We start from the raw sequence: 576,716 nt of genomic DNA on the forward strand, positions 1-576,716 counted from the left end.
GTCTGCTGACACAATTATTAAAAAGGTGTACCTTTTGGTCAGAAACATAATTATATGGCTCCAGAACAAGGTTTTCACAGCTAGTATCATAGTTTTCTCTGAAAATATTCTATGACCCAATTTTGTTAACAATTTAATAGGCCTCTAGATATAACCAAGTTAGCCAATATTTTGTCTTTAAAAATCAGTCATTATTTGTGGAAGTACACATAAGTGGTCCAAAATTATTATAACTATCAGTTGAACCAAGAGATATCCTGTCAGAAGCTTATCTTCACAACACAGACAACTGTTAAATTTGACCCCTAATTTGAGTTGTAATATTCATACCCTCTAGCAATAGCTAAGTATATCAAAACCACAACCGTTACATTTAATATTATATGTGTATTGGTAACTTTGTTAATAGCTCAATTTTTCTTAGATACCATATGTATAATATGCATTAATCACTTAGGTGTAAAATATATATCACAGAGAACATAAAGGTAAAAGACTGAATTTCTCACTGGATTCATAAATCAGTTTTAGGTGTTTTATTAGAATTTAACCTCCATCTTTATCAAGCTTGTCACCTTCTTTTGATGTGTAAAGAGGTCCCTCATGGGTGGAGTCAGTGAAGGAGTGATAAAATCATATTCCTTCAATTCCAGAGTACAGGCCACATTCTAAAATGTAGCATATGTGACTGGACAACACTGAGAATGTAATCAGTGGGACCGAACTCTTCCCGTGTCTACAGGTGACTTATCTGGTCACTTCTATTGTACTGTCAGCCTAAGACTTTAGCATGGACAGGAAGCCTCAATGTAACTTTTAGGAATCTAGAAAACCAGAATTAGGGCATGGGCCAAGAAGTATTGGACTGGATATCCAACAATATACAAGCAGTACAGTTTAATATTTATTGAACTAGCTTTATGCGCACCATATAGAACTGCCTATAGAACTTAGTTGAGAATTTTCCTTTCGATATTTCTTGTTTAAACTAAGCCTCACCCCTACAGCAGAAGACAGAATTTATAGTCTCTTTTGCTAAATACTGCCATAACTTAGAAGTTAGCATTTTAGAGAGGCAAATATAGAAAGGTAGGTAAACGTTTATTTTTATAGTCAGTTTTGTGACAGACTATCAAATTCTCATCTTCAATTTTTAACAAAATTTGGGAATATGAATATGCCTTAGTCCATGCTGAAGTTGAAGATGGACAGTCAAATTCCTCTGTTAACTTAATCCCAACCATATCAATCACATTAAATGTAAGTGACAACACCACAATTAAAAGGCAGAGATTGTCAGCTTAGATAAAGGTAAGTTCCAACTTTATGCTGCTTAAAAGAAATGCACTTTGAATATTAATATCTAAGTAGGTAAAAAGTAAAAGGATGAAAGTGATAGCCCATTCTAAACTGATCAAAATAAATCTGCTGTAACTATGGTAGCAAGCAAAGTAGTTTAGAGAAGAATGAAATCAAAAAAGAAGGTCTTTTCGTAGAGGTCAACTTGTAAAGACAAAAATCCTCTGCTTTACGTACATACCATCTTCAAGATACAAAGCAAAATCTGGTAGAACTGCAAGAAGAGATAGACACTTCCAAGGCTATATTTGAAGATTAAAACTACTCTCTCAATAGTTGATAGACAGAAAATACATAAGTGTATGGAAGACTTCAATAACGCCATCAACCAACTCAAGCCAAATGACAACTTTAAAATAATCTCAGCATCAGAATACAGTCATCTCAAGTGTACATACAACACTTACTGTGATAGACCATACCCAGGACCATATAACAGAAGTCTAAAATTTAAAAGGATTCAATTTATACAAAGTATGTTCTCTGACCACAATAGAATTACGAATGATTAACAAAGATTTCTGGAAAATCCTTAAGTAGTTGGAAATTAAATAAGTTGGAAATTAAATTAAATAATTATTTAATTAAATAATCAAATAATACGTGTCAATGCAAAAAATCAGAAAGGAAGTTAGAAATATTTTTGACCCCAATATAAATCAAAGCACAAAATATAAGAAGTGTATGGCCAGTAAATACACTTTACCATACAATTTACCAAATTTCAGACAGAAATTTGGACCATAAAATTGTATTAGAAAAAAGAAAACTCAAATTAATGATCTCATGCTCTATTTTAAGCAGCTACAAAAAGAGGAAATTAGACCCAAATGAGAAGAAAGGAACTGATAATCAGAGCAGATATAAGAAGTAAAATACAGAAAAATCCATGTACCCCCAAACTAGGTCTTAGAGGAGAAAATAATCTGGTTAAGAGTCTAGTCAGACTGGCCACAAAAAAAAGGGAGATAAAACTCTAACTGTATTAAAATTAAAAGAATACATATCTGTCATATTCTATGAACATTAAGAGGATTTCAAGAGTATTATGAACAATTTTGTGCCAATATATTCAATAACGCCAATGAAATTCTATAATTTATATGAAAAATCCTAAGAAATTAGAATAGGCAAAACAATTCTGAAAGAACAAAAATTGGAGAACACTGACTACAAAAATTAAAAAATCACAGTAATGTAAAAGACAATGTGTTACTGGCCTCAACACAAACAAGTAGATCAATGAAACAGAATAGGAAATCTAGAAGTGGACCCACACATATGCACAACTGATTTTTGACAAAAGTTCAAAGGCAATTCAGTGATGAAAGGATAGTGCTTTCCACAAATATTGCTAGAAAAGTATGTCCTTGTGCAGAAAATGTGAACTTTGTTTCCTATCTTGTACAATATACAGAAATTAAATCAAAACGGATCATATACTTAAATGTAAAACCTAGAACTATAAAAACTTTCAAAGTTAAACATAAAAGATCTATGAAACTGGGCTTGCAAAGATTTCTTCAATATACTTTAAAATATTCAAGAAATTGGTAGTGTGAGCTTTATCAAAATTTCAAGTATTTTTATCTTCACAATATACAATTAAATAAAATGTAAAGGTAAACCACAGTCTGAGAGAATTTTTGCAAGTTACTTATCTGATAAAGAAATTGATTCCAGAATATATAAAGAATGCTCAAAACTCAGTAATAAAAAAACCTAATAGAAAGGTAGACAAAACATGTGAGACATTTCACCAAAAAAATATATGGATGGCAAAGAAACACAAGATACTCAACATAATTAGTCATCAGGAAAATTAAATCCAAATTCTATACCACAGCACACTTTCTAGATTTCCTAAGATTTTTTAAAATTGAAATATAGTTGATTTACAATGTTATGTTAGTTTCAGATGTACAGCAAAGTGATTCAGTTACACACATATAAAAAAATATATGTATTCTTTTTTCACATTTTCTTCCATCATAGGTTCCTACAGGATATTGAGTATAGTTCCCTGTGCTATACATTAGGTCCTTGTTGGTTATCTATTTGATATATAGTACTGTGTATATTTTAGTCCCAAACTCCTGATTTATCCCTCCCTCCCCTTCTCCCTTTTAGTAACAGTAAGTTTATTGTCTGTGACTCTATTTCTGTTTTGTAAATAAGTTCATTTGTATCATTTTTATAGATTCCACAAATAAACACTATCATATACTGTTTGTCTTTGTCTGGCTTGATTCACTTAGTATAACGATCCCTATGTCCATCTGTGTTGGCATTACTTCAAATGGCATTATTTCATTCTTTTTTATGGCTGAGTAATATTCCATTGTGTCTTGGCTACTGTAAATTATGCTGCTATGAACACTGGGGTGCGTGTATCTTTTCAAATTATGGTTTTCTCCAGGTATACAGTCAGGCGTAAAATTACAGGATCATATAGTAGCTCTAATTTTTAGTTTTTTTAAGGAACCTCCATACTGTACTCAATAGTGCTGCACCAACTGACATTCCCACCAACAGTGTAGGGGCGTTCCTTTTTCTCCACATTCTCTCCAGCATTTAGTATTTGTAGACTTTTTGATAATGGTCATTCTGAATGGTGTGAGGTGATACTTCATTTAAGTTTTGATTTGCATTTCTCTAATAGTGATGTTGAGCATCTTTTCATGTGCCTATTGGCTATCTGTAGGTCTTCAAAGAAACGTCTCTTTAGAGCTTCTGCCCATTTTTTGATTGGGCTGTTTTTTTGATATTGAGCTGTATGAGCCGTTCGTATATTTTGGAGATTAATCCCTCATCAGTTGCAACATTTGCAAATATTTTCTCCCATTCTGTAGGTTGTATTTGTTTTGTTTATGGTTTCTTTTGCTGTGCAAAAGCTTTTAAGTTTAATTTAATCATTTTATTTGAGTTATATTTTTGCTTGGTATAAAATTCTATACTGGCATGTTTTCAGTAAATTACTGTCATTACCTTGTGCTTTTCCTTAGTTTCTGACAAGCAGTCTGCTGTCACTCATCTTTGCTCCTCTGTATATACAGTAATGTACATTTTTCTACCTGCTTTAAAGAATGTATCTTTATCACTTTCTTTGCCTTGGAGAGGTTCTCTATTATTTGGTATTGATTCAGTTTTGGGGTCTGTGGATTTATAGATAAATCCTCTTATTTAGTAGATTTTTAACCATTAATTATTCTACTATTTTCTGTCTCCTCCTGTGCTCTGAGAAAATTCACACATTTTAGAAAATTGTTGCAATTTCCAAGTAAGAAATTATAGTACCTTGTAATAAGGTAGAAGCTGATGTGATGAAAAGTGATTTAACATTAAGAGTTTGGATTTCACGGCAAGAGTTTGTCCTGGAGTTAAATATTTAGGGTCATCAGTTTAGCCTGTATGTAGTATAGAAAATGGGAATGATAAGATCACCTAGAAGAGTCTAGGTAAAGGTCAAGACAAGCATGGGGAAAGCCTTTTGAGTAAGGCAAAAGTTTGAGTTCAAGAAGAGGTAAAACTGGAAAGAGAACAGAGGTTTCTGAAAAAAAGTATGGTGCCTTGGAAAATAAGTAGTATAATTTCAAAACGGAGGCAGCAGTCAGCTGTGTTACATGCTGGTGAAAAAATCAGGAAATTCATGGACTATGCCAAGATCAATGTATTTAACAAGATAAAGGTCACAGACATTAGCAGAGTGATTTTAACAGAGGTAGAAACATAGCCTTACAGGATAAGAAAATAAACATATGAAGTACAAACAACTTGTTCAAGTTTTGTTACTAAGGGGAACAGAAAGTTAACACTTAAGGGGAATGTAGTCAATTAATATGTGTAAGTAAATATATAAATTTGTTGATATGCTGTTTTATTTAATTATAATACCATAAACTGCATCTTGCTTTTACTCAGTATATGTTGTTCTACTTTGATAAAAGTAGATTTAATGAATTCTTTTAACTGAATAGTATTTTATGACTGTACGGCATACCTATTGTATTTTGCATAATCATTTAACAGTTTTCCACTTATTCATTACATACACTTGTAATGAACATCTTTCTACAACTTTTTGACAAGTTTTATGTACAGAAATGAAGTAGCTGAATCATGTGTTACATGTTTTTGACTAGATATTGCCAGCTTCCTCTAAAGCATCCATGATAATTTTCACCTCCACCAGTAATAGGACAGTAAATTTTCTCCCTTTATCCTTACTAACTGTTGTTATTGTCAGACTTGGAACTTTGCCAATACACTGTATTTTTACTGTTACATTTTTTTGAATTTCAGTTTCTAGATATGAAACAATCCTCAAGCACATATGAACTGGCCATTTTTATTTTCTTCGTGAATTCCTGTTCAGATCCTTTACCCACCTCTTAGACACGTTCTTACATTTCTTATACCTCCTCTTGGGCTGGAATGGGAAGCGCCCCAGCAGGAAGCCCCAGTCCCCCATGTGCTGAGCTTGGCAAAACCTGCCGCTTGGAGGAGCACCGTCCTGCCTCTGTGTTCAGGACTGCTCCCACTTTTTTTTTTTTTTTTTGCGGTACTCAAGCCTCCCACTGTTGTGGCCTCTCCCGCTGCGGACCACAGGCTCCGGACGTGCAGGCTCAGCGGCCATGGCTCACGGGCCTAGCCGCTCCGCGGCATGTGGGATCCTCCCCGACCGGGGCACGAACCCGTGTCCCCTGCATCGGCAGGCAGACTCCCAACCACTGCGCCACCAGGGAAGCCCTGCTTCCACTTTTGTTAGATGCCCCGTCTCACGCCCTGGCTCACAGGGAGGAAGGGAACACAAAAGGATCAAGCAGCCTGACCGGTTCCTCTGCAGTACCTGAATGCCTCTCCCTGCCAGGCGCTCCGACGCCTGGACCCCTGCCGGGGTCCACCACCTCTAGGCAGTGGAGTGTCCCCATCACTGTGAGCCTCTCCCCAGCAGATGCTCAATATTCCCATGTGCAGCCATTTCACTGTTCAGTATCATCTTCCCTACTTTCTTAAGAGTTTCCCACAATTCCTGCTCCTCTGAGAAATCCTTTTATTCTTTTTGATCACACTGTATTTACGTGTTTTCTATCATTACATAGTTTATATTGTTTGAGGGAGGAGAAAGGACTGATGCTTACAACCACTGTCCCAGCTGACAATTTCAGAGCGTCCTGGGAGGAACGAAGAGCCTCAACAGTTTAACATTTTACCTTCAAAACTCTTAAGGCATCACACACACTATTCAGCCACTAAGAAATGAGCCTGACCCAGGATAAGACAACAAAGCTTTCCATGTACATCCCTTTATATCACTGAACTTTCAGGTTAGTAAAGCCCAAGCCACACACTAGAAAACGGATTACTGGCATTAATTCATTACATTTAACAAGTAATGATATTTATGTTAATAGATTACTGAATTTTTTTTTACAATAAATAAGGCTGTAAAATTTAAAAGGGAAAAAGTACTTTCAATTAAAGCAGGAAAACCTTTAATGGCCACACATCTGCAAAATGTATTTCGCATTACCTCTCCTTCTCAGCTGAGTTACAGTAATTTAAAATATTAAAGGTCTGTTGAAATATTTTTATATTTTAAAATATAAAATGTTGGAGACCAGTAAAAATAAGAGACATGTAACGAAGGAGGATTTCTCAGGATGCAGGATGGGATTCACAGAACTAAGACGCTCCTCCCAGGAAGAGCTGTTCACCTTGCACTCTCCCACCCACTCACTAATGGATCCCAGTTGTATTTTTTTTTTATGGGAAGATAAAATGGGTGGCGGGAGTCTTAGATGTTCTGACAATATTTAGTTTATAAAATCATCAGGCTGAGTCATTACTTATCTTTCATGGAGGAAATAAGGCCATGTTGAAACCTTCTAAGGCTCAGCCAACCAAAAGTTCTGTTTTTCTTTGTTTTTTTTGCGGTACGCGGGCCTCTCACTGCTGTGGCCTCTCCCGTTGTGGAGCACAGGCTCCGGACGCGCAGGCTCAGCGGCCATGGCTCAGGGGCCCAGCCGCTCCGCGGCATGTGGGATCTTTCCGGACCGGGGCACGAACCCGCGTCCCCTGCATCGGCAGGCGGACGCTCAACCACTGTGCCCCCAGGTAAGCCCTTTTTTTTTTAAAAAAAAAAAAAAAAACTAAGAGGGTGAGGTTGGTTCCCAGCAGTGTCACAGATCCCAGGAAGAGACGCAGGGGGGGCGGTCGCAGACCTGGCTGAACACTCCAAACACCGAGGCAGAAAGAGGCTTTAATAACCCATCAGGCCACACCCCAAGTCAATTAAGCCCATGTCTCTGGGGCTGGGATCTGGTGTCAGATACTGAAAGCCCCTCAGGTGATTCCTCTGAACCCTCAGCCAGAGTTGAGAAACTATCACGGAGCTTCTGAGACAGTGACTTAAACCTTCGTAGTTTCGTCCATCCAGAGAGTAGTCCTTTCCATTGGATTTTACCCTGTTTTGCAAGGTTCTGACTCCTTATGCCCTCCCACTGGTATTTACCACCATTGAATCTTCTTCCAGAGAAAGTTACCAAATTCAGAGTACCCTGAAACAGGTATTTAAGAATTTCCATCTACATTCACTTGAAAACAAAGGGACATTTAGAGTGACTGCTTCCTCCACACTTCTTACATTTAGAATCACAAGAAACTCAAAATAGATTTTTAAAATACAGCTTTTTTTTTCTCTGTAACACATTCCTTTGTAATTATAGCCATTAAACAAGCATTTTTATTTTAATTGAATGTTTCATTATCTCTAAAGTGATTCAACCTGCAGTGCCCACCACACAATCATGTCTGAAGAAAAGAGCTCTCTCCCAGGAACTTTGCAAGGCAGCAAAATATATATATATCTACACACACACATATATATATACACACACAATCCACTGGACAGTTCTTCCAAAAAGGTAGTTGCTACTGTAAATAACTTTCACTTCCAAGAATGATGTGGAATGTTTTTATCTTAAATCGCACTTTTCTAAACAGAAACCATCCTACCTTCTCCTGAAGTCCGAAGTGACCTGAATGTATAAGTGTGCTCAGGAGACTGGAGAAAAGAGATGCATTCCCTTGCTCTCTATTTCTAGCTGCGGTTAAACATACAGAACTTTCTGGTTATCCCATTAGCAATGATGAGTTCGCCCTGGGTCATTCCTTGGCCAGCTCAGCAAGAGCCTTGTAACCAATAGCACATATTTCAAAAATGAATAGCTAGAGACAGCGTGGTTATTTGCCACGTTCGACAGCAGAGAAGAGAGACTCTCTCCCCCTCCCCGCTCCGAAGCTATGGGGTGGGAAGGTGGTGGCATGTAGGGGCCTTGACTCTCAGAGAAACCTAGGAACAAGGGGCCGTAAGCAGCCTCAGGGGAGCTGGACCAGGAACACGGTCTCAGAGTTGAGGTGGCTCGAGTCCAGGGGCGTCTGCAGAGAGCATATGTGGAGCTTCCCATGGGTTACCCAACACGCCTGCATGAGTTTCCCACCGCTGCTGCAACAACTGCTGCAAACAGAGTGCCTTAGCACAACAAAAGCACGTTCTTACCTTCAGACGTGTAAAACCAAGGTGCTGGGCAGGGCTGCTTTCCTCCCGGAGGCTCTAGGGAAGAATCCCATGTCTCTTTCAGCGACTCGAGGGGCCCGTGTTCCTGAGCTCACGACCCCTTCTTCACATCACCCGCCATCTTGCTTCCAGCAGCACACCTCCAACTATGGCTGGGAGCTGCACGCCTCCCTCTTATAAGGTCAGGGTCACATTGACTCCACCTGGATAATCTAATCTCCCACCTGAAGACCCTTAACTAATCCTGCCATGCAAGGGAGTGTACAGGTGCCAGGAATTAAGGTGTGCACGTCTCTGAGGGGGGAATTGACAGCCCACCGGGATTCCCATCATGAGGATACACTTCACGTGTGATTTTTCTCCTGAAAACAATTTAGGGATCATACAAGAAAGATGTGGCACAAAGACCTTTGGGTAACTCTTAACACCAGCTAAGATGAGAGGAGTGGAAGAGCCTATTTGAATTGTAAGTTTTCTCACAAAACGTAAACGAGAGAGAACAGTAATTAAGCAGAAGGGAACCGTGAAGCTTGGTTTCTATTGCTGCGGCTTAGTAAGAGCTACTGTTAAAACGTCAAGCTTCCCATGTGCCAGCCGCGCAGCTGGTACTTGGCATGTGCGACCCCATTTAGTCCTGCACGGATATTTCTCATTCACCAATGAATAAACGGAACCAAACAGAATTGAAGTAATTTGGCCAAAGTCACACAGCTAGTAGGTGGCAAGACGAGGATTCTCGTCCTTGGCTCTGGGCACCAAAGCCCGTGGGTATTCCTGCTGCACGAGATGCCTTGACTGCTGAGAGTGCAGGAGGCACGGTGGACAGTGGCAGCAGCCCTGCAGCAGGACTCAGAAAGCTGCTTCCTGCTCCAGTCCAGCCGCCGTGCAGGCTGTGGGGAAACGCAGTCACTTGGGAAAGGAAAGATCTCGTTCCACCTGTCTCTTCCTTCTTTATTTCTCTGAGTCTCAAATGAGAACCTTATTTGCTTCTTCCAGAAGCCCTGAGGATAACAACCTTCCAGGTCAACGTCTCACGCTCAGGTGCATCTCCTAAGAGAGGGTTTCCCTGAGGCACTGCGTAATCTTGCCTCCGACCCCTGATGACTTTGACCTTTCAGTTACCTTCACATCTCTTTCTCCAGGAAACCGACTTCTGCTTCCTCATGCCAATCTGACAGTTCTTCCTGTTGTTTGTTGGCTTTTCTTGTTTATTTTAACATACTTCGTTGAAGTGTAATTTATATAAAGTGTACCCATTGAGATGCACATTTCAATGAGCCTTGATAAACGTACACACCCATGTCACCACCTCCCAAATCAAGATACAGGATGTTTCCGACACTTCAAAACTTCTTTCCTGCACCTTCTCACTCCGTCCTCTCTTCAGCTCTAGTCCTAGGCAGCCGTTCATCTGGTTTCTGTCACAGCAGATTATACTGGTCTTTCCTGGAGCTTAATGTGAATAGAATCATACAGTAATACTCTCTATGCCTGGCTTCCTTCACTCAGTGTGGTGTTTGTTGAGATCCCTGCTGTTGCACCATCAGTAACTAACTCATTGTATCCCTAGGTGTTATTCACCCAGAGCTGTATCTCTAAGAACTTAGAGCACAGTGATGTGAAGGGTGTATTGGACTTCACAGCACTGACTCTGAAGAGAAAAAAAACTTGCTATAAAATTACAATATTTTACCCACAGAATCTAGCAAAATAATTGCCATGTTTACAATAAAGCATTTTATAATCCCTTTAATGATTTCATTAAAAATGCACAGTCAGTGACAGGTAATAAGTTAACAGAATTCCATACACTAGTATGACTCCTGTCATGCAAAGGCTACTTTCAACCATTGCTTAGCACAAGTTTCCTTTGCATTTGGTATTATTAAAATAAAAATGGTTTCTCGTGTGATATTTGCAGTGCCATTACAGCATACTCTAAATATAATTTAGGGATTATAAAACATGTAACATTTATCCAAAAGATCAGTTACAGAAATGCATATTCAGAGATTTAATCGTTTGCTTATACTGGAAATTACAATTTAATGGGTTGAGATGTGCCAGATGCTCCCTGTGAATACCCAGCGTATTTCACACCATTCTAAACTCTCTGCTGTATGCAGTCGTCAATCCTGAACACTTCGCTTGCAAGTATTTTTTGCCAGGGAGGTTATAGATAGACACTGCCAAGTCCGTGGCTTTACGAAGGTGAAAGAGCTTATCCTCAAGTGGCAACTGCAATTAGATGCATGGGTGTCTGCAACTTGCTGACGTGGGATGCCGCCTGTGGGCTTCGGACGCCCTATTGAGAATCATCTACTTTAGTACAATCACGGTTAAGGCTATTGGGAGTAGCTTCCCTACAATCCCCGAGCTTCCATATTTTTTCACTTCTCACACTTGCCAATGATTTTGTTAGCCTCTCATTTCATGTATTAAACGTATTACTGGTAGTAGAAAACAGCAAAGTCATACCATCTTAACATCTAAAGGGGGAAAAAAAAAGATAATCTGCAAAGGTTTAGTGTTCCTTTAACTCATCAGAGAGCTGAAGGTCATAATGCAACCAAGAAAACTGAATACCAAGGAGCGACAGGTCTCTAGAGAAGAGGCTGAAAAACAGTTTCCTACCTGTGGCCGAGCAGGAGAGGAAGAGATGGCTGCCATGGAGGCGGGTAAGAAGAAATCAGCCAAAATTTTAAGGCTGAGTGTCATTAGTGCATTAGTTTAGAAAATAACCGGGAGTCCTACGTGAAAGAAGGATTCCTCATGGTCCGGCATCATTTGTTGACTTAAGAGACTGGGGATAGGACAGAGGACCGGAGGCAGCCCGATGCAATCAGCTGCCCCTGAGGAGAGGCATGAAGCCCGTCCCCAAGCCCATGTCTTATATGACTGGCCGAACCCCGATATAGGCTTCCTAACCCACAGAACTTACGGTTGTGATTTAAAGGTTCAGGGAGACCCAGTGGAACTTCCCCTGTCTGTCAAAAGTCAACTAAATTCAATACCACGTTTCTCAGGGAATTTCAAATTTAAAGTCATGTTCAAAGACACGAAAAAAACAGTGATGAGATCTATGATGCCTCTACTTAGTTTTCCTATTAGCCTTTGCATAAGGCAAATGTATCTTAAAGAATGGCAGTGCAATGTCATTACGTAACCAGGGAGCACTCCAATTGCACCTGTGTCTCATCTTTGCAGGTGCAAATTAACACCAACTCTGGCACCTGCAATAAAACTATTTATTTGAAAAACGCTTCATTATCTATACCAAGCAACAGAGATGCTAGATGTGGTTTTCCTTCCTTTGGTAGCAATATAAGTGTAATTTCTCAGTCTTACCTCAGAGTTGTGTCATCCCCATCACTGTCGAAGTCTAGTCTGAAAGTACCTTGATCACTTGATATCAGTTTGGACATGATACTATATTGCTGTATTGGTCACATGATGATTATTAGACTTATTGATCAGGAAGTAATGACTATTTTATACTATTTAGTAAGAAATGGTCTTATCACAGAGTGAAAAATCGAAAGGCGGCCAAGGGCCAATCTACTTATGGAAGGTCCTATGGATCTAGTTATCTGGAGTATGTTAAAATTGTCTCTCTAAAGATAAAAACAAACAATTTAAAAAGTGTTTTGCAATTTTCAACTTTTAATTCTACGAAAGAGACACAATTCTTTGTGTCTGTGCCCCAAATAACACAGTGGAATGGGAGACCTCTGATTATAGTAGTAATGAATTAGAAATAAATGTTTATTCAAAACAAAAAAAGAAATAAATATTCAAAACTGAATAAAGAAATAAATCTTTATTCAAAACAAAATAATAAATTTGAATGCAGTAACTAAAATAGTTCCTAAAAAGGTCCAGGAGATTGGTTCAAGAGGGCCAAGTAGAAGGACATGCTCTCACTCCCTCTTTCGAGAACACTGGAATCACAACTAACTGCTGAACAATCGAGAGGAAGATACTGGAACTCATCAAAAAAGATACCCCACATGCAAAGACAAAGGAGAAGCTGCAATGAGATGGTAGGAGGGGTGCTATCACAATAAAATCAAATCCCATAACTGCTGGGTGGGTGACTCAAAAACTGGAGAACACTTATACCACAGAAGTCCACCCACTGGAGTGAAGGTTCTGAGACACAGGTCACGTTTCCCAACCTGGGGGTCCGGCAACGGGAGGAGGAATTCCTAGAGAATCAGACTTTGAAGGCTAGCAGTATTTGATTGCAGGACTTTGGCAGGACTGGGGGAAACAGAGACTCCACTCTTGGAGGGCACACACAAAGTAGTGTGCACATGGGGACCCAGGGGAAGGAGGAGTGACCCCATAGGAGACTGAACCAGACCTACCTGCTAGTGTTGGAGGGTCTCCTGCAGAGGCAGGGGGCGGCTGTGGCTCACCAAGGGACAAGGACACTGGCAGCAGAAGTTCTGGGAAGTACTCCTTGGCGTGAGCCCTCCAGGAGTCTGCCATTAGCCCCACCAAAGGTAGGCTCCAGTGTTGGGTCACCTCAGGCCAAACAACCAACAGGGAGGGAACCCAGCCCCACCCATCAGCAGACAAGCAGATTAAAGTTTTACTGAGCTCTGCCCACCAGGGCAACAGCCAGCTCTATCCACCACCAGTCCCTCCCATCAGGAAACATCCACAAGCCTCTTAGAAAGCCTCATCCACCAGAGGGCAGACAGCAGAAGCAGGAAGAACTACAATCCTGCAGCCTGTGGAACAAAAACCACATTCACAGAAAGACAGACAAGATGAAAAGGCAGAGGGCTATGTACCAGATGAAGGAACAACATAAAACCTCAGAAAAACAACTAAATGAAGTGGAGATAGGCAACCTTCCGGAAAATGAATTCAGAATAATGATAGTGAAGATGATCCACGTCCTCAGAAAAAGAATGGAGGCAAAGATCATGAAGATGCAAGAAATGTTTAATAAAATCTAGAAGAATTAAAGAACAAACAAACAGAGATGAACAATACAATAACTGAAATGAAAAATACACTAGAAGGAATCAATAGCAGAATAACTGAGGCAGAAGAATGGATAAGGGACCTTGAAGACAGAATGGTGGAATTCACTGCCATGGAGCAGAATAAAGAAAAAAGAATGGAAAGAAATGAAGGCAGCCTAAGAGACCTCTGGGACAACATTAAATTCAACAACATTCGCATTATAGGGGTCCCAGAAGGAGAAGAGAGAGAGAAAGGACCTGAGAAAATATTTGAAGAGATTATAGTCGAAAACTTCCCTAACATGGGAAAGGAAATAGCCACCCAAGTCCAGGAAGTGCAGAGAGTCCATACAGGATAAACCCAAGGAGAAACACGCTGAGACATGTAGTAATCAAATTGGCAAAAATTAAAGACAAAGAAAAATTATTCAAAGCAGCAAGGGAAAAACAACAAATAACATACAAGGGAACTCCCATAAGGTTAACAGCTGATTTCTTAGCAAAAACTCTACAAGCCAGAAGAGGGTGGCATGGTATAGTTAAAGTGATGAAAGGGAAGAACCTAAAACCAAGAGTACTCTACCTGGCAAGGATCTCATTCAGATTTGATGGAGAAATCACAAGCTTTACAGACAAGCAAAAGCTAAGAGAATTCACCACCATCGAACCAGCTCTACAACAAATGCTAAAGGAACTTCTCTAAGTGGGAAATACAAGATAAGAAAAGGACCTACAAAAACAAACCCATAACAATTAAGAAAATGGTAATAGGAACATACATATCAATAATTACCTTAAACATGAATGGATTAAATGCTCCAACCAAAAGACACAGGCTTGCTGAATGGATACAAAAGCAAGACCCATATATATACTGTCTACAAGAGACCCACTTCAGATATAGGGGCACATACACACTGAAAGTGAGGGGGTGGAAAAAGATATTCCATGCAAATGGAAATCAAAAGAAAGCTGGAGTAGCAATTCTCATATCACACAAAATAGACTTTAAAAGAAAGAACGTTACAAGAGACAAGGAAGGACACTATGTAATGATCAAGGGATCAATCCAAGAAGCAGATATAACAATTATTAATACATATGAACCCAACATAGGAGCACCTCAATACATAAGGCTCTGTGAACAGCTATAAAAGAGGAAATCGACAGTAACACAAAAATAGTGCAGGATTTTAACACCTCACTTACACCAATGGATAGATCACCCAAACAGAAAATTAATAAGGAAAGACAAGCTTTAAATGACACAATAGAGCAGATAGATTTAATTGATATTTATAGGACATTCCATCCAAAAACTACAGATTACACTTTCTTCTCAAATGCACACAAACATTCTCTAGGATACATCACATCTTGGGTCAAAAATCAAGCCTCAGTAAATTTAAGAAAATGGAAATCATATCAAGCATCTTTTCTGACCACAATGCTCTGAGATTAGAAATCAATTACAGGGAAGAAAAAGTAAGAAACACAAACACATGGAGGCTAAAAAATACATTACTAAATAACCAAGAGATCACTGAAGGAATCAAAGAGGAAATCAGAAAATACCTAGAGACAAATGACAATGAAAACACAACAATCCAAAACCTATGGGATGCAGCAAAAGCAGTTCTAAGAGGGAAGTTTATAGCTATACAAGCTTACCTCAAGAAATAAGAAAAATCTCAAATAAATAATCTAACGTTACACCTAAAGGAACTAGAGAAAGAAGAACAAACAAAACCCTAAGTTAGCCGAAGAAAATAAATCATAAATATCAGAGCAGAAATAAATGAAATAGAAACAAAGAACACAAAGCAAAGATCAATAAAACTAAAAGCTGGTTCTTTGAAACAATAAACAAAATTGATAAACCATTAGCCAGACTCGTCAAGAAAAAAAGGGAGAGGACTCAAATCAATAAATTTAGAAATGAAAAAGGAGAAGTTACAACAGACATGGCAGAAATACAAAGCATCCTAAGAGACTACTACAAGCAACTCTATGCCAATAAAATGGACAACCTGGAAGAAACGGACAAATGCTTAGAAAGGTATAACCTTCCAGACTGAACCAGGAAGAAATAGAAAATATAAACAGACGAATCACAAGCACTGAAATTGAAAATGTGATTAAAAATCTTCCAACAAACAAAAGTCCAAGACCAGATGGCTTCACAGGTGAATTCTATCAAACATTTAGAGAAGGCCTAACACCCATCCTCCTCAAACTCTTCCAAAAAATTGCAGAGGAAGGAAAACTCCCAAACTCATTCTATGAGGTCACCATCACCCTGATAGCAAAAACAGACAAAGATACTACAAAAAAAGAAAATTATAGACCAATATCACTGATGAACATAGATGCAAAAATCCTCAACAAAATACTAGCAAACAGGATCCAACAACACGTTAAAAGGATCATACACCATGATCAAGTGGGATTTATTCCAGAGATGCAAGGATTCTTCAATATACACAAAACAATCAATGTCATACACCATATTAACAAATGGAAGAATAAAAACCATATGATCATCTCAGTAGATGCAGAAAACGCTTTTGACAAAATTCAACACCCATTAATGATAAAAACTCTCCAGAAAGTGGGCATAGAGGGAACCTACTTCAACATAATAAAGGCCATATACAACAAGCCCACAGCAAACATCATTCTCAATGGTGAAAAACTGAAAGCATTTCCTCTAAGATCAGTAACGAGACAAGGATGTCCACTCTCACCACTGATATTCAACACAGTTTTGGAATTCCTAGCCATGGCAATCAGAGAAGAAAAAGAAATAAAAGGAATACAAATTGCAAAAGAAGAAGTAAAACTGTCACTGTTTGTAGATGACATGATACTCTACATAGAGATCCTAAAGATGCCACCAGAAAACTACTAGAGCTACTCAATGAATTTGGTAAAGTTGCAGGATACAAAATTAATGCACAGAAATCTCTTGCATTCCTATACACTAATGATGAAAAATCTGAAAGAGAAATTAAGGAAAGACTTCCATTTACCATTGCAACAAAAATAATAAAATGCCCAGGAATAAACCTACTGAGGGAGACAAAAGACCTGTATGCAGAAAATTAGAAGACACTGATGAAGGTAATTAAAGCTGATACCAACAGATGGAGAGATATACCATGTTCTTGGATTGGAAGAATCAATACTGTGAAAATGACTCTACTACCCAAAGCAATCTACAGATTCAATGCAATCCCTATCAAATTACCAATGGCATTTTTTTTTACAGAACTAGAAAAAATAATCTTAAAATTTGTATGGAGACACAAAAGACCCCGAATAGCCAAAGCAGTCTTGAGGGAAAAACACGGAGCTGAAGGAATCAGACTCTCTGACTTCAGACTATACTACAAAGCTACAGTAATCAAGAGAATATGGTATTGGCACAAAAACAGAAATATAGATCAATGGAACAGGATAGAAAGCCCAGAGATAAACCCATGCACTTATGGCCATCTAATGTATGATAAAAGAGGTGGGGATATACAATGGAGAAAAGACAGTCTCTTCAATAAGTGGTGCTGGGAAAACCGGACAGCTAAATGTAAAAGAATGAAATTAGAACACTCCCTAACACCATATACAAAAAGAAACACAAAATTGATTAGAGACCTAAATGTAAGACCAGGCACTATAAAACTCTTAGAGGAAAACATAGGCAGAACACCCTATGACATAAATGACAGCAAGATAGTTTTTGATCCACCTCCTAGAGTAATGGAAATAAAAACAAAAATAAACAAATGGGACCTAATGAAACTTAAAAGCTTTTGCACAGCAAGGAAACCATAAAGAAGACGAAAAGACACCCTCAAAATGGGAGAAAATATTTGCAAATGAATCATCAGAGAAAGGATTAATCTCCAAAATATATAAACAGCTCATGCAGCTCAATATTAAAAAAACAAACAACCCAATCCAAAAATGGGCAGAAGACCTAAATAGACATTTCTCCAAAGAAGACATACAGATGGCCAGAAAAGCTGCTCAACATCACTAATTATTAGAGAAATGCAAATCAAAACTACAATGAGGTGTCACCTCACACCAGTTAGAATGGGCATCATCAGAAAATCTACAAACAACAAATGCTGGAGAAAGTGTGGAGAAAAGGGAATCCTCTTGCACTGTTGGTGGGAATGTAAATTGATCCAGCCACTATGGAGAACAGTATGGAGGTTCCTTAAAAAACCAAAAATAGAATTACCATATGACTCAGCAATCCCACTACTGGGCATATACCCAGAGAAAACCATAATTCAAAATGACACATGCACCCCAATATTCATTGCAGCACTATTTACAATAGCCAGGTCATGGAAGCAACCTAAATGCCCATCGACAGATGAATGGATAAAGAAGATGTGGTACATATTGTACAATGGAATATTACTCAACCATAAAAAGGAACGAAATTGGGTCATTTGTAGAGACGTGGATGGATCTAGAGTCTGTCATACAAAGTGAAGTAAGTCAGAAAGAGAAAAACTAATATCGTATATTAATGCATATATGTGGAATCTAGAAAAATGGTAGAGAAGAACTGGTTTGCAGCGCAGAAGTTGAGACACAGATGTAGAGAACAAACGTATGGTCACCAAGGGGGGAAAGCAGCGGGTGGTGGTGGTGGTGGTGTGATGAATTGGGCAATTGGGATCGACATGTATACACTGATGTGTATAAAACTGATGACTAATAAGAAAAATAAATAAATAAATAATAAACATTTAAAAAATTAAATAAAAATAAATAAATAAAATTGGTTCCTAAAAGAATCAACTAGGTAATAGTGTAATAAGAAATTACAAGGCTAAGATGTGGAATACACTGGATGTCAGTGAGAAGGGCCCAGCATTTGGGATCATTCTGCCCGGTATTAAAACAAGACCAACAGCTGAGGGAATGAGCAGGAAACCTTCATCCTCGTGGAACTAGCAGGACGGGAGCTGGAATACAGAGCATGCTAACTCTGCAGCACTGTAAACCACCTTTATTTAAATTTGAGGATTTAATGTGCTGTATCCTAAGGGTAAATAGAAATGGAAGCAAACAAGCCCTTACATACACTATAGCACTCCTGTGCGTTATATCAGTGATCAAAAAAAACCCCCTCATACCCTGATACTGGGCTGGGTTAATCAGGTATTTCTAATGTCCTCAGGTACCTGAAAGAGGTTAACAAATTCTCTCTGGAAGAATATGACCTCATCCAATACTCTGACAATTATTTTTAAAAAATAATATTTCAACTAAAATGTTTAGCACACAATCAATGATGTCTAGGGACATAAGAAAACATGCCATCTAAATGGAGACCAATACACACAAAATATTAAGCAAAAACTGGTTCTCAGTAACTCCTGATAGTATAATCAATAGATATAGTTTATAAATAACTATGCTTACTATGGAGATAAAAGGAAAGCATTAGCATTTCAGCAAAGACACTGCTAATATATAGGTCTTAGATCCCAAAGAAAACATGTTTCCACCAGGAATCACAACAATGGTCGCTCTGAATCACAAGTTGAGGCTGACACATTGTCACTTATGGCTCATCAATCAGCAACAAATGATCACAGTTAACTGATCCTGTTTTTCAAGGGAGAAATGGAATTGCTACTCTAAAATTGGCTCAAGAAAAATGTCTGGAATTCAGGTAGTTCTCTGGTAGTTCTGTTTAGTGATGTGCCTGGCCAGTACTACAAGTTAATGAAAGACCACAACACCACCAAATAAGTAAGATCACTAATGACTCAGAATTTTTCATAATGATTTGGTTCATTCTATGAAATTAAGAACCATGATTGGATAAGGCTCTAGCTGAGGGCAAAGAGAAGAAATTGGTATCAGAAAAAAGAAATTATAAATATCAACTACAGCCTTGTAACAATTAGCAGAAACTTTGGCAGAGTCTCATCCCCATATACTAATATTGTATATAAGATGAGTTGGTGATGGTGGTCATTAAGTTATATGATATCTAAAGGGGATGATGATTGGTCTAGCAGATGAAAATACATCACAGAAAAACACAGAGACTTTTAAGAAGGTTTGCTCTCTTATTGTAGGGTTCATAATGGATACAGCTTCCTAGCACCATTTTTGTTTGGCAAAATATGATGCTACCACCAATGAGTGCAGAAGTTTAAATAAGAGTAGAAGATGTACATAAAGAAGATGTACATAATTGTCCAAGGGGGTGGATGTACTAGATACAGTTTGTTGATTTTCAGAAATATTCTCACTCTTCTAAGTGCTCACTGAATTTCTTGGATTCTTTTCACAACAGGGTTCAGTTGTATTCTTCCACGGAGAGGCACTGTGTACGATTTGGAAGGCAGAACCAAAGAGAGGTCATCCTGATTTGGTGGTGACCACTGGGGACAAGCACGTGGGCACCAGCTTGGCAGATGTGTGGTTTTGCTCATGACTCGGGGTCTCACCTTTTGACAAGTACTAACCACAGCGCTACAGGCAAATCGGATCATTCATGACTGAGACCAGCAGCCACGGAGTCAGGAACACCTTCCTGAACCCACTTTAGAAGGTTAGGATCTTTGCGATCAAGTTTAGTTATTTGCTATCATGAGACTAGAATTTTCATATCCGTATCAAGTGTGGCTGACACTGGAAGTAGGAAATGACCTTTTAAAGGTATCAGAATTTAAATATCAAAAACAATTTACACATATATATGTGTGTGTGTGTACATTTTTTTCTCTTAGATCCTCCTTTCTGAACAATTGCAAATATGGATAGCAGCATGTAGATTAAAGGAAGAGCAGTGTGTAGCAGAGTTGTTACCTGTGGAAAAGAAGCAGAAACGGTAAGAAGGAAGGACACCAGAGGAGGAGTCTTCTACATGTTGATATGGGTCCACTCTGTCACTGCTTTAAAAGGACCTGAGGACAGTGGTAAAGACGAAATGACTCTACCACCTGGACTTCAGATGTACTCCTGGTCAGCTCTGTATGACAACAGGTCATTTCTAGTTAAGAATTTTACTTATGTGCTTTTCTGATCATTATGGGTTAAATTAGCAATGCAACATATGCAAGAATACTTAGGAACATGGAAAAACGATTTGCTGTTAAGTATAACAGGCAAGACACAAAATGTAATAATACCATTACAGTGTACGTTGTGTTTATGATTCTAATTTACATGTAAAAATACATACTTGATGGCTATTCATGATATGTTAACAATGGTTAATTCTGGTGCGGGAATCATGAAATCATGGTCGTTTTTCTCCCTGAAAAGTTTTCCAACATTTTCAATTAATATGTATTATCAAAAAATAATTACTTAAGGAAAGGAATTTTTATCTCAGTGCGGACTGTGCAGTTCTAGTTAGTGAATGCTGGTTTGAATAAGCTATTTTCTGTTTGTGCTACACATTATAATATGCCAAAATTAGTAATTTCAACAAATCACAAAATTCAGAGTTATACCTCAACAGTTTCAATTACACAGTACAACGCAGGATGAGAATTTGAACCATAGTAAATACTATAAATGCAGAGGGATACACAATTCACGCCTGACTTATACCAACATTTGCAGTGACATTATGAAGGGACAGTAAGGTGCAGGTTTGTGATCTGATCTTCAAATAATAGGAGAGTTCAGAGATCTCCTTATTTTAATTTTTTTTTTAATTTTTGTTTATTTATTTATTTTTGGCTGTGTTGGGTCTTTCTGTGCGTGGGCTTTCTCTAGTTGCGGTGAGTGGGGGCCACTCTTCATCGCGGTGCACGGGCCTCTCACTATCGCGGCCTCTCTTGTTGTGGAGCACAAGCTCCAGACGCGCAGGCTCAGTAGTTGTGGCTCACGGGCCTAGTTGCTCCGCGGCATGTGGGATCTTCCCAGACCAGGGCTCGAACCCATGTCCCCTGCATTGGCAGGCAGATTCTCAGCCGCTGCACCACCAGGGAAGCCCCTCTCCTTATTTTAAATGGTCCTCATTTTTAGGTTCACTCCAAGAAAGAAAGCAGTTTGGGAAACTGGATGTGACACAATGAACTCTCAAAACAAAGGGGATTTTTCACCTTACCATGTAAACCACACACAAAGGTGCATGAAGAATTAATCTAACAAGTGTAGGAGTTTAAAATAGGGGCAAAAACTCACTGAGTTTCAGGAGTGAATTCCACCAAACATTTAAAGAATTAATGCCAATCCTTCCTAATTTCCAAAAAACCGAAGAGGAGAGAGCATTCCTACATTTATTTTACGAGGCCACCATAACCCTGATACCAAAGCTAGGTGAGGACACTAAAGAATAGAAAACTAAAGGTCAATATCCCTGATAACACAGATGCAAGAATTCTCAACAAAATACTAACAAACGGAATTCAACAGAACAATAAAAGAATCATACACCATAATCAAGTGGAATTTGTACATGAGATAATGTACTATATTATCACTATATAAGATAATATATTTACTCACTATAAGATAATATATTTACTAGCAGGGAACCAAGAGTGAAAAACAAAATACTGAAAACATTTAACATAAAAATCTGTGCTAGACCTAAGTACAGAATTAGAGTTGAGAAGGGAATGTTTAAAAAAAGTGTCAATCCCAAACTGGACACTTCTAAGAGTTTATGGGAGTTCAAAAACTAATTAACTCTATTCTATATACTTTTATGAAATATTTATTGAACAGAATGTTGGGTTTATTATGCTATTTATTTTAAAAATATTTATATTCAAAATATCACTGAAAATAAATTCCTCCTATAAATTGACATCTATCTACATTTATTAAACTGAAATTGCATGAACATTTTATTGATTATATGAGCTTTAAAAACAGCATACATAAAATTATTATTCTGTATTATATTTCTATATTTTAAAATTTATATTATCTGATCTAATATTCAATATTCTGTAACTAGCATTTTCTGAAAAGTTTGTTTCTAAATCGTCTTATTATTCTTTTCTTATAAAGTTGCCAACAATAGTCTTCAAAGTTGCATTTTATGATTAACAAATTTTAAATATCTTACGCCTTTGTTTATTCTTTGTTGTAGACCATAATTTTTTAAATTTAGGAAACACTTTCTCTACAGCTTACCTGGTAAATTCAGAGGGAATTTTTAATTATATGTATTTGGTTTTGAAATGTGTACATATTATCCTAAATATTTTCATAAGTATAATCTGTTTTGCCTTCATTAGATTACATTTTTTTACAAATAGTATTTAAATGAAAGAAACTTGCTAAATTGGATAACTCTTTATATGCTTTGTCAAATTTAGATGCTACAAAATGTTTAGGACTCAATGTAATTCCTTTATGCTATGAAATATAATTTTATTCAGTTACAAGTAGGAGCTCCTTTGAAAAAAAATATCCCCAATTATAACATTTAAAAATTGATTCTGGTACACAATTTAAAACCCACCATTTAATATTTTTACTTGTGTCCTTGACAGTAAAGTGATACATTTTAATGTTTTTTTCTATTCCAAATCTTTTTTTTCAATAATTGTATTTCAATGCAATCTTAAAAACTGAAAAATTTTGGAGGTATCATTATTAACTAATTAATTTAAAGCGCTTACAAAAGTTATAAGCAAAAAAGACAAAATCAGAGAAGTCATTAAAATAAAAATCAAAACACTTGTAAGACACTTAGATGGATTTATAAATTCTTATGTTTTAAAATTCCAACTGATAATAGGCAGGACAGAATAAAATATATGCTGAAGTATCTTTTTGTCTTCAGTAGCATCTTCCTTACTAAAATTAGTTACAGTAAACTATATAGAGAATATATTTATACATTTTGAAAACTGGCTGCTGATTCAATGACTAAACAGTATAGTTTATTTGGAAGTATTTGAGAATTATGTCTGCAACAGAATCAATTCCAAGTACATTTCATTTATAGGTTTTTTTCCTGTGCACCTTTGCAGAAAATCAATTAACCGTGTATATGTGAGTATCCTTGTACTTTGCAGCAGAGAGCTCTTGCATGTATTTTGTAGGATTTCCACCTATGTATTTAATTTTTGTGGTGTAGTTGTGAATGGTACTATTAAAATTCAACTTTCAAGTTTTCATTTCTAAAATATAGAAATAGTATTGCTTTTTGTATATTTAACTTGTGTTCTGGAGACCTTGTTAAACTCATTTATTTGTTGAGGTAGCTTCTTAACAGATTGTGTGCAGTTCTATATGTTGATAATTATGTCTGAGAACAGGGTTTTTAAATCTCTTCTTTTCCAGTCTTTTAATTTGACTTGTTTGCTTAACGAAGGTTTTTAATAATAAGATTTTAATAATTAAGTGAGAATCCTTTTTGCTATAATGCTATATGTATCATAGAAAATTGTCTTTGTGTTATCACCTCAAAATAAACAGTTTTATCATCATTATTTAACTTTTAACTGAACTTAAGTAGCATTCATAAAGTACCAGATCTTCCACCTTTAATTTCAGCCTGTAAATTAGCTGTTCCTCCCAACCCCATCCCCATTCTGAGCTTCCTCTGGTCATGCCCCTCCCCACGGGACAAGGTGTCTACAGGGACAATTGGAAATAACCACACCAAATACCACTCCTCAGATACCGGAGGAGTATACACACAGAATCTTTACAGAATATATACAGAATCTTTTAAAGCTGTTCTTGTGATTACGTTGCATAGTTAGTGAAAAGTAATGAGAACATAATCACAAAACCAATTTCAAGAGATTCACATTATTGTTATTATATTTCTCTCAAGAAAGTTTATCATATTCAGTGTTTATAGTATTTTTTCTTTTGATGTATGTATATGTCTATCTTTTCTCAGTGGTTGACTGCAAACTCGTTGAGAGGAGAATTGTGAATCACTCATCTAGGTATCATCTAAACCATACTGCAGGTTAAATGTTTATTGAATATATGTTTTTCCCATAAAAGCTAGGAAATGTGAAATTGAGATTTTTCAAAAGCCAAAGAGCTACAATATATGTTATATGAAGTTGAGAGTTTCCTTTCATTTATCTTAAGACATATTCTTTAGTGATGCCAGATACTGGAAAGGCAAGCTACAGCCTCTCCACACCTGATTGTAGTTTTATTCATAACCAATATGAATTTAATAAGCATTCAGTAATTCCTTGTTTTAGAAATCCAGAACTTGTTAGCATGTTTTCTTGTGGTGAACTATTTCGTATTCTTTAAGCCTCCAAATTAAGTGCATTTTAAGATGTAGACAGTGACACGGAAATACACCGAAGACTATAATTGGTAGTAAAATAACACAGTTGTATCTGTTTGCATGTAAATTACTGCTATTATGAGTTACGGTGCTTCCTGAAATTGTAAAATAATAGTTGGGTTATAATTTTAGTAGACAGTAACTATTGCTGCCCCTGAGTATTCATTACAGATACCAACTATTTATTCGAAGGGTATGGCTTCTTACTTAAAAGTGTGCCAACCTGACAAGCACATCCGACAGCATGTAAGTATTTATTAGAAAACTAGGCACCAGATCTATATGCTTCACTCTGTTAGGACAAATCTATAGCATTTCAGTTTGTTTAAAATTCATTTTAAAAGTGGCACAGACATTAAAAGTGTCTTTGGATCACCATACATAGCATAATGAGAATTATTAAATCAACCATCCCTGACCTTCTCCCTGAAAATAATATTGTATTTTTTGTATACCAATATTTTGAAAATGGTGAATTTTGTTTTATAGCAGTATCAATAGTACATCTTGGTTCCAAATATAATTAGGGTTATAAAAAGTGCTAATTGGCATATACTCACGCCAAGAAATCATCATTTGGGCTTGGTTATATTTGTTTTGAAGTTCTCATGCCTTGATGACCTCCAGGGCATTAAAACATCATTTCTGGTGCCTATTTAAAGAAATAATGATTTCAGTAATTTTTGTCATATTAATATGCAAATTAATTAATCAAAAACATTGTAACGAAATCACTTAAGGTACTGTTAGTTTATTATTTCTTTGTGGAATTTCCATTTACATTTTGCCTTAAACTATAGAAAAATTATTATGACAAATAATGGTTTTAAATTTTATATCTTATTTGGTTTATATATAATATGCAGTGGAAGTACAGACTCTGTAATGGTCTTGCTTTCAGAAATGGATAAAGTTAACTATTTTAAGATTAAAGGATGGATAATTTAGAAGAGAAAAATAAGTGGTATAAAAAAACAGATTTGCTAAAAACTCTCCAGAAAAAGAATATTCTTCAAAAGTATGATTTTATTAAGGCTATCCTTCTAATCAAATAAGATGGAGACACATACTACGCCAAATAATGAAGCTGCTTAAGATTAAGTAGAAAGTTGCTCAGAAAAATCTCAAGGTGACACTCAGCTCTTATTTCTTTTCCAAGGACTGCCTGAGCAGGACCTGCAGCCCGTGCTGACTGCAATACAGGCCTCATGACCATGATTGATTGAAGGAGGAGGGTGCTCTTTATCCAAATGGGGCCAGTGGATGACTTTTTCAATGGAATTTTTAAATGGGGTCAGTTTATGACAAATATTAGATTATGGGGTGTTGACTTGAGGCAATGGGAGTCCTGTAGGAGCAGCTGTGATTATTCATGAATAACCAAAGCAGAGGAACTGCAGAGAAAGAGGGGAAGACTCCTGAAGATTCCTGAAATAAGAGGGTTGAGGTCCCAGATTGTGATAGTCCCAGGTGTGGTTCATTTAGACTTAAATTTTATGATACCTTTAAATATTCCTAAGAAGTATACTTTTTTTTTCCCCCAGTTTAAACTTGTTCAAGTGGCTTCTTTTCCTTGAAACTAAGGATTATTGATTAAGACTTTTCTTCACTCAGTTTAATCATCCTCCTACCATAGATTCAGCAAATATTTCATTTTGGCATATATCTTACAAATGCATTGTAATTGAGATAGTGTTGTAGTTGATAAGAAAATTAATACGTTACATAATATTAGAAACGCATCTATTCTAGGGCTTCCCTGGTGGCGCAGTGGTTGAGAGTCCGCCTGCCGATGTAGGGGACACGGGTTCGTGCCCCGGTCCGGGAAGATCCCACATGCCGCGGAGCGCCTGGGCCCGTGAGCCATGGCCGCTGAGCCTGCGCGTCCGGAGCCTGTGCTCCGCAACGGGAGAGGCCACAACAGTGAGAGGCCCGCGTACCGCAAAAAAAAAGAAAAAAGAAATGCATCTATTCTAGTAACTTAATTTTACAGATGAATATAAAAACAAAAAACTGTTTAAAACATTGTACCAAATCATACAGATGGGTGGCAAAAATAACTGGAATTAAACATGAAATGGTAGTGAGTATCAGGAAATCTGGGCTTAACTCCAAGCTTTACAGAAAGTTATTTAGAAAAATTTATTAACAGAATACTGATTTAGAAAATATAAACCCTTGTGAATATTCTTCAATTGTATTATTCTATGACTTAACGGGCAAGTGCTCTCAATCATGTAATTTTTTTTCGGTTGATACCTATGTAGTCTTATTGGTGGTGAACCAGTAAACGTACAAGAACTGGTTCTCTCTAAAAAAATGTGTGCATATACAAACATATTTTTAGTGTAAATTGTATTAATATAAAGCTTTTTAATACATGATTCAAATAATATAATATGCAGTATTCTTTACTGCCGTTTTCGTATAGCCAGCTGATGCTCACAGAATGCTCTTATTGATTTTGCTGAATTTTTGCATCACCAGCCCACCACCTATAGTTGCAATTGATGAAAAACTGTCATTCCAAAATGAAAGTTATTTGATACTCTCATTTAAATTAATGAGTGAGAAAAAAGAAACGACGAAGACGTTGAAAATACGAACTCAACAATGAAATGAATAGCTTCTTTTCTGATTTGGAAAACAAGTTTTCAGAAAATGAAGGAATATTTCCTCAAATTTTTAAACTGTTCTCCATGCAATGGCTACAGACGCAATACACTTTTACACCTAAATTGCCTTATTAATATTTTCTACATCACTTTCTGAAGTTTAGACAATTGCTGTTTTGTTTGGTTGAAACAATAACTCAAGGCCTGATCTGTAAAGCCTTCTGACTGCTGTGATATAAATATTTCCATTATCTGATTTCAAGCTGTGCAGCGTTACTGAAGGCAACGTTTAGAAGAGAAGCACGGTAGCATATGACACAGTATTCCCACACTAGACATAAATAACCTCATAACGTATACTAGCAAACTGATTATGAAATAGTGAGTTTTGAGTATTTATTACTTCTATTTTTAAGATAATAATTTTATATAATTTAACTTTCAAGTAATGTCAGTATTTAACAACTTTTTCACACAAATTCCTGAAGATTTAACAATGGGCTCCCATGAGCCATTAGGAACTCGCTCCAACACACCTCCAGGACTCATGTATGATAAATAATAACTGTAAGGTCAGACACAGATGTTCTAAGAAAGTTACATCTAATTTGATACGGATAGGATTGCCTATCAGAATATTTAACTGGTGTGTGTTTGGTACCAGCCTACATTCATGTAACAGCCCTGCTGTATAACCAGCCAGCTACCAGCTCTGGATAAGACTGTTCAAAGGAGGAGGAGATTATGCTGTATAATGAAGAGGACCTACAGCTTAGGAGCAACTTGAACATAAGTAAAAACTCAGAGGCAGGAATAAGAAGGTATCTTGAGCTGATATGAGTGGGAAGTATGCACTGGGGACTATGCCACAGAGGTCTGAGAACGTGGGTTCAGGCACTGCTTGGAAGGCAGTGCAGTCAGTGAAGATTTTAATCAGCTCATTTGAAGTACTCAGAGCTGAAGAAGCAAATGGGAATCAACAGTTCCTATGTCCTCAAAGAACTCAGAGCTTCAGTGAGCCAGGGGAACTCTCTGCCGCAGATCAAATCCAACACATCCTGGCTGAGGGCAGAAATGTCCATGAACGATGTACTATGGGAGGACGGGATGTCAGGTAATTAAATTTTCAGGGGGATTATGGAAGATATTGCCTGATGAACAGCTATCTAAATTGGGTGACAGATAAGTTTGATAAAAGAAGAGGGTTCAGTGTCATTAAAAGCAAAGTGCAAAAGAAGAAAATGTGTGAAGGGAGAGAGTTTCAAAGCAATTCAATGGGGCAGAAACGGAGAAGGGTTACAAGGTTAGTGGCTGGATATTTAGGTGGAAATGGGAGTCAAACTGTGAAAGGCTGAGGAGTTTGGATTTTATCCTGTGGGAAAGAGGATTTGAGCTTTTAAAAACTGAAACAGTTTCGCTTCTTAAAATAGTAAATTTGATGGCTAGGTGTGGGAAGATCCTAATGTCGACGAGGCTATTGTAATAATGTAAATGAGATGCCGAGGTGCAGGACGCAGGCAGTAACAGGTGAGGAGACGCCACTGGGGAGAGATGCTCTCAGGAACTGAACCTGAACTGATGGCTAACTTTTGCAGGGAATGAGAAAGAGTGACACTGAGCCTAGAATGGCTAGTTTTAAAGAGTAGGTAGATGGTCATGCCATTTAGAAAATACAGGAGGGCAGAGGGGGTTTGTGAGAGAGCAGTAATATTTTGTGCTTTCATTGGTGGAGCTCTAGGTGCTGGCTGGACAGAAGATGGACCTGTTCAGAGAGGTGCAGATCGGGTCCAGATGTGTGTAAATAGCTGAGGTGCTGGCACAGATGCGAGGGCCATTTCAGTTAAAGCCAAGAAGAAGATGTCGGATACAATGAACTGTGCCTTTCAACTTATCAACCAGATCCTAGATGACCACTGATGAGAGTCCCAAGAGCAGAGTGTGAAACTGGGGATTAATAATTTAAAATATGAGTGGGAGCTGAGGAAGTGGAAACACAGCCTCTTTCAAGCAGCTTGGTGGGGAAATAATGGAAGAAGACAGAGACAGCTTGAGGAAAAGAGCGCTGCGTGGCTGGGTGAGGCCAATGTTTCTATGTCTTCGGGACTTGGTGGATCCACCTGTGACAATATTTTTGTACAGGAACTGTCACCTCAAGTTGTGCTTTATGTGACAATTATGACAGCCCTTTGTAAGATGAACATGACAACTGTACATTAAAACAAATATATTCAGAGATGATAAAATGTTAACCTATGATTTCTTTTTAGCACCTTACTTCACTGATGGTGAAGTGTGGAGTGTTATTCTTTTCATTACGTAAGTCTATGCCAGTCCTGTAGGAGAGATCTATCAGTTACGTGGGGGCAACTAAGAAGGACTCCTCTGTAAGAAATCCCAGGTGAGGGAGAGAAAAGACATGAACTACTAACACCAAGGTTAAATGGTTCTAATCTAAACAATGACCCTTTCATCTGTGCAGCAGCATGGAAATCACAGAAAAACAAAGAGACACGGCTTCATCACCAAACCTCTCAGACTTAGCAGTTTGAGAAAAAGGCAGGCTCAGGATCCACCAGAACACATAAAATACATGTTGGAGGAACTAAAAATTTGCTAAATGATAGATTATAGTTTTAACTTTCTCTCTCTATATACACAGACATATATGTGTGTATATGTGTATATATGTGTATATATATATGTCTCTGTGTGTGTATATACACATACAAACACAATTTGAATGTTGGAAACATAACAAGAGTAAAGCATTCAGGCCAAATCCTTTGCATTTTTGACTATTACAAGAATGTATATTTGGCTTTAAGACTTCTGGTAGAGAACTAAACATACATAAACCTCCTGAATAATGCCATGCAAATTGCCTCACAGCTACCTTTAGAGACTTTTTTATTGCCGTTGTGTGTTCCTTTGTTGACCAGAGTCTTTTAAACTTCTAGTACTGTGGTGAGAACTGATTCAATTAACATTCAAAAGACGCTAAGGTTTTGTGAGGAAAGTACACTTCAAATATTTGCAGTTCTCCAAATTTTAAGTGTGGAAATAGTTATTTTATTTTACTTATTTTATTTCTAAATAATACCTCTATTGAGATCCATGTGTTTCCTCTGTACATCTTTATACAAAACCATGTCGGGGAATTCCCAGGTGGTCCAGTGGTTAGAACTCTGTGCTCTCACTGCTTCCTGAGGGCCCAGGTTTGATCCCTGGTCGGGAACTAAAATCCCACAAGCCAGGCAGTACGGCCAAAAGAAAAAAAAAAAGACAAAAAAAACCCCCGTGTCTCTTTGATGTCCATGTTTACCTGAAAATTAAATTTTCAACCAATTCATAAGAAGTATTTATGGTGACTAGAGAGCCCTGGAGGTTTGATAATATGATTTTCGCATGCCTATGAAAACAGTGTGATCATATGGATATATAAGTAAGCAATTCTGGCCTTTAGTTTGGCCTATGATTTTTAAGATGCCAAATCATCAATTACATAATATCAAGAATGGTTATTACACTCTCACCAGCTCTATAACTTACAAACATACAATTTGTGCTTTGACAAAATTATAGCTTGTTAGTTGTCAAATAATTATTGAAACCACTTGGACAGGGGTGGGTGCTTCCCTGGTGGCGCAGTGGTTAAGAATCCGCCTGCCAGTGCAGGGGACACGGGTTCGAGCCCTGGTCCGGGAAGATCCCACATGCCGCGGAGCAACTAAGCCCGTGCACCACAACTACTGAGCCTGCGCTCTAGAGCCCGCGAACCACAACTACTGAGCCCGCGAGCCACAACTACTGAAGCCTGAGTGCCTAGAGCCCGTGCTCCGCAACAAGAGAAGCCACTGTAATGAGAAGCCCGTGCACTACAATGAAGACCCAACGCAGCCAAAATAAATAGATAAATTAATTAATTTAGAAAAAAGAACAAACACTAGGGCTCTAATTGACACCCACAATTTTGTATTTCATCCACTATGGGGTCCCCTTATGAATTTTTCAGAACTGTGATCAGCTAACATTAGTTCTTTAAAATGATGGTAGTAAAAGGAAAACAAACTGTTTCGATCATGTAGATAGCTATTTTTTTGTAGTCATTTATTGAAAACTAAATATTTTATCAAGTATTCCACCAACAGTAGGTTGTCAGACTCAAATCAAATACATGCACGTTTTATGCCAAAGTTTAAAACCTATGTAGCTTTGGCTGAAGCAAATGCTAAATGAGATAACAGGAAGATCAGAGTAAAGGGGGAATATGCTGTTCTAAAGTGAAGCTTGCCTTTATTGGGCTGATCATAGTTTAAGTTGCAATGTTCGACTGGAATAGAAAACCTAGTCTTACTTTAGTCTCTGTTCTCTAAAATATTCAGATGAAGATAAGCTGGAGGGGTCTCAGGAAAGGACTTTACAGAGATCTCAGTATATATTTGTGTAGTGTTGATGCCGGAAACTAAGACACCCACAAGGGAAAAGAATAGGACCAACCCTCCAGGGAGAGGGACGGCAATTGCCAGACAGGAAATCAGAACCTTAGCTAAACCTCCTGGATTTCAAGAGCAGGTTTCATTTTCACCAGAAGGACTGCAACTCACTTATACTATATATATGAGACTTAGGGCAGAGAGCCAATTTCAGATGAAATTTACTTTTGTAAATTTGGTTCCTGGTGTGTTGCCAGGCTAAACTAATTAGGCGAAGCTGAGCCCATAGAAAGCTGGAAGGACATACAATTGGGAGGAGGTGAAGAAGTCAAGGACAAACACAAAGCTAACTACCTAAACTGTGTGATAGAGTTTGGGCGCAGAAAACTGTAAGAAATTAATGAGCTTTTTACAGAGAGCGTTGAGGGATAAACAGGTATCAGACCATTTGTGACATCATGATTATAATTATTCTCAATTATTTACTACCTCGTTCCCTGAAGAGGATTATTTATCAATTGCGTGGCCTGGATCAGCAGTGCCTTCCAGCAGGGGGTGGGAAGAATGCATTTACTTAAGCACGGACCTGGCCATGTGCTTTCTCTTGGTGAGTGATGTGACAGGATGTCAATTCCAAACAAAAGCATTGAGAGCCACTGTAGGTTTTATCCAACTCTGTTGTTTTGTTTTTTGCTTTTAATCTGCCACAAGGCAGCATGTCACAATATGGAGTAATTCCTTTTCATCCTGAAATGAAGAAAAAAGTGGAGTATAAGCAGATCTGTCAACTTCAGCCAACGTTAGAGGAATAAATATGTGCTGGTGTCAGTCACTGATACTTTGGGGTGGTTTATTAACACAGCAAGGCTGAGTAGTTCAGAAATTGTCCAAGAAGTGAAGCACTGCTACGTAGAAAAAACAACGTATGTGCTATTGGCTCTGGGGCTGTGCTATGGGCATGAAGTAAACTATAATTGAAGGATGGAAAATGGCAACTCATTTTGTGTATTGATGAAATTTTATGTATTAATGAAATTGGTAACAGTGTTTTCTACAATAACATTTAAGCCATTTAAGGTACGTAATTAACTTGTGACTCTTGGCAAAAGGGATAAGACACAGAACTTTATGAAGCGTTCTTTTGTTGTTGGCTGGATTTAAGAAAACAAAGATGAAAACAGAAGAGAACTCACTAGTTAGCAAGGAGTAAAAGAGGAATAAGACAATGTAGACAACTAAGGACTTGCAGGGTTGAAAATCTCAACTGTTTCTAATAGGCTACCAATAAGTGATAAAACTTGGAAGTACTCTAACCAGTTAAGACTAATTAACCCAGAGCAAAGACCAAATTAAGACACAGATTCACCTTCCCATGGGAAAGTAGAGAGTTCCTATGAAAATTTTCATAAGCCAAAATAGTATAAAGCGAAGAAGCAATTACGTTAGAACACATGTTTGCTAATGGATGCACAGAATAAACTATGACAAAGCACAGATGCTCATGGACAGTTCAAGGCTCTGGCAGCTTGATGCTGAGATGCTAAGTGTGGTTCCCTGGGAAGAAGCGCGCCGGGCCGTGCTGGCTGCTCTGGGTGTGCACTGTCTCTGGAACAGCTCACTGCAAAACACAGATGAAAAGCTATCTTCCCTTTTCCCCTTTTTTTGTAAAAGCTAAAATCCTCTTCAGATTTTTCTGTTAGTGAAAACAGGTACCAATATAAAAAAACAAGTCTTTCGTAAAAGCAAAGTGGCCTACGGCAAACTTTCCAGAAGCAGGGGATACCTATAATTGTCATCTTGCTCTCGTTTAAAAAGTCTGAATAGATTATGGTAGCTACAGATAAATCATTTCAGTTGAACAAAATATGTCTCAGAAAACATACCAAGGGTGGCTTCAGAGTGAAGTCTGATAAACTCAACGTGACTTTAAATAAAGACAAGGCAGAAGAAGAGCGTCAGGGGCTGCCTCAGAAAACACCGTGAACCTACACAGGAAAATGATTGGAAAAAGAATGGATATTTGTATACGTATAACTGAATCACTTTGCTCAATACCCGAAACTAACACAATATTGTAAATCAACGATACTCCAATATAAAATAAAAATTAAATTAAAAAAAGGCACTGTGAGTATGCCGGTTTGCACATGGAAATGACTGGAATCAAACAGATGAAAAGTAAAGTTATAAAGAGGGATGCACTGTCAAAAGAACCGCCAACGTGAATTAAACGAGACTGTGACCATTTGAGGTGTGTAACAGCTTTGTAGAGATGTGTAGCTTCCGAAAGTGGTAAGCGAGCTGTTCAAGCACAGACGAAGGTGTGCTCTTCAATGCCCTCTTCAGAGATAACCAAGTTTAATTGTATAATAAGGAAAAATTGTCCAGGAAGTAGAGCTGAGAGCCACTGAGAAGAACAGATTGGAGAGCTTCCAGGAAGCAAGATTAGGTCATAATCAAGAAATATTTTATGTTCCTTGAAAAACCTGGCCAACAGAATTCCAGAATTACTATGGGCCACTGATCACCATATGCCACTCATTTGTCCCATTTCTGAGTAACACTGTTAATTGTGGGTATCTGACCCTTATTCCTCTATTATCATTGAGTAGATAGAAATCAGAATGCAGAGCGAGTGTGTGTGTGTGTGTGTGTGTGTGTGTGTGTGTGCGTGTGCGCGTGTGCGTGTGCATGCGTGTGTTCACGTACCACCCAAATTTAACAAGCCAGGTTTGGACCTGCAATAGTGATTATCAACACGTTTTGAAATTTGAATCTGATTGTCATGACTGCATTGGATTTTGTCATATCTTCCTTGGGGAGGGGTTGGCAATATTTAGCACCTGGAAAAAAGAGACGCGAATGTTTGTGACTAAGACGATAGACACTGATCTTTGCACTATTGTTTTCTTTGTTTTCCTCTTCCTTTTAAGTGGATAATGCATCACTGTGTTGTTCTACAACCACCATGCCTTCTGGGGGAAGGAATATACTTCTCTACCCGTGAACATGAACTTGGCCACTTGGCTTACTTGGCTCATAAATGTGTGAGCAGAACGACCAATAGACCAGTTCTTCAAGGAGCTTTAGCTTTAAGAGTCATGGTGTACTGGCTTCAGGATCTCTTGCTTTTTTTTTCCTCTTCCAGCAGAAGACCATACCCCATATGGGGGGCAGCTTCTCCAGTCTAGATCATGAAATGAAAGAGAAATGTGGAACTACCACTGACTCTCAAAACTCGTATGGAATGACAGCAAGAAATAAACCTTTGGAGATATTCTGGTCATTTGTTACTGCAGCAAAAATGACAAATAAGACAGTATAATAAGATACATTGTTAGCTTTTGAGAACACTGTTGATTAAATGAGGTATAAAAGAATTTTCCAGGGGCTTCCCTGGTGGCACAGTGGTTGAGAGTCTGCCTGCCGATGCAGGGGACATGAGTTTGTGCCCCGGTCCGGGAGGATCCCACATGCCGCGGAGCGGCTGGGCCCGTGAGCCATGGCCGCTGAGCCTGCGCGTCCGGAGCCTGTGCTCCGCAACGGGAGAGGCCACAACAGTGAGAGACCCGTGTACCGCTAAAAAAAAAAAAAAAAAAGAATTTTCCTTGAAGTACTAAGGGAATTCACACATTAGTTTTTTATTTTGAATTTATAGGCTTCCAGATAGCCCCAGAAATTAAAAAAAAGAAAGTATTAGAGATGGTGAGTTTGAACGAATAGAATATTCCACACAAATAAAGCCTCAAGTTACCCTAGATTTGTGATACAAAAACTGCACATGAAAAATAAGCCTGCTAATGCTCTATAGGTAAAACTACTGGCCAAGGCTTTCATCTTATAATTAATGAATGCATTTTTGAAATAATTGTTTGGAAGCCCAGATAATAAACTAACAATGCTGAATAGAGAAGAAATGGAGGGATATGGTAGGTATAAGCAAAAGCAGCTAGGTACTAAAGCACTCTTCCTGGAAAATGTTCTGTAATTGCCCAAAGTACTTGCTTAAGAACACAAAAAAAGCATATTTAATTACAGAATACTTACGACTTCCATTTAAGACTACTTTTAATTAGAAAATCACTCGTTCTTTAAAAATTTTACAGATATGCTATGTATAAGTTAACTTTTTATATTTATCTAGTCATTTAAAAATCTTTGATATGTTTTGAAATAATAAGACCCTGTAGTTGTTCTGTACTTTATAATTATGAAGCACATAGACAAATATCACTAAATGTGACACCTGTTGCACCCTGGAGTAGAAGGATGAATGTACGTTGTTATTTCAGCTTTCCAGAATGAGAAACGAAGGCTCATTAAGATGACAGTACTTGCCTAAGCTCCCATGACGAACAAGAGTTGGAAATGAAGACACTTACCCATATCCAGACTTTAAGACCAGCGTTTTTTCCTTAATATTAGTATTCTTTTCTCATACTAAAGTTAAGTTTCTTCTTGGAAGAAAGTTGTTTTTTTTCCCTTACTATACGTCATTATTTTCATTACTTCCTTCCTACCTCTCCCTCTTTCTTTTCCTCCCTCCTTTCATCAAGGGATTAGCTTCCACCATGGCCTAGGCACCAGGATGGTTGCTAAAGAAACATAGATGGATAAAAGCTTTCTTTGTCTTCAGGAATCATAAAGTCATAAGGATGGACTTAAAGTAACTACTGGAGTGTCAGACTCTATGCAACAAGCATGCATACGTAACTATGGCCGCGCACAAAACGCATAACCCAGTTACAGTTGGTATTTGAGGAAGGCTTTCAGAAGGCAATGTCAGCTAAACCATAATTTAATAGGATCATAAAAGAAATGGGGCAAGAGTAAATGCAGTGCAAGTCAAAAGGGCAGCAGGTGAAAAGACAAGAAATCCAAAAGATGTGCACGTACTGTGTTTTGCAAGCAGGTGTATGACCTAAATTACATTGGGAAAATAGGCATGGTGAGAGGTTAGAATGTAAATGGAGATGGGATCAGATTATGACATTTAGATTTTGTTTTGACGGCAATGGGGCACATTTACATGATTACATGACTGAAAGATTAATGACATGTGCCGTTTTTGGAAGGAGTGTAACTCTTATATAGTTTCTATCTCAGAAATATAGCCTCCTTAACCTGCAGTGACCCCCTGTCTTCCAACACAACTAGTTCATAACCCAGTTGTGTGTGGGTGTGTATCCTCAATACAAGATTTTGTTAATTCATAATAGACATATTTCACACTACAGATTGTTCACCAGTAGGAAGTTAAAAATATCTAAAGTAAATGCCGAGTCAATCTTAAGATACTTTTAATGACTTCCATTATCCTTCCATAATGAGGCTGAATGTCATCATTCCATCTTATATTTTATCCATAGTTTATGCTCCTATTTTCCTAGTTGTTTTTCTACCCATCATCATTTTTTTCAAAATAGATAACCCCAGCTGAGCCAAACCCCCATGGTTACTTGAGAATAGTATCCCTCTAGAAACCAAAAAAATATCCTAAATTTTTAAGTGTTATCTCCTGTGCCTAACACTTTTATTCTGCCTCTATCTTAGGATGTGATGAGCAGTGTTTCTTCAACTTGAGCCAACTAGTATTTCCTGGGGAAAACAGACAGCCATCCATTCACACACATTAAATATTAGTATTTCTCACTCTAATACAAACACACACACCCATGTGTACCACATGTAAACCTGGACATGGGTATTTGCCACAAAGTGGCAGTTTAAAGAGAGGGGAAACAATACGCCATTTTACTATTCTACTTGGTATCCTAGGGAGGAAAGTAGAGTGATAACATGCTATGCTCTGCACCTGGTAAAAGCATTCTGAAAGCTATAGTGGAGTTTTGGTTAAAGATATTCAGCAAATATGTGGGTATATGCAAATTAGTGATCCTAATAATAAATGGTGAAATGTATACTTCCAAGTAGCTTAGATTCCAAAAGAAACAGTCATATGAAGAGTGTAGTATAGGATAGAAGCAAAAACCTCTGTTTTAAGAAGATCATGACGGGGGGCAGGGGGCTAAAGTCCTAGGACCAGAATGAACCATATTTTTAAAGATATTTCCTCTACATGAACTACGTAGAGGCATCTCTATAATTCTGATAAATATAAATAAGTGCTATATTTGTTAGAGTTTTAGTAGCAGCATATTCATGCATCACATGAATAAAGACCCTGAAATGCTTTATTTAATCAATAGGAAGAACCTGATAAAAGTCTACTAATTGCAGTATCTCCTCACACCGGTGGTAGAGCTCTGTTTTAACTGTAATTCACTGTCATAATAGAACCTTCATGAAAACCTAGCAACTTTTCAGGGAAGCAGTTTGAAAGACTAAAGATCTCCTAAAACTCATGCTTTCTTTTTCTTCTTATTATAAATTTATTTATTTATTTATTTTGGGCTGTGTTGGGTCTTCGTTGCTGCGCGCAGGCTTTCTCTAGTTGCAGCGAGCAGGGGCTGCTCTTTGTTGAGGCGCGCGGGCTTCTCACTACGGTGGCCTCTCTTGTTGCAGAGCACGGGCTCTAGGCGCGCGGGCTCAGTAGTTGTGGCTCGCGGGCTTAGTTGCTCCGAGGCATGTGGGATCTTCCCGGACCAGGGCTCGAACCCATGTCCCCTGCATTGGCAGGCGGATTCTTAACCACTGCGCCCCCAGGGAAGTCCCAACCCATGGTTTCTTAGGAGAAGAGAACATTACTCTAAGAAAACCATTTCCAAATTATTTGATATGCACCTGAAGTCTAGCAGCTGCCACCCAGCTCTCTGTGCCTGACAGCTTTTTGCAGTCAGCCTTGCATGCAGAAATAAATAGTAGCAAGATATATCTCCTTATAAAATTTGATAGTTTCTTTTCCATAATATTTACTTTTCAAGCCAATGTAACTGACTGAAAAATTTACTTGCAATTCAGTCACATATTTCTGAGGAATGGAAAATATACTGACTGGCATGACATGCAATAAATCACAAACTATAACAAAATAGATGAAACTAAACAAAATGCTGTGAAGATGAACTACAGATCTCCCTGAAATATATAATCACATTTGTCCACAAAGTTTTTTATTCTATCCATGAGCTGGGAAGGTATATGTAAAAATAAAACCTAATGGTGACCTTTACATAAATAAAATGCATTCCTCTTTAATATTTCCTGCATTCAAAAGAACCTACAAATCATAAAAGACGCTTGGTAGTTTTTACTTATTCATTTTTTATGTATTTTGCAACACTGCAGTCCTTCTCACAGCTTAAAAATTCCTGTGTTTTATACCACTTATGTGCCTGGTCACTCAAATTGACAGGCATATCCCGAAGCAGATTTTTTTCAGTGAGCGGAATAAGGATGGAAATAAAAATCTATCTACCAGAAGAATTGATTCCTAATGGAAAGAAAAAATCCTCTCTGTCCTTAGTGCTGTCCATTGACTGATAAATCATAGATCAAAATCCTACCTATAAAATATTGAAGGAAAACCTCTTCAGACCCAGACTAGTGCTTTAATGACTTGTGCATGCTAAAGACAATTTGAATCGAAGATAAATTCAGAAAGATATCCCAGGATCCAATTTTCTCCAAGCCAAAGGCCATCTGCTCAGTAGGTCTATAATCCTGATTGAGTTGTGTGTGTATGTGTGTGTGTGTGTGTGCGTGCATGTGCATTCACGTGTAGAGGAAGAAAAAGAGAAAGAGACGTGCTCATGCCGTGTTGCATATCAATTTCTTTAGGAAAATAAGTATCGGTGTTATACGGAATACATCTGTGTATTTTTCAATAGATAAAACATTAAGGGAGTAAATTAATAGATTTCAGAATGTAAACCAAATATAAAAGTCAGTAGTTTTTAACAGGTCCTCTGTTTTATAATACTAAGCTAAATCAGCATACAAAAACTATTTTAACATAATGCCCATTAATCTATAAAGAGCTGAAAAATACTGGCAAGTGAGCTCTTTCATATGTATTAGGTTTCCAAAAGCCATCCTTCTGATTTGGGTATGTCTATTTTTTTTTTTCCCCATTCATTTTCCATTTTTTCTTCATTTATTCACTGACAAATTAACCAAATGGATAAATAACACCTAATAGATAGCCTGGATAATTTGAAAATACAGATCAAACTCTACACATAATACACATCAAACTCAACTTGTTACAAATTGATTGCATTATCTATTCTCTGAACCACCTATGCATATAATAGCCTAATCCACGTTTAAACTTCCTCTTCTTTTTTCTAAAAGAAAAATCCACTATCGTTCTCAGATTTACTCTTACTTCCTCTAAGCTACTTGTTGAAATCAACAGATGTGCCTAGGGAAGAAATGGTCACAAATACCATGTCATACCTGTGAGTTAACCCCCTCTGGACCTTGATATCACAATTCTTCACTTCCTGGTTAGCTCTTGAGTCTCTTCAAAAAAAATGTTTTATAATATTTTTCAACTCTTCTAAATGACATCAGCAGAAAGATGGGACCAAATCGCCTCATCTGCCATTCTGGGAGGAATAGCCAAATCCGGCCCTGGTTCACATACCTGGTGGTACTTCAAGGCTCCAGGAGCCCTGCGGGGAGTTCACGTCCAGCTCCTACAGTTCCTGCTGTGTCTCCAGTCTTTTCTGGAGCCAGGGTGCATTCTTCCAGTTACCAGCCCCAAAGCACATACAAGCCCCATCACTAACTGATGTGGCATCAGTTCACACTTAATGGCTTTGATTTCTCTCTTTCTTTCTATTCCAGGAGAGAATTTCCCATTCCTTTTGAAGCCTGACCATGTACATGTGTCACTGTGTACTGAGAGGGGGACTGCACGTGTCAGCTCAGGCTGTCATCAAGACTGAGCTTTGAAATTTGATTTCCACAGTATAAAGTCTGCCTTTTACCACTTCTACTATAGAAATGTATTCTGACATTAGACTTAAATTCTTCTGAAGTCCTTCCATAGATCATTTATTTCTCTTAATTTAAAGAAATTACTTTTTCTTCATGTTCTGTTAAATTTTAATTGGATCCTGCTGAATTTTCAACTCCACTTGGTTTTCTCAGGAGGATCTTGGGGCTCTTACAGTAGAGGCCATGTCGTCTAGCATAACATTAAAAATGACAAATACCTTGAAACTGTCTCCTGGACTCTGAGACAGATAATTTCTAGGAATAGATTTTGTTTCTGAGGAGTCATATAATACTTCTTTATCTGGTTCTGTCTTGTATTTACCAATAACACTATTATTTTATTTTTTCTTTAAATTTTTACCTTGACCAGCTAAGATTCCTCTCAAAGATTTATTATCTCATAGCCTTGTCTACACAGTACACTTGGGGGGTGGCCCAAATCCTTCCTCAGTTCGGTAAATTCTGAGTTGTATAAAGTACACAGCTTCTATCAAGGTCTCACCTACTTAGAGAACTATGTGTGCTACTGTTACTCCAACTTAAGAGATGTAGTCTTTCCTTCATGGCCTACTTTTCACATATTTTAAATATATAAATAGTTAAATATTAATTCCTGTATGAACTGCAATTATGGTAGCCACCTCCACTGCAACCTTCCCTCTTTTACTTGGAATCAGTTCTGCACTTCCCAGAATGCTATTAAGTCCTCACAATCCTTGCCATTTCCTTCTCTACCTCCACATTCTCATTTCCCATCCACTAGATTTTTAATTTACGGGCTGTCCAATATCTGAGGGAATGCAGAAAAGTGGAGAGTTTGGGGCAGTGCTCTAGTTATAACAAAGACCAGGGCTTTGGTTTCTGACTGATACCAACCATGGGTCTCTACACGGAGGATTGGAAACTACTAAAGTAGGAACAAAGAGCCTTTAACCTCTTTTCAGGAAGTGTCTTTTGTAAGAAATAAAGCCTACATGAGCCATTGACTAAACAGTGTGTGTGTACTGAAGGAGGGCAGAATTTGCCACCCCAAAATATACCTCCTTGGCATAAGGATTATTATAGGCTGATTACTTTTAAGAAGCAGCAGACCTAGGAAAAGCTCTGAAAACTGAGTAGAAGTTACCCTTTTGTAAGAGACATGTACAGGTATATGGGGAATCTCCATTCGAAAGGGTGTCTCCCTCTTGGTTACCACGAAGAGGATGACCAAATCTCCAGAAACTCTTATCAATGGAGAAGACAATGCCCTAAATCTGCGTAATAACCTTACTCTTATTCACTGTGCTCTTCCTGACCGCCGCCCACAGCTGGCTTCCCCATGTCCCAACACCTTCTTTGGTTGAAGTGGACACAGTATTTAAGGTGGTGGCTTGGGTCATTTTGGGGAGTTACTCACTTTCCTGGGTCTCTCCCATGAACACAGGAGGTATACATGTTATTAAACTTCTGTTTGTTTTTCTCCTGTTAATCTTTTATTACAATGGGGAGGGGTGGTGTCTCAGCCGAGCCCTAGGAGTAGAGGGAAAATTATTTTTCATAACGTGTAGTATAAATTAAGTTCATCTGTATTATAATGTGCAGCACTCTCTAAAAAATCTGACATTATATAGGTTTCCAGTGAAACTTTTTAATAGTTCATGAGTTTTTATCTTTTTTGATCATCTTTCAAATTATCTAAATGACAATGCTGCAACAAGGACATCTGAACTTAATCCATTTTAAACCAGACCCTCCCAGTAAAAACACTAAGACTTGTGGAGTGCTCACTATTTGCTAATCACCAAAGTAAATGCTTTAGAAGCATTTTCTCATTACCTTTGCAAAAGAGTCTTTTTTGGGTAGGTGGTCTTCCTAACCTCTTTTTCCCTGTAGGTAAGCTGAGAAATAGAGGAGTTAGAAAATTAGTAGTAAGTTAGGAAAAAGGAGTGGTAAATTCAGCCTTTTGGCTTCAGAAACTAAACTCTTAACCATGGTGCTAAAGTCCTTCCAAGAGGGTAGTATGAAGTTCTATGAATTTCTAGTGAAAATAATTAACAAATGTAGCAGTTGAATTATAGAAGGTGTTCTTAGATGTCAAGACTATTACGAAATATTTGCTCAGCTGCAAATAACTGATATTTACTCACAAATACACATGGATGCTATATTTTAATAGTAAATATATATTTCTCCTTTCTGGTTAACATTTACTCTAACTGCTGTTTTGAAAATATTGTTTTTTCTAATGTTATCTTTTCAATAACAAAGGGTTAAAATGGCAAGTGATTTAAGCGTTTGTGGTTTGTGCCCATTGTGAAACATGTCTGGAAAATTCTTTGACGCTCCTCTCATTGAAAGGTGAGGTCTATGTCAGCCCGCCTTGGATATGGACCCTGACTGTTTGGCCAACAGAATACAGTGGAAATTACACTTTACGGTGTACAGGATCAACCCTTAATAAACTGGCAGATTCCAGTGAAGTCATTCGTGAGCCGTTCATTCTTGAATCCTCGGCACCATTCCTAAGGGCGCTCAAGCGGGTCGCGCAGATGCCTGTGTGGAGGGTGGAGGGACTCCAGGGACGCTGCCCCCCTGCCTCCCTTAGCTGCCACCTGTCAGTCATCATCACCCTATCCGTCATGTGAACCAGCTCTCTTAAGAGTGGAGTTTCCAGTTCAGAGTTGAGCCAACCTAGCCGGTGCCACTTGGGGAAGAGGTAGCTGTCCCCACCAAGCTCTGCCCAAATTGCAGATTTTGTACAGAATAAATGATGGTTGTAGGGGGAAGTAACAAATTTGGGGGCAATCTATAATAAGGCAATAGCTACCTGACCTGAAGGCTCTGAGACGCATCTATTTTCAATGTACTCACAAATAGACAATCTCTGCTCCCGAGATGTGGAACTTGCATTTAGATCTCTTCTTATCTGGAACAGTTTTAAGTTATGAGGAAATAATGATAACGTTTAAGTGGCACTATGGAATACTTTACTATGTACTTTCAGGTACCAGACGAAAGAGTAAAGGCTAAAGGGCACTCAGTTTTCGGATCATCCCTGCAAATCACTCACATCTCACGCTGGAACCCAGACTCTCAGGGTCAGCTTTCTGACGTCATAGGAGCTGAAGCTGGGTCCATCTCCAGAGCCGTATAAAACCAACGCAGATGTTTCCTCATCGGAGGCTCTTTTGTTGATGAGGCATTTTCTCACATATATTGTCAGCATTTTCCTTTCTGGGGGGCTCTTCTCATTAGCATTTAAACATGACCCAGTCAATCACAGTCAACAGGAGCCTTCCATCAACTTTCTCTCCCATCGCCTCAAGCCTTATTTCTATCTCTGTCCCATAGCGCCTTCCCTTTTTGTCATAACAAACATCCTGTTCACTCCTCTTCCCCTTGTAATCTGACTTCCACTTCCAGCCCTGCAACTGCTTCGACCTAGGTTACAGAGTAAATAGAAATACTTCTTTCTGAAGCAACTGGACCTTTTGATTCTTAGTTTACATGAATTTTCTATGGTATGCAGTTCTTCTTCTCAAGATCCTCCCCACACGCTCCAGAACTGGTCACATCTGAATTAGTCTGCTTGGGCTATCGTAGGAGAGCATCACGGGCTTGGTGGCGTAAACAACAGACATTTCTTTTCTCTCAGTTCTGGAAGGGAAGGTGGAGACTGAGGTGCCAGGAGCTCGGTTTTTCTCTGGCTCGCACATGGCTGCCTTCCCGCCCAGTCCTAGCATGGCCCTTCCCTGGGGCCGACACAGAGAGCGCTGGGTGCCTTGTCTCCTTGTAAGGACATCAGTCCCACTGGATTAGGGTTCCATCCTTAGGACTTCATTTAACCTTAATGACCTCCCCGAAGGCCCCGGCTCTCTTGCTGCGGGTAAGGGCTTCAACACAGGAATTCGGTGAGAACACAGTTTGGTCCATAACAAACTTCTCAGCTTACCTGAGGTCAAATTACTTAACCTCTTCTAACCATTCTGACCCTCCAGTGTATTTACTGTTAGTGCACTCTCTCAATACCCTTTCCTCCTTATGACATAAATTACTACTTATATCTCACACAGCCTTGAGTCTCCAGCCCAGCTCTCTCCCCGGAGTGTCTGATTCACTCAGCTGTATATTAGACAATCTAACTCTATGCCCCACAAATATCTTACATCAAATAATCCGAAGTGTTTCGCATCTCATACACATGAACCAAGTTATCAGCAAGTTATCCAAGCCAGGACTCTGGGTTTTGTCTTTTTATCCTCAACACACTCATACACTTCACAAAATTCAACAATTCCCTTTGTTTTACTTTCAGAGTCTGTTTCAAATGTCTCTGGATCATGAACTCTCTTGTCTCTGTGCTTTTTCCAATATACTTATTTCACCAAGAACATTCTGGCCACGTGACCTGGGTAATCCCACTCCATTCTTCGCGTCTCACCTACGGTGCAACCGTCTCTGGAAACAAGGCCCTGAATCTCTAGACTGAACCTAGTGATGGTAACTGGTTTCATCACTTATTCTTCCTAGTATAGTCTGTGGCAGCCACTCTTCAAAAAGAGGATGCACCCCTACCCAAACTTTGGTTTAGACAGTAAGACTGATAATCATACGTACATAAAAGACTGTGAATAATGCTATCATTTACATAACGAGACTTCCTGGAGAGTGCAGGGCAACCTCCCTAAAAAAGTCCTAAGATGGAAAAAGCAAGGAAAGGGGTTTAACTGTGGTTAGCAGGCAGGGCTGGGATGAAGGCTGTCGCACACAGGCACACAGAGTAAGGTCTGAGCGCTCTGAATCTCTCGCTGGAGTGAAGGAGTCACCGTCCGGGTTTCTCATCAGCTGGACAAGATGTGAGGCAGAGGATGGAGAGGAGTGATGCTGAAAAGCTGTCAGTGGTGAGACATCAAAAAAGAAAAACCTCAGGCTCCTTACTATGTGGTGTTAGGAGCTCAGCTGAGCAGGGAAAGCAGGAACCAGGCAGCCAGGCATCAGAGTTGCCCATTAGAGCAACAAGCCAACAATGAAGGAGTCAAGCCTTTAGTCACTGCAGTGGGAGGCAGGAGGCTAACATGGAACCCGGCCCCCTGTCCTATTTTCCTCATGGGAAGGCTTACTCTTGGAGGGTCAGGCAGGTGTGCACATGTCGGGGTCATCTCACTGCTGAGGGAGCCCTGACCCAGAGGCTCCGCAGTTGAACAAGCCTGGGGTGGAGGACAGCATCAGGGGGAAGGGCTAGCGGTGGAGAGGTGGAGGGTACAGGGTCAGGGTGGGGAAAAGTGTCTGTAAGGACTTCTCCTCCTTCCCACGAGGAGCTGTCAGCACGCCTAAAGAAGAAGACCGCTGCCCCAGGCCTCACACAAATGACCGGGAATGAAGGCATCAGGGCTAGGAATGTAGATACCTGAGGAGGGCCCGGGTCCTTGACGGCAATTCCCTTCAGAGACTGCATTGCAAAGACTGGGCCGGGCGTCTGGTGTGGGAGGAGCACCGTGACCCTGAGGCCTGTCAGATAAAGCCTCTGGCCAGTGGTCAGCAGGAAAAATTACGTAAAGAGGTTGAGCCGGGAGCCAGCCTCCTAACATGGTCCTGAACATATGGAATTATGGTCACATGCAAGGCCAAGGGGGAGAAGACACACCTGATCAGATTATCCTTTCACTGAGCATATTTTAACGTGCATGAGTTATCTTATTTTTGAAATATTCTGGCATTATTCATTTTAGCTGAGTCTCTCTTCCTGATATTATAGATCAACATGCTACTTCCATTGCAAAATTTAACCACTTTTTAATAATCTATACTTATAAATATGTTTTGAAAGCAGATGGAAATTTTTTAACACACTGGCAAAAACCATATTTTTAGCACAACAATCATTAATGAGGAAGAGTCATCAAGAGCTGTCCTTTAAGAAAGGAGTTCAGAGGAGTTTTTAGAACACAGGCTTTCAAATTGTACAGACTTGAGAAAATTCTATAAGCGTCAATTTTACCATCCATAAATACAGTTCCTAAAATTGTTATGAAGATGAAATAAGGCAAAACGTACAAATAACATACTCTGGCATATATATGGCCCAATAAATGATTAACTGATGGGTCAGTTAGAATGTGTACCATCCATTCATGGCTCTTAAGTGATTTAACACTCTGTGTACAGATACAGACTTGAGAAGATGAGCGACGGGTAAAAGGGGATGTGAGATCTCCTCGAGGTTCAGTTTTTCTGTTAAAAAAATGAAGACTTTCCTTTCTCTTGACTGATTTTTGGGCTTATTTTCATGCCTTCTAGTTGTCTAAAAAGCTCAAAATTACTACAAAAAGCCTGGTGAATTTTGGGGGTGTCTAAGAAGAAGTCTTTCTATGCATTGCTCTGTCAAGAAGGGGCTCAAATTTAGAATATATTGTATTTTTGGTAAAGTATAGTTCTCCCAAATCATTCGTATTCTTGACATTATTTCTGCACCTATCGTCTAATCTGTCCTGCTCACATTGTTTCCCCATGAGATGTGGACATGAGTCTTGAAGACATATAAACATGGTCCTAAATGCAATGTGGATTATCTTCTACAACTTTTACACTTATGCTAATATGGACTGATTAAAATGGTGAGCGTGGCATTTAAACTGAATTATATTTATGTCAGGTACTTTATCAATTCTTACTTGTTATCAGGAACTAATGATTTAAAAATTAATAAGATATATCCTCTGCCCTTGAAAAACTGATAATTAGCTTAGAGTATAGGTACATATTTAACCTACCATAATCAATGCAATAAGGACTAGAACAAATACAACAGTAGTATGTCTTGAAAACAAAGTAAAAGGGGTTATTAAAGTGCCTTCAAGTATTAGGGAACACTCTACTTATGAGGTCACAACTGACTTGTCTTGAAGAACAGATAAACATGTCCAGGAAGAGAAAATTAGAGAATGCCAGGCAGAGCAGAAGCAAGAGTATGAGAAAAGTCATGGAGTTCTCAAAACTGCAAAATGAAGCTGAAATTAGGCCAGCTATATGCATCCCTTCAATAAAAGGTCCTTCCAAGTTTCAAAAATATCTTCCAGGTTTGAAACTTCAAGAACACCCATTTGACAGAAGTATAGATAGGAATTATTATACATTGAATGAAAACTGGCTTTAATCATAAAGCCCACAGCACCTAATAAAGTAATAATTATGATGATGAGGTCACTTACCATGGGCTGAGATCATACAGTCTGTTAGTGGCATATCTGTCTGGGAACGAAAGTATCCCTTAATCTAAGAGCATGGTCTGTCAACTGCATGTTGGAGCTTCTTCTTAGCTGTTCACAAGAAAAAATAATGAAAATAAAAATTATTTATTCATAAAAATCACACTGGTTTCTTTTCCATTTGAAAAAATATGGATAGGAAATTTTAATAAATTAAAAAAAATTTTTTTCTGATAACATATTTGTATCCAGCCAGGCATTGAGTATAAGTGTATTCCTTGAAAAACTCTCCTACAGTAAGGTTTACACATATTTTTGTGTTACATTAATATACATTCTGTTAGGAGAAACCATCCATGAAATCACAAAGGATTGTATATTTTCTATATAAGTGTGCTGTATGGCTGTTCTCTGAAGAAATGAACTCTCACATGTCTAAAATATAGCATGTACCATGAGCGCTAAATCAGAAATTTCAGTGAAACGCTAAACTGTGTTTAAGTCTTCCTTTTTTCTTACACGTTTCATTCCAACTACTCCTGAATGTACTATTTCAACTTAAGTTGATTCTGTCACAAACAAACTCATATTGTTTACATTTTATGGCAGTTGGCATCTTGGTTCTCTTGGACTGAATAGTCAGAACTTTATAAATGTGCTGTGATTGTACCATGGGTTGGACCGGCCATGCTGGGCAGTGATGGGGCACCAGCTAGATGCTATGCCAACTTGAAGCCACGCTGAAGCTGACAACTGATTTAGCACAGTGAGCTGTTTCAACTGAGATCGACTGTTTGTGTTCTCTAACTTCAAGAGACAGTTATTTTGAAAGATGTATTTCTTTTGTTGGGCTAAAAAGAATACTTTGTCTTAATTATACTTGACATTTCAAAGCTTATACCAAGAGCTTTCTCTGGGGACAGAAACAAACCACTTGTCTCCTCTAGAATAGGAGAGTGAAATGAATAAACACAACCCTTGTTCTTCTCATTCGAGAGTGCAATTTCTCTGGTATTTGTTTGTTTTTTGTTTCATTTATTTTTTTCTTTTGAAGAGCACTGGATGGGCTGTAGCTTAATATTCTCTAGGACACTCAAAGTATTGATGGGAGAAATATTTTGGAAAATTAAGAAATAAATTGCTAGTGTACAAAGCAATATACTGTGTGCCCTTGGTTGTTCTGTGTGTTCATTCAGAGCAGTTAATTTTCTCTGAAGGGGTAAAATAAAATGGGTACTAATATACCAAGAATCTGACATTTTTATGCTTGTATTTCTTGAAATCACTGCAAATTAACAGACTACAATTTTCTTCAATTTTAATTTAAGTTGTCATTTCCTTTGCAAGTATACAATTTTTGTGGTTTCTCTACATCTTGAAATGTTTCATGATCTATGTTTTATCTCTTATGATATGATCTGTATAAATCTTTATTATATAAAATTATTCAAATCACTTTTTCCATGAAGGTGCATAGGAGATACTGTAGTCTAGCAAAACTGAAGTAATTTAATTAAAATGAAAGTAATTTTATAAAATATATGATGCATTTTCTGAGAGAATAAAATTAATTTAGTCTTATTTGTACTTCTAGAAAGTAGGAAGTTGAAGTAATCAATGGCATTAAATAGCAAAATATATGAATAATAGATATCTGCAATTTTTTTCCAAATTATATGGCATAAATACAGTATCCATTAAACACAAGACTAAATTTTAGTATATAAGTGTGAAATTATGTAAAATTCTTTGAAATATATGGATAGAAGCAGATTTTTCCTCTAGATATAATTGTAAGATATCAGAAATATTCAAAGAATTGCTTTATTTTACCAATAAGAATACACAGATATCAACTACTTTTGTATGAGTCAGTAGAATATATATGAGAAGTTTTAAGGAGGAAAGTTCAAGTAGGCACTTAGAACCAGAAAGAGGTGTCTAAGCATACTATTCACATGAATTGAAATATTTGCTTCAAATAACACTGAGAGAAACTGAAGAACATATTATGAGGTTGTTATTTTGTATATGTACTTTATTTTACAATGTATTTTATATGTCCTCTCTATAATCTCAAACATCTCAAAATTTTCTCAACAGCATCACATATCCTTTTGTAGAAACTGTTTCTATTTTTCTGGATTTAATTCACAGATTATGTTAGTATTATTAATACGTGATCCCAAAGGCAAGGACATTATTTCAAGGGGAAATTCAGAAACATGGTGAGATAATAAATCCTAACTGGTTAACCTAGTTATTTAATTACTAATATTAATTTAATCAATTGTGGCAAATTACAATGTCTTCGTACTTCAGATTTTGCTTGTGCTGGACAAGCAAAGAGACAACAGTCCTTGCCCTTGATGAATAATCACATATTTTATGATGATATCTACATTTTAGATAAGAGGCTTCTTAATAGTTTTATAATAAATGACAAATGTAATCTCCATTATATTGTTGTAAATATTTATATTTAAAATAAAATTATACATTTCTCTTTGAAATGAACCATTTCAATACCAAAGCAATTTGACAACTCACATTTATCTATGAAGAAAAAAATACATAAATAAACCCATCTTTAATAGTCAAGTTGTTGACCATGTCACCTTTCCCTCTTAAGTCATATTTTCATTTCACATTTCTCATAGACTATTATCCTTATATATTATAACTTTTAAACTGGAAAGTCTTCTATTAATCATCATGTAATAATTTTTATCTATAAAATCACATATGTGTATTGAACTCTATGTTTAATTCTTTAGGCCATAAGCCTGTATGTTTTAAAAGATTTTTTCAGGATTGGGTTAAGACTTCAATTATTTTAGCACATACCTGGTCAAAACAATAAAAATGTATTGCAAATTTTAAAAAAAGGCATAAAATGAAAGTTATACTGAAAATGTCTCTTACTATACAAACAGCTCATGCAGCTCAAAAGCAAAAAAAAAACACAATCAAAAAATGGGCAGAAGACCTAAATAGACATTTCTCCAAAGAAGATATACAGATGGCCAACAAACACATGAAAAGATGCTCAACATCATTAATTATTAGAGAAATGCAAATCAAAACTACAATGAGGTATTACCTCACATCGGCTAGAACGGGCATCATCAGAAAATCTACAAACAACAAATGCTGGAGGGTGTGTGGAGAAAAGGGAACCCTCCTGCACTGTTGGTGGGAATGTAAATTGATACAGCTACTATGGAGAACACTATGGAGGTTCCTTAAAAAAACAAAAATAGAACTATCATATGACCCAGCAATCCCACTACTGGGCATATACCCAGAGAAAACCATAATTCAAAAAGACACATGCACCCCAATGTTCATTGTAGCACTATATACAATAGCCAGGACATGGAAGTAACCTAAATGCCCATCAACAGATGAATGGATAAAGAAGATGTGATACATATATACAATGGAATATTACTCAGCTGTAAAAAGGAACAAAATTGGGTCATTTGTAGAGACATGGATGGACCTAGAGACTGTCATACAGAGTAAAGTAAGTCAGAAAGAGAAAAACAAATATCGTATATTAACTCATATATGTGGAATCTAGAAAAATGATATAGACGATCTTATTTGCAAAGCAGAAACAGACACACAGATGTAGAGAACAAACGTATGGACACCAAGCGAGGAAGGAGGGGGCGGAATGAACTGGGAGACTGGGATTGACATATATACACTATTGAATACTATGTATAAAATAGATAACTAATGAGAACCTACTGTATAGCTCAGGGAACTCTACTCAACACTCTGTGGTGACCTAAATGGGAAGGAAATCCAAAAAAGAGGGGATATATGTATACGTATAGCTGATTCATTTTGCTGTACAGTAGAAACTAACACAACATTGTAAAGCAACTATACTCCAATAAAAATAAATTTTAAGAAAGTTCTTAATATTATATCTAACTACATTTAATGTTTTATTAAATAGTTCATATATTTATGAATGAGTATTACTTGGTGCAAGAATTAGAGTGAGTTCAGCATCAATTTTATCCTATAGTATATTTTTAGAAATGAAACCAATGAGGAAACAGTGTATCTGAAAGTAAGTCAATGGAAATGGAAGGTGTTTTGTACAGCAACGTTATCTGACTTTTAAAGTGTTTCTAAGTTATGAGATAAAATTCACAAGTGTTGTCTATCAAAAAGAATTATCTTGGCGATATATTATGTATCTATATGATCAAATCTTTCTACAAATTTGTTAAAAGCAACAAATTAGAATTCAAATAATTTGTAAAATCATTCACCTGTTAGTCATGTAATCATTCTCTTTCTAAACCAAATTTCTACTCAATTTGGGTATTGAAAAGCATATGCAAATTGGTTTTACCCAGACCTTCTCAATGACTTAATTTTATTTGCTATTCTTTTACTCAAAGATATTTAAAAATGGAGATTCAATCAGATGAGATGGGATAGAATATTTGCAAGTTATACATCTGACAAACAGATTGTATCCAGAATATTTAAAGAGCTCTCAGAATGAAACAGCAAGAAAACAACCAATCAAATGAGGAACTGTGCAAAAGACTTGAACAGACATCTGTGTCATCTATGAAGATGAAGAAGAACATGAAAGAGATGCTCATTATCATTAGCCATTAGGGATATAAGACTTAGAGTCATGATGAGATTTTACACTCATCTTTCAGAACAGCTGTAATAACATCGACAATACTAAGTGTTAGTGAGGATAAGGGACAACTGAATCTTTCATACATTGTTGTTGGGAATGTAAATGGTACAGCAACTCTGCAAAATAGTTTGACAGTTTTGTAAAAACTGTATACTTCCAATACGAATCAACAATTAGACTTCTAAAGAAGTGAACACATGTGTTTACACAGAAAGCTATACACAAACGTTCATAGAAGTTTTAACTTTAGAAGCCAAAAAATGAAAACAACTTAGACGTCCTTCAGTGAGTGAAAGGATAAATAATCTGTGGGTCATTTACACCACGAAGGATACACAACATTAAAAAGGAACACACTATTGATACACTCAACTTATATGTATCTCAATAGCATTATATTGAGTGAAAAATGCTCATCTCAAAAGGTTACATATTTATGATTCCATTTATGTAACATTCTCAGAATGACAAAAATTACAGTGCTTAAGAACAGATCAGTGGGGGTCAGGGTTTAGAGTTGGGGGTGGGTGAGCCTGTAAAGGGGTATCATGAAGTTTCTTTGGGGAGAGAGAATAATACTGTATCCTGATTGCGATGGTGGTTACACATAACTATGCATGTGATAAAATTTTATAGAAGTAGACACCAAAAATGAGTAGTGCATGCAAAAATTGATAAATCTAAATAAGGTCTATAACTGAGTTAATAGTATTGTACCAATGTCAGTTTCCTCTTGTTTGGTAATGTACTATGGTTATTCAAAATGTTATCATTGGGTGAAAGTCATACGGGTATCCTCCTCATGATGTTTGCTGATTCCTATGAGTCTAAGCATATTTCAAAATAAAAAGTTAAGAATATATTTAAAATATTAAGCATAACTCTTTCATATTCTATGAATAACTCTAGTATCTAAAGTCTTTGCTGATATGATTTTGCTGACAGTTGTTCTTGTTTTCTCTTGCTCATGGTTTAGTTGCCTTGTTGAGAATTTTGACTGCACGCATATCAAATAAAATTCAAAGAATTTTTTGAGGCCTCTTTTGAAGATGATTCTCTACCTTACCTGAAGTTTTTATAATACTTAGGTAGTGCTGTTTAGAATGAAAATCTTTGTTAGGGCAAGCTTATGATTGCAAATTTTTAGAGATGACTTTTTTTTCCCACCTTGCTCCAAAACTGGAGACAGTCTATTTTCCTTATTTTCACTTGGGTTTATTTCCACTTCATTCTCCCTGAAAATAATGCTATTTTAGTGCCAGATATCTGGCGAAGACATACTATTAAATTAGTGACCATGAATAATTTCTAGGTTTTATCTCCTCTCCTTTACGAGGCTGTGAATATTAAAGCTCCAATGTTCAGTCTTTGTTCTGAGGGTAGCATTGGTGTCAACGTTTTACTAAATCTCTGGAGTCATGCTTCTGCTAAATTGACTATAGCTTTCTTGATACTTCAAATACAATTTTAACAGATACTTATTTAACTATGTAAAATATTTTTAGCTGTGTCCTTTATAGCATCTTTCAGGATACCTTATTTGCCATTTCACTAGATATGGAGTTTGCTACTAGATTTTTAAAATAGTTTCGAGTTATCAATTTTTTTTCATATTTTGTTTGTAAGAAAATGACATTGGCATGAAGCAACAGGAGTAATTTAACTCTGTAGGTAATAAAAGAAAAAGCAAAAAATAAAATGCAATTTTATTAACCTGAAAAATAAATCAGTTTATCCAATATAATTGGATGACAGATATTTAATGGTTATATTTTCTTACCTTTCATATTCAGCAACTCAGATCTTTTCTATAGCATTCAATGAGTCACTCTTATGAACAAAGCCTAATAGATGTGGTTTAAAAAAATCTATAAATAAATATGTGGGGGGGAAAAGCTGGGAAACACCTTTACTTTGCATGTATCTAATACAGGAAAATTTGGTTGAGTTCAAATAATAGGTATTGTATGTAAATATGTGTTGGAAGTCAGGAATGTACATTTGAATTCCACCCTTTTGGGAGTGTTCAAGTTCTCTTAATGTTAAGTAATAAGAGATATCAGATTCAGTTGGTGTGAAATGAATAAAATGTAAAGTGGCATCTCCGGCTTTGAAAAGTTCTTGCTTGAAGACAATCTGAAGGTATTTGTCAATATGATAGATTCAAGCTATTATTTTATAAATACAAATAAAAACAGAGGCCAATTTAAGATCCTCTTCTTTGGCAAAAATCCTTAGCGCATTGAGTCATGATAGCAAGTATTTCAGATTTTTATCTTTCTAAGATAATTTGCATCTCTCTGAATCTTAGTAGGCATTTAATTAACATTATTATTGCCTATAAAAATCATACACACAATAAATTCCAATTCTCTGTACATGTACATGTACGTTCACACACTCATATGTTCTCAAATGGAAATTTTACAGTTCAGATACCATCAGTAGTCTCATGAATTAAAATGTAATTATTCTAAGCTTGATTTCTCAACTTCCATGTTATGTAACCAGAGCATAAATTGTCTCTGAGTGTAACATATAAGCCCACATTACACCTTCGAGGAAAAAACAGTTTCTCTTGAGAAACAAGTGATTCACAAAGGATCATCCATGAGGAATTTAAAAAATCATACAGTTTATCTCACACAGTTACAGGTTAGTATTTTATCCTTCAGTGCATATATGAAGTTCATCTAGATTAAAATATGAAGGAAGCAACCTTTGACTTCAATATCACCAGCCTGCTCATTGTAGGTCTTTTAGTTTACTTGTCATCTCACACTTTCTATTAACCTCAGATGTCCAGTGGTTTATTTTCCCATTTTTTAAAACTTTCCACGTAATCATTAGTGAATGATGTATTTAAATATCACACTAGCATTTTTCTTGGAACCACCAGTGATTTTTGAATATTAATCAGCCTTCAGCTAGTCATTCATATGTCTACATAGATATCAATATAAAATTAAGGGAAAAATGGAAGTCACTTTGGCCAGTTAGTCATGACTGATTTAGGTTTTAAGAGTCAGCCCAGAAGGAAATTCTAACCTAATCAGGGACATAATTAATACTAAAGAAATGAGAAAATAACTTGCATTTGCCAGTAGTGTAAACATTCTGATTTTAAGATACTATTTTTGTTTAAGTTTCAATGACAATCTTGAAGTTAGTTTTATAATTCATTCTTTAAAAATAGAGAACACACAAATTTTTCTCAAGAATGAATGTTAAAAAAATTTGAATTGTCATTATTCACATTTGATCATATGTTCAGAAAACATACACATGTATGTGTATACATGTATGTGTATATACAGAGAGATATACATATATATATAACTGACATCATATATATGTGTGTATATATATATATATATCAAATAAAAAGGAGAATAATGAATTTCCAGTGGTTATACACAATGTAGAAAAACACCATAACTGAAAGAAATCACAGAAGTACAAGAATTCTATTTTCATGACAGACATTGTTTTCCTTTAGTTTTCTGTTAGTATATTTCAAAGCTTATATAGTAAATATTGAAAATAGAATTATTTCTAATGCATAAATCAACTTATTTTTATAAAATAAAAGAATTACCAATGATAAAATTTGAAAAATTTAAGGATGTATGAATAAAGAACAACAATGCATGCCCATGCCATGTAGATATAAGCAATTTATATTTTAAAACTTTGCATGCTAATCTTTATTTCATAAATTTACATATTTGAAGTTATAATATATATGCAATAACTTATCATGTAATCATCTACTATGAGCATGTCCATATATCATTAAGATGTTTCTTAGACACACAGAAGTGCAATAACTTCATTATTGCTCCTATATTTCCTCTATTCCACCATGTCATTTTTTGGTCCACACTCAAATTCTGCATTTAAATCTATCTCCACCAAGCTTTCTGTGTATTAACTGAATGTTTAATTTTATTGTTTAAATTTCCTTTAAAGCGTTTATTGACATTAGTATCTATATTAAGTTTTCCATTTCTAGAAGAAAGAATGTGCTTAGGGTAGATTTTGTGGCAGTTGTATGCTTGGCAGGATGATCTCTGGGTAAACAGCAATTGCTGTTGAAAAACATCCTAAATAATTACTAGCAGAAGTATGAAAAAAAATTTTGGTATGCTCTCTGGGATGTTTTGATATACATGTGAAAGCGCACTTTTAGTATAAAATCTGCACTCCTTATTATCTACACATTTTCTTGAAATGTAACACAATTATTCTCAGAATCTTTAAAAGAGAGTTCTTGAAATGATGACATGCAATTGTCTTTAATATAATCATTGAGGTCTTTGAAAGCCACAGTACCAAAGTGCTGGTATCATAGCAATTGCCACTGTCATTCAGTAAAGCATACTGTGTTTTTGCAGCAACATAGAAAGGAGAGGTGAGACTTTGTGTCTCTGTCTATTACAGTCATTGTTCTTTTTTCAGTCCTCAATACTAGAACCCTGCTATTCTTCAACATCTGAATATGAATAAATATCATTTGCTATTTTCTTGTTTTTTTAACTATGTTAAAACTCAACAAATATTACCACTGAAAATTATGTTAATCCATACATGTATTATGGAAGCCATAAACCCATTTCAATACAGTGAGATGGATGAATTCTATAACAATGAGAAAGCAGACACAGTACGGCAACAACTGAGAATATTAACATTTTTTGTCTGCCAGTTCCCACTGAGTTGACTTAGGTTGAAGTTGAAGCCAGAGTTATGCGAATGGCTGGATTGAAATATTTTACTTTTCAAAGTAAATAGAGTTTTACAGTCTCTGCCTGTATTACAAATCTTAAGACTATAAGAAGATGTCTGCAAGAGCAATCTGGGAAGGCAGTTCCTTTAGATTAGAAGCAAATTGTATTGCTGAACTTGAGGAATTTTGTATTTTCACAAACCACAGATGGATAGGACATTCATAAACAGAAGTTTTTTGTGACCCTATCGCTCCTTAATTCTTTCTTTCTCTAGTGTTATTTTTGTAGTGTTATTTTATAGTTTTATAACTCAAAACTATTTCAAAGTCAATATGTGCATGTGTGTGTGTTTGTGGGTTTATGTGTGTATCTCCCCCTACTTTATTTCCTACTAATATTTTGTGCTTCTTTAATGTCCTTACCCAGGTACCCACATTTTAATGGTACAGTGAAAAGAGCTTGGACCATGGAGTTAAAGAATATAGGTCACTTATTTAAGCACTCTGAGCCTGAATACCTAGGAAAAATGGACTCAATAAGAGTATGAACTGGTTTGAAAGTGCCCAAAGCTAAGTGTTTAGAAGATAGAGAGGATTACATAAATATCAATTACTATATTTTATAATATAATTTTTATAATTTTGATGGAAAACCAAACAGTGTCTTCCTGTTAACTATTACCTAAGGTGGCAGTCCATGAAGAGTGTGTGTCATGTTGGCAAACTTTACAAATAATTTTTTTTTTGCTTTGTTTTCAAGAATTTTAGTACTTTAGACATATTTCCCAGTACCTCACATGAGATCAGAAACAATGTAGTAAATATTATCTTATTTCTCACAGTGTTTATTATGGAATAGTTAAGTTATTATTTAGTAACATGCATATACATTTTCCAGGTAACCTCAAAATAAGAAGTAAATATCAGTTCTATTAAATTACATAAGTATATATTTCATAATTTATTTCAATTGAAATCCTTAAATGTCTAATCTTCTTGAATGTAATGTATGTACAGAATATATATTATTAAATAAGAGTAATCAAACAAAGGTAATCTGTTTTCTGTTAAGATTTTAAAAAGTATTTTAGAAGATAAGGTTTGTATGGGATATATAATGTTTTTAAAGAAAAAACCAATTGAAATTATAAATTGAGGATTTTGAGTTTGCAAGATATAATGATGTATAATGCAGAAACATACGGTCTGAGAATAAACAATAATAAAAAAACTTTAAAGATTATTATGTTTAATTTTCAACTCTGTTTTGGATTATATAGCTTCCTCTTATTTATGCCAATGTAACGCATGAGCTAACTGAATTTGACATCAAAATAAAAAGCTTCTGCAAAGCAAAAGAAACAACAAAATGAAAGGCAACCTATGGAATGGGAGAAAATATTTGCAAATCATACATCTGATAAGGGGTTAGTATACAAAATATATAAAGAGCTCATACAACTCAATAGCAGAACAAACAATTCAATTTAAAAATGGACAGAGGGGGCTTCCCTGGTGGCGCAGTGGTTGAGAGTCCGCCTGCCGATGCAGGGGACATGGGCTCGTGCCCCGGTCCGGGAAGATACCATATGCCGTGGAGCGGCTAGGCCCGTGAGCCACGGCCACTGAGCCTGCGCGTCCGGAGTCTGTGCTCCACAACAGGAGAGGCCACAACAGCGAGAGGCCCGCGTACAGCAAAAAAAAAAAAAAAAAAAAAAAAATGGACAGAGGATCTGAATAGACATTTTTCCAAAGAAAACATACAAATGACCAAGAGGTACATGAAAAGATGCTCAACCTAACTAATCATCAGAGAAGTGTAAATCAGTATCACAGTGAGATACCACCTCACGCCTCTTAGAATGGCTAACATCAAATATATGAGATAACAAGTGTTACTGAAGATGTAGAGGAAAAGGAATCCTTTGTGCGCTGTTAGTGGGAATGTCAATTGGTGCAAACACTATGGTAAACAGTATGAAGATTTCTCAAAAAATTAAAAACTAGAACTACCATGCGATCCAGCAATTCCACTTCTGTGTATATTACCAAAGGGAATGAAACTAGGATCTGCACCCCATGTTCACTGCAGCATTATTCACAATAGCCGAGTTACGGAAACAACCAGAGAGTCTGCTGACGGATGAACAGATAAAAAAGATGCAGCATGTATACGCAGTGGAATGAAATTCAGCCATGAGAAATCCTGCCATCTGCAGCAATATGGATGGAACTTGAGGGCATTATGCTAAGTGGAATAAGTTAGACAGAGGAAGACAAATAACATATAGTACACTTGTATTTAGAATATGAAAAAGCAGAACTCATAGAATCAGAGTAGAACAGGGGTTACCAGGGGCTGGGGAGGGGGCTGGGAGAGAATGGGGAGATGTTGGTCAAATAGCACGAACTTCCAGTTATAAGATGAATAAGTTCTGAGGCTTTAATGTACAGCATGGTGATTGTAGTTAATAGTAAGGTTTTCTCAGGTCTCTCCTGAGCATGTGTCTTGCCTGGGTCTGAGGATGGCTTTCTTGATTCTCCCTTCCACATGCACTGCTTTTAAATGTCTTGATTTTCAAGAGTCTCACCCTAGCTTCCCCGGGCCTTTGATGGTCTACTGTTTGCCTCACCTGTACTCTCTCGCTCCAGGTGTCTGCCGGTGCAGTCTCCCTACAGCCTTCCCAAGAGGCGTCCACTGCTTTCCCTGCCTGAGATCTAAGTTAGGTGAAACAAACACTGGTCCTTCAGGCAGCCCCCACTCAGGTTAGAATGTTTCAAGCAAGTCTTCTCTGCTTCCTCCACTTCAAGCGAGAGAACTGGGGACCGGCTGCCACCTCCTACAGACAAATACCAGGTTGAGCTGGTGAGGGGATGAGGCGAGCACAAGTGAAAATGGCCCCAAATCTCATACCTTTATGATGTGCCTTTTTCTTGATGGGCTGTTCACTTGGTTGGTGTAAGTCTTCTATCCACAGTTCTTGTAAGGTTAATTTAGCCCCGTTTTTATTTGTTTGATGTCTCCCTGGGGGGAACAAGAGCTTGGAGCTTCCTATTCTGTCATTTTCTGGAACAAAAGCAAACCTATTTTAAATTATTTATTTAGATGATTTATCCTAATCTGTTATAAAGCAACAATCCCTCAGATTGAGATAAAATTAACTATGTAATGATTATAAAATACATAATTAAATAAGAAATCATGCAAATTTTTATTTTTGTTAAACTAAGGAAACCTAAGGAAACATTTAATTCTCTATGTCTCCCTTTTGTTATCTGTACGATGAGGCTAATGCCCCCTCACAGGGTGGCCTGAGTATTAAAATATTTCGCACATGGACAGTGTATGGAAGAATGTCTAGCACGTCATTAGTTCTCAGGTAAAATTTAACTAGTTTTATTTTTATTATAATTTTTTCATAATTAGCATCATAATACATAAAGCAAATCTTAAACATAACAGAAGAGATCAATAGAAATAATTTTGTTAGAATGAACACATAATTTGTAATACAAATTGATATTCTGAGGATGAAAGTATCATTATTTATAATTATACTGGAGAAAACAGCAATAAATCAGGACTCTTCTGGGTAGATCTGTACATAATTATGGTGAATAATTTAACATTTCTCTGACAGAAAAAATTACTATAACAAAAACGCCATTCATGCAATTAATAAACATGGAATAATATGTGTTTGAACTTTTTAATCTTATAAATATATGTAATAAATGATGGTCTTTAATGTAAAATAATGGTCTTTAATGCAAAATTATGAAAATAAATGAGCTAAACTATGTCTCAAGTTGTTAATCAAACATATTAAACAAGACAGGAAGGCAAAAGAAAGTTATCAAAATGAAAACAGAAATAAAACAAATAAATAAAATAGACAGCACTGGAAATAAATAAAAAAAATAATTCTTAAATACAAAGACATTGGAAATTTTTAATTAATTAAAACTCATAAAAATGAATAAAATTAATCTCTAAGAGGCTAAAGATTTTGTAAAAATAGTACATTGCATTCTTACATTTAGAGCAGATGATTTTACCTGAGGTTTCTTTTATGTTATATTAACTAAGCCAGAACATGATAAAGGATAAAATTTCATCAGAAACTAATGCTGAAATTCACAAAGATTGCACACTTACACACATATTTTTACTTCTACCCAGATACATATACACTAGAGAAATCTTACAAATATGAATGCATTTGGCATCACTTAATCCAATTTAACACACACACATATATACACATATACATACACCCCCCCCACACACACACACACACGTACATCTTTCAATCCAGTGATTCTGTTCCTGGGTTTATATTTCACAGAAATTCTTGCACAGACATAGAAGGACATAATGTAGATGTGAGCTGTTTGTCAATTCAAACTCATGACCACTGGTGCTGGTGCAAAATATAGTCCATACCAGTCAATAAATATTCCATTAAATGCTCTAATCAATCAAATGGCAAAGCCATGGCCAAAAAATTCACAAAGGGACAAAGAAAAAATTACTAATGACCAAATAAAATATTGGAAATGCACAAGTAGAATTTTAAAAAGGAAATCAAAGTATCATAAGAATAATATATAATTTTGTTTGTTAAGTTGTAACAAGTTTGTCATGTTACGTGCGGACATGTCAAAACATTCAAGTTATAGCTACAATTCTCTCTTTATATGCATATGTATAACTATGTGCATATATGTGTAGTTATATATTGATAGAGCAGGTAAACAGAGATATATAGATAAATATGAATGAAATGTAATAAAATTTCAACAGTAGTAATGCCCATAAAACATATGGTTGGGTCTTACTATTTATTCTTAAATTTAAATGGTTCACTATAATTTTAAAATTATGCAATTAAAATATATGGTTCTTATAAGAAAATGACAATATTCTAAATTGTTTATATAAGAATTTATTCTGGCCCTTATAGCAACATTGGTCTGTTAATTGGTCTGTGAAAGTATATTAATAACATATTTCTGAAAGAAATCAGTGGATAAAACTACCACTATTATGAATTAATGCTAAAAGATTTTGTTTTAAAACAATAAAAAGGACTGCTGCACTTGACAAAGAAGAAAAGGTAACAGTTAAAGACATTTCTAAGTTCAATTTCTAAAATTCTCCATATACTTTCTTATATAATTTCTAAACATACCTCCTATCATATTTGCATACCTTTGAGATTTCATCTATACTAATATCAATTTGCACTTTATATCCTAATAATAATTTTATTCAAGATACTTTGTCATTTCCACTTTAAAGACAATAAAGATTTATTTCCTGCCAGTGAGTATGAGTGTCTAACAGTATCATTTATCTCATTGTACGACAGTCTTTTTTTTTTTTCCTAAATTTTCAGATACAAAAGCAATTGATAAGCCAACAGTTCTTCAGAGAGCATCAAGTAAGTACTGAAAAGATGCATGATACTCTGGGGAATATAATCAAGTATAATACACATCTGCTGCCTTAAATTCCTTTAAATGTATTTGGGAAGAGCAGAGAAATAGAGATAACTGAAGATCTCACAATGACTTATAAAGAAGGGGCAAAGCTTTGTGTTCTAGAAATCTCAGAGAATTCTTCATGGTGGGGGGCCTGAACTTGACCTAAAACACTGAGAAAATATTTGGAAAGATGAGGCTCTAGGCAATCTAGAGAATGTATGGGAAAAAATCCCAAATCTGGGTTATCTAGTATGGGAGTTGAATGCAAGACAATCAAGGACTTACATGTTATTTTTCATTTAATTATAAGCTTCTAAAACAGGGCATTGGTCACTTTCTTTTAAATATCCAGGGATAAATATGTGTGTGGTACTCAGTTTGATTTGTATGAAAAAAATGAGAAAGAAAAGAAACAAAGAAATGGTTGGAAGGTCAAAGGGCAGGGAAAGAAAGGAAGGACAAAGGGGAGAAGAAATAGAGACATAAGGAAAAAGTATTCTAGTGTCACATGCAGAATATGAGAAAGATCAGACTGGAGATGCTTTTCTAGTGACCTTTTTGTTATTACAATAATAAATTTGACTTTTTTCTGATTATGCGTACATGATTAAGATGTAAAATTATTCTTAAAATTTAAAATATGGGTAAAAAATTAAATTCATACTAATGACACTACCTAAACCATCAATACACAAAGTGTGGTTCAAGAATGCCTGGGGGTTCCCAAGATCCTTTCTGGGGTCAGTTAGGTTGAAACTGTTTTCATAATAATATTAAACCTATATTTGCCTTGTTCACGCTCATTCTGTCATGAGTACTCTGTTGCAGAGGCTGCATTACATGGATGTCATTACTCTGTGTGTCACTGTTTTTGTTTAAAAAGTTATCAGTTTAAATTTATAATACAATAAATATGAGCAGTTATGTTCAACATAAATAAAATCTTTCCGGGATCCTCAATACTTTTTAAGAGCATACAATGCAAAGTTTGATAACCAATGACTAAAAATTTCTTACATTCTGACACAATCCATTCTAGTCTTTTTTTTCTTCTGTGTATAGATGTCATTTAAAAATAGCTGACATTTAAAAAATATGTGTCATTTGAAATATATATACCATATATTATGTGTCGATATATGTTTGAATATACATATATGTATTTGCAACCTGCCTTTTCCAACCAAATTTATAATATATATATATACATCTTAGAACTATATATATATGTACTTATCTATAAAATTTTCATTAATTATTTAATAGACGTATAGATGTAGCATCTATTAATAACCAGTCACCTTATTTTGATATAGAGGAGTTTGTTGTTGTTGCTATAAGAAAGTTAAACATCTACTTGTAGTGTTTTTACTCATGTAAAAATATGTGTATATATACAAATTTTGTATAAGTTTGTACAAATTTAGACTATTTGTACTGAATGTACAAATGGATTTTTAAAGATGAACATGCCTCTTAGATTCATTGCTTGGAAAGTAATTACTGGGCCTAAAACATGCTCCGTATCATCAAACATTATTAGAGACTATTATACTCATTCATATTCCTAACAGCCTCCTTCTACAAATAGAATAAAAGTCATTAAATGTGGGAAATGGGTTCTCCTTATTGTTTGAATTTACCCCTGAAGTGCTAAGAATACTGTAATATATTCATATTTTGTGTCTCCTATTTATGAACTTTGTCCATTTTGATGATTATATTCCACAATAAGGGCTCTCTGTGTGTTACAGATAAAACTCCATCATATATTATATTTGCTACAATTCTCATTTCTTAATTTTTTATAATATGGTTAAGTGTACGTTTAACCATATTTTTTACGTAGTCAGATTCTGTTATTTTGATATTGTCACAATAATGCTCTGTAACGAACAGCCATAAGTCTTAACGTCATGCATGTCTCATCAATGTCACATGAGCATTTTTTCTCTCAGTTTTACAATTGTGGGTAGTTGGGGTTCAAATGAGGACTGGATGAAGCAGATTTGGGATCCAACTAAAAAGGGAAAAGGTCTTCTTCATAGGGTCACGTCCTCCTAGAACTGTGACTGGACATATTCTCTGCGTGACTCGAGGGAGGCACAGCGGAGAACAACCACAACCACACAAGCATTATTTCCTGCCTTCATGCCTTGCCTTTTCCATATTGTCCTATAAATGGAATCATACAGTGCATAACCTTTCGGTTCGGGCATTTTTCACTTATCAAAGCATATTTAAGATTCAGTCGTGTTGTTGTAGGAATCAATAGCTCTTTTTATTTCTGAGCGTTATTCCATTTCCTTGATGTTTGTCCATTCATTCACCTATTGAAGGGCACCTTTGTTGTATGTAATACTTCTAATTAGTATCAGTTTAAGAAATATCAGTAATATCTTTCCATGTAGGCTGGTATTCTTCTATGATATTTTTAATGGTTGCAAGGCCATTGAAGTCCATTCTCTAGATATACAGCAATTTGTTTACATAATTCCTTATTGATTGTTGACAATTCCCTAGATTAAAAATAATAATAATGATAATAATGATGGTAATAAAGAACTTTGAAACAAAATTTAGCTCTCTCCATAATTGTGTTCTTATTCTAACTTTCTTGGAGTCAAAAGAGACTCAAAATTTTAGGGCATTTGGACTCAAAATTTATGAGATTGATAATTTTCACTATACTGATCATCTCATGATTTTGTTTTTTGAGGAAGACGCATTAGGCTAAGGGAATGACAGAAGGATGTAAAAAGGAGAGAGGAAAGAAAAGATTACATTTCTTAAATTTACATGAGAACAAACTGTGTGACTGGAATTAATGCCAAAATAATACATTAGGCCAATTTTACCAAGTGTTCAATTCATAGGGATAAAGTTATTCACATTGTTATGATTAGTTCCATGTAGAAAAACTGAGTTTTTTTCACACATATTCTCATAAGACCACTTGTAATCAATCTACTCCTTCCCAAAATCTGCAGGTAGGATCTTTCATAATACAATTATTAGGTGGAAATTAATCAGCATAAACAGACAAAACAATGTAGATAATCTGTCAATTCAGTGAAAACATTCATCAAATTTATAATTTTAATAAAAATAAGAAAAGTGTCTGATTTCCCGAATTACATTTTTTTCAAAGGAGTTATTGCTGTCTTATAGACACTGTCTTAATATTCATATATTGTTTCCTCCCCAGTCAGCCAAGTAAAGTAAATAGCTGGATTCATACATTATCACCAATATTTTTTTTCCTTTGGAAAGTATGAAACCAATAGAACATTTTATGGTCACTTTCAACTTTCATTTAAAGCTCCAAATCCATGGTGAAGAAAAGTTAATCTATGATTTTTTGTTTTACTATCTTGCACTCAAGTCATAAAAATTTTTCATTTTAAAGAGGTACATAAAGTTAAATACTCTACTGAGCTTTATTTCTTAGCTCTTAAATGTATATGTATTATTTTCCTTTGAACTAAGAGGTGGCATATTGTCAAGAGTAAATAAATCTTGAAATTTATAAACTTCAGAATTTTGGTTCTTCAAATTTTCAGGGAAACTTGACCTTGGATAAAGGCAGTCACTGAGCCCTATCATAAAAGTTATATTCTTTATGTAGGCTTCCAGAATCTTCCTACAAACAGATCATCCATGCAAGAAATAAGGACAGCTATTTATGAGGAAAACATTTGTTAATTTTCTATGGTAATTTTATCAACTTTCTTTCTTGGATCAATTTAACTGTAAGAAGATAAGTGGATTATATTTTTCATTCCATTTATATTTTACATATTTATGATCCTATGTCACTATTAAAATACAAAGGACACCACTCCATGTATTAAGCTACCTCAACTATGGAAGGTCATGTTAAACTTGTAAGTAAGATTAAAAATCAATCTCTACGATATTGAAGAAAAATAAATTATCATCTCAAAACTTTGATAATTTAAACTTCAGAATGTATTAAACTTACAAATGTATCAAGCTTGATAACTTGTTAACTCAAAAATATAGTATCTTAAAATACCTTTTTTGGATCTTATGTTATTTGTATGAGTGGGTTTTATTATCAACAAGTTCCACTGGATAAAATGATTATAAATATATATATATATATTTATATATATACACGTGTGTGTGTGTGTGTGTGTGTGTGTGTGTGTGTGTGTGTGTGTGTATGACACTGTTTTTAACAATGTTAGTGTAAATAATGCTTTAGGGAAATTACATTCACTCCATTGATAAACACTTAATGGCATATGACGACTGCCATCTCCTTTTATGTATAAAGGAATGGGCCATAGATGGATACACTGCTGTGTTATTAAAAATGCATTAGACTGCAAAACCCATGTCATGTTGTAGGCAGAACTAAGAAATTTTCTAATATCATTAAACAGAACTGTACTAAAGCCAATATCAAGAATTTCAACACACTTAATAGTGTAAAAACATATAAATCATTACTTATTTTTGTGAATATTAACAAAATGCTGAAAAAATAGTATAAATAGTTAAAGTTTGGAATTGATTCTACATTAGACATAGTAATATATTTGTCCACATAACCAAGAATTACTTAAGGCTTTACACATATATTTATACAAAATATATATAACACAAAAATGTATATAAACACAAAATGCTTATACATTTTTTGTGTTTAGGCTTTTATATTAATGATATCATTTTGCATGTATCCTTTTGCAACTTGCTTAATTTCCTAAATGTTATTTTTAAATTTACAATATGAAACATTATTCTTTAATTTGCATACACTTTTAACTCAAAGTATTCAATTTCATGGAGAATCCAGACCCCTGAACATGTCTCCTTGTACACATGAACGAATGCTTCTCCCATTGATTCTTCTAACATGCCACGTAGCAATGCCCTTCTTCAATTTAGATGTCATCTTGGGTAGAACCCACAATTTTGTTATGAATTTCAGTTCTGTCTTTTAGAGACTTACTATTCACTTTCAAGTGTGATAGAAGAAATTTTCTCATATTGAGGTATACAGAAATCATTCTGGCTTGAACTTTATGTTAATGAGAGTGGCCTGTCTCCTGGCCTGTTTATCCCACACTGTCCGACAGCTTTAACCATTAAAGAAAAGAATGCATTTAGAAATCAAAATGGAGTAACTGTGATTCAGGGATTCAAAATGGAGCCCGGCGGCCATTGTGGATGTGGTTTCAGACGCATTCCCGCATCCCTGGGAACTTGAATTTTCTGAACTGTATCAAACTAAAGGATACCCTCAGCCATTTTCAAAACAATATCTACTAGCAGGTGCCAGCTGCAACCTTATGGTCACAAGGTCTCCCCTTGTAACTATGCAACCATTTCAGACCCCAACCAGTTCTTGCTTAACAAACACCCTTACTTCTTGCCAGTCCCAAACCTGATTTTTGACACATGATTTATGTAACTTTGCTGCTTTTGCCTATATAAGCCTTCCCTATTTTGCAGCCCTGCAGAACGCAATTACAGTGTTTCTTGAATCTGTGTCCCCTAGTCCCCAGTTTGGCTCAAATGAAACTCTTCTATTTCTATTATAGATTGTTTATTGATGATTTGCATCTACTAGTATTAAAATTTCAGCCACTCTAAATTAAAACTTTGATCCCACGTCAAATCCAATCAGTCTCCACTCACCTGCCCCAGACGCCTGTGATGGGAGGGAGATTTAATATATTCAGCGTCCCTTTCTTGTCTTCCTCCTTCTCCTCTGTCTCGTGACTCCTTCAAATCAAGGCACGCGAAGATGGCATGAGAGGTAAAGACTTACCCAGAGGATCTGCACTTCTTCCTTGACCGGAAGTGCCTCTATCATGGCGGTTTTATGGGAAGGTTGCAGGACCTTTCCTCTGCCATAAGCATTGCGCTCTGTGACGTCATGTGCAAGCAAGAGCTCTTCCTGTGTCGGCGGAGGGGGAGTGTGTGTGAAACAGCTCCTGCCTCAGCACCTTCCTGTGGGGAAGCCATGAGTAAGCCCAGTGAATTTTCCCACAGGGAACACTGCTGCTAGCCATGACAAATGCCTCAAGGGCAGCCTCCACACTGTATTGTCCCATTCAATATCCTGTTCTTAAAAGATAATTGGCTTAATAACAAAATTCACTGCTGATCCTATTTCTATCCTCCTTAAAATACTGCAAAGGCTTTTGTATGCTCTGACATCTATTACCCTGTCCCGATTTCTGGCATGTTACTCTTCTATAGTACTTTGTAATCATCTTGGTTTTATGCCCCCTTAAATGACTCACTATTAATATAGAGGTGGTGTTTATATAGCCTTTTCTTATTAGATCTGCCGGCAAATGTATCACTTTCTTTACTCACAATTGCTTCTTGAATTCAATCTTTTTTTTTCTGGATTCAGTTTCCCTGTTTCTAAAATATATTTTAACTAATAGTTCTTTGATGAGGCTCTGTTAATAGCAAATTCTTTAAGTCTTTTCTTTTTCCTTTTTTTAATCCTTTCACTTGAATTTTAGTTTATATGGGTTTATAGAATTCTATGTTAATGATGTTTTGCCTTATTAAGGATGCCTTATTAAGGAAGGAGTCTGCTGTCAGTGCAATTATACTACTCATAACATTGTTTTCTGTGTTATTTTATAATGCTGTTATGTTTTACCTAGGTGTTTATGCTTTTTTCTTTTTGCTAAGGATACACTGAGCTAATTTGAATCTGAGAAATTATTTATTTCAACATACCAGACAAAAATCAGCCACTACATGAGATATTTTTGTCCAACTCTTGTCTATATGTCTGGAAATCCAGTAAGACATACAGTAGTTCCCTCTTATCCACGGGGGATACTTTCCAAGACTCCCAGTGGATGCTGGAAGCCATGGATATACCAAACCATGAATGCCTGAAGCTGTGGATATATATGTATGTATGTATTATACATATGTGTGTGTGTGTGTGTGTGTGTATATATGTAATGTTTTTCCTATACATGCATACCTATGATAAAGTTCATAAATTAGGCACAGTAATAGATTAACAATAATAATAAAACAGAGCAATTATAACAATATACTGAAATAAAAGTTTTATGAATGTGGTCTCTCTTTCTCAAAATATCTTATTGTACAAATTTAATGCCTTTTCCATCTTAACTAAGCACTTATCACACAACACTGTGGTGCAACAAACAACAGCAAAACTAGCACAAATTTCTTTATCCTTCTTCACAATTTCATGGCTAAAAGATACATCCTTACTGTAGATCTCAGCAACCTCAACATACAATTTCTTTTCTTTCCTCATTAAGTCGAGAACTTTCACCTTTCTACTTAAAGGAAGCACTTTATGGCTTCTCTTTGGCATATCCAAATCGCCAGCATCACTCCTCTTGTGCTTTGAGGCCACTGTTAAGTAAAACAAGGGTCACTTGAACACGAGCACTGTGATACTGACAGGCAATCTGATAACCCAGTGGCTACTAAGTGACTAATGGACATACACTGGGCAAAGGGATAATTCACATCCCCAGCAGGACTGAGTGAAATGCACAAAATTTCATTATGCCATGCAAAAAGTGTACAGCTTACAAATTGCTTATTTTCATAATTTTCCATTTAACATTTTCAGGCTGCAATTGACCACAGATATCTGAAACTGCAGAAAGCGAAACTGTAGACAAGGGATACTATGGACAAGGGGAGACTACTGTATTGAACTATCTTCTTTTCTTACACATCTCAATCATTATGCAACATTCATAGCTATTTCCTCTCTCTTTCTACAAATTCCAAATTCACTAATTGGCTCATTAAATGTGTCTCATCCACTACTTAGCTAATTTATTTTTCTTTTTGCTTCGGTGGCTATTTTATTCTATTTGTGCAACTTAGTCCATTTTTCAAAGCTGCCTGTTCTTTTTGCCTAGTGTCTTGACCTTAAATTTCATAAGAATGTAAACCATACTATGATCATAATTGTGCTGCTTATAATGCCTGATGATTCTTGGTCTAATTGTGCTGCTTATAACGCTTGATGATTCTTGCTTATGGAAGTTCATTCCTGCATATGATTTGTAATTGTTTTATGTGTAGCCTGAAATCTGCATAATGCACACTAATTATTATTATTTATAATTTTATTATTTTTTAACTTTTTTAGTTTTTTATACAGCAGGTTCTTATTAGTTATCCACTTTATACATATTAGTGTATATATGTCAATCTATTTCTTTAACATCTTTATTGGAGTATAATTGCTTTACAATGGTGTGTTAGTTTCTGCTGTATAACAAAGTGAATCAGCTATATGTATACATATATCCCCATATCCCCTCTCTCTTGCGTCTCCCTCCCTCCCACCCTCCCTATCCCACCCCTCTAGGTGGTCACAAAGCACCGAGCTGATCTCCCTGTGTTATGCAGCTGCTTCCCGTTAGCTATGTATTTTACGTTTGGTAGTGTATATATGTCCATGCCACTCTCTCACTTTGTCCCAGCTTACCCTTTCCCTCCGCATATCCTCAAGTCCATTCTCTACGTCTGCCTCTTTATTCCTGTCCTGGCCCTAGGTTCTTCAGAACCTTTTTTTTTTTTTTTAGATTCCATATATGTGTGTTAGCATATGGTGTTTGTTTTTCTCTTTCTGACTTACTTCACTCTGTATGACAGACTCTAGGTCCATCCACCTCACTACAAATAATTCAATTTCATTTCCTTTTATGGCTGACTAATATTCCTTGTATATATGTGCCACATCTTCTTTATCCATTCATCTGTCAATGGACACTTAGGTTGCTTCCATGTCCTGGCTATTGTAAATAGAGCTGCTATGAACATTGTGGTACATGACTCTTTTTGAATTCTGGTTTTCTCAGGGTCTATGCCCAGTAGTGGGATTTCTGGGTCATACGGTAGTTCTATTTTTAGTGTTTTAAGGAACCTCCATACTGTTCTCTATAATGGCTGTATCAATTTACATTCCCACCAACAGTGCAAGAGGGTTCCCTTTTCTCCACACCCTCTCCAGCATTTATTGTTTCTAGATTTTTTGATGATGGCCATTCTGACTGGTGTGAGGTGATACCTCACTGTAGTCTTGATTTGCATTTCTCTAATGATTAGTAATGTTGAGCACCCTTTCATGTGTTTGTTGGCAATCTGTATATCTTCTCTGGAGAAATGTCTATTTAGGTTTTCTGCCCATTTTTGGATTGGGTTGTTCTTTTTGACATTGAGCTAATGCACAGTAATTGTTATCATTTTTCCCCATGAGAATCCCTCCTCTCCTGCTTGGTGAGAGTATCCCACCCGAGCCATTTGCCTTTGTTTCTTTGTAGCTGCAGAAGCGCCATCAACCTGTTTTAAGTTGGGTAACTTTTGCACCTTGAGATTTCTCAGCACACAAATATGGTATAAATTTCTAATTTCCATATGAAGCGCAAGTTTAAGCTTTCATATATTTATGAGAAACTTTTTGGTTGGTCAGATTTGAGGCAGAGAAAGACATTTATTCTTCCTGTGCCAAAAGCTGATTTTTTTCCCCTGGCCCAGTGAGATTTACTCCTTTAGGATTCTGGCTCTGGAGGCATCTCTCAGTTCACACCCTCTCATGTGGAGACCAAGGTCCTCACCACTCCTCCTGTGTGGGCACCAACCCCAAAGACCCCTCGTGACCAATCACATCTACACGGCAGTGACAACATCTGCTTATGGCCTCAGTTTGTTTATTAAGAGTTTCTTCTTTATTTCTAGTATTTGATGATTTTCCTTTCTTGTAAGCTCAGCTATGCATTTAAAACAATGTTTACTACATATCTTGCTTCTTTTCTAGGAATTTGTAGTAAGAGGAATTTCAATTTATATTAGTATATTTTTTTTTACGAGATCTGGAGCTTTACTTTAACTGATTTCAATAACAATAGTTTTTATAATAGATAGGAAGACTGCCTTTAAAGCCAATCCTTGGATACAATTTCTCCACAAAAGAGGAGCGGAGCAATTCTCACAGATAAAACTATAACAATAGCTGTATATTATGCAAATTTTAAGCTACACATTATAAAATTACAAATCACATGCTGGAATGAACTCCCATGAGCAAGAATCAGCAGTCATAATAAACAGCAAGATTAGACCAGGCAGCACTCATGGTATGTTTCACGTTGATAATTTTTTTCTTAACCACACTATATCTTAATTTCCTCACATGTAACATGAAGAAATGATTGTTCCTACCTGTTAGGGATTTCTAATGTATTGCGTGTGTTAATGTACTTATTAGTCAGTCAAGGTTATGCTGGAATAACATACCAACCGAAATCCCAGTGACTTGGCAGGAAAACATATTTCTTGTTCACATCAAGTCTGACATGTATCACTGGAAATCTCTTCTACCTGTTAACTTAAGAAACAAGACTATCTTCCCTATGTAATGCTTCTTTGTCATCACAAGCATAAGTTCACATGGCTTCGAAGGTGCTCTTAGCTGAGGACGAGAAGGGTGGACAAAGTACACTGGCTTGTAACTGCCTCAGCCCAGAAGCAACACACTTCAGGTCCGGGCAGTCTATTGACCAAAACAGCCACTTGGGCTCAATGGAAGTGGTGTAAAGGCTGGAAAACATGGAGAAACACCTGAAATATTTGATGAACACTAACTGTCTTTATCACAAATATATAAAGGTTTCATAGTAGGATCTTGCCCATATTAAACACTCAGTATATATTAGCTTTTATTATTATTACAAATAGCACTGTGATCAATATGTTTACATGTAAATCTCTGTCACAGGTTATTTCATAAAGATTCCTGGAAAAACGTATATTATGTTAAAGGGTATAGGTATTTGTGGGCTTTTTATAAAGGTTGTCAGATTCATTTTAAAAATGAGGTTGTTAAAAATTTTCACAAGCATTTGTATGTCGATTTCATCAGCTAAATGACTATAATAAAGATGTTTCTGCAACTTGCCGGTGGATTTTCAAATCAACTCGCTAATCTTCCTTTATTTCATTAGCTTAACAAATTACATTTTCTCTTAATTTGCATTTATTTAATTACGTTTGTGAGGTTGAATATTCTTCTGTATTTATACGGGTCATTAGATACTGATCTAGAGAAAATTAGCTGCTTGTAACCTACGCCCATGTATCTAGTCACGGTTTCAGTTTTTCTCTCACCAATTTGTAATGGCTTTTTTTTTTTTAAACACCTTTATTGGAGTATAATTGCTTTACAGTGGTGTGTTAGTTTTTGCTGTATAACAAAGTGAATCAGCTATACGTGTTCATATATCCCCATATCCCCTCTCTCTTACGTCTCCCTCCCACCCTCCTTATCCCACCCCTCTAGGTGGTCACAAAGCACCAAGCTGATGTCCCTGTGCTATGCGGCTGCTTCCCACTAGCTATCTATTTTATGTTTGGTAGTGTATATATGTCCATGCCACTCTCTCACTTCATCCCAGCTTACCCTTCCCCCTAAGTCCATTCTCTACTTCTGCATCTTTATTCCTGTAATGCACCTAGGTTGTGCAGAACCTTTTTTTTTTTTTTTTTTTTTTTTTAGATTCCATATATATGTGTTAGCATGCGGTATTTGTTTTTCTCTTTCTGAGTTACTTCACTCTGTATGACAGTCCCTAGGTCCATCCATCTCACTACAAATAACTCAATTTCGTTTGCATTTATGACTGAGCAATATTCCATTGTATATATGTGCCACATCTTTATCCATTCACCTGTCAATGGACACTTAGGTTGCTTCCATGTCCAGGCTATTGTAAATAGAGCTGCAATGAACATTGTGGTGCATGACTCTTTTTGAATTATGGTTTTCTCAGGGTATATGTCCAGTAGGGGAATTGCTGGGTTGTATGGTAGTTCTATTTTTAATTATTTAAGGAACCTCCATACTGTTCTCCATAGTGGCTGTATCAGTTTACATTCCCACAAACAGTGCAAGAGGGTTCCCTTTTCTCCACACACCCTCCAGCATTTATTGTTTGTAGATTTTTTGATGATGGCTATTCTGACTGGTGTGAGGTGATACCTCATTATAGTTTTGATTTGCATTTCTTTAATGATTAGGGATGTTGAACATCCTTTCATGTGTTTGTTGGCAATCTGTATATCTTCTCTGGGGAAATGCCTATTTATGTCTTCTGCCCATTTTTGGATTGGGTTGTTTGTTTTTTTGATATTGAGCTGCATGTGCTTCTTGTATATTTTGGAGATTAATCCTTTGTCAGTTGCTTCATTTGCAAATATTTTCTTCCATTCTGAGGGTTGTCTTTTCATCTTGTTTATGGTTTCCTTTGCTGTGGAAAAGCTTTTAAGTTTCATTAGGTCCCATTTGTTTATTTCTGTTTTTATTTCCATCTCTATGGGAGGTGGGTCAAAAAGGATTTTGCTGTGATTTATGTCATAGAGTGTTCTGCTTATGTTTTCCTCAAAGAGTTTTACAGTGTCTGGCCTTACATTTAGGTCTTTAATCCATTTTGAATTTACTTTTTTTGTACAGTGTTAGGGAGTGTTCTAATTTCATTCTTTTACATGCAGCTGTCCAGTTTTCCCAGCACCACTTATTAGAGATGCTGTCTTTTCTCCATTGTATATTCTTGCCTCCTGTATCAAAGATAAAGTGACCATTTGTGCGTGGGTTTATCTCTGGGCTTTCTGTCGTGTTCCATTGATCTATATTTCTGTTTTTGTGCCAGTATCATAGTGTCTTGATTACTGTAGCTTTGTAATATAGTCTGAAGTCCAGGAGCCTGATTCCTCTGGCTCCGTTTTTCTTTCTCGAGATTGATTTGGCTCTTCAGGGTCTTTTGTGTTTCCATACGAATTGTGAATTTTTTTGTTCTAGTTCTGTGAAAAATGCCAGTGGTAGTTTGATAGGGATTGCATTGAATCTTTGGTTTCTTTGGGTAGTATAGTCATTTTCACAATGTTGATTCTTCCAATCCAAGAACATGGTATATCTCTCCATCTGTTTGTATCATATTTAATTACTTTCATCAGTGTCTTCTATTTTTCTGCATACAGCTCTTTTGTCTCCTTGGGTAGGCTTATTCCTAGGTATTTTATTCTTTTTTTGCAATGGTAAATGGGTGTGTTTCCTTAATTTCTCTTTCAGATTTTTCATCATTAGTGTATAGGAATGCAAGAGATTTCTGTGCATTAATTATGCATCCTGCTACTTTATCAAATTCATTGATTAGCTCTAGCAGTTTTCTGGTAGCATCTTTAGGATTCTCTATGTATAGTAACACATCATCTGCAAACAGTGACAGCTTTAATTCTTCTCTTCTGATTTGGATTCCTTTTATTTCTTTTTCTTCTCTGATTGCTGTGGCTAAAACTTCCAAAACTATGTTGAATACTAGTGGTGAGAGTAGACAACTTTGTCTTGTCCCTGATCTTAGAGGAAATGGTTTCAGTTTTTCACCACTGAGAATGATGTTGGCTGTGGGTTTGTCATATATGGCCTTTATTAGGTTGAGGTAAGTTCCCTCTATGCCTTCTTTCTGTAGGGTTTTTTTAATCATTAATGGGTGTTGAATTTTGTCAAAAGCTTTCTCTGCATCTATTGAGATGATCATATGGTTTTTCTCCTTCAATATGTTAACATGGTGTATCACATTGCTTTTGCATATATTGAAGAATCCTTGCATTCCTGGGATAAACCCCACTTGATCATGGTGTGTGATACTTTTCATGTGCTCTTGGATTCTGTTTGCTAGTATTTTGTTGAGGATTTTTGCATCTATGTTCATCAGTGATATAGGCCTGTAGTTTTCTTTTTTTGTGATATCTTTCTCTGGTTTTGGTATCAGGGTGATGGTGGCCTCGAAGAATGAATTTGGGAGAGTTCCTCCCTCTGCTATATTTTGGAAGAATTTGAGAAGGATAGGTGTTAGCTCTCTTGTAAATGTTTGATAGAATTCGCCTGTGAAGCCATCTGGTCCTGGGCTTTTGTTTGTTGGAAGATTTTTAATCACACTTTCAATTTCAATGCTTGTGGTTGGTTTGTTTATATTTTCTATTTCTTCCTGGTTCTGTAATGGAAGGTTGTGCTTTTGTTAGAATTTGTCCATTTCTTCCAGGTTGTCCATTTTATTGGCATAGAGTTGCTTGTAGTAATCTCTCATGGTCCTTTTATTTCTGCAGTGTCAGTTGTTACTTCTCCTTATTCATTTCTAATTCTATTGATTTGAGTCTTCTCCCTTTTTTTCTTGATGAGTCTGGCTAATAGTTTATCAATTTTATTTATCTTCTCAAAGAACCAGCTTTTAGTTTTATCGATCTTTGTTATCATTTCCTTCATTTCTTTTTCATTTATTTCTGATCTGATCTTTATGATTTCTTTCCTTCTGCTAACTTGGCGGGTTTTTTGTTCTACTTTCTGTAATTGCTTTAGGTGTAAGGTTACGTTGTTTATTTGAGATGTTTCTTGAGGTAGGATTGTACTGCTATAAACTTCCCTCTTATAATTGTTTTTGCTGTGTCCCATAGATTTTGGGTCATCCTATTTTCATTGTCATTTGCTTCTGGGTATTTTTTGATTTCCTCTTTGATTTCTTCAGTGATCTCTTGGTTATTTAGTAGGGTTTGGTTAGCCTCCATCTGTTTCAGTATTTTACAGAATTTTTTTCCTGTAATTGATACCTAGTCTCATAGCATTGTGGTCAGAAAAGATACTTGATACAATTTCAATTTTCTAAAATTTACCACAGCTTGATTTGTGACCCAAGATATGATCTATCCTGGGGAATGTTCCATGAGCACGTTAGAAGAAAGGGTATACTGTTGTTTTTGGATGGAATGTCTTATAAATATCAAGTCCATCATGTCTAATGTGTCATTTAAAGCTGTGTTTCCTTATCTATTTTCATTTTGGATGATCTGTCCATGGGTGAAAGTGGGGTGTTAAAGTCCCCTACTATGATTGTGTTACTGTCAATTTTCCCTTTTATGGCTGTTAGCATTTGCCTTATGTATTGATGTGCTCCTATGTTGGGTGCATAAAGATTTACATTTGTTATATCTTCTTCTTGAGTTGATCCCTTGATCATTATGTGGTGTCCCTTTGGCTCTTGTAATAGTCTTTATTTCAAAGTCTGTCTTGTCTGATATGAGAATTGCTACTCCAGCCTTCTTTTAATTTCCATTTGCATGGAATATCATTTTCCATCCCCTCACTTTCAGTATGCATGTGTCCCAAGGTCTGTAATGGGTCTCTTGTAGACAGCATATATATGGGTCTTATTTTTGCATCCATCAGCCAGTCTATGTCTTTTGGTTGGAACATTTAATCCATTTACATTTAAGGTAGTTATCAATATGTATGTTCCTATTACCAGTTTCTTAATTGTTTTGGGTTTTTTATTGTAGGACTTTTCCTTCTCTTGTGTTTCTTGCCTAGAGAAGTTCCTTTAGCATTTGTTGTGAAGCTGGTTTGGTGGTGCTGAACTCTCTCAGCTTTTGCTTGTCTGTAAAGGTTTTAATTTCTCTGTCAAACCTGAATGAGATCCTTGCTGGGTAGAGTAATCTTAGTTGTAGGTTTTACCCTTTCATCACTTTAAATATGTCCCGCCACTCCCTTTTGGCTTGCGGAGTTACTGCTGGACTATCAGCTGTTAACCTTATGGGGATTCCCTTGTATGTTATTTCTTGCTTTTCCTTTGCTGCTTTTAATATATTTTCTTTGTATTTAATTTTTAATAGTTTTATTAATATCTGTCCTGGTGTGTTTCTCCTTGGATTTATCCTGTATGGGACTCTCTGTGCTTCCTGGAATTGATCTCCTTTCCCATATTAGGGAAGTTTTCAACTATAATCTCTTCAAATATTTTTTCAGTCCCTTTCTTTTTCTCTTCTTCTTCTGGGACCCCTATACTTTGAATGTTGGTGCATTTAATGTTGTCCCAGAAGTCTCTGAGACTGTCCTCAATTCTCTTCATTCTCTTTTCTTTATTCTGCTCTGCAGTAGTTTTTTCCACTATTTTATCTCCCAGGTCCTTATCTGTTCTTCTGCCTCAGTTTTTCTGCTATTGATTCCTTCTAGAAAACTTTTAATTTCATTTATTGTGTAGTTCATGGATGTTTCTTGTATTTTCTCCATTCTATTTCCACGATTTTGTATCATCTTTACTGTCATTACTCTGTATACTTTTTCAGGTAGACTGCCTATTTCCTCTTCATTTGTTTCGTCTGGTGGGTTTTTCCTTGCTCCTTCATCTGCTGTGTATTTCTCTGTCTTCTCATTTTGCTTAACTTACTGCATTTGGGGTCTCCTTTTTGCAGGCTGCAGGTTTGTAGTTTCCGTTGTTTTGGGGGTCTTCCCCCAGTGGGTAAGGTTGGTTTAGTGGGTTGTGTAGGCTTCCTGGTGGAGGGGACTAGTGCCTGTGTTCTGGTGGTTGGGGCTGGATCTTATCTTTCTGGTTTGGGCATGACTGCATTCATTGGTGTGTTTTGGGGTGTCTGTGAACTTTTTATTATTTTAGGCAGCCTCTCTGCTAATGGGTGGGGATGTGTTCCTGTCTTGCTAGTGGTTTGGCCTGGGTTGTCCAGCACTGTAGTTTGCTGGTCGTTGAGTATAGCTGTGTCTTAGTGTTGAGATGAATATCTGTGGGAGAGATTTGCCATTTGATATTACATGCGGCTGGGAGATCAATGGTGGACCAATGTCCTGAACTCAGCTCTCCCACCTCAGGCCTGACTCCCAGAAAGAGCACCAAGACCCTGTCAGCCACACAGCTCAGAATAAAAGGGAGAAAAAAAAAAGAATGAAAATAGTAAAATAAAATAAAGTTATTAAGATAAAAATAATTTTATATTATTAAAAATGAAAAAGTAACTTTAAAAAAATCAGAAAGAAAGAAAGAGAACAACCAAACCAAAAAACAAATCCACCAATGATAAAAAGTACTAAAAACTATACTTAAAGAAAAAAAAATACAGACAGAACTCTAGGACAAATGTTAAAAACAAAGCTATACATTAAAAAGCACACAAAGAAGCATACACACTCACAAAAAGAGAAAAAGGAAAATAAAAAATATATGTATATAAAAAGAAGAGAGCAGCCAAATCAATAAACAAATCTACCAGTGATAATAAACTCTAAATACTAAACTAAGATAAACATAAAACCAGAAACTAATTAGATGCAGAAAGCAAACCCCAAGTCTACAGTTGCTCCCAAAGTTCCCCTCCTCAATTTGGGATGATTCATTGTCTATTCAGGTATTACACAGATGCAGGTACATCAAGTTGATTGTGGAGATTTAATCCACTGCTCCTGAGGCTGCTGGGAGAGATTTCCCTTTCTCTTCTTAGTTCACACAGCTCCCAGGGTTCAACTTTGGATTCGGCCCCACCTCTGCGTGTAGGTCACCGGAGGGCATCTGTTCTTCGCTCAGACAGGACGGGGTTAAAGGAGCAGCTGATTCGGGGGCTCTGGATCACTCAGGCTGGGGGGAGGGAGGGGTACGGATGCGGGGCCAACCTGCATTGGCAGAGGCCGGCGTGACGTTGCACCAGCCTGAGGCGCGCCGTGTGTTCTCCCAGGGAAGTTGTCCCTGGATCCCGGGACCCTGGCAATGGCAGGCTGCACAGGCTCCCGGGAGGGGAGGTGTGGATAGTGACCTGTGCTCGCACACAGGCTTCTAGGTGGCGGCAGCAGCCTTAGCATTTCATGCCTGTCTCTGAGGTCCGCACAGATAGCCATGGCTCGCACCCGTCTCTGGAGATCCTTTAAGCAGTGCTCTGAATCCCTTCTCCTCGTGTGTCCCAAAACAATGGTCTCTTGCCTCTTTGGCAGCTCCAGACTTTTCCCCAGACTCCCTCCCGGCCAGCCATGGTGCACTAGCCCCCTGCAGGCTGTGTTCATGCCGCCAACCCCAGTCCTCTTCCTGTGCTCTGACTGAAGCCCGAGCCTCAGCTCCCAGCCCTGCCCGCCCCGGAGGGTAAGCAGACAAGCCTCTTGGGCTGGTGAGTGCCGGTTGGCACCGATCCTCCATGTGGGATTCTCTCCGCTTTGCCCTCCGCACCCCTGTTGCTGTGCTGTCCTCCGTGGCTCTGAAGTTTCCCGCTCTGCCACCCGCAGTCTCTGCCCGCGAAGGGGCTCCTAGTGTGTGGAAACCTTTCCTCCTTCACGGCTCCCTCCCACTGGTGCAGGTCCTGTCCTTATTCTTTTGTCTGTTTTTTCTTTTTTCTTTTGCCCTACCCAGGTATGTGGGGAGTTTCTTGCCTTTTGGGAAGTCTGAGGTCTTCTGCCAGTGTTCAGTAGATGTTCTGTAGGAGTTGTTCCACATGTTGATGTACTTCTGATGTATTTGTGGGGAGGAAGGTGATCTCCATGTCTTACTCCTCTGCCATCTTGAAGGTCACCCCTCCCAATTTGTAATGATTTTTTTTTTTTTTTGCGGTATGCGGGCCTCTCACCGCTGTGGCCTCTCCCGTTGCAGAGCACAGGCTCAGACGTGCAGGCTCAGCGGCCATGTATCACGGGCCCAGCCACTCCGCGGCGTGTGGGATCTTCCCGGACTGGGGCATGAACCCGTGTCCCCTGCATCAGCAGGCGGACTCTCAACCACTGCGCCACCAGGGAAGCCGTGTAATGTTTTTTTTATTATCAAAAGTTAATCCTTTCTGCAGATAGGCGTTGAAAATGTTTGTCTTCATGTTACATAGCTCTTTAAACTTTAGTATCTTTGGATATGAAAATGTTCCTATAAATATTTTAAAGAAATATGTCTTTTTATTGTATCAATCCTTTATCATTATATAATGACCCTCGCTTACTCTGGTAAATTTCTTTGCTGGGAAGTCTATGTAATATTTATTAAATTGTGGCTTTTTTAATATTAACATAGCCATGCCTGTTGTTCTTTTATTAAAATTTTTATGATGTATATTTTTCCATCCTTCTACTGTAAACCTGTCTATATCATTATAGTTAAAGTGAGTTTCTTGTACACAGAGTATAGTGGAAGCATGTTTACTAATCCACTCTGCCAGCCACTGATTTAGAAATTATGTAATTATTGATTTGTTAGAGCTTAAGTCTGATATTTTAATTTTTCTCTTGTTCTTCTCTTTCATTTATTTCTTTTTCTTGCCTTTCTGTGTTACTCGAACATTTTAAAATCTTATTTTCATTTATCTGTACTGTGTTTGATTGTAATTCTTTGCATAGCTTTTTAATTGTTTGCTCTAAGCATTGTATTATATCCACATAACTTATCCCTGTGTACTGGTGTCCTCATTTCACTGGTTTGAATGAAACAGAGACATTTTTCCTCCTCTTAAATTTCTTTACTTTCTTTCATTTACAGTATAATTGCTTTAAAACTTTCCTCTGTATACATTTAAAAACATATCAGACATTTTCACAATTTTCACTTCAATTGTCAAACAGAATTTAAATGCTCAGGTGGAGAATAAAAGCCAAACGTATATTCCCATATTTTTGCTTACTGTGTTCTGTCTTTCTTTTTGAAGCATCAAAGTTTGTTTTTCAAATTATTTCTTTTTTGTTTAGAGAATTTCCTTTAGCCATTCTTTAGAATAGGTATGCCTGTGACAAACTGTCTTCGTTTTTCTTGATCTGAGAATGTCTTCAGTGACCTGTCACACCTAATTAATATTTTGACTCACTTTAAGTTTCTGAATTTACATTAATTTTTCTTTCAGCACTTGAAAAATATTGTACTACTTCTTTCTGACTTCCATGGTTTCTGATAAGAAGTTTACTGTCATTCAAATTGGATTTTTCCCAATAAGTTGCCTGCTGTTTTTCTCTGGATATCTTACAAAGCTTTTTTGTGTATTTGACCATTTCAATTCATTAATAAAACAACATTTAATGTTTACCTTCCCATCAGAAGTTAGGTACTATAATAAAAACTGTTTTTTTTTGTTTTGTTTTGTTTTTCTTTGCTACTGGGTAAAATTTATTGTGAAACCTTCGGGAGTTAGGATGGGATGGGGCAAGTGAGAGCAGGGAAGGAATCTATTTGCAAACAGCTTAAAATGTATTTAGATAAAATAAATAACTCAAAAGTCATCCAAGATTTATTTCAAGTGTTGATGCTCATTTATTTTAGGGAACTCAAACTGGGAGCTAATCTTCACTGTTAGTAGTATGTATTTCAGTAGATTTTTTCCTCTCTACTTCTCAACACCTAATTCTTACAACTCTTATTAAATATTTAATGCAGAGACTATAGTCACAAACATCCAAATATCTTTTACCCATTATTACAATTTATAAACTTAACAGAGTGTCCATGGACCTGAATCAGGAAACTGTGCCAACTTGGTTTATTGGATATCACACGGGCTATTTAATTGAACACACCTAGATTCTAATTTCAGCTCTGACACTGACTGAACTAAACAAGCTAATGACAATCGTTCATTTTCTGCTTCCTCATCTTGAAAATAAATGACCATTCTTTAAAAACTTGGTAAAATAGGGTGCTGTAAGGCATAATAAAGTCAACTGTATAGTATCTAGCAGAATTACTAGTTGCTGGGTACTGAATTCCCTTTTTTCCATGATGGAATATATAAAGTTTGCCAGCCCTCTAGCTCAGGTACCCTACTTATGGATGTATGTGGTCCTGTTTATGCATATCTTTCTCAGCCTGAAACACACACACACTTTGAAACTTTAACTTTTATGGATCTCTTTTTTTTGCCTTTAAGAATATTCTAACAATTTTGAATTTTACAAAATGGCCTTCTCAATTTAGAATGTGTAAGTTTTTTTGTTTTGTTTTGTTTTTTTGCGGTACGCAGGCTTCTCACTGCTGTGGCCTCTCCCGTCGCAGAGCACAGGCTCCGGACGCGCAGGCTCAGTGGCTGTGGCTCACGGGCCCAGCCGCTCTGCGGCATGTGGGATCCTCCCAGACCGGGGCACTAACCCGCATCCCCTGCATCGGCAGGTGGACCCCCAACCACTGCGCCACCAGGGAAGCCCTAGAATGTGTAAGTCTTTCACATTCAGATATATCATGGTGCCAATAAAATTTGTATTTTACCCATAATAACTACTTAACATTTTCTAAATATGTAATATAATTTTACCAATTCTGTACCCATTTATCTGTGTTATACTACCACAGTACACTTATTATGTTTATTCAACTACCTTGATTTTAGAAGATAGATTCTTCTCTTATTTATCTGTGTTCTGAAGACAGTTGTAAAAAGAAGTAACCATCCAGTGCTCAATCAATGTCAGGAAAGCCATGAGTTACAGAACCATATCTGAGTATAAGAACTTCACCCTCATCAAGGAACATTCCCTCTCTTTAAAGTAGGGGGATCTGGCAACAGGTGCCTAACTGGGTTTCAGAGCTGCCACCAGTTCACTGCCCTCATGGAATGCAGAGCTGCCTTGTGAGGATCTCAGCTGAACACCCAGGGGAATGACAGCACAAGGAACAGAAATAAACAGACTCAGCTTAGGTCCTTAGAGCAACCAGTAGAGCCACAGCTATAGCACACTTATTTCCTACTTCCTTGAACTGTACCTTTCTTTTTTCCTATCAGTAACCCTTTAAAATGTAATAGTTATTTACTACTTCAAGCAATCCTTCATGCTCAGTGTCATACTTAGTATTTCCTATATTTTCCTGTCCTATCATCCAAAGACTATTCTTCAAATGTAGTTAAATGTCACATCATCTACAAATCTCTGACTTCATAACCCACCCATGCATTGAAAGAGATCTAACATGTTGATAATCACTTTTGCTTGTCTGGTAAAATATATAATAACCATATGAGAAATAAAAATATCCAGTTTGTTGAATTTATAACCTTTGAACTAGTGTCAGTAAAATATCTACTCTTGAATAGGAGGTTAAAGGAATTCTTTTGAGCTAAACCTGCTACATTCTTCTTGTAACATAACTACATTCTCTTAAATTACCTTTTGGCTATGTGCTGAATAAGGTTCTTTCTCTCATCATGCAATTAGCTTCACTTTCGATTCAGCTTTGACATTGGTAAAAGAGTCATGATTTGGGATTTCAAATTCTCAGTCTTTTTCCATGCTGCATATATTGAGAGGATTTTTATGTCATCAGTTCTCTTAGCTCCCTTTATGTTGATGATATTTAAACACTGAAGAAATAGTTAAGAAAGCACTAGTTTTAGAATCTCTGCTGTATAAAATTACTATCTACTGCAGTGTCCATTGCCTTCCATAAAGAAAAAACTTCCTTTAATAAGAACAATAAGTAACTTGCAAGCTGGTAAGGCCATTTTTCAACTAAGTAAATCAGGACAATGGAAATAAATTCTTACATGGTTGGTGAAGTATATTGTTTAGAGTAAGACAGATGCTTTTTCAACTTATTAAAAAAAGAGAGAGAGGCAACCTTTTTTTGTTCCTATTGATGGGTTTGTCCAACCATAAAAGATAAATTTCCTTGTACTTACCATTTCATTCTGCTGATTATTACGAACACAGTGAAGTGGTAAATGCAAATTCTACTTTGAATATTTTTGAGAGCAAATTAAAAACAAAGTTTGAGAGTTTTTTAGGTCATTAAAATAAAAGGCAAAATACAGCTTGTAAAAAAACGTCATTAACCAAAACATAAAAAAAATCATATACAGGTTAAGACCTTCAAGATGGCAGAGGAGTAAGACGTGGAGATCACCTTCCTCCCCATGAACACATCAAAAATACATCTCCATGTGGAACAACCCCTACAGAACACCTACTGAACACTGGCAGAAGACCTCAGACCTCCCAAAAGGCAAGAAACTCACCAGGTACCTGGGTAGGGCAAAAGAAAAAAGAAAAAAACAGACTAAAGAATAGGGACAGGACCTGCCCCTCTGGGAGGGAGCTGTGGAGGAGGAAAGGTTTCCACACACTAGGAAACCCCTTCACTGGTGGAGACAGGGGGTGAGCGAGGGGCAGGCTTCGGAGCCACAGAGGAAAGCACAGCCACAGGGGTGCAGAGGGCAAAGCACAGAGATTTCTGCACAGAGGATCGGTGCTGACCAGCACTCACCAGCCCGAGAGGCTTGTCTGCTCACCTGCCAGGGCAGGTGGGGGCTGGGAGCTGAGGCTCGGCCTTCGGAGGTCAGAACCCAGGGAGAGGACTGGGGTTGGCTGCGTGAACACAGCCTGAAGGGGGCTAGTGTGCCACAGCTAGCCTGGAGGAAGTCCAGGACAAAGTCTGGACCTGCCTAAGAGGCAAGAGACAATTGTTTCAGGGTGCGCAAGGAGAGGGGATTCAGAGCACCACCTAAATGAGCTTCAGAGACGGGCGTGAGACGCGGCTATCAGCGCAGACACCAGAGATGGCCATGAAACACTAAGGCTGCTGCTACGGCCACTAAGAAGCCTGTGTGCAAGCCCAGGTCACTGTCCACACCTCCCCTGCCAGGAGCCTGTGCAGCCTGCCACTTCCAGGGTCCCGTGATCCAGGGACACCTTCCCCAGGAGAATACACGGTGTGCCTCAGGCTGTTGCAGTGTCCTACCGGCCTCTGCCGCCACAGGCTCAACCCTGCATTCCGTACCCCTCCCTCCCCGCCGACCTGAGTGAGCCAGAGCCCACTATCAGCCGCGACTTTAACCCCCTCCACTCTGGGCGGGGAACAGAGGCCCTCAATTGACTGACATGCAGATGTGGGGTCAACTCCAAAGCTGAACCCCAGGAGCTGTGCAAACAAAGAAGAGAAAGAGAAATCTCTCCCAGCAGTCTCAGGAGCAGCGGATTAAATCTCCACAATCAACTTGATGTACCTGCATCTGTGGAATACCTCAGTAGACAATGAATCATCCCAAAATTGAGGCAGTGGACTTTTGGAGCAACTGTAGACTTGGGGTTTGATTTCTGCATCTAATTTGTTTCTGGTTTTATGTTTATCTTACTTTAGTATTTAGAGTTTACCCTCATTGGTAGATTACTGATTTGGTTGCTCTCCTTTTTTTTTTTTTTAATATATTGATATATGTATTTTTTCCTTTTACTCTTTTTCTGAGTGTGTATCTGTATGATTTTTTGTGTAATTTTGTCTCTATAGCTTTGCCTTTACATTTGTCCTAGGGTTGTGTGTGCCTGTATTTTTTTTTTTTTTAGTACAGGTTTTAGTGCTTTTATCATTGGTGGATTTGTTTTTTGGTTTGTTTGCTCTCTTGTTTCTTTATTTATTACTTATTAATTTTTAATAATAATTTTTTATTTTAATAACTTTATTTTATTTTCTTTCTTTTTTCTTTCTTTTTTTCTCCCTTTTATTCTGAGCCGTGTGGATGACAGGATCTTGGTGCTCTGGTCGGGTGTCAGACCAGTGCCTCTGAGGTGGGAGAGCCAAGTTCAGGACATTGGTCCACCAGAGACCTCCCAGCTCCACATAACATCAAAAGGCAAAAATCTCCCAGAGAACTCCATGTCAATGCCAAGACCCAGCTCTACTCAATGACCAGCAAGCTACGGGGCTGGACACAATATGCCAAACCACTAGCAAGACAGGAACACAACATGACCCAGTAGCAGAAAGGCCGCCTAAAATCATAATAAGGTCACAGACACCACTGGTCGGGGACCTGCTCAACAGAAAGACAATATCCAGTCTCATCCATCAGAACACAGGCACTAGTCCCCTCCACCAGGAAGCCTACACAACCCACTGAACCCACCTTAGTCATTGGGAGCAGACCCCAAAAACAACAGGAACTACGAAGCTGCAGCCTACGAAAAGGAGACCCCAAACGCAGTAAGTTAAGCAAAATGAGAAGACAGAAAAACATACAGCAGATGAAGGAGCAAGGTAAAAAACCACCAGACCAAACAAATGAAGAGGAAATAGGCAGTCTACTTGAAAAAGAATTCAGAGTAATGATAGTAAAGATGATCCAAAATCATGGCAATAGAATGGGGAAAATATAAGAAACGTTTAACAAGGACCTAGAAGAAAAGAGCAAACAAACAATCATGAACAACACAATAAATGAAATTAAAAATTCTCTAGAAGGAATCAATAGCAGAATAACTGAGGCAGAAGAAGGGATAAGTGACCTTGAAGATAAAATAGTGGAAAAAGCTACTGCACAGCAGAATAAAGACAAAAGAATGAAGAGAATTGAGGACAGTCTCAGAGACCTCTGGGACAACATTAAACACAACAACATTCGAATTACAGGGGTTCCAAAAGAAGAATAGAAAAAGAAAGGGACTGAGAAAATATTTGAAGAGATTATAGTTGAAAACTTCCTAATATGGGAAAGGAAATAGTCAAGTCCAGGAAGCACAGAGAGTCCCATACAGGATAAATCCAAGGAGAAACATGCCAAGACACATATTAATCAAACTAACAAAAATTAAATACAAAGAAGAAATATTAAAAGCAGCAAGGGAAAGACAACAAATAACATACAAGGGAATCCCCATAAGGTTAACAGCTGATCTTTCAGCAGAAACTCTGCAAGCCAGAAGGGAGTGGCAGGACATATTTAAAGTTATGAAAGGGGAAAACTTACAACCAAGATTACTCTACCCAGCAAGGATCTCATTCAGATTCAATGGTGAAATTAAATCTTTTTCAGACAAGCAAAAGCTAAGAGAATTCAGCACCACGAAACCAGCTCTACAATAAATGCTAAAGGATTTCTTTAGGTAGGAAACACAACAGAAGGAAAATAACTACAATAACAAACCCAAAACAATTAAGAAACTGGTAATAGGAACATACAAACCGATAAGTACCTTAATTGTAAATGGATTAAATGCTCTAACCAAAAGACATAGACTGGTGAATGGATACAAGAACAAGACCCGTATATATGCTGTGTACAAGAGACACACTTTAGACCTAGGGACACATACATACTGAAAGTGAGGGGATGCAAGAAGATATTCCATGCAAATGGAAATCGACAGAAAGCTGGAGTAGTAATTCTCATATCAGACAAGATAGACTTAAAGACTCTTACATGAGACAAAGAGGGACACTACATAATGATCAAGGGATCAATCCAAGAAAAAGATACAACTATTGTAAATGTTTATGCTCCCAAAATAGGAGCAGCTCAACACATAAAGAAAATGCTAACATCCATAAAAGGGGGAAATCAACAGGAACAGAATAATAGTAGGGGACTCTAACACCTCACTTTCACCAATGTACAGATCATCCAAAATGAAAATAAATAAGGAAACACAAGCTTTAAATGATACATTAAACAAGATGGACTTAATTCACATTTATAGGGCATGCCATCCAAAAACAACACAATACGCTTTCTTCTCAAGTGCTCATGGAACATTCTCCAGGATAGATCATATCTTGGGTCAAAAATCAAGCCTTGGTAAATTTCAGAAAATTGAAATCATATCAAGTATCTTTTCTGACCACAATGCAATGAGACTAGATATCAATTACAGGAAAAAATCTGTAAAAAATACAAACACATGGAGGCTGAACATACACTACTAAATAACCAGGAGATCACTGAAGAAATCAAAGAGGAAATCAAAAACTACCTAGAAACAAATGATAATGAAAACAGGAAGACACAAAACCTATGGGATGCAGGAAGTGCAGTTCTAAGAGGGAAGATTATAGCAATACAATCCTACCTCAAGAAACAGGAAACATCTCAAATCAACAACCTAAATTTACACATAAAGTAACTAGAGAATGAAGAAGAAAAAAAAACCCCCAAAGTTAGCAGAAGGAAAGAAATCATAAAGATTAGAAGAGAAATAAATGAAAAAGAAATGAAGGGAACCATAGCAAAGATCAATAAAACTAAAAGCTGGTTCTTTGAGAAGATAAACAAAATTGATAAACCATTAGCCAGACTCATCAGAAAAAAAAGGAAGAAGACTCAAATCAATAGAATTAGAAATGAAAAAGGAGAAGTAACAACTGACACTGCAGAAATACAAAGGATCGTGAGAGATTACTACAAGCAACTATCTGCCAATAAAATGGGCAACCTGGAAGAAACGGACAAATTCTTAGAAACGCACAACCTTCCATGACTGAATGAGGAAGGAATAGAAAATATAAACAGACCAATCAAAAGCACTGAATTTGAAAGTGTGATTAAAAATTTTCCAACAAACAAAAACCAAGCACCAGATAGCTTCACAGGTGAATTCTATCAAACATTTAGAGAAGAGCTAACGCCTATCCTTCTCAAACTCCTCCAAAATATAGCAGAGGGAGGAAAACTCCCAAACTCACTCTACAATGCCACCATCTCCCTGATACCAAAACCAGACAAAGATGTCACTATGAAAGAAAACTACAGGCCAATATCACTAATGAACATAGATACAAAAATGTTCAACAAAATACTCGTGAACAGAATCCAACAGCACATGAAAAGTATCAGACACCATGATCAAGTGGGGTTTATCCCAGGAATGCAAGGATTCTTCAATACACACAAATCAAGCAATGTGATAAACCATATTAAAAAATTGAAGGAAAAAAACCACATGATCATCTCAACAGATGATGAAAAAGCTTTCATCAAAATTCAACACCCATTTATGATAAAAACCCTCCAGAAAGTAGACATAGATGGAACTTACCTCAACATAATAAAGGACATATATGACGAACCCACAGCCAACATTGTTCTCAATGGTGAAAAACTGAAACCATTTCCTCTAAGATCAGGAACAAGACAAAGTTGTCCACTCTCACCACTATTATTCAACATAGTTTTGGAAGTGTTAGCCACAGCAATCAGAGAAGAAAAAGAAATAAAAGGAACCGAAATCAGAAAAGAAGTAAAGCTGTCACTGTTTGCAGAAGACATGATACTATATAGAGAATCCTAAAGATTCAAGCAGAAAACTAATAGACCTAATCAATGAATTTGGTAAAGTAGCAGGATGCAAAGTTAATGCACAGAAATCTCTTGCATTCCTATACACTAATGATGAAAAATCTGAAAGAGAAATCAAGGGAACACTCCCTTTTACCACTGCAACAAAAAGAATAAAATACCTAGGAATAAGCCTACTTAAGGAGACAAAAGTCCTGTATGCAGAAAGCTAGAAGACACTGATGAAAGTAATTAAATATGATACAAACAGATGGAGAGATATACCATGTTCTTGGATTGGAAGAATCAACATTGTGAAAATGACTATACTACTCAAAGCAACCAAAGATTCAATGTAATCCCTATCAAATGACCAATGACATTTTTCACAGAACTAGAACAAAAAATTTCACAATTTGTATGGAAACACAAAAGAGCCCGAATAGCCAGAGCAATCCTGAGAAAGAAAAATGGAGCTGGAGGAATCAGGCTCCCAGACTTCAGACTATACTACAAAGCTACAGTAATCAAGACAGTATGGTACTGGCACAAAAATAGAAATATACGTCAATGGACAGGATAGAAAGCCCTGAGATAAACCCATGCACATATGGTCACCTTATCTTTCATAAAGGAGGCAAAAATATACAATGGAGAACGACAGCCTCTTCAATAAGTGGTGCTGGGAAAATTGGACAGCTAGATGTAAATGAATGAAATTAGAACACTCCCTAACACCATACAGAAAAATAAACTCAAAATGGATTAAAGGCCTAAATGTAAGGGCAGACACTATACAACTCTTAGGGGAAAACATAGGCAGAACACTGTATGACATAAATCAGAGCAAGTTGCTTTTTGACCCCCCTCCTAGAGAAATGGAAATAAAAACAAAAGTAAACAAATGGGACCTAATGAAACAAAAACTTTTCCACAGCAAAGGAAACCATAAAGGAGATGAAAAGACAACCCGCAGAATGGAGAAAATATTTGCAAATGAAGAAACCGATAAAGGATTAATCTCCAAAATTTACCAGCAGTTTATGCAGCTCAATATCAAAAAACAAACAACCCAATCCAAAAATGGGCAGAAGAGCTACATAGACATTTCTCCAAAGAAGATATACAGATTGCCAACAAACATATGAAAAGATGTTCAACATTACTAATCATTAGAAAAAGGCAAATCAAAAGTACAATGAGGTAACACCTCACAACAGTCAGAATGGCCATCATCAAAAAATCTACAAAAAATAAATGCTGGAGAGGGTGTGGAGAAAAGGGAACCATCTTGCACTGTTGGTGGGAATGTAAATTGATACAGCCACTATGGAGAACAGTATGGAGGTTCCTTAAAAAACTAAAAATAGAACTACCATATGACCCAGCAATCCCACTACTGGACATATACCCTGAGAAAACCATAATTCAAAAAGAGTCATGTACCACAATGTTCATTGCAGCACTATTTACAACAGCCAGGACATGAAAGCAACCTAAATGTCCATCGACAGATTAACATATAAAGAGTATCTGGCACATATATACAATGGAATACTACTCAGCCATAAAAAGAATTGAAATTGTGTTATTTGTAGTGAGATGGATGGACCTAGAGACAGTCATAAAGGGTGAAGTAAGTCAGAAAGAGAAAAAGAAATACTGCATGCTAACACATATATATGGAATCTAAAAAAAAAAAAAAAAAGTTTCTGAAGAACCTAGTGGCAGGACAGGAATAAAGATGTAGATGTAGAGAATGGACTTGAGGACACAGGGAGGGGGAAGCATAAGCTGGGATGAAGTGAGAGAGCGGCATGGAGCTATATACACTATCAAATGTAAAACAGATAGCTAGTGGGAAGCAGCCACATAGTACAGGGAGATCAGCTCGGTGCTTTGTGACCACCTAGCAGGGGTGGGATAAGGAGTGTGGGAGGGAGATGCAAGAGGGAAGATATATGGGGATATATGAATATGTATAGTTGATTCACTTTGTTATAAAGCAGAAACTAACACACCATTGTAAAGGAATTGTACTCCAATAAAGCTGTTAAAAATATATATATCATATGCAAAGAGGCACTGGAAATGGAAGGTTGAGAGACTATATTACACAAAAGTAAATGAAATAACTGTAGCTTTTCAGTCTAATAATGAGTAGCCAGAAGACAGCTACTGAAATGTTGGGGTGTTAAGAACAGACTGAAAGTATGGCTTCCACCAACAGGCATTTTTTTTTTTTTGCGGTACGCGGGCCTCTCACTGTTGTGGCCTCTCCCGTTGCAGAGCACAGGCTCCAGACACGTAGGCTCAGCGGCCATGGCTCACGGGCCTAGCCGATCCGTGGCATGTGGGATCTTCCCAGACCGGGGCACGAACCCGTGTCCCCTGCATCGGCAGGTGGACTCTCAACCACCGCGCACCAGGGAAACCCCACCAACAGGCATTTTTATCTAATGCCTTTGAATTGTTGTATTCTAACAATCAAATATTTTGAAGATTATTCTTCAAGTGTAAAATATAAACATCTAAGAAAAGAAGTCAGCAGAAAATTCAAATATCAATTGAAATTTCTTTTTTTCTGGTAAAATCTTTAGATTATAAAAATGGCATGTTTTATGATTGGAATTCCCCTCTCACAAATTTTCAGATAACATGTTATAGAGTTGACCCTTGAACAACACAGGTTTGAAATACACAAGTCCACTTGTACATTTTGTTGTTTTTTTTAAACAGTAAATGCCACAGTACTACATGATCTTTAGATGTGCAACCAAAGATACAGAGGAATCAGATAGCCAGGGCTGACTATAAAGTTAAACTTGGATTTCAACTGTGCTGAGGGTCAGCAGCCCTAATACCTTTGTTGTTCAAGGGTCAACTGTATTTCAGATAGAAACCATCAGGTATAATCAGAGAGGAAACAATGTATCAATATTTCCTTCTAACCCCCAATTAAGATTTGTAACAACAAAATTTAATTTATTTATAGTAATGAATGTGGGTATGGGGAGAGAGTCCACAGATAACTTGATTTAGGAAACCAGTCTTAACCATTCAAAATAATTTGTGTAACTACTACGTACAAATTGCACACTAGATTAATAGGATTTTTGCCTTGCATTTAGAGGGTAGTCTTTAGCTGCTGAAATGCAAATAATGTCTTCTTTACAAAGTGGAAGGATATAACGTCATTAATTTACACTGAGATGCACATGTCCCAGAGTCAGTACACCCCTCTTAGGAAAACCAAGTTCATACTTAGAAAGTTGGTGAGCATGTCTCTCCAAAGTAGACTTGTATTTTATAAGCACTAAGGGAGAACCTAGAGAATTAATACTCTTGTGTATCACTTTCTAGGGATCTGAATATTCTTAGAAGCCCAGAAATATTGTCTCACTCGTAGACAATTCTGAATATTTAACATTTGTGGATGAAATGTAGTTTTTGAATGTCTATCACCAACAATTAAAGATATTTTCCAAGTAATGAAGTAGTACAGGCATACCTAAAAGATACTGTGGGTTCAGTTTCAGACCACCACAGGAAAGTGAATATCATAATAAAGCAAGTATACAAATTTTTTGGTTTCCCAGGGCTTATAAAAGTTATGGTTACACTATACTGTAGTCTCTTCAATAGTATTATATCTAAAAAAATCAATGCACATACCTTAATTTAAAAATAATGCTGTTGGGAAATGGCACCAATAGATTTGCTCGATACAGGTTTGCCACAAACTTTCAACTTGCAAAAAACACAGTATCTGTGAAGCACAATGAAGAGAAGCACAATAAAATGAAGTATGCTTGTAATTGCAGTATATAAGTAAAATTCAATGCTCTATTTTCCAGGAGTTACTACCAACAATGATTAAATATAGTATTCACAGTGATATTTTACTTAAAAGTGAGATATGGTTATCATTTCAGCAACATTCCAGACCAAATAAGAAAGCTCCGTGGTCCGGAATGACCCTTTGTCCACTGGAGTCTCTAGGAAGGATTACTAGGGAATGAGATCCTGGTCAAAATAAACTAACTTAGAGTTAAAAGGAGTGAAGCTCTAAAATAGAGGGTAGTGATGGAATCTAGCCAAGGGGAAGGAAGTCAGCCAAGGAAGGTCTGAGAATTAGAGTTGCTGCCCCTGCTCCTCTTCTCCCCACTCTATTCCTCTTATCACATTTCAAAATCTTATTTTATTTTCCATCTCTCTTCTCCCTCCACCCATCCTAAATCTTCTAGGAGTAACAGCGGGAGCCAAACAGAACCTGGTAAAATGCAAATAATTAATAAATATAAAAACGATGTTTAACTTCATTAGCAAACTTGAATAAGTTAATTGCAAGAAAACATCTTTAGAGAATTTTTTAAAAGAAAATAAGATTATAACACAGTTCAAAAGATTGCACTTATGTCTCATTCTGATTTTCAAGGTGGAATAAAACTTCCTAGTAAGTATGAAAATATAGGTGACTCAGATTTCAAATTTATTAACGAAAAAAATTTTTATCACACTGAAAACATACCTGTATTTTACTCTTTTAAAAGTCACCATAGTAAAAAAACAGAAAACAAAACAAGATTAAAAAAACCCAAAAAGATACAGGGGAAACTTTGAGAAGCGTTGGATATGTCTATTCTCTTGATCCTGGTGATGGTATCACTGGTTATTGCATATGTCCAAACTTATCAAAATGTACACATTAAATATTTGTATTTCTTTGTATATTGGAGGAAAAACTATGCTATAAACTGGTATCTATTACATAATCCCATTTCAAAAACAAAAAACACTGAACATTTATATGTATATGTGTAAAAATACTACATAAATATACACCATAAGGTTATTTTGGAGTACTGACATTACGGGTGCATTTTGTCTTTTTTGCTACATGAACTTCTTGATTATTCTACAATGAACATAAATGGTTCACTCAATATATACATAAATCTTAAGAGAATTACATAATTTTTATATGTCAGCAAATAAGAAGTATAGAGAAGTGATACTGAAGCAGGTCTTAAAGTAGAAGAGCATGCCATTTTGATAAAGAAAATTAACATAAGGAAATTATGTCTCTGAGATCATTCTATAGCATTGATATGAATTCTTGAGGTAGGTTTAGAGATCTCTTTATGAAAATTTAATGGCTTTATTACATTATGCCAACTAGCTTTCTGCAAAGTTCTTCCCCTTTTACTGTCCAAATTAACTCCATGCCATCAAAAATATTATTTAAATTTCCTGTGACTCAGTTTTCTTAGGTTTCAAATGTGAGTAAAATATCAAAACCTCTTCATAGATTTGCAGTGAAGTTAGAATGTAATAATAGTTATAAATTATATAGATTCCTTATGGTGTGTAGCTACTTCTTTCTCAAAATGCACTCCTTTCCTGGCAACAAAGTTGCCTGTCTGGAGAAACTAAAACATCTGGTAATATCTATTCTGTGCATTACAATCTTGAAGAATGCTAGGGTCTTTCAATAACTTTATCAACATTCTTCCTCAGTAGTGAGACAATTTCTTTACTAGTTATTACTTTAACACAAGTGAATTAAGTCTAGCTCTGAAACCACTTTATGAACAATTAAAGCACTTGGTTTCATTTGCTTGGTAATTATTACAGGCACACACCAGGCAGAAAACATAAACATACTTTGCTCGTTTGGTGTTCAGACATCCGTATCATAAAGGAGGGGCAAATGAAGGCACTGAGTCTCAGTTTAAACCTTCTAATTGAAGCAAGGGGGAAAAAAAGGTTCAACATAAACTCAGATCTGAAAACTAGAAGCAATGTCTTAGTGTTCAGAACAAGTAGGGATTCCCTGCATAACCAAAGACTAAGGAATGTGCGTTGATTCTTAAAGAGGAAGTCTCTATTTTATTAAGTTTTAATATGAGCACATAAAAATAAGTCTTTAAGGTATGAAGCGATTAGAACTATCAAGTACACCTCAATCCACAGATACTGTAGCTGTAGAGCTGTAGAGGACCAAAGTGTTCTTGCAGTATTATCCCTTTAGCATTTCTCAAATCGGTCTTCTGCTACTGCCTTATTCTAAGGTATCACAATCTCTCATCTAAGCACATATAATAGATTTCTATCTGGGCTCTCTTATTCCATTTTTTTATCCCAACCTCAATGTATTTTCTACACTGCAGTCGGTATCCTAAAATATGCCATCTGTTATCTTGTTGCTGTCCTCTTTAAATCTCTCTAGTAAATTACCGTAGCTTAAAAGATGAAGGTCTACAAAGACCTGCACTATTGGTTGTTTGCTTACCACTCCAGCCTAACCCCTGGCTGCTCTCTGGGATTTCTACAACCCAGCCCTCCCAGCCCCTCTGGGCTGTTATTCACCCTCTAAATGCCCCAGATTTGCTCCTCCCTAGAGCCTTGAAACATCCCATTCCCTCCTCTAAAGATAATCCTGCTCCCTGATTAGTGCCACTAACTCTTTAGATATTGATTGAAAAGAGTATTTTGTAAGGCAAGACTTCTCTGAGCACTCCTGACCCCCACAGTCATGTTGAAACCTCTAGTATCCACTAGTACTCCAGAGAGCCCACCGAGTGCTAAAAGATTTAAGTGTAGGTGGGTTGATAGTTGCTTGGTGTTCTGAACATAAAACAACGAGCTACTGCTTACCTTTCAACTTCAAAGAACTGGACACAGCCTATTCCAAAAAAAAAAAAAAAAAAAAAACAGATGGGGAGCATGGTAATGTGCACAGGCTGGAGACATCTTAGCCAACTTGTGTCAAAGGATGCTTTCATTGCACAAATATAAAATTTTGGCCAAAGTTGTTTTTTCTGCTAATTAGAATATTTTATGTGTACATATATTTGAAATGCAAAATACAAAAAAATGTTGATTAATATAGACACATTTCAAATACCTGAATTCCATAATTTCTATTCTGATTTAATGGATACAAAACTGAGAAAATGGACAAGTGGATTTGAATAAAAAAGATAGCCGCAACTAAGATATTAGCTGAGGGTAATTTCTGCTGCTTAATCATATCATATTAAAATGAGTTTTTGATATACTTCCTCATTTTAATTTTATACCCCCTTTTGTGTATATTTTTTTAAACATATTTCTGTCATCAACTGTTTCCTCTTTTGGGCAAAAAGTTTATTTCACTTAATTTTCCTTCTTGCTCCTATGTTTTCTCACTTAAATAGTTCTGTGAGTTGCATTTGCTGGGATTATACTTCTTTGTTTTATTTTATTTTTCTTAATCCCAGGGCTAATAAAATTAAGGGTGTGTTGAAACTGAAGTACAAGGGCTACACAGAAAATAATTTTGTTTCCACTTTCTATACCAAGTTAAATCAGCATTCCCAGAAAATCATATCAGATATTAATATGTCACCTATGTTTTACTATTTGTGAAATTGAGAAGGCTATCTAAAAATCCAGTAACATGACTGAAAGATCATGATTCAATTTCATAGTTGACTGAAAAATGTAGTGATTCCTCTATAAAATCTGCTAAAAGAAACATCTGATAATGATTGGTTTGACAAAATATTTGATTATTAAAATTGGCATTAGTTTCACCCTTTATTTTTCTTAATCTTGTGCAAAATATACAAATCATATGTGCTTATATCACAAAATTCCTGTATATTTTAGAAATACTTTCCTGGCTAAATGAAGCTACTGCACTGAAGCTTGACAGGACAATATCAAAACCAATTCATAAGAGCATCTTTCAGAGATGCAATATCCCTGTTTGTGTTTTTATTATAAAACCTTTTTTCTGTCTATACTCTACACAAATATTTTCACAAAAAAATTGTAAGGGAAGTTGATGCCTTGGAACACAACATTTAAAAATAGGACATACTGATAATAACTGAAATTAGAATTCTGCTGTCTTCTTATTTATTAGTATCCTCAATTGGGGAAAAAAAACACTTCAGAGATTTGCAATTTAATCTATTTTAGTGAAGGATGCACTTCCCATAGTATTACAGGGGTTAAATAAATGAGGCAAGTGCCAGGAGGAAGTTAGAAAGACATTTTTACGATTTGCAAATAGAATAACCTACAGGAATGCTTTGTCAAACTGCTGAACAATCAAGAATTTTACCATCTTGTTGTATTATCTACTGATTAAAAAGAATTTCTCCACAAAGCCAATCATTTGTATCTGTAGCCTTGGGCAAGGTCTTTCTATACCTTTCAAGCTGTACTTTAAACTTCCTGCCAAAGTTGGGTAGAACACATCAAGTCTTGTCTATGTCTTCCTGTTTATGAAATAACCTACTACTGGGTTTTCCTTGAATATTTATTGGAATGTTTTGTGGTTTCAAGAGACAAATGATTGATTGGCTTAGCAGGAAAGGAGACACTGATCAATTAAAACATCCTTTGTTCCTCATTTAAATTCACTGTAGCAACTTCAACAAAGCCCAGTTATGATAACATTTGTAAAAATCATTTATTGCTAATCAGTAAAAATTCCTGACTTTGGTTCATTGCTTATTAACAGTTAATATTGAAGATACAAATCAAACAGGACACTGCACAATTAAGGCATTGTTTTTAAAAACTCCTTAGAAAGGAAAATAATCACAATTTAGATGGGGCTTAAGGAGTTTTTGAGGATTTATTAAGGTTCCAACAGAGTCCTAAAATAACCAAAGAAGAAAAGTACATTTTGGATTTAAGGGTATTATCCTGAATAAACAGACCATTTTCCCCATCTGCTAAATTATATAGTTAGACACACTGATGTGCAAGTACATCTGTGCAAGACCTTTCTCTCCTCCCTTCCACTCCCTCCTCTCTTTCACAAAACTCTCTCTCTCTCATCATTTATTCAGCAAACACAAATTAAGCACTTCCTATATTCTAGGCAACACACAGGCACAAAATAGTGAAAAACAACTTGAGCTCTGAAGGATTTATAGAACAAAGAGAAGAGAGACATGGAAACAATCTTTGTAAATAAAGTAATGAGTGCTACAGTGGACACGTATCCAGGTGGTGTAGTGGTAGAAGGAGGGATTTGTTATCTGTTAATAGAAAAAAGTCACAAGATGGTGAGTTTTAAAAGAAATAATGTTAGACAGGAGAACCAAGAAGAACTACAGTCCTGCAGCCTGTGGAACGAAAACCACATTCACAGAAAGACAAATAAAATGAAAAGGCAGACAGCTATGTACCAGATGAAGGAGCAAGATAAAACCCAGAAAAACAATTAAATGAAGTGGAGATAGGCAACCTTCCAGAAAAAGAACCCAGAATAATGATAGTGAAGATGATCCAGGACCTCGGAAAGAAAATGGAGGCAAAGATCAAAGGATGCAAGAAATGTTTAACAAACACTTAGAAGAATTAAAGAACAAACACCTAGAAGAATGGAAGAACAAATAAACAGAGATGAACAATACAATAACTAAAATGAAAAATACACTAGAAGGATTCAATAGCAGAATATCTGAGGAAGAAGAATGTATAACTGACCTGGAGGACAGAATGGTGGAATTCACTGCTATGGAACAATATTAAGAGACCTCTGGGACAATATTAAATGCAACTACATTCGCATTATAGGGGTCCCAGAAGGAGAAGAGAGAAAGGACCCAAGAAAATATTTGAAGAGATTATAATCAAAAACTTCCCTAACATGGGAAAGGAAATAGCCACCCAAATTCAGGAAGTGCCGAGTCCCAGGCAGGATAAACCCAAGGAGAAACACACTGAGAAACACAGTAATCAAACAAAAATTAAAGACAGAGAAAAATTATTAAAAGCAATAAGGGAAAAATGACAAATAACATCCAAGGGAACTCCCATAAGGTTAACAGCTGATTTCTCAGCAGAATCTCTACAAGCCAGAAGGGAGTGGCACAATATATTTAAAGTGATGAAAGGGAAGAACCTAAAACCAAGACTACTTTACCTAGCAAGGATCTCATTCAGATTTGACAGAGAAATCAAAAGCTTTACAGACAAGCAAAAGCTAAGTGAATTCAACACCACCAAACCAGCTCTACAATAAATGCTAAAGGAACTTCTCTAAGTGGGAAACACAAGAGAAGGAAAGGACCTACAAAAGCAAATTCAAAACACTTAAGAAAATGGTAATAGGAACACACATATGGATAATTACTTTAAAGGTAAATGGATTAAATGCTCCATCCAAAAGACACAGACTGGCTGAATGGATACAAAAACAAGACCCATATATATGTTGTCTACAAGAGACCAACGTCAGCCCCAGGGAAACACACAGACTGAAAGTAAGGGGATGCAAAAAGATATTCCATTCAAATAGAAATAAAAAGGATGCTGGAGTACCAATACTCATATCAGATGAAATAGACTTTAAAATAAAGAATGTTACAAGAGACAAGGAAGGACACTACATAATGATTAAGGGACCAATCCAAGAAGAAGATATAACAGTTATAAATATATATGCACCCAACATAGGAGCACCTAAAAACATAAGACAAATGCTAACAGCTATAAAAGAGGAAATCAACAGTAACACAATAATAGTGGGGGACTTTAACACCTCACTTACACCAATGGACAGATCATCCAGACAGAAAATTAATAAGGAAACACAAGCTTTAAATGACACAACAGACCAGATAGATTTAATTGATATTTATAGGACATTCTGTCCAAAAACAGCAGATTACACTTTCTTCTCAAGTACACAGGGAACATTCTCCAGAATAGATCATATCTTGGATCACAACTCAAGCCTCAGTAAATTTAAGAAAATTGAAATCATATCAAGCATCTTTTCTGACCACAATATATAAGATTACAAATAAATTACAGGGAAAAACACATAAAAAACACAAACACATGGAGGCTAAACAATACGTTACTAAATAACCAAGAGATCACTTGGTTGAAGAAATCAAAGAGGAAATCAAAAAATACCTAGAGACAAATGACAATGAAAACATGATGATCCAAAACCTATGGGATACAGCAAAACCAGTTCTAAGAAGGAAGTTTATAGCAATACAATACTACCTCAAGAAACAAGAAAAATCTCAAACAATCTAACCTTACACCTAAAGAAACTAGAGAAAGAAGAACAAACAAAACCCAAAGTTAGTAGAAGGAAAGAAAACACAAAGAGCAGAGCAGAAATAAATGAAATAGAAACAAAGAAAACAAAAGCAAAGATCAATAAAGCTAAAACTCAGTTTTCTGAGAAGATAAACAAAATTGATAAACCTTTAGCCAGACTCATCAAGAAAGGAGGGAGAGGACTCAAATCAACAAAATTAGAAATGAAAATGGAGAAGTTACAATGGACACAGAAGAAATACAAAGCACCATAAGAGACTACTACAAGCAACTCTTTGCCAATAAAATGGACAACCTTGAAGAAATGGACAAAGTTTTAGAAAAGTATAACCTTCCAAGACTGAACCAGGAAGAAACAGAAAATATGAACAGACCAATCACAAGTAATGAAATTGAAATTGTGATTAAAAATCTTCCAACAAATAAAAGTCCAGGACCATAAGTCTTCACAGGTGAACTCTATCAAACATTTAGAGAAGAGCTAACATCCAACCTCTCAAACTCTTCCAAAAAATTGCAGAGGAACGAACACTCCCCAACTCATTCTACAAGGCCACCGTCACCCTGATACCAAAACCAAAGATACTACAATAAAAGAAAATTACACACCAATATCACTGATGAATATAGATGCAAAAATCCTCAACAAAATACTAGCAAACAATAGCCAACAACACATTAAAAGGATCATAAAAAAAATGAAATAAATGTTAATATATGTCTTTAAGTAAGGAGAAATGTAAAATCATTCTAAATTAAACATTTTGGGGGAAAGGGCATTTGTGGACGTCAGGTCAGAAAAGTTTTCAATGGAGATAGACTAGTGGTCAATATTGCGAGTAGAGATCTAGATAATTTGAAAACATTTGTTAAATTAACTTACTTGTGTGAATTCTAAAGTAGTCTATACGGCCTAAAGGGAAAAACAATTCAGGTTTTGAAAAAGTCAGTTCTACTATTTTCAATAATCAACTTTACCTTTATTATTTTCTAGTTTCTTATTTTGGTTCGATACTTCTTTAAAATAGCCTCTTAGCTGCAAAGAATGTCACTCTTTCTTAAATTAAAATCCCTCCATATGTATTTCTTTTGTCTCATGCATTTTTACAATTGACTTGTAACAATTTTGCCTGTTTTAGAATAACTTGTGATTGTAATATTTATTCTTACATATATTTTAGCCCAGGAATTCTATGATACTTTTCTTATTTTGAATTTTTATGTACCCAGTCAGAAATAAAGCAAGACATTTTCATGGGTATATTTTGTCTGTGTGTGTGCATGTCCATGTGCACGTGTATCTTTTACTCTCTCAATGTCTCCTCCTTTTCTCTCTCTTTCTATGTATAGATGTGTATACATTTATATCAAAGAGAAGGAAAAATTCCTTTGCTACATTTCATTTTTCTTAATGGAACTCTTGTGCATATATTTTTACTATATTACCACAAATATATCTTTAACTCTGTACCACATGTCCAAAGTATAAACACCTTTTTATAACTCACTTGTTAAAATGAAAATAAAAAAAATGATTCAATGAAATATACACAGCAACAGATATTTTGAGGGACACTACAAATTTTTAAAGAATAAAAACAAATGGCAAATGGTTGTCACTTAACATGATAGAACTTATTAAGTTAATGTTAGTATTATCTAAGTTAATTATAGTTGGACTATAGAGAAATATGAGTTTTTCATGCTGATTATTACAGGCTATTTTCTAATGCCTTAGATCTTGTAGCAATCATCTGTTGTTCTGGTCAGTGAAGTATCACCTTTTCCCTTTGGGAAATTAAACCCTCCGCTCTTTCTAATTTGGCACTTGAGGTGGGGCTGCCCTTGCCCCTACCCTACCATGCAGTGCTAGAGGCACACTGATGCCTTGGCCAGGCTGTATATTTCCCTTTCTACTAACTCCACCTAATTTACTACAGATATGGGCATGTAACTAAAACAAGGCTCTTCAAGGGACATGCCAAGGCTTTAGTGGAAAGTTCTGGGAGATGAAATCTGTCCTCCTGCTGAAGATGCTGAGTTAGTAGGAATCGAGCCTGAAGCTGCTGGTGGTGGTTCTGCTGAAACAAAGAGTGGGACCTGCTTCCGGGTAAAGCTACTAACGCAGGAGAAAGCAAATGCCAGAGATGTTTACAGAGGACCAAACTGTGCACATCTGGATATATCAGTGCCCGAAGTCAGCTTTTCAACAAATATTTCTGTAGTGAAGTCCTTATTTTAACATTTCTTAGCTGACTATACTGTATCAGGTAATATGCAAGATAATTGGAACAAAGTAATAAATAAGATGCACAGATCTCTTTGATATGTTTTCTAATAGTGAGCAACATACACAAGCAAGTAAGTTCATTAGAGTTTGGGAATGCTACATGACAAGTATGAAGAGAGACACTGCAAGGAAAGAGATAGTCAAAACAAAGTAAAGAGAGTAAAGAAAACTATATCATCCTTAAACTTTACTGGATTTTCAATGGGCAATCATAAAGCAAATACATTTAGAGGATGCATCCTCTGTGAAAGGAGGTGTTTAAAAAATAGACTGAACCATGAACAGCAGAGTTCACGCAGAAAGAATCCACAAGTGTTTAATTTTTTTCACATTACTATAAGTCTAGAACAATTTTTTGTGTTATAACCTTTTGATTTATTTCCTTGACTAGAAAGAAACTGGACATTCAGAATGCCTAAACACTTCCTAGATCAAAAAACTTTATCACACTCATAATAATCATTGTAAAATAGAGAGCTCCAAAGTCTGCTTATATAAAAGCTATATTCAGAAACAAGATTTGTGGAAAACAGTACATTTATTTTTTAATACATCTTTATTGGAGTATAATTGCTTCACAATGTTGTGTTAGTTTCTGTTGTACAACAAAGTGAATCAGCTATACATATACATATATCCCCATATCCTCTCCCTCTTGAGCCTCCCTCCAATCCTCCCTAACCCACCCCTCTAGGTGGACACAAAGCAGTGAGCTCATCTCCCTGTGCTATGTGGCTGTTTCCCACTAGCTAACTATTTTACATTTGGTAGTGTATATATGTCCATGCCACTCTCTCACTTCAACCCATCTTACCCTTCCCCCTCCCCATGTTCTCAGGTCCATTCTCTACGTCTGCATCTTTATTCCTGTCCTGCCCCTAGGTTCTTCATGACCTTTTTTTTTTTTTTTTAGATTCCATATATATGTGTTAGCATACGGTATTTGTTTTTCTCTTTCTGACTTACTTCACTCTGTATGACTGTCTCTAGGTCCATGCACCTCACTACAAATAAGTCAGTTTCGTTTCTTTTTATGGCTGAGTAATATTCCATTGTATATATGTGCCACATCTTCTTTATCCATTCATCTGTCGATGAACACTTAGGTTGCTTCCATGTCCTGGCTACTGTAAATAGTGCTGCAATGAACACTGTGGTACATGACTCTTTTTGAATTATGGTTTTCTCAGGGTATATGCCCAGTAGTGGGATTGCTGGGTCATATGGTAGTTTTATTTTTAGTTTTTTAAGGAACCTCCATACTGTTCTCCATAGTGGTTGTATAAATTTACATTCCCACCATTAGTTTTTCTAGTGACTTTCAGAAGTAGAATTTGTAGATTTGGATATAAAATGAAATTTTTCTTACCAACAACAATTGAAAATGTCAACATTGATTCCTACAATAGACGACTTGAAACATGTTTGAAGAATAGCTGTAAATAGTTACACTAATGCTATTTTGTGGACTGAGAAAAACATAGGTTCAGAAAACAAAATTGTTGCAAAGGTGTCTACAATATTTTGTTGAAAAAACTGTAATTAATAGAAGATGTTACAGCTAAATTAATGAACTAGTAAATATATACTGATCTTCCTCCACTTACAATAGGGTTACGTCCAATAAATCCATTGTGAACTGAAAAGTTGTAAACTGAAAATGCATTTAATATACCTAACCTACTGAACATCATAGCTTAGCCTAGTCGGCCGTAAACATGCTCAGAATCCTTAAATTAGCTTACAATTGGGCAAAATCATCTAACACAAAGCCTATTTTATAATAAAATGTTGAATTCTCATGTAATTTATTGAATACTATACTGAAAGTGAAAAACAGAATGGTTGTATGAGTATAGAACTGTTGTAATTATATTGGTTGTTTACCCTCATGACCAAGTTAGAAATTCCAGAAAGGTTTAAAATTATCATACATACATTCTACTAACTTTGGGGGATCTAAAAATCAGGATTTCTAAAATAGGTATTTGTTACAACAATTTGACTGTAAAATATGATAAACAAAGAACCCAAATACACAACTAATAGTAGTCTAAGTCTCATATGGGACAATTAGGTCCATTTTTATCATTAAGTATTCATTGTATGTAAGTAAAATATGAAATTCAGAAGTATGTTATATTACTATATATAAAAAAATTTAGTATAAAGGTGAATAAGAATATATGAGATAATTTACAAGGATTAGCAAGTGACTCTACAAATTTCATGCTAGTTTACAACCAAATAGATAACTTGCTGAGAATCATGTATTATAATCTTTAGTATTTTAGGGGAATCAAGAAAAAGGACTGCACTCTTTTTCTGGAGTTGGAAGACCTTCTTCATATGAGATTGTTTTTCTTATTTCTGTAAGGTTTTAAAATCTGTATATATGAAACATTTTCATGTAGTACTTTGTTCTATTTTAATTTGTTCAATCTGGGCTACTGTTCTGAAAAAATCAGTAAGGTAAGCTATACATGAAGATTGACCCCTTTTTATGGATCATTAATTGCCTCTGATTGCAACTACTGGTTGGATCCAAAGGTTCTTTCAACTGTTTTGTGGTCAAATGAAGTGTGAGATATACTTGTAGGGTTAGGAGGTGGCATTTAGCATATCACTCTATGGTCACAATTTCTAAAGCACGTCTTAGTAAATCTAACATCACTGGTTTTCAACCAACTAATTGACTTATTCTACTAATGTTTCGATTTTACAATATGCATTAAGATTAATACTACTTAATTTTGTTCTAATTTATTTATGTGTATAATTGCAGGTTATGAAGTCATCATCTGCCCACTAAATTATCTTTTCCTGCTGACAACCTCCAAAAAAAAAAAAACCTTTGATTACATATGCTGAAAAACTTCAATAAATAAAAGAGAAAAAGTGTGTTTTTTCTTATTTGTAAACTTCTAATGAAGAAGAATCTTTGATTAAGTTGACAAGCTGGTGACAAGACAAATAGACTATATTTTAATATATAAATGTTTAAAAATAAGTTGATTGGTTTTTTGACATTGTTGATAAAGAGTGATCTTGGAAACAAGTATAGTTATTATTCTTCCCATTATTAATAATAATGACATGATGGTAATATCTCTTTCAGTAATAAAAAGTATGTTGATATATCAGTTAACCAGATAATATAAATTATATCTTATGAGAAAGATAAAACAATGATGAGCACATAAAAATGTTTAGATATGTGAATTATACATGCATGACTAGAATTGTTCCACAGCTTTAACAATCAAAACTTAAAGGAGAAATCCTTCTAGTAATACAAATTACTACATGCATAATATAAAAGAAGAATATATCTCATAGAAAAAGGAAAAATAATTTATTCTCAATTTTACTACATGCATAATATAAAAGAAGAATATATCTCATAGAAAAAGGAAAAATAATTTATTCTCAACTTTCCTCCACCAAAAGATATTTTTGATGAAATAAACAATATTCTTATAATATTAAAGAAAATAAAATATGTGTTCATAGGACCATTGCTAGAGGATAATTTCCAGATCGTTTTTAGATTATATTCTAGAAAATGGTCAAAAAACTAGCATAGTAATTGGAATTAAAATTTTATTTCCTTTATAATAAATGATCTATATTGGAACACTATTACTAAAAATTAATTTCATACAATAAATATTCATTGTGACCCAATTAAATGAGATGAAAATAATAAATAAATGTATACTTTTTCAACTATATTTTAGACATGTAAATCCAGCCTCCCTAACCCAAAAGTTCGTGGAATATTTCCCAGTTGGTACTTCTGAAAAGTCTGAAGCAGTTGAGGTTTTATAAAACACAAGTTTGATTACGTTTGAACTCAAAACAACTATATTTTTCTTTGTATTATGTAAGACTGAAAAAAAGTCTTCAAATCTGGCCTGAGAACTTAACTAGACCATGTGAAATTGTTTCTCTTTGCAAAAAGAAATGTGACTATTAGACTAGAACCATTGTTTGTAAGATCTGCTACATTCTGGCGTCCCATTATAGAACATAGCCAAGATCTATCTTTTTTGAGGTCAAAAAAGAAATACCTGCAAATCCCTGCTTAAAGTCCCTTTGTTTGAAAAGAATGCAATTTCTCACATTTGTATATGTTTTCTTCACTTACAAATTAGGAACAAACCAAAAATGACATTTTTCCTTTGTTTCTAAAGAATGTGAGAGAAATTTGTGACTAAATTTCATAATCAGCCCACAGTTTCTATTTTGCAGAAAGTAATTAAAGTGATTATAAATACCATGTGGTACTCCCAGTGGGGTACTGGTTTTGGGACACAACCCACCAGACATCCGGTATTCAACAACAAAAATCCAGGGTTAAGTATCATTACAGTGGTCAGCTGCCCCTTCCTTCATTCAGAGAACTGGACACAGCGTGAGTAATAGCTAGACAGTATTTGACAAAGCATTTAATACGTAAAGTAACTCAGGTGGTCTCTGACTCAGCATGTCAAGAGTTTCCTAGTCAATGCAGTAAAAATAACTGGAATATAGCCTCTTAACAGAGGAAAAATAATCCTTAATTTTGAGAGACCATAGAATTAGTACAAAACTCTCTGTGTAAGTATCGTCATCTTTTTTGCTCAAAGTAGTTTTGAATTGCCTTTCCAGTAATATCATTAATATGCATAAAGTTATCTTTTTTGGTACTTCAACAGAAGACCAAGAAAACTACAAATATTCATCAATCAGAGAATGTTGAACAAGCCACGATGCAATCATTTAATGGATACCAGGCAAATCTGAAAAGGAAGGATGTGCATTTTTATATACAATGTATGAAGTTATCTTCAAGATACTTAGAATTAAAAAGACATATAAAGTGTGTAAAATATGCTACCACTTCCCATATATTTAAGAAATTCATATACAGACATTAATTTATATGCATATAGAATTTATATATTTATGTATATTACATTTATATATATGTCTATATTGAATTGATATATAATTTGAAAGGTGAACCAAACTATTTTTAAAAAATGGTTACACATGAGGGAGGGAATTCAAGCGCACAGTTTGGAAGTTACCAGGAAAGAAACTGAGCTTTATGTTTATTTTCTTCAGTACATTTGATTTGAAACATGTAAATATTTTATATAAAAAAGCAAATTTTAGTTTAAAATGTAATCCTTAAAAAAATTAAAAAAAGAAACCAATTAATATTAGTATAATGAGTGCTTACATAACACATGGTAAGAAAGTTTTTTTTAAAGAGAAGTTAAAATACTGTAATTTGAATATAACTCCCTTGTACAATATATCTTAAAGGGGGAATTGACAAAAATATCTGAAACTATTTGATAATTCTTGGTGATAGGGTAGCTATCATTATTCTGAGACTGTCTTGAGATTATTGTGAATTAATGTAAATGGCTGTTGATGTCACAGCCAGTTTGGATTTTCTGTGTACAAAGGAGTTACAGAAATAAGATTAATGAGGGCAACTAAAAACCTATATCCCTGAATGTACCAGAATAAGCATATATTGTATATAATCTTTCATAAAACAAACATATTTCCTGTCTCTGTCTCCTGAAAAGACCACTCCATAGCAATGAGCATCACTAATGCCTAGACCATATTCTCTAATGCCATTGCCTCCTTCTGTACCCCGCCTCCCAAAAGAAAAGGGAATATGGGCTCTATAGAGAAATTAATTGGCTGATAACTTGTCTAGGGTAGGACAGGTCTAAAATGAACATGGAATATCTAGCCAAACTGGAATTCAAGCAAGCTATCAAAAATTATGGTGTTCCTGTTGAAAGTACAGAGGAGACAGCAAGAGGAATCAACCATTGACAACAGATGGAAAAATTTGAGCTTCAAAAAGAATAATAACCAAAATGAATTGAATCACATTCAATATTTTAAATCCATGAGTTCCTAATTGTCCCTTTTGTTATTACTAAAGAAACAACTCAACATTTTGAGAATCAGCAAATAAAGGGAAACATCAGGCAACTATACTGCATTTCCTATACAAACTATACCTCAGAGAATCTAATTGTTTACTGGGGACATTTCCTTTTGAAGAAATATTCCACCAAAAATTATGAAGGTATGACAGAAGTTCACCACTTTTATGAAATAATGAGTCTAGAGAATGATCATTAATACCTGCAAACATCACAAGAGATAACCACTTGTTGGAACTATGGAATACCATCCAGGAAATATTCCTTCCCCCAAAATCAAACTTGAATCCAGCAATGTTTCTATATCTGACAATAAATTTACAGGAAATGCAGAGGACAAAATAACATGTTCAACAACAAACAAGGATGCAATTGGCAAAATACAGGTTACAAAAAAATTTACAGGAGAGTCGACTTGCTTTCTTCAACAAAATACATTCTAAGGGGAAAATAAAAATAAACAGCAGAATCTACAGATTAAAAGATACTTAAGAGAAGGGTAACTGTATAATTGGTCATCCAAATAAGAGACATTGAGAGAAGAATGTGACTGCGATTATAAATTATGCATGGACAACGGGAGTAAGCAGGGACGGCACCCAGGCATCTAAGGCATATGACACTCGTTTTAAAAAAAACAACAACCAAGTGAATCTCTGGAGCTCATTTGTCTGGATTTTAAAATTTTTAAAAAGAGAGACAACAGGGCAAATATAATCACTGGCTGGATATTTAAAGAATTACTGTTAATCATTTAAGGTATGATAACATTGTTATGGTTATAATTTTTTTAAATTTCTCTTTAAGATAGCAGATATAGAAATATTTACATAATAAAACATACAGTATCTTGTTTGCTTCAAAATAATCAAGGTGGAGAAGTGGATGAGAGTACCAGAGTCACATAATTGGATAATTGGCCATGAATTAATTAATTTAACTGATAGAGTTTATTATACTATAATTTCTACTTTGTATATGTTAGAGTATTTTAAGGAGTTATTTATTGAAGCATTCTCATTACCGACTGATGAGTATTGATTGTCATTTTGTTTGGACCCGAGCCTAAACCCATTAAGTCAATCTCTACCCAGTGGGAGTTTGGGCATTATTATTTTTAGAAAGCTTGTCTGTTGACTCAAATGCACGGCCTGGGTTGTGAGCCTACACCATCCAAAATTAGCCCTACTTTAACAGAAATGTCATTATTACTGGAATAGTATTTATTGACCTCCTCGGGGAAAGGTAATTTTAAAAATCCTTAAATTTTGAAACAAAAATTGTTTGTCACAATTCCTTTTGTCATACAGCATAAAGATAACAAACATGTTAATATGTGAGTACAAATTATGAGAAATGATGCATCATACTTTCTTTTCGTTGCACAAGATATCTGAGATTCTGGCTTCTTGAAACAGTCTGTATTTGCAATTACTATGCATTTTTGATGTGTAATACAAAATATTATGCCATTGGTTAATATTGTGAATAGTTATTTTATGCTTTTTATTTCTTTTTGTAATTTATCTGTTTCCTTTTTCTACATTCAAGGAGAGAGTTATATGTACTGTAAATTTTTGCAACCTCTCCTTTATATATCCTGTACCCTTTTCTCTATTGCCATCATAAATTTTGTTTGAGAATCTAGATTTTGCTACTCTCAATTCTCAGGTTTTCATATATGACCATTCACTCTGCCCCAGGGGATAAAGCATATGACCCAGGCCTAAATTAATCATATTTAACCAAAAGAGCCCTAATTGATATGTTAACATGCTGCTAGTGTTAAGTAGGAGGGCAAAAAAAAAAAAAAAACTTGAAGAGATATTGTGGTTTTGTTCAGAGATACAAAAGTTAGATTTCAATTCACAGCATTCACATTGGCCGAGAAAAAGTATTAACAAACTTTTCTGAGGTATGAGAAATTGCATCTATCAATCCTTTTGTTGGAGTTTATATTAGTGTATCCACTTTGGAGAGCAATTTGGCATCTAATAAAGATGAATATACAATTATGAATGTTCCTGCATTTTACTTCTAAATATATAACTCAGAAGTGATTTTGCCCACGTGCACAAGAAGATACATACAAGTACACCATTGATTTTTGGGGTAATATCCTTAGCTAAATATCCTTCATGAGAAGAGTGGATATATCCTACTATATTCATACACTGGGCTATCATGTAGTATTAGTTAGATTGGTATTAATGCAACTCATAATCCCTCAGATGTTAGTCAGATTTTGGCATGCTGTGCTAATATAACAAACAGTGTACAAATCTCACTGGTTTACAACAAATGGTTATTTCTTACACAGACCACATGTCTGCAAATATAGATATGCCTGCGGGACTCTGCGCCATGCTGCAAGCCCAGTTCAGTCAACTGTAAGATGTTGGATGGATCTTACCTTACAGAGATATACCTTCTTTATATTTTAATCTGTTTAATTCCTGTCTTCCAATGCAAAATATTTTAAATATTTATTACGATAGCCTACCTACAGACAAGTGTACGTATCAATGAATTTTACAAAGGAAACAAATCTGTGTAACTAGAACTCAGATCAAGAAACTGAACATTTCTAACATACCCTAAGCCCCATTTTGCTCTCTTTTTCAATCATAATCCCTTGCCCCTTGCCACGCTGGGTAATTACCATACCGCCATCTTTATTTTAAAATTACGGATATGCTTTGCCTCATTTAGAGTTTTTTTTAAATAGAGTCATACTGTATGTATGTATGTATGGCTTCTTTTGCTCTGCCTTATTTTCAAACTCATCTGCGTTATAACTCATTGTCATTTCTATGTGGTATTTCTTTAGGCAAATACTCATTCTACACAGTTCATGGGGATTTGGATGCTTCCAATTTTAAGCTATTATGAATAATGCTACCATGGACTTTATAGTACATATTTTTGGGGGAACACATGGGTTTTGGGTGTACGTTTTACCCTAGTTATGCCTGTGTTCAGCTTTGGTAAATAGTACCAAATAGCTTTTCAGAGTGATTGTACCACTTTATTCACCAGCTGTATATGAGAGTTCCATTTGTTCCACATTTTGTCTTTACTGTATCTTTCTCTTTATCATTTTAGTGATTCTGTTGGGAATATAATATTATCCTGTATCTCATTTATATTTGCCTTATTACTAACGGAGTTGGGCACATTTTTGTACATTTATTTGCCATCTGAATAACCTCTTTTGTGAATTTTTTTTGCAATTCCCCCCCCCCCATTTTTTTTCTTTTGGGGCAATCTGTCATTTTAAGTGACATTAAGAGCCCTTTTTTATATTCTGCATTTAAGTTCTTCTTATAGTATACATATTATAAATGTTTCCTCCCATATTATAGATTGCCTTTTCATACACTTAATGATGTATTTTGATGAATACGTATTTCTAATCTTAATATACCCAATTCATCATTTTTTGACTTAAAATTAGTCTTTTCTGTAGCATCTTTGACAAACTCTTCTTATGCCAAACTTATGAATATGTTCGTCTATGTTTCCTTCTATAGCTTCATAGTTTTGTGTCTCATATTTAGGTCTGTGATCTATCTGAAATATATTTTGGGGTATGGTGTAGGATCAAAATGCATTTTCTCTTTATGAATGATATCCAGTTAAACTAGATACATTTACTGAAAAGTTTCTGTTTTCCCAGCAGCATTCTAGTACAGCCTTTTTCATGTATCAGGCGGCTCCACATGCTGAGTTTGTTTTCGGACTTCCTATTTTCTCTTGATGTCTGGTACTGTAGACCATCCAGTTTTGTTCATCTTCTTTATGAAAGCTATAACTGTTGCTGACCATTTGCTATTTCATGCAAATTTTATAAACTGATTGTCAATCGTCAGCTCCTCTCTAAAAGTGGATGAAATTTAAATTGGAATTTCATTGAAAATATAAATTCAATTGGAAAGGTCTGATATTTTTATAGCTTTAAAATTTATATAAACATAGTATAATCTTCTATTTAAAATAGAGGTCATTTAAAATTTCTCTCAAAATTGTTTTCTGGGTTTCAGGTTCCTGCATAGTCTTTATGAGATGTACCTAGGTATTTTATGTGTTAAACATATTGAAAATGATGTCTCCTTGACAAATTAATTTTATAGTTATAGTTGAGAAATAGAAATAAAATTGATTCAAATATTAATTCTTTTCCCAAAAACATTGTCAAATTAATTATTGACATTTAATAGTTTGGCTGAAGGTTTTTTAGATTTTCTAATTATACAATTCTGCCATCTGTAAATAATGGCAGTTTTAGTTTTTTCTTTCAAGTTTTCATAAATTAAAACAATTCTTTTTTTTTTTTTTTTTTTACCTTAGTGCACTATCTTGGATGTCCAGTATAGAGCTGAATGCAATAGTGATAATGGATGCCCTTGATTATTTTCTGATCTGAAGGAAGAACTATTTTAATATTCAATCATTAAGATGATGCTTACTATAGGTTTTTGTACCAATTATTTATAATATTAAGAAGGTTTTATTGTATTCTTGGTCTGTGAATAATCTTTATCATGAATGGGTGTTAGGTTTTTACGTTTTTTTCCATCTCTATTGAAATAATCATACATCTCACTTTTCCATGAATATGGTAGATGTGTTATACTGATAACTTTTCAAATATTAAATCAGTGTTGTGTTTCTGGAATAAACCCCAAAATTGATAAAATAAATAGTATTTTGTTTAAGGAATGTACATTCATATTCACAAGAGAGATTGGTTGGTAATTTTCATTTCTTATAATGCCCCTGTTATTGGGTTATATATCATGCTAAAGACAACCTTACAAAGTATTTGTGCTAGTACATTCTGTTTTTCTTTGAAGATTTTTGTTTGTTTGTTTTGTTTTGTTTTTTGGTTTTTGGTTTTTTTTTTTTGCGGTACGCGGGCCTCTCACTGTTGTGGCCTCTCCTGTTGCGGAGCACAGGCTCCGGACGCGCAGGCTCAGCGGCCATGGCTCACGGGCCCAGCCGCTCCGCGGCATGTGGGATCTTCCCGGAGCGGGGCACGAACTCGCGTCCCCTGCATCGGCAGGCGGACTCTCAACCACTGCGCCACCAGGGAAGCCCGAAGATTTTTTTAAGACTAGTACTTTTCATTTTCAAATTTTTGTGGGAAATTTATTAGTTATTAACAGCTTCAATTTCTTTAATACATAGCCAACCCTTCAGATTTCATATTTTGTGTGTGCATCAATATTGGTAAGCTGTATTTTTAAAATTTTCCCCATTGTATTCAAACTTAAAAATTTAATGACTTAAAGTGGCTCTTCATATCCCTATATTATATTTTCATGCCTATACAATATGCTGCAAACCATCATTTTAATTGTTTGCCTCATTTCACTCCATTTTTTTGTTATTGATATCGTATGTTTACATTCTTATGTCTTTTTGAGAGTTTATCAATCTTATTAATTCTTTCACTGAAGGAATATCAATCTTATTATCTTCTCAAAGAACCAACACTCTGTTGATTTGTTCTATTGTACCTTCTTTTCTATTTCATTAATTTCTGGTTTTCCTTTAGTATTTTCCCCTTCCTTCCTTCCTTCCTTCCTTGCTCCCTCCCTCCCTCCCTCCCTCCCTCCCTCCCTCCCTTCCTTCCTTGTTCCTTTTCTGTTGTTTTACTAGATTCTTGAGATGGGAGGTCTGCTTTTAGATTTTCAGCTTTCTTTCATTGCTAATATATGCATATAAGATCAAGAAATATCTTAGAAACACTGTATTACCCAATTTTAACAGAGCCTCCCTTCATTATTTTCTTTAAAACATTTGTAATATGCATTGTCATTTCTTCCTGACTCCTGGGTTATTTGGAAGTCTATGGTTTAATTTCTAGGCTACTGGAGATTTTCCAGATATCATTATTTGTTAGTTTTCACATTCATTACACTCTTTTCAAAGACCACTCCTTGTAAGATTTCAATTCTTATAAAATTTTTAAACTTACTTTATGGCCCATATACAGCCCCCCTCCAACAATTAGAATCATAAAACTCATCCCAGTTTTATTTATTTATGTATTTCTGTTTCCAATATGTTGGAAAAGGTCATTCATTTGAATTTTAAAATGGCAGACTGCCCTTTCATAAAAGAAGCAATAGCCTCACTTTGACACTTCAGATGGTTCCATCTTTCTTTGTTGTTTGTTTGCTCATCTCCCTACTGATGACTTCTTCCACAGAGGCTCCCAACAAAATGTTGATTAAATGATGCCTGTAAGCTGATTCTAGACCATCAAATTCATTTTTGTTATAATCTCATTATTCTATATCAAACACTTAGAATTTGTGAGGAGTACAAGTGTCTTTACAATTTGTTTTACTGGAATCACACAAATCAGCAGAGGATTGAGACTTCTTTATTCTCTTGATATTTAAGTATTTCTACATTAATAATATCAGTGGGTCTTATTTTAGCTATAATGTCTTCCCCTTAATAAATTATTCAACTCGCAAATGGTCCAAGGCAGAGCCTTGTCATATGAAATTCTGTACTCTAGTCGGCCGTGGCATGAAGATTCTCCACAATGCCACAATGCTTCCAATTTTCTTTCTACTTTTAATGCTGATACTCTGTATTTACTAAAATATACGGTCAGTGACTCTAGAATCATTAAAGAATGATATTCCCTTAATGATCATTTAAGTAAAAGGTTTTTTAATATAGTAACCAAATGTTTCTAAGTGACACCAAAATCAATTAGATTAACTTAATTGCTGGTCATTTATTTTCTGGCGTCAAGTCATGTTTTTACCCATTAGTCCCATATAGGAATGGAAAGCTACTGGGATCCGGCCTTCAGACTGATTTGTGTTTGCTTGGTGTTTCTGTATGTGCTGTTTTTAATTAATCGAATGCAATTGTCAGAGCGTTCTCCATTTCACCATCACTCCCCTGCCTCCCCCTTTTTTTAACAGAGTTCTATTCCCCATTAGCCCTTGCAGGCATGTGAAAGTGAAATCCCGCATAATTGTTTTCCCTACACAAAATGGTCAAGATTAAAAGAGAAGTATCAGACATCTTGTTTTTTCAATATCTCTATTTCAGCAGATACCCATTGTGAAGCCAGAGCTGTGTAACTATCTGATTAATTCGAATTGATGGGAACCGTCAAAGTGATTTTTAAATTAAGCTGAATTATCTACTTAGGTCTTAGTATGGTATTCATCACAAATTTGTGCATTCTCAGTTTTGCTATATCTTTGTATCTTAAACAGTACACGATAGTGAGAAGGGCTATATTTATAATAACAGTCAGAAATCCCATTTATTGTATGAACAGATAACTCGATGTTCTGAAAATATCGATAATTTGAGCAATTATGAAATCTTATGTTTATTTATTTTACCATATTCTAGAAAATTCAATTCAGTTCAGGTCAACCTAGATTTCCTGCTAAATAAATTATGATTTTAACTTTTCTTCAGTAACATAAAGATAATTTTATTCATTTAATTGGTTATTCATTCATTTCAAGATCCAAGCAAAACGTGCAGTGATGATAAACACAAAAGTTGAAAAGATAACTTGTATACAGTGCGGACTAAGAATGTCGCCTGCTATATCAATAAAGACGACGGATGTCACAGCCATCAGCGATTGCAACAACTCCTGATGGTGAGCCCTGAGGGAAGTCAGGAAGGAAACAAGGAATGCCCGCCATCTAGCAGCCACCAGACTGCAGTCACCCCTGAGGGTGCAGCTTGAGGAAACTGAGGATGAGAAAACACAGGATACTACTGGCCCCAGTTAGCTGAGGAGCAAAGCAAAGATTCCAGTGAGCCCAGACTCTTACATCTTCCCATACATAGAAAAGCGCTAAATTCCCTAACTTGAGATATCTGGTTTTCTTTAATTAACAAGAATCTTTTGGTGTTCCGATTACCTGCACTTTGTTGCAAAAAAACAAAGCCTGCCCTCCTCAGAGCAGTTTTCTTAGCGCTATCTGAGAGGCTGGCTCCTGGGCTTGAAGTCCTAAGAATGTCCACCGGATATAACGTAACTCTTAACTTTTAGGTTGTGCATTTTTTTCAGTGGACTAAAGTAGGTTAAATCATTAAGTTAAAATATGAATCAATATTTTTTTTAGGAATATAGAGGTCATTGAGTCTGACAGGTTTATTTACTTTGATATGGGGCAGATGTTATAGAGTAACTTTATAATAAGTTAAGAAGATAGATAACCATTATGTTGAAACACTTATAGAATCTGTTATTAAAAGCCATGTTTGCTCTTCAAATATACTTGCATGCTGATGATACAGTGTCTTCAATATCCCCACCTTATCATAAAAATGTTTACATCAATTAGGATAAAAGTAATATTTCTAAGAATATGAGAATATTAAGAATTTTATATTCTTAAATAAGTTATACAAGAGATATCAGCTATAAGCGTGCAAGTAAATTCTGGTAAAATTGATTTCTATCCTCTTATCCCTGGCCTTTCGATTATTGTAGCAAAAAATGTATTGTCTTTGAATTAATTGAATCTTTGCAAATACAAAAAAATGAAAATTATCTTAGAAAATTATTTAACATCTGATAGCGGCAAAGCATTATGATTTTCATGAAACGGTAGCAGAAAGGTAAATGTGCCAATACAAAGGACAGTGAGACTCACTGCTTAGAACCTTAAAGTGCAGTATCATAATTAACATTTTTATTGGAGTCGGAGAAGAGCAGAATTTATTTTGTAGAAAACTGTATCAGTAATGCGGAAGATAAAGTTGAGAAACTCTTCCAAAAAGCATATTCAAAGGACAAGGACAAAACAACATAAATGAAGAGAAATGTGAAAATACTAGACCAGAAATACAAAATAAGAATTCCAGATGCCCCTTTCCAGAAAAACAGAATTAACACAGCTGAAGAAAATTGCTTTGCTTTGCTTTGTTTTGCTTTGCTTAGTAGAGATTTGAGGAATTCCACATATTCCCAGAGGTCTTTGGCTCTGTCCTTAGACAGATTGTGTTAAAAGTGTTTAAGGGGCTTCCCTGGTGGTGCAGTGGTTGAGAGTCCGCCTGCCGATGCAGGGGACGCGAGTTCGTGCCCCGGTCTGGGAAGATCCCACATGCCGCGGGGCGGCTGCGCCCGTGAGCCGTGGCCGCTGAGCCTGCGCATCAAGAGCCTGTGCTCCGCAACGGGAGAGGCCACAACAGTGAGAGGCCCGCGTACCACAAAAAAAAAAAAAAAGGACTTGGCATCATGCCTGACACACAGTGAGGACCTAACAAATAGTGGTGAGTGTCACTAATTCCACAGAAACCCAGAGCTAGAAGGAACCTCTGAGATCACCTGACTCAGTTCTTTGTGTAGATGAGGAAGCCGAGACCCGGAGGTCAGAGGGAATACCGGAATCAGGGTTTCCTTCAGTCCATCCCAAAGACCTTCCAGCCCACACTATGTACTTAGTACTATCACTCTCCTCTGACAGAGCTCAGGGTCAGTTTGGCCCTCTGAATCCTTCTGCACCCCCCCTTTCCCCATTCTGATGCCGGCTGCAAAGCCCTGGGTGATTCCTCGTTGGGGTAGATTTCTATCCCTCGGAGGTGGCCTCCCCTTAGGGAGGATCATGGCAGACAGCAGCGCCAGCTTTCGCTCAGCATGCGGGCTGCCTCTCCGTGCAGCCCTGTACTCGGGGAGCCACAGCGAGAGCCAGCGCTCCTGGCTTCGGTGCTGCCCTCGGGGCTGAAAAAGGCTTGTTGTGTTTTTTCTCATGAAGATCAAATGGCCCTTTTATGATAACAGGAAGAGTACTGTCTCGTTTGCTTCAAGAGTTAACACAAGGACATGAGGAAGTCAAGAACGGTATTTTCACAATATGTAACCAGAGAGATGCCACCTTTGTGTATTTAACAGAATTGTTGAAAATACTGATACGCATAGTGTCTGTGTACTCATTTTTATATTAGTAGAGAATAAAACCTTCCATGTTTATAAAAAATGTATCATATGGCACTTTTTAAAATAAAAAATATATTAGTTTAGTCACTAAAAACACATTTATTAGGCTCTTACTATATACATTAGAAATGGAAAAATGAATAAGGCATAATTGGGGAAATAGATTACTTCCTAGTATGGGAAAATGTATCTTAGGGAAAAAAAAAACCTAGCTAAAATTACCATGTAATAGCAGGTATAATATATTCTTTGTCATAAACTTTTAACCACTGTCACAAATTATGAACAACACTCTTACTAATTCTCTTAACATTCATCTTTCCCATTAGTTTCTTCATCATTGCATGAACCACTTTTCAATAAGCAAAATATTGGGCTGGCTAAAAAGTTCGTTCAGGACTTTCCGTAAGAGGGTGCGGAAAAACCCGAACAAACTTTTTGGCCAACCCAATAGTTTCAGTAATACATGTTTTCCTCCATTAGAAATATTTGATACACAATGGTTTTTAAATCCATGCATTATGCTATTACTTGAAATTTTATCCAAAGCCATGAGTACTTGATCACATATCTTTCATATAGTTATGTTTATTCATTTTGTATACATATGTCTGTACATAGAGATATATATGTGTGTGTATGGGTATATATATTCTCCACAGTATAACCACCGAATGTATGCAATGTATTGATTTTTAAAATGAGATGTTAAAATGTTTGTGTACTATAATGTAGAATCCTTAGGAAGAAATATTGGTTGTTTTGACTTCTACATTTAAATACATTTCATCAAAAGACATTTATAAGCATTTGAAACTAGTATTAATTGGATACTTTTCTAACATTAATGGTTGACCATTAACAAAGCTTTGACTTCTACCCTATAGTAATAACACATTGAGGCAAGAAAGGTGGTGCTCATTAACCTGGTGGAGACAGAAGTTTCACTCCTCCCTCAACCTTCTCTGACACCACATGGGGGAGGGTGTGGGATGCAGAGGACAGGAGCATCTCATTACCCTTGTTACTTCAGGACCAAGGTGGGAATCTACGCCTTTGCCTGCGGAGGGAGGGGAAGAGTGTTTAGACTCTGTGTGTGTAGTGTGCGGCTGGAAGAGTTATTGTTACTGCATAAATATTTTTTGTCCTTCAAGACTGGTCCTTTGGCTAAAGAAGGTAGGTTTGTGTACTTGGTTATTTTTTTTTTTCTTTCTTCACCTATTGTGTTTACTGGTTGGCTGATTTCTCCACCAAACACAGAGTCTGTGATAAATGAGGTAAAGAGAAAAACCAAGGAACTCACCACCATGCCGTTCCTGTTCCCTGGGTCCCTAGGTAGTCAGTTCATCTTCTCTCCTTTCAGAGTCTGCTTGTGTTTTGTTTATATATAACATCCAGGTATTTCAGCTGTACTGGGGGAGGAATAGGGAAAAATATGTCTAACCTTTCTTTCCCACAAAAGGGCTTTTTGAACAACTCAAATATAAGGGGGACTCCCTGTATTCTAAATTTTGTTCATCTAATAACATTCACAAGAAAATCTCTCCTAGTCTGTTTGGGTTGCTACAACAAAAATACCATACACTAGGTGGCTTATAGACAACAGAAATTTATTTCTTACGGTTCTGGAGGCTGGAAGTTTGAGATCAGGGTGCCAGCATGGTCTGGTTCTGGTGCAAGCTCTCTTCCAGGCTGCAAATGGATGACTTCTCCTTGTAGCCTCACTTGGAAAAGATCAGAGAAGGGAAGTGGGTTCTCTCGTGACTCTTATAGGGGCACCAGCCACATCATGGGGGATCCACCCTCATGACCCTTATTATGTCCCAAAGTCCCCACCTCTTAATACCTTCACATGGTGGATAGGGTTTCAACGTATGGATTTTTGAGGGACACAAACATTCTGTCTTTAACACTCTCTAAACCATACTTTTCTCTTTTGTAAAATAGGGGTGTTAACTATACTGACCTGATGAGGTTGAGGCATGAAAAAGATAATTCCTACGAGATGCTAAATTTTCTGGCACATAGTAAGTCCTTAATCCATTCCAACTGCCAATTTTATCATCACATTTTTTTGTTTGCTTTATAATGTTTAGCATATCACATGCACTTATTTATAAGGGCCTCTCTTTTTCTATGAGCTGTTAATAACTTTTGCTATTTTTTCAATCAGATTCTTGGACTTTTTTGAACTTTTTAAAGGCTTTTATATTTTAAGGATGTGGCCAAAAATGTTCCCGTATGTAATTTGCCTTTGACGTCTTTGTGTGTTTGCTTCTTTGACATATAAACTCTTACTTAATTTTATGTAGTAAAATTTAGAACATTTCTTTTATGGCTTCTGGATTTCACATCGCTGTGATGCTCCAATTTTGTTATGTTATGTAGCCAACCAAAATAAATCCAGAAGGCCTTGGCCATGAAATCGTAACAGTGAATTCCTTTTTCTACTTCTTTTTGAGATGTCCTAAATTACTTCTGCTAATAATTTCCTTCTTTCCCACATCCATTCTTTCCTTTCTTCCTCCCTTTCATTTATTTCCTTTCTTCTTTTTTGTGATTTATAATTCTACTATAACAGTACACTTTCCTGTGTGGTTGCAGAATGTCTCATTTTATGATCAATGTATAAAGTCATTGTAGTCACAATCCAAAAATTTTGTGGAGTTCAGAAGGCAAGGAAAAGTCTAAACACAGTGTCACTTTGTCCCATATTTATTAGAAATCAGTAGACTTTCTTTTCCATGATAATAGTTAATCTTGGATTATAAGAAAATGTGCCAGCACTACTCTTGGATGGGGTCAACTTCCCTGATACAGTTTCAAAATAAACAACGTTGAAGGAATGCTCATATAAACTCAACAGTTAATCTAATCGTTTCCTCTGTTAGTAGAACATCTGCACATAGAGAGATCTTCCGTTTTCCACCACTTCAAAAGATAATTTAGGAACACTGTTTAGAAAGTTGCCACATCACGTATACCTTGATGTGACTTACGAGCCCAGAAAGTGACTGGTTTAAGCATTCTTCTGGACCTCCCCAAAAGGAATTAAGCTCTAGGCTAAAGTTATATGCTCAGTAAGTACTTGTCACATTTCTTTGAGGCCAGGGAACCCCTTCGCAGCTCTTCCTTAATTAGGTGGGCTGACACCCTGCTTGCTTGGAAGTCCTTCCATACAAACATCTCCCACGCAGAAGCTCTCAGGGTGGTTTTCAGATTGTTCTTCATTCAGTTAAAATGTGATTACCGTATAATACAAGAGGTTTAATTTTAAAATTGAAGAGGAAAATGCAAAAACACACCCAAAATTCAAATTTCCTGTCCTCTGGCATGAGCTCTGACACATGAGGTCACAGAAACTCTCTAAATACTGTCAAGTGAGCACACTGAAAAGTAAATCAGTAAGTCTGATCTGGTGATTTAGCTTTTGAATATGGGGAGTACATCAAATCTGTAAAATACTTATTTGGAAATATATTTTCTGACACAGAGAGAAATGTTTCATTACAAAATAACCTTCCTGTTTAAATGGCAGTAAGTACTTTTCTGGTACTTAGAGAATTTTTTCAGACAAAAATTATGATCTTTGAAAGCATATGCTACATGTGGACAACAGACGAATCTTTTATAAGCATAACTAAATTAAAAGAAATTGAAAAATTTAGAAGGCCTGAATCTTTGGGCTAATTTTATTTTGTGAGAGTATCATAAATAGTCCTTCCATGTTGATAAATATAGCAAACTTACGAGCATGAATACTCAGTCATTAGAAAAACATTCATAGTTGATTCAGCAAATTTTTCACAGGTTATTATCCGTGATCCGGATTTAAAAGGATAATAAAAGATGAAAAGATATAATATCAATGGTGTTTGAACTTATAGCCCTTATATAATACTTTTTTGAGTTGCAGTATTTTTAATATCAATTTGTACATTTGTCCTCAAATTTTTTTTGACAGCTGCCTCTCAAACATGTTACACGAACACAGTGGAAAATAAACTTGATTTACAACCTAAAATATTCCAGAATTTATTAGCTGTCTCATTTTAGAAATTATTAGAATCAATAGAAAATAGGATACTGTAGTACTTTTCAACATTCGCATTTACTTTTACCATCTAAAAGATCACGTAAAAAATATCATGAAAACTCAAAAGCTTCTTAGAAACTTTGCAGCACAGAAGCACTTGAAGCATAACAATCTTTCCCTTTGATTATTAAGTTGGCTTGTATCACACAGATTTACGGTATTATGTATCTTATGTTTAAAGCAACAGACTTCAGAGTACTCCTTCTCAATACTCTTTTATATCATGTATTTTTTACTAGAAAATACATTTAAGTGTTTGGGTATTTGCAAACCTCCTCATAATAAACATAGAAAATGCAGTTTATAAAAATGCTTTCAGCTTAAGTGTAAAAATCATGCCTCTTGTTCTGATTTTTTATAAGTAAAAAGATGAACACATTCTGCATTTTATATTTTTATGTATAACAAAGAAATTTTCAAGCAGAATGATCTGTCCAATTTTACGACTTTATAAATCTCCATGCCTGTGTTCACTTTACTTTTTTTTTTTCCAAATCCGAAATGTACCTTTAGAAAAGATTTTAATAAAATAAAGTTAGAGTATCTCACAAATGTATTTGTACCAAAACTTTTCTCTTATTAGATTATTTATAAAAACAGTTGAGTGAAAAGTTTCTGTTTCCGATTATACTATTTACAACTGCTAACATGATTTGTACTTATATATTTATGTTCATTTTCCTCTATCAATAATTATTGGTTAAAAAGTGATGTTTTAAGTATCAAGAGATTTTACTTTTTTATAAATTTATTTATTTATATATTTTTGCCCACGTCGGGTCTTTGTTGCTGCACGCGGGCTTTCTCTAGTTGTGGCGAGCGGAGGCTACTCTTCATTGTGGTGCAAGGGCTTCTCATTGTTGTGGCTTCTCTTGTTGTGGAGTATGGGCTCTAGGCATGGGGGCTCAGTAGCTGTGGCTCGCGGGCTCTAGAGCACAGGCTCAGTAGCTGTGGCGCACGGGCTTAGTTGCTCCACGGCATGTGGAATCTTCCTGGGCCAGGGTTCGACCCCGTGTCCCCTGCACTGGCAGGCGGATTCTTAACCACTGTGCCACCAGGGAAGTCCCTACCAATAGATTTTAAAGTTCAGCAAAATACATTTTCTCAACTTCTTAATATTTTTGAAGAGTAGTTTACACTACAAGTATGTTAAATAATTTGTATATTACAATATGATTAATCACATAATAATGTTATAAATATATAAACATGTAATTAATAATATATAATTTTAGATAATCACTATATTATAAAGATAAATCGCAAATATCATTTTTAAAGAAACATTATCTTTTGGGGCTGATACGACCTTAGCATATTGTGTCACAGAAGTCGTAACTCAAAAGGAAGGGAAGGAAACAACTATTTGCAGAATTTTAATAGGTGCTTCTGGCTTTTAGCAATCCCTAGTATTCACAGACATTATACTCTCTAACTTATAGAAACCATAAACCCAAAATACAAAATTAAATACACTTGGACAATAATATAAAAAATGGGAAATGCACAATGAGTCTGCAAGCTAACGAAGGCACTAATGCGAAGAAACAGGTGGCAGATCGGCAAGTGGTCCTAGGTGGTTTTAGCTTAGTGAATTTTTCATGCCCTGGGTCTCCCACTCCCACATCCCTGCATGATCCTAAAGTTGATTTTGCCAGTGCACTTATAGATACATACAGAGTATAAATAGGAGAAATAACTTCCATGTATTTTGCAAGAGCAGTGTCTTATCATTTAAGCACTTAAAAGAGTCCTTAAGAAAGCGCTCAGCCTGTAATTTATTGACGGCTAAGGAGATTGGCATGCTATCTGAGAAGGTCAGGTCATGCTAAAATGAATGAAAAAATAAAGTGAATGAAAAAATAATAAGTTGAGTGCTTGGCTTAATGTAAACTTATGATATAATTAAAAGATAGGTTTCATTTAATAGCTTTTGTTGGCATCACTTAAGATGTATTAATTTGTAAATATTCCTAATTGCCTAAGAGAAGGTGGTATCATATTGTGAGAAAAAAAATAATGATGATGAAACTAGGAAATAAAGGCCTGCTTCCTCCTAGCTATGATATTAGATATCCTTTAGAACTTTTTGAATTACCATTTTTTGGCCTTGATTCCCTTATCTATAAAATAAGTATTAGACTGAAAAAAAGTCACTTGGATATTTTTAGCAACTATTATGTGCAAAATTCTGTGCAAGCCACTTGCACCTCTAGAAATTAGTCTATGATTCTAAACATAGCATGAGTTCATGTGCAGTCTATGTTTATAGCTGGAAGGACCTTAGAGACGGTCTAATATGGAGATAAACACTTTGTTCATACACAGTATTAATGAGACCTATTGAGAACAGTAAATAGAGAACACATTAACTTACATTCCCATTTTGCATAATTATAACTAATTATAGTTATTAGACTAATGATCTTAGTCATCAAGAACAATGTAATTGTAATAAAGCTTAAGAAACATGACAAATTGACACCATTCTATTATGGTTCTTTCATAACTCCCTGGATATCCGTTTTTAATTTCTTTCATGGGCTATTCTTTTTCCACATATCCTTTAAACGTCAATAGGAGGTACTCTGACCTCAACTTCCCTGATGCAACATTCTCGGTCTTTTCACTTCTGATACTTCAGATTTCATTTAAATTAGCCCATGAACACCCAAAAATCTAATTACAAGACAGATAGTGACCATTTCTACATCCACGTCTCAGTCCCAAACCTTTGGATATCTCCTTTTGGACTTCTACGAGGAACTTCTAGAATATGTCCAAAAGAGTAAAACTCATCAATTTACCACCAAAGCTCTTTGCCACTTTCCCTGTCTCAGTTAATATGGACAGAGCTGCTCCAGTCTGTAAATCTGGATTCCAAGATTTTTCTCACATCCCATTCGAATCACCATGCATTTAATCATCAACATTTCTCAATCTTCATCTTAACTATAATTTACATTTTATCTTTCTCTCTCTTGCATGTATCAGATGTATTTTTTTGTCTGTGATTCTACATTAGCCTCATAATCTGATTCCTATTTCTGACCTGCCCCTCCACCCAGCTTTGAAGTTTTGGTGCCACCCCCAGGTGTGAACTTTGCAAGATGACATTCTTTTTTATTTTTAATTTAATTTTATTTATTTTTTTATACAGCAGGTTCTTATTAGTCATCCATTTTATACATATTAGTGTATACATGTCAATCCCAATCTCCCAATTCATCGCACCACCACCTCCACCCCACTCTCCCCCCTTGGTGTCCATACATTTGTTCTCTACATCTGTGTCTCTATTTCTGCCCTGCAAACTGGTTAATCTGTACCATTTATCTAGATTCCACATATATGCATTAATATACAATATTTGTTTCTCTCTTTCTGACTTACTTCATTCTGTATGACAGTCTCTAGATCCATCCACGTCTCTACAAATGACCCAATTTCATTCCTTTTTATGGCTGAATAATATTCCATTGTATATATGTACCATATCTTCTTTATCCATTCATCTGTTGATGTGCACTTAGGTTGCATCCATGACCTGGCTATTGTAAATAGAGCTGCAATGAACATTGGGGTGCACGTGTCCTTCTGAATTACGGTTATCACTGGGTATATGCCCAGTAGTGGGATTGCTGGGTCATATGGTAGTTCTATTTTTAGTTTTATAAGGAACCTCCATACTGTTCTCCCTAGTGGCTGCATCAATTTGCACTCCCACCAACAGTGCAAGAGGGTTCCCTTTTCTCCACACTCTCTCCAGCATTTGTTGTTTGTAGATTTTCTGCTGATGCCCATTCTAACTGGTGTGAGGTGATACCGCATTGTAGTTTTGATTTGCATTTCTGAAATAATTAGTGATGTTGAGCAACCTTTCATGTGTTTGTTGGCAATCTGTATATCTTCTTTGGAGATATGTCTATTTAGGTCTTCTGCCCATTTTTGGATTGGGTTGTTTGTTTTTTTGATATTGAGCTGCATGTGCTTCTTGTATATTTTGGAGATTAACCCTTTGTTGATTTGTTTGCAAATATTTTCTCTCATTCTGAGGGTTGTCTTTTCATCTTGTTTATAGTTTCCATTGCTGTGCAAAAGCTTTTAAGTATCATTAGGTCCCATTTGTTTATTTTTGTTTTTATTTCCATTACTCTAGGAGGTGGGTCAAAAAAGATCTTGCTGCAATTTATGTCAAAGAGTGTTCTGCCAATGTTTTCCTCTAAGAGTTTTACAGTGTCCAGTCTTACATTCAGGTATTTAATCCATTTTGAGTTTATTTTTGTGTACGGTGTTACGGAGTATTCTAATTTCATTCATTTACATGTAGCTGTCCAGTTTTCCCAGCACCACTTATTGAAGAGACTGTCTTTTCTCCATTGTTTATCCTTGCCTCCTTTGCCATAGATTAGATGACCATAGATGCATGGATTTATCTGTGGGATTTCTATCCTGTTCCATTGATCTGTATTTCTGTTTTTGGTCAGAACCATATTGTCTTGGTTACAGTAGCTTTGTAGGATAGTCTAAAGTCAGGGAGTCTGATTCCTCCAGCTTCGTGTTTTTCCCTCAAGATTGCTTTGGCTATTTGGGGTCTTTTGTGTCTCCATACAAATTTTAAGATTTTTTGTTCTAGTTCTGTAAAAAATGCCATTGGTAATTTGATAGGGATTGCATTGAATTGGTAGATTGCTTTGGGTAGTAGAGTCATTTTCACAATATTCATTCTTCCAAACCAAGAACATGGTGTATCTCTCCATCTGTTTGTGTCATCTTTGATTTCTTTCATCAGTGTCTTATAGTTTCCTGAGTACAGGTCTTTTTCCTCCTTAGGTAGGTTTATTCCTAGGTATTTTATTCTTTTTGTTGCAATGGTGAATGGGATTGTTTCCTTAATTTCTCTTTCTGATCTTTCATTGTTAGTGTATAGGAATGCAAGAGATTTCTGTGCATTAATTTTTTTTTTTTTTTCCTGTACGCGGGCCTCTCACTGTTGTGGCCTATCCCGTTGTGGAGCACAGGCTCCGGACGCAAAGGCTCAGAGGCCATGGCTCATGGGTCCAGCCACTCCGTAGCATGTGGGAATCTTCCCAGACCGGGGCGTGAACCCATGTCCTCTGCATCGGCAGGTGGACTCTCAACCACCGTGCCACCAGGGAAGCCCATGTGCATTAATTTTGTATCCTGCAACTTTACCAAATTCATTGTTTAGCTCTAGTAGTTTTCTGGTGGCATCTTTAGGATTTTCTATGTATAGTATCATGCCATCTGAAAGTGACAGTTTTACTTCTTCTTTTCCAATTTGTATTCCATTTATTTCTTTTTCTTCTCTGATTGCTGTGTCTAGGACTTCCAAAACTGTGCTGAATAATAGTGGCAAGAGTGGACATCCTTATCTTATTCCTGATTACAGGAAATGCTTTCAGTTTTTCACCATTGAGAATGAGGTTTGATGTGGGTTTGTTGTATATGGCCTTTATTATGTTGAGGTAGATTCCCTCTAGGCACACTTTCTGGAGAGTTTTTATTATAAATGGGTGTTGAATTTTGTCAACAGCTTTTTCTGCATCTATTGAGATGATCATATGGTTTTTATTCTTCTATTTGTTAATATAGTATCACATTGCTTGATTTGCATATATTGAAGCATCCTTGCATCCCTGGGATAAATCCCACTTGATCATGGTGTATGATCCTTTTATTGCATTGTTGGATTCTGTTTGCTGGTATTTTGTTGAGCATTTTTGCATCTATATTCATCAGTGATTTGGTCTGTAATTTTCTTTTTTTGTAGTATCTTTGTTTGGTTTTGGTATCAGGGTGATGGTAGCCTCGTAGAATGAGTTTGGGAGTGTTCCTTCGTCTGCAATTTTTTGGAAGAGTTTGACAAGGATGGGTGCTAACTCTTCTCTAAATGGTTGATAGAATTCACCTGTGAAGCCATGTAGTCCTGGACTTCTGTTTCTTGGAAGATGTTTATTCACCATTTCAATTTCATTACTTGTGATTGGTCTGTTCATATTTTCTATTTCTTACTGGTTCAGTTTTGGAAGGTTATACCATTCTAAGAATTTGTCCATTTCTTCCAGGTTGTTCATTTTATTGGCATAGAGTTGCTTATAGTAGTCTCTTATGATGCTTTGTATTTCTGCAGTATCCACTGTAACTTCTCCTTTTTCATTTCTGATTTTATTGATTTGGTCCTCTCCCTTTTTTTCTTGATTGGTCTGGCTAAAGGTTTATCAATTTTGTTTGTCTTCTTAAAGAAGCAGCTTTAGTTTTATTGATATTTGCTATTGTTTTCTTTGTTTCTATTTCATTCATTTCTGCTCTCATCCTTATGATTTCTTTCCTTCTGCTAACTTTGGATTTTGTTTGTTCTTTCTCTAGTTTCTTTAGGTGTAAGGTTAGATTGTTTACTTGAGATTTTTCTTGTTTCTTAAGGTAGGCTTGTATAGCTATACACTTCCCTATTAGAACTGCATTTGCTGCATCCCATAGGTTTTGGATCATCATGTTTTAGTTGTCATTTGTCCATAGGCATTTTTTGAAAGCCTCTTTGATTTCTTCAGTGATCTCTTGGTTGTTTACTAACGTATTGTTTAGCCTCCATGTGTTTGTGTTTTTCACGTTTTCTCCCCTTGTCATTTATTGCTAATCTTATACTGCTGTGGTCAGAAAAGATGCTTGACATGATTTCAATTTTCTTAAATTTACCAGGGCTTGATTTATGACCCAAGATGTGATCTTTCCTAGAGAATGTTCCATGTGCACTTGAGAAGAAAGTGTAACCTGCTGTTTTCGGATGGAATGTCCTATAAATATCAATTAAATCTATCTGGCCTATTGTGTCACTTAAAGCTTGTGTTTCCTAATTAATTTTTTGTCTGGATGATCTGTACATTGGTGTAAGTGAGGTGTTAAATTGACCCACCATTATTGTGTTACTGTTGATTTCCTCTTTTACAGCTGTTAGCAGTTGCCTTATGTATTGGGCTGTTCCTATGTTGGGTGCATATATATTTATAATTGTTATATCTTCTTCTTGGTCTGACCCATTGATCATTATGTAGCGTCCTTCTTTGTCTCTTGTAGCATTCTTTATTTTAAACTCTATTTTATCTAAGTATTGCTACTCCAGCTTTCTTTGGATTTCCATTTGCATGGAATATCTTTTTCCATCCCCTCACTCTCAGTCTGTATGTGTCCCTAGGTCTGAAGTGGGTCTCTTGAAGAGAGCATATATATGGCTCTTGTTTTTGTATTCATTCAGCGAGCCTGTGTCTTTTGGTTGGAGCACTTAATCCATTCACATTTAAGGTAACTATCGATATGTATGTTCCTATTACCATTTTCTTAATTGTTACGGGTTTGTTTTTGTAGGTCCTTTTCTTCTCTTGTGTTTCCCACTTAGAGAAGTTCCTTTAGCATTTGTTGAGCAGGTTTGTTGGTGCTGAATTCTTTTAGCTTTTGCTTGGCTGTAAAACTTTTGACTTCTCCGTGAAATCTGAATGAGATCTTTGCCGGGTAGAATAATCTTGGTTGTAGGCTCTTCCATTTCATCACTTTAAATATATCATGCCACTCCCTTCTTGCTTGTAGAGTTTCTGCTGAGAAAATCAGCTGTTAACCTTATGGGAGTTCCCTTGTACGTTATTTGTCATTTTTCTCTTGTTGCTTTTAATAATTTTCCTTTGTCTTTAAGTTTTTATTTATTTATTTATTTTTTTGCGGTATGCGGGACTCTCACTGTGCTCTGGACGTGCAGGCTCAGCGGCCATGGATCACGGACCCAGCCGCTCCACGGCATGTGGGATCCTCCCGGACCGGGGCACGAACCCATGTCCCCTGCATCGACAGGCAGACTCTCAACCACTGCGCCACCAGGGAAGCCCCTGTCTTTAATTTTTGTCAGTTTGATTACTATGTGTCCTGGTGTGTTTCTCCTTGGGTTTATTCTGCCTGAGACTTTCAGCACTTCCTGGGCTTGGGTGGCTATTTCCTTTCCCATTTTATAGTTTTTGACTATAATATCTTCAAATATCTTCTCGGGGCCTTTCTCTCTCTCTTCTCCTTCTGAGACTCCTATAATGCGAATGCTGGTGTGTTCAATGTTGTCCCAGAGGTCTCTTAGTCTGTCTTCACTTCTTTTCATTCTTTTTTTCTTTATTCTGTTCCACGGCAGTAAATTCCACCATTTTGTCTTCCAGGTCCCTTATCCGTTCTTCTGCCTCAGTTATTCTGCTATTGATTCCTTCTAGTGTAGTTTTCATTTCAGTTAGTGTATTGTTCATGTCTGTTTGTTTGTTCTTTAATTCTTCTAGGTGTTTGTTAAACATTTCCTGCATCTTCTCGATCTTTGCCTCCATTCTTTTTCTGAGGTCCTGGATCATCTTCACTATAATTATTCTGAATTCTCTTTCTGGAAGGTTGCCCATCTCCATTTCATTTAGTTGTTTTTCTGGGGTTTTATCTTGTTCCTTCATCTGATACATATCCCTCTGCCTTTTCATCTTGTCTATCTTTCTGTGAATGTGGTTTTCATTCCACAGGCCACAGGATTGTAGTTCTTCTTGCTTCTGCTGTCTGCCCTCTGGTGGATGAGGCCATCTAAGAGGCTTGTGAAAGCTTCCTGATGGGAGGGACTGGTGATGGGTAGAGCTGGGTGTTGCTCTGTGGGCAGAGCTCAGGAAAACTTTAATCCAGCTGTCTGCTAATGGGCGGGGCTGGGTGCCCTGTTGGTTGTTTCGCCTGAGGCGACCCAGCACTGAAGCCTACAGGCCCTTTGGTGGGGCTAATGGCGGACTCTGGGAGGGCTCACGCCAAGGAGTACTTCCCAGAACTTCTGCTGCCAGTGTCCTTGTCCCCATGGTGAGCCACAGTTGCCCCCTGCCTCCACAGGAGACCCTTGAACACCAGCAGGTAGGTCTGCCTCAGTCTCCTATGGGGTCACTGCTCTTTCCCCCTGGGTCCTGATGTGCACACTACTTTGTGTGTGCCCTTCAAGAATGGAGTCTCTGTTTCCTCCAGACCTGTCAAAGACCTGCAGTCAATCCCACTAGCCTTCCAAGTCTGATTCTCTAGGAATTCCTCCTCCCATTGCCAGACCCTCAGCTTTGGAAGCCTGACGTGGGGTTCAGAACCTTCACTCCAGTGGGTGGACTTCTGTGTTATAAGTGTTCTCCAGTTTGTGAGTCACCCACCCAGTGGTTATGGGATTTGATTTTATTGTGATTGGGCCCTTCCTACTGTCTCACTGCAGCTTCTCCTTTGTCTTTCGATGTGGGGTACTTTTTTCGTGAGCTCCAGTGTTTTCCTTTCAATGGTTGTTCAGCAGTTAGTTGTGATTCCAGTGCTCTCACAAGAGGGATTGAGCACACATCCTTCTACTCTGCCATCTTAACTGAATCCTCTATCAACATTTTTTAAATGGAACCAATCAACTTGGAAAATCTATGGAGATTTAAGTCCTTGTCCTTCCAGTGCTCGACGAACAAAGGCCCTTCTCATGAGGTTTGTGTCTTCACCATCTAATGAATAAATGCTCATTTGGGTTTTTTTTAATGCATAATTTTAGCTACTTTCCTCCAACTTTCAATACTTTGATTATGCTATCTTCTGTCCAAATCATAGACAGTTATCAAGGATGGGCTGATTTCCAGCTTTTCCATGGCCTCTTCAACTAGCAGAGCCAATAATATTAATGCTTTCAGAACATGAGTTGACTGCTATATATCTATGTTTATTTTGCTGTTCTTGTGTATTCTTTAGCTCTTCAACAAGATCACAAACTCATTGAGGACAGATATTTCTCATCTATTCACACCAGTTTACCACATTCATAGGTTTATCAGTCAGGTTAGATCTAAATTTAATCTGCAGTGCTCATTCTCTTTGGGATTTAAGCTCAATTACTTAAGTGCTCTGTGTCTAAATTTCCTCATCTGTAAAATGGAGATGGTTATAAATGTCTACCTCCAAAGGAATTTGTGAGGAAGAAATTAAGGAACTTATACAGTAAAATTATTAAAGTGCATATAGATAATATATTGTCAATAAATGTAATTGCTAATTATAAGATATAAGGAAGTACAATAAACTGATCTACTTGCTTATTGTAAAATTCAGAGATCATACTGTACAATACAAATTGTTAATTTTAGGAAGGAACATTTTAATATTCTTTTTATAACAAATTTCTGCATAAAGAATATATATTTAAAAGATTTCATATTCAGAATTCTAACACCACTATTGTTATGCACTATTAAGCCCGGAAATTAACCCATGGCTTTGTAATAAATAAAAGACATTCAGTAAATATGCCTACAGTTGAGGGAATATGTATTTTTTTCATAATAAAAAATTACCTATTACAATTAACACTAAATATTTATAAATGTAGAGGAGAATCTAATTTGAATATATAAGTAAGTGATAGGATATTTATACAGTAAATATGGAATATAAATTTATTTATTAAGTTATTTTGAAAGCCTTAGGAAAGTGACAAATGCTAGTGATAAAAGGAATGAAGCTTGATTAATAAACAGGAGTTATAAAGAAAAATAACATCATTCCTTTATTTATTATCTTCAATTAATTTCATAGAAGCTTAAAGATATGTCATTATCATCCTTCACAAAACACTGAAATAAACATATTCAACAGCATTCACATGCTAAACCAGGCATCTAATTGCATCTTAATTTTATAGTATTTGGAGAGTTTGATTAATATTTTCAATCAAAGTTGAACCAATTTATAGTTAAATTGCTTGTTCTCTGGATGATTCCTAGGGGTTACACATTTGCTTGATTTAAAGACAAATATTCTAAAATGAGGTGAAGGTATTCATTTCTACAATACAACTTAGCATTGTAGGATTTAGTATAAATAAATAATTTCCTGTCTAACATGTTTTATTTAAGTAACACAAAATAAATCATGGTGCATAAGTATGACAGTAGAATAGGCACAATTTTTTTTTTATATTTGTTTTGGTTTTTGCTTAATTGCTTAGCTTGCCTTAAGTTTTTGTCTAAATGTAAATGCTAAGTAAAAGAGGGTGCATTCGAACGTGAGCGATAGGACAGTGTGGTTTAGCTGCAGATGTGAGATTGAGTTGGATAGTGGTTAGTAATGAGACACATTTGGATCCCTCATTTTTCTTAATCTGTTCTCAATATGCCCAAGATTAAGCACCTCCTCATACATGGTAGAATTATATCTATGTACTAACTTTTCTAATTGTAAGACCAATGTTCTTTCCACAAATGTAATAAAGACAATTAATGTACTTAAACAGTCCCATAGTAGGATACATATTCCTAATATGAGTGAGTTATTTTATAAGAGAAATAAGATTATTTTGCATTGAGCCAAATTTCATGATACTACCAAAATTCTTACCAGAGTTTTTCTGTTACATGAGTATAAATATTAGCCCTGGATGTTGGTGAAGGTTGTACAACAGTGTGAATGCACTTAATGCCACTGATCTGTACACTTAAAAATGGTTAAAATGGTAAATTTTATGTTATATATATTTTCTTACAATTAAAATATTACTACTATACTTAGTGACTCTATTTCTGATGTTTCTCATTATATGTTACAAATTTTAAATATTCTGCATTAGGCTTGATATTATTTGACTTTAATTTATTACTTTGCATTATGATATATGATAGGCTCAATGGAAAAATGAGGAAATTTGTTAAATCTACTAATACATTTATTGCAGATAAAAGCAAAATATCAGAGGGGCTTAAAGTTAGACATACGTGCATCATTGGAATTAAATTAATACTATGGGATTTTGGACACCTTTTTTTTTTTAAATAAGTTTTGCATTTTGTTCAATTTGGTTGTAATCTTAGCTCTTTTAAATGCCAAATTAGAAAGAAATAGATGCTGGGATTTCTATAAGAGCATTGTTCAAGATCTACCACTGGCAGGCATCTTCCAATAGAGATTGTTATCCTATTCCTATAGAAAACATTTAGCTGGTTTTTTTTTAATTATTATTATACAAGAGTGTTTCCTTTTGAAAATTTTTTCATGAAAGTGATATTTCACCATGAATTAGGAAACCTCATTTGGGGGTAAGTCTATACCTGGTTAAGTAGCAATGGACCAACTTTGGAGCAGTCCCTGACATGTTCCTCATTGGCATCATGTTAGCTGACAGGATGAACATACTCAGATCATACAGGCCACCTTATTTTATTGTGCTTCCCTTTATTTCACTTCATCAGTATTGTGGTGGGGTTTTTTTTGTTGTTGTTTTTTGTTTTTTTAAATTGAAGGTTTGTGGCAACCTTGCCTCAACAAGTGTATCGCACTATTTTTCCAACAGTATTTACTCACTTCATCTCTATGTGTCACATTTTGTTAATTCTTGCAATATTTCAAACTTTTTCATTATATTTGCCATGGTGGTATGTGATCAGTGATTTCTGATGTTACTACTGTAATTGGGGGCATGAGGAACTGTGCCTAACGTAGATGGCAAACGTAATTGGTAAATGTTGTATGTGTTCAGACTGTTCCACCAACCGACCTTTTCCCCTTTCTCTCTCCTTTTCCTCAGACCTCCCTATTCCATGAGACACACCAATTTGAACTCAGGCCAATTAGCAAACATACATCGGCCTCTAAATGTTGAAGTAAGAGGAAGTGTTGCATGTCCCTCACTTTAAATCAAAAGCTAGAAATGGTTAAGCTTAGTGAGGGAGGCATGTCAAAAACCAAGGTAGGAGAAAGCTAAGCCTCTCATGCCAAACAGTTAGCCAAGTTGTGAGTGCAAAGGAAACGTTCTTGAAGAAAATCAAAACTGCTGCTCTAGTGAACACATGCATCATTAGAAAGCGAAACAGCCTTATCACTGATATGGGGAAAGTTTGAGTGGTCTGGATACATCAGACCAAACACAACATTCCCTTAAGCTGAAGCCTAATCCAGGGCAAGGCACTAAGTCTCCTCAGTTTTATGAAGGCTGAGAGAGGTGAGGAAGCTGCAGAAAAAAAGTGTGAAGCCAGCAGAGGTTGGTTCATCAGGTTGAAGGAAAGAAGCCAACTTTGTAAAATCGAAGTATTATACAAGGCGAAGCAGCAAGTGGTGATGTAGAAGCTTCTCCAAGTTACCCAGAAGATCTAACTCAGATAAATAATGAAGGCGGCCACACTAAACCCCAGATTTTCAATTTAAATAAAACAGCCTTCTATTGGAAGAAGATGACATCTCGGCCTTTCATAGCTAGAGAGTGGAAGTCAACACCAAGCTTCAAAGCTTCAAAGGACAGGCTGACTCTCTTGTTAGGGGCTAATGCAGCTGGTGACTAAAAGTTGAAGCCAATGCCCATTTGAAAATCCTAGGGCCCTTAAGAATTACGCTAAATCTACCCTGCCTGTGCTCTATAAATGGAACAACAAAGCATGGATAACAGCACATCTTTTTACAATATGGTTTACTGAATATTTTAGGCCCACTGTTTAGACCTACTGCTCAGACCAAAAGGCTCCTTTCAAAATATTACTGCTCACTGACAGTGCACCTGGACACCCAAGAGCTCTGATGGCGGTGCACAATGAGATGAATGTTGTTGTCATGCCTGCTAACACAACACCCATTCGGCAGCCCATGGATCGAGGAGTAATTTTGACTTTCAAGGCTTATTATTGAAGAAACGCATTTTCTAAGCCTATAGCTGCCAAAGGTAGTGATTATTCTGATGGATTTGGACAAATTCAATGGAAAACCTGGAAAGGGTTCACCATTCTAGACGCCATTAAGAACATTTGTGATTCACGGGAAGAGGTCAAAATGTTAACATACACAGGAGTTTGGAAAAAGTTGATTCCAAGCCGCATGGATTGAGGGGTTCAGTTCTTGAGGGGTTCAAGCCTTGAGTGGAGGAAGTAACTGCAGATGTGGTGGAAATAGCCAGAGAACTAGGATTAGAAACAGAGCCTGAAGATGTGACTGAATTGCTGCCATCTCATGGTAAAACTTGAACGGATGAGGAGTTGCTTCTTATGGATGAGCAAAGAAAGTGGTTTCCTGAGACGAAATTTACTCCTGAAGATGCTGTGGAGATTACTGAAATAACAACAAAGGATTTAGAATTTTCCGTAAACTTAGTTGAGAAAGCGTCAGAAGGTTTTGAGAGGACTGACTGCAATTTTGAAAGGAGTTCTACTGTGGGTGAAATGCTATCAAACAGCATTGCCTGCTACTGAGAAACCTTTTGTGAAAGGAAGAGTCAACAGATGTTGCAAATTCATCGTTGTGTTTTTTAAGGAAATTGCCACAAATGCCCCACCCTTCAGCAACCATTACCCTGATCAGTCAGCAGCCATCTACATCATGGCAAGACCCCCCACCAACAAAAAATTAAGACTCTCTGAAGGCTTAGATGATGTTTAGCATTTTTTAGCTATAAAGTATTTTAAAATTAAGGTATGTTTATTTAGACCTAATGCTATTGCACATTTAATTAGACTACATTATAGTGTAAACATAACTTTTATATGCACCGGCAAACCAAAAAATACCTGTGGCTCTCTTTATTGTGATATTTGCTTTATTGCAGTGGTCTGGAACCAAACCCATAATATCTCTGAGGTATGCCTGTATAAGCAATCACCCATACCACCCGCAAGCCCTGAAAGAAATTTAGATAACAAAGACTTTAATTTTTATTTTATTTTATTTATTTTCAGTTGCGTTGGGTCTTCATTGCTGCACGCGGGTTTTCTCTAGTTGCGGTGAGTGGGGGCTACTCTTCGTTGTGGTGCGTGGGCTTCTCATTGAGGTGGCTTCTCTTGTTGTGGAGCACAGGCTCTAGGCACACAGGCTTCAGTAGTTGTGGCACGCAGGCTCAGTAGCTGTGGCTCACAGGCTTCAGTAGTTGTGGCTTGTGGGCTCTAGAGCTCAGGCTCAGTAGTTGCAGTGCACAGGCTTAGCTGCTCCGCAGCATGTGGGATCTTCCCGGACCAGGGATTGAACTCGTGTCCCCTGCATTGGCAGGTGGATTCTTAACCACTGTGCCACCAGGGAAGTCCAAAGACTTTAATTTTGATAGGAAGGAAATTAGTGTTTTCTGTTGTTGCTTCATAATAAAATGGCATATTTTTTTCTTCTTCTTAGACTGTCTTTCTTGGCACGTCTTTTTCTTTCCATCTTCTTTTTTCATCTTAGAGGCAGCTCAATTTATTTCATGTTAAGTTCTTTATTTTATATAGTGTAAAGTTATTTGGGAACTCAATACCCCAATGATACAATATGAAACGGCAGAATGTTTGGTAGCACAATATTTGATGTACTGAGAAGCCAGAAGAATTGACAGGATGTACTGGGACTCAATTGTGAATAGGATTAATTTTTTATCTCCTTGGATTATATTCCAATATCATGCTAAAATATCAACCTTGAATTAAACAGAAAAGTCATCTATACTGATACGGGAACTGAGGTGGGGAAAGGAAAGGAATACATTCTCATATGTCACTCATTATCAAGAAAATGAACAACCAAGGCACAGACAGAGAGGAAATATTTGCAAAAGATACCTTTGATAAAATACTTTTATCCAAATATATATTGTACAAGGAACTCTTAAAATTCAACCATTAAGAAAACAATCCAATTAAAAAATGAGCAAAAGACCTTAACTGACACTTTACTGAAGATACACAGAGGGCAAATAAGCATATGAAAGGATGCTCCATATTACATGTCATTAAGGAATTGCAAATTAAAACAGTGAAATACTGCTGAACATCTATCAGAAAGGCCAAATTCCAGAATACTGACCACAGCGATTGCTGGTATTGAAATGGAGCAACAGGAATCCTTATTCACTGCTGCTTGGAATGCAAAATTGTATAGCCATGTTGGAAGACAGTTTGTCAAGTTTTTTACAAAACTACACATATCCACAGCATAATATCCATAAACATCTCTTTCATATTTACCAAAGAGGTTGAAAATATATCCACACAAAAACCTGCACACGGATGTTTATAGCAGCTTTATTCATAATTGCCAAATCTTAGAAGCAACCAAAATGTCCTCCAGTCTGTGACTGGATAAATAAACTGTAGTATATCCAGATAATAGAATATCATTCAGCACTAAAGAGAAATGAGCTATCAAGCCAGGTAAAGGCAAAGAGGAAACTCAAATGCATATTGCTAAGTGAAAGAAGCCAATCTGAAAAGGCTATATATAGTATAATTATTTCTATACGGCATTCTGGAAAACACAAAACTATGGAGACAATAAAAAGATCAGTGGTTGCCAGGGATAAGCGGGAGGAATGAATAGATGGTACAATGAAACTAATCGGTATACTACTATAAGGATGGGTACATGTCATTGTATGTTTTTCCAAACCCATAGAATGTTCAACACCAAGAGTGAAGTGTAATGTAAACTATGGGCTTGGGTGATTATGATGTGTCAATGTAGGTTCATCACCTGTAATACATGTGCCATGCTGGCGGGGGATGTTCATACTGGCAAAGATTATACACGTGCGGGGGCAGGAGGTACATGAGAAATCTGCATACTTTCTGCTCAATTTTGCTGTGAACTTAAAACTTCTCTAAAAAATAAAGTCTATTAAAAAATAACAGTATCGCAACTTCACAACTAGTTTATATGAAGCGTTTCACATTATTTAAGTTATTCTGATTGATTTTACATCTGTTGCTCTGGGAAAAATTATTTTAACGGGAAAATTTTTTGGATTAAGTACTTAATCATCAAAATTATATTTTGTAACAATGTGAAAGATCTGTGGACTTTAGGATCATCTAGAACAGTATTTGAGACTTTCTGTGCCATACGATTTTTAGCACCATGTCCAAATGTTTTAACCTTTGTGCCCATCAATTTACCAACATATAGTATGGAGAACAGAACAGCTCCTCACATTTCTGAGAAGGATACGAGACAAAAAGGCAGCCAACATAGAGGCTGGCTCAAAACAGGCGTTAAGAAGTATCAATTACCTGCTAGCTTTGTCTCCAAAATCTACTAATTAGGCAGTGAAACTTTTCTTATTTCAAACTTTATTTTGACATTTGGGTTTCTAAATCTTTTCTCCTAGTTGGAAAGCTAGCAGAACCCTAGAGTTATCAATAAAACAAAAACCTTTACCCAGCACAGTTGAAGGGTACAGTGTGTACTTCAGTAAAATTAATATTGTTATTTATGCAGTTAAACTTTTTAACCAATGATATTCCAGTAACTTACTGATTGCTCTGTCAGTTGCTTTTTAACTTTATTTTTTAACAGAACGTTCTGAAAGGGGTTTTAAATAAATATAAAATTATGTCTCTGAGGGTTTTTCAGAACACGTTGAGAGGCAAAACTAAATTATCCACATGTACGAGACTTTACAAATTCACTGAGAATTCCACAATGCTAGATGTTATTGAATTAAAGTTGGATTAGAAATGTAAAAAGAGAGAGGAAGTTGTGAAAATTATGTGTCAGTCTTACCTGGGAACTAACTGTTCAAGCAGTAAAAACAGGACGAATCTTAAGTTGCTCTTCAAGCTCTAAGGTAAATAAGAAAATCCTCCAAATCTGCTGAGTTACAAAGCAGAAAGTGCCAAGTGTCCCTGAGAAGTTAAATACAAATGAGTCAGCTAGGTGCCCACTAGAATGCATAGGCCACACCTCCTCACACAGAGTTTGTTACCTTGCAGGTGGCAAATTTCTTGTTTAGCTACTGTTACATCCAGATTGTGATTGGCCTTTTCCTGGAAAGTTCTTACATAGTTCATTTCACTTAATTCCTTTACTAGTATGTAATTAAAGACATTTGTATAACTGTTATATGAAAGTCTTTCACAGTGTCTTCCAAAACTGTTTGGTTTTATTTCCTGAAGACTATAGGTAACTAAATTTTGGATGTAGTCATGTATTTTAATTGCCTCACACTGTGTCTTCGGTGTCACTATGGTGCCAACGAAATACTCCATTATTTGAAAATTTTTCATCATTTAAAATCACTATTAATATTTCAAATAAGACTTCAGAAATATTTCTTTATAATGAGATAACATTAAAAGTATTGGAAATGCTACATAAAAATATTGTAACATATTTTCTACTTAATTTATATGGATTAAAATCTAGTGGATAATTTGGAGACTGAAAACAAGAAACCATAACACTTTTGTATTATTTTGTTAACTTTTCTGCTTCTTCACATTTAAATTTGATTGCCAATTTTAATTTTGAAAATATGAATTTCTGTTTTAGAAGAGCTGCATATGACCATGAAAACCATAAATCATTTACATTTAAAAACAGAACGTGTCTTCTTCCAAACATAACTCTGAATTTCAAATTTCTATTAAAACATTTTCTTTAGTAGACCACTGGGTAATTTTAAAACATCTCATCTTTAAATTTCAGTTCACTACCTGCCAACTTTATTCTTTCTAAACTCATAACTTTCACGAATGCTGAAAACTTTACTGCCCACTATGAGTATATTATTTCTAGCATATTCACTTATTGCCATTTTATTTCTGTCAGAAAAATTCATACTCTCTACATCAATTTCTACTTGTTCCTTACCTTCACATTATAACAAAATATGTAACCCATATTTGATACTGTTTTGATTATTACCATTTAATGTAAAAACAATAAAACTGACCACTTTCTAAGTTTCTTACAGTGAAGTAGAGAAAGACAATCTCAATTAGAGTGAAGTGGGAACTTGGAGGAAGGATGATAGGAGTCAGTAGGACTTGAGAGAGGGTTAGAATATTTGTGGGAACTTGACATACACAGAAGGAGGAAGCAGTACTCCAATTATGTAAAGGGGCGAATCCAAAGGAATAGAAGCATAAACTAATATGGCAGGTTCAGAGAACAGCAAACCGCCGTGTAGCTGGAATGGAGAGAAATACATTGGATACCAAACTGGACAATAGGCGTAAAATGATATCAAGGAGAGTCTGTATGATATGCGCAGGCATTTAGATTCATCCTGATCAATGGGAAACTATCTGGAATTGGAATACGACCTGGTCAGAATGTCAGCTTGCTCACTCCCTCTTGCGAGAGCACAGGAATCACAACTAACTGCTGAACAACCATTGAAAGAAAGGCACTGGAACTCACCAAAAAAGATAGCCTACATCCAAAGACAAAGGAGAAGCCACAATGAGACGGTAGGAGGGGCGCAATCACAATAAAATCAAATCCCATAACCGCTGGGTGGGAGACTCACAAACTGGAGAACACTTATACCACAGAAGTCCACACACTGAAGGGAAGGTTCTGAGCCCCACGTCAGGCTTCCCAACCTGGGGGGTCCAGCAACAGGAGGAGGAATTCCCAGAGAATCAGACTTTGAAGGCTAGCGGGATTTGATTGCAGGACTTCAACAGGTCTAGAGGAAAAAGAGATTACACTCTTGGAGGGCACACACAAAGTAGTGTGCGCATTGGGACCCAGGGGAAGGAGCAGTGACCCCATAGGAGACTGAGCCACACCAACCTGCTAGTGTTGGAGGGTCTCCTGCAGAGGCTGGCTGTGGCTGTGGCTCACCATGGGGATAAGGACACTGGCAGCAGAAGTTCTGGAAAGTACTCCTTGGTGTGAGCCCTCCAGGAGTCCGCCATTAGCCCCACAAATGGGCCTGCTGTAGGCTCCAGTGCTGGCTCGCCTCAGGCCAAACCAACAGGGAAGGAACACAGCCTCACCAATCAGCAGACAAGTGGATTAAAGTTTTACTGAGCTCTGTCCACAGAGCAACACCCAGCTCTACCCACCACCAGTCCCTCCCAACAGGAAGCTTGCACAAGCCTCTTAGATAGCCTCATCCACCAGAGGGCAGACAGCAGAAGCAAGAAGAACTACAATCCTACAGGCTGTGAAAAAAAACCGCATTCACAGAAAGATAGACAAGATGAAAAGGCAGAGGACTATGTATCAGATGAAGGAACAAGGTAAAACCCTAGAGAAACAACTAAATGAAGTGGAGAGAGGCAACCTGCCAGAAAAAAAATTCAGAATAATGATAGTGAAGATAATCCAGGACCTCGGAAAAAGAATGGAGGCAAAGATCAAGAAGATGCAAGAAATGTTTAACAAACACCTAGAAGAATTAAAGAACAAACACCTAGAAGAATTAAAGAAGAAACAAACAGACATGAACAATACAATAACTGAAATGAAAAATACACTAGAAGGAATCAATAGCAGAATAACTGAGGCAGAAGAACGGATAAGGGACCTGGAAGACAGAATGGTGGAATTTACTGCCGTGGAACAGAATAAAGAAAAAAAGAATGAAAAGAAATGAAGACAGACTAAGAGACCTCTGGGATAACATTAAACACACCAGCATTCGCATTATAGGAGTCCCAGAAGAAGAAGAGAGAGAGAAAGGCCCGAGAAAATATTTGAAGAGACTATAGTCAAAAACTTCTGTAAAATGGGAAAGGAAATAGCCACCCAAATCCAGGAAACACAGAGTCCCAGGCAGGATAAGCCCAAGGAGAAACACACCGAGACACATAGTAATCAAATTGACAAAAATTAAAGACAAAGAAAAATTATTAAAAGCAACAAGGAAAAAGGACAAATAACATACAAGGGAACTCCCATAAGGTTAACAACTGATTTCTCAGCAGAAACTCTACAAGCAAGAAGGGAGTGGCACGATACATTTAAGTGATGAAAGGGAGAACCTACAACCAAGATTACTCTACCCGGCAAGGATCTAATTCAGATTTGATGGAGAAATCAAAAGCTTTACAGACAAGCAAAAGCTAACAGAATTCAGCACCAACAAACCTGCTCCTCAACAAATGCTAAAGGAACTTCTCTAAGTGGGAAACAAAAGAGAAGAAAAGGACCTACAAAAACAAACCCAAAACAATTAAGAAAATGGTAATAGGAACATACATATCGATAGTTACCTTAAATGTGAATGGATTAAGTGCTCCAACCAAAAGACACAGGCTCGCTGAATGAATACAAAAACAAGAGCCATATATATGCTCTGTTCAAGAGACCCACTTCAGACCTAGAGGTACATACAGAATGAAAGTGAGGGGATGGAAGAAGATATTCCATGCAAATGGAAATCCAAAGAAAGCTGGAGTAGCAATACTCATATCAGATAAAATAGAGTTTAAAATAAAGAATGCTACAAGAGATAAGGAAGGACACTACATAATGATCAAGGGATCAATCCAAGAAGAAGATATAACAATTATAAATATATATGCACTTAACATAAGAGCACCTCAATACATAAGGCAACTGCTAACAGCTGTAAAAGAGGAAATCAACAGTAACACAAAAATAGTGGGGCACTTTAACACCTCACTTACACTAATGGACAGGTCATCCAGACAGAAAATTAATTAGGAAACACGAGCTTTAAATGACACAACAGACCAGATAGATTTAATTGATATTTATAGGACATTCTATCCAATAACAGCAGATTACACTTTCTTCTCAAGTGCACATGGAACATTCTGTAGGAAGACCACATCTTGGGTCACAAATCAAGCCCTGGTAAATTTAAGAAAATTGAAATCATATCAAGTGTCTTTTCCAACCAGAGCACTGAGATTAGCAATAAATGACAGGGGAAAAAAACGTGAAAAACACAAACACATGGAGGTGAATTCTATCAAACATTTAGAGAAGAGTTAACACCAATCCTTCTCAAACTGTTCCAAAAAATTGCAGAGGAAGGAACACTCCCAAACTCATTCTATGAGGCTACCATCACCCTGATACCAAAACCAGAAAAAGATACTACAAAAAAAGAAAATTACAGACGGATATCACTGGTCAATATAGATGCAAAAATCCTCAACAAAATACTAGGAAACAGAATCCAACATCACAATAAAAGGATCATACACCATGATCAAGTGGGATTTATCCCAGGGATGCAAGGATGCTTCAATATACGCAAATCAATGTGATACACCATATTATCAAATTGAAGAAGAAAAACCATATGATCATCTCAATAGATACAGAAAAATCTTTTGACAAAATTCAACACCCATTTATGATAAAAACTCTCCAGAAAGTGAGCATAGAAGGAACCTACCTCAACATAATAAAGGCCATATACGACAAACCCACAGCAAACATCATTCTCAATTGTGAAAAACTGAAAGTATTTCCTCTAAGGTCAGGAACTAGACAAGGATGTCCACTCTTGCCACAATTATTCAGCATAGTTTTGGAAGTCCTAGACACAGAAATCAGAGAAGAAAAAGAAATAAAAGGAATACAAATTGCAAAAGAAGAAGTAAAACTGTGACTATTTGCAGATGACATGATACTCTACACAGAGAATCCTAAAGATGCTACAAGAAAACTACTAGAGTAATCAATGAGTTTGGTAAAGGCAGGATACAAAATTAATGCACAGAAATCCCTTGCATTCCTATACACTAACAATGAAAGATCATAAAGAGAAATTAAGGAAACAATCCCATTCACCATTGCAAAAAAAAATAAAATACATAGGAATAAGCCTTCCTAAGGTGGTAAAAGACCTGTACTCAGGTAATGATAAGACACTGATAAAAGAAATCAAAGAGGATACAAACAGATGGAGACATATACCATGTTCTTGGATTGGAGGTATCAATATTGTGAAAATGACTCTACTACCCAAAGCAATCTACCGATTCAATGCAACCCCTATCAAATTACCAATGGTATTTTTTACAGAACTAGAATAAAATATCTTAAAATTTGTATGGAGACACAAAAGACCCCAAATAGCCAAAGCAATCTTGAGGGAAAAAGACCAAGCTGAAATAGTCAGATTTCCTGACTTCAGACTATCCTACAAAGCTACTGTAACCAAAACAATATGGTACTGACACAAAAATAGAAATATAGATCAATGGAATAGGATAGAAAACCCAGAGATAAACCTATGCACCTATGGTCACCTAGTCTATGATAAAGGAGGCAAGGATATACAATGGAGAAAAGACAGTCTCTTCAATAAGTGGTGCTGGGAAAACTGAACAGCTACATGTAAAAGAATGAAATTAACACCATATACAAAAATAAACTCAAAATGCATTAAAGACCTAAATGTAAGAACAGACACTATAAAAGTCATAGAGGAAAACTTAGGCAGAACACTCTTTGACATAAATCACAGCAAGATCTTTTTTGATCCACCACCTAGAGTAATGGAAATAAAAACAAAAATAAACAAATGGGACCTAATGATACTTAAAAGTTTTTGCACAGGAAAGGAAACTACAAACAAGACAAAAAGACAATCCTCAGAATGGGAGAAAATATTTGCAAATGAAGCAATGGACAAAGGATTAATCTCCAAAATATATAAACAGCTCATGCAGCTCAATATTAAAGAAACAAACAACCCAATCCAAAAATGGGCAGAAGACCTAAACAGACATTTCTCCTAAGGAAACATACAGATGGCCAAGAAGCACATGAAAAGCTGCTCAACATCACTAATTATTAGAGAAATGTAAATCAAAACTACAATGAGGTATCACCTCACACCTGTCAGAATGGGATTCATCAGAAAATCTATAAACAATAAATGCTGGAGAGGGTGTGGAGAAAAGGGAACCCTCTTGCACTGTTGGTGGGAATGTAAATTGATACAGCCACTATCGAGAACAGTGTGGAGGTTCCTTATACAACTAAAAATAGAATTACCATATGATCCAGGAATCCCATTCCTGGGCATATACCCAGTGATAACCATAATTCAAAAGGACACATGCACCCCAATGTTCATTGCAGCTCTATTTACAATAGCCAGGTCATGGAAGCAACCTAAATGCCCATCGACAGACGAATGGATAAAGAAGATGTGGTATATATACAGAATGGAATATTACTCAGCCATAAAAAGGAACGAAACTGGGTCATTTGTAGAGACGTGGATGGACCTAGAGACTGTCATACAGAGTGAAATAAATCAGAAAGAGAAAAACAAATATCATATGTTATCGCATATATGTGGAATCTAGGAAAATGGTATAGATGAAGTGGTTTTCAGGGCAGAAATAGAGACACAGATGTAGAGAAGAAACATACGGACACCAAGGGGGGAAAGGTCAGGGTGGGGTGGGGCGTGGTGGAGGTGGGATGAATTGGGAGATTGTGATGGACATGTATACAATAATATGCATAAAATAGATAAGAACCTGCTGTATAAAAAAGTAAATAAAATTCAAAAATAAATTAAACGTTGATAGAATTTAAACATTTGCTTAGAAAGTGTTAAGAAAGAATTAGATTCACATTTTAGGGTTAATCTATTCCCTGGGGATGGCAACTGATGGGAGTGAATAATGAAGAGCAATTTCAATGTACTATCATTTAAAAGGGAAGTTCAAGGCAACACTTTCCAATACAACTGGCTTCACAATACAATTCGAAATAATACACCAGATGGCTTTTAAAAAGTACGCTTTTATTCTTTCTGTTACCTGATGCAATATCTGAAACGATCTCCCATCATGATATAGTCACCTGAGTTCTGAGAATTCACATGTGATGAGTAGTTTCTCAGATGTCATCACTGACTCTGAATAAAATCCCTTAACACTTAGCAGATATTAGTAACAGAACATTTATGAGGCCAAAATAGCACTGAAGGTCCAATAAGCCTAGAATCCATGAATGCATGATATTACTACTCACACTCTTTACTGGTCAAGTGATTAGATAGAATGGACATAACTGCAGGTGTCTGAGGTCAGTGTCATTAACCCTTCCCCTAATAAGCCTCCCCTTGGAGAAGGAAATGGAACTGAGATTAATGATACATTAACAGTAAAAGTTTTTAGTTTTGTAGTTCCTTTGTAATTCTTTACTAGAAAGGACTCAACCATTCCTGCTGGTGATTGCTCTGTAATTATTTCTTTTATAGAATATAAGGAAATTGTATTTTAAAATAGGGTCCTGGCTCTTTATAGTTGGAGACTAAAACCATTGATGCGTTAGGATGAATAAAATGCAAGAAAGTGACAGTGATGTACTGGTTTTACATAGAGCTGTTAAAATTAGTATGAAGCTAGCAAACCCTAAATTGTGAGAAAGCTGAAATCAGACAATTGCCCCAGTGCACAATCCTTTGTATGCTCCCAAGCCCACTCTTTATTTATAGGAAGATTCACAATATGGGAGGAGGCACTCCTTTCTTGTTTCTATGACATCACAGTCTCCCCAGTTTCCCCATGTGTGACTTACCCTGCTTCTTTTCTATGCGCTCTGCAAGTTCTTCTCTTCCAATTGGCCGTGAAATGTAGGGTTTCTTGCAGCTTCCTTCTAGATCGTCATCTTCCATATGTTCTCTGTCTAGGCAATTTCAACCACAATCCGGTCACCACATATATGCCAGTGATCTTCAAGTTCAAATAGCTCTGTACTGAATTTGTGCCAAAAAATTGCCTCTTTGATGTTGCTATTGGATGTCTCTACAGGAAATCAAGCACAAAATGGATAAAACATGGATCGCATGAGCTTCCTCCAAAAACAGTCTCCTCTCTGATGACCCCTAGTTAGAAAATGGATTCAACATTCATCCTGCTCTAAAGGACAGAAAACTGGTGTCTTCATCAGCCTCTCCATCATTTCAGTGTCCCATACATCTCTCTCCTCCCAGCACAATTAGTAGTTCCTTTATCCTTTCTCCATCTAATATTTTCAGCTACTGAGTGGAAAGAACTTTTAAAACTCCTCCTCACATAGCAAAAATATAAAATAGAATGAAACAATCATGTACATGGAAAATTTTCCCCAAATATTAGTTAATAACTGCAGAAATGAAAATCATCATTGATCACATACTGATATGGTATCACCTGATGTAAAAGCATTGTTGCAAGTAAAACAAAAGATAACCAATAGATTTAATTGCACTCTACTAACAAACATGTTAGAGCCTAGAAACGTCTCAATTGTTCTAACAGAAATTGCATAGAAAAGTATGAATCTAATTAGACTTGAAAACAAACTGAAAATTGACACTATGTCAAAAAGCATCTTGTAGTGGATTCAGTGTAAAGTTATTTATCCAACTTAGGAAATAATCACTGGTGCATTACAAAGAATGGTAGTTACGTCTTCAATTTTTGTATTACTTTATTTTTCTTTTTACAAAATATATGAAACTAGTTCTAACCACCCCCCTTTTACTCCCTGAAGTATGTCAAGCCTCCGTTAAGCTCAAATAAGCCTAAATTCAGAGAGGGAATTTTGCATTTTATCCCATTTAAAAATGTCAAATCCATTTCCTCAACAGCATTATATTAGCATTACCAGCCCCACTCCTTTTGTTGTCAGTGATGTTTAGCTGTGTTTTAGTCTTTAATACAGAGTTTGCAAACTATTCAATATAAGAATTTGAAAGCAAATAAACTGATGCAAATTACAATGGAAGAGAAACTGAGTTTAAACAGATCTCTTAAATATTTTCTCTCCTTCCCATTACTATTCACTTCATTCATATTACATTTTGCATTTTTGAAGATGTATTTTTCCCCCATGACTATTCTGAATTACTGCTCATTCTTAATATTTTCCCTTTTTTGTTTGTTTACACCATGTTTTGGAAATAAATTATTGTTCATTTGTATTAACATTGAATAAATACATTTAATAACATGCATATTTTTGAAGGATATTTTATTAATATAGTATTGAATACAGGAAAAGATATTAGGAGAATATACTATGTCATGTAGACTATTTTTTCCCTAAGATGTCATGAACTTATACTTCCCTCAAATATTTTCTCCTACATTTTTTCCATTGTGACTTTTTATTAATAAAAAACAAAGATTATAAATAAAATCAAGTGGTTCAATTAGACATATTCCAAACATACCTTTGTGGTATTTATAATCATGTGAACACAAGGTTTTTACTTTAATGAAAAGTGGAAATAAATTTATTGATGATTCTGTTATGTTGGGTTACTTTGCACAACTTTAAAATAAAAACATGGTTTTAAAAATTGATGTGTGCTTTTGGTTGATCTACACAATTAAAATATAACAATATTGCTCCTTTACCTTTCCATACTAAATAGCTTTACATAGTTTAACTCATAATATAATATATGAAGATTGTTCTAAATTTTTTGATAAAATAATTTTAAAAATTGTATATTTATGTTCCTAAATTAAACCTTAGTTCTAGAAGCAATACCACTAGAAGCTTCTGCTTTATAGAGTTGTCTTTGTTCAGGTTATTTATGAATTCCCCATAGAAAAGAGCATCATTCCTTATTCTAATGAACTGCGTAACCTACTCTTACACTATCAAATCAAAACCCTTATATAATAATGCACTTACAATAACATACCAGTTTGTAGAATGGTCTCCCACTGTATTTCCAAACAATATTTCTTTTGAAGTATTTAGTTGTCATATGGCACATACAGTTTTAACCTTGCATCTAATTCCTAGATAATTGACATAAATATTTATATGGTTGAACTTTTATCCTAATGTGTGTTATACAATTGCTACCATTAATCATTTCCCAAAGGTTTCCTTTTCAGGCTCATACAGTGTTTCAAAGTCGTATTATTCTGCAAAGCAGTTTTTATGATGTGATAGTCAACTCTAGGCTTTAACCTAGGCTAGTGAGTAATGATAACTCATTAATATGCTTTATAAAAATCTCACCTTTACATTTTTAGGACATCTAATTATATTGTTGCCAATATTCATTTCATTAATTCTTATGTCTGGTAATGTTTATTTTGCTACCTTTATATATTTGTACTTCATATTATAACTTTACATATTGTATTATTACCTTGACATCTTTCTACTTATCTAATCATAGCTGCAGCTACTAAATTATTTTTAATTCAGGCAAGCATTTTTAAATAGTAATTATTATAAGCAAACAATTTGCTTTCCATTATTGCTGGATAATTACATTTTAAAAACCTATACTTTAATTTTCCACCTATTTTTTGCAGTAAGTTGCTCAAGTATGATCTTAATTTTATACAGTCAAAAAGTCACTAATAATTATTACATTTGTGGTTAATGTACCACTCACTATTCTGTAACAATTTTAAATCCTTTTCTCATAAAAATGTGAGTTCATAGATTAAGTAGTGACAGATTCTAATTTCCTTTCAAAATATTTCATAATGTATATTGCTTGTTTCTACTAGGAAACATTACTCCTTTGTGTAAGTGTTCTGAGGAATAAGTTTTTTGGACTCAGGGCAATATCGAGTGTATCAAAGCAGTTAGTATTGCAGTGTTCAATACCAACTGAACGCCTCAGAGGGGATGAGTGTCCATGAAGTACAATTCGATTCATCCATTACTTTTCCAAGTAACATGAAACTGAAATACATTTATTCCATGTAACAATAAGCTGATTCTTAAAACCATAAAAGAAAGCATAACTACATTAAAAATGGTAACAATATGTAATTATTGAACAGCAACAGTAAAATGGTATAATGTATAAATGAAGCATAACACTTCCTCAAAGGACTTCAAATCTACAAAGGAGTACTTATGATTTATTTTTAAAATTTAAATTTTGGAGGGTAATAATAAGTTATACTATTCATAATTTTCCTTCATATACTTTATTAATAGATGCTTTGCAAATTTAAAACCTACTTGAAAATCATATCCTTTCATCTATTCAATTGCCATTGGAGAACAGCCCTTGGTAATAGTAAGTTTTATTTATTGATTAAATGTGAGTAAATATACACACTCGTATATGTGTGTATGTGTAAAATACACGTTTTTTTTAATGGACAGATGTAAACCTTCTCTCACAGTGAAACTGGCTCTGCCTTGTGTTGTTTTGTTTTGTTCATTTTTTGGTTTTTAGTGTCTTGTGGAAGCCTATATATTCACTCAGAGTTGAAGATAATAAGAGAATCTTAACAGGTGATTAGATAATTCAAATGTTGGCATATGTGATTCCGTTTTGCAGATATAATTAAAGTCCCTAATCAGTTGACTTTGTTTTAACCAAGAGAGAGATTACCATGGGCAGGACTGACCTAATCAGGTGAACCTTTTAAAGAGACTCAAAGCAGCAGACACATTCAAAGCAAGAGGTACACTCCTCCCAGCCTCTGACAAACAAATACATGTGCTGTGAACTGTCTATGGAGGGCACCACGTGGCAAGAACCTACAGGTGGCCCCTAGGTGCTGAGAGCAGCCCCTTGCCAATATTCAGCAAGAAAATGGAACTTCCATTTCTACAAGTGCAGGGAGCTGAATTCTGACGACAACCAGTTGGATGAAAACTTTTGAGCCTCAGATGAGAGAGCAACCATGGCTGACACCTTGATTTCAGCCTAGTGAGACCCTCAGTAACGAACCGAGTTACCTCATAATCCCACAGAAATTGTGAGATAGTAAACTTTTGTTTCAAGCCACAAAATTTGTACTAATTTGTTATGAAGCAATAGGAAACTACCCATACTATAAAGAAAAGGAGTAGAGGGATTTAGAGATATATTAGATTTGTAAAATAAAAAGGTACTTTTAAGTAAAAAACAGAAAGAAAATTTGAAGCATAAAGTATCGGGCGTGAGGTTTCTTACCATTTGAAATGAAGTTCCCAAGCTAGAAGTACTATGCCTTAGTCACTGCCCATTAACCTCCTAAATCATAAAGTTTTTAAGTGAAAGATGAATTCTGAATATCTATTCTGTGCCATTTAGGCTAAAAAGTTCTTATACTTACTGACCTACCTCTGTTATTTATTATTTATATATTTAATCTATATGCATGACTAATACAGAATGAATGAGCTAAATTTGGACTATGTCCATAAGTTGATTTGAATTTTTCAATATATGGTTATAAGCACAATTAAGTCTTCTTATATAATTGCAACTAGATCTTGGTCAAAGTATGATGTATAAAATCTGTTGAAACTTTAAGCATTAACCAGCCCTAAGATCTCAAAATTTATAAGTAGTACTGAAATATATATATATCAAAATAAGTAGTACTGAAATTGAATATGTAAAACTAAACTTTTCAAGATATTACGGTACCTCCTCCCTCCCAGTGATGTGAATTAAGCTCATTGAGACTTGAGTTAAGCACTCATAGCTTCATCATTCATGAATCAGGCGAATACTAATCCTGTAAAAATAGGAAATAACCTGTAATGTTTAGTTTTCCGTGTCAACTTTCTAGACTACAGTACCCAATTACTCAATCAAACACTATTTTTCATGGTATTGCTCTGACATACTCTGTAGATGTGATTAAGGTCCATAATGAGTTGACATTAAGTAAAGGAGATTATCCTAGATAATCTGGGTGAACCTGATTCAATCATTTTAAAGGTTTTAAGAGTAGAATTGAGGTTTCCCTGAAAAAGAACTTGCCTATGGACTGCAGCTTCAGCTCTTGCCTGAGAGTTCCAGGCTGCTCTTCCTGAAGGCCTGCCCTGTAAATTTCAGAACTGCTTAGCCAGCCCACACCATTCTGTAATGCCATTCCTTACAGTAAGTCTTGTAATATATGTACTGTATTGGTTCTGTTTTGCTGGCGGGACCCTAATACGTAACGCCTCTGGTTTGCAAACTTATGACAACGGAAACTCTCATGGATATAAAATCCTTTTGGTGGATTTTTTACTCACTTAAATAATTATCAAAGGCATAATACTTAAATAACTAAGCAAACAAACTTCCTAATAGCAGGCAAACACATCTACCATGGAGCAACTGAAAATTAGCAGCCCCAACGAACCATGCTGGATTTTATGAAATAAAAATTAATATGATATCCATATATCTTCACAGTGAGTGTTCAAAATAAATAGTGGTTAATAAATGTTCCACATGTATACAGTTATTGCTGAATTGATTTTCAGTTTGAATTATGCACATACATGTATAATATTATGCAAAACAAAAAAAAAGCTAAGAAGAAAAGGGGCTTCTCAGAGAGCATGTACTCTCTTACGAGGGCAAGCTTTAAACGGCATTGAGGTCACATCACCAAGGATTCAATCATTTCTGACAATCCCTTCAACAGCAAGGATTATGGGCTGACATCTCATTACTGGAGTACTGAAACATGAATAATTTGTTCTACACTGATGAACAGGAGATAGTGAAAGCCATCCAGTTACAAGGTATGAGAATAAACTCTAAATATATTACAAGAGAATAATTATGGAAAAGAAATATTAATGAAAGCTTTGTAATTATGTATCTTATAATTATATATATACTTTTTTATTATAAAGGACTTGTAGTTATCAGGTGTTGTTCTTATTTAAACAATAAAAGTGTTTTTTTTTAAATTTATATTCCCCTAATTCTCAAATTTCCTGAGAATTTAAATGGCAGAAAAATAATAAAAGTGAGAGAAAGAACAGAATAAAAATTAATATTTACTTTAAAATGAAAGATTAGTTGTATAAGCCTTCTTGGGATGGAAAATATACACATTCTTCTGTTTTTTCTTGTATTACATGTGCTGAAGTTAAAAATGCAGAATAACTGTATATTCAATGAAAAGGGTAAATGTGAACACACATCAGAAGTACGTCAGAAGAAAGTGTAAATATTGTGTTTATTTTATAAAGGAAATACTGCTTTCTAAAAATATATGATACTTCATATTTAAAACATAAAAAGATACAAAATCAACTTTATGATGAATTTAGAATGTTTGCTAGAATGAACCAATATTCTAATTCAACAAGTTTACTAATATAGAAACTACAAATATCTCTGCCCACATTCTTAAAGTGCACAGAGCAAAGATGGAGCAAGACAGGTGTTAAGGACTGAATGTTCACATTCCTTCCAAATTCATATGTTACGGCTCTAAATCCCAATGTGATAGTATTGGGAAATGGGGTCTTCAGGAGAGTTTAGATGAGGTCATGTGAGTGGGGTCCTCCTGATGAGATTAGTGCCCTTACAAGCAGAGACTAGAGAGCTTGCTCCCCCTCTTTCTGCCATGTGGGGACACAGCAGGAAATGGCCATCTGCAGGCCAAGGCCTCATCACACAACCATATCTGCCTGCATCTTAATCTTAGACCTCTAAACCTCCAGAACTGTGAAAAATAAATGTCTGTTGCTTAAACCTTCCAGTGTACAGTATTCTGTTATAGCAGTCCAAACTGACTAAGACAATAGGTGTCATAAATGTTCAAGCAAGTGTAAGGCATTTGGTGTTGCAGAAAAAATAAGCCTGCATCATAAGACTGATATTGATATTTCACCCAAACTACAGCATTGCCATCAGTGATGAAAAATCTCATTTGTCCAAGAATTAAGGATAAACGTCCTCCATTTCATTAAATGAATTAAACTTTGAGTTATTAAAAATGTGTTTGATTATTAAAAGATAGCATTGGAAAATTACTGCCTATTGCTTTAAACTATCTTTTTTAACATCTTTATTGGAGTATAATTGCTTCACAATGCTGTGTTAGTTTCTGCTTTATAACAAAGTGTATCAGCTATACATATACATACATCTCCATATCTCCTCCCTCTTGCATCTCCCTCCTACCCTGCCTATCCCACCCCTATAGGTGTACATAAAGCACCAAACTGATCTCCCTGTGCTACGCGGCTGCTTCCCACTGACTATTTTACATTTGGTAGTGTATATACGTCCATGCCACTCTCTCACTTCGTCCCAGCTTAGCCTTCCTCATCCCCATGTCCTCAAGTCCATTCTCTACGTCTGCATCTTTATTCCTGTCCTGCCCCTAGGTTCTTCAGAAACATTTTTTTTTAAATTCCATATATATGTGCAGGCACACGCCATTTGTATGCTTACTTTCTGACTTACTTCACTCTGTATGACAGACTCTAGGTCCATCCACCTCACTACAAATAACTCTATTTCGTTTCCTTTTATGGCTGAGTAATATTCCATTGTACATATGTGCCACATCTTCTTTATCCATTCATCTGTCAATGGACACTTAGGTTGCTTCCATGTCCTGACTATTGGAAATAGAGCTGCAATGAACATTGTGGCACATGACTCTTTTTGAATGATGGCTTTCTCAGGGTATATGCCCTGTAGTGGGATTGCTGGGTCATATGGTAGTTCTATTTTTAGTTTTTTAAGGAACCCACATACTGTTCTCCAAAGTGGCTGTATCAATTTACATTCCCACCAACAGTGCAAGAGGGTTCCCTTTTCTCAACACCCTATCCAGCATTTATTGTTTGTAGATATTTTGATGATGGCCATTCTGAGTGGTGTGAGGTGATACCTCATTGTGGTTTTGATTTGCATTTCTCTAATGATTAGTGATGTTGAGCATCCTTTCATGTGTTTGTTGGCACTCTGTATATCTTCTTTGGAGAAATGTCTATTTAGGTCTTCTGCACATTTTTGGATTGGGTTGTTTGGTTTTTTGATATTGAGCTGCATGAGATGCTTGTATATTTTCGAGATTAATCTTTTGTCTGTTGCTTCCTTTGCAAATATTTTCTCCCATTCTGAGGGTTGTCTTTCCGTCTTGTTTATGGTCGCCTTTGCCGTGCAAAAGCTTTTAAGTTTCATTAGGTCCCATTTGTTTATTTTTATTTCTATTTCTCTAGGAGGTGGGTCAAAAAGGATCTTGTGATTTATGTCAGTGTTCTGCCTATGTTTTCCTCTAAGAGTTTTACAGTGTCTGGCCTTACATTTAGGACTTTAATCCATTTTGAGTTTCTTTTTTGGTATGGTGTTAGGGAGTGTTCTAATTTCATTCTTTTACTTGTAGCTCTCCAGTTTTCCCAGCACTACATATTGAAGAGGCTGTCTTTTCTCCACTGTATATTCTTACCACCTTTATCAAAGATAAGGTGATCATATGCGTGAGGGTTTATCTCTGGGCTTTCTATCCTGTTCCATTGATCTATCTTTCTCTTTTTATGCCAGTACCGTACTGTCTTGATTACTGTAGTTTTGTAGTATACTTTTAAGTCCAGGAGCCTGATTCCTTCAGCTCTGTTCTTCTTTCTCAAGACTGCTTTGGCTATTTGGGGTCTTTTGTGTTTCCATACAAATTGTGCAATTTTTTTGTTCTAGTTCTGTGAAAAATGCCACCAGTAGTTTGATAGGGATTGCATTGAATCTGTAGATTGCTTTGGGTAGTACAGCCACTCTCACAATGTTGATTTTTCCAATCCAAGAACATGGTATATCTCTCCATCTGTTTGTATCATTTTTAATTTCTTTCAACCATGTCTTATAGTTTTCTGCATACAAGTCTTTTGTCTCCTTAAGTAGGTTTATTCCTAGGTTTTTTATTCTCTTTGTTGCAATGGTAAATGGGAGTATTTCCTTAATTTCTCTTTCAGATTTTTCATCATTAATGTATAGGAATGCAAGAGATTTCTGGGCATTAATTTTGTATCCTACTTTACCAAATTCATTGATTAGTGGAGCCAGGAGGTCTATTCTGGAGCAATGTCCTGAACTTGGCTCTCCCACCTCAGAGGCTCAGGCCTGACACCTGGCCAGAGCACCAAGACCCTGTCAACCACATGGCTCAGAAGAAAAGGGAGAAAAGAAAGAAAGAAAAGAATTAATTAAATAAAGTTATTAAAAAATTAAAAAAATATATTACTAAAAATTTTAAAAAAAGGACAACAAGAGCAACCAAACCAAAAAAACAAATCTACTAATGAAAGCAAGTGCTAAAAGCTATACTAAAAAAAAAAAGAAAGAAAACAAAAAAGGACAGACAGAACCCTAGGACAAATGGTGAAAGCAAAGGTATACAGACAAAATCACACAAAGAAACATACACATTCACAAAAAGAGAAACAGGACAAATATATATATATATATATATGTGTATATACACACACACACACACACACACACACACATATATAAAGGAAGAGAGCAAACAAATGTACTGATGATAATAAGCTATAAATACTAACCTAATATAAACATAAAACCAGAAACAAATTAGAAGCAGAAAGCAAACCCCAAGTCTACAGTTGCTCCCAAAGTCCACCTCCTCAATTTGGGATGATTTGTTGTGGATACATGTATTCCACAGATGCAGGTACATCAAGTTGATGGTGGAGCTTTAATCCGCTGCTCCTGAGGCTGCTGGGAGAGATTTCCCTTTCTCTTCTTTGTTCTCACAGCTCCCGGGGCTCAGCTTTGGATTTGGCCTCGCCTCTGTGTGTAGGTCACCTGAGGGCGTCTCTTCTTCTCTCAGACAGGACGGTGTTAAAGTAGCGGCTGATTCGGGGGCTCTGGCTCACTCAGGCCAAGGGGGAGGGAGGGGCACGGAGTGCGGGGCGGGCCTGCGGCAGCAGCGGCCAGCGTGACGTTGCACCAGCCTGAGGCACCCCGTGCATTCTCCCGGGGAAGTTGTCCCTGGATCCCGGGACCCTGGCAGTGGCGGGTTGCACAGGCTCCCGGGAGGGGAGGTGTGGTGAGTGACCTGCGCTCACACACAGGCTACTTGGTGGCGGCAGCAGCAGCCTTAGTGTCTCATGCCCCTCTCTGGGGTCCGTGCTGGTACCCGCGGCTCGCGCCCGTCTCTGGGGCTCCTTTAAGCAGCACTCTTAATCCCCTCTCCTCGCGCAGCAGGAAACAAAGAGGTAAGAAAAAGTCTCTTGCCTCTTCAGCAGCTCCAGACCCCTCCCCGGACTCTCTACCGGCTAGCCGTGGCGCACTAACCCCCTGCAGGCTGTGCTCACGCCGCCAACCCCAGTCCTCTCCCTGCGCTCCGACCGAAGCCCGAGCCTCAGCTCACAGCCCCGCCCGCCCCGGCGGGGGAGCAGACAAGCCTCTCGGGCTGGTGAGTGCCGGTCGGCCCTGATCCTCTGTGGAGGAATCTCTCCGCTTTGCCCTCCGCACCCCTGTGGCTGCGCTCTCCCCTGCAACTTCGAAGGTCCCCCCTCCGCCACCCGCAGTCTCCGCCCGCGAAGGGGCTTCCTAGTGTGTGGACACCTTTCCTCCTTCACGGCTCCCTCCCACTGGTGCAGGTACCATCCCTATCCTTTTGTCTCTGTTTATTCTTTTTTCTTTTGCCCTACCCAGGTACGTGGGGAGTTTCTTGCCTTTTGGGAGGTCTGAGGTCTCCTGCCAGCGTTCAGTAGGTGTTCTGTAGGAGTTGTTGCACGTGTAGATGTATTTCTGTTGTATTTGTGGGGAGGAGGGTGATCTCCGTGTCTTACTCCTCCGCCATCTTGAAGGTCCCCCCCAATCTATCTTTTAACAAAGTATAAAATTAACACTGAACATAGAGCCATTCACAGTCCATGTAACCCCCCTGGGTTTATTTGTCCATTATTTGCAGATCTGTCATAGAGAGTGAAGGGCAAAACTAGGTTTAGTTGATTTCCTTACTGCAGATCTTAAAATAGCCCACATGTATTTTCTGACCAATGAAATAGAAGCACAGAAACACTTCATGTCTCTTTTAACTCCATCTATAATGTATATATAGTTAGGCAATATTCTCTTAAAATTAAAATAATAATAGCAAACTTATGTCAAGAAAATGGACATAATGTATACATGCATATATTTAAGATTACTATAATTTTAAAAAGTGGTAATGAATATTCCTAATTTTACTTTCTCCAAATATTGTTTTTTTTTTTTGCTCACTGTATATAACATCATAGAATATTTTATTTTCAAAATTTATCTGAAATAATTTCTTCAAATATCACAGAACTTCATATGGTCATAGAGTTGATCATTTTAAAGTATATTTACTTTTTGCAGAAACCAAAAGAAAGTTACTTTCTACACTACCAAAAATAAAACTGATTTATTGCTCTTATTTCTTCTCTTCTGTTGATATACTGTCACAAATAAGAGCATATTTACATTCAGAGAGACGTATGTAAGAATATGAAGTTTTGAATGCAGCTTGAAATGAATATATATTTTGATATTGATACAAAGGGAACAGCATTGTCTTCATTTTCAATAATTCAGGAGTTAGTATTTTAGAAACATCACACACATTTCCTATGCATACTCAAAATTAAGATCACATGATTAATATAAGAAAATCATAGTTAATATGATTTAAAATGCAAGAAGCACAATTGATTAAATTATACTGTAAGAAATCAACAGAACAAAAAACGATATTCTAATTTAAACAAAAGTATAAATGCTTCTGAAAGGAAAGGAACATTTTCTATGAAGAATTAAAATCATCAAATTAAAGCAGCCTGTAATGTAACCTGCCTCAGACCTTCGTTGAGTGGACTAACCACCTGAAGCCTCATTGGAAGCGCAGGGGTGGAGACATTTCTGTACACACAGCTAACCTGTCTCTCTTCTGGAGAACTTCTCCAAGTGCACGGTCAGAGCTGGTGACCTTCAAAAGCAGCATGACCAAAAGCGACCGGAGGGGTGACTTCGTCCACATTGTCTCTGTGGTCTCTCAGTGCAACGCAGTAATTTTAAAGCGCTGATACCTATCTTTAATGAATTGATAATTTTATACTTAAAAAAATCCTGATTACACTGTTTTTAATTGTGACAATTCTATATCATATTAACTGTTATCTAGCTTCTCTGGAAAAAGTCACTGTTAAGGGGCACTTAAGTTTTTTCTATCATATTAAATGAAATCAGAAAAAGAACAGATTTTTCTCACCTAGAGTACTTCTCTGAAATGCCATTTACTTGGGCCCATTTCTTGGGGTAATTTTGAGGCTACTGGTTCTAAAGTCACATTTTGAGAGACATTGCTTTAAGAGCTCTTTTTCTTTTTCTCCATTCCATCTTCCTCAACATAGGGTGACTAAGAAATTTAAATTTGTGCTTAAGACTATATCCAATTTCAGATCCATATCTATAGCATAATTGAAACTACAGATATTAAATCAACACTGACAAAACTTGTACTTTCCCCCTTCTTGCGTTCATATTATAAACATTCATTCTCCTTTTAACTGAGTTTTTTACACCTACTGTTACACTTCCTACTTTCTCCTTTGTAACTCACATTTTCCTAAAGCTTCTGTCTTGCAAAACACCAGTGAATGCCCATTCACCACATGTGATGGTTTCTCTTCATCCATATTCATTGACATCTCTGTATAATTTGACACTCTCTTGCAGTGTTCATTTTACAAATGAATTTTCCAAGGTAACTAGAGTGTTTTACGAGATGCTTAGTTAAAAAAAAAAAAAAATCTCTGGTGATCAAATTAGCATGGGTTGGCATGAACAAAATTAAACAGTTCTTTCTCCTGAGATTTCTCAGAATCTTTCATGTTAGTAATGTGCCTTGCCAACTTCAAGAGGAAAAGTACAGCATTTCCATTCTTTACATTAGTTTGATCATGTAACCTGTTGTTAAAACTCTTAGTAATGGTGTTTTACATCAAATGCTTTAGGAATACTGCTCAATGCTGTCACTATTGTTTACACATTTTTTAAAAAACCTGTTTCAGTGACTTTCTCCTCCTCTATTACCAAGCTTTTTCTACAAACAAATATCCTAGAACTATTCCTCTTCATGATTTTAGTAAAGTAAAATTACAAAGTTTCATTAAATTATCTTTACCAATTGTTTGAAGCCTATTGTTGCATTTTAATTGTTGAATCTACATAGTGATATACTTCAATATGCCTGTCACCAAAAAATTTTTCTTCTCCAAGATCCATTACCTCAATTAAATCTTTCAATTCTAAAAATAGTTAAGTCTAACACTATCAATGGAAGAGCAATTATTTTTTGTAAACATTGTTAGGTTGTCATTTCAAGTTTAAAAGTAGAGAATATGAGACAGTAAATATTCACCATATTAATTTTCAGCCAAACTTATCTCAGTCTTGTGTTTACAAAAAATGAAATGTTGAACAAAAAACCAAAAATTGTTTTGTCCCTTCTTCTATTTCCCTTCCTGAATTACATAATTAAGCTTGTTGTCCTTTTTTATGGAGGCTTTATAATCTTACTATTTATATGTGACCCATATAAAAATAGCCTTTGTAACTTTTTGTCTGACTTCATTTACTTCAGTTACATATGCTAGCCTGTATGATCTACTTAATTAATTAATTAATTATTTTTTGTGTGTGGTACGCGGGCCTCTCACTGTTGTGGCCTCTCCTGTTGTGGAGCACAGGCTCCAGACGCGCAGGCTCAGCGGCCATGGCTCACGGGCCCAGCTGCTCCACGGCATGTGGGATCTTCCCGGACCGGGGCACGAACCCGTGTCCCCTGCATCGGCAGGCGGACTCTCAACCGCTGCGCCACCAGGGAAGCCCTCTGATCCATTCTTTTAATGATAATTACTTGCAGTGTTTGCCGATTTTCTCTGTTAGAACCTCCCACCCACTTTTTATATTTTCACTCTCACACTGGACCTTAAAACATTGTGATATCATTTATCTCTTCCCAAATTTGTATAATGTATTTTATATTCCTTTAATCCCTGTGGTAAATTAGTATTCTATTGTTTAATATAGTAGACATATATTTGGATTATATATCTCCAACTTTGTTCTGTCCTGCATATGAGACTTCCTATGTGAGAGCACTTTCCTTCTGTGTAAAGTTCATTCTGCTCTTTCCATTTGTTTGTTTTCTTGTTTAAAAAAAATGCTGTTTATAGAATTCTACCTCGGCAAGTCTCCCACTTCTCCCTTACCCTCTGCCAGACAATAGGAGATATTACCCCTGTATCTTCTTCCTTTCAATGTTGATATTTCAAAATCAGCTACCAACCTAACTACTGCTGTTCTAAATATAATCTTTCTCCCCTGACTGATTTGAAGATTTTTCTCTCCTATCCATGGGCAGGGTTTTTTTAGTTTCACCATGTTGTGCCTACTGTGAATACTCTTTTATTTTTTTAAAATACTTAATTGTGATATAATTGACATGTAATAAATGAAACTTTGATATGTTTTAACAAGTGCCTCTACCTGTGAAACTATTAACACGATATGAGTAATGAACATTTACATCACCATCAAAGTTTCCCTAGCCCCTATCTCCCTGCCCCCTCACATGCCTGGAAAGTCACTGATTTGCTTCCTATAGTCAGTTTGCATTTTCTAGAATTTTATATAAATGGAATCATGGAGAATGTACTCTTTTTATCTAGCATTTTTGTCTCATCTTGTCTCATTCATTTTAATGGCTGAGTAATATTGATTATCCCTTCCTCTGTTGATGAGCATTTGCTTTTTTCCTAGTTTTTGGCTATCAGAAATAAACCTGCAGTGATTATGAGCATTCAAGTCTTGACATATGAGTTTATATCTTCCTGGCACTGTGTATGCACATTAAAGTTTGAAAAGCACTACTCTGAATCACACCAGTACTTAATTTTAGTCTAATCTGAGTTCTAGATCCATCCCTGCCTTTGCATTCAATGAACCACTTCTAGAACCTTATAATAACCATTTCTCTTCATTTAAGCTACTGTTTGTATATTTTTTGCTTATAAAGAAAAGTATTTGAGATATAGTAAATGCCCCCCCCAACCTTCTGTTGCTTAAACTAGCCTCTGTGGATTTTTATTACTTATAATCATAAGATACTTTAGTAACTCAGTTGCTCAAATAAAATTTCCTTTAACACTGCAGCACAAACCTTGAAGTCCAGAAGCAATTACTCTAAATATCAGTAATGATGATATATTGGGTTTGACTTAACAATCATCTGTGGATTAATTTTATTCTTTTGACACATATTTGGGTATTTCATGTTAATGTGGATAATCCAAAACAAGCTGAGTTTCATTTTCCCTAAGGATACCGATAAAATTAATTCACAGTTGGTCAAAATGGCGTTTTAGCAGACCAGGTAGCCATAATTATACATATTCTTGTCCTGGAAATCAATAGGTGGAAAGGTCACTTATATAACAGAAAAATAAACTACTAAATCTTGAAATAAAAGAGTAGCTAGCAATAGATGCTTCTGGAAGCTACATAAATAGATTAGGAGACATCATGATCTCATAAAGAAAATAAAGGTGTTTTGAGTGCATGGAATTACCTTTCCATAATTCAAGCAGGGAAAATCTAAGAAGATGTACAGTGGTATCTACAGAAATGGGAGCATACTACTTTTGCAGAGTAAATTTCTTAGAGCTCTTTAAGAAGTTATTTTTGTGACAGTTTTGTTTACAAAGGTAAACAAATTACATAATTCCATATAATATAAAATTTTATGATAGCAATTCCTTATGAATTTATTTATTAATTTGAAAATAATTTCATTCATTAATTTGATCTTTTAAAGTGCGGCAACAAACAGGCATTGACCACATCCTTTCCACTGTGGTCATGCTCATGGTTTAAAGTGAGATTTATACTTTGTTCTAGAAAATGCCACTATGGTGAAAGAAAAAAGTCAATTTGTAATGTATTGTTTTTCTTCTAGGATATATAGGAACTAGCAAGATAAGACATTAATAAAAGACATAGCCCACTTATTTATAACCTTAAACAATCTAAGGTTAAACATTAATATGTATTAATATATATAAAGAGAAGATATCAGATATGAGTAACACATGACTAGAAATATTTCTGTGCTACATCATTGGGATTTTGTGCCTGAACAACAGGTTAATATGCAGTGGTATCATCTAAAAACCTGCTATTGAAGTGCTGTTTCTCAAAACTCAACTGGTAAAATTTTTAAAAAGTGGAAAATTTTTTTAAAAATTGTTAAACTCTTAAAGGAATTAAAATGTTACACTAGAAAACACCCAGTCAATAAAAATAAGGTACTAAAGGAGGAATGGAGAAACAAAAAGGCACCATGTGTAGTAAACAAAAAGCAAAACAGCAGATGTTAAATCAACAATATCAATAATAATATTAAAATCGAATGGATTGAACAATCTAAATAAAAAGCAAAGTTTATCTATTGGAAAATTCACATCCAAATCTGTACTGTCTATAGCAGTGGTCCCCAAACTTTTTAGTACCAGGAACTGGTTACGTGGAAGATGATTTTTCCACAGACCAGGGCAGGGGGATGGTTTCGGGATGATTCAAGTACATTACATTTATTGTGCGCTTTATTTCTATTATTATTACATTGCAATATATAATAAAATCATTATACAACTCACCATAATGCAGAATCAGTGGGAGCCCTGAGCTTGTTTTCACTTGCCACTCACTGATAGGGTTTTGATATGAGTCTGCAAGCAATTGATTTATTATGGTCTCTGTGCAGTCAAACCTCTCTGCTAATGATAATCTGTATTTGCAGCTGCTCCCCAGCACTAGCATCACCGCCTCAGCTCCACCTCAGATCATCAGGCATTAGATTCTCATAAGGAGCGCGCAACCTAGATCCCTTGCATGTGCAGTTCACAGTAAGGTTCATACTCCTATGAGAATCCAATGCCGCCACTCCTCTGACAGGAGGTGGAGCTCAGGTGGCAATGAGAGTGATGGGGAGTGGCTGTAAATACAGATGAAGCTTTGCTCACTCGCCCACCTCTCACCTCCTGCTGTGCGGCCCGGTTCCTATCAGGCCACAGACTGGTACCAGTCCATGGCCCAGGGTTTGGGGACCCCTGGTGTATAGGAGAAACAAGTAAAAAGTAAAGAATGGAAGAAATATAACTAATGCACAGTGCAGTCATAAAAGAACTGCAGTGGCTATTTTATCACACAAAATAAACCATAAATGAAACAAAATGTTATTTGATAATGATAAATGGGTCAATTTACCATCAAAATTTAACAATTTTAAAAATACAGGCACATAAAAATAGAGTACCAAAATACATGAAGTAAAACTGAAAGTTTTAAAAAGGGAGATAGATAATTCAACAATAAGAGGCATAAACACAGTACATTTATCATACTATAGAACATTAATAAGAAAATAGAAGATTTGAATGACACTCTGAACAAGCTATACTTAGCAGACATCTATAGAATACCCCTCTGGTAGAATACACATTCTTTTCAGATGCACATGCCACAGTCTCCCGGAAATACCATACAATAAACCATTCTCAATAAATTATATGATTTTTAAATGTACAAGTTGATAAGTTGAGACTTTTATTATAAAATTCATATATAATTTCATGAAACTCCATATAGATAAAATAATCTCGGAAAAGAAAATGAAGTTGTTGGTCTCACATTTCCTGATTTCAAGACTTACTACAAAGCTACAGTAATCAAAACAATATGGTGTTGGCAAAAAGAGAGACATAGAGACCAGTCAAAGACAACAGACAGCCCAGATATAAGCCTCACATATATGGTCAAATGATGTTTGACAAGGGTGCCAAGACTATTCAATGGGGAAATAATAGTGTTTTCAATAAATGGTGTTGGGAATGTGCTATCTACATGCAAAAGAATAAAACTGAACTTTTACCTTACACCATACACAAAACTTAAATGAAAATAGATCAAAACTTAAACATAAGGGCTTAGATCTAAGAGGGAAAGCTCATATCATTGCATTTGTCCATGATTTCTTGGATATGTCACTGAAGGCATAGAAAACAAAACGAAAAATAGGTAAATTGAAATTCATTAAAATGGGAAACTTTTGTGCTAAGGACACAATCAAAAAAGTGAAAAGTAACCTACAGAATGAGAGAAAATATCTGCAAATCATATATCTAGTAAGAGGTTAACATCCAGAATATTTAAAGATTCAACAATTCAACAACAACAAAACTTACAACTTGGTTTAAAAAAACTAGGCCAAGGATAATCTCTTCAGTAAATAGTGCTGGAATAACTGGAAATCCACTTGCAAAAGAAAAATAATGAAGAATCTAGACAGAAGTATTACCTCTTCACAAAAATTAACTCAAAACAGATCACAGATCTAAAGGTAAAACGCAAAACTATAAATGTAAAACTATAAAACTACTAGAAGATAACATAGAAGAAGACCTAGATGATCTTGGGTATGGTATGCCTTTTTACAATGTCAAAGACACAATCCATGAAATAAATAACTGATAAGCTGGACTTCATTAAAATAAAAAAACTTCTGCTCTGTTAAAGACAATATCAAGAGAATTACAAGAAAAGCCACAGACTGGGAGAAAATACTTGCAAAATAAATATCTCACAAAGGACTGTTATTGAAAATATACAAGAACTCTTAAAACTCAACAATAAGTAAAAAACCTGATTTTAAAAAGGGTCAAAGACCTCAGACACCCTACCACAGAAGACACACAAATGGCAAATAAGCATATGAAAAGACACTCCACATCTTGTGTCATCAGGGTAATGCTAAAATTAAAACAACAATGAGATACCACTACACACATATTAAAATGGCCAAAATTCAGAACACTAACAACACCAACTGCTGGCACAGATGTAGAGTAATAGGAACTCTCATTCAATACTGATGAGAATGCACATGGTATAGTCACTTTGGAGGACTAATCAGAAGTTTCTTACAAAACTAAGCACACTTGCCATGTGATCCAGCAATTACACTCCTTGGTATTTACCCAAAGGAGTTGAGAACTTATATCCACACAAAAACCCACACAAAGATGTTTATAGCAGATTTATTCCTAATTGCCAAAACTTGGAAGCAACCAAGATGTCCTCCGGTCAGTGAATGGGTAAATAAACTTTGGTATATCCACACAATGGAATATTATTCAGCACAAAAAAGAAGCTATCAAGACATAAAAAGACATGGAGGAAACTTAAATTCATATTATTAAGTGGAAGAAGCAAAGCAGAAAAGGCTATATTCTAAATGATTCCAACTATATGACATTCTGGAAAAGGTAAAACTATGGAGACAGTAAAAAACATCAGTGGTTGCCAGGGATTGGGGTAAGTGGGGAGAGAGATGAATAGAGCACAGAGGATTTTTAGGGCAGTGAAAATACTGTGTATGATAATATAATGATGGATATATAGCATTATACATTTGTCCAAACCCAAAGAATGTACAACACCAAGAGTGAACACAACTCTGGACACTGTGTCAATGTGGGCTCAACAATTATAATAAATGTACCACTCTGGTGGCAGATGTTAATAATGGGGGCAGGAGAAAGCAATTCTGAGGAAAAAGACAAAGCAGGAGGCATAATCCTCCCAAATTTCAGACAATACTACAAAGCTACAGTAATCAAAACAGTGTGGTATTGGAAAAAAAATACATACAGATCAATGAAACAGAATAATGAGCCCAGACAAAGAACCCCACACCTATGGGCAATTAATCTTTGATAAGGGAGGCAAGAATATAAAATGGGAAAATAACAGTCTTTTCAGCAAGTGCTACTGGGAAAGTTGGACAGCTGCACATAAATCAATAAACTTAGAACCTCACACCATGCACACAAAAAGACTCAGAATGGCTTTAAAGACTTAAACCTAAGATATGACACCATAAAACTCCTAGAAGAGAGCATAAGCAAAACACTCTCTGACATAAATCTACCAATGTTTTCTTAGGTCAGCCTCCCAAAGCAATAGAAATAAAAACAAACAAACAAAAAAATGGGACCTAATCAAACTTACACGCTTTTGCACATCAAGGGAAACCATAACCAAAACAAAAAGACAATCAATGGAATGGGAGAAAATATTTGCAAATGATGCAAATGACAAGGGTTTAATTTGCAAAATATACAAACAGCTCATACAACTCAACAACAACAAAAATACCCAATCAAAAAAGTTGGGAGAAGACCTAAATATACATTTCTCCAAAGAAGACATACAGATGGCCAATAGGCACATTAAAAGATGCTCAACATTGCTAATTATTAGAGAAATGCAAATCAAAACTACAATGAGGTACCATCTCACACTGGTCAGAATGGCCATCATGAAAAACTGTACAAATAACAAATGCTGGAGAGGGTGTGGAGAAAGGGGAACCCTTCTACACTTTTGGTGGGAACGTAAATTAGTGTAGCCACTATGGAAAACAGTATGGAGCTTCCTCAAAAAACTAAAAATAGAGTTGCCTGTGATCCAGCAATCCCACTCCTGGGCATATATACACAGACAAAACTATAATTTGAAAAGATATATGCATCCCTATGTTCATAGCAGCACTATTTACAATAGGCAAGACATGGAAACAACCTAAATGTTCATGGTCAGATGAACAGATAAAGATGTGAGAGATATATATATATATACACACACACACATATATATATACACACACACACACTCACAATGGACTATTATTCAGCCATCAAAAAGAATGAAATAATGTCATTTGAAGCAACATGCATGGACATAGAAACTATCATACTAAGTGAAGTAAGTCAGAAAGAGAAAGACAAATTCATGATATCACTTTTATGTGGAATCTAAAATAACATACAAATCAACACATCTATGAAACAAAAACAGACTCACAGATATAGAGAACAGATTTGTGGTTGCCAAGGGAGAAGGGGGGTAAGGGAGGGATGGATTGGGGGTTTGGGATTAGCAGAGGCAAACTATTATATATACGATGGATAAAAAACAAGGTCCTACTGTATAGCACAGAGAACTATATTTGATATCTTGTACAAATCATAATGAAAAAGAATATGAAAGAGAATACATTTACATATGTGTGTGTGTGTATGTGTGTGTATAACTGAGTCACTTTGTTGAACAGAAGAAATTAACACAACATTGTAAATCAGCTATACTTCAATTAAAAAAATAAATAATGGGAGAAGGAGGTATATGGGAAATGTCTGTGCTTTCCACTCAATTTTTTGTAAACCTATAACTGCTCTAAAAAATGTCTTTACAAGAAAAACAAATGGGCCAAGGACTTAAATAGACATTTCTTCCAAAAAGATATACAAATAGCTCAAGAACAGATGCTCAACGTCACTAATCATTAGAGAAATACAAATCAAAACCACAGTAAGATTCTACTCTATACCCATTAGGATGAGAACTGTTAAGAAAAAAGTAATAAAAATTTATAAGTGTTAGTGATGCTGTAGAGAAACTGGAATGCTTGTGCACTGCTAGTGAGAATGTGAAATGGTGCAGCCTCTTTGTAAAACATATGGCAGTTCCTCAAAAAATTAAACATAATATTACCATATGATCCATAAATTTCACTTGTAGGAATTTCAATTCCCAAAGAATTGAAAGCAGGGACTTGAACACATATTTGTACAACCATGTTCATAGCAGCATTACTCACATTAGCCCAAGGGTAGAAACAACCCAAATGCCCAACAGTGGGTGAACAGATAAACAAAATGTAGTATATACATAAGATGGAATATTATTCAGCCTTAAAAAGAAACAAAATTTTGATACATGCTATATACAGCATGGATAAATCGTGAAAACAGTATGCTTAGGGAAATAAACCAAATCCAAAAGGATAAATATTGTATAATCCACTTATAGGAGGTACTCAGAAAAATCCAATTCATAGAGACAGTAAGTAGAGTAGTAATTATCAGGGTAATCCGGGGGTGGAGAGAATGAAGAGGTAATTTTTAAAAGATAACTCTTAAAAGAGACAAATAAAAAGCAGACATACTTTAACAGATAGCCATATGAAAATCTCTGTGATTTTATTTGTTTATGTCAGAGGCCATATTCCCTAAATCACCAAGTTGCCCTTTCATGAGGGCCTAGCTACAAGGTTTTTTAAAATATGTATAAGCCTCAGCAGAAACATTTCTCTTCTTTTGATTTACTGGGATACTGCCATGTATTAAACAAGGAATTCTACAACTGATCATGTTTAGCTGTTTTGCACTGATGGTCATGCATTACAGATTTAGGACATTTGTAGGATGTGTTACATGCATTTCTTTGCACTAAAATTCTCTTTGTTTTTATTTTACTGCTCGACTATGACTTTTTTGTTACGTGGTCTTTCAAAACACATTTTCTTTTTATTGAAAGCATACTTTGTAAATGTGTACTCATTTCTCTTCGGCCTAACCTCCACCCTCTTGCTCAATTCATTGCAAAAAAGAATGTGGAATAAACTGTCCAGTATTTTTCCATTTATCCTCATACTCTCTATAGTGCCTTGCACATAGGACATAGAGAACAAATAAATATCACATTGATTGTGAGGATTACAATAAAGGCGCTGATTGGTCAGAGAAACATGTTTAAACGGAGGTACTGAATTCTCTAGACACCAAAGTTTACCATACGAAATAATGTTATAAAAATGATGACAGTTGGCCTTTTGACTGTTAATTGTTAGGTCCTAAACACTTCCAAACACTAGAAGTGTCACACTGCTAAAGGAAAAATGCGTTTTTCTGTTATTTAGATAGTAAGGTTAATATTGTTTTAATAATTATCACTATAAGACATCTGCAATAATAATGATGCAAATATTTCAAACTTAAGCTGACTGAAATTTCAGACAAAATTAGAGAAAAAAACCTAATACCCCTTTTATGGCTTCCTCATTTAAAATTTTATACACATGTAAGAAGTATAAACTTTTCTCAGTTCTTTAGAACTTTGTATAAGGTTTCCTCAAAGCCATGAGAGTTAATGAAATTTTGGACAGACAGATTAAAGAAATGGCATGACCAACCAGAACTGCCCTTTTAATGATAAATTCCTTCAGCACTGAATTATACGTATGTTCCATAAATCTGATGATCTTAAGGAGACATTCATTTTAAATGTAATTATTTGATAAAATTAGAAATAAAATATTAATACGCATCTCAAAGATATTTCTATTTTATTACACATTTTTAAAATGTTCTCTGTTACCATATGCTTGAAGGTAAAAAATATTCAAAATCAAAAATGTTCTTTGGAACACAATATTTTAAAGCTCAGTAACTATAGTAAAACCTGGGTGGCTTCTAGCATTTCCCCAAAACTGTTTAATACTTTTCTAGCACAGGAAGTGCCTTTAGTATGGATTCTTCCAGAAAAACATTCTTATCTTTACTCATTTTGCAAAGTTCAATTCTAATAATATCTGACTAATTATATTTCACCCAATCTCACATATATCTCAATTAGTGAAATTGTGAAAAATGTGAAGAAATTTGTATCTTATAATTAGAATCCCTAGAATCTTTAATTTAAAAAGAATCTCACAATAATAATAACCACCATTATATGATAATAATATAATAGTGATTTAGGTGCTAACCATAAAACTTTCACAATGCAGTATACAATTGATATAAATTTATGTTATTTTTAAATCAAATCCTAAAATCTAATCCTAATCTTAAAACCTAATTTAAATCCTAATTTAAGCAGTGGAGAAAGGGCTTAAATTACACAGTGGGCTAATTTAGTAATTTTTAATTATTTAACTTATTTATAAGTTAAATCGACTTCTCAGACATTTTGAATTACTTTATATTATTAAAACATCTAAATTAAGATTATAAGACTAAAAAGCCTAACTAGAGTAAACACACAGTTGCAATACTGGAATCAAACAGAATAGCTTAGGTTCTTTCGGAAGAAAATAAACTACTCGGATGTTATCAAACTACACACCGATGTTACCTCCCTTCCAAAAGGAGAATTAAATATAATAGAAAACTTCAGTTTGTATAGTGGTCAATTGGAAGAAATTCCAAGGTGAGTCACAAAGAGCTCCTGCATTAAGTAGCATAGGATTTATTCAGTGGAAATGCTGCTATTACCTATGATGATATAAATTACACACGAGGCGGTTATGTGGTAGGGGGAAAAATTTCGGGGCTTTGAAGCAAAAGAGAACTGGCTTTAAGATCCAGCTCTGTACTTAGTCAATTGGGCAGTTTCTGAAACATCATTTAAACTCTGTGTCTTAGATTTCATTATGCATGGGGGAGAGGGAGCATCTATTTCTTCTTTGGAGGCCTTTCATAAAGATCAGAAGTAATTTCATACTCCCGGGAATCTTGCAGGTTAGCCAGGGGAAGTCAATACTGGACAGAACAAATTGAACCCTGGGGGGCCATAGGTTTGGGAGGAATCAAGAAAACTTTTGTGGAGAAATTTTATTTTTTAGAAGGGTGTTGATTGATAGCTTTTGTTAGAAAAGCAGTTGAACATTTCTTGTGTGAAGAATCGGAGAAAGGCAATGATCTGCTATAAGCAAGGTGGGTGGAGGGTTGGTATAATTAGGGAATAAGAAAAATGTGTGTAAACTGGAGCAAAGGACACAGTGGATCTGCCTCCTCCTCAAGAGCCCCTCCCTCTGCCTCTACACATCTTTCACCTGGAGCACCGCCCTAGCAGTTTAACTCTTCTTGTTTCCACCGTTTGCCTCCTTTCAATGTATTTTCAACACAGAAGTTAGAGTAATACTGTTAAATTTAAAATCGGAAGCCAGATAGGAAAAGACAAATACTGCATGATCTCATTTATAGGTGGAATCTAAAGAAGTCGGACTCATAAAAGCAGAAGTAGAAAGGTGGCTGTCCAGGGCTTGGGGTAGGGAAATGAGATGTGGATCCAGTGGTACAAAGTATCAGTTATGCAGGATGAATAAGTTCTGAAAATCTAACATACACCATGGTAACTATATTGTATACTCAAAATTTGCCAAGAGAGTTGACCTTAAGTGTTCTCACCACACGCAAACTATGTGAGGTGATGGAGACATTAATTAACTGGATTGTGTTGATCTTTTCACAGTGTATTATGTATATCAAAATACCATGTGTGCATCTTAAATGTATATAACTTTTGTCAATTATACCTCAATAAAGGTAGAAAAATTAGTCTAATTCAGATCAGGCCACTTTCCTGTTCAAAACCCCCCTAGCAGCTTCTCGTATCATTCAGAGTAAATACCAAATTCCTCACGATGAGCTAAAAGGCCTCACGAGATATGGAAGTCCTGACTTACTTGACTTTATTCCTATTCCCTACACTGCGTCCAGTTTCATCAGTTTTTCTTGAACTTGCTAAACATACTTCCTTCACAGGGTCTCTGTTCTTGACCTTAGAATGCCTAGAATTCTCTACTCCCAATAGACACATGGTTGATTCAGTCAATTCCTTTCATTGTAATTTAAGTAAGTGAGCTTCCCCCCCCCCCCCAACCGCCCGCCGACACTCTAAGTAAAGATTGTTACCAACCAGGTTCTTCTTGCCCGACAGGCAGCAGCAAAACACTGAGATGCCGAGACCTTCAGCAGAGAGGGCTCATTCACACAGCAGCCAAGCAAGGAGACGGAAGAACACATCTCAAATCCGCCTCCCTGAGGGCAAGGGGCTTGGGGTATTGACGGCATGAGGAATGAAGAAGCAGCGGTCCAAGGTGCAGGGAGCATGGGGAGGGTGGGGAAAAGTGATTGGAAAAAGGTGTGGTTATCATAGTTCTGCGCAGGCACAACTAAGCTACAGGCCTCTGCACGTTCAAAAGGTCACCCAGGGGACACTCGCACATGCGCATGGAGGGTCAGTGGTCCTATCCAGTTTTCACCGGCTCAGCTCCAACTAAACACAGCTGACTCTAAGTTTCTGGAAAACAACTCGGGCAAACATCTTACTGTTTAGGCCATGCGCCACTTGGAGGACATGCAAGTCTTAAAAATGACCTTATTTTGTGAAGGTAGGTGAAATGGATTTATCTCATTACCCATGTTTCAAGAGTCCCTTCTTTATCACTTACTTTCTCCAAATTTATTTTGTCTTTAGTATTTATTTCAGTCTAAAATACTCATAGTTCTCTATGATTTATTCTGTTTATTACCTTTCTCTCCTGTAGAATAGAAATGTCTGGCATACTGTAGCATTCAATATATAAATATTTTCAAGTGACCAAATGAACGAACCATCGGGAAGATTAGATAAGTTAAAGCCATAAAACAGCTAAATTTTCTCTGCAAAGACAAATGATCACAAGAATGAACTTGTACCTCTATGGAAATAAACTAATTTCTTCAGTTTATTAAAAGAAAATCTTTTATCATATGACTACAAGATGTCTGATACTGTGTCAGACTCTAGCCTCACTCCTTTCCTCGATTAGTTTATGAATACAGAGAAATGTATTTACTTAAGTGAACTTCCAATCTAGAGACATAAAACTTTAAAAACTAAATATATTTATTGCCGGAATCACATTTTGAAGAATTTTGTGCCGTTGGGATGACAAATGAGTGTTAAGATGACATGATTCAACTTTGGAAAATAAAGTATTCTCTCTCTCTCTCTCCTTCTCTTACAACAAGTATCACCCACTCTTCCATTTAAGAAAAAGTTAAGATGTTCACAACACTTAAAGATATGAAGAAACACACCTAATAATAACAAAATATATCTTGTTTAATGAACAATAACACAAGTTACTGGTCAACTAATTTAATCCAAAATATAAGTAAATATTTTAAGTTACTTGGAATGAATTTAAAAAAAGTATAATTATAAATGATTAACAGGATTATAAATGAATAGCATTCTAATTTACATAAAAGATGCAGACAAGCACTTATTATAATCATACTCTGATTCATACCTGCAAATTTGGGTTATACACAGTACATAGCAAATTGGATAAACACATTTATTCATGTTAAAAAAAAGAGTAGTGCCAAACACCAAGACAGCCTGCACAAAAGTACTCTGGAAATATCCTAAAGGAAAGAAATAATTTCTTTTCTACCTCTTTGAGTGTAGGTAATGGCGTGGGGAGGGGAGTCAGGGGTCTACATGGACAAGCACCATGATGGAGCTGGCTCAGTGATGGTGTGCTGACATACTAGAAACTTCCATTTTATTTTTTATTTCATAAACTAGGAAAACAGGATTTTTTCACAGTAATAAAACACAGATATATTATGAAACAAATCAAAATCTATACATTTTAAAAATAGACTGAGTGTTCATGTGAATTTTCCAAATGGAATAGAACTGAACTGGACACAAGAAATATTGTTTTATCTTTTGCTGTTAAAGGCAATCCATTGGAAATATTTGAGAGACATTTATCGAAGAGATTGAAATACCACTGTTTGAAAATTTCAATGTATTTTCACAATTAATTAGTAATTAAACAATTATTGGTCAACTAATTTATGTGACAAATATTGTGGCTAGGCATTGTGTAAGAAAAAGAGAAATTAACAAGATTTATATAAATCCTGATCATATGGAACTTACACCATGTCTTGGTGCTCTGGGAATTTCTATTAAGAAATAGAGATATTCTGATACACTCACAACATACCACAATATTTACTAACAATGTTGTTGAAAATTATTCAGATACATTAATTCATTAACAAACATTAACTTATCAAAGATACGAGAAAATGGTGATCTAAATGAAAGGTATTCACAGTTTTGAGATAAAAAAATCAAAATGCTTTTTAAAAATTGAAAACTTAAAAAAATCTAAAAGAAAAAAGTATAAATTAACACAATGTTTATAGAGGAAAATATAAAGAATATGAAACATAGACAAAAAAAGAATGGTTAAGAACAAGGTTCTTAATGGCATACATCATTAACTACATGCTGACCATGGGTTAACACTATTTTATTCATTATGTAAATATATCTGTAAGTTGAGGGTAGATATGAGAACGACACATTTTTACTTTTTGTTGTATCCCCTAACACATTTAAGAAAGGACATTCTGTTGCAGTATAGAAAAATTAACATAAGTAGAAGGCAAAATCATATATAAAGACTACATTGCTCCAATTTTAAACATTAAGCAATTAATATATTCCATATTATTATTTTAATTATGGTGGGACTATTATATTACAAAAACATAGGAAAAATTTTTCTATATAAAGAAAAATAATTATTAATTTCAAGAGTTTTTTTTTTTTTTTTTTACATTGAGACAATTAGCCAATGCTTATATGGTACAAGAAAGGGCACAGTTATATGAACTTGCTATAAACAAAGGAGTAAAACAATACTTAAATAAAATAATACTTATAATACTTAAATACTTAAGTACTTAAATACTTAAATTTAAATACTTAAAATAATACTTAAATAAAATAATACTTAAAACCCAGAAAACTGTTTTGACATTCTTCTAGTATTTAGGAAATTTGAATGAAAATAATACCCAACTTTAATATTTCATTTCTATTAAAAAATGACAGTAACTTTTAAAATTGTTTTCTTTATTCATTCTAACCAACATCTCCCCTAAAAAAGAATTAACAAAGGTATAAACAGCGAGTTATGCTATAAAAGTCACATAAAATCACATATAGAAAAAAAGAACAATGAGTGAGAATAAGATTTACATTATGCATAAAATTAAGTTTTATACTTCTGAAAAAAGGTCTCCCACTATGATTCATTTCTAGATGGAGTGATTACAAACTATGTTCTACTCCTTCCTTTCTTTTAAATTAATTAAACAAATAAATAAAAAATATAAACATAGTATATATGTGAAATCACATATATAAACATATGTGATAGTTATATTGGCATATGCTTATTTATATGTTAAGTCATTTTTTTAAAGACTCAGGAAAAGTATTATTCACAAACCTTTGTTGTACGAAAACTTTTCTCAATTATCACCATGTCTGCATTCAAGCAATGTAGGAGAGAGAAATACTTGAAGAAACTAACCATTAATCCAATGTTACTAGGGGTTCTTACAAATAACAGAATCCATCTGGCTACTTAATCTTAAAAAATCACTAAAAGACAGTAGGTGATTTCACAGAGTCAACAGCAGCAAACACTTAACAAGAATCATAGTAAAACTAACATTAGGGTGCTTCCCCTTTCTCATATGTAAGTAAAATTTGATATCCCTCAAAGCCTCTTTTATTCATGCTGTTCATAGCCAATTCAAGAAAAGTGGCCAATGAAATACACTACCTGCAGTTCTGACCAATGAGAGGACGTTCATGCATTACTGAGCTTCAAGGATGCCCTTGGGCTCAGCTGTAATACTGTAAAAATCAGTGTGTTGACATGTGGTACAAAACTTTCTGTAATACAGACTCATTTTAAACAATTATTTATAAATTTAATAGTTATATGTAACTCTTCACATGGGAATATTAAGATCCATAGGAAGTGTGTTTTCAGGAACTGCTTCAGTCTAATTCCAAGTGATAATGAAGTGCTTCTGGATATAACACCCAGTTTTCATATGGATGTCAGGTTGCAGCATAGATGGTGCCCAGAGATGAGAATTTCAGCCTCTAAGACGTAGGCAAATCAGTATCATTTCTTAATATAAGAACAGTTATTTGCCAAATAATTTGTTCTAAAACTTTATCTATTATCAGGCTGGCACTATCTGGAATTATGTTCATCTTCAGATGAAGAAAACCCAAATAACACTGGCTTATAGGTGACTGTGGATGCAGATTTCACTTTCAGAAATGGTGGGCTAGCTTGTTTCAGATCAGTCTTCATTATAAGAAAAACTTTAAAAGTGGGAATAAAAAATAAATTCAATTTGTTTGGAAGCATTGGAGAACTCCCGTGGACTTGCAGTGGCAGGATGCTAATGAGAATGAAAGCCAAGAGATAAGAGTTCAATGTACGGTACGATTTTTATTGACTTGGAAGCAATTGCTATGAGAACAGCACACTTAGGAGATTCAAAGTGCTGGAAGGAAAAAAAAAAACAACCAAACTTGGTTTAAGGGTCCACTACAGAAAGGAGACACGGTAAATACTCCAGGCTTTCCTTTGAAGATTCAAAGGTTCTGGCATAAGAATAACAGCAAGATATAAATAAATAAGGCTTTAAAATAAATGAAACTGAGCTTCAAATAAATTCAATATCTGACTGGATTAAGATAACTCTTCCTTGCAAACTGTTAACCAGAGGCAAAAGTTAATCCTTTCAGATAGAAAATGACATCACCAAAGCTCTGAATTATTTAGAATTTTTCATATATAAGGACTGTCATTAAAAAATAAAGTAATACAAAATGACTGTGGGAATACTATAAGTGGAAATTACGAGGAAAGAGCAAGGTAGAGGAAGATACATAGAAGTTCTAGATATTGGAATTTTTAGACATGAAATTTAAAATTTAATATTTCAAGAAATAATAATTTGATGAACTTTAGCAGTAAATTGGAAATCATATTAATATTATACATAAATATATATTATTCAGTTGAGTGCACACAGACACAGACACACACACAGTTACCAAAAGAGAAATATAAGAATATCTTCATAGCACTAACTGCAAAGTAGACAGAGCAAACACTCATCAACAGTATATCTAAATGAGTTATGGGGAATTCATATAATGGACTAGGTTATAAATGTTAAAAATGAGAAAAGTATTGTTATATTACACAAATGTATGCATATTTTTGAGCAAAGGAAACTAGATTCAAAACAATATCCACTGTACAATTTCATGTTTTAAAGTTCAAAATAGCCCAAACAAAAGGATGACATGCATTCATTTCTCCACAAATGCTGTGGTATGTATTGCATCAGAGAACCAGACATTGTTATCTTTAGTTTTCCCTTGTGCATAGACTCCATTCACATGATCATCTTCAGAGCAGAAAACGGCTGCTCCAGACACCATATCCAAAGCCTAGTCAATATGAAGGTAGAAAGTAAAGGAGAAAAGACGTAGAAACCTCTTCCCTTCTTCGTGGGCCCCTCCTAGAATTTGCACATAAACTCACCATTAATCTTTGGCTAAATTTTGTTGCAAGGGAGCTTAGTAATGTAGTTTTTCTTTTATGTGGTGATATGCTGACTAAACCAGTGACACTTCCATTTCTATAGAAGACTGAAGACAGAGACAATAAATGGATTTTTTTTGGCGGTACGCGGGCCTCTCACTGTTGTGGCCTCTCCCGTTGCGGAGCACAGGCTCCGGACGCGCAGGCTCAGCGGCCGCGGCTCACGGGCCCAGCCGCTCCGCGGCATGTGGGATCTTCCCGGACCAGGTCACGAACCCGTGTTCCCTAGCATCGGCAGGCGGCCTCTCAACCACTGCGCCACCAGGGAAGCCCAATAAATGGATATTTTAACACAGTAATCAATTCCTAACACAGTGCATCATTTTGGCCACCAAACATCTGCATATGCCCTTTCCTAGACATATAAAACACTCACCCCTTCTCCAAGGGAATCATTCTCAAATTCCCAGCTATTTACTTCATTCAACTTAAAGTTCAAGAAGTTTGGATGATTATGGGTCCTTTCTATCAAGTGTGTGCCTATTCCAGATTAACAAACAGACATATTGCTTACAAATGTAATTAAGGAAAACAAAGAAAATACACAAAAACATAATAAAAGATTCTAAAGGGAAAAGGACCTTGGAAACAAAATTAATTTGCAAAAACTATGATCTCTTTTTTGCAAATAGGAGAATTTCCTAGGGAAATTCAATTTTCCAAAATAACCACATTAAAAACAGAGAGCTTCAACTCATAAATTTTCCTCGGAGATATTAACAATGTTATTAAGAAAGTACCCCAGGAAAGAGTGAAAGGGCAAGGTGGTATCACAAAGGAATCTACCAAGTCTCAAGGGCCATATTGTCTCAAAGTATCATAAATTATTCCTTAATATAACTTTGATACCTAAACCTGAAAAAGACTGTACAAAAAAGGAAAAATTTATACTAATATCACTTACAAATACTGAAACAAAAATGACATATATACTGTAACATAAAGTACATATACATACATTGTACAAAAATAAATAGAATCTAGTACCACAGTAAGAAAATGATACATTAAGATCAAGCAAAATTTATTCTAGGAATTCAACGTTGTTTCAGTGTTAGCAAATCTATTTATATAACTGTATTAATGTGATATACTATATTAATACTTAAGAAAAAATCATATAAATATCTCCATAGATGCTGAAAAAGCTTTTGATGAACTTCAATACTCACTTCTAATTAAAAAAAAAAGCACAAGAGAATGAGAAATAATTCTTTCCTACGATGACTATATGCAGTGTATCTTAATCCTAAATACACTTACTTACTTTTGGGGAAAAAACATGGGCATTTCCACTAACATCAGAAATGAGGCAAGGTGTACATTATCTCCACTATTACTCCATTAAGTAGGAAAACTAATTAGAATATAAATTAGATGACAAGAAATAAAATGATCTCTATGCGTAGATGATCCATTTAGGCATCTGGAAAATCCCAGATACACAATGATAAAATTAACTCAAACAATAAAAGGATTCAATAAAGTAAGTAAAGAGGGGAAAATGTGGAAGTCAATTTCCCAAGTGAATTCCCAACCCAAATACTTCAATAGAGAGGAGGCTCAAATAAGAGGATAGTCACGCATGACTGAGCCACCGGGCCACCCGAGTTCAGTGGTAAGAACACAAAAGTGCAGGGCGCTGCATTCACTCTACCTTCTTGCAACTTATGAGGGAAAATCAGGACAAAATACATACATCTTTAGAAAATAGTCTGACATAGTCATGTCTACAAATGTTCTTCACACAGATAGAAAGTTTGTGAAAACTAAATCTGTTTATATGTTAAAATTAGCTGTAAATGCTCAAACAATAATGAAAAACTAAAAAATTCAATGGACAAACTTTAAATATTCAAGATTGCAATTTTTAATTCAGGGGTTTTATAAGCTTTCTCAGTAGTTAATAGGAAATCAACAGTTTCCATAAATAATAGTAGATATGAGAGAAAAAAATTTAAATACCAGAAAGGAAGAAAAGAAACTAAGAATAAATTTAACAGAAAATATGCAAAATTTTACTGTATGAGTAAAATTTTAAAACACTTCTGAATGACATTAAAGTAGACTTGAACCAGTAGGAAAACATTTCTTATTCTTAGATATGATAATTCAATATAATAGAGGACTCGGTTTCCCCTAAATTGATTCATAAATTAAATGTAATCCCAATATAAATGTTAACATACCTTTTAATGGCACTAGAAAATTTGATGTAAACCTTCATATGGATATCTAAACATTCAAGAATAGCCAAGAAAACACACTACACCACACACACACACACACACACACACACACAAATCTATGCAAGGTGGCTCCAAATATCAGATAATAAAACATACTGTGAAGCCTCTATAATTAAAAAGTGTGGTACTGACTCATGGATATATAGCTAGACCTTTGCAATAAAATAGAAAGTCCAGAATTTCCAAGTACACATGGAATTTTACATCACGATAACAGATTTAGGCAAGAAACAACAAAGGATGCTGAAATAGTAGGCAGACATTTGAAGAGTAACAATAGTTACTTTGTCTCAACATATCTCCTAACAATAACTATTAACTAGAAAATGGTAAAATAGTAAAGCACTGTGCAGAAATCTGATACACACCATCTGCACTAAGTGATCAAAGTTAACAGGAATAGTAACAGGACTAATCAGTAACATCCGAATCCAGTTATAAATCACTAAAGATGCAGCATCACTTCTGAGGTATTCCTGTCCAAAGCTCATAACCTGAATGCAATCATGTGGCAGTATTACACAAATTGAATGTGATCTACAAAACAGCTCGCCTGCCCTCCTAGGAAACATAGTCATGAAACACAAAGAATCACTCAGCAAATTTGCCAGATTAAAGAGACATATGAGGCATGATAAATAAATGTAATGCATGATGTTAGATTTGTTTTGCTATAAAGAATATTATTGGACTGGGCCTATACCCAGAAAAAACTATAATTCAAAAAGACACATACACCCCAATGTTCATAGCAGCACTATTTACAATATCCAGGACGTGGAAGCAACCTAAATGTCCATCAACAGAGGAATGGATAAAGAAGATGTGGTACATATATACAATGGAATATTACTCAGCCATAAAAAGGAACGAAACTGGGTCATTTGTAGAGATGTGGATGGACCTAGAGACTGTCATACAGAGTGAAGTAAGTCAGAAAGAGAAAAATAAATAACATATATTAACGCATATATGTGGAATCTAGAAAAATGGAATAGATGACCTTATTTGCGAAGCAGAAATAGACGCTCAGATATAGAGAACAAACATACCAAGGGGGAAAGGGAGAGGAGAGGAATTGGGAGATTGTGATTGACACATATACACTATTGATATTATGTATAAAATAGATAACTAATGAGAACATACTGTATACCACAGGGAGCTCTACTTAATGCACTGTGGTGACCTAAATGGGAAGGAAATCCAAAAAGAGGTAATATATGTATATGTATAGCTGATACATTTTGCTGTACAGTAGAAACTAACACAACATTGTAAAGCAACATTACTCCAATAAAAATTAATTTCAAAAAAAAGAATAGTATTGGGTTAATTGATGATGTTTGAATAAAGTCAGTAAATTACATAATAGTATAGGGAAGCCCTCCTTTGTTTTTTTAATGAGAACAAGGAAACCTATCCATAATTATTTATATGTGATACTTGTTGTAAAGAAGGATGTCAAAATAATTCAAAATCATCACATTAATTAAAAGTGTAACTCTAAAATTAATGGTGGGAAAATATTTTTATCTTATTTCAATAGTTGAGGAATTATGCTCATACATGCACACACAATGCACTTGTACACCTGCATTACTTTTTTTGTCAATCAAGCAACAAGAGTGCTTGTTACTGACACATCACATCATTGAGTGGTCATCAGCATAAGAAGATAAAAGTTCAGGTTTTTTCCTAGAACCTATTAATAGTTATTCCAGTTAACTTTCTGTCTCACACACACACACACACACACACTCACTCACGACGCCTTTTTTTTTTTTTTTTTGCGGTACGCGGGCCTCCCACTGTTGTGGCCTCTCCCATTGCGGAGCACAGGCTCCGGACGCGCAGGCTCAGCAGCCATGGCTCACGGGCCCAGCTGCTCTGCAGCACGTGGGACCCTCCCAGACCGGGGCACGAACCCGCGTCCCCTACATCGGCAGGCGGACTCTCAACCACTGCGCCACCAGGGAAGCCCCACGATGCCTTTTAATGTACATACATACCTATGATAAAATTTAATTTATAAATTAGGCACAGTAAGAGATTAAACACAATAACTAATAAAAATAGAAAAAAATTATAACAATTTAGGTAATAAAAGCTAATTGAATGTGGTCTCTCTCAAAATATCTTACTGTACAAATTTAATGCCTTTTCCATCTTAACTAAGCACTAATCACAGGCACTGTGGTATAAACTTTTGAAGTTTGAAGTGCGACAGTAAAACTAGCACAAATTTCTTTTTCCTTCTCAACAATTTCAATAACAGAAGGTTTGTTCTTACCTTAGATCTTAGCAACTTCAGCATATGATTTTTTTTTCTTTCCTTATTAAATCAAGAACTTTCACCTTTTCACGTAAAGGAAGCACTTCATGGCTTCTCTTTGGCATATCTGAATTGCCAGCATCACTTCTCTTGTGCCTTGGGGCCACTATTAAATAAGGTAAGGGTCACCTGAACGTGAGCACTGCGATACCTTAACAGGCGACCTGATACCTAAGATAGCTGCCTAGTGACTAACCGGAGGGTGGCTCCTACAGCTGGGCTACTCTGGACAGAAGAGGACTCAAGTCCAGGGCAGGATGGAGTTTATGTCGTGAGATTTCATCATGCTACTTAGAACGGTGCACAATTTAAAATTTATGAATTGTTTATTTCTGGAATTATCCGTTTAATGTTTTCCAACCACAGTAACTAAATCTGTGGAAAACGAAACTGCAGATGAGGGGAGACTACTGTGTATTTATATGTATATATAATACATTCATATATTTATTTCTTATTTCTACATATATATTTATAATAATAATAAATTTATAGTTTTCAATAAATTTAAATAGATAAATTTAGATGGATGAAACACTGATTCATTTTAGTTTACTAATATTATAAAATATTTAGTAGAGAGAAAATATTAGATAATTGTATTACCTAAGCTAAATCAAATTTGTCTAAACATCTTCCATTAAATGAATAGTGATATTATTAAAAATACTGTTAAGCAGACACAAAAAAACAGACGTATGCAATTTGTCTTTTACAGAAGAAAGTAATATACACTAGGATGATAGAACTTACCAATTAAAGTAATTATAATGATAGGTGTGATGTGAAAATATATTTGTATATCAATTTGTTATCTACATTTAAAAAATTTGGCATCACTTAAAATAGAGGGCTTTGAAATTTAAAATCAATATAAATTTTAATAATATATTTCATTAAACAAATATTTTCAATAGACTTTCTTAAATTTAGGATTTAGAAATTTAAAATAATTTTATTCTAGTATTATATGTATCAACACACTGAAAATAATTTCAACTGTAGCACATGTACAAGGGTTGTAATAGTGAGTCAATCAAGAAAATGAATCAATTTCTAACTACCATTTACTAAATAGGTTGTATTAAGCCAGTTATGTGACATTGTTTTTGTCGTTGTTCTTCGGTTTCTTTGGCTATAAAATGGAAACTATAATACAAAATAAAAGTGATTGTTCTAAGGATTAAATGTAACAATAAACTTGAAGCTCTATGCCCAGAGTCTTACACAGTGTAAGTCCTTAGTATTTGAGAGTTATTATTAACATAATGATTTTTAAAATGACATTCTCAAAACCAAGCAAATCTAAGCGTAAAATGGGCCAGAGCAGCAGTTATTTTAGCCTTGAAATGGGCCAATATAGTAATCTTGCTACATCACTTTCCTAGATATGTCATAAGGTCATCAGTTATTCCTAAAATGTTACCTAAGGATAGAACACCTTTATTTTTCATCATTCTGGTGGTGTCCCTTTTTGATGAAATGGAATTCCCAGCATTATATATTGAAATAGGAGTGTCTCAGATTTACATCTGTAATATCAAGATAAAACTACCTATACATACAGCATTTTCTTCCTGGATTATTAGGATTGGATAGAAGGGTTCAGAGCATTGACTGGTTTCAGTGACTTGATTATAATCAAAGAAGATCTAATCTGCATGGAAGATTACACACATATCATTTGAACTGCACCACATAAGGATTATAAAATGACCCCATGTTTTCAGTCTGTAGCCCAGTCTCCTACCTAGAATGGGATGAAAGAGTAAAAACTGACAAGAGAACTGGGCATTCTCATGCACTGTTGGTCATGAGACGAACAATATATCTTCTCTGTACTACAGAGTGGTACTTTCCAGAAAAAGACTAAAGGAATTCGAAGGGAAGAAGTTTGAGACGGTGTTGTTTTCTTCTAACTGGGAGGCTTGCTTTACTCTCAAGTATTTTCAAGGATCATATCAGGATCCGGATGGGAAAGAGAGGGAGAGACCAGGTTACCAGTTAATCTTTAATTTTCATGATACACTGTTTTTATCTCTCTTCTTTAGGTACAGAGATAGGAAAAAAATCACATTAGAAGTCTTTGCTGGGAATTAAGTGAATGCAATTGGCTAGAGTATCCCATGGTTTTAACTTCTTAGAAAATTGTGTTGGGTGACTCTTGCAAGAACCTATGAATCCTAGCCAGTCAGAAACAAAGATCATAGTCTCTGCAAATAAACTTAACTCTTCAAGATTAATACTATATATATATATATATATATAAAATTAAATACATATGATTAAAGTTTTAAGTAATTTTCTCATTAACAGATGACTGCATACTTAATTCAATGACAGTTGTGGATAACTGGAATGGCTAGCATGACCAAATTGACTATGCCCTCTTTGCTAGTTCTGTGAATGTAGCCTTGGCTTAAGTTCTAAGAGAGAATGGAACAAATTCCCCTGGCAAATATGTTCAAACTAATTGTTTTTCTTAACTACAATCTTGGTTACATTGTTTCAATACTGTTTGCCTCATTTTCTTGGAAAATAAAGGCAACAACTTCCACACAATGTTGATGTGAATACTGAATGAGAAAAATATTTGCGAAGGACATACGGGGTCTTCAGTATTTTCCCCATTTCCTGTCCTTTCCTCTCAAAACAGAGATGGCATAACTCTTGAGGCAGAAAGCATTTTTGACATGGCTATAAATATTTATATTTTTTCTTCATTACCATTTCATTACAAAATAATTATTGGGCAAATTTCACACAAACACTTGGGGATGCAATGATGAACAAAACCTACTAGGGCTCACGGTCATGGAGATTATATATGAAACACTCTGAAAACTTTTTCATGTATACTTTTATCTTTATAATTGATATGGTTGGATTTCTTCTCCTTCTAATACAACATCCCTATTCCCACAAAAGCTATACGTCATATAACTAAACTCAAGTGGGGTTTTACACGTTTTGATCTTTTAAGCCACTTTTGAATTAATATCATTCATCAGTAGTATCAAATACAGACCTGAAATATATGAAGATTACAGGCCTAAATGCTAAATTTTGATCTCTAATCGGAAAGATATGTTAAACATAAAATAGCGAAGTAAAATGTTTTGAATATATTCTGGAGATTAGAAAGATTAGGTAATGCTTCTGAGGTTAATTGTATATTTAACTCATTAAATGATCTTAAATTCTCTTTTTCATATAGAACCCTTGATAAATTGATTACCTAAAGATGTTTGATGCTGGTCAAAGTATTTCAAGGCAAATAAATAAGTAACTATAACAATAATTTATGTTGTTTCCTTTGTAACTCTATTCAAATGGTAAAATAGAGTGTCATTAAATTCGATGTGGTCTACCCATTTTACATTTATACATATAGATTGCGCTTGTCAGCTTTGGAATGCCTGGGATGGAACATGATTTGCAGGGTTAATAACTGCACCACTCAGCAAACAATAGGCCTCTTAAAATTGCACTTGTGTTCACAGAAAACAATTCTTAATTATATATTTGGCACGGAGAACAAATGAATTGTTCTTAGAAATGAAATGAATTATAAATTATTAAGTCTACATTTCAGGTAACAGTTTCCATAAGATGATATGAATGTCAAAGGATGCTAGAGCTCCTTGATAATAAAATGTAATTAATATATGAAGGAAAGGGAAAGAGGTAGGGATTGAAATGAAAGAAAGTGTGTGTGTGTGTGTGTGTGTGTGTGTGTGTGTGTGTGTGTGTGTATGTGTGTGTGTATGTATATGTAATCAAGAAAGAGAAAGAAAAAAATGTATTTTGGATCATGTATCTACCTAAATAATTCTACCTTAATGTTACATTTTAAAAAAGGAATAACATAACTATTTTATATGGAATTACATTTATTTGAAATTATATATATAAGACATATTTTATGAAATTTTATAAATCACACCTTAATTTTGGTTAACTCATAAAATGTAAGAAATTTATTATATCCTTGTTCAGCATTCAAATTACATTTTAAACTTCCTTACTTTATTTCAACAGCTTTCTCATGACCACAGAATAAATAGCATCAATTTAAAGCTGCCTTAATTTTAATGTTATCATTTGTTCATTATTATTATATAAGTTAAGAAAAGTAGGGCTGTGTCTGTTTTATGACCTGCTGGATCATCACCATTTACAACAGTGCCTGTAACAAATAAATACCTGTTGGGTGACTGAATGAAAGAAAGGTAATCAACATGACTTTTCTGTATCTTCATACCTACCTTATTGTCATGAAATCCAGCGGAGAGCTATGAAGAACAGTTTTGGGGGTTGGTAAAACTACTCATATCTGTGGCTGCAGGGGCTGTGAACTGCCTGCTAGCCCACACTAAATTTTTAGCAAAATACTAAAAAGTTTCAGTGAATTCTTCTTAGCAGTTGAGAATCCCCCAGCATTGCTGCATATTCCCTGGCACAGGTGCTCCCATGTCCTTATCCCATCATTTTGAGTTGCCTCGCTCTATCACCTTTTATGCTCTCTGGTTGTCCTGGGACTTCAACTTTCTGACGAGTTCAAAGAAGTTGTTTTTGTTTGGTTTTTCTTTTCATTTACCAGCTTTTTCTTCTTGTTAAATTGAAGCGACTCTCTTTACAGTTTTGTACATCTTAGGCATAAGCAGAACACTGAACAGTCTCTGTTACTTTAAGCTGACGTTTTTGCTAGTCAACTTTCTATTTATTACTTGAGATGTAGTTCAAGATTGGATTATGACTAAACTAGAGGAGAAAGAGCATTTAGGGAAGAAGAGAATGACTGTTGGTCATCAAATACTTCCTTTCGGGGAGAGGAGTGAAATCGTGCATGTAAGAGGAATTTTTCATTATTTTGTTATAAGCACATTATTTTTGTCCTTTTGAGTGCGAGGATGTATTTCAATACCAAGTACCCCAAAGGGTGGGCTGTGGCATTTGTGGCCAATTGGAACGCAGTCTCTATTTTCACTTGATTTGGTGTCCATTTGTGAACAGTGAAGGTGAAAAGGTACAAATGAAAATTTCAGGAGCTTCCTGCAGCTAAGATTCTGTGAGTGAATTATTTCAACTGAAAACATTTAGTGACATTTGCGAAGTACAAGTGAGTGGAAATATTTTCTTATTTTTGGAGACATGGGAGATTAGAAACTGGCCAGTTTCAGTGTTGCAGTGCTGAGTCACCAGGTTTCTTGGATATGGAAAAGCAGTTTCAGTGATAGTGGAGGTGGAAAAATATCTGTCATCTCTGCTATGAAGATGTCATTTGGAACTCAGCAATCTAGCTGTGGCCACCTGACTCCAGATCATTCAGAGAGGTGGTTTTAAAACTCCATAATTCATAATCATCTAATTCCTGGATTAAATCATTTTCTGCTGGAATATACAGAATGAGTTCTGATTTCTTTACAGCATCCTAAATGACAAAAGGCTCAGCAGGTTTTACAGAAAAGAATACAAAAATTAGTAAAACGTATGAACAAAGTCATTATTTTTAAAACACATTTGAGTGATCTTAACAAGATGGCAGAATAGGAAGGAAGCTCCAGGCACTCATTCCTGATTCCAGGGAATCGCCAATTTAACAATATGCAGACAATGTCATCATTGTGAGAACTGCAGAATGCACTGAAGAGGTTGCAGAGCCTCTTAGCAGGTGAGCATGAGGCAAGGAGTGGTACAATAAAGCAGGTGGGAAGATTCACAGTATGTTACTCACGCGGGTCCCCCATCCCCAGCACCACACACTGTGATCAGGAGAAAACTCGTAACTCACAGCTTCTTCCTTAGGAGAAAAAGGTGCTATGTAGCTAACGTTCAGGATTTTGTGGCAGAGCACCCCAGAGGCTGGTTTCCATCTCACCCGACTCGGAGTAAGGTAAGTACCACCACAAGTAACAACGTAGAAGAGACTGTAGCACTGCAGACAGACACCAGGAGGAAGAAATTATGGACCTCAGAGAAGAAACAGGCAAACCTTTTTTAACTGGGCAATTATAAATGGACCCAGAGATGATATATCCCCAGTAGGTTTCAGAGGTCCCCAGAATCTATCTCTATCTGGACTGATTGGTGAAAGTCTTTACCTGTACAAAGTCAGTCTATCGAGACAGGAAAGGGCGGCTTGTTTTTTAAGACTATTTTAAAAGCAGTTTGGGGTGTACGATAGAATATAGGGGAAGGCACAGAGATTTCCCATATATCCCTAACCCCACACACGTATATAGCTCCTCCCCACTATCACCAAGGTGTTACACATTCGTTACAATGACGAATCTACACTGACACATCATTATCACCTAGAGTCCATCGTTTACACTACGGTTTGCTCTTGGTGTCGTATATTCTATGGGTTTGGGAAAACGTATAATGACGTATATCCATCAACATGGTTTCATACAGAGTATCTGTACTGGCCTAAGAGTCCTCTTTGTTCTGCCTATTTAGCCTTCCTGATCCCCTTCCCCACCAAATGCCTGGAAACTTCTCATTGTTTTTACTATCGTACAGTACGTAGCTTTTTCTCATTGGCTTCTTTCACTTAGTAATACGCATTTAAGGTTCTTCCACATCCTTTCATGGCTTCAGAGTTTATTTCTTTTTAGTGATGATTAATATTCCATCATCTGGATTTACCAGAGTTTATTTATCCATTCACATACTGAAGGACATTCCAGGTTTTGGCAATTGCGAATAAAGCTGCTATAAATATCTGTGTGTAGGTTTTTGTGTGGATGTGACTTATCAATTTATCTGGGTACATATAGAAAAGTGTGATTACTAGATTGAATGGTAAGAGTATGTTTAGTTTTGTAAGAAACAGTCAAGCTGTCTTCGGAAGTGGCTGCACCATTTTGTGTTCCCACCACCAACAAACGAGAGCTCTCGTTGTGCCACGTCCTCACTGGCATTTGGTGTTGTCAGTGTTGACCATTCTAATGGGTGTGGACTGGTATCTTACTGTTGTTTCGATGGGCATCTCTCCAATGATATAAGACAAGGAGCGTCTTTTCATATGTTTCTTTACCATCTGTATATCTTCTTCAGTATGGTGTCTGTTAAAGACTGGCTCATTTTTAATTGGGTTGTTTGTTTTCTTCTTGTTGAGTTTTAAATGTTCTTTATATATTTTGGGTAGTGTTTCTTCTGCAATTTTTTTCTCCCAGTCTGTGGCTTATCCTCTCTAGCTCGTGACATTGTCTTTTGGAGAGTAGAAATTTTTAATTTTAATAAAGTCAAGCTCATCAATTTTTTTCATGGATCATGACTGTGGTGTTGTATCTGAAATGTCTTCGCCATACTCAAGGTCATTTAGGTTTCCTCCTACAATATTTTCTAGGAGTATTATAGCTTTGCATTTTACATTTAGGTCTATAAACCACTCTGTGTTAATTTTTATGAAGCATATGAAGTCTGACTCTAGATTCATTTTTTGGCACGTGGCTGTCCAGTTGTTCCAGCAACATTTGTTTCAAAGACTATTTTTGCTCCATTGTATTGCCTTTGTTCCTTTGTCAGGGATCAGTTGTCTACATTTACATGGGTCTGTTCCTGGGCTCTCTATTTGTATCTTTGATCTATTTGTCTACACCATCTTGATTACTGTATCTTTATAGTAAGTCTTGGAGTCAGTTAGTCTCAGCCGTCCAGCTTTGTTCTTCCCCTTCAATACTGTATTGGTTATGCAGGGATATATGAAAATTATAAATATATATGTATCTAATGTCAGAACTCCCAAATATATTAAGCAAACACTGACAGTTCTGAATGAAGAAATAAACAGCAACATAATAATAGTAGAATACTTCAATATCCCAATTTCAATAATGGATAGACCAGTAAGATAGAAAAATCAATAAAGACACAGAGGACTTGAACAACACTATAGACCAAGTGATCTAACAGACATATACAGGATACTCCACCAAACAAAAATAGAATACAAGTTCACCTCAAGCACACACAGAACATTCTCCAGGATAGACCACATGATAGGCTACAAAAAAATTGTTAACAAATTTGAGAAGATTGAACTCACACAAAGTATCTTTTCCAACCACAATGGAAATAAACTAGAAATCTAGCAGAAGTGAAGCTGAAAAATTCACAAATGTGTTGAAATTAAACAAGATACTCAAACAATCAATGATCAAAGAAGAAATGACAAGGTTATTTAGAAAATACACAAAAACCAATGAAAATATAATGCACCAAATTTATGTGATGCAGCAAAGGCAGTAATAAGATGGAAGCTTATAGGTGTAAACTTTACAACAGTATCAAAAAGAGTAAAATATTCTGGAATAAATATAAGCAAGAAGGTGAAAAGACATGTATACTGAAAACTATAAAACAATCCTAAGAGAAATTAAAGGCACAAATAAATGGTAAAACATTACATGTTCAAGAATTGGAAGACTTACCATTATTAAAATGTCTGCAACACCCAAAGCAATCTACAGATTCAATGCAAACCTATCAAAATCCCAATACATTTTTTGCAGAAATAGGAAAAAAATTCTAAAATTCATATGGAATTTCAAAAGAACCTGAATAGCCAAAATAATCTTTAAAAGGAAGAACAAAGTTAGAGGCCTCATACTTCTTGATTTCAAAACATATTACAAAGCTATGGTGATTAAAACAGTGTGACAGTTGTATAAAGAAAGACTTATAGAACAATGGAAAAGAACAGAGAGCCTAGAAATAAACACTACATATGTGGTCAAATGATCTTTGACAAAGGTACCAATACCAACCACACAATGGGAAAAGGAGAGTCTCTTTAACAAATGATGTTGGGAAAACTGGATATACCCATTCAAAAGCATGAGTTGGACCCTTACCTTTCACCACATACAAAAATTAACTCAAAATGGATTAAAGACTTAAAACATAAGGCCTAAAACTATAAAGCTCCTAGAAGAAAACACAGGGATAAAGCTTCATGACATATGAGTTGATAATGATTCTTGGCTATGACACCAAAAGAATAGGCAACAAAAGCAAAAATACACAAATAGGACTACCAAAAAACTCCAAAACTTCTGTGCATCAAAAACCACAACCAACAGAGTGAAAAGGCAATGGAGGGAGATATTTGCAAATCATATAACTGATAAAGAATTAATACCCCAAATATATAAAGAACTCATACAACTAAACAAAGAAAAAACAAAAAACCCAATTAAAAATGGGCAAAGGACTTGAATAGACATTTTTCCAAAAAGATATACAAAGAGTTAACAAGCAAACTAAATGAATCTCAACATCACTAATCATTTAAAAAAATACAAATCAAAACCACACAATCACTTCACACTATTGGGGCTAGGGTGGCCACTACTAAAAAATAAAAAACAAACACAAAATTGAAAACCAGACAATAGCAAGTATTAACAAGGATGCTGAAAAACTGGAATTCTTACACAGTACTGGCGGGGATGTAAAATGTTGCAGCTGCTATGGAAAACAGTATGGTGGTTCCTCAAAAAGTAAAAATAGAATTATTCTATCATCCAGCAACCTAACTTCTGGGTCATGTCCAAAAAAACTGAAAGCAGGACCTTGAAGAGATATTGGCATACTCATGCTCACTGAAGCATTATCCCACAAAGCAACACAAAATGTCCACAGACAGATGAATGGACATAATAAAATGTGGTATATACATACAATGAAATATTATTCAGCTGTAGTAAACAAGGAGAGTCTGTCATATGCTACAATGTGGATGTACCTTAAGGATGTTACGTTAAATAAAATATGCTAGTAACAAAAAGTCAATACCATATGATTCCACTCATGTGAGATATCTAAAGTAGTCAAATTCCTAGAAACAGAAAGTCGAATGGAGGTTGCACGGTACTTGGGGAAGGGGGAAATGAGAAGTTGTTGTTTAATGGGTATAGAGTTACAATTTTGCAAAAAAAGTTCTAGAGAATGGTTGTGCAAGAATGCAAATACACTTTATACTACTGAACCGAACACTTAAAAATGGTTAAGGTGGTAAATTTTATGTTACGTGGTCTTTTGTTTGTTTTTTAACTGCAATTAAAAAGCAACACATTTGCATGGAGGGATTACATGTGTATAAATGTATCTTTAGTGTATTTGATATCACACCTACATGAAGTTGACCCCAGCTCTGAGAAAAGCTGTTTTCTTGGTGAAGAATAGTTTCAGGAAAGAATAGAAGGACAGTGTTTAAATGTGAAAACTGAAGGGCATACTAAGACTTTTAAGATGTTATCTGCCTGGGATAGATTTGCTTCCTGAAAAGGGTTTTTTTTGGGTAAGAGGGCAAAGATAAAATTTGCAGAAAAACTAATACGTTTGTGATCCTTGTTGTATTGTGTAGGATTGGTGCTTGTCATAGTAAAACCTAGAGGAGTCTTCTCCCCTTATACCTAGCAATTTTCAGTGAACATGTGTGCTCATCACTGTTCCAAATTTTGTTTCAAGTCTTAACCAAAATTTTGTCTTACTCCTAAATAGTACACTTCTACTTTTAAGCATTGCTTTTAAATGGCTTGTAATTTTTTTAAAATTTCATTTCACAGTGAGTAAACAATTGATAGCTTTAATGCTGGTAGAAGAATCAATGTTTTCTCCCTATTTTTTAAACAAATAAATTAGGTTAGGAATCTGCTACTCATGGTTAAATGCCTTGTATGAAGTCTCTCAGCTAGTAAGCAATGGGGCTGGGATTTATATGCCTTTACTGCCCATGTTTTTTTCCACTGATATGCCCAAGGCAACCGTATTTGTTGTTAAAGAAGTGATCATATTTTCTGAGCCAAATTATCCTGGAACTAAGCACATTTTGATTGTATTATCACTATTTCTTTTTCTAAATAAAAGAAAATTAATTACAGTTTTTATTGCCATACATTCTGACCTTCATTACTTACGGATTTTTTTTCTACCTTTTTTCTTTCCCTAAATAGGCTGTCAGAACACTATGACCAGGAGTTATTCCAAGGCTAGTCTTGTGGAAGATAAACATTCTGCATTCTACCTGGAGTGTAAGCTGCAGAAACAGAATTTAACAGTAATTCAGGGTAATAATAAGTCACCTGGGGGAAAATTAGGGGATTCAGTAACGGAATATTGTAACTATGATTATTACCAGATAGGGTCAGGGCTGTCTCTGTAGTTAACACGGAAAATAAAAGCTGGACTTTACCATACACTGGAAAGTGCAAACTGACATATCCATATATCTCATTACCATTTGAATCCTTCTGTGATGACGAATGAGTGCCCGATTTTTTTCCATATTTGAGAATCAGTTCCCAGAACACTTCAAAAGCTATTCAAGCCACAGTGATAACAAAAATAAATCATGCTTTATTCAATTTGATTTGAGCTCCTAGCATTCACTTATGTTTCCATGCAATATATATGTTTTTATCAGCTTTATTGAGATATAACTGACATACAATCTAGTCCCCATACTTAAACTTACAACCTCGTAAGTTGTGTCATAAATATACACTAAAAATCACTGCCACAATCAAGATAGTGAGCAAGTCCAATGCTCTCAACGTTTCCCCATATCCCTTTTGTAATTCTATCTCCCAGACTACCACTGACCCACCTTCTGTCATTACAGATAAATTTAAATATTCTAGAGTTTTAAAAATATACATAAAATATTATGTATATATAAATATATATGATATAATATATATGTAATTATAATGTATATATATAGTATATACTCTTTTTTGTTTGACTTCTCTCAATCAGCATAATTATTTTGATAGAGGATACTAAAGTATGATCCATAAAACGAACAAAGTGATAAACTGGACTTCATCATAATTAAAAATTTCTGTTCTTCAAAAAAGCATCGTTAAGAGAAAGAAAAGACAAGCCACAGGCTGGGAGAAAGCATTAATAAATCATATACCTTATTAAAATACCTGCATCCAAAATATATAAAGAACTCTCAAAAGTCAATAAGAAAACGAACAATACAATTTTTAAAAGGAGCACATTATCTGAACAGAAACTTCAACAAGGAAAATAACATAGCAGCGAACTATGTTATGGAGGCTCATCATCACGAACCACTAGGGAAACATAAATCATGCCCCAGCCACAAATCACTGCACGCAACTCAGAACGGCTAACGTTCAAACCGCTGGACACCCCACGAGTCAGTGGGGATGTGGAAGAACTGGAACTATCATCTTCTCCTGTTGAGAATATAACATGGTATCCCCATTTTGAAGAACAATTTTGCAGTTTATTTGAAAAAGTTAAATATTTATCTCCCATAGGATCCAGCAATTTCACTCCTTGGTATTTACTCAGGAAAAAAAAAAGTATATGTCCATACAAAAACTTATACAAAATTGTACATATCAGCTTAATTTTTAACAGACAAAACGTGGAAGTGACTCAAAGGTCCCTCAACAGGTGAACAGATTAAAAGAATTATGGTATATCCATATAGTGGAATGCTACTTAGCAATATAAGTAATGGACTATTGATATACAACAGCATCAATAGGTGTCAGAAATAATTTTTTGTGGTAAAAAACACCAAGCTTATGTAAGTGCAAATGAGGTAGAAATATTTTATTAAAATTTTCATATTTGGGCCCTCAAAAATGTCAATCTTAATATGATTTCAACATGTATATACATAGTGAAAATCTCCATGTAGTGCACCATTATACTCTCTGAAACAATGTATTAAGGTTGTCAATCCAAAACAATTTAAGCTATTTAAGTTGATGTTTAAGTTGATTTAAGTTGATGTTTCATATTGACCCTTATATCTCTTATAATCTCCTATACTTGTTAGATAGACAATATCCAAAACAATTTATTTACTTCATCATTCACCAGTAGGGGATATAGTAGGTAGACAGTGTCATCTTGGTCATCCTTTTGACCTCTCCAAAAATGTCCACTTTGAAATCTCTACTTCATACTGAGGACAGCACATATGCAGTTAAGGTCATTTAAACCTAACAAGTGATGAAATTGTATAAATTCATAGTGATACTCAGCCTTGTGAATTGTATTGATATTTAGTTGCTGATAGTAAGAATGGTATTAGCTAAACATTCAACTCAGCTGACTTAAATTAAAAAGAGACTCTATTGGTATATATAATATAAACCCACAGGTAGAATTGACTTAAGATATGGTCAGATTCAAGTGTTCAAACAGTGTTCTCTGTTACACTCTCTCTGGATTTCAAACTCTTTACAGTCAATGGCAAAGAAGATGTCAGTAACTCTAGGTAATTTTCTTTCAGCTCTACAACCACAGCAGGGAAAAAAAAAAAAAATTATCCTTGACCAACAGGGACAAGAGATGTTTAATGGCTCTGATTGGCCTGACTTGACCCTTAATTAGGAATTTTGGTCAGAGTGATGTAGTATCTCATCAAATAGACCTGAGTTACTTGACATATCTGGAGCCACTAAATGGAAACGGTCTGCACTGAATCACTGGAAAATCAAGGAGCTGTTCAAAGAGAAAAAGGAATGGACAATGGGCAATCAAAAGCGACAGTTGTCCACCTGCAAATGGGTTGAATTCTACAGAGGGAAATCATTTTCTCCCTCTTGTAGTTCGGTCAGGAAGAGTAGTGTGAGCAATACGGTTACCAGCAATTTGATGGGTAAACGAAGGCAGATTGCTTCTACTGGAATATTGACTGTACTAAAAATTCATGATTTTCATATTAGTTCAGGTTTTACCTGAGAGTGTGATCTGTTCGGGATGCAACAAAAATCCAGTGGTCACGGTAGTGCAAGCTATTAGTAGATGGTTAAGGCAGGGCATTGCTACCTGTGGTGCTCCTGTAGTTCCCATGAAGGACTCAGTATGAACTAGACACCAAAGAAACAGAAAACCTCTGAGTGAGCACATAGCTGTGTCTATTGGGAGAGGTGGGTGAGAGGTGAAGATGGATCAGGAAAACAAGTATAGATATGGGAGCAAATTTTCCAGGGGATAATGATTTGTTTGTTTTACTTGGATGAAGAAAAATTTTTTTGCCCTACTCCTTATGTGTATGTTTAAATCTAAACCTTAAGTATATTTTATTAAAAATATCAAGTGAGTTGCCCTGGTCACTGATACCCACCTGAAAGAAGCTTTCATTTATTTAAATTAACTTCCCAAATATGCATGCAGTAAGTATATCCTCCCTCAACCCTCTGAGCATAATTTAGGAAGAAATAAATGGAGAGAAAGCCCTCACTTCTGATATTCTAGTACAGGAAGGAAAGACACAGTAAAGAGAAGGATTGCTTCTGATGAATAGAATGAAAGATAAGGTAATGAAGGTAGATAAGACTATTTTCATTTTATAGACAATTCTTAACCAGACTTTTGATTCCACAGTTTCTTAAGGATGGCCCTCCAGCTGACTGCGCGTAGAAAACTAAGGCCTTTTTTTATATGAAGAAACAGATTTTAATATTAAATTGTGATATGTAAGAACACCTTTTTTAGGCAGCCCAGGTTTACGAGGCAGCTATAAACCTCCTAAGATGCCTGCTGGTCATGGTTCCCTTCTGAGAAAAGTGGCTGCATGATTTTTATGCCCAAATCTGCATTCCTTAAACCGTGTCATCCATTCATTGTGACTGGGTTGATAAACGCGTGGTGGTTGTGTGTATAAAGCTACCCCAGCCACCTTTCTCAGCAAGGAGCAGTGATGCGTAGGTACTTTCAATCTTCTTGGATCGTTGATCAGGGCCAGAACACGAAGTCAATACTCAAAGATGAGCCAGAATTTCATTTCAACAAAATTCAAGGTTGCTTTCTCTTCGCATAACTACGGAACAAATGAGCAGAGCAGGGGGTCCATTAGATGAGAGGGCTAATGGGAGAGCCCCGCAGTTCCTCTGCATCTTGTTTTCTCACAGAGGTGCACCAGGGTTCAGAGCCTCAATGCAGGAGGAACAAGGCGAGGCCTCGGAGCTGTGGCCTTAACGACTTCAAGCTTCTGGTGGTCAACATTTAGGACTCTCAAGTCAAACTACATTATGAGCTTATTCTTTGCCGAGCCACAGACATGTCTCTGTGTTCTGTTCCCCTGGCCTAGTTCATGTTGAATCCTTCCTTGGAGCTGCAGGAGGACCACAGGAAACTGGGCCCTTCTGCAACCATCTCGTAGAATCGTGGACCACTGTGACCTCTGGATCTTTGCTGCATCCTGACTGGCGGTCAGGTTTCGCAGGATCTGAGGCTGTGGCAGCTGAAATGACTTTCTGTGCCTTCTACTTCCTTATGCGCTCCAGCCTGCTATTATGTCACCTGTATTTTAGCCTGTGTTCTTTACGAAGGAACATGCTTGCCTCTTTTTTTCAAAAATTTCATTAGAAAATAGGTTACTATGGAACTTATTTTTACTGAAAATCTTTTAGTAAACTTTTTAAGCAGAAATTTAGAATCTATCCATCTATAAAAACTGAACATCAAAGTTTCTTAGTGAAACTGAATTTAGAGACTCACTTCTCATATCACCACAGTGTTTTCTGTAACAGTACAATTTTCTCACCTGGTAGCATGTAGGAAGCCTTAATTTAGAAAAGTCCAGAATAAAATCAAATAAAATAGTAAAATACACATTTATTAGGTGCTTTCCACAGTTGTTTCTAGGCAAGCTAAACAGGATAAACTAATACTTTTAGTTGTCTGAAAGCACACTAAGCATTTCTACTCCCCTTTTACATTCTCAGACACAGATTTCACTTCCTTGGAAGAAATAAAATGCAAATTTTGGCCTTTGTCCTTGTAACTTCTGATTTCTATCACTACCCACTCACTTTCTTCAAAATGGTCACCTTTCAGATTAGTCATACTTTAAAATATGTAGGTATATTACCTTAAATCTTGCTGGTTGCAAATTATTGTTCTCTCAAGTTTAGAGTCTGTCTTCTTTAGAAAATTGCCCATTTTACGGCTGTTCAGTTTTTTGAAGCTCCTGGAGTTGGGGCAGCAGTAACAAAACAACAGGTAGAAGCTTTGGTAGAGGCTCTTGCCAGGGAACCTGTGCTGACTTCTCAAGTACAGTGACAGCTTACACCAGCCTCAGGGACAGGTGCAGAAGCCAAAAGATGGGCTTTGTATTCTGGAAAATTTTCCTTTGTGAATATCATGTCGCTCATAATTGTGTTTGCTAAAACATTAATTTGGCCTAATACAGATCTTCACAAAGCAAGCCTATGGGTCAGTCCTTTTGTAAACATGGAGTTTCCTGTATGAGTTACAGCCATTCATTTAATTATTCCCAATATGGCTGTGATTTTTTTCATATTTATTGTTTCATATGAAAGAGATCTTTTTAAGTTTTAAAAAAAGTTCACTTACCCCAAAACAGATTTCAAATTGAATTGAAATATACTACAGTTAAAAAAAAGACATACATAGGTGCATTTAAATATTTTAATAATATAAATAAAATTATTTAGTTTGAAGGCAAACATTAAAGAATGGCAAACGGGCCATTACCATATTTCCACTAAAGCATAAGAATGTGTCACCCAAGAAATTGACATCGCTGCTTAAAATTATTCTAAACAGCCCTTATCAAATATTTCAGGCATTATGGAAAATGCCTGTCCCTGGAGAGACGAGGCCCGTTCACAGGCTGCATATGCCTTACTGTCTGAATATGAGACTCTCCACATTGACACCTAATTGCCATCCTGTCAACATGTAAAAGGATGGATCATTTTATCTCCTGAGTGACGAAGCTTCGACTCCACAAAGCGCAGGCCATCAGTCCTTTGAGGCGATTGTGCTGTCTCAAACCCGACAGCTTGCCCTGACAGCTTTCACATGTTCCTGAAACCAAATTGTTTCTGCTTCTATTACAAGGCAGGGGTGTGGAAACTAGAGGAAGAAGACGGTAAACAGAAAAGAAAATTGTCCTCACGTTCTGAGTAATTATGAAAACTTGTTTCCAGGGAAAAGTGTAGGTATTGATTTTGCCTCTCCTAATGATGTACACAGAGAGACACAAAGCACCCATATGGGTCCAAGGTTTGCCAGGAAAAGGAATATCAGGAGAAGCAGATGGCGGTACCATTGCCATATGGCTACTCATATGGCCCATGTTACGGCACTTTGCCATAAGATAAAGCTAGAAGTATTTTCATGCTACTATTTTAAACAGCACAAATAATTAATACATGGTTTGTTGACATGAAAAATCATTAGAAAATATGACAGGAGTACTCTATTATATGTACTTCCACTAACTGACACTTTGACTTAAAAACAAACTTAAAAGGATCAAGGTTTTGATGAGGTTTCCTATGTTTTGGCTAAAAAATTATATGGATAACACTGCAGATTGTTTTAAACACCAAACCCAAAATCCTAGTCATTGAAGTTAAAATATTTTTAAAGGCTTATTTTATAACTAAGGCTTAGATCCAGAATTTCTAGTGTTTACAATAATACAGAAGCAAAATAACACTGGGAACATTACCAATTCTCATGTCAACTTGATGTAAAATGACAATTTTTGAATTTTTATTTAAAATTTGTTTCCAGTTTTATTGAGTTATAATTGACATATACCGTTGTATTAATTTAAGGTGTACAACATGATGATTTGGTATATGTACATACTGCAAAAGGATTACCACAATAAATCTAGTTAACATCTGCCGCTCCACATAATTACCCTTTTTTCTTATTAAAATGTCAATTTAAAGTAGAGAGTGGTAGAGTGGAAAGAGCATCCGGTTTAGAAACTGAAGAGAAAGGTCCACGACCTGGTAAGCCAGGTACAGGCCATGACAGTGTTCAGAAGTTAATCCCTCCAAGTTTCAGTTTCCTTCTCTGAAAAGTGTTTATATGTGATGTCGTTAGGGAAAAGCATGCAGTGAGGAACACAGTAATTCGGGGGGCCACACAGAACTCTATTCAAATTCACCTCCTCCCATTATTAGCTTTGCTGTCATCTTTTCTTGAAAGCAGCTATGACTTTAAACTCAATTTGCCTGTCTGAAAGAGGAGGCTAACGATACACAAATCACAGGGTGGTGAGAAGTAAATGAGGTAATTCCAGATAACTCTGGGTTATGAGACTGAAGAAATGAGCAAGGGGAATGTGCAGACAGCAGTTTTCTCTCAGGCACATGGGTTAGGAGTGATTGAAGAGAAGGGAGTGGGTCAACTACCCCACTGGCAGCATTTATTCTGCCTGAGAACACTTTCTTCCATTCTGGGATTTTCGCTGGCCTAGAGATAGATCCCTGGCTACAAGGTTACACTGGAACCACTTATTTCAGATGGACTAACAACTTCCCTGTTCTGGCTTCCCTGGGGAAAATGAGGTGGCCCGACTTTCACGAGATCCTCACAAGTCTTAACATCACATTAAAAAGAGAAGCTCATATCCCATTAGGCCTAAAGCTTGTGGCATGACCCCAAACAACACAAGAATTCATAGCACCAGGTTGTTCAAAGAAAGCCTTGGTGGCGGTCAGCAGAGAAGTCTCCCACTAATCCAGCGGTCCCCAACCATTCTGGCACCAGGGGCCAGTTTCGGAGAAGACAGTTCTTCCACAGACTGGGTAGGAATGGTTCAGGCCATGATGCCAGTGATGGGGAGCGATGGGGAGTGGTGGGGAGCGACGGGGAGCGACGGGGAGCCATGGAGAGCGACGGGGAGAGACAGGGAGAGACAGGGAGCCATGGAGAGCGATGGGGAGAGACAGGGAGAGACAGGGAGCAACGGGGAGCGACGGGGAGCAACGGGGAGAGACAGGGAGCGACGGGGAGCGACGGGGAGAGACGGGGAGCGACGGGGAGCGACGGGGAGAGACGGGGAGCCATGGGGAGCGACGGGGAGCGACGGGGAGAGATGGGGAACAATGGGGAGCGGTGGGGAGCGGCAGACGAAGCTTCACTCGCTCTCCCGCCGCTCACCTCCTGCTGTGCGGCCCAGTCCCTAACAGGCCACGGACCAGCCTCCTTTAGCTGCCTGAGGGTTGAGGACCCCTGCACTAACCCTCTCTCCTCCAGTGTGACTCCCCTAATCCAATCTTCTAATTATGATATCATTATTTTTTATTTTCTCTTTCCCTTTTAATGATTCTGAAAATTTAACTAAAACACTTTTCTTTGTGTATCTGGAAACTATTCAATGACAACATAAGATCATTGTATTGTTTGTAACATCCTTTTCTCATGTGGTTCTCATTTAACCTGTCAATCCTGTGAGGGTGGCAGTATGACCCCCTCCTCCCCCTAAACACATAAACCCAGACACATGATACACAGACAAGACATGTTTATGTTTTTACAAGATATGATCAACAACTAATTAGTAAGCAATAGAATGAGAAGAAATAACAAATTATCTAATAATATACATGTCTTTCCGTAATAGTTATAAAGGTTGATATTAGCTTGCTTACTTTTGTAGATATTTGCATTAAGTCATCAAGTATAGGAAAAATTTCCACATTATTCTTCCAAATTCTGTTCAAAGGCTATGGATACACAATTATACAAATCATATTGAAGTGTACCTTCCTCCCCTTTAATGCTGTTTCCAAGTATTTGGTAATAATAACAGATAGGAATAATAAACTGATAAAAATGTTCATTTATACAGCATTGTATTTGGAAATAAACTCCCCAGAGAGAAGACAGCTGTGAATGGTAAGGAAAGTCAAGAGTAATTCCTCATAGAAAAATGAAAGAAAGAATGAATGAATAAATGAATAACGGAGATGAAGCTTAGAAATAATTATCCAACCAACTCTTTTTAAAAGCGGGGTCTGTGATGTTTGACAAACTATGATGGGTGCTAAAAAGTACGCAGATATAGTATACTTTCTCTGGCCTCAGGAATGAATTTTAAAAAGAGAACAAGAAAAGAAACCGGCAGTGATTGCTGTGGTATGTTACAAACTGATGGCACTCTGCTGAGGTTAAAAGTGCCCTGAACTAGGAATCTGAAGACCAGAGTCAGCCGGACACCAGCTGGATGACCTGCAACTCAACAACTCCCAGGCTTTCACTTGTTAGTAAAATGAGACTAATAGCAGCGGCCTCGCCCCTGACACAGGATTTCATGTGCATATCAAATATTCTACATGAAAATATTTTGAAAATGTTAATGTAGTTTATTTAGATATATAGATTATTTTTAGCCACCTCCTTGATGATTCACAGGGAATATGAGAAACTGAAATGAATTAATCAGGGTTATCATTTTCAAAACAGGAGAAATAGAAATTCTTCTTTTAGACCCAAAAAGCGTTATAGGAAAGCCGCCCTAGGGTAAATACACTGAAGTAGCAGCTAGGAGGAGAGACTAGCAGAAGTGTGATCCCGAGGTGAGATCAGCAGGAAAGACGGGCACATTTTGTAGTTGAGAAATGTATACGCATTTTAAGTATAAAGAGGATGGAAATGCATGAAAACAAAATCATCTTTAGAAGGACACTAAATGGTAGTTGAGAGATTATATATTTTTACTGAGTTTTTCTATCAAAGTAACATGTTAAATTTGGGATTTAATTGAAAGTTACTCTGTTAATTAAAATAATGCTATTTGTTGAAACAGATAACCCCCAAACCTCAGTGATTAACATAATAAAAGTCTCTCTCTTGCTCAGGTAAGGTCCTATCCAGCATGTGTTGGAGGAGGTCACTGGGACATGTGAAGGAGGCATTTCTTCAAGCTTGTCCACTTGGAGACCCAAGCTGACACAGAGCTGCCATCTTCACGTATCAGTGGTTTCCACGTGACTCTGAGTGTTAGCACCAGTCAAGTTACCAGGAAAAAATAAGTAGACAACTGCACGGACATTTTTTATCTTACTATTTTATTTTACTTTATTATATTTTATTTTGTATGCATGTGTGGGAGAAGGTGTTTTAGCTAACAGTGGAATACGCCACCTACTCATAATTTATTTGCCAGATATTTGCCAGAATTTAGACATAAGGACATGTGAAGAAAAGAATGAAAAATAAGATGTAGTTGTGTGTCCAAAAAATAAGGACGTGAAAACTTCCAGCCATTTTCTGTCATACTCTGCCCTTCTGTTCACCAAGTGGCTGTTTATCTTTTGTTTGCGCTGACACATATCACACTCACCCCCTCTCCCAAACCCCATTTAGCCACTGGCTCAAATCTACATTGCTCTTTGAGCTAAGGGGATCTGTAAATTAAAAAGACAATTTATCTAAAAACACATATATCATAGGGAAGATGCATCATAACCACAACGACAACTCTAATTCACAAAAGAAACAAACGGGAGAGACACAGCTCTCAATGGCATAGATCAGGCAGGGTGCAGCCTGCAGGCCCACACGTGGGAAAATGGCAATGCCTTGACTAGACCATGGAACTGCTTTCAGTGACCTCCTTGCCCTGGCTCCACCAGCTGGAAGGATTTCACTTATTCATCAACTTCGGTGGCCACGACAAAGGAGAGGTCTCAGCTCTTTTTCAAAGCTGGATCAAAAAGCGTTTTGATGTCCAAAATATTTTAAAATTTTATTCTTATTATTTGGGACTCTAGAAGCTAATCTACTGTGGACTCAAATGTTTGCACCTTCTCTATTCACTTTCATTTCTGCTTGCAAATAAGGCAGTTATAACTTGAGGCCATTTCATTCTTTTAACACTTTGCTAAATGCAGTTAGTAGCGACCAACATACATTACTAAGTTCTGTTTTCCAATCACTTCTGCTAGAGCTGGAGGTTTAGTAGGCATGTAGTCTGCCTCATAAGTTATCACAGATGCCATTTTGAACATTTGTTTCCTCACTACATAATAAAAATCTCCCTTTTTCCAATCTTTTTATCAATATCCTAGGAGTTCACTGCCTGACCAACAATGAGACATGTTTAAGGAATTTTAATTTAGTATCCCGCTTCTATAATAACGTTTGTATTAACTAAATAATGCTAGCTGTTGTAACAAGAAAAGTTTATATCTTGCCCAAGTAAAATGTGACAAGAATGGAGAGGAAACGGGCTCCACATATTCTAGAATAGGCTGTTGTATTAGAAGGAGGAGAAGAAGAAGAGGAAGGAGAAGAAGGAGAAGAAGGAGATATAAACTTCAAAAATCTCAAACTTACCCTGGGATTTGAGATGAATCAAATCCTAGCAGATGGATAAAGAGAAAGAGAGAAGAGGATCATATAGGAAATATTTAGCTGGCCATGACTAGAGGTGTTATACATAACTCCTACAACTCTGATTAAAATAAATCACATGGGCTGATACAGCAATTTGGGCCAGGACAGGCCAGGATTATGTGCCACAGAAAATAAAAAATGGGCTTTCTGAACAACTTCCCAGTCTCTGCCAGGAACTGAGGTGTTACTTTTCCAACAAATTCTACTGACTTCAGTACATTCATTGATTCAACTATTTGATCATTTAACATTTTGAGTAGTTATTACTGTCTAGGCAACATGACTACTTGAACTTGAAGACTGAAGAATATCTATTTTAAGATAAATAAAACTATAAAAAATACTATTTGTTAACCGGGCGAACTTTTTATTTGTGGACAGGATAATGGGGACAGAAGGAGCAGAGTAAGACAAATTCTGGTGGGGAGCTCGGGGTAAATCTTGAAGGAAAGTTGGAAAGAACCAGGCAAAAGAAGGACAAATATTTCAGGCAAAGGGAGTATAATATGCAAAGACTCAAGACAGTATATATAATGTTTCTTTGAAAACATAAACTGTAGTCCAATAGGCTGGAATATAGGGTGCATGAGGAAATATACTGAGTGATGATGCTAGAGAGAAGCTGGGATCAAGTAATACAAGGGCTTTAATGGGGTGACATAATAATAATATATATATCCACATAATGTAAATAAATTTTTTATACATATACGTGTAAATGTTATTTATGTAAATGCATTTGTTTATTTATTTATTTAGTGTCTACCAAGAGGCCCCACTCAGCAAAGGTGGCCTGGGTTAAAATTTGAGTTGTGTGCTAAAACAAAGAACAACTAGGCTTATAAAGTCCCACAGGTATATATTAGGGATGTATATTGGAAGTCCTCAGTTCTATAGAAGATTTTGTGAAGTTTCAAGACCATTCCAGAGACTTATAGTCTTCTTGGCACTTACAACTGAATCCTGTACACATTGAATAATCCAATAATTTTCAACAAATCCAGGTTTTAGGTGATAGAGAAAGAGTAAGTTTTAAAACAATGACATTTGTCCACAATTACATGCCCATGATTTGCCCATGATTCCAATGGCTGAGGCATCACAGGCTCTGCCTGACTCTCAGGTGGTTATGTTAAAATACCTTACTCCAGTCTTCATTTTCCTCAACTACAGTTCACAGTTGATTGCAAAACTGAAAATGGAGAACTAAAGAAAAAAAGAGAGGTTGAAATCAATAGAAGTGCTCAGGGTAGATTAGGGCTGTCATAGGTCTATAATCCTTTCATTTAAAAAAATGAGAATCTCGCATGGGGCATATTGAAGGTTTTAGAGGTAAAAGTGAGAGATGGAGTCTAGATACTTCTACTGAATAGTCATGAAGCCTGGAAAATAAGTTCAATTTGACTATGCAGATATTACAGGAGGTATTTGATTTGATTTAGGAAAGAGTTTAATGCCAAGGCATTCCTTTTGTGAGAAAAAAGTCCCTATCTTTTGAATTCCATAAGAATCTTTAAGTTTTTCATTATTATACTAACATCTATATTACCTATAGTAGTACACCATGTTATTTTTAATAGAGCCATTGAAGCTGAAGTGCTTTGTAGGATGGCAAATATGTTGGCCTTGTTGTAATTATACAGGATGATGAGTTTCTTTATCAAACCAACTCTAAAACTGAAATGGAGGGAAAACACTTATCTCTAAATTTCTTACATGTTTTTGGAGAAGTATTTAATACAAAAAAAAAAGGGAAACTGTGTATATGCTTAAGTATGTTAGATAGATCTCTGTCTATCTGTCTATCTACGTAACTTTTTCCACATGCTAGCGTTTTGGTGGTGGTGGTGAGCTGGTTTGGTGGTTTGTTTCCTCAGCGACAGGTCTTGGGCTGATGTGCATTTTCAAATTTTTGATGTGTTGGCTGAACTGAACATTTAACCCAAAGCTTATAAGAAAACTTGTACTATTTTTTGTGTCTGCTGGATAAATGTCACCAAGTATGATATGAGTCCTAGTTCACCTTTGGAAATACAGTATAGTTGCTTTTGGAATTACAAACATCAAGGCATCAAGCAAGATACATGTATTTTGAGCAAGTCTCCATAATATGGAACTAACTTTGGGACTGGCTGCTCTTTGATAGGATTTATGGCACAAAAAATAAGAAAAGTTCAAAAAGACCAAGCTGGAAGACGAAAGAAAGAAGTTTGAAAGAATTTTCCATGAAGGAAGCACTGTAAAGACAAAAACATTAGTCTTTCCCAAGAACAGCCTCTACAGAGAGAGGATGTATGTAAATGACTGGCAGTGTCTTTCCAGGAGGCCTCTGGGGAACATACCAAATGCAAAGAGGCCAGAGAAGAAAATGGGGAAAGACGCTGGTATATTATCTACTCCTTCTTACAAAGTAAGTACAGGGAGGCCAGGTAAGATATGGAAGTAAGTTCATGCAGAATTTTAAAGATTTGAAACTTGTAAGTGGACTGGAATTTATTAAGTCCACTTTACCTTGACCAGATTCGGGACCGTGCCTGGAGTTACCAGGCAGCAGCATTGTCTTTCCCAATCTGTGTATAATAGTAGAAGAATTGTATCAGCTCTGAGTGATGCACAAAAAAGGAATTTAATGTGAACAATAACAGGTTCAGGCTATTTTATTCCTGAAGTCATTCAGGTTCTTTTCTCTGACCCTACAAAAAACAACAACAGAAATTCACCACATTTGCAGCTGATTCAACATTGTCTGAATTAGGCACTACATACTAAACCCTTGTTAAAATTCTCTCAACATGCTCTAGAACGTTCATAATTTCTTTTAAAAAAGAGAATGATGATCAATCTTGAGTCATATTATCGGGAAGTGATCTCTTAAAACATGATTTTTCAAGAGTTTAAAGGTGGCTATGTATAATTTATAATGTCATGTCTTTGTTCCCACAAACTCTCTTGACTATTTTAATTAATTTTATAGCAAATTTTATTCTTCTGGTTTTTAATAAAGTAATTTCAATCAGAAGATTCTGAGGGTAAAGGTTCTTTAAAGTTAAAATATTCTATAAATTAACATGTAAAATCCTATATTTTATCACATTATTAAAATACTAATAAAACATATTTCTATTACATTGTAGTTCAGATAACTGAACTAAAGTTTTTGTAACATCCCTTGATGCCTTCCTTTTCCATTGGGTATTTCTGTAGCATTTTAGAGATATAACCTCTTTAACCCTGAATATAGAAATTTACTTGTGAGAAAGAATAACAATCATACCAATAAATTATTGGTTTACCATTACTAGTTACATTACTTAATTTTAATAATGTTTATGCTTCTTCCAGTTGAGCTGCATTAAATTTCTTGAATGCTTTTAGATACAGGCAATATATAAATCATGCATCTTCAATGAGATGAATTATAGGTATAGAGTGTCTTGTGATCCCTTTTAAGTCTATTACTGTGTTTAGGGTACATAGTTTTCACAAAGAATCAGTCAGAGAAAAGAATAAAAGGTGCAAAACAAACGTTTATATTTCATCCATTTCCCCTTCTTAATAGATGAAAATTACTTGTTTTGAACTATTGGCCTTAGGTTTCCTTTAATAGTCTCAGAACCCAGAATGTCTGTAGAGGGTGGAGAGGTGAACAAGTAAGGTGGAGTGAAAAATAACGTGACATGTTCAGGCAATTGCTTCCTGAGACTAGAACAAAAAAGCAAGTAAGATGCTTATGTACTGCTCTGATTTATTTCACTAAATGGCTGTCACTACCCACTGTGGTCATGGGATGATTATTGCTGAAATCTATGGAAATAGATAAGAAGTTTGAAGGACAATCAAAACTTCTGTTCACCTTTTATTCTTATAAAGATTATCCCAACATAAATGGCAACAGCTGCTGTCTCTCATTTCCCCTCATTATTCTTAATCTTTCTCTTATATTCAATATGTTTTTTTTTTTAAATCCTCCCCTCTTTTGGTTATTGGCATTGATGGGGTGGTTGCTTATATCTACCTTTACAAAAGTCAGAACATACATATCGTTTTGTTACAATTCTATACTCCTGAATACAGCTCATTAGTGGTTTTATAATGCCTTTTAGCTTTTCAATTAATTGATGCTTAATGGTTTTCTGATACGTTATAAATAAATACAGGAAATACGGGAAGAATAAAATAACAAGTTCCTTGGAATCAAAGACTCCATTCCGATACTGCAAGTGTAACCAATAAAATCTTGTGAGATAAGAAAGATCTCCGAATTTTAGGGATTATCTGAGAAAAGAGAATTTTAAGTGAGGAACTAGAATAGAAAATTTCCATTTCACTGATGAGAATACCCAAGAAGGTTATGTTGCAACTACATATGAGAGGTGGCCCTTGATAATCCCTCTCCTTAAGATTTCTGTGCTTTTTAAGTACTTGAAAAAGAAGTCTAACTTTTCCTGATAAACTTAGAAGCTACTAATAATTGAAGTGTGTTTCATCATCCCCTGAATCAAGGAGTAGCACATTAGAGAAATGCACCATAATGTCACTACCTCAGAGTAGATAAAATTTGTAACCAAATACACCAGGGGAATCAGAGTTTTCACCCAGCAAATTAGAATGACTCACTTGTATGGGCCAGTATGAGACATCTTACTTCCAAAGTGATGAGAAAATCAGTGGCTGATGCCAGCCCAGAACCCCCTTATTCAGAAATACGATGAATCTCTGGTCCATTCTAATGCCCACTGCTGGCACGTGCCCAATTCCCTAAGTACATTCTTGTGGAGGCTACTTAGGTAGGTCCATGCTTCTCCGCAGGACATTAATGACAAGAACAGCAGGTAATACTGAAACGAAGTTCCTAAATTGACTATCATTAATTTATATATCCTGAGAAGACTATTTAATTGAAAGCTCACGTGTCTAGATTAAATTCTCTGCCATTAGGCAAAATCAAAGTTAAAAATAAAGTCAGTTCTAGAAATACAGTTTTGAAATTACATATCTGAATGTGTTTGACTCAAGAACATTTGGAATATTATAGTCATTACATAGAGAATACTATCCCAGTCAAGTTGGCTTAAGTAATGGAGTAAATTTTTATTTTTTACTTTTTTTCACAAGGAAGAATTAGTAGATGCCACATCATTTAGGAACTGGAAATTAAGTACAGACAGATCACGCTGGGACTTACTCTTGAGCGGTAAGAACCAAGTCAATAATATCTCCAGCAGAGCTATGGAGTCTCTCAATACAGCATTTCCTTCTGTGTTTGATTCATTTTCCTCTCTAAACAAATGAGCACTATCTGATCTCAACTCCAGTTGGTCATGTGTCATTATTATGGCTTCTCCAAAAGGCACTGTTACTTATAACCTTAAAAAAATCACATACGCTATTTGGCTTCTGATACGTAACTGATCAAATCTGTCAACGTGCTCATTCCAAATACTTTGCCCCAACGTGGGTCAGTCATCCACCATGACTCCACCTGCGGTGACCATGTAAATTAATCCATTAGGCGCACGTATGGCCCCCGTATCCACCCTTTCTGAGGGGCTGTGATTGAGTGTAGATTACCTTGGGAGGCATCACAGGATAGTCATAATTATTATCGCAAGATAAAGTACTTGAAAATACTTGCTTTATCATTCTAAAAACGATTTAAACACTTTTCAATAGTTAATCCATTCAACATGTACATTCATGATAAATTGATAAATTTTGCTTTCAGAATTGACTGCCTTCATGCTAAATTTGTCTTTTTTAAACAAATGAAAAATCATTTGCATGACTTTCACAGACAAAAGCTCATGATTAATGAATGCACAGGATTAATTTTAACAAAACTTAAAAACATAGTCATTAGCTTCCAGAGTTTAAGGATGAGTCTTTTCCCTAATTCATTAAAAACCACGCACAAATCTTTACTTCCATACATACTGGAAGACTTCAGAACTCCGTAATTGTACACCAGAATTTGGAAATTGGTATTCATATCACATGGGAGCAGTGCTGAAGCTTAAATCACATTCTTTCCTCAGGTGACATCTTATAACATTGAATGATGGTATAATTTTCCTATCAGGGTTTCTTCAGTCTTAGGACTCTGACTTTTTCCTCTTGGTTTAAATGACACAATTACAGCAAGGACAAATTTAGTGTTTTGCTCTTTTGGTAACATGCTCCCTAAATAAGAACATCTGTTTTACAGTCACTTCCTGTTTATAGGGTAAGCTATTGTAGTTACATTTCAAAATGTCAAACTCAATAAAAAATACTGATCTGTTTCAGTGTGCAAGTGAAATGGCTATGTGTACAAGGCGTCAATATAACCTAGTGGCAAGAATAGTCTGCTGGGGAAAGGGAGGACTGTTTTCTACTCCCAGCTCTCTCACGAATTACCGGTCTTGTCTACAAAAGGGATAAAAAGGTTCTTGCTTGCGTGCATTAGCCCAAGGAAAAACGGGCTAATGCACGCAGGCAAGAACCTGCTGTATGAATGGGAGGATCTGATTGCTCTGACAAGGTATCTACATGCTCCCTGAAAGTCATACATGGCTACATACATACGTTTAAACACAGCTGGATTTCCTCCTGTGTCTGAGAGTGTTCGTGACCCACATGACATTAGCTAGACATAAACAGGGATTGACTCAGTAGAATAGAGCAGATTCTAAATCTATATATCTATATATATCTTTAAGGGAGCAATATTTCAGTGGATCTCTTCACTGGAGGTGTAAGAGTCAGCTTGAAGGTGCCACGTTCAGGTAGGCTCAGAAGTGTGTAGGGGGCATAGAAAACAACAACAAAAAAGTCTGACACATACGTTTCCTCTGAGGATATAAAATGCCTCTTCACATTTACAGCAGTAGGAAGCTACAATTAAGAGGCTATGTATTTTTCCTTTTATTATTGTTCATAATCAATGATTCCAGAACTTCTTTAACAGTTATTGCAGGGCAATTGAATCATCTGTGTTTTAGCTATTAGATAGCATGATTCTAGAGGACCAAAACATGTCAGTTGGCTCAGTCTGAACAAACTGTACTGCCAGATGTGTAATCACAACCACAGTGTGGGTCTTACAGCCAGCAGCAGCCTGCGCGAGCCTTGCTTGACTAACAGCTGTGAGCCACAAATGCATACATATTTTGAGTGAAATTTGAGTTAAATGATTACTTAGAAGTATGGCTACAACCTCTTTATTTCTAAGGTTTTAAATAGGAGAGATTTAGGGAAGCAAAATAAAACAAAAACAGGAATAAAAACAAAACAAAAATAAACATGTAAGAAACCTAGAAATAATGGAAAGTTTTCCTCAAAAGAATTCAGGAAATGGAAATTGACAAATAATATTTTCCTGTCCATTAGCTTTTCCTCATTCCTATCTAGTCACTATTGAGGATAATCAAGAGATTTCAAGTTGATGTAAAAGTTGATATAAAGGACATTAAACCTAAATTCCAGGACGAATCTGATGGAGTCAGGAATCCTTATTTCTGATCCAGTCTCAAATTAGACAATAACCTCAAACTTTGCAGGTAGCACCCATCCCCTTTGTCCTTGACATTCTCCTGTATTTACCTCTTTAGTGGACCGTACCAGGTAGAGACATCTTTCCCCTCGTTCTTCACAGAGATCACTCCAGAAAATTTCCTTAAACTCGCCTTGATGACAGCCTCTTCCCATGTATTCCCCCGTTGTGATAAAGTGGACAGAGGAAAGTACTTTAAAATCATTAAAGTTAGTGCTTTTGTGTTTGTTTTGTGTTATTGTGCGTGAGGTAAAGTCTCCCATTATTTAGTGTAATGAGAAATTCCTGTGTCTTGGGTATTAAGGAAGATTGGTTTCCTTTGAGGGCAAGTACAGGATAAGGGAGGAATTCCTAGTTCAATTAAAGACCCTATGTGATTAAGGATTATTGCAGTGAAGTTTTGCTTAGATGTGGTGATACAGGTTTAGCAGTCATCCTTAGAGAGTTGGAGAGGGGAAATGGGGGAGAAAAGATTTACTCAAACCCTGTATTTCAAATTTTTAAAGGGGACCAAAAAAACTATTTATTTATAAGAGAAAATCTCCTGCAAGAAAGGAAACATGAACCTGGGTAAACTGTCAACTTCTGTGTCCTGCTGTTGCTTGGAGAAGCGATAGTAATGAACAAGGCCAGGGCTGCTGGTGGAGGCGAGAGCCCCCGTGAGGCAGGGGCGCACCCCGGCTCCATCACTGTTGTTCTTACGGGACATATTAGGCCCACCTGACAGCCCCTCCCTGCCACCCTGTTATTGCCCCTACCATCTCCCAATTTCCTCCCTACGGAAACAACGATCTCCAACTTGCCCAAAATAAAACAGAAGATAACCCATGCTGCAGACTTCCTTCACATTCAGGGAAGGATGGGCTATAGTAACACGCCAACATGCAGAAGATGCAGGCTGAACTACATAAGCTTTGCAGATTCTGGTGCACAAAATGGAGAGAGGGGGCCAGAACTGCTGCTGGTACCAGTATTTAGGGTAGGGCGGTGTATCTCAAATGTTATGTGCAATACAAACTGCCTGGACATCTTGGTAAAATGTAGACTAGGACTCAGGAGATCTGGGTGGAGCCTGAGATTCTGCTTTTCTAGAAGAAAAAAAACTCCCAGGTGACACCAATACTGCTGGTCGTTTTGAAATAGCACTTAAAACACTGACAAGCTTAAACTTGGTTTTGTCCCCTTAAACAGGCTGTTGATTAATCAAAGCCTTGCATTATTTTGCAGAAACAGCCCTGCTCATTGTAAGGTCGGATCTTAACAAACGGCACCGTGAAACAGAGGAAAGCCTCAAGTGAGCTTTATTAGGGAGCTGCTCCCGGGCGAGGTTCACTGGTCCGAGAGAAAGGGGGCCAGAGAAGTCGCACCCGGGCGAGGGTTGGGCAAGATTTTATAGGGGAAGACGGGAAAGGGGTGTGGTGAATCTGGGAGGGCGCAGGGTATTCCTTATTTGGTGGTCTTGTCGGGTATCCTGGGGGACCGTTAGTCCCACCCCTCGAAAGGCGAGAAGGCTGGGCTGGGTTCAAAGTCCCCAGGTCAGTTTCTGGAACTGGGTGGTCCGGAGAATTTGGTCTGATGCAACCTGTGAACCTGACTGTGTTCCCCTGCCTCGGGCCAGTTGGCCTTACACTCATGTGTAAGAGGGGAACCCACATCTCCTGGATGACCCACCAAACCAAGAATCTTCAGTCTACGGAACTTAAAGAATAGAAATGTTGTCACCTGAGCCCTTTAGGAAACAACAAGTCCTCCCATAAGGAAAATCTGGCTTCCAGCAGAAGCCAGATGAACTGATTCAAGACTAGCCCATCAGCTTCCAAGTGTGAAATTCCCCTAAACCCTTAAATTTAGCCCCAACCCTGAATCGAGGAGATAGATTTGAGAGCCTTGTCTTCTGTCTCCTTGGCTGTCGACCTCAGAATAAAGCTCTTTTCTCAGAAGTTGCTGCCATGTCCTTGGCTGCTACGCATGTCTGGCAGTGAGAGAGGTACCCTGATAAGATTACTCTTCATTACATGACTTAAAACCGTAATCGGTAGGTTTATTATACCTTAAATCCAATTATTTAAAGAATTAGAAAGACAAAGCAGAGCAGAACAACAAAAACCCTCTGCATTAGACAGTGGATTCTGGCTCTCTGAAAGTCAATGCCCCACTTTTATGCAAAAATACTTTTTTATACTCCATTTCCTATTAAGAAATCAAATTTATAGAAAAATGTGTATATACACAGTTTTAAAAAAAATCAATGTAATTATAAAGAAAAATAAAAGGAATTTATCATAAAATAAGCATTTTAATATGTAAGTCTGTAGGCGCAATTACCTATTAGACCTAATGAAATAGTCAAATGCTTTCACTTACAGGAAGAATTACTGTTGTTGTGGCAGCTACTATCTAGACTCATACAGTGTGTTTTATTACAAACAGAAGCAGCAGCATTGCTGTTGTTGATGATGTAATTTTTCTGAAATGAAACAATCTTTGGTAAAGTCTGAACAAAGTACAATCTTTCTTCCATTTGTCAGGTATTCGCATTCCTGGGAAAGTCAGAGTACATAAGAACCCTGTTAAAAAGAGTTTGCATTTATATGCAAAACAGAACTAGTTTCTTACCTCTAAAATTTATAAACAGTTTTTCACATACGTTAATGACTCCTGACTGGTGACTTAAAAATGCAGTCTAAGGATTAACAACATAGGTCTCACCTGAGAGCTGGTTAGAAATGATAATTTAACAAGATCTGCAGGTGATGCATTAAACATAGTAATGATTGAAAAGCACCGTCTTAAGATATTCAGGGCATTCACAAGCTCTGCTGAACAAAGATAAGTCTTTGTTATAATGGACATAGCTTTGTAGGAGATCTGGCCTCCCTGATTGTTCACAAAAGGGCAGCAAGCCAGTAACACCCACATCTCATCATCCTGACACCCAGAAACACCGGCTATGGTGCTGTGCTTCCGGGCTGAGAACGATATCAAGTCTGTATGTAGAAGGGTTTCTCACAGTCCTAACTTCTCTTAATGAGTTACCCAAGTCTTTTTCTTTCTTTTTTTTATTATTATTATTTTTTACACAGCAGGTCCTTCTTAGTCATCCATTTTATACACATCAGTGTCTACATGTCAATCCCAATCGCCCAATTCATCCCACCCCCCTCACCCCGCCACGGTTTTCCCCCCTTGGTGTCCATACGTTTGTTCTCTACATCTGTGTCTCAACTTCTGCCCTGCAAACCGGTTCATCTTTTTTCTTTCTTTTTATGAGCTGCTATTATGTGTCCCTTAATACCATTTGGAACAAAGTGTTGGTTATGAAATATGAATGTGACGAAACTCAAATCTCAAAGATATTTGGAGGAATGAAAATAAAGTTATTATTGACGTAAATTATAAAAATGTTATAAAATATAAAAATAAATAAAATACCAAAAAGTATATTTTGATTATGTTTCTCACTGAACAATTACAGATAATGAGGGGATGATTACATGATGTTTGAATTGCTATAAATTACTGATTAATTTTCCCAAGAGCTAGTTTACTAATTCAGTACCTATAAACCTTCCAATAAAAGATCAATGACACCTACATTTAATAGTTGAAATACCATGCCTGCAATTACCAGACAGGAATTAAAAATGAGGGCTGTAGGCCAGGTTTAAGGAGAAATATACTGTTTTAGTGTCAGGATAGAATTCTGAAATTTCAGTCTAAGAATGTATTGCTCTTCGGGTCCTTTAAATTTTCATGCTAGAATGTGGGCTGAGGGATCCCAGATCATTTAAAGTTTTAATTAAAGCCAAAGTCTAGATGTTTATTTTAAAACTTCTGATTGTTATATTACCAACTAATTAATTTTTAAAAAACTAAGTGAGACAATACGTATGCCAAACACAACCAACCGGGTGATTCTGAAATGTTTTTCATTAGTATTTCACTCTGCCATCATCAATTTGACAATTTGGGTAACTTAATATTCTATGCTACTTTCTATATATTTAAACTGAGAAATTCATGGTGAAAAGAACTATATTAATTTGAGGGTTACAAGTCTACATTATTAAGAATATATTAATATTTTAATAACGACATTAACGGTACGCTTTCACTACCTGTCACTGAGGTTGTTGCCCTGTACCCCGGCCTCTCCCTCGAATGGAAACTGACTGTGCTCCCTTCATTTGCAGAACCAAACCTCAAAAGGAGGAAACCAAAGAGAAAAACAAAATCCAGCTGTAATTTGGTTGAGTCGCCATCTTGACCTCTAGTAACCTGAGCCTCATTATATGCTCATTTTAATATATTAACCTGCAAATGACACCCAACGGCGGCCATGACAGGAAACACAGGACCACAGAAGGAAGAAAACGAGCTGCCACCCCAGTTCCAGGGAGAATCCTGCCTCTTCCCAGAAAACTAATACCTATGGCTCCCCCTCATTAACCCTACCTTAAAAGTCTTGCCTTGATCACCCCCTCACACCCACCAGGAGAAGGTGATTTGTGAACTAAGTTCCGCTTCTCCATTGTCTGGCCCTGGAATAGAGCTCCCGCTGGTTCAGTCTCAGCACAGGCTGCCCAAACCCAAATGGAAAAAGAACCTTCCCCCAGGCGGGTCCTGGAGACCCATCTGCTAACACTAAGAAGTGCATCATTATATAATCACATATATGACAATCATATAATAATTCCATAAATCATGCACTCGTAGTCAATAAAACATGAACCATAGGTCCTGGGAAATCCACTCCCTCAAAATTTCAGCATTTTGAGAAGGGAAAAAAGTTCACAGAAACTTTATGAGGTCTTTTCTCTGCTGGCTTTTATGAAAGTCCTGTAAAATCTTCATGTTTGCTGTTTTCTCCATTATATGAGGATGACTTGAAGTAAATTATCAACTTGACATATTCTGTAGTTCAGAAGTAAAATAATACATTGGATGGTTCTAGAAGAAAACCTTTCCTATTTGTAAAAGACCTTAGAGTTATTTCAAAATGAGAATTATCAAAAGGTATTTAGTTTTAAGTGACAATCTCTGACTATATCTATCTTCAGGGCAAAAGAGAGCATTATATCAATTTTTCATGAAATCTGTGTATGAAATATGGATTATGAAGCATTTCATGCCAAACATGTCATATTTAAGAAAGAAAAGATCCAATGGGAAGTGTCAATTGTCCGATATACTGAGAGGGAAAGTGTATCTTGATTAAGGTAAGGATGGGCTAAAGAGAAATTTTTCTATCCACTGGAATCGAGCAAGATATACACCAAATTTCAACTAGAACAGGTTATGATAGTATGACTATTAGATGTACTTATGTTTCAAAGAATTAAGGCAACATTTAAATTTATTTTCTACTTCTTTATAATTAGGGATAAACTTTAGGGTAGTCCCTTTCCATGTGGATGAATTACCCTTATAGGGGTAATTCTTGTGACCTGTATAATAAGCTTGGTTGTATAGCAGTAGAGCTGGAAAACTTGAAAGACAGACTGGTTGACTGTTTGTAAGACTATTTCTAGACCTCATCTCGTACGTCACACTGCAGCGGCTGATAGAGCAAACTAAAAGCTTGTATCTAGTCACCAGTGTCAGCAGCACCGACAGCAGGAAGTGACAGCTGCATCCAGAAACGCCTGCCTTTAACCCGCACTCATGATACATTTAAGATTGTTTCAGTCAGTCAGTTTTGAGAGCAAGTAGTTGATTTAATTAGTAAAGGTCAGACGTATCACTTTTAATATTTTTCTCTTTTGGAAATGGTTAAATCATGGAAATTACATCTCAAACTCACTCAAACAGATGATAAACAAACACATTTATGGGTCCTTTTAAATGTTTTTAGGCAGGATAAATGCATAACTCTATTAATATATTCCAATATGAATTCACAAATACTTTTTCTGTGATGTATGTTGTGGAACATTTGTGTGTGTGTGTGTGTGTGTGTGTGTGTGTATGTGCTGAGGGTTGGCAGATAGAAATAAAGAGAGAATGATTTCCCACAGAAAGCAATTTTTAATTGATGAATGTATTTCTGATCCTACTAATGCCTAGAACATTCAAGAAGGTTAATAGAATATACCTAGTATCTCATATTTCTCCTGTACATTTTTTTCTCATTCTATTTTCTCATGGCAAGATGATGACATTCCTTTTTCCTCCTTCTTACTCTAACTTTAAATTTCAATTTAGCAGACTCTAACTCTGAAAACTAAAATAAACGTCCTGTGTTTAAAAGGGCCCAGGGTGACTCTGTTTCAGTGGTAGCTGTTTCAGATACTTTGGACCACAGCTTTCATATCATGAACATCTTTTTCTCTTCAGCCAGTTTTTCTCAGATCAGGGAAAAAACAGGCATTACTTAGCAAAGAAAAACTTTTTAGTGTGGTCAGCAAATCCAGAGCCTCTAGGAAGTGGTGAATATCTACTACAGACAGCCAGTTAGCTTCTACCTAGAGGTTAAGCAAAATGTTCATGGCTGCATTCTGGATGGCTTCTCTTAGCCCTGTCCTGTTTCCAAGCCGCCTCCTGAATCAGAAGCTACTGTTCCAGGGGCTCTTCTTCTTCTGCAAACTCAAGAAAAGTAGAGATGTCCTCTTTTTCTGAGGTTACACAAATTATCCGTTTTCTTGATCTTCCAAGAGGCAACGTTCTTTACCACTGTAAGTCTGAAAATTTAAAAGCTATCGAGCAAGGGCAGATACTAGGCCAAGTTCCTAGGAGGAATTTGTTATGAAATATGGGGGTTTTTTTTCTTAGTAATTTTATTAGTTTTCTAGGGCTGCTGTTACAAATTACCACAAACTGAGCTACTTAAAATAACAGAAATGTATTCTCTTACAGTTCTGGAAGGTTGAATTCAGAAGCCAAGGTGTATGCAAGATCATTCTTCCTTTGAAGGCTCGAGACAAGAATTCTTCCTTGTCCGTTCCAGGTTCTGACAATTGCTGGCAATCCTTGGTGTTCCTTACTCCAATCTCCACCTTGGTGCTCATATGGTCTTCCACCTTGTGTGTCCCATGTCTCTTCACACCATCCTCCCTCTGTATGTCTCCGCGTCTGAATTTCCCTCTTCTTTTAAGGCCACCAGTATTGAACTAGGGCCTGCGCTGATGCAGTATGCCTCATCTTAATGCGACGACACCTGCAAAGACCCTGTTTCCATGTAAGATCACATTCTTGGGCTTCGAGTGGACACGAGTCTGGGACGACATTGTTTGCTATGGGACATGTCTGTGTCCCCCTCCAATGCATATTTTGAAGCCCTAGCCCCCAATGTGATGGTGCTAGGAGGTGGGCGCCTCTGGGAGGTAATTAATCAGATGAGGTCATGAAGGTGGAGCTCCTATGAAAGGGTTAGTGTCCTTATAAGTAGAGGATGAGAGAGACCAGAGCTCTTCCCTGCACACATGCACCAAGAAAAAGCCATGTAAGGACATAATGAGAAAGTAGCCATCTATCAACCAGGAAGGGGGCCCTCACCAGACACCAGATATGCTTGTATCATGTGCTTGGACTTTCCAGTCTCCAGAATTGTAAGAAATAAATGTCTGTTGTTTATTTACTCTATAGTATTTAAGCCATCTAGTCTATAGTATTAAGTATTATTTAGTCTATAGTATTAAGCCATCTAGTATTAAGTATTATTTAGTCTATAGTATTAAGCCATCTAGTATTAAGCCATCTAGTATTAAGTATTATTTAGTCTACAGTATTAAGTATTACTTAGTCTATAGTATTAAGCCGTCTAGTATTAAGTATTATTTAGTCTATAGTATTAAGTATTATCTAGTCTATAGTATTAAGCCATCTAGTTTATAGTATTTTCTTAATAGCACTTAATAGCAGGATGACTAAAACACCATTGAACTCTGTATAGTAATGGCCTTGTCATACTGGAGTAAGGGAAATTCACCTTTGATTAGGACATTTCAGCATGGTCATGGTCATAAAGTTTATTTAATTTCATCTGTATAGCAGAGTGAACTGGTTTTTACTGAACCTGTGCAGTCAGAGGAAACGGAATAGTAAAACACTCTGTGTAATATCTGTCTAGCCACTCGGTCAGTTTTGGGGACAAGATAACTCATTTTCTGTCAGAATTTCCAGAGAGTCACCATAGACTCTGCTGGTGGTAATATCTAAAAATATGGTTTGCTTATACATATAGTGAAGTTAGAATTAACACAATTTGACTTAGTATCACTTATCAATGTTGAGTTTTGATCCATGATAACAGGTCTACTCTGGTTAATCTAGAAGTAAGAAAAGATACCTTTCCATTTACTTATATGACCTATTTCTCATAAAACATACCATTTCTAGATATACCTAGATGCTGAGATTGTTTCCACATAACGCTATAGCAGCAGGCAGATCCACTCAGACTGATCGAACATCTGGGCAGGCCAGTGTAATAAATCAGTAGAACATCTAGGCCGTTCTCAGTACTCACCATAGCTCTATAGTAAGTATAACACACTTTCCTTTCCTTTCTTGATCATTTACATGTACATGTAGAATATCAAAGGCATTTGTAGAAATTGCTGGTGCTTATGATTTACAAATGGACCATGCCAGAGTGAGTGGGAAGGAAAGGTAGTTCCATCTATTATGTTTTCATTGTTTATGTGGAGCTAATCTGACAAAGAAGTCAACTGGACCTTATCAATGTGACAGAAGAGATTCATTATAAGGTAATATTTTTTAACAATGTCATTTCCGGTAAAGGTAAATTCTAATGATAGAAATGAAATTAAAAATTATTATATTTACAAAATATAGATGGTATAAACACATGGGATTATATCTAAGTAAATGCTGATAGCAAAGATAGAAAGGATCAGTTTGGTATTTACATCTTTTAGTTTCTTAAGTGAGCAGAGTTGGTTTAAGTTTTCAGAGACAGTAGCCATATTTACGGTGCAGGATACCAGCTTCAGTTAAGCCAAACGATAGACATAATGCAGTGAAGATATTTTTAAATCCCAACAACGACTATGATAGCAAATATCATATTTCTATAAAACTTCTATTACTACATTGCCCATTTCTATATTCTATCAATATGCTACTTGGAAAAATGTTTAATGTATGTTTATTTTTAGGTATTATCCACATTATTCAGTTAGATTAAATACTATTTATTTCATTCAAATTAGGAGAAAGACAGTGATACATAACTGTCTATTGGAAGACCCAGAAAAATAAATCATATGAAAACATATGATTGCTTTGGTCAGACATACAAATATCAACACATGGCTTTATGTTCTCAGAGAACTGAATAAGAACTCAAATTTGCAAGAAGAGAAATGGTGCATGTCCCTGTGCACATGGTCAGAGGCCCATAAATATGCACGGAATCAACATGGAAGTTCAGTGATATATCCTGTTAAAAAAACAAACACACTCATTTTTTTTCACTAGTCCACATAGGTGGCTCACCATCTGTAAAATGTCTTAAGAAGAACATGAATATGGAGTATGTGCAAGATGTGAGTACGCCCTACTTACAAAACAAATCGGCAGATTGCATTTAGCTTGTTCTGGAAAACCAAAATAAATATGTTCCCTTAAAATTTCATTTATTCAATGTTAATGAACCAAAACAAAACCGTATTAAAAACATGAAAGATGAAATTAAAGACAAATATCAAATTTGGGAACTTCGATGGTGAGTTTTCAAAGTGAATTTAATTGCATGTTTCATAATTTTTTTCTTCAAAATTGTATGTCACTCTTGGAAGAAATTCAAGTTAAAAGGACTTATTCTGTATATGTTTTATCCGGAAAATGTCACTAATGCCAGAAATGTTTGCATGTTTTTTGTTGTAAGACTTACTTGTTTTCACTAGTATAATTGGACCAGAAAATTAAATGCTTGGAAGCCAACCAGGGTTTAAATGAATTGTATAAACAGTGACTGTTTTGTTAAAAATGTAGATCTCAAAATATCATTTAAATCTTTATTGTATTCGTTATCTCCACTGCATTTTGCTATGCACTCAATCACCTTCACTTTTTAATGATTTATTAATGTCTATTCTTTAATATAATTCATCTAGAAATTAGTTATATCTGATATGAAATTTAAATCAACATTTTTATCTTTCACATGACTTGTCAGTTGTATCAAGTGCTGTTTATGGAACAGTATTCTTAACCATTGAAAAGAAAATTCAAATTTTCTTTCTAATAAGTGTATGTATTTAATTATTTTCTGGATTCCCAATTCAGTTCTAATTATTAATTTGTATAATCTTGCAATATATAGATAGATGCATATGTATGTATGTGTGCATATATATATTTACAAATATGTATTTTATACATAAATATATAAAATATATACTCTCCCTCTCTATATATGTATTTATATACATGTAAAGTTGGATTCAGAAACTGTGTTCTAAACAATGGAGTATTCCTACAAAGACAATGTTTGCAGAGCACTATTCTCTGTCTGGCACATAGTAAAATCATAGTAACTGTCAGCTATTATTATTTGAAATGAAAAATTTTTAATAGAATTTGAAGCTCCTGAAGGCCATTAGGCAGTGGATACAAAGAGGAAGACACCATCTTCTGAGAAACTTGTGGGCATTTGGGACTTGATAGTATTCTCTACAGCTTTTTAAATGTATAATTGATGTAGAATGAATTGCAGTATCTAAAATATATAATTTGAACACTATTGAAAACAATGATAAATATTTATTTATGATACTATCACCACAATTGAGATAACAAATATATCCATCACTACCAAAATTTCCCTCATGTCCTTCTGTTATCCCTCTCTCTCCCTCTACTTCCCCCACTCTCAAGGCACCATTAATATGCTTTCTATTACTGTTGACTAGTTTGCATTTTCTAGAAACGTAAGTGAATGGGATCATACAGTATGTCAGTACATACTTTTTTGGTGTGGCTACTTTTACTCAGTGTAATTATTTTGAGGTTCATCTAGGCTACTGAGTGTATCAATAGTTAATTCTTTTTTTTTATTGCTAACTAGCATCCTGTACTATGGATATACCACAAATTGTTTATTCACCTGATGGAAAAATATTCTTTTTCCTTTCCAGTTTTTAGTTTTTACCATAAAGCTTCTATGCACATTAATATACAGACTGTAGCATGATCATATGTTTTCATTTCTCTCATTTGTTCCTGTTTCTCAGGGATCACTGACATGCCCCGTCCAAATTCTGAAAACTGTTGGTTCACATACTTTGCACTCTTTTTTAACTGTTTAAGGCAGAATGACGAATTCGATTTCAGTTATTCCGTCTTGGCTGAAAATGAGTCCTTATCCTATATTATTTTGATGACAGAGTCTCCATCAGTTGCCAGTTATGGTTTTTCTTCATGCAAGAGGTTAAGTTCCGTGAAGGCAGAAATTTTTTTTTTCTGCTTTGCTAACTAGTATTTCAGTTTCATATACTTCTACCATTTAATTAAAACTCCTTAAATATTTCTTGAATTAATAATAAATGGAGTAACACAACCTCAAATAACAGGGGATAAAAACACATGGAACTTTATTTTTTAACCACAGTTCATGAGGTCAAAAAGCGATCTATAGATAACACTTTGATGCTCACTTTACCTCATCTAAAGGGAAAATAGACTGTGGAGAAAAAAGAAATAAGGGAGACCTTAATTATTGGGCATACCTTTTAATTTAATTTTTTTGATTGGCCTAAATTATTTATTAGGTAAGAATTTTAAATATCACTTGTGGACATATCTTTAATCAAAGAGAAATGTCTTGCTAAAACCCCTCAATATTACTTGTTAGATCTGTCTCATTGGGCAGATGTAGTTACCATGCATACACTTAAGAATATGATGGCTAGAAAAGTCCTTATTTTTTTAATCAGGAGAGTGGAAGTCAATTAATGGAAAAGAAATTTGGAATCAGTTGTTGTGAAGCCACCTATCAGTGTCTGTCACAGTATGTTTACCTTTTTTAATATATTATTTTTTAATAACTGTCTTGGCAATTCTTATACATTTATTTTTACATAAACTTTCAAAATCATCTACTTTAAAAATTTAACACTTTTATTGTAACTTTATTTAATTTGTATATTTATACTATGTCTTTATCCAATTGCACATAATTTCTTCACATTTGTTCAAAACTCGTTCCATGCCTTTCATCAAGATTTTATTTTATTTTCAAATTTTGGTTTCTAGGTACTTATTTTTTAAATAGAACATGCAATGATTTATTTTCAGCTTATATAAAGATATTTTATCATTCTATCTTAATTCAACTTAATTTTATTATATATATCCTTTGGGTTTTATTTTTAAATGTAATCAAGTCATCAGTAAAAAAAGAGATAGTTTAATTTTTCCTTTGTGAAGTTTCAATAAGTTTTTAAATAACTTTATTGTGCATTTAATTTTCCAGAACCTCAAAAAATTGTATAATAATATAATAGTAGGCAAGCATCAAATTCTTTATATAACTGATAAAATAAGTGTTTCACCATTTAAAATGTTATTTCACCTTGTTATTTAATAGATTTATCGTAGTTCAGTGCTTTTAAGTACTTATTAAGAATCCACTGAGTTCCACTCAATACCAGTTTATTGATCTACTCTATTTGAATTCCTCTGTCCCTTCTATCATGGTATATATCTTTTACGTACCAATGTGTACTAAGTATTAACAGTTCTGTCACGTGTTGGATACTGCTTTTGGATTTTTGAATTAATTCTGCAACATCAACAAAATAGCCTGTGCCACCCCTCAATTATAAACCTTTCAAAACACCCCAGGAAAAATCAATACTTCCTGCCTCTCAATTATTTATTGCTTTCTCTGGATTGCTTACTGCTCACACTACTCGTATTACCGGTTTTGTGATAACGCCATGACACCTCCTCAGTGTTTCATGTATGACTGGCCTCTCGCCATTGCTTATAGAGAAACTCTAAAGGGCAATGGTAGATATAATTGACTGTATAGGACTCTCCCTTACTTGTCACTTCTTTTCAATTTTTAGCACAATGGACAACAAGAGGTCTACTATATGTCATTTTATCCAAGCGCCTACCACACGTAGAAAGTAATTTCTTAGGAAGTACGCCAGACAGATGTAGAATTAACCTGTGCTTATAAAATATGCGTAAACTACTGGCAGAGCAATGTACTAAAAAAGAAAAATATTTTTTAAACAGTTTGATGGTGAACACACACAGCTCAACAAATATCTGGAAGAAGATAAAAAAGGATTTGTGATATAACAGATGGAAGAGCAGGTACAGACTAGCACAGAGAAAGGAGTGCTGAAATCTACGTCAAGGGCTTCCCTGGTGGCGCAGCAGTTGAGAGTCCGCCTGCCGATGCAGGGGACACGGGTTCGTGCCCCGGTCCGGGAAGATCCCACGTGCCGCGGAGCGGCTGGGCCCGTGAGCCATGGCCGCTAAGCCTGCGTGTCCGGAGCCTGTGCTCCGCAATGGGAGAGGCCACAGCAGTGAGAGGCCCACGTACCGCAAATAATAATAATAATAATAAATCTACATCAAGTGAGGTGATCAGGGCCGACTTTTCGGAGCGAGTAATATCTGACTATGCTTTGAGGCTGACGAGTATACCAGACAGGGGGTGATGCTCTTGCGGCCATGTGCACAGATGCGCACACAAATGTTGCCAAACGTATACCTATGTCTCCTGATTAACAGTTACCTACCATAGCAAAGAGAACTATTTATGAAATAGCCCCATCTTATCTTTCTAGAAGTTTTTATTACCTACAAACATAATATCTACATGCCTGAGAACAGGGCATGAGGCTAGAGAAGCAGCCATTGACTGGTTTATCATGCTAAATGTCTACAATGTTAATCAGAGTACAGTAGATGCAGTGAGGTGTGGGCAGGGTTTGCAGTTTTTGAAAGATAACATTGATGGTAATGAAAAGAATCTGGGGAGTGTGTAAAAGGGAAACCGGGAGGCTACTGTCAGAAATAAGGAGGCTCTGGACCAAAGCTCTGATACAAGCAGTGTTCCTGGGAATAACAGGTTTGCAATTTTTTTTTTGCGGTACGCGGGCCTCTCACTGCTGTGGCCTCTCCCGTTGCGGAGCACAGGCTCCGGACGCACAGGCTCAGCGGCCATGGCTCACGGGCCCAGCCGCTCCGCGGGATGTGGGATCCTCCCGGACCAGGGCACGAACCTGTGTCCCCTGCATCGGCAGGCGGACTCTCAACCACTGCGCCACCAGGGAAGCCCAGGTTTGCAATTTTTTTAATAAGTAAAACTTAAAATACATAATGATTCATCAGATGAAATGATGAATATTTTAGTTTGGTCTCCTAGAAATAAGAGCCTGAGATAAATGTATATGTAAGGGGAAAATGGGGGGAATATTATCTTGGGAAAAGGGAATTAAGAAGCGAAAGGGGAACAGGAGAGCCATGACAATGTTGTCTCGTTGAGTTGGCCTTTCCTGTCGGAAACTAGTTGCTTGTTCTTTCAGGACCATCAGAGAAGCAATATGTAATACATCTTAAAATTGTCCTTCATAGAGGGTGGAGAAAGGGGTGATCATTTCTTTATTAGGCCACATTCTCTACTGATCAATGTTAAATACCCTGTGTAATATCAACTCACCTCCATCTCTGGGCTGTGCATGCATGAGCACAGAGAGGGCTTCTATAACTTTTCACATCAACCGAGATGGGTTGGGGGTAGAATGTAAGATGTGCTGCAGTATGGAAACAGGGAAAGATGCTGTCAAAAAGTGATTGGAGCCCCCCCACATAATAGCTGAAGTAACAGTCAGATGAGAAAGACCAAAGGATCTGAAGGGGTACATAGGAGGTGTCAAATTTAGTAAAGGAGAAAAATATATTCAGAATGAATATGGATGAGAAAGCCGCAAAATGTGTTAAATTAATATGACAAACTGATGTGTTGAAAATGTTTGTTGTTGTCTAAATACCTAGAAATTGGTATTTAGAAAATTAGCGATTTTGATCCTAGGTGGTATGGCTACCATTCTGTCAGCTGAGTTGTGGATGGAAGACAGGAAATGTAAGGTACTTTTCCTACTTTCCAAAGTTGGTGAGCTCTTTTTCTCTTTCACTAAAGTTAGTTATTTAGGCTTCTAAACAGCCTTCCTAAGAAAAAGAAAAAAAAAAGAAAGTCTTTCAAATCCTAAAATGTGCCTATGGAGACCTGTTTTCAGATGCTATTGTGTATTCTCTTTACCAAAGAAAGTAATCTTCATAGCAGAACTCCAAGCTTAAAAGTTAGTTTGCTTTTAGGTTCATCTCTGAATGTTGCTATGCTTAAAGAAACTTACAAAACAAGAATAAAGCTTTTAAACTTCACACATAGCCACAGGGATGCCTTCCTCATGCACAGCCATGGGGATACCCAGGGCTTTAATGCTAGAAAAAAAGAGAGCAAATCCCTCTACCCATCATGTCATCTCGAGGACATTTACTAGACCCTATACACACACACACACACACACACACACACACACACACACACACACACACACACACACACACACACACACACACCTGGATAACAACCTATAAGCAGTATTGACTGAGTAATAATTTGGAAATACTTTTTTGTCTTGTTGGAAAGTGTAACTCAAATTTTAGCTATGCTATATTTCAGAGAACTTTGGGATTTACCTTATAGTTTTTCAAATTTTAGGTATTTATCCACTAAATCAATGTATTTTTAAAATAATCACAGAAAATTGAAACTTATAAAAAGTCCCTAATTGTATAGGTTATTTAAAACCCATAACCCTCAGCAGTTACTAAGTAAAGTCACTATTTACCTAGCTCTAAATTAAAATTAGAGTGTTTACAAGCTACTTTGTGTATTCATATCTAGGGAAATAAGTGAGTGAAGAACACTGTGCAGATAAAACCACTTCTTTTGACAAAAGGATGGGTCATTTGAAAAACTTAAATTCAGTGAAGGAACACTGCAGTTTGAGTGAGAATAGAAAGGTAACTCTGGAAAAACAAGCAGGATCCAAATTATGAAGGATCTTTAAGTCATGACAGCAATTCCAATGTCTCCTAAGTCAGGGGAGATCCTGAAAAGTTTTAATAGTGAGAACCGGTCTAGGGAATTCCCTGGTGGTCCCGTGGTTAGGATTCCGTGCTTCCACTGCAGGCGGCACGGGTTCCATCCCTGGTGGGGAAACTAAGGTCCCACAAGCCACATGGCGCGGCAAAAAAAACAGAAACAGAAAACAGTCTGATTGATTGTTAGCTAGCATGGCATGGGGAAACCAATCAGATATCAATGCACACTGAACTGGGGTCAGGACAGGCTCCTCCTGGAGAATCTTGTAAAGGAGTGAGATATGAAGAGCATCTAGAGAACTCTTCCAAAAAATATGTGAAAGGAACCCCTGAAATAAGCAAAGGCCATCAGGGATATAAGACAGAAGCATTCAAAATCACCTCCTTCTTATCTTGAATTTGTGCAACTGATTTTTAAAAATTAAGTTACTACCACCATTGCTGTTACATTGCATTCAGGTGCAGTAGCTCTTAGTTACACGTTGTGGCTTTTCAGGTCCTGAGAATATTGGCCAATCATTAGAGCCCATTATTCTCTTAAAAGCTAAATTGGGGTGTAATGCAATCCAGTTCTGAGAGTGACCACCTGCAGACCCCACAAGATAAAGGGCACAGTCTCCAACAAGAATGCCCTTATTTCAGACCCCAGTTGTACTTTGGGGGTACCCAGGCCATTGGCATTTCTGACCAATTGGCTATAAATCTGGGATTCCCATGACCATCTTAGTTTTAATAATTCACTAGAATTAGTCACACAATAACATTTTCATTATAAAGAAACAACATAAGGTGAGAACATCGGACAGCATCAACTACTGGCAAAAATATAAAACAGTTTGAACTTTCAACTGCTGATAAGAATGTACATTGAAACAACTACAGTAGAAACAGTATACCATTGCTACAGAGTTTAAGATTTACATTCCTACCAATGCAATATTTCCACTCCTAGAAATATACTCAGGAGTAGTGTTTTGACCGTGAGCATCGAACTAGAGTAAAAAAGTCCTCACCATTGTTCTTATTAGCCATAAACGGAATTTCTCAATAACTCAATCCATTTCTTGTCTTTTCCTTTCTATTCTACTCTATTCTAGTCCATCCTATTCTGCTCCATATTTATGCACAAATGAATATTATATAGCAATGGAAAAAATCTACAGTTATGCACGAGAACATAAATCAATTGAAACAACATGGTGCTGAGTGAAAGCCATCATGAAAAAATCCCATTTGATGATTTCACGTACATACAGTAAAATAACAGTAAATCTATTCTCCGCTGTATAAAGTACATATAGTTAGGAGGCGCCAGTCTCAAAAAGCAGGGTGTGATTACCATAAACAACATGATGGTGGTTGCCTGTGGCTTAAAGGGGTGTAGGTAATTGGGAAGGGTTGTTCTAAGGGCTCTGGCATATTGACAATGTGTTATTTCTTGACTATAATGATGGTTTCAAGGATGTTCGTTTTTCAATTTATTACACTGTTCATTTACAGTAAGTGGACTGCACCATATATATTATATTCTGCGCTTAGAAAACTGAAAGTCAAATAATCACATGCATAATGTTGGCCTTCCATATCCACGAATTCCGCATCAGCAGATTCAACTAACTGCAAGTCAAAAATATTTGGAAAAAAATTCCAGAAGTTCCAAAAAGCAAAAGTTGAATTTGCCATACACGGGCAATTATTAACGTACCACATACAATGTATTAGGTATTAGAAGTAATCTAGAGACGACTTAAAGTATATGGGAGGATGTGCTAAATTTATATGCAAATACCAAGCTATCATATTAATAAAAGGGACTTGAGCATCTTGGGGTTTTGGTATTTTCTGGGGCGGGGTTGGTCCTGGAACCAATCCTTCATGAATACTAGGAGAGGGCTGTACTTCGACACACAAGTTTATATAACATATTACCTATTTTTAGAGAGCAAATCGAACAGGTATAGGAGAATAATGGGGAATGTTTGTCGATGGCCCATGCTTTAGTAAAAGCACTACACATTGTAATTAGCATTTATTGTTACTAAATATATTACAAATTCCAATAATAAGGAGAGGAATACAATTTTTATTGGCAATTTTGCTTCATGGATATATGTAGTATCATCACCAGCAGCAACCTTTTCTAGGCATTGTTATATCTAAAATTTTGTTTAATTAAACAAAGAAACCACTTTGTTTAAGATGAAATAAACTGGCTTTTATGAAATTTGGAGTTTTACCAATGAATACTTATTCTATCTTCTTCTATTCTTATAGACACTTATTCTATCTAATCTTCTATCTTTCCATGAATTATTTAAGAAGTAAATTTACTTTGATTAGATGAAAGTTTTTTTTATCAGAGCAGTTATTCATCGTATTCATCCTGGTAAAATTTCCATTATCGACAGATTTTATTTGTTTTATTTATTTATTTTTTTACTTCAATAAAACTACAACAACAAATGCTACAGTAAAATGTCAGACATATTTGGTCTAATTTTTACCAATTAAAAAAGGAAACCAACTAGAATTGATTTAGATTCAAAATAATTTGGAAAGGGTTTTTTTTTCATGAAATGGTATTCCTGAAATAATTTTCTACTAGAAGGGGAATCACCTGTACCCTGAAATAATTTTCTACTAGAAGGGGAATCACCTGTACCCTGGTTTCACACTTCCCTGTAGAGAGGATTCCACCAGAGGAACACTCTTGGCCCAAGACCCTGCTGTTCTCTTGTTCCTGCCCAGGAGTGGGGCATGGCAAAGGTCACAGAAGCCCATAGGAAGGGCTCCAAATATCCAAATCTGAAATAACTGGAGCGTCAAAATAAACAATGATAGTATTATAGCTCAAAGAATAAAATAAATTCTTTTTATTTAACTCTATATGATACAAACAAATAGAAAGAAAGAAAGAAAAAAGACAAATCCAAAGAATTTCCACCACAACTCCTGACTATTCTGCACCAGAAGGTGGAGCTCAGTAGCCTTCCTGTGTGTGTGTTCCAGGATCCTATTGTATATTCCCTCACCCAGTCCTAGAATCAGCCATTTCTCCAAGGAGTCCTGGTTCCCTTCACTGGGGAATGGTATTTAGAAACCAAGATATAGGTAATGGGCATTTGTACGCAGCTGCTGAAGGGCCCTCCCAGCTAGGAACTCTCCGTCGGGGCACTAATGCATACACACACGTATCTATAACTGATTCTGCTGAACACGGATGCTGCTGATATCTCCAACTCTAATTCACTATGGAATGGTTCATTCCAGCCTCCCTCTCTTGTTTATTTGTAACTTCTTTTTCTGAACTTACAAAGAACCTGAGAAACCTGGCTTCCATTATCTTCACTGTATTTACTTATTTGGTCAACCCTAGGATATATAAAAAAGGAGTTTCAGAATTGCTAACTCATGGGTTTACCCTGTGAGAAACCCATTTATCATCTAGAGAACAGTATTTGGGCTCAATTCCTTTGGCTTTATAGCGTCCAATAAAATTTGAGTTTCCAAAGTTACTTAAGTCAGTTTCTGTTTTCTCACCTTCGGCTTTAAGTTGTGTCATGCATTTGTGATACAGTTATGTTTGTTTGTCATTGTCTGCATCCCTCCCTGGGATCACTTTAACCTTTGTTTTTCTTTCTTTTTAAAACTATTTTTATACAGCCAAATTTATTCTGTATGGATCTTGCATGTTAGATACATGATTCTATGCATATAATAGAGAATTGGAAAGGATAATAAAAGCCAAACAAAAAATTGAATGGAAAGAAAGCTCAAGATTTACCTAAACATATATTGAACTACAGCAAAGTCACATGCACACACATCTTACAAGCAAAAATCAATGAACTTAAGTAACCTTTGAGCACCCTTAATTAGACAAATAATCTTCTAGTCTATTGTAAACATTTTTAGTTAAGTTTTTTTGGAGGGTAGTGTTTTTTTTTGGGGGGTAGTGTTACCAGTATAATGATTCTAGACATATTATGTGTACGTTATAAGATAGAACAAATGATTAAATAGAAGATAGTGTAAGGAACCAGCATATTCTCTGTGGCAGTAGGAAAGTAAACATTTGAAATGACAGAAGAAGAGAAAGAATCCTGTGATGTTAAGTTGGAACTGGAGAAATTGGTATGAAGCCACATGATCTTTTACAAAATATGTTCCTTACTTTTGTCCACTGAAAGAGCCTGGAAGAAATGACACACCCGTAGCAGTAAGCACACATATTGCCTAGATCTTGGGGTTTAAATATCATCCCCAATAAAAGGAACCAGAGCTCCCTGAAGAAAGTATTGAATACAGATCCTGAGGCTGTAAAAATATTTTTTTAGAAATGAGGCTGCAGTACCTTCTAGGGACTGAAATTAAGATAGTACCGAAAAAGAAATGTATCAAAAGACACTAAAGCCAACCTGAAGGGTTTCCACCGGCCAAATTTGGGAAAACTGTAACACCAAAAAGAATAATGAAAATTATATTTTAATAATACTTTGACTAGAGCATTAATCCATAAGCATATCATATTAAAAGAAAAACTATGAGGGAAAATTGAAGGAAGTGGAGAAAGCTTGCACATACTGAAAAATGGCAGATAATATAGAAGGGATGAGAGAAAAAATAAAATCACCATTTTGTAACCAATACCATGTTAATTGATTCAGACAATTAATACCTGAATTAATCCAGGCAATTAATAACTTCAACAACTATTGACAAATGAGATATTCACAAAACCTCACACAGATTAAGTATAATTTCCAAAGGGAAATGCAATATAATGTACTTCCAGAAAAAGCTGGTGAACAGTAACTTAACTAAGGCAGACACTCCTAGTTCCACCAATCAAACAAACTGATATATACCCTTATGTCATGATGCAACAGAACGTATATAACATCACCTCTATAGTTGTCTTGCCAAATGTTTTCTCTGAATCTATTCACATGAAATAATCAAATTGAGATTTTTTGTGACTTTTTTAGACAAATGGTGTAGATTCTTCAAAAATAAAAGTTATAAAAAACAGAAATATTTTATGATGCCAAAGTTATAATGAAGTCAATACATATGTGAATTGATATTACACTTAAAAAAGACATGATGAGTGTGTTTGGGAAAGATGTTATAGACTCTATATTAGATGATATTATTGTTTCAATGTTTAATTCCTTGGAAGGGAAAATGTTATTGTGGTTTATGAAAGAATGCCCTCATTCTTAGAGGCTACATGATAATGTATTTGAGAATGAAATATAATGCTTTCTACAAGTGTCATGTAACTTATTTTCAAATATTACAGCAACATATATTAAGTGTTGAATGTACACGGAGGATATAGAGGTGCTTCTCCATTTTTCTGTATGTTTAAATTTTTCTTTTTTTGTTAGTGGGAAAATACTCCATTTGTCTAAAATGCAAAGAAAAAATTTGAGGGAAATAGTTGGAAAGACAATAGAACGTTGACAATTGTCAGAGTGGTCTGATGTGCGACTGGTGTTTATTACATTGTTCTCTTTTTTTAATATATATTTGAAATTTTCCATAATGAAAAGTATATTATATATTATAGCTTACATATAATTATATATAATATATACATAATAATCATATATAATTATAAAATAAGTAAAATATGGTGGCTGCATGCATATGCAGATTGAAGGAATAAAGTATAAATGTGAGAATTTCAAATCTGTGTCCTATAGAGCAGTTAAATCACAAACCAGAAGGGGAGAACTAAAATAAGCAATTTTCCTCAAAGCCTAAACCAAACTAATTCTAAGATACATTAAATAATTAAATGTGAATAATATTATCATTAAAAAGCCAGAATAAAAACATAGGTCAATAATGACTTGTTCTCAACTGGTGGAAACGTTTTAAGCAGAAGACCCAAAAATTAGGGAAAGGAAAACAAAGGAAAGGAAATAGACACTGATACAACTTCTGTATAGCAGAAGTATAAGTCTGTATATTCAGAAAAATAGGATAATGACTGATTTGCAAAGATGATAAATTAAAGTTCAATCATTTAAATCAAAATAGCCCCTGTAAATAAATCATGTAATAAATAATACTCTAATATAATAATGAACAAAAGCAGTCAGATTATTTACCATATAAGCAACTGGTTAACAGATAAATTGAAAAAACAAGTTTAACCTAGTCAGAAATAAAAGGTAGTCAAATTAAAGAAAAAAAAGGATTCCATATGCTTCTATCAAATTACAAAGCACTTTATTATTATACAAACAAATACTGTTGAGGGTGGAGTGAGATATTACTCTAACAAACTAAATATGCAAATTGAATATCCTTTTCTGAAGGCAATTTGGATATAACTAAGAAAGTATTTTGAAATGTTCATATATTTAAGCTCTAGAAATATATACTGAAAAAGCAATTAGCTATGAGGTTATAACTTATATTCAAATATATTACTTATACCTTAAAAATACAGAACATGTCTGCTGTTTCAAAATACGAAAAATGGTTATATAATTTTGGTATATCCATTATGTACGATAAGATGGAGGCCTGAAGTCACGTATTAAATGCATTTCATGATATGCAATTCATGATGGAATAAGAAGTGAGAAAAGGACGTTTATTTATATATAATACGACTCTGTAAATAAGTATAAAGGACAAAAATTAGAAGATAAAACACAGGAGTCTTTAGAGAAGCTATCTATTGCTAGCTGTTGTAAGTATGATTTTCATCGTTAATGTGTTTATTTTTCTTCTTCAATGAAAAATAAAGTTTGCCCATAGTCTTTCAAAGCAGTACTATTTTGGGCACAACTCATTCAGAAATCAGGGCATAGTCCATCTATTATCTTAATGAAATGAATGTGTGAGCACTCTTGGTAAACAGACCAATATATTGAAAATATAATGCTAAACTTCAAGTATGGAATGCTATACATTCTGAAACAGACATTAACCCTATGTAAGCACCACGTGGTAAGGATTTCCTTCCTTACCAGTTAAGATCACGCACTTTAGTTTGTCCCATTAGTAAGAGAAAAGATTCTTTACAACAACAAAAATTACACGAATGTTTAAAGAGGACTGAACCCAAACTGGGGAATCAAGTACATACAGATAAAAATTACTTAACTTTTGTGCACCCAGATCAAACTATAAGCTTAGAGCATATTTTATGTGTTATCAGATTTTCTTTCCAAAGAAAGAATGAAGATGTTTAACTAAATGTAGTCACGAGAAACACTTTTGTCCTGGCCTTTTCAGAATCCTCTTTTCATGCAGTATTTTTCTATTCGTGTTCTGTTCTTTTTCTGTGTCCCACCTCAGTAAAAGATGTGCTGATCGATCCAAACAACTTCTACGTTGGACGGGTCACTTTCTGTGCCAGGACTGATTGATACTAATTGCAGAGAAGCATCTGTCTTAGCCTGCTCTTTTTTTAAAGTTGAGACTTTTAAGGAACAGAGCACATCAGCTGAACGGCTTCAGTGCATTGTTTCCGTTTTTATTTATTGGCGCGCGGATCCCTAGGAAGGTAGGAACATGAAGATATGAAGTCGTTCTCTAACAGGCAAAGCGACTGCTTTGAAAAGGCCCTTCTCTCCCACTGAACTGCTGCACTGGGAGGAGTTTAATCAATTTTTCTGACATTTGAAGGAAAAGAAAAACTTCTGATCAGAGTTCTGCAGAAAGTGTCTCTTCAAATCTTGCAATGACCTTTAAACTACAATTACTTCCTTTGTTATTCTTTCAAATGTCTCCTAATAGCAACAGGCCTGGTTGAAACTGCTTTTGGCTCATTAGGTTTCTACTTTTTAACTGCAAATGTGGTATAAACACAGAAGATGAGAATGTGCATTGATTGCAGTTACCGAAAAATGTTTGTTTAGGCCTCCTGTGGCGTCTGGCTAGCACTGTCCGACATAACTTTCTCAAATTTCCAACTATAATAATTATAAAATGAAAATAACGAAATATGTTGACAATCTTTAAAGAGCTAAACTCTATGACCTTTGGAGAAACAAATTATCTAAGACCCCATGGAAATCTCTGCTAACTTCCCATCAAATAAAATTAAGAGTAACCTCTCTGGAGTTTCTGTCAGGTTTCCTCTCATGAAATAGACGATTCCCAAAGTGGAAAGAAAAAGTAGAATATTAATCCTTGCGTTTCTCAGAATATGTCTCCTGACTCCAGATGGTTGTGTACCTGTTGGAAAGGGCTGCCTTTGACTTCTATATCAAAATGAAATGTGTACATAAGGTAAAGAAGCCAGTCAAAAGACACCATATTATTCCATTTATATAAAATGTTTAGAATAGGCGAATTTAGAGGAACAGAAATTAGATTAGTGGTTGCTTCGGGCTGGATGGGATAGGGAAGTAGGTGGGTGATAGCTAAAGGGTATGGACTTCTTTATTTATTTATTTATTTATTTATTTTATATTTTTTTTTTAACATCTTTATTGGGGTATAATTACTTTACAATGGTGTGTTAGTTTCTGCTTTATAACAAAGTGAATCAGTTATACATATACATATGTTCCCATATCTCTTCCCTCTTGCGTCTCCCTCCCTCTGGACTTCTTTTCAAGATGAAAATGTTCTAAAATTGACGTAATGGTTCCACATACATGACGCTATACTAAAAACCATTGTGTTAGACACTGTAAATGTGCGAGTTGTATGGTATATGAATTATATCTTAATAAAGCTGTTGAAAGAAAGAAAGAGAGAGAGAGAGAAAGGGAGGAGGGAGGGGGAGAGAAAGAAAGAGAGAGAGAAGGAAGGAAGGAAGGAAGGAGGGAGGGAGGGAGAAAAGGAGGGAGAGAAGGAGGGAAGGAAGGAAGGGCAAGCTCAGACCTCCTGATACAGAAAGGAGCTTAGAGCCTCTAGTCCAGTCACTTAACAGATATGATCCAAGATCAGAGAGCTGAGACAGATATGGTTTCAAATATTTTTTCAAAATATTCAAAAATGAATTTCAAATATTCTATTTCAAAGATTCATTCAACAATGAATTTCAAAATATTCGTATGTGTTTCAAATAGGCTCACGGCTAGTTGCATAAATACAGTAAGAATTTCATGCTAGGAAGACAGACCCAGAGCTGTGAGGTGACTTGTCGAAATTCTCACACACAGTTAGTGACAGAGCAGGCACAAGAGCTCAAGCACCCCAAGCATCATTTTAGGGAGCTTCCAAATAAACAAGTAATACAGTGGCCTACTTTTGTGACTCTCTTATCTGACCCTCTTTTTCTCAGTGGAGGGTTTTCCACAAAAAAAATCTCACCTTTAGTGTGAAACAACAATGTATTAAATTAATCAAAAGTGTAGTTTATAGTCTAGATAATATTGGATAGAAAAAGACTTATCAGTGGACACCTCTGGAGAGAAGGGGTGGGAGGAAGGAGCACAGTCATTTTTCTTTTCATTTTTGTCCATTTGAATTTGCTAAAATAAGTGCATATTACTTTTGTCATTTAAACATATATTCACATAAAATATATTTGAAAATATAAAGAGTTCAATGGAACTGGGTTTTGAGGGGAGAATGATATTTCTCAATAATACTATTTCTATCTAAGTCATCTCACACGTCTGAAATATGCAGAAAGAAATTTTCAGATATCCAAGCCCTCCAGAATTATATCTTCCATGTATTACCCTTGAAAAATATTATGGAAATTATAATCTGAGTAATCTAAAAGTAAATTTTAGAGTTCAAAATTAAAAGTTTAAGAGTGGAAGAACTTTCATATAAGAAGTTGGTGCTAAGCATTGAAAACCACAAACTACTAATTGAAATAATTCCTATAATGCTAGTTCTTCTTGGATATTACATAAGTATCACAGGCTTTTCAAACAATTCCATATCCTAACACACACACACACACACACACACACACACACACACACACACACACACCCCAATAAAGTATGTTTCTCCACTAACCTAAGCCTCAGTTGCTCAGCCAAAGATACGTAGGAGTCATGATGTTTTTATGTCTTTCTTTTTCTCACCTTCATTTCTACCCCATGAGCAAATCATGATGGTTTCATTTCTTAAAATTGCCAGTGGCTTCCGATCTGGGTTTTATACTTTTCAATCTTACTTGCTCTACAATCGTTTATTCAAAACAGCTACAAACACCTTTTTGAAAATGCAAATAAATTATTTTCCACCTTGCTTAACGTCCATCAGTGTTCTGTCTTTTGGGGATGTATTCATGGAATGTATTCATGGCCTGCTTTCTGGAGTTAAGATTATTGAGCTATTTCTTAATGTCAGCGTCTTTGAGCTTGATTTCTCCAATGTTTCCCTTTTCTATTCTTTTTTTCCCCTTCCATTTAGAGCTAAGCTTAAATGCTACTCCTTTGGAGTAGTACAATGTCCCTTTTACCCTATTATTTTGTCATTGAATACATAATTATTGAGGCCCTAATCTGCTCTAGGCCCTGTTTTAAACAGTCTAGGTTCAGGCATATTATAATTCTGTTTGATTTTATCACAATTTCAAGTTATGGTTTTTATTTCTTGACTATTGACTGTCTCCTTTCCAAGATCTCTGTATCTTGTTCCATGCTGTTCCTTGCACACGGTATCTTGCCACATGATACATACTCAATGAATATTCTTTGAATGGATGTACCGTGTTTTGACTTACGAACATAGCTTTTCTACAAGTCATACTATACACAGTGTATAAAAGCCAATCTGGAACAACAGTGCCACCCAGAGGTATTCACCCAGAACCCACTTCAACCTACAAATTCCATTTATGCTTTACGATTTTACCTCCCTGGGTTTTAGTTTCTTTGTACAGTATTTCAGCTCTTTATATATATTCGAGGTCCTGTTCTTTACGCATTTATTTAGTTATATATTTGTTCAACAAATATTCCCTGAACTTTTTCTATTCGTCAGCCATTACATTAAGGGCTGGTGATATAGCTGTACATAAGAGATAGGGTTCCTATTCAAATGGAGTTCATAACCTACCATGTGAGTAATCAAAATAAATTGTATACAGACAGTCTTATATTATGAACAAGCCAGTGTTCTACTGCAACATGTAAAAGAGAAACCAAACCTGGTATGGGCAGTTAGAAGAGTCCTCTTGGTATACAGATAAAACGTTTAAGCTGTACCTTAATGAAAGTATTGCCTTTCTCAAAGAGATGAGAGGCTGCAGGGAAAGGCCAGGTTGCACCTCATTCTCTAGTTTACAAACTCGATCACCTTCCTGAACGCTTGGCTCTGTTCATTACTATGATTTCAGCGCTACTTTCAGCTTTATTTCTGAGAGATGCTCCCTCAGCCATCCTCCTAACCCTGTGACAATGCCAGCGGCCACTCTTGTCCTCTGTAAGGAACTGAAAAGTAAATGTGAGACAGGGGAAGCCTGAAAGATAAAATGTAGACAGCCAGGACTTTGGGGAGTGGAAGAGTTTGGATTTAAGTTGCAGCCGAGAAAGCTACAGGAGATGGTAGCAGTCTTTTGACAGACTTGCCGTAGGACTCAGAAAAGGACACGAGCACGGAAGGGTGTGCTGTGTTTGAGGGTGGTGTTGGTATAAATATCCCAAAGTTCAATTTACTGTAATAGCTAATAGTGTGGGATAGCTGAAAAGGAATATTGGATAGAAAAGACTGGAAAAATATTTATTATGAGAACAATAAAGATTTTGAAAATGTACATTATCAGAGAGGAAAGATAAAGTATACAATGTTTTGTTTAACTTTTAATAGTAAGTCTGTCAGTGTAGGAAACAGAGTACAAAAGTCAGGCTTTGCTATGTCATTTTCTACACTGACTGAGATGAATTGATACACTTTTGAATGTCTTAAGCTCTCAAGTAACTCTGGAGCCCTGAGGAGATGACAATATCCTGGGGGAAAATGCTAGTATTAACATTAAAGTTACCTGGCTGTGGATTTTTCCCTCATGTAAATAACTATCTTTAAATTTGTTTTATGTGAGGGTGCATGACTATGTATATATAATACACAGTTATGCGTATTCACATGAGCTGTGTTTATATACAGTCCGTGATAGGATGTTTAAAGATATACAAACAATAAAAAACTGACAAAATATAAGATATTTTAAGAAAATCTAGAGTAAACTTTTTTGAATGTAAAATGTATGATATGAATGTAATATGTATGACTCGTTGAATGTGATAACCAATAATTAATACTGAATCACTATGGTGTACACCTGAAACTAATACAATGTTGTAAATCAACCGTACCTCACAAAAAAGAAAATTTTCAATTGAAGTTATTTGGGTAACTCATTTTCTCTTTTCAGGAACTACTCAAGCACTATTCTGGGAATATCAATTATATCACTTAACCATTAATCTCTGGTTAAGGTAACTTGTCCTCATCCAAGAGTATTTGTATCTGAGATACTGAAAATGAATTTTGTAAGACATTGTCATCTATGATTGACTAATACGTAAGGTAGTATATCTCCAAATTGCATATAAATAGTAGTGAATTTATATATAAAGACTTAATGAATTTACTAGTCATAAAAATAAGTTTACAGCAGTTATACTAATTTATATCTAACATTAGGTTTATATCTAATTTGGATATATTCCTCAAATCTTTAGAGCATTAATTTAAAAAATTTCAAAAATATACGTTAGGTTTTAGTTTACCTGGTTCAACCAGTATAGACTATGTGCTAGGATAATTTTATGCAATTAATGTAACCATTATCTGGAAGAAGTTACTTAAAATGGCCTCATTAATATTTTCATCAGCAGACATGCTTTAAAATGAGTCTTATGCAGAATGCATTTAAGTCTGTAGCTAAATATGGCCAAAGCTACGCTCTTACACATGGTAAAAATGTGAAATAGTATGACTTCCTCGTGTAAAGTCTCATTTACAAAACATATAGAGAATAACATGTATTTCAAATAAAGGCCTACTCCATTAAGGCAGTTTTCCCTGTAAAGATCACTTGACTATATTTTCAAAGAGGGTAAATGCCCTTTTACAGACCTTATTTCCTTAAATCAGCACTAGATTTGAACCACAATTTGAACTCTTTTCTTAAGAGCCTATATATTAGTTGCCATATTATTACTTCACTATCTCCTACTGAGTGTTAGAACACATAGGCCAATGTTCTGGATCTCTCTGATACATACTAATTGCTCTATCCTCCCTCCACTGGAGATAGAGTTGCTTTCTAAGCACTTAAAAATGTGAGTTCTTAGGATGCAAAATGGTATTTTCCTTTATTTTAACATATTTCTTTATACATTTTATCCATTATTAAATTGATACACATGCATACAATGATAAAACTCTAGTTTAGAGGGGACCTTTTAAATGAAATATTCTAATTCACTCCCCATACCAGGAATAATTTCAATGGTGGATGAAGACTGTCTATAAAACTGCCATCCCATTGATGGAAGCTCTTTTGGAAAATTCTTTCTTAGCGCAGACAAAAAAAAAAACAACTCCTTGGTGTTTCATAGCTGTGTATTCCAGTTCTGCTTTCCAGCACAAATAAAAGATGTATTCTCTTTGGCAGAGCACAGTTTTCAGATATCTGAAGGGAACTATCACAGATGCCTACGTCTCCTACTAACCATATTAAATAACATGGGCTACTTCTGGTCCTCCTTACGTTACTTCATTTTCCAGCCCTTCAGTCTTCTGGGAACCCTTTTATGGCCCTACTTCAGACTGTCAACTTCCCTTTTCATAACATTTAGGAAGTACGAAGTTCAATGTGACTATTACCTTATTTGAGAATGACACTATACTTGGAATTAGCAATCATACAGCCTCCTTCAATTAGCCTCTTTCAATTAATTAAGTTAAAACTAACTTGTGATCGACTAAAATCTCCATATCAAAGTGTATTATATAAATTACAGTTAACTTATTGTTTCCAATGTATATTTAAGCAATTAGGATTTCACAAAGAAATCCAGAGTCTAAATTTTTGCGAGTGATTTATAAGCATCAATGCTCTGAAATATGCATAAGTTTGAATTATAATGAAACCATAAAATATCATTTTAAATCTGGCATTATAGTGACTCTAATTTTAGCCTAATAATGGAGACAAAAAGGAGAATGCATTTAAGTCTACATTTTTGAGTTTGAATTAGAGAAATTTGACATTATCTTATTTATGGTGCAAAGGGCAAAGAACAGACTTGTGGGAGAGTTGAGTTTAGTTCTGAACACAATGGGCATGAGGTGCAAGACAGATTTCCAGGTGAAGAGGTGGAGCAAACAATTAAAGAAAATGTCAGACAAAAAATGGAGAAAAGATAAGACAGAAACTCACAAGTAGACATAAGAGAATAATGAAATCTCAGATTTGGGAGAAATTTTGCCCATCCATGCATACAAATTTTAAGTTATCTGCACAAAGTGAATTGTTCATTTATTTTGTCCTACTTAAATGTGTATTATACTACTCTCCATTCTTCTGGGTCTGTTCAAAATTATCCAGTGTATAATGTATAGGCATGTCATTTAGAGACATAGATTGGTATGATCTTTCTGAGAAAGAGTGTAAACGGAGAAGAAAAGAAGTCTTAGAATATGACTTAAGGAAAAATGTTTACTTTATGTTTAATGAAAGGAAAAGGAGCCAAGGCAGCAGGTGGAGAGTGTGGGAGGAATTAGCTAGATTCTCAGCAAGCTTAATTAATTCTTCCCGGACGCTCTACTAAAATACATTTTCCAAACTCTCTGTAGTTATAGTTGGTCATGTTACTGGTTTCTGGGCAATGGAGTTTTATGGAAGTGAAAGAAGTCAGTAGATGACTTTCATATATGGTCCCCACACCTCCACTTTTCTCATTTCTGGGAAGATGCCATAGCAAAGAAGTGGAAGGGCCTTGGATCACTGAATGTCCTCCTTGAGGAGAGTTGCTCAGTAGAGCTGTCTAATCACGAGCACCCACAAGAGTGAGAAATGTACATTTATGTTGTGTTATTATTTTATTAGACCTATGCATGGGAGAAAGTTCTTTTCTGCTAAAACTATCATCAGAGTCGTTCAGTTTTTTTTTTTCTCCTGACTACGTGTTTTCTCGTCTTTGGATCACATTTTCCCATTTATTTGTATGTCTATTGGTTATTGATTGAGTCTTAGGTATTAGAAATATCACATCGTATAGAGTCTGGCTGGAGGCAGACTGCAAAGGGTTGAAGAGCTTTGAACTGTAAAACAATAATTGGACAGAGAACATGTAGAATATTCTTAAGAAACCTTTAAAACCTAATGGATTGAGGAGATATAGCATGTTACCTGAAGATAGTACGATTTTTGAAAAGTAATTAGTTATTTAGTTTAAACAAGGCTTGACTACAGGAAAAATCTAGAGGGAACAGACATTGAAAGTAGAGGAAAGTGGAGAATAATTATGCTTTGGGGAAAGCCAGAAAAATATCTGCAACAAGAATACAAGTAAGTAATTTACATTTTGGTAGCACAGCTTCAAAGGCAGAACTATGTTTTCCCCAAATGACACACTGATAATCATCACATTTTGAGTGTGGTTGATGTAAAATTATAAGTATACTGGGCTAGAGCCTATATGTATCGTATGTTTCCAATATTATCTATAATGACATTATAGAGCATTTTTAAAATTTGACTAAAACTGACCTACACTATCATAGTAATCATAGTACCTAAAAGTTGCCAGTCTGGCATGACTAGTTTAGTGAACATAATTATTGACTCATTGTTCTTTCTGAATTTATTTCCAGCCTCTCAAACTTAAACAAATATATTCCTTTTAAGAAATATTGTTACTGAGATCAAGATATCCATCCATTAATCTATTTATCTATCCGTGTGTGTGTGTGTTTGAATTTCCTGAAATCTGCACATTTAAAATCTGTCAAAAATCTGTCTGTGGTCAACATCCTACTTATCTGCTATTACTAGATTTAACATGGTATTTGAAAATAGGAAGACAGATAAGAGAGGCAAAATTTCCAGTTGGTATCAGGGATTTGTAAGATAGTATAATAATGTGTTATCTGTGGAAAACACTTGGGTTGATTAATTGAGGGGAATAGTGGGCATTACAGAAAAGAGGAGATACCAGATACAAATTCCACCTACTTAAATAGGTGCTGCTAGGCAATCTGATTGTTGTTATAAACATTATCATTATTCAAATTTCTCCCAGTGTTTTTCAAGTCTCCAGACAGATGATGATACATGTAAAATCATTATAATATCTTGTGTTGAAGAAAAGTATTTAAGGAGAAATAGCAGACTGCCACAAACATAGCTTTAATATATTCTACTCCCCTTTTCTTCCTTTTAAATTGGGTTTGTCTTTTTACCTATTTTCCTACCCTCCTGTGTAGGGAAAAATAAAGGAAAGAGAAATATGTTTTAAATTAGTGGTTTCTCAGCTCTGAATCAAGCAATTTTCCTAAGAGTAAACCTATTTTAATTTTTTCAAATGCACAGAAAAATTATAAAGCATTATAGCAGTTTGCTGCTAGCATACAGATGATTGAAAGTTATATCTTTTTCATATGTAATCCAGGAGACTGTTGTCCCAGATGTCCCAGAAACTTGACAAATCAGAGAAGATCCTAAACAGCATTTTATATCAATTATGTACAAAACCCTGCCAATTATCTTCTCATATAATCCACATCAATAACTGAGAAGCACAAAAGATATGAGCTCAAACCACCTGCTCTCACTACAGTAGGCTACTGAGAGCCTAGACAATAACTCACATAGTAACATACTCCGATACACTTATCTGGGATCATGCTGTTTAAGTGGGACTTGTGATTAAAAATATTACCGCTTTGGCCTCTCCACATATTAGAAAATATGTTTTCCCCTTTTAGAAAAAGCATTGTCATTTCTGTTTTATTACATTGGTAAATTAAGAGAACCACTGCCAGCTACCTATAAAGAACAAAAACTGCACTTCTACTTTATGTGTCACTGTAATTCTTTTTCCTGTTGATATTAACAATACCCAAGCTCTTAAAAGAGAAAAGGAAAAAAATAGCCTCCAGAAATTCATTGTTTTGACACCTGCACAATTTTTGAACCAAGCTAAATGCCAAAATAAAGCTATATCGAAATATAAAATGTTAACCAAAAGTGCCCATAAGACCCAAGAAAAGGAAGCATTTAAAGACTACAGTTGCATAAGACAGCTGATATTTAATAAAATGTGGCTTTTCTAAGTATTAGAGACACAGAACTGGCAGTTGGCAAAATAGATATGATTTTAAACAACATTCCAGTGAAAGCATAGAAGACAGACAATTCCCTCCCATTTCCATCAGAGTCCCTGTCTTACATTACAGCTTATCAGGCCTGTCAAGATATCTATATTTTTAATGTTAACAACAAAAATAGGTAAATGACAACATTACACCGTCGATTTCCCTAAACAGCCCTGTGTTTCATTTACAGGTTCTCAAATCAGTTTGAGGATATATTAACATTTATAATTATAATTCCCATACACCTTAAAGAAACTAGATTCCACTTGTTCCTAGACTTCAATAATATAGTTTTGCAGTCATGGTTTGGAAATTATACTGCTTGACATAGTTTTCCAATCGGTGACACATTACACAGAGTGAACTGGATATTCTCCATTGTGTTTCCAATGACATCTACATTTTAACTGTAACCAGAAAATTATGCCCTTGATGATAGATGAAGGGGGCTGAAGAAATGCAGCAGCTTATATTCAGAGAAGATATGTATTGTATCATTTCACAATAAGACATTCACAAGTGTTTGAAGAGCAATACAAGGCTCTTACGTTTTGTGCACGAACATTATCTTATTTGGTTATCAGTATGCACATGTATTTATGATGCACAGTTCAGCATTCTTGTTTATACATGAGGAAGCTGGCAAAAAAAATAAGTAAGAGGATGTGCTTGGATTAGACATACACACTTGAAAAAGATAAGATGGTATAATTACAAAAATCTTTAAGTGATAAGGTATTATGAACCATGTAGAAATTCTGTCAAAAAATTCAATGTACTCAAACTGAGATTTCTGAAATTTGATATAAATGAAGATGTTATTTTCCTGATCACTATTTCTAAAGTGGTATATTTTTCTTTGATGGTCAGCAAAATTTCCTCCACCACTTGGAAAAGGCTCATTGTACAAAAATATCTTGAACATCAAGGGTGATAATGGTTATGTTATGTCACAGTTGACTTTGCAAAAGGGAGATTATCCTAAGTGGACAGACCGAATCAGTTCAGCCCTTAGAAGGACCTGGGTTCTTTCTGCTGAAAGAGATATTAGGCCCTGGGAGATCTGACACTCCAGAAATTCTCTACTGCTGGCTTGAGGCCTAAAGAGTAATTATGGGAATCAACCATGATCTCTAAAATAAAGGAGTCTGGGGTGGGCGAGAGGTTGTAGTCTGGCTCTTTATCTAGTCCTGTGGCTGCCACTCTGTTTATTCAAGATAGCCATCTCTGAAGTGGATGCCTTGGCAATCAAAGCTTAAGTCAGGCACTTCCAATACAAAAAACAAAAACAAAAACAAGCAACTGTCAGGGCTTATATTACAGAGGCCCCTGTAATCACAAGTATTCTTATAAGAGGGAGGTAGGAGGGCCAGAGTCAGAAGAGGTGAGTATGGAAGCAATGTGAGTATGGAAGCAGATGGAGAGGAAGAGACATGAAGACAGAAGCAGAGCTCAGAAAGAAAGACAGAGAAAGAGAGAGAGAGAGAGAGAGACATTGGTGATGCTACACTGCTGGCTCTGATAATAGAAGGGACTGTCAGGCAAGGAATGCAGGCAACCTCTAGAGGTGGAAAAGGCAATAGTACAGATTATTCCATAGAGCCTCCAGCAGGAACATGGTCCTGCCCAACCATTACAGAATTTCAACACCTGAACTATAAGATAATACATTTCTATTGTTTTAAGCCATCATGCTTGTGGTACTTTGTAATAGCACCATTAAAAAACTAATACACAATCTAAAATGAGAGCGGTCTTAGAAGTTGCCATGATATTTGTGATGGTGGCATGAGTGTTTAATAACTAAGAAATTCAATGATACATACAGAATCTAGTTAAATTGCTTTACTAGATTTTTGAAGAGCATTTTCCAGGATATTTTATATAATAATAATCCATGAATTTATATGGCAGTTACAACATATTATAAAAAAATACCTGATTACCTTTATGGCACGTATTTCCATACAACAGCATTTACTGAGCACCAACCAGGTACTTCACTACTGCAAAGTATTATTTTAAACAAGACACAAATCACCTTTTAAGCAGCTTACAAGCTACTGACTCTGTTATAGCAGGCAGATAGCTTGACATGAGCAGAAAGAGTGGGCACAGGCCAGACGGCAGGAAACCTCGCATCTCATAAACAGCGGAGGTCCATGGGCAGACAAAGAAAGGCAGGAACCTCCAGACTGACAGGAAACCACACATTTTGGGGTGATATATGTCCTGGAGGCAGACAAAGAAGGTGGGAAAAGGCGGGAATCTCCAGCGTCAGAATGTAACCTGTTGCTCATTATACCCTCATTACAATAAAATTAGCCTTGCAGACAAGAAGCTCCCATCATGCACCTACACCTTGACACTTCCGATCAAAGCCAAATACGGACAAAAATCCCTCCTCCCCTCAGGAAGGCAGTGCTGAGATGAAAATCAGGGAATACAGCTCCCAAACCCCTCCCTCCCCAATGAATAGTCCACCCCTTCATTTGTACACCCCACTTAACTGGCTTGACAAAGAAACTCCGGGCAGCTGATCACCTGAAACTGCCCCCTCTCATCTCGAGAGCCAACTGTTGCTTAATTAAATCCTCACTTCGCTTTCTTAACCTTCCTGTCTTGTCTCTGAATTCCTTCTCCGACAAGACAGTAACATTTCACTGGGAACAACTCTAAACCAAGACGTCACGGATACTGGGATGTTTATTCTTCTGATTTGTTTTTCTCTTTTTAAGAAGAAGGAGCCAGTTTGCTTTTTGCTTACGTACTCAAGTTTCTATCAGTAAATTATACCATTTAATTTTCAAGTAGAATATAAATTAAGGATTGGATTGATTGTTTCTAACCTCACTCAGAATCATGAACGATGTGCAAAAACAGCAATACTATTTAATTAATGCTTTTGAATACTCGGGTATTTCCAGTAAATGCAACTGAGACATATGAAAGAGAGTATCGTACCTTTTGGCTTTCTTCAATCAAATGGTTATGCACTCTATTGAAAAAGTGAATATATAAAAACTTTTATGACCCTGATCATTTAGTGTGGAGAAGAAGAAAAAAAAAAGAACACAAAATGGCAGGCATATTTATGTCCAATTCAACTGGAGTTGGCCAGAAAATAAAATATGTAAGTGCTTCAATCCTAATTCTACTGAAAAATAAAACGTGACTTTTATTATCTTTCAACTTCATGCACCTCACTGAGCTCTCAAAATACCTTTAGGACCTAAAAATCAAACCATTGTCTAATTAAAAGTTGTCCAAAGATACATATTTCTCTATAAACTTAATTTAGTTTACATTTTGGGACTTCCCTGGCAGTCCAGTGGTTAAGACTTTGCCTTCCAACGCAGGGGGTGCGGGTTCGATCCCTGGTCAGGGAGCTAAGATCCCACATGCCTCGGGGCCAAAGAAAAAACGCAGAAACATAAAACAGAAGCAATACTGTAACATATTCAATGAAGACTTTAAAACTGGTCCACGTCAAAAAAACAATTTAGTTTACATTTTCAGGTTTATGTGGGAGAGAGCTTATAAACATATACCCTGTATGTTAGAAATGGCATTATAAATTAATTTTAATATGATTGGAATTATGAGAATCACCAAAGTATTGAAATATTAATGATATATCTGTATATATTTATATACACATTTTCATGTAAGGTGCCATATGAAAAGGGTTTGTGTAATAAATACTTTTACAGATCAGAAGTTATCAGGGTCTATTTCAATGTGTTACTGCAGTTGAATAACCAGGTTGGAACTGTGTGACTTAGAATCTGGCTCTTAGCTTGAAACCTAAGTTTCCTATGATGAGGAGTCCCTCTAGTATTACATATGTGGCATAATTCTTAAACAATGGCACTGTGTGTATTCTATCTCATTATTATTTAAATAAGATCATAAATATTTTACTCAGAATTCAAGAATGGAAGCTTTGCATCTGGACACTCTAATGGTATGGCTTCCATCTAATTTGTTTTCCTATCAGACGTAGAGTTATCATATTATCATAAAATATGGTAATAGCAGAGCGTTATCCTAGAAAAAAATGCTGAGGCTAATAATGTAATGTATAAAACATACCATCTCCACACATTTCCAACCCTTTGTACTCAGTTTTATAATAAATCCATGCACGAAGAGAAAGGGCAAAAGAATTCAAGCACAGGGTGACTACAGCTGTATGCTGGAAACTTCTAATAGTAAAATGCTATTAATTTAAGACATATTAATACAAAACTAGGTAAGTTAAGGTTCTCCTAGGGATGTCAACTTATCCTTATTTAATATATATAACATGTGCTACTTTAAATTACCAGTTAGGTTTCTAAGTACATATTTAGTGTGCACGCTGTATAATGCTGATAATATAACGTTACCAGGAGAAGTGTAACTTTTCTGCTCTGACCTGTATGTTTAGATTTCTAACCTTGTTGTTACATTAGCATTGAATTGTTTTTCGTATATATTTCTTATGGTTTTGCAAGAGAAAGTGATGAAAAAATAATTTTAAAAAGCACCCTGAATTGTGGAAATATGCACACTAAATATATAATATTGCCAAATTATGAAAATCTATAATCAATAGCATTTCAATAGAGGACAATCATATTTTGTGAAAATAAAGTAATGTCACTTAGAATAAATATTTCATTATATTTATGTCTTTTAATTTTAATGTATTTACACAGAAATTAATATTTTGAGTCTATATCATTTTTCCCATTTATGTTTTAATTCCTTAACTTTTAATGTCTCTCAAAACGTCTATAAACTATTATTTATCATCTGTGAGATTTTCAAAATTAAGACTTGAAACTCTAGATTCTGTTAATGTACATTAACTGCTTTCCTCCAACAACTATTATTTGAAATAAATATGATGCAGTGACATTGATTAAAACATTTCATAGATAACTATTTCAATATACACACATTTTAAATATATAGTAGGAAAATGGGGGGTTAGACTTCACAAATATTCTGATTTCATTTAAAAATCAGGATAGGATAACTTTCAATACTAATTACATTTATGACTCATTTATTTCTTTTGAGGGTTGATAATGAAGACAAATTTGGATTTTTGATCCTTTGTGAGCAAAAAGCCTCAACTGTGCACTTCTGTGTAAAATGTTATTTTGTGAAAATTTGCAACTGTGAGAAGTCATTTTATTTATATATTTAAAAATTATAATACCTCAGTCATATTCTCCTAAAGAAAGCTATCTAGTCTCTAGTTGTGCTTAACCTCAAAACAATGAATGTAAAACCAGCAGACAGTGAACAAGAGAACTACGGCTCACTGCAATTTTATTTCACAAGCTGTGAGATTACATGTAACATTGTGTGTGTGTGTGTGTGTGTGTGTGTGTGTGTGAAAGGGGCAAACTATCACAATCCCAGACACTTGATCTGTGCTTACTGAACGAGACACATGTCATCATTAAGACGGCTGACATCTTTTCCTACGGCAGCGCCACGTGCCAGGTTGCAATGAATGAGAGAAGAGCCTGTTGAGGATTTGTGTTTGTCAGGCCTCCTTAAGGGTCCTGACCAGAAACAACAGACACCAGGTCTCTCTGAGAAGGTGTCTATGAGCATCTCTGGAAAATTCATTATGAAGTCTTTACGTCTCAAGAGATTCATAGAACAGGATTCTTGAGGACTGGCGTATCTCCCACCTGAGCTCTCAACTAAGGTCATATTCTAGTGAAAGTTTTTAGCTAAAACACTGGAATACGGTATATTGGCTATAACTAGAATGGCTGGTTCTTAATTCAGGAAACTACATAAAGTTAAAATTAGATGAGCTAATAAATAACAGAAGAAAGTAAAATGCACTATTTTCATTCTATATATAACATTAATTTGACTATTTGTAATTTTTATTTTATCAATCCTCTCTTTTAATCAATCAAGTGTGGGAGACTTACACATCAACAGGCCTGTTACAAACAATGTGACAAGGGTATAGAAGATTTATGAAAAGACAGCTATGAGAATTAGATTTTTTCAGCCCCAAAATACCTATATTCCCTATAGGTATTCCATATAGTATAAAGACAAATTTTATGGTTCACTTTATCGCACTTTGCATAAACTGTGTTTTTTACAAATTGAAGATTTGTGGCAAACCTGCACTGTCAGATGATGGTTAGCATTTTTTAGCAATAAAGTGTGTTTTAGTTACGGTATGTACATTTTTAGGCATGATGCTTTTGCACACTTAATAGGCTACAGTATAGTGTACACATAACTTTTATATGCACTAGGAAATAAAAAAATTCTCATGTGATTCAGTTTATTGTTATATTTGCTTTAATGTAGTGGTCTGAAACCAAATGCACAACATCTTCAAGGTAGGCCTATAACTAAAAGCTTTAGTGTGGCTAGAATTATTTCAGGACAGAGAGAGAAGTGAACAGCCCCTAATAAACTGCACTTTGGGTTCTGTGTGTGTGTGTGTGTGTGTGTGTGTGTGTGTGTGTGTATGTGAATCTGCAGTAAGGAAAGATGGATGCTCTGCCTGTAGGGAAGGAACAAATATGGTAGAAAAGAGCACTAGTGCAGAATGAAAGTTTATGTTTTGGGCTCCTGATTGAAAATAAAGTACTTGCCGAGGAAACTGATTCATTTCTGATAGAGTATTTTTTCATACTATAATTCCTATAACGAACATTATTTATGGACCAATGTTACTCTATTAGATGTATATTTTATTTAATAATATATGCTATGATTTTTAAAGATTGATGCTATATGAATTATAAAAGGTATAGTTACTTCTCCAAATAGTTTACAAATAGTTAACATATGTTTAAGTCAAATATTAAAAGGGAAACATTAAGCCCAGATAATTTCATTATCTAAATACTGCCTACTGAATTCCCTATTTGCATTCTGTGTCTTATTTCTTAGCCTTACTCTTTTCTCATTTCTCCTCCCATTAAAGACACAATCATATTGCATCATCCCCTAACTCGATGCCCATGCACCACTAAAACAAGAGCAGGTACACTACATGGAAAAGGCAGTGTAGCACAGCGCTAAGAGAAGAGGTATGGAGCTAGACTCCCCCTGTGAATGTATTTTCTACAGAGTTGGAATTACATTTTAACCAATAATAAGTGTGAGGATTAAGTGAGTTAATAGAAACAGCATACCTGGGGCAAATCCAGCAATACAAGAAATTTGAATGAATTTTACTGTAATTATTGCTACTGATGTTACATTTTCTACTTTATTATTTATCACTGCAGCGTATTACTATAGTTTTTGAATAATGGAAGAAGATTACTGAGGAGGCTGGTTGAATTCATTTAGAAATTAAAATTTTTTCTTGATTATATTTATTTCCTTAAGTATTTGATTATGAAATATGGTATTCCATAGAAGATGGGCTTGAATTGGAGGAATAGAGAAAAAAGACAATGAATTTGTTCTTACTATGAAAGTAGATGAGTTGGAATTGTTTTCAGGTTGCAGGAATTAAAGGGTGTAGAAAGGATTAGAGGACAAAAAATATGATGATAAGTAGAGTGAGCCAAAGAAAATGATGAGAACTATGAGTAATATTTCAGTGGATGGTATCATCTATTAATTATATTCACTGCCTGTTGTACAATATAAGAAGAATGTGAAATGGAATAACACCCTCTACATGAGGAACCTTGCTAAAATAGTTTTACTTAGGTATAACATTAATACATATGTAACTCGAAGTGTTACTACTTAATATTTTCCATTTGTACAGCATTATCTAGTCCAAATATCTCATACATTCTGTGTCTTTATTTTTCATCTAAAACAAGCACATTTTGTTTCAAGGAAATCTGCATTTTTAAGGCCAATATATAGCAATCTTTCTTTCAGCTTTGCCAAATTTTTAGCCTTATAATTGTCATAATTCAGGAGAAACGGAATTGCATCTAGGTAGAAGTTAGATTTTACAGGAAACCTATGTATTAAGTGAAATTCACTTATAGTAAAAAACGACAAAAAAATAATCACCTGAATCACCCATTAAGTTCACCCTACATAGTTCTGCATGTATAACCTGGTAAAGAAATGTATATAGAAATGTATACAGCATGATAAGCAGTGAGATCAGGAAAATGGATGCTACCTACTACATATATTAGTCTTTTACCTAGCCCGACAAAATTAATTTAAACAATTTTTTCAGAGTGCATAATTTGCGCTTTCACAATTTAAAGAGAATATGACACAATTTCAAAGAATAGTGTTTACACACTGGCTTCTCTTTAAGCTTACATGAGCAGTGTTTTTGATAAATACTAATTAAGAAAACCATTATTACAAAATAGCAACTTTAAGAACAAAATAAATTATATAGTTTTCTCTATTGTTCCAAAATAATTATGTATTTGTAATGATCTAACCCACAATTGAAATGGTAATGCATGATTTGACTCTTAAGTATAACTAAGGTATAAATGTAGGCTACCATACATATTTAAATATATTCAGTAGAGTGGAAATGATAATCAGTTCATTCATCTACTTATTTTTTAGACAGATATTTACTACTGCCTACTCTTTGCCAAACCTGGGGGTGGAATAGGAAATGAGAGAAAAATTCTCTGTGTTCAGAGAGCTTGCATTCTAGTAACTGAGTCAGCACTGAACAAGCAAAGATATGAATATTTTCAACTAGTAAAGATTAATGTAAATAACATAGCAAAACATAAATTGTACTCGATAGTGAGAATGACTATGGGAAAGGCAATATATTAGAGAAGGTAGTTAGGAAAGGAAGAATTGCTAAATCTACAAAGATTTTGGGATGGTTAGAAACAACTGTTTTGTGTCGACAAAGGGCTCCAATGAGCCACACAATTATTAAAACAGTCTTATTTCCTAAATAGGGTAAGTAAGCTGGAACAATAGAAAAATATGTGGGGACTGGATGATTGAAATTGAACTGTTGGGGGTAGTGAAATGATGGATGGCGTCAAGTTCTAGAATATGACTTTATAGGTTAAGGGTTCTGAGGGCCTAGAGGAAAAGATTTGGAAGTGCAGATCTGAAATAACTGAGAGGCAGGGGTGTTAGGTGGATTGTCTCCATGGTGTTCAACCTGTCACTAAGGGCGATGCAGGGAAAGAGGTTGAAAACTTCTGACTGGGCAGAATTGACCTTAAGATTCCTAGCAAAGAGATTTTGAATGAAGAGTGATAATTTGGAAGTAGCAGTAAAGAGCAATTAGGATAATATCTATCCCACCAGCAAATCTGTGCTATTTAGGGCATACTTAGGTGAAAAAAGTCAAACCAAACCTAACCAACAAAAACCATTTCCTGGAAGGGCAAAAAAATAAGTAATGAAAGCTATAGAAAACCAGATTCTGTTAAACGAAAAAAGCAAAGGGACTCTTCAAAGCAAAATGTGATGGTGATTTTCTGATATTAGACCACGGGTTCCAGACCATATGGTAGAAAATCTGGGAAGTTGGAGAGGGTGGCGTTGTGGATGGGTTAGGGGAGGTATAGAGCATATGGGAGAAGATCGTAGGTGACAACATATAACCTTAGGCCTCAGGTTTTTTTTTTCTTACTCCTCGTATTTCCTATCATAAAATCTACAGAACAACATTTATCCACACGTATATTTTTTTCCCCTCTGTGCATGTGAATGTATGTATGTGTGTCCCTAGTCTCATTTAAGGTAATCACTCGGTATGATGAATTCCATCACCTTCTACTTCCTGAGAGTTTATTATACCTGGTCTCTGATTTGTATTTAATCTTTATTTCAATCTTGGATCTTTCCAGTAAGATTCTATATATGTTTACAATTCTCCCATCTTAAAACAATCAAACAAAATCCTTCCTTGAAACTCTATATTTATAGTTCAGCTTTAGCTCAATTTATGACCTTCTTTGCCAGGAGAGGTATTCTTTTGGGTTCCTGGACCCAATTTCATTGTGTGGAGGGATGTTCCCATCCACCAACAAGCAATTCTCCGAGGCCAGCTGGGTGTCGCACAATTCCACTCAGTTCTGACCCTATCTACCCGGAGGTGATGTCCGATCCCACAGACTAAGGATACAAGACTGCTCTCCATTCACCCCACTTCAGACATCAATCACAAGTCCGGGTTGTTACCGAGACATCTGATTGACTGTCTATAAATCAGAGATTGCCATGACCCACTCCTTGGCTTCAATTAATTTGCTACAACAGCTCACAGAATTCAAAAAGCTGTTTACTCACTAGATCTTATTACCAAATATCTTAAAGGATAGGAATCAAGAGCCAGATGAAGAGATACGTAGGGTGAGGTCCTGAACAAAGGAGCTTCTATTCTTGTGGAGTTTGGGGTCCGGCACCGTTGTGCATGGGTGGAAACGTTCTTGTTCCTCAACCTGGAAGCTCTCAGAATCCTGTTCTTTTGAGGTTTTATGGAGGCCTTATTAGATAGGCATGATTGATTAAATCATTGGCCACTGGTGATTGAACTCAGTCTCCAGTCCCTCTCCCCCCTCTCCCCAGAGATCTGAGGGCGGGACTGAAAGTTCCAACCCTCTAGTCACCTGTGGTTGGCTCCACTGGCAACCTGCAGTCTACTTCGGTGAGTTCCAAAGGTCGGCTCATTAACATAACAAAAGACAACTTTGTTGCTCTCAACACTTAGGAAATTCAAGCGTTTTAGGAACTGTGTCAGAAATGAGGACAAAGACCAAACACGTATTTCTTATTATAAATCACAATATCACAGGTATGGAAACCTACATTCCAGTACTTTCTTTACATTAATTAACTGTCCAACAGATATGAAACTTTTCTAAGCATTTTAAAGTTATTTTTCCACAAAATCAGAATGCATATGTGTGTGCCTGTATTACACACACACACACACACACACACACACACACACACACACATACATATATTTAGAGAGAGGGAGAAAAAGATAGAGGAAGTGTCATCCATATTTTAGATATAGTTTAACATCACAAATAAACATGACCATATTTGATTAGCACATTTTAACATTCCTGGTACTCTTTGTTAACCATTTATAAAATGCACTTAAATGATAGAGGAACACTTTCTTCTCTTCATGGTATAATTTTGTCAAAAATAAAGTGCCCCCTTTAGAAATGGGTATGACATAGAATTCTGAAAATTTTAAATCACATTATTTTACAATTTTTGCACATTTTATATTATATGCATTTACTGGACATTTGATCAGGAAATTTATAGACTCTTTACAAGTAAGATTTTAACACACTATTTTGCTCTAATTTTTAGAAAATTTAAGGAGGTGTTGTTTTTATGGATGCTCAATCAGTGTTAATTTCTATTATGTATTCAATTGCTACATTGCGTGATCTGTGCTAAGTATTACTTTCACTAGAGTTAAAAACAGGTGCTTTTCCTGTGTGTATACACAAATAATAGTTGTTTTCATTTATTTTTTCTCATGACAATAAGATCTATATACATCCCCTGAAGTCAACATGAATAAGATCTATACATTTTTCATGTATATTTTTATATTCCATATTTTAGAACAATTTTAATATTAAAAAATTTGTGTAGATATAATGTATTAATTTTACATTGTTCTAAATAAATAAACAGAGAGTGTTGTCACCATACTTACACCTCTCTTTGGTCCTAATGTCTAGCTGTACTCTGAATTATATGATTTGCATACCTTAAGATAATTCTTAGAAGAAAAGTAGGAAAAATGCACTGTGAGGGCACTGGAGTGACAAGGTAAGAGTAACAGTAGAGGAGAGACTAAGTGCCTTATTACGCTAAATGCAGGTACTTTTACTAAAAGATTTTCTTGTGGATAAATACTTTTAAACCCACATTGTAGACTTATCATTAAATATATACTGAAAGACTTTTATGAAGGCCTTGATGTAGAATTTTAATGTCAGCTTCAAGTTGACATTATATGCTACCTATAAATATGCTGAAAATATTAACTGCATTCTTTTTTCCATTACGACTAACTCTTTTAACCTCTCTCGTTTTTAAAGAGCTCAAATTACTGGTAAAATTATAAGAGGCTGCAGGAAAGAAATTGAAGTTCAGCTCTCACTTAACATTAAGTAGAACAGTGGCTGAACCACAATAACCAACGTAATAGTTTTCAGGTGCTCTTGGGATATAAAAGACAGGGATGATCATTCAAAGGTGTATTTGATGTCACAAATTACTATTCAGCACTTCTGTTTTAAGACACAAAGCATCCTCTTTCAAAGTAGTTTATGAGTAGGTAGATATGAAGTAAATATTTCTAACTAATAATTGGTAACAGGCTAAAAAACTTTTTTTTTTTTTTTTTTTTACTTCTGAATGGCTGCTCTACAGAGTGGAGAAGACACTAAATGTAATGCAGGTGCGGTTGAGGCTCACTGGTAACTAAGGTCCTTTTTTTTCTGTAAAAGTTTCTATAGAACTTGAAAGAAAAGGAAAAAAGTAACCCTGAAAGCATGTTTGCCTGTAATACAGGACAAAAGGAAAACTGCGTCATTGGCTCCCTACTTGGCTATGTAGATGCAAAGATGTGAATGATAAAATTTAGCACTGAGTACTTTAAGAAAAATATAAAAAAATATATTGACCCATGAAATTATATTTCACATATGTAAATTATACTACGTATATGGATATACACACATATATGATTTTCTGTGTAAAAATGCCCTTGCAAAGTCAAAACTATAATTACTAATCTTTCTCCATACGTTGCTTCTCATTTGTTTTATGCCGAATTTTTCTGACATTTATTTACCTGTTCCTATTTCTTCTCTCCTCCATACACATCTTTTGGTACAACACATTGTGAAAATTCAATGACAAAATACATGTGTAAACTTATTTGCCTCTTATTTTCCTCTGATTGAAAATCCATCAGTGATTGCCATAGAAAATGCCTGAGGCCTTTAGGAACATAAATGAATTTCAAAGCTGTTCATAGAATGATCTAGATAAGAGCAAGGCGATAACACTTCAATTGATTTCCTTTTCCATAAAATGAGTATTCTATTAGACATTTCATATAAGATGGAATGAATATTATCCTCTAACAGTTGGACAAAAACTTAGATTGAAAATATCAACTAGGTGCATGCCAAAGTCAGAAATCCCGCCTCTTCTCCCCAGAATGTCTCCTATTCGCATGATTTTTAGAAGATGCCTTCTGACCTTCTGTGACCTGCTGATGCCAAATAGTGTGACAATCCCATATGTAAGGCTCACTGAAAGGAACTGGCCAATTACAAGAAACAATTTCCGTTAAATACCCAGACTAGGGTATCACTGATCTGTAGTATTTCATAAATGTAGATTAGCTTATTTGGGCACAGGACACAATATTTTATCCAGTTGATTTGAATAAAGACAGGGGTTAGCATCACAAGTTATCTAACAGGAATGTGACATTTGTCTATGCAAAGGGCAATCTTGAGGGTAATGTAGGGAGTCTGGTGAATAGTAGCATCAGGAATATACGTGAATTACTGAAATTTCCAATATTTGCTACTTATTATTTTAATAGCTATGCTGAGGTTATATACTAACATCATAAACTTTTGAAGATGTTTTACTTTTGTTACTCACCCGTGCTTGGTCCAGTTATCCACAAAATCACTACTGGAACTGAGCTTTATTTGCTTGTCATGAGGGCTCCACAACAATCCCAGTGGTAGGAAAACACCTTCGAATAGAAGAGAAAGCAAAGCAGAATGATACCCTTGTTGCTTCAAAGGGAGAGCAGAAAATAGGCAGCAGCTCGGTATCAGAGCAGATATTTCTGAGTTCAAGCACTGTCACCGGTCATTACTACTACTCTCCATTCCCCCCACAAAAGCAATCAGTCTGTCCTTAAGTGAGGACTTCCTGGAGTAAAGGCTGTCATAATGGTGATAACAATATTGATAATAATTACTTTGATTCATTTAGCATTAATTGTGCCAGTCAATGTCTAAACTTTGTACATATACTAACACATTTCTAGTGAAGTAGATGCAACTATTTCAACAGATAATCATGAAACATAAAGAAGGCTAGGAAAACATCCAGGGTCACAAGCTACAGGAGTTCAGAAATGGCCTGGGACATGTCACTTGTGATTAAACTTGGTTTAATCATATAACTTTGAAGTGGCTCTTTCAAAATATTGCTAAAATCCTTCAGATGCAAAAACTCTGTATCTTGATTGTGGTGGTGATTAAATCACTGTATGCATCTCCAAAGCCCCCTTAAACTGTAAACTGAAATATGGATTTTATAGTATGAAAGTAAATCTGAAGTTTAAAAAGGAATTAAAGTAAAAGTTAAATATTTAGAAAGGTATGAGGAAGTGGTTTGTATCTTGTAAACAAAACCTGGATCCTTGTTGTTTATTCAAATTTCGATACTCTACGTGTGTGTGTGAGAGAAAGAGAGAGACAGACAGATGGAAACAGACTGTGAAACAACAACACGATATGAAGGGAAATTATAAGAAACAGAACAGACTGATATGAATGGGGAGGGGTGATTAAGTGAGAAGGGACAGGAGACTACAGGAAATGGAATTGAACAAAGACAGAATAAAAACAGGAAAGGTTATATTATAATTATTTAGAAGAAAGACTAAATAGAATTTGTTAAATCAATAAATATCATTTATTTATTGAGTGGAAAATTCAGGATTTCTTCTGGCATACATAATTTTGGAGTCTATTCCCAGGATCACAGCTACAGAGGACACACTGGAAGAATGATGAACTCAACTCAGTTGGACATGGTGAAACCTTCCATGGTCTTCTTCATCTGGATTAAACTATTCTGTGCTTAGCTGTGTTTCTAATATGTCAGTCAGAAATAGAGTGATGTGTAGTTTTCTATTGCTAACGGATGACAGCAGTCGATGATAAATGTTACCTGGTTTTGTTACTGTGGAGATATTCTGGAGACTATCCAAAATGACCTTAGGTGTTCATTCCCGAAGCATCCCAACTGAAAACCAAATACCAGAGGAACTGCAATATCTCTCCATAGTGGGCCATTTGTATTCCTAGCTAAACTCTCCTAATCATAATTTTTCACTCCCTTTCTCCCTTCAGCCAGCTGTGTATGGCATATTATGTTTCAGCCTCTTGAAACACAAGCACCATTTTCTTCTTTCAGACAAAGTAGCATTTGGAAGCACTAACGTATTAACATTCTAGTCAAGCCAACATCTGCACCATTTCTGGAGCTCTTTCATTTTCCTTTTGCTCTCTCAGCACCCACTGGATGAAGGCGAGTTTGCATCTATAAAGGTTGTCATTTTATTATTTAATGAATAATGCAAACAGAAATCTGATGAATATTGGAAATGTATCCCTCACTGAAATTAATATAAAATGAATTATTGAAATTACAGAAACAAGGTGACTCTAACCTTAATTGTGATATCATAAAGTTACATTTAAATTAAAATATACAAGGTACCATCATATATACTGACTACAGTAACAAACCTATAAAATAGTCTCACTTGAATGTGTTATTTGCAGTTTGTTTTATTGTGTACGCCTCTCTGTGCTCCTTTTCTCTCTTTTGTTAAAGGTAACAAGGAAATATCACTTTTGGTATTTTGAACCAACATGTCAATATATGCAAATAAAATTTAGTTATTGTGGAATAAATTGCTTTTTTTGGTTGGCTTCGTAGGAAACTTCTAATTATACAAAGTTTTCCTTATTAGGTAATCAAAGGTATGTATGTGTATCTTTTATTTGCTAGGTAAAGTAAAGAGAATCGTCACTTAGACATTTCCATAAAACCTCTTTCTTTTTCTAGGAGTTCTCCCTTCACATGCCTCCTTAGAGTTTTCAGAAAACCTAGGGAGAATATCTTGGGGTAGACTCCACTCACAGCTGAAAAAGAAATTTGGGATTAGAAGATTCTGAGAAAATGAAATACCAAATTTTCTTTAAGACTGAAGCTGAATAATAGAAGTATAGAGATCACAGAATTGAAGAATCCAGCATAGCTAGAATGAAGCAGGGCAGATCTAAAGTGAGCTATTTTAGTAGGGCCTGGTGTTCTGAGAATCACAACCAAAACATGAGCCCGTTGGGTCAGCCAAGGCAGGGCATCTGGGTGGAGCGCCAGAGGAAACATTTCAAATGGAAAGGCACTGGGGCAATGCATTAAAATGTTTTAACAGAAGAGGAGGCAGAGTAGGAAGAGTACCTTATAGTCCCTGCCTAACTTTGCCACCTTGTAGGTGTTTAGGGGTATTTATCTGTTTTAGTTGCAGAGGTTATTGGCATTAATATTAATCATAGAGGTGCTCGTAATTCAAATAAAATTATAATCCTCTACTTCCCTCATTCTCTGCTAGAAACCTGACATCTCCTCAAAACAGAACACCCTCGAATGGAGATGATTTTGCCTAAAGATTTTTCAATTGTTCTTAGTCTTAGGTTGTGTGTGTTTGTTTTAACACAATTCACTAATTTAGAAAACTTTATTTTCAAATTCCTCTCATGGGAACTCTGAATCCTCATTGACACATAAAATGTCAGTGCGGATATCTGGATGGTTAACGCTGAGTATATTGATAGAGTTGTAAGTCTTAGGATATGAAAAGATGAGAACAAATCCCACGGATAAAATCGCAGCAGAAAACTCTCCTGGTGCCTCTGTTGTAACTGGAGAACAAGTAGGAAATACTGTAATACTGGAGCCTATAAATTTTATATGACATTCTCCTTCTTTGAGCCAGGATATGAACTGAGCATGGCACAGAGAATGCTGAATGACTTGTGACCCATGAAATATCCTAAGTTTCTTCCAGTCATGAGGTCTGTCTCTTGAACCCAAGAAGCCATGGCTACGGTTTTTTAAAAAATGGCCGTGGATAAAGCTGTCGATGTGCGATAGCCACAATACAGACCCCAGTGAAACCAAGAACAATTTACTCAGCATCAGGGGGAAACGTCCTTCAGTTAGAGTGAATCAGTTGATCCAACTAAAAAAAGATCGCACAATTTCAAGCTGGCAGGCACCAGTTCTGTTATGTGAATAAATAAACAGTGTTTGCAAACAGAGTGAGACTCTGTTTTTCCTTAATTCTGAAAGTCACATACTAGTCTATGAGCAGCAATGAGGCTCCAGAGGAAATCAGGTGTGAGGAGATCCCTCATTTACTTGTACATTGCTGTTTTAGATGTAATAGTTTAGAAATTATTTTTCTGCCAGAATTACACAGGTAATTCTCTTATATTGAGGATAAGTCTGAACTTCTTGTCATCTTGTATTTTCAGAGCATGCTTGTATGACATAATATTTAGATAATGAATCTTTCCCATAATCTTTCTACAATAAAGACTTCATGTTACTCTTTCCCTAAGTACAGACAGTTAGGTTTGGGGGAGCGGGTGTGGGGAGGAGGGTTAGGTTTGATAAGGATCCTTGAGAGCCTTTATAATGATTTTTAGATACACTGAAATAAATATCAAATATGTTTTATAGAGAAAAATCTCCCAACTATTTTGGTGATTAGCTACCCTGGGCTTTTGGATTAAAAATTAAAACACGTTTAGGCTGTTTGTTAGAATCTTTTCCTGCAGATAATTTTTTGCCCTTTGAAAAAGAGAAAATCCATGCCGCATAAGGTTTAAATAATGGGTAAACATTAAAACATATTCTGAATCCAATAAACCTTTTTGTCTGGTGATATGGCCCAGCTGCATAATATGATTTATTAAAACTGTGTCCCTAAATAAGATAAATTATTACTCCAGTGAAAGTTAGATTCCACTGTCCTCGGCTTGTATTTTTCAGACGCAATCTATGGAGTAGCAGCCTTCCCGTCCCCGCTGCCCTTCTCAGATGCCATCTGCTCCCACAGAGCCGAATGAGAAGCTGAATCGAAACTGAATTTTCTCCAGTGTGCAGGCGTGAACTCACGTGTGTACGTGTGGTGGGGATGGCACTATGAAGTGTGTCATCTCTGATCACAGAATGAAGCTATATCAGTTGGAGTTACTTCCGTCCTGTTAGGACAATACCATAGGCTCCAATCTTCTCTGCTAGGTCTCTTTAGAATTGGAAAAGCAAGGAGTGACTCATATAGCTGAATCTAGATTCAACAGAACTACTAACTTTATCTACTAAAACATAGAGCTACTAATGTTCTTTTATCTCAAAGCCACCTCTCTCTTAATGAGAAACACAAACGTATGGGGCAAAGTATTCTGTCCTGGAGGTAGGCAGGCTTGGCTCCAAGCTTATCTTTTCCAATGTGTTCATGTACTCATCAGCTACTAGCTTTTCCTTTTTAGTCCCGGGCGTAAAAAAGTACACAATTCACTTGAATCACGAAGATGGACTAGGGAGAACTGCAGTGAGCACACGTGACTAAGCGCAGCTCAGAAGCATCTTACAATACAGTGGCAACTTACGTAGGTTAAATCTGAATAATTGGCTGCTGAATCCATCTGTCAATCACTTTCCTAGATTTAACTGAAAACACTTTGTAACTCTATTTATTCTCAAGGAGATAATGTTAAATTCATTTAAATTTGTTCCAGATAAAATGCATACAAAAGGCATTCTAATTTTCCTTTGAAAAGTGTACTAGTACTTTTTTTCTTTTTAATTACCTGTCTGGAAGCCATTGAGTATCTCTTCCAGATCCCTGCTTCTAGCTATGGTCCCAGAGATTCAGAGTAATTTTGCTGGTGAAAAACATGTTTTCCTTTAACCAGCCCAAATACTAGAGCTATATTATTAGTCTACCCATGATGACATATGACCAGAAATTTTTATTTTACATATATTTCAACTCAGTTCCTCATTGGATGTGTCATCTGAATAGGGGAATGCATGGGTGTGCTGAATGTTTCTTAGATATTTCCTCCTTTATATTTCCACATGTTTTACTGCAAAAACCTTTGATTCCCTGATTGCAAGTGTTTATTTTCCTTTTTTAAAATAATTAATGACCAGTTTATTCTTTTCTAATTATCCTTGGGGAGGAGAATGAGCTGTCTCCAATAAAATCCCAGCCTTGATTGTTCTCCTTGTTGTCTCAAGGCATTTCAAAGCTCCTTGAGAGGACTTCCCTGCTCTCCCTAGAGACTTCGAATATGCAAGTAATAAACCTTTCCAAACCCTCTTGGTATGTACACGTGGAGTCATCTGTCTGCACATCTAAACCAAATTTTGGGTGAGCTCGGAAGGTGGTTATAACATTTACTTTCTTGTGTGCAGTTTTGTGAATATGTGGAGTCATGTGTCCACCATCACAATTTCATACAGAACGGTTTCATCAGCACAAATACACCCTCAGGCTACACCTGTATATATAAATGCACCCCACCCCTTTAGCAGCCACTGATCTAATTTCTTTGCAGATGATAACATAAATGGAATCATGCAATATGTAACCTTTGGGTACTGGATTCTTTCCCTTAGAAAACTGCACTTAAGTTTCACTAATGTTTTTGCAAGAATCAACAGTTTATTCCTTTCATTCACTAAGTACTAACATTCCTTTTTACTGGTATATCATAGTTGCTTATTAATATTCCAGTCGAAGGACATATGCACATTATTTTATAATTATGAATAGAATAAAACATTCACATTAAGATTCTGTGTAACTATAAAGTTTTCTTATCTCTTGCATTGATACCTAGCAGTAGGATAGCAGATAGATTGCTTGGCCATATATTAGGAGCATTAATGAATAGATAAGAAATTTGTCAACTGATTTCCAAAACTGCTCTTATTCTTATCAGTGCTATAGGAGAGTTCCAATTGCTTTTCATTTTTGGTCACTTTTTAAAATTTGTTTCTTTATTGTTTTAAAAGTTCTTTATAAAATCTGAATTCAAGTCATATGTCATAAATGTGATTGGATAATATTTTCTTTATATTTAAACTGATTTTCTTGTAGGCAACATATATTTGGATGTACTATTTTATTCAATCTGGCAGTCTCCTTTAACTGGGGTGTAAAATTATTCCCATTGAAGGTGATACGCTAGATTATAATTTACCAACTCTTACCAAGAAGACTAGCTGTCTTCTCTCTGATGCCATTTTATCTCCTGTATTGATGTATTAGTTATACCTTCTTTTAAAAATAGTGGTTTATCTAAATAAGTTTTACAATATATATCTTGTATATATATAAATATTCATATTTATATAAATATTTGTATCTGGGACAAATATTTGTATCAGGAAGTTGATCACACCTTTTTTTCCTGCTAGACCTTCAGTGTCGGGGGTTGAGCTAATCTATACAGATTTGGGCTGGGGCCGAGATATATGATTGCTGTCTTTATACATATTTGCCCTTCAGACTTAAATTCTTATAGAGACACCTTGAAATTCAGATGAGAGTTGATTTCCCAGAGCCTGTCCGCTCAATTTTGACTTTGAGATTTTTGTGCTGTGCATCAAAGAGGATATCTTTGTGTCCTCTTTCTCCTCCTCTGTCCCTTCCCAACGAATTGTCCACTGTCTTATTATTCAATCTTACTGGCTTGTTGATGAAGGGTTGTGCGGGGTATGTCTCTTTGTTTTGAAAAGTCACCTTAGTCTCAGACAGGTATAATGTTCCTAGGTCGTGGGGGTCTGGCCTCCTGGGATTTCCTGACCCCTCCCCCCTCCATGTGGCTGTGAGCTCAGAGAAATATTTTTCTTCCCTGTGCTCTCCCTGCAGCTGCCTTATGTTTTTACCACTGTAATAAAAACAACAATGTCTGTTGCCCTCTCCTTCACAGATCAAGGCTTTTCCCCCACAGTAGAAAAAGGAGGGAAGGACCTAGGTAGAGGTTCATGTTTTTCTCACAAGCTGCTGCTCTCCTTTCCAGCAGCATCCCCAGCGGGCACTTCTTAGTACTTTTTCCATTATTTTCTGGGAGTGCCCAGTGGGATTCACAAAGACCTGCAAGGTTCCCCCAGTCCTGCAGTTCCCATGGTTTTCACACTGTCCTTCCACTCAGCACTCAGTACTCACTTGTCAATTTCTCAGGAAGAACTCTTTTTATCCATATCTAGTTGCATCGACTTCCGATGAGTGTCTGCTCCCCTGTCCTCTCTACCTGAAGGCACCACGTGCCGTGTATTGCTTTAGAATTTAAACTTTTGGGTTTCTCTATATCTGAATACATACATGATCTAGAAGTTTGGTAAGCTTTTTTGTTGTTGTTGGAGTAGGACTGATGCTTCTTTGAGCTCTCTCCAACCTGGGAGCTGGAATATCTCTAACTTTCAATACACAATTGTTTACCTGCCATATTTCTCTGGCTATTTCTCCTACATTTCCTTTGCATATTCAGTCTTCTTGGCTAATAACATTAATGTGAGCATTTCTAAGATATTGTCCTAAGCCCTAAGCTCATCCCACACTACATGTTATCACTGAGTAACTTTATTTGCTTCTATGTCATCAGGTAGCCCCTACATGCCAAAGCCCAGATTAGATCTTTCTCTCTAGATAGATGCACATTTCACTGCTTCCTTGAAAGTTTTCCCTGGATATCTAGTGGCATCCAAGACCCAACACACACGAGTTTAACTTCTATCCACCCTCACACTCCTGCATCTACTCTTGTTCACACCCAACAGCATTGCCACCATGCAGCTGCTCGTCAGTGCCAACAATTTGGGAGCCGTCCCACATTTAGTCTCTCCCATAACCCTCACACCTAATTTGGTGCTGTGTTCTTTGTATTTTATAACCTAAATAACTTTGTAATTCTTCATTCCCAAAGGCTTCGTTCTGTGGCCTACAGTGACTTGGTTTGTGTCCCCAGGAGCAGCCATTATCCTCACTGAGCCCAGATTGATCTTTCTAAATTGATCTTTCCAACCCAGGGGTTGGCAAACCACAGCCCATGAGTCAAATCCAACACTGCTGTTTTGTAAATTACATGCCCTCACATATTTTGTTCACAGCTCCATTTGAGCTACAGTATTAGAATTGAGTAGTTTCTAACGGCAACAGTATTGCAAAGCAAAGACAAATTTTTTTACCATCTGGTCCTTTTTTAAAAATTGACCAACCTCTGTTCTAAACTTGAAACACACATTCCCTTGCTTAAAACTATTCAATGGAACCCAATTTCTCTCAGCAAAAGACAAAATGCTTCAGTGTGGTGCACATCTTCATGATCTGACCTATGTTTCCTTTTCCATTATCACTCATTATTGCTTCCTCCCGGTTCCAGGGTAACATACTAAAACACTTGCAGGTTCCTGTGATGTCACCTTCTCACACTCTTCCAGGCCTTTGTTCATGTGCTTTGTCTCTTCCTGCAAAGTTCGTTCTGAGATAACCCTGTTTAAATTCCCCAACAGCGTTTCTGTCCTTTGGCATTTATCTGCTCATTTTCTCAGATCTCTTGTTTAGAGTAACACTCAGGATGTATTCTGTTGCAACCATTACGATATTTTATTATGTTCTTTTGTTTGCTTTAAATTTGCATTTCCTCCACTTACCTCTAAGCTGCTTATGGCTAGCTCCTTGCTACTTGATCAATACTGCTGAGAGGAACCACATTTTGCACAGAAGATGCATCAAAAACCTGGAATATAGGAAAACCAATCATTCAGTGATTTTCTTGGTTTTGTTTTGTAGCCTTCAATGGAATGAATCCTGATTCCTGTTTTGGGATAAAAGCCAAAATCAAATTTGAAAATAGTGTTTTTTCCTCTCATATGGAACTCTTATCCTAAATAAATCTAATTTTGTTTATGAAGAATATTACATAATTTATTTACCAAAAAAGAAAACAGATATAAAATACTCTTTGCATTCAATAATAATTCATTCCTATAGCATTTGGATATTATTTAGTTTTTGATTTTGTTATTTATAAATGTGCTAGAATACAGTAGTCCGTTCTGTGAATTTTAGCTGGAAAACATGTAAATTAATTTTTCTGCAAATATTTGCACATTTGTAATTTTAAGATAATTATTTGTATGAAACATTTCCTTCAAAATAATTATTATTTCCTCCTTAATATAATTTCCACTGAATAATTTTCATAAAATAGAGATCAAATCTGAAAATTTTATACATCTGTTGGAGATTCTTCTTGTTAGGAATGGTAGTCATGTAATATATAAATACATTTTTATCTGTCATGCTGTGTAATCAGTATATAGTATTTCTCCATTCTCAATAATAATAATGATTATAATAATAAATTCCAAAAGATAATGAGACTAGTAATCTATATCTTCCATATAGCTAATAATATCTAGAAGTAATATTTCTGAACAGTTATTTAATTTTTTCTTTTTATTTAGGAATGTGATGAAGAAGCACTTATTTTATATGTATCCAGTAGAAGGAATCACAAAGGTTCCTTGATAAAATATTAAAGTATATTGTAATATCTGTGACTTCCTTTGGTTTTTAAGTTATACAATATATAAGACATTCGTTTATAGGTGTCAACACGATACCTGTTATATACTTAAAGTAAGAAGCAGTGGCACACAAGAGACCTAAGATAAGTTACAGAAAGAACAACTGAGCTTAAGAAATTAATACAGTAACATGGCAGGAGGAAAAGCACTCCCTTATCTGAGTCCATCTACAATATCTTAGTACCAGGATTCTCAACTGGTTGTTAAGTGATAACATATCCTACCAGGGAAACATAAGATCATACTAGAGCAATCTCACTAGCAGAGCCCTCCTGAGAAAAGGACACTCTTCTAGCTGATTCTTAAACTTTTTCCCATTAACCTGCCTTAGGTCTTACATTATTTTTGTGTTCCATACATTTTTTTTTATATAACACCAATATACCTTATTTCAAAACACCCATTTTTTGTCTTAACAGTTAAGGTTTTAGATGGTACACACACACACACACGACTTGTTATCTGTCTATGTTAAAACTTAATGAGATAAAAATATATAGTATTAAAATGTACATATATGTATATATAAAAACTTAATGAGAGAGAAAGTTTAGTGTAGCAAAAACTACTAGCCAGTAGATCATGAGAATTATTTCACATGTGCATCCAGGAGCAAGACTGATAATCTCCAAAAGCAAACCATTATAATCTTTGTTCTGTACTTCAAGCCTGTTTTCAAGAATTAAATTTACAAGTTACATAGAGCAGTCAAAAGTGAAATGGATTATTAAAACAATCAAGAAGTAGAATAGCCCCAGATTTTATCTGTGAAATACTTAGATGATTAAGCAAAAAAAAAAAAAAAAAAAAAAAACTACATATTTTGTTTTATTGCCAAAATTATCCTGGTGATTTTTAAATTTGCCCTTGTTATTCTATGTCTCCATTTCCTCTGCATAGAGCAGGGCTGGCTATGCACTGCCCATTCTGCAACACCGTGAATGGCAGCCCTGGTCACCCATTCCAAAGAGAGAAGTATTGTTCTGTAATTAATTAACAATTTGGAATAACTCTAATTTTATTTTATATCATTATACCATGGTATGCATAAACATACTAGGAGATAAAATACATATTATTAAATACAGCTATACTTCTATTATCTCAAAAATTATTATTTGTTCTTTATTTTCCAATTTGATGAAGAAATCACTTAGAAAAAATGATTGGTCTCTTCAGCTAACACTAAATGTTTGATAGGACTCTTTCATCTTTCACTGCAAATGAGAAGAATATTTCCCAAGGCAAAACGTATAGGATCAGATATTATATTCCCTCTAAGAAACACTTATATTTCTTTATTAATAAGCACTAACTTTTTTTCTTCAATTTATACATATGGAAACTGATGTTTTCCCACCAACATGAAGTTCTTGGCTCAAGGCTATAATTCTTTTTTTTCTTAATTTTTATTTTCAGTACATTAAATTTACTCATGAAAACATTAGTCTGTCATATTTTAAAGTTTCAAGGCTACAGTTCTTATGAACAAGGTGATATTGTGTTGAAACCAAGTTTATCTACCACTAGTTCAGGATTCTTTACATGAAAAATTTATATGAAGAATTTATATGTTCTTTCTATGATATGGTTCACCGTTGCAGTGATATATAAATGACACCGATGGTTCTAATTTTGCCAACTAATAATAATGTGCTACATTTCAAAAGGCTTTTTCAGTATGTATTTTGATTTGACACATCAAGTAAAAGGTGGAGCAAGGTAATTTTGCCAGTATTATTTATTTGCTTGTTTGTGTTTAATTATAATAATAAAATACAATGAAAGAGATGAGACTTATATAAAAGTTAGTGAATTCAAGAACAATTTCTAGAATTCCACTTTGTTTTTATACAATTATTTTATTTTTATTTTGAAAATATATAGAAGTAAAACTGCCTATAACTTCATTAATAAGAAATTTAAAAGTTAATGTATTATAAAGGTGATTTTTCTATAATACTTATTTTTACTATGTCATATTATTCATATCATAAATACATTATTAGTTACTCGACGATCTTAGTTTTAGGAACTGTGTAATATTCTATTATATGAAAGTTTACTTTTTTTTTTTTAACCATTTCCCTCTGATGAACCTAAATGTAGCTTCTACTTTTCATATTATGGTGATACAGAAACCACATAACACAGAAATGTTTTTCAACTTATAATAGTTTCCATATAATAAATCTTGTGAAGTGGTACTGTCTCAATAGTTATGAATATTTTAAAGTATAAAAGGCTACTACAAAGAAAATTTCACAGTTCTCATTCCTTAGCCTTCTCTAAAAGTTCCACTTAGCAATCTAGTCAAGTTTGCATTGAGGTTGAAAGTATACAGAGCCTACAAATGTGTGTGTGTGTGTGGACATGTGTGGACATGGACTGGCTTGCGTATGTGCTAGAATATGGAACTCTTTGAAAAGTTTGAGATACCTGCGAGACACAGACACAGACACACACACACACACACACACACACTGTGTGATTATAACATTTTTAATCTCAAATATCTCCAAAATGGGATCGTTTTTGGAAAATAAATATAAACATATTTAATGAGAAAGAGTATTGATATGCCAGCAACTTTACATTGTCTTTTTTTAAACAATCATTCCAGCAACATACAGGTCAGCAAAAAGAATGGACATGTATAATATACTATGCCTTTACAGAATATAATATTAGGTTTACAAAAAAGGAAAGAATCAATATGCCTACATAGCCACATTCTAGTGATCTACATGGGAATTAACGGCTTCCTCCTCAGACGTATAAGATCAACAACAACAAAATACCCGTTGAAAGATACGTAAAATAACATAATGAAGAGAAAAGATGATTGTCAGGTAAAACTGGGCTACAACCCAAGTTAATATACCAATATGTAAAATATGAAACATCAATCATATGCAGTCCCAATCTACTTTTTATCTATATTTTCTTTACTTTGTTTTTAATCTTAGTATTGTCAACATACATCTATCCGCTCGGGCCAGAACTTGATAACACGCTTAGACACCTTCTTTCCTTTTAGCTCCTGCTCCAGTCGGCATGGAGTTGGAAATTACCTTCAAACGCCTCTCACTTTCTTGGCCTACTCTATTTCGACACCTGTTTAGTTGTTATCTCATATCCTTGACATAGCCTCCTCACAAACGCTGAAAAAATATTATCCACATTAACATAAGATCATCTTTTCCTGGTCTGAATCATGCCAGTGTTGACCCTTTCTCCTGGGTCTTGTTGAAAATTGCTATAAAGCCACAAAATGTCATTCATGATGGGGTCTGCTGGACTACTAAGTCTCTACTTAACCTCTCATCCCTTTGTATTTTACGGTCGAGCAACACGAAATGGTTTATTGTTGCAGGAAAACAGCTTAATGATTCTTAGAGCCAGGAGTGCTGCGGGAGCCCTTCTTCCACTCCCCACAGGACTTGACCGGTTAACTCTTGCCAAGTGTCTATTTTATAGAAGTTTGCCTGATATGTCAGAAAAAACACATTTTTAAAAAAAAATTTCACGCATGATTTTCGCTGTTGCATTACTAAACTGCATATTAATTTCTGTATTTACCTATCTTTTCCCCGTAATATACACTGCTATTTTAGAGAGTAGGAACTCTGTATAGTTTACAGTTAAATCCCCAGCATCTATCCCCGTGGGTGTCATGGAACCCACACTGAATAAATATATATTGGTTGAAAGATAAAATATATTCTTCTTGTTATTTCATCAAAACCTCCAAAATAGGTATCCTAGCATTTAAATTTTTAGAAACTATTCCAAAATCCCAGTCTGCTCAACTTAAGCAACATAATATATAATAAAATTAAGGAAATGACACGAGGTTTTATCAGTAACTTAATCTGTGTAACAATTAAGATTTGTATGTAGGTAATATTGATAGAAATAACTTTAGGTATTACAAGCATTAACCGATTAAATTTAGGAATTTAGGTGCTTACAAGATTGTTGAGAAGGCTGTAGACGTAGGGGCTAGTTTTGGCTTGGTAAACGCCTTCCCATGCATCACCATACAGCCTGCCCATCAGGAGAGCTGCTGCCTCTGCTGCAGTGTGGTCCCCACTTAGCTCCCGTGGACACGTTCCAAGACCCCTAGTGGATGCCCGAAACCATCGACAGTACCAAACCCTATGTACACTGTTTTTCCTACACATAAATACCTATGATGAAGCTTCATTTATAAATCAGGCATAGGAAGAGATTAACAACAACTACTACTAATAAAATAGAACAATTACAATATATTATAGTAAAAGTTATGTGAGTGTGGTCTCTCTCTCTCTCTCTCTCAAAATATCTTATTGTACAAACCATGCCTTTTTCATCTTCACCCAGCACTTCCCACACACTGGCCATAACTTTTGTATTTTGAAGAGCGACACCAAAAATAACACGAATTTCCTTTCTCCTTCACAATTTCACAAATAGAAGATTTGCTCTTACTGTAGATCTTAGCAACCTCAGCACACAACTTTTTTCTTTCCTTATTAAGTGGAGAACTTTTAACTTTTCACTTAAAAGAAGCATTTTATGGCTCCTCTGTGGCATATCCGAATTGCCAGCATCACTACTCTTGCACTTTGGGGACATTATTAGAATAAGGGCCACTGGAACACAAGCACTGCTATACTTCCACAGTCATCTTACAACTGAGACGGCTATTAAGTGACTAATGAGTGGGATATGCTGAGCAAAGGGATGACAGTTCCCAGGCAGGACTAAGCAGGATGGCACAAGATTTCATCACGCTACTCAGAATGGTGCACAGTTTAAAACGTACAAGTGGTTTCTTCTTGGAATTTTCCATTTAATATTTTCAGACTGCAGTTGACCACAGGTAACTGAAACTTCAGATGAGAAGGAACTACTGTGTTCAGAAAGCCATTGTGTCAATGCTGGACACAAGACTACTTTTTATCCACACTCGGGATAAAAAATAACTTCGTAAAATTCTGGCTTCAGGAACACAATAACTTGGCTTCAATTTGGGAACCAGGAAGTGTGCTCCAGACCACTTGTCTCCAGAGCCACGCGGCAGCTGCCACGTGGGAACAGTGATTCACCCACTATATCAGGACTCCTAGCTTAAAGATGGTCTAGGAAATGCTGTCTATATCTTCCCTGCAGTTCCAGATGATAATGAGACTGGATCAACTGGCTGATCCAACATTTCTACCATGATCCGTCTGTGCAATAAGAACAGTAAAAACCATACAGTAAAGATAGTGTTGGAAATCATATTAATCTTCATTATTAAAAGTCACATAAATCATTAGTTTTTATCTGTGTCAGAAGATGTGGAATTATTTATAAATTTCATAGTTAAAATCAAATAATATTTATTGAACACCTTTACTGGTGTAAGACACTATGCCATATGTAAATAAAATATCTACACATCACAAACTTCGAGTCAAAAAATAAACTGAATAAAGCCAAGTAAATTTAAACTTTACCCAATCTGTTTTATAATGCATACAACCTTCACAATTTACATGCATAATTCACATTCACTAATATCACTATTCCCATTGTGAGTACTTTGCATTTCTGAGATTAATTACTTGCTACAGCAATATTTTTGATTCTTTGGGATATATATGTATATATATATATAAAATTTTTCCTCATATCATTTGTAAATATACATAAACACACACATATAGGTATACACTTATTTATAATATAAATCCTATAATTGAGTTCAGTGGGGTTTGCCATGGCATCTGTTTTTGTGCCAAGCACATTTACTTAACAGGAAATGCAATATAAAGACAACTAGTTTTTAATAATTATATTAAAATTAATTATGATTTTTATAGCTTAAACTGTACGCTTTCCTGAAATTCTTCTCTCCCAAATTCAAACTCTTCCCCTAATATTTAAATTATCCCCTAATATGTAAATTATCACTTATTTTAACTCTTACACAGAACTTGAATACAGAGTCTTAGGCAATTCTTGCCCCAGAAAAGCGTGATTAATGACTTTTTCACCTCTACCTAAGAAACGTCTTTACAGGCCTATGCAATCGTTCAGCACAGATGGAAGAAATCTTTGACATGGACCGCTTACTATAAGCACAGTTGACCTAATCAAAATTAACATCCTCTTTAGAAAAATTTATTATCCATTCACAAAATTCAGTGGCATAACATAAATGTCATGCCATCCTAGGTCTTGAATCAGTAATTGATTTGTTTATGATCTAAACTAATTCTCAAGATTCTGTCTCTTTCCCAACAATAAGTAGAAGCATGAACAGGGAAGGCTATTATTTACCAGCCACAGCTCAATGCACCATGTAATCAAATCCTTCGTCAGAGTATCCTGCCACATAATCAGATCATGTGAGTTGTCAGAAGCAATTTTATAACTATATATTCGTTTAAAGCCTTGGTAAGTTTGCTATAGTGTAGAATAAGTACATTTTTCTACTTCTTTTTTTCCCTCTGTTGATGTTGTATTCTGAATTCTTATGTATGGAGTAATTACATTTCTTAAAATATAGTTCAACTTTGGAAAAATAATAAATGCCCTATTCACCTATCACAAATATTATCCTTCCAAGCCCAAAACACTAAATTATTATGGTTTGATTTGAGTATAATTTTCTCCCAGGATAACTTCTTTACAAGGTGTTTTAAATGTATTTTTCTGAAATATCAATAAATATTTTTGCTGAGCCATGTTACAGTCAAATAAGAATTCAGTACACAGTCCAAAGCTTACCAAAATTTGTTTGAATATATACATGCAGACAGCCACACCTACATGTACAGTCACACTCCTTTACAAAGAGCACGTTTCTGTGTAATTTGTGACTTTGGCTTAGTTTCATTTGTCGCTGACAGACTGTTGAACACCCTCTGGGTTCTGTCTGCTCTTGGTAACAATGAGCAGCTTTCTTTATAAGGTTCATGGTGTCGATTAACATAAGCTGAAAATCGATCCGCACCTCTTCGCAGAGGCCGGGAGACTCACCACTAATAATAAAAAAGTATTACATGGTTACTCTTACCGGACAACAATTACATAATTTCTGAGGAGCAACAGTGGAGAGATAGGCTCTTACTCTCTTAAAGTTAGTTATATGCTCCAGAATATTTACTAGGAGACATTCCTTATATTTCACCTTAACTTAAAAAATATTGAATATCCACTCTTGTACTCAGCACAATTAGGAAGAACAGAAGATACAGAAGATTCAGTCTATATCCTTAGGGAGTGCAGGATAATGAAATGTAGCCAAAGAAAACAGCATGCAAACAAGGAGAGAGAATAAAGTAGAGTTTGAGAGGGAACGGACACTGGTGGCTATGAAGTAATCACAAGGGTATTTTGTCTTAAAAGCTTTTGAAGAAGGAACTGGTATGGTTTGGAAGAGAAAGTTCAGTGGAACTTTTTAGGCAAAAGCTGTTGGACGTGGGATTAAGTGCAGTAGGATTAGTGGAAAGGGAAGAATGTTCCTGGTTGGGAGCATCTTTTCACTAGTTACATGTTGCCTTATGTACAATGATAATATAAGGTAATTATAACAACTAATTGTGCATAATAACTATGATAAAATATAATAAAAATTACAGGGAGGTCCCCTAGTACAATAATCTTCCCTGTTGCCTCAGCCTCCTAACTCTCCCCCGGGTGCAGGCAGTGACATATACGGCTGGTGAGTCTGGCAGAAGCACCGAGCATGGTTGATTAGGTCCCACTCTCTCCCTTTAGGAGGATCTTCTACCTGAAACAGCACGCTGCTCTCTGCAGTACGTATACGTGGGCAGGCTCTACAGTGGAGGGCTGTAGTTATTCACTATCTTCGTACTGTCTGTGACCATGAGGGGTGTATAAGTTAAATTCAAGGTATACCATGATAAAGTAAGTGGACAAGTCTAGACTGTAGCCAGCCATAAAACAAGTATGAGTTTATACCTGCCTGATTCCTGTGTCATCTCTCAGTCCTGCCTATATCTGAGCACAGAACAGAGCATAACTATTCATTGGTTCCCTCTAATGCCATCTTTCAATGTTTATGCTTTAACTACCTTTAAACATAAATGCCACTTTTAATCTAACATTATAAAAAATAGTATAAAATAATCATGTACATCTATTTTTACATGCACACAACATATCTACAAAATAACACTTGTTTCTAAAAAAAAATTCTGGTCCAAAATTCTCTTTTTGAAATGATACATTTACCTGTACACTGCTGATGACAATACATCAACAGGGCTCCATGATTTAACGAGCTCTCATCTCATCACAAGAAATGGTGGCATTTTAATTGTGTTCAGTGGTTAGTCCAACACTATAAATGTACCTGATATTAAAAAAAAAAAATTTGTTTCCCTTCGAATAAAACTAGGACACTTCTAACTAGGAAAATGTATCCTATCCTGTAAAATAATTTTGTGCGCTTCTTTCTGTTAAAGATTCCAATTTACTACAAGCTGTTAATCAGTCATTAGCCCTTGTGTTTCGGTAAAAACGCAAAGGTTAAAAGCATATAAATTTGGAGACAGACACATTCCCTTCCATTTTAGGGAGAATTTTCCTAACCATTGATAGTGCCAGGGGGAGACAGAATCTTTATACTTTTATTGGACTAAAATGTGAACTTCACCTACAGAAGGAGTCAGGATAGATAATTCACTCTATCAGGTTTGAAAATTTAGATGCATTTAGTAGTACCACCCATAATTAGCATGAGTAAGAAGGAAGCATCATGAATCCAATAAAAAAATTACTTCTGCAAAGAAGTTGAGAGAAAAAAGACCATTTTGAAACCTCTGCTTATTGTTAACTAAATTATCCAGACCTACCTTCCAGCTGAAAGAAAGCAAAAAATCTGGACAAGTATAAAATCCATCTGCATGAAAGAGCTAGAAAATAGTTAGAAATTACTAAGTTAAAATAGAGTGATGAGCTGGGACACAAGCTTAATTTAGGAACAGACTTTTACTTAGGGTGGTTCGCTGGTTCTGGAGGAGATGGCTGAAGGGCCGAACAGAGTTCACAGATCTTAAAAGTGGGGCACCTGGAACAAGGGGCAGGGGAGGGAGGCACAAACTACTGGGTGTAAGATCAGCTCAAGGATGTATTGTACCACACAGGGAATATAGCCAATACTTTGTATTAACTGTAAATGGAAAGTAACCTTTAAAAATTGTATACATTTTTTTAATTTAAAAAATAAAATCTAGTCTATCTGAAAAAAACAACAAACCAATTTACAGTAGCATCAAAAACAATAAAATAGCTCAGTGGTTTGTGACCACCTAGAGGGGTGGGATAGGGAGGGTGGGAGGGAGGAAGACGCAAGAAGGAAGAGATATGGGAACATATGTATATGTATAACTGATTCACTTTGTTATAAAGCAGAAACTAACACAACCATTGTAAAGCAATTATACTCCAATAAAGATGTAAAAAAACAATAAAATAGGACTAAATAAAAGTAAAATAAAATAAATTCAGATATTCTTTGGCGTCTGTGGATGAAAACAATTTAGCCCAGAGGTTCCTGAAGAACTCTCTCCAAGATGGATGGATGGACTGATAGATAGATAGATAGACAGACAGAGGCATAGACACAGACAAAGACAGACATAGGAATAGATGAAAATGAAAAAAAAAAAAAAAACACTGAGATGAAAAAAGCAAGACATTATTCTCGATGTTAAGAGAATGAAAGATATAACAGGTGAGTTTATCGTCTCTCCCTGTCCTTTTTTTGAGGCTAATGAGTAGTCTTTTTTCCCCATATTTCAGTTTTATGGTGACCTTTTACTAGGAGGAAGGTTCTGAACCTGAAGTGGCCTTTCTTTCTTAGCAGTCTTTTTTGATGCAGGATGAGAAAGAAACAACGATGGAAGAGAAGCCATCACTAGTTATGAAATCATGAAGATGAGGTGGGACTTTGGGGAAAGGTAACAACACATAAAGATTTCTGAAGTTTTCATTTAATGAGGTCAAACAATGCTCCCCTCTCTCTCCAACCAAGCAATCCTGTTTAATTAAACTTTCAATAAAAAGCAAATTAGGGTGCCTATATTCAACTTCTTTGATTTCTACTACATACAGGTAATGGACCATAAAGGTCGGGCTTTCATCAGGTCTAACTGAAGAGAACAGAGACTAGAAAAGTAAAGAGTCTGTAAGACGGAGAATTGAATACTTCCAGCATTTAATGGCAACGTTCAGCTTCCTTGGGTAACCCAAGACTTCACTTCTCATTTTAGATGCCAGATTCAATGAAGGTGCTCTGTTCTTCGCACCATCTGATATTAACTGTGTGATGTGGCGTCCTAATAGCCGTATCAGACAGATGGGGGAAAAGCAGTACATGACTGTTCTGGCAGGTATTTGCCCATGTCACTTGTCTCATCTGAGAAAGAAAATATCAGTGAGGAGGGGAGAACAGCAGGTCCTTCCTCACACATAATTCCTCATGTATCTGAAACCAAGACAGGACAATGCCATGGTGCAAAACATGGTTTCCAGTTTAAGTTGGCTGAGAAATATTTCTTGTGTCACAATGATGTTCTCTGACTCAGTTTAATTTTGAAACATCTTGTTTGAAGAAAAACCATGTCAAGAGATGTAATGTGACAAAACACATTTAACAATGAATAAGCTTAAAATGTCCGTGAGATAAGAAGCCAAAAGAAACTTTCATCGAAAGTTTTAATATTCAAACGTTTAACAGCAAAATCAGATACTGTTGTGCATGCTAGTGAGTTATTTTCTTAAAGTTAAGACAAATGACTACAAATAAATAAGGAAATGATAGAATAATGCTTAGTGTTAAATATTACATTGTGTTAATGAAAAAATAGATTTCTTTCTTTAATAAACTGACGTACAAATGCTTATCTTTTACACCCCCCAAAAGTATGGGGACTATTGTCTGACACCTACTGAAATTAACGTTACAAACGTTAATGTACATGCACCATATTATAGAGCACATACACTCATACGGGGGGTGGGAGAGGAGTGACAGAGACAGCGAGGGAGCGAGAGACAGCGAGCGAAAGAGGGACTGTATACTCTGGATCGGGCACTTCCAGTCACGTCGTCTCACTTCTCAAGTCTGTGGAGCCCTGAGACACCACCCCCACGGCTCTTCTAAAGATGATGGAACAAGCTCAGAGTGGTGAAGAAGCCACTTGCTTCACTCATGTTCTATTTTGGTTTCACAAAACCCACCCTTTTCTAGTGGCCTGAGTTCTCCTAGCAGTGTCCTTCTCACATAAGCATTACTTACTTATGCAATTTCAACATGCGCTTTGTATAAAGAGAAACCAGAAATTCCCAGTCTTCCACGTCTTGCTCTGCTAAGTAAAAGAGTATCAATTTATCCCTATTTACCTCTCCAGCTGTCCAGCTACGTTTATAGCTACTGTACCTTCTCTAGGTGAGACAGAAAGTATTGGAGATAAATTGCTTGATATTAAATTAATATGCTATAGCACTGGTTGTCAAGTTTTACATAACATTTTGCTAAAAATATAAATACTTGGATTCCATACCTAGAGATTATGATTCAAATTTGTGGTAGGGTCAAGAAGTCTGAAATTATAACAAATTCCACACATGGTATTTTTTGTTTGTTTGCGGTACACGGGCCTCTCACTGTTGTGGCCTCTCCCATTGCGGAGCACAGGCTCCAGACATGCAGGCTCAGCGGCCATGGTTCACGGGCCCAGCCGCTCCACAGCATGTGGGATCTTCCCGGACCGGGACACGAACCCCCCCTGCATTGGCAGGCGGACTCTCAATCGATGCGCCACCAGGGAAGCCCTCCCCACATGATTTTGATGCAAATGACCCCAGTGCTGTCCTCTGGGACACACTAAGGAGAGATTTTGAGTTTAAATAATGCCATACATTTTAGCACCTTCTACTTCCCTCGTTTGGAATATTTTCTTTGCAGTAGAGAGGGAGCAAAAGAGAAAGAAAATATATTTATATACATACAAATATACTATTGTAGACAAAGTTTTTGTTTTTGTTTTTTTCTGCCATGAAGGATTAGAGCCAAGATGATTACAAAATTATAGGACAATTTAACTTAATTTGGGTACCTATACCTGCCGTGTCTGCAAGTATAATTTAATTAAAATGGAAAATGTGATATTTGGATAATATGTTTTTGAACCTTCTATCTAATTACCTACTATAAGTGCAGTGACCTCATGCTGCTACTAAACAATTGAAAATAATACAAAATATATTTCCCTAAATGTTCCTTACAAAGTCAGTGAAGTTAGCCAATTGTAAGTGTTTACTTTCATATTTAATTTAAACTAACATATATGTGTTAAAATTTAGAACTTTAGAAAAATTAACTTTCTGTAGCAAAAGTTTATCAAAGTATTATTTCAGAAAAGCATTCCTATCTTTCATAAAATTGTTTCAGGCAAACTGGTATTTCAAAATAACACTGACTCACATGAAAATAAATTATAAATATCAAAAATTGAAAATTTTCACTGGCTTAAAGTGTTTGTTCTCACAGAGATAATAACTGACACTATGAACTTGAATGCAATCTTCTTGGAGGTGGTCAATTTGTCAATTAAAAGTGGCAACACATATACTCTCAATTTAAAGTATTAGCTTTTACACAACAAATTCATGCAATGTCTTCTTCTGAGAACCCACTCTCAGGTTACAGGTGTTGGGGAATTCTGAATAAGAAATGAGTTACATATATGCCAACTTTATTTGAACCAGCTGGTGAAGATGTTTGAATGAGATGATTTTATGGCAAGAGGTGATGCCATGGAATTGACCTGGGAAGTGTTGACCTGATCTAGGTGTGGCGTTTCTGCTGACCAATCAGTCAGCTTCTCCTGTGCCCATTTCTCTGTCTGGAAAAGACAGACTCTTAACGATTTTACTAGGACTAATGTACAGAGTGTATACTGAAGTGTTTTTTATACTATATAATACCTTATAAAGCATCAATTATTATTGTTTATATCAACATGAGCTGAATTATGCATAATTCCCCTAAATAATATCACAAATCAAAAGACTATTTGCTTACAGAGTATTAAAATATTTAATGTCCTCATGAAGAAATAAATGCATTCTATATTTTTGTTATTCACCATGCCTGTAAAATAAATCTATTACAGTGGGAACCTATCAGTCTATAAAGCTTTCAGAAGGCAGAGGCGTCCTCTTTTGGGGAAGTGGTGGTGGTATGGTGGTTGTTGAGATGTAAAATTATCCAGCTTTATCCTTGACCGACGCAAGCTATTTTCTCTGTCTGTATTCTCTCTTTCTCTTTCCTTTTAACTTTGCTCCTAGCTTTTTTTCTCTCTGTATCCTGTTTCTACTCCCTTCACAGTTTCTTTAAAAACATATTCTTTTCTTGTACCTGCTTTCTTATGAGCTGTTTGACTAATCATAAATTCAAGCATAGGTTAGGTGCAAATTTTGTACTCAACTTATCACAGGAGAAACTGTGTTCTTTCCCAAATATCAATATCTGTGGATATATATATATATATATATATACACACACACACACACACCAGGCATTGAGCTTGATGACAGAAATACAAGGATATGAAAAGATAAGTATTTGTCATCAAAATAAAACCAACACAAAACTATATAGACTGGAAAGACCCGTGGCTTCCAGGGGTTGAGGGAGGAAGGCTGAATAGTAGAGAACAGAGGATTTTTAGAGCAGTGAACAATGGTGGGTTCATGTCATTACACATTCGTCCCAATTTACAGAATGTACACCACCAAGAGTGAACCCTAGGGAACCTATGGACTCTGGGTGGTAATAATGTGTCAATGTAGTTCCATTAGTTTGTAACAAATGCACCACTCTGGTAGAGGATGTTGATACGGCAGGAGGCTACCCATGTGTGGAGGCAGGGGAAATCTCTGTACCTGCCCTTCCATTTTCCTGAGAACTTAAAATTGCTAGAAAAAAATAAAGTCTTTTTTTAAAGGAAAACTAATAGACTACAGAGGAGAAAAACATTCCAAGAATTACAGTATAAACTATATATTATAGTAGAGGGGTGTGCTAACAGTTTGGGAATACAAGAGGAGGAGCCCCTCCATCTTCCTAGAGGAGGAGGGTACAAGTAGGCAGCAGAGAAAAGAAGAAGATATTTGAGTGAAAATCTGAGTAGTATTTTGTCAGGGAGACTCTCAGTGTAGAGTATCACAGGCAAGGACGTGAAAATACCAGATCCTGAAAGATCACCTGAGGTCAGGGGATAAGGGCACATCAGAGACTCTAGAGCTTGAACTTCAAAAGGGAGATAATTGAGAAATAAGGTTGGGAACATAAGCAAGGCTGAAAGCAATAAGGAATATGGATTTTGTTTTTAGAATAAATGAGGAGTCCCGGGAAAATGAGGAACGCAATATTTGATTTGTTAAAGATAGCTCACTGACATTTATTTGAGACATTAATAGATTGAAAGAGTGAAGCCAATTAGAAGCTGAGGCAGGGAGAATCATAAGTAGGTTACAATGGAGTCATTTACACAAAAGGGTTTGATTCTAAATTTACAACCTAAGGTAGGAATAACACCCAGTCAATACGTCCCAGAAAATTTAGTTAGACATATGACATACTCAAAACCAAAGTATCATCTCTCTGTAAATGCAAAATAAAGCTTTTGCTAGCTGGGATTTTACCTATGTTGTTCACTACCACATTTCTAGAGCCTGTAATGATGGCTGGCACTATCGCATACTTAGTAAATATCGGTTGAATAGTTGAATTAGTTAACAATAGCTAAGTTGTCTTCCTGTGCTAGTAGAGAGAGGGGCTTTATTCGTTTTATTTTGCTGTTGTTGTTGTTTTCCTTAGTGCCAGACGTAAGTCGCTAGCTTACGGTTCGGGTCCCTACCATATGAAAACTACATACATAAGGGGAGGCATTTGGGACCTAAGACTGAAAAAAACAGACTCCAAATCCTGTTTCATGCTCACCACTGAAACGGAGGCATGACTGCCATGTGTTTCACTCCTTCTCTTTGCCGTCCTCCCCGTCAATCCCTCCTTCTCTTGTCACATATGAAGTTTAATACGCTTAATGTTCATCGTATATGAATCCATTGTTTTTAAAGAGTTTTATGGAAAGGATCATGACTCCAATATGGATGTAACAATATGGATGTAACAATGGAGAAAATGTTGGGGGTTCACAAGCAATATTTTAGAGAACGAATAGACAAGAAAGCACAGTCACTGATTTGTACGAAGCATACGAGAGGTGATAGTCGTACATGTTTGTGACCTGGGACAGTTCTGAGTCAAAGGTCCTATTCCAAAAGATAGAAACACACAGAGAGGAGTACTTTCCTTGCTTCAAGGAATTGTTAGTTTTAGCCTGAACCTAATGATCTTAAGGTGAATATGTTATTTTTAAGTGTCGATGCAGAATTTTTTTAACTCGGGAGAGAGATCTGAATTAGAGACAAAAATCAGAAAAGTCCTTAGCGTATCCACGTATTCAAACTCATATATTTGGATATGATGTATTAAGAGAAGCGAACTCTAAAGACAGAGCCCGGGGGAGCATCAAAATGAAGGGGTAGCAAAAAAAGTTAGTAACAAATAGTGGTCAAAAGTCATGGGCACAGAGAGGAGGAATAAGAGAGGGTAGTTCCACAGGAGAACAAAGCTTTCAAAAAAAAAAGTTGGACAGGAGGAGTATGAAATGTGGAGAAGTGAAAAAAGACAGGATCTGAAAAAACACTCTGGCTCCATGAGATTCTTGGTAATCTTGGTGAGAAATTGTCAGCTAAAGTCCTAAACACAAAGGCATCCAGTATTTTTCCCCCTGTTCAGAACAAACTCCTATACCTTTACATGTATCTTTACAAGGACCCAGAACAGAGCTTCCCAGCCTGGTGTCAGGAACTGCTCTAACAAATACTCAGATATTGACCCTCCCCGCACGGTTCTCAAAGGTCAGGATGGACCCCGGGACAGCTGGGCCACGAGCTGTTATCCTAGTGTACCACCTTCTCCACAGGGGTCCTTGTGTGAAAGGAGTCGGGGGCAGAGAAGAGAAGCTGTGCGAGTGTTCACTCTTGCTGCTCTCCCCACCTGCATGCGTGAGTGGAGCCCTCACTTCTAGGTTCTATACAAAACATCACTTCCTTATGATGGCCGCCCTTAACATTCCTGTCTAAAATAGCACACCTCATACTCTCTAGCTATTTTGTTCCTTCATAGCTCTTACCACTACCTGATGTAGTCTAAGTCTGTTTGTTTGTTTATTGCATATCTCCCTTTCCTTGCAGAATGTGCCACGACAGTAATGCCTTTATCTTGTTCACTACTGTATCCTAGCACCTAAAACAATGTTTGGCATATAGTAAGTGGTAAATATTTGTAGACTAAATGAAAGAAATGAAGAGTGTGGAATTCGGACTATAGTCATGTATCAACAAAACCCACAACTGAATGTTTAGGGTTGAAAAAAGGGGGAACAAAGCAGAGAATTCTGATTTAGACTTGACCTATGGCATTAATAATTTTCAGCACATTAGTGTTAAATTATCCATGTTGTGTGTGTGTTGTATGTGTCTGTGTGTCTCACAGTCTTGTCTATCAAATAGATAACTTAGTTTACAATAAGAAGAAAAGATATGTATTTATGAAGAGTAATAAATTAACTGCTCGATCCTACAGTCTAGACAACTGGTTGCCAAGTGGAGCTGGTCATCAGGAAGACCTGGGGAGTTTTAAATGCACAGGCTCTGAACCACAGCCCCAGAGATGCTGACTGGATGCTTCTGGGGTTAGTATCCGGGGGTCTGCGTCCCTAAGTGTATCAGTAATCAGATAGGGTTTAGGTGGCTAGCAGAAGTCGGGCGAACTAGTCAGCAAACAAAAATATAAGAAGTGGCTTCTATTTCTTTAAGAAGATAAACCAGTACGAGCTACTGTCCTTTTACTCCAAAGTCAGTCTAAAGAAGTGACAAAGCACAAGGGAGACTAGAATTCCGAAAGCAAACCAAGAAATGAGAAACACCCAGTGACACTGGAAGTGGTATCGCCTTGGGGGCAGTGTGTGGAGTGGGCAGCACGTGCTTGAGGAAGTGGTGGAAAGACACACAAGAGAAATTTGTCTAAGTTCCGCTCTTGGTTTTTCCCACTGTGGCAGAAATATGTGGCCAGTTCAGGTCAGGTAATGGGGCTAATGTTCCACAGACAGGGGTGTAATACAACCCACGTCAGGGCCAGGAGTTGAGGGAAACAGGGAGGGGCTGAGGAGAGGCACTGGGACAGGCATCCCCCTACCCTTTCTGAGGCAGCTGCTCTCCCTGAGGTAAACCTTTGGGACCAGAGGAAGCAAACGGGATGGCTGTAAAAGGGAGAGATTAGCAATCGTCTCCGGGGCCTGGGAAATTGTTCTGTGGGGCTTCTTCTCATCTTTCTTCTTCAACACACCCTTATCTTTAAACTGAATATAAATGGTAACCCTGGCTTCAAATCTTCCCGGGTACTTTCTCACAAAAGAGAGCTGCCGTGTCTAGCAGAGCAAGAGCTTACGGGCTATAAGCAGACCACTGGCTGAAAAGTACAGCCCCTCAAAAGATAGAAAGCAGATTGGAACCAGGTACACCACTGAAAGCAGAATTAGTGAAACATGTACACCAAGAATTTTAAATAGGCAGAAAAAAAAATACCTAGAAAATAAGGAGATTTATTAGCAATATGACTAAAAAACAAGAAAATAAAAAAGACTTATGGAAATATTAACAAGAAAATTTATTTGTTGAAGTAAAGGACAAAATCGTTGAGAAAAACATTGGAATGAATTTTGCAGCAAAGAAATTAATAAACAGAAGGATGAGAGAGAGGAATACTTTGGAAGGCAGTTCGAGAAGATAAAGAAAAATATAATATAAAATAAATGCAACCAGAGGGTAGGAGTTTTGAAGGAAAAATATCACAAATGTAGATGGAAAGGTACTCGAAGAAACATGGTGATAAATATTCCAGAATTAAATAAAGACTAAATTTCCATTTAAAAGGCTCAAAAAATGCCAAAGAAGAGATAAGGACAATTACAGAAGCAGACAACTTTTAGTTAAATTTAAGAAAATTAACACATTTGTAAAGCTTCCAGAGAAAAGAACAGCCATCCAAAAAGCTACTTGATTCCAACATCATCAGACTGGTCAATAGCAGCACCAGATATGAGAAATCAAAAACCAAACCAAACATCCTAACGTATAGAATATGTTTTCAGAGTCAAGGAGAAAAACGCAGAAAATTGGTAAAGAACATGAACAGTCGCTTCAAATGGCCTTTCACACATAAAAAAATGCAAAGTAAAACTAGTACCCAAGGATAAAAATTGTTCTCCTAGTAGATTATAGAAATGCTTAAGGCTTCAGAGCATACTAAGGAGGCACAGCTGTGGGGAATGTGGTTCGCCCACGCACTGCTTGCAGGAATGCAACATGGACCGCCTAGAGAGGGAAATTTAGCGCATCCGATGAAGCTACACACACACACACCCTTGGACCCAGATATCCCACTTCTAGGCGTAAATCTAAGGATATACCTTGAAATTTTTGAAAAAAAATATTGTAGCAGAATCTGTAATAGCGATATACTGGAAAACACCCAGACACCCATGTATAGAAGACTTGGTTCACATCCACACAATGAGGTTCTGTGCAGCAGTAGAAATAATAAGAAGGATCTACATCAGCAGAATCGGCTAAGGGAGAGTGAAAAACAGCAATGTGCAGAATACTAAAAGCAATTAAACATATTGAAATGTATCCGTTTACTTTTGCAAAAAAATACAAGAGACAGAAAGCATTTACAAATCAGAAATCAGTATAAATGCTTATTAAGAAGGTGGGTAAAATTGGATAGAAGATAATTTTGACCTAACATGTTAATGATGTCCATGTTCAAAAGATACATTTTCTGAAATGTAAAATAAATTTAAAATCAGGGTAAAAACTTTATAATGAACCTTTAAAACAGCAAAAAAAGAAAACCTATATCAAATTCAAAACATAACCACACATATGAAGAACTACTTTAGTTAACTTTAAAACACAACACTATGACTGTTCACTCTCAATGGGATATTTATTATTAGGACAAAATAACTACAAAGGAATCTTGAAGTTTACTTAGTATATTTGTTGTGAGTAGTTGTATTGGTATAGAAATTAAACCACTTTCATTTCTGTAGTATAGATCAAATGAGTGAATGCATTGACATTGTTCGGAATCATGATTACGACCGTAGGGATTTGTTAGAGTAGAAATAAAGTATGAGTCCACACTGAGAGCTATTTTTATTTAGTAAATGATAAAGATCTACTTTAAATTAGTGATAAAAGAGATGAGTTATACAATAAATGGTAATGGGGCATGTAGCTTGCATGCTCTTTTCAGAAAGTGTTGGATCACTAATTTAATCTTTACACCAAAATGATTTCTATATGGATTAGCTAATGTTTTTACATAAGTACTAAGAAAACTATTTGGGTTTTTAATCATCAGGTTGAAAAGAGATTTCAAAAAAAAAAGAAAACCAAGAAGCAATAAAGAATGCACTAAAGATATGACTAAGTAAAATAAACTTTTTTTTTGAAAATCCGGTAGAGCAAAAGTATCATGAAAACTAATATATTTGTATGAAGAGAATTTGTAACATATATGAAGGATATCAGTCTAAGCTCTTTAGCTTGCCAGAAACTCATAAATTAATTTAAAAAATATGAAACATACGAGAGGAAAAATGGACAAATGAAGCCAATATGGTAGATTTAAAAGTACATAGTGAGTGAAATTTTAAAAAATTCTCATACTTATTCCTAATTAAAGACATGCAAATCAAATAACAGTGATACACCATTTTTCCTGTATTGAATTGGAAACAAATCAAAGTTAGATACTACCCCATCTTGACAAGTGAGTGGGGGAATTTGTCCTTTTCATGTACTGTTTGTGCCGGGCCGATACTGAGGTACAATGCGGCAGTGTGACCATATGTTCCAACTGTTACCAGCATCTGTTCTAATTGGTCAGTGTCTGTGTTCTAGTAACTGTAAAATATATTTAGTATCTACCTTGTGTGAACAGGAGTATAAATGGGCACAACCTTTTTACCAAGCACACTTGGTATTATAAACCCAGATTTAAAAAGGATGCATACACTTTGGTCCAACAATTCCACTGATAGGACTATATCACCTTCTGTTATATGCAAAAAAAATTAACACCTGGAAACCTATTACAGCATCTTTTTTGTGATGTGATAATTTTGGTAAACAATATGAACATCTCTTCTTGGAGGATCTCTTTCCTAATATGTCCCTCCATGTAGAGGGAGCTTCAAGCTAAGACTCTTGGATTCTACCAGTCTGCTCATGTGGCTTTAGGATGAAGAAGTTGGCAAGATTTGTCAACTTACTGATCTACCACTCTCCTTTAGGACCACCACTAAGAAAAACTAAACAAAACACTTTTAACTACTCTCTAACATGCTACCAGTTAGCCATAAAGGCTCTACCCCATGGGACTTGTATCTAATCAGTTGAATACTATTTTTATACCGAGTATTTAAAATACAAGAGTATTCCAAGTCTAAGCCAAATTCTCAAGTATCACTTTGATCAATATTAGTTATATTCTTATTTTTCATCTACTTATTCTTTTACTACCAATTTTTAAATAGGATAGAGAAGGAGGGGTTATATTTATTGTACTTCCAACAAATTCCACCCCATACAACAGGATACTGTAACCCAATTTCCTCACCTATAAAAGTGGATAATAATAGTAAATGCCTCATAGTGTGTGCCCAACCCAGTTTATGCCTATGTCATTAGTATAATTATTATACTTAGTGTCATTAATAATAACCCCTTTCCATCTCAGAAGTGCCTGCACTTGGAAGGTTGATTATATCGTTCCCTATTTAATACTACTGGCTATTTTAGCCTCCTCCACGGGATAAGGATGGCTTTGGCTCAGCCTTTTTTGTGCCCACTTTGGTCAGAGCCCAGGCACTACCAACACCTGGGTCCAATAACATAAAAATTCTCAGAACACAGAGTCCCTCATTTTCCCCAGAATCTGCACAGAAGGACCTTATAACTCAACATAGAAGAGAAGGAAAAATAATGCATGATGAAGTGAACTTTGTTAGTGAAAGAAAGGAGACAATCGGAATTGAGAAGTTAAACTCATACACTTCTTCTCCCTGACAGCTGATTATAACGTGCAGTAGCCATAAAACCCCTCTATGTATCCAAATAACTGTAATATTTTGAAAGTCTATGAGCAGTTTAGCCAGACACCTCCTTGAATTTACTTTCCCTCTTTCCCTGACACACTCTCTTTCCCTCCCCTGTTTTTGTTCACCTGGGATTGTATTCAGACATAAAATACGGATTTTTCTTTTGCTCTGTTTACTAGGGAACCCAGAGTAAGACAGTACCAGGAATGGTCCTGAAAGTGAACCACTCATAATGGGCGTTTGGATGGGATATCTCACCTATCTGGAAGCAACAAGACCCCTTCACCTTTTTTTAAGTGGTGCAGTTATGGCATGCCACAAAATAACCCGTTATTAAAGCTTCCAACTTTGTGAACTGGTTTGGGCATAGATAGAAGTCAAGGCATCAGAAGATCAAGCAGCTGTTGCACTTGCTGATTTAAGGGTTATGACACTTATGAAGGATTATGATGTGGGTGACTGTTTTCATGACTTTGCAGGTCTCGCAAAGACAAAAAGAAAATGCTATGCTCAGGGTGTGGGAATCTTTAACAACCAAAATTCCCTGAAACTCTCTGGCTGGCAGAAGGATCCCAATCCCACTGGGCCAAGCAGAATAGTCTTGTCTGAAGACTCTGTGACAATCACAAATGGAGCATTTGTCTAAGGTTTTACTCTTTCACCTCGACATCCACACTCACCCTCTCTCTTTGCCTTCAGGAAAATGGCAGGGTCAGTTCTCAGCACAGCCAGAGCCTGGAAGTATGAACTCAGCTCTGGAAAGAAATGGTTCAAAGACCAAAATACTTGAAGTAAGTGGGGAAATATTTGGGGCAGTGTTAAGTGGTAGAGACAAAAATATGACGGAATAAGGGAGAATGCCTTGGTAGTGGGGCTGTAACTTATAGCATGGGATTCCATGATCGGGCAGGGAACTCTGGAAATGAGCGGCTGATCATAATATTTTGCTGTTGTGGTTTCTTAAGACCAGGGAAAAAAGAAATAGTCTGCATTAAATGTGGTGAGGATGCTAGAGCTTTGGCGAACACAATCCACCAGGTCAAGGTAGGGATCTGGAGACTCAAAGAGGTAACAACCCCAGAATGGAGCGCTGAGTAGTCACCACCTGAATATGTTCCCCAGGAGGTGTTCACTGGACCGTCTCTTCTCTAAACCTCCATGGACTGCACTAAAGGAAGGGGCACTATTAGTAGATGATAACTCTGAGGTTGAAATGAAGTCAAATTCTAAGTTTTGAGAATGAAGAGCCTTTCATTGATGAATGCCGCCATAGTTTTAAAAGCATTAGTGCAAAAAAACTTCAGAGTGAGAAAAGGAATTAGGCCAGGTCTTTCCTTGCAATGTCAGACATACTTCCTGGAAAGAGATGTGTGAATGAATGCAGAAACTGATAATAAAAGAAAAACACAAGAACAGTCAAAGCTGAACCATTTAAGAATAATCACCAGGTCACACATATGGTATCATTTATATCAGTAGAGAAATATCCTTATGCAAAATTATTTTTATTTTCTGCACTAGAGGCCTGAGTAACATTTTTCACTAAAGTGCGAAATACCATTATTTCACTTTTTGCTTATTTGAGGATATAAAACAAAAATATTGAAAGGAAAATAAAAATCATTCCCCATCCCACCATATCTTATACCTGCTTTTATCATGAGAGTTTTCTGTCTTTTATTCAATTAATTATTGTCATTATATTGCATCTTCAACTATACAATCCTCTTTTTTTCTTGACAAGTATATGGTAAAAAAATTTTATTATTTAAAAATTTTATTATTTATTATTTAAAATTTTATTATTTAAAATTTTATTATTTTATTATTTAAATTTTATTATTAAAATTTTTATTATTAAAAATTTTATTATTTAAATTTACTTTAAATTTATTATTTAAAAATTTTATTATTTAAAATTTTATTATTTATTATTTAAAATTTTATTATTTAAAATTTTATTATTTAAATTTTATTATTTATATTTAAATAATATTTCATTAGTTAAAAATTTTATTATTTAAAATATTTTATTTAAAATTTTATTATTAAATATTATTATTTAAAATTTTATTATTTTAAAAAATTTTATTTATTTTATTATTTAAAAATTATTTTATTATTTAAAATTTTATTATTTAAAATTTTATTTTATTTAAAATTTATTATTTAAAATTTTATTTAAAATTTTATTATTTAAATTTTATTATTTAAAATTATTTAAAATTTTATTATTTAAAAAATTTTATTATTTAAAAAATTTTATTATTTAAAATTTAATTTTATTATTTAAAAATTTAAAATTATTTAAAATTATTTATTATTCAATAATTTTATTATTGAAAACAAGTTAAGCAATTACTTTCCCTGTGGTGGTTTTGATCTTTGTCAACTTAAATAATAAGCTTTTACTACATGCCCACAATTCCTTTCCCTGTAAAGTTCTGGGGTAGAATCAGCCACAAGAGAAATGGGTGTAAGACGGCACAGCAGAGGAAAGTGACGTCCACTAGATTCTGAAGGTTGGAGAAGGGCCCCTCATGTTGCTCATGTTGTCAATGATCTGCTGCCTTAGCTACTGGCGTGTGTGTGTGTGTTGTGTATGTGTGTGTGTTGTGCATGTGTGTGTGTTGTATGTGTGTGTTGTGTGTGTGGTGTTGTGTGTGTGTGTTTGTTGTGTGGGGTGTGTGTGTGGTGTGTGTGTGTGGTGTGTGCATGTGTGGTGTGTGTGTGGTGTGTGTGTGTGTCTGGTGTGTGTGTGGTGTGTGTGTTTGTGTGTGGGGTGTGTGTGTGTGTGTGTGTGTGTGTGTGTGTGTGTGGTGTGGGGCAGTGCTCTAGGCCCAAAGCTCCTTCTTCTCCCACTGAATGTTCTCCCTCAACCACTCTACATCCTGGATGAGCTACACTTTTCACCCCATGGTGAAGTAGTCAAGCAGGTGACTCCATAGATTAAGGTTGCATGTGATGACATGTCACCTCTGAGGCTAACCTCATGGGTTCAGGTTCTCCTTATGTTTCCCAGTGTGTTCTGGCTACCCCATGATTTCAGGTTCAGTTTTCTTACTAACAGCAGATCCTGATGACACTGGTAACTCTAGATGCACCCCCAGATGAAAGGCAACATCTTTCCATAGATTGTTCACCAACTCCCGTAGCTGGGCAAGGTGAAATTCCATAATAAATCTCTGTGACCACTTCACTCATGGGAGTCCTGCTCCCATGGTCAAACCCTAACTGACACAGTTACTGTATCAAGAAAAATAAACCTTAGTCTATAACACCAATTAACTCCATAGACCTAGCTTTTTGTAATAAAATGAGAGAGGGCAAAGCTATGAAAACTGTTAATTCTGGATAGATCATTATTGGTCAACAATGTAAATAAAATATGACTGCAGTGTTTGAAATTTCCCAACTCCTGGATTAACTGGACCCCTATCTGAGCCTCACTAAATATTATAGTTTTATTTTGCTTATGGACAATGTTTTAGTTTAAAGCAGAAGATCATTTTTAATTAATTTAATTTAAAGGATGTAATGATGAACCTTCTTAAAATATATTTCTACTATGGATTACTTTTTCAAGTTCTTTATCCTATAAAATTTTATATCTCTTAAAACAATGTTATACAGAGATGCTATTGACATATGGATAAACAAGAAAAATATTAAATATTTCTAGCAAACTTTACTGTATATAATACCTTACATGTGATAAATTAGATACTGCAAATCGATTAACAAGTAATAGATTATTTTAAAAGTCCTAGGTTTTATAAAAAGAATAACATTAATATGCCAAACCATATATTACAACTGACTTTAGAAGGATCAGGAAGTTGAAGAAAATAGAAATGAACCCTTTCAATTGACATATTTAGATTTTGCTTTTAATTAAAATTATTTTAGTATTTCCTATTGTAAATATTTTGCACCAGTATTTTGCCATTATTCACAGCACTGAGGGCAATTATTTTCTTCTTTATTTCCCACATACTTCTAATGGTCCCCTTCTGTTGCACAGCCATTTTGTTATATTCATCCTTGACATATCTGAGAATTTAACTAGTTATTATTTCTCAATTAGCTGTGTATGTCTATAGATTTTGGTCTCTATCATATTCCATTCTAAATCTTTTCAGTCAGAGTGATGGTTGATATCCAAATAATCTTAGCCACATTTCTGGCTAGCAAGCAAATATTTATCAAATTTATATTTCTCAAATGGAAGTTCATGGAGATAGATAGATAAGACACATAGATAGACAGATATTCATTAAGTTGGTTGGAGAATATTTTATATATTATATTATTTTTTTCCATTTTTACAATTTTTCAACTCTTATTCTAGAAGTTCATATAAGGTTACTATCCTCATAGTATGTTGGTTCCAATTCTCTTCCTATCCCTTAATTGCTATTGAATTCATATCCAAGTATCTAAGAATATTTCATTACATGTCAGTCTAAATACTATTTTAGACATTTTTTAAAACATCTTGATTATATGTGAAATGATTAAGGGAAAAGTATGAAAAGATGCTGACATTTACATTCCCACTGAAGAAATCTGAAAATATTAAATTCTGTTCCTTGGAGATATAAATCATTTCCTTATATGATTTTGGGAAGGTTTTCTAATTTCAAAATTAATGCTGACAATAAAATATTTGAAAATTTCCAGAATTATTTCCAATGAAACCTTCATTTTTGGAAGTGAATAATAATGATGATTATGATAATGATAAATTCTGTAAAATTAACTATTAAAAGTATTTATCTTTGCTAAGTATTTGGATAAGGAGATAGATTCAGTAACACTTTTCAAATATTCTGTAGAAAATCACTGGGCTTTTAAAATAGTGTTTTTGAGGAGGAGGAAGTAGGAAAACTAGAATTTTTTTAAAATAGAAGGTATTTAATAGGAGTATGCATTAGAATAATCTAATTTATTTTAGAGCATCACATCATCTTTGAAAATGTCTCATGGGTTAGAAAAATAAGTATTTTTCTTCCTTCTCTCTCAATATAAAATTGATTTTGTTATTAATGAATAAAACTTGTTTTATTAAATTTATAGCACACTCGGATTATATTCAATATCATGTTATAAATGTGAATACAGCAGGACAGTTTAATAGGATTGTTCTTGTCATTATATTATATGAAAGATACAAGGACATTCCCATTGAACTACTAGACATGCAGAACTTATGTATATTTTCCTAATAGTATTCTCTCAGAAATTTTGCCCATATGCCCTGCTAAAAATGACATTGTAAATATTAATTTTCCTTGTCTATTTCCTTTTATAAACTACAAGCAATTTTTTGGCAGAAGAGAAGATGCTTCTAAAGGGCTGCCAAAAGCTTTCCCTTGGCAGAATTTATTTTAAAAGTGACATTTGCATCAGTAAGAAAATTGTATTTGAGGAAACATATGTCAATTAACATCCAAAAAAAGTTAATATTAATCTATAATTACAAAATTTATGAGCAAAATTTCAAGCAGTATATAGTTTAGGGTTAACAGCACACACACTGGAGTCAGTTCAATTAATATTCACCAGGAAAGGCTTGCACTGAAGCAAATATATTGTTCCTGATATTAAGAAAAAGCTTTCATTTTTTTCATCATGGGATATGATGTTAGCTGTGGGTTTTTCATATGCAGCATTTCTTATTTTGAGGTAATTTTCTTCTATAACTAGTCTGTTAACAGCAATTATCATGAAAGTTCATTGAATTTTTTTTTAATGATTTTTGTGCACTTATTGGGATGATTGTGTGGATTTTTCTCTTTTTTCTTAATAGACTGGAAGTTTTATATCACTTTCACATTCATAGCAAGATTGAGTGAAATGTATAGAGATTTTCTATAAGCCCCCCTCCACACAAACACACACTCACAGACATAGACTCTTCCATTATCAACATTCCCCTCCAGAGAAATACATTTGTTAAATTGATATATCAGAATGATCAATATTGTTAAAATGACCATCCTACCAAAGGCAATCTAGAGATTCAGTGCAATACCTATCAAATTACCAATGGCATTTTTCACAGAACTAGAAAAAAAATTTTTACAACTTGCATAGAAACACAAAAGACCCCAAAGAGCCAAAGCAATCTTGAGAAAGAAAAACGGAGCTGGAGGAATCAGTCTCCCTGACTTCAGACTATACTACAAAGCTACAGTATCAAGACAGTATGGCACTGGCATAAAAACAGAAATACAGATCAATGGAACAGGATAGAAAGCCCAGAGATAAACCCACGCAAATATGGTCACCTTACCTTTGATGAAGGAGGCAAGAATATACAATGGAGAAAAGAGAGCTTCTTCAATAAGTGGTGATGGGAAAACTGGACAGCTACATGTAAAAGAGTGAAATTAGAACACTTCCTAACACCATACACAAAAATAAACTCAAAATGGATTAAAGACCTAAGTGTAAGGCCAGACACTATAAAACTTAGAGGAAAACATAGGCAGAACACTCTATAATATAAATCACAGCAAGATCCTTTTTGACCTACCTCCTACAGTAATGGAAATAAAAACAACATTAAACAAATGGGACCTAATGAAACTTAAAAGCTTTTGCACAGCAAAGGAAACCATAAACAAGACGAAAGGACAACCCTCAGAATGGGAGAAAATATTTGCAAACAAACCAACTGACAAAGGGGTAATCTCTGAAATATACAAGCAGCTCATGCAGCTCAATATTAAAAAAAAACCCAATCCAAAAATGGGTGGAACATGTAAATAGACATTTCTCCAAACAAGATATACAGATTGCCAACAAACACATGAAAGGATGCTTAACATCACTAATCATTAGAGAAATGCAAATCAAAACCACAATGAGGTATCACGTCACACTAGTCAGAATGGCCATCATCAAAAAATCTACAAACAATAAATGCTGGAGAGGGTGTGGAGAAAAGGGAACCTCTTGCACTGTTGGTGGGAATGTAAATTAATACAGCCACTATGGAGAACAGTATGGAGGTTCTTTAAAAAACTAAAAACAGAACTACTGTACGACCCAGCAATCCCACTACTGGGCATATACTCCGAGAAAACTATAATTCAAAAAGAGTCATGTACCACAATGTTCATTGGAGCTCTATTTACAATAGCCAGGATATGGAAGCAACCTAAGTGTCCATCAACAGATGAATGGATAAAGAAGATGTGGCACATATATACAATGGAATATTACTCAGCCATAAAGAGGAACGAAACTGACTTATTTGTAGTGAGGTGGATGGACCTAGAGACTGTCATACAGAGTGAAGTAAGTCAGAAAGAGAAAAACAAATACCGTATGCTAACACATATATATGGAATCTTAAAAAAAAAAAAAAAGAATGGTCAGAAGAACCTAGGGGCAAGACGGGAATAAATACGCAGACCTACTAGAGAACGGACTTGAGGATATGGGGAGGGGGAAGGGTAAGCTGGGACAAAGTGAGAGAGCGGTATGGACATATATACACTACGAAATGTAAAATAGATAGCTAATGGGAAGAAGCCGCATAGCACAGGGAGATCAGCTAGGTGCTTTGTGACCACCTAGAGGGGTGGGATCGAGAGAGTGGGAGGGAGGGAGACGCAAGAGGGATGAGATATGGGGACATGTATATGTATGTCTGATTCACTTTGTTATAAAGCAGGAACTGACACACCATTTTAAAGCAATTATACTCCAATAAAGATGTTAAAAAAAGAAAAAAAAAATGATTGAGACAATTCTATAGGAAGCTATATCAATACTAACTGTGTAAGCTACCAGATTCTAACATCAATATACCATAAACGAAAACCGGAAGAACTAAAAGGAGTTAACAGAAAAATCCACTACAGAGCGGGAGATTTAATCATTCCATTTTCAAGTTTACTTACTAGTAACAAACTCTCTGAAAACAACTTTAGATAGCTTTTGATATAATTAAACAAGAAAAGAAAAAATATGTCATTAAATCAGTGATATTATAGCTTGTGATAGCATAGACTTTTCAGTAGTAGATTTTAGGGGTAAGAATAAGCTTAAATAATAACACGCCATGGGGGTATAATAGTTATCATGACCTAATAACATCCCTAAAGAGAATATCTGTGCCAGATGCAGCCATGTGCCTTCAAGCACCCAGAGGTATTGTTATATAATAATTATACCTTCTGCTTTCCACACAGACAGTATAAACATTCTGTATTTAAGTACAGTCACTATACAAATTTCAAGCATATGGCTCTGACCACAGGAAAACACTGATTAATGTAAGAAAAAGTTAATAATTCAAAATACAATTATATTGCATTACTCATTAGAATATAAAAAATTCTCTTGCTCTACAGTTTAAAAAAACACTTCTTCCTTTAAAAAAATTAATAAAAATATAAGAATAGGTACATATTCATTACTATAATAAAAAGTAGTTTATGAAAATCAATCACTGTAATCATTAATCTTCATTTTCGCATTTTTTATGTAAAGAAGACCAGGGTGATCACGTCCTTAAATAATTCTGGAGTTTTATTTCAACCTTACTTTTTGAAAGGATAGCTATGAGCCAATAGAATTAAAAGGAAAGTGAATTTAATATTTCATGCTACAAATTTGTGGCTTATATCTCATTAACTAGTTAACATTTTATTTATTTTAAAACATATTTTTTTGATGTGGACCATTTTTAAAGTCCTTATTGAATTTGTTACAATATTGCTCCTCTTTTATGATTTGGTTTTTTGGCCGTGAGGCAGGTGGGATCTCAGCTCCCCAGCCAGGGATCGAACCCGTACCACCTGCATTGGAAGGTGAAGTCTTAACCACTGGACCGCCAGGGAAGTCCCTAACTGGTTAATACTTTAGAGATAGAAAAGAGTTTAAGGATGTTATAAAAGTATAACATAGAAAATAGATATTATTTATAATGAAATAAATCATTTAAGACTCATATGATTGTTATGAATAATTTTAAGATAAAATAATCACATAAATAAATTTTATATTATCATGATGGGCAGCCTTTCACAGATGATAATTATAAGGAATAAAATGTTTTTCTTTATTCCTCCCAATCATCTCAAAACTCTCTATGCTTTTTAGTATTTCATCTTAATGGGATTTAAATTGGCAAAATAGCAAGCACATTCAAACAACAGTCAGTGACAGAACTGATACAGAATATACTTCACTCCATTCTCTGTCTGATGTGCTTTCCATTGGAATTCCCTGCTTCCATTAGGAGAAATACAGCACACATGAAAGAAAAATATTGATACTGTAATAAAAGGAGTTACACAAGGAAAACTTTTAATGTCCCATCTTATATCATCAACCATTAAACCACTTCAATACCGGCAACACCCCTTACTGTTCCAGACTATATTACTGACTGGAAAATTGTTCTGTTAATCTAAACACTATTATAAGTTTTCAGCAATTTACAGCAAAACTAATGATATGCTTATCAATAAGTTGAAACCCAATGGAAACAAAGTTTTCAATTTAATTTCTAAGAAATCCAAAGCTACTAGCTTACTGTATTGAAAACAGCCATAAACCAGAAATAGAACAGATCATCATAGCCTGCCAGAATCTGAATAAATTAGATATAGAGAAAAATAGGAACAAGAGATTGATTTGAGGAGAGATTGGGAAAACACACACACATGCACACACACAAACATAAAACTTTCTAATAGCTAGAAGTTTTAACACATTTTCCAAAGTGGAAATAACAATTTTTTGACAAAGTAAACATATAACCATAATACATAAGACATTAAAAATAATGTAGAAAAAGAGATAAAAAAAGTTGCAAAGCATGCACTTGGGAAGTTCAAATACTAGAACATTAAAGTAAATAAGAAAGTCAACAAAAAGGTGTCAAAAGGTGGAGAATATCTCCCAATAACATTATATGTATCAGTCTACTAAGAACTAACTGATATGAAAACATAGAGACCAACTCACAGAATGAAATCCAGTAGCACTTGAATTCTGGGGTAAATTTTCATTGAATTATCAAAGTCTTTATATCCTCTGAACCAGGATATTTGATCAGGTGGGCTTTGGTTTTATTTTAACCTCAAAATTTAATCTGGAGTAAGTTTATATATAATTTAGTCTTCTTAAATACCTAGGTTAAAAATGTCTGACTCCCTTACGACTAGACCATGTGTAATGCATGAGTAAGACATGTACAGCTTCGCGAGGTCTCAATCTGTTTCTCTGTAGTCTTTCAAAGTTTGTAGTGAGCCCAGCTGTTAAAAAAAATAGGTAGATATTTTTGCACTATTATTTTTGCAATATGAAAGGGACATTTAAACAATGGTTTATTTCCTTTTATTTTCCAAAAGAGAGGTGAATCCACAGAAGCTCTTAACTAATTACTATTTACTTTCTCTCTCACTTTGGTTTTCTTAAATGGGAAAAAAAAAACAAAAACAAACAAAAAAACCCCTCCTCTCTGGATAGGAAAGTTTAGAATACCTAGGAAAGAAGAGACAAATTCTGTAGAGTTTCTGTATCAAATACAAAGAAACTATGTTACATGCCATATAATGCTTCCAGAATGCTGAGCAAACTGAACACCAAATGATGCTTCTCAGAATATTTCAAGGCTATTTTAATTAAAATTAGAAGATCTAGCAAGAAAATCATTACTATTCATCTTCCTTTCCATGTATAGATGACATAACTATTTAAAAAATAAGGGAAAATGAGGCAAAGCAAAAAGAGCTTGAAAACTTTTTATTATGGAGTCTTATTTAGGACTTCATTCCATCAGCATTAGCTGAGATTTCATTGTTGGAATGAGAAGTACATAAACAAGAAAAAATTAAATGCTTACCACTCACTTTTGAAAAAAAATTAAAAATGTTGACAATACATACATTTTTCAGTTATATCTGAAGATTTGTCCCTATTTGCAAATGTGGACTAAGTTTTATAATTTTTTTCGCATAAGTAGTCATCAATACCTTAAAAATCTATCATATGGGTCCATATTATACACATAAAAAAATGATACCCAGCTATGTTCATCCTTTTGCAAGTTACTATGCTGACATTCCTCCAAGACAGAATTTAAATAATTAAAATTCAATGTAGTAACTACGACAAATAACATGGAGATTTGCAGTTCATTCTTAAGTAAAGAGTTGAATTATATAACTGTATATCATTGGTAAAATGATACAATATACAAAAGACTGATTAAAATTTTCACTGAATATATTTCGTGTTCTGATAAGATCTGGTCAAATATGTTTTAAACACACATTTAAATTTTTTTGCACATTTATTATCAATATTTGCAAATTGAAATAGTAATATTTGGACTTATATCAAAAAATGCTACAAAATATTGAATTAATTGCTATCCAATATGTTTGAATGAGCATATTGAGTAATTTTATGTCTATCCAACCTCTTTACAAGTGATGTTTAGTAAATACTCCTAGAGAAATAACATGCTCCCTCCAAGGAAGTAAACAGTCCCTTAACGATATCAATGACATGCTGATCATGTTAAAACACTCTCTATAAAAACATTTTGATTCAAAATTTGCTCAACACATGACAAAAAGTCTTTTGATAATATGTTTACATTTAAAAAAAAGAACTAATTAAAAACATCTGGACAAAGAATAAGTTCCACAATTCCTCTAATCTAGTACAATATCTGTTTCAATTTTGTTTTAGTACCTTCCAATGTTTCAACCTCACTGTTGGATTTAAATCTTAATAAACACACGCAATAATGATGTCATTTTTCGTGTCATTATTATACCTTACTTATTTTCACATTTCAAAACTAAAAGAGTAATTTTATAATAGATAAACACTAAACATACTCAGTGACCATCTTCACTGTCCAAAAATAATGCTAAAGATGGGAAATTATTTTTCAAGATGTTCCTCCAAAATGTGTGGGTGTGCTTGTGTGCTATTTTAATCAGAAAAAAATGTTATTGTATTTTGTATTATTTCAGTAGCTTGCTTCTTTACTTTATTGATTAGTCCTGGAAAATTGTCTTGAAACCCAAAGAAAATATATGAGAACGACACTACATAAAACCAGTAAGAACTACATAAAATAGATAAGAAGTACATAACACAGAAATAAATAACATTTTTTAGGGAAAAAACCAGACATCTTAAAATTTTTGTTCAAGTTTGTGTATACTTCAAATATCTAATCCCTAATGACAGACTAATAATCATAATCTAAATATTGTATGAATGTCAAAGCACTGCAAAATAAACTTTGTATAATACAAAAATGCAATTGTCTTTTGTTTTACTTTCTAAAACACTTATAAATGACTATAGTCAACTCTCACTCATAAAAATAATGCAAATATGATAAAGAAATTATTAGAAAAAGAACAGCAGCATATTAAAATACCATTCACCAGGAGAAAGAGGTCTCTTATAGAATTACAAGGAAGACACATTTAATATGCATGCATATTCTGGTTAAACCAAATTCGTAGAACAGGAACTGATGGGCATATCTTTACCAGGAATACACACAAAGACACACCACACACCACACACACACACACCATCTTTACTTCTACCATGTGTTTAGGGTTAACCTAAACAGAAAGGGAATTTTTTTTGGAAAGTTATTTTGTAGTCTACATATCAACAGGAAGAAAAGTCCGTGCCTACAAGAGTAGAATGATAGAGGAGGTGACATTTGAACTGAACGTGGAGGAAACAATATTTTATGGTAAATTCCCACCTAATTTTTCCACTGGAAGAAAACTGTGGCATACGTCTAGAGTTAAACTAACCAAAAATGTTGTTTAAATAATTAGGACATTTGAGCAACTCGGTCATACTTAATTCATTTTAACATTTCATATTCCGTACAGAGATTTAAGTAATACAGTTTCATTTACCTGAAAGCAAACTGTTGCCAAAATGTCCTTTCAACCTCATGAAGTCTGAGCAGTCAGCTTGTAGGAGCAATTTGGAAATCATGACTCTGATGAACTAAGCTTCCAGGAAATTTCAAAATATGCTAAGAGTCAGCTGACTTGGTTACTTTCAGTATGAGATCATAGGGTTATTTTATTGCAATAAGGAGATCAGTAAGTAGTTCACAACTATGTTTGAATTGTATCAATCATTCCTCTTTATTATACTTTTATTTACATTGCTAAAATGTAAGTTTTAAAAATGTTTATTCCATCTTCATTTCTTTGTGTCTCACGCATATAGTAAATATTGATACTACATATTTTAACACATGCCAATATACTAAATTGCAAAAATATTTAAAACATTTTGGAGCAAGTCAATCTGTTTACTCTGAGTAGATGATAAAAATGATCAATATCTAAAATCACATTACTTCATAGCTTAGGGTTCCACAACAAATTATTCGTAGCTTAGGGTTCCACAACAAATTAAGTATGGTCAATAAGTTTATCATGAGACTTTAAAAAATATATTTCCACATTGTCTATCTTAAACACAAAAGAATCATGGGGTTTGGGACACCTAACCCCCCCCCCCCCCATTATTCTCTCTCTTCCAATCATGTGCAGATCCTATGACAACACTGCAAAAATACAAAGAAAACATTTGGGAATAATAACTTTAGTAGAACAAAATGACCCAGGTTGTATTCCATTGGACACCAATGTGTAGAGTGATAATAATTATTCCTGGAAAGAAGCGCTCTGCTCTGGGGCCAAATAATTAAATTTGTGTATTATTCACAATTGAAAATTAACAATTTATATTTGCCTATTAAATATTCTGAGGAATCTTGTTCTAAAAGTTTTGTTTAAAGTTTGTTTAATCTTCATTAGCAAAACTTCTTGCTTTATTGTACTACATATTCTGAGGAACCTTGTTCTAAAAGTTTTGTTTAAAGTTTGTTTAATCTTCGTTAGCAAAACTTCTTGCTTTATTGTACTACGTATTCTATCCACATTTTATCCAATCAGTAATGTTTTTTGAACAGCTTGAATAAGACTTGTTTATCCTGCCTCCTTGCTGAAATCACACCTTAACTTTTGTTATTGATTTTTGGTTTAATTCCACGGTGTTCAGGTAATAAATTCTTAATGATTTCACCTGTGAAATTTTACTGAAGCTTTTTTATGGTCCAATACATGATCAGTTTTGCTAAGTATCTCATGTATATTTGAAAATAATATAAATTGTGTGCTGAGAATGGGAAAGGGAAACTTATGTGAAATTTAGATATATCTAAATTTCATTTATACCTCAAGACTTTTCTAAACATCTCAGTTACATCTGTCAATCCCCTTTGCCATTTTTTGTTTTGTTTTGCTTCGGTTAGCTTCAGTTAAGTTTTTGTCACTTAGGTTATCAAGGTAGCCATGAAAAATGCAACAGGAAAATATTGTTAAGTAATTTCCATGCTAAACTTAAGTTCTTTAATTCCATGACTTCCCATTATTCGGTTCTCATTTTTTTGAGAACTTATTTGGTATAGACATACACACACATATGTGTTTATATATGCATGCATATGCTTTTTTCCTGCAAGGTTGTCTTAGTGCTGTTTTTTCAGGGCTTAACATGTTGTAAATGTCCTAACTGAATGGCAACTGATGGGTTTTTATTCTTTTTTTTTATAGTATTTTCTCTTCAGTATTCAGTAGAGAATAATTCATTTTCTGCTCAAATTTCATTTTGCAGTTAAATCTGAGGCCAGACTGACTTATCTACCTTGTAGATAACGCATTTTTTGAATTAATAAGTCTTTAGGAATATTTCTTTATCTCTTCAATTCAAAATTTTCCAAGTATACTTATCACTGTATAGATAAGCTAGATATATCATCTTATTTCCTTATCCATCACATTTAATTTTTCAGTTATGCAAATGGTAAGACACAGCAAAAGTATAATTGAGGAGATGAGGTGAGTTAAGGGAGAAAGAATCACCTTAAATCTTGCTTATATATTTACCTAAAAGTTTGATGATTTTAAGTAATCAATAATAGTTGGTTTTAATTAGATGTAAGAGAAAGTCCAGTTATGAATATCCATAAAATGACATTGTCATAACAATAAATATTTGACAAAGGTTTTTAGACTTTTAGAAAAAAATACTTCTATTCAGCATGTACCATTGAGCATGTGACTCTAAAGCATTATTCCCATTCAATATTTTTATTCATGAAGCAAATAGAAGAAGTCAATACTCATTGTGGCATTTGCGTCTTCTAAAATGCTTTGAAACTAGTGGATTTATAAAATCTCTGCTCAGCATTATTTGCGATTTGCCTCAGTACATGGAATGATATATTCTGTATCTCTATACATGGTAGATTAGAGACCAAGCCAGTAATTATAGAAATTTATCCTTTTAATTAGAAAACAGTTAAACTTAATGAATACCACAGTCAGGATCAGACTCTGCAGAGAAAAGAACACAGTTTCTACTCTAATGGATCTTACAGTTTGGTGAAAACTAAAAATAATTTCAAAGCAAATGAACTTATAATTTCAAATGTGAAAAGATACATGAATAACAGAATGATGTTAGAAAGATTAATGGTGTACCAGATCTGCTTTGTATACTGTGCCAAAGCTTTTCTGAAAAAGAAAGAAAGACAAGAATCAAGGTGTGTGAAGGAAGAGCATCTTAGGAAAAGGACTGACTTTTGCTATGGGCTGAGACAAGAAAAAACTTGTTATATTTTCATATACCAATGAGAAACAGAGTGCCTGTGCCTAGTCTTCAAGGTCCAGTCAGGGGACAATGTGGTAGTGTCAGGCCGGGAATCCATCTTTCAGGCATTTATGGACTATATGCCCGAGCCCTTGTCCACAGTCATAGAATCCGAAGTAAGGATGAAAATTCTGAGAGTTTACTTGTGAGTTGCACTCCCAGTGGGAGGCTGAAAAATAAACAGAAGCAAACAGAAAAGAAAAATGCAAAGAAATTACATGCAATAATTTACGTTGTTGGCCCATTTTTTATAAAATGCTGAGAAGAGACACAGCTGGACTCTCAGTAAATATGTTTTCTCAGAAAGTGAGGCTTCCTCCAGAGGATTTAAGAAGGAAACTAAACTTGGATAGTTTTGTGAAAAGAAAAAAGGTCTGGGGGAGAGTTAATCTGTGCAAATCCCTTCCATTTCTTGTTTTCCATTAGCCAAAGATCTCACTCACATCCCTCCACTTTCAGGTTTTGTCATCAGGCTCTGAAACCCCATAGTTTGCGGCTTCATCAAGCACACAAGTGAAGGGATGATATGAAAAATGAAGGGTAATGATTAACAGAAGAAAGCGGAACAGAGAGAGAGGGAAGCAATATTGAAGGACTCCTAGAAAGCACACAGGTTTGTATCTAATAATACACCATGATAAAAAATTTGGGATTTATGCTCAACCTAATGGTAATATATTGAATAATATATATTTTTTTAATTTTATTTCTTTTTATTTTTGGAAGCGGTGGGTCTTTGCTACTGCACGCAGGCTTTCTCTAGTTGCAGCGAGCGGAGGCTACTCCTCGTTGCGGTGCGCGGGCTTCTCATTGCGGTGGCTTCTCTTGTTGCAGAGCACGGGCTCTAGGCGCGCAGCCTTCAGTAGTTGTGGCATGAAGGCTTCAGTAGTTGTGGCTCGCGGGCTCTAGAGCGCAGGCTCAGTAGCTGTGGCGCACAGGCTTAGTTGCTCCGCGGCATGTGGGATCTTACCGGACCAGGGCTCGAATCCGTGTCCCCTGCATTGACAGGCGGATTCTTAACCACTGCGCCACCAGGGAAGCCCCTTGAATAATATTTAAAGCGTTGTGATATGATCAGATTTATATTTGCAATTGATAGTCTTGTAGAAATGCAGAGGGTCAGGTAAACATTTAGTAAGAAGAATGGTTAAAAAGCTTTTTAAATTGTCCACTTGAACAATAGTGAGGTGGGAAAAAGTGAATAGCTCTAAGAGGTACTTTGAAGGCAGAATCAGTGAAATACACTGATGGCTGTGGAAAATGCAGTATGAAGAAAAATCAAGATGGAGTCTCAGGTTTCTAGGACAAAAACTAGGAAACCTTGATAACTCTTGATGAAGTGAAGAGGAAAGGTTTGGGAGTTGGATTTGAATAGAGATTATTAGTATGACTTCTTCAAATTAATTTCCCTAGTTATTTTTTTTTTTACAAAAACATAATTGGCTTGAAATGGCCTGAAATCTCAAATCTGATTTCAAATTTCCAGATATATTACAAACCCTCTAAAAATATTGAATTATCAAAATGTTGGTGTTTCCTCTTTCTGCCATCCACTAGAAAGGGAATTTTAGTTGTAGAAACACATAAGTTGAATCTGCATGGTTTTAATAAATGGGACTTGAAAACTGAATGTATATTAAATTAATAAATTTGAGGCAGGCTGTGTGCTAAGCATTCTACCTGCATTATCTCTTTTAGTCTTCACAGCTATTTGAGATAGGCATTGCTATTATCCACATTTCATAGAAACTGATGTATAAGGTTATTAAGTAACTTTCCCAGGATACTTTTAATTATGTGGTAGTACCAGGGTATAAATTAAAGTATTCTGAGCCCAGAATTAGAATTCATTATCAGTATGTTGTATTGTTTCATATGTCATTCCATAGTTATACTGTGGCTTTGGAGCTTAACAGGATTGGATGGAAATTGTGTCCCATCACTCAACAGATGTAGTACCTCAAATGAGTGACTCAAATGAGTCCCACAGCCCTTCAATTTTCTAATCTGCAAAAAGAAATAATTATACCTACTTCAGACACTGCTTTGAGATTCAAATGAGGAAGAAGCTGATCAAAGTTAAATATTCACCGAATGAAACTCTTTTCCCTCTCTCTAGTGCCCAGGCTGAATATCTCAATGCAAATTTTTTTTAGGTATTTTTAAAACCTTTTGTTCGTGATGAAGCCAACAGGCAGGCCAGAGAGTTAAAGAAAATATGTATCTTATGAAAATGATTTTATACATATAATATTTTAAGTTCTGTGTTTTGAAAAGCAAAACAAAAAGAAGTTGGCATGTTTACAGTTCAGATAGGGAGTGGGTTTCAGCATAAAACACATTATGAAGCCCAGGTAATTTTATTCTGATTATCATAACTTAGAAGAATGTTTGATTTATTATACCTGTCTCCGTAAGTAAGATAAAATGCTTAAACCAAAAGTAATTTTAATTCTCAAGCCTAAGACTGGGTTTAAGGGGGAAGAAATGGTCAATTAGAGAAAAGCCTCTAGTGATGTAACAAGCTGAGGGAAAAAGGACCAGTTACAGAACTATCCTTATTCTGACAGAGAAGTGCTGATGGATTTGCAAAATTGGGACGGGGCGGGGGGAACTTCTGTAAAAGGTCTTAACTCTTGCCATGGGCTGTACTGAACATCCAACCTTGCCAAACTGAGATCAAACACTACACCTTTATGTCTTCTTGGAGGGATTTTAAAGGAATTTGTATCTATGACATACCATAGACTGACTTCCTCGGCACACATGGAAGCCAAATCCATCCTACAGAGAAGAACACCTAGTCTATAAAATCTATTATTCAGAAACCACGGGTGAAAGAGAAATATTAGTAGATAGTTGGCACCAGTGCCTTCTCTTTGCACTTCAAAATATATGAGATTCCACTTCCCTATGTTTAAATATCTGCTTAAAAGACTTATTTTAATTGATACCTGGTATTGGACTGATGAGAATATTTTACATGATGCAAGCTTGTCTAGAAAACTAGTCTAGGAGAAACTTTCAAAATACAAAGATCCAATTTTCTTTTCTTTTTTCTCAAGATTTATTGAGGCATAATGGACAAATAAGAATCATGTATATTTATAGTGTACAATAAGATGTTTTGAAAATTGTGAAACGATTACCACAATCAATTTAATTACTATATCTATCACTTCACATGGTATTTTTTATGTGTGTGGTGAGAAGATTTAAGATGTATACTCCTAGCAAATTTCAAGTATATAATACAGTATTATTAACCATAGTCAACATGCTGTACATTAGACCTCCAGAAATCATTCATCCTACATAACTGAAACTTCATATACTTTGACCAACATCTATCCATTCCCTCACCTCCCAGAGCCCCTGGCAACCACTATTCTACTCTCTGATTCTATGAGTTCAACTTTTCCACCTTCTACATATAAGTGAGATAATGCAGTAATTGTTTTTTTTCTTGGCCTAACTTATCTCACTTGGTATAATGTCCTCCAGGTTCATCCATATTGTCACAAATGGCAGGATTTCTTTCTTTTTTAAAGCTAAATAATATTCCATGTGTCTATATATATATATGTAAATATATATGTAAGTGCACATATATATATATATGCCACATTTTCTTTATCCATTCATCCAATAGACACTTAGTCTGATTCTATATCTTGGCTATTGTGAATAATGCTGCAATGAACGTGGGAGTGCTAATATCTTTTCAAGATTCTGTTTTCATTTCCTTTGAATATATACCCAGAATTGATTTTGTTGGATCATATGGCAGTTCTACTTTTCGTTTTTTGAGGAACCTCATGCTGTTTTCCACGATGTACTGATTTACATTGCCACCAACAGCACAGGAGGGTTTCCTTTTATCCACATCCTCACCAACACTTGTTATCTTTTGTCTCTTTCATAACAACCATTCTAACAGGTGTGAGGCAATATCACATTGCAGCTTTCTTCGAAATGCATTTCCCTAATGATTAATAATATTATCATGTTTTTCAGATGCCTGTTGACCATTTGTGTGTCTGCTTTTGTGAAATGTCTATTCAAGTTCTTTGCCCATTTTTTAATCTTGTTTTTGCTTTATTCCTATTGAACTGTTTGAGTTCCTTATAATTTTTGGATACCCTTATCAGATGGATGGTTTGCAAACATTTTCTCCCATTATGGAGGTTGTATCCTCTCTCTTTTGATTGTTTCCTTTGCTGTGCAGAAGCTTTTAGGCTAATGCAGTCCCATTTGTCAATATTTGCTTTTTGTGGCCTGTGCTGTTGGGGGAGTCAGATCCAAAAAAAACACTGCTCAGAATATGTCAAGAAGCTTTCCCTCTATATTTTCTTCTAGTAATTTTACAGTTTCTGATCTTATATTTAAATTTTTAATCATTTTGAGTTGATTTTTGTAGATGTGTGAGGTAAGGGTCCAATTTCATTTTCTGCATGTGTATATCCAGCTTGTCCAGTAAAGTTTATTGCAGAGACTGTCTTTTCTCCACAGTGTGTTGGCACCTTTGTCAAAGATCAATTGATAGCAAATGCATGTATTTACTTCTGGGGTTTATGTTCTGTTCCATTGGTCTATATGTCTGCTTTTATGCCAGCACCATGCTGATTTGATTACTATAGTTCTGTAGTATATTTTGAAATTAGGTAGTGCACTCTCCTCAGTGCCACTCTTTTTGTTCAAGATTGCTTTAGGTATTTGTGGTCCTTCATGGTTTCATATGAATTTTAGAATTTTTCCTATTTCTGTAAAAAATGCAATTGGATTTTTTATGGAGATTATCTTGAATCTGTAGATTGCTTTGGGTAGTATGGACATTTTAACATTAATTCTTTCAGTCCCTGAACACAAGATATCTTTCGATCTATCTGTGTCTTCTTCAATATTTTCACCAATGTTTTATAGTTTTCAGTGTATAGATCTTTCACCTCCTTGTTTAAATTTATTCCTAAGTGTTTTTTTTTCTTGATGCTACAGTAAATGAGATTGTTTCCTTACTTTCTTTTTTAGATAGTTCATTTAATGTACAGAAACACTACTGATTTTTGTATGTTGATTTCAGATTCTACAACTTTACTGAACTTATTAGTTCTAACAGATTTTTGATGGTGTTTTTAGGGTTTTCTATATATGATATCGTGTCATCTGCAAACAGACAGTTTTATTTCTTCCTTTCTGATTTGGATGCCTTTTTTTCTTGCATAATTGGTCTGGCTAGTACATCCAGCACTCTATAAAAGTGGTGAGAGTGGGCACCCATGCATTTTTCCTGATCTTTGAAGTAAAGCTTTTAGCTTTACACCGTAGAGCATGATGTTTGCTGTGGCTTGTCATACATGTCTTTTATTATGTTGAGGTACATTCTTTCTATATCTGTTGAGAATTTTTATTACAAAAGGATGTTGAATTTTGACAAATGCTTTTTCTACATCTATTGAAATGATCATATCATTTTTATTCTTCATTTTGTTAAAGTGGTGTATCATATTGATTGATTTGTGGAAACTGAACAATCCTTGCATCCCTAGAAGAAATGCCACTTGATCATGTTGTATGATCCTTTTAATGTGCTGTTGAATTAGGTTTTCTAATATTTTGTTGAGGATTTTTGCACCTATGTTCATCAGGGATATTGGCCATTAATTGTATTTTCTTCTAGTACCCATGTCTGGTTTTGTTTGAGGTTAATGCTGGCATCATAAAATGAGTTTGGAAGTGTTCCCTACTCTCCAGCTTTTAGGAAGAGTTTGAGAAGATCAGTGTTAATTCTTTAAATGAGTGGTATAATTCACCAGTGAAGCCATCTGGTCCCAGGCTTTTCTTTTGGGAAATTGTTGACTACTGCTTCAATGCCCTTCTTTATTACTGATCTCTTTAGACTTCTTATTTCTTCAAGATCCAGTGTTGGTAGGTTGTATATTTCTAGGAATGCATCTATTTCTTCTAGGATATTCAATTTGATGGCATATAAGTATACACAGTAGTCTCTCACAAAACTTTTTGTTTTTGTGACATCAGCTGTAATCTCTCCTTTTCTTTTCCAATTTTGTTTCAATCTTCTCACTTTTTCTTAGTCTAGCTAAGGATCTGTAGATTTTATTTATCTTTTCAAAAAACCAACTCCTAGTTTTGTTTATTTTTTCTATTATTTTCATAGCCTTAATTCCATTTAGTTCTGTTTTAATATTTATTATTTCCTTCCTTCTGTTAATTTTGAGATTAGTTTTTTCTTCTTTTTCTAGTTCCTAGAAGTGTAAAATTAGGTTTTTTATTTGAGATTCTTTCTTTTTTCTTAGTGTAGGTGTTTATCTCAATAAACTTTTTTCTTAGAATTGTTCTTGTTGCGTCTGTAAGTTTTGGTATGTTGTGTTTCTAGTTTCATTTCTCTCAAGATATATTTTGTTTTCCCTTTGATTTCTTCTTTGACACATTTGCTGTTCAAGAATGTGTTGTTTAATTTCCCATATTTGTGAATTTCCAAAGTTTTCTCCTGTTATTGATTTCTAGTTTCATGCCATTGTAGTTGGAAAAGATTTCTGATATAATTTCAGTTTTCTCAAATTTGTTAAGATTTGTTTTGTGGCCTAACATATGATCTACCCTGCAGAACGTTTGTGTGCCCTTGAAAGAAATAAGCATTTTGCTGCGTTGGATGGAATATTCTGTACATGTTAGGTCCCTTTGATTCTATAATGCTGTCAAATCCACTACTTCATTACTGATTTTCTGTCTGAATGATCTGTCAATTGTTGAGAGTCTCCTAGTATTATTGTTGTTTATTTCTCCCTTCAGGGCTGTTAATATCTGCTTTATATATTTAGGTGTCCCAATGTGTGCATTTATAATTGTTTTACCCTCTTGATGAACTAACCCTAAATAACCTAACACAAATAGAAAAGTGACCTGAAGTTTTTTGGTTGGACATTGTGTGACCATGTCAAGTTTCTTGAGATTCCTGTCCACTCAATGCTTGTCACAGAAAATCTGCAACTCTTTTGATTACTCAGCAAATAAATGTGGTGAACTGAGGATATACAGAAAACAAATGTTATTGAATAGTATGATAAATACTTTATAATACTTCATCTTTAACCTTGAAAATAACCATAAGAGCTGTGTATCATTATCATCACTCAACAGCTGAACAACCTGTGGCTAACATCAGTCACACCACGTGGCCAGGTTAATAGCTATGTTGCCTCAAAATTCCAAATCCCATACATTTTATGCTTTCTTGTTTACCACTACACAATATGTATAATTTTATACCTAGGATTGTATCAAATACGAACCTCATCTGAAATCAACTTAATGATTTTTAACAGCAACAAAAGATTAAATACAGTTAAACTGCTGGTTGGTTGAAGTTTGTTTTCTAGGTATAATATTTCAAATTTAAGTAATAACATTTCACTATAAGAGCACAAAACACACATAAATACAGAAAAAAAAAAGCCAATAAAAAGGAAAAAGGAATTCAATAGGGTAATTTCCTTAATATAACATGCACGTAAGACATTTAGCAATAAACTCCTCCTGAGTGTTCTAGCTTATGCAGATGTCAGTTATCTAATCACTGCTTTATTAGCTGGCATAGACTGGATGCCTTCTAACGACATCTGTACATTTTGTGCTTCACTGGCATTACAGGGCTCATCACTATGGTCTGGATAAGAAAACTCTTTGCTTTGTGTTTCAATGATAGAAGAAAATTGCATACTAAATGTTTAACAGAAGAACTCTGAGTTTAACATCAAAACTACAAGTGGTTAGTGAAGTGTGAGGTTGAAACTCTTATTCACTGTATTCATCTTCATGCCAGAAAAGGGGAAAAAGCCAAGATAACAAGCCTGCATGGATTTTCTCATGATATGAACCAATTAAAATTCAGGAGGAGAGAAAACAAAAGTCCACAGCAATTTATTAATTTGTTTACAGCTGTTAGAATATGTAATATGAAAGGATAGTTCGGGGAATAGCTGTAGACTGGGGGATATATTGATTTTGACGATATTGCTCAAAGAAATAGACAAGTGGTTTTGATGTATAAACTGCTACAGTGTAACTTGTTTAGTCTATTGATTCATGTGCTTTGATGGAGTTGTATATATATGCCTGCTGTTCTGGGACTCACTGAAAAATGAGATGCCATTTCAATGTGTGGAATAAAGAGTGTATTTAAATGTGAAAAGCTGCTGGCTCCTTCTGTTATTTTAAAGTAGTTTATTGTTCATTTGGCCACAGTTTTTTGCAGTAGCAACCACTATATCTGCTTTTTTAAAGGAGATAAACCAATGCATCAAAAATAATCATAATTTAAATATGCTCAATTAAAATAACTATATTTTCTAGACTTCATAAAAAGTAGGAATTTTTTGTAGATAATGATAAAATCTTAAGGTAAAGCAACAGTTTAGTGATCACAAAGGGAAAACGGCTGAGATATTATTGAGGGTAAATTCAATGTTAAAATCTTTACACTGCAATATAAAAAAAAGATGTAAGAAGCCATTTTACAATGGATTGAAAATTTCCTTTATTCTTAGCTTATATAGATGAAAAATTAATTACTTTTTACTCCACATCTCAAAAGAGATGAGACACTATCTAAAAATAGGCATGAGTATCTTTCTGGATAATTTTTAAAAATAAATTTTTATATATATATAGAGATTAAAAATACACTTCTTTAAATATTTTTTTTACTTGATGCTTCATAACTAAATCACAGAAAACAAGTTGTGTTAACTGAGGTTTGGAAGATGTAACAGTTTTGGTTATCACTAACTTAACCATTCTTTTCACTGCCACATCCTAAAAACTGCAACATTTGACCTATTCTTAACTATGTCATAAAGAATGTAGCTAGAGAGAGTCTGATTTATAATACCTAATATACATACTCAATTATTAATTATGATGTTCAAAGAAATAACATATGTCCACCTATAAGCTTATCTATATTTTATCAAAGATAAAACACTTCCTCCACTATAAGTTTTACTTATATTTAAAGATTTGAATAATCTGGTTTTGATTCAAAAACAGAATTATTAAAACGAGAATATCACTGTTGGGAGACAAATCCTCTATAGATTTATGGGGTTGTTTGCATGATTTGGGCTTCTGAACAAAGGATATGTTTGAATAGCATATATGTCTTGGAAGCTACAGTTAGTACATGCCCCAGGGAGAACTAGAGATACTCCCGGGGGGCATACCATGGTGTTAAAGCTCAAGTCCTATCTTTCCACTCTTCAGACACATCTGCTTACATTCCATAGTAATAAGCCTAAGATATCTTCCCTCTTTACTCCCAAAGAAGACTTACTTATACTTAAGGGTACTGTGTAATCTCTCTCTATGGAGGAAAGAATGGGAAGCTATGCCAGCAGCCCCATAAAAGCTCAGCACTTCCTAATTTGGGGGTTCTTCCACTGTGCACACAGGTAATGTCCAGCCATCATCAGAGCAAGATGTTGCTCTGGTTGCTGTTTCTGCTGTGAATAATAAAAGGCCTATTTCTTTGTTTTAAAATTTTTGTGTCTTTCTGTAACACACACAAATATATTTGTAGTGTTACCGCACTATATACATATATTTCATGCTGTAACAGGGTACTTGTTACCTTGCAAGTAGTAAGATCTTCAGTTTCTGACTTAACAATAAACCTCAAATTTACATTTGTAAAGTTAGCGAAACAACGTTGGAAAGCAAAGCATAGAGGTTTGGTTTACAACAATATTCAATGTTTGGGAGATTGAATGATGACTCTCCCCTCCCAGAAAAGTCTATTCTCTAATTTACAAAACCTGTAACTATGCTACATTACAGAGAAAAAGGACTTTGCAGCTGTGATTAAAGTAGACATGGTGAGATGAGGAGACTTTACCTGGCTTATCTCATGAATCCTTAAAGGCAAAGAATCATTCCCAGATAAAGTTAGGGAGAGAAAAGACAGAGGAAAATGCAGAATAGATGCAAAGCATGAGATATCTGTTGTTGGCTTGGAAGGTGAAGAAACGGAATCTTGAGTCAAGAAATGATGGCAGCCCCCAGAAGCTGGGAATGGGCTACGCTGAAAGTCAGAAAGAATATGGGGACCTCAGTCTTACAGCAGCAAGAAACTGAATTCTGCCCACCACTGAATGAGCAAGGAAACAAAGTCCCTTTCCCCAAAGCTTTCAGAAAGGAATGCAGCAGCCCAATCAACGCCTTGATTTTAGCTAAGTGAGAACTATTTCAGTCTTCTGATCTACAGAACTGTGATACAATGAAGTTGTGTTGACTTAAGCCACAAAGTTTGTGGTAATTTTTAATGTCAGCAGTAGAAACTAAATATACCGTATTACCCTCTATCAAGTTAACTTCGTTCACAACATGCATCTCCCCATTCTTCCAAGCACAGCTTTCTGATTTTCACTTGAAAAATCACAACTCCTCCATCCAACCTGTGTGGTTGGGGGTAAACTGACACCATCATTAGCTCTGATTGGCCATTCTATATATTTCATTCTTCTAGCAAATATGTTTCGTTCAGGAATAAACACATGGCCTAAGAAGGAAATACTGGACACCTCTGTTAGAGTTTCTGCTACATTGCATTTTTCTCTCTTTCATGGATTTGGTGGGGTGACATGGTAAATTCTTAGGCTGTAGCCAACTTATGTCCATAAGTGGAGAGTCTAAAGCAGTGGGAGACCACAAAGAGCCTGAGAAGATATTGATCCTACAGAGATTATTTTAATCCTCTTCCCTTAAGCCTAAAATGTCCTTTTTCCTGTTCCTGTGAATTTGAGTTTGTGTTCTCTCCCTTGAAATAAAAATAGTATAATGTATATACCACATGTTTTTCTACCTGCATTTTGCACTTAAAATTCTGAACTTGAAGATAAATATTGAATTTTAAAACTTTCACAGTATTTTAGGGGAATCAATTGAATGTGAGACTCACTTGTGAGATTTGTTAAAAGTCAAGACTGAAGAACCACCATATTCTTTGTGAATAAGAATCTTTGTGTGGGGCTTCCCTGGTGGCGCAGTGGTTGAGAGTCCGCCTGCTGATGCAGGGAACACGGGTTCGTGCCCCGGTCCGGGAGGATCCCACATGCCGTGGAGCGGCTGGGCCCGTGAGCCATGGCCGCTGAGCCTGCGCGTCCGGAGCCTGCACTCCGCAACGGGAGAGGCCACAACAGTGAGAGGCCCGCGTACCGCAAAAAAAAAAAAAGAATCCTTGTGTGTAGAAACTAAAAACCTGCATTTTTATAAAATTCTGAGGTTATTCATAAAATTTGGGAATCACTCCTCCAATAATAATTAAAATGGAATATAATTGCAAATTGAATTTACCAACTTATAAACTTATTTTTTTTCCTATTTTTCATGTATAAGAACATGTTAGAATGTATTTGTTAATATATAAAATTAGAAAAGTCTATTCATAAAGATGATATATCTGATATTAATTAACTAGCATAGTAGACCTGAATTCCTTTCCTCCTCAATCTTGAGTCACACTAGTCACACTTCTTTATATAAACTAGTATCTTAATTTTCTTCTAGAGGAAGCCATTCTCTTTCTCTGGACTCATTATGTTTAAGGACAACTGTCCCCAATCTTGGCTACAGAATGGGTCTTTGATGTCCTTAAGGGAATCTGTGTATTCCATCTTCTTAGCCTAGGTGGTTAGGCATGACAATCAAGCAGAGCCAGTGAGGCGTGAGCAGATATTGCTATAGCCAGTGGGAAAATAAAGTAAATGCTCTACTCTCTCGCATGCCGTGGTCCAAAATGAGAAGCTGCGGCTTCCACCACTCTTCTGGACCAATAGCGGAGTGCCTGGAGCTGTCCGTGTTGGCTGGGTAAGTAAAAGGCTCTCATCATCACCTGAGAATGAAGCCCATAGAGCAAAGGTACAGAAAAAGAAAGAACTGTGACCTTGCTGACATTATCTGAGTCATTAGATTTAGTCTTGACTGAAGCCGGCACCATCCTTGGATTTTTCATTACTTGAATCAATAAAGTCAGTTTTTGTCAAGGCCAGTTTGAGTTGGATTTTATATTACATATCACATCTTGCCGTAACTCTCAGTACTTCATAAATGCTATGTTATCTTCTATAAGATATTATCAAGATTTGTTCAGCATAAAGTATTTTATATATTTCCTAATAACCATGGTGTTCATAAGGTTGAAATAAAATTTTGAATAGAAACATTTCTTTTTATACTTGTGTAATTTATAGATCGCAGGGAGAGTAGTTCTTAAAATGTGACCTCCAGACCAGCATCCTCATCAACACCTGGGAACTTGTTAGAAGCAAGTTTGAAACCTACTGATTTAAGGGAATGGAAGAATTACTATTATCTAACTAACTCATCAGTAGTTTCAATTTGGTACCACACAATACAAAGTAAATTTAACATTGTGTAGCACTAAACATTGGTGGGCCTTTAGGGGAAATACAGATTTACTGTTTATAGTAACATAACTCAAAAAGAAAGAAATGGGCATTGATTTTTCAAGATAGGTTATTGATAAAATGAAGAGATGGTTACCTCAATACTTATACTATTTTTTTAATCATTGTAGGGTGAACTGTGGTAGCTTATTTTTCCTCTGCATGTAAAATTTCCCAACTTCTTTATTCTAGTTACAGAAAACACACAGCAATAGACATCTGGCTCAGGCTGATCTATATATCAAGCCTGTCTTCCTGACGGATGGACAAATGACCAAGTAGTAGCAGTTAAAAAAAAATCCAGAACTACTATATAAACATTGGGAAATTTTTTTCTTTCTGCTGATGTAAAACTGCACTTTGAACCATTTAGAGAGAGAATTTGTTGGCAAAATAAAGTCAAAACAACCAACAGATCAAACCTGAGTTATTTCTTTGATCCTGTGACATGTGCGTACTCAGTACTTAACATAAAATTCCTTTTTGCTGAAGCTGTTTGAGTTGAGTTTCCATCACTTGCCAGTAAAATAATCTTTAACAATATGCATAATAGGCTATTAAATATGCACATATTTCATAGTGTGGAACACAGACCAGTATATTAGCATTCACCATTTCCCTCAATGCATTTTATCAATGCTATACATTTCCCCATGATCAGCAACCTTATTAAACTTTGCCAATTTTTGACCTGATTACTAATATCACAATGATGTGGGTGTGCCCAAAGATCCAATCTTTTCTTGTTAGTCATCAAGAAATTATAGATTTTAAATAAATCTGAATTTCTTGAATTAATAGGCTTAAAACAAAGATAAATCAAATATTCATTTATTTAAACTCATTCTAATTCTGAAATAGTATTCTTACTAAATAAAGATATTGTCTTAAAATATGGGCTGTGTTTAATAGTAAGCCATCATAGCTTCCATTTTTACCAATTAAAAAAATTCCTCTATGGACTTCTCTGGTGGTGTAGTGGTTAAGAATCCGCCTGCCAATGCAGGGGACATGGGTTCCAGCCCTGGTCCGGGAAGATCCCACATACCGGGGAGCAACTAAGCCCGTGCACCACAAGCACTGAGCCTGCGTTCTAGAGCCCGTGAGCCACAACTACTGAGCCCACGTGCCACAACTACTGAAGCCCGCACGCCTAGAGCCCGTGCTCTGCAACAAGAGAAGCCACGGCAATGAGAAGCCCGCGCACCGCAACAAAGAGCAGCCCCCGCTCGCCGCAACTAGAGAAAGCCCGCGCACAGCAACGAAGACCCAACACAGCCAGAAATAAATAAATTAATTAAAAACAATTATATTTTAAAAATTCCTTTATGTAAAAGCCCTTTACCATTTGGATTACTTGAATCAATGGTTCCCAAACCTGGCTAATTTAAGAATCATTTGGAGAACCTAAAAATAAAAACTTTTAAAACTTAAAAAAAATGTAAATACCTCTATCCGTTACTAAAGCCCAGAAATTTTGATTTAACAGACTTGGCATGGTTATTTGGTTTTGAAAGTCTCACAAGCAATTTACTGTTTAGCTAGTGTTGCACAGCACTGATTTAAATTAACATCGCAAATTTAAACATCATCTAATTCTTAGGTATATTTTACAGATCCTTTAAAACATGTAATGCACCTAAATCAATTTGAATATGCTTACTTTCCAGAAATAAACATACAATACACATATATGCATCTGCTTAACACTTAACCTTTACTAAACCTCTGAACAGGCTTCCTCCTCTTATAAAACATTTTCTATATCCTCATATCAACTCAGATTTATTTATATCATTTTGTCAATGACCCCATTTTCTATACCTTATTTGATTAATCAAATCGTGTTTACAGCAGATCTTGGCCACAGAGTATTCTCTGAAATCTATTCCTCCTCAGACGACTTTTGTACTTAGGATAAAATTTAAAGCCTTGGATGTGGCTGACTCTGGCCCCTGCAGTTCAACCCAGTGTCATTCCAACGCACTTTCTTACTGACCTTTTTAGTGTGTATGTGTTTCATCCGTACAGATGTTCTTCAGTCTGTCTTACTTTTTTACTTAAATGAACAAATAGATGCATAACACAATGGAACTGTAAGTATAGACTCTAATAACCTCGCTTTTGCCAGTTTGTGTTACGCTCTACCAACAACTTATTCAAATATGAGTCTTATATTTCTCTTAGAGAGGTTTTCTTTCTCTTTCCATAGAAACTTTCGAATATGGAACCTCACATCCAAAGGTTAACAGATACCTATAATAACAATGATTGAGTGTCATAGGCCAGGCGCTTCTCTCAGTGCTCTATAATTATCTTTATCATGTATTATTTGTATAGTTAATTTGAAGAATGTTGTTCCAATTTTAGAGACGAAACTAAAGATTTATGGAGACGTATAATGATTTGGCCACTCTAGTCTGACTCTAGAGTACCTGCTGTGTTCCATTTCTTAACAGCTTATTGGGATGTAATTAACATATTACACAAAGCACCCATTTAAACTGCACAATTCAATGTGTATTAGTATATTCACAGGATTGTGTGGGAAACCCCATACCCAGCAGCAGTCATCTCATGCCCTAGAAGATTACGACGCTTTCGCTAGTCCACACTCGACCTCCTGCAATTCAGCAATATTACCATACGAGTACTTCTACGATTGCGATGGCACAGTCTGATTGCACTTGGCTTTGAATTGGGGAATAAAGTAAAAGAAATTTTCTGTTTGTTTTAAAAAATAGTATTTAAAGTAATAATTTAAGTTTGATGTTATATTAGGATTAAATACGTATTTTTAAAAGAGTACTTATATTCTTTTTAACTGTGGTGATACATAAATTTATATCTTCATATGAATTTTCTCTCTCATGTAACAAAATATTATTACTATAATACAACTTGGATGTACATAAGCAAAAAACACAGTCCTAATTTATCCCGTAAACTGTATCAAAACTGCTCCTACTTTTATGTTTCAAACCTCAATTTTAAGAACAGTTATCAACCTAGTCAGTAAGTAAACGATTTAGGCTGATCTCCTCCCCATTGCTGTCCCTGGGGAAGAACTTTATCACCAGTCTTCTCAATTCCATTCTTCCCCCGCCAAATTTTGTTCTCTGTGGAGAGTCAGAGGTTCATTAAAAAATGTAAATCACATTATATCATTATGCTCTTCAAACGCTTCAATACCTCCTCATCAATAAATGGTTTATCATTGTCTTGAAGGTCCAGGTGATGTAGCCACTCAAGCTGTGGGAAAATTCACATAGACTCTACAAGGTAAGTTTGATGTTTGTGTAACTGATATTCACAGACACACTAAAATTTTGCTATGCCCAGAGCTCTAATCTGGAAAAATATTCACAGGAGAATTTTTTGTGTAATTTTGCCATGTCTGATGCAATGCCGCCATGTTATTGTGGCCACAATTTACTCTTCTATGGATTGATGCCTGAGCCAAAACGACGAGCTGTAGACTAGGCATGAAAAAGGACCCACGCATGTGGATGTGGTCTGATACCTCTCATTGTGGATGCTTCATTAAACTGCTGATGAGACACTCCCAATGGGTGTTTCTCTCTTGAAAAGTTTGATATTGCTATACAAAGGAGAAAAAAGCAGAAGGGAGAAATCTGAAGGAATTTAAATGGATGAAAGATTAACAAGTAAACCGGGCTACTTCTGTTGTGTCTTGGAATGGGATGAGCCATTGATGGAGTTTTCCATGAATTCTTATATATGTTGCCATTTTGGAAATCTAAATATTAGAAGAAGCTACACGATTAAAGGGAAGTCTAAAGTACTTGAAACCTGTATCAGGAAAAGTTGTATTACTATTAGTGCAACTACAGTGATGTAAAAGATTGGGTAAAAGGGAAGTGACCATGAGGAAAAGAAAGGCAATGAACTTTATCTATGGTTTTTATTTTTAATTTCTGAATGCATCCAAGTGCTTCAAGATTATTAAAACTGAAACATTATACAGCAAGAAAAGAAAGACTTCGTTCTTGCCACCATGGAACAAGTTCCAATCCTCTACATAACAGAAGCTCCATTATTGCTGTTTATGCTTCCAGAGATTATTTTATATCAATACAAGTAAAAATAGGAGTATATATTTTTAGTTCATTATAATACAAAATGTAAAAAAAAAAACAACTAAGCTTAACTTTCTCTTTTTACTTAACTCTATATTTTTGGTTTATTTTATTACTATTATTACTAGTTTGAGGCTTAGCTTAGATATCATAATTTAATTAGACAATTTTCTCTGGTAGATATTGAATGTTCATAGTCTTTTACTATTAAAGCAATGCTGAAATGAATAAAACTAACATTTGAAAGCATTACTAATGTATCAAGCTTATATTCTCACTAAAACTGGAAAGTTAAAGATTTAAAACACATGAATTTGCTGCTGTTTGGTCATTCTGAAGTACAAAATGGTAATTTCAGATTGTTCACCTTATTATTAGTCCCTTTTTTTTAATGGACAAAGGAACTTCTCTGGTTTAGAGAAGATACTATGTTTATGAAGTTTTGATTAATAAACTAGTGTTGATAATACCCAGAATCCCCGTGTTCATAATACCCAGAACCCAGTTTGAGGAAACTAAAAAGGTGGTTCGATTTCTCATACAGAGCTGCACGCCGCCCCGTGCTTCAACCAGACACTTCATTAAGCTGAGTTTTGATGATCAAAAGATATTTACACAGAACGCTGCTACGTAAAATATTAAGCTAAAATATACACTTAGACTTACAACTATAAACAATTAATTCATAACTTATATAGCATAATGTTGCCAGGGAAGAGTGTCATTATTAAATATTATTTCTAGCTATTTAATCATTTAAAAATATACATACATTATATACAGATTTCTTTAAAAGGCTTAACTCAAATGAAGAATGATTCAGCTACTTCAGAATGGCTAACAGTCATACATTCCGATTTTATCAAAATAGTGCATTCTAAAGTTACACAAAGGCCACTGTATATTATGTAAAATTATATAATTTTCTACATAATCTGGGAAAATTATTATCCCTCAATCAAAAATGCCTTTTTCTCCTCTTTTGATTTATTTTGGTTTCTGCCAAACACAAAGCAGTGTTTGAATGTATTTCTATCAATTACTTGGGTTGTTCAAGCAATCACACTGCACAGTGCATCCCTTATGTATTGACTAGCATCTGTTCCCAATTTTGCATCACTGTTTGTTTTTCTGATTATATATAGCTGATTCATAGACAGTTATTTGGAAAAAAAAGTGTTTTTCCCTCTTCCTTCAGTTAAGAGAATTCTAGTTTAAAAAACTAACAAGCAAACACACACACAAACACACACACACGCACACACACACATACACACACACACACTGGATTAAAGTATTCTGTGACTCCTGAAAATCTGCATGTATTAATAATACTCAACCAGCTACAGTTTCCTTCAAATAATCTGATTTTAGATTTATAATCTTCTTACCCTGCTCATGTATCTAAGGCACAAAGACATTGTACATTTCCATACCATCAACTGTTATACTTGGCAGTGGCTTCTCTGTGGCTGGGTATACAAATCTAAAGTCAAAGGTACGAGAGCATCCCTACGTGAGATCAGACGTGAGTACCTGGTAACACATCTGAGACCACGCTCAGCTGGCCTCTAATTATTCCATGCCTGATGAAAGTATATGTCAATCATTATCCTCTTCCCAAGAGTGCTGCTGATTCGCTGACTCACTTAATACGACCATTTGTTCTATTCTGTGCTCGAGAAGGGCAATCTGGCAGCAGACCATTGATACTCAAGGGCAAAAAGCTAGTCCTAAGCACGGTATACGGATGACAGAGAAGAGGCTCACAGAGCTCATGTAAAACTAATATTGTTTAAATAAAGAGGACTTACTGAGAAAATTAACTTAGGTAATGTTGAAATGAAGTGTATCTGAACCAAAATGTCAGAGCATTATTTGAATATTCTATATTTACTCTTTATAGGAAAATTATTATTCATAGTTGTAATTAATATCTCAGAATCTTACAGATAAATTACCTAGTCATTAACTGTATTCTTATATGAAGTAAGCAGTAAGTTGTGATAGGATGAAAAGATCATCAACACAAAAGTTATTGCTGAATAACAGTGGCCACCATTTTCTGAGTACTCATTATTCTCCCAGAACTGGAATAAGTTCTTGCACATATTTGCTCACTAATCAGTACAACAAACCTAGAAGGTAACATTACTTTCATTTCTACTGATAAAAGAACTAACCAGAGAGAGGTTAAGTAACATCTAAAACATGATAACATTGTAACTCAGACCCAGGCAATTTGGCCGCAGTCATTTCTCTCAACTACTTCTTTATATATTGTGTCAATTATTATTTTAATTAATATCTACCATGTGTCTACTTCTGAGCTCTGTGTTATGAGGTTTCGAAAAACAAATCAATACAAAATCCAACTGTGAAAATAAGAACACACATGATAAATTTTAGTAGTATTTATTATACGATGGTATGCTGTTTGTAACATTTAATCAAAGAGAGAATAAGTGTCGTAAAAGAATCAATTAGGGTCCCTGGAGGAAGTAATGGCATTTCAGTCGCTCATGGATAAGATAAAACATGTGTATAAGCAAAGATGGAAAGCAGTTGAAATAGATGGACTCCACAAAATATGAAAAACGGCATGGCTAGCAAAAAACACGAGCTATATTCAGGGTAAACCAATCCTTTTTTCCCAACTCTGGTCATCTCTATTATCTCCACTGGCAAATTCTCCTTGTTTAGATTGTTTCTTACCCATTAAATCTCCCTAAATTCTGACTTACATGAACTCTTGAGATATGCCTCTGGATTCCGAGCTCCATCTAACCTCCTAGACTCATGAGTTGATGCTTTTAGTTTCATGTCTATATATATATAGGTCTAGAGAATATGGCACTCATGTCGTAATTTCTCTTAGAACATGGGGGTTAATATGACAAGTAAGTTGAGTCGAAATATCTGAGGTCAGAGATAAGATGAAACTACAGATTAATGAGACCGACTTTATTATGTTGCTGCTTGATGGCCTTAAGATTATTTCTTAAAGAAAAGTTTCAGAAATACTGTGAATAATGAAATTTCTTTAATAAGAAACTGCTCATTTCTTTATTATTTGAAACTGCAACAAAATTCTACAGCCCATCAAGACACCATTATATAACAAGATCTAGAAAACTGAGGGGTTATACTTAACTATTTACATTATAATAAAACAGTTTTGTAAGAAGGTAACTATACTTGAAGATCTGAATGAACTACACCAAAGCTATAGCTTGGACCCGTGTGGCATCTAAAAGTAATTTTTAAAAAAGTGGATTACAAAGCTTATGGAATCAATGGATAGCATCCCAAAGTGGACTACTTGAGTAAGTGTCTGTATTTAAAAAGTTACTATTATGTGGCTGCATTTCATAAATCTACCACCTAGAGTAGTTTTAGGAGTAGAATTACTAGTGGTAAAAAATTAGTAAACCTTTGCTGCCTGGCTGATATTGAAAGTAGCCAGAATAATAGCAATAAAAATTCAGCTTCTGAAGGGCGTAATCTATCTGAAAAGTAGGTGTCATGCAAGATTTTGAAGTGTGAGGGCGTGGTGGTAATTTTAGTTTCTTCTATGAAACTAAATTCTTATGCTATTTGAATCTTGCAAATAACTTTAAACATATATATATTTAAAATAAGTCCATATCTAATTCCATTTACAGCAAGCTGCAGAGCTATTTAATATAAAGAGTAATTTTCTCCTTTAGATCAATAGATTGCAAAGGCATATTCAATATGTTTTACTAGTATTTCTAAGTGGGCTAGTCATTTTTGAAGTGTAATTAAGGGTGCAGTGCCATTAGGAAATCCGAAGTTTTCTTTTTTTTATAAACCTTAAACAGATAATGAGTTATAGTCTTGTTATTCAATCAAATATTATGAAGAAAATTATAGAAGTTACTAAAATAATGATAAATGCTCTAAAAAGTAATAGGTCATTAGACAAGTAAGAATATGAATACTTGAATGGTCTAAAAAATTGAATTTCAACATCTTATCTTTACACAAAATAATTTGAAGTTCCTTTTAAAAAAGTCAATGCACATAAAGTACTTAAGGTAAGTCAGAATATATTCATATCTTTTTAAAAATTTTAAGTGAAATATCTTAGAGAAAAACTTCAAGAGAATGACTATTACTTAATCAAATTGTGTCATATTAGTCATTTTCTGATAAATGAATCTGGAGTAGGCAAAGCTATGAATTCTCAATTCAAGTTGTGTGGAACTAATTAGAAAGTAAAATAAAAGAAATAATGGTGGTGATACAATTAAAAACAAAATAAAGATTTATCCATTTTTATGCACAGTGTACTCTTCTTCCAGGTTCGTGTTTTAACTTGGTTTATATTATTTTCAAGTGTTGTTATTAATGTAAAAAAAGACCACTAACACAGATTGCCCAAAGATGATATATTCAACTGAAACTACCTAAGACCATCCCACTCCAATTGTAGCACTCTGCCTGGCTTTCTAGAGATGGCAAGTCTCATGCCCTATGTCATTCCTAATGAATATGAATTTGCATTTAACAACATCCCTGACAGTAAAGTTTGAGAAGTACTATTTTAAGGTGTATTATTCCAGGCAAAGTCTACCTGATATAGCAAGTGCCTACAATGTGCAAATTGCTATCTCCTTCTTTTTCATTATTAATAAAAAAAAAAATCTTAAAACGAGTGTTCCTATTCTGTCTTCAGTACTACATAATGCTTTCATTGAAGGAATTATTTTTACAATGAGTGAATGAATAGATTAACGTAGTAATATGAATTATTTATTGAATAAAAGTGGAGGTAAAGTTTTAAGAAAAAGCAGAAAGATTGAAGTTAAATGTGCAAAACAAACTCAGAGGAACGAAAGAGCTGGGAGTGTAGGGAGAAAGATGTTTTTAGAACTATAAGGGCTCATAAGAAGTGGTACCAGTTCTATTAGTTTACATATATCAACCCCTCAAGCTCTGTGATTTGATGAAACATTTATGGCAAAGAAAGCAGAGAATTAACTTTTCTTTTTGATTGTAGCTAGGGAGTTGGAATAAAAGAATCACCAACATGGCACATGACTGATGTGGGCTTTGGTAGGGCAGGGACAAGTTCCCAAAGCTGAGCTAATGGAAGTATTTTCTGCCACAGAGTGATAGCGAGTGGAGGGGACTAAGGCTGGAAAACCAAGCTGTGATAAACGCGGGCAATTCAATCTCGTATATCAACCTCAGACATGCGCGTGCAGTTGGATGGCACAATGGAAGCAGCCAGTCTGCAGGTTTTAGAACAGATACATGGCAAGAGCAGCAGCAACGGGAACTGGTATTTCAGATTGTTAGGTAGTCAAGGGGTACCATTAGATGAGATTCTGTAGCCATGGGCGGGTTTACAGACTTATAGATCACTCTTGTGGAATATTTCTTTTGTTAACACTTTCAATCTTAAAGACAATCTCAAGCCAAAGACTCTCTAAGCCACTGTGGATCAAAATTCATTTTAACCCCTGAGCATCACAGAAATGGGAAACTGAAGTACAGGTACTCTAAGCAGATTTGTGTTTAGAGTTGTTACACGTGGATGCTTACAATACTAATTATTTCTAGAAATTACTAGTTTTGAAATTACTATAATTCCATGGAATTGAAATGATTCTTGCTTCACACAAATGTCATTGCACTTGACATTCTAACATTTAGATTCTTAAGCTTCTTATTAAAATATTAAGACTATGTATGTGTGTGTGTGTGTGTGTGTGTGTAGAGAAAGATAGATAGATCTCAACCACCAAAAAAAATGTATTAAAAGAGATACTCAAAAACACTACAGATAAATAAAAATGGAATTCTAAAAAATATTCAAGTAACCCACAGGAAAGAAGGGAAAAGAAACCAGACACAAAATACAGAGAGAATTGACTGGGAAAAAAAGGTCAGATTTAAACTTTAACATATTAATAATTGGATGAGAAGTAAAAGGTCTACACATATCAATTAAAAGAAGGAGATTAGCAGAGTATATTAATAAAATAAACCAACTAGATGCTGTATACAAGAAGCCCACTTCAAATATAATAACATAGGTAGTATGAAAATAAAAGAACACACACACACACATACATACCATGGAAATATTGTCAAAAGAAAGCAAGAGTAGTTATATTAATATCTGATAAATTAGACTTCAGAGCAAAGAAAATTACTAGAGACAGAGATTCAACCAATCTAGAAGACACAGCAATTCTAAACGTTATGCATCTAGAATAACAAAATAGCTACAAATCATGTGAAGCAAAAATTGACAGAACTGCAAGAACACATAAAAACTGCAAAATTCAAATTGTTGGAGACTTCAACAGCCCTCTTTCAACAACTGAAAGAACAACTAGATAGAAAATCAGCAAAGATATCAATCCCCCATCAACCAACAGTACCTAATCAAGATTGATAGAACATTCCATCCAACAACACTGAATAGGCATTCTTTTCAAGTGACCACAAAAGTTATACCAAGATAGGCCATATCCTGGGCTGTAAAACAAACCTCAATAATGTTAAAAGAATTAAAATCCTACAGAGTGCATCCTCTGACCGCAATGAATCAAACTAGAAATTAATAACAGAAGGAAAACAGGAAACTTTTCAAATAATTGGAAACTAAATTACACACATCTAAATAATCCCTTGGTTAAAGAAAAGCATTGAGAGAAATTTTAAAAATAATTAAACTGAATGAAAATGAAAATTTCAATATATTAAAATATGTGGAACACAACTAAATCAGTATTCAATTGGAAATGCATGGCTCTAAATGCTTATATTAGCAAAGAGGGAAGGTCTCAAATAAATAATTTAAATTTCTATCAGAAGAAACTAGAGTAAGTAGAACAAAAATCAAAGTGAAGTAGAAGGAAAAAATAAAAATAAGAGCAGAGACTGCAATGAAACCTGAAAAGAAAAACTAAGAAGAAAATTAATAGAACAAGAGCTGGTTCTTTGAAAAGATTAATAAAATTTTCAAAATTCTAGCAAGACACCTAAGGGGGAAAAAAAGAGAAGACATACTATTAATATTAGGAATGAAACGAGATATGATTACAGACTCTGCAGACACCAGAAGGATAATAAGGTAATACTATAAACAGTGCTACACACACAAATTTCACACTTTGATTTAGTCAGAAAGTAAGAACTACTTCAACAAACATTAAATATGAAATAAATAATTTCAATAACCCCTTAACTACTAAAGACACTGAACTCATACTTTGACACCTCTGGAAAAATAAATTGTCAGGTCTTGATGCTTTCATTGGAGAATTCTATCAAATATTTAAAGAAGAATTAACATCAATTCTACAGATTCTCTTCGAGAAAAAATGAAGTGAACACCACTCAACTCATTCTCTGAAGCCTGCATCACAGTGACACAAAAGCCAGACAAAGGCAGTACCAAAAAGAAAATAATTTAAGAGAGAAAGAGATGGATGGAGGGAGGGAGGGAGGAAGGGAGGGAGGAAGGGAGAGAGGGAGGGAGGGAGGGAGGGAGAGAGGGAGGGAGGGAGGGAGGGAGGGCGAGAGGGAGGGAGGGAGGGAGGGAGAGAGGGAGGAGGAAAGGAAGGACGCAAATTATCGGCCAATATCCTTCATTAATATAGTGTAAATTTTTTCAAACAAAATATTAAGTCGAATTCAAAATATTTGAAAATAATTATATATCATGATCAAATGTATACAAGGCTGATTCAATATTTGAAAATTAGTTATCACAATACACGATAACAGCGTTAGAAGAAAAATATATGATCATATTAATTTATGCAGAAATGTATGTTCAACAAAATCCAATACCCATTCATAACTTTTCAGAAACTAGGAAGAGGGGAATTTCCCCAACTTATAAAGAAAATCTACAAAACCTCAGAATTCCCATTACGCTTGGTGAAAGACTGAATGCTTTCCTTATAAAATCAGAAACAAGGCATAATTTTCCACTCTCATCTCTGCTACTCAACATAATACTCAAAGTCTAGTCAGTGCAATAAGGGGAAAAAAGGAAACAAAAGACATGTATACTAGGAAGGAAGAAATAAACTGTTCCTGTTTTCAGATAACAGTATTTTCTGCTTAGAAAAACCCTAGGGATCTCTAAGAAACTCTCTTAGAATTAATAAGTGAGTTCAGCAAGTTCATAGAATATAAGATCAACATACACAACATAAGTATATTTCTATATACTAGCAATCAACATGTGGAAACTGAAATGAAAAATACAATTTCATCTGTAATTTCTTAAAAATAAAAACACTTAGATGTAAATTTCACAAACTGTATACAAAATTTATATACTGGATACAACAAAACACTACTGAGGAAGAGATATTTTACCTAAGCAGCTATATGGATAGCAAACAAATACATGAAAAGATGTTAAACGTCATTAGTTTAAGGAAAATGCTAATTGAGACTACTTTGAGTGTCACTACTTAACTGTCAGAACAGCTGAAAAATAAACAGTAACACCATGAAATGCTGGTGAGGATGCAGAGAAAATAGACCACTCATACACTGCTGATGAAAACACATTTTAAAACTTGCATTTATCTGATTACAGATAATTGTATTTTTCATGTTATTTGGAAGAATTTCTTGCATATTTTAGATATGAATTCCTTACTGATTTGAAATGTTGTGGTTACCTATTCACATTTTAAATATGTGAACACTTAAAATAGTCATATCTTTAATATAGTCCACTAAATGGATGAATATGTGCACGACCAGAGCGTGAAAGGAGAATGAATTCACCAGATAGTATGTGGTTGGCACGGTTTACAAAATACAGCATATTACTGTTTCCTAATGAAAACCATGTGCAAATTATAGTTACTTTTATAAAATAAACAGAATTAGTTCCTTCAGTATTGAAGAACAGAAATGTTATGCAAAGATTAAAGAAAATTAGTGCATTTTTAACTGTCAATTATAATAGATTTGCTTGTGGGCCATAGTCTAATCTTACATGGGCAACTGTTTTTCTAACACTGATAAACTTGTACAATTTAATATATTTTAAAGCAATATGTATTTGAAAAATTAAGGGCCATCAATAAGGCTTACAGCTGAAATTACTATTTCAGTTGGCCTAATTGTGAGATCTATCAACATTTCCATTGATTTTGGACTTGTAATTCTATTAGGGACAATATCCAGTTTTCTAATTATAAAAAAGAAAAGTAAAGGAATTTTATGAACAATTTGGAAGTTGTTTTATAACCTTTTATTTCCTTTACTTGTCATTAATTGACTCATTCTCTCATGCTCAAGTTCTGGAAATTTCTTTCAGATATTTTTGTTATTTATAAAGATCATGCCACGTGTATTAAGAAAATCCCAGTAGAAAAATACAGAATCCTATCTGAAAGTATTTTAGGCATTAGTTCATGCTACTTCTGAAAATTAGCTTTTTAACAGAGGTATCGATATCCCACTTCTTTCTCTTTGGAATAGTCTCTGTGTTATAAAGTATAGAAAGCACATTTTACTCAAACATAAACAATGTTCAGTAAATAACTTAAAGATATGTAATACATAATTTCAGGTTAATTATTTAAAATACATATTATCAAAGCATAATATAAGTTCTTGTTAAGGCCTTCATCAATCGATAAAGTATGACACTATATCCATCATGCAACACAACTGGGGATACAGAAAAAAAAACAAAACTCCTTTTCTACTTTTTGATTCCTTAAAGTATGAAGACTTTGAAACATAATCAATATTATGAATCAATGTTTGGGAGAAATGCGCTACTATATTGGTATGCATTTTAACTTTAATTGTTTTGATATATAGTTTGAGAAAAGGAAGCAGAAAAGAAAAGATAATGAGAAGGAAAATAATAAAAGTAGATACGAACTGAAACTCTGAGATAGTGTAAGCTGTGTCTATATAAAATGTATTTATTTTTCAAAATATCTGTTTAATAACTGTCATTAAAATGTATAAAAATGATTAAAATACATTATGAAAACTTGGGTCTCAGTTCTGCTACTGTCACGCACAAGCTTTATGCCATTCAGCAAATTTCTTCAAAGTTTAGTGCATCATTTGCTTCATTACTACCCTGAGAATTTAGAACCTATAAAGAGAATCATTAGGAACATGTTAATATTTAAGGTTATATAACTGATAGTAAAATTCTACTTAGGACAACTTAATGTTTATTAGGCCATTTAATTTGAAAGTAATTGGAGCTTATTGTGTGTCAAGTCATGCTGGGGGAGTTTCTTTCCCTTATTTCCTACTTCAGTAATCATGTATTCTTTATGCGTTTATTCAATCCTCTAGGCTAAGCTCTAGAAACACAATGGTGAACAAAACACTGGTAGTTATTTAGTTTAGTGCAGCATTCGCCAACCTTCAGCTTGTGAATCCTTAAAGGTTTCATGAAGATGTTGCAAGGGGTTCTTTTGTTAAAGGAAAAATGGCTTAGATTTCAAATTTCTATTTCTTTAGCAATATGATAATTTGCAAATCTTCTTTTACAGCCAAACCATTTAAGAACCTCGGAGCATATACTGAGGAATCCCATGTAAAGATTAGTTAGAAGCAGATGAGTTTGCTCCTGATTCAATTCATTGATATATCTGGGCCTTAGAGGCTACTGGTGTTTGCTTCTATGTGAGAAGATCATTGATTTCCATGCATTTTTTAAACAACCACTTACTGAATTTAGCGTGTGAAACACTTTTTTTTTGTTTAATTGTATCATGCAGTTTTAATTATTAAACTGTTGCAATTAGCTTTTATTGTTTATAATATATTATTTAATCAAGTCCAAATTTAATGTATAGATAATGTACAGATAAGTGACACTATGTTGAAGTACAGTTTAATGAGGAAAACCACTATTATAATTATTTCATAGATTGTTTGAAGATTCAGGGGTATATAAATCTCATTTGCCCAATCAATATATTTATGTAGCACATTCAATGTTCCAAACTTTGCAAATCAATATAAGGGAGAGAAAATATAGTGACTAACATATTCAATAAGATTATTTATTACAAGTAAGTTCTCCACATCATCAAATTCTACTTCTGAAAAAGACCTTGCAAATAGAAGTCATATATTCCTTCTTCTACTGCATTTTTTTACAACCAAAACAGAAATTATACAAACAACCTGACTGATAAATTTATAGAGTAGAAAATGAAAGGAAAAAAAACTATCCAAACATCAGATCACGCAAGTTTGCTCCGTATCTGATGCTGCAAATATAGGGTTACATCCTTGTTCCAACGTTAAAATAGTTCTAGTTCTCGGGGCAAATGTAATATGGTATATGGTTCAAATGCTTTGAACTTACACAAAATATAAAACATAACATATGTAAGTACATAAAATATAACATATGTAAGTATAACATATACAAGTTTTACCTATATAGATTATACATGGTAGAGATTTTTTTCCAAGAAGCTAAATATTGCCTCTAGTAAAAAATATATGGCTCCCCCCAACCACCTGGCATTCCAGTTTCCCCACCAGTTTATGTAATCATCCATCTTTTCTTCCCACTGGTTTTTAAATGTACCATAATTCATATAGTAGATTCCAGAATTGTGTGAAGGCTATTTCTAGAATTTTGACTTTGATCTATGCATTTCTACATTGTGCTTTAATACCTGATAGGGTTAACCCCTTCTGCCTTTCCACTATACTCGATTTTTTTAGAAAGCTCTTAGCTGATCATGCTGATTTATTTTTTCATGTGACCTTTAAAACCAGATTCATTGCTTCGTCTCCTTCCCACAAAATATTACTTTCATTCTTGGGGGGATTTCATTATACTATGGAAGAACACACAGAGAAATGGCATTCTTATCATTTTGAATATTACTATGTAGAACCTGCTATGCATTATATTTATTTATGCCACTTTGGGTCTTGGAGTAATATTTTAAATATTTCTTCACGTAAATCAAGCTCATTTTGTGTTATATCTAGAGGCTTTAACACAGTTTCGGCCATTGTAAATGGAACTTTTTTGATATATTTTCTCTGTGGCTTTTATATGAAAAGGCCACTGATTTCCGTAGGTAATTTAGGACTTTGAATGCTATTGAAAATGAAATTGCTTCCTTAATTTCCTTTTTTGGAAATTTGGTTTTTGTCAAGCATCAGTTGACTACATTAGTGTAGATCTATTTCTGGGCTCTCTAGTCAGTTCCAATGATCTACATACCGTTTCTTTTGCCAATGTCATGTTATCTTAATTAAAGTGGCCTCTACGGTAAGTTTTGAAATAGGATAATGTGAGTCCACCAATATTCCTCTACTTTTTCAGAACTGTGCTGGATATTCTAGATTTTTATACTTTTCATATAAAATTTAGAATCAGTTTATTGATATCCACAAGATAGCTTGCTGAGATTTTGATGTGTGTTATGTTGATTCTATGGATACAACTGGGAAGAATCAACATCTTAAGAATATCAAGTCTTCCAATTCATATACATGATTTACTTCTTCATTTATTTAGATCGTCACTAACACTTAGCATCACTGTTTTGTAGTTTTCTGCATATACTTTTATTCACATATTTTTACATCATTTCTACATATGCCAGTTTTATATCATTAATACCCTTGCTTGTGACCGTATTTATTTTGGTATTACTTTTATTATTTTGTAATAGTCAATGGTCGCTAGTCGCCTCCAAGATTTTGGCAAAATCGCTTGACTAATTTCTTGCTTGCTTGAATATCAGTATTTAGTACTTTCTAAAAGAAGGGCTTATGGGAACTAATTCTTACTTGATCCAACAGTTTTCAGCTACCTTTTCTTTTTTGGGGGAACGATAGTTTGTTTACTACAAAATGTCTTGGAGAAACATCTCATTGTGTCACTATTTTCTGCCAATGGGTATAGTAAGGGATAAGTAGGATATAAATTTTCCATTAGAAATTACTATAATTGTTTGCCTCTCTGCTTTAAGATTTGTTTATTTATATTACAAAATTTCAGTACCTTTACCAGCTGTATCTTTGTGTTGATTATTGTATGCCAAATCTCCTTTATCTCCTTGGAAAACGTATGCCCTTTTAATTCATATGTGTAAAAATTATTTTTAATATCTGGAATATTTTTTCTGTATTCAATATTCTCTCTTTTCTAAATCTATTGTTTTAATTCTGTCCTCAAGGACACCAATTAGGCAGAAGTTAGATTTTCTTCCCTGCCTTCCATTTCAATTATTTCACTCAGAATTTATTTAACCCTTTGTTAATTTTCATTTCCTTTCTCTCACTATTTTTGATCGTGCCTTTTATGTTTCTTAATTTATTATATTAACAGTGCTATGTCCTTTTGTACTGCTTTCATATTCACATAAATACTGTAATGCTTCTTTATTTTCTTTCATTTCTTTTCTGAGATCTACCAGTTTATTTTTCATTTCTCATGTTCTAATAATATTCCTCTAAATTCTTAGAGTTCCTCTTTCTGCTCTTATTCATAACAGTGATTACATAATTACTTTTGTTTGTTTTTTTTTTACCTTAAAAAATGTTGTATGAGTACATATGCCTGTGATTAGCTTCAGGAAGGCTGATGAAGTGAATGCACGGGATAGAGTCTTGCCATCTGTGTTCCAGTCCCAGCCCCTTTCTATGTTCTCTCCTCATCAAAATGTCTGGAAACTTTAGAACAACATTCTCTAAGTTCACTTACAGCAAACCTCTGAGTTAGAGTTTACCAACAAGAATCACTTGCTTGAAATTTATAAACCAAAATAGAGGCAGAAGCTGTTACTGCTTTGGCAGTGACGGAAAGCTCATGGCCTCCCATCCAAGTACTAATCAGGCCTGACCTCAAAGTTGTAGCCATGCCAGATAAGTGAGTTCTAGAGAGCTGCTGTACAGCACGGTGCCTATGGTTAAAATATGGTATTGCGCACTTCAGAATTTGTTAAGAGGGCAGATCTCACGTTAAGCATTATTACCACAAAAACAAACAAACAAACAAATCCCCAAAGAGACACAAGGAAACTTTGCGATATGCTGAATATGTCTATTACCTTGATTGTGGTGATGGTATCGTGTGTACATATGTTTCAAACTCGTCAAATTATAGACAATAGGTGCAGTTGTTTATATATCAATTATACCTTAATAAAGTTGCTAAAAAATAAAAAGAAAATTTGTGATGGTCAGATAGTCAATGAGATATTTTTCTAGAAGCATATGGCTCTTCTTTAGTGAATGAGTCATTTCATTGCATCAGGGAGCTGTGATCATTAGTGTTGTTTTCCTACGATTCCTGCATTTCTAGTGACAGTTTTCCTGGCATTCATCCTCCACTCAAACACTGTGGTAAGCCTCCAATCCTCTGTATTTATAACGTTCTGATTGAAATATCTAGGTTAGATCTATCCTCTGATCAAAACCTACCAAGAGAGTCAGCAATTTTTATCTTCCTTGAGACTAGGTCATAATTGCATCATAATTTCAATAAATGAGATAAACACACCCCCATCATTTAAACAAAATCCGATGATATAAGTTTTGGCAAGCGCTGTGGGAGTGGCAATAACTTATAACGGTAGATGTGGTAACTGTTTGGGTAGCAGCATCTAGTATCCAACAACTGTGGAATTTTGGTAGAAACTGCAGTGTATCGGTGCCATGAGAGGACTGATTCTGTGTTACTATTTTGGGTATCATCCCTGTGACTGTGTAATTACATTTTTATTTCTCTAACAATCTTGAGCTTCCATTGATCTTAACACCAGTTTCTAATAATTTGATTTTCCTACTTCAATTTTGCAGTTTGTTTATTGTTTTGTTTTGTTTTTTGCCTTCACACTCAACACCAAAACCTGAATGACAGAGCAACTGGTGCAGGTACTGATTATACACAAAGAGTAGGCTATCTGGGTACATGTGGGAGAAGCCATCTGGATGGGTGGGACTTAAAGCAGTGAAGATCCAGTTAAGGACAAGGGATGGCTTTATGTCAGTTCAAGGAGTGCAGTTATAAAACAATTCATCAAGTGATCCCCTTTCATCACCTGGAAAAATGTAGGAAAGGGCAGAAAATATAAAGTAGCAACCCATGTCCTCTCCCAGCACCCCCATCCTCCTATAAACTATTTTTTTTCCTTCACATAGCATCCATCTTCATTAGATGTGCCATATATTCACTCAATTTGCTTACTGCTTGTCTCATTTTATTAAACTGTTAGTTCCATAGGATAAAGATCTCTCTTTATTCACTGCTGTGTCACTGCTGTGATGGATTCTCACCAATCACTTTGTGCTGAATGGAGAAATGAGTTAAAGACCTCAGGAATAAACTATCACTGCCACAGTAGAAAATTCAGTATTTCTACTTTATTATTTCAAATACTATAGAGGAAGGCTGATCCTTTCAAATACTCTGCTTAAATAAAAAGGATGCAAACTTCACATTTCTATGTTCTCTGATTGGGCTAAATTCCATAATTCTATAATGATGCTAAAGTACAGTCTTATCTTTTTCAGCCACACAGCTAAGAAAATTGATTAAAAAAATCAAATTTCAAATCCTCTATTGCCAAATTTAAATAACACTTGAACTCATAACCTTTTAGATTTTCTATGTAACATTTGGGAATTGATTGAAAAAGAGAATGGGGGTCAAATTTGAAGGTTTGAATTCATGCATTCATTCAACAAATCTCTTTTGAGAGTTTATTACATTCTACATCCTGTTCTAGATGCTGAAAAAAAAACCAATATCACTTTGTCATGAACATTATCTTATAATGAAGAGTCTCCCTTGCTAGTAGGATCATTTCTTCCTCTCCCTTCTGAAGATCCATTAGCAACCTCTCCTGAAAGAAAAATCTTGCAAGAAGAAAGAAATATTATGCAAGTCTCCCCCTTTTCTCCAGACTGTACCAGATTAGATCATGCTCTGTGGATGAATTACCAAGTCAAACCTGGGAGCAGAAGACCTACATGTAAGGACTTAATGACTCTAAAGTTGTTCTAAATTTCATTATTTAGAATAAAATCAGGAGAAGAAAATCTGTGAATGGCTTCTGAAGGCTGTACAAAATTAAGGTTGGACGTAATTTTGGTTGGCTTGAATTTATGAATATGAGTGCGTTTGCCAAATACTCTGTACTCGGTGTGCTAGGTCAAGCAGCTGGGAGTGTGTATAGTCACTCTTCTTGATTAGATGATATATTTGGATTCAGTAGTGGGCCATGAAGACTAAATTTGAAATCCCAGAAATCCCTGATTAAAATGTAGTGAATAGACTTTAAGAACACAGAGAAATAAAATTTTTGAGTAGATTTATCAGGTGTAAGACACTCACTGCCCCCAAACAATGCCCTCTGAATGGACACAGAGGTCAATTCATTCACCAAGTCATTAAGAAATCTACTGAACAGAGTCCATAGTGGTCTTGTCTATGGCCACCATAATGAATTCCCCATAATGACCCTGGTCGCTGTAGATTCACTGTTCACTGTAGGGAGATACTTCAGTTAAATGGGCTTTTCTGATTTCAGTTGGGACCTCAGGATTCCCAGGACAGCAAAGTCTCAGAAAGTATTTCATAAAACATCGCAGGTATGTTCCATAATTCTTGTTCCTAGAATTCCTCAAATATAATTGCTGCTACTTTTACAGAGTAAATATGTACTAGGACACCAAAAAAATCTTGAAAATAACATTACAGAAAATATTCAAAACTGGCTCTGAGCTCTTCATGAATTCTGGGCAAACTGAACACCTCTGGGGTCCACTGCTGAGAGTGAAGCTTTCTTCGTCAAGTGATAAATATTTCTCTTAGGGAGTCTTTTAATCCTACCTAAAGTTATTTTTCTGGTTTTTAAACATATATTTGTAATAGCATTCGGCAGAATTCTCATATTTGCTCTAATCCTTATATGATCATTTGAGCATGAGGGACCAAATTGAAACATCTTTCTCCCAAAATACTCAACCAAAGGCAATACTATTTCACTTGGGGAATCACAGAGATTAGTGTCACCACAAAGACATAAAATAAGATTTCCTGGTTGTTCTCAAAAGAAGTCACATGGTTTTGGGAGAAAGATAGTGGTTTAACATGTTTCATTAATTGGAAACTTCAAATTCGGAGATTTTTACCTGACGTGTACTCCTCACTTGAGCAAATCAATAGAGCCCTACGCTTTGATAAGTACCACCTAAACTGTCAAATGTGGGGGTTTTCCCCTCTCACTCCGATAGTTAGAGAATACCAGAAGCTGAAGGCAGAGATAACAGCATATGTTCATTCTATCACACTGGGTTTTAGTCACCCTTTGGCTCTAAGACACAAATGAGAATAAAAGGGCCTTAAATGTCCAACACCGCATGGGACATTACAGCATAAATTCCTTACATCTCCCTACTGATAGTACTTAGAGAACACAGGATATCTGGTATAATATATACTGTTAAGAATTATTTGGGGCAAAAAGTAGGGGATTAATTCCATAAAATTAAATCCATAAAATGACAGATGTGTCTGTCATTTCAGTAAAATTTCTGTTGATCTAGTGTTCTAGGGTATGTAAAATAACTGTTTCCAAAATGAATGAAGAGACGTCGTTCTTTAAAGTAATCTTTAAGCCACAAAAAACACACTTGTGCTGATCTGAACAGTTTCCACTGAATGGAAATAAAGCTAAAAGGATTTCTAGATCTCCACACTGCTGTGCTGTCTCACAGCAAGGCAGACACAGCATGGAAGGTTGATTGCATTTGGAGAAGCAAGGTTTACTCTTGATTATTTGGGATATGGATTTCTTTCTTCTACCTACTGTTAGTCCAAGCATACTTGGACTTGCTTAATGTCTTATATCACATCATGAGAAACCTAGTAATGGCAATGATTTTATGCAAATAATTCAATGTATGAACATATATTTAATATGATAGGTTGAGGTCCATGGCATTCATTGGTGGGAAGACTTTAAATCCAGGATTGTCTGAAGCGGTCCTGGATTAGACCAATTTTTGTAGTAAACCTATTAATATTATCCTCATTTCTCTCCTAGACTCTTCAAAAGTGTTTTTATTTATATGATAAATACATTTTTACAAAACCCACCTCCTTCATTGGACTTATCATACTGCCCCTCACATTAGAACAACAGTCCTTACAATATGAAGTAACATATTGAAAATTTAGTAATGAAGCCTGTCAGCTGATAATATATGTAGACGTTAGCTGAGTAGCTCTAGGGATACACTAGCAATGCATGATGGAGTTTCCTCTCCTTCAGTTAGAACATAGAGTTTAAAAAAATAAAAACAAAAAGAAAAGAACAAAAATAGATGGAAAAAGCAGTCATATCTTTCACTATTACATGTGATGATTCAACTGAAAAAACAAAAACAAAAAAATCTGCTTTTCCTTCTCCCCCTTCCCTGGCCTACTGGGATTATCTGGCTTAGAATTTTTGCTTTCCTAGTGAGAAATACTTCACTGGTATACACATATTGGTTGCTTCAATAGGAAGATAAGGTTTTTACTGAACTAGCAGGCAACAGCAAGAGTTACCTTGATGAGTAAGGGGATTAATCTTAACTATCATTAATAGGGATACTGATAATTTAGGTCCAAAGGAAAACGTAGCTGTAATCTAGAGAATTTTTAAGGGCATCCTCTGATGATTCCACTGAGGAAAAGAGTCAAACCGCAAGGGCTCAGAACACTCAGGAATCACATTTTAGGTTATACTACTGGGTAATAAGCTATTGTATTATTTTGAAAATATTTCAGAGTCTTTTTTTAAATTCCTGAAGCAAAGTAGATGTCTATAATACACTTTTGTGAATCAAATAACTCTTCTCATAATAATAATGAGGGTAATGATGATGATAGAAAATATTTATGTATTTCTTAATATGTCTCGACACTGTTCTCAGTATATTTTATAGATAACTAAATTAGTCCTACATTCTAAGGTAGATATTATTGTTAACATATGTTTATTAGGACATGTAAATCTAAAAGAGAACTTTTATAACTTTCTTAAAAATGTCTGTTTCTGCTAGCTGATGGACTAAGCGCTACTATAGAAATGAAATAGAGCTAAATTTAAAGACCAGAGAGGATAAAAAGTGAAGTTAGAAGGGCTGAAATCCTACTGGTCATTCTTAACCCTTTTGCCAAAGCCAACCACATGGAAATCTTCAATAAAGATGATGCCCTGCATCTCACTCTTTTCTCCTTATATTCCAGTAGTGTTTCAATTTTACAGTGTAAAGCGAGGAATCAAGAAAACTATTGATTGCTAAGAAAATGTAAATATCACTATTATCTTTACATATTAAGTTGGGTGACAAATTCTGGTTGATTACCTTAAGATCTTCAGAATAATTTAATCAACTTCTGAATCTGAAAATGAATATTAAATAATTTGCTAAACTTTCAGAGGCACAAGAGAAAAAGTCAGCTTTTTGAAAATATAACACTAATCTCTGGTGATTTATGTGCATCTGTGAACACTGATTTCTAAACTGGTCAGGACTTCTCTGAGTGATGGCAGGGAATAGAAGGCAGGCTTCATATCAGCAAACACTTAACAACTTCCAGCAGATGTTGTAAGAGGCTTCACTGATTTGTCCTACAATCAGCAGGGCAATTGTTTCATTTTGATTCTCTATGAAATCTAATGTATCCATTTTAGTCTGACTGACAGACACATGAATTGTTACTCTCATGAATTTTCTGTACCATTCTAAATGCAACCTGATGGACAATGCTTTCATAAAAGACTAAGTAATTTTTATCTTTCTAAAAATTTTAAGCAGCAATGCCTAGTGAACATTTATGCACAATCCAAGGGGTTTATAGTCTCACCTGAATTTGGAGTCATGGGGAAAATATATATTGTACACATATAAATCAACTTAAGTCATTTCATTTTACAAAGCCTTGTCCATACAACAATAATATTTAGCAAGAGCCAAGTAAAAAAAAATATGTAGTGATTTCTTTGAAATTTTCTAATACCTCAAATATAAGAAATGGTAAATAACAAATGCATTGCCTAAAAAAGCCAATACTATGAACCTCAAAATTTGGAATTTATTTAAAATTATGTTTTTTCTCTCTTTTCTTTAGTATAAAGATTTTTTTTTCTGCTCAGACTTTGTCAGTACTTAATAATCCATGTTTCCTTAAAGTAAATATATCACAGAGAATAACAGATTTTGAAGATACTAAAAACAAACAAACAAAAACAAGCAGAAATTAACTTTTAACATACTTATTTCAATAAGTAGTACTTTGGAATAGTCACCAAGCTGTACAATATACTTAATCTAAAATCACCTTTATTAATATAGCCAGTTTTGACACATTTCTTTTAAATTTACATTTGGGACTTCCCTGGTGGCGCAGTGGTTAAAGAATCCGCCTGCTAATGCAGGGGACACGGGTTCCAGCCCTGACCCAGGAAGATCCCACATGCCACGGAGCAACTAAGCCAGTGGGACACAGCTACTAAGCCTGTGCTCTAGAGCCCGCGAGCCACAACTACTGAGCCCGCGTGCCACAACTACTGAAGCCCGCATGCTTAGAGCCCGTGCTCCGCAACAAGAGAAGCCACCGCAACGAGAATCCCGTGCACCGCAAAGAAGAGTAGCCCCCGCTCGCCGCAACTAGAGAAAGCCTGCACGCAGCAATGAAGACCCAACGCAGCCAAAAATAAATAAATTAATTTAAAAAAAATAATAAATTTAAACATTCCTGGAAGATCTTTAGTACCCTGTGATGACAAATCTTCTTCATCACTGGAAGACAGTAGGATTTATTTTTTAGACAGAAAGAGTAATCCAAATGAATTACATCAGTTTTCTCAAAAGCAAGATGTAATACAAAGCAATAGGATTAATTATCTTATGTGTGACAAGAAATGGTGATTTAAATGAGTTTCAAAATGAAGGTGACACATTTGGCAAAGAAATGTTGACTTACTCTTTTAAGAGTCTCATAATTTAAAGAGGCCGGCTACTTAAACATATATTTTGGTATACGTATAAATTAATCGTATTAATATAAACTCAAAGATGCTAAGCTACATGAGAATGATAATTAGTGGAATACTTACCCCCAAACTCCAGCTATGTCTCATTGAGAACATTTGTTTAAAATCCAGTTTGTAATTCATAATCCAGAAAACTGACATATATTTTATTTAGAATATCTAGAGAAAAGGACTGTTCACTTTGTTTATTTTGTGATGAGTAATACATCCAACAGGATCCTGGCAGATAACATAATATACTAAAATCTCGGTGATTGATTAAAAATAACTTACAGAATTTTTCAGGGATAAGGGAAACCAACAAGAGATGGTGAAGCATCTCAGAACTAGCAACAGTAGTAAGAGGAGGCTGTGCTAAAGGAGACAGGTGTGGGAGTGTATTCATTTGCAAGGGCTGCCATAACAAATTATAAGAGTGGGTGGCTGAAACAACAGACATTTATTTTCTAATGGTTCTGGAGCACAGAAGTCTGAGATCAGGGTGTCAGCAGGGTTAATTTGATTTGTGGCTTTTCTCCTGGGCTTATTGATGGTCCTTTGCCTGTGCATGTGTGTTTTCTAATCTCCTCTTCTTATAAAGACACTAATCATACTGGATTAGGGCCCACCCTAATGACTTCATTTAATCTTAATTACCTGTTTTAAAGACCTAACTCCAAATACAGTCACATTCTGAGGTACTGGGGTTTACGACCTTGACATGAATTTTGGGGAGACACAATTCAGCCCAAAGCAGGGACCCTTTGCTAGAAGCTATAGAAAGCTTAACCAGCAGGAGAAACCCCCCAGTAGGAGGCTTCTGTGGAGTATACAGCTATTATCAATTACAATTCTACCCTCCTCCACCCTCTTATTTCCTAACTGAAGTCAAACAGAAGAAGTGATAAGAGTCTGTTCAAAAGCTCCTCAGCTGGGAAGTGTAGAGAACAGATGTGAAAGGACAACTCCATTTAACACAGCAACCTCTTTTCCACACCGTTTATCTGAATGAAACCCTGTTATCCCAACTCAGGGAAGCCACAAATTTTGTATCACACACTGTATTATTAAGGATGATTTTAATTCAGTTATAGTCCCACCTGAAAATAAGGCAAGCTTCAAATAAATTATGTGGTGGGGGGAGACTATAAAAAGAAAATTTAATTCACATAAAACGTAGCTGCTAGCTAGAGTAATGCTTCTTAAACTGTTGTGAGACTTAAGATGTTAATCCTATAGCATTCATTTCATTTTCCTTCCTATAGCATTCATTTCATTTTCCTTCCTATAGCATTCATTTCATTTTCCTCCCGCTATATCTGCCGGCATGTTGGTGAGATGAAGTTCCTTCTGGTGCAATCATGAAAATTTTCATTTCCTCAAGTTTTGAATCATTGATGGTCTGTTCCAATGTTTTCTCTCTCTCTCATTTTTTTCTAATAAATAAGATAAATGTTAATTTGGGGGTAATTTTAGCTTTACAGAAAGGATTTAAAGATAGTACAGAGTGTTCCAACATATATTTTACTCATTTTCCCCTAATGCTAACATCTTACATGCCATGGCACATTTGTCAAAACTAAAAAATTAATGTTAGTGCATTAGTATTAACTAAACTTGAGGTTTTATATGAATCTCACTAGTTTTTCTATTAATGCCTTTTTTTCTGTTCCAGAATCCAATCACAGATGGTCACTTTGCATTTAGTTATCATGTGTCCTAAGTCCCTACTATTCTGTGACAGTTTTTCAGATTCTCCTTGTTTTTTGTTTGTTTGTTTTCCCATGACTTTGACAGTTCTGAAGAGTTGTACAAAGTCCCTCAATTGGGGTGTGGCTATTTTCTTTGTCCCACTGTTGCACTGGGTTATGGATTTTGAGGACAAACAGATGGAGGTGAAGTGCTCTTCTTCACACTGTGTCAGGTATCAAAAGGCTGATACCAAAATGCCCTACTGCTGATGCAGTTAACCTTGATCACTTCTTTAAGGTTGGTTAAGGTGGTGTTTGCCGAATTTCTCTATTGTAAGTTACATTTTCTCATTTCCATATTCTATTATTTGGAAGCAATCACTAATTCCAGCCCATTTTGGGGGAGGGATGAATAAGCTCCATCTCAGAAAGGGAAGAAACCCATATCAATATATCATCTGGGATTATTCTGTAAAGAAGCTTTCTAACTCTATCCGTCCCCATCTCCCCACTGGTAACCACTTGTTTGTTCTCTGATATCTGTGAGTCTGCTTCTTTTCTGTTATACTCACTAATCTGTTGTATTTTTAAGATTCCACATGTAAGTGTTATCACACAGTATTTGTGATAACAAATACTTTGTCTTTGTCTGACTTATAATGCTCTCCAAGTCCATTCATGTTGCTGCAATTGGCAAAATTTCATTCTTTTTTATGGCTGAGTAATATTCCATTGTATGTGTGTGTGTGTATATATATATATATATATATATATATATATATATATATACACACCACACCTTCTTTATCCATTCATCTGTTGACGGACACTTAGGTTGCTTCCATATCTTGGCAACTGTAAATAATGCTACTATGAACACTGGGATGCATGTATCTTTTCAAATTAGTGTTTTTGTTTTTTTGGATATATACCCAGGAGTGGACTTGCTGTCATATGGTAGTTCTAATTTAAGTTTTTTGAGAAACCTCCATACTGTTCTCCACAGTGGCTGTACCAATTTACATTCCCACCAACAGTGTATGAGGGTTCCCTTTTCTCCACACCCTCACCAACATTTTTTGTGTTCTTTTTGATGATAGCCATTCTGACAGGTGTGAGGTGATATTGTGGTTTTGATTTGCATTTCCCTGATGATTAGTGATGTTGAGCATCATTTCATGTGCCTGTTGGCCTCTGAATTTCCTCTTTGGAAAAATATTGTTAAAATGAGCATCCTACTCAAGGCAGTCTACAGATTCAATGCAATCCCTATCAAAATACCAACACCAATGGCATTTTTCACAGAACTAGAACAAATAATTTTAAAATTTGTATGGAAACACAAAAGACCCCAAATAGCCAAAACAATCTTGACAAAGAACAGAGCAGGAGGAATCATGTTCCCTGACGTCACACTATATTAGAAAGCTACAGTAATCAAAACAGTATGGTAATGGCACAAAAACAGACACATGGATCAGCAAAACAGAATAGAGAGCCTAGAAATAAACCTACACACCTATGGTCAATTAGTCTATGACAAAGGAGGCAAGAATATCCAACAGAGAAAAGACAGTCTCTTCAATAAGTGGTGCTGGGAATACTGGACAGCTACATAGTAAAGAATGAAATTAGAACATTCTCTAATACCATATACAAAAATAAACTCAAAATGGATTAAAACCTAAACATAAGACTGGATACTATAAAATTTCTTGAGGAAAACACAGGCAAAACACGCTTTGACATAAATCGTAGCAATATTTTTTTTTGATCTGCCTCCTAAAGCAAAGGAAATAAAAGCAAAAATAAACAAATAGGGCCTAAATAAACTTAAAAGCTTTTGCACAGAAAAGCAAGCCATCGACAAAACGAAGAGACAACCTACTGAATAGGGGAAAGTATTTGCAAATGATATGACCGATAAGGAGTTAATATCCAACATATATAAACAGCTCATTCAACTCAACATCAGAAAAACAAACAACTCAATTAAAAAATGGGCAGAAGAACTTAATACAGTTTTTGTTTTTATTACAATTTTTTAATCATTAGCCTTAGGGTTTCTAGTCAAAACACTGTTTTCTAAAATTATTTAAGTCAGCTTGTTTACTTAAAACTGTCTATATGTTAGTGACATTTATTTTTAGCATTGTATCAATAGCATAATAAATCATACTCATTTATTTTGCTTCTTTGTTGTTACCTTACCTACTAACATTGTTCCCCTCACTTGCCTGCAATCCTTTGAAATGTTTAACTTTGCATGATCTCTTTGTAGATGATAGACGTAGAGGAGTGATTTTTGGTTTCATAGAACACATGCCTTGTTTCATACTCAATGTTTTAATCATTAGGTTATACATGTATTAATTATACTTGCATCTAAAGGTTAAAAATTAGCAAAGCATACACGAAAAACATAACATTAAAACTTAAATGTGAAAACATTCTTGCGGTTAATTAAGAAAATATAAATAAAATAATCAATGAGCAAAATTTTCCTAAAACAAACATTTGTACCTGTATCCAGAGTCTCAACATAGAATCTTAGATAATGATTCTATTATCCCAGTAGATTACCTTAATTTTTCTATGAAATTATATGGTTTAATTAGATAATTACTAGGGTATCTTTTAGCTATCAATTTAAATCTAATCCTTAGATAAAATGCTTTAAAGAAAAAAAAGCATATGTATTTAATGTTCTACTATTTCAAAGTGACTAAATTTTACAATTTAAATTTTAAATAGTCTATCTGCCCCTCTCTATCTTTCCCTCTCTCTCTCTCTCTCTCTCCCTCTCTCTCTCTCTCTCTCTTTCTCTCTCTCTCTCTCTATATATATATATAGGAAAAAATGTATATATATACATATACATATACATATATATATATATATATATATATATATATATATACATTTTTTCCTCTTAATGTTGTTGGAGGAGGTCATCAGAAGGACTTGACCACCAGTTGACCCACAAGGTGGACCAGACAACTGGAAGCTTGTTACCCTCTCTCTGTCCTTGGACTGTACATTCTGCCTACTATTCCCATATTGGCAGCCATTTCGGGGATGCAGACTTGAGAGAGTAATGTGCTATTGAGATAATCTGGACTGAATAAGTGAATGAACCCCTATTAGTCCTCTGTATAAACATTATCAGAACTGCCACTTACCAATCTGAAATAGTCAGCCTCTTCCTTTGGTCTCTCCCTTCCCTCTGTCTGTAGAGCCAGTTTTGAATTTCACCTGAAGAATTCCCAAGATTGGGGATCAAAAAATATGTGCCTGGAATATAGATGACATTAAAATAATTTGGAATAATAAATTCTGGAACTAGAAAAAATGTTTTTGATACATCACACAATGTTCTTTCCAAGTGAAGTCTGTTAATTATTTTGTACTAATTAAACCTAATTAACTTTAATTATTGCAATCAGTAAGGATGTCAGCATCTTTATTACAAAGACTGTAATAAGCTCATTATATTATATATATATATATATATATATATATATAATTATATAATGATAAAGGGGTCAATCCAACAAGAGGATATAACATTTGTAGATATGAACGGATAAAGAAGTTGTGATATATACATTCATAGAATATATATATGAATATGATTCAGCCAAAAAGAAGGAAATCCACAAATATATGTCATATAACCAAGATGGGAAATATAGTAGTCATTGTTCTAAATAAATTAAAAACTCTCATCAATGATGTTTATTGATAACAATTTTCTGGTTTCATTCAGATTAAAATAAATCTTTGTGATATTTCTCCATTGTTATCTCCCTAGCACTCATCTTTATATCTTCATTTATTTGTATAATACAATAAAAATAACAGTTTTCAAAAAATTACACATAGAAATTTAAAAGTTACTATGTTGGCCCGTGAGCCATGGCCACTGAGCCTGCGCGTCCGGAGCCTGTGCTCCACAACGGGAGAGGCCACAACAGTGAGAGGCCCGCGTACCGCAAAAAAATAAAAAAATAATAGAAGTTACTATGTTGTTCATAAAACAAGGTAAATTATAAATTACATGTCTCATAGCAAAGTGAATTAATGGTGATTGTTAAAACTGACACAACGTTTTAAAAGTATGGACTGAAACGCAAGGATCCATGGATTTTAAGTCCATGCTATAGATTCCCTTTCATGCTAAATCAAGTGCCATCCTGTGACATTAAATATTTCACAACTGAAATGAACATTATAAACCAGGAAACTTTTTATAAACCGGGAGTTAATACAAAGAGTATATACCATGAAATCTGTCTACTCTTAAGAGGATCTACGATCCGGTATTTTCATCAATAAGTTGAACATACATATCTCTACGTTATTTGAATCCATTACATTTTTTATATATGTATTCAACACCAGAGATGATTTATGAACATAATGCAAAATTAAATTATTTTTATAGGAACTGTATGAAGTTCAGTGTTTCTATGCAATTTTAAACAGAATGTAAGTGTCATACATCACATTCTTTTTAAAAATTGCAAAGAAAATCTCTCTGTACATTTACCTAAGTATGCATGCTACCCAATCCTTATGTGTCTATACACTACAGTAAGGATTTCTCAGTAAGAATTTAAAATGTAATATTTTTATGTGACATAGGATATGAGTTCTACACAAGAGCCATGGAAATGAAATAAGTTCTGAGAGGAAATTCAAGTGTTCAGAACAAGAGCCACTTCATTCAGTTGTGGAAGTTTATTTTGTCAGAGTTTAGTTTTTCCAAGGTAGCACATATTAATAGAGTAATAGTTAGTACCTAAAATGATATTTTATTTAACTATATTTTACTGTATTTCATTCTTAGAGCAGACAATTCAGTATTATAGAACTTAATTATTTAATAACTGTACAATTTATTTGTCAATTTACAACACCTGAGTTTTCAATGTAGATTTACTAAATCTATACCATTTATTCGTAATTTCCATTTGCAGCTAAGCAAAGGTTAAAATATATGACTAATGCAACAGTTTTATGATAAATATGCAAAATATATACAAACTTCAATATTCACATGAAATAACATTTTGTTCACTTAATAAATTGTATAAAATAAACAATGGTTTATATCTAAAGTAATAGCATAATTTCCTGCTTAACCATATAATAAGAATATATTTGCAAACTTAAACATCATGTAAAAATAAAAATTCTAAAGATAATAATAATAGAAGAAAAGTCAGATAATTTGTGTATTTTCTAATTGTGTATATTTTATCTACCTGCCTTGAAGTGAAATGAAAAGATAACCAGTTTTACTAATTAAAAATTGTTTTACAGCAGGACGTTCTTGCATTTGAGTCAACGCACTTCAGTATGGGTTTTGGTGTAACTTAGTCATTACTGCGTAACGCAGCATCTCCATATTTAGTGGCTAAGGATTGATTTAGTTTATGATTCTGTGGATTGCCAATTTCAGCTAGGTTCAGCTTAGTGGTTTTTCTGGTTGAAGCTGGATTCTCTCATTCATCTGTTGTCAGATGCATGTAAGCTGTGTGTTAGCTTTACTGATCTGGATTCATTTCTCTTAAACGTCTGGAGCTTTGGCTGCATCATCTGAAATGACATGGTTCTGGTCTACATAATCTCTCATTCTACAGCAGGCTGGCCCAGGCATCCCACATGGAAGCCAGTAATCCAAAAATGCAGAGTGGAAGCAAACAAGGCTGTGAACTAGAACACCATCATTCCTGCTACAGTCTATTAGACAAAGAAAATCACAACAACACACCAAATTCAAGGGGAAGAGAACTAGATTTCACATCGCAATGGGAGTAACTGCAAAGTCACACTGTAAAGGCTATACGTAAGAAGGAAGTAAAACAGATGCCCCTTTTTGCAACTTACTATTGCTGGAAACAGAAGAATTTTCGATTAAAAAAAATAGTTCTGATAAACAGAACATATGCGAGAAAAAAAATTTGGGAAGAGTTAGTCTGTATTTATGAAATAACAATAATTTTAACTGGAAAACAATGGCTTTATACTTACATTTCTTTCCAGTTAAGCAACTATTGTGGCTATAACTTTAAATCTGTTCCAATCTATTCAACATTGAAACGGGTACACACACACACACACACACACACACACACACACACACAATTGCACTCCTCACTGGGAATGCTACTTTAAAATACCAGTAGGTGTGGCTGGTTGTTTAGTTAATATTTTATCAACTCAGCTTAAGGTTTAACGTTTTTACTCTAACTAAGCTTTCCTTTACTTCCCACCACATCTTTTCCTTTTTAGAATCTGCTTAATGCATATTATCTTTTAGTTTTCCTTTACTTTTCTCTCCAAAAGTGGAAATCTGTTACTGAAGTGAATTTTAGCTTGATATATAGTTTTCATCTATCGAAAACTCTTGAATAAATAACATCGCATTATGTAAAATAAACAATTAATAACAATACATTAAACTATATTTTAAATCCAAAATTTACTTACTGATTTTATGCTGCTATAACTTCCCTAAATACATTTATTTCTTATTGGTCTGACAGATACTTAATGGTATAAATAGGAGGAAAATTTTTCCTTGTTTGTATCAAACTGGAATTCTCAGAGATTTAGAGATTTGGAGTTACCTCTGTGTATAAGGGCTTCAAGTGTATTCGAAAACAAAGAATTGAAAAAAGGGCAACACCAAAGGCTAAGTATTTTAAATGTTTATATATAGCAAATAAACATCTTTAACACAAAAAAGTATATAATACAGCATATATGCATAACTGTAGCTATGGTATTAGGATGTGTAAAATTATGAATTCATGCTGCACACAGTGTGATCATTTACGTTTCAAGGGGAAAACTGCAAGATAAAGAGCTATTTTTCAATTGTTTTTATCCTTCTGAGTGGAAGTACAGGGTAATGGAGATGTTTAATCCAAAGTCTGAACTCTAAGTTCCTTATAAATGTTCCTCTTAGCCCCTCTGTGATAAATGCTATATCCATCCATTTGTGATTTTATCATTTATCTAGACAAAGATAAATGATAAAAATGGGCATTTATTTGAAGACTGTACATAGCTTCTACAAGTAACATGTTAGAGGAATATTTTCAGGGTCAGCTAATTCACTTTATTAAAGGAAAATTATTAGATGAGGAAAATAAAACCTTTAAGAAATTTCAACAGGAAGTTAGGGATAATGGTCAACAATAATGATTGATGACAAAAATGAAGAATTTTATATTGACTTGCCTGAAGAACTGAAGATTGTTTCCTCTAGTTGTTGACTGAAATTGCCTTAAAAAAATAATAATTGACCTTCTATAATTTTGATGTGGAAAAAGTCTCTATTAAGGGAGTCTCCGTTTTTTTTGTTGTTGTTTTGTTTTTGGTAAGTGGCCTGGTCTGGTATCACCTGTCACTAAGAGCTCTAAAAGCTCTAGGCTAGGAACCACATCGAAGGTAAAATTGTTCCAAGAGAGAAAAACACTTTAGCTTCAGGATTGATTGTGAAAATATAGTGATAATACATGTCTTCCTAGTTTCCAATGCTTTGCCCTAAATATTGTTATTTATAGGTTAAAATATCAGAATAAATAAATAGTATTTTAAAAATATATTAGGCACAAATCTTGCCAGGCTGGCAGACAGTAGATCTAGCTTTTAAATCTGCAACTAAAAAATGTAAGCAATTAGGCCTGTAGTTTCCTCATCTCTTCATAGAGATAGCTTCTAAAGACTGGATATTATATTCTTTTTTTTTTTTTTTGCAGTACGCGGGCCTCTCACTGTTGTGGCCTCTCCCATTGCGGAACACAGGCTCCGGACGCGCAGGCTCAGCAGCCATGGCTCACCGGCACAGCTGCTCGGCGGCATGCGGGATCTTCCCAGATCGGGGCATGAACCCATGTTCCCTGCATCGGCAGGCGGACTCCCAACCACTGGCCACCAGGGAAGCCCCCTAGATATTATATTCTTAATATGATGAAGGACTTGTCATCTGGTAAATTCTTTTTTACTGAGTGAGGAACAAGTGAGATTACCAACTTAAACTTTGAATAGAGAAAGGCATATGGGAAACACATGAAAAATAGAACATAAAATAATATAGTAAATTTTAGCTGATGGAGTGAGGAAGTAAATTTGATTCAGAAACATGGGTAGTTTGCAGGGGCGTTTTTGAGGCCTAATTTTAAACTTGAAATAATTCATTTAAAGAGAAATTGGTCAATTAATTTTTGTAATTATCTCCACATATGTTCACTTCCTTAAATGGCTTGTTGGTTCCTATGTGAAAAGGCATCATCTTTAATGCCTAAAAGGCCCTCTGTAAATTGTCCCTCAGCAACCAATTCTGACTTACTTTCACCACACCGTTATTTGTATGTAGAAATGGTTTCCCATTAAAAAAATGTAGCTAGGGGGGCTTCCCTGGTGGCGCAGTGGTTAAGAGTCCGCCTGCCGATGCAGGGGACGCAGGTTCGTGCCCCGGTCTGGGAAGAGCCCACATGCCGCAGAGCAGCTAGGCCCGTGAGCCATGGCGGCTGAGCCTGCGCGTCCAGAGCCTGTGCTCCGCAACGGGAGAGGCCACAACAGTGAGAGGCCTGCGTACAGCAAAAAAAAAAAAAACGTAGCTAGTTCCACTCTCAACAGAAAAGATCATGTAAATGCTCTTTGTCAACACAAGAACTTACAAGAGAAGTGCTTTATCAGTGGTTTCAACTGTCCAACAGAATATCAAAAAGATAGGTACTGAAGCATCACTATATAATAAAATTTTAATTTTTTAATTCTTTACCAAGGAAATTCTTATGTGAAACAGGCATGTTTACATTCTGCAGGTGAGTGATGGTGAAAAATTAAAACCTCGGTGTCCTGTCTTGATTTGTGCTAAGGTCCAGTAGTATTTCCCACCACTGTTTTTTGCATGATCAGTGCAAATCTCAACACAGTGAAACATCATAATTTTGATGTCACAGATGGACCAGAAGGATCTCAGGGACCCTTCAGGGGTCCACAGATCACACTTTAAGAAACTCTGCATTAGAAGAATTTTCATGTTTGCTCTGTTTCTATTGCTCTACTTCAAACCGCCAATCCACCTAGGAAATCTCATACACATTTTCAAATACAAACTTACAAAATCTCTTGCTATGAGAAATTTTCTCTAACACACCTGGTATCATCTTCATCGTACCATGTACTTTCCTTTGAGATTCTCCTAATAGTTGGACTTTCCCATTAACTTATTTCCTATTTGAATTTTTCATCATCTAAGAGATCATAGATCATAACATCCAATAACTGAAGCCCCAGAGACTTCATGTAGAAAACCACTGAACTGGATGGTCTGTAGGATAGAGGTAGTAGACAGAATAATAACTAAGTGGGAAGTGCACAATTCTCTGTCAAAAAACATTCAGATCCTTCCCCCAGGGGCGTGGAGACCCTGTGAAAGTCAATCAAAATATACCTTGGGGACACATTTTCATCCTAGTACTCCAGGGCTTCAGTCTACAATAACCATAAGGGCACAGACATTATGTGTGTTTTGATTTGGTTTTGCACTTTTTTGCATCTTTCCCTCAACTGTGCCCAAATCACATCTCTATAGGAAACTGAAAACAGAAATTTCAAAATAACATTAAGATGCTATATGGTTAAAGTCAAAGCCAAATTCTTACTTAACACTGTTATTCCACAGTAAGTTGCTTGCCTTTATTGGGTTTATTTGGGCTGTATGAGGCAGGAACTCAACTAGAATTAACTTAGGATCACCCAGGGTCTTTGTGGGACTGGCTGCATCACCCTCGAGAGGTTCACTGCTTCTGTCAGGAAGGCTTCCCAATACAGCCAGGCTGACTGGCCCCTTCAGGCTTAGGAACGCTGATGTCTCTCACCGTTACTGGCCAGCTCGAGGGTCCTGCCCCTTTCCTTGTTGATTTCCCTAAACTTTGCCCACATCATGATAAACGGCTCCTTTATTAAATCCTACTCAGATACTAGTTTCACTCTACTACCATCTCTTTTCCACTGTGAAAGAGACTCATACATCCATCCTGGACTCGTTTATGACCCAAAGTAAACAAACAAACCAACAGCTCCCAGGAGTGGTTTTTAATCACACTTTCCTTGCATATATATATATATATAGTAGGTGCTCATTAAGTATTTAATAGATTAAATTATAAATGCATATCATCAATAATAAAACTAACTACCATCTCTTCCAACTACAGGTAAGTAGATAATTTCCCTTGAATTTCAAAAGTTTGGATTAGGATATTCCGGATTTTAAGAAATAGGAATCTCATTAAGTTGACAAGTCATCCATTTCTTACTAGATCCATCATTCTCAACTCTGGCTGCATAACAGAAAAGTACTATGCCTGGAGTACTTTTATAATCAGTTCAGGACCCATCCCCCGAATTCTGGTTTAATTAGTCTGGATTGGATCCCAGGCACTGGCAATTTTTAAACGGTTCCCAGGTGGTTGGTTCTAAAGGGCATCTAGGATTGCAAATCACCATTCTTGGCAGTACCCACATTTCCCTTCCCGGGGTGATAAATCTTTGCTTCAGCCACAATGAGGTTGCAAATGTGAAGAAAAAAAAGTATGTGGACTACTGGGGAAAAGATACCTAGGGAAGTATTTCAAAAATATTTCCCCTCTTAAACATAAATTTGTTGAATACATAAATGAAATGAATGTGCTTTTTGTAAAATGTTACTCCAGCACCGAGCACTGTATGCTAAACATGTTGAATTCAAAGGTAAGTTTAAAGAATGAAAAAACCACAATTTTAGTTACATGGGAAATTGTTAGGGTATAAATATATAGAAAATTTGGTGTCTAAGAGGGTAGAATAGCGATTCCAGGATGTTGAGTAGATTAGTGATTGTGAATTACATTGACTTTCGGGCTATATGAGAAACAAATTACATTCGTGTGCAAGAAAGGTAAACTATGATGTTTACAAGGCTCTGTGCCTGCAGGACTATGGAAGCTCATAAATTATCAGAATGACTGATGATACCTGTATGTTCTCCCTGTGCTTTCCTTTCCTTCTGGAGTAAATAAACTCAATCCCAAGCCCCACAGACTATGTGATGATTATATTAATAAAAACCAAAGGATAAAGTTAGGGGTTGAGAGGGGAAATGAGAGAAAAACGGCAATCTGGGTAAGAACACGGAGACCATTGCATTCACATCTATATTCTGAAACCCATATTCCTCAACCAGGGGAGCTGAGGTTCACAAATATTACTAGGGGTTATTATTCCAAATTCCAGTTAAATTTCAGGCCACTGTCTCCTAGGAAGGTCAATAATTATAAACATGAGTTACATATACATAATAGAGAATGCGAATTTTTTGAAAAAGGGAGACTAAAGATAGAAATATGCTTAATTATGAGATATGAAAGCCAACTGGTGAAAGATGAAATGGATGTAGAATATACTGGTCTATTCATTTGATACCATAGATAGAAGGAAAAATCATTTTCTTCCCTATTCATATATCCTCTGACCTCCGTTTTCTGAATCTCTCATTTTACTCCCAGAGACAACCTGGCTAAGTTTCACATTTTTGAAAATAATTCTATCCTACATGGTAGAATGAGATGATATGAAAGCCCCCCACTTAGACACAAATAATGGTGGATAACATAACCAAAAATACGAATTCACCAAATATTTTGAGCCATTGTGATATTAAGAGATGAAAATCAGTTAAACATTAGCACATAACAGACTGTAACTTGTCGGGACAGATTATGTCATTTATAGAGACAGATTTGTTGCTAACACTTTACATGGCTTACTTTTGATTTTTTTTTCTCAAAACAAGAATTTGCTGAAAGCTATGCAGTGGAAATCTCTGAGAATCTTACAACCTGTAAGCCTGAGGGAGGAGGTAAATTCTTCCTCCGACTTTGTCAAACAGAACCGCCAAGGAATTGATAGAAAAAATGTTGAGCCTGTGCCTTCATGCCTTAGAAAGAAGTAAAGGAGACATCATGCTCACCTAGCTTCACCTGAAGAAAAAATAGAGTGTTAGCGTACAGCTTTCTTCCTAACAACAAGGATGGATGCTTTTCTTCAAAGGAAGAGTCAGTGATTTTAAGTTAAAGGGAACCAGGAAGTATTAGAAGGAAGAAAATATATGTTGTACATACAAATAATGAAGGGCATGTGGTTCTGCCCTTATACATCCCAGAGGAGCTAAATAATTTCTTAGAGCTCTTCTGCCATATGGGCCACTGGACTCAGAACGTAACAAATAACAGAAAATAGAAAACTACTGAGACATGTCCCACTTTTGTCAAAACTTCAGAGGGATTTAAAAAAAAAATTCGTTTGTAACCTGTTTGAATCTTTGCAGGCCTTCAAAAATATGTCACATCAAAAAGCAAATATGCCTACCAGTCAACCTTATTTAATATATTTTGGGGTCAGAGATAAAAGCATTGATATGATTTTATAGTATCTCCATATAAATAGCAGAGTCAAGCTCTGGAAATAAGGATATGAGGTTTGATCACTGATTCTTAAAAAGTTCACACTTTCATCACCCTTTTCATTCACTGCCTCTTCTGAATAATAATGGAACAGTGTATGTTAACTAAATAAACTCTTAAAATTCTCTTGCTTTATTAGAGACATTAAAATATAAGTGGCAATGAACAAATTGAATACTTTTATAAAAACTAACACTAATCTGTTAGCTTATTATTATTGATTAAATTATTTGATGTTAAAGTTTAACTTGAATTTTAAATTTAAACCAAAGTATTTGATTAGATTAATATATTTTAATATCTACATAATTGAAACAGAAGCGATGCTTTAAAAGTATCAGCTACTAACCACAGTGCCTAAGAACTCTACTAGCTTTATAAATAAGATTAGGGGAAAGAGAACACAACTACAAAAGCTTTCACTATGCATCTGTTACCAGGTTTCCTCAATTATGTATCAGGATAACAATTGTGACTAAATAATCAGTCTTCTAGCTCTATAAGCAAGGTTAGAAATAAATGAGACATAACTATATCAAAAGTACACTATGTCAGGACAGACATGAAGATGTAAAAGAGGACATCAAAATAACAAAATGTGGGAGAGGGGTGTAAGAAAATATACATTGTTTTTTATTTTGGAATGTGTTTGAGCCTACATGACTACCAGTCTAAAGTAATTAGATATAGTAATGGGTTAACATACTTGAAAAAGAGGGTAAGCACAAATCAAAAACATACAGTACATTCATGAAAACCAAAAAAAGAAAAAAGAAAACTCAAGCAAAATACAAAATAAAATCATAAAACCACAAAATAAAAAAAAAGAAAAAAGGGACAAAGAAGAAATACAAAATCAAATGGAAGACAAGGTTTAAAATGGCAATAAATACATATCTATCAATAATAACCTTAAATGTCAATGGACTAAATGCTCCAATCAAAAGACATAGAGTGGCAGATTGGATAATAAAACAAGAGCCTACAATATGCTGCCTACAAGAGACATACTTTAGGGTGAAGGACACACATAGATTGAGAGTGAGAAGATGGCAAAAGATATTTCATACTAATGGAAATGACCAGAAAGCGGGGTAGCAACACTCATATCAGACAAAATAAGCTTTCAAAGAAAGGCCAGAAAGAAAGATAAAGAAGGATACTATATAATGATAAAAGGATCAATACAAGAAGAGGATATTATACTCGTTAACAAGTATGCACCCAATATAGGAGCACCTAAATACATAAATACTAACAGACATAAAGGGAGAAATTGATGGGAATACAATAACAGCAGGAGACTTTAACACACCACTAATATCAATGGACAGATTTTCCAGACAGAAAATCAATAAGGCAACAGAGACCCTAAATGATACAATAGAGCAATTAGACTTGATTGATATTTTCAGGATATTACATTAAAAAGAAAAAAAAAGAAACAGAATATACATTCCTTTCAAGTGCACATAGAACATTTTCTAGGATAGACCACGTACTAGGCCACAAAACAAGCCTTAACAAATTTAAGAGGATAGAAATTATTTTAAGCATCTTTTCTGACCACAATGGCATGAATCTAGAAATCAACCACAGAAAGAGAAATGAGAAAAAAATGATTGCATGGAGACTAAACTACATGCTACTAAAAAACCGATGGATCAACAATGAAATCAATGAGGAAATTAAAAAATACCTTGAGACAAATGACAATGAAAACACAACCATACAAAATCTATGGGATGCAGCAAAAGCAGTCCTAGGAGGAAAGTTATTGCAGTACAGGTCTTCCTCAAAAAAACAAGAAAACTCTCATATAAACCAACTAATCTACCACCTTAAAGAATTAAAAGAGCAAACAAAACCTAAAGTCAGCAGAAGGAAGGAAATAATAAAGATCAGAGAGGAAATAAATAAAACAGAAATTAAAGAACAATAAAAAAATGTATAAAACCAAGAGCTGTTTTTCTGAAAGGGTAAACAACATCGACAAACCTCTGGCCAGGCTAACCAAGAAGAAAAGAGAAAGGATACAATAAACAAAATAAGAAATGAAAGAAGAGAAATAACAATGGATACAGCAGAAATACCAAACAACCATAAGAGAATAGTATGAAAAATTTTATGCAAACAAATAGGACAACCTAGAAGAAATGGACAAGTTTCTAGATACATATAGCCTACCAAAACTGAATCAAGAAGAAGTAGATGATTTGAACAGACCAGTCATTAGAAGTGAAACAGAATGTGTAATAAAAAAAAATCACTGCAAAAATAGTACAGGACCAGATGGCTTCACTGGGCATTTCTACCAAACATACAAAGAGGAACTTATACTGATCATTCTCATCTCTTGCAAAAGATTGAAGAGAAGGGAACACTCCCAAAGTCTTTCTATGAAGCCACCATCACCCTGATACCAAAACCAGACAAAGACAATACCAAAAGAGAAAATTACAGGCCAATAACTTTGATGAATATAGATGCAAAAATTCTCAACAAAATATTAGCAAACCAAATCCAATAACACATAGAAAAAGATCATACACCATGGTCAAGTTGGATTCATCCCAGGGTCAGAAAAATGGTTCAACATAGGCAAATCAATCAATTTGCTACACCACATGGACAAAAGAAAGGACAAAAATCACATGATCATCTCAATAGATGCAGAACAAGCATTTGATAAAATTCAACATTCATTCATGATAAAAACTCTTATCTTACAGAGGGAACATATCTCAACATAATAAATTAGGTGTTTGGGATTAGCAGATACAAACTACTATTTATAAAATAGATAATCAACAAGGTCCTACTGTACAGCACAGGGAACTGTATTCAATATCTTGTAATAATATATTAAAAAAGAAAAAAGTACACTATGTCACTATTTGTTCCTAGATTTTCTCTTCTGTAAAACGGCACAATAACTATATAATCCCCAAGAATTCATAACTCTTCTAGCTTAAGAAACATTAAGTCTAAATTAGAGCTAACTACAAACAAACAAAAATGTTTGTTTTACAAACAAAAAAATACATTACTATGTATCTGGAAATTTATGGCAAAATATATGAAAAATCAAGTGCATGCTTCTTGAGATGAATATCAATTTTTAAAATTACAAATCACAAAATTATAAATATGTACCTTAAATAGTTGCAAAATGTGGTCAATGTACACTGCTTAAAAATTAATCATGTGATGATATTTGAAGTGACTTCTATTAAAATGTTTAATCCATGGACATGTTACATAAAGACTCCAAACTTATTCAATGAAACTACTCCAACACATATTCCAAAATAATAAAATAATAAAAAATAACAACAATTGGAAAGCAATCTTATTCATTAATATCAGTTGACATTTTAAGATAAATTTTAGCATATGTAATCAAGCCATATATGAATGAATAATTCTGATCAATGGCATATACATAAATGCACTTAATACCATTCAACGTAATGGACTCTTTTTATTCAATCCGCTCTACAAATTAGTTAAATTAAAAAATTAACAAAAAATGAGAATATCTCAAAAATATTTGAGGAAATTCAGCACATATTCCTAAATTTTATAATTAAATAAATAAACCTCAACCTTTTCAACTATATATATGTATCAGGAACTTTCCGAATGCATTGCACAACATTAAAAGGACAAAGTCTTCTCACTTAAAAATTTTAAGAGAAAAAAGTCTACTATTACTGCTAATATTAGCAATCAACACTCAATGAAACAAGACAGGATTTTTTTTTACTTATAAATATTGGAAGGTAATCATCTAAGATGATATGCTAAATACTTAGAAAAGCCAAAAAAAAAATCAACTGAAATGTACCAAAAGTAATAAATTGATACTTAATTTACCACCTCTTCAGATAATCAGCTGATAAAAGTCAAGAATTTCTTGTATACGCAAGGCAGTAACTTAAAAACTGAATGAAAAGAGGGTCCATTCAGAAAGGTAACAAAAATGAATCACCATTTGAGAAGAAAATAGCAAGAGACCCATCATTCACATATCTAGCATTGATATAGATGAGGGAAAAACATGTCCTCATGTAATGCTGGAGGAAGCATTAGTTGTGGATATTTTGTGGAACGCAATTTATAAATATTTATAAAAGTCTAAAATGGACATACTTCATGACAAATTAATGTATCTTAATAAACTACTCTTTAAATGTTAAAGCAATGATAAATTGAATAGAAAATGATAAACCATCAATAGGAAAAATACACAAAGAATATGAAAAATTTTAAAGCAACATATGTTCAAATTCTCAGTAACTCTGAATAGAACGATAACCTCAATCACAATTAAATTTTTGCAAGAGAAGACAATTTATTTTTGCATATTTTTGCACTAATGAGTGGAAGCAAATATAGTGTCCACAATAGACAACTGGTTAAATAAAACACATAACATACTATATGATGCATATATTAAAAAGTATGAGGTTGATCTCTATTTCTGCTATGCAGCTATAGCCCAGATATAGTTATAGGTTAAAAAGAAACAAGCAGTAAAATATTTTCTACAGCGTATATTTTATTTAAATCATAATCGCTAAAGTGTGTACATTGTTTTTGTTTAGACATAGTCTAGGAATCAGTCATTATGTGGGGAGAGACATCCATGTTGAGAAGTGCTTTAATTTTTCATTTAAATACCCTTTAATTTTTTTAACTTTTAATAAAAAAAGGAGTACTTGGACAGAAATTGTATTAGTTTTCTATTTCTGCATAACAAATTACCACAAATTTAATTATGTTTGCAAAATCTTTCACAGAGCACAGAATAAACTAGTTACTGTTTGATTAAATAACCGCGAGGTATGTATGCACGAGAGACCAGGATTCTTGGGGCCCATCTTAAGATTTCTGCTTAGCACATTTTGATCTTATCTTCTCTCCTTCCTTCCTTCCTCTCCCTCCCCCTCTCTTCCTCTCTCCTTCAATTGTTCCTCCTCTTTCTCCCTCTTTTCTCTTTATCAATCTTTTTCTTAATTTGAAATTGTAATAATTACTGTCCATTATTCTTATTTTTTTTCAGTGTAGTCTACAAATTTTCTACCATGAACAAGTTTTTGGTCTTACAGTAAACATTTTTAAATAAAAATCAAAGATACAGATATATCTCTCCAAGTCAGATAATGTACTAAAAAGAAAAAAAAAAAAACGCAAGGAACAGAAATACTTTTCTTAATAAATGATGTATTAAACACATATATGAATATAATAAAGGTCTGTAAGAATAACCAAAAAAGGTTTGACGAGATGATCTGGGTGGAAACAGAGGAAAACTAGGCATAGCATGTTAAAACCTTTTGATAATAAAAAGGTGATGGCAAAAAAATTCAGTATTATGGCACATATACTAATATTATAAAGTAGGAAAACTACAATAACACGATATGTTTATAAATATTTTCAAGTTTTCCATATGATTTTTTTTTAGAAAACAGGATTAAGCATTTTGATTTATTTTAATTTAGGAGAATATCAAAGAATTCGGGGCTTCCCTAGTGGCGCAGTGGTTGGGAGTCGGCCTGCCGATGCAGGGGACACGGGTTCATGCCCCGGTCCGGGAAGATCCCGCATGCCGTGGAGCGGCTGGGCCCGTGAGCCATGGCGGCTGAGCCTGCGCGTCCGGAGCCTGTGCTCCGCAACGCGAGAGGCCACAACAGTGAGAGGCCCGCGTACCGCAAAAAAAAAAAAGAATTCGAAATGAAGGAAATTATTTCCATTGTCAATAACGTACACTTCACTTCACTTAGAACTAAGTTCTGCATTAAGTTTCAGCTGAAGTCACACCTAACCCCCACATGCTATTAATGGAGTTTATCCTTTCCTTTAGGAAATTATTTCCATTGTCAATAACCTACACTTCACTTCACTTAGAACTAAGTTCTGCATTAAGTTTCAGCTGAAGTCACACCTAACCCCCACATGCTATTAATGGAGTTTAACCTTTCCTTTAGGAAATTATTTGAAACTCTCAAAATGCTTCATCAAGCCTCTTATGTATATTGCTGTGTGCATAATTTATTTGCGTATGTGTCACTATCACTGGGCAGTGAGTTCCAAAGCTTGGGGTGTCGTACCTTTGAGTATAGTCACAGTTTATAGTCTCTGGCAATTAATAGATGCTCAATATATACCTCCTGGCTATACTGGTGTCCCTGCTCTCAAATGCAAAACATTCCTGCATTACTGAAGTCCCTAGGTAAAAATCCTGGACCCACATGCTTTAAGAAGTCTGATATGGCATCTTATTACAGTAATATAATATAGTGGCATTGAGCAATTTACAAATGAGAAAGTGGATGGATGGATGGCTTTTCTGGTAAGACCATGTTATTTACTCTTCTGTGACTTTAAGTCACCTTTTCTTTGTCTTTCTTTTTTTTTTTAAGATCATGGTATATTATCAGTAGTGTTTGTAATATCACTAATTGTCTTCTGGAAATCTTTCAAAACAATACAATGTAATGGTATATTTCAAAATAAGTAAAAGGACATTAAACAATGATTCAAGTCCCAAAATTTATCATTCCCCCAACAAGAAAGAGGAGTTAAGTGACCTGGCTGCATAGTTTATTCCACTCTCCCATTAGCTACATAAGGAGACAATAGGATACAACCTAGTGCTCAGTCTGACAAAGAAATATAGATTATCAACTGCTTCTAAAACCCATGAGCACATGGGCTTCAACTAGACTAAGAAGTGTTACCATTTGTCAAGAATTCTGGAGAAACCAGTATTTTATATTATAAACCTCAATGCTTTGGAAACCAATGGTGGACAGCAACTATTGATGTTTAGACAATATGTATAGCACTATATAAACTATTTTTTAACATTCTGGGTGGATATGAACTGCACCTCAGTACATAATTTTGGACTGTTTTATCCTTCATTACTATACTTAAAGTAAAAACTCTAGGTTGTTTATGTCATTCTCATTTTTTAGAAAAAACAGTTTCTGCTTGGGGGATGGGGACAGAATCTAACATTCTAAAATAGAGGATACGAAATTTTAATTCTGAATTTTATTTACTTCACTATTGTGATAGGGCAAAACTGGGCAAAAATTGGCATTAGAGCTCTGCAGAGAAATCCAAAAATTATATACTTTTAAGCAGTTTCTGTCCCAGCAGGTAGCCCCTACCATTACAAAATAAGGCCTTTAACTGATTGTATCACCATAGTTACATATACAAATTGACATCAATTTTACAAAACTTACTAAAACTAACATTAGCTAATAACTGTGTAAAACACTTTATAACTATTAACTTTTGTTTTTTTATTGTCAAAATTGTCAATAATAATAGTACCTATCTGAAGTGGTTGCTCCCTATTCAGTGAGTTAATATTTGTAAAAATTCTGAACATACTGCTCATAAATAGTAAATCCTAATGAACAATAGGTATTATTATGATTGACCCAGGAACCAATATTCTGTTTTAGTAAAATATATTGATAGTACATGCAAATGACAGATAATTTAAATGAATTCTGATAACATTAATACAAATTATTTATGAAATAACCCCCCAAAATCAAAATGTTGAACCTGGTTCCATATTTTGACAGATCCATCTGATTGAACATTAGGGAGTTAAGGATAATTAAGGATAATGACATAAAAAGCACCTATACCAACAAAAGTCAAATGTATACTCTTAATTCTTAACTGAGAGAAACAGTTTCAAAAAATACTTTTTTGTTGTTGTTGTTGCGGTATGCGGGCCTCTCACTGTTGTGGCCTCTCCCGTTGCGGAGCACAGGCTCCGGACGTGCAGACTCAGCGGCCATGGCTCACGGGGCCAGCCGCTCCGCGGCATGTGGGATCTGCACGGACCAGGGCACGAACCCGTGGTCCCCTGCATCGGCAGGCGGACTCTCAACCACTGCGCCCCCAGGGAAGCCTCAAAAGTAATACATTTTATGCATATACACACTCTCAAGCACACAGATGCACACACATCCATAGTTGGTAAATGACATTACCTCTTGGCTACTGAATTTAACTGATTTTATTAGTCATCTAAGTTTTCCAAAGATTCTATAATGCCTTTTATTGATTTATAAATAGAAAAACACTTTCTATAATTATAAAAATAAATGACCACATTTTAAAATAAAATAGGCTCTGGAAGGGGACATACCTACACACACACACAATGGTGTATTATTCAGTATTACACACACACACACACACACACACACACACAATGGAGTATAAAAAAGAATGAAAAGTTGCCATTTGTAGCATCTGCAGCAATGTGGCTAGACCTAGAGAATATTATGCTTAGTTATTGCTCCGTAACATCTTATGGAAGAACCTGAACAAACTTTTTGACCAACCCAGTAACTAAGTGAGAGAAAGACAAATACTGTATGATATCACTTATGTGTGACAGATTGATATTTCAAGTGTAAGGAAAGAAGAATCAAAGTTGATTCTAAATTTTATGTGAACAACTAGACAACAGATTTTGTACTTTTTTAATGGGGAAGGCCTGGGAAGGAATAGAATCAAGAGTTTTGAGAGAATGGAAAGTAGGAATTATAAGAGGGAGAGTAAGTAGAAAAGAATTACAGATTAGGACTATTTCATAAATGATCTATAACACCATACTGAGAAATTTTACTGAATCATGAAGGATTTGTAATTAATGGAGTGCTATACACAGAATAGTGTTTTAGAATTCTATCTAAGTAGTAACATAAACGTCATGGTGGCAGAAGAAAACAATACAAGAAGACAGAGTAAGAAGTAAGAGAGTATTAGGCTTTTTGCTATGATGAAGGCCGGCAACAGTGTGAAGAGTAGGAATTCATTCATTTAATTTTTCCAAATAACTGTTGTGCCCAATGTCTCATGCTCGGTGGGGTAAGTACCAGTTATCCTGAGATGAATACAGCATGTTTTTGTTTCTTCAATCTAACGTTTTGCCAACAGGGGGGTGATTTTTCATAAGTTAACTTTCCTTTGCAAAGCAAAATTTACCTATTATTCTATACAACTGACAATTTATATTAATCTATGTGCATACATATATATGCACATGTAACTCCTCTTCAGTAAAAAAAATCATTCAAGGGCTTCCCTGGTGGCGCAGTGGTTGAGATTCCGCCTGCCGATGCAGGGGACACGGGTTCGTGCCCCGGTCCAGGGAGCTCCCACATGCCGCGGAGCATATATAAACTAAGTTAAATGAACCTCAAGGCAGAATTGTGTCAAATGTTAAAGAAAGTGAGCTTTTGGCCAAAAATAATACGTAAAAGAATGGCTGATGTACTATATCTCTGTCAGTCGTGCTGTTTTCATGTAACCCTGATACCGCTCTATGAAATAAGCACAATTATTTATCCCCATTTTGCAGAAAAAGATCCTGGTAGTCTCAGTAGCTGAGATACAATAGTTAAAAAAATGAAAAAGAAAAATACTTTTCTTCTTTAAGAAGATTTCATTTTGTTAATAATTTCAAAGTTTCTTTTGAAACAGTATGCATTGAAGCATTTGGTTTTGTCCTATTCATAAGTCTTTTGCATGACACAGTTCCTTTTAAATGCTCAACCTAAATTACTTAGTTGTTAAATTGTATCTTAGAAACATAAAAACTGTCTCAGTGTCTGCATCATGTAGAAATATCAAAGCCATAACAGATAGACAATACCAAGGTATATTGCACCACATGCTCTAGACTTTAGAGAAGTTGTTAGTGTCAACACACTCCTTTTAAATGCAACCAGAAGGAAAGTGCTTCGGGGATAAATAATATCATTTTGTGGCCTTTTGTTGCAATAAAGTTCACTCATAAAGACAGTACAATCTCCACTAACTTCTCAACAATGAACAGTAACAGAAAATAATAAATCTAAATATTCTACAGTATGGAATGGTAGACTTCACATTTCTGATATTATTGCTTAACTTTGCATTTGGGGGCGGCAGGTCTAAGTGTTTGAGACTTCAGTCACATAAAAAGTATTATCGATATGCTCTGATTAGAGTCTCAGTGATTGCATGCAATGCAAATTATATTAAAAAGGAATAATAAAAATGACAAGAATATTTAGACTAATATTGGAAGAGACAGAAGGTCATATTGGAAGAGATAGAAGGTCATCAAAGACTAGTAATCATAAGTTCCAATGTTCTAGAAATAAAAAATAACAAATACACTGTCGAAAGAATATATCATGGAAAAGAATCACCAAACAATGTGATATTGGTTGATAATGGAAACAATGATTGTATGACTGTAAAGACATTTTACATTAGGAAGTGAGAACTTGAGCGATTTTTCAAGCTATTTTAAATATAGTATCCATTAAGCCAAGCTCTTTCTCATCTGCGGTTATTCTCATATTCTGAGATCATTTTGCTCTTTGCTTACTTGGGATCTATTATGTACTTACACAAAATTCCATATTTCTTTATAGCACTTGTTACAACTGTATTTAACATTATTTGTGCAAGTGTTTGCTTAATATTTGTCTTGCCTGTTAGGCTATACATGCTCAATGTTTACAGGGACCACCTTTCTAGTTTATAGCTGTGTCCTTGATACCTGGCACATAATAGGTAATATACATTTGTTGTACAGAGTGTTCTAAGCAGAGATATAAAACGTCACAGGTAGCCAAAAAATTTAAAAATCAGGCAGTCAAGTAGGTCACAAGTTAAGCTGTGAAAGAACACATGAAAAAAATGTTAAATATTCATATGTGCTCCCCTTTCTAGTTGTGCTTTAACATAAGTGAGTTGAGGTTAGAGAAACATGTGGTAAATTTTTTAGTAATCTAGAGAAGTGAAAAATATTTTCAGATTAGCCACTTCCTGGGATTTAATTTCCAACTACTATTCTAGTGAAGAGTAATGATTGCCATGAGGAAATTCTTCCATTTAAATCCATGCATATAGACATGTCAGACCCTTGAGAATCTGATTAAGGCTGTAGATCCTCTAAGGGAAGATAAAGCAAACATACCAAAACAAACAAACAAAAAGCAAAAACAAGTCCCCTACAGATGTATATCCATTTAATTTTGCTACTTGGGATAGTTCATAAACTCTCTGACTGTTACTGACAGGTTCCAACTTAAGTGCCTAATTTAAGACTGAAAGGAAATATTTTCATACTATTTTAAATTGTTGTAGTTGCAGTATACAAAGGCAAATAGTTTGATTGATATATTTCCTTATTTTTAAGGACTTTACCGGATCACACTGTTGGACTCTTTATTTGATGATAGTCTCTTTTGATTCATTTAACCTTCAACAGACCAAGTTTTATATATCTTTGAATGGCTTTTAGGTGTCAGTAATGATCTATGTAGATTGAATAAGAACTACATTCTACAAATAGTACACTGGTGATTTGGGTATTCTCAAGTTAAATTATCAGTATGTTTGAAGCTGAACTGAATTTTAAATGGGCCTTGTAGTTGTCGTTTAAAGACAGATCCTTAAACAAGGGCCCTGGGTGTAATAACTGTAATGCTCCCTTCAGAGCATGGCAGGCCTTTCTTCCATGGAGTGTAAAATGCCTCACATATGCTATCAAAGCTAGAAATGTGGACAAGTAAACAACTTTCCACTATGTGAGGATGCTACTCCACTGTGGAGAGACCATCTTTTTCATAATAAAATTCTCAGAGATGAGAGTAAAGAGAGTAGAGAGAGAAAAATAATTTCTGTATGAGAACTTTTCTCTTTATTCTCTGTTGTATCTTCCATCTAAGAATGATCAAATAGATCACTTTTTACTACAGAGCTATACTTAATTGGCTAAAAATTAGATATGCATATGAGATTGGGGAAGACCACTCTAAATTGAGGTAAAAGTTTTAATCTCTTCTATTTTTTTCAGAAGGGGAGAGCCATGGAGTGGTAGGCTTTTATAACATTATTTTTAAACAACTGTGTTAACTATAAACACACATTTTCAGTGCCTAATTTCCTTATGGTGGCATTAGGGTAGGAAAAGATGCTTTCACATCACTTCTATGAGGATTAAATGAGCCACTGATCACCATTCCTAGGCTCATAATGATATCTAAGTATTAAATTCAACTAATATCAATGCCATTATTCATAATTGTAATTTTATTATAATGCAAGTATTTATGTTACAGTGTGACTTATTGCTTGTACCTGACAGAAATTATTTAAATTTTTTGATAATTACGTAATTCCTTTGAAAACAGTTGCTTGACATATTTATGACTTAGTGCTAATTATTTGTAACATGTTTTTCTTTAATAGTTCTAGGGTATTTTAAAATTAATTTTATATGTTACGTTCTTCAAAATGTGTTAGAGATTTTGTAAATATAAACAGTAAGCTTTTTTAAAGTTTTTGAATAGCACTAAAATTATATTAAGCATGATGTTTTCACATATGGAGAATTCAAAATGCCATTAATGTACTTAGATTTTCAAAGGCAATTAGTAGCATCATTTTGGAATTCACAAACTTTTTTTTTAAAAGGCTCTGCTACTCCTTAAATGCTAGAAAATGAGGTATTTTCAATGAGAGAAATATAACATTCTTTTTTTTTTCTCTCATGACAACAGTACCCTACAAATCAGTACCAAATGATGCACAAAAATCCCTAGGCATCTTAGACAGGAAAAAACTATGTAGGTAAACAGATAAATCTTTAGAACATCTGTCTTTATAGGAGAAACTCCTGCTGTTGGTCTCTAACCTGTAGGGCATTAGTCTTCTCTAAATTGCCAATGGTGTCCCACAGCTCAATGATATATAGAAACCACCGGAAGAAACAGCCCATTCTTCCATAAGAATTTCAGACAGACATGAGTCTTTAAGAAAAATACATACATAAAAGAGATTATTTTCTACTGTGGCATATTTTACCCTGGGTCTTTACACAGTTATTTTCTCAACTGTGCAAATAATATTGATAAATAACTTTAAGTAAGCCATCGGGTAAAAATGTACACCAAAATGATTGCCTATTATTTAAACTAAACAAGAAGGAGGATTCCACATAAGCCAGCACTCTTCATAAGTAATGAATGAGTTATCACCAAATACTGTTTTTCCTTTTCAAATTAACATTAATTAGTAAAACTGTTCTATTATTCAAAAGTGGTAAATTTGATTCATTACCCAGTTAACAGAATTTGGGGTAGAAGCAATTAAAAACAACTTTCTTGTTTATGAAATATATTTGGGTGACAAATTTAATCATTTATTTTGTGTTATACTGTGAAGTGATTTAGTCGGAAGCATTTCTCATGTTTTCTTAAAAGCGTCAAGATCCTTCCATAGATGCTTCAATTTTTTAACTGTCAACTTCTGCTATATACACCAAATTACACAGGAGACAAGTAAAAAGTAGGATTGCGGGGCTTCCCTGGTGGCGCAGTGTTTGAGAGCCTGCCTGCCGATGCAGGGGACACGGGTTCGTGCCCCGGTCCGGGAAGATCCCATATGCCGCGGAGCGGCTGGGCCCGTGAGCCATGGCCGCTGAGCCTGCGCCTCCGGAGCCTGTGCTCTGCAACGGGAGAGGCCACAACAGTGAGAGGCCCGCGTACCGCAAAAAAAAAAAAAAAAAAAAAAAAAAAAAGTAGGATTGGGACATGAAGAACCTAGGGGCAAGATGGGAATAAAGACACAGACCTACTAGAGAATGGACTTGAGGATACGGGGAGGGGGAAGGGTAAGCTGGGACGAAGTGAGAGAGTGGCATGGACATACATACACTACCAAATGTAAAATAGCTAGCTAGTGGGAAGCGGCCGCATAGCACAGGGAGATCAGCTCGGTGCTTTGTGACCACCTAGAGGGGTGGGATAGGGAGGGTGGGAGGGAGACGCAAGAGGGAGGGGATATGGGGATGTATGTATACATATAGCTGATTCACTTTGTTATACAGCAGAAACTAACACACCATTGTAAAGCAATTATACTCCAGTTAAGATGTTTAAAAAAAAAAAAAAAGTAGGATTGGGGAGTGCTTTGAAGTGTGTGTGTGGGAGCCAGAGAGAGAGGACACAGAGAGGAGGAGCCAGCTCTAGAAACTGTCTCAAGTGGCAATAATCCCTGCGGGATATCACCACACATCAGCAGCAAGATGTTTCACTAAAAGTAGAAGAGCAGGATGTTGATTGAAAGTGTTGACTCTCCTTGGGTTCTCATTTCTTCCCTCAGGACACGGTGTGGTTTTTCTTTTGTGTTGCTTATGGATTTTACACCAAGAACGTCAGAAGTGTTTCACATTGTGAAGTGCGCTTCCTGAATAACCTCATGTACATGTTCATGACTCTTTCTGTAACTGAATTTTGGAGCCAGATAATCCATAAGTTACATTTATTTTTTACAAATGAGTTGCAGTTGGCAATACTCAATCAAACTGTAAACTTTCACGGTAGTCAATAGCTCTTATCACTGTTTTCAAGTTACCCACAGCTAGTAATATTTACCTTTCTCTTAGAGCAAGTAGTTATATTTAAAAGTAGTAGCTCTACAGTACAGTGGGTAGAGCTGTAGGCATTTTATGGAGTCAAGTTTTATGCAAATTTTTACACTGGTTGTACTGGGTTTTTTTATATGAGTGTGTGGATGAGTGAGACTGATTGAGAGAAAAACAGGGAGGGAAGGTGAAAGGAAAAGGGAGAGGGAAAGAGAAAAAGTGAGTGAGAGACCAAAATGCAAAGGAGGTGGTGACATCGGTATATATGTGCCAGTGTCTAGTGTCCAAAATCACATTCAACAAATTTATCAATGTCCTCCAGGTAAGCCAGAGAAGACCTGGAACGCACCTGTAGCTGAACAGTTGGGTTTATTGCTCCTTTTTGTGAGGGACACTACACATCATAGGAAGCCATTTGGTGTCTCGGTAAAAGTGTGTTGGGAAGAACTTGCTTTAGAAATTGGGCTTGTATTAGGTGATTTTACAAATAATTTGAGGACATGGGACTTTACTCTGAATTCGATGCTGTCAAGAAGCAGAGACAGTGTTTGACTTGGTATCTTAATAAATCTTGCCTAAAAGATGGGAAGTCTAGACAACTGTCATTTGGTAACTGGTTTCTTCTTGCTGATTTTTTAAACAAAAAAATAATTTTACATGAAAGGCCATTCTACTATTAATGGAGTGGAACTATTAGCATGTATGACTTTTACTGACCCCCAAGTACAGTATATGGAAAATAATCGCAGAAAAATATGTTAACTGGATACTCAGAACAGCTCAATTCCTTTACCTGATTTTGCAAAGTAATAACAGTATATAAAACACAGGACCTTTAACTGGAAAAGCTCATGACTGAGGCTGTAAGACTGCTTCTGTGATAAATATGTGCCGGGAAAGGACACAGACAGGATTACCAGGCAAAATGAATGGTATTTGTGTCCCAGCTGAGTTATAAGTATTACCAGATTCTTGTCAGTTATTTGAATTAGGTTGGATAAAGACGGGAAAATCCATAACATGATTAAACAGCCTTTATTCTCTCCTTTATTTTTTTTCTCTACCTTAGATTCCTGTATTTCCATGCTCTGGATTTTACCATCAGGTTTCGTCTGGGAATAAAATTGGTTTATGTCCAAGAACAGCAATCTGGTGTGTATTTTTGGGTGATATTCAAATATTTTGGGGTGGGGGATAAGGGAATTGCTTATACAAATATATAAAATACCCTTTAAGCTAAACAACCATTTTCACAAATGAGATTATACAACACTAATATCATTACTAAAATATTTTGCAAATAAAAATTAAAAAGTCTGTTATTAAGCTAGTTCAATCATTTATCTAACGCATATAGTATGTCTAGCTCATTTACTATAAAGTATTCCCTTAATCTATAATTTTCATCCTCATGATTTTTCAATTTGGTGAAATTCGTAATTTAATTCTTATTTTCCCCTTCTTCCATGCCATGGTGCCAAATCTAAATGTCATTAAATTTAAATACCCAACATGTAAGTGATACTATCTACCATGAACTAAAAAATTAAGTATGCAAGACAGTAGAGATAAAATAAGAATAGAATTTTTATCATAAAGAAAACTTCTAGTTTACAAGAAAAGCACACAATCAAGTAATTCTATATCAAATGTAATACGTGGTTTAATAGCATTCGATAGAAACATGCATAACTTATAAGCTATCCGTTTTGCTATACGAGCATACTGAGACATATTTATAAATAAGAGATGATATTTGAAATGGTTTTTGAAAAGGTCAAAGGACACTGCTGCTAGAGTGAGCAAGGTAAGTTCAGGACAGGAGAAGTGCAGCATACTGAGAAAAAATAGTAAAAAGAAGTAGAAGCAAAAAGTAGTAAAATAAGTATGTAAAAAAGAAAGACATATTTGAACATTCAAATCTATATATTTCACATACTTTCATAATTATATATGCATATAAAGAATGAGATATGAACATTTGAAGAATATTCATGAGAAAAATTGAATGTATGTGATATCATTATATTTGTATAAAAATAAGGTGATAATTGAAGCCACATATATGTGTATATGAGAATATACATGAATAGATAAGAAGAGAGAAAGAGCAGGACGCATACAAATCCATTTAATAATACTGGCTGGACATGGTAGAGAGAAAAGAGTAAGGTAGTCACTCTTAAAAGAGTGAGACTCCTTCAAGGATGTGTCTGTAGTAAAAGACATTGATAAAATGATTCCAAGTACTTAAAAATTATGATAATAGGATACTCATAAAACATTAAATAATATCTCTTCTCTGCTGAATCAATGCTTAGAAAATAGAGGTAAATAATAGATTGGCAGTTTTGTTTCTTTATATCTATTTATCTCTCTCTGTACATCCACTCAAGAAAACATGCCTTGAGGGCTTCCCTGGTGGCGTAGTGGTTGGGAGTCCGCCTGCTGATGCAGGGGACGCGGGTTCGTGCCCCGGTCTGGGAAGATCCCACATGCCGCGGAGCGGCTGGGCCTGTGAGCCATGGCCGCTGAGCCTGCGCGTCCAGAGCCTGTGCTCCGCAACGGGAGAGGCCACAACTGTGAGAGGCCCGCGTACAGAAAAAAAAAAAAAAAAAAGAAAACATGCCTTGAGTAATTTTTCTAATTGTTTAAACTTTTTAAATGGCTAAATTTTGTGCTTCTATATGGTGAAAAAAAACTTAAGTGAAATATTCTTTTTGGTTAATAAAAAATAAATTGGTCCTCAACTAGGCAAATTTTTTGCATTTTCTTTTTTTTTTTTAATTGCGGTACACGGGTCTCTGACTGTTGTGGCCTCTCCCGCAGCGAAGCACAGGCTCCGGACGCGCAGGCTCAGCGGCCATGGCTCACGGGCCCAGCCGCTCTGCGGCATGTGGGATCTTCCCAGACCGGGGCACGAACCCGTGTCCCCTGCATCGGCAGGCGGACTCTCAACTACTGCGCCACCACGGAAGCCCAATTTTTTGCATTTTCAACCAGCTCGATACATCCTCAACTCCCTGAATGCTTTCCTATTAAAATTACCATATGTGTCATCGCTGCTCTTCCTATAAAAATGGGCAAGTTTTTGATAATTGATATCTTATTTGCATTAACTTATGGGACTGATCATTGACAATAAACTTAAGACTTGATTACACTGAAATATTATCTCAAAAAGCAATGTGCATTTTGTCTCCCCTAAGTTGAATGAATTCCAGGGATCTGAAGTAGGTGGGAAGACTTTCTTTGTGATTGGATTAGAGGATTTCACCTACAACCTTTTATAACAAACCGCCTAGCATCTAACGTCTGTTATTTAAATACAAAAAATGTAAATGTAAATGACGGAAGTTTTGTGAATTGCTTTGGTTTATTTGTTTTACCTTTGCTTTACAGCATGTGGATGAATTGTGTTTTATTGGCATTTCCTTTGAGTATATTAGAGGAGATAATATAGATCACCAAACACACGGAACAATTCAAAATATTTTCACAAGATTGCTTTCTACATGGCATAAAATAAAGGGAAAATGGTTAATATTTGATCAACACGATCAAGAACAATTACAATTGCTCCAGGCCCCACTTATAATTCTGCTTGAATTCACATTCAGAGATGCCAATAGTCTATACACTTCCTGTATTTTGATTAGAAAAACATATCACAACTGGGCAGGCACATACATTTTGAAGGTAGTCCACATCCTTACAACAGGGCTCCTTCCTTCAGTTCCACGCAGGGTCCAAGGCTTCTTGTCCTTGTTCATTGCCCATCCTGTATAGCAACACCCAGAAACCTCATGCAGGATATGAGAGTCCAGTAGCCAAATATTCATCAGCTGTAATCTCACATATTATTTTTCTATAGTTATATTTTTGTGAGTATAAACCCAATAAAATGAACATACAGTATAATAGTACCTACGAATATAAGACTATGTTGATCACATTTCTTTTTTATTGGAGAATTTTTTTTAAAAAAAACCCTGTAATCCGTAACCAGAAACTGTAGGGTTTGAAGAAACAGAAAACTTCTGACACAGTAAAATAGTTTTTCAAAGTATTAGTTGAGATCACCTGTAAACCCAGTGTCCAAATAAGAAATTAGAGTATGTTTACATATTTTTCAACATTTCTTAACTCATGGAAGCTATGACTTACTCCATCACTTTTGAATTCAGAGGAAGTACCACACCACCAGCTATGGAACCTGGCTTCCCTGACAGCAGCCAAGAGACAGAATAACACAAAACGAGGCAGTTAATATCTCCCGGAACGAGCCTTGATAATTAAGAGACAGAGACGGAAACACAACTTGGACCAAGTTCTCTCCCACCCTCCCTCAAAGGACTATGCTGAGGCTGCTGGTTCCTCAAGGTCTTTCTGAAAGTCATCCCGCAGGACCAAGGAAACAGGCACTTTCTTAAAATCTGTGGCCAGCTCAGTAAGACACCACCTCACTTTGTATATGTTTTCTCTCTTTCCTACTTCAGTTTCCTTTTCCCCTCACTGTTACTGTCCTGAGATTACACTGCCCAATAAAACCTTAATACATATCTCTCAGGCTCTGTTTTCTAGAACCATGGGCTAAGGCAGAAAATCAGCCTTTTAATGGAAGTAGTAGACCACCCTTGGCTAAAAAGGCTCAGTGGTAATGTTAGACTAGTAGTGTTATAACAAAACATATGACTCATGGGATGGTAAATGAAATGCTGAGAAGATACATTTTCGTTTAAGTGAATTAAAGGACTATGGTGAACTATTTTTAAAATGATGCATTATTGCATAAGGGTGTGACAAATATTAAAGCAAAGGTAAATTGATTAAATACCAGATAACATTTTTATGCATGTGACCGTATTTAATTCAGGAAAAACCTGTTCATATGTTACCACGTAAATAAAAACTTATAAATCTAAATACCTACTTAAGCTCAAAGGCTGCTCAACTTCAAACATTAAAGACTGCCAAGGGTTGAGAATATACGCAGTCAGACTAAAAAGGAAACACCTTTAGAGAAGACTTTTTCGTAGATATTGTATATTTTAGAATATTTTCAGTGGATTTTTTCAGGAGAGAGAGAGAGAGAGAGAGAGCTCTGTCCAACTTGATATAAGAGTTCCTTCAGTATTTGAATCAACTTAAAACACTACTTCCTTAACAATTTACACAGACATTTTTCCACCAACTGGTAATTTATAAATGTACCATAATTGAGCTTATAAACTTGAAAGTAAGCACAAAACATTTCCATATGTATTGAGTACTACTTGCGGAATGCTCTGTAGAAGGTAAAAACTTCCACAAGAGTCTGGAAAAAAAGTGATACACAAATAGAGTGAAGTTTGGAAAGAGTTTTTTTGTAAATCGTAATTAAATAAGCAGAATGATCAATAACTGGACAATGTGTTATAAAGATTATGGAAAAAAGCTATTAATTTGATAGAAATTTATAGAACTAGAAAATGTTCTATTTCTAGAAAGAAAATAAAGTAGCAATTGAAGTTTAAAAGAAACCATTACTTTTAAAAAATACATTATATTTTGTATGGAGAAAAATACTAACAGAAGAACCTAAAATATAAAGGTAAAGGGTAATAGAAATGAAAATATATTTTTATATATTAATATATTTTAAAATAAATTATCCTGTTAATAAACTCATTTAATCAGTAAACACAGAAAGTTAAAATGCAGAACAAAATTCTTGACATTTTCTCTATAGTTTTCAATTAAAAAGAGAAAATAAGAAGGCTAGATTTTTTTTTGAGAAAACCGTAAATGTAATTGTCAGTCATATTGAAAATTATAAAGGGAAAGAAATAATTGAATGATGCCTCAGGCACTGAATGTGGTTTCTTCTTCTGTTCATGGTTGAAATGATTTGTATGATTTCATTTGCTATCAAGCTTGAAAAATTTTAATAGCTTTTGAGTGGCAAAACTTCAAAATATTGTGTATGACTAGTCATGTGATGCAATATATTTTAAAATACATTCTGCACTGAAGTTATACATAAATCTTTTTAAATTGTCCAGAAAGGGAGAAAAATAAAACATTGTTAACTGGTTTATATGATATTGTTTTTCTCATATTCAATATTCTTAAGGTTATGAAACATTAGGACTTTAAATGATATGAAACCATTATGCTTTCACAACTGTCCAATTGCCTAGTGTTATGATCACTGCAGAGTGTGTGTGTGTGTGTGTGTGTGTGTGTGTTTGTACATGTGTTTGGACAACTATAGATACAAGCTACCTATGCTACCAACATTCCATTCTACTTAGCTTGTCAAATTTAGTTCACACTAAAATAATAACTATGATAATTGACAGTGATATGGTACACTAACCCATCACATCGTGCAATTCTGGGTTGGCATCTCAAATTTACTCTTAGAAATGTTATGTGTTTTTTTTTTTCCAAAAAAATCAAGGGAGATACTATATAATATTTTAAATACTTACAGGACAAAACATATTCTGGACTTATGTAAATCATACCTTAAGTAAACTGAAGGGTATTTATACCTAAAGATAAAATTTGCTTATATAATGACAAGGGCAAGATTGTTGGGGTCTGGGTGCCAATGACCTTGTAAAATACAATATGGAAATGATTTGCCTGGTTTTTAAAGAAGCGATTTAGGCAAAATTCTTGTATACTCCAAGCATATTGTCTATTATGTGTTCAAAAGCCATAATTATTTCAAAAGTAGACATTTGAGGAAACCAAATAATTAGTCCAGTACAGCTGGTATAAACACTACTGGCACAGACACTGCTATCATTAAAATTTTGGCAAACAATCTTATAAGCAATACACTTGGGCAAATCAAAGAAATTAAACACCTAAGTAATTTTTTATAACCTAAGGAAGTCTGCATAGAAGCCTCCTGATTATGCTCCTAAATGTAAGAAGCCTTAACAACATAAAGAGCAATCCAACGTTCCTTATTTTGTTGTTTATTTGAAAATCACCTTACATTTTACTTACTCAGAATTGCAGTGTATTTTACTTCAGAATATTTCTTCTGAACTCAATTATTTTCATAGTTTTTGTTATTCTGTGTAATCTACATACTTATTTTCAAATTTCTTTTTCTTCTTTTAATATTGTCTTTTTGTGAAATGATCATTCATACAAAAGACGGTATGAACTACACACACCCTTTAAAGAAGAACCATAAAATGAATACCTGTGCACACACTGACAAACCTAAGAAAGAAAACACTAAATGGAGTCTGCGGTCCGCTGTGTGCCTTGATCATAATTCCCTGTCTCACCCCAGAGTGATTCTGAATTTTGTGATTCATTGCTTTGCTTTATAGCTTTATCCTAATTACATAATATTTTAAAAAATACATGTTGTTTCGTGTGTTTTTAATACCAATAGTATTATTCAATTTAATGAGGTTCAATAAAGGAAAACTTTCCTCTATGCCCAGTGGACTCTTCACCCATTTGGGAAAAGGGCATCACTCGAGAAAGGCCAGAGAAAGTCCTCAAAAGTGCAGGCCTGAAGCCAGTTTCCCTACTTGTATCAGTCTACGCATATTCCTGATTTTGTGTTTTGTACGAGTTTAGAATTACATATCATCTTGATAAGTAAAATATCTTGAATTTTATAGTGAAAACTTTATCCTATGTTATGATTTTTGCTGTCCAATTTGTATTGTCTGATGTGCCTAACACTATACAAGGATTTTCTAAAAATTGAACATTACCTAACATATATTCTTCCATTCATTCTGGGTCCTTATTCTTTAGATGTTTCTCATGCAAAAAGCATCTCAAGTGATACTTTTTACGTCATAACTAGACAATTCAGCCGACTTACTTTTATGATCACTGTTATTTGTAGACTTAAATCTAACAACATATTATGGGACTGTATCTGGCACCCCTATCCATTCTTTACTTTTGTATTTTATTTTTCTTCCTTACTTAACTTCTTTTGGATTAATTTTTACATTTTATTTCACTATAATTTTTTTCTCTTTTTGCTTGCATCTTACCTGCTCACAAACAAATTATGGATTTTTAGCATTAAAATGTTTGCCTTTAACATGCTTTCATCAGAGTCATCTGACATATCAAGCAGTTTCTGATTTATAAAAATTTATTTGGTTATATTACATATGGAGATTTCACTTCTGCATGGAATTCCTCCATCTCTCATCTACAAGTTAAACATATTAGGGATTTTAACACTGCGTCTGGTAACTATAATATATGCATCCTTGTGTCTGTTTCTAGTATCTTTTTCGTATCTTTTCCACTGGTTTTCTATTATTTGATCTTATCTCCAAACATGTCTAGTAATTTTGTTTTAAGGCTGGGCATTAAGTTTGAAAATAGTTAAGAGACTTTGGATAAAATTATCTTGATCTAGATATATATCTCCAGTCAGCCAATTTGAGAAGAAAAATGTCACTTCATCCAGTCTTTCATGGAGTTAATTTAATGCTTGGTTCAATCATTCTAAGTTCTATATTATTTTTATTTGCCTTTGCTGAGAGTGTGGAGCTATTCTGGGATCTCAAACAAAAACCTTTTTTGAGAAAACCTCCTTTTTGGCAGTTCCTGAACTCTCTACGTTTCTCCTTACTCCGTTGAGACTGCTTAATTTCCCAATCTCCTCACTTAGGACCGCTGTCTAGTTGGCTGGCCTCTTGTGAAGCACAGCTTAGAAATTGGTAAATGCCTCTAGAGTAAAAGTGGCACAAAAAACTGGGTTTGCCATTCTGGAGTACATTTTCCTGTAGGACTTTCTTATAAAGGCTTCATTTTAATAGCTATTTTAGGTTTACAACAAAATTGAGGAAGGTACAAAGATTACCCACATACCCTCTGCCCCACATATGCTCCCACTGTCAAAATCACTCATCAGAATGTTCTGTTTGTTTGTTTTACCAAGGATGAACCTACATCGACACATCATAATTACCCAAAGTCGACAGCTTATCTTAGGGTTCATTCTTGCCGTTGTATAGTCTATGGCTTTATACAAATGTATAATGACATATTTCCATTGTTATGATATCATACAGAGTAATTTCATTGCCCTAAAGAAACCTCTGTGCTCTGCCTATTCATCTTCCTCTCTCCTCCCACCCCAGGAAACCACTGATCTTTTTATTGTCTCCGTAATTTCACCTTTTCCAGAAGGTCATACAGTTGGAATCATACAGTTTGTAGCCCTCTCAGATTGACTTATTTCACTCAGTAATATGCAATTTAGGTTCCCCCATGTTTTTCATGGCTTTAGAGCTCATGTTTTTAGTGTTAAATAATATTACATTCTCTGAATGTACCACAGTTTATTTATTCATTTACCTACCAAAGGACGTCTTGGTTGCTTCCAATTTTTGGCAATTATGAAGAAGGCTGCTATAAACATCTATGTGTGGGTTCTGTGTGGACATAAGACTTAAACCCCTTCAGTAACTACCAATGAGCACAATTACTGGATCATGGGGGTAAAAGTATGTTTGGTTTTGTGAGACACTGCGGGTCTTCCAAAATGGCTATGTCACTTTGCATTTCCACCAGCAATAAATGAGAATTCCTGTTGCTCCACATCTTCACCAGCATTGCTGTTGTCCGTTGTGCAAGCTGGCCATTCTAATACATGTGCGGTGGTATTTTATTGTTGTTTTAATATGTAATCCCCTGATGACATAAGATGAGGAGCATCCTTTTGTATGCTTTTTTGCCATCTGTATGTCTTCTTTGAGGAGGTGCCTGTAAAGGTCTTTGGACAATTTTTTTAACAGTTTTTTTTTGTTTCCTTATTATTGAGTTTTAAGAGTTCTTTGTATACTCTGGATAACAGTCTTTTTTTTGTTGTTGTTGATGTTGTTGTTGTTTTTTTGCGGTACGCGGGCCTCTCACTGTTGTGGCCTCTCCCGTTGCGGAGCACAGGCTCCGGACGTGCAGGCTCAGCGGCCACGGCTCACGGGTCCAGCCGCTCCGTGGCATGTGGGATCTTCCCGGACCGGGGCGCGAACCTGTCCCCCCTGCATCGGCAGGTGGACTCTCAACCACTGAGCCACCAGGGAAGCCCTGGATAACGTTCTTTTATTAGATGTGTCTTTTGCAGATATTTTCTCCCAGTCTGTGAACTGCCTTCTGATTCTCTTGACATTGTCTTTTGCGAAGCAGACTTTTAAAAATTTTAATGAAATCCAGCTTATCAATTACTTATTTCTAGAATCACGTCTTTGGTATTGTATCTAAAAATGCATCACCATACCCAAGGCCTTCTCTAATGTTATCATGCAGAAGTCTTTAGTTTCATGTTTTACATTTAGGTCTATGATCCATTTTGAGTTCATTTCTGTGAAGGGTGTAAGGTCTGTGTCTTGATTCATTCTTTTGTATGTGGATGCACAGTTGTTCCATTTGTTAAAAGTCTATCTCTGCTCCACTGTATTGCCTTTGCTCCTTTGTCAGAGATCAGTTGTCTATATTGAGGGTCTCTTGTGTTCCACTGATCTATTTATCTTTTTTTCCCTTGTTGTTGCCATACCACACTGTCTTGATTACTGTAGCTTCACACTATGTCTTGAACTCAAGTAGTGTCTCCTATAGGTTTTTAGTCTCTCAATCCCTCATTGACTTTGTAACCATGAATCCTAACCTTTCAGTTCTTTGACACAGTGAATCAGCCAATTTTTGCTTGGATTCTTGATCTCATTCTTCTAGCAAATCATTAAATGCCTCAAGAGAAATCCCAATATAGGGTGACCCATCCATTCTGTTAGCATCATTCGTACTCAAACGTTGACGTTTCAATTTCTAAAACTATTTTTGTTTATTTGTGTGTTGTTTTTCATTTAACTGTTTTCATCTGGTATCTGTTTAAGTGTATGTCTTGAACTAAAAACTAAATTGATAGTTTTTCAATTAGCTAACTATCTACCTGACAAATTATACAAACTGGCCTGCTTTGTACCCCTGACTTTTATATGACAATTATTACACTGTCAAGTAATATATACAAGGTTCTGTGTAAAAGATGCTTATTTTACTGAAAAATCTGTCTGTATGATTTGTTTTCAGTCATTTAGGTTTTTTTTTTTTTTTTTTTTTTTTGTGGTACGTGGGCCTCTCACTGTTGTGGCCTTTCCCGTTGTGGAGCACAGGCTCCAGACGCGCTTGGCTCACGGGCCTAGCCGCTCCGCGGCATGTGGGATCTTCCCGGACCAGGGCACGAACCCGTGTCCCCTGCATCAGCAGGCGGACTCTCAACCACTGTGCCACCAGGGAAGCCCCATTTAGCTTTTAATACACCTTAATAACACACATAAAATTGTACCTTCTTACTCTTTATTTTGTAAAAATGTGTACATTTTTTCTTATTGATATACTGATATTGTTATTGATATATTGATGGATGATTAAAATAATTTGCCATTTTAAAAATATTACAGGGCTTCCCTGGTGGCACAGTGGTTGAGGGTCCGCCTGCTAATGCAGGGGAGGCGGGTTCGTGCCCCGGTCCGGGAGGATCCCACATGCCGCGGAGCGGCTGGGCCCGTGAGCCATGGCCGCTGGGCCTCCGCATCCGGAGCCTGTGCTCCGCGACAGGAGAGGCCACAGCAGTGAGAGGCCCGCGTACCGCAAAATAAATAAATAAGTAAAAATATTACAATACAATTATTTTTCATTGCAGTTACCAATTACTTATATTTAACATTGTTAGAAATAAAATTTGTAGAATAGTCTTTCCACCTTGCAGTATAATAAATTAATTCCACTGGACAAAAAATAACATTTTAACCTTAGTTTAGTTTCTGATTGGATTTAAGGTGCTTGTGTGTAAGTAAGGTGATTATTTTATTTGGTTTTTTGGTATCTTTTGAGATTGCAAAAATTGTTTAATTTATGGTTGCTGTTTATTTTACCAGCTTTAAATTATCGACTATTCCAGGGATAAAATGTATCCAACCGCTACTACTGTTACTTTTAAAAAATGTTTTAGTAAATTTACTAATAGTAAATAGTATTTAGCATTATCAACTTCACGTTCATATTATATTAATCTGTATTTGCTATGTATCATATTACAGTCAATGTATAGAACATGTGGATAATCTATAGTTTCCCTAAAAGTAAATTGTAGTAGGCCATAACCTAGTAGCAAGTTACCTTGAACGCAGCCATTGCCTGGTATAAAAAGTAGCAACTTTTCTGGCCATTCCTTCCCATTGATCACTTTGACCGTTGAACTCCAGATATGCTCATGAGCGATACTGGGATACGTATCCTATATTCAATGATAAAACAATAATAAAATAATGACTAACAACTTAGAAACAATTTAAGTGCCATAATGAACAATGACATTATGTAACCCATATCTATTCTGCCCTAGAATGTTTACAAAATCAGTTTGCTGACGGATAAGAAAAATCTTGTGGTGTACATGTGGGACTGTTACTTTGAATTCATTTATTCAGTAATTATTGAGCTCTTTACTAAATAGTGGGGAATTGGCGCTAAACAAAACAAAACACAACAAAACAATATTATCTATCCTTTTAGAGTTTATATCCCAGTGTGGAGATACAAGTAACAAGCACAATAAACAAGTAGGTTATATAATAGGTTATAAGTGTGATGTAGAAAAGTGTTACTGAGACAGGGGATAAGGTGGGGAGAGGACTACCATTGCGTATGTGATGCTCATGGCAGATCTCACCAGGAAGCCAGGATTGTTGCAAAATGCTGAAAGAAGTAAGGGAGCCAGCCATCGGGAGAGCTAGCATGGGGCATTTTGAGGAAATGCAGGAAAAGAAACCTATCTATCTAGCTTCCATTCAGGGGAAAGGAGAGGAGAAACTCAGGGCTGGGCAATAGAGAGGCAGACTTGCATCAGGCCTAGAAGAGAAGATTCACTGTTTTGCTACGAAGAGTTTGCACCTATGGCCACCCTGTATGACCCTGACCTCTGAGGACAAATAACCTGGGGTGGAGGTAGCTAAATGCCTCACTCGAGATGCTGACAAACAAACTGAAGAATTTTTAGGATGGGACTGTTTGTGCACTTTGTTAATAGGCCAGGTAGTGTGATCCCAGCGTCTTCACTACTCTTTTGGTATTTCATGAAGCAACTGATGACGCAGAATTTGTGGCGGCTCCTTCAGATTATATAGGTGGTGAAGGCCAAGCTGTAGTGCCTGACTCGGGGGCTGCTATGCATGACACAGCATGAGGGTAAACTGCAGCTGATCACACCCAGGCTTGGAGTACCTCTGCAGGTGTGGGAACGGATGGGCCAACACCTGTGTGGGAAAGTCAGCATGTGGATGATGCGCAAGGGATTAATGTCACTGTTCACAAGAGCACCAAGTGAGTGAAGCCTCTGAGCGCTGGTTCTAGTCATTTAAATCTCAGCAGGACAGGGGACAGGAAAAAAAAACAACAACAGACAAGTGCATGGAATTACCATATTACAGATGGATCCAGCCATATTGCTAGAATTACAAATTTTATATATGGAGCACATTGTGATGAATTATATTATTTAAATTCTAGCTTCAGATGCTAATTCTGAAAGTCAAGATCTCAAAATGTGGCATTACATCATGCATGTAATAACGGTCAAATTTTAGCAGGAAGCAGTGGACAGTCAAAGCATTCAGATCTCTGTGAAATAGAAAATGGCAAACACCGAAAGGAAGGAGTAGACATAGGATGGTGTGACAACTGTAATCACCCCTTCTTTTTTTCATTCTAGCTGTCACTATCAGGATGATGATCACTGGACAGACTGGAAGCATCAGACATTGGGAGAAATGTTTAACCCGGATGGTGTCACTTTTTAAAAATTTTATAAGTGGGAGATAAGATAATGTCTCATTAATCTAGCTTTAAAATCCCTGATTAAAGATGAAAAGATGGGACACACCAAGGCCATATTGCAGGGAAATGTGTGCTAGATGTCATGAACTACTGTAAGGTGCTTGCTTTTTAATAGGCTGTACACAGGGCACAGGAAAAATAAAACAAGTAATGTGATAAGCCTGGTGTCCTCATGTTAAACTTGCTGCAGGTGGAATGTTATCTCTTAACAACCTCAATTAGATACTGCCCTAGGGGACCAGAAGAAATCGGCAGGCCATCCTAACATGTGGACTAGCGATGGAGTTACAAATCATATTCCATTATCATCCTGAGGACCATCATCTCATCCTTGACTTGAATCTACTCCTATTAGTACAGTTTAAATTAAATGAGCTTTCTGATATTATTGCCATTTTTCTTACTAATTTCGAACATAATATTTACTTATTTTATAATAGTTTCTTCCTGATTTTCATGCTAAGTTATGTATTCTCTCTTCTGACTTTCCTAATATCGTTTGGTTTTCTTGGAAATAAGATGGATAATTTGACCTCATTTCCATTAAATTTGATATTGTTAGATTTAGCCCATCTTTCTTGAATCACTTGATGCAACATATTTTATTCGCTCCCCACCACAATACTGTTGCACATTTTATCATTAGGTCAACTCACTAATAAACATGTTTTATAGAACAAGGATGATGACCACCCTGTAGAATATAGTAAGGCTCTCTTTATCTAATATACATAATTACAAATTCTGTTTTCAGGCAAAATATAGTATGTCATTATAGAAAAGTATAATTTGTCATGAAGAATGAAGGGATTCATTTATTGGGTTTTTGAATTTTGGGGGGATTTTATTTTAATCAGCTTTTTAAATAATTTTCATAACAATTGAGAAGATTGCAATTTTTCCAACCTATTTCTTGAAAGAAAGGTAAAAGGGAACCCTCTTAAGTTATAATACCAGCACTGACCCCTACAAATCCTACAAATTAAGAATCACAACAGAGATTAATTTCAATACTAGTTATGACAAGTGATAGTTTCTCCAATTTTTTGAGATATAGTATATATCTCACAGTATATACATATATATAGAGAGACACACACACATATATATACACACACACATATTTCAAAGAATGAAGAGAAAGAGTCTTGAATACTCTGTGCTTATAGTAGACATAATTAACAGAAAAAAGTCAATATCCCTCTGGCATGCACTTTCATCAAGGACACTATTTACTAAATTCTCTTTTGAAAATTAACAGCTGTGTAAATACTTCTTCTAATCTCCAAAGTCATTCTGTCATTATTATTTTACAAGAACTTTTAATTAGATTAAAAAATCACATTTTGATTAAGTAGTACCAACACAAGTATCTCAGAATTATAAATATATAAATTAACGCCCCAAAATCAGAAATGTGTGTATTTTTATTAATAATATAAAAAAATCAGGTTTTTTTTTAGGGACAAAGTGCTTCCTCCAGCCTTGGTGGCCCCTACATTCCGGAGGTGGCTCGTTATTGAAGCATCAAGAGCACCGACGACGGAGAAGCGCTGACTGTGGCACAGCGACTGGGAGGTGCAGGGGGCTTGTCTTGACACCACGTTTAAGGAGCAGACGCACTGCTTTTATTTAAACTCTGTGCTGATGTGGGATCTTGGCATAATGATGTTGGCATGAAGCCCTCTCTAAGCCTCCCCTTGAGTTGGCCTATTTAGCAGCGAGCAAATGCTTCCGTGGCCACTTCCCGGAAGGGAAGGCTATTTCACCTCAGAGGATGCTGAGGATGCTAAGGAAGCCAGTAGGGAGAGGGTGGGGAATGCCTGAACTATACTCGGTCCCAGATTGCCACCAAAGCCGAGGAGGTTAAGAGCAGGCAGCAGAAGCTCCTGGGTGCAGGCCTGGAATTTCCCTGACTAGGTTCCTAGAGAGACTGGGCTGCAGCTGGGTGGAACGACTGGGTCCAAGGAGTAGATGAGGCGGGGCCGCCTCCACGTACACTCGAGATGTCTGGGATAAATCGTGCACTCCTGTGCCTGAGGGGAGAGAGGGATCATAGCACCTCTGATCATCACTGTTTACGAGCGTGTGGATGTAAGCGCAGACTGAGTGGACTCTGTGAGGCAAGAGGACTCATCACCTTTGCTGTCCTAAAGTGACGTGAACCTCAGTGAGCAGCCTTGCCTGTCAGAAAAGCAACCCTGCAGCAACACATCACACAGAAACCTTCCTCCCCCATGTAGCACCTCCTGATAATCAACTGTCTAATCAGTAGGTCATTACAGGCTGCTCCTCCGGAGAAGGGTTCTTTCCCTTCTCCCTCAGCCCCTCTGCCACCCAGCATGGGTTCACAGGCTAATTCCTACTGACCATCATTCTCATACATTGTTGGCAATTAAGTAAGTAGAGTTGATTTACCATATTATATTAGTTTCAGGTGTAACACTCATAAATTTTTAAATAACTCTTCCTCGGCCAGGCTTTCTCTATGCTGTCCGTAACCAAATATAAAATTTATTTCTCTTCTAAAACCCTGTACTATAGGCTTACATATGAACATAATTTGTCGTTTCATAGTAACTGGTTTATCTGGATTTTAAATACATCAAAGGCAAAATTGCATTATTTTCACAACTATATACCCAGCACCTACCTAATCATTTTCTTAATGGTAGAACTAAGGTATCAGTCTCTCTGTATCCATTGATAATGTTTAATAGACTAGAGAAAAGGTGAAGGAAATTTATTTCCTATTTTGTAACACAGTAACTGAAGACCACATATGAATTTCAGCTAAAATAGAAGCATTTTAGTTCTATAAAACACAAATGTAATACTGTTTTGAGTAGAAAATGTTGAAAACGTAATTCTGGAACTATATACAATAGAAACAGTGAATTCTATTTTGAAAATAATAAGATTTGGGAAGGAAGCGTTGTTGACGGAGGATTTACTCTGGGGCAGTCCACTCCCCACATGGCACATTTTCTTACACTCATACACCATGCAGGTCACCGTGCTAACAATCTTACCTCTAAAAACAAAGGTACTTAGAAGAGTCTGGGAATGGATATGGCCTAAATACATACAAGACAGAACACTCAGAGCCAATGTGTGCTGGGTCAAAGAGAGCAAACGGCGAAGTACGGGATAAGAAGCATATTAGCATTGCTCTCACGGTTTTATACAGCCTGTATGCATAGCATTAGTGTTCTTTCTTTAATGTTTAATAAATGATGTTGATTGCTCCAAATGTTCTAATCTTCTCTAAGAGAAAACAGCTGCATCCAGAGTGTTACTGAGCAATCTTCATGGAGTGGAAGTGACTGAGCCAGAACTGAGACTGGCCAAAGGTGGGGACAGCAGCTTTCTGGGCAGCAGTTCCTTCCCTTTGAGATTCCTCTTTCAGAACTAACTGCTGAAAGTTTGGAGTTCTGATTAAACGGGGTGAGAGGAGATATCGTATCCCTTTCACTGATGTTGGTCATTTTAATCAGCATCTTCATCAGGATCACCACGATTTTTTTATAAGTTACAGGTCTGGGCTCCATCTTAGACCTACTGAAGCAGACTCACAGACACTGCGGTCCAAAGAAAGGAACTTAACAGGATCACCAAATGATTATTGTGCCTACTCCCTTCTAGAATTGCTTTTCACTCATGAAAGTATGAAAGGATAAAAATAGAAAAAAAAAAATCCAAAACAAAGTTGTTTTTTTTAAAAAACTCAGATGTAATCAGTAGGTCCAAACTTAACTAATAAACTTGCCTCCTCAAGAAAATAGAAAATATCATAAAATAAGTTCTGAGAACACTTATGTTCCCCTCATGAGACACAATTAAGCAAAATGTGCTACAAGAAGAGGAAGAGCAAGCATTTAGCAGGACAGCAAACTTCACAATACTAAAAATTAGATTTATCTGTGGACCTCTGAAAACAAAGTAATCCCTGACCCCTTTCCCAGAAACACTAATTTAATTGGCCTTAGTCTGTGACACAACCTAGGATTCCAAGTTTTTCTTATTTCCAATTCCTAGTTGATTCTAATGAGTTGTTAAGATTTAGGAAATAGTACAAAAGGCAAACACCAAACAAAAGAACGTTGGTAAAACTGCAAGACAAAATGAAGCCATATGAAACTTCAGTGGTTTTGAACTTTTATCCACTAAGTAATTTAGCATCAAAATAGAACTGTTAGAGATATAAGGATAAGTTGGCAAGAACATGAATTTAGATGGAAACACGTTAGACTGGTATTCTTGATACTTGTAGATCAAATAAGAAAAAAGAAACAAAATATAGTCATTTTATAAGATAACTAAATAAGAATCAGAATATAGTAGTGTCCCATTAAATAGCCAATATTAACTGCAGAGATACATAGCTTTTGTGAGGCAGTAATAGAATATTATTTAATAACAAATAACATTACTAATGTTACAAAATAAGCAATAAATTAAGCCTAATTTAAAAAAAAAAGATACTCTGGCATCATTCTCTGACTAGAAGGTAAAGTTGAAAAATGAAATTAAAAATAAATTTTAAAATAAACAGAATACATTTTTTCTAAATATCCTCTATTTTGAAGCAAAAACAAATGTACATTGACCATATTCGGTATGTGCCATGATTTTCAACCCATTAAAGCTCTGATGCAAACTGAAGGTAGAACATCTGAGTGTCATTTGGCTAAAAAGGAGGGGAGTATGACCGAATGATTCTAATCCACTATTCACATTACTCGCCACTTCCTAAGAGCTTAAAGTCTTTAACTGAGAGAGATAAAACATGCTATCCTTTGAGAACCATAGGGTCATTTTACATCTTCTGTGTTCCCAACACTGTGTTAGGAATTAGGGTTAAATGGATGCTGTGCCTTGAAGAAATCCCTGTCTAGCAAACATTGGGAACTTTGAATACTTTAATGAACATCATGAAAAAGGAAACTGGTATTGCCTAAAGGCAAACATCCTTCCTGAAAATAAGATGAATAGGTAAAGCCAAAATAAACTAATAGTGCAATATATTACATATCTTCTAACACATGAATTGGTAATTTTTTTAACACCTTTATTGGAGTATAATTATTTTACAATGGTGTGTTAGTTTCTGCTGTATAACAAAGTGAATCAGCTATACATATACATATGTTCTCATATCTCCTCCCTCTTGTATCTCTCTCCCTCCCACCCTCCCTATCCCACCCATCTAGGTGGTCACAAAACACCGAGCTGATCTCCCTGTGCCATGTGGCTGCTTCCCACTAGCTATCTATTTTACATTTGGTAGTGTATATACGTCCATGCCACTCTCTCACTTTGTCCCAGCTTACCCTTTCCCCTCCCCGTATCCTCAAGTCCATTCTCTAGTAGGTCTGTGTCTTTATTCCCGTCTTACTCCTTAGCCCTTCTTCATGACCTTTTTTTTTTTCTTAGATTCCACATATATGTGTTAGCATACAGTATTTGTTTTTCTCTTTCTGACTTACTTCACTCTGTATGACAGACTCTAGGTCCATCCACCTCACTACAAATAACTCAATTTTGTTTCTTTTTATGGCAGAGTAATATTCCATTGTATATATGTGCCACATCTTCTTTATCCATTCATCTGTTGATGGACACCTAGGTTGCTTCCATGTCCTGGCTACTGTGAATAGAGCTGCAGTGAACACTGTGGTCCGTGCCTCTTTCTGAATGATGGGAATTTTAAAAGCACCATATTTGATTATGACAGTCCTCTCTTATTGAAATTCATGAATTTATAATTTTATCTTTTGAAGTAAAATTTATAAAGGTATTTTGTTCATTTGAAATTTAATAATACATTGCTGAGCTATTCGAACAACTGTTTTATGTGAACAGCTATAACATATTTAAAATAGTTATTTTAATACTTTATCTGATTCTGAAGAATTTCCTAACTCCTAGTAAAAGAATGTCATATTAACACAAGAAAAAAATAGAAACAGACCCTAGTTTGTATTCATGGAGTTGGCATGTTTAGAGAAAGTACCATTATCCAATAAATTACTTATTGGGTAACACTTCGGAAAATGTTAAAATGTTTTTGTGCTTCATATTGTCCATTGAAATAAATCACAAATGGAATTAGTTGTATTTGAATGTAATATGGTAGCTATGAATCCACCTGTACTTTTGAACAAATGTTCGATCTGCAGATATGTATTAATTAATCTACATGTCCCTATTGATTTGACATTCTACATTTATATTAAGTTCAAAAAATGCTTGGGATTTTTAGATACTATTAAGGGATAGATTATTATTTTATTTGAAATATATCCATGGGTGTGATTCTTATGTGGATAAAACCATCCTTACTAACAGACGAAAGAAAGCAAAAACTAAAACAGAAAAAGAAGAGAATGAAAACAAAAGAAAAAGAGAATAAAAAGAAAGAAAAAGAGACCGAGAGGCCAAGTCGTCCTGACATTCTTGTTTGTAGTTCCAGCGGTTTTTAAGGTATAGATATATTTCTGTCCTTGGGTATCATGAGATATCAGTGTCTGGTTAATAAATTCTCCTTCCCTGCCTAAAGTTGCGTTGGACTTTTTATTATAACCAAATATTTACTCTGTGATATAAATCACAAAGTGATATTCTAATTAAAGCATGTGAATAAGATGCTGGGACAAGTATTACTTTTACTAAGGCTCAATAAATGAAGAATATATTCTCTGTATGGGTTCATCAGTTTTAAAACTGCCACTTAAATGTCTTTTCTTAAATATTTGATTTTATATAATTAAAATCATGTTTATTCAATGACTTATTTCTTTAAAATTACATAAAATAGAAAAATCACGCTTATGGTATGAACCTTAATTGACACCATTCACAACAGATTAAGGCAAGACTATTTTTCTGTTAGCATCTCTCTTGTTTACTAAGAAAGGGAACAACACTTTAAGTGTCCTATTAAAGAAAAATCTACAATGTAGATTAATATATACAGTGATTTCCAAATAAACTCCATTTGCAGTATCTTTGATTACATTATAAATCATTATTAAGTCAATAATTATAACTTCAGTTCTCTCCTTTTTGAAATCTCTTTCAACAACTACCTGCTACATAAAGTTATCAGGATAACTGTCTAGTACTGCATATTAAAAAAATATGACTACATGTTAAAATAATTATATTAAAATCAGTAACCACTGTTGAATTATTTCAGCTTATTGGGGGAATTTTAGCTACATATTCTCATGTTTAAGTGTTTAACTCTAAGATTAAATAATGGAATTTTGTCCTTGCATTCAAGGATCAGTTGACAATTAAACACTATAAAGATTTAGGAAACATTCCCTAAAAAATAATGAGCCAAATTCGATGTGTTGTGAGCTTTTGACAAATAAAGGAAAGAAACAGAATTACTGCCCTATGTAAGCAAAGAAACAGCATGCATACTATAAATGATTTGAGAGTTTATAATATGAAGTATTAATAATTGATAACATTTTTTCATTAAATCAGTTGTAGCTGATAATTACTGAAACATAAGATTTGAGTCACTATTATTTAACAAAGTATTTTTAAAATTATCATTGTGTGTATGTTGTTTCATTTTATTTATCTGCTATATCAAGGAGCAAATTATTAAAAAATGGTAACTTAAAATGTCACATTTTCCGTGATAATATCTTTACAAAATTTTAAAATGATGATGACAATACCTGTTTGTGAATTTCAGATTCTTCATCATGGACAATAAAGGTTATATCATGATTCATGAAAAGCAGTTTACAATCTTGTTTCAAGTGTAGGAGTATCAATTTTGTCTGTTTTACATATTGAGACACTGCATATTATTTCATTGTAGGAACCTCCTCTTCCAACCAACCCCAACTCACTTATGAACATATTGAAAAAACTACTCTTCTAGGCTTAACGTAACGCAATTTGAGTAACAAAAGATCACATGGGTTTTGGAACGAGGCTGTCTCAAGTCTTGGCTCTACTAATTCATAACTTCTTAATAACTTGGTTCTTAAGATATAATAGTCACGTATAAATAGCCATGTAGATACTCTGCAACAACCAAATGGCCCCTCCATGTGTTTATCCATAATAGGTAGGTAGGTCTTTTGAATAATGACTTTATTAATGTTTGTTAAATCAAGCTTTTCCATATGACAAATCAGGGTGATGATTTTGAGGTCATTTGTGATCATTCTATACCTTTAAGTACAGTTAGTATCACCTATAACTTCATCTAGTCTATCTTTTAGAATATTATATATTTTATGACATGATATGGCAGGAGAATTCCTTGAAGACATTTAGAACAAACTGAGAACTGTCAAAATTAAGTCTATTATATTTGTTTGGTTTCACATCCACTAATTACACAACTAGTGGTTTTATTGGAATTTCAGGAAGCAGCACACATACAGATATTTGTCAATTACCAAGAGGTTTATTTCTCATTATTAATCCATGCTCCCCTAAAATATTCATGGAATGGTATATACATTTGGGGCCTCCTTTCTTTTACTCATTCCTTCTCTTTTGGGAAATGATGGTTCTTACCCTTTCCCTTATATATTTATACTCCCCAAGCATCTATTAAGCTTCAGACTGAATGTAAGCTTCTCTAAGTCTTTTCCAGACATACACACCCTTTCCTTATTACTAACTTATTTAGGAGTCCTTTTCCATTGCTTCATTATTGCCATCATTGATTTCTCACCTTGTAATTGTTATCTTGTTTCTCTATTTCTCATATTTTTAGTGCTTCGAGGACAGAGACTATTAACTATCTTTGTTTTCCTAATGAGAAGAAAGGTGATTAGCACACAATAAGTTCTTAATAAATATTTGTAAAATTTAAAAGTGAATAAATGAATATAAGAATCAGAGAATGTTAAAAAAAAATAGAAGGAATGCTTGTGTGATTAATTGTTAAGACTCTGGCCAGTGTGAACTATATTCTATGACTAATTTTTTAAGTTTGGTTTACAACTTGTAAACACATAGGAAGAAAAAAGATACAAAAAGATACAAGTAGACTGACAATAGTTCCAAAAATTGAAATAAAATAGAAAGCATGTTAAGATAGGAATGAAAAGACAGTGACAGGATTTTAAAAAATCAAATGTGGCAGGAGTATATACAGGTTGAAATGATGAGGTTTAGTACTTAACTCTGAATTAGTCTGCTTCCTTTCCTTTTCCAGTTATTGCCAGTAGATTTGGGAATAAGAAAGAGGCACCGGCACAAATGTTACACAAAAATGTTACTTTCAGTGCAGCAAGTTAGTATGTGTGCTATACACTTGTATGATATGTGTTGAGACACAATGAAGAGAAACTCATGAGAGTATGTGGAAAATATCAATTAAATTTAATTTTTAGAAGCAAGAGTTTTGAAAGTGATTAATAATTACTTTTAATAAAGAACAGTTCAACTTTTATCAGTTTCTTTTAAATATTAGTAAGGATTTAGTCCATAAATAACTTGTTCTCAAAAAGAAATTGCAGGCCATGATCACAAACTATATTTATATATATCATACATACACAAAAAACAACTTTAAGTAGATGATAATTTTCAACTATTTTGTGACAATCACTGTGGTATATATTAATTTCCATTAGTCAAAGCCAAACTGTAAAATTTGCAATTTTTACCATGACAACCTGTTAAATCTGTCATCCTTCTTCAGTATATACATGTATCCTCATGATTAATCATTTCTCTTTAATGACCAAATTAATTACATATACTATAAGAACAATTTACAATTTCTATGTGGCTCTAAGGTCATCTTTTGCTAAAGAGCAGAAAACTTTCTTCTAAGTTGTCATGAAAGTGAAAAAGGAATCATGTTGAATGGAAAAATCAGGGAGAATAATATCCTAAAGGTAGGGATCTTAAATGCCAAGTGCCCTTTCTCAGCCTCAGCCATTCATTCTGAAAATGGCCTATCAAAAAAGCTTAGAGGGAGCAGTTTAATTACTGTTCCTTTGACATATGTAATACATTTTCAGTAGCAGGTCCATGCATTTATTTAAGGCCAAATGTTTTACACCAAAACTGTCCTCTAAGGTATTTCTTTCTACCATCTTTCCCCACTTGGACTACCCAGCCAATTTTTTTAAATAACCCTGTCTTTTTTGGAGATATTTTAAAACAAGCCTTTAATCATGTTCCTTTTTAGGAATAATACAACCCAGGAATGGAATTAAGAGAATAACCTTACTCACTTTTAAATACTGACTTAATTTAAAATATTTAATTGTATCTACATTTTATGCCTTTATCTATACATCTACGCTTTTCTAATTATTTTCTACACTGTGTCTATGTCTGTATGGATACTTACTTCTGCCTGCTAGATTTCTGTATCTTTATTCATTACATAGATAAGGGTCTGGACATACATAAAGAAATCAATGACCAACTTCCTTCAGTGGATGGCCCAAGGGCAGAGTCCTTCTTCATTCACAGTGCATAGCACCATCCCTGAAACATCTCAGGGACTCATAAGTAGTAATTCAATAAATAGACAACACCTTCTAATTATGTATCGTAATAAGAATCAAAACACTAATTTTCCATTTTAAGTAGCTATCTTAGATTTAAAGAAATATTAGGTGAAAAAACTATACACAGGTGACTCTTGAACAACCCAGGTTTGAATTGCCCGAGTCCACTTAAGTGCAGATATTTTTCAATAGTAAATACTACAGAAATATATGATCAACGGTTAGTTGAATCCGGGGATATGGAACCCTGGGTCAGTTACAAGTGGATTTTCAACTGCACAGAGGTCAGTGCCCCTAACCCTCACATTGTTCAAGGGTTAACTGTATACACATACCCTGCATTTATTAGCCCTTATCCTGTTCTAAAGATCAAGTCATATAAGTTTTTGAAGAACTAAAAGTCTCTTTAAGAACTGTCAATGTATCATTAATAGACGTTTTGAAGTTTACTCAGACAAATAAGATAGCAAGTATATAGACGGACAGAGATAGATATCTATATACATACATCTATCTGTCTATCTATCCATCTTTTGACCAATTTGGGGGGGGATAGGGGGAAGGGCGGGGAACTACAGCAACAAAATCAAGAAATTTAAATAAACCTGGCAAAATTTCCCATCCTGCATGCAAATGCAACGCTCTGGTGGATCTAGCCTATGCAGCTATTTTTGCACACTTAATTTTTAATCTTAATATGTTCTTCTATCACATACTGCTATAAGCAAAATATTTTTAATGACCTCATTCCTGGTAAAATCTGTCACTAAAAAGTATTAATTAGCAATCTCCCTCATTTATAAGGACTGTATGAATACTAGTTTCAAAAAAGGACTCGATGGGAAGACAACAATAATCAAGACTGATTCAGAGAATATTATACTAAAACAAACAAACAAAAAAAACCTTTTATTAATCTACATAATCCCTCTTTGGTTTAATAGGATTTTAGCTAGCTCTCAATTTATGAGCCTCTCTGAATTTTGAAAGGCTTAAAGCTTTCTTCCAAGCAAGCAAAGTGGATTAAAATCAACCTTTGTGTTTTACAATTTGCATTTAACTGACCTATACTGTGAGTTTTGCTAAAGCCCATAAGTGTTTTCTTCCCTAGTAGCTGGCATCTCTCTAGAGTAAGATCATGAGATTCTATTTCCTTTGATATACTTCGACTTGCAAACACATTACATGAACAAAGTCCTTGCCAGATATTCTTTCTTCTCCCAACCCCCTAAAGCATGTCTCTGCTTTCAAACATTTCATACATAGCTCTTCATCTTTGTGGTGAATACTATCATTTAAGGAAAAAAGACACATTCTCTGAGAAAATCTGGAAATGGAAGAAATAGCTATTAATGAGATATCAATCAGATGTTAAAATAGGTCAATGCCATGATGAATTTTTCCTTTCTTTCTCAATATTTTATCTAAATTTCTAGTAGCCAATGTTGACAAAATGAAACACAGCCTTACTTTTGTATTGTCTGCACTGCTGACTCTTTGACATTCACAAGACTGCTGACTTATAGCTCTTTTTTAAAACAGAATCAAGATGTACATTTCTTTGATTTATGAAAGTAAAACAAAATATCGTGCATGCATTATACTGTGTAACTACTAAATTTTTTTATCACTTATGTAAAAATATAGGGTATATAAAATAAAGGAATAGGTAACATATTTTCACCTTTGTATTTTGGGGCTACAAATTGATAGGAACTAAGTTGCACAGTTAAATATGGATGATAAATAAAGAGGTCAAACTTCATTATGAAGGAGAAAAAGGAAGGAAGGATGGGAGGGAGGGAGGAAGGAAGGGAAGGAAGAGAAAAAAGAAAGCTGAATTTACAGTGTTAATCAATAATGAAGGGAGAGCTGTAAGACACACAGGCAGTGTTTGAACAAAGTGGACAAATGATTGTATACAGGTGTTTAGAAGTATGAACTTCAAAGATTTCAAAAGTATGTAAACTGCAGCGATGCTTTATGGATTGGCTGACTTTCAGAAGCCTGAAAGGTTCTTATCCTGAAAGCGTAAGGTTGTTATTGGCTGACTCTCGGAAGCCTGCCTACTGATGCCGAATTGTCATGGATCATTTAGAAGTACTTTCACACAGCTCTAGTGGTTAGATGTTATTAGCTTCTAAGAAAGATGAGTCCTTCCCTCCTCGGTCAGAAGTTTTATATCCTCAGTCCACCGCTTTTGTCCTTCTAAGCCAGAAATGCAGGAGCTATTACCAGGAAGTGTCTAGAACCTCGCCAGTGTTGCTGATGCTACCAGAAGATAAAGGTTTGTAAAAGTCTGATTATCAATTTGAGCGCTGATCAGCATGATTGCATACTGGTTTTTTTCTTTGAATGACTTACTGAACCATGTAGGGACAGTGGCTGCACAAAAGCATCAAGGCTCTGGATAACATATCAAAGGGACATGAAACATGCAAGTATAACAAACTATTGTAAGATTTTTCAGGCTTGATCAAGAAAACAAGTGTCAATGACTCCCTAAGTCTATATTTTCTTTTAATTACATACATTCCTTTCTTTAAATTAGATGAAGTTTAGCAGGGCTGCCTCTTCATTAGGACTGATATACACTTTCCATATTAATTGTGGTATTTATTTAGGCACATGAAGTCTAACAATAGTGCAGATTTCCTGCTGCTTGGCCAAAAGAAAATCAGAGGCTATTCTTTCATCTGTAATTACTTAAGCTAAGGAATTACATTGGTAGGCTATGCCACCAGGAAACACGCAATTTTATTTATCAGGTAAAGTGAGGAACACATTTTTTGATTACCACCTTGTATTGTTTACTCCAATGGGTAGGATAACCATCCTTAGGGGTCTGTTCTAAAAAGTATTAGTTATTTTACCAGAAAAGAATTTTGTCCCTCCCATCTCTTCAAGAAGACTGTCCTCTGAGAAAGTTGGAGAGTCATAGACTTGTAATTATCTAACTCTTTATCCCACAGAAAAATAAGCCTTGTTCCTAGATTGGTATTAAGAAAAAGAAAAAAAAAAGGAATGATTCCCACATAAAAAAAGAAATTAGGAAATGTGCAAGAGATGTAACCAATTTTAGTGGAGTTCTAAGTATACTGTCTCTGGCAGTTTTCTTGAAAAAAAAAACAATCCCTGCTATACTCCTAGAACATTTATTTACCTATCTCGTCCCAAGGATAATTCCCTTTATGTTCAAAAGAGCATCAGTACAGCTAAGGTGGTCTGCTATACCCTTCATACTATTTTCATTGTTTTCCTATGCTTGAACAGTTAGAACAGATACAACCTGAATTTGTTAATTCATTTGTATTTTGTAGGCATTAGCATATGCAAAATTACATAAATTGAATATACTAAAATTAGTTAGGGAAAGCATTTATAGATTGTCCGTGGTAAAACGTAGATCTAGGCAAGTTGGTAGTAGTAGTAAGGGGGCATCTTAGACGTAGCCTTAAAGGTTGGCAGAGGAAAAATATAGCTGATGGGATAAAGTGGAAATGTATGTAAAGGGGGTATTACAAACATGGTTCTAGGCATCTAAGAATCTCTTGTCCCAATGGCGTTTAGCAAATACTGGTTACCTCATGCATATTCCAAAGATTTGGTCTGTAGTTTGCGTCTGTAGACTATTTCTAGAAGTCTTCTGGAGACCCTCTGTTTAAGACAGAAGATGATGGGTATAATCTTGTACTTTGATACTGGGTGAAGTTGTCCTAATTGGTTAGTACACACTCAAAGATAAATTCCTTGTGCTTTAATTGCTTGAAAAGTAGTCAAGAATATCTGATAAGGAACATAAAGAACAGACTTGTGGTTGCCAAGGGGGCTGGGGGGTAGGGGAGGGATGGATCAGGAGTTTGGGATTAGTAGATGCAAAGGATTATATACAGAATGGATAAACAACAGGGTCCTACTGAATAGCAGAGGGAACTATATTCAATATCCTATGAGAAACCATACTGGAAAAGAATATGGAAAAGAATGTATATATACATGTATAACTGAATCGCTTTGCTGTATAGCAGAAATTAACACAGAATTGTAAATCAACTATACTTCAATAAAGTAAATTTTAAAAATAGAATATCTGATAAGGTTTTTGTGTGTGTGTGGTGATGTCCAAGGTCAATATTTCTCTGATGTCTTTTGCAGAATACTGAATCACCTGAAATAGGTCATGTAGGAGATGATTAAGTGGTTGAAGGAAAGGAAGCCTATGATAGGACTGATATAAGTTAGTGCTTTAAAATATTTAGTTATTCAGTTTGTAAAAGACTGGAAACAAGTATGGATGGATGTATTTTTATTTGCATGAGCCTATAAGTGACCAGTTCATGGCAGGTACTCTATGACTCCTTTATAAGAAATAATGAAAGGATATGCTACTCTGCTACTCTGCACTGTATTGGATTCATGGGTTCACAAAGAATCTCTTCAAATTACTTTCCAGAATTGCTTTACCTTCTAATGAGATAAATATAAACGTATTTATCTAGTTAGTCTCATTACAGCTTTATGTGTGTGTGTGTGCATGTGTGTGCGTGTGTACTAGAGTCTGTCATGTAAATATAATGCTTCCATAGTTTCTGGCACTGGATTTTTTTTCCTTTTTTAATTTCTTAATCATTCTAATAGATATTTGGAACATAAGAAGGACTAATAGGTGTTTTTTTTAAGTCATCAACAAGAACCAGAAATCCAGAATAGTATTCTACTAAAAAGTTTGTCACTCATTTTGGTTTCTTATCTGTTTCTCATTTCTTCTCTTTCTTTGAGTGATTTTTTTCCAGAGGCCAACTTTTTAACAGGCTTTCAGGCAAGATACAAACCATAGCTACCCTCAATGTCCTTTGGGGTGTTGCTTCCTATTGTGTTTGATTACATTTCTGATTTTTTTTTTTTTGATTGTTCGTTTGGTATAGTTATCACATGTCCCCTAGACTGTTTTTTTTTTTTTGCTGTACGCCGGCCTCTCACTGTTGTGCCCTCTCCCGTTGCGGAGCACAGGCTCCGGACGCGCAGGCTCAGTGGCCATGGCTCACGGGCCCAGCCGCTCCGTGGCATGTGGGATCCTCCTGGACCGGGGCACGAATCCGTGTCCCCTGCATCGGCAGGCGGACTCTCAACCACTGCGCCACCAGGGAAGCCCCCCTAGACTGTTTTTTTAATGATCTCATTTCAAATATTTCCAATGCATGTTAAACACTGCTTCATGGTCACTTCTCCCCTGTTCTTGATCCTGTCTTTCAATGGTGTTGGAAGAGTCACTCAAGGTCTCCTTTTTTAACAACTTACAGTGAATTTCATCCAAAACCCTGCTGATTTCTGCTGTATTGGCTGGACTAATACTGAGTGTTCCCTCGGTTTCTGGAATTAACTTCTGTAACTACCTAACGTGAAGTAAGTTGTGACATCTAATCCTTCTTTCCTGCCCTTAATATCAACTCTTATCTAAAACACTGAAGTCTTCTCGCTTTACATTGGAAAATATATCTATTTCTAAAGATACTTCTTTCTCGCAGTTTAGTTCCACCTGCATTCTTTTTCTGAGGATTTTCTTGAGAGTTTGTGCATATGGATAAAATGTAACTTCCTAGTTTCCAGAAGTGCTGTTTTTCCTAGTTTTAATATTTGTTTCATCAAATGAAACCTAGGAATTTTGGCAATGCTCATTTCCTAACATTCCTCCACACTCTTTATTAGAAAAAGAAAGTACTTTATTATAGTATTTATGTATATCTTTTCCTTTGTTGTTTTAACACCAAGCCTTGCTTTAAATTGTTAATTCATGTATTAATTACAAAGAACTTCTTACTATGGATCTCTGACTCATCTTCAGAAGGTTCCAGGACTACTTAAAGGTGTAGGGAAATTTCTGCATAGCAGGAGAGTGTGAGTGATGTGTTATATATTTCAATGAAAATAAAATTTACATAAAATTAAATGTATGGACCTTAAGCTTTTAGTGATTATTATACCATTTTCATTTTTAAGTTTAAAATATTCACAATCATAGACACTCATGTAAGAACCACCCAAAACAAGCTAAAAGATATTTCTATCATCCTAAAAAATTCCCTTGAGCTTCTTTTCAATCTCCCTCTCCATTTCAATGGCAACCACTTTATGATTTCTGTAAGCATTGATTAGATTTACCTTCTCAAAAAATTCATACAAGTGGAGTTATACGAAAGGTATTTTGGTGTCTTTTTTCTCAACATAGTATTTTTTTTTTATATTTGTCAATGTCATTGCACGGGCAAATGAATTATATCTGTACAATAGATGTGAATACCAGGAAAGAGTATATGAGTAGAGTACACTCTCCCTTTGAGTGTCATTTGTGTGGATATAACACAGTGTGCTCATCTGTTCTCCAGTTAGTGGACACTGGGCTGTTTTCAGTTCCTGACTATTTTCAATAAAACTACTGTGAACATTGTTTACATTTCTTGTTGTTGGGAAATTTTCATTTTAAACACATAGTTGTGTTACTGAGTCATGGGATAGATTTTATTTAGGTTTCTAAGAAATCACAAAAAGAGTTCTTCAAAGTAGTCATACCATTTTATTTTTTAATCAGTGATGTATGAGATTTCCCGTTGCTCTACAACCTCATCTATACCCAGTACATTGGGTACTTTCTGGCTTTTGTTCTATCCATTCTAACAGATGAGGAATGGTATCTCATGATTTTCATTTGCATCTTCCTGATGACTGATATTATGCAATGCATATATTTCTTCTGTAAAGCTTTTATGAAAATGTTCCATATTCCAGATTTTCTCAGTTATTTTCAATAGGGACACTCTTGATATTCTGTGACACGTAGTTCTTTGTGTTTAAGGTTTTCCTACATATTGTAGCATGTTTGACAGCATCCATGGTTCCTGCACACTAGATGCCAGTAGCACACTCTCCCCAAATGTGAAAACCAAAAATTCTCTAGACGTTACCAAATGTCCCTTGCTGGGAAACAAATCACCCTTGGTTAAAAACCAGAGCCATTATTTTCTTCATTTTTGCAAATTTTAATAATAGTTCAGTTTTTATACATTATATTATCTCTAGAATACTGAGCATACATATGGTTGTTATCAGCAGTAAAAAGAGTGATAGATATTTTTAAAGCACTAAGGGCAATATCATAGTAAAAACTCACATTATCAAAGCTATCAATAGCTATATATCTATATATCAAAATATATATCTATATTTTTGACTCACATAAACCCTGAAATTTGACATCTAAAAAACTTTGACATCAATGCTTACATTGGGGAGAAATTTAATATTAGTAGTAGTTATAAATGCTGTAATTTCTAGCATATTAAATATTGGATATATCTATTCTCTATATTTTTGCTAAACTTGGTCTTCCAAGTGGAGTAGAGACTATTATTAAATAAAAGAAAGGTAAAAAGAAGGGGTAGATCGCAGATTTATTCTCAGACAGATCACTTTGAAGAAAGAGTAAATGAGGAAGTTCAGGATCTGGAAAGTTATTCACATAAAAATTCCCATCGTCTTTTACATCCTAAGTATATGCATATCCCATTGTAAAGGTATTATACTATATCACTGCAATGATGGCTATGATGGTAATTTTATGCATCAATTTGGCTGGGCCTTGGTGCCAAGACGTGTACTCAAACATTATTCTGGATGTTTCTCTCAAGGTTTTTTGGATAAGATTAACATTTAAATCAGTGGATTTTGAGTAAAGCAGGTTGCCCTCCAAGATATGGGTGGGCCTTATTCAATCAGTTGAAGGCCTGAATAGAATGAAAGCCTGACCTCTCCCAAGAAAGAGGGGATTCCCCCGAGCAGATGGCCTTTGGACTTGAACTATATCATCGGTTCTCCTGGCTCTCCAATCTGTCAGCCCACCTTACACATTTTGAAATTGCCAGCCTCCATAATCATGTAAGCTAATTTATCTGACTAATACAATGACCATGATCTCTTATTTTTCCCTACAGATCTATTGTCCACAGAACTAGAATGTATAGTTTTAAATGTAAAGGTAAAATGTATTGATCCCCTTTTTAAATCGTATAACATCCTAATAATCCTCTATGCCCATCCTTGTTAGATCCTTTCTTAACTACAACAGCTCATGGTTATGTCATTTGATGTCTGAATTATCACTATTTTGCATGAAACACACCATATCATATGCTATAATTTATCTTCTATAATCAGCCTCCCCTCTACTAGATTATAAACTCAAAAATCAATAGAAAAATATTTGTTTACGTTAGTAAAGGAAACAATCTTTCAAACTGAAATGCAACTGTCCCCATTTTCAAAGAATTTACTAAAATATATTGTCCTGAAATTCCTCCCATTTTCTGTCTAAAAACCATAGATTTAAGTCTAGCATGGTCATGAAACTGTATATTTCATTTTAAAAAAAGAAAAGGGGATGTGGCAAAGACGGTAGAGCAGGAGAACCCTGAGCTCACCTTTCCCCGCGGGCAGACCAAAATTACAGCTACTTGAAGAGCACCTCTTTATGAGAATGAGCTGAAGACTGGCAGAAAAGATTTTCCACAACTAAAGGTATAAAAAAAGAGCCACCGTGAGATGGGTGGGAGGAGTGGAAACGCAGTGCGGGCGAGGCTCGCCCCAGGTACGTCTGGCCCACAAACAGGAGAATAATCACAGCTGCTGAGGTTCTCCCCAGGAAGCAAGGGGTCCGACCCCACATTAAGCTCCCAGACCAGGGGTCCTGCACCCAGAAGACAAACCCACAGAAAGTCTGGCTTTGAAGAGCAGTGGGGCTTGGGTACGAGAGAGCTGGAGGGCTGAACGAAACAGACTCCGCAATGAAAGCGTGCAAGCACAATCTCCCACGGCCTGGGTCCCAGCTCAGAGGCAGCCACTGGAAAGAAGCCTGGGTCAGACCCACCCGCGACCCTGGAGAGCCTCCTGGACAGGTGGGAGGCAACGGAGACCCTCCCGGGGACATAAATGTTAGCAGCAGCCATTCTGAGGGGCTCGTTCTACCATGAGAACACTGGTGCTGGGAGGCACCGTTTCGGAATCTTCTCTCTGCCTCTTACTGATAGGGGCTTACCCACCCACTAGTGTGCCAGCACCAGTCCTGGGACCCCCAGGTTGCACAACCAGTCATGCGGGGACACGGCCTTGCCCACTAGCAGGCTGGCACCAGCCCCTGGCCTTCTCAGCCAGGGTATATAATTGTGTTCTCCTGTAGGAATGATAACAGAAATCTGTGGTCATTTAGCTAACAGTCACATTGAGGCTTTTCTCTCTTTATTTGAGATGTTTCTACTTTTCATTCTTCCAATTCCCTAATCAAAGGCAAAAAAAAAATTATGATCTTAATCTGTACTTCTTTTTACACATACAGATTTTTGCAAACTATAACCGTCATTTTCAACTCAATGGCCATAGCTAAGCATTTAAGCTAAGTCTAGTTTATTAACTCTTAAATAAGAAATTTCAATTTTTACTTATCTAAGTTCTTTCAGGAAATGGATTTGATCTCATTCTGTATGGGCAGATAGTCACTTAATTAGTTGGGTGCCACAACTGACTATTTCAGCACCTAGAGCAGTCCTAGAAATAGTGTGAATGAGCTGGGGAGAAGCAGCTTGCAAGTACTCTGAGCTAATGCTATGATAGTCCCAGATATAAAAGCAGGTGGTTTTCTAATATAAATATGGATATACTAAATCCGTTTTATCTACATAAACAAACATAGTGGTCCAATAAGAAAAAAATAGTTAAAACAGAGTACCTTAATCAAAAGTTTGCTATATTTTTTTTCAAAGACAGATTACCTGATGATTTCGACCCAGTTGGACTGGCTTAGACTCACATAGATTGATGTGAAACTATGACAAAATGTTCATTTTACACGTTTAATTTAACTTGAAGTAGAATGTAAGTTGGATCTTAATTCAAACCAATATTTTAATCATTACAGAGTTCTCTAGAGTGCTGATTTGTCTCAGACAAATGGTCCGCTTTTAAAAGCTTCCCCATTGGTAAATATTCAGGTTAAGAAATATATTTTTCTTTTTTGGATTTTATGGCATACAAATGGTTCAACTGAGGTTTACTCCTAAAACCTGACAGCATTAGCATTAAAATATGCATACTTTAGAGGCAAACTTAGGGTTTGCTGAAAGCTTTAAATATTAAAGTCAAAAAAGGACACCTTATTTTAGGATATTATTCATGACCAGGAAAATCTGGTAAGCAACTACACCCTACAGACAAGTTTTACTCACGGTTTATAGAGGGTCCACAATGTAATGTTACACAATTTACAGTACTGGAAGAACTGACACTAGGGACGTGATATAGAAACATATATTATGAACTATAATTACATTCATTTGGTAAGATTATGAATTAAGGATGATTTAAAAACAAGCATACTTGTGAAGAGAGTAAGAATTCTAACACCATGGCTATAGTCTCAGTCTTATTAGGGTAATATAAGTCTAGACAGGACAGAAAAATAATGCAAAGGGATTTTTTTTAATAAACGACATATGTGCCAGACACATAATCTCATTTGAATGTCTTTCAGGCCTTGCCAAGCAAGGTGAGACAAAACAGAACAGAACAGAACAAAGGTTCTTGGTGATTTTAAGTAAGTTGCTTAAAATCACACAATTCACTTTCATACTATCCTGTATTTCTTCACAGTACTTAAAACAATTCCATTTAATCAATAATTAAGCCATAAATTGTCACCTAAAGTCCGTGTGCTCTGGGGGTATGCCAACTCCATGGCTACTTTGTATTCCTCAGAATCTAGTCCTGTGTCTTCTCTTGTTAAATATTTGTTGCATAAATAAACAGCCGTTTTAGGAGGGCGAACAGATAGATCAAAAGGAAATAAGAAAATGTGACTTAGAATTTTAGCAAGGGTCAATAGGATGGGGCATCTCATAATACTTTTTCAAATCCAGGCATCTTAAAGATTTCCTCTATTTTCTATTTTAATTTCCACATGTTAGCTTATTTTCCTCCTATATTAGATTTCTGAGGCTGCTGTACCAAATAATCATAAACTTGATGGTATAAAACAACCGAAATTTACTCCCTCACAGTTCTGGAGGGCGGAAGGCTGAGATCAATGTACCTCTGGGGGAAGACTGCTCCTTGCCCCTCTAGCTTCAGTGGCTGCCGGCATCCCCTGGCTTCTGCCTGCATCACTCTAATCTCTGCCTCCATCTTCACGCAACCTTCACTGCCCTGTGTTGTGTGTCAAAGCTCGTTTGCTTTTCTCCTATAAGGACACTTGTGATGGCTTTAGGGGCCACTTGGGTGATCCAAAACACTCCCCACATGTCAAGATCCATAACTGAATCACGTTGCAAAGACCTTTTTCCGCACAAGGTAACATTTAAAGGTTCCAACCATTAGGACCTGCAATCTTTGAGCAGACGTTATTCAGCCTACGATTCCTCCCTTACATAACACAGCACTAAATATTTTGAGAATTTTCCATTTGCACATCCTGGTTCAAATAATTAAGCTTACAGAAAAACGCACACTAAAGTTGTTAAATGAAAGTCTGTCCTTGGACCATGCGAACAATTAACTTCTGTGGACACATTAATTTGGGTTGACAAGAGTTAAGAAAGAGGGTTTGGGAAACTGTGGAGTTGTTGTCACTGACATCAAAAATGCCATGTGAAATTTCACATCATCCCTTATTCCACTTACTGGGAAATAGTTAAGATCTTGTGTGCACAGTAGTAATTATTCCTCATGACTTCCCTTAAACTCACACCTTACTCAAATGTCTCATCTCTATTTCTCACTGTAAAACCATTTTCACTTCTGGCTCTATATTTGTTAACCTTACCCTGAAGAGAGAACAGAGAGAGAAAATTGACTAAAGCAAATGATTGACCTATTTATTGCCTGAATAAATGAAAACAGAAAGAGAAATCAGAAACTCCCAAATTATGCCTTTCCTGAAAAACAGAATAAGTTATAATATTGCTTTGTGAAATTGATAATTAATTGAGAAATAAAGAACTTTTCTGGTTTACCATAAGAGATATATAATATTGATGGCAATAATCCCATTGAGGTTCTCATAAAATTAACAGATTTTTAAAATACTATTTTGATGCCCACTACTGGCAAATTGCTGCTGAGATTTTCAAGGCAGCATCATCACCTGGGCCTCTTGGAAAGTTTGCTATGAGTGAAGCCATCCTCCATGAAAGACGTCCAAATCCCTGAGACCAACACGCAGCGAAAAAGTCCAAGTTAACCTTTTAGAAAAGCCATGTTGAAAGAGAGATGCCTGGCTAGATATTAATTTGTCCAGCCATCCCAGCTCAAATGTCAGAGATATGAATAAAAAGCCTTTAGATGATTCCATTCCCACCCATTATCTTACTGTCACCTCAGGAGGGATCCCAGGTGAGAACCATCTGCCTGAGTCCAAACCCCAAAACTCTAAGAGATTATAATAAATTGTGACTTTCAGTTTCTAAACTTTGGGGGTGATTTGTTATATAGTAATAGATAACTAGAGCACACCTGCTTTCCACAGATGAGGATGTTGTGGCTCAGAAAATTTAAGTAAATTGTCTAAGGTCACATAAAAATGTGGGTAATAAATGTGGGAGTCAAACCTAGCTTTTTCATTAGAATATATTTTCATGCCCCACCATACACTCTATCTCGTTTGCGCGTCTCAGCTTTGTTGTTTCCTTTCTCTTTCGTTGTTAGCAAGCTACTGAGGTCTTATCGTGCCATGAACTAGTTTCTTCCTCTACACACTCTTCTCTTCTCCTGCTCCTTCATGATCATAATCATCTTCATCATAACTCTAACAGCCTACAGTTAGTAAGTCTGAACTAAATACTAGACACTTAGCATAGAACATGTGAAAAAAACTTTGTACCTAATATCTCATTAAATATTCTCACACACCATCCTACATATCATAGTCAAATTATCGTCACTAGATTCTGCATTTAATATAACCCACTTTGCTTAAAAATTTCCCTTTTTCTGCCCGGGGGGGACAGATGTCATGGTATTTTTTTATTCAAAAAGGCAAGGTGGAAAATAAACATGGATACAATACAATTTCAGGTAGTGATAAGTACCATGAAAAAATAATGAATAAATGTAGTGATGCCACAAAGAACATAATGCCCAGGGCATCTGTGGTCAGGAGACTACTTTGGGTATAGTGGAAAGATAGGGCTCTCTGAGAAGGTAACAATTATGCTGAGATTGGAAAGACGGAATTGAGCTCACCAAATTAAGATCAAGGAGAAGAGTGTTCCAAGCAATGGATATAACCAGTGCAAAGACCCTGAGCCTTAAAAAGCTTGAGTAAGTTCAACATACTAAAATAATGTCTATTTGCATGGAAAATATGATTAAGGAGAAAACAGTAATAAAAATATTGGAAAGGTGATAAGGGGCTGCTTTATGTTGGACATTGCAGTCATGGGGAATTTGGCTTTTATTCCTAGTATATCAAGAAGGCATGGGGCTCCCCTGGTGGTGCAGTGGTTAAGAATCTGCCTTCCAATGCAGGGGACATGGGTTCGGATCCTGGTCCAGGAAGATCCCACATGCCGTGGAGCAACTAAGCCCATGCGCCACAGCTACTGAGCCTGCGCTCTAGAGCCCGTGAGCCACAACTACTGAGCCTGCGCTCTAGATACCGCAAGCCACGACTGAGCCCACGTGCCACAACTACTGAAGCCCGCACACCTAGAGCCCGTGATCCGCAACAAGAGAAGCCACCGCAATGAGAAGCTCGCGCACCGCAACAGAGAGCAGCTCCCGCTCGCCGCAACTAGAGAAAGCCCGCGCAAAGCAACGAAGACCCAATGCAGCCAAAAATAAATAAATAAAATAAATAAATTTATAAAAAGGCACGAAGTTACTATAGAAAAGGGTTAGTGTGCTATCATTTTAACTGCTATTTAGAAAGGCAAATGCAGAAGCAGGGAGACCAGTCCGAAGCCGACTCTCTCAGAGTTGAGGTGAGAGCTGACAGTAGCTTGGAAATAGGGTGGTGGCAGTTGACGACAATTTATGTTAGAATCAATAGGATATTCTGATTGACTGGATCTGTGGAATGAGGAAAGGAAGAGATCAAGGAGAATCTCCAGGCCTTTGCTGCAAGGAGATGTAGAAGGCAGGTCCCCTTTTTAGTACTTAGATTCGGTGACTGGAGGAGGAAAAGTCTGTGAAGAGCTCTGTTTTATTGAGTTTAAGAGGTCTATTAAAATCCCATACATTCATTTAATTGTTTAGGCAGTAGAGATGTGGTCTTACCAGGAGATGGATGTTTGGGAAACATCAACAGGTAGAGCCACAGGGCTGAATGTAATCACTTTAGGTGAAAGACAGAAAAGGTGGCCCCAGGATGATTCCTGAGGAATGAATGTGAAGGGTGAGACTGTGGAGCATGGAGGAGCCAGAAGAGGGAGAGGGAAGAAAAGAGAAAGTATGGTAAGAAAATCTAGACCTATGTTTTCTCAGAATCAAGTAACTGATTATCTGAATTTTCCATGTTCTTTGAGTGTGTGCATGTATGCCTGCGTTTGTGGGTGTGTTTATATAGTTTTGATATTTAGACCATGTTGAAGGCCAGCAAGTGTTAGTCTGTTGTAGCCTCATGAAGGACTGAGTTCTAAATAACTCTACATTAAATTATTACTTTTTAAATTTTATTTATTTATTTTTATTTTTGGCTGTGTTGGGTCTTCATTGCTATGCGCGGGCTTCCTCTAGTTGTGGCAAGTGGAGGCTACTCTTCGTTGTGGTGCACGGGTTTCTCATTGCGGTGGCTTCTCTTGTTGTGGAGCACGGGCTCTAGGCACGCAGGCTTCAGAAGTTGTGGCTCATGGGCTCAGTAGTTGTGGCGCAAGGGCTTAATTGCTCCGTGGCATGTGGGATCTTCCCGGACCAGAGCTCAAACCCATGTCCCCTGCATTGGCAGGCAGATTCTTAACCACTGTGCCACCAGGGAAGCCCCTCTATTAAACTATTTTTCTACTAGATAGATTGAGAATTTCTGGAATTATCAGGGATACTCTAGTCTCTGCAGAGGCCCTGAATGGAACGCTCTTAAGCCATCACTTTTCTTACACCCACTCAACAGTTAAGTCCAGGCTTATGCCTCATTTGCTCCATAAATACTGCACATTCTGCCGGAGCAGTCTACTTGGCACTCCCACACTTAGACTCTACAGGAAGGCCTGGGGCAGACAGGCAGCTGACTGGAGCAGCAATCTGTACAGAATATTCAAACACCACTGCAGCTCTGAAATATGGTTGCAGATCAATTCAGGTTTCCACAAGAAATTCCTCAAAACATACATTGTTCCTTTCCATCAAAGTAGATAAATCTCTCAAATGAAAAAAAATTTTAAAAGAAAGAAAGAAAGAAAAAGAACCCCTACTTCCAAGTATAGACCTATAGCTTTTGATTTTTTTTTCTTTTCTTTCTTGATTATGAAGTAGAAGGTGCTAGTGGCTGATGAACAACCCCTTTTCTGTCAACTCATCTATCAGTCTGGAGTTGGTTAAAATACAGAAGCCAACAGTGTGTGACATAATTACGTGGGAATGAGAGATTTATTTAATTAATTTCAAATGATTTTTCGGTATGCTTCATACTCATATTTTGTTTGAAAAATAGAATATAATATTGGGTTGGCCAAAAGGTTCATTCAGTTTTTTCGTAAGATGGCTCTAGTAGCACTTAGTTGTCTTTAACTTCATTCGAAACAATTTTGTTAGATTGTACGTGACAGCTGTCATACCAAGCATGCACTTAAAAAAAGACTCATCAAAATTGGTGAATTTTTGTTGCCATTTTAATATTGAAGATGGAAGAAAAAAGCAACATTTTCAGCATATTATGCTTTATTATTTCAAGAAAGGTAAAAATGCAACTGAAATGCAAAAAAATATTTGGGCAGTGTATGGAGAAGGTGCTGTGACTGACTGAACGTGTCAAAAGTGGTCCGCGAAGTTTCATGCTGGAGTTTGCTCGCTGGATGATGCTCCACAGCCCGGGGGCCAGTTGAAGTTGATAGCGATGAAATTGAGACATTAATTGAGAACAATCAACGTTATACCATGCGGGAGATAGCCGACATACTCAAAATATCCAAGTCAAGCGTTGAAAATCATTTGCACCAGCTTGGTTATGTTAACTGCTTTGATGTTTGGGCTCCACACAAGTTAAGCGAAAACAACCTTCTTGACCATACTTCCACAAGCAATCCTCTACTTAAACTTAATGAAAACGTCCCATTTTTAAAACAAATTGTGACGGGAGATGAAAAGTGGATACTGTACAATGATGTGGAATGGAAGAGATTGTGGGGGAGGCGAAATGAACCACCACCAACCACACCACAGGCTGGTCTTCATCCAAAGAAGGTGATGCTGTGTATATGGTGGGATTGGATCCTCTATTATGAGCTCCTTCTGGAAAACCAAATGATTAATTCCAACAGGTACTGCTCCCAACTGGACCAACTGAAAGCAGCACTCGACGAAAAACGTCCAGAAATAGTCAACAGAAAATGCATAATCTTGTATCAGGATAACGCAAAACTGCATATTTCTTTGATGACCAGGCAAGAACGGTTAGTCTGGCTGAGAAGTTCTGATTCATCTGCCGTATCCACCAGACAGTGCACCTTCGGATTTCCATTTATTTTGGTCTTTACAAAATTCGCTTAATGGAAAAAAATTTCAATTCCCTGGAAGACTGTAAAAGGCACCTGGAATAGTTTTCTGCTCAAAAAGATTTAAAAAGTTTGGGAAGATGGAATTGTGAAGTTGCCTGAAAAATGGCAGAAGGTACTGGAACAAATGGGTGAATACATTTTTCAACAAAGTTCTTGGTGAAAATGAAAAAATGTGTCTTTTATTTTTACTTAAAAACCAAAGGCAGGGCTTCCCTGGTGGCGCAGTGGTTGAGAGTCCGCCTGCCGATGCGGGGGACGCGGGTTCGCGCCCCGGTCCGGGAAGATCCCACATGCCGCGGAGCGGCTGGGCCCGTGAGCCATGGCCGCTGAGCCTGCACGTCCGGAGCCTGTGCTCCGCAACGGGAGAGGCCACAACGGTGAGAGGCCCGCGTACCACAAACAAACAAACAAACGAACAAAAAACCAAAGGCAGTTTTTGGCCAACCCAATAAATGCCAGTAACAAATATCACTGAAACATGAAATACTAATTTTACAATGATAGGTTATCAATTATCTCTCTTCAATAAGTAAAGAATATCAGTTTGAAGGAGTATGATATTCTAGTTAGTGTGATTAGCTGACTAGAGCGACAACCTACATGGGATGACAAACTACCTGGACTGGCCAGACCTCACTGAAATAATTCAGAAGGACAGCCGAATGTTTAGATCTGGCCCTGCCTGCTTATCAATCACTTGCTGATACCACTAAGACACCCACATATTTCCAATGCAATCGTGATAAAACTACCCCCCACCCCCTCCTTAATTTTATAAATTCCTTTTAAAAATGAGTTTTTGGGAAAAAAAAAAGAGTTTTTGTCTTAACTCTCATTCAGTCTACCAGTGGTTCTGGATTCCTCATTCTGCTGCCCCACCTGCAGGTGGGCATATTCTCTATATTTATTAGTGCTACCATCTACTGGCATCATTATAACCAGGAGAGCAATGCCTTCAATCCACATGAAGTGCTTGGGAAAGAAGTAGGGCATTAACCTACTTTAGCCTCGATGTTGACTTCATTGCTTACAAATACTTTCTGCTTATATAATCAATGTATCCCTTAGCATGTCCTCATGTACTACAAGTGTATGTTCTGTTTCTGTAAATAGAATACAAACCCACTGGAAATAAAAACCATCTCATACCTTTTAAAATCCCTAATGTATACTAACACAGTGCCCTGCACATGGTAGATTAAAAAAAAAAAAAAACTGATGGTGAAAAATAATTACAATTAGGTATTTACATGCCTTGTCTTCTTCATTAGCTTAGGTAAGAATTGCACTGAATTAATTCTTATGCGTCTTCAACCCCCTTCCCAGGTCTCGTAGTTAGTAAATAATACATGTTTACTGAAATCAATTATACACCACATCTTAAGCACAAATACATAAATTTCTATGAAGTATAGCTACAGATGTGTATAAGTCTTATAAACTTACAAATTTGGTTATTATATTCCTATTTTCAATTGTATTAGTTTTACCACTCTTGTTTCTTTTTAAATTACTTGAGAAAGGGTGAAAATCTTTAACTTCATTTGTAAGCCTTCATAAGACCTAAAGTACTACTAGTCTGAAGCGATAACTACTCAATATGTGTAACTGATCAGTCGGTTAACTGCCTGTCTCTATCAAATTTGGTCAAAGTGCATATGTTTCGCAAGAGTATGGTGCCTACCAACCAAGAAATTTGAGTTGTTTCCCAGAAGAATAACTCCTAAGACTATGGATTTTTGATATATTTTTATGATGTTGAACATCTGTTTCATAACTTTAAGTTTCTGTGTTTACATGAATCCGTAGAAGAAAATAGGAGATTTTTAAACTTAAAAGAAATATTTCTCAGAAATAAATTAACAAACAAAAATAATCACAGTTTGATTCAGATACAGTCATTATTACATATAAACGTATTTATAAAATTAATTAAATCTAATTATGCAATGTACTGTATATGTGCCATCCCAACATATGAGCTAAAAACACTAAGTAACAGTTCTTTTCCTTAAATATATAAAAGGAATAAAGTATTTTTTAAAGTTCGTTAATACTTCATAACATAGTTCATAAAAATCAAACTATTTTTAGGATGATGACCATATATTTTAATTCTCACTATAAATTCTGAAAGGCAGAAGTAAGCACTAATATATTTGAATCAAATCAATTCAGACAGACAAATACCATTTAAGCAGATAGTTTTTCCAAATACTCTTTTATTCAGTCAATATAAATTACACTTATTGGAAAGTTCAGGACTAATTAATCTTTTTATAAGTTCTTGAAAGCAAGCTGAATCTATTGAGATTACTATATTTTAAACTCAAGAATATGTTTGTTTGTGGCCTAAAAATGTATTCCATTTTTACTTTACCTAACTATATGCTTCCTAGTTTAATAAGTACACTTTTTCAACACTTCTAAAACATTACTTCACTGGGAACATTTATTTTAAATATATAATCAGATTTTTGGACTTTCTCTAGTTTATTTGACATTTAAAAAAGTATTCTTCCTATGTTAATTGTTCTAAGATGAATTTATTCAGATATATTAATTTTTAAAACCACTTCTAAACTTATAAATGTACTATGTTTTCTAAGTATTTTAATATATACTCAATCAAAACCATACCTTTATGTTTCTCCCTAAAAATCTCCATCTTTCTTTCTATGCTTTACTGAATACCCTACAGCTTCCCAAAAGGGAAAATAAATAAATGTCCAAATAATGACTAGTTTTCCAAGGCACATCTTGTCTTGATTTGCAATACTTTTAAAGAGGGCAAGAACAATCAGTTTCCACTGTGTTTATCAAAACATTGGAATTCTGAAGTACATTTTAAAATTTTAAATGTATAAATGATTGCATAGGCTTCCTGTTCAAATTGGTAAAATTCCTTTTACTACTTGAATGGTCTGTTTTGACACAGTCTCGAATGACTTAATTTAAAGGCAGGTTTATGATCAATAACGGTTAAGATTACGATGAGTGAAGGTTTACTGACTTCTTGCTTGTCACCCAGGGCTCTTGTAAGTGGTTTTTATCACACCTGTCTAGTACGAGTGTGTTTAACTCTTCTCTGCCAATGTCTAATTTTGCAAAAGAGATGGACACAAAATTGGGTGTGTATGAAATTTTGGTTAATTTTATTTTGTGTTCAGTAAGATGTGATTTATTCCCTTTACAAGGTTATTTAGACAAAGGGCAGTAAATTGAGGAAATCTCTCAGTTTATACACACCAAAATCCATATTTAAACAAATACAGCAATATTTTATGTTCCTCATAAAACCAACCTGGGATGTCCTGAATTCTTAAACCCTTAAATTATAGGGAAACTGAAATTATAGTTTATAGTCCAGGAAAGCAGGAAAGTAAAACAAATAGAATCGATATTATCCCTAGATTTCCTCAAACCGCTCTCCTTGAAAATGCTTGGAACACAGCTCGCATCTTGAGAAAATGGACGCTATGGGTTACAGAGCCTCTTTTCAGCCAACTGAGCTGACGAATGGATACATGACATCATTTTCTATGGAAATAATAATCAAATTACTGAAGATAATTAAATGGGCATGCATGCTCATTTATTTATCTAGTGTATATATTAATATTTCCATATGTAATGAAACTATGAGTGTGACATAAGAAGGATTATTTTTTGTTTTCTTAAAGTAGGTTCATTCTCCTCCTGTTGTTAATATTCAGGATTCTATTTTCTTAATAATCCCTCTCTCAAAAAATGGCAAAAGAAGTCTGTACTGATATCAGCCAAATAATTAACATCGTGTGTAAAATTAAATTCTACATAAGTAAAATTAATTTTCTGTTTCTTTGTAATTTTTTTAGTGTGGCTACTAGAAAATTTTAAATGACATATATTAGCTCATATGTGTAGTTCATATTATGCTTCTAATGGACACACTGCTCTGAAGCATTGTTTACAATACAGTAAGTGGCATTAGTAATGATAACAATGATGAATGGAAAATCATAGAGGAGCAATACAAAAATTACAGACATCCAGTAAAAATACCTGTCAGCCTTTTAAGTTTCTTATAAATGATAAGATCTCCTGAGGTTCCTATTTCATTTTCCCTGGAACCCAAGAGAGCTGCACTCATTACATCTGTCATGTGCAGTGACAAGTATAGTTAACAGCTGCAAAAGAATCTTCTTTTATATCTCTATTTCCATGTTCTCAGAATGAAGAATATTTTGCCTTTCATCTGGAAATTTGCCATTATTGAGCCTCAGGCCAAAAGCTTAATTTTATCTAACTTTTTAAAAGTTATCATGGATGGCAAAGGTACACTTGTTTCCTTTACCAAATATTCTGAGTAAAATTATTTTATTAAAATTGAAAATTAAAATATAAGACATTCAATATGGATAATAAAGTTTGCACAGTAATAAGCATAATATTGATATCAGAGATGTGATTTACAATCAACTTGGAAATATCTCAATTACTTAAAATACAGAGAAAAAACATGCTGTGAATTTGCATTAGAAATCTTAAAAAGCTAATCAGGCACTCATATTTACTTAAGGTGAGGGAGAAAGATCACCCTTTGACATAATTCATTGTTTTTGTACTTCTGTCCATGACTTAGTAGATTCTGTGAGAAGCCAGGCCTAGAAACTGGCTTCAGGGTGAGCACTTGTGGAAGTAATTCTGCCCCCCTTACCTCTCTGAAGCATGTCTAAGTGAAGTCTAGAAATCCTACTTCTTTTCTTGCATAATGAGAAGCTCCTAATAAAAAGTATTGGCTTAAGAAACCCAAAGTATCTTTTTTCTTACCTTAATATGATAGCTACAAAAGGTTGTTTAGAGTTCTACAAGTTATTCAATTCTTATTGGGATTACAGAATTTACCAGAGAGAATGGACAAAGGTTCAGAAATATCAGTAGTATTTATCTTATAGTGTTTGGGGTAGCACATATAGGCAAAGAGGCAGATATTCATCAGAGGGCTTAAGAATTACCATGGGTTATGAGGTTAGCTACATGCACATCCTATCCAGGCATTCATATAACCTACCTTTTGAATGTTCATTATGTGCTTTCCCTGGGAAACATGAAGGCAAGAATCTAATAGTCATACTTTCTATTTCTAGAAGCATGGCAGCTAACATACATTGAAAGACATTCCCAAATAAAATGATTAAATGATGGATAAAATGAAGCCAAAAAAACCCCTTTGTAAACACATATCTTTGCCAACAAAATCTAAATAAACCGTAAGGACTAAAGCAAAGAGAAAATAATACAGCCCTGGGAGGTATGAGAGCACCAAGGCTGATATTCACCCTGAGGGTTTCTGTTCTTTCAATAAGAATGAACTCTACGTTCACACTTTTTTTTCCCCCTATTTTATCATAATGACTGTAGAATATATTTAAAAATCAAAATGTCATTCTTAAAATAGCATTTTTCAGTAGGAGCCTCAATATCAAACAGTGTCCACCACTATAATAAGCAGCCAGATGTAGAGTTTCTCTAATTCTTTTGCACTTACACAAACTTAAACATACCTTGCAGCCTTAATATAGCAAGTTTTCAATTCTGGTTCCATGAGGATAACATCTCAGCCTTCAGACATATAATTTGAAATCAGCTGAGTCTCAGATGATACGGGGTCCTCCGTGTCCATCAATCCTAGACAGATGATAATACAAATATATGTAAAAATGACATATGGACTCTTGCATTCATAGGTGTGAGCAGGATTACGGATGTAAGGGGGGTTATGACATGCAGAATCTGGTAAAAACAAGAAGCTGTTCCCACCTCTAGTGCTAAGGTGGTAAATATGGAAATAATGTAGTTGTACACACAGAAAAGGGGCCACTGGGTGGAACCTTAATCTTGGTGTGATGCTACCACCAGATCCAAGGTCGTGGAGAAGGGAGGGCGCAGGAAAGATAGCCCTGACCTCTTCCACCTCCAGGCTTCCAATTTCTTGCTATAAACTCCATTAACTGGACCACCCTGTAGACAGCCAATAAACTTTCTCAAGCTTTACGGCTCTTTTTATTAGCAGAAGGTGAGTGAACTATGAAAATGCATGATGTGTTTTGATTCTTTAATAACGCAAATGGAAATATTATGAACACTATTTATGTTATTAGGTTCAAAACAGACAAGATAATGTAAGACTAGAGACCACGTCTTCTCCTATTTAGTCAATTACAGACTCATCTGCTGGCCCGCAGTCATCAAAAACACTGAGGATCAAGGACAGAAACAAACCGGCAGCGTTCTTCTTTGTAAACACTGTGCTTCACTGAAAGAAGTAACGACTCTTCTTTTATGTAAAATCCAAATCATAAAACTCGAAGGCCAAGATAACAAATGCCCTATGCCAAACAGAACAATGCATTTTTTTAGTGTCTACGATTATTTATTAGATAAGGAGTTTGTGGTGTTCCATCAGTAAAAATTTATGCTGGAATGTACTAAAAATTTACAAGGCACAGTAGGTATAATGAGGTTATAAAAATGAGTAAAATGTGGTCCCTTTTCCCAAGGATTTTATTCGAGACGGAATAATACACATTCAATAATGTAAGACACAATGTAAATGCTGAAAGAGACATACAGTCTCCCTCAGTACCTGCAGGGATTGGCTCCTGCACCCCTGTGGATACCAAAATCCTTGCGTGCTCAGGTTCCCTATACAAAACGGCACAGTCTTTGCATACAACCTATGCGCGTCATTCCCTATACTTCAAATCATCTGTAGGTTACTTCTAATACCTAACACCAGGTACATTCTATATAAAATATTGTAAATGTGATATAAACGCTATGCAAACATTTGCCAGTGCACGTAAATTCAAGTTTTGCTTTATGAAACTCTCTGGAAATTTTTTGATCTGCCCTTGGTGGAACCTGTGAGCGCAGAACTCAAGGACGTGGAGGGCCGACTGTAACCACACTGTTGGTAGAAGTACACAGGAGGTAACTGCGTTTTGAATGGAAATATCCAGAGAGGCCTCTTCTTTGGTGCTCGTGGGAACTTCAAGCCCTCCCCTTGACCTCCATCTCCTGACACCCCAGAATCCCAAGGGAGTCTTTTTCCCTGCGCCCCTAAGTCGTTTTCAAACCAGCTTGGAAAGCCTGCCTTGCTCTCCCCCAAATGCCTCATTGTGTGAGTAACAGCACTTTTTATATCCTCTCGGTGCGTGTGTGACATCACCAGTCTGGACGTTTGAACCTAATTTTGGAATAGAACCAGTTTATTTCATCAGGGTGGCCTGATCACATAGGATAAATAAGAAATTTCAAATGTACTAGGCAACGGCAGATTCTTTTCTAAAGTGTTTGCGACAATCTGTAATCCAGTCAGCACATGACAAGAATGGTCATTTCCTTATATATTTTCCAGTGCTTGATACTTTGAAGCTTAATTTATGTGGCTAAACAATTGTATCTCGAGTTTTTATTTTTTATTTCCATGATTATTAATGAGGTTGAAACAAACTTTTTGTAGGTTTCTTCACCAAAGGATAGCACCAGTAGTTTTTATTCTCTGAAATATCTGTTAATGTGTTTACTTTTTTCTTCTTCGAAACTGCTATTGACTTGTAGTTTTTAATATGTAACAAATATCATCTCACAGTACTTTTGGCACCTTTATGGTGTCATTTTCTCCTACTTAGCATTGTGTACTTTTAATCAATTTATAGTATCCTTTGATGAACAGAATTTCTAATGTTTGATGTGGTAATATATATTAATCACTTATTTGCATCCAGTTTATAAACTTGTTTAATATCTCCTATTATCTCTTCAAAAACTTTAACACTCAATATCTACATTTAAGTGTCTAATACACCATACACTGACGTGTGCATGATGTGATGAGGTAAGAATTGATTAACTTTAGCTTTCTTTCCTCATAGATGACAAATTTTCCTAAAAACATTCATTTCCTAGTCCATCCTTTCCCCATTCACATGCAATGCCGTCTCTCCCATATAACAAGTGTCTCATGTATATGTGGAGTTATTTCTAGAGTTTAAATGGTATTCATTAGTTGATCTGTATATTTACTTTGTTTATAAATATGCTTAATTACTATACATTTTAAAAATAACTTTATATCTGCTCTATATCTGTAGAATTTCCACTACATCATTCTTGGTCTTAAAAGTGGGTTTTGCTGTTGTTGTTGTTGTTATTGAACCTTTGTTTTTCCTATAAAACATTAAAAGATATTTCTCCAGGTCTTAAAAAGATAAATCTTTAGCAATTAATTTAATTGCTAAAGTCAAGTTTAATAGAATTTAAATATTTAGAACATAGATTACATATACATTTTTTGAAAATCTATCTAAGTCTTGAGATATAAGTATGCATGCTATTATGTCATATTTTTCATAAAGACTGGTTTATATATTATATTACATCTTTTTATACTATACAAAGAGTATCTTAAAAATACAGTTGACTTGCATATAACAATCCTAAATACAGCTATATTGCTAAACTATTTCATTTCAAGCATGTTTGACAGATTGATTTCTGTATACAGAAAATCATGTCATCAGCTCTCAAACAATAAAATGTATTTTGGAATATTTTTTAAATATTCAGGGAATTCCCTGGCAGTCCAGTGTTTAGGACTTCATGCTCTCACTGCCAGGGGTCCGCATTTGATCCCTGGTCTAGGAACTAAGATCCCACAGGCTACGGGACACAGCCAAAAAAAAAAAAATTCATCAGCCTTACATAATTGTGTATTATATGTAATATTTGTGTTGTGTATTACCATATGTACTTGTTGAACATTATTATTGTTTTTAAGTGTCAATGTTCATTTGGATTTATCTACATATTTACTACGTTATTTGCTCTCCATTCTATTTCACTTCTCAAACTTTCCATCTAGGACAAGTTTCCCTTCCGCATTATATCCTTTAGAATTTCCTTCATTCATAAAACCTCTCTGCTTTGTCTAAAAATTATTTTATCTCACATTATTTATTGCATTTTTCAATGCTCATTGAAATCTGGTATAAAAGACGTTTTCATGACATACATTAAAGGTTCTCTTTTACCGTACCTGGCTTTTATTGTTTCTACTTTAAATTGTTAGTCTAATTGCCAGTCTTTGCAGGTAAAGTGTCCTTTTTTCTACTCGTTTTTAACATCTTATTTCTATCTTTTAAGTTTTCTAGGTTTATTATGATATACTTAGCTTTAAATTTACTTGTATGATTCTTTTGTGATGTGTTCTACTTCCTTAGTCTGAGGATTGGTGCCTACTACTAATTTAAAATATTTTCAGGTCTATCTCTTCAAATAATGGCTTTGCCTTATTCCCTATATTATTTTTTGTGGAACTGTGAATAAAGAAATGCCTTTTGCATTTTATTTTTACAGGGTATGCAAGAAATCAGCAAACTGCGGCCTGCTTTTGTGTGGCTCACTAGACAAGAAAGTTTTTTCAAAGGGGGAAGAAAGGAAGAGGGTGAGGGGAGAAGGAGTGGGGCAGGAGGGAGGGGAGAGAAAGAAGGGAAAAAAGAGGAAAGGAGGGAAGGAGGGAGGAAGGAAAGAGAAGTAAGAGGTAGAGGAGAAAAGGAGGAAAAGAGACAATATCTGGCCCACAGATCCTGAAATATGTAACATTTGACTACAGAAAATGTTTGCCAACTTGTAATCTGTACTGATACAGGCATACCTTCAGAGGTATTGTGGTTCGGTTCCAGACCACCTCAATAAAGCAAATACCTAGTAGAGTGAGTCACACAAAGTTTTTGGTTTTCCAGTACATATAAGTTACGTTTACACTATACTGTAGTCTATTACGTGTGCAATAGCATGTGTAAAAAACAATGAACTTACCTTAATTTAAAAATACTTTATTGCTAAAAATTGCTAACAATCATGTGCAGCTTCCGTTAGACATAACCCTGTTGCTGGTGGAGGGCCTTGCCTCGATGTTGATGGCTGTTGATTGAACAGGGCGGTGGTTGCTGAAGGGTGGGCTGGCTTCCACAATTTCCTAAAATAAGATAACAATGAGTTTGCCCCATTGATTGACTCTTCCTATCACGAACGATTTCTTCATAGCATGCAATGCTGTTTGAAAGCGTTTTACCCACAATAGAACTTCTGTCAAAATTGGAGTCAATGCTCTTAATCATGCTGCTGCTTTATCAGCTAGGTCTATGGAATATTCTAAATCCTTTGTTGTCATTTCAACAATCTTCACAGCACCTCCACCAAGAGTAGATTCCATCTCAAGACACCCTCTTCTTTGCTCATTCATAAGAAGTAACTCTTCATCTGAAAGTTTTATCATAAGATTGCAGCAATTCGGTCACATCTTCAGGCCCCACTTCTAACTCTTTTGCTATTTCGACCACATCTGCAGTTACTTCCTCTTCTGAAGTCTTGGACCACTAAAAGTCATCTGTGAGGGTTGAAATCAACTTCTTCCAACCTCCTGTTAATGTTAATATCTTGATCTCTACCCATGAATCACAAATGTTCTTAATGGCATCTATAATGCTGAATCATTTCCAGAAGGTTTTTAATTGACTTTACCCAGATCCCTCAGAGGAATCACTATCTATGACAGCTGTAGCCTTATGAAATGTAGTCCTTAAATAATAAGACTTGAAATTTGAAATTACTCTTTTTTTTTTAACATCTTTATTGGAGTACAATTGCTTTACAATGGTGTGTTAGTTTCTGCTTTATAACAAGGTGAATCAGTTATACATATACATATGTTCCCATATCTCTTCCCTCTTGGGTCTCCCTCCCTCCCACCCTCCCTATCCCACCCCTCTAGGTGGTCACAAACCACCGAGCTGATCTCCCTGTGCTAGGGGGCTGCTTCCCACTAGCTATCTATTTTACGTTTGTTAGTGTATATATGTCCATGCCACTCTCTCACTTTGTCACAGCTTACCCTTCCCCCTCCCCATATCCTCAAGTCCATTCTCTAGTAGGTCTGTGTCTTTATTCCCATCTTACCCCTAGGTTCTTCACGACCTTTTTTTTTTATTTCTTAGATTCCATATATATGTGTTAGCATACAGTATTTGTTTTTCTCTTTCTGACTTACTTCACTCTGTATGACAGACTCTGGGTCCATCCACCTCACTAAAAATAACTCAATTTTGTTTCTTTTTACGGTTGAGTAATATTTCATTGTATATATGTGCCACATATTCTTTATCCATTCATCTGTTGATGGACACTTAGGTTGCTTCCATGTCCTGGCTATTGTAAATAGAGCTGCAATGAACATTTTGGTACATGACTCTTTTTGAATTATGGTTTTCTCAGGGTATATGCCCAGTAGTGGGATTGCTGGGTCGTATGGTAGTTCTATTTTTAGTTTTTTAAGGAACCTCCCTCAGAATGGGAGAAAATATTTGCAAATGAAGCAACTGACAAAGGATTAATCTCCAAAATTTACAAGCAGCACATGCAGCTCAATAACAAAAAAACAAACCCAATGCCAAAATGGGCAGAAGACCTAAATAGACATTTCTCCAAAGAAGACATACAGATTGCCAAGAAACACATGAAAGAATGCTCAACATCATTAATCATTAGAGAAATGCAAATCAAAACTACAATGAAATTACTCCTTGATTCATGAGCTGCATAATGGATGTTGTGTTAACAGGCATGACAACAACATTCATCTCATTGTGCATCGCCATCAGTACTCTTGGGTGACAAGGCACATTGTCAATGAGCAGTAATACTGTGAAGCAGAATCTTTTTTTTCTGAGAAGTAGGTCTCAACAATGGACTTAAAATATTCAGCAAACCGTGCTGTAAACAGATGTGGTGTCACCCAGGTTTTGTGGTTCCTTTTCTGCAGCACAGGCTGAGTAGATTTAGAATAACTCTTAAGGGCCCTAGGATTTTCAGAATGGTAAATGAGTACTGGCTTCAACTGAAAGTCACCAGTTGCATTAGCCCCTAACGAGTCAGCCTGTCCATCGAAGCTTTGAAACCAGACATTGACTTCTCCTCTCTAGCTACAAAAGTTCTAGATGGCATCTTCTTCCAATAATAGAATGTTTCACCTATATTGAAAATCTGTTGTTTAGTCATTTTCATTAATCATCTTAGCTAGATCTTCTGGATAACTTGCTGCAGCTTCTGCACCACTTGCTGCTTCACCTTGCACTTCGATGTTATGAAGTTGGCTTCTTTCTTTCTATCTCATGAACCAAGCTCTTAGGGCCCTGCTCTCTGTTAGGCTTCGGTTTAAGGGAATGTTGTTATTGACTTCATCTTCTATCCATATCACTAAAACGTTTTGTGTGTCAGCAATAATGCTGTTTTGCTGTCTTATTATGCATGTGTTCAGTGGAGTAGCACTTTTAATGTCCTTGACTTTCCCTTTACATTCACAGTTTGGCTGTTTGGCACAAAAAGCCTAGCTTTTGGCCTCTTCCGGCTTTTGACAAGCCTTCCTCACTAGGCTTAATCGCTTCAAGCTTTGAGTTTAAAGTGAAAGATATCCTTTCACTTGAACACACAGAGTTAGACACCATTGTAGGGTTATTAATTGGCCTAATTTCAATATTTTTGTGTCTCATGGAATAGGGAAGCCCAAGAATAAGAAAAGAGATGGAAAATGGCTCATTGGTGGAAAAATCAGACGACACATTTATTGACAAACTTTGCCGTTGAATGTGGACGTAGTTCGTGGCACCTCAAAAGAAGTTCCCTGATCACAGATCACCGTGCTATTTAATATAATAATAACGAAGACATTTGAAATATTCCAAGAACTACCGAAGCGTGATAGAGATAGGAAGTGAGCAACTGTTGTTAGAGAAAATGGCAACAACAGAGTTCCCTGATGCAGGGTTGCCACAAACTCTCAATTTGTGAAACATGCAACATCTTTGAAGCACAATAAAGCAAAGTGTAATATAATGCAGTATTCCTATAATTTGTTGGGATTCGTATTCTAGTCCATAAATTTTATTTTTCACACTATCTAATCAGCAGTATGAAGTGTCAATGTATTTTCAATGTCAATGGAAAAATTTTCATTTCTAGAACATATATTTCAGGGTTTTTTTTCCAAATATAACTATCTTTATTTATAGTTTTATAATTTCCTACTTTTTAATATTTAAAAAATATTTGATGCAGATATTATTTCCTGAGTTTGCTTTTTCATAGTCATGGTGCTTTCTTTCCACAATTTTAATCTTTGAGGAAAGAGTAGAATTGCATTTCTCCACAGGAACATTCCCAACTGGGGAAAAATATGGCATTAAACCCTTTATTGAGGTTTAATGGGCCATACTAGTCATATGAATTTGCACCAAAAATTTCATGAGGACTAACTTATGGTTACAAATTCTCAGAGTAAATATATTCTCCTCCATCCAGTGCCAAATTCAAGATAGAAATCTCACTTATTGTTCCAAGTATTTTTTATTTACTCTTTTAATTTATTTTAGCTCTTTGTGGTACCAGCTTTGTGTGGTACCAGCTCTACATGGGCATATCCTAGGCTTTATATTCTATCTTCCAAATTATTTGCAGCAATCAATCTTTTAAAGGCAAAAACTAAAATCTTCACAATAAGAAATATCTGATGGATGAAAGAAAAATATCTGCTAGATAAATCTGTCATCTGTAGTGAGTTAAAAGTACACTTCTCCAGGTACGGATATATTTGGATGTTTCTTAGATCCTTACTAGGTAGATATAATGATCCCCTTGCTTCCATATTTTAAAATCATGCCATTTCCTAATGCTTTAAATTGTCATATGTATATTCCATTTGTAAAAGTTACTGCTTTAATTCCACATTCCTCTCTTGCTTGTCACTCTCATTTGGCCTTTTATGCCAAAGTTACTCAAAATAATAGTGTGCTAATTCCATTGCTGAGAGCCTCGGGAATGATCTCTGAATAACCTTACTCATTTTACATGACCTTTCATCAGAACTTGGCATTGTTGACTACTTTTTTCCTGGCAACTAAGACACTCTCTTTTCTCTATTTTTTTTCTTTCTTAATTTCTCTTTTTCTTGGGTTTAGTACCTGTTATCAACTACTTGATAGGTTTCTTATCAACTACTTAATCTAGTAAGTATTGGTGTGTTCCAATGATCTATCTTCTGCTTTTTGGTATATGTTCTTTTTCACTCAAGAGATGCTTTCCACTCACATGGTTCCACATTTGATTTTATTGCTCAAGCCTTTTATAGCTGTCTTATCACCTAAGCACCAGGCACTCATATCCAACTGCTGACGAGATTTTTCACAGAGATCCTTCCCTCCATTTATGCATAATATACTTTTAAAAATGTGCTCTTACTCTATCCAGATTTTTTTTTTTTTTTTTTTTTTTGCGGTACGCGGGCCTCTCACTGTTGTGGCCTCTCCCGTTGTGGCGCACAGGCTCCGGACGCACAGGCTCAGCGGCCATGGCTCACGGGCCCAGCCGCTCCGCGGCACGTGGGATCTTCCCGGACCGGGGCACGAACCCGCGTCCCCTGCATCGGCAGGCGGACTCTCAACCACTGCGCCACCAGAGAAGCCCACTCTATCTAGATTTTAAACTCTGGATATCTGAGAAAATGTCATATGCTACTTTGGCCATCCCTTGGCTTCAAATACAATGCATTGAAAATGTAAATGCTCAATAAGTTTTTTAAAAGCAGGAAATGCAGTATTAGAATTGGTTTTATTTGAATAAATGAAGACATGATCTTAAGTGGTATCAGTTAAATGCATACTGCAAAAGGAATAACCTTTTTAACAAATATTTCCACATTTTACTTTGATTTATACTAGTAGAAAATAAAATAATTCTACATAATTCTAGATAATTTAATATTTAATTTAAATATCTTCAGTATTTTGATTTTGCTTCCCTATAAATACTGCTTTTCTCTTAGGGTCACAAAACAGAGTTAGGACATCCAAATGGTTGCTTCTTTATTTTTTGCCCCTTGAGGAAAAACTTCAATATGTTTTTATTTATTTTTATAATTATCTAGGCTTCCTTCCCATCAACACATATAATGTATAACTTTAAGTACTTCTCTTTTAGGTTTCTTGGCATTTCCTCTTTTTCTATATCATCTCTAAGAAACTACCTGCCCAATCTTATTTACATAGGCATGTTTAGGTTGTAACTACACAACATCAAAAATATTGCTGGGGTTATAAACCATTCTGTAAAAGCGTGAGAGGTTGTGCTTAACTATCATACTGAGAACCCCTTCAGGTTTTTTTTTTTCTTTTGAATAAGAAGAAATATGTTACAGGCCTAAAATAATTTCAAATAAAGGTAACTAAGATTCTAAGATTGACTTTATTATGAGACTATATGATGAAACGGAAATATTAAATTTTTTCTTCTGTAGAAATTCGCATTGCATCACAGGATCCCAAGAGCACTTCTGAGGAGGGAATATTGAGTTTGCGAACTAGGCGATATAGTACTTTCACTGACTTGTTTTTTATGGTTGTTGTTAAGTGGGAGTCAATGTGAGGGGAAAAGCACTACTGAGTAATATATTCTGTATTAAGCCTTTAGAAAGTACACTTTTACATCAGATGCTTATATCTAGAGAATGAATAAAGTCAAGATTAAAAATGCCTTTCATGTTGATACATGAAGTACAGATTAAAGGAAAGTTGTCTGAATTTTCATATTAATAGTTGGGGGAAAAAGAAAACTTTAAAATTGCTACTTTTAAAAAGATCTTACATTCCACCTTTAAAGCATTCAGCCTTTACATTCCGCATAATGGATGATGTGTTTTTGCCCAAGGGCATATGAATGTCACTCCCTCAGAAACCCATCAATGCCAGGTCTAAAATGGCCAGAGAAGTTGCTGCAGGCAGGGCAAGCTGAGGTATCTATCCATCTCACCGGGCCTTTCCAGTTCTGTGGGTTAAGGGACTTCCACCTGCATGTTGTGCAATGCCCGTAACCCAAAGTGGCTGCTTGCAGCTGTCCAGCAGCACCTCAGATAATGATGAAATATTTTCAAGTCAGTGCAGAATCATAAAACTCCCATATAACCATATCTGTAAACACAATATTATATGGTAATACAGATGGAGCAAAATTATTTATTTCCATTGCTAAACTGTAATGAGTAGACCAGTGTACTGGCAATTGCAGAACTCAGTGTTCTCCCAATTTAAGAATAGCTTATATACTGATGCTTACATCTATGTGCTTTTTCAAAATATGCAAAAATCAAACACTATTTCAGACTGAAGTCTTTTCTGAGAATGCCTCCTTTGATTTCAAAAAGGCAATATGCAGAATGTACAAGGATGAGACAGTTATAGTTAGGCCCTAGAATCTTTACAAAAAGAAAATTAACTGTTTCATGTCATGATGCAAGCGAGAAAATTCTCTTCAAATTCAAATAAACAACCTAACCTTACACCTAGAGCAATTAGAGAAAGAAGAACAAAAAACCCCAAAGTTAGCAGAAGGAAAGAAATCATAAAGATCAGATCACAAATAAATGAAAAAGAAATGAAGGAAATGATGGCAAAGATCAATAAAACTAAAAGCTGATTCTTTGAGAAGATAAACAAAATTGATAAATCATTAGCCAGACTCATCAAGAAAAATAGGGAGAAGACTCAAATCAACAGAATTAGAAATGAAAAAGGAGACTGACACTGAGACTGACACTACTGACACTGCAGAAATACAAGGCATCATGAGAGATTACTACAAGCAGCTATATGCCAATAAAATGGACAACCCAAAAGAAATGGACAAATTCTTAGAAATGCACAACCTTCTGAGACTGAATCAGGAAGACATAGAAAATATAAAGACCAATCACAAGCACTGAAATTGAAACTGTGATTAAAAATCTTCCAACAAACAAAAGCCCAGGACCAGATGGCTTCACAGGCGAATTCTATCAAACATTTAGAGAAGAGCTAATACCGATCCTTCTCAAACTCTTCCAAAATATAGCAGAGGGAGGAACTCTCCCAAACTCATTCTTCGAGGCCACCATCACCCTGATAACATAAGCAGACAAAGATGTCACAAAGAAAGCAAACTACAGGCCAATATCACTGATGAACATAGACGCAAAAATCCTCAACAAAATACTAGCAAACAGAATTCAACAGCACATTAAAAGGATCATACACCATGATCAAGTGGGGTTTATCCCAGGAATGCAAGGACTCTTCAATACACGCAAGTCAATCAATGCGATAAACCATATTAACAAACTGAATGAGAAAAACCATATGATGATCTCAATAGATGCAGAAAAAGCTTTTGACAAAATTCAACACCAATTTATGATAAAAATCCTCCAGAAAGTAGGCATAGAGGGAAATTACCTCAACATAATAAAGGCCATATATGACAAACCCACAGCCAACATCATTTCAATGGTGAAAAACTGAAACCATTTCCACTAAGACTGGGAACAAGACAAGGTTGCCCACTCTCACCTCTGTTATGCTACGTAGTTTTGGAAGTTTCAGCCACAGCAGTCAGAGAAGAAAAAGAAATCAAAGGAATCAAATTGGAAAAGAAGAAGTAAAACTGACACTGCTTGCAGTGACATGATACTATACATAAAGAATCCTAAAGATGCTACCAGAAAACTACTAGAGCTAATCAATGAATTTGGTAAAGTAGCAGGATACAAAATTAATGCATAGAAACCTCTTGCATTCCAATACATTAATGATGAAAAATCGGAAAGAGAAATTAAGGAAACACTCCCATTTACCATTGCAAAAAAAAGAATAAAATACCTAGGGATAAATGTACCTAAGGCAACAAAAGACCTGTATGCAGAAAACTATAAGACACTGATGAAAGAAATTAAAGATGATACAAACAGATGGAGAGATATACCATGTTCTTAGATGGGAAGAATCAATATTGTGAAAATGACTATAGCACCCAAAGCAATCTACAGATTCAATGCAATCCCTATCAAACTACCAATGGCATTTTTCACAGAACTAGAACAAAAAATTTCACAATTTGTATGCAAACACAAAAGACCCCAAATAGCAAAAGCAATCTTGAGGAAGAAAAAAGGAGTTGGAGGAATCAGGCTCCCTGACTTCAGACTATACTACAGAACTACAGTAATCAAGACAGTACAGTACTGGCATAAAAACAGAAAGACAGATCAATGGAACAGGATAGAAAGCCCAGAGATAAACCCACACACATATGGTCACCTTTTCTTTGGTAAAGGAGGCAAAAATATACAATGGAGAAAAGACAGCCCCTTCAATAAGTGGTGCTGGGAAAACTGGACAGCTACATGTAAAAGAATGAAATTAGAACGCCTCCTAACACCATACACAAAAATACACGCTAAATGGATTAAAGACCTAAATGTAAGGCCAGACACTATAAAACTCTTAGAGGAAAACATAGGCAGAACACTCTATGACATAAATCACAGCAAGATCCTTTGACCCACCTCCTAAAGAAAGTGAAATAAAAACCAAAAATAAACAAATGGGACCTAATGAAACTTAAAAGTTTTTGCACAGCAAAGGAAACCATAAACAAGACGAAAAGAAAACCCTCGGAATGGGAGAAAATATTTGCAAACGAAGAAACTGACGAAGGATTAATCTCTAAAATATACAAGCAGCTCATGCAGCTCAATATCAAAAAAACAAACAACCCAATCCAAAAATGGGCAGAAGACTTAAACTGACATTTCTCCAAAGAAAATATACAGATTGCTAACAAGCACATGAAAGGATGTTCAACATCACCGATCATTAGAGAAATGCAAATCAAAACTACAATGAGGTATCGCCTCACACCAGTCAGAATGGCCATCATCAAAAAATCTATAAACAACAAATGCTGGAGAGGGTGTGGAGAAAAGGGAACCCTCTTACACTGTTGGTGGGAATGTAAATTGATACACCCACTATGGAGAACAGTAAAGAGGTCCCTTAAAAAACTAAAAATAGAACTACCATATGACCCAGCAATCCCATTACTGGGCATATACCCAAAAAAAACCATAATTCAAAAAGAGACATGTACCACAGTGTTCACTGCAGCTCTATTTACCATAGCCAGGACATGGAAGTAACCTAAGTGTCCACTGACTGATGAATGGAAAAAGAAGATGTGGCACATATATACAATGGAATATTACTCAGCCATAAAAAGAAATGAAATTGAGTTATTTGTAGTGAGTTAAATGGACCTAGAGTCTGTTATACAGAGTGAAGTAAGTCAGAAAGAGAAAAACAAATACCATATGCTAACACATATATATGGAATATAAAAAAAACAAAAACGGTTCTGAAGAACCTAGAGGCAGGACAGGAAGAAAGGCACAGACGTAGATAATGGATCTTAGGACACGGGGAGGGGGAAGGTAAGCTGGGACAAAGCGACACAGTGGCATGGACATACATACACTACCAAATGTAAAATAGATAGCTAGTGGGAAGCAGCCACGTAGCACAGGGAGATCAGCTTGGTGCTTTGTTAACACCTAGGAGGGGTGGGATAGGGAGGGTGGGAGGGAGACGCAAGAGGGAGATGACATGGGGATATATGTACACATATAGCTAATTCACTTTGTTATACAGCAGAAACTAACATACCATTGTAAATCAATTACACTCTAATAAAGATGTTAAAAAAAAATCAAAATGGCACCAATAAACATTTGATCCCATTTTCTCAAATGATTGTGAATATTAAAGCTAGTTTCAACACCTATTCACCACTATTTTTTAAATTCTTTGATAGAAAACATATTAAAATAATTTTTGGAGCTATCTGCTAAATTGTGTCTTCAAAATATTTTCCATTTTCTACTCATTATGCAAGAGCAGAAAGTATCTTTTGATTCTACACTAAAACTTGTGATTTATGAAAGGTCTTACATGAATTAGCTTCCATATGTTGCAAGTGTTGAGAAATATAGCCTGAATTTTAAAGTCACCTACAGAACTTTCAGGATGGGAAAGTACATCTAGTCCTCTCCCTTTTTCCTGGGCCACGTGCTCACCATTCCAGACAAATGAGAATCCACCCATGTGTAAAAGATCTCCAGGGAAGATTTCTTAACACACCCTGTAACGTTTTCACTCTTGCTTTTAGTAGACTCTCCTTATTGCTAACTTCACTGCTTCTAGTTAAACCTGCTTCTTTTGTACTCCTCTCTATGGAGATGAAGAACAGTTGGTCAATATCTTCTGTGTAAAGGCATTTACAATTCTAGAATTCAGTAATTAAAATACTTCTTTGCCTTTGATTAACATTTTCTACAATTTATTTGAGACTTTAATATGTTTTTAAGGATTGCTACATGCTTCCAGAGTTCTGGAATAATTCTTTTTTGTAAAGCTCACATTTTTCTATATGAGATATTACCTCAGCAGCTAAGAGTAATAAAGGGATTGCTGTACCCAACTCTAAAATATCATCCTCTTGTTTGTTTAAACATTGCTGTCAGAGGTATGAGCCATCCAAGTAGATGCTCATATTTAAATTTCTTTTTCACATCTGAAAACAAAGGGATGTGAAATAAATTACCGAAAAGGATTACTTCATACCTACACTGGCGTCATTTGCAAAGTAGCTTTGTTTGGGGGTCTTATCTAATTAAGCCATGAGCCTGGAATATCTTGGCATAAGATTATTTCTTTCAATAACAATTATCAGTTATTAATAGAGCCTCAGAATCTACAAGCTTGGTACAGCCACCATTTGTACAAGTATTGATATTACTGGCACTAGTTTCTGAAGTAACTGCAATTTTACCTTGGATTTGTTTGGCTAAGTGCTCACAAGTCTAAAAATAAAGGAAAAAAACATGAAAATGGAAATATTTATCCTAGGTACACTATACTATAGCATCTATTGAAAGGATGAACTGATTTTTTTTATCCCTCAAACATAGTTGAGGGCTGTGCTTGGCAAACATTTTCTGTAAAGAACCAAATAATAAATATTTTAGGCTTTGTATACCATATGGTCTCTCTTGCAGCTACTCAACTCTGCCTTTGTAGCAATAAAGAAGCCACAGACAAAATATAAACAAATGCATGTGACTATGTTAAAATAAAGTTTTATTACAAACACATAAGAAATGCTGAATTTTGCCTGAAGACAATAATTTACCAACTCTTATTCTAAGACAAGGAGTGGCAAGACCTGCCTGGTTTCCTCTTCCCACACTCTCCAAAATCTCTCTTCTGTTGGGACCCTGAGGGACTAATCTCCCCCAGGAAGAGAATTAAATTTCAAATCTACAAGATTCCACACCTCCTCCATGTGCTGTGCTAGTATCTTGGATACTGACACTGGGCATTTTCAGTGTGAAGCCAGGCTGATGTATATCATGACCTCATATTTCATTATCGGATCCCCTGGCTAAGTTTCCTGCTTGGATACTTCTGATTTTTCATAGTTTAGAGCAAAATCTAAGCTTTCCCACCACAAGTCTTCCAAGAGATTAGACCACTCATCCCAAATTCTACCTGCAGTGATTGGATATCTAAATGTTCCTCATAAAATTTCATTTCTCAGTTGCTCTGGCCAAAAATACCAGACTGATTTTTCGTTCTTCTTCACTACAACCAATTAATCAGAAAACTATGTTAACTGTACAGGAAAATACATGTGTTCTTCAGCACCACCATGCTACCTCATAGTTTAAACATCATTATCTCTTCTCTGGATTATTAAATCTACTATATAACTACAATCTGTTTTTAATAAAGCAATTAGATAAGTAAAGCATAAATTTGATCACATCAAAATCCTCCCATGAGTTCCCATTTCACTGAAAGTAAAAACCAAGGCCCTTACAATGAAAAACATGATGCCAGTATAGATGATCTGTGCTACATCCTCAAAGTGAGGCCTCTAACCCTCTACCATTCTCACCTGCTCTCTGCGGTCCAGCCACACTGGCCTCCTTGCTATTTCTTGAGTACACTAGGCACACTTCCACACCACATCATTTCCTAGACTTCATTTTTCTGGAGGAAAAATTAAGCAGTGGCCTTACCTCCTTCTCTTTTTTAGTATAATTCTACATTCTAAAAGTCCTGGGCCCTGAAACAAGATGGCGGAGTGGAAGGACGTGCTCTCACTCCCTCTTGCAAGAACACCAGAATCACAGCTAGCTCCTGGACAACTGTCGACAGGAAGACACTGGAACTCACCAAAAAAGATACCCCACATACGAAGACAAAGGAGAAGCCACAATGAGACGGTAGGAGGGGCACAATCACAATAAAATCAAATCCCATAACCACTGGGTGGGTGTCTCACAAACTAGAGAACAATTATACCACAGAAGTCCACCCACTGGAGTGAAGGTTCTGAGCCCCATGTCAGGCTTCCGAAGCTGGGGGTTCAGCAACGGGGGGAGGAATTCCTAGAGAATCAGACTTTGAAGGCTAGTGGGATTTGATTGCAGGACTTTGACAGGACTGGGGGAAACAGAGACTCCACTCTTGGAGGGCACACACAAAGTAGTGTGCACATCAGGACCCAGGGGAAGGAGCAGTAACCCCAGGGGAAACTGAGCCAGATCTACCTGCTAGTCTTGGAGGGTATCCTGCAAAGGCAGGGGGTGGCTGTGGCTCACCGTGGGGACAAGGACACTGGCAGCAGAAGTTCTGGGAAGTACTCCTTGGTGTGAGCCCTCCCAGAGTCCGCTATTAGCCCCACCAAAGAGCCCAGGTAGGCTCCCGTGCTGGGTAGCCTCAGGCCAAACAACCAACAGGGAGGGAACCCAGCCCCACCCATCAACAGTCAAGTGGATTAAAGTTTTGCTGAGCTCTGTCCACCAGAGCAACAGTCAGCTCTACCCACCACCAGTCCCTCCCAGCAAGCCTCTTAGATAGCCTCATCCACCAGAGGGCAGACAGCAGAAGCAAGAACTACAGTCCTGCAGCCTGTGGAACAAAACCCACATTCACAGAAAGACAGACAAGATGAACATGCAGAGGGCTATGTACCAGACGAAGGAACAAGATAAAACCTCAGAAAAACAACTAAATGAAGTGGAGATAGGCAACCTTCCAGAAAAAGAATTCAGAATAATGATAGTGAAGATGATCCAGGACCTCGGAAAAACAATGGAGGCAAAGATCGAGAAGATGCAAGAAATGTTTAACAAAGACCTAGAACAGTTAAAGAACAAACAAACAAAGATGACAATACAATAACTGAAATGAAACTACACTAGAAGGAATCAATAGCAGAATAACTGAGGGAGAAGAAAGGATAAGTGACCTGGAAGACAGAATGGTGGAATTCACTGCTGCGGAACAGAATAAAGAAAAAAGAATGAAAAGAAATGAAGACAGCCTAAGAGACCTCTGGGTCAACATTAAACACAGTAACATTCGCATTATAGGGATCCCAGAAGGAGAAGAGAGATAGAAAGGACCAGAGAAAATATTTGCAGAGATTAGAGTCGAAAACGTCCGTAACATGGGAAAGGAAATAGCCACCCAAGTTCAGGAAGTGCAGAGAGTCCCATACAGGGAAAACCCAAGGAGAAACACGCCAAGACAAAGTAAACAAATTGGCAAAAATTAAAGACAAAGAAAAATTACTGAAAGCAGCAAGGGAAAAACGCAAATAACATACAAGGGAACCCCCATAACAGATGATTTCTCAGTAGAAACTCTACAAGCCAGAAGGGAGTGGCAAGATATACTTAAAGTGATGAAAGGGAAGAAACTACAACCAAGATTACCCTACCTGGTGAAGATCTTATTCAGATTTGATGGAGAAATCAAAAGCTTTACAGACAAGCAAAAGCTAAGAGAATTCATCACCACCAAACCAGCGCTACAACAAATGCTAAAGGAACTTCTCTAAGTGGGAAACACAAGATAAGAAAAGGAACTACAAAAACAAACCAAAAACAATTAAGAAAATGGTCATAGGAACATACATATCGAAAATTACCTTAAACGTATATGGATTAAATGCTTCAACCAACAGACAGAGGCTTGCTAAATGGATACAAAAACAAGACCCATATATACGCTGTCTACAAGAGACCCACTTCAGACCTAGGAACACATACAGACTGAAAGTGAGGCGAGGGAAAAAGATATTCCATGCAAATGGAAATAAACAAAAACTAGAGTAGCAATACTCGTATCAGATAAAATAGACTTTAAAATAAAGAATGTTACAAGAAACAAGGAAGGACACTACATAATGATCAAGGGATCAATCCAAGAAGAAGATATAACAATTATAAATATATATGCACCCAACATAGGAGCTCCTCAATACATAAGGCAACTGCTAACAGCTATAAAAGGGGAAATCGACAGTAACACAGTAATAGTGGGGAACTTCAACACCTTACTTACACCAATGGACATATTATCCAAAATGAAAATAAATAAGGAAACAGAGGCTTTAAATGACACCACAGACCAGATAGATTTAATTGATATTTTTAGGACATTACATCCAAAAACAGCAGATTACACTTTCTTCTCCAGTGTGCACGGAACATTCTCCAGGATAGATCACATCTTGGGTCACAAATCAAGCCTCAGTAAATTTAAGAAAATTGAAATCATAACAAGCATCTTTTCTGACCACAATGCTATGAGATTAGAAATGAATTACAGGGAAAAAATCCGTAAAAAACACAAACACCTGGAGGCTAAACAATACGTTACTAATTAACCAAGAGATCACTGAGGAAATCAAAAAAAACCTAGAGACAAATGACAATGAAAACACGACGATCCAAAACCTATGGGATGCAGCAAAATCAGTTCTAAGAGGGAAGTTGATGCCTATACAAGCCTACTGCAAGAAACAAGAAAAATCTCAAATAAACAATCTAACCTTACACCTAAAGGAACTCCAGAAAGAAGAACAAACAAAACCCAAAGTAAGCAGAAAGAAAGAAATCATAAAGATCAGAGCAGAAATAAACTATAGCAAAGATCAATAAACTAAAGGCTGGGTAGCTTCCCTGGTGGCACAGTGGTTGGGAGTCCACCTGCCGATGCAGGGGACATCGGTTCATGCCCCAGTCCAGGAGGATCCCACATGCCGCAGAGCAGCTGGGCCCACGAGCCATGGCCGCTGAGCCTGCGTGTCCAGAGACTGTGCTCCGCAACAGGAGAAGCCACCACAATGAGAAGCCCGCACACCACAGTGAAGAGTAGCCCCCTATTCCCACAACTAGAGAAAGCCTGTGCAAAGCAACAAAGACCCAGTGCAGCCAAAAATAAATAAATAAATATTAAAAAAAAAAGAGGGAGAGGACTCAAATCAATAAAGTTAGAAATGAAAAAGGAGGAGTTACAACAGACACTGCAGAAATACAAAGCATTCTAAGAGAGCACTACAAGCAACTCTATGCCAATAAAACGGACAACCTGGAAGAAATGCACAAATTCTTAGAAAAGTATAACCTTGTAAGACTGAACCAGGAAGAAATAGAAAATATGAACAAACCAAACACAAGTAATGAAATTGAAACTGATTAAAAATCTTCCAACAAATAAAAGTCTGGGACCAGATGGCTTCACAGGTGAATTCTATCAAACATTTAGAGAAGAGCTAACACCCATCCTTTTCAAACTCTTCCAAAATGCAGCAGAGGAAGGAACACACCCAAACTCACTCTATGAGGCCACCATCACCCTGATACCAAAACCACACAAAGATACCACAAAAAAAGAAAATTATAGACAAAAATCACTGATGAATATAGATGCAAAAATCCTCAATAAAATACTAGTAAACAGAATCCGACAACAGATTAAAAGGATCATACACCATGATCAAGTGAGATTTACCCCAGGGATGCAAGTATTCTTCAATATACGCAAATCAATCAATGTGATACACCATATTAACAAATTGAAGAATAAAAACCATATGATCATCTCAATAGATGCAGAAAAAGCTTTCGACAAAATTCAACACCCATTTATGATAAAAACTCTCCAGAAAGTGGGCATAGAGGGAAACTAGTTCAATATAATAAAGGCCAAATATGACAAACCCACAGCCAGCATCATTGTCAATGGTGAAAAACTGAAAGCATTTCCTCTAAGATCAGGTATAAGACAAGGATGTCACACTCTCACCACTATGATTCAACATAGTTTTGGAAGTCCTAGCCACGACAATCAGAGAAGACAAAGAAATAAAAGAATACAAACTGGAAAAGAAGAAGTAAAACTGTCACTGTTTGTAGATGACATGATACTATACATAGAGAATCCTAAAGATGCCACCAGAAAACTACTAGAGCTAATCAATGAATTTCGTAGAGCAGCAGGATACAAAATTAATGCACAGAAACCTCTTGCATTTGTATACACTAACCATGAAAAATCTGAAAGATAAATGAAGGAAACACTCTCATTTACCATTGCAACAAAAAGAATAAAATACCTAGGGACAAACCTACCTAGGGAGACAAAAGACCTGTATGCAGAAAACTATAAGACACTGATGAAAGAAATTAAAGATGATAGCAACAGATGGAGAGATATACCATATTCTTGAATCGGAAGAATCAATATTGTGAAAACGACTACACTACCCAAAGCAATCTACAGATTCAATGCAATCCTTATCAAATTATCAATGGCATTTTTTACGGAACTACAACAAAACATCTTAAAATTTGTATGGAGACACAAAAGACCCCGAATAGACAAAGTAGTCTTGAGGGAAAGAAACGGAGCTGGAGGAATCAGACACCCTGACTTCAGACTATCATACAAAGCTACAGTTAATCAAGACAATATGGTACTGGCACAAACAGAAACATAGATCAATGGAACAGGATAGAAAGTCCAGCGATAAACCCACACACCTATGGTCAACTAATCTGTGACAGAGGAGGCAAGGATATACAATGGAGAAAAGACAGTCTCTCCAATAAGTGGTGCTGGGAAAACTGGACAGCTACATGTAAAAGAATGAAATTAGAACACTCTCTAACACCATACATGCAAATAAACTCAAAATGGATTAGAGACCTAAATGTAAGAGTGGACACTATAAAACTCTTAGTGGAAAACATAGGAAGAACACTCTTTGATCTAAATCACAGCAAGATCTTTTTTGATCCGCCTCCTAGAGTAATGGAAATAAAAACAAAAATAAACAAATGGGACCTAATGAAACTTAAAAGCTTTTGCACAGCAAAGGAAACCATAAACAAGACAAAAAGACAACCCTCAGAATGGGAGAAAATAGTTGCAAAGGGATCATTGGACAAAGGATTAATCTCCAAAATATACAAACAGCTCATGCAGCTCAATATTAAAAAAACAAACAACCCAATCCAAAAATGGACAGAAGACCTAAATAGACATTTCTCCAAAGAAGACATACAGATTGCCAAGAAGCACATGAAAAGCTGCTCATCATCACTAATTATTAGAGAAATGCAAATCAAAATGACATGAGGTATCACCTCACACCAGTCAGAATGGGCACCATCAGAAAATATACAAACAACAAATGCTGGAGAGGGTATGGAGAAAAGGGAATCCTCTTGCACTGCTGATGGGAATGTAAATTGATACAGCCACTATGGAGAACAGTATGGCGGTTCCTTAAAAAACTAAAAATAGAATTACCATATGATCCAGCAATCCCACTACTGGCACATACCCAGAGAAAACCATAATTCAAAAAGACACATGCACCCCAATGTTCATTGCAGCACTATTTACAATAGCCAGGTCATGGAAGCAACCTAAATGCCCATCAACAGATGAACGGATAAAGAAGATGTGGTACATATATGAAATGGAATATTACTCAGCCATAAAAAGGAACGAAATTGGGTCATTTGTAGAGACGTGGATGGATCTAGAGACTGTCATACAGAGTGAAGTAAGTCAGAAAGAGAAAAACAAATATCGTATATTAATGCATATATGTGGAACCTAGAAAAATGTTACAGATGAACCGGTTTGCAGGGCAGAAGCTGAGACACAGATGTAGAGAACAAACGTATGGACACCAAGGGGGGAAAGTGGCGGTGGGATGCGGGTGGTGGTGTGCTGAATTGGGTGATTGGGATTGACATGTATACACTGATGTGTGTAAAACTGATGACTAATAAGAACCTGCTGTATAAAAAAAATGAATTAAATAAAATTTACAAAAATAAAAAAAGAAAGTCCTGGCTCTGCCAGTTACTTATTACTACAACCATGCCTACTGCAACCAATAACTCCATCTCTCAAATACTTCTTAGCTGGCTTTACATTTTCTTTTTTCACATATCAATTATCACCGTCTCCCACCCTATACATTTTATATAAATTTTTATTTGTTGTAGATGTTTTTCTTAACATTCCCTAGCTACTAAAACTGCAAACTCCTGAGAGCATGAATTTTTATCTTCTCTATTCAGTGCTTTTTCCCAAGCATCAAATATAGTGCTGGTCCAAGCAGTAGATGAACCTCAGAAACATTATAGTAAGTAAAAGAAGCTAGACACAAAAGGTCACACACTGCATGATTACAGTTATATGAAATACCCAGAACAGGTAAATCAGTAGGACAAAAAGCAGACTGGTGGTTGCCAGGAGTTAGGGTGGCGGTAGAGGAGGCAATAGAGAGTACTCGCCTAATGGTGTGGGTTTTCCCTGTGGGTTGATGCAAGTGCTTTGGAATTAAACAGCGGTAGTGGCTGCACACCACGTTAAATGTATTGAATGGCGATGGATGGTTTACTTTAAAATGGTTAATACTATGTTACATAAATTTCACCTCAATTTAAAAAACTAAAACAAAAATGTGTATAGAGTGCCTTCCCCTGTAGAGATACGTATTAATATGAGTTCACATACTTCAGGAATAGACTTGATGCAATTTGAAGCTGCGGACCGCTAAAGAAATGGTATTTGCAGCAATCACACAGTGTTGGATAGTGGAAAGGACTCACAGGGCTCCAAATCATCTCCAAATGACACTGCTTCCAGTTTACCACATATGCTTTGCCTGGATCATTGCCTTCCATCTACGAAACATAACCTATAAGCATTAGGTCACATGATATTATAACAAGTTGGGAAAGCAGAAGATACTTATAACTATTATATGTGTATATCTTTCTTAAAAGATCATTAGTTTAGGGCTTCCCAGGTGGCGCAGTGGTTGAGAGTCCGCCTGCCGATGCAGGGGACACGGGTTTGTGCCCCGGTCCGGGAAGATCCCACATGCCACGGAGCGGCTGGGCCCGTGAGCCACGGCCGCTGAGCCTGCGCGTCCGGAGCCTGTGCTCCGCAACGGTAGAGGCCACGGCAGTGAGAGGCCCGCGTACCGCAAAAAAAAAAAATCATTAGTTTAGAAGTTACACGTTTCCATATCTCTGTTGCTGACAAAGTCCTTTGCGTGTATTTAAGAGGCAGCAGTTCTCATTATTACCTAAGAATGTGCCCTCTGTAATAGATAAATCTGTCAAATGGAAACCAAAAGACAGTTAAAACCTTAGAATTACTGCAAATGTTCATGCAGCTGCATCAAGATACATCACAGACATAGATTACTCTAAATTGAATGCTCCTTAAATCTGCCCAGGCCCGTCTGGACCTTCAGCTGCAAACAATGGAGGATGACTTCTGCAGGCTTTGCCCTGTTGACATCTCCTAATGTACTGATTGCTATGGTCCCTTTCCTAAAATGCTGTGAGGATTACCAATTGTTATCCTACCCAATGAGAAGATTTTCTTTTCCTTCTTCAATGTACAGCTGCATTACAATACATTGCAATACAGTTGCCTTCTAGTTAGAATTTTAGCCCTCTACCCTTGAGCTACCTACTATCTGTAAACCACATCACTTGTTTACTATCTTCTGGTAAAAACAGAAGATTATTCATTTAGCTGTGAATCAATTAAGTTACCAGAGGGGTCTAATGTAGGGCTTGAAGTCATAAGAGCTTCCTATTTAATTATGATGGGTACCCCCAGTGATGCCCTTTTACGTATTATTGAATAAACCCCTTCTATTTAGAGAATGCATCCCCCTCACTTCTAGAATGTTGCTCTTACATAACCCAAGACATGATCCGTTTTTCAGGTCTTAAAATATTTTGAATTCCATCTGTAACAGAAACAATTTCAATTGAAGTTCAATAGACTAGCAATTGCCTCTCACAGGGACGATATCCTGAGGCCAGCTCAGGTAATTGTCTCATCCAAAACCCTCACAGTCACCACTGGTTGGCAAACACGAGCTTTTGCCAAAGGCTCCTGTCTGTGTGTAAATTGCTGCAGCTTTCAATGTCATTTGAATATTGGAGTAGTGTGAACCCGAAGGAATCAACTGGGTAATAGCTCTTTGAAGCTCTAAGAGAGCATGCAGTTGTTTAGAGCACCATATACGTCTACTAGTTTTTCATCATATTTGTGAATAGGGGCTATTAAAGTTTCCAGATGTGACAGGTGATGTCTCCACAAGTCAAACAACTCATTCAAATCTTACGCCTCTTGTTTTGATTTCAGAACTGGCTGAGGTAATAACCTATTTTTGATTGCTTGAAGAGTATCTCTAATGCGCTGGCCTATGTTATTCCTCATAATTTTAACATTTATTTTGGGACCTGTATCTTAGCTCAATATCCACTCGCCTGTGGTTGTACATTTAACTGCTATTCAAAACTCAGTTTTAGCTTAATATTCAGGTTGCAATATCAGCAGTATATAATAAATACAACAGATAACTTTATTTTTCAATTGAACCAAATCTAAGTCTCATCTCACCAGGTTGTGGACATAAGAAGGTAAACTTACATATCCCTGAGAAAGTGAGGTAAACAAGTATTGGAGTCCATCACACATGAATTCAAACTGGTTTTGATTTTCTTGCAAGACAGAAATTAAGAAGAAAGTGTTAGTCCAATCAATCACAGAATACCAATGTCCTTTAACTTATTGCCCAACTTGAATTGTTAATACCATATTGAACACATCTGATACATTTGGAGGTACAGATGTAGTTAATCCTCTGTAGGCTGTAACTAAACCTCAAGATCCATATGATTTCTCACAGCCCATATTTTCTTACAGGCCACCAAAAAAGGGATTTGTGGATATGAATATAATTTCATTTAACATGATTTTAAATTTAAGGCAAAAGTTCTTGATGACCTCTAGGTATTTTATATTGTTTTAAAATAAACAAAGAAATATTTTAGGGTAATTCTAAAGATTCCACCAAGAATGCCCAATTAAAATGGGACAAACAGCAGACTTTCATGCAAACCCATTCCTATCATACCACATTCAGACATCACATTTATTGTAGTAATACATTCATGCATGGGTTATATAAAAACCCATTATAATTTCATTCAACTCCTACTCTGAGCCATATTTTTACTTTTATGTCTTCTAGTTACATCACCATACCCTCCTAACTTAATTATGTTGTCTTTACCTTTCAGTCAACAGGTTTGTGTATGGTACTGCATTGTGTACCAGTGTCCAATAATCCCAATAAAATTCCTTCACCACACTAAGGGAATTTTACCCATTAGCACTAACAGTCTCAAGTTCCTTTCTTACAGTCTCTTACTCAGAATCATAATTCACCTTCTACTTCATGTGATATTAACTGGCACTTACAGAGGATCTATAGGTTCCTCTCTTGCATTTTCAAAGATTTCTTTAAATAGACTAGATGCCTTATAAATAATAGAAATGTATTCTCATAGTTATGAGGGCTGGAAGTCTGAGATCAAGGTGCTGCTATACCATGGTCAGATTTGGGTGAGGACGTTCTTTCAGGTTGCAGACTGCAGACTTATTATATTCTCACATGGCATAAAGAAAGCAAGAGAGCTCTCTAATGACACTTTTATAAGGGCACAAATCCCATTCTTGAGAGCCCTAACCTCATGAACTAATTACTTACCAAAGCCCCCGCTTCTTAATACCATATTTTAGGGGTTAGGATTTAAACATGAATTTGGGCAGGACACAAATATTCAGGCCATTGCTTTTTGCCCCTGGACCCACAAAATTCATGTCCTTCTCATACGCAAAACACATTGATTCCACCTCAATAGCCCCAAAAGTCTTAACTCATTCCAGCATCAACTCCAAAACAGGAAGTCCAAAACAAAATCTCATCTACATATCATCTAAATCAGATAAGGGTGGACTCAAGGTACCTTCATCCTGAGGCAAAATTCCTCCCCAGCTGTGAATCTGTGAAACCAAACAAGTTGTGTGCTTCCAAAATACAATGGTGGGACATTTCCATCCAAAAGGGAAAACAGATAAGAAGAAAGGGATAATGACTCTCAAGTAAGTCCAAAGCCTAACAGGGTAAACAGTAAACCTTAAGCCTGGAGAATAATCCTCTTCAGCTCAACACTCCGCCCTCCAAAACCACAGGGACACCATCTCCCCTCCATGGCTCTCCCAGACTTAGGTTGTGATCCTGGTGGCCCTGCTCTTAGGCTCCACTGGGCACAGCCCGTGCTCCAGCTCGCTGGGGGGGCTCCACACCTGAGGCACTGGAAGGAAGCATCCTGGCCTGCCTGCACTGGTGAGGTAGCCTCACCCTTTGAAACTGCTCCACCCCCTGGCCTTTGCACACTGGGCCTGTGGTGGGAGTGGCAGCCCTGACATCTCTGAATCGCCTTCTGTGTGGTCCTTATTCCCTTCCTTTGTGTGTTAAAGAATAGCTCTTGGCTTCTGCTGAGATAGCCTTTAAGTCTGTGATTCATAAACATACCAATCTCTTTATCAAAGACTCATTGAACACATCCTTAATGTTCTCTACCAAACACATTTTCTCATTTTTTGCAATACGAGAAGGCTAAGAATTTTCCAAATCTTTAAGTTCCAGTTTCTTTTTCCTTAATAATTCTGTCTTCAAGTCATTTCTGTCTTCTCACACTTTTTTATAAGCATTCAGGAGAAACAAGGTGCTCTTTCAACATTTTGCTTAGAAATCTTCTCAGCTAAATATCCAACTTCATCATTCACAAGTTCAATCTTCTACTGAACACTAGAACATGAGCTCAATTCAACCAAGTTCTTTGCTAATTTATAACAAGGATCACCTTTTCTCCACTGTCCAATAACATGTTCTGTGGAGGGACACGATGTCCCAGAACATACAATTCAAATATCTGGTATAAATAATATGTTCTTTTCCAAAAACTGTTTGTGCTGTAACTGCTTTATTGCTAACCGCATGACTTGGCTTCTGTGAAACTGAGCTTGGCTTGCCAGCCCGCCGTGAACAGGAAAAGTGGGTTTCGGAGACGCTTGATCAGTTCTTTTGTTTGAAATTAAGATGAACATCCTGTTTACAAGGGGGTATAAAACCAAATCACCCTCTGAGTGAGGGGTCTCACCCTTCTTTTGGGAGAGGCCCCGATCGATCGGTTTGTGTTTCTGCGCTTAATAAATGACCTAATCCTACTGCAAGCTTTTGTTTCTGTTTTGAATCTGCTCCCTCCCCGAGAGCAACTGCAGGTGTGTTTGCGAGACCGTAACAGTTCCTTATTTCCTTCTGGAATCTCACCAGAATGGCCTTATTGTCCATATTTCCACCAACATTCTGTTCATAATTACTTAGATATTCTCTAAGAAAATGTAAGCTTTCTCTACAGCCCTCTTCTTTTCTTTTCTTTCTGAGCCCTCACCAGAATTGCCTTAAAAATTCAGAGCAGGGACTTACCCGGTGGCTCAGTGGACAAAATCCACCCGCCAATGCAGGGGACACGGGTTCGAGCCCTGGTCCGGCAACATCCTACATGCCGTGGAGCAACTAAGCCCGTGTGCCACAACTACTGAGCCTGCACTCTAGAGCCCACGAGCCACAGCTACTGAAGCCCACATGCCTAGAGCCCGTGCTCCGCAACAAGGGAAGCCATCGCAGGCAGAAGCCTGTGCACTGCAATGAAGAGTAGCCCCCACTCACCTCAACTAGAGAAAGCCCATGCGCAGCAACGAAGACCCAACGCAGCCAAAAATTTTTAAAAATAAAAATAAATAAATAAATAAAATTCAGAGCAATCTAGGCCTTTAATAACATGCACCTCAAAATTCTTTTGCCCTCTACCCATTACCCACTTCTAATGCCTCTTTCATATTTTTAGGTATTTGTTCCAGCAGCACCCCTACTTCTTGGTATCTTAGTCAATTCAGGCTGCTATAACAAAGGACCATAGATTGGGTGGGTTATAAACTATAGAAATTGATTTCCCACAGTTACGGAGGCTGGAAATCTGACAGCAGACTGCCAGCATGGTTGGGTTGTAGAAAGCCCTCTTCCAGGCTGCAGACATCTGACTTCTCATTGTATCCTCACATGGTGGAAAAAGGGTGAGAGAAAGTGCTCTGGGGTCCCTTTTATAAGGCCCTACTCCCATTCTTGAAGGCTCCACCTTCATGAACCAATTATCTCCCAAAGTCTTCACCTCTCTATGCCATCAGAGATATCAAAGTATGAACTTGGAGGAAGCAAACATACAGTTCACTATAGTCACCACTATATAAATATTTTTGCATAAATGTATAAAATACATTTCAGCAGCGGCTCACCAGGAAGCTGTTAAGGTCAGTCCACAGAATGACTCAACTCTTTGACTCATTATCCCTGTCTTTTGACTATCACTTGATCCTCTTCCTTTATGAATTGCATGGTCTCTACTGTGTTATCAGGCAGATGGGGTTGTTTTCCCTTTGAAGGAAATACCCACTCAATTCACTTTTAGCATCACTTCCTTCCTTTTTATAGACACAATCATCTGCCATTGCTTGGCAGACCTGGTAGCCTCTAATTCTTTATCAGATATTTTCATTTTCGCCAAAGTGGCCACAAACAACCAAGATACCCAAGCTAGCCAGTCTTCAAGGTGGCCCTCAGTAATCTCCACATCTAGTATCCTTTCACGTGATACCAGGACTGGTCTCTGTGACTAACAGCAAATGGCAAATAAATGTAATGGTATGTTGCTTCAGAGATTAAGGTATAAGAGACAGGTTTCCATCCCTGGAGTTCGCTCCTTAGCTCATTAACTCTATTTAATGATTTGCTAGGAGGAAATCAATCTGTCACTTTGTGAGAATTCTTATGGAGATGTTCACATAGCAAGGAACTTAAGCCTTAGACCAACGTCCATTAAGAAACTAAAGCTTACTTAACCATATGAGTAAACTTGGAAGAAGATTCTCTAATTTAAATTGAGCCTTGAGATGAATGCATCCCAGACTAACAGTCAGACTGAAATAGTTTGAGAGATCCTGAGACAGAATTATGCAGCTGAGCTGCTCTCAGATTCCTGACCCTGAAAAACTGTATGGTAATTAATGTTAATTATTTAATCTGCTAAATTTTAGGTGACTTGTTATGAAGCAAGAGATAACTTGTTAATCTAGTATCAAGCGCTTGGTTGACTTCCAATCTATCTGAAATTTTAAAAATCTATTTAAAAATGAAATTGCAACTTATGAAAATTGGTGAGATGCACTGAACATTACTTAGAGGGAATTTTATGGCACTGAATGCATATGTTAGACAAGAAGAAAGATCTAAAATCAGTACTATAAATTTCCAACTTAGGAAACTAGAATAAGAAGAGAAAGTTAAATATAAATAAACAGATTAAAAGAAATAATAAAAACTAAAGCAGAAATCAATGCAATTGAAAATAGGACATCAATAAAGAAAGTCAATGAAACTATAGCTGGTTCTTTGCAAAGATGAATACAATTGCTAAATATGTAGCCTAGCTAACCAAGAAAAAAAGAGAGAAGACACAAACTACTAATATAAGAAATGAAAGAGGAGTTATCACTACTGATCGCATGGACATTAAATGGATAATAAAGAAATGTTATGAACAACTCTATGCCTACATATTGGATAACTTAGAAGAAATTAAAAAATTCCTTGAGAGAAATAATCTACCAAAACTCACATAAGGAAAAATATATAATCTGAATATATCTATTAAAGAAACTGAATCAATAGTTCATAACTTTCCACAACAGAAAGCACTACACCAAAATGTTCACTACACCAAGAATGTTTCACTGGTGAATTCTACCAAGCATTTAAGGAAGTAAAAACACCAATTCTCTACAATCTCTTCCAGTATGGATAAGCAGAGGAAGTATTTCCTAACTCATTCTATGAGGTTGGCATTACCCTAAAACCAAATATATTAGAAGAAATTAAAAATACACACATTGATGTATCCTATGAACATAAATGCAAAAGTCCTCAACAAAAAATTAGCAAATCAAATTCAAGAACATGTAAAAATAATTGTATACCATGACTACATGGAATTTATTCCACATATGCAAGTCTGGCTCAACTTTTGAAAATCAATTAATATAATCCATCACATCAACTGGCCAAAGGAAACAAAAAAATCATATGATCATATTCATAGATACATGTAAAGCATTTGAGAAAACCCAGTATCAATTCACAATAAAAAATTTCAACAAAGAGCAATACTTCCTCAGTTTGATAGAGAACATCTACCAAAAAACCCTACAGCTAACATCACACTTAGGTGGTGAGAAATTCGATGTTTTCCTGCTAAGATCAGAAAGAAGGCAAGATGTCCACTCTTACCAATCTTATTTAACATAGTACTACAAATCCGTATTAATGCAATAAGGCAAGAAAATAAAATAAACAGTATACAGATTGGAAAGGAAGAAATTAAAACTCTCTTTGTCACAGATGACATGATTTACCTATGTAGAAAATACCAAAGAGTCAACAAAAAACTCATAGAACTAACGAGTATACATAGCACATTTGCAGGATACAAGATTAATATACACAAAGCATTGCTTTCCTATACACCAGCAAAAAGAATTGATACTTGAAATTTAAAACACAATACCATTTACATTAGCATCCAAAAAAGAGACATACTTAGGTATAAATTCAACAAAGTATGGACAATATCAACATGAGAAAAACTACAAAACTCTGATAAAAGAAATTTTTAAAAAGACCTAAATAAATGGAGAGATATTCCATATTCATGGATAGGAATACTCCATATTGTTAAGATGCCATTTTTCTCAAACTGAGGTATGGATTCAATGTGATCCCGGTCAAATCCCAGCAAGTTACTTTCTGGATATCAATAAACTAACTGTGAAGTTTATGCAACAATGCAAAACCCAGAATAGCCAACACAATATTTAAAAGAAGAACAAAGTTGAGGTCTGACACTATATGAATTTAAGATTTACTATAAAGTTGCATTAATCAAGACAGGGTAATATTGCCAAAAAGAATTAGAGAATAGAATAGAGAACCCAGAAAGAGACTAACAAACACAATGGAACAGAACAGAGTGCCCAGAAATACTCATGAATATAATTATCTGACTTTCAATAGAGGTGATATATTTTTGACATATCTGATAAATGATTTGTACCCAAAATACACAAATAATAAGAAAATAAACAACCCAATTTAAAAATGACCAAAGTTCTTAACAAATGTCTCACCAAATAAGATACACTTATGGCAAATAAGCATATGTAAAGGTTCTCAACATCATATGTCACTAATAACTTAAAGATAAAACAGCAATGTGAAAACAAAACACACCTATTGGAATGTCTAAACTCCAAACACTGATGAGGATCTGAAGCAACAGAATCTCTCAATCATTGCTGGTGGCAAAATGTATTTGTTATATGATAGGAATACAGATCACTGGAACAGATAAGAGACACCAGAAACAGACTCACAAAGTCAACTGACTTTTGACAAAGGTGGAAACACAACTCAATGGAGAAAGAATATTAATTTCAAGAAATAGTGCTAGAAAAATTGGATATTCATATGCAAAAAAGTAGACTTTCTACATATTTCTACAACATATACAAAATTTAACTCAAGATAGGCAAGACACCTGAATATATGACTGAAAACTATGAAACTTTTACAATAAAACAGAAAGTATTTGAGACATGGGGTTAGGCAAAAATTACTTAGATATTAAAGGCATGATCGATCCTTAGAAGAAACTGAGAAAAAAATATATAAGTGACGTAAGTGAAGTGTTGATATCAACAAGCAGGGAACCTTAAATAATTAACATTTTAACAGCTCCAGTGGAAAATGGGAAAAACATGCATTATGTTTTTCAAAACAAAACAAAATAGATTACATTTATTTTGTGCTTCCTCTGTGCCAAGCTATGGTAAATTTCTATCTAGATAAAGTTTCTGCAATTATGGCATAGTTTTGCAAGGTGAACACTGACATCTTAGTGAATGCATCATGATTAATTGAAGAAAAAACCTTGTCTGATAACTTATGAAAATATAACTTAAGTGGTTAGCATTAGTGTTTTAACACTGAACACTATATTTAATTACTTGTGAAGTCTATAATAAACGTGAAAATAACCAGATGCATTTTATCATCAATTTTAACCTATTACCACTCATTGTTTAACTAAAGACTTTATGGGACCCTGCATTTAAAAGAACATACCTTTTTGGACTCATCAACTTAATATAAAAAATTTATTATATGTATCACTGGTTCTAAAGCCTCTAGACTCAGGACAAAATTGCATCAAGAGCTCTTGCTAGAGATTGATACTGGTCTTTATTCATTACTCTAGAAAAGTTTGAAAATATGAACTAATCAGAGAGATTTATTGCCCATGACAGTCAGAAGTTTTAAATACTGCTTCTATGCCTACAAATGGAAAAAAAAAAAAAAAGGAAAGATATTTAAAGAAGAAAGTGAATATTTTTGAACAAGAATAGGAAGAATTAGTTATTGTTTTCTTGTTGTCTAATTTCCCTCTACTGTAAACCTAGCCTTTTTTTTTGCGGTACGTGGGCCTCTCACTGTTGTGGCCTCTCCCGTTGCGGAGCACAGGCTCCGGACGCGCAGGCTTAGCGGCCATGGCTCATGGGCCCAGCCGCTCCGCGGCATGTGGGATCTTCCCGGACCGGGGCACGAACCCGTGTCCCCTGCATCGGCAGGTGGACTCTCAACCACTGCGCCACCAGGGAAGCCCAGCCTATCCCATTTTTAAGGACATTTCCTAATAAACCCTTGACTGTCTTCCCTGTGGTACATGGTAAAGGGTCACTCATAAATGAAAATATCATGGTCTACGTAAGAGATCTTTCTGTGAAAATAAAGACACGCATGAAGTCCTTACAAAAGATTAATTGGCCATGAAGTTATTTCCACTCAATTAAAATATCTATAGGTTCAAATTCCCCAATGTACAACAACAGAGATTGTTCTTCTTGGTTCCAAAGCACCTTTTGTATATCTAATATTATATTTTCCCTTCACTTTTTAATAACTTAAAATTTGATTTTCCCCAGATAATATTTGGTGGTAGACTTCTTAAGGGCAGAAAATATTCCTCATTCATCATGGTATCTTCCAGGTCCAACATATTTTTTCTTATAAATATTTCTAATACTGGTTAATGAAGGAGTAGGGTGAATATTCTATGGTCTAATTGTACAATCTGAATTAAACTATAAGTTCCAGAAAGGATAAATTCTTTTTTTTTTTTAGTTTTGGCCATGATGTGCAGTTTGCGAGATCTTAGTTCCTTGACGAGGGATCGAACCCACACCCTTGGCAGTGAAACTGTAGAGCCCTAACAACTGGACTGCCAGAGAATTCCCAAGGATAAATTCTTTATAAGATATGTATTTCTGATTTTTTCCACTGTTACTTTTTAAAAAACAGACTTCATATTTTACGGCAGTTTTAGGTTCACAGCAAAATTGATCAGAAAGTACAGAGATTTGTCCTATATCTCCTGTCCCCACACATGAGCACCCTCGTCCACTATCAACATCCTGCACCAGAGTGGTACATTTATTACAACTGATGAACCTACACTGACATATCCTTATCACCCAAAGTCCACAGTTTACATTAGGGTTAATTTTTGGTGTTTTACATTCCGTGTGTTTTAATAAATGTATAATGACACCAACTCACCATTGTATTATCATAAAGAATAGTTTCACTTCCCTGAAAAATCTCTGTGCCCTTCCTGTTCATCTCTTGCTCCCTCCTTACCACTGGCAACCACTGATCTTTTTACTGTCTCCATAGTTTTGCCTTTTCCATAATATCATATAGTTGGAATCGTACAGTATGTAGCCTTCTCAAATTAGCTTCTTTTACTTAGTTATATGCAGTTAAGTTTCCTCCATGTTTTTTCATGGATTAATAACTCATTTAGTTGCAGTGCTGAATAATACTCCACTGTCTAGATGTATGACAGTTTATTATTCCATTCACCTACTGAGGATCCTCTTGGTTGCTTCCAAGTTTTAGCAATTATAAATAAAGGTGTTATAAATATTCATGTGTAGATTGTTGTATGGATATAAGTTTTCAAAACCTTTGGGTAAATATCAAGAAGTTTATTGAATTGCCAATTATCACTTACAATTGTTTACATTTTAGGGGGCAAATGTATCAATAAATCTTATTTCACAAGGCTAAGTAATTATAAAATATTAATTTTAAATTTTGTATTGATAAAAGCTATAGAAATAAGCGAACAATATTATTGTGAGAGATAATGACACAATTTTTTAAATACTTAAATTGCAAAGTATAGCCTATATTAATTCATACACATCTAGAACTCCCAGGCAGTTATCCAAATCTCCAGAGTAGTGGCTAACCAAGGCCATTCTACTCCATTAAACTTTGATTTTCCATAAGTAGAGAATGATAAAGGATATTATTAACATTAGATTGAAGTGAAATAATTTCAATGACTACTAGAAAGTTAATATGCCTATTTTGGCTATTAGAAATGTAATCCATTACTAAATATGATGTTCAAAGTTACTTATATTAAAAATTTGCAATTGGGTGATATAAGAAACTTTATGTGTTCACATTTCACAAAATAAATGAATATTTGAGACTAAAGCAAAGTTAAACTGAAATCACAGAAATTTTTCTTCTTACTATAAATAATATAACTAAGCTATGGGCCACTGAATAAATACCAGCAAAGCACAAGCAATTGCTAGGAGAAAACAAACATTTGAACTTGAGATAAAAGAAGCTTTGCATATGTGCCTGGCAAGAAATCTACTGATTAAAGCAAATTTCATCTCCATTTTTAGGGGTGAATTGTTGTCTAGAATAAATAGAAAATATTCCATAGCAAGAGGGAAATCTCATAGGATGTTATAGTTGCAGGACATCAGTGCAAATATTACATTCATCAAAATTAACTCTGAACTACAAATATTGCAAAAAACAACATGCAAGTAATAGAGAAATAGTTTTGAATGTGAATAGCAGAATTGAGATATAAAAGGGAGGGTGAGAGGAAAGAAGAGATAGACATTAAGAATTGAAAAGGGATAAAGACATTTCTAAATGCAATAGTGCAATACTAACAGTTATTATATATAAATGTATATGATTATATATAAGATAAATATTCATTTTTTAGATTCTTTTAATTCAATATCACTTAAATTTTAAGTTTAAAATAAATTTATAGCATTACAATAAGGTCAGACACTTGCCCCATTAATACATAACACTTCCATTTAATATTTTATGCTTTCAATTAAGAACTATAAATTAGAACCTCTTTTGTGTCAGATGATAAAGATAATAACATCACAGAAGATCAAATTCAAGAATCATCTGCAGAAAATGGTGTCAGTCTCAGTGACGGACACACAGAAGAAACTACCAGTTCGATCTTAAGATTGTCTCTTCCTCTCTCTCTCTCTCTCTCTCTCTACCTACCTACCTATCTACTTACCTACCTATCTATACCTATTTTTGTAGAAACACACTTAAGGAGACTAACAGGAGAGTTTTGAAACTGGCAGGACAGGTGTAAGGGAGGATGCTGATGTTCTGACTATGAGGCATACTGGAGTTGCTGGCATACGTAGATGATAAATCACAATAAACAGTGCATTTTAAAAGGAAGGTTAAGGGGGTGAGATTGAGAGGGCGCAGTAGGAAGACCCTGAGCTCACCTCTCTCTGTGAACACATAAAAGCTACAACTACATATACAGTAACTGTTGCTGAGAACAACCTGAAAAGTAGCAGAACAGCTCGTCGGAAACCAAGGCTGTAATGAAAGAATAACATGGAATGCAGCAGGAGGGGAGGTAAGTGACATAGTTGGGACCCACACCCCTAGTGGGTGCACAAGAAGAGGAGGCTCAGGGATCCTCCCTAAGGAGCAAGGGCTTCGAGTTCCCTATCAGTCATGCCACCCCTGGGGTACAACACCAAAAAGACAAGCCCCCCTTAGCGGGTTTAAAAACAAGTGGGCCTTACCAGAGGGCTATAAGAAACCAAGACTCCACTCTTAAGCAGTGCACATGCAGACCTGCTTGATCCCAGTCCCAGCGCAGAGGCAGCAGATTGAGAACTGCTTGATTCTGCTTGAACTGCTTGGCCAGCCAGGACCACCCCAGCACACACCACAGCCCTCACCAGGCTCCCGCTCCAACCCCTCTTGCTCCAACACTGCTCCTTGCTGAGACAGAGACCGCCGTTGCCAACATGCACACACACACCAGGGAAAGAGAAGAGTTAGCTCGGGCCCCAGTCCTGCTTCCAGCCACAGCAAAGACTGCCATCACTGTGGCACATGCACACATGCACCTGGGAAAAAACAGCCGGCTCAGAAGCACAGCTGCAATTCCTTGAGCCACAACCATGCCTCTACCCAGTGCACAAGCACTGAAGAAAAAGAGGCCAGCACAGAAGTATGGCCCCAAGCCCTCAGGCTCCATCCATACCTCCAAACAACACAGAGACTGAAATCATGCCAGGGAGAAGCCCTGGCTGACACCTTGTTCTGGCTCTAGCCCCTCTGACTCCAGCCCTACCTCTCACCAAGGCAATGGCTGCCAGAGAACACTGGGAGAAGAGACGGCCTATGACAGCTCACTTCAGAGCCACCTCTCCCACCAAAGCCACTGGGCACATGCAGACTGCATAAGATTGCCACACACAAGAACATGCATTCAAGACTGGAATAGGTAACTGTTTCACCTAATTTCATAGACACAAACAGGGAAAGTAAAACAAAACAAGAAGACAGAGGAATATATTTCAAACCAAAGAACAAGACAAAACTCCAGGAAAAGCACTCTAATGAAGCAGAAAGAAATAATTTACCTGAGAAAAAGTTCAAAGCAATAGTAATAACAATGTAAATTGAACTCAAGAAAACAATAGATGAACACAGTGAGAACTTCAAAGAAGAACTAGAAAATATGGAAAAGAACCAGTCAGATCTGAAGAATACAATAACTGAGATAAAAAATACACTAAAATTAACAGCAGATTAGATGACATAGAAGAATGCATAAATGACATGGAAGATAGAATAGTGGACCCAATCAGACCAGCAAAAAGCAAACAAAAATTTAATGAGAAGAGTTTAAAGAAGGTCTGGGACAACATCAAGCATACTAACATTAGCATTATAGGGGGGCCCAGAAAAAGAAGAGAAAAAAGGGCAGAAAATGTATTTGATAAAATTAAGGCTGTAAACTTCCCTAACTGGAGATAGAAAGCAGATATCCAGGACCAGGAAGCACAGGGAGTCTCAAACAAAATGAACCCAAACAGACCCACACCAAAACATATCACAATTAAAATGGCAAAGTTAAAGCAATAATTTTAAAGTCAGCAAGGGAAAAACAGAGTCACATACAAAGGAGCCCTCATTGGGCTAGAAGCTGATTTTCAGCAGTAACTTTGCAGGCCAGAAGGGAGTGGCACAGTATAATTAAAATGCTGAAAAAAAATAAAACTATAATCTAGGATACTCTGCTCTGCAAGGTTACCATTCAGAAATGAAGGAGACATAAAGATTTCCCCAGACAAGCAAAAACTAAAATACTTCATCGCCACTAAACTGACCTTACAAGAAACGTTAAAAAGTCTTCTTTAAGTGGAAAAAGGATATAAAAAGAGATAAGAAAATATAAGAAGGAAAAAGTCACCTGGGTAAAGGGAAATATATTGTAAAGGCTATGGATCAACCACTTAAATAAGCTACTGTGAAGCTTAAAAGACAAAAATTGTAAAAGCAAATATAACTACAATAAACAGTTAAGGGACAGGCATAAATACATAAAACATGACATAAAATGTGGGAGGAGGAGTAAAAATGGAGATCTTTTAGAATGTGTTTAAACTTAAATCACTAATATTTTCTCACACCATATGTAAAATAGACTCCTTGCTCTGGCTCTAGCCCCTCTTAAAAGACCTAATTAAAGACCTAAATGTATAACTGAAAAACATAAAACTCCTAAAAGAAAACATAGGCAGTATACTCTTTGACATAAGTCCTAGAAATATTTTTTTAGATTTGTCTCCTCAGGCAAGGTAAACAGAAGCAAAAATAAAATAAACAATGGGGCCTAACTGAACTTAAAAGGTTTTTCACAACAGAGGAAATCACCAACAAAATTAAAAGACAACCTACTGAATGAGAGAAGGTATTTGCAAATAATATGACTGACAGGCGGTTAATATCAAAAATACACTAACAGCTCATACAATTCAATATCAAAAAAACAAACAGCCCAATAAAAAATGGGCAGATGACCTGAATAGACATTTTTTCAAAGAATACATACAGATTGCCATGAAAAGATGCTCAATATTACTAATCATCTGGGTAATGCAAATCAAAGCCACAATGAGATATCACCTCACACCTGGCAGAAGTGTTTAGTTAAAAAGACAATAAATAACAAATTGTTGGCAAGGATGTAGAGGAAAGGGAACCCTAGCACACTGTTGAAAGGACTGTAAATTAGTGCAGCCACTATGGAAAACAGTATGGTGATTCCTCAAAAAACTAAAATTGTACTACCATGTGACTCAGAAATTCCCCTCCTGAGTATATATCTGAAGCAAACAAAACACTAATTTGAAAAGATATATGGACCCCAAAGTTCACAGCAGCATTATTTATAATAGACAAAATATGGATACAACCTAAATGTCCATCAACATATGAACTGATAAACTAATGTGGAATAATACTCAGCCATAAAAAAGGAAAGTTTGTCATCTGCAACAACATGAGTAGATGTGGAGGGTGCATAGTGCAATAAGTCAGACAGAGAGAGACAAATACAGTATATTTTCATGCATATGTAAAATCCAAAAAAATTACAGAAACAAATGAATATAACAAAACAGAAACATAGATACAGACTCAAACTAGTGGTTACCAGTGTGGAGACAGATGGGAGAAGGGGAAAGACGGGAGTAAGAGATTAAGTGTAAAAACTTCTATGTATAAAATAAATAAGATACAAGGATATAAGTACAGCACAGGAAATAGAGCCAATGTTTTACAATAACTTTAGAGTATAATCTATTAATATATCGAGTGACTATTTTGTACACCTGAAACTAATATAACATTGTAAGTCAACTATTCCTCCATAAAAATACTATCTCAAAAATTAAGTAAAACAAAGCATTTCAGAGATAAATGAATGCTGAGGAAATCTGTTGCTGACAGACCTGCTTTATGATAAATACTAAAAGAAGTTCTTTAGGCTGAAGGCAAGAGATACCAGAAACTAACTGGAACTCACATGAAAAAGCACATAGCACTGGTAAATGCAGTTATGTAAATGAATATAAAATACAGCATGATTGCATACTTCTCTTGTTTCTCAACAGATTTATACAGCAATTCCATGAAACAATATGTGTATATATTGTTTTATGGTCTTAAAGCATATAGACATATATTATAATTTACAATCCCAGCACAAAGTAATGGTAACACATTCCCTATTATGAATCATATGTAAAATATAAAACAAGTTCTAATAAGTGTATAAAGTTGACATAAGCTAAATAATATTTTTAGAAAGACTCAATTACTGAAACTAACTCAAATCTGAATAAACCTAAGTAAAATAAGTTAAAAAAGTAAAAGAATTGATTTAATAATTAAAAGTCTTCCCAGAAAGCAAGCTAAGGCACAGATTAATGCATTTGTGAATCAACCAAATATTTAAAAAATGAATCTATTACATTTCTATACAACAGGAAAGAACAATTTGAAATTAAAACAATTCCATAATCAAGTATCATGAAGTATAAAATTCTTAGAAGTACATTTTTTTAAAGTTCAAAAATTTTACACTGAAAACTAGAAAACATTATTGCAAAAAAGAAGATCTCGGTAAAGAGAAAATTCACATTAATTAGAAACAGTTATTAATATATAAAAGTTAAGATATTAAAGTTATTAAGATAGCAGTTGTGTCCAAGTTGATCTATAGATATTATGCAATTCCTATCAGAATGTCTGTAATAACCTAAAAAACATTACACTAAGTGAAAGAAGCCAGATGCAAAAGACCACATATTGTGTGATTCTACTGATATGAAATATCTAGAAAAGAGAAATATTTAGAAACAGAACTTAGAGTTGCCTGAATCTAGACAGTGGGGGATGGGATTGAATGCAAGTTGGCATAAGGGATGCTTCTAGGTTAATGAAAATGTTCTAAAATTGGACTGTGTTGATAGTCACATCTTCAGTAAATGTACAAAAATTTAATAAATTATACCCTTGAAACAGCTGAATTTATTCTATACATATTATACTACAATAAAGATTTTTTAAACTTGTGAAAGAGGTTTCTGAGTAGCAAAAGCTTTGCCTTGAAAGGAAAAAATATGGCCTGAAGGATTTATTAAACTGTAGAATTGGAAATTAAAAAAAATTAACTTCTGAGCTAGATTTATCCCATAGCAGAGACTCATTTAATCAGCTGGGGGCAACAAGAATTCTCAGAGAGCAAGTGAATTATATTTTTGAGCATCTATGAGAAGAGAACTCTTGCTCAATGTACGCTAGAGGGAGCCACAGAAGAGAGTCGCTGCCACTCTCCAGCATCTTGCAAGGTACCTTTCTCACTCCACAGGGTACCTAGGATGTAACAGCAATAATGGCTCAGTGAAGAGTTTAGATAAACTGGCAGAGTGCAGCCTCTTAGACCCCTATGCACCCCACCATGATTTAAGGACAGTGGGGTCATTTGTGGATTTTCTTCCTGGAACAAATGACTATGCTCTCAGGCAAGACTAAATGTCATACTTCGGGAAGCAACAAAAATAAGAAGATAACAAATCAATATAATAATTATATATATTATCACACTTATAAATTCCAGAAGACTAAAAGTATAGGAAAAATCTTAAGAGAGTTGTTATTGAAAAATTTTTAATGATATGAAAAAATATTAGATTTTCAAGTAAAGGAAATTGAATTCTAGTCTTAGTTTTCCAGTAATTAGTTTTAGACTTTATATTAATCACTTATCCTCTCCTCAACTGTAGGAAAATTAGCTGGAATAAATGTCCCCTGATACCCTTACAATCTTTTTTTTCCCACATCTTTATTGGAGTATAAATGCTTCACAATGCTGTGTTAGTTTCTGCTGTACAACAAAGTGAAACAGCCATATGTATATATACATCCCCATATCCCCTCCCTCTAGAGCCTCCCGCCCACTCTCCCTACACCATCCCTCTAGGTCGTCATAAAGCATTGAGTCGATCTGCTTGTGCTATGCAGCAGCTTCCCACTAGCCATCCATTTTACACTTGGTAGGGTATGTGTGTCAATGCTACTCTCTCACTTCATCCCAGCTTTCCCTTCCCCTGATGTGCCCTCAAGTCCATTCTCTATGTCTGCATCTTTATTCCTGCCCTGCCACTAGGTTTACCAGGACTGCTTTTTAAAATTCAGCATATATGTGTCAGCATATGGTATTTGCTTTTCTCCTTCTGACTTACTTCACTCTGTATGACAGATTCTAGGTCCATCCACCTCACTACAAATAACTCAATTTCATTCCTTTATATGGCTGAATAATATTCCATTGTATATATGTGCCACATCTTCTTTATCCATTCATCTGTCTATGGACACTTAGATTGCTTCCATATCCTGGCTATTGTAAATATAGAGCTGCAATGAACATTGTGGTACATGTCTCTTTTTGAATTATGGTTTTCTCAGGGTATATGCCCAGGAGTGAGATTGCTGGGTCATATGGTAGTTCTATTTTTAGTTTTTTAAGGAACTTCTATACTGTTCTCCATAGTGGCTGTATCAATTTACATTCCCATCAACAGTGCAAGAGGGTTCCATTTTCTCCACACCCTCTTCAGTATTTATTGTTTGTAGATTTTTTCATAATGGCCATTCTGAACAGTGTGAGGTGATACCTCATTATGACTTTGATTTTCATTTCTCTAATGATTAGTGATGTTGAGCATCTTTTCATGCATTTGTTGGCCATCTGTATGTCTGTTTTGGAGAAATTTCTATTTAGATTTTCCACCCATTTTTGGATTGGTTTGTTTGTTTTTTTGATATTGATCTGCATGAGGGGCTTGTATATATTGGAGATTAATCCTTTGTCAGTTGCTTCATTTGCAAATATTTTCTCCCATTCTGAGGGCTGTCTTTTCATCTTGTTTATGGTTTCCTTTGTTGTGCAAAAGCTTTTAAATTTCATTAGGTCCCATTTATTTATTTTTGCTTTTATTTCCCTTACTCTAGGAGGTGGTTCAAAAAGGATCTTGCTGTGATTTATGTAATAGAGTGTTCTGCCTATGTTTTCCACTAAGAGTTTTACAGTGTCCGGTCTTACATTTAGGTCTTGAATTCATTTTGAGTTTATTTTTGTGTATGGTATTAGGGAGTGTTCTAATTTCATTCTTTTACATGTAGCTATCAATTTTTCCCAGCACCACTTATTGAAGACGCTGTCTTTTCTCCATTGTATATTCTTGCTTCCTATGTCAAAGATAAGGTGACCATATATGTGTGGGTTTATCTCTGGGCTTTCTATCCTGTTCCATTGATCTATATTTCTGTTTTTTGTGCTAGTACCATACTGTCTGGATTACTGTAGCTTTGTAGTATAGTCTGAAGTCTGGGAGCCTGATTCCTCCAGCTCCGTTTTTCTTTCTTAAGATTCCTTTGGCTATCCGGGGTCTTTTGTGTTTCCACACAAATTATAAAATTTCTTGTTCTACTTCTGTGAAAAATTCCATTGGTAATTTGATAGGGACTGCATTGAACCTGTAGATTGCTTTGCATAGTATAGTCATTGTCACAATATTGATTTTTCCAATACAGGATCATGGTATATCTCTCCATCTGTTTATGTTATCTTTGATTTCTTTCATCAGTGTTTTATAATTTTCTGAGTACAGGTCTTTTGCCTCCTTAGGTAGGTTTATTCCTAGGTATTTTCTTTTTGTTGTGATGGTAAATGGGATTGTTTCCTTAATTTCTCTTTCTGATTTTTCATTGTTAGTGTAGAGGAATGCAATAGATTCCTATGCATTAATTTTGTATCCTGCAACTTTACCAAATGCATTGTTTAGTTCTAGTAGTTTTCTGGTGGCATCTTTAGGATTTTCTATGTGTAGTATCACATCATTGGCTAACAGTGACAGTTTTACTTCTTCTTTTCCAATTTGTATTCCTTTTCTTTCTTTTTCTTCTCTGATTGCTGTGGCTTGGACTTCCAATACTATGTTGAATAATAGTGGCAAGAGTGGACCTCCTTGATTTGCTCCTAAACGCAGAGGAAATGATTTGCTTCTCACCATTGAGAATGATGTCTGCTGTGGGTTGCTGTATATGGCTTTTATTATGTTGAGGTAGGTTCCCTCTATGTCCACTTTCTGGAGACGTTTTTTCATAAATGGGTGTTGAATTTTGTCAAAAGCTTTTTCTTCATTTACCGAGATGATCATATGGTTTTCATTCTTTCATTTGTTAATATGCTGTATCACACTGACTGTTTTATGTATATTGAAGAATCCTTGCATCCCTGGAATAAATACCATTTGATCATGGTGTACGATCCCTTTAATGTGTTGCTGGATTCTGTTTGCTAGTATGTTGTTGAGGATTTTTTCATCTATGTTCATCAGTGATACTGGTCTATACTTTTCTTTTTTTGCGATAGCTTTGTCTGGTTTGGGTGTCAGGGTGAAGGTGGCCTTGTACAACGAGTTTGGTAGTGTTCCTCCCTCTGCAATTTTTGGAAGAGTTTGAGGATAGGGGTAACTCTTCTCTAAATATTTGATAGAATTCGCCTGTGAAGCCTGTGATAGTTCTGTTTATATTTTCTAATTCTTCCTGGTTCAATCTTGGAAGGTTGCACTTTTCCAAGAATTTGTCCATTTTTTCCAGGTTGCACATTTTATTGGCATATAGTTGCTTGCAGTAGTCTCTTATGATCTTTTGTATTTCTGCAGTGTCAGTTGTAATCTCTCCTTTTTCATTTCTAATTTTATTGATTTGAGTCCTCTCCCTTTTTTTCTTGATGAGTCTGGCTAAAGGTTTATCAATTTTGTTTATCTTCTCAAAGAACAAGCTTTTAGTTGTATTGATCTTTGCTATAGTTTTGTTTCTATTTCATTTATTTCTGCTCTGATCTTTATGATTTCTTTCCTTCTACTAATTTGGGGTTTTCTTTGTTCTTCTTGTTCTAGTTGCTTTAGGTGTAAGGTTAGATTGTTTACTTGAAATTTTTCTTGTTTCTTGAGGTGAGCTTGAATTGCTATGAACTTCCCTCTTAGAACTGCTTTTGCTGCGTCCCATAGGTTTTGGATAGTGATGTTGTCGTTTTCATTTGTTTCTAGGTATTTTTTTATTTCTTCTTTGTTTTCTTCAGTGATCTCTTGGTTATTTAGCAGCACACTGTTTAGCCTCCATGTGTTTGTATTTTTTACTGTTTTTTTCCTGTAATTGATTTCTAATCTCATAGCGTTGTGGTCGGATAAGATGCTTGATATGATTTCAATTTTCTTAAATTTTCCACGGCTTGATTTGTGACCCAAGATTTGATCTATTCTGTAGAATGTTCCATGTGCACTTGAGAAGAAAGTGCATTCTTCTGCTTTCCAGTGGAATGTCCTAAAAATACTGATTAAGTCTATGTGGTGTATTGTGTCATTTAAAGCTTGTGTCTCCTTATTTATTTTCTGTCTGGATGATCTGTCTATTGGTGTAAGTGGAGTGTTAAAGTCCCCCACTATTACTGTCGATTTCTCCTTTTATGGCTGTTAGCATTTGCCTTATGTATTGAGGTGCTCCTATGTTGGGTGCATAAATATTTCTAATATTTATGTTTTCTTCTTGGATTGATCCCTTGATCATTATGTGGTGTTCTTCATTATCTCTTCTAACACTCTTTATTTTAAAGTCTATTTTACCTGATTTGAGTATTGTTACTCTGCTTTCTTTTGATTTTCATTTGCATGGAGTACATTTTTCCATCCCCTCACTATCAGTCTTTATGTGTCCCTAGGTCTGAAGTGGGTTTCTTGTAGACAGCATATATAAGGGTCTTCTTTTTGTATCCATTCAGCCAGTCTATGTCTTTTGGTTGGAGCATTTAATCCAGTTACATTCAAGTTGATTATTGATATGTATATTCCTATTAATTTTCTTAATTGATTTGGGTTTGTTTTTGTGGGTCTTTTTCTACTCTTGTGTTTCCCGCTTAGAGAAGTTCCTTTAGCATTTGTTGTAAAGCTGGTTTGGTGGTTCTGTATTCTCACAGCTTTTGCTTGTCTTTAAAGCTTATGATTTCTCTGTCAAATCTGAATAAGATCCTTGCCGGGTAGAGTAATATTGGCTGTAGTTTTTTCCCTTGAATCACTTTAAATATGTCCTGCCACTCCCTTCTGGCTTGCAGAGTTTCTGCTGAAAGATCAGCTGTTAACCTTATGGGGATTCCCTTGTATGTAATTTGTTGCTTTTCCCTTGCTGCTTTTAATATTTTTTCTTTGTATTTAATTTTTGATAGTTTGATTAATATGTATCTTGGCATGTTTCTCTTTGGGTATATCCTATATGGGACTCTCTGCACTTCCTAGACTTGGTTGACTATTTCCTTTCTCATGTTAGGGAAGTTTTTGACTATATCTCTTCAAATATTTTCTCAGACCCTTTCTTTTTTTTATCCTCTTCTGGGATATATCCTATAATTAGAACATTGGTGGGTTTAATGTTGTCCCATGGGTCTCTGAGACTGTCCTCAATTCTTTTCATTCTTTTTTCTTTATTCTGCTCCCTGGCAGTTATTTCCACTATTTTATCTTCCAGCTCACATAGCCGTTCTTCTGCCTCAGTTATTCTGCTATTGATTCCTTCTAGAATATTTTTAATTGTAGTTATTGTGTTATCACTTTGTTTGCTCTTTAGTTCTTCTAGATATTTGTTAAACATTTCTTGTATTTTCTCGATTCTATTTCCAAGATTTTGGATCATCTTTACTATGATTACTCTGAATTCTTTTTCAGGTAGGTTGTCTATTTCATTTTCATCTATTTGGTCTTGTAGGTTTTTACCCTGCTCCTTTGCCTGTAACATATTATTTTGTCATTTCATTTTTTTGCCTTTTTGATGGGTGGGGCTGTATTACTGGTTGTTTGGTCTGAGGTGTGCAGCACTGGAGTTTGCAGGCAGTTAGGTAGAGCTGGGTCTTGGTGCCAAGATGCAGACCACCAGGAGGCTGCACTCAGATTAATAGTCCCTGGGGTCTGAGGTTCTCTGTTAGTCCAGCAGTTTGGACTCAGCGCTCCCACCACAGGAGCTCAGGACTGACCTCCGGCAGGGAACCCAGATCCCGCAAGCTGTGTGGCACGGCAAAAAAAAAAGCTGTACAATAACGAAGGATAAAATATAAACTACAACTAGAAAGATAAAATATATATTAGGAAAAAAAAATATAATTGAAACAACTGGAACAAGGTAAAACAAAACCTCTACAGAAAAAAAAAAACAAAACAGAGAAGTCAAAAGGAGTACAAGAAAAACTAAGTATAAAGAACAAAATAAAATTATAAAAATAAAACAATTATCAGAAAAAATAAAAATATAAATGAATCAACAAGGTAAAACACAACCCCAATCTAAGAGGAAAAGAGAGAAAAAAAAAAGCCTTGGCTATTGGGGGTGGAGTTAAGGCGGGAGGGGTGGAATGTAGGCAGGGCCGGGGTTTATGATGGGGCAGGGCCTAGGCAGGTGTGGTGGGGAAGCCGGGTAAGTTTGAGCTTGGGGCGGGGCCTAGGATTAGGACGCAAGCAGCAGGAAAGGCCTTGGGGGCGGGGCCTAGGCAGGACATCATTCAAGCGTGGGTTGTGCCTTTGTTTAGAACCTGTGCAGAAGGGGTTAGGCAGCAGTCCAAAGGGGTGCCTCCAGAGTTTAGGGGTAGGGCCCTGGGTGAGGGTGTGTGGGTGGGGTTTAGGTCCAGCCCAGTTGGAGGGGGTCTCTGAGGGGGGTCTCCGAGTGTAGAGGTGGGGCACTGGGGGGGTTGTAGGGGTGGGGCTTAGGCTCTGCACAGCAGTGGGGAGGCTCCGAGGGCAGAGGATTAGGCCCAGGAGCCCAACAGGCTCCCCAGTGCCTGAGTGGACAGGGAAAGCATTGGTCCCATTCGCTTCCATTGCTCTACACCCCCCAGTCTATTCCTGGGTCTCCCCCATCCCCACTGGAGCCCTAACCATGGGAGGGTCCTGCTGGGTCTAGGAACTCCTCCCCTCCCCCAGCCGCCCCTCTGGAGTGCTTGTCCTGTCGGTCCGGCCTTTACTTTTGCTCCCCCTTCCCTCCCTCCCTCTCCCTTGGGGTCCACGTGGCTGGACGGGGCCTTGGTGGGCAGAGGATCAGGCCCAGGACTTCAGCAGGTTCCTGGGGGTCCAAGTGGGCAGGGGAAACCGGGCCATGCTCCATTTTGGTCCTCTGTCCTCCCAATGGTTCCCCCATTTCCCGCTTTGGGCGTGGGATCCCTTCCCCTCTTCCAGCCACCCCTCAGGGGCGCCAGTCCCACCTAGCATCCACTTCTCCCTCCTTACTCCCCCCCATGCCCAATGTCCCACCCAGTCACTGGGGGTTCCTCCCGTCCCCTTAGGTGCCCATGGTCCCCCAACAGTGCCTGGTAGGTGCCCTAGCTGTGAAGAGATGCAAATTCTGCATTCTCCTAGTCCACCATCTTGACTCCGCCCCCCATACACTTTACACTTCTAAAATTGTGAAGTCCGAGACACTGCTAAATCTGTAAGTGAATTAACTGAAAAGCAGATGGAAGTTCTGAAGCACTAAATGTGACAGCACAGAATAAGCAGGAAAAGCCGTATTCTTACTCTGAGTGTCTCCAAAGAGATTTAAGAGGAATTTTAATCATTAATACTCTTACTCAACTATGGCTATTGACAGACAGACAGCTGACATTATTTTGTTTGACTGACTTATCTAAAGTCTCAAATTCATTCTGAACAATTATCTATTAGTTCTAGAATTCCAAAATGTTGTTTCATGTCCTGGATAATATTTTTATGATTTTCTGATTTCATTTTTTTGTAGTATAATTTTTTGGACCCAATTATTGGGTTGGGTCAACATTTTCTGTCTACCTCTAAACCCACTTATGATTTATATACTATGCAATCACAGTAAACGTTAGTAAATTATTTTTTTAAAGGACCTGATATACTATTCCTGATGAGGAATAGTTTCCATGAGTCCACTCATGGCAACTGGGAAGTAGAAAAAAGACAGATCCCTTACTGCTTTGGGTATAATATCTCCCTTGTAAATTTTAGTAACTCATTTGAATGCTATTTCCAATCATGTCCTATGATGGACAACATGGGAATAATCTCCCATAATACGTAAGAACAGAATTATTTACACCATGAAAATCAACCTCTTGCTTTCAAGGCAGCATGATATGTTTGCTCAATTTAGACAATGCAGTTAGAAATCAAGAAAACAGCATTGGTAATCTTCAAATTTATCTTCCAATTTATTGGAAATTAAAATGTGCCCAGGATCCACATGTATAATACAGCATTAAAGAGAAAGTGATTGTGAATCTTTGAAAGAGTGTCCAAAATCTGCCCACCTGAAATAAACAAACAAAATTCTACTATAAAGCTATGCTAAAAATGACTTGGTAATAAAAATCACTTAACACAAAGCAGCAAAGATCCTCCTTACCCTTTTTATTTTACTGTAACAATATGACCTAAATACATTACATTCTAAGGTTAATTCTGTTCCCTCATAAAAAATTTACTCTTTGCTAAACATTGTACACTTTACTTAGAAAGAAAAGTTCCAGAAAATATATATTCTGAGGCATTTCTTATCCTACTATGAATTCCCTCTTAATTTTATACTGGTAAATGTTGGGATGTAGAAAGGAGAAATCTAAGAATAATATCTGCGTTTTGGGAATTTGCCAGTTGAAACTGTCTTATAAGAAATATGTGAGATTCCAAGAATAAGAAAAACAAAGGTTAATGTCCCCCTTGACCTGTGTGTCTAGTTAGTAAAATGTACAGAGATTTTTCATAATAACTTTTATATGAAGAATAACAATGGAGTTGCTACACATATTATGCTCCCCCCAAAGATTACCAACTAAAACATCATACAATCCAGATTTGTCCCAAATGCATGCCAATTTTAATCATTTAACCAATAAATGATCAGACATATAGTGTTAAAAATCTGGTATTGAGCTCTACCCACCACCAGTGCCTCCCATCAGGAAACTTCTGCAAGTCTCTTAGATAGCCTCATCCACCAGAGGTCAGACAGCAGAAGCAAGAAGTACTACAATCCTGCAGCCTGTGGAACAAAACCAAATTCATAGAAAGATAGACAAGATGAAAAGGCAGAGGGCTATGTACCAGAAGAAGAAACAAGATAAAACCCCAGAAAAACAACTAAATGAAGTGAAGATAGGCAACTTTCCAGAAAAAGAATTCAGAATGATAGTGAAGATGATCCAGGACCTTGGAAAAAGAATGGAGGCAAAGATCGAGAAGATGCAAGAAATGTTCAACAAAGACGTACAAGAATTAAAGAACAAACAGAGATGAACAATAAAATAACTGAAATGAAAAATACACCAGAAGGAATCAATAGCAGAATAACTAAGGCAGAAGAAAGGACAAGTGACCTGGAAGACAGAATGGTGGAATTCACTGTTGTGGAACACAATAAAGTAAAAAGAATGAAAAGAAATGAAGACAGCCTAAGAGACCTCTGGAACAATACTAAATGCAACAACATTTGCATTGTAGGGGTCCCAGAAGAAGAGAGAGAGAAAGGACCCAAGAAAATATTTCAAGAGATTATAGTCAAAAACTCCCCTAACATGGGAAAGGAAACAGCCACCCAAGTCCAGGAAAAACAGAGAGTACCATACAGGAAAAATCCAAGGAGAAACATGCCGAGACATGTAGTAAACAAATTGGCAAAAATTAAAGACAAACGAAAATTACTGAAAGCAGCAAGGGAAAAATGACAAATAACATACAAGGAACTCCCATAAGGTTAACAGCTGATTTCTCAGCAGAAACTCTACAAGCAAGAAGGGAGTGGCATGATATATTTAAAGTGATGAAAGGGAAAAACCTACAACCAAGATTACTCTACCCGGCGAAGATCTCATTCAGATTCGATGAAGAAATCAACAGTTTACAGACAAGCAAAAGCTAAGAGAATTCAGCATCACCAAACCAGCTCTACAACAAATGCTAAAGGAACTTCTCTAAGTGGGAAACACAAGAGAAGACAAGGACCTACAAAAACCCAAAACAATTAAGAAAATGGTAATAAGAACATACATATCAATAATTACCTTAAATGTGAATGCATTAAATGTTCCAACCAAAAGACACAGCCTTGCTGAATGGAGACAAAAACAAGACCCATATATATGCTGTCTACAAGAGGCCCATTTCAAACCTAGGGACACATACAGACTGAGTGAGGGGATGGAAAAAGATATACCATGCAAATGGAAATCGAAAGAAAGCTGGAGTAGCAATACTCATATCAGATAAAATAGACTTTAAAATAAAGTATGTTACAAGAGACAAGGAAGGGCACTATATAATGATCAAAGGATCCATCCATGAAGAAGATGTAACAATTATAAATATATATGCACTTAACACAAAAGCACCTCAGTACATAAGGCAACAGCTAATGCTATAAAAGAGGAAATCGACAGTAACACAATAATAGTGGGGTACTTTAACACCTCACATACACCAATGGACAGATCATCCAAACAGAAAATTAACAAGGAAACACAAGCTTTAAATGACACAATAGACCAGACAGATTTAATTGACATTTAGAGGACATTCCATCCAAAGAGCGCAGATTACATTTTCTTCTCAACTGCTCATGGAACATTCTCCTAGATAGATCATATCTTGGGTCACAAATCAAGCCTCAGAAAATTTAAGAAAATTGAAATCATATCAAGGATCTTTTCTGAGCACAACATTATGAGATTAGAAATCAATTATGGGGGAAAAAATGTAAAAATCACAAACATAATGGAGGTTAAACAATACGTTACTAAATAACCAAGAGATCACTGAAGAAATCAAAGAGGAAATCAAAAAATATCTAGAGACAAATGACAATGCAAACATGACAATCCAAAACCTATGGCATGCAGCACACCAGTTCTAAAAGGGAAGTTTATAACTAAAGAAGCCTACCCCAAGGAACAAGAAAAATCTCAAATAAACAGTCTAACGTTACATCTAAAGGAACTATAAAAAGAAGAACAAACAAAACCCAAAGTTAGCAGAAGGAAAGAAATCATAAAGATCAGAGAAGAAATAAATGAAATAGAAACAAAGAAAACTATAGCAAAGATCAATAAAACTAAAAGCTGGTTCTGAGAAGATAAACAAAACTGATAAACCATTAGCCAGACTCATCAAGAAAAAGAGGGAGAGGACTCAAATCAATAAAATTAGGAATGAAAAAGGAGAAGTTAAAACAGACACCGCAGAAATACAAAGCATCCTAAGAGACTACTACAAGCAACTCTATGCCAATAAAATGGACAACCTGGAAGAAATGGACAAATTCTAAGAAAAGTATAAATTTTCAAGACTGAACCAGGAAGAAATAGAAAATATGAACAGACCAATCACAAGTAATGAAATTGAAACTGTGATTAAAAATCTTCCAACAAACAAAAGTCTAGGACCAGATGGCTTCACAGGTGAATTTCACCAAACATTTAGAGAACAGCTAACACCAATCCTTCTCAAACTCTTGGAAAAAGTTGCAGAGGAAGGAAAACTCCCAAACTCGTCTATGAGGCCACCATCACCATGACACCAAAACCACACAAATATACTACAGAAAAAGAAAATTACAGACCAATATCACTGATGAATATAAATACAACAATCCTCAACAAAATACTAGCAAACAGAATCCAGCAACACATTAAAAGGATCATACACCATGATCAAGTGGGATTTATCCCAGAGATGCAAGTATTTTTCAATATACACAAATCAATCAATGTGACACACCATATTAACAAATTGAAGAATTAAAAACCATATGATCATCTCAATAGATGCAGAAAAAGCTTTTGACAAAATTCAACACGAATTTATGATAAAACTCTCCAGAAAGTGGGCATAGAGGGAACCTACATCAACATAATAAAGGCATATATGACAAACCCACAGCAAACATCATTCTCAATGGTGAAAAACTGAAAGCATTTCCTCTAAGATCAGGAACAAGACAAGGATGTCCACTGTCACCACTCTTATTCAACATAGTTTTAGAAGTCCTAGCCATGGCAATCAGAGAAGAAAAAGGAATAAAAGGAATACAGGTTGGAAAAGAAGAAGTAAAACTGTCACTGTTTGCAGATGACATGATACTATACATAGAAAATCCTAAAGATGCTACCTGAAACTACCAGAGGTAATCAATGCATTTGGTAAAGCAGCAGGATACAAAATTAATGCACAGAAATCTCTTGCATTTCTGTACACTAATGATGAAAAATCTGTAAGAGAAATTAAGGAAACACTCCCATTTACCATTGCAACAAAAAGAATAAAATACCTAGGTATAAACCTACATAGGGAGAGAAAAGACCTATATGCAGAAAACTATACGCCATGATGAAAGAAATTAAAGATGATACAAACAGATGGAGAGATATACCATGTTCTTGGATTGGAAGAATCAATATTGTGAAAATGAGTATACTACTCAAAGCAATCTACAGAGTCAATGCAATCCCTATCAAATTATCAATGGCATTTTTTACATAAGTAGAACAAAAAAATCTTAAAATCTGTATGGAGACACAAAAGAACCCAAATAGCCAAATTAGTCTTGAGGGAAAAAAACAGAGCTGGAAGAATCAGACTCCCTGACTTCAGGCTATACTACAAAGCTACAGTAATCAAGACAATATGGTACTGGCACAAAACCAGAAATACAGATCAATGTAACAAGATAGAAAGCCCAGATATAAACCCACGCACCTGTGGTCAACTAATCTATGACAAAGGAGGCAAGGATATACAATGGAGAAAAGACAGTTTCTTCAATAAGTCATGCTGGGAAAACTGGACAGCTACATGTAAAAGAATGAAGTTAGAACACTCCCTAACACCATACACAAAAATAAACTCAAAATGGATTAGAGACCTAAATGTAAGAGCGGACACTATAAAACTCTTAGTGGAAAACATAGGAAGAACACTCTTTGATCTAAATCACAGCAAGATCTTTTCTGATCCACCTCCTAGAGTAATGGAAATAAAAACAAAAATAAACAAATGGGACCTAATGAAACTTAAAAGCTTTTGCACAGCAAAGGAAACCATAAACAGGACGAAAATCCAACCCTCAGAATGGGAGAAAATAGTTGCAAACGAATCATCAGACAAAGGATTCATCTCCAAAATATATAAATAGCTCATGCAGCTCAATATTAAAAAAACAAACAACCCAATCCAAAAATGGGCAGAAGACCTAAATAGACATTTCTCCAAAGAAGACATACAGATGGCCAAGAAGCACATAAGAAGCTGCTCAACATTACTAATTATTAGAGAAATGCAAATCAAAACTACAATGAGGTATCACCTCACACCAGTTAGAACGGGCATCATCAGAAAATCTACAAACAACAAATGCTGGAGAGGGTGTGGAGAAAAGGGAACCCTCTTGCACTGTTGATGGGAATGTAAATTGATACAGCCACTATGGAGAACATTATGGAGGTTCCTTAAAAAACTAAAAATAGAACTACCATATGATCCATCAATCCCACTCCTGGCATATACCCAGAGAAAACCATAATTCAAAAAGTTACGTGCACCCCAATGTTCATTGCAGCACTATTTACAATAGCCAGGTCATGGAAGCAACCTAAATACCCATCGACAGATGAATGGATAAAGAAGATGTGGTACAAATATGCAATGGAATATTACTCAGCCATAAAAAGGAACGGAATTGGGTCATTTGTAGAGACGTGGATGGATCTAGAGACTGTCATACAGAGTGAAGTAAGTCAGAAAGAGAAAAACAAATATCGTATATTAACGCATATATGTGGAACCTAGAAAAATGTTACAGATGAACCTGTTTGCAGGGCAGAAGTTGAGACACAGATGTAGAGAACAAACGTATGGACACCAAAGGGGGAAAGTGGCGGTGGGGTGGTGGTGGTGGTGGTGGGATGAACTGTGAGATTGGGATGGAGATGTGTACACTGTTGTGTATAAAATGGATGACTAATAAGGAAAAAAAAAAGCAAGGGTTGGCGATAATGATGATAATGTTTTTAAGAAGACCTTGCAATAACCATTAAATCAATTCTCAAAAAACAAACAAACCTGGTATTACTTAAATATTTATATAAATGCTCAATAAATATTCTTATATTCACATGGCTTCATTATTTTATTGGATGATACCCACTAAAGAACTGTGCTAAACTAAATGTCCATCAACGGAGGAATGGTTAAAGATGTGGTACACATATACAATGGAATGTTACTCAGCCATAAAAAGCACAAAATAATGCCATTTGCAGCAACATGGACGGATCTAGAGATTATCACACTAAGTGAAGTAAGTCAGACAGAGAAAGACAAGTATCATATGATATCGCTTATATGTGGAGTCTAAAAAAAAATGGTACAAATGAACTTATTTACAAAACAGAAATGGAGTCACGGATGTAGAAAAGAAACTTATGGTTACCGGGGGGAGGGCTGGAGGGATGAATTGGGAGATTGGGATTAACATATACAGACTATTATATATACAATAGATAGCTTATAAAGACCTACTGTACAGCACAGGGAACTCTACTCAATACTCTGTAATGGCCTACATGGGAAAAGAACCCAAAAAAGAGTGCATATATGTATATGTAGAACTGATTCACTTTGCTGTACACCTGAAACTAACATAAAATTGTAAATCAACTATACTCCAATAAAAATTTTAAAAAAAAAGAAAAAACTGTGCTAAGTCCTAGGAAAAATCCATGGAACAAGACAGGAGTGAATCACAATCTCTCAGACCTGACAACCTTACAATTAAAAATGACATTTTAAAAAATTCAAATGCAATGATTGTAACTTAAATCATACAATTCTATGGTAATTTATAATAGAGGGTTATAACATATTAAGAGGGATATAAAGAAAGCCTTTTTTAAAATTCAATTTTTTCAGGCTGAGACCTAAAATTTGTTTAAAGCAGACAGTATTACAGATGAGGCCTTTAGGAGGCAAGAAAGAACAAATTGAGGTAAATAAGAGAATTCCACTAGATTTGGACAAAAAATAGAAAAGAAGGAGTGATGTTAGTAGAAGTGGCAGTGAAAGGACCTCTGAAAATCTTCTTCATAAAAGCAATGAGAACACTGGCAAAAAACAAAGTCAAAATCAACTTTTTCAGAATTCTGGAAACTAACCAATGAATTGCAACTATTTGATGAGTGTTTATTCTGGAAAAACAGCTAACTGCTGGAAAGAATAGTGAGCTTTGTGATTTTTTTAACCCGTACTATTACCAGTACCTTCTCCCCACCTCTATGGGAAACTTGAAAATAAATGACCTTGCAGGCACTGGAAGGGAAAGAAAGAGGTGGGAATTCATTCAAAGTCACGTTCCAAGATTACTCTTATTATTTGACCTGTCTGGAAGTTCCTCAGAATATCCCACTTGTAAGACTTCTCTTTATTTGACTTATTCAGAGCTCTCCCAATATGAACAGCCTTTTTCTTGGAAGTATTTATCAAAACATTCAACAGAAATTGCTTAATATTGTAGCTGTCTGAGGTGGCAAAAGCAGTTGAATTAAACAAAATGACAAAAACCTTAAAAGGAAAAGCTTGGAAATCTGATGAACATAGAGGACTTTGAAGAGTTCTGACATATTTTGGGAAATGTAGAAGGTTACAGAAACACACAGGGCTTTGTACACGCCTGGAAACAACTGAGATGGCTCTAGCCCTCACCTTTGTCCTGTGGCTCTGTGCAAGCAGGAAGTAAAGGTTACAGTATAACTATAAATGGCCTGAGCACTGAATGAACGCTCCAAAACACAGAATCCACTGTCAACAGCTAGAGAATTATTGATTCTAGGCATGTAAGATTCCAGGCATGTAAGAAAATCTTTGACCAATTATTAGCTGACTACTAAACTACCATATGTAGAGACTTCCTTGGGCAAACATAAAAAAGAATGTATACTCTACAAAATTAGTTCAGCAATATCCTAAACAAAGAAACAAACAAATAAAAATAGCAACAACAGCAAACCTTTGGAAGGAGGGAGATCTGATATCCAGAGTTGCCACATTCTAATATTTAACGTATCCAGTAGTTAAGAAAAAAATATGAGCCATGCAAAAAATATACGGTTCAACACAGGGAAAGAAGCAGTAAGGAGAAACAGATAACGAGGAAGCCCAGATGGATACGGAGTTTACTAGACAAATACTTTTAAGCTAGCTATATTTTAAATATGTCCAAATAATTAACGTCTAAAAACGAATGGAAATGTCTCCCTAAATATAGAATAGAAATTATAAAATAAATTAAAATTCTGGAGTTAAAACATACAATGACTAGAAAGAAGAAATGTATTTAAAGGGCTGAACAACAGAATTGAGCTGGTAGACTAAAGATGCTATAAATTGGAGATAGGTCAACTGACATTATCCAGTCTGTGCAACAGAAAAAAAAAGAAGAAACAATAGAGCCTCAGTAATCTGGGGGCACCTTCAAATGTACCAATAAATGTATAATGGAAGAGACAGGGGAGAGGAGAGACAGAAAGAGGCAGAAAGAGTCTTTAAATAAATAATGGTTATAATTTTCCATTGAAAAGGGAAGAGAAAGAACTAAGGAGAGAAAAACAAAGTCAAGAAACACAAAAATTAATGTCCAAAACTATTAGAGTTTCTGTATGAATTTCCTTATATGCAGTATTTTTAAATATACCTCTCAGTTACTTGAATACAAATATGAATAGGTATGATAAGAAGATGGGGTGGGGGGCTTCCCTGGTGGCGCAGTGGTTGAGAGTCTGCCTGCCGATGCAGGGGACACGGGTTCGTGCCCCGGTCCGGGAAGATCCCACATGCCGCGGAGCGGCTGGGCATAGATAGAGGGGTAATGGAGTTAGAATTTTAAAGAGATTTTAAGAATTGATTGCAATGAAGCACTACAGAGTCAGAGCTCACAGGGAATGTAATAAAGGAGGATGCCAGTGGATAAAGACATAGTAAGAGTAGGTTAATAAATCTGAAATCTAATGTGGTTCCAGAGACAGCCAGTGGTGTTATTTAAGCAGTCCACTTACAATAATAGAAACTTTACATTACAAAAATTGTTATAGAAAAGTTATAAAAATTTAATAGGAGATCCAGGAGAATGCTAGTGTAGCACTTAGTATATAAACAAAGGGAACCATATTCTGAGCAAGGAGTGGATTGCAGAAACGTGTGGTTTACTGAACTTAACGTCAATATTTTAACAAGTAAAATGTTCGTAACTAATTTTGTTGATGCCTGAAAATCATGCTCGATGGATGTTCATTTTTCTCATTGATGCATGTAATCAAACTGAAGTAAATTCATCCACTCATATGAATAAGAAGTAAAATAGAGTAATAAATACAGTGCATAACAAGGAAAGTGAGGATATGTGCATTTGAAAATTTAAAAAAATACATATATGTGTATATATAAATTTCTCAGATATATTTTGTGTGTGTGTGTGTGTGTACACTATCTCACTGGAGATGGAGGGGTAAAATGACCAATGTACCTAGAGTTATAGGGTACAGTTCTAACAGTGTGCTCCAAGACTAGAGTTTTGCCTCAGGAAGTTTCTAACACCAGGAAAAGGAATGAAGACCTAGCAGAAAATGAGTAAATTTTTTGAGGATAAAACTCTGGCATCTGACCTGATACACACACACACACACACTCTCACACACACACACACACACACACACACTACATACACACATTTGGTATTTATTCTGTGCTGTGACAGAGATATATTAGATACCTAGAAAAATGACCAGCACAGAGACAGAGCTAGATTACAGGAAAAATTGTTGAATGGATATATGAAATTTTGTTAGCTGGATGCATACATGAATATACTGAAGCAAAGACAGAGAAATTTAAACTCCTGGTCAATTCCTAAGGGATTTGTCTTTTGAGGAAGTTTTACTCTCAAAACAAATAAAAATTCAGTTATTAAATACCTGAGAACTATACAACCTCTTCTAATAATGCAAAACCGTGGGCCTTATCCCATACCTGATGAATCTGATTCTTCATTCAATAAAATTCCAAGGTGAATGTGTACACATTAAAATTGAGAAGCAGTGCTTTAGAACGTGTGCTTATTCACATTAGAAACAGTAATGATAAACTTCACAAACAACCCTACTGAGCCAATAATACAGTGTCACTATTTAGACATTAGAGATTTTGGAAATAAAATCACTGGGCATGGATGATTTAGACTCATAAAGCATGGACCTGGCCTATTTGGAACAAGTGTGAGCAGAGCCTCAGCAGCACTGAACTCAAACCTCGTAAGATCTCCACATTACTGATTCTAATCAGGAAAAGGAGGATGACTAAATAGTACCTCACACTTTATGAACAAAGGAAGCTAGGCAGAAGATGAGTTACTTCAGTGGCCTGAGCCCTATTCACTAATGCAAGTAAGGCCTTGACACTCCTAGGTACTTGAAAACCCTGTGAAAATTCTTCCATAAACTTCCTGAGATGCTGCTACTAATGTGAGGAAAGCAAATAGATCCATGAATAAGCATGTCCATCCTGCAGCACAAGAATAAAAATGGTAACTTTAAGGAAAAAGGCCCTGGATCACTTTATCTAAATTACAACTATTGTTCTAATCACTGTCATTAATCTGGTTTCTACATTTTTTTTTACTTTTAAATTAAATATGTTTTACATTTATTGATTTATATATTTTTCTGTACAGACCTTGTTTTAATTATTTCACCCCTTTGGAATTTTGGAATTTAAAAATCTGATAAAGATTTACTTTTCACTTGAGCCACTAGCTTTCAATGTATCAGTTTCAAAAAATGAAACACTCTATACTGAATCATACTGAATCATGTCTGCAACAGTTAGTAATTAGAACACCTAACAAGTCTTTCTTCCTCTTGATTTTTTTGTTGGGAAGTGCAGAATTTATATTCTGCCTGTTATAGTATCATTTTTACCTCTTAAGGTGTTCATTTCTAGAATCTTAATATCCATTGCTAAGGTCTAAATGTTTGTGTTCCCCCCAAATTCATATGTTAAAATTCTAATGCCAAATGTGATGGTATTAGGAAGTGAGGCCTTTGGGAGGTGATTAGGTCATGAGGGTAGAGCACTCATAAATGAAATTGATGCTCTTATAAAAGAGCTCCCTTGCCCCTTCTGCCATGTGAGGATAGAAGGCCCTCACCTGACCATGCTGGCACCCTGATCTCAGACTTTCAGCCTTCAAAACTGTAAGAAATAAATCCTTGTTTATAAGCTAAAATGTCTGTGATATTTTGTGACAGCAGCCCAAAAGGACTAAGACATCCATATTATATTGTATTTATCAGTCACTATACATTTGGCTATTCTGAAGTAACAGCAATGTTAATCTCAGTTACTCGTAATATTTAATAGCAAAGATTTATTTCTCCCTCACACTGCATGGCTATGGCAGACTGGTCTTATGCGGTCACTTGCGTATCAAAGTTGAGGACAGCTCCACTGTCTTAACATACCACTATCTCACACTGTCCTCAAAGTTTGCTGGAAGAAGAGGAAGAGAAGATGGAGATGGCAGATCTTAATTCCCCTGTTCACAAATCATCACACAAACCAATTCACATGGTCATGCCTAACTTTTAAGAACCAGAGAAAGATAATCCTACAGTAGTGTGCACTGACAAAAGAGAGAGTAAAACGTGATGAGCAGTAATACGGCCTCCAACATTGTGTGGTCATAATTACAATCATTGTTTCTTATTATTTCAAGTTTCTTTTTAATGGCTTAATTGTTACTGTCAGGCATTTTAGACCATGACATCTGGCTGCCATGCAACTTCTAATCAATTTTTAATAGAGAATATATATATATATATATATATATATATATCTTTGAATTTTTTATATTTTCCTGTGTTGCATTCACATATAAATGGCAATTTTGCCAGGTAAAGACTGCTTGCTTTAAATATTTTTCCACAAATCTCATTTTGATCCAACCTGGTTTTGTTTGTTTGCACATAAGAAAAGCTATTTTTACCTTGGTGTTTGTAATATTCTTTATATTTGAATTATATTTATTTGACTAGACCCTACTGTGTTATATATAGATATGGACTAATTTTTTATGAAACACTGATCCATTTAAAAATCAAATTTAGTTCTTCATTTCATTATATACACATATTTTTTCTTTTTCAGCATTTCTGCCTCATACCTGTTGACTGCTGTAGCCATCCCAAAAGCTTTAAGCGTTCTATGTTAAGCTTCTAGTTATACTGACTGTGTTCCTAAAGCATAAGATACTGCCATCAGTAGCACACATAACTGAAGAAATTCTTAAGGGACTTAATAATTTCTGAATGAATTAATTTTGATGCAGTGTCAATGTTTCATTCATAATTTTCTTATCTGAAGGCAAATAAGGAAAAAAAGTCAGATAAAATCTGTTAATCACCACCTATATCTTGACTAAAATTTTAAAAATCAGACCTCCTACATGGGTCAATGTGCTCTGATCATTGTTTTATAAATACCTTCTCTATCCTTTTTCTCTTTTTAAATTTTATTTATTAATTAATTTATTTTTGGCTGCGTTGGGTCTTCGCTGCTGCGCAGGGACTTTCTCTAGTTGCAGTGAGCAGGGGCTAAGAGTGAGGATAATCTCTATTATTTTCCTCTCTTTTCTCTCAAAGCTTAACTCCTAGGTTGGTCTCTGTCACATTTTGCTGCTCAATGGTACAAGGAGCTAAAATCTGAAACAACTCCATCCTCCTGAACAGAGAAGGTTTTAAAATGAGACCCTGAGAGCCAGAGTGTACAGCAGAAGTCCCTGAGAGGGGAGAGCCAGAGAAGTGGAACTTTAATATAAACTAACAAAGTCTTGGGCTTACACTCAAGCTGTGCATGCCTGGAACACACATGGAAAATTATAAACAAAAACACTGAAAACTTAATTATATAACATAAGCCAAAGTCACAATCATGCAAGGGGTGCATGCCAAAAACAGCAAAGGCTTAGAAAACTGATGTTGCATTGGAACCACCCATAGAAGGTAAGACAGGACCTGTGTTTGAAACCAAATCCGACTGATTGCCTGCTAAAACAAATAAACAAAGAAATCTACATCCCTGATAAGATTTTAATGTGGCCCAAAATCTCATCACATAATATTCAAAATGTCCAGGATGCAACAGAAAATTTCCTGATTTGTTAAGAACGATTAAACCTTACCAGTTGTCATAGGAAAAGGCAAATCAATGCCAAGTATGAGATTCCCGAATGTTGTATTTATTAGACAGAGACTTGAAGCCACTGTTACAATCAAGCACCAAGAGGGAAAGGTGAACATTTAAGTAAGAGGAAAAGCAGAAATTCTTGTCAGAGAAATACAAACTACAAAATAAAACCAAATGAAAACTACAGAGTTTAAAAACACAATACCTGAAATTAAAGAATTCACTGGCTCCATAGCAAGATGGTGGTTGTAAACACATCTAACATTGCTCACGACAGAGTAGCGCCTATCCAGGGCCACTATCAAGTCCCTTTCAGACACCCAAGGACTGGAAAACTACTGAAGACTGCAAGTCTATTCTCTGAAAAAAACACCTCCTATAGAGATACAGCCAGCCCTGGTAGTGCTGTGGGCCGGAAGAGACATAAAGCCAGCCCTTTCCTGCACCTTGCCCTCTGAAGCCCAGTAAAAGACTCAAACGCCCACCCTTCGGTGCCAATGCCACTCTCTGCGTCTGGCCCGTTTCCTCCCCTGCAAAGTGAATAAAAGCTTTCTTTTCTTCCCTTGCTAATCTTTCTGTGAATTCTTTCACAACCTGTGTCAGCTCACCTAACCGTGGTGAGGAAAAAAGAGAAAGTAAATTGAAAACAGATCAACAGAAATTATACAATCTGAAGAACAAAAAACAAGATTTTTTTTTTTTTTTAAATGAGGAGAGCCTTAGGAAATGCTGGGGAAATATCAAAGGTCTAACATTCTTGAATGAGAGGAAAAAGATACTGGTTTGGAAGAAGAAATTATGGCTGAAAACTTTCTAAATTTAGTGAAAGATGTAAATGTACAAATTCAAAACACACAGCAACTCCCAAAGAGGCTAAACTCAAAGAAAACCATGTACAGACACAATAAATACAAATAGAGGGAAACAAGTTTTATACAGGGAAAATACCATTCAAATGACTACATATTTCTCATGACAAAATAAGGAGAGAAGAACAAGGTGGGATAATCCCTTTTAAGGGTCAAGAAAAAAAGAATGACCCAAAATTCTATGCAGGTGAAAATATCTTTCACGAATGAAAGCAAGTTGACATTCTCAGATGATTAAAAGCTAAGAAAATATATGGTTATAAGGCTTCTATGTTTTACTTTAAGTGATAAAACAAAAACATTAACTCTAAATAGGCTATGGAAGTTTGGTAACCACTGAAAATAAACAGATATAGTCAAAAAATAGAGATATTATACAGAATTCTAAAAGATATTCCAAAAATTCTGAAAGATGGCAAGAAATGGTGAGTGCAGAGAAACAAAAAATAGATGAGAAAAATAAAAGGAATAAAGGAAATGTCAAACCTAAAAGAAACATTTCAAGAGTAATACTTAATGTAAATGTTTTAAATACATCAATTGAAAGATTGTTATATCAGATAGAAAAACAAAATCAAGTATATTCTGCCTATTAGAAACTCATCTTTAATATAGAAGGATTGAGTAAAAAATATATCATGCAAACATGAAGCAAGATAAAGTTAGAGTGGCTCTATTAATATCGGACAAAGTAAAACAAGGACTATTTCCAGGGATAAACAGGGACATTGCATAATACTAGAGGGTCAATTCACGAAGAAGTTATTACAATCCTACATTTGTATGTACAGATGACAATAGCAACAAAGAATGATATTTCTACAAAAATCTAACAAAATATGTGCAGGGTCAGCATACCAAAACTAACAAAAATGCAAGTGGAAATAGCCAAAGAATATTTAAATCAAGGAGAGAGAAACTTTTATTGATTGGAAGGTTTAATTTTGTTAACATTTTAATTTTTCCAAATTGACCTAGAGATTCAACGTATTTCATTTGAAATCCCAGTCAATTTGTTTTGTTTTATTTTGTTTTGGTAGAAATTGTCAAGCTGTTGCTAAAACTAGTGTGGGCAAAAAACAATTTTGAAAAAAAGAACAAAGAGGAATCACATAACCTGATTTTAAAACTATATTAAAAGTCCACAATATCTAAGACAGTGTAATATCGGCAAAAGTATAATGGTACAAAATGGTGTCCATAAGTAGAGCCACAAAGATATGGTCAATATAATTTTCACAAAGATGCAAAGGCAATTCAGTGGAAAATGTGGTCTTTTCAACAAATGGTGCTAGATAGATTAGACATCCACCTACAAAAAAATAATATGGATCTACACTTTAGTATATACAAAACCAAATAAATTTTTTTAATGGCTCATAGGTTTAATTTAAAACATAAAACTCCAAAATTTTAAAAGGCATATGAGAAAGTCCTTGTGAACTTGGATTAGGCAAAGACTTTTTTAGCTATGACAATATAAAATCAATGTATAATCCATTAAAAATTGATAAATTGGACTTCACCAAAAGTTAAAAAAATTTTGCCATGTGAAAGAAATTGGCAAGAGAATAAAAGTGAAGCCTCACTGGAAAAAGAAATATTTGCAAAATACAAATTTGACAAAGGACCTGTATCCAGAATATATACAGAACTCTCAAAACTCAACAACAGGAATACGAACAACCTGATGAAATTGACCAAAAGATGTGAAGAGATACATCACCAATATATGGTGAGTCAAGAAGCGTATAAAAAGATGCTCAGAATCATTAGTCATTAGGGAAATACAAATTACAATAACAGTGAGACATTATCCATTGGAATAGCTAAGTTTAAAAAACTATGTTCAAAGGAGTACTTGGATACCACTGTTTATATCACCTTTAATCCTAAACACCAAAACCTGAAAATGACCCAAATGTCCTTCAATTAGGAAATGGATAAACAAAATACATTTCATCTGTGCAATATGATACTACTCAGCAATAAGAATGAAATATTGATTGACACACGTGATGGATAAATTTAAAATGCAGTCTAATTGAAAGAAGTCAGACTCAAAAGACACCGTAATAAACCATTTGTGAAAAACGAAGACTACAGGGAGAAAAGTATATTGTTATTTTCCAATGGTTAAGAGGAGACTAGGTTGACTGTAAAAACGTAGTAGGAGGGGATTTTGGGAAGTGAAATCAACTTTTTGACTTCAAGGTCTACACTTTCCATACTGTAGCTCACGAGCCCCCTCTACCTGTGTTACATACTCTAAGAGAAACGTGGGAGGGCAGAAACGGCATAACCCTCTGGTGTATCTAACCACTGGTAGCCTAGGGAATTAAATCATTAGTATTAAATAAAAAAGTATTTTTTGACATTAGTAGAGTCTCTCTGTATTTTGTCATGGATATGAACTTTTTCTTTATTGGAGTAAAAACCTGTGTGATATGGACTTACATTTGGGGAATAGTGGGCCCCAGGTCTTGCTGTGGTCCTAAGTTCTAAAATGCTTCCACCCTAGATAAATAAGTGTCTTCACAGTCCAACCCTAAATTCTAGTAAATTCTATTTTGGGATGAACGTCCAAAATCATAATAAAATGTTACACTATTTCTTTACTTCTCCTTTCCAGAGATTTCTCTGAAGAAATATATATGCCAAGGCAAATTTCTATTGCTCCCAAGCTTTGTAGCTAAAATGTCATCTTACTATTAAGATGAACTGAGAAAGTAAGTACCTTTCTTAGTTGAAAGACTGAATTGAGAAAGTATCTAATCTCAGCGAATCAAAAAAAAAAAAGTTTGGAATCATAGCTTTTTAAAATCTAATTCTAAACACTGAAAATCGACTGATGAATATATTATGATAAAATTAGAAACAATGATATTATGATTTGAGAGACAGTCTAGGGTATTAATGATATCATGAAAAGCTTTAAAAATGAGGTAACATTTGAGTTGGACATTGAGTGATGAATAAGAGTTCATTAAGTAATAAGTATAAAAGCTTAATAGTTGAAAACCCATCAAGTGTTCCATTATTGCTAGAGCTTATAGTTTAGGTCAGTATCATAGGAGCTAAAATAACCAAACTAACGAAAAATTTAAGGGATGTTAGCAAATATTAAAGAGATATAGATATTAAAGAGATATAAATATCGATACTTCCTTTAAAGTAATAATATTTCCATTACTGTACCAGATACATGTTTAATTTTCATGATACTTGTGGAAAAATTAGACATAAAAAGACTGATAATCATTACTTTTTTTCACACAATAACAAACATGATAACATCTTCTAAGAACTTAATATGCATCAGACAGTCTATTATGCATGATTTCTTGATGTCTTATACAGGCCCTTTTTGGTATGTGTGATAGTTCATTTTGTGTCAATTTGGCTGTGCCACGGGGTGCCCAAGATGGATAATCAAACATTCTTCTGGGTGTTTCTGTGAGGCTCTGTAGATTAAATTAACATTTAAGTCATTGATTATTGTGTATATCAGATTGCCCTCCATAATGTGAATGGGCCTCATCCTGAATAGAACAAAAGACCAGCTTTCCCTGAGCAACAGCAAGATTCTCCAGACGATGTCCTTCAGACTCTTCATCTGCAACATCCGCTCTCCTAGGTCTACAGCCCGCTGGCCCATGCTTCAGATTTTGGACTTGCCAATCTCCATAATTACGAGCCAATTCCTTACAAGGAATCTCTGTCTATATATAAGTACCCTTTCTATTGGTTCTAATATGGTAGGTTTTATGTTACTAATTTTATAGATGAGGAAACTGCAACTTAGGTTAAGTAATGTGCTCTAGGTTACAACGTAGTAAGACTGAAACAAAAATTAAAGTGAAGATTAATTTGAAGCCAGAACCTATACTCTAGGCTCTACTAAGGTTGGAGTCAATGGGAACCAGTATAAAGTTTGACAGCTGCAAAAAATTCAGCATTCAGTATGAGATGGAGCCATTAAGTTTAATAATAAACTTTCAAAATTTGGCTTTCAGTTCTGTGCAAGTCTATATAAAATGATGAGGCAGCCAAAAATAATTTCTTCTTGACTTAGAGAATTATAATATTAAAATATACAGTGTATTTGATCTCTTATCCATTTGCCCACCAATTCATTCTGTTCACAAATATGTTTTGAGGCTTTCTTAAGTGCTAGATAGAAACAAAAGTGGTTAAGAGAAGCAAGATTGCTACCCTCAGAGAGCTTATGATCTAGTCACAGGAGAAAAATACCTTAAGCAAATATAAAAGAAAAACATATAAAAGAAAAACATTTTATGAATGAAAGTAAAAGATAGTTGAGATAACATGTGGAGTCTGAATTAGATTTATGGCTCATTGGTATCTCTTCTAATGATAGTTCCTTAAAGTAGAAACTTAATGTTTAGTAGGAATTAATCAAATAAAGAATTTGATGGTGGGGAGAAGGAGGTATAGAGAAGAAGAGAGTAGAAAAGGGATCAAATAGAATGTTTTATATTGTGTAGAATTTTGATAACCTTATGTCAAGAAAGAATAGAACAAAACAAGGAGTATGTAGACACTACAGAAAGATACAATCCCTTAAAGTTAGTGTAGAAAAGAATTGACTATTTTTGTTAGTTCCTGAGAAAAGAACTTGGATAAACATAGTCTAGCATATTATGCTCATTTACTGAATTTTATCATGAAGATGACATCAAAATTGCAGTTTCAGCATTAGATACATAGAGAGACTTTATCCATAAGTTATTTCCCCTAATAGGTCACAGAATTCTTGGCCACTAGATACGTTATGACAATTTTCTGGAAGTTAAATAATAGCCTTTAACAACAAAATAGTAATAGTAGTTTGAAACCCTGGGGAGGGAGAAGTATGCCTTCTGACAGCGCAATCACTGGCTATTTAACTGAGAAGAGCTTGGCTTGGAGGGCCATATTTGAGCTAATAGGTTTGTTCCCTTGTCTTTCTTTAAAATAATTAAAACCATTCCTCCTGTCCCTTCCCCAATTTACACCTAATTAACTACTATATAACGATCAACTCCAGGAAACCTTCCCTAACCCAACATCTGTGTTTGGATGCATGTGTCCTCTGTTCTCCTACTGCACACCACATTTTACAGCACTAAAATTATAAAGTAATTATCCTTTTACAAGTTTTTTTCTTCTAATAGCTTCTTGAGGTCAAATATGATAAAAATAGACCAAACTTATTTCACACCTGCTTTTAAAGAAACTGTGAAATGTTATATAATGTCATATAATGTTAAAGCAGGAGGCAAGATCAAATGCCCAGAAGGTAATGGACATACGTGTTAATTTTCAAAGTTCAGGTTATTAAAAAACAAATTTCTAAGTACTAAATATTGTTCAAATTTATCGTCATGGCTTTGCCGGATGGACAAACTAGAAGAATATGTTGCTATGGATTCAAACAAAAACTAACATTTTAATGAAATTTTATTTTGAAAATTCAGTTAAATATATTCATGATTTCTCCCAAATTTTCCAGCATTATGTATCATTCTAACTGCTCTTGCATATAGTAGTAACAGTCAATTTAATGTAATTCAGACTGACTAATAACTTGAAAGTATCACTGTACTTGAAAATAATACATTTGTTAAAGTAATTAAAGAGGAGGTCATTAGACTAAGGAAGCTGTAATGCCTCAGTGGGCTGTGTAAGCAAACTGAAACCTAAGCCAGAGTTAACACACTCAAATCTGAGAAAATTAAATTTAAGAACACCTAATCACAAACAGTTAATCAGCCTTCTCCACACAAGGTGATCCATTAAGCTACAGCCCATCAAATCGAATTTGTTTGCTTTGCTTCCCGCCTTTTCTATAAAAGCCTCTCCTTAGCTCCTGTCAAGGGACTGCTCTCAACCATTTTCGGTTTGGCAGCTGCCGGTTTGGAATCAATGTTTGCTCAAATAAACTCTTAATGTACCTCAGTTTTCAGAACTTAAAGGCCATTAGATATCATCAAAGCTGTACCTTGAATCATAATATTTTAGAATATACATAAATTACTATTCTTGGACTGGATCCTGAATTTTTCTAGTTTCCTCCAATATCTGGCTACAACTCTCCAAACTAGCCTTCCCAATTTTCTTCCATCTTTCTGACTTGTAATTATAAAAATGAAATCTTCCCTTTTCTTGAAGCCCTGTAAACTAAAGCTAGATGACTTGATATAAATTTCAGAGAAATCAAGATAACAGCTCATGTATGGACAACTTTTTCATCTGTTGTTATGTGGGTCACTCAAAAAGTTCACTAGAATGTCTGATGACATCGCCAGAGACATTCAGACTACAAAAGATGCTTTGAGCCCAATGTCTAGGAACCTGCCACCTGGGAATATCAACTGGCTGCCCTCTGGACTCAGAAACTGATTTATAATCTGCTCCATCAATTACCTTTGTTTTCTTTTGTCTCCAGAAAAGTGCCTCCTATTAAATTCCTGATTGCTTTCAACACACAGACCTAACTTTGGGAGCCCACCTGCAATATTATCTCTTGAAATGAGATAACTGTTTAACTGAATTGACCTATTCACAGGACTAAGAGACTGGTTAAATGAGATGGAACAATCTACCAACAGAACTTCTAAACTGCGAAACTTCTTGGGGAATTTTCAAAGGCAGGGAATGAATAGTAGCCACTGCAAAATATGCCTCTTTCACATAGGATTATTTTGAGCTGATAAGGTAGTTTTAGGTAAGAGCATTGCTTTAGATTACTCGTTGGCTTATAAAAGAGGAATCTGTACCAAAGCAAACGCCTCCTACTGTACCTGGATCAACACTTCTGGTATTATAGAAACTCAGAAACAACAAATTAACAAGCTATTTGGCTAAATGAGATTGATGTCTATTCAGATACATTCTTTGATTTATTTGATACCAATTTGTTAGGTTCATGGGGATACTCGCTAAGGAGCAGATGCCAGTCTCTTGGCATTACCCTCCTGAAATCAGCACTGTAGACTCCCAGGTACATTGTCTTCTCTCCATGGTCTTAAATATATGTTAGCAGCCATCAGCACTACAAGAAATGGTCTCACTGAACTTGGAGCAACAGAAACAATTTGAACAATGAGATGAACAGCAAAACCAATTCTTCCACAGACTTGAAATCACACCTATGAGCTTCACAATTAGACGAGAACAACTGAACCTTGATGGTCAGTGAGAGTGGTGCTAATACCAAATTTTGCTCACTATCTCACGTAGGAGAGGATGACCAAAAGAGGGCAAGTGTTAAACATGAAAGCCATTAGCCTGAGGTGGCTCTAATGCCTTGTTGGCCGATGTAAGCAAATTGAAACCTACATCAGAGACAATGCACCCAAATCCAAGTATACAAAACTTAAAAAGAGCTAATAATAAAAAGTCAACTACTCTTTCCCGAATAATGCAACCACTTAAGCTACAGTCAATCAAATAATTTTTCTTGCTTTGCTTCCACATCTTTTCTATAAAAACCTTTCCCAGCACCTCTTGATTGAGTGCTCCAACCGTTTTGGTTTGGCACTGTCCAATTAAAATTAATGTTTCGCTCAAATGCTTCAAAATTTTAACGTACTCCGTTTGTTTATCTTTTTGAAAAGTAAAAATGTTATTTCACTAAAAAGAAATGTGCCTTAATTTATTATAATGTATACTTAGATAGACAAATGTTAAATGGTTTGTTGTCTTTGTGTTCATGGTGAGAATTTTCTTTCTTGTGAAGCTCCCCAAAAGCCATTATCTTGGTTTCTCAGAATACAAAACAACGGTTGACCAATGTGTATAATAGAACAATTTCATCCAAATGGTATAAAAGAACCAGTCTTTTTAGTTTGTAGATGTCACAAATTTCTAGAGAGAAACTCAACAATATTCTACTTTTTTCTAATCTATTAAAATTCTTCCAGATTTCCTATTGCAACTACAGCCATGAGCCTGTGATTATCACTAAACCAAAATGTAAATAGACTTTACAATTGAAAATATACATCGAGGATGAGTAAAGATTCATTCCCAACTTGCCTACAACAGTACACAGAAATAACGATTTCATCAGATTCTACTAAAGCTAACGGGAAATGTCTAAATGTCAAGCTAATTTCTATCAATATGTACCAAACAAATGCTTTTGGAATTAGGATTAAGGTTGCTACTAAAGAAAAATATTTATTGAAATCCTGATGCTATACATTTTAATCTTCTGATTAATAAGCATTCTAAAACCACATGTGCATATATAAATACTTAATTAAATATTAATGTCTAAACCGGAGTTTCATCTTTTATATTATTTATTATAAATGTTGACATGACAGAATAAAATGTGATCATTTATTCTGATAATGTTCAACAGACTTTCTGATATATTGAATAAGATAATAATAATAATAATAGTGTTTAAAATTAACATAAGAAAGGAGCAACTCAATTTAAATGAAGTACAATCTAGAAAAAGCTATAAAATTGTTTTAATATAATTTCTCTCTCATTTCTTGCATAGTAGCCAGAAATATGATTGAATAGAAATGTGTAGTCAATTTTAACATATATAATTTTATGAAAATTGAAATAATACTTCTTTTTAAAATATAGATTAAATATACAGATCATAGTAATTAAATGAATTCAATTGGAGTTTTGTCACTAAGCCTAATGCCACCTAATGTCTGGGTGGTGCTTTATAATTTCAAATAATTTTTTCAACTTTATTTTCCTGAGAAATCCACAAGGATATCGGGCAAAGATTATTAATCTTATTTCACAGAACAGGAAACTAAATTTGAGTTAGCTACTTAAGTCATAAATGGTACACATAAAACTATGGCCCCGGGCTTCCCTGGTGGCACAGTGGTTGAGAGTCCGCCTGCTGATGCAGGGGACACGGGTTCGTGCCCCAGTCCAGTAAGATCCCATATGCTGCGGAGCGGCTGGGCCTGTGGGCCGTGGCCGCTGGGCCTGCGTGTCCGAAGCCTGTGCTCCGAGGCGGGAGGGGCCGCAGCGGTGAGAGGCCCCTGTACCGCAAACAAACAAACAAACAAAAACAAAAAAAATCTATGGCCCCATTTTTTTTAAATGGCAATTTAATATTTATTTCATGAATCTTACTGTATCTTGAGGAGAATATTTATAATAATAAATTAGCAGCTGTCCTATAATGAAGTCGTAAAGCGTTGTGATGATTTGTGTCATTATATTTTAAAATATATCATTTGAACAAATACATAACAGCATTTAGATAATCAAGCTCTCCCAAAATCACTTATGTGTTTCTAATTATTTATTTTAAGTGCCTTTATGAAGGTGTAAGAAAATTATGAGCAAGTTGAGAAAAAATAGATTTTTGTGTGACAAAATTTAAAAGCTTATTTTATATTTACAGGGTAGTATTTAATAAAATATTTCCATAGCCATACCAAAATATTTTATACTAATTTTAAAATAATACAAAAACTATATAGGTCATTTTTATTTAGGAAAGGTGACTTTGATGTCAATTTTCCAAAGTGTTCGAATGTACAAGTAACTTTTACATAAGTAATTTTGTTTGTGGATCTCAGAATTTATACTTTTATGTGTGCTAATGAAATATAGCTTTGAAGTTGACAAATTGTACCTGCTAAGACAATTATTTTACATTTCATATTTTTATACAGGGTCTACCAAAAGACTTGCTACTTATTACTACAAAGATGTCATCAAAATTTAACTGTTAGTTTTAGTAGAAAAGTATTAGTGCCTTATATACTTTTGATAAAACAGAAGGGCTTCCAAATATATAATACAATCATCCTTGAGAAAGCTGTAAAGAAAGGAAACACCTGGCAAGTTATCCAGTTCATCTAACTGTATCGGTCCATCATTTACAATACAGATGTATGTGTAGTGAAATTATCCCCATATCCTAAACAGTAAGTGGCTAACATAAGAGAAAATGACTGATTTTTTATTATAAAAAAATGATTTTAATTATTCATTTGTGTAATTTGTGTTTGAATTAAAAGTAAAATATAATAATTAGAGAATATTTTGAAAGTAAACAAGTACAAAGAAAATTAAATATCAGTATTGTTTCCAAAATTAGACAAATGGCATTAAAGAGGTAACAAAGGTAATTTTAATAAGATGACATTTGCAATCCACAATGAGAAAGCAATACAAATATTTATTAACCAAAGAGCACAGCCTTTAACTCATAATGCATGCATAGGAGAGAAAGGATAAAAGAGTTAATGAAAACACATCAGAAATGAGAATGTTTAGCTATCCTTTGTCAGCCTATGCCAAATTAAGTAAAACTAAATTAAGTATGGAGAATATGAGAAAATATTTTGCTATAATGAATATAAACTGACTTTTCTAATTTGAAATAGGTTATAAATGGAAAATTGTGTTTGACTACAAGAACATCCTCAAGCTCCAAAATTACGTTGTAATATTAATGATAAAACATCATTAAAATAGCAGTACTAATAGTAACACTTTGTGACCCCATTTGTATAAATTTCAAAAACAGGTAAATATAATTGTTGTTGTCTGAAGTCAGATTATATGTATCTTTGGAGAGGGACACAGAGAGGGGCTTTGTGGGCTGCTTCTGGAGTTCCAGTAAATTTCTAAGTCTTGATCTGAGGGGTCACAATATGCACATGTTAACTGTGTGATAATTCATTTCAGTTATTGCAACTCCAATTTGTGTCCTTGTCTATATCGATGATATACTTCCATAAAATTCTACTAAAATATAATCAGAGAAACACACTTATAAAAAAGAATGAAAATGTTTAAGTTAAACCTTAGTGAATAAAATTCTACAGCTCCATCAAAGAGTGATATGCAAATAATAGTTCAATACAATACAAATGATTATACAATCATAATAGGGGACTTCAACACCCCTTTCAACAATGAATAGATCATTCAGACAGAATATCAATAAGGAAACAGTGAACTTGAACTATACTTTTGTGTTTCCACACAAATTTTGAAATTATTTGTTCTAGTCCTTTGAAAAATGCCATTGGTATTTTGATAGGGATTTCACTGAGTGTGTAGATTGCTTTGGGCAGTGTGGCCATTTTAACAATATTAATTATTCCAATCCAAGAACACGGTATATCTTTCCATCTGTTTGTGTTATATTCAATTTCTTTCATTAGTGTCTTATTGTTTTCTGAGTACAGGTCTTTTACCTCCTTAGGTAGGTTTATTCCTAGGTATTTTATTCTTTTTGATATGATGGTAAGTGGGATTGTTTCCTTAATTTCTCTTTCTGATAGTTTACTGTTTAGTGTATAGAAATGCAACAGTTTTCTGAACATTCATTTTGTATCCTATAACTTTACCAAATTCATTGATGAGTTCTAGTAGTTTTCTGGTGGTGTCTTTAGGATTTTCTTTCTTTTAAATTTATTTATTTATCTAGCTATGTATTTATTTATGGCTGCATTGGGTCTTCGTTGCTGCACGTCAGCTTTCTCTAGTTGCAGTGAGCAGGGGCTACTCTTTGATGCGCTGTGTGGACTTCTCATTGCAGTGGGGTGGCTTCTCTTGTTGTGGAGCATAGGCTCTAGGCACGCGTGCTTCAGTACTTGTGGCTCACGGGCTCTAGAGCACAGGCTCAGTAGTTGTGGCGCATGGGCTTATTTGCTCCATGGCATGTGGGATCCTCCTGGAACAGGGATCAAACCTGTGTCCCCGGCATTGGCAAGCAGTTTCTTAACCACTGCGCCACCAGGGAGGTCCTTTAGGATTTTCTTTAGAATTTTCTATGCATAGTAAGTATCATGTCATCTGAAAATAGTGACAGTTTTATTTCTTCCTTTCCAATTTGGATTCCTTTTATTTATATTTCCTTCTCTGATTGCTGTGGCTAGGACTCCCAAAACTATGTTGAATAAAAGTGGCAAGAGTGGGCATCCTTGTCTTATTCTTGATTTAAAAGGGAATGATTTCAGCTTTCCACCAATGACTATGATGTTAGCTGTGGAATTGTCATATATAGGTTTCATTCTATTGAGATATGTTCCCTCTATGCCCACTTTCTGGAGAGTTTCTATCATAAATGGATGCTGAACTTTATCAAAAGCTTTTTCTGCATCTACTGAGATGATCATATGATTTTGATTCTTTTTTTTTTCTGTTTCTTTGCAATATACATTTTTTTAAAACATCTTTATTGGAGTATAATTGTTTTACAACAGTGTGTTGGTTTCTGCTGTATAACAAAGTGAATCAGCTATACATATACACACATCCCCGTATCTCCTCCCTCTTGCATCTCCCTCCCACCCTCCCTATCCCACCCCTCTAGGTGGACACAAAGCACCGAGCTGATCTCCCTACCTATCTATTTTACATTTGGTAGTGTATATGTGTCCATGTCACTCTCTCACTTCATAGCAGTTTACCCTTTCACTCCCCGTGTCCTCAAGTCCATTCTCTACATCTGCATCTTTATTCCTGTCCTGCCCCTAGGTTCTTCAGAACCTTTTTTTTTTTAGATTCCATATATATGTGTTAGCATACGGTATTTGTTTTTCTCTTTCTGACTTGCTTCACTCTGTATGACAGTCTCTAGGTCCATCCATCTCGCTGCAAGTAACTCAATTTCATTTCTTTTTATGGCTGAGTAATATTCCATTGTATATATGTGCCACATCTTCTTTATCCAGTTATCTGCCGATGGACACTTAGGTTGCTTCCATGTCCTGGCTATTGTAAATAGAGCTGCAATGAACGTTGTGGTGCATGACTCTTTTTGAATTATGGTTTTCTAAGGGTATATGCCCAGTAGTGGGATTTCTGGGTCGTATGGTAGTTCTATTTTTAGTTTTTTGAGGAACCTCCATACTGCTCTCCATAGTGGCTGTATCAATTTACATTCAATTTGTTAATGTGGTGTATCACAATGATTGATTTGCAGATACTGACAAACATCCCTTGCATCCCTGGGATAAATCCCACTTGATGGAGGTGTATGATCCGTTTTTTGGTTTTTGTTTTATACATTCATTTTATTTATTTATTTTTGGCTATGTTGGGTCTTTGTTGCAGTGTGTGGGCTTCTTCTAGTTGTGGCGAGCAAGGGCTACTCTTCTTTGCGGTGTGCGGGCTTCTCATTGCGGTGGCTTCTCTTGTTGTGGAGCACGGGCCCTAGGCATGCGGGCTTCAGCAGTTATGGCATGTGGGCTCAGTAGTTGTGGCTCGCAGGCTCTAGAGCACAGGCTCAGTAGTTGTGGTGCATGGGCTTAGTTGCTCCACGGCATGTGGGATCTTCCTGGACCAGGGCTCGAACCCATGTCCCCTGCATTGGCAGGAAGATTCTTAACCACTGCACCACCAGGGAAGCCTGGGGTGTATGATCCTTTTAATGTATTGTTGGATTTGGTTTCCTAAGATTTTGTTGAGGATTTTTGCATTTATGTTAATCAGTGAAATTGGCCTGTAATTATGACCCAGCAATTCCACTCCTGGGTATATATCCGAAAAAAAAAACTAAAACACTAATTCAAATAGATACATGCACCACACTGTTCACAGTAGCATTATTTACAATTGCCAAAGTATGGAAGCAACCTAAGTGTCCATCAACAGATAAATGGATAAAGATGTGAGATATATATACATATATACACACACACACGTTGTGTATATATACATACACAATGAAATTCTACTCATCCATAAAAAGGAATGAAATTTGGCATTTGCAGCAACTTGGATAGACTTAGAGGGCATTACGTTAAGTGAAATAAGTCAGAAAGACAAATACTGTATGATATCACTTATCTGTAGAATCTAAAAAATACAACAAACTAGTTAATAAAACAAACAAAAAAAAGTACACTCACAGATATAGAGAACAACCTAGTGGTTACCAGTGGGGAGAGGGAAGGGGGGCATTATAGCGGTGGGGAAAAAAGGGTTATTTAGGGATTATATGAAATAATCTGTGTGGAACTTTTGAAAATTGTAAAGCACTACAGATTTAAATAATTTTTCCTGCAATAAATAAATAAAGAAGTAAAATTAAGTTTTAAAAAAAGGTGACCATTGTTGTGCTGTTTGCATCTTTGAATATAAACAAATCTAAATTTTGATATTCCTCAATACCTTTACTGAAATGTTACAATTTAGATATGTAAGTATATTTTTGGAAACCATGTTGATAGTCCCTTTGATATTCCAACTTGTGTAGAGGTTATGAGCGCTATTCAACTATTATTAGAAGGGTTTTTTTTACCATTGCTTAATGTGATTAGAATCATCATAACTGTCTCACCATGTCACATACGAACACACACACACACACACATGCACACATACACTTACACAATAAAGGTTATACTAACAATAATGATGACCTTAGTGCAGTAATCCTCTTTAAGTACTTGAACTGTCAATTTGAACGACCTAAGATTTCTAGCTGAAATGTATTATTATCCATTGTTCATGCTTCATTCACATGGAATATTGTTTATTTACTAGAAAAGTACCCTTTAGCAAACCTGTCATATTTTCACAATGTACTTATTTTAAATACTTTCCATATGTTATCCTGAAAATGAAGACATATGGTTCATATAGCTTTACCATATGCACGCAATGATAAACTTACATTACAGCAAACACATACACTTCTAATTTATGAATTAACTCAGTTCATATTATATTTTCCCTCATGCCAAACTAATTTCAAATATTTTAATTGTACTTACAAATAAATTTTCCAACTAATTATTATTACATACTGAACACTGCATTGAAAAGGAAAATAAATTATACTATAAAAGATAACTCTAAATGTTAAATATGTCACTGTCACAGCTTAAGAAGAATTCTGAATATGTGATTTACAGGTTCTAAGACTTCAATGTAAAAGACATCAAATAGGAACATGAAAACAAGAAATATTCACTGCAAGGGAAAATCTTACACTTATTATGCTTTATTGCATTAAAGGGACTATATCTAACCTAAAACTTGGTAGACAAAACCATACTTTGATTACAGTGGTCTTGTTAAAAGATATTTTTAAAGGGAAGCAAAAAAAAAATCACCTTTCTTTTTCTTTTTTACTCCCTTTCTTCCCATTCATGCTACTTTTAAATAGAGAAATAATAATGTGCAGTGGAGAGGAATGGTCTATCTCACTTTTCATTTTATATTCATATAGTCCAAGAAATCACATCTATACCCCAAAGTAGAAAATGAGTCTCCAAATCTTTTGCTTTCCGTGACACATTTACAAGTTCCAATAAGATAACAAGTGCTTGAAAGTTTTATTTCTTCTGAGAAATAATTAATAGTTAACTTGTATAATATGACCCATCCAGGGTCATAAAAGATTGTCTGATAGTTTACCTGAGTGGAATATAATGTATTTGACAAGGAAAATACAAGGTTTTGACTCTGCTTAATAGCTAAGGATTTAATCCAGTTCGTTAATACTTGAGTAAACATAATTCAGAAGTTTTACATACACATTGCTGGCAAAAAAGCACAAGTAAAGAAAAACACCTGCACAATATTAGCTTTTATCTCATAATTATCATTGCCTGATTTTGCCATTGGATTTTTCCAGTGGATCATGGCTGTCTGAAAATTTATATGATTGTAATTTTTTCAAAGACTGCTCCCACATCTAGTTTATTTTGTGCCCCTGGGGACAGTGAGTGACCAGCACCTAGTTTATGCTCAAAAAGTGGTTGTCGAATTGAACTAACCTAACTTATACAGGTAAAATACAGTGACACCTTATTTCTCTGACATCTAGTCTATTGCTTGCACATAAAAAATATTCAATATGCATTTATTTCACTTTAAACTGAAATTAGTAAAGTTGAAGTAGGCCAGTCCCATAGGGCACAGTGCTCATAATTATATAATTCCTGTCAACACGGGGCAAATCATTTTTATTTGACTTACTTTACCTACAAATATTGGAAATGTGATTTGAGAATTAATAATCTCTGCTTAACTACCAGTAATAAATTTATTTTCCATCATTGGCAGGTGAGAGTGGGCAAGCTTTTGATATGAAGAGTATTTTTCATGGTTGGTATTTTATAATCATGTATTGAAAGATAAAATATTTTCTGCATCAATCTAGTGCATTTAATTATGGTGTCATTCATAGTAACATACTATGTAAATTTGTAGCACCAGTTGCACATAATGGTAATACACTCATTTAAAGGGCTCAAATAGATTAGAAAATTATGAAAGTTAGTTATTAATATTATAGGCCACATGCCATTTTGGGTTACAATGTGATTCAGTGTTTTTCATCAGGATTATATCATTTTTAAACATGTATAAATAAGACATATTTACTTGTAAGCACTGGAAAGTTTAACAAATTTAGTTTTATTTTTGTTATCTGAAATGTTCAGGCCAGTGGATTTTCTTTTAAAAAGAATTCGACTTGACAGGAACATATTGTGCCACAGGAAGAAGTGATTAATCCTTATATTCATGGATTAGTAAAATGACAATGTGAAAACTTGTCATAAATACTAAGCTTAGCTCAGTAAATTTTCCTTCCACCCTAAGACAGGAGAAAAATATGCCTTAGAAATTATTACTTGGGTTGTGTTTGTTTTTCATTCTTCTTAGTTTTTAATTCTATTTGTATTCTAGAAAAAGTATTTTTCTCAAATGGATATAAAATTTACTTTCCTTTTCCTTCCATAGGTCTGAGTCTCAAAATAGAAAACGTTTAGAGAAAATACAAGTAGTGGCTTTGCTCTGTGTACCATTTTTGGTTGCAATCCTTTGTGCTCTAAAGTAGAGTAATGTGCCAAGTGTATTCATTCTCATGTCACTGATCTTAAATATTAATAAATCCCAAACAATAAAAATTCTGTAACTAATATAGTGTCATTTGCATTACATGAAATAGCCATTTGATTTATATTATACTAAATAACTATTTTCTATGGGTGTTTTATATTTCCCTTGAGAACTTTCTATATAAATATGAATTTAATATATGCTATGGCAATAAAATTTTAAATATTTATAATTATAATAAAATGGAAATAATGAGCAGTTCAAAGTTCATAAAAGATAAATGTAAGTTATTAAATGTGATAAATTATCAAAATATAGTAAAATCTGTGTAAAAATTAATATGGGACTTTACATGATCTTAAAAATATATCAAAGATAAAATACCTCCTACTATTTACATGAGGATGGAACAAGGTGACCTCTTGTGTAATATGTGTACTACTATAATTCAAAGTTTTCTATATGTCAAAAAGGGAAATTTTATATTCAAATTTTATTAGGTCGAGTTATGTAAAATAGCCATTTTATAGACCAGAAATCATGAAATATTTCACATAATTTGGCATAATATTTCACAAAAGCATAGCATTGAAACATATCTGGCTGGTCTCCTTCCTAATCCTGGTTCACTCCTTTAAGCAAAGGATATTCCACGTATCAAAATCATTTCCAAAGGTACAGCTTAAAAACTTTATATATCATTATAAAATTATATGGCAGTAAAATATAACAGTAATGCACTTGTGCACTTGGATATTAAGTTTATACATTATTTCAAATAATTGAGTTAGATTTATAAAGTCATTATATTCTAGACCCGAAAAGGATGACATAAAGCATTCAAATAATGCTTGACATTTAGAGAAGTCAACTGGCCCATCAAAGGTTACACAGCTACTGCGACTGAGAACTGAATATGTCTTCAAGTTTGCAATCTTAATGCGGATTTTCAAATGAGATTTAGCATAATCTGTTACTTGGCTTCTGAAGTGAAAAATGGAGACAGAGATGTGGCAGCACAAGCTTAAAAGAAGGACCAGCTCAAAGAGGAAAAAAAAGAATTTAGATGGAAGCAGGAGCCTAAGAGAAGAGTCAAACACCACACATTTCCAGGTTGGCAATTCTAGGCAATTTCGGGGAAACACTGAGATCCAGGAAAAAGCCAGTCTGAAGTCTTCAAAAGCAGGGCCTTGCAAGTATCAGAGGCAGAACATGAAATTCTGAGACAGACAGTAAGGAAAGATAAAAAAGTTTAAAAAATTGACAAGATAAAGTTCTAGATTTGTACCAGAGGAAAAAAGTAACTGAGCGGATGGAAAAGTTCTAGATTTGTACCAGAGGAAAAAAGTAACTGAGCGGATGGAAAATTCTCTTCAGCAGCCAGAAATCAGAGGTGCAGGGTCAGAAGTCTGATTTGGAGAAGCTACCAGCAGAGTCATTATGAAACATGAAAGCCCACTGACTAGAGGGGTAGCGGGAGTGGATATTTTCTTTTTAGGCTGGGAGAGATACAAAGTATATACCTGTAATTAAGTACCCCTTGAGATTTTCTAGGCTTGTAACAGAACTACTGGAGGCCCTTATAAATTGTTCTTTCAAGAGGCTTCTTCTAAAAGAGTAGAAAAAATAATTTGATAATCCATTCCAAAAGCACAATTTGCACTTTTTGCAAGCCATATAAGGATTAACAACTCTCTTCTCTGCTCCCTATGAGAGTTTGACTTTTACCTCCAATACACCATGTATTCCTTTCTCCTCTGCGTAAGATTCATGTGCTTCACATTGCCTTCAAAATTCCTATGGTGTAATAGGTATTTACATTGATATAAATAAACCAGAGGAGCACTTGATTTTGCAATGACATTGTATAAATATGCATCATTGATTGAATCTTATCTACTGCTTATAATTCAACTGCTTCCGTCTTCACTCATCTATCTGTGCCTTATAGCCTCTGGCTCATATGCTCTACTGGTAAGGATGCCTTTCAAAGATAATCCCAATCGCAAGAAACTTCCAAAGACATACACACATCAGACAAGAAGCCCCAACAAAACATATGAAGAAAGAAGGTTAAAATCATCACAGGCAACTTTTCTTAACAGATGGAGAGTATTATACAGATTTCACTGTAACTTTAGTAAATCTCCTTAAATTCTTAACAGTACCAGTTTACAAGAAAAAGAAAACCACATAAACTAATTTTCATGTATGCTTTCTAGAACTACTCCAAAGGTTATATTTATGTTGCCCAAAGAAGTTAATTATTAAAGAATAACCACACAGGCAAATAACATATAATACTATAGTAAATATTACTAAAAGATTCATAGAATGTGACATGTACCCTATTTGGGGAATTTCCACATGCAATATGGATTGCATTTAATTTGTTTATAGCGGCTTTTTAATGTTACTAAAAAAATATACATATACGTGCCTCTGCCATACATGTATATTTTTGCTGTTTTCTTCAGCTATCGTTTGCTTACTTAGTAATGCACAATCACAACTGTGAGTTACAAAAATGAGAATGACTGTAACTCACAAACACAAAGATAATTACGTTTAAGACATAAATATAACTTTAATCATCACTAACCAACAAATTTAAAAGTTTATTATTTATATTTTGTAAATTTTAATCTCACTCCTACTCTCATGAATGGAAACCTACTGCCATATTCATGAGTAATAAATTATTATGGGAATTATAGTGAATGTACTTTTCTATGTAAGCAACAGATTATTTGAAACTTTTCTCATTAAACAGACAAACCAATATCACTGCAGTTAAGAACTGATACCCTTGATAGACATTAATGTTGTAAGTACTATGAATTTATACAATAAAAATGAACTAAACATGACCACCACCTTCTTCACTGAAGTATCGTCATTCTTTTTTTACAGTTGATTTTGTCAACTTAATTACAGTTATTAAAGAAAAATAGCTGTAACAATTCAAACAAGTGGTTGAACCTGTCACTTCGTAAAACTGCTTTCCTCCAAACACTGGCCAGTGTATTAATTTATGATTATTTAGAAATTCTAATAGCATAAAAATACTTTGAAGAAGAATATGGTAAAAATAAGTCCTAGGTATGACAGATTTCACACAGACATTGTGTTTTATGTTCAACATGTAGAGGAACCACATTTGCATGATTTAGAAAATGAAAATAAGGAGAATCACATGATGTTTCATGCTGCTGAAAAAACATTACTAAGAAAAAGGAATTCATAAGTTACAAGAAGCTACACTCACATTATTATCAATCAGAAGGTGACTTCGTACATCTCAGTGGTTTCTATCTAATAAACCTTCATAGAGTCTTATTAAAGAAGGCCGTTAACATTTATTCTGAAAATTATTTATAATGAACCATAATATGCATTAACAATTATATTTCTTTATAATTTAAAGAATTAGTGTGATTTTTCTTAGAGAATGTAGGCTAAGAGACTGCAAGAAAACAGAAAATAAGAGAAAGATTTAAAAGCAATGGTAAACTCTTTATCTGTCAAAATGCTACTGAGATTTTACTGATACTTCTACTAAAGCAAAGTAAAATAGTGACATTGTTCAGAACTTATCTACAGAAAAATATAGGCCTGGATTAAATCTCCACACTGCCACTCCTCTAACAGAAGGATTAAATGAAATGCTGCGTATGTGGTGAATGGCAGAAGACAATCATACACTACATCAGCAACTAACACAATTACAGAAACATTATTATTATCAAAGATGGGATATCCACCCCACCCCTCATCAATTTCACCCAAATTCTTTAACCTACTTAAAAAATTTTTTCCTTGAAAGTCTTTCAATAAATATTGGTTAAATTAAAATATTGACATATGTATATGTGTGCCTTGATTTAAAAGTTCACAGCTCCAAGTCAAATGATCAATTTTATGATAATTTAACGGTAAATTTAAATAATATTTAATTATTCAACTAACTTTGATGTTATCTGAAAGCAGATTTTAGTTGCTCCTTAGAGGATAAGGTTAAATTGACATAATTGGAATTGCTTAATTTAATCCAATAAAAGGGGCTAGGGATGTGTTGGACCCAAGATAACCTAAGAGTTATAAATGGGGACCTAATTAATGGTATCCTTGAAAATACTAGTCTTAAAAACAAAATTAGAACTACATGGAAAAGTAATGTCTACGAGCATTTTCTTTCCAAGTAAAACTCATCGAATTAAGAAACTCTCCCTCATTACTTCTTACAAATATATATATTTTACCTGTCTATCCTCCTCTCCATTGGGAACTACAATTACATATACATTTTGTTTGAGGTTGTCTCATAGCTTGCATATATACTCTTTTCATATCTTTATATTTTCTCTTTTTGAATATTTTCTATTATTTTGAATATTTTCTATTATTGTATTTTTAATTTCACTATGATATTTTTTACAAAGTCTAATGGATAATTAACTGCATTCAGTGAATTTTACACCTCACATTTTGTAGTCTTCATTTTTAGAATTTTAATTTGGATCTTCTCTATATCTTCCATGTCTTCACTCAACATTTCGTAGTTTTCACTTTCTAGTTTCAATTTTTTAAATATACAATATTTGATGCAATATACAATGTAGTAAAAATAATTGTTTTAACAACTTTTTCTTCTAATTCTAACATCTGTTTCAATATTGGCTGGCTTTATTTTGATTGTTTGAATTTTCTCCTTATCTTGGGACAATTTTTGCTGTTTCTTGCCATGCCTGATATTTTATTGAATTTTAGGGATTATCATTTTATCTTTTGGGGCACTGGTTGGTTTTGTATTCCTACAGTTTCTCTTGCACTTTATGTTGGGATTCATTTAAGTTATTTCAAGACCACTTGATTCTTTCTCTGGTACTTTTTAAATTTGTTATAGGTTAATAGAACACCATTTAGTCTAGAGCTAATTATTCTCTATTATTGAGCCAATGTTCTGTGCATCATGATGTTTCCCAGTCTGGTTGGGGTAAAAGAAAACTATTCCAAACATAGTTTGTAGGCACTGTTACCTCTGATCCAATTTAAATGTATTTTTACCCCTTTAGATAGTTTCCTCACAGGCATATCCTGATCACTCAACTGCTCAATTCTTAATGGAGACCCCCTTCAGAACTATAATGTTCCCATTCTGTGTAGTTCTCACCCCCCTGGTGCTCTGTCTTAGAAACTCAAGCCTTCTTGATCTCCCTGGACTCTCTCAACTCTAACTACTCTACTCCAGGAGCCCATTGGGCACCAGCAGGGTTCCCCTTCCTCACCTGAAAACTCTCTCAAGGCAATAAGCTGGGCAAACACAGGACGTCACTTTATTTTTGTTATTGTTGTTGTCTCTCAGGAACCACTGTCCTTCATTTACAGATGTCCAGGGTCTTGAAAGAAAACACTGTTTTATATATTTTTTTCCAAGTTTTGGTTGTTTCATGTAAGAGACTAAATTTGTTCTTTGTTATTCCATATTGAGTATGTTCACTAACCTTTCATTGATAAACTGTCAAATCATATAATAAAATTAAATTTATGACTTCCTTTGATGAACTTATTTAAAAGTATCTAACTTTGGTATGACAAAGCTTAAATACTGAAATATATATTGTTTTAATAAACAATCATAATTCATTTAAAACTTTGGAATGATCACCCCTTTCCTCATGAAACATATATCTGCACTTCAGTAATTTTAAGATGAATAGCCTGCCTTTTTGTGATCTTGTTTTCAAAAATAATTTTGATATTGTATTTGTAACACAAATATATAAAAGTTTATTTATAATATTCAAGGGGAAATTTCAGAAAAATATATTGTGACTCTGTTAAAACCAAATTACACTGATCATCTGAACATTAAAAGACATAACTATGTGTAAATATTAAACAACTAAATTCCACAGATACAATTTTTTCATATCAAAATCATCTAATTCAGAATTCAAATTTAGATTTATAAACATTGTAGATATATATATTACAATTGTCTGCTTGCTAATTATTTTCTTAAAATATGTATACAAGTGTATGCCAAAATATGTATGTGATAACATATGTGTGTACATATGTACATATAGATATAATCTGAAGGCAGCACATCTTTATATTTTAAACTGGGCTTTTCTTTTTATTCCCCAAATCTTGCATTAATAGTAAATATCAGTCTAATCCCCAAGATATATTTTAATGTGCCTGAAGAATTATACTACCTGATATTTTGCCAGTAATTTAACCAATTAAATGAATTTGGGTTTGTTATAAACATTTCACTATTGAAAGCTTCAGAAATCCCAGGACAATGTGTCCATCCATCTAGCACTGTGGCAAGTTAAAATTTCCATTTATTGTTGTTTCCCTTTTGAGGCATATTTAGGAAATGAGCTTTATACTCTGAGTGAAACAGACCATTTTTTGGGGTTGCATTTCTATTACATTAATAACATGTTTTTATCCCCAGGGATTAAATATGGCAGCTAGTAACGACAGCAATGTGGGTGTAAGAGTAAGTAAATAATTAATAAATAAAAATTTTAATGCTATTTGCTTCAATAAAAAATGACAGCACTCAGAGTCCCAAACCTCTTAGGATATAGCAGTTTTGTTCAGTTCATATTATTCTGAAGGTATTTTAACAATTCCTTTTTTTAAAAACAATCTGAGAACTTTCCTTTAATGAACCTATTGTTCTCTGAAATGAGCACTCACATTAATTGAGCTGAAAATATTTAAATTCTTCCTTGGAGCTAGGAAATATCTTCTTCCAAAATTATGAGCATAATAAAATAAAAACATGTTACCATGAAATGAAAATAATTCAGCTTCTTACACCCTCTCAAGAGTTAGACCAACATTTATTCGACACATGATATGCTAGATATTTTGAAGAAAGTGTAATATAGGTCTTGAACTAACTAGAATATAGCAATGTCATCTTTGGTGTTCAGCCTCATTAAAATACCATCCATCTATCAAGAAACCTGAAGCACAGTGGGCAGAGTTCAACACATCTCATATGTGAAAGAGAATATGAAATAGGAAGTGGACAAGTGGGAGTCATAAGACAGAATGAATATTGTTTTGTGTCACTAAGTGTAAAGCCAAATGTACAATTTGATATTTATGACAGAAGCTAAAGACAGAACAGCATTCACAGACCTAAACCTCAATATTTTCTTCAACTATGTGAAACACTGAAAGAGAAACCTGAAAGAAAGTTTTACACAAAACTCACTTTGGACACTAAAGGGGTCAATGGTAATAATGTTTTTAATAATTTTATAAAAGATAAGCTTCAGGTGAAAGACAGGTCGAGGGAATATACCATGCATTCTATCTGTCACCAAGTGATTTATTTTTCTGCCCCAAAATACTTATAAAAGGCTATAAATATACATCACTTTAGTAAAGAAGGGAGTGGCCATGCAGCAAACAAAGCTATAACTAGGTCTTGCTGGAAGACACTTTCCGTGATAAAATGTACTGACAGTAGCTTTAAACAAAGAAAGTTGATGACTGCTATCATTCTGTTAACTTTCCATTATTACTGCTGTTTTGATAGATATGTAACTATCTTGAGTTATAAAACATAAATTTTATGTCAAGCAAAGTAATGTCTCTTAGAAACAGCCTATCCATATTTTGAAACCTGTTGCTATAGCATGGGCAATGAAATGCTTAACTATAGTGACTCTATTAAGTGATATAAGCAAGTCGGCAGAGTGTGGCCAAAAAGCTTTGCCACCTTCATAAGCACTCATCACTTGATGTCATTTTTCCTCTCATTCAAGAGATTGATGGACAGGGACAGAAAAATAAAGGGAACTAGGGCCAACTAAGCTTGTGTCCTGTAGACAGCTTAACAGGGGAAGATAACATAGGATTTTTGTTTTGTTTTCAGCTTTGGCATCAATCACAGAGATGAAGAAAGGAAAACTATTATACACACATTATGGTTCTCAATTTTAGTTTCGTTTCAAAGTTATGTGGTCTTAATACAACAGATGAGAGCCATATATATGAATACCACGACCTAGTGATCCTTTGCCTTATCATAAAAGCACTGTAAAAAGATTGAGACAGATTGTTCCTAATCATAATATACAATTAAAAATAATAAGAGCCAATTCTTCTATTGTGGCAGTTTACATGAACAGATAATTAGATTTAAACAAAGGGTTTTAATATACATATATAATATTTTTATATTTAATGTGTTATATATTAAAAATAAGGATTTAATATATCTGTATATATTAAAATCCTCTGTCAAACTAATTTGTTGACAATATATCAGAAAATACACACAAATGCATATATAACCCATCCATCAAATCTTTACTTACGTTTTTCAGTGTCAGTAAATCAGTTTAGTCTCACAATTTCCCATGAGATAAGCATTAAAATCATCCCTTCGTAACCTTAATTACCTGACAAACTTAAAATCACCTAGTTACTAAATGGTGAAAAATAAACTTGAATCCAGGACTCCCAGCTTTAAGTCTTGATTGTTTCTTTATATGCCATGCAGCCACTTAGAGAATGTCATCTCAGACAATCCACCTAGCAGTCACTGAAACATTTGAACAAAGTGGGTCATAACGGGCCGTGATGCTTAATCTGACAGAGGGTTGAGAACATGGAAACATCAAATAACATATGTGCCCTGGGAAAAAATTCAATATAGTCAGATTATGGGAAGATATGAGATGGAGTAGCAGAAGTGGTAGATGAAGGTTCTAGAAAAGGAATTTAGTAAAATATTATGAAAAGGATCTATATGCCATGCCCTGTGAGCAGGGAGAGGTTAACTCAGCAGCCCTGGGATGCTAAACTCTAAAACTCTACACTTGAAGTGAAAGGACAACGTTTCTTCCCTGGCCAGCTCCTGTCAGATGATCTCTGGGAATCTGGAATATTCTGTGTGATTTTTGATTCTGTATTTTTGTATCCCTGAGGCCTTGGGCCATGCTCTACCAGGCTGATCAGACAGATGCATCTTAATTCTGTGATTTACGGTGAATGCCTATTCTTGCTGGGAAGTGAGGGGGTATCTGAGTAGCTGAGCCCCCTGCATACTTATGTGACTGATGTCCATAAAACCCAGGAGAACAAGGCTCCAGTGAACTTCCCCGGTTGGCAATGTTTCTCATGTGTCGTCACACATGATAGCTGGGAAAATTAAATATGTCCCTATGGTTTACTTTGGACTTCACCCCCTTTACCTTTCCCCTCTGCTGATCTTAATCTGTCTCCTTTCACTGTAATAAATCATAATTATGAGTAAACAGCTTTTCTGAGTCCTCACTGAGCCTAAGGATGGTACTGGAGAACTCCAGATCCCCAGCATATCATGGTATTTGATTTTTAGCCTCTACACAATTGAAAACTACAATAGCTTTTAAAGAAACAAGGGTTTATAGTTATTCATTCATTTAATAAATTACTATTGAGTGCCTTCTATGTATCAGGCCTATGGCTATGGGAATTCGACAGTGCAGACAATAAATAAAATTTCTGCCTTTGATGCCCATCTGAAACACATAATAGTTAAAGTAAGTAATTTAACTTCATATTCTAATACGATTTCTCTTTTACCAAAATAAGTAGACTGTGGTTATGTGGAGAAGCTTATATTAGGGGTACTGAGGAGGACTAATCCCCCTAAAGGAATTTTTTTCTAATAGCAGGTTGTACCAGAAAGGCTAATATTAGGGCTTTCTCCCCCTTTCCCCACCTAAGGTTTTGATTTCAATTAATGCAGTACCAGATATGAAGAAGGGTAATAACAAGCAATAATCACTTACATATATACTTAAGTGATACTCAATTATGCTTTAAGATTGCTGAGTGAAACATGTAAATGTATCATAGCCAATCCTGAACTGGAGAGGTAAGGAAGCTGGACAATGGCTGGTGTCTGCAGCAGGAGAAAAAGGTTGGGGCAGTTACTGCTAAAGGACTTTGCAAGTAAGCTTTATGCGGGTCAAAATATTTAACAGTGATAGAAGAAAATAAAAATGTGACTTCCACTTAATTATTTATGCAAAACAAAAAAGAAAACTGGGCATTTCCTTTCCACTCAGGATAATTTCTAAGTCCTTTGGACTATTATGTAAATAAAAAAGAAAATTCAATTTGTAATTAAGGGGATTAATAATTAATCAATCACTTAAGGGAATTAAAAAAAACACCAGCTTAAAAAAATCTTCAAAGGTGTAATTTTTAACAGATATTGTTGTGTTTCACTTGAAAAACTTAAATATGAATGGTTTAACAATTTGTCACTTTAGTGAAAGAACTGCTTTATTCCTTATTATAGTTCTATTGATTTTTTTCTCAACAAAGTCACAATTTTTTCCATTTGTTCAAAGCTCTGAGAGCTTTTTTTTCTTTTGCTATTTACAACTGTAAATTCTATTCACTTGAACTGTGCAATTTTAAATGAAAATTAAAGGAAAGATATGAAGAATTATAAGTTTGTGGTGGATGGGGATTTCTCAATCTCAAATCTTTTCATACTTATTGGAATTTATTTGAAGTTTAACACTCAACACCCCGGATAAAAAATCAAGATTAATGAAAACATTCTTAGCACCTACAAATTTCTACTTGCCTCTTTAATCTTGTTTTCAAAAACATTTTTATATAATGATTTTATTAGAATATATTGAATAAAAGAGACAAATATTCTTCTGTGATATATATTCCCAAGCCCATTTACTGTTATAACTAAATAGAATGTTAATAGAAGATATTCAGTGAAGATAGATGTTCTAAATTCTCTTCCACTAAAAGAAGAGGCAGTGAATATTGTTTTCTTTTTTTTTTTTTTTTTTTGGTACGCGGGCCTCTCTCTGTTGTGGCCTCTCCCGTTGCGGAGCACAGGCTCCAGACGCGCAGGCTCAGCGGCCATGGCTCATGGGTCCAGCCGCTCCACGGCATGTGGGATCTTCCCGGACCGGGGCACGAACCCGCATCCCCTGCATTGGCAGGCGGACTCTCAACCACTGCGCCACCAGGGAGCCCGAGGCAGTAAATATTAAAATATTCTATTCTAATTCTAGTTCTCTATTTCCACCACATCTACAGTTACTTCTCCACTGAAGGCTTGAACCCCTCAAACTCCTTCATGAGGATTGGAATCAGCCTCTTCCAAACTCCTGTTAATGTAGATATTTTGACCTCTTCCCATGAATCACAATTGATTTTAATGGCATCTAGAATGGTCCATCATTTCCAAAAAGTTTTCAAGTGACTGCCCAGATTCCCTCAGAGGAATCTATGTCAGCTATAGCTTTAGGAAATGTATTTCTTAAATAATAAGACGTTAAAGTCAAAATTACTCCTTGATCCATGAGCTGCAGAATGGATGCTGTATCAACAGGCATGACAACATTCATCTCACTGTACAACTCCATCAGAGATCGTAGGTTACAAGGTGCATTGTCAATGGGCACTGGTATTTTTAAAGGAATCTAGTTTTTCTGAGCAGCAGGTCTCAACAATGGATTTAAAATACTCAGTAAACTATGTTGTAAGCAGATATGCTGTTATCCAGCATTTGTGGTTCCATTTCTAGAGCACAGGCAGAGTAGATTTAGCATATTTCTTAAGGGCACTAGAATTTTCAAAATGACAAATGAGCAAAGGCTTCAACTTAGAGACCATTGTAGGACTATTTTTTGCCTGATTTCAATATTGTTGTATCTCAGGAAATAGGGAGGGCTGAGAAAATGGCGACAGATGGGGGCATGGCCAGTCGGTGGAGCAGTTAGAACACTCACAACTTTTATCAGTTATGTTTGCAGTCTTACATGGGCATGGTTAGTGGCACCCCAAAACAATTACAATAGTAACATCAAAAATCACTGAGCCCAGATCACCATAACAAATACAATAATAATAAAAGAGTTTGAAATATTGCAAGAATTACTAAAATGTGAAACAGAGAGACAAATGAGGAAATGCTATTGGAAAAATAGTGCTGATAGATTTCTCAATGCAGAGTTGTCACAAACGTTTAATTTGTAAAATATACAATACCTGCGGAGTGTAATAAAGTGAAGCATAATAAAAAATCATGCATGTATCTGACTCAAGATAATGTGAGAAAAAGAAAAACTGAAATAAGATATAAGGAAAATGAAAAAATGTATATATTAATAAGAATACAGAGAAATATCAAACTATAAAATAAAACCAAAATTTTGTTTTTGGGGAAAAATGGTAAGTAAATGGATAATTAATACATACTGGATAGGACATATCAGTAGGTTATAACAAATATAAGAAAAGTCTTACAAATATATTTGCAAAATATTTGGAAACGAAGAAACCAAATTTGTCCCAGAAGAGAAGAATGATCTAAACAGACAGATTTGAATAAAAAATGAAAAAAAAAAATTGCCAGTGCTCATCTGAAAACAAAATCCATATAAATATAAATAAAAGCACTAGTACCAGTTAATTCTATAAAAATAGAATTTTATGCTGTACAGCAGGACATAAAGCAAGTTTTGATAACACTGAATTGAAATAATAATATGTTATTTTACCATTGTAAAATTAAGCCAGAAATTAAGTACAAAAAAAAATAACTAATAATAATAACTAATTAATTGCTAATTAGCAATTAATTTAAACATAATACATGTCTCAAAGAAGAAATCACAAGGAAGTTATGATACGTATTGAACTGAAACATAAAAAGTATAAAGTTGTGAAATTCACTTAAAGTTTTGTGTAGAAGAAAATTTATAAACATTAGTGTTTATATTAAAAAGATGAATGGCTGAAAATGATCCAAGTGTTTTTCTCAAAGTTAAAATAAAAGATAATTTTAAAGAAAATAATAGATAAATAATAAAATAGAAAAGTATATCCTAGAGATAATAACTAAATCAAAAGTTAGTTTTTGAAAAGACTAATAAGTAATCATAAGACACCGAAAGTACAGATCAATAAAATCCAAAACAAACACACACCACATCTTCTCCCAAAGAAAGAAGTACAGAACAAATAATTTACCAATGCCAGGATTGAAAAAACAGAGCATTATTATAAATGTATAGTCTTCAAAAGGATAATGAGAATGATATGAATATGTGTATGCCAAAAAAATAGCTGAAATGGGAGAGATGTAAAAAAATTCTAAACAAATAATAGGATGACTCCCAATATAAAACATCAAAGCAGTGACGAAAACAACGATATCATAACCAAGATGGGATTACTCCAAAAATTCATAATGGATTCATATTCATACACCAATGTGTAATATGCCATATTAACAGAAGTAAAAAACCAGCAAAATAGAAGCAAATACCAACAGAGAAACTGAGTATAAAAATAGAGGCATAAAAAACCCATTTCATAAAATCCAACATGTTATTTCATAAAATTTTACCCACCCAACCAAAGAAAACTTCTCTATTAAAGGGAACACCAAAAATCCTAGAGTAAACATCAGATTAAATGACAAAATTTGAAAGCTTTCTTTCTGAAATCAGAAATGACACATTTATGTCTACTATTACCATGTGTATTCTTGTATTTAACATTATAATGAAGACCTCAGCCAGTGTAATAAGTAAAAATAAATATTAAATAGAAATAAATAAAATGGTATTCTTTATAACAGATATAAATGTAAAGTATAGATTATTTTTTTAACATACAGGTAAACTATTAGAATTTATAAATAAATTTAGCTAACTTACTGGATACAAGTAAATGTACAAGAATCTATTTTATTTCTAAATACCAACAAGTTAATAAAGAAAAATATAACTACTATTTTTAATAGCATAAAAACCACCACATAATAGGAATAACTCAGATGAAAGCCTTACAAAACCTCTATACTGAAAATAATAAAAATAACAGAATAAAATGAAAGAATACTCAAGTAAATGGAAGGCCATAGCACGTTCATTGTTTAAAGAACCAATATTGCAAAGGACACAATTTTATTCATGCTGTTCTTTGGATACTATGAAACCCCGATGAACACCTCAGCACATTTGTTTATATGGAAATTAACAAGATTATTCACGGAAAGTGTTAAGGAGAGCTAAACGTATCTTGAAAGACCAATATGGAGAACTCTGACTTCCAGAATCTAAATTTATCAGAAAGATCACTAATTATGATTGTGTGACAATAGTGTACAGGTAAACAAATAAACCACTGGAATTGAATAGAGAGCCCCCAAATAGAACCACACATGCATGGATTATTGATTTATAATGAAGGTAGTACCACAGGACACATGGGAAAGATCAGACGTTTCAATAATTATTGCTGAGTCAACTGATCAGACATATTGGGGAAACAAAACACTATGAAACTAAATGTGAAGCCTACCTTCATCTATTTCCCAAAATAACTTTGATCACAGATATCACTGTAAATGGTAAATATACATAAAGGTTTTGAAATATAGAAACATTTGTTCATGCCTTTGCAAAGGTAAACAACTGGACACGAAGGACACTAAACAAAAGATTGATAAATTCAATTATGTTAAAATTAGAAAACTGTTTTCATCCAAAACAATCCACAAAGAAACAGTTTTTATAATTCATATAACTAGCAAGGGACTTGTATCCAGAATATGTAAACCTCAAATTACTAATAAGTAGACAAATGTGGTACAAAAATTATGGGGAGACACTGGAAAAAGTACTTCACATAAAAGACTTTGTAACTCCCAAAGACATATGAAGATGCACACCCTAGTCATCAGTAAAACGTGAAGGAAAACAATTAACTAACATATCTAAATGGGGAAATTTAAAAAAAATTTTAGGACATAAAACACCAATTTTAGGTGAGGACATGAAGTAACTTAAACTCTTAGACATGGCTGATGGGAGTGTAAATTTGGAAAACTCTTTGACAGTGTCTGCCATTACATCCTGAGCTTTATCGGACCTATTGCACTGTGATGTCCTCCCTCGACTTGCCCACACTGGCTGTACCACTGGAACCATGTTCTTCCTTCTCATACCTTTCCTCTTTATACTTAACTCTTGCTTACTCCCTTTAAAATACTGTTCTAATATTCTTAACTAAAGTGTTTAAAAACAGATCTGTAGCATTTGCTATAGATGATCAACACCTTAATCTAAATAAAACATTCAGAAATAAAGATCTTATTTTAATGTCAGAGATTTAACTGAAAAACTGTTGGTTTTTCTCACTAATGGTGAGGCAGCACCCATATTAGTTAGCAGAAATAGCATCAGAGTCAGGCCCCATTGGGGCCAAATCCTGATTCTAATATGTTCTGATTTAGTGAATGTGGGCAAATTATTTAATCTAACAGTGGGATCTTCACTGGAACATGGAGGACAGTTTGGAGCAAACTGGGAAGAGTAGGTGATCCCACAGTAAGAAGTTGTATTTCTTGATGTGAATGACATAGGTGTGTTCATATCATGAAATACATACATCTGCAAAATTATAATTTGTGTACTTTCCCATAATAAAAGCTTATTTAAAATAAAAGGTAACTATATTTATCAGCATAAGGAGCTCATAAATTTCCGTTATGTTCACTGCATTAAACTCAGCTCTGGGGCATCTCAGGTGTGCTTCAGCTCAGGTTTGAAAATCTAGGAAAGAGAATCTGATCAGTTGCTCAAATTTGGAGCAATTCCATTTCCAATTCCAATTTCCCAGTGAGAGATGCAGGGTTAATATGGCTAGCAGCACAAACAGAATCTTCTAACTGGTGCATATGGTAAATCAGCTCTCCAGAGATGTCTGGGATGGTAATAATGTATCAAGAATAAACAGTAAACATGCGGCTGAAAAACACAAGATGCTCACACTCTTAAGGGTTTATCAACAGACACTGGTTAATTATTTTATATATACTCAATGTTATTATATCTAAAAAGTTGTATGTCTAGCAAACAGTGACAAATACTCTAGAACCTGGAGTTAAAAGCTTTAGCTTTTACTAAAAAAAAAAAAAAAATTGTGACTATTTTTGAAGTAATTTTTAGTTTTTGATACATTTTAAATATTTTTCATGGCCAAAGTACATAACTTTGTTTTAAAATTATGGATATAATTAAAATATATACTTTAAAAAAATTTAGATTATTTACAACTTATGGGGTCTTATATGCAATGAACAAATGTAACAAAAAAGATATCCTATTTAAAATGCTTGAATCACCTATATTTTAATTGTAAGTTACCTTTTTAGAAATTCTGCTTCAGCATAAAATAATAATCAATAATAACAATAAGAATGATAGAAATAAATGCTTATTGATTATTTATTCTTTCAGGTCTGCTATAGATGGAATGTTTGTGCCTTCCAAAAATTCCCATGTTGAAACCTAAACTCCAATGTGATGGTATCTGGAGGTGGGGCCTTTGAGGGGTGATTAGATGGTGAGGATGAAGCCTACCTGAAGGGGACTGGTGACCTTGTAAATGAGACCTACGAGAGCTCCTTCACACGGTCCTCTGCCGTGTGAATATACAAGAAGAGGACCAACCATAAGCCAGGAAGTAAGCTCTCACTAGACTCCAAATCTACCAGTGGCTTAGCCTTGGACTTCCAGCCTCCATAACTGTGAGAAGTCAGTATCTCTTTTTTAAAGACACCCAGTCTATGGCATTTTTCCAGCAGCCAGAACAGACTAAAACAAGGGCCACTTCTAAGGATTCTAGCTGAGTATGTGATTTAATCCTTAAAATACTGATCTGAACATTATTATGACCATTTAATGGAGAATCGAACTAAGAACTGAGACACTGAGAGATGAATTTCTTCAAGTTCACTTAATCAGAATATATTAGAACCAGAATTTGACCCCAAGGTGACTGAGTCTGTTGCCTATCTTCATTAACACGGTTTTTCTGCTAAAGAGGGATAAACAAGACTTCATTAAGTATTAAAAGGAGAGGAAAGGGGAGAAGGGAATGTGTCCCCCAAGGGTACAGTCAGTATTGGCCAATCGAGGTGGGCCATCAGCAAAAAATCAACAGATCCAATAAAATCAAAAAGAAGTAGGGAGATGAGTCCAAAAAGAAGTTTACTGCCTGGCGTCTTTCTTTGAGTTCAAAAATATGCTCTGAGCTGGTCTGATTTTCCCATCAACTGAAAAAACAAAGATTATCAGAGAAGAGAATCACTTCTAACATGAAAACAATGACCAAGAGCAATATCATATTTTAGCAGGAATGGGATGGATAGAGTTAAAGCAAACTAGGACAAAGAAAATCCAAACTCTAACAGTTGAAGTGCTTAACTGCCAGAGGGAAATGGTGTCCTGGGAGATAAACAGGCAGAACATAAGGCAAAGAAAGGAAGAGAGAAGTCTGGGGGCAGAGGAAAGAGCCTGAGTGCCTCTGTAGAATAGAGAGAATAGGAAAGACAGAGAAATTAGTACCTGATGTGAATAAAGAAAATAAGAAAGCCAGAGGAAAAGAAAAATGATGCAACTGGAATTCCAAAAGATGATAATGAGAGAAGATGTTATATTTGAAGATCCCAATGAAAACATATTTAAAGATTACAAATAGATTCATAAGTTATTTCCTTATGAAATTTGAAATAATTTTACCAGCTAATTTAACTTTTTTAGAATGATATACATAAAGTGATAAAGTATTTACATGCTAGATGATAAACAAGGCAAATTTATCAGACAGGCATCTGCAATATGCCACATGAATGGTACTATTCAATAAGAGCTTACTTTTCAAATACTAAGCTTTATTTTTTAACAGTAAAAAAATATATATATATAACTTAACATTCCTATTTTAGATATTTCTAAGCACACCAGTCCACTGCATTAAGTATATGCACACTGTAGTGCAACTGTCGGCACCAACCATCTCCTGAACTTTTATCATGCTGCACAAATAGAAGCTACGGAGTTAAATTTTTACAAAACTTTATGCATAGGCACACCTATGTCATTTGTCATTTGTCATATGTCAATTAAAATCTTACACAATTTTCTTCTATTCACCCACAAAAACAACACTGACTTAATTCTCTTCAGATGCTTCTTTCTTTTAACAACAAAAGTTTCAATAAACAAATTAAAATGAAAAATAGACATTTGGGTTTTTAGAAAAATTAAACAAGCCATTATTCTTTAAAATTAATATTTGAAAAACTGAAAAGCTATGATAAAAATTAATTCTGGGGTATATCAACTGTTACAACATCTCCATATGTCTTTGCCAATCAGTAAATTCTTTGGGATAGCTAAAAAGCAGCAGTATCAACGAAACTGCTAAAACATTTGGCCCCATCAATTTTCTAGGAAACTTAAAGGCAGTATCATGGGCTTCGAATGAAGTCATATGCATAGCAAATTGATTTTCTCTGTATATGGGGCCTTTCTGTTTCTCATAAGAACTGATCATTTCCAGAACTTCATTTAGTGAAGCTCAATTTAGTTTAGGATTGCCCAAGTATACCTATACACTTTGGATTAGGTTTCTTTCTTTTAAAAACTGAAGTCTGTAAATTCAAGTGTATGAGCAGAATTTTTTTGATATTTTAATCAACATAAGAACATCTGACTTGGAAAACTTTAATTATTGTTTATAATTTGGTATGAATGCTGTTTATATAAGACATCTTACATTATCAAAGAACAGCAAACGTAAACAGTAAACATACTCTTCATTATTCTGCACTGTGACTTTCATGTTAGGCAAGAATAGGTAACAGCAGTCACCTTATATTCCACACCTGATAATTTGAGTTTTTGTTCTATTCTTGAATTTATAAGTATAAGGAACTGCCACAGTTTAACACTTCTTATTGAAACTACAATCACAAAACATTTACATCCCTTGGGAAATAAAGCAGTATGAGAAATTACCATTTACCTTAATTATTAATAAAAAACAATCATTTTAAGAAATTATGCTTTAGAACAAGTATATTATGTCGACATGAAAATTAGTGCATTTCATCAAAAAGAAAATGTGTTTCACTGCTAGCTTAGCAACCTATAAGAAGGAAGCTGAAAACATATTTATAAAAGATACTATGGAAAGCAATTTTCCACTTGTCTGAATTGCAAATAACTAATGTGTTACTAATACAATAAAGAAACATATTCTAGATTAACATTAAAGGATCTCGCTATTAAATTATGAAGGATTTGCAGACTGCTAAATTGTACATGTACTAATCATAACTCTTCTTTTAAGATACATGAGTTGTGCTAAAAATAATTAATCTAAAAATGTATTAAAAAGAAGTATGTGGGGGATTTTTATGGTTACATGATATTAACCACTAGAGTTAAGGTAAAAAAATGAGACACGGGTCTTCTCGCTAGTTATACACAATTCTATAAAGAAAATCATCAAAATGCGCACAACTATGTCAAATCTATTGACATGTTCTACAATCCTAATGACAGACTTTAAACTCCATATACTTTAGGTTTTTTATATGTAATACCTTTATATATATGTATAATATACACACAGAATAATGCACATGTACATGAATATATAAATAAATACATGGTGCTACAAAATAAAGAAAGCCTCATGCTTCATAATAAAAAGTTATGATACACTCTGTGGATATATTTCTATTCATTAAAAATTATTTTCATGAAAAAATAAGTTAAAATTTATCTAAAGTAAAAGCATATGGAAGTTGATATGTGTGAAGTTTAAAAACTAAGAGTACTTAGATAATTCAACACTAAGTAGTTTACTGAGTATAGTCTACACACAAGGAATTTGAATTTTTAAGTTTTTTTCCACACAGGGTTCAAGTTGATACCCATTGTGCAGACACACTCATATGAGAGACCTTGGTGTGTGTGTGTGTGTGACTGGTAACATTCTTTCCAGTGTATTATTGCTTTTTTGTTGTTGTTGAGGTATAGTGACATAATATTACATTAGTTTCAGGTGTACAACAGAGTGACTCAAAATTTTTATACATTATATTTCAATTAAGATTATAAAATATAAACTATACTCCCTGTCCTGTACAGTATATCCTTGTAGCTTTGTACATGGTAGTTTGTACCTCTTAATCCCCTACCCCTAGGCTGCTCCTCCCCCATTCCCTCTCCCCACTGGGAATCACTAGTTTGTTCTGTACATCTGTGAGTCTGTTTTTGTTTAGTAATATTCCTTTCTTTTATATTTTAGGTTCCACATATAAATGATAACATACAGTGTTTGTCTTTCTCTGACTTATTTCACTAAGCATACTACCCACCAGGTCCATCCATGTTGCTGCAAATGGCAAAATTTCATTATTCTTTATGGTTGAATGTCCATCTGTTGATGGACACTTAGATTATTTCCATATCTTGGCTATTGTAAATAATATTGCTATGAACATTGGGGTGCATGTATATTTGCAAATATAGTGTTTTCATTTTCTTTGAATATATACCCAGGAATGAATTACTGGATCATTTGGCAGTTCTATTTTTAGTTTTTCAAGAACCTCCACACCGTCTTCCACAGTGGTTCCACCAGTTTACATTCCCACCAACAGTGCATGAAGGTTCCCTTTTCTCCACATCCTCTCCATCAATTGTTATTTGTGGTGGCCATTCTGACGGGTGTGAGGAGATAGCTCACTGTGGTTTTGATTTGCATTTCTCTGATGATTAATTATGTTGACCGTCTTTTCATGTGCCTGTTGGTCGTCTGTATATCTTCTTTGGAAAAATGTCTATTCAGGTCTTCTGCTCATTTTTCAATTGAGTTGTTCTTTCTTTTAATATATTGAGTAGTACAAGATTTTATATATTTTGGATATTAACCCCTTATCAGTCATATCATTTGCAAATATTTTCTCCCATTCAATAGGTTGTCTTTTCATTTAGTCAATGGTTTCCATTGCTGTGTAAAAGCTTTAAAGTTTAACTAGGTCCAAGTTGTTTATTTTTGCTTTTGCTTCCTTTGCCTTAGGCGACAGATCCAAAAAAATGCTGCTAATATTTATGTCAAAGAGTGTTCTACTTATGTTTTCTACTAGGAGACTTATGTTTTCCAGTCTTTCATTTAGGTCTTTTAACCATTTTGAGTTTATAATTTTTTTAATCTGGTGTGAGAAAATGTTCTAATTTCATTCTTTTACATGTGGTTGTCTAGTTTTCCCAGCACCACTTATTGAAGAAACTGTCTTTTCCCAATTGTATATCCATGCCTAATTTGTTGCAGATTAATTAACAATAAGCATGTGGGTTTATTTCTGGGCTCTCTACTCCATTCCATTGATCAATGAGTCTATTTTGGTACCATTATCATACTCTTTTGATTACTGTACCTTTGTAGCATAGTCTGAAGTCAGGAAGCATGCTACTTTCAGCTCTGTTCTTCTTTCTCAGGATTGTTTTGGCTATTGGGGGTATTTTGTGTTCCCATGCAATTTTTTAAACTATTTGTTGTAGTTCTATGAAAAATACCATTGGTATTTTGATAGGATTTCATTGAATCTGTAGACTCCCTTGAGTAGTATGATCATTTTAACAATTTTAATTCTTCCAATCCATGAACACAGTATAGCTTTCCACTTGTTTGTGTAGCCTTCAATTTCTTTTATCAGTGTTTTATAGTTTTCCAAGTATAGGTCTTTTACGTCCTTAGCTAGATTTATTTCTAGGTATTTTATTCTTTTTCATGTGACTGTAAATGGGATTACTTTATTAATTTCTTTTTCTGATAGTTCATTGCTAGGATATAAGAATACAACAGATTTCTTTATAACAGTTTTGTACCCTGCAACTTGACCATATTCACTGATGAGCTCTAGACATTTTTTGGTGCATCTGTAGGATTTTTCAATATATACTATCATGTCATCTGCAAACAGTAACAGTTTTACTTCTCCCTTTCCAATTTGGATTCATTTTATTTCTTTATCTTGTCTGACTGCTGTGTCTAGGACATAAAATACTATTTTGAATAAAAGTGGCAAGAATGGGCATTCTTGTCTTGCTCCTGATCTTAGAGCAAATGCTTCCAGCTTTTCACCATTAAGTATGATGTTAGTTGTGGGATTATCATATAATCTTATGATTTTTATTCTTCAATTTGTTAATGTGATATATCACATTGATTGATTTGTAGATATGAAAATCCTTGCATCCGTGGGACAAAGTCCACTTGATCCTGATGTACAATCTTTTTAATGTATCGTTGGATTTGGTTTGCTAATATTTTATTACAGATTTTTGCTTCTATGTTCACCGGTGATACTGGCCTGTAATTTTCTTTTTCTGTGATATCTTTGCCTGGTTTTGGTATCAGCATGAGGCTGGCCTCACAGAATGAGTTCAGAAGCATTCCTTCCTCTGCAATTCTTTTTGGAATAGTTTCAGGATAGGTGTTAACTGTTTCTAAATATTTGATAGAATGCACCTGTGAAACCTTCTGGTCCTGGACTTTTGTTGTTGGGAGTTTTTGTTTGTTGGTTGGCTTTATTACTGATTCAATTTCAATACTGGTAATTGGTCTGTACATATTTTCTATTTCTTCCTGGTTCAGTCTTGAGAGATTGTACATTTTTAGGAATTTGTCCTTTTCTCCTAGGTTGATCATTTTATTGGCCCATAGTTGTTCTTAGTAATATTTTATAATCCACTGTATTTCTGTGGTGTAGGTTGTAACTTCTTTTTCATTTCTGATTTTATCCATTTGGGCCCACTCTCTTTTTTTCTTGGTGAGTCAGGCTAAAGAGTTATCAAGTTTGCTTATCTTTTTAAAGAACCACCTCTTAGTTACATTGATCTTTTCTATTGTTTTCTTTAATCTCTATTTCATTTATTTCTGATTTGATCTTTATGATTTCTTTCGTTCTACTAACTTTGGGCTTTGTTTGTTCTTTTCCTAGTTCCTTTAGGTGTAAGATTAGGTTGTCTGAGATTTTTCTTCTTTCTTCAGGTAGACTTATATCACTACAAACATCCCTTTTAGAACTGCTCTTCCTGCATCCCATAGATTTTGGATCATTATGTTTTCATTTTCATTTACATCCAGGTATTTTTTTATTTCTTCTTCATTTTCTTCAGTGATCCATTCATCAGTAGCATATTATTTAGCCTCATGTTCATGTTTTTTGCAGTATTTTCTTGTAGTTGATTTCTAGTCTCATGGTGTTACAGTTGGAAAAAATGCTTCTTATGATTTCAGTTTTCTTAAAATTACCAAGACTTGTTTTGTGGTCCAGCATGCGATACATCCTGGAGAATGTTCCACGTGCACTTGAGAAGAATGTGTATTGTGCTGCTTTTGTATGGAATGCTCTCATTATATCTCTATAAAGTACATTTGGTCTAATGTGTCATTTAATGCCAGTGTTTCCTTATTGATTTTCTGTCTGAATGATCTGTCCATTGATGTAAGTGAGGTACTAAAATCCCCTACTTTTATTATGTTACTGTCAATTTCTCCTTTTACATCAGTTAATATTTGCTTTACGTATTTAGGTGCTCCTATGTTGGCTGCATATATATTTACAATTATTATATCTTCTTGAATTGATCCCTTCATCATTATGTAACGTCCTTTGTCTCCTATAACAGTCTTTATTTTAAAGTCTCTTTTGTCTGATGTAAGTATTGCTACCCCAGCTTTCATTTGATTTCCAGTTGCATGAAATACGTTTTTGCATACCCTAACATTCAGTCTGTGTGCGTCTGTAGATCTGAAGTGAGTCTCTTGTAGGCAGCATATGTTGGTCTTGTTTTTGTAACCATTCTAACACTCCATGTCTTCTGATCAGAGCATTTAGTCCATGTAAAGTAATTATTGATAGGTATGTACTTACTGTCATTTTATTAATTGTTTGGGGGTTGTTTTGTAGTTCTTTTTTCTTCTTCTTCTTTTGTTTTCTACCCTTGTGATTTGATAATCATCCTTAGTGTTACGTATGGATTTATTTCTCTTTTTTGCATGTGTATCTATCATAACTTTTTGGGTTGTGTTTACCATGTGGTTTATATATAGCAATCTAACTATACCTATCCTACAGATATATAGATAAATCTACATATCTAAGATATAACAGATGGAATTATTTTAAATTGCTGATCTCTTAATTTCAAATGCATTTTAATAATTCTCCATTTTACTCTCCTCCCCCTATGATTACTCTTTTTGCCATATTTTACACCTTTTTGTTTTCTGTATGAATTAATTACTTATTGTGAGCATAGATGATTTTACTGCTTTCATCTTTTAACCTTCCTACTAGCTTTGTATGTCATTGATTTACTGCCTTTACCAATGAGATTTTTCCTTTCATAATTTGCATGTTTCTAGTTGTGGCCTTTTATTTTTTGTTTAGCGAAGTTCCTTTAATATTTCTTGTAAAGCTGGTTTGGTGGTGCTAAACTCTTATCTTTTGTTTGTCTGTAAAACTTTTGATCTCTCCATCAAATCTGAATGAGAGCCTTGCCAGGTAAAATATTCTTGGTGGTAGTTTATTTCCTTTCATCACTTTAAATATATCATGCCACTCCCTTCTGGCCTGCAGAGTTTCTGTTAAAAAGTCATCTGATAGTCTTATAGGAGTTTCCTTGTATGAAATTTGTCACTTTTCTCTTGCTGCTTTTAATATTCTCTCTTTAATCTTCAATTTTTGCCACTTTAATTACGACGTGTCTTGGTGTGGTCCTCTTTGGGTCGATCCTCTTTGGGACTCTCTGTGCTTCCTGTACATGAATGTCTGTTTCCTTTCCCAGGTTAGTGAAGTTTTCAGCGATTGTGTATTCAAATATGTTCTTTGCCCCTTTCTTTCTCTCTCTTCTCGTTCTGAGATCCCTATAATGCAAATGTTAGTGCACTTGATGTTTTCCAAGAAATCTCTTAAACTGACCTCCTTTCTTCATATTTTTTATTCTTTTTTTATGTTCATCTTCAGTGATTACCATTACTCTTTCACCTCACTGATCCATTCCTCTGTATCATCCAATCTACTGTTGATTCCTTCTATTGTATATTTTATTTCAGCTACTGTATTCTTAAATTCTGTTTGGTTCTTCTTTATGTCTTATAACTGTTAAAATTCTCACTTTGTTCATCCACTCTTCTTCCAAAGTTCTTTGATCATCTTTACGATCACTTCTTTGAACTCTTTATTGGGTAGATTGCCTACCTCCACTTGGCTTAGTTCTTCTGTGGTTTACCTTGTCCTTTCATTTGGTATGTTCTTTTTTATTTCCATGTATCTGATAAGTTGGTTACATTTCCCGATGTAACGTACATTTCTCCTTACGTAACGCAAGGAGAAGTGGCCTTTTATAGGAGATGTCCTATGAGTCCCAGCAGTGCACTCACCTCTGGTCACCAGAGCTATATACTCTAGGGGTGCCTCCTCTGTGGGCTGTCTGTGTCCTTCTGTTGTGGTGGGCTGACTACTGTGGACTGTCTGGCAGGTATGGCTGGCCCGTCGTCCAGTTGGTTACCACGTCCTGCCTTTGTGAGGCTACTGGCTGCTAGTTGGCAGGGCTGTGTCGTGAAGAAACTGGCTGCAGCATTTGGAGGGTCCTGTTGCTAGTCTGGCTCACCGGTGGACAGAGCTACGTACTGGAGTGGGGTGGGGGTGGTTGCAGGGCTGTGGTTTCCAGAACTTAGTGTCGGTCTGCTGATGGGTGGGAGTGTTCTTGACAAAATTCACTACAGGTCCCAGGCTGTCCCAAAGCCAGTGATGGCCTGCTGGATCTTGGGGCTGGATCTTGGGGCTGTTGGATGAGGAATCCAAGGCATCTCAGATCTAGTGCCAGCCTGCTGATGTGTTGGCTGGGACCTCACAAGGTAGGCTGTGGTGCTGTGGTGGTCCTGGGTCCAGTGCCTGCCCACTGGTGTGTAAAGTCACAGTCCAGGAGATCCCACGGCTGGTGCCCAGCTACCAGTGGGTGAATCCAGGTCCTGGGGCTAGTGCCCACCCACAGGCAGCAGAGCCAGCTCCTGGGGTTTCTGGCTGCAGGGACTAGGGGTCCCACAGCTGGTGTTAGACTGCTGATGGGTGGTGCCAGTTGCTGACACAGCTGGCGGCAGGGTCTATGGTGTCCTGAAGCTTGTATCAGCCCACTGGTGAGTGGGATCGGATCCCAGGGCGGCTGTCTGAGGAGCCGAAGGTGTTTCAGAGCTGATGTTGGCCTGCTGGTGGGTAGGCTGGTTCCTGCCATGGCAGGCTGCAGGCCTTCAGCAGTCCTGGGGCTGGGGTCTGCTTACTAAGTGGGCAGGGCCGGGGCCCAGGGTGTCATGGGGCTGCTGCTTGCCCACTTGTGGGCGAGGCCTGTCTCGAGCCTAGGGCCAGCTCACTGGTGGATGGGACTGGGCCCAGGGTGTTCTGAGGCTGGCAGCCATCCACTGGTGGGCGGAGCCAGGTCCCGGGGTCTCTGGCTACAGGACCGTGGTGGGTCCCAGGTCTAGTGCCTGTGCACTGGTCTGTGGCGCCACATCCAGAGACGGCTGGGGCTCAGGGCTCCTAAGGCAGCCTGCCTGCGGGTGGGTGGGGCTGTGTCCCCGTGTGGATAGCTGCTTGGCCTGAGGCCTCCCAGTGCTGGTGCCTACAGGCTGCTGGGCAGAGGCAGGGCTGGGTCCTGAGGCTAATATGCTGGAAAGAGGGTTGCAAAATGGTGCTTGCAAGCCAACTGTGTCCATGATGGTAGAAGTAGTTCCCCAAAATGGCTGCTGCCAGTGTCTATGTCCCCAGGGTGAGCTCCAGTTGCTTCCTGCCTCTCTGGGAGACTCTTCAAGATCAGTAAATGGGTCTGACCCAGGCTCCTTTCAAATTACTACTTCTTCCCTGGGTCCCAGAGGGTGTAAGATTTTGTGAGCACCACTGAAGAGTGGAGTCTCCATTCACCCCAGCCCTCTGGGTCTCCTGAAAGTAAGCCCTGCTGGCCTTCAGAGCCAAATATTCTGGAGGCTCTTCTTCTTGGTGCAAGACCCCCAGGCTGGGAAGCCCAATGTGGGGCTCAGACTCCTCAGTCCTTAGGGAGAACCTCTGCAATTATAATTATTCTCTCATTGTTGGGTTGCCCATCTGGGAGTATGGGTCTTGACGAAATCACAACTCTGCCCCTACTACCCATCTCGACGTGGTACCTTCTTTATATCTTTAGCTGTAGAAGATCCTTTCTGGTATACTCTGGACTTTCCCATCAGCAGTGGCTCTGTAATTTCAGTGCCTGTGAGAGGAGGAGAGCTCAGGGTCTTCCTACTCTTCCATCTTCCATAAACGTCCAATATCTTGTTTCTTTTTGAAATTTGTTTTATTAATTTTCAGAGCTATCAAGACACCTGTATCCTCCGTCTGATATTCTGGATTTATAGTCCTGTAGTTACAGGATTTCATTTTTATTTTAAATGGCATAATCATCATTAATATTCCTATAAGACAATGTTCCAATTCATTATTTTTCAAGACAACATAGGTTCTCAAAAATATTTTCAAAAACAACTTATTTTGTTGAACTTCAGCTTTTGTTCTACTAAGAAAATTATTTTATTTATTATTATTATTATATTTTTGACTGCACCACACAGCTTGTGGGATCTTAGTTCCTCAACCAGAGATTGAACCCAGGCCTTTGGCAGTGACAACATTAAGTCCTAACCACTGGACCACCAGGGAATTCCCGAAAATTATTATTTTAAATTCTTATCATCATGCTGGAAATTCTTTTATAGGATACAGCTGTTCAAGTAACAACTTAAAATTGACAGGTAGTGGTAATACCTATGAACTGGGGAATTATCCATCACTGATTAACACTGTACTATAAAGACTACTTGTAAGAAACAATAGAAAGGACATTTAAATATTTGCAGAAATTATACTTCTTTTAATTCATTTTAATATACTAAGCTTGGCATTTTAAATGAATAAAGAAAATGGATAATGGAAAGGTTTTATTCCATTTATTGTTTCCCATTATTATACTAGTTACACATGAATGTCTCAAGAAACATGCAAAATCCTAATTAAAATATGATCTGCCTACTAAGCACCAATTGTTTATCTTGAATACACTGGCACATACTCATTTCCTGACTATTGGATATATTACATTATATAACAATTAAAAATAAATTATATCTGAAACAAAATGTTCTCTATGATAACTATATCTGGTGAAATCAGGTCATAATTATGTTTTTTAAAAATAATGTATTTAAATATGGCATACAATGACATAATAGTTTTCATTTTTTTAATTTATAATTTTTATACTTGACATACTATTTGACAATTTTATATTTAAAGATTCACGTTTTAGAGTTTATGTTAAGATACATTTTAATTTTCAATCTTAACTTCCTTGAGTAATAATATTGATTACCTGAAATATTACTAAAATGTTATCATCTACCAATACTTCTGCATTGCAATATTTTCAATTAAAACTTAATGTTCTACTAATCATAAGGATGTATTATAACAACTTAATATTTATTTATAAACACAGAGAAAATATAATCAGGACAGTTTTAATATATGTTATTAAGTTCCCATTCTTTGACTATGAGTAATCTATGCATCATGTACATAGAACCTCTCAATTATTTCTCATTTGATTTACACAGAGCTCAGTAATTTAATTATTTTGCTTATAACTCACTGCAGCTAAAGCCTGCTGACAGAAAAAATAATAATAAATTGTGTGAAGAAAATTAAAATGCATATATTCTTTTCTGCATACTGTCAGTCTTTATTTTTGTTAAGTTTTCATTACAGTGGCAGTTAAAATTGTCTGAATTTATGCTACACTCCTTAATTCATAAGGGGTAGATCACCCATTACCTACACTGAAAAGGAATGAAGTTGACATTCGTTGAATAACTATATCCTGGGTGCTATATTGGATGACTTGTTCTCATTATACAAACTAGTATTTAAAGTCATCCAGAGAGTTTTGTATTACCATTCCAGGAAGTTGATAATCATGACTATGTAACCTGCTCAAGGCCTCAAGGAACCATTATACCATGCTGTCTGATCACACAGGGTAATAGTGATATTGTGTACAAAGAAAATATAAGAGGATGGATATGGTACATATATATGGAGATGTAGTTGTGCTAAGGACAGATATTATAATGATATTACACAGTTAGCTGAACTAAATAAATTTTAAACAGAGATAACATAGTGCAATGAGACAAAACGCTGCTTGAGTGAGACATAAGTGGCCTACACTATTGTTTAAGTGGACATGAGAAATAGATTTTCCTGCTGTGTGCAAAGGCTTAGAATTAATCATGAGCCTCTGGGGCAAAAGTAAAAGTAAAGGTACAGATGAATGGATAAAGAAGATGTGGTACAAATATACAATGAAATATTACTCAGTGGTAAAAAGGAATGAAATTGGGTCATTTGTAGAGACATGGATGGACCTAGAGACTGTTATACAGAGTGATGTAAGTCAGAAAGAGAAAAACAAATATCATATATTAATGCATATATGTGGAATCTAGAAAAATGGTACAGGTAAACCGGTTTGCAAGGCAGAAATAGAGAGACAGACATAGTGAATAAATGTATGGACACCAAGGGAGGAAAGGGCCGGTGGGATGAACTGGGAGGTTGGGATTGACATATATACACTAATATGTATAAAATAGGTAACTAATGAGAATCTGCTGTATAGCCCAGGGAACTCCACTTCGCTGTACAGTAGAAACTGACACAACATTACAAAAAACTATACTTCAATTAAAAAAAAAAAGTAAAGGTATGGGAGCACAAATTTGCTATCATTCTTTGTATATAATTGATAGGATCTGACATACTATTTTGGTAAATAATATATACTGATAAGCATATAGCTATTCACCCATTTAGAATTCCAGTTAGAAAGACCCTATGTCAAAAAATATATATGTATATATAATTCTAGACATTGAAGTAATGGTCAGATTTCATCTGAGTATAACTGGACTTCTTTTCTAGCTGGATGATAAATGAAGTTTAGTAAGTTGATCTATTAACTAAACTATCATTTAAAGCAATGGAAAGTAGAGCTACCATAGTGCAGCTTCAGCACACTACTTAATGAGAGAGAATTAGAGTAAGAAAACACACAAAGGATAACATTGATTTACTATGAAGGGAAATGAATCCATGATAATACTTTTTAATCGGGAGTGAGACACCTAAAATTATGTTTAGATTAAAAATGTGATCAGTGAAAATGTCGATGAGAAGCTTTTTAGATTTTGGAAAAGAACACTTCAAGGAGCATAGCAGTTGAAAGACAGATTACTTTTAAGATTTATTACAATTTCATTAAACATAATGTAAAATATGAGAGTTAAGGTATTCCATTTAGTTCAGGTATCCCTTCAAATGCTGCCACAATTTATACTCCAAAGTGTATTGAGTAATTCAGCAAATTTAATTCTGGGTACATATAATACTCTATTTGGTTTGTTTTCCATGTACTGAGACTGAACCATTGATTATATATATCATGATGATAAGATATCTATTATTTATAATATATATGGCTATAAGTTGTGTAAGTCTTACAATGCCAATTTACTTCCAAAAATTCATTAGGCAATAAGCAATCAGAAACTGCTTCAAAAGAAACTGAAAAATTCTGCTCATAAGTCTCTGAAAGAACAAAAGTATTGTCTGTTTAAAAAATTTTTTTCTATCTGTTAAGATGAAAGGAAGAAAAGTAATTTTCAAGTAAGACATTAAACCATATATCCAAAATATTAAGAAGTTTGTCATCTTATTTATATTACAAGGTACTGAGTATGAAAAATTATAATTGTGCTGTTAACCTGCAGTATTTAGGTGATTTCTATAAGGACCAGTAGTAGAAAAAAGCTAAGAAATAATACTATTACCCTTGTCAGTGATGATTTTGACAAGTCAACGTGGATGACTCTCCATCACTCTATGAATTCTAGGGATTAATATAGGGCTTTGCTTCCTGTCTTGTCAATCAAATCTCTCATCTTTCTCTAACAATAAATTTAACTTTATTAATAAATTTATGTGTTCTCCCAATCACTTGCTCTTTTGGGATTTTAATTATTTTTCTTGTTCCAATTCTGTAAATACTCTTTAGAGTCTTCAGTGGCTCACTAATTTTTAACATTAATTATGTTCATAGATTATATAGAAATAGTTTATACTGTGCACAGTTTTAAAATATTTTATAATTTATCCTGAACACATTCCTAAAAATGTTGATTTCAATACAGTCTGAAGAACTGATTTCACTTGCCAGCCAAGTCTACTGTTTAAAGATTCAATATTTTCTGCTCTTGTCTGTCGAACACAATGTATCTTTGCAAACATCAGAACTGATTATTCTGGGCACTCACCCACAATGAAGGCTGAGATCTGTAATTACTTACTATGTTTAATTCCTAAGACTAAGTTCTGAAAGCTAAAATAGAATTATTTCTAGAACTGAAAAAGGCAAATAGTTTTACTTTAAATTATGAAAGATATTCTAAACTCAAACCGTTTTCACTTTTAGTTATTCTGTAATTAAATAATATTCAGTGTTAATTTTCTAAGTATGTATGAATATCCTGACACCTTTTAAGCCCTAACTTTTATTTTTACTGTTACATTTAAAAAATATATTATTTTCATAAATAACATTCACTTATTCCTTCTTTCACTAAACAAATATTTATTGACTACTTATACTGTACTAGATATTGTCTTAGGTACAGAGCTTATAGAAATAAACAAGATAAGCCTTTCTATATTTATAATTTTCCTAAGAATTTTTTAATACTTAGTTCTTTGGTGCATACCTTTATTGTCTGGTATTATAATACTGTTAATAGTCTCAATATTAAGCTAAGGTCTTCATACATAAGTTCCTAGTAGTTTAATTTTAACTTATATTTGCTTCCCTTCAAGTATATCATCTTTCACCCCACCTTTTAAAAATATATATCGAATAAACATAGTTTTTAAAACTAAGAACGAGAAAAACAATCTCATTGCATATACCTATGAAAAAATAGTAGTGCAAAAATTATGCACAGTCAACAAAAACTACCAAAATTAATGTGCTGATCCTAACCAGATTTGCAAAAATGCAAATACTGCAGTTTTTATCTCATATAGTTTAAAGAGATAAATTTCAAGAAAAGAGCAATACTTTTTTCTTATAAAAGTATTAGTAAGCTTAAATAATTCTTGATAAAAAAATCTGTAACAGCAAAATATACAGAAACCATTTGTCAGAGACTCTGTATTTCCTTCAAGAAGACACATTTTCCAAATATGTTTGACATAAGAATACATATATTTGTATTAATATACTTATAAGACCATTATTGTTCACATTATTTACAAATACTACTGAACTTAAAAATAGGAGCATATAATTTTCAACAATGCATGTTACAACTTAACCACTTAATGCTCATTAAACTACTTTCTGTGTATGATACAGAAAATCTAATATTATGACTGGTTATAAAAAATACAGTTAAAAATTAGAATCTAAAGTAGTGATGTATTCAACATGTTATAAGAATATTTTAAATGAAAACTCATCTATATAACAAAGCAATAAGCTATATAGCTAGGCTAGGCTGCATGATTAGTAATATAAGAAGGACTTAGGTGTGCTATAAAATACAGATTTCTTTTGAACTAAGGAAAGGGAAGAAATTATCTCCTTTAAAATTTACACTCATGAGAGGAGGATACTTGCTTATTTTACTTACTTTACTTACTTACTTTACTTATGTAGTTAGAAAAAGTGTTCTATCACAGCTCTCTACATAACTGTGTTCATATAGAAAGTTTTTAAATATGGATGATAAACTGGTAAAGATACAAGATTAATATTTTAAGAAAAATTTACCCATAAGAGGTAAAAGAGCAATAACATGAAACATATATATTAAATTAAACACCAAGAGAGAAGAGTCTTTCTTCCTTTGAAAATTAAATTTGTCAGATTAGTAATATAAAACTTGTGGTTTGGGAAGGATCTCTTCAAGAAGTAAAAGAATGCAACAAAACATAAAATCAAATAAAAGAAAAACAATAAAATTCAAAACTCTTTAACTGAAGATAGGCTAAAATTAAACTTGATGTTAATTACATAGAAATTGAAGGCTGAAGATAAAGATTAGGCAGGCAGGTGGCAGCTGAGATGGCTGAATAAATGAAGGCTACATAAGGATTTTCTGCCTAGAGTATTATCCAATTGAAACAATAGAGATACAAAGATTAAGGAAGATACGTCTTTGTGTAGATCTAGATCTAGATAAATAGATGGATGTAATAGATAACTTAAACATATATGGGTAATGAGGAAGGTGTTGGACTGGTAAGAAAAAATTACTTGAAGTCCAATGATAAAGGATTAAGGAAGGAATCAAAAGATTAGAAAGATAAATAGTAAGAAATATTCTCTGGAAGGGATAAACATGTAGAAGAAAATAAAGATACCTCAGGAGCAAGATAAAAAACAAAAAGAATTTACAGTCAGTGGAATTTTATCTCTTATTTATTTAGTTCATCTACTGCAAACAAGAAGTATAGCAATAAGGAACTAAAGTTGAAGAGAACTGTAAAGTTTCTGAGAGAAATGTAAAGTTTGTGACTAAAGCAAGACTCTTGTTTATTTTGTACTTGCCATATGAAATATTTTCTTTCACAAGAGCATGGTAGTGCCAACATTTATTATATAGGATCAGGAAATTTTTTATATTGTAGTTTAAAAAGTGATATTTAATGACAATATTTAAACATACAGATTAGATCTCATAATTTTTTTTTTTTTAAAGAAATGGTCAAACTGGACATTCCTATTCTGGAAGCAAGCACATATTACCATTCCTTTCATGCTGAAAGCACTTATAAAACCTAAATAAAAACGTGGCACAACTATTTAAGGAAAAGCATAAAAATTCAAAGTACTAAAGAAATGGTAGTGAATTTTACATTTTTCCCCCCCGCCATAGGTATTTACCAGCCTGAAACTGAGAACTGCAGAAAGAGAGGTCCCAGAGAAATTGTCTAGTTCTGGCTTGAGAAGTGGGAAAGGAAACTCTTAAACTCAGAGGGATTGAAAATCTCCATTTTTCCTCACCTTTTCTACATTTACTTGTATCCCATACCTCAGGCAATCCTATACTGAGTGTGACAGTGGCAAAAAATCTGCTACCTGCAGGGGCAGGAACTCTGACTAAAGACTTGAACTTCTTTCTCAGTTAGATGGAGCTGTGGTTCCAAGAAAGTGGGATCAGACTCATTGCTTTTTTTCTTTCTCTTTGTTTTCCAGACTCTGCATTGCAATCACAGAAGTAAGGGTCTCAGGCCACAGAGCCTAAAAGGACAGTCCCAGCAAACCAAGCATAGCGAAGTCCGAGGAGCCTGGGAAAGCAAGGCTGTTCATGAATCCACAGGCGCCACACAACCTGCCCACGTGTAGCTGTGTCCCTAATTAGGATGCAAGACTGTGAAAACTGAGGTAACAGACCTCCATACAGCGGTAAAGACGACCACTGGGTGGCACACATGATGGGACAGCAACAACACCAGCGTTTGCAAACTGAACTCATGGTGCAGCTGTCTACAGGGTGCGGGTTGGACCTTAAGGCCTGAAGCAAACAAGATCAAGTGCCTGATAAACATATAAACATTCTTCATAGGATTTTACAATCCTCATGAAGTAATCTTCAAAATGCTAGGATACAATTAAAAATTTTAGGCATGTGAAGGACCATGAAAATTGCATCATGCATGTGAAAAGACAATCAACAGCTGCTAACAAGTGGATACAGATGTTGCATTATCTAACCAGTATTTTAAAGCAGATTTTATAAAAATGCTCAAATTGTGAAAACAAATGTTAGAAAATATCAGTATAGAAATAAAGTATATAAAGATGAAACAATGAAAATTTAGAACTGAAAAAATACAATAGCTAAAATTAAAAGATACTTACTGGTTCAGCTCATAACAGAAAGGAGATAGCTGAGGAAAGAGTTAGTTAACTTAAAGATAAGTCAATAGAAATTATACAACTTAGTATCACAGAAAAAATATATTGAATTTAAAAATAAGCCATTAAACAATAACAAATGTTGTAAAATTTGTATCATAAGAGGCCCAGAAGGAGAGAAGGAAAAATATAACTTTAAACAAATTTAGATAGGATGAAATATTCCCAAGTATGGTGAAAGACGTAATCTGTTTTACTCAGGAAGCTGAGTAAACCCAAAATAGGATAAACCCCAAAACTGTGCATATGGACACATCATAATCAAGTTCATAAAAACTTAAGAAAAAAAAATCTTAAAGGCAGTCAGAGGAAAATGGCATATTACCTGTAAGAGATCAATGATGAATTGCTGTAGACTGATTATTAGAAAACATGCAAGCCAGAAGGAATTGGTAAACATTTTAAAATCCTAAAAAAATAATACTGTCAACCCATAATTCTATATCCAGAAAATATCCTTCAGGAGTAAACATTCTCTGCTGAAGGGAAACTTAGAAAATCCTGTGATCAGATCTGTTCTAAATAATCGCCAAGGGAAGCTCTTGAGATAGAGGTTACATGACTCTAGAAGGAAGGTTAAACTTTAGGAAGAAAGAAGAAACAACAGGAACAATTTAATATCTTGGTAAATACCACAGACAGTCTCATCTTCACCCTTCATACTTATGTTTTGTATTTGATAAGAAAAAAATATTATCTGAGGAAGTGTTCAATGTAAGTATATGTATTATATAATGTAATTTTATTTAATATATAGCATAAAGGGAGACTTAGGGAATGTATATGGTACTAAGGCTCTTCCATTCCTATTAAAGTGATATAGTACTGGTTCTAAATTTTAAAAATAAGTATATACTTTGTTAATACCTTACAACAGCCATGAAACTAATGTATAAACAGATATAACCACAAACTTTAATAGACAAATTAATGTGAAATACTAAAATATGTTTAAATGACCCAAATGAGGCAGAAAAGGAGAAACAGGTAAAGAAAGAACATGCAGAAAACAATAAATTGGCAGAGTTGAGCCAAAAAATATTAACAACAGAAATTAAATGCTAAAATAACTGAACTAAATTCAAACATATCAAAGATCTACATATCATATTAATTAATTATAAATGTCCTAAATGTACATAAAATATATATTAAAAATACTAAATAGTAATGGTCTAAGCACATCCATAAAAAGGACAGAAACTGACAGAATGCATTAAAAAAAGACCCAACTATATGCTGTCTACAAAGATTCATGTTAAGTAAAATGAAACAGAAAGAAAACTATGAAAAAATATCCCTCATGAACTTAAAAGTAAAAATAGGAGAACTTTTGATCATGCAAATTTCAATCAAGAGAGAGGTGAAAAAAAAAAAAAAGAGAGGTGAAGTATTTATGTCAATATCAGATAAAATAGATTTTGGAGAAAAGTAAATTGCCAGGTACATAAACGTTATATATTGATAAAGTGAGCAACTCACCAAGGGGACATTGACATCTTGATGCACTAAACTACATAGTCTCAAATACATGAAGAAACTACCATTAGAACTAAAAGTAAATACACAAAAATTTAAATGTATTGATAGATATTTCAACAGTGTCTAAGTAACAGGATTAGTAGATAGAAAATAAGCAAAAATATAGAAGGATGGAATAACAACAACAAAGTGGATCCAACTGACATTTATAGAATTCTCCATTTAATAGTAAGTAATTTTTTCAAGTGCACATGGAATAGTTACTAAGATAACCATATCCCAGACCTTACATCAAAACATAAATTTTTAAAGTGAAAACCATGCAAAATGTTTCAGACCACATATAAACTAAAAAATCAATAAAAAAGATGAGGAAAATTACCAAAAACATGAAATTAAACAGTATACCTCTAAGTAATCTGTGTGTCAAAGAAAAATTCTAAAGGAAATTAAGAAATAATTGAACAAAATTGAATTGAACAAAAATCAAAATATAGCAAATAAATATCTGTGGAATATAGCTAAGTGGAGTTTTTAGAAGGATATTCGTACTTTATACTCTTATGAAAAATGAAATAAAGGTATCAAAATTATAATATACTTTCCCCTTAATAAACTAGAAAAAAGAGCAAAACAAACCCAATTACTGCCAAATACTTTAATAAAGGTAAAATCATTTAAACCTGAAACCATAAATCTCCTAGAAGAAAACATAGGCATACGCTGTCATAAACCATAGCAATTTTTTTTGCATCTGTCTCCTAAGGCAAAAGAAAGAAAAGCAAAAATAAAAAAAGGGACAAAATTAAACTTAGAAAGCTCTTACACAGTAAAGGAAACCACTGACAAAAGGAAAAGACAACTTACTGAATGGCAATGAATATTTGCAAATTATATGACTGATAAGGGGTTAATATCAAAATACATACACAGCTCATACAACCCAATACCAAAAAAATAACCCAATCAAAAAATGAGCAGGAGAACTGAATAGACATTTTTCCACAGAAGATACACAGATGGCCAACAGGCACATGAAAAGATGCTCAACACAGCCGATCATCAGAGAAATGCAAATCAAAACTACAATAAGGGATCGAGACCTTCAGGATGGCAGAGGATTAAGACGTGGAGATCACCTTCCTCCCCACAGATACATCACAAATACATCTATACGTGGAACAACTCCTACAGAACACCCACTGAACGCTGGCAGGAGACCTCAGACCTCTCAAAAGGCAAGAAACTCCCCACGTACCTGGGTAGGGCAAAAGAAAAAAGAATAAACAGAGACAAAAGGATAGGGACAGGACCTGCACCAGTGGGAGGGAGCCGTGAAGGAGGAAAGGTGTCCACACACTAGGAGCCCCTTCGTGGGCAGAGACTGCGGGTGGCGGAGGGGGAAGCTACGGAGCCGCAAAGGAGAGCGCAGCAACAGGGGTGCGGAGGGCAAAGCGGGGAGATTCCCGCACAGAGGATCAGTGCCGACCAGCACTCACCAGCCCGAAAGTCTTGTAACTGCTCAGCCGCCGGGCAGGCGGGGCTGGGAGCTGAGGTTCGGGCTTCGGTTGAAGCGCAGGGAGAGGACTGGGGTTGGCGGCGGGAACACAGCCTGCAGAGGGTTAGTGCACCACGGCTGTCCGGGAGGGAGTCCGGGGAAAAGTCTGGAGCTGCCGAAGAGGCAAGAGACTTTTTCTTCCCTCTTTGTTTCCTGGTGCCCGAGGAAAGGGGATTCAGAGCGCTGCTTAAAGGAGCTCCAGAGACAGGCGCGAGCCGCGGCTAAAAGCGCGGACCCCAGAGACAGGCATGAGACACTAAGGCTGCTGCTGCCGCCACCAAGAAGCCTGTGTGCGAGCACAGGTCACTCTCCACACCCCCTTCCGGGGAGCCTGTGCAGCCCGCCACTGCCAGGGTCCCGGGATCCAGGGACAACTTACCGGGGAGAACGTACGGCGCCCTCAGGCTGATGCAACGTCATAATGGCCTCTGCCGCCGCAGGCTCGCCCCCGCACTCCGTGCCCCTCCCTCCACCTGCCTGAGTGAGCCAGAGCTCCCGAATTAGCTGCTACTTTAAACCCAGCCTGTCCGGGCGGGGTACAGACGCCCTCAGGCAACCTATATTCAGAGTCAGAGCCAAATCCATAGCTGAACCCCGGGAGCGGTGCAAACAAAGAAGAGAAAGGGAAATTTCTCTGAGCAGTTTCAGGAGCAGTGGATTAAAGCTCCACAATCAACTTGATGTACCCTACAACTGTGGAATACTTGAATAGACAACGAATCACCCCAAAATTGAGGCAGTGGACACTGGGAGCAACTGTGGACTTGGGGTTTGCTTTCTGCATCTAATTTGTTTCTACTTTTATGTTTATCTCAGTTTAGTACTTAGAGCTTCTTACCACTGGTAGATATGTTTATTGATTTGGTTGCTCTCTTTTTTTTTTTTCCTTATATACATATATTTTTTTCTATCACATTTTTAGTGAGTATGTATGTGGATGCTTCTTTGTGTGATTTTCTCTGTATAGCTTTGCTTTTACCATTTGTCCTGGGGTTCTGTCTGTCCATTTCTTTTTAAAATTTATTTTATTCTTTTTAAGTATAGTTTTTAGCTTGGTATCATTTGTGGATTTGTTTTTTGGTTTGGTTGCTCTCTTCTTTCTTTCTTTCTTACTTTCTTTTAAAATAAAAAATTTTAAAAGAACATTTTTAATTTTAAAACAATTTCCTTCCTTCCTTCTTTCCTTTCCTTTCCTTTCTCTCTCTCTCTCGCTGTCTCTCTCTCTCTCTCTCTTTCTTTCTTTTCTCCCTTTTCTTCTGAGCCATGTGCCTGAAAGGCTCTTGGTGCTCTAGCTGGGCGTCAAGCCTGAACCTCGAAGGTGGGAGAGCAGAGTTCAAGACACTGGTCCACCAGAGACCTCCCAGCCCACATAATATCAAAGGCGAAAGCTCTTCCAGAGATCTCCATCTCAACACTAAGACCCAGCTTCACTCAATGACCAGTAAGCTACAGTGCTGGAAACCCTAGGCCAAACAACTAGCAAGACAGGAAAACAACCCCATCCATTAGCAGTGAAGCCTACACAACCCACTGAAACAACCTTACCCACTGGAGCACAAACCAAAAACAACGGGAACTACGAACGTGCAGCCTGTGAAAAGGAGACCCCCAAACACAGTAAGTTAAGCAACATGAGAAGACAGAGAAATACAAAGCAGATGAAGGAGCAAGGAAAAACCCACCAGACCAAACAACTGAAGAGGAAACAGGCAGTCTACCTAAAAACAATTCAGAGTAATGACAGAAAAAATGACCAAAAATCTTGGAAATACAATGGAGAATATACAAGAAACATTTAACAAGGACTTAGGAGAACTAAAGAGCAAACAAACAAGGATGAACAACACAATAAATGAAATTAAAAACTCTCTAAATGGAATCAATAGCAGAATAACTGAGGCAGGAGAACAGATAAGTGACCTGGAAGATAAAAGAGTGGAAATAACTACTGCAGAGCAGAATAAAGAAAAAAGAATGAAAAGAATTGAGGACAATCTCAGAGACATCTGGGACAGCATGACACATCAACATTCGAATTGTAGGGGTTCCAGAAGAAGAAGAGAAAAAGAAAGGGTCTGAGAAAATATTTGAAGAGACTATAGTTGAAATATTCCCTAATACGGGAAAGGAAATAATCAAGTCCTGGAAGCACAGAGCGTCCCATACAGGATAAATACAAGGAGAAACACGCCAAGACACATACTAATCAAACTATCAAAAATTAAATACAAAGAAAATATATTAAAAACAACAAGGGAAAAGCAAAAAATAAAATACAATGGAATCCCCATAAGGTTAACAGCTGATCTTTCAGCAGAAACTCTGTAAGCCAGAAGGCAGGGGAAGGACATATTTAAAGTGATGAAAGGGAAAAACCAACAACCAAGATTACTCTACCTAGCAAGGATCTCATTCAGATTTGACAAAGAAATTAAAACCTTTACAAACAAGCAAAAGTTAAGTGAATTCAGCACCACCAAACTAGCTTTACAGCAAGTACTAAAGAAACTTCTCTAGGCAGGAAATACAAGAAAAGGAAAAGACCTATACTAATAAACCCAAAACAATTAATAAAATGGTAATAAGAAATTACATATCGATAACTACCTTAAATGTAAATAGATTAAATGCTCCAACCAAAAGCAAAAGACTGGCTGAATGGATACAAAAACAAGACCCATATGAATACTGTCTACAATAGAACCACTTCAGACCTAGGGACACATACAGACTGAAAGTGAGGGGATGGAAAAAGATACTCCATGCAAATGGAAATCACAAGAAAATTGGAGTAACAATATCAAATCAGGTAAAATAGACTTTAAAATAAAGACTGTTAGAAAAGATAAGGAAGGACACTACGTAATGATCAAGGGATCAATCCAAAAAGAAGATATAACAATTATGAATATATATGCACCCAACATAGGAGCACCTCAATACCTAAGGCAAATGCTAACAGCCATAAAAGGGGAAATTGACAGTAACACAATCATAGTAGGGGACTTGAACACCTCACTTTCACCAATGGACAGATCATCCAAAATGAAAATAAATAAGAAAACACAAGCTTTAAATGATACATTAAACAAAATGCACTTAATTTATAGGATATTCCACCCAATAACAAAAGAATTATTGATCATGGAACATTCTCCAGGATAGATCATATCTTGGGTCACAAATCAAGCCTTGGTAAATTTAAGAAAATTGAAATCCTATCAAGTATGTTTTCGGACCACAACACAATGAGAATAGATATCAATTACAGGAAAATATCTGTAAAAAATACAAACACATGTAGGCTAAACAATACACTACTAAATAACCGAGAGATCACTGAAGAAATTAAAGAGGAAATCAAAAAATACCTAGAGGGCTTCCCTGGTGGCGCAGTGGTTGAGAGTCCACCTGCCGATACAGGGGACATGGGTTCGTGCCCCGGTACGGGAAGATCCCACATGCCGCAGAGCGGCTAGGCCTATGAGCCATGGCCGCTGAGCCTGCGCGTCCAGAGCCTGTGCTCTGCAATGGGAGAGGCCACAACAGTGAGAGGTCTGCATACTGCAAAAAAAAAACAACAACAAAAAATCTAGAAACAAATGACAATGAAAACACAATGACCCAAAACCTATGGGACGGAGCAAAAGCAGTTCTAAGAGGGAAGTTTACACCAATACAATCCTACCTCAAGAAACAAGAAAAATCTGAAATAAATAACTTAAACCTACACCTAAAACAATTAGAGAAAGAAGAAGAACAGCAACAAAAAAACCGAAAGTTAGCAGAAGGAAGGAAATCATAAAAATCAGATCAAAATTAAATGAAAAAAAAAATGAAGGAAACAATAGCAAAGATGAATAAAACCCAAAGCTGGTTCTTTGAGAAGATAAACAAAATTGATGAACCATTAGCCAGACTCATCAAGAAGAAAAGGTAGAAGACTCAAATCAACAGAATTAGAAATGAAAAAGGAGAAGTAACAACTGGCACTGCAGAAATACAAAGGATCATGAAAGATTACTACAAGCAGCTATATGCCAATAAATGGACAAGCTGGAAGAAATGGAACAATTCTGAGAAGAGCACAACCTTCCAAGACTGAACCAGTAAGAAATAGAAAATTTAAAGAGACCAATCACAAGCACTGAAATTGAAACTATGATTAAAAATCTTCCAACAAACAAGAGCCCAGGACCAGAAGGCTTCACCGGCGAATTCTATCAAACATTTAGAGAAGGGCTAACAGCTATCCTTCTCAAACTCTTCCAAAATATAGCAGAGGGAGGAACACTCCCAAACTCATTCTACGAGGCCGCCATCACCCTGATACCAAAACAAGACAAAGATGTCACGAAAAAAAAAAACAACTACAGACCAATATCACTGATGAACATAGATGCAAAAATCCTCAACAAAATACTACCAAACAGAATCCAACAGCACATTAAAAGGATCATACACCAAGATTAAGTGGGGTTTACCCCAGGAAGGCAAGGATTCCTCAATATATGCAAATCAAACAATGTGATACACCATATTAACAAATTGAAAGATAAAAACCAAATGATAATCTCAATAGACGCAGTAAAATCTTTTGACAAAATTCAACACCCATTTATGATAAAAACCCTCCAGAAAGGAGATGTAGAGGGAACTTACCATAACATAATAAAGGCCATATATGACAAACCCACAGCCAACATCGCTCTCAATGGTAAAAAACTGAAACCATTTCCCCTAAGATCAGGAACAAGACAAGGTTGCCCACTCTCACCCCTATTATTCAACAAAGTTTTGGAAGTTTTAGCCACAGCAATCAGAGAAGAAAGAGAAATAAAAGGAATCCAAATCAGAAAAGAAGTAACACTGTCAGTGTTTGCAGATGACATGAGACTATACAGAAAGAATCCTAAAGATGCTACCAGAAAACTACTAGAGCTAATCAATGAATTTGGTAGAGTAGCAGGAGACAAAATTAATGCACAGAAACCTCTTGCATTCTGATACACTAATGATGAAAAATTGGAAAGAGAATTTAAGGAAACACTCCCATTTATGATTGCAACAAAAAGAATAAAATACCTAGGAATAAACCTACCTAAGGAGACAAACAACCTATATGCAGAAAACTATAAGACAATGATGAAAGAAATTAAAGATGATACAAACAGATGGAGAGATATACCATGTTCTTGGATTGGAAGAATCAACATTGTGAAAATGACTATACTACCCAAAGCAAACTACAGATTCAGTGGAATCCCTATTGAACTACCAATGGCATTTTTCACAGAACTAGAAAAAAATTTCACAATTTGTATGGAAACACAAAAGACCCCAACTAGCCAAAGCAATCTTAAGAAACAAAAACGGAGGTGGAGGAATCAGGCTCCCTTGCTTCAAAATATACTACAAAGTGACTGTAATCAAGAGAGTCTGGTACTGGCACAAAAACAGGAATACAGATCAATGGAACAGGACAGAAAGCCCAGAGAAAATTCCATACACATATGGTCACATTATTTTTGATAAAAGAAGCAAGAATATACAATGGAGAAAAGGCAGCCTCTACAATAAATGGTGCCGAGAAAATTGGACAGCTACATGTAAAAGAATGTAATTAATACACTCCCTAACACTATACACAAAAATAAACTCCAAATGCATTAAAGACTTAATTGTAAGGCCAGACATTCTAGAACTCTTAGAGGAAAACATAGGCAGAACACTCGTCTATGACATAAATCACAGCAAAACCCTTTTTGACCCACCTCCTAGAGATATGGAAATAAAAACAAAAATGAACAAATGGGATCTAATGAAACTTAAAAGTTTTTGCACAACAAAGGAAACCAGAAACATGACGAAAAGACAACCCTCAGAATGGGAGAAAATATTTGCAAATGAAGAAACTGACAAAGGATTAATCTCCAAAATATACAAGCAGCTCATGCAGTTCCATATCAAAAAGACAAACAATCCAATTCAAAAATGGTTAGAAGACCAAAACAGACATTTCTCCAAAGAAGATATACAGATTGCCAACAAACACATGAAAGGATGCTCAACATCACTAATCATTAAAGAAATGCAAATCAAAATTACAATGAGGTATCACCTCATACCGGTCAGAATGGCCATCATCAAAAAATCTACAAATAATAAATGCTGGAGAGGGTGTGGAAGAAAGCAAACCCTCTTGCACTGTTGGTGGGAATGTAAATTGATACAGTCACTATGGAGAACAGTATGGAGTTTCCTTAAAAACTAAATATAGAACTACCACATGACCCAGCAATCCCACTACTGGGCATATACCCTGAGAAAAATCATAATTCATAAAGAGTCAGGTACCACAATGTTGATTGCAGCTCTATTTACAACAGCCAGGACATGGAAGCAACATAAGTCTCCATCGACAGATTTATGGATAAAGAAGATGTGGCACATATATACAATGGAATATTACTCAGCCATAATGAGAAACAAAACTGAGTTATCTGTAGTGAAATGGATGGACCTAGGGTCTGTCATACAGAGTGAAGTAAGTCAGAAAGAGAAAAGAAATACTATATGCTATCACATATATATGGAATATAAAAAAAATGGTTCTGAAGAAACTAATGGAAGGAGAAGAATAAAGACTCAGACGTAGAGAATGGACTTGAGGACACGCGGAGGGGGAAGGGTAACCTGAGTTGAAATGAGAGAGTGGCATGGACATATATACACTACCAAATGTAAAATAGCTCGTGGGAAGCAGCCGCATAGCACAGGGAGATCAGCTCAGTGCTTTGTGACCACCTAGAAGGGTGGGATAGGGAGGGTGGGAGGGAGACGCAAAAGGGAGGGGATATGGGGATATATGTATATGTATGGCTGATTCACCTTGTTATACAGCAGCTACTAACACAACAATCTAAAGCAATTATACTCCAATAAAGATGTTTAAAAAAAAAAACTACAATCACCTCACACCAGTCAGAATGGGCATCATCAAAAAGTCCACAAACAATAAATGCTGGAAAGGGAGTGGAGAAAAGGGAACCCTCCTGCACTGTTGGTGGGAATATAAATTGGTGCAGCCACTATGGAGAACAGTATGGGTGTTCCTTAAAAAAAAAACAACTAAAAATAGAGTTACGATATGAATCAGCAATCCCACTCCTGGGCATATATCCAGAAAAAACAAATACTCCAATTTGAGAAGATATATATGCACTCCAATGTTCACTGCAGCACTATTTACAATAGTCAAGGCACGGTAGCAACCTAAACGTCCATCGAGAGATGAATGGATAAAGAAAATGTGGGACATATATACAGTGGAATACTGCTCAGCCATAAAAAGGACTGAGATAATGCCATTTGCATCAACATGGATGGACCTAGATATTATCACACTAAGTGAAGTCAGAGAGGAAAAGACAAATATATGATAATATACGATATCACTTGTATGTGGATTCTAAAAAAATGATACAAATGAATTTATTTACAAAACAGAAATAGACTCACAGACACAGAAAACAAACAAGTGATTACCAAAGAGGAAAGTGGGGTGAGGGAGGGATAATTTAAGAGTTTCGGATGCACACTAATATATATAAAATGGATATACAACAAGGACCTACTGTATAACACAGGGACCTATATTCAATATCTTGCGGTAACTTATAATGGAAAAGAATCTGAAAAAGAATATATATATGTGTGTATATATATGTGTGTATATATAGAGATATATAACTGAATCACTTGCTGTCAACTGAAACTAACACAGCATTGTAAATCAACTATAATTTAAAAAATAATCAAAAAGACTAAATAACAAATATTGGCAAAGCATGTGGAGCAAAGGGAGCCCTAGTCCACTGTTGATGGGAACAGAAATTGGCGCAGCCACTGAGGAAAACAGTATGGAGGTTCCTCAGAAAAACCTAAAAATAGAAATACCATATGATCCAGCAATCCCATGCCTGGGCATATATCTGAAGAAAATGAAAACATTAATTCGAAAAGATATATGCACCCCAACATTCACAGCAGTATTATTTACAATAGCTAAGATATGGATACAATCTAAGTGTCCATCAACCTATGAACGGATAAAGATTTGTTTTATAAATGGAATATTAGTCACAGAAAAGAATGAAATTCTGCCATTTGCAACAACATGGATGGACTTGGAGGGTATTATGTTTACTGAAACATTAGACGAAGACAAATACTGTCTGTTATCACTTATATGTGGAATCTAAAAAATAAAATAAATGAATAAATATAGCAAAAGAGAAACAGACTCACTGGGTATAGAGAACAGACTGGTGGTTACCAGAGGGAGAAGGAGGTGGGGAGAAGTGGCATAGGGTTAGGGGTTTGAGAGGTACAAACTACTGTGTAAAAAGTGGGTAGGCTATGGGGATGCACCGTCCAGCACAGGGAAATATAGGCATTATTTTGTGGTGATTTTACATGGAATATAAGCTATAAAAATGTTGAGTCACAATACTGTACACTGAAACCAATATGATGTTGTAAATCGATCACACTTCAAGTAAAAGAAAAAGATAAAGTGAAAATCAATGAAATTGAAAATAAACAATCAAAAAAATCAATGAGCTCAAAATGTTTCTTTGAAGAGATCAAAAATTTATAAACTTGTTAGCAAGACTGATAAAGCAAAAAGGAAGAAAGTGACACAAATTATAATAATCAGGAATGAAAAAGATGTATCATTAGAGACCCTGCAGTTATTTGACACTAATGCAAATATACTGCTATAGAAAATATGTACTATTAAAATTCACCCCGATAGATGAAACAGACAATCTGAATACAACTATTAGGTAAACCAAATGTCTAGGTAAAAAATATGCAGAAAAATATCTGGACAATATTTAGATTAGAAACTCATTACCTGTTTTATGAAGAAGTAAGTCCAATTCTACACAATCTCTGCTTAGAAAGCAGAAGGGAAAAGAATACCCCCTGACTAATTTAATACTAAACTCAAAGGTGGAACAAAAATAAAAACTACATACCAATGTCCCTCATGAATTTAGACACACACAAAAATCCTCAACAAATGTTAAAAAATTAAATTCAAAAATATCTAAGAGGACCAGCATATCATAACTAAGTAGGACACATTTTAGGAACACACAGCTTGCTCAATATTTGAAAAATAATCAGTGTAACCCACCATAGTAATGGTTTAAAGAAGAAAAAAAAAATAAGCACAGTTGTATGTACATCTAACATCAAATTTAATGGGGAGAAAATAATTTTTCATTAAAAACAAAAAAACAACAAGGATATCCTCTCTTACCACTCCTATTCAACACATAGTGATGAAAATCCTAGCATATGCAATAAGTCAATAAAAAGAAATAAAAAGCATTCAGATCGTGAACAAAGAAATAAAACAGCCTGTATTATAGACAAGATGATTGTCTATGTAGAAAATCCAAAAGAATCCACATAAAAGTTCTCAGAACTAATAAACGAGTTTAGCAAGGTTTCAAGATACACAGTCAACACACAAAAATCAAATTTATTTCTATATATTAGCAATGCACAATTGGGAATATAAACTTTTAAAAATACCATTTATTTTCGACCCAGCAAAAATTAAATAATTAAGTATAAATCTAGCATATGATTGCAACATCTATATTCTGAAAACTACAAAATGCTGACAAAGGAAATAAAACATCTAAATAAGTTGAGAGACATACTATGTTCTTGCATTGGCAGACATCATTGTAGAGATGTTAGTTCTCTCCCAATGGATCAAAAAATGTAAGACAATATAAAATTTGGACTCATGCCAAGCATTTTTACTTTCTTTTGTTTTTTAAATAAGTTTATTCTAACGTATATATGGAGGTGCAAGGAGTAGATAGTGAAAACAATTTTGCGAAAAAAGAATGAAGTTGTATATTTTAAGACTTAAAATAAAGCAACAACAATCAAGACATTGTGGTAATGGGGAAAAGACACAAAAATCAATGGAACAGAATACAGAGTCTATAAAAAGGTCCACACAAATATGGCATTTGGTTAATAAAAATACCAAAGGAATTTAATGGTGGAAGGATAGTGTTTTTCAGAAATGGTATTGCAACAACGGGCCACACACACACACACACACACACACTCGCACAGACAGAAGGACATCAACATAAGCATCATACCTTATCTGTATGTTAACTCAAAATAAAGATATAAATGTTGAAAATAAAATTATCAAACTGTTAGAGGAAAAAAAAGCAGAGAAAATATTTATAAACTAAGATTAGGTTGAAGAGTTCTTAGACTTGACATCAAAAGAACAATTTGGGTTTTTTTTAAGCAAAAGATAAATTGACTCCATCAAAATAATAGTAAGAAAAAAAAGAGACAAGCTTCCCACTGGGAGGAAATATTTGCAAAGCATATGTCTGACAAAGGACTTGAGTCCAGAATATACAGAGCTTTGCATTCTTATTAAATATCCTTTAGGAAAGGAATTAAGATAACCACCAGGATTAGATTTATAAATTTACATAATTTGTTTATGCTATGCAAATAAATCTGCAGATAATTCCAAATGGAGTATAATTCGAGAAAGAATGATTTCAAAAACACTCTAATATGTCTTGAGACATCTCCTGAGAAATTTCTGAAACTTTATAAAGTATGACATACATTAAAATGCATACTTAAATTGCCAATAATTTTATATAGTTCAGTTACCAATCTTACTGGAAAATATTCCTTTCTCTTTACTATTTTTGGAGGATAATTCTAGATCTCAGACAAGATTTAGCATAGCTCACTTGTAAAATATTTTTTTTCTTCTATTGCAAACCAAGAGGCCATTTTCTTTCATCCATCTCCTGTTTTATTCCTTTACTGAAATCTTCATTCTTCCTTTATTCTAAGACTCAATGTTATTATACTGCATGTACTGAAGTAGAAATTGATTCCCTCATACTCACAACTGGGAGTTTCAAGGAAACCTTGAGAAATTCCACTTATAAGAAATATTTCTATGGCTGACATAAAAATTCCATACAGACTTTAGGAAAACTCATGTCTTTATCCACCTAATTTTTTAAAGAGATGAATCAAAACCATAGGACTTCCAAACGTAATATGTATTTTGTTGTAAATGCACAGATTTTTACTTTTGCCTTTTTTGGGGGGTAGAAGGTGAGTATGCTATGGCAGAAATTTCCCGAAAGTATTAAAGTTAATTTAACAATATACTTTTTCATTTTAAAATTATTTTTCTGGCCAATATTTATGCCAGAATTATGATGGTTCCTTTAAGGAATCTGGTTGAAATTTTAATTTTTTGGGGGGGAAAAAAGGGTCTGTAGTCAATGGATATTTAAGAAAAAAAAATCTTTCCCAAATATTTTCAAAGTGTTATCTCATTTCATGGCATTTACCTTTTGCATATATACTTTTTCTCAATGTAATTAAAGTAGAAATGCTGTACTTACTTCCTAGCTACATGAAAACATTGATTTAGTGTCTTGCAAATAATATATAACTAGTGTAGATAAAGTTATAGGATGACTAATGATATTGTTGTAACATTATTTTGTTTTTAATGGCAAAAAAATTATCACTTGACACACTCAGAGACATATCCAATGCGTTCTCGCTTCTTATTCATACCTTGACAGTTAAAAATACTGAAAAAAATAAAAAATAAATAAAATAAAAATACTTATAGCATTGTTGTATTTTGTAATACTCTCTGCTTTTCAGAAATAAGGTACATATGAACGGTTTTCATGTAGGTGATCAGTAAATTGAGAAAACTAGTGATATATCTGAAGCAACACCATAAGGCATGTTATTAAATTGCTAATCTTTATAATAATGTTTTCATAGACTTGCCATCATTACACTGTTTTTTCAGAAGTTAAAATATGTGTGTGTATATATTTGCAAAATTAATATTCTTAAGGAAAAATATATGAATATTAATTATTATAGTTATGGAACGAGTATTTCTAAGGCTCTCAGAAGGCCTTTTTGACTGATGTGAGAAGAGGATTAATAAGGATGTGTAAACATGCTTTGTAGTAAGTTTTGGTGCCCTAATTCTTCTTGTAAATACAAACAGCAATGAGGCTGCAGGCCACCAAAATGCCTCAGGGTGTCTTAGAGGTGCACATTATTTAATGATATACAGTCACAGAATCTCTACTTCCAACTGCAATATTTTCTAGATTTCTGTTTTAGTAACACCTTGTATTCCAAGTACAATATCACCATAAAATCTCCCACACCAAAAACACCAGCAACGCACTGCCATGGAACGTGGTAAAAGACCAGTTGATACTTCAATATTTACCTTCACTACCAGAGATCTTATTTTCCAGTAAGCTCTTGGTCTTTTGTGATACAAAGGAAATAGGTGCGGTCACTACATAGTGTTGGACAAGTCCAGGTACTTCTGTTATCTTAACCATTGTTAATTGTGGGGAAACAATCTATTTGGCATAAAGTATATAGAATTAATGTTTATTTAGTCAATTACTTGTGTACTCCACAAGTAGTTATTGAGCATCTACAATGTTTTAGGCACTGGAGATACAACAGTGAACAAAACAAAGGTCCTGCACTTATCAGTAATAGAGCCTTATCAGCGTAAACAGATAACACATTTAAATAAGTCAATAAAGAAATATCATGTTAGATGATAAAAATGCTCTGAAAAGAAAACAAAATTAATGGGGGCTCAGCAGGTAAACTATTTATTGTCATCATCAGTAGTAGTAGTAGTATTCAAGGAATGCCTCACTAATTGGGTGGCACTTAAGCAAAGATCAGAAAATAGCTGGGGAATACCTTACAGATGGTGGGGAATGAGCTTTCCACTAGGGAAAACTACAAACAGATATCTTGAGGGAGGAACATGCTTGACTGTGAACAGCAGCAAGGCAGACAGTGTGAGAACAGTAATGTAACGAGGAAACTGGAGAAAGTAGAAGGAAATGAAACTGAAGAGGTAAAAAGGGTCAGACCATGCAGGATGTTGCTGTCTGTTACAAAGGGTGTGACTGTGACCAGGAGTGCCAGAGAAAGGCACTGGACAGTTGTGAGAGGAAGAGTAAGAATACACAACTCCAGCTTTTGAAAGTATGATTCTGGATACCGTGTTCCCAGCAGACCATAGGAAGGTAAAAGAAAAAGCAAACAAGAAAACAAACAAAAACAGCATACCCACTTCTTGTCTGAATAAATGTAGTACTCTCTAACCTGGAAATCTGAATGGGGATCAGTAATTAAGGTACTGAAAACGAATCAGATGCTGGATATATATTAAAGGAAGTGCAAACAAATTTGATAAGGAATAGATGTCAGGTGTGAGTGAAAGCAGGTATCAAGGGTAATTACAAGGTTTCTGGGTTGAAATACTGTAGAATAGAGTTGTCACGTAAGGAATGGCTCAGAACAAGTTTGCAGAGGGTAGGCAAAATGGAGAATTCAATTTGGACATGTTAGGTCTATTTCAAATACCTCTTTGTTTTGTAGGAAAAAACCCAGGAGGCAGCTGAATATGAATCAGCTAGGTTTAGAGGAGAAATCTGGAAAAGAGATAAACAGTTTGGAAACCACAGCCTAGAAATGAGACTGGAAGAAAAAAACTAGGAACTTCATTTAAATAGAAAAGACAAGTCAGAGGAGGATCTTCAACATGGCGGAAGAGTAAGACATGGAGATCACCTTCCTCCCTACAAATACATCAGAAATACATCTACATGTGGAACAGCTTCTACAGAAAAACCTAGTACTGAACGCTGGCAGAAGACCTCACACCCCTCAAAGGCAAGAAACTCCCCATGTACCTGGATAGGGCAAAAGAAAAAAGGAAAAACAGAGAGAAAAGAATAGGGACAGGACCTGCACCAGTGGGAGGGAGCCGTGAAGGAGGAAAGGTTTCCACACACTAGAAGCCCCTTCGCGGGCGGAGACTGCGGGCAGTGGAGGGGGGAAAGCTTCGGAGCCGTGGAGGAGAGAGCAGCCACAAGGGTGCGGAGGGCAAAGCGGAGAGATTCCCGCACAGAGGATCGGTGCCGACTGGCACTCACCAGTCCGACAGGCTTGTCTGCTCGCCCGCCGGGGCGGGCGGGGCTGGGAGCTGAGGCCCGGGCTTCGGTCGGAGCGCAGGGAGAGGACTGGGGTTGGCGGCGGGAACACAGCCTGCAGGGTGTTAGTGTGCCACGGCTGGCCGGGAGGGAGTCCGGGGAAAAGTCTGGACCTGCCGAAGAGGCAAGAGACTTTTCCTTCCCTCTTTGTTTCCTGGTGCGTGAGGAGAGGGGATTAAGAGCGCTGTTTAAAGGAGCTCCAGAGACGGGCGTGAGCCGCGGCTAACAGCGCGGACCACAGAGACGGGCGGGAGACGCTAAGGCTGCTGCTGCCGCCCCCAAGAAGCCTGTGTGCGAGCACAGGTCACTCTCCACACCCCCTTCCGGGGAGCCTGTGCAGCCCGCCACTGCCAGGGTCCCGGGATCCAGGGACAACTTCCCCGGGAGAAGGGAGAACGCACGGCGCGCCTCAGGCTGGTGCAACGTCACGCCTGCCTCTGCCGCCGCAGGCCCGCCCCGCACTCCGTGCCCCTCCCTCCCCCCTGGCCTGAGGGAGCCAGAGCCCCCGAGTCAGTGGCTCCTTTAACCCCGTCCTGTCTGAGCGAAGAACAGATGCCCGCAGGAGACCTACACGCAGAGGCGGGGCCAGATCCAAAGCTGAGCCCCGGGAGCTGTGCGAACAAAGAAGAGAAAGGGAAATCTCTCCCAGCAGACTCAGGAGCGGTGGATTAAAGCTCCACAATCAACTTAATGTACCTGCACCTGTGGAATACATGAATAGACAACAAATCTTCCCAAATTGAGGAGGTGGACTTTGGGAGCAAAGATAAATATACTGTTTTCCCTTTTTCTCTTTTTGTGAGTGTGTATGTGTATGCTTCTGTGTGTGATTTTCTCTGTATAGCTTTGCTTTTACCATTTGTCCTAGGGTTCTGTCTGTCCACTTTTTATTTTTGTTTTTGTTTCTTTTTCTAGTATAGTTTTCAGAGTATGTTATCATTGGTACATTTGTTTTTTGGTTTGACTGTTCTCTTCTTCCTTTCATTCTTTCTCTTTAATTACTTTAAAAATTTGTTTTTAACAATTATTTTCTGTTCTTTACTTTATTAACTTTTAAATTTTATTTTATTTTATTTTACCTTTCTCTTTCTTTCTTTTTTTCTCCCTTTTATTCTGAGCCATGTGGATGACAGGCTCTTGGTGCTCCAGCCAGGCATCAGGGCTGTGCCTCTGAGGTGGGAGAGTCAAGTTCAGGACACTGGTCCAATAGAGACCACCCAGCTCCACGAAATATCAAATGGCAAAAATCTCCCAGAGATCTCCATCTCAACACCACGACCCAGCTCCACTCAACGACCAGAAAGCTACAGTGCTAGACACCACATGCCAAACAACTAGCATGACAGGGACACAACAGCACCCAATAGCACAGAGGCTGCCTAAAATCATAAGGTCACAGACACTACAAAACACGCCACCAGACGTGGACATGCCCACCAGAAAGACAAGATCCAGCCTCATCCACCAGAACACCAGCACTAGTCCCCTCCACCAGGAAGCCTACACAACACACTGAAAAAACCTTAGCCACTAGGGACAGACACCAAAAACGAGAACTACAAACATGCAGGCTGCAAAAAGGAGACCCCAAACACAGTAAGTTAAGCAAAATGAGAAGACAGAGAAACACACAGCAGATGAAGGAGCAAGGTAGAAACTCACCAGACCTAACAAATGAAGAGGAAATAGGCAGTCTACCTGAAAAAGAATTTGGAATAATGATAGTAAAGATGATCGAAAATCTTGGAAATAGAATGGAGAAAATACAAGAAACGTTTAACAAGGACCGAGAAAAACTAAAGAGCGAACAAACAATCATGAACAACACAATAAATGAAATTAAACATTCTCTAGAAGGGATCAATAGCAGAATAACTGACGCAGAAGAACGGATAAGTGACCTGGAAGATAAAATAGTGGAAATAACTGCCAGGGAGCAGAATAAAGAAAAAAGAATGAAAAGAAATGAGGACAGTCTCAGAGACCTCTGGGACAATATTAAATGCATGAACATTAGAAATATAGGGTCCCAGAAGAAGAAGAGAAAAAGAAAGGAATGAGAAAATATTTGAAGAGATTATAGTTGAAAACTTCCCTAATATGGGAAAGGAAATAGTTAATCAAGTCCAGGAAGTGCAGAGAGTCCCATACAGGATAAATCCAAGGAGAAACATGCGAAGACACATATTAATCAAACTATCAAAAATTAAATACAAAGAAAAATATTAAAAGTAGCAAGGGTAAAGCAACCCATAACATACAAGAGAATCCCAATAAGGTTAACAACTGATCTTTCAGCAGAAACTCAGCAAGCAAGAGGGAGTGGCAGGACATATTTAAAGTGATGAAAGGGAAAAACCTACAACCAAGATTACTCTACCCAGCAAGGATCTCATTCAGATTTGAAAGAGAAATTAAAAGCTTTACAGACAAGCAAAAGCTAAGAGAATTCACCATCACCAAACTACCTTTACAACAAATGTTAAAGGAACTTCTCTAGGCACGAACACAAGAGAAGGAAAAGACCTACAATAACAAACCCCAAACAATTAAGAAAATGGTAATAGGAACATACATATTGATAATTACCTAAATGTAATTGGATGAAATGCTCCAACCAAAAGACACAGACTGGCTGAATGGATACCAAAACAAGACCCGTATAGATGCTGTCTACAAGAGATCTACTTGAGAGCTATGGACACATTCAGATTGAAAGTGAGGGGATGGGAAAAGATATTCCATGCAAATGGAAATCAAAAGGAAGCTGGAGTAGCAATTCTCATATCAGAGAAGATAGAGTTTAAAACAAAGACTATTACAAGAGACAAAGAAGGACACTACATACTGAACAAGGGATCAACCCAAGAACAAGACATAACAATTGTAAATATTTATGCACCCAACATAGGAGCACCTCAATACATAAGTCAAATACTAACAGCCATAAAAGGGGAAATCAACAGTAACACAATCATAGTAGGGGACTTTAACACACCACTTTCACCAATGGACAGATCATCCAAAACAAATATAAATAAGGAAGCACAAGCTTTAAATGGTACATTAAACAGGATGGACTTAATTGATATTTATAGGACATTCCATCCAAAAACAACAGAATATACTTTCTTCTCAAGTGCTCATGGAACATTCTCCAGGATAGATCATATCTTGGGTCACAAATAAAGCCTTGCTAAATTTAAGAAAATTGAAATTATATCAAGTACCTTTTCTGACCACAATGCTATGAGACTAGATATCAAATACAGGAAAAAGAATCTGTAAAAAATACGAACACATGGAGGCTAAACAATACACTTCTTAATAACCAAAAGGTCACTGAAGAAATCAAAGAGTTAATCAAAAAATACCTAGAAACAAATGACAGTGAAAACATGACGACCCAAAACCCATGAGATGCAGCAAAAGGAGTTCTAAGAGGGAAGTTTATAGCAATACAATCCTACCTTAAGAAACAGGAAACATCTCAAATAAACAACCTAACCTTATACCTAAAGCATTTAGAGAAAAAAGAACAAAAAGCCCCAAAGTTAGCAGAAGGAAAGAAATCATAAAGATCAGATCAGATCAGAAAGAAAAGAAAAAGAAATGAAGGAAACGATAGCAAAGATCAATAAAGCTAAAAGCTGGTTCTTTGAGCAGATAAACAAAACTGATAAACCATTAGCCAGACTCATCAAGAAAAAAAGGGAGAAGACTCAAATCAATACAATTAGAAATGAAAAAGGAGGAGTAACAACTGACACTGCAAAACTACAAAGGATCATGAGAGATTACTACAAGTAATTCTATGCCAATAAAATGGACAACCTGGAAGAAATGGACAAATTCTTAGAAATACACACTCTTCTGAGACTGAACCAGGAAGAAATAGAAAGTATGAACAAACCAATCAAAAGCACTGAAATTGAAAATGTGATTAAAAATCTTCCAACAAACAAAAGCCCAGGACCAGAGGGCTTCACAGGCAAAATCTATCAAACATTTAGAGAAGAGCTAACACCTATCTTTCTAAACTATTCCAAAACACAGCAAAGGGAGGAACACTCCCCAACGCATTCTACGAGGCCACCACCACCCTGATACCAAAACCAGACAAAGATGTCACAAAAAAAGAAAACTACAGGCCAATATCACTGATGAACATAGATGCAAAAATCCTCAACAAAATACTAGCAGACAGAATCCAACAGCACATTAAAAGGATCATACACCATGATCAAGTGGGGTTTATCCCAGGAATAGAAGTATTCTTCAATATTCACAAATCAATCAATGTGATACACTATATTAACAAATTGAAGGAGAAAAACCATATGATCAGCTGAACCGATGCACAGAAAGCTTTTGACAAAATTCAACACCCGTTTATGGTAAAAACCCTCCAGAATGTAGGCATACAGGGAAGCTTCCTCAACATAATAAGGGCCATATATGACAAACCCACAGCCAGCATCTACCTCAATGGTGAAAAACTGAAACCATTTCCACTAAGATCAGGAACAAGACAAGGTTGCCCATTCTCACCACTATTATTTAACATAGTTTTGGAAGTTACAGCCACAACAATCAGAGAAGAAAAAGAAATCAAAGGAATCCAAATCGGAAAAGAAGAAGGAAAGCTGTCACTGTTTGTAGATGACATGATACTATACATAGAGAATCCTAAAGATGCTACCAGAAAACTACTAGAGCTAATCAATGAATTTGGTAAAGTAGCAGGATATAAAATTAATGCACAGAAATCTCTTGCATTCCTATGCAATAATGATGAAAAATCTGAAAGTGAGATTAAGAAAACACTCCCATTTACCACTGCAACAAAAAGAATAAAATACAGAGGAATAAACCTACCTAAGGAGACAAAAGACCTGTATGCAGAAAATTATAAGACACTGATGAAAGCAAATAAAGATGATACAAATAGATGGAGAGATAAATTATGTTCTTGGATTGGAAGAATCAACATTGTGAAAATGACTCTACTACCCAAAGCAATCTACAGATTCAATGCAATCGCTATCAAACTACCACTGGCATCTTTCACCGAACTAGAACAAAAAATTTCATAATTTGTATGGAAACACAAAAGACCCCAAATAGCCAAAGCAACCTTGAGAAAGAAAAACGGAGCTGGAGGAATCAGGCGCCCTTGTTTCGGACTATACAACAAAGCTACAGTAATCAAGACAGTATGGTACTGGCACAAAAACAGAAAGATAGATCAATGGAACAGGATAGAAAGCCCAGAGATAAACCCACGCACACATGGTCACCTTATCTTTGATAAAGGAGGCAAGAATATACAATGGAGAAAAGACAGCCTCTTCAATAAGTGGTGCTGGGACAACTGGACAGCTACATGTAAAAGAATGAAATTAGAACAGTCCCTAACACCATACACAAAAATAAACTCCAAATGGATTAAAGACTTAAATGTAAGGCCAGACAGTATCTAACTCTTAGAGGAAAACATAGGCAGAACACTCTATGACATAAATCACAGCAAGATCCTTTTTGACCCAGCTCCTAGAGAAATGGTAATAAAAACAAAAATAAAGAAATGGGACCTAATAAAACTTAGATGCTTTTGCACAGCAAAGGAAACCATAAACAAGACCAAAAGAAAACCCTCAGAATGGGAGAAAATATTTGCAAACGAAGCAACTGACAAAGGATTAATCTCCAAAATTTACAATCACCTCATGCAGCTCAATATGAGAAAAACAAAACAACCCAATCCAAAAATGGGCAGAAGACCTAAACAGACATTTCTCCAAAGAAGATATACAGATTGCCAACAAACACATGAAAGAATGCTCAACATCATTAATCATTAGAGAAATGCAAATCAAAACTACAATGCGGTATCATCTCACACCGGTCAGAACGGCCATCATCAAAAAATCTACAAACAATAAATGCTGGAGAGGACGTGGAGAAAAGGGAACCCTGTTGCACTGTTGGTTGGAATGTAAATTGATACAGCCACTATGGAGAACAGTATGGCGGTTCCTTAAAAAACTAAAAATAGAACTACCATACGACCCAGCAATCCCACTACTGGGCATATACCCTGAGAAAACCATAATTCAAAAAGAGTCATGTACCACAATGTTCATTGCAGCTCTATTTACAATAGCCAGGACATGGAAGCAACCTAAGTGTCCATCAACAGATGAATGGATAAAGAAGATGTGGCACGTATATACAATGGAATATTACTCAGCCATAAAAGGAAACGAAATTGAGTAATTTTTAGTGAGGTGGATGGACCCAGAGTCGGTCATACAGAGGAAAAGTCAGAAAGAGAAAAACAAATAACATATGCTAACACATATATATATGGAATCTAAAAAAAAAAAAAAAAGGTCATGAAGAACCTAGGGGCAAGATGGGTATAAAGACGCAGACCTACTGGAGAATGGACTTGAGGACACAGGGAGGGGGAAGCGTAAGCTGAGACAAAGTGACAGAGTGGTAGTGTATATATGGACATATATACACTACTAGATGTAAAATAGATAGCTAGTGGGAAGCAGTCGCATAGCACAAGGAGATCAGGACGGTGCTCTGTGACCAGCTAGAAGGGTGGGATAGGGAGGGTGGGAGGGAGGGAGACGCAAGAGGGAAGACATATGGGGATATATGTATATGTATAACTGATTCATTTTGTTATAAAGCAGAAACTAACACACCATTATAAAGCAATTATACTCCAATAAAAATTTAAAAAAAAAAGAGAAGTCATCTGAGGACTTAACTCTAGACCACTGTAACACACAGAGAAGGAATCATCAGAGGAGACTGAAATGAAGCAGTCAATTGTAGGAAGATAAGCAGGACTGCACTGTATTAGAAATAAGCAAACAAAAAGTATTTCAAGAAATACAGAGGCTGAACATGTCCGGCTACTGATTATAATGAAGAAAGAGAATTAATCAGAGGATTGGGTATCAAAATGATTAAGAAGAGGGTTTTTGTTTTGCGTGTTTTTTTTTTTTTTTTGGTAGAATATTGGAAAGAAAAGCACGAATGAATTGGAATAAATGGGAAAGGAGATTTGGAGATCTTGATCCTAACATATTTTGACAGGTTTTGCTGTACCAGTGAGTATAGAAATGTGTCAGTAGCTAAAAGGAAATTTTGACATGTTAGAGGCAGAATAACTGCCCCTAAAAGATATGAGTACTCTAATCCCCAAAACCTAGGAGATTATGTTACCTTACAGGGCAAAGGGACTTTGCAGATGCGATTAAAATAAGGAGATTGACAAGGGGAGATTACCCTGGATTATCCAGGTGGGTCTAATGCAATCACAAGGTCCTTGTAGGAGGAAGACCAGGGTCAGATAGGGAGTGCAGGGACTTCTCTGGTGGCCCAATTGTTAAGACTCCATGCTCCCAATGCAGAGACACAGGTTCGATCCCTAATCAGGGAACTAAGACCCCGCCTGCCACATGGTGCGGACAAAAAAAAAAGGAATGCAGGAAGCTCGACTGATTTCAGGCCTCTGATGTTCAGAACTACAAATAATAGGTAGATAATAAATTTGTATTGTTTTAAGCCTCTGTATTTGTGGCAATTTGTTACAGCAGCAATGGAAAACTATTGCAGGGTTCAAGGAAATTTTATACAAACCTTTCATATTTTGAAATAAACCGCATATTTAGTAACATACATGCCACTTTAATAGAAAATATTTTAAAGCAAATGTCTGTGTAATTTTGAACCACATGTTTCATGGACATGAAAAAGTCCCAGTCCCTTAAAGCTTCTGTATACTCCTTGCCAATCAAAATGCCATTACTCTCTCTTAGAAGGAATCACTACTCTGACGCTCACAATAATTGATTCAATATTTTCCACTATACTTTATGATCTAAAAATACATACTTTAAAGTATAGTTTAGATTGCTCTGTTTGAACATTATATAAATGGAGGCATCAGAATACATATTTGGTGTCTGACTTACTGCACTTAACAATTGTTAAAATATACTTATGTTTTTGTATGTAGAGAACAAGAAATCTTCATTGAAATGAGATTCCACTGCCTAAATATGCCACAATAACATGGTGATGAGCTTTCATTTACTTCCTGGTTAGTGCAATTATAAGCAAAGTTGTTATATATTTCTGCAGGTTAAATACTAAGAAACACAATCTATGAGTAATAGGCTGCATGGTGTTCATATTTGTTAGAAAATACAAATGCTTTTGAAATACAATGCCACCAGCAGGATATTAAAGGTCCCTTTGCTCTACATTCTCACCATCATTTGGTATTACCAAACACACTAGATTTGTTCATCTTTTTGACAAAAATGTTTGTGCATTTTGGGTATGTAGTCTTTGTGGCTTTTTGCAATCCCTTGATTACTAATGAAGTGAGAACCAGTATATATATATTTTTTTCTTGACCATTTAGATTCCTTCTGTTTCCATTAATCTGTCTTTTTCATATTGACATGATGGAGATCTTTAAGTTTCCTAGATACAAACAAGCCATTTTCTTCCTCTCTTCAATGACATTTTTTTGAACCATCAGAAGTCCGGAACTTTCAAGACAGGACTAGTGTAAAAGAAAGTGACCATAACCCAGAGCTAATAAATTCAAGGTGCATTAAGACATGGCACCAGGATCTATGGATTCTTGATCTGAGGAGTTAAAGTGGGTTGTATCTGATAACATGGGCTTGAAATCCGGAGGATTTTAAGTAGCACAGAGAGAAAATGGTGTGTAATTTGTAATGGGGAATAAGGAGTACATACCTACCCATCTCCATACTCAGTGATTTGTAGAGAACTGGAGAGAAACTACCACAACTTGAGATAACTACAGGTCCAGAAGAACATTCTTAAAGTAAGAGTCAGGTTTCAGTCAGGGCAAGAACATGGAAGGAATAATAATAAAAGAGATTTACTAAAGGTGAATTCCAGGAAGTTCAGTGGAAAGGTTTCCATACTGGGAGTGAAATATTAATAAAATGTGGGTATGTGTTAGTGCTATATGGGGATGGCATCTGTAAGGACATGAAAAGCTGCGATTTGAGAAAAAGCCTGATGTCTGGGGCTTTTTTGCGGTTATTGATATAAACATGCAAAAAAAGCATGGTGAGATTAGCCCTGGTCTCTTGAAAGTATTTTGTTAAAATTTTTAGCATTAGAATATGTTGATACGAAAGAGGAAAATTTCCAGGAGCAGGGACAATGCTGTGAATCCTCCCTTTCCTAATAAGAGCAGCATGGAAACCAGGAGGGGATGGTGTTCTGAGAACAAGAGTTAATGCTTCCCATCTTCATTCCTATTGGTCTTGAATAAGGGAGTTACAAAATTGGATCTTAAGAGGAATACACTTATATAAAAAAAGATCATTCATAGGAAAAGATCCCAAAATTACAAAGAAGAATTTTCTATAAACGACTAAAGTGGAAAATATATTAACAACACCCTAGATAAAATTTTGTTTGCCACATAGAGATGGTCTGGGAACCAACCCAAAAAACACTGTCTCAGGTTTAGATCATCTTGTAGGTACAACTAGTCCAATCATCTTTCAACAAATCACCCCATGTCATTGTAAATCAAGCTAGTCTGGAGGATTATTCTCTATTGCTGATTTTTTTAACAAGTGAAATAATAGACTTCAGGCATGAATCAAGTAATGCATATTTTCTCAGGATTAATAAAACACGTAGTAGTATATCTTGCTTTGTGGCATTGTATACTGGGGGTCTGATACGAAAAAATTAAGAGAATCATACTAATAATATGTGATAATTTTAAAACGTATTCTTTTATCTAAACAGGAATGCTGATGACTCTCTTTAAAAAAGAAACACAAAAAATCTATAATAGACACTAAGAACTTGCCTTGGGTGGAATCTAACAAAACTGATGAAGACAACACCAAAACTATCTCCTTGGCCCATACCCTGACTTTCAGGGAAAAAATAAAAGTCCACTATTACACAGTTGCTCCATGTCACTTAGGGCAAAGGCAAAGGCAGTGCAAATCAGGTTTCCATCCAATTAGAAACGCAAGCAGCAGAGGCACAATGGTTTGTGGTCCTGGAGGACAAGACGGGGCGAATGCTAATTCCTGACATCAGCTACTTAAGTGAATAATTCAGAATTATTCTGATGATTATCTTCTTTTCGCTCTCTTCTGTTTGTCTCTTTATCTCCCTACCTTTCTTGGTCTTACCCACACTTTACATACACACACACACACACACACACACACACAAACTCACCACACTTTCTGTTATTATTCCCAACACATACGTGTGCTCGCTCGCTCGCTCTCTCTTTCCCCATAAAGCGTTACCTGGGAGTTGGCTAGAAATGCAGCCTGGGCTTCTAACCCAATCCCACCAAATCAGATTTGCGTTTTAATAGGACCCTCAGGTGACTTGTTTTCTCCTTAAAGTTTGAGAAGAGCTGCCACAGAAGATGCAGAAGAACACCTGAGTTACGTTGGAGGGAAGTGAATGGAGTATTTGAATGATATTTTCTAAGTGTAGCCACAGTTCCTTGAATTTTTAATAAAAATGAGCAGTTGCTTTTATTCTGTCAAGATTAAATCCCCAAGAAACTATGATCCTATTACCTCATAGTACAGAATAATTTACAAAACTGTCTAAGGAAAATGTGACTTAATTTGTTCTTGTGACCATTCGGCCACATGCATGTTCATCAAACTGCCTTCCTCCTTAAGAACAGAAAATGACAATCAGGCAAATTGTCACTTCCTCACAATGAACAGTAAGAAAGTTTCCTGCAAGTCTGATTCTTTGAAAAAGACTGTATTTTCCAGGTCCTCAAAATCTTTCTTGAAGTAATAACTCAACTTACTATATCTAAACAGCCAAAAGATTTAACTAAATTTCCTAAATACTTCACATACAACTTTAGAGGAATAAAGATTTAGATAAAATGTACAGAGTGCTATGGATTTGAAGGCCTGGGAACACTTATTTTCATGGGCATATACCAAAAGTAATTAACAAAGTATGCTACTATAAAATAGTAAAGATTTATTTCATTTATATTGTTACCTACTAGGTGGACTACTGAATTACATGTTTCATTGATCTGAAGAATAGTGAGTTTTGATTTTTAACCACCAATCATACTAAACTGATATTGTATAAGGTGTGTAAATATAAATATAGCTATCATAAGTTTTCTTCATGATTTCAAAGGTCCATTTCTAACCATTTGTATCAGATCTTCCTTATTTATAATCACAAATTTGTAATTTGTGAGTTACCGATATATCAATATGATAACTACCTAACGATTTTATCAAGCCTTTCTAAACATTTTATGATTTCTTAACTCGATATCACTGCTTCATTTTAAAAGAAATGTACCCAGGAGTTGTCATTTAAATAAAGAGGACACACTGCTTTATGCCCCGATGAAATTTCAGTCTAATAGAGCTTTGCCATGCAGAGATAAAAATAGTTTTATTTATAAACCAAGGTTGAATTTGGCAAGATCATGACAAAGAAGGTTATTTGCCACAATAATTGGTAAAGTTAGGGAAAACCATTGCCCACGTTATTTAAAAAAAAAAACAACTAGCAGTATTTGCAACGAATTAATTGGTATCTTCATCTGTGATCTTTTCTGAAACCTTTGCTTCACATTTCCTCACATTAAATTCTATTCACATTAAATAAGTGCCTACATTATCAATCAGTCCAACATTCTTAATTTTATGTCCTTAGGACTCATATCTGATCAATGGTAATATTCAGAAAACTGATATCATTTATAGTCAAAATGTTTTAAAATTTAATTATCTGAAGATAGTTTACATATGAGAGGAATACTTATAGCTGAAGTTTTAAAATATATATTTTGATCACGTGCCCTAAAATCCAATTAGAATGAACACAATGACTTAGAAATAATACAACATAGAATTAGAGTTCTGTAATAAACATAATTATTTTTTAATTTGAAGTTTAAATAAGTTTATTATGGGCATTTTGTTCATGTTCAAGTTTATATTGTTGAAAACTAGAAATTGTAGGGGTTTTTTTAAGTCTAATAGTATCCTGACAAATGAACGAATAAGCTTCAGTTTGCAAACTCATCTTACTTTCAATGAGCTGCTTTTAATAAGTTAAAACAGAGTTATAAGTTAATTATTTTAAAGATGTTGTTAAATGGCAGATGTTAAAAAAATCAGCATTCTCTCAGTTGGAATTTTTTTAAAAGATCGTTTACATTTTGCAAGAAATGGCCAGTTAATAAATATGTGCTTATATGTTGCATAGGAAAAGCTTACACATAGAAAAAAGTTGATATAGATTAAGTAAGTTATTTTTACAAACTTGCATAAACTTAATTTTTCTATTTGTTTTTTGGTTTATTTACTTATTTTTGTAATCTAAGTGAAGACCAGATTATCTGTCTTCTGAAACTCTTGTCTGAGTAAGGAACAATCACAGACACGCACAGGGTAGCAGTGTGATTTTTCTTCACGTGCAGCACGCACCTACGTGGCCTGGAAACAAGAGTTTTGACAGAGTAAATGGAGTGGAGTCCTTCTGGAAGCAAGGAAAACTGATGAATCTGCATTCAGCAGAAGCCCCCTGCCAGTCTCAGATGTCCAATGCTGAGCTATCAGTTTCCTCATCCGTACACAGTGGCTACTCCATTTACTCTTTTTAAAATTACTCTCTCCAGATAACAAAAAAAGATAAGTATCAATATTGTAGGAAGTCCCCTGTACAAGTTCTCTGGTAAACAGAAGCTAAAAAAAATAGATCAAGCCTTTCTGGAGTTTCAGTGTTCGTACAGAATGAGTTCAGGATGATATACTCAATACCATACCTCAATTTGCTCTATCTGTGCAATTTTCCTGAGCATACCTTTAAATATATTGCTTCCTTTATTTTTTTTTTCTGGTACTTTACAGTTAACATAGAACCTAAGTGTAGACAACAGTTTTCACCTTACTTTTTCATACAGGAATTGCTGTAATATATAGTATAACCAATGCTGTATAATATTAAAATAATTTATACTTCGGTTAATAGAGGAAACAATATCAAGTAGAAAATCTCGGGATATTTCTAGAGCAAAACAGCAATGTACATATAAATTTTGATCCAGATAGAATAAAAATTTATGCAGCCCCTACAAGAAGATAACACATAAAGAAGGGTATCTCTAACTACCTTGATATCTCCATTTGAAATCCCTAGCCATTCTATCTTCTCATTATTCTACTGGGACTATGCATGCTATACTTGCTCATCCCAGTTTTGTTTCCAATGCCTCTTATCTCTTGCCATCTGATTTCTGCACACCTTACTATTTGGGCAAGACATTAAAAGTTCTTATCATTTCCATTTCAAAGTGATCTTAGAAAAGTAGAAAATTTCAAGAGTTCAGCTCTCAACAGGATGATACCCTTTGAAATAACCACTCCAATATTGTCCTTGAAATAACATCTGTAGCCCACCATCAATGTTTTCTTTTCCCAATTCTGCTGTGGCTTTTCTACCTTTAATTTAAAAAAAGGAAAAAAACCTCACTTTTTCTTTTCTGGAATACATCTATTAAGCTAATTGAAGAACTGTCTCAATATTGCCTGCAGGCATACATAAATGTTATATAAAACCATTATTATTTGCTAACATTACTAAAAAAGAAAAAGAGGCAAAGCTGCTTTTCAGTTATATATTTGCTTCATTTGATTTCTTTTTCACAATAAAATATATTTCACAATTGTTATCTTACTCTTCAATACCAAATCCATAAACGTGAATTCATGGAAACTGTCCACAGAATTTGTTTTGGTAGATTGTTATTATTTTCAATGTCAAATAGCATTATGTACTAAAAGATCACTATTTTTTTACCTGGTAGAAATTAAGATTTGAAAAAGACAACATACAGAATGGGAGAAAATATTTGGAAATGATGCGATTGAGAAGAGATTAATCTCCAAAATATAAGAATAGCTCATATAACTCAATATCTAAACAACAAACAACCCAATCAAAAAATGGGCAGAAGAATTAACTAGACATTTCTCCAAAGAAGACACGCAGATGGCCAAAAGGCACATGAAAAGATGCTTAGCATCACTAACTGTCAGAGAAATGCAAATCAAAACTACAATGAGGTATCACCTCACACCAGTCAGAACAGCCATCATCAAAAAGTCTACAAATAATGAATGCTGGAGAGGGTGTGGAGAAAAGGGAACGCTCCTACACTGTTGGTGGGAATGTAAACTGGTACAGCGACTCTGGAGAACAGTATGGAGGTTCCTTAAAAAACTAAAACTAGAGCTACCATATGGTTCTGCAATCCCACTCCTGGGCATGTATCTGGAGAAAACCATAATTTGAAAAGAGTCATGTACTCTAGTGTTCATTGCAGTGCTGTTTATAATAGCAAGGCATGGAAGCAGCCTAAATGTCCATCAACAGATGAATGGATAAAGAAGATGTAGCACATATGTACGTATAGAATTTATAGACTTGGAGTATAGTTCTATATCTTTGCTTTTCATTAGTTTCATTAATGTACTCTGCTGTTGTTGTAGCAATTATCTACACTGTGATCAATTTTCAGATATATCTTTTATATTGAGTGTGTTCATTTCTTCTCCCTTTATCCCTTACCCTAGATATTAATGTGACCAAATTTTCTTACTACATAAATTAAGTCATTAAGAAACCTTGAGTTTACAGGTACTACACTGCTATCCTGGCGTAGTCAAAAGTTTTATAGAAAATCGTGTATAAAATTTAAATTTTATTTGCTGAGTAACTGTAGAAAATGAGCAAAAGATAAATAAGGCAAACAAAAAATTTAAAAGTGCTTATAATTCCACTATCTGCTGTTAACCACTATTGAAATACTGAGATCAACCCTTCCTCCAAAAACTGGGATAATATTCAACATGATACTTTTAAAAATATGTAGTGTAAAGATTTCTTAATGATATTAAATATACTTCTATTGCATTCAAATTTCTACATTGACAACTTATTTAGCCATTTCTTATAATTTTCAACTGGAGTCATTTGATTTAATTAGTTAAAAACTAAGAGATACTTCTGTTGAGTTAATAGAAGCTTTGAAAACACTTTACAGCTGTTGTTATTGCAGAATATTTACCTCAGAAGAATTCCTTAATGTGACTGTGAACAAGGGTAGACATAGCTCATAGTAGACATAGCTGTCTCAATATTTATAACGCTGAGAAAGAAAATAAATAGTCCTATTTTTCAAATACTAGAACTAGACATCGGATTTGGATTTACTATACTGTAAAAGACTCCCTTAGTCCACACACCCTAATATTTTCTCTTTCACATATTTAAAACACCAAAATTGATGGAACTAATTACTGGCATATGGAACTGCACTTAGATGACCCCCGTTCACACAAAGATTAAAAAAAATAATATTTTGGACAGAGTTGAGCTTAAGATCTTGCTAGATAAACTTGGACACTCTAAAATTCATCAGAAAAACAAAGAATAACAGTAAGGTAACAATAATATACCATAGTGAACCTATAATGTCTAGCTTCTAATTCCAAGGGGAAGTTTTATTCTTCTAAGAATGCTACTTGGACTGCTAAATACTGAAATATGGAAAACTCTGCATAAGGCGAGGGGGTGATAAACATCAAGGAAGTATAAAACAAATGAAGTTGTCTTGATTTCTTCTTTTACTGCAATGCCCTGCATTTTCTTTGTCTGTGAAAAAAAGAAAAAAAGGCTTTCTAATTTTTCTGCTTCAAAAAACTATATATGTAGAGACACAAGTACAAACTGAGAAGTGTTTTTTCATGACTACATTTAAATGTGACATCAGTCAACCTCTTCCACATAACAGAGTGTTCATTAAAGTCAGCAAACTGGGCTTCCCTGGTGGCGCAGTGGTTGGGAGTCCGCCTGCCAATGCAGGGGACACGGGTTCGTGCCCCGGTCCAGGAAGATCCCACATGCCGCGGAGCGGCTGGGCCCGTGAGCCATGGCCGCTGGGCCTGCGCGTCCGGAGCCTGTGCTCCGCGGCGGGAGAGGCCACAACAGTGAAAGGCCCGTGTACCGCAAAAAAAAAAAAAAAGTCAGCAAAGTGCTGCAACAGAGGTCTTCTGTCAAGGTTTCTGTGCATTTCTCCTTTGGTTTCACACTTTTAATTGGTTTAACCAAAAAAGAACATGATCTCTACCTGGTAACAGGAAGATATCCAAGTTTCATATTAGCTTTCGTATCTCTAGTGGCTATCTCTAGCAATACAGAATACTAAGGAACAAAAGATAAGGACCTGTGTGACTAGCAAAAAAGGGAGAGATGATCTTCATTTCTGGGAAGTTTTACCACTAGACCACATGGCTCCATGCACTTTTCTCTAGTGTGGTTGCAAACATATTGTAAGTAGACTTCCAATGAGTTGCATTCTTTCCGTTAAGGTGTTATATTGCAAGCTGTTAGAGTAATGCAGCTGCGTCTAAATTTTTTGGCTTTTGAGTCAAAGCTGAACAGTGTCCATAGATTTTTCTAAGCCACTTCCAACATACAGTAGCAGCTGCTGTGTTTATGTACAATACCACTGTGCAAGTGGCAATTAAACTACAAAATTCTAGATACATAGTTGGGAAGCAGCAGGCAGTCCACAGAGAACTGGCATTGAGCTTAAACAGAAAAGACTCCTGCTTTTGAAACGTTAAGTCAAGCTAACAAACCTCATGCCGCCTTGTACATAAAATGGTGGCAGAAACCAACTGCTTGACAGGACAGGACGAGAATCTTTAGAATGAAATAGAAAGCATTTTGTTCCTCATTGTTTTCCACATGTGGCTTTAAAAAGTAATAAGTGTAAACTCTTTTGATACATTATGAAACAATTAGCATTTAACACTGGTATTATTTCAGTGCATGTCTTGTGTGCGCAAAATCCTAATACCATGCTTATAAGGGCAAATGATTTTGGAATAATTATGGATTTGCTTTTGACATTCGGGACATATGATAAGAATGCCAAAGTGTCTCTCATGAAAATAAGAGACAATTATAATTATAGGCATTGCACCTACTGATTATTTCCTCTCTTTTAAGTTCTTGAAAAGTACCACCTTTAAATCCAATGGACTTTTCAGTGTCTGTCATTAACTCTAAACGGGAAATTTTCGACTGCCTTCTGAGATATTAACCAGTACAAATGTAATTCAGATCAGTCTATTTACCCTTAATTAACATAGTGGCAAATGCTCTAAATTCCTGTATGTTGTTAAGTGGATCTTTACATGTTTGGGGAAAGTGTACTACTATATTATTTAACACATTTTGGAGAAATAATTTATTTTATAATGTGATTGTTTATTAAAGACTATAAAATACAGTTTTGATTTATTAATCATCATCTAATGAAAAAATCCTTAAATACTTGATCAAAATGTTGGATCACACATTAACCTAACACAAAACAAATAAACAAAAACTTGAGCTCTTTCTAATATTTTACACACTCCCAGAGTTCCAGATATTACTTCTATCTAAATCTTATCTCACTTCTGACACTGCATAAGATCACTGAATCCCCTTGTTTTTCATATCAGCATTGACAGGAAGGTAAAATATTCCAGAGCTGAGATCTGATCCTGTTTGAATGACTCAATAGCTGTAAAACCTGAAATGATCATTGAAACCAGCTTAAATATGAGAATCCTTTAAATAATTAAATCTACATCCCTCTCAGCAGTGTTTAAGACAATTTCTCAAGTTGGGGCACATTTACCAAATGGGGCATTTAGGGGTGTGGCTAGAGAAAGGCCACATCAGTTAAACTCCAAACTCCATGAAGGCAGCAGCCATGTCATCCTGTTCACTCCTACCTCCCATTCCCCCACTGTATGTCTGTCATCAAATAAGTGCTGAATATATATTTGGTAAGCACAGATTGAAGTATTTCATATTTGGAAGGGTACCCATTTTGCCAAAATGTGTGTAGTTGCAAAAGAGTTTTCTTTTTATGTTAAATTAACATTGATATATTATGTAGTAAATTGCAATATCTTAACTTTTAAGTAAAATGGGGATTTCAAAAACATTGTGCATTTATAGTGATCCTAACTGCCCTATGTCCTAAGACTTCTTAGAAATTTAAGCTTATATTTGGCATGCAGATTGCTATTTAGACAACAAAATCCACTTTTCTGTTCTTTTCTAAGAATACTTTAAGTGGGCTGTCCACCCAGCAACCAAATTCTCCAGGCTCCAAGTTAGTGAGGCCTTTGTGCTGACCAATAGGCAGTTTTCTTCTTCTTCCTGGGCACACGTAAAAGCTACATTAGCAAATCCCCCTTACAGCTGGGTGGGACCATGTGATCAGTCTGGGCCACTGGGATGAACAGATATCAATTTCTGGCCCAGCCATGGAAATGCCCATGAACATGCCCTCCTTCTTCTCCCTCACTGCCCAATTAGACACCAAGAATCTGGGGTGGGCCCCCAAGACTGAGGAAAAGTGAAAGTACTGATGGGAAGAGTCTGCTCTCTGAGCCACTACATAAAAGAGAAGTATTCAGAAGACCTATACAAACAAAAACATCTCCATTTGTTTGAGCAGGAAATAAAACTTTGTTGTATTAAAGTAACTGAGATATTGAGGTTCCTTTGTTCCTATGGAATAGCTTAACCTACACTAAAAAAACCCCAGAGATTTGTATGTAGAATTGAGGTGCTGTGGTAACACATCTTTATGTGTCATTGGCCTAGTATTCAGATGGTGAGTGATAAGGAATTTTTATACAGATTATTGGAAAATATATATTTTGTATAAGCAAAATTTTTTGTAAAAGTTTCAACTTTAATAGCATGATTATATGCCTCTCTGCTGCAAGGTAAGAAAATAATGTCATAGTTGTATGTGTCATACAACACATAGTTGTATGACAATGAGTCATAGTTGTATGTGTTGGTTGATATTAACTATTTGGGGCAAAGCATGACAAGAAAGAGCTGAGATCAGGAAGGGAATCGTATGGTTTATAAGTAGAAAAGAAAGATTAAAGTTTCTATAAATTCATGACCTTTCAACGTTAGAAAATCATAAGCACCTAATACCTCAAACTGTTGAAAATTAAATTTTAGAATCCCATGAACAGCACAGGACAGTTAAGACTTCTCATTGAACACAGAATTCTGGTTTTCTCCTAGGCCTCTGCTAATACCACGCTACCGGGAAGTGCAGGAGGGTCTTGCTACAGTTTTCCACATGGCCTGCACTGACACTGTGGGAGACAGGGACTGCCCTGTTATCACTGGTCACTGGTGAAAGTCCCTACTCTCCACTAGGGCCTCCTTTGTCAGCACCCTCTTGGGGAAGGTGTGAGACACACCATTTCTGCCAGGTTGGGGGTTGAAGTCCAGGCCCTCATTGTTGGAAAACCCAGCACCCGTGTCTTAAGAATATGCAGGTGATGACCTGCTGAATGCGGATCACAAGCCACCCACACGGGGTCATCAGGTCGCTCCCTAGACACGGGGCTCCGGCTTCGTGGAAGTTAACATCCAGGAGGGGCAGTCTGACTGAAGGTGCAGTTTCAGTACACTCACACAAAGGAAACAGAGTCATAGGGTTTATCACTTACAGACCCCAGAAAGGGAGCACAGTGAGCCAGGAGAAGACAGTCCTTCCACGCAGGTCACGAGGGAACCGGGAAAGATAGCAGGGTAGCAAGCACCTATCACTTAGAAGGTGCTTGGGGAAGAGGTCACTAATTTTTCAAGGGCTCAAGTCTGAGTGGTCATTTGTAAAGGTGCCCAGGAAAAGCAGGGTGGCAACTTGTGGAGCTGCCCTACCTCAACGTCCAGATCCTGGGTGTGAGCAGGGTTGCTATAATGTAAGACTGCCTAGGCGGAAACTCAAAGTGGCTGATTGCTCATCACACCCTCCACATGGTCTTCACTGGCACTGTTGAAAAGAGCTTCCTAGTTAACTCCTGGAAGGAATGAAAATCCCGATTCCCTACTCAGCCTTCTCTGATACCACCCTGGCACGGCAATGGGAATACTTCAGTCACCTCATTACAACCTGCAAAGCACGGAAGTCCAGGCTCCCCACTGGACCTTTGCTTTTGTGACTATAGATGGGGCTACATTTTTTTCCTGGGGTTTGTGGCTGGAGTAGAGCAGTATTGGCCAAATGTTTTCTGTACAGTTATTGTCCTCTTTCCTGGTCATCTAGCTAGAGAGAGCAGGCTTTTGTTGGGGTCTATACTGTTTGCACCCATTGGCATTTCTGGGTTGCCACCTTCTCCTACAAAAGCCCAGAGAACTCACCATCACATTGTCCCTCATGTCCTGAAGTCCCTGGCTAATCTGCCTCTACTCTATACCTTTCAGAGTCTGCTTAAATATAATGGTTTATATATAATGCCCAGGGGTTAAATTATACTTAGTTGATGGAACAGGGAAAACTATGTCTACTCCATCTTCCTGGAAGAAGTTGTGCACGTGGTTTTAAAAGTATTATCATAAATAGCATTATTTGTATGAGAATGTTTGAACTCATAAAAACATGTAACGCAAGTAAATCATTTTACAATTGAGACACCTGAAGCTCAGAAATGTCAAGTGGATTGTTCAAAATTTAAGGCTAAAGCTTTTATTTGGCCCTATATTTCTTCAAGTCCAATGAAGAATTTTTATCCCATAAAGCTTTCCTAAATTATGCAGAAAACAGTACAACTGTAATGTTGTCTCCTCCGATATGAATTTGTCAGATTCTACTTGTAATTCTGCCAAATTCCATATGTTGTAATGTATACTCCAATTTTAAAGTGTAGAAGCTTCTTGGAGAATTTTTCATTATCATCTTGTAGTGACCATCATTAATCATTAGCCCTATTAATGATTTTTGATTGGAAGTACTTTCATTTTCTGTGTCAATACACCAACACTAACTTTATCCTCTAATTTTTAAGTTTCAATCTGTTTTCTTATAAGTGGTATATAGCTGGATTTGAAGGAAAAAAACCTTACAATCTCCTTTTTAACTGGTGATTTGTCATCATTATTGATATATTTGTATTTGTTGTTACTAGCCATTTTTCATTCTTTCCTTTAACCCTGCTTATTCTCTTATTAATTTGTCCTCTTTCTTATTAATTTGACCTTCCTTAGAATTGATTAGTTTTCAGGCCCCCCCTCACCTTTCTACTCTTGATTTAGACATTTGATGTTCTATTTCTATTCCTCATTGACTACCTTTAAATTGTTAATTTTAAACTTTAACTTTAAAAAGTTAATTTTACCATGATCTCCTGGAAAATACTGACATTGAAAAATGTACCTTAGACTCCCTTAATTCTGATTACCAGCCCCCATGGTATATTTTTCAGCATTAAATTCCACCTCATTTTGTTCATTTGTCAAATTAGTCATTATTGTTACTTCTGCCACACAGTATCAACTTATTTGATCATCAGTATTTCTTCTCAAAATTTTCTTTTAGGAAAAATCCTTTTCTTTTCAAATCCTCTATTACTATTTTCCAGTTGGTTCTATTAGAAGTAAATTCCCTTATCATTCTCTAAAGTGACTTTTAATTTCATCCTTTCTTGTCAAGTCATGGTTTCATACTACTTTTTCTACTCCCAGAAATTTGAAGACGTTAGAATATGTTTGTGCCATATGCAAATTTAATATAAGCATACTCAATACTGTGTGTTACATCCCTCTATTTCACTATATTTATGTGTTTTTGAGCATGTTCCAATTTGAATGAAGTTTACTCCACAGCCACCTGATTTCTCCAACTTGATTGTATTCAATTGTCTCAAATAGTGACACAGTTATTATTTTGCTATTTGCCATGCCTTCCTTGACATCAGAGAACAGTATAGATAAGATCAGTCCTCTATCAGCTTGCTCTAACTCATCCCAGATCAAGTGAGAAAGTGTTTGGTGACAAATTAACAGCACAGAAGCAGAGAAGACACGTGTCCTGGACTACAGTGTAGTCAAAATTCATATGATGTTCATTCAAATGGTATATGGCTATTCTTTAAAAGAAGCAACAACTTTGATGATTTTATTCTGGTATTGAAAGTGCGACGGAGATTCAGCTCAGTTC

General features: G+C 35.6%; 2 long non-coding RNA genes across 3 annotated transcripts; both read right to left on the bottom strand.

Annotated features, from left to right (window-relative positions):
- Positions 1 to 20,137: 20,137 nt before the first annotated feature.
- Positions 20,138 to 69,057, bottom strand: LOC307179612. 2 transcript variants are annotated; one of them, XR_013825444.1, is made up of 5 exons: positions 68,911 to 69,057; positions 60,662 to 60,814; positions 48,338 to 48,445; positions 25,753 to 25,844; positions 20,138 to 20,766 (listed from the first exon to the last, which is right to left on the bottom strand). It is a non-coding gene; the product is annotated as an uncharacterized lncRNA (long non-coding RNA). The 2 variants fall into 2 exon arrangements; XR_013825445.1 differs by lacking the exons at positions 20,138 to 20,766; positions 25,753 to 25,844 and adding an exon at positions 32,856 to 32,987.
- A 52,586-nt stretch (positions 69,058 to 121,643) lies between these two features.
- On the bottom strand, positions 121,644 to 426,891 carry LOC307179610. The gene is made up of 10 exons (XR_013825443.1): positions 426,572 to 426,891; positions 422,254 to 422,377; positions 387,733 to 387,850; positions 351,747 to 351,858; positions 271,239 to 271,324; positions 262,362 to 262,458; positions 149,706 to 149,932; positions 141,951 to 142,072; positions 121,962 to 122,064; positions 121,644 to 121,752 (listed from the first exon to the last, which is right to left on the bottom strand). It is a non-coding gene; the product is annotated as an uncharacterized lncRNA (long non-coding RNA).
- Between the last annotated feature and the right edge of the window lie 149,825 nt (positions 426,892 to 576,716).

This window comes from Stenella coeruleoalba, assembly GCF_951394435.1.
Source record: "Stenella coeruleoalba genome assembly, chromosome: 21".
In the NCBI taxonomy this organism is placed as follows: Eukaryota; Metazoa; Chordata; class Mammalia; order Artiodactyla; family Delphinidae; genus Stenella; species Stenella coeruleoalba.